Source organism: Macaca thibetana, chromosome 5 (genome assembly GCF_024542745.1).
Source record: "Macaca thibetana thibetana isolate TM-01 chromosome 5, ASM2454274v1, whole genome shotgun sequence".
NCBI classification, from domain to species: domain Eukaryota; kingdom Metazoa; phylum Chordata; class Mammalia; order Primates; family Cercopithecidae; genus Macaca; species Macaca thibetana.
Genome location: NC_065582.1, coordinates 20,107,817 through 20,648,548, shown reverse-complemented (window position 1 = coordinate 20,648,548; position 540,732 = coordinate 20,107,817). Strand labels below are relative to the sequence as shown.

Sequence of the window (540,732 nt, the reverse complement as noted above, 5' to 3'; positions counted from 1 at the left end):
TATCCTTCAAAAGGGGAGGAGAAATTAAGACTTTCTCAGACAGACAGAAATTGAGGGAAATTGTTGCCAGTACACATCCTTGGCAAGAAATGTTAAAAGAAGATCTTCAGAGAGAAGAAAAATGATATAGGTCTGAAACTACCATCTATGTAAGTAAAGGAAGGGCATCAAGAAAGGAATAAGTAAGGGAAGAAAACCTTTTATTTTTCTTGTTCTTAATTATCTAACAACAGTTTGTTCAACATAATAATAGCAACAATGTATTCAATTATATATACATACAGATTCCAGAGAAATTGAAAGACTAATCAAACAATACTTTGAATAACTCTTGTGTCCACAGATTTGATAACCTAGATGAAATGGGAGTAATTCCTTCAAAGAGCCAGTCTGCCAAAAGTCATACAAGAAGAAACAATCTTAATAGGCCTATACCTATTGAAGAAATTGAATGAATTAATTAATAACTTTTCAAAATAGAAAGCACCAGTGCCAGATGGGTTTATGAGTGAATTCGACCAAACATTTAAGGAAGAAATTATATCACTTCTCTACAATCTCTTTCAAAAGATAGAAGCAGAGGGATTACTTCTTAACTCATTTTATGAGGCCTGCATTACTCTAGTACCAAAACCAGACAAAGGTATTAGAAGAAAACTACAGACCACTATTTCTCAAGAATGTGGTTGCAAAAATCCTAAAATATTAGCAAATCAAATCCTATGTTACATTGAAAGAATTATATACCACAACCAAATCAGAGCTATCCCCAAGGCTGGTTCAACATTTGAAAATCAATTAGTGCAATCCATCGCATCAACAATCAAAGAAGAAGAATCATATGATCATATCAACAGATGCAGAAGAAACATTGGATAAAATGCAAGACTATTTCATGATAAAAACTCTCAATAAAGTAGGAAAGAGTGAAACTTCCTCAACTTGGTAAAGAATACCTACAAAAAACCTACAGCTAACATCATATTAAGTGGTGAGAAACGAGAAGCTTTCCCACTAAGATCAGCAACAAGGCAAGGATGTCTCCTCTCTCACTACTGCTTTTCAGCATCATAATGGAAGTCCCAGCTAATGCAGTAAGTCAAGAAAAGGAAATAAAAATATACAAATTGGAAAAAAAGAAATAGAACTGTCTTTGTTCACAGAGGACATGATTGTCTATGTAGAAAATCCAAAAAAAAAAAAAAAAAAAGACCAAAAAAACTCCCCACAAAATCCTGGGACTACTAAGTCATTATAGCAAGGTTGAAGAATGCAAATTAATGCAAAATTCAATCACTTTCCTATTTACTGGCAATAAACAAGTGGAATTTCAACTAAAAAATGCAATATCATTTACATTAGGACCCCTAAAAATGAAATACTTAGTTACAAATCTAACAAAATATGTTCAAGACCTATATGAGGAAAACTAGAAACCGCTAATGAAAAAAACAAGACCAACTGAATGAATGGAGAGACATTTCATGTTCATGGATAGGAAAACTCAATATTGTCAAGATGTCAGTTCTTTACAACTTGATCTATAAGTTCAACATAATCCCAATCAAAATCCAAATAAGTTGTTTTATGGATATCCAACAAACTTATTCTACAGTTTATATGGAGAGGCAAAAGCCCCAGAATAACCAACATAATATTGAAGTAGAACAAAGTTGGAGAACTGGCATTATGTAAGTTTAAGACGTACTATAAGCTACAGTAACCAAGACAGTGTGGTATTTGTGAAAGAATAAACAAATAGATCAATGGAACAGAAAAGCCCTAAAATATACGCACATAAATATAGTCAAGTGATCTTTGACAAAGGAGCAAAGATAATACAATGGAGAAAGACAGGCTTTTCAACAAATGCTGCTGGAACCAGTAGACATACACATGCCAAAAAACAAAAAACAAAAAAAACCCCAGCCGGGTGTGGTGGCTCATACTTGTAATCCCACCACTTTGGGAGGCTGGGGGAGGTGGATCACAAGGTCAGGAGTTCAAGACCACCCTGAACAACATGGCGAAACCCTGTCTCTACTAAAAATACAAAAATTAGCTGGGCCTGGTGGCATGCACCTGTAATCCCAGCTACTCAGGAGGCAGAGGCAAGAGAATTGCTTGAACCTGGGAGGGGGAGGTTGCAGTGAGCCAAGATCATGCCACTGCACTCCAGCCTAAGTGGCAGAGCAAGACTCCATCTCAAAAAAAAAACAAAAACAAACAAAAAACCTAGACACAGACCTTATACCCTTTACAAAAATTGGTTCAAACTACATCACAGATCTAAATATAAAACACAGAAATGAGTGGCTGAATGGATTTTAAAAAAAAGAAAAAAACCCAACAATCTTTGCCTACAAGAAACACACTTCACCTATAAACACGCTCAAAGACTGAAAATAAAGGGATGGAAAAAGATATTCCATGCAAATGTAAACCAAAAAAGAGCAGAAGCAGCTATGCTTATGTGAGACAAAATAGATTTCAAGACAAAAACTATAAAAAGAGACAAAAGTCATTCTATAATCATAAAGGGGTCAATTCAGCAAAAGGATATAACAATTTTAAATATGTATACACCCAACACTGGAGTACCTAGATATATAAAAACAAATATTATTAGAGCTAAAAAGACAAATAGACCTCAATACAATAATATCTAGACACTTCAACATCCCACTTTCAGCATTGAATAGATCATCCAGACAGAAAATCAACAAAGAAACATCTGACTTAATCTTCAGTATAGACCAAATCGACCTAATCAATGTCTACAGAACACTTTATCCAATGGCTGCGGAATACACATTCTTCTCCTCAGCACATGGATCATTCTCAAGGATAGACCAGATATTAGACCACAAACAAGTCTTTAAAAATTTAAAAAAAAATTGACTGGGTGCGGTGGCTCACATCTGTAATCCCAGCACTTTGGGAGGCCAAGGTGGGTGGATCACGAGGGTAGCAGTTTGAGATCAGCCTGATAAACATGGTGAAACCCCGTCTCTACTAAAAATACAAAAATTAGCAGGGCATGGTGGCGTGTGCCTGTAATCCCAGCTACTCAGGAAGCTGAGACAGGAGAATCGCTTGAACCCAGGAGGCGGAGGTTGCAATGAGTCAAGATTGCGCCATTGCACTCCAGCCTGGGCAACAAAGCGAGACTCTGTCTCAAAAAAACATTTTTTTAATCAAAATTATATCAAGTATCTTTTCTGACTACAATGGAATAAGACTAGAAATAAATAACAAGAGGAATTCTGGAAACTATACAAATACATGGAAATTAAACAATATGCTCCTGAATGACCAGTGAGTCAACGAAGAAATTCAGAAAGGAATTTAAAAATTTTTTAAAACAAACGATAATGGAAACACAACATGCCAAAACCTATGGGATACAGCAAAAGCAGTACTTAGGAAAAGTTTATAGTGATAAGCACCTATATCAGAAAAGTAGAAAAAAATTAAATAACCTAAGGTGTATCTTGAAGAACTATAAAAGAATAAGCAAACCAAACCCAAACTTAGTAGAAGAAATAATAAAGAAAGGAACAGAAATTTACGAAATTGAAATGAAGAAAAAAACACAAAAAATCAATGAAATGAAAAGTTGGCTTTTTAAAAAGATGAACAAAATCAACAAACCATTTTTCAGACTAAGAAAAAAGAGTAGAAATCTAAATAAGTTAAGTCAGATGAAAAAGGAGACATTACAACTGATCCACAGAAATTCCAAAGATTATTAGAGGCTACTGTGAGCAACTATATGCCAATAAGTTGGAAAACCTAGAAAAAATGGATAAATTCCTAGACACTTACAAACCACCATGATTGAACCATGAAAAATCCAAAACATGAACAGATTAATAATAAGCAACAAGATTGAAGCTGTAATAAAAAATCTCCAGTAAAGAAAAGCCCTGGACCAGATGGCTTCACTGCTGAATTTTACCAAACATTTAAAGAAGAACTAATACCAATTCTACTCAACTATTCCAGAAAATAGAGGATGAGGGAACACTTCCAAACTCATTCTGTGAGGCAAGTTTTACCCTGATACCAAGACCAGACACAGACACATCAAAAAAAGGAAACTGCAGGCCAAAATTCCTGATGAACATTGATCCAAACAGCCTTAACAAAATACTAGGAAACCAAATTTGGCAATACATTAAAAAGATCACTCATCATGATCAAGTGGGATTTATTCCATAGATGCAAGGATGTAACTAAAGTAATATATCATATCAAAAGAATGAAGGACAAAAACCATATAATTATTTCAATTGATGCTGAAAAAGAATTTGATAAAATTTAACATCTCTTCATAATAAAAGTCCTCAAAAAGCTGGTTATGGAAGGAACATACCTCCACACAATGAAAGCCATATACGACAGACCCACAACTAGTATCATACTGAACAGGAAAAAACTGAAAGGCTTTCCTCTAACATCTGGAACATGAAAAGGATGCCCACCTTCACTACTGTTATTGAACATAACACTGGAAGTTCTAGCTAGAGCAATTCAATAAGAAAAAGAAATAAAGGACATCCAACTTGGAAAGGAAGAAGTCAAATGATCCTTATTTGCAGATGATATTATTCTATATTGGAAAACACTCAAAGTCTCCACCAAAAAATGATTAGAACTGATAAATTTAGTAAAGTTGCAGGATACAAAATCAACATACAAAAATGAGTAGTATTTCTGTATGGCAACAGCAAACAATCTGAAAAAGCAATCAAGAAAGGAATTCCATTTATGAAGATATTCAATGCAATCCTTATCAAAATGCCAATGACGTTTTTCACAGAGATACAAAAAATTATCCCTAAAAATTACGTTACAAATAAAATAAAACACTTAGGAATTAACCAAAGAAATGAAAGATATCTTACAATAAAAACTGTAAAACATTGATGAAATAAATTGAAGAGGACATGCAAAAGAAGGAAAGGTATTCAGTGTTCATAGATTGGAAGAATCAATATTGTTAAAATGTCCATACTACCTAAGCAATCTAGATATTCAATGCAATCCTTATCAAAATGCCAATGACATTTTTCACAGAGATACAAAAAATTATCCTAAAATTTACGTAGAGCCACAACAGATTCAGAACAGACAAAACTATCCTTGGCAAAAAGAACAAAACTGGAGGAATCACGTTTCTTGACTTCAAATTATCCTACAGAGTTATACTAACCAAAATAACATGGTACTGTCATAAAAGCAGACATTCAGACCAATGGAACACAAGAGGGAGCCCAGAAGCAAATTCATACGTCTACAGTTAACTCATTTTCATCAAAGGTGCCAAGAACATACATTGGGGGAAAGTCTCTTCTAATGGTGCAGGGAAAACTGGATATCCTTATGCAGAAGAATGAAATTAGACCCCTATCTCTTGCCATATACGAAAATAAAACCAGAATGGATCAAAAACTTAAATCTAAAACTTCCAACTATGAAACTACTTAAAGAAAACATTAGAGAAAATCCCTAGGACATTGGTCGGGGCAGGTATTTCTTCAGTAATACCCCACAAGCATAGGTAACCAAAGCAAAAATGGACAAGCGGGATCACATCAAGTTAGAAAGCTTCTGCACAACCAAGAAAACAATCAACAAAGTGAAAAACCAACCCACAAAATGGGAGAAAATATTTGCAAACTTTCCATCTGACAAGTGATTAATAACCAGAACATATAAGGAGCTCAAACCACTCTATAGGAAAAAAATCTAATAACCCAATTTTTTAAATGAGCAAAAGATCTGAACAGATATTCTCAAAAGAAGACATATAAATAACAAACAGGTATATGAAAAGGTGCTCAACATTGTTGATCATCAGAGAAATGCAAATCAAAATGACAATGAGATATCATCTCACTACAGTTAAAATGGCTTTTATTGAAAAAACAGGCAATAAAAATGTTGGCAAGGATGTGGAGAAAGGGAACCCTCATACACTGTTGGCGGGAATGTAAATTAGTACAACCACTATGGAGAACAGTTTGAACGTTCCTCAAAAAACTATAAATAGAACTACAATATGATCCAGCAATCCCACTGCTAGACATATATCTAAAAGAAAGGAAATTGGTATATTGAAGAGATATCTGCACTTCCACGTTTATTGCAGCACTATTTACAATAACCAACATTTGGAAGCAACCAAGTGTCCATCAACAGACAAATGGATGAGGAAAATGCGGGACATATACACAATGGAATACTATTCAACCATAAAAAACAATGAGATCCAGTCAGGCACGGTGGCTCACGCCTGTAATCCCAGCACTTTGGGAGGCTGAGATGGGTGGATCATGAGGTCAGGAGTTCAAGACCAGCCTGGTCAAGATGCTGAACCCCTTTCTCTACTAAAAATACAATTAGCCAGGCATGGTGGCATGTGCCTGTAATCCCAGCTACTCGGGAGGCTGAGGCAGGAGAATCGCTTGAACCCAGGTGGCAGAGGTTGCAGTGAGCTGAGATCATGCCACTGCACTCTAGCCTGGGCAACAGAGCAAGACTCCATCTCAAAAAAAAAAAAAGAATGAGATCCTGTCATTTGCAACAACATGGATGGAACTGGAGGTCATTATGTTAAGTGAAATAAGTTGAGGCACAGAAAGACAAAATTTGCATGTTATTACTTATTTGTGGGAGCTAAAAATATTAAAGCAAATTGAATTCATGGAGATAGAGAGTAGAAAAATGATTACCAGTGTTTGGGAGGGGTAGTCAGGGGATGGAGGGGAAGTGGGGATAGTTAATAGGTAGACAAATGTAGTTAGTAAGAATGAATAAGATCTAGTATTTGATAGCACAATAGGGTGACTACAGTCAACAATAATTTATTGTACATTTTAAAATAAGGAAAATAGTTTAATAGGATGGTTTATAATACAAAGAAAGGATAAATTCTTGAGGTGATAGATACCCCATTTCCCCTGATGCGATTACTATGTATTGTATGCCTATATCAAAATATCTCATGCACCTCATCAATATGTACACCTACTGCATACCTACAAAAAGTTTTTAAAAATTAAAAAAATTAGAAAAACCCCACAAAACAGTAGAACTCCTACAAGATAACATAGGAGAAAATCTAGATGACCTTGAGTTTAATGATGAATTTTAGATACAAAACCAAAGATATAACCCAGGAAAAAAAGAATTGATTAGTTGTACTTCCGTAAAATAAAAAATTTCTGCCCTGTGAAAAACACTTTTTTTTTTTTTTTTTTTTTTTTTGGAAACAGAATCTTGCTGTCACCCAGGCGGAAGTGCAGTAGCACGATCTTAGCTCACTACAGCCTCCACCTCCTGGGTTCAAACGATTCTCCTGCCTCAGTCTCCCGAGTAGCTGGGATTACAGGCATGCATCATCACACCTGGCTAATTTTTGTATTTTTAATAGAGACAGGGTTTCACCATGTTGCCAGGCTGGTCTCAAACTCCTGGCCTCAAGTATTCCACCCGCCTCGGCCTCCCAAAGTGCTGGGATTACGGGCATGAGCCACTGCGCCTGGCTGAAAGACACTTTCAAGAGAGTAAAAGACAAGCTACAGACTGAAATAAAGTATTTTCAAAAGATATATCTGATAAAGGACTGTTATATAAAGTACTCTTAAAACTCAACAATAAGAAAACAATCAACCCAATTTAAAAAATAGACCACAGAACATAGCAGACACTTCCAAAGAAGATATACAGATGACAAATAAGCTTATGAAGATACGCTCATCATATGTCATTAGGAAATGCAGCAAGCGCAACTTAAAACAACAATGAGATACCACTACACACCTATTAGAATGGCCAAAATCCACAACTCTGACAACGCCAAATGCTGCATCTGTGTTAGTCAGGGTTTTGCAGAGAAATAGAACCAAGAGATGCAAAAGAAGATTTACTATGTGGACTTGGCTCACACAATTATGGAGGCTGAGAAGTCCCACAGTCTGTTGTCTGCAGGCTGGAGACCCAGGAAAGCCGGTGGTGTAATTTACTCTGAGTTTGAAGGCCTGAGAACAAGGGGAACTATTGATGTAAATCCCAGTCTGAAGATGATATGAGATGTCCTAGATCCAGCAGTGAGGAAGGTAAAAAAGAGGAGGGGGGAGCAAATTCCTCCCTCCTCCACCTTTGTTCTACTGAGGCCCTCAAGGGATTGGTTGATTGCTGTTGTGGATGACAGCCACAATGGGGAGGGTAATCAACTAAATCCATGGATATTCAAATGGTAATATCATCTGGAAACACCCTGACAGACACACTCAGAAACAGTGTTTCATTCAGGTGCCGCTAAGCCCACTTAAATTGACACATAGAATTAACCTTCACAAATTCACCTCTGTCAACTTGGTACCCATGCACACCTCCCCAATCCATATTAATAAAGACAATGAAAAGGTCATAATTCTGCCTAACATACCACAACTATCCTGCAAAAATCAAAAGCACACAAACCTCTTCCTCAGGAAAGGAGGTAAGGTCCTTTAGTGATACTTAACTCTTGTCCTTTGCATCTCATAACTCAGATACTATGATGTAAAGTTAACAATACTGAAATACTATGATATAAAATCAGTACATCTAAGGTTACATGATAAGGCAATAAGAAAGGAAGGAAAACAAAGATTATACACACACATATTCATAGCAACATAGGAGAAAACAATCATGACAATTACAGTCCTAACTGATCTTGTAGTCATGGTGGTAGCTAGTATTTTTAACTATGGGTGGAGGAAGGAGGAACATTCTACTACATGTTATGTATTCCCTTTACCTTCAGCAAGCTTCAGCCTTCAGCAAGCCTTCAGCAGGCTCTTCAGCTGGTTGAGATTCTTCTTTGGTGTTGTGACCCAAAACTTTATTCCTGAAGGATTTGGGACATTAATAATCCTGGCTGGACTGGGTTTTTGTAACTTAATCACAGGATATAGTAATACTAAGAATGCCCCACGTGACCTCCTGTATTCCACATATGCTCTTTCTTACTTCGGTTGTGGAGTAGTAGACCAACTTTCCCTTGGGAGTCAGGATCAATCACCCCAGCCAACACCGTGACTCCCTTTCACGAGGAGACACAACAATGATTCCACTGAACTGGAAGGTAAGACCAGCCATGGCAGGAATTCTCATTCATTGCTTGTGGGAATACAAAATGGTACGGCCACTTTGGAAGACAGTTTGATGGTTTCTTACAAAACTAAACATACTCTTCCCATACAATCCAGCAATTGTGCCCTTTGGTATTTACCCAAGGAAGTTGAAGTGTTACTTCCACACAAAACCTGCATGCAGATGTTTATGACAACTTTATTCCTAATTGCCAAAATTTGGAAGAAACCAAGATGTCCTTTAGTAATTGAATGGAGAAATGAACTGTGGTATATCCAGCCAGTGGAATACGATTCAGCAGTAAAAAGAAATGAGCTATCAAGCCAGGAAAAGACACAGAAAAGTCTTAAATGTCTATTACTAAGTGAAGGGACTGAAAAGACAACATACTGTATGATTCCAACTCTATAACAACCTGGAAAATGCAAATCTATGCAGACAGTAAAAAGATCAGTGGTTTCCAAGGGTTGCCAGGAGGGAAAGGTGAATAGGCAGAGCACAGAGGATTTTTAGGGCAATGAGACTATGCTGTATATCATTACAGTGGCAGAGACATGTCACTATAAATTTGTCCAAACTCATAGAACATGCAAAACTAAGAGTGAAACGTAATGTAAACTGTGGACTTTGGATGAGAAGATGTCTCCTTGTAGGCTGATACTTTGTAGCAGACGTACCACTCTGTTGAAGGAGATTAATAATGGGGAAGGCTATGCGTGAGTTGCATGAGTGGGATCACGAGGTAAAAGGGAAATCTCTGTACCTTCCACTCAGTTTTGGTGTGAACCTAACACTGATCTGAAAAATAGTCTACTAAAAAAAAAAAAAATACATGCACACACGCACGCGCACACACACTCACATTTGGCTAGTGAGGAAAAACTCGTTTGTGTGCATGTTATACAATATATCCCTATCTCTTGATATAAAAAAATAGCTTTCAAAATTTTTGCTTGGGGCCTGGTGTGGTGGCACATACTTATAACTCCAGAACTTTGGGAGGCTGAGGCAGGAGGATCACTTGAAGCCAGGAGTCTGAGACCAGCTTGGGCAACACAGTGAAGACCCTGTCTTTACAAACAATGAAAAGAATTAGCCAGACTTGGTGGTGTGCACCTGTAGTCGTAGGTACTCAAAAGGCTGAGGTGGGAGGATTGCTTGAGCCCAGGAGTTCAAGACCAGCCCGGGCACTATAGCAAGACCCCATCTCTACAAAAAAATTAAATAATTAACTGGGCTTGGTGGCACGTACCTGTAAGTCCCAGCTACTTGGGAGGCTGAGGTGGGAGGATGCTTGAGCCCAGGAATTTGAGGCTGCAGTGAGCTAAGATCATGCCACTGAACCCCAGCCTGGGTGACAGAGCAGGATCTTGTCTCTTAAAAAACTACAAAATTTTTTTGTTGTTGTTGGCTCAGTTCCCTCATCCGTTAAGTGAAGCAAATAAGAGTACCTTAAAAGATTGTGGAATTAAATGGTTTATATATAGGGAACAGTGTGTGGGATATGGTAAGCACCATATAAGAGTTTGGTATTGTAATTAATGAAGGACAGCAATGCTTTATACTACTGGAAAAGCTCCAGCATAAAACTAGTAATAGGAACAATATAAACTTGTACCTACCATAGATAATTATATCACTACGCAAATAAAATGTGAAAAAGATTCCCTTAGCTCCTGTAACTGGGTAGTAGCTGCAACCTCAGTGCTTGCTTTGTTGGCATCGACTTGAAGATTGTACCAATTAGTACAAACAGAAAAGTAGCACAAAGGATTTAGAGTCATTTTTTTCAAAATAAGACAATACTTTCCAATAAAGCACTATATTTTACTGTAAAACAATTAAGAAAAGTTAAAAGCAAACTGAATACAGATTTAGACCAAAGAGAAAATTTAAATATTTTTGTGCTGAGAGAACGTGATGCCATCTCCTTCTGGGTAGACAATGACAAAGCCCTGAAATCCTGTGAGCATGAAGTTTGCTTGGATAATGAGATTGTCGCTGTGACCTCCTCTTGGCTCAAGGCCTCTTGTTTATTTCTGGTTTTCAGTCATGCTCTTGGCATAGCTCAAATGCTCAAGAATATTTATCATCCCTGTTCATGTTTCCAAAGCAGACAGGATTTGCTGTTCCCTGCCATGAGAGGGGAATACAGAGTGAGGACACCTGCTGTGGGGTAGGATGGGGAGGGGGGCGCTTGGTGTTCCCTGGGTCATGTCTTACTAGGAGGTAGATTATATGTCTCAGGTCACAGGTGGCCCAGCCTGTGGCTCTGGTGGGTCTGTGACCATCAGTCAGCCTGGACTTCCCTTCACATCCTGTCCTCTCTATGTAAAGTATTCCTCCTCCCTCTGTCTTCTCCTTTCTAGCAATTGGGAGGATGAGGGCAGCTTGAGGTTCTCTGTGGCTGCTGTGTAAGTGGAGTAAGTGGGCCCTCAAAGTCTATTTTTCAGAAGGGAGCAGAAAACCCCAACAGGCTTCATTTCTAAGCTTCATCCCCTAACAGAGTTTCCTGGAAACTCTACTCACCATTAATCGTTTATACTCTTCTCCACGTTTGACCAGCGAAACTTTGATCTCACCTTCCTATTTGCGAAAGCTCTGGAGGGAAAGAGGAATGAATGGGAGAAGTCAGGGCCTAAACTCCTTCACATGCCTAATGCTTCACGTGCGTCAAACCCTACACAAAACATTTGGAAGAGGGGAAGGAGGGAGGGGGCTTAGTATTTAATGGGTACAGAGGTTTCGTTTGAGAAGATGAAGAAAGTTCTAGAGAATGGATCGTACTGATGGTTGCCAACAACGTGAGTGTACTTAATGCCACTGAACTGTACACTTTAGAAGGGTTACAATGGTAAATTTTATGTTTGTATATATTTTACCACAATTTTGAAAAGATGCAACTAAAAAATAACCCCAATATTTAGAGTAAGCAACAAGAATCTGTGTATCTACACACACAGAGGGATGAATATTTTTATTCATGTCAATTTCTTATTAGAATGATCAAGGTGATTATAAATTTTCTCATAATAGTCCCAGGATGAGAGGCAAGTATAATACCACGGAATCAGATGGATCCAGATCTGAATTCTGGCTCTGCCATCTATTCAGTATATCATCTTGGACAAGTTACCAATCTCTTGAGCCTCAGTTTCCTGATCTTTTAGAGGTATAGAATCTAACATATGGCATCCGTTTCAATGAACTAACACAAAAAGGACCTAGTGGCAGATCTGGCAAAGAAAGGACACTCAAATGTTTCATTCATGTCCGTGTTTCCCCTTTCAGGTGCAATGTAAGTGGGTCTACCGGCAGTGCCCACCCCTGAGAATCCTCTTCCACTTCCAAGGAGCCCCAGGAGCTCTGTCTGCTCTATTGTGAATCCAATTCAATCTGGTATCTCCAGGCTTATCAAAAATCAATCCTTACATTGTGGGCTCATTATTTTGTAGGAAGATTGGAGTCACACTCTATTTACAAAGTCTTTGAGATAAGTAATCCTGTTGGAAAAATGCTTATAGTTTTAGAATTACCACACAACACCTCTGACAAGACCTACTCCTGCTGGGATGGACTGGTCTCATGTGTATTAGGTTATATGCCAAGAAAAACTCTGCCTGAAGACTGGCCCAGAAGCCTTGTCAGTCAAGACTCCAAGTCAGCCTCCAAGCAGGCACCATAGAAATCCAAACCCTTGGCCGGGTGTGGTGGCTCATGCCTGTAATCGCAGCACTTTAGGAGGCTAAGGCGAGCGGATCACCTGAGGTCAGTAGTTCGAGACCAGCCTGGCCAACATGGTGAAACCCCGTCTCTACTAAAAATACAAAAATTAGCCGGGCGTGTTGGCGGGCGCCTGTAATTCCAGCTACTCGGGAGGCTGAGGCAGGGGAATCACTTGAACCTGGGAGGCGGAAGTTGCAGTGAGCCGAGATCACGCCATTGCACTCCAGCCTGGGTGACAGAACAAGACTCCATCTCAAAAAAAAAAAAAAAAAAAAAAATCCAAACCCTTAGGCTGGCCCAACAGGTTGACTTCAGAGGCAGCCAATCTGTATGTGTATCTCAAGCTTGGTAAAAACATGCAAGTGTGTAAGCAAATTGAGCCATAATCTCCACAAATTAAATAATAAAGTAAACTTCTTATATAAGCCAAATCATGATTACCAGCTACACTTTACTATCAGGGTAAGATAATTTGTATTAAGAATTCAGGAAAGTAATAGAATTGTTCTGTAATGGTTTACAGTATTTTCAAGCTTTACATCCTGTAATTCTAGGCTCTCTGGGACAATGCTGCTTTAGAATTCCATCCGTAGGTGATTAGGTTTAAAGAAGCTAGCCTATCCCCACTGTTGACAAAGTGAGGTCACTATGAGCTGTCAATACAGAAAAGGAAGGACCTTAATACAAGGGCTGTTCAGGTGTCAGGGAGGGTGTGTACATGAGGCAAGAACCCAGCCGTGCAATGAAAGCAAGTTGGGGATAGGCTGGGATCTGAAACCTAATATATTTTAAGACTAATTTATTCTAATGACCACAACAGATAAGCCATGTTGCTCAAAATCAGACAGGCCACTCATGAAGGCTTTATACGTCCATGGTGGACAGCCAGTAGCATCTATTTTGAAACTTTTTCCAGAACAAAACTATTTCTGCCTTGCTTTATAGGGTGAGGAATCCAGGGTCTCAGGGTAACATTTGTTTAAATACTAAGGTGAGTCCAAAGCTGTTCCAGAGAAAAATGTGTATTTACGTGGCCACTCTTTGTGAATGTGGGATACCTTTACACTCTGTCAAAATCATAGGCTAGGCTCCACAACTTCCGTATTTGAAGATCACCTCTATAATCACCTCTTTTGATTTCCCAAAAAGAACTGATTTGAGTTAGCAATAGAGAACACCAGCACCGCAGCCCTTACCAGGGAGCAAAGGGTTAAGCTTTTTGCCAGTTGATATGGTTTGACTTTGTCCCCACCCAAATCTCATCTTGAATTGTAGCTCCCATAATTCCCACATGTCATGGGAGGGACCGAGTGGAAGGTAATTGAATCATGGGGGCGGGTCTTTCTCGTGCTGTTCTTTTGATAGTGAATGAGTCTCATGAGATCTGATGGTTTTACAAAGGGGAGTTCCCCTACACAAGCTCTCTTGCCTGCTGTCATGTAAGATGTGACTTTGCTCCTCCTCTGCCTTCCACCATGATTGTGATGCCTCCCCAGCCATGTGAAACTGTGAGTCCAGTAATCCTCTTTCCTTTATAAATTCCCCAGTCTGGGGTATGTCTTTATTAGCAGCATGAGAACAGATTAACACACCAGCCAACTCTTACAAAGAGCCCTACTGAATGGCAATATTTTGGGAGTGTCATAGAGATAAAGTATCTAGAATTCAGCAATTCTAGGCTCTGTAAATTCTACTTAATTCAAGTTAGCCTGCTGAACACTCTACCATAGACCCTATTTACTGAGTGCTTAGTGCTAGAATCATCTTAACTGGCTTATACTTCAGTGTTTAGCATTCAGATTTTATTGAAGAGGGTTATAAGTACCAGTTCCTATAAAATCTGTTTTTGTAGTTGTTGCAAAAGAAGAATTCTGTAGAAGGCACCATCTCTTGCAGTGGCATCTCATTATAGATGCATTTAGCTTAGGTGAAGCAGCTATTTGTGCTTGGACAATGGGTACAGAGAGGAAAATAACTGAAATGATATAAAATACTATGAAATTGATATTTTGCATATATTCTATTGATTATTCTACTGTATAGGTCTACATATATTGTGTATATGTATACTTCACTTAATGGACAATATAAGGAGTTTTGCTAGAGGAATTTGGATTAAACATCATTTTCCTCACACCATAATCTGGAACCTAATTCGTGTGGAAAGCCAGTCATTATCTGCTGGACACGGTGATAGACATCACCACTTAAGATGCCCTCTCTGGCCTGGTGTGGCTCCTGTCAGGTGAGGCCCTGGATTCCGTGAGCAGAGTTAAGACCCATGTGAAAAGCTCACCCTAATAAAAGGTGCAGTTTCTTGCCTCGGTCCAAACATCTCAGCATTTTCCAATCACATGTTGGACAACTCTCCTGCACAGCCCACTTCCTAGACCCGAACTCTGCCCACTTGTTAGGGCAGCTGCGTGCTCAGGGCACAACCTTTGGCTTCTCCGGCCAGCCCCTGTGTCACTTGCTCATCAGCTGCTCAGGAGCAGGACCTGTCTTACTCTGTTTCACAAGTGTTTAGTAGAATATCTGCCACATAGTAAATGGCAAATCAATATTTGTTGGACAAAACTTAATCTGCATGTGGCTTCACCCTTGTTCCTGCTGCTGCATTCCTGAGATGGAGCCACTGGCAACGCCCCATTCAGCGAACATCCTTTTCTGTGTCCAGCCTTGGAAGTAGCCCTCAGAGTAAATCTCTCTGTAAAGTCCCCTTGTAAGAAACACTTTTTAACGCCAGGCACAGTGGCTCACACCTGTAATCCCAGCTCTTTGGGAGGCTGAGGCAGGTAGATCACCTGAGGTCAGGAGTTAGACAGCAGCCTGGCCAACATGGTGAAACCCCGTCTCTACTAAAAATACAAAACTTAGCCAGATGTGGTGGTGGATGCCTGTAATCTCAGCTACTTGGGAGGCTGAGGCAGGAGACTTGCTTGAACCTGGGAGGCGATGGTTGTGGTGAGCCGAGATCACGCCATCGCACTTCAGCCTGAGTGAGAGAGTGAGACTCCGTCTCAAACAAAAACAAAAACAAAAACAACTTTTTAGTGTCCAATATTAGGAAAATACTTTCTTTAAGGAGCTAGTATATCCTACTTTTTCAATAATAAGAGCCAGGTAAACTATCATCTCCCTCGCTCTCTCTCTTTTTGCAAGAGTTGCCGAGAACCTCAAAATAACTATAAACTCAATGAGAGCCACTGTATTGACCATTTCAGTTCCACCATTTTTATGTGACTTCTTCTCTTAAATCCTGATTTTCAGTTTGGAGATTCTATTGCAGTTTTTCTCAAAGTGTGGCCTGGGAACCACCTGCATTAGTCATTGTAGGTGTCTGTTAAAAATGCTGATTTCCAGACCCCTCACAGACCTGTGAATCAGAAACTCTAGAAGTGAAATTCAGAAATTTGCATTCTACACAAACACCCCAGGTATCCTAATGCTCAGTTAAGTTTGGAATCTATGGCCCATTTTTATATGTTTTTGTTAGTTTGTTTTGTTTGTTTTTGACATAGAGTTTTGCTCTTATTACCCAGGCTGGACTGCAAAGGCACTATCTCGGCTCACTGCAACCTCTGCCTCCCGGGTTCAAGTGATTCTCCCGTCTCAGCCTTGTGAGTAGCTAGGACTACAGGCACCCGCCACCATGCCCGGCTAATTTGTGTAGTTTTAGTAGAGACAGGGTTTCACCACGTTGGCCAGGCTGGTCTTGAACTCCTGACCTCAGGTGATCCACCCACCTCGGCCTTGCAAAGTCCTGGGATTACAGGCATGAGCCACTGCACTGGGTCTCATTTTTGTATGTTATTTGTTGTAAAACACTCAACATTCTTCTTGGAAGAAAAAGGAATTTAAATAAGTGGTATAATGTAAGAAAATATGCTACATAACATAATGGTGATGGCCTTCAGGTAATGTTAGCAGCATTACTTAAAATAATTATTAATTTTTTTGAGACAGCATTACTTAAAATTATAATAATAATAATTGTTATTATTATTTTTGAGACAGAGTTTCGCTCTTGTTGCCCAGGCTGGAGTGCAATGGCACGATCTCGGCTCACTGCAACCTCTGCCTCCCGGGTTCAAGTAATTCTCCTGCCTCAGCCACCCGAGTAGCTGGGATTACAGGTACCTTGCCACCATGCCCAGCTAATTTTTTTGTACTTTTAGTGGAGATGGGGTTTTACTATGCTGGCCAGGCTGGTCTTGAACTCCTGACCTCAGGCGATCCACCCGCCTCGGCCTCCCAAAGTGCTGGGATTACAGCCATGAGCCACCATGCCTGGCCATTATCTTAATTTTTACTTGACCTTTGTACAATGGTATGAAAATAGTTCTCTATCAAGATTTATTCTGTTCACAATGTTCTACAAGTGGCTATTACTTTCTCTTCAGAAATTATGACAATATTAAGTGGGTGTATTAAGTAAAACAAGAAATCGGTGCCTAAGAGCTAGAAATAAACTCTAACGTATATGCACAATAAGATGTATTGAGAACCACCATGCACCAGGAGCTACACTTTGTCAGAGAAACACTGAAACAAGCAAGGCTCAGTTCCAGCCCTGATTGCTTATGGTCTAATGGGAAACGTAGACAGGTAAACAGGTAAAACCTCTCGTTTGTGCCCACAGCAACTGGCAGGGACTGCAGGAACAGGCCATTGCCAGAAAGAAAATCATCTTACTATTATCTACACAGATTCCAGAACATGATGCAAAACCAACTCTTTACGGTCCCCAGTGGAAGATATCCTCTTCATTCCATATAGCAACAACCAGAGGGCCCTCCAAGAATCACCGTCCTCCTGGCTTCCGTTTCTTCCTCTCCCCACCCTGGGCTTAGTCCTAACTTCTTGCAAGGGATAGGTTCCGATTTCTCCTTAAAGACTGCTGCAGAGACAGAATTCCAGTCTCTCTGATTCTTCCCAAGGGCGTATCTAAAATACCAGCAAACTGTTCTCTCCCCAAGATCGGCGGACTCGCATTGGATCTCTGTTTTAGCAAAGCCCAGGCTCCACACCTCCCCCGGGAGGCGCAGAAACACGGGACAGTCCCTTCCACCCCGCCATGCAGGCAATTGCTGGGCTGCTGGCATCCCCAGCATGGGACCCAGGACAGAAGCCAGACATGGCCCCAGGGAGCCAGTGGCCAGAAGGAGTGTTCAGGGAACAGGGACCACACGAATACAGGCTGGAGACAAAACAGTACGCTAGGCCCGGCATGGTGGCTCACACCTGTAATCCCAGCACTTTTGGGAGGCCGAGGCCAGCGGATCATCTGAGGTCAGGAGTTTAAGACCAGCCTAGCCAACATGGCAAAACCCTTCTCTACTAAAAATAGAAAAATTAGCCAGGCATGGTGGTGGGCACCTGTAGTCCCAGCTACTCAGGAGGCTGAGACAGGAGAATCGCTTGAACCTGGGAGGCAGAGTTTGCAGTGAGCTGAGATCGTGCCTTTGCACTCCAGTCTGGGCAGCAGGGTGAGACTCCACTTCAAAAAAAAAAAAAGAGAGAGAGAGAGAACACTGGTATTGAGGGAATTTCAAGCCATTCCAAATGCCTGGAGAAGTAATTTTAAATTCTACTCATATTTCAAGGTTTCATTTAAATCACACCTTATCTATGAAGTGCTCTGGGATTAGGCTACGCTCATTTATCTCCTTCCTTTCTAAGCATCTACGATATTTATCATCATGTGGCACAACCTGATGTTTCATTCTGTAGGGACTTCTGTTGTTCACTTGCTTGATGTGAGCATACTGGTTTCCTTAACTAAACCATAAACTACAGGAGGGCAGGATCATAGTTTAGAGTTTTGCTTTATGATGACAGTTTTATTGAGCTATAATTCATACACCACACAATTCACCCATTTAAAGTGTACAAGTCAGTGAGTTGTTTTTAGCATGCTTATAGAGTGGGGCAACCACCCTCACAATTAACTTTAGGACGTTTTCATCATTCCCCAAAGAAACTCTCCTGCAGTAGCAGTCACTCCTCATTTCCCACACCCAGGCTATAGGTTGGATTGTATCCCCCGAAAAAGATTATGTTCAAGCCCTCACCTCCAGAACCTGTGACTGTGACCCAGTTTGGAAGTGAGGTCTTGGCAGATGTAATCAAGTTAAGATGAGATCATTCTGGATTAGGGTGGGTCTAACCCTAATCCAACATGACTGACATCTTTATAAGACAGAAATTTGGATGCAGGGACCGAGACACACAGGTGAGAAGACCGTGTGAAGATGGAGACAGAGATTGTGGTGAAGCAGCCACAAACTAAGGAATGCCAAGGATTTGGGGGCAATCCCCAGAAGCAGGACAAGGCATGAAAATGTTCTTCCCTGGGTCCTCCAGAGGGAGCATGACCCTGGTGATGCTGACTTCAGACCTCCAGCCTCCAGAACTGTGAGAATACGTTCCGGTTGTCCTAAGCCACCCAGTTTTATTCAGCAGCCCTAGGAATCGAATGCACACCCAGTGATGCTCCCCACCCCCACCCCCTAGTAAAGCACTAAACCACTTTCTGCCTCTGGAGATTAATCTGTTGCAGACATTTTATATAAAAGGAATTACGTGACTAGGCGCGGAGGCTCAAGCCTGTAATCCCAGCACTTTGGGAGGCCGAGACGGGTGGATCACGAGGTCAGGAGATCGAGACCATCCTGGCTAACACAGTGAAACCCCGTCTCTACTAAAAATATACAAAAAACTAGCCAGGCGAGGTGGTGGGCGCCTGTAGTCCCAGCTACTCGGGAGGCTGAGGTAGGAGAATGGCGTGAACCCGGGAGGCGGAGCTTGCAGTGAGCTGAGATCGCGCCACTGCACTCCAGCCTGGGAGACAGAGCGAGACTCCGTCTCAAAAAAAAAAAAAAAAAAAAAAAAAAAAAAGGACTTACATAATATGTGGCCTTTTGTTCCTAGTTTCTTTTACTTAGATATTTTTAAGGCTCACCTATGTCGTTTCAGTACTTCATTACTTATTGTTGCTGAATAATATTCCATTATATGGCTATATCATATTTTGTTTATCCATTTATCAGTTGATAGACACTGGGCTTGTTCCTATTTTTTTAAGCTACTATGAGTAGTGCTGTTATGCAGACATGTTTTCATTTCTCTTAGGTGTATACCCGGGGTGAGATTGCTGGGTCATGTGGTAACTCTATATTTAACCTTTTGAGGAAATGTCACACTGTTTACCTAAGGGCCTGCACCATTTCATGTTCCCATCTGCAGTGTATGAGGGTACCAATTTATCCACACCCTCGTCAACACAATGTTTACATTGCAGCCATCGTAGTGGATGTGAAATGGTATCTCTTTGCGATTTTGATGTCCATGTCCCTGACGGGCAGCAATGCCGAACATATTTTCATGTGCTTGTCCGAACATATTTTCATGTGCTTGTCCGAACATATTTTCATGTGCTTGTCAGCCACCCTTTTTGGAGAAATGTCTATTCAGATCCTTTGCCCATTTTAAATTTGAGTTGCTGGTCTTTGTGTTGTGTAGTTATAGAAGGTCTCTGTTTATTCTGAATAATTGGATTGTCTTTTGCTTCTTGTATTATTTATGTGCCTTATAGTTTTAAAATGCTCCTCAGTTTGCCTCATGATACCGAACCCATGAGGAGGGTTATCTTTGTGCTCTGAGACATTTCTGGTGTTCTAAGAAATCATTGGCTTTTATCTGATGTTTAATGAATGGCCTGGAATAACATCTTTCAGAGCTTTCAGGTCAACTTTGGGGTAAAGAAAGGAACCTAATATTTACTGACTGCCCACCGTCTGCCAGATATTGTTGGCATATGTGTGATCCTTACCCCAATCTAGGAAGTTTCTGTGTTATCATCTCCGATAAACAGGTAAGCACAAAGAAATTAAATAACAACAGTTTTTTAAACACCCTGCCCCTTTGTCCCTTCATGATGCGGTAAAACAAAGACATATCAAAACCAGAGACTTGGTTGTCAGGTTTCTAATGCATGTAAAATGTCATCTCGCTACTTCAAGTCTTATTCAAGGAACTATTAAACAGTTTATATGGTTTTTCAGCTCATAAATTAATAAAATCCCTTCAAATGTTTCCCTTAAGTGAAGTATAGGAGTATAAGTATTGTTCCAAGTCTTCTGTTAAAAATTGAAGCACAGAAATGGGAATATGACTAAATTCACTGAATAGTGAAAGAAAGAGCGTGTTATTCTGGAGTTCAGGGAGAGAGTCCGTGAGCTCTGCAGAGGTAACCTGTATGTGCATGCTCCAAAATCCACCGGCACTTTCCCGGCAGTCCAAAGTGCAAATGGTTTCTGCAGCTCATTATTCTGGCTCCACGCCAGCGCCATGCTCACTTGAATTACAGTCAAACACCCTCGGACTCATTGCCTGCACATGTGACTCAAATGCTTGTGTTCTCGCTGCTCAGTGTACTCTCCTGGAGACCCCCTGACATCAAATTCTCAAGGATCTCATTTCATTTTTTATAGACAAGTGTCTTCACCCTTCCAACTCTAAAGATAGATGTGAGGTGAAGATATATTTTGGAGGGCTTGAAAGCTCTATATAAAGTCCCCCAAACATCTAAAATCTGGAGATTCATCTCTGGGAAACAGAGCATCTGATCACCTTGATTGACAGCCTCTACTGGAAGGTTTTCTTTTAGAAAAAAAGCTATTTGCAAACCATTCCTGTTTGTAAATAAATTATTTTCCTAAACATCAAAGGAAGACATTAGAAAGTACAAAAAGAAATAATGAATGGAATAATTTCTTGAAATTTACCCAAATAGATAATGAGCAAGACAACTAATAGCTCTCAGAATAAATATTCTCTGAGAGTGAGACTAATACGATCATGCCAATAGTTCAATCTGACTTATTTTCATAGGGCTGCCCAAGCAGATATGGAGAAAGGAATTATTTTGCCATGAAATAAGACTTAATCATCCCGGGGAAAGGGAATCCATAGGAACATTTTTGCTTACGCAAGAAAGATCCTGTTTACACTGCATGATTCTTTGCAGTTTTTCTCTCCCCTCCGCTGTGGCTGTGTAGTTCTATCCTATTTGTGGCCCTGCTTCTAGGTTGAGGCCCCATTAAGCAGGCTGCACAACGCCTGCAGCACATTACTTCTTGAAGAAATCCCAGGGAAAATAGACAGTGAAACTTTGCTTCCCTGGTCTTGGAAAAGGGCAAAGAAATTTTTGTTTCCCCCAAAAGCCAGTTGAAAAATATCGTGTTGCCCCAGAAGTCCAGCCCTGGCCTCTCCTTGCTGCAAAGAGTCAATTGGTGCCTCCAGGTCCTTGCTTTTCCTTGATGACAGACTGGTGTAGTTTTTTGAGACATCCCTGGCTCTTATCTCAGCCCAGCCCTTTGAAGCACTTGACAGCCGCTGCTGCTGCCACTTGCTTATCCCAAGGGAGGAAGTAGCTTCTGAAGGCTTTGAGGTCCAGTTCAGTCTGGATGTTTGAAAGGGTGAAAGGTAATTTCAATATGACTTCTAATTTATGTGACGCTTACAGTTTTTTGAATTCTATGCTTCCCAGGGGACACAGTAATTGAAAGTGTTTGTCATCCCATAGCAGGAAGGGATGAGGGCTGATGGATCGATTTTCCCTCTGATTGTTAACCCTCCACCTCTCCTTCCCCCTCACTTCGCTGTGTGTTATGTCTGTTTGTCTGTCACATCTGAAAACCCAGTTTGAATTACAAAATAGGTTGAGAGGAGCAGTGGGTGAAAGGATGGAGTTTTCTCTTCGATAATTTATTCAGTGGGTGCTAAAGATTTGGGGATCTTCTTGTCTTGATTGAACAGTGTAATGATTAATACTGAGTGCCAATTTGATTGGATTGAAAGATACAAAGTATTGATCCTGGGTGTGTCTGTGAGGGGATTGCCAAAGGAGATTAACATTTGACTCAGTGGCCTGGGAAAGGCAGACCCGCCCTTAATCTGCAAGGGCACAATGTAATCAGCTGCCAGCACAGCTGGAACATGAATAGGCAGAAAAATGTGAGAAGAGAGACTGGCCTAGCCTCCCAGCCTACATCTTTCTCCTATGTGGGATGCTTCCTGGCCTCGAACATAGGACACCAAGTTCTTCAGTTTTGGGACTTGGACTGGCTCTCCTTGCTCCTCAGCCTGCAAACAGCCTATTGTGGGACCTTGTGATTACGTGAGGTAATACTTAATAAACTCCTCTTCATATATATATATATATATATTCCATTAGTTCCGTCCCTCTAGAGAACCCTGACTAATATAGATTTTGGTACCAGGAGTGGCTCTAGAGGGACAGAATATTAAGGATGGAGTTATTTCATTGGTTTTGGGGTTTCTGGAGTTTGCTTCTTAATATGATTAGACCCAAAAATGCTAAGGACTCTACTTCTAACGGTATGGAGAACACTGATAGTCCTTGGCGTGAACTGTTTAGAGAGTTATGCGAAATAAATGCATTTGGCACTCCTGATTCATCACTTATGAGAGGCAAGGAGTTTAGTGACTCTATATGTAATACCTTTGACCATATGTGGAGAACCAAGGATCATAATGAAGCTGGTTGGTTGCTTCTAAGTTCAATGGACAAAGTGATTACAGAAAATGATGAACTCGGGGATTCTGTCTTCCAGCTTCAGAAGCAGATACTGAGCCTCAGATCTGCTAAGATTGCCCTAATGACAGTCTTATCACCTGTAGAAAAAGAGCTGAAATTGTGGAAAAACAGACACAAGCTCTTATCATGTGAGTGGCTGATCTGCAACAAAAGGTGCATGCACAGCCTTGCCAGGTGTCTACTGTTAAAATGAGGGCATTGATTGGAAAAGAATGGGGACCCTGCAACTTGGAATAGGGACATGGGAAGACCCTGATGAAGCTGGGGGCACTGAGTTTGTAAAATCTGATGAACCTTTTTTGCCAGAGGGAACATCTTCTCCATTCCCAGAAGGGGCAACAACCCTCCCTGACCCATTCTGCCAGCAGCCATTCCCACCTCTGTCTGGGGAGATAAACCCTGCACTGCCTGAGGCAACAGTGATGGCCTCCCCTGAGGCAGTTGCCAGACAAGATAATGTTGATTCTCCCAGGAGCCACCCCCAACATCCCTGTTTGCTTCCAGACCTATAACTAGACTAAAGTCCTGGCAGGTCCCTAGAGGTGAAGTTGAGAGTGTGACCCATAAGGAGGTGTGCTACACTCGAAAAGAACGGCTTGTGTTTTCTAACTTATATACACAGAATAGAACAGGCATGGGAATGAATATTAAGAATGAGGGTTATTATGGCAGGAAAGGCCAAATGGAAGCCATTAGAGCTTCCTCTACCTAGAAAAATAGTAAATCAGAAACAATATCGCATCCCTGGGGGGATTGCGGAGATGAGTGCCACCATTAAGGACTTGAAAGATGCAGGGGTCATTGCTGAGGCTTGAGTAGGTAAACAAATCTGCCGGGAAGCTGGAACTGCGTGGAGCCCACTGCAGTTCAAGGAGGTCTGCCTGCTTCTGTGGACTCCACCTCTGGGGGCAGAGCATAGCCGAACAAAAGGCAGCAGAAACCTCTGCAGACTTAAATGTCCCTGTCTGACAGCTTTGAAGAGAGTAGTGATTCTCCCAGCACAGAGTTTGAGATCTGAGAATGGACAGACTGCCTCCTCAAGTGGGTCCCTGGCCCCTAAGTATCCTAACTGGGAGGCATCCCCCAGTAGGGCCAGACTGACACCTCACACGGCTGGGTACTCCTCTGAGACGAAGCTTCCAGAGGAACAATCAGGCAGCAACATTTGCTGTTCAGCAATATTTGCTGTTCTGCAGCCTCTGCTGCTGATACCCAGGCAAACAGGGTCTACAGTGGACCTCCAGCAAACTCCAACAGACCTGGAGCTGAGAGTCCTGACTGTTAGAAGGAAAACTAACAAACAGAAAGGACATCCACACCAAAACTCCATCTGTATGTCACCAACATCAAAGACCAAAAGTGTATAAAACCACAAAGATGGGGAAAAAACAGAGCAGAAAAGCTGAAAATTCTAAAAATCAGAGCACCTCTCCCCCTCCAAAGAAACACAGCTCCTCACCAGCAACAGAACAAAGCTGGATGGAGAATGACTTTGACAATTTGAGAGAAGAAGGCTTCAGACGATCAAACTTCTCCGAGATAAAGGAGGAAGTTTGAACCCATCACAAAGAAGCTAAAAACCTTGAAAAAAGATTAGACAAATGGCTAACTGGAATAAACAGTGTAGAGAAGTCCTTAAATGACCTGATGGAGCTGAAAACCATGGCACAAGAACTACATGACGAATGCACAAACTTCAGTAGCCGATTCAATCAACTGGAAGAAAGGGTATCAGTGATTGAAGATCAGATGAATGAAATGAAGCAAGAAGAGAAGTTTAGAGAAAAAAGAGTAAGAAAACGAACAAAACCTCCAAGAAATATGGGATTATGTGAAAATACCAAATCTACATCTGATTGGTGTACCTGAAAGTGATGGGGAGAATGGAACCAAGTTGGAAAACGCTCTTCAGGATATTATCCAGGAGAACTTCTCCAACCTAGCAAGGCAGGCCAACATTCAAATTCAGGAAATACAGAGAACGCCACAAAGATACTTCTCGAGAAGAGCAATTCCAAGACACATAATTATCAGATTCACCGAAGTTGAAATGAAGGAAAAAATGTTAAGGGCAGCCGGAGAGAAAGGTCGAGTTACCCACAAAGGGAAGCCCATCAAACTAACAGTGGATCTCTCAGCAGAAACTCTACAAGCCAGAAGAGAGTGGGGACCAATATTCAACATTCTTAAAGAAAAGAATTTTCAACCCAGAATTTCATATCCAGCCAAACCAAGCTTCATAAGTGAAGGAGTAATAAAATCCTTTACAGACAAGCAAATGCTGAGAGATCTTGTCACCACCAGGCCTACCGTACAAGAGCTCCTAAAGGAAGCACTAAACATGGCAAGGAACAACTGGTACCAGCCACTGCAAAAACATGCCAAATTGTAAAGACCATCGATACTAGGAAGAAACTGTGCCAACTAATGAGCAAAATAACCAGCAAACATCATAATAACAGAATCAAATTCACATATAACAATATTAACCTTAAATGTAAATGGGCTAATTGCTCCAATTAAAAGACACAGACTGGCAAATTGGATAAAGAGTCAAGACCCATCAGTATGGTGTATTCAGGAGACCCATCTCACATGCAGAGACACACATAGGCTCAAAATAAAGGGATGGAGGAAGATCTACCAAGCAAATGGAAAACAAAAAAAGGCAGGGTTTGCAATCCTAGTCTCTGATAAAACAGACTTTAAACCATCAAAGATCAAAAGAGACAAAGAAGGCCATTACATAATGGTAAAGGGATCAATTCAACAAGAAGAGTTAAATAGCCTAAATATATATGCACCCAATACAGGAGCACCCAGATTCATAAAGCAAGTCCTTAGAGACCTATAAAGAGACTTAGACTCCCACACAATAATAATGGGAGACTTTAACACCCACTGTCAACATTAGACAGATCAATGAGACAGAAAGTTAACAAGGATATCCAGGAATTGAACTCAGTTCTGTACTAAGCAGACCTAATAGACATCTACAGAATTTTCCACCCCAAATCAACAGAATATACATTCTTCTCAGCACCACATCACACTTATTCCAAAATTGACCACATAGTTGGAAGTAAAGCACTCCTCAGCAAATGTAAAAGAACAGAAATTATAACAAACTGTCTCTCAGACCACAGTGCAATCAAACTAGAACTCAGGATTAAGAAACTCACTCAAAACCGCTCAACTACATGGAAACTGAACAACCTGCTCCTGAATGACTACTGGGTACATAACGAAATGAAGGCAGAAATAAAGATGTTCTTTGAAACCAATGAGAACAAAGACACAACATACCAGAATCTTTGGGACACATTTAAAGCAGTGTGTAGAGGGAAATTTATAGCACTAAACACCCACAAGAGAAAGCAGGAAAGATCTAAAATTGACACCCTAACATCACAATTGAAAGAACTAGAGAAGCAAGAACAAACATATTCAAAAGCTAGCAGAAGGCAAGAAATAACTAAGATCAGAGCAGAACTGAAGGAGATGGAGACACAAAAAACCCTTCAAAAAAAATCAGTGAATCCAGGAGCTGGTTTTTTGAAAAGATGAACAAAATTGATAGACTGCTAGCAAGACTGATAAAGAAGAAAAGAGAGCAGAATCAAATAGACACAATAAAAAATGATAAAGGGGATATCACCACTGATCCCACAGAAATACAAACTACCATCAGAGAATACTATAAACACCTCTATGCAAATAAACTAGAAAATCTAGAAGAAATGATAAATTCCTGGACACATACACCCTCCCAAGACAAAACCAGGAAGAAGTTGAATGCCTGAGTAAACCCATAACAGGCTCTGAAATTGAGGCAATAATTAATAGACTACCAACCAAAAAAAGTTCAGGACCAGACGGATTCACAGCCAAATTCTACCAGAGGTACAAGGAGGAGGTGGTACCACTCCTTCTGAAACTATTCGAATCAACAGAAAAAGAGGGAATCCTCCCTAACTCATTTTATGAGGCCAGCATCATCCTGATACAAAAGCCTGGCAGAGACACAACAAAAAAAGAAGGAACATCGATGCAAAAATTTTCAATAAAATACTAGCAAAACGAATCCAGCAGCACATCAAAAAGCTTATCCACCATGATCAAGTGGGCTTCATCCCTGGGAGGCAAGGCTGGTTCAACATACACAAATCAATAAACATAATCCAGCATATAAACAGAACCGAAGACAAAAACCACAAGATTATCTCAATAGATGCAGAAAACGCCTTTGACAAAATACAACAGCCCTTCATGCTAAAAACTCTCAATAAATTAGGTATTGATGGAACGTATCTCAAAATCATAAGAGCTATTTATGACAAACCCACAGCCAGTATCATACTGAATGGGCAAAAACTGGAAGCATTCCCTTTGAAAACTGGCACAAGACAGGGATGCCCTCTCTCACCACTCCTATTCAACATAGTGTTGGAAGTTCTGGCCAGGGCAATCAGGCAGGAGAAAGAAATAAAGGGTATTCAGTTGGGAAAAGAGAAAGTCAAATTGTCCCTGTTTGCAGATGACATGATTGTATATTTAGAAAACCCCATTGTCTCAGCCCAAAATCTCCTTAAGCTGATAGGCAACTTCAGCAAAGTCTCAGGATACAAAATCAATGTGCAAAAAATCACAAGCATTCTTATACACCAATAACAGACACACAGAGAGCCAAATCAGGAGTGAACTCCCATTCACAATTGCTTCAAAGAGAATAAAATACCTAGGAATCCAACTTACAAGGGAGGTAAAGGACCTCTTCAAGGATAACTACAAACCACTGCTCAACGAAATAAAAGAGGACACAAACAAATGGAAGAACATTCCATGCTCATGGATAGGAAGAATCAATATCGTGAAAATGGCCACACTGCCCAAGGTAATTTATAGATTCAATGCCATCTCCATCAAGCTACCAATGACTTTCTTCACAGAATTGGAAAAAACTATTTTAATGTTCATATGGAACCAAAAAAGAGCCTGCATTGCTAAGACAATCCTAGGCCAAAAGAACAAAGCTGGAGGCATCACGCTACCTGACTTCAAACTATATCACAAGACAACAGTAACCAAAACAGCATGGTACTGGTACCAAAACAGAGATATAGACCAATGGAACAGAACAGAGCCCTCAGAAATATACCACACATCTGCAACCATCAGATCTTTGATGAACCTGACAAAAACAAGAAATGGAGAAAGGATTCCCCATTTAATAAATGGTGTTGGGAAAACTGGCTAGCCATATGTAGAAAGCTGAAACTGGATCCCTTCCTTACACCTAATACAAAAATTACTTCAAGATGGATTAAAGACATAAATGTTAGACCTAAAACCATAAAAAACCTAGAAGAAAACCTAGGCAATACCATTCAGAACATAGGCATGAGCAAGGACTTCATGTCTAAAACACCAAAAGCAGTGGCAACAAGAGCCAAAATTGACAAATGGGATCTAATTAAACTAAAGAGCTTCTGCACAGCAAAAGAAACTACCATCAGAGTGAACAGGAAACCTACAGAATGGGAGAAAAGTTTTGCAATCTACTCATCTGACAAAGGGTTAATATCCAGAATCTACAAAGAACTCAAACAAATTTATGAGGGAAAAAAAAAAAAAAAAAAAAACAGCAAAAAGTGGGCAAAAGATATGAACAGACACTTCTCAAAAGAAGACATTTATGCAGCCAACAGACACATGAAAAAATGCTCATCATCACTGGCCATCAGAGAAATGCAAATCAAAACCATAGTGAGATACCATCTCACACCAGTTAGAATGGCAATCATTAAAAAGTCAGGAAACAACAGGTGCTGGAGAGGATGTGGAGAAATAGGAACACTTTTATACTGTTGGTGGGACTATAAACTGGTTCAACCATTGTGGAAGACAGTGTGGTGATTCCTCAAGGATCTAGAACTAGAAATACCATTTGACCCAGCCATCCCATTACTGGGGATACACCCAAAGGATTATAAATCATGCTGCTATAAAGACACATGCACACGTATGTTTATTACAGCACTATTCACAATAGCAAAGACTTGGAACCAACCCAAATGTCCATCAACAATGATAGACTGGATTAAGAAAATGTGGCACATATACACTATGGATTACTATGCAGCCATAAAAACGGATGGGTTCATGTCCTTTGTGGGGACATGGATGAAGCTGGAAACCATCATTCTTAGCAAACTATCCCAGGGACAAAAAAACAAACACCGCATGTTCTCACTCATAGGTGGGAATTGAACAACAAGAACACTTGGACACAGGAAGGGGAACATCACACACCAGGGCCTGTCATGGGGTGGGGGGAGGAGGAAGGGATAGCATTAGGAGATATACCTAATGTAAATGACGAGTTAATGGGTGCAGCACACCAACATGGCACATGTATACATATGTAACAAACCTGCACGTTGTGCACATGTACCCTAGAACTTAAAGTATAATTAAAAAACAAAAAAGAAAGACGCAGGGGTGGTGATTCCCACCACATCCCCATTTGGGTCTCCCATTTGTCCTGTGCAGAAGACAGATGGATCTTGGAGAATGACTATAAGTTTAACCAAGTGGTAACTCCAATTGCAGTTGCTGTACCAGATGTGGTTTCTTTGCTTGAGTAAATTAACACATCTTCTGGTACCTGGTATGCAGCCATTGACTTGGCAAATGCCTTTTTCTCCATTCCTGTCCAAAGCCCCACCAGAAGCAATTTGCCTTCAGCTGACAAGGCCAGTAATATACCTTTACTGTCCTACCTCAAGGGTATAGCAACTCTCTGGCTTTGTGTCATAATCTTATTCAGAAAGACCTTGATCACTTTTCGCTTTCACAAGATATCACATTGGTCCATTACATTGATGACATTATGCTGATTGGATCCAGTGAGCAAGAAGTAGCAAACACACTGGACTTATTGGTGAGACATTTGCATGCCAGAGGATGGGAATAAATGTAACTAAGTTTCAGGGACCTTCTACCTCAGTTAAATATCTAGAGGTCCAGTGGCATGGGGCCTGTTGAGATATTCCTTCTAAGGTGAAGGATAAGTTGCTGAATTTTGGCTCCTCCTACAACCAAGAAAGAGGCACAATGCCTAGTGGGCCTATTTGGATTTTGGAGGCAACATATTTCTCATTTGGGTGTGTTACTCTGGTCCATTTATTAAGTGACACTAAAGGCTGCCCATTTTGAGTGGGGTCCAGGACAGAAGAAGGCTCTGCAACAGGTCCAGGTTGCTGTGCAGCTGCTCTGCCACTTGGGCCATATGACCCAGCAGATCCAATGGTGTTTGAGGTGTCAGTGGGAGATAGGGACGCTGTTTGGAGCCTTTTGCAGGCCCCCATAGGTTGAATCATAGCAGAGGCCTCTAGGATTTTGGAGCAAGGCCCTGCCATCTTTTGCAGATTACTACTCTTCTTTTAAGAGACAGCTCTTGGCTTGTTACTGGGTTTTGGTGGAAACTGAACATTCGACTATGGGTCATCAAGTCACCATGCATCCTGACCTGCCTATCATGACCTGGGTGCTTTCTGACCCGTCTAGCCATAAAGTGGGTCATGCACAGCTGCATTCCATCATCAAATGGAAGTGGTATGTATGTCATCAGGCTCAAGCAGGTCCTGAAGGGACAAGTAAGTTACATGAGGACATGGCCCCAATGCCCATGGTCTCCACTCCTGCCACCCTGACTACTCTCCCCCAACCTTCCCTGATGGCTGCATGGAGAGGTCCCTATGATCAGTTGACAGAGGAAGAGACTAGGGCCTGGTTCACAGATGGTTCTGCACGATATGCTGGCACTACCTGAAAGTGGACAGCTGCAACATTACAGACCCATTCTAGGACACTCCTGAAGGACAGAGGTGAAGGAAAATCTTCCAAGTGGGCCGAACATCGAGCAGTGCACCTGGTTGTGCACTTTGCATAGAAGGAGAAATGGCCAGATATGTGGTTGTATACAGATTCATTAGCTGTAGTCAATGGTTTGGCTGGATGGTCAGGGACTTGGAAAAAGCATGATTGGAAAATTAGTGACAAAGGAATTTGGGGAATAAGTATGTGGATGGACCTCTCGGGGGGGTGGAAAACTGTGAAGGTATTTGTATCCCATGTGAGCGCTCACCAACAGGTGACCTCACAGAGGAGGAGTTTAATAATCAAGTGGATAGGATGACCCATCCTGTGGACACCACTCAACCTCTTTCCGCAGCGCCCCCTGTCATCACCCAATGGGCCCAAGAACAAAGTGCCGATGGTAACAGGGATGGGGGAGACACATGGACTCAGCAACATGGACTTCCACTCACCAAGGCTGATCTGGTTATGGCCGCTGCTGAGTGCCCAATTTGCCAGCAGCAGAGACCAACGCTGAGCCCTTGATGTGGTACCATTCTTCGGGGTGATCACTCAGCTACCTGATGACAGGTTGATGATATTGGACCTCTTCTATCATGGAAGGGCAGAGGTTTGTCCTCAGTGGAATAGACACTTGCTCCAGATATGGGTTTGCCTATCCTACCCACAATGCTTCTGTCAAGACTACCCTCCGTAAACTCACAGAATGCCTTATCCACCGTCAGCATATTCCACACAGCATTGCCTCTGACCAAGGCACTAACTTTCTCACTAGAGAGGTGCGGCAGTGGGCTCACGCTCATGAAATTCACTGGTCTGACCATGTTCCCCTTCATCCTGAAGCAGCTGGATTGATAGAATGGTGGAATGTCCTTTTGAAGTCACAATTACAATACCAGCTAGGTGACAATACTTTACAGGGCTGAGGCAAAGTTTTCCAGAGGCCATGTATGTTCTGAATCAGTGTCCAATATGTGGTACTGTTTCTCCCATAGCCAGGATTCATGGGTCCAGGAATGAAGGGGTAGAGGTGGAAGTGGCACCACTCACCATCACCCCTAGTGAGCCACTAGCAAAATTTTTCCTTCCTGTTCCTGAGACATCACGTTCTGCTGGCCTAGAGGTCTTAGGTCCAGAGGGAGGAATGCTGCCACCAGGAGACACAAGAATGATTCCATTAAACTGGAAGTTAAGATTGCCACATGGCCACTTTGGGCTCCTCCTACCTTTAAGAAAACAGGCTAAGAAGGGAGTTACAGTGTTAGCTGCAGTGATTGACCCTGACTATCAAGATGAAATCAGCCTACTACTCCACAATGGAGGTAAGGAAGAGTACGCATGGAATACAGGAGATCCATTAGGGTATCTCTTAGTATCACCATGACCTGTGACTAAGATTAATGGGAAACTACAATAGCCCAACCCAGGTAAGACTACAAATGACCCAGACCCTTCAGCAATGAAGGTTTGGGTCACTCCACCAGGAGAAAAAACCATGACCTGCTGAGGTGCTTGCTGAAGGCAAAGGGAATACAGAATGGGTAATACAAGGTGGTCATCAATACCAGCTATGACCACGTGACCAGCTGCAGAAAGAAGGGCTGTAATTGTCATGAGTATTTCTTTCTTCTTTTGTTAAAAATGTATTTGTGCATGTGTATACTTGTACTAAGAAAATATCTTCATTTTATTTCCTTTCTCTTTTATCATGTGACATAGATTTACTGACTTCACGTCAGCATTTAAGTATTGTTAACTTTATGTAATAGTATGTAGGTTGGGGATTGGTGCATTTCTGATTGTACAAAGGATAGCTGTATCATGTTAGGTGTAATTATGACCTTTTTATTGTCTTTATTTGAAGATTATGTATGATCTGAGGAGATGTGTATGGATTCAAGTTGACAAGGAGTGGATTTGTGATGGTTAATACTGAATGTCAACTTGATTGGATTGACAGATACAAAATATTGATACTGGGTGTGTCTGTAAGGGTGTTGCCAAAGGAGATTAATATTTGAGTCAGTGGACTGGGAAATGCAGACCCACCCTTGATCTGGGTGGGCACAATCTAATCAGCTGCCAGCATAGCTGGAATATGAACAGGCAGAAAAAAATGTGAAAAGGCTAGACTGGCCTAGCCTCCCAGCCTGCATCTTTCTCCCGTGCTGCATGCTTCCTGCCCTAGAACGCTGGACACCAAGTTTGTCAGTTTTGGGACTTGAACTGGCTCTCCTTTCTCCTCAGCCTGCAGACAGCCTATTGTGGGACCTTGTGATTGCGTGAGTTAATACTTAATAAACTCCCCTTTGTGTGTGTATATATATATATATTCCATTAGTTCTGTCCCTCTGGAGAACCCTGACTAATGCAAATGATTACCTTTAGTTGAGTTAAATCCAGTGAATTCCTTTGGATGTGTTCTTCAGTTAGCTTAAAAAAAAAAAAAAAAAAAAAAAATCCAGTGATTTCTTGAAAGAATTAAACGGACTGGGCACATAAAATTATATGTTATATAAAAATATGTACAAACATTATTTTAAATATAAATCTCTATTCCTGCTTTACCAAAAAGCTGATTATATTGATGACAATAATGCAATTTTGTTGGTTTGGGAAAACGCAAAATCACCAGACTAATTGCAACAGTACTTCTGGAATAATGCTACTGATTTATTGAATATCTATTATGTGCCAGTCACTTATTGAATATGATTTCTAATAATCACAGGGCAGATATTATTATCTCCACTTTACTGATGAGCAAAGTTCAGAGAGAGATCGATCATTTGTCCAAAGTCTGAGTGCTGTGGAATTGAAACCAAAGTCCACCAGCATTTATCAGACCAAGTAGGTCTGAAGTTCCTAATGCTGAACACAAAAGGACAGTTATCTAGGATAAATGTAAAATGCATGAGATGCCAGGGCAACAGGCAAACCAGGACATACGATCACCTACACTATACAGCATCTTCTTGAGAATATGTGCACTGCTGCCACAGTCTTTGCAAACAATCAAATGTACAAGGGGTTGAGAAAATAAAGCACAGTTATAGGGAGTATTCAACAGAAGAGTGAAGTGTAACAAGATACAATTGGAGGGTTAATTTCAGGTAAGTTTTCGAAAACTCTAAGAGCCAGGAGAGGAGTTCACACTTCATGCTGTAGTCAATGCTACGTAACTACAAGCATTGGTATGGCGTTTGACAAGTGCTTTCATAAACACTATTACACTTGACAATGAAAGTATGATAGGTGGTATTTCCAGAGAAGTTATGTGACTTTCCCAAGACTGCTAAACTGGTAAGCAGTAGAGGTCCCTGTTTCTACAAAGTCTGGGCTTTTCCTACTTTTCCATATTACTTTCTAGTTTCTAAAACATCCGGTCCCTTGAGATTATGAGTTATCATCAGAAACCGCAATAAAAAGCACAATATTTCACATGGGAGAATAGCACACGGCTGACCCATTATTCTGTTAGTATGGGTTTCCATCATTTTCCTAGAAGAGCATTAAGTCCTGTGCAGTAGATGTTAGGAACAAGAACCTGAGGTGGGCGGATCACGAGGTCAGGAGATCAAGACCATCCTGGCTAACACAGTGAAACCCCATCTCTACTAAAAATACAAAAAATTAGCCAGGCATGGTGGCGGGCGCCTGTAATCCCAGCTACTCAGGAGGCTGAGGCAGGAGAATCGCTTGAATCCGAGAGGTGGAGGTTGCAGTGAGCTGAGATCGCGCCACTGCACTCCAGCCTGGGCGACACAGTGAGACGCCATCCCCAAAAAAAAAAAAAAAAAAAGGAACAAGAAAATGGTTATTTGTAACCTTTTCTTGATCATGAATGTCCTAAATACCTTATAGAAAAATTAAGAAAGAAAAAATATATAAAGAAGAAAACAAAAATCCTTCATAATTTTATAACTGAGAGATAATTTTAACACTCTGGTATATTTCTTTCCAGTCTTTGGCATACCCTAAAGCTTGAATGTCATTACATCCATGACATCTCCACCTGCTGTGACCCTATCTTTGGAATACTTCTCGAATCCATCAATTCCTACCAGCTCTACCTCACCTCGTGCCTAGATAAGTGCACCCTCCCAGCAGCCAGTCTCTTGAGCTCCAATCTGGCATACGCTGTCCACGTTCATTTGGCGTACTGCAGTCAGAGGAGTTTTTGGCTTGTGTGTTTTTTGAGACAGGGTGTTGCTGTCTTGCCCAGGCTGGAGTGCAGTGGTGCGATCACGGCTTATTGCAGCACCAGCCTGCTGGGTTTAACTGATCCTCCCACCTCAGCCTCCCAAGTAGCTGGGACTACAGGTGCATGTGCCACCACGACAAGCTAATGTTTGTTTTTTTTTTTTTAGTTTTTTGTAGAGATAAGGTCTCACTGTGTTGCCCAAACTGGTCTCAAACTCCTGAGCTCAAGTGATCCTTCTGCTTTGGCCTCCCAAAGTACTGGGATTACAGGCATGAGCCACCCACCCAGCCCACAGTAATCTTCCTAAAATGCAAACTGTTTAAATGCCTTGAATGGCTTCCCCTTATCCGTAGGATAAAACTCAGACTATTTGCCATGTCTTCTTTTTTTTTGGAGACAGAGTTTCACTCTATCACCCAGGTTAGAGTGCTATGGAGCGATCTCAGCTCACTGCAACCTCTGCCTCCTGGGTTCAAGTGATTCTCCTGCCTCAGCTTCCCGAGTAGCTGGGATTACAGGCGCCCATCACCATGCCCGGCTAATTTTTGTATTTTTAGCGGAGACAGGGTTTTATCATGTTGGCCAGGCTGGTCTTAAACTCTTGACCTAAGGTTATCCACCCACCTCGGCCTCCCAAAGTGCTGGGATTACAAGCACAAGCCACCTCAACCAACTTAGCTATGGCTTTCAAGGTCCTTCACCCCACTGCTCCCACCTCTGCTTTCTCCACTGGGGCCTCACAGTCTCCCTGCTTCCCCACCTCCCCACCTCCCTACCTCCCCACCTTCCCACGCGGCTCTACAGACCTTTTGAGCCGTGCCCTGTCTGGAACCTCCCCATGGCACTCTCACAGCTGGAACACTCTTCCTCAGGCTCTCTGCCTAACTGCTTTTCAGTTTTCAAACCTCAGCCCATATTTTAACTTTTGGGGGAAGATTTATTCGGCCCCCTGCCTCTCTCTGCCCAGGATTAGAGGCTCCTGCCACAGTCTCAAGTTCTCCCTCTGTTCCTGTGATAACACTTATCTCACTGCATTATTATCTTCTTGTTTAACTGCCTCCTTTCCTAGATTGTAAACTGTGAAGGCAGGGTCTCATCTCTTCTATTCCCCACTCTATACCCCGCATGTGTCACAGGACCTGGCACAGGGCAGGCATTGAATATTCGTCACTAAATGTGTGTGTGGGGAGCAAACTTGCATACACCAATATATAGCATATGAAATGTTTAAGAAATTTGGATAATTTTCCTGCAGATTATTTCGCATTTTCTATGTAGAAATTAATGTTATCTATGTGTTAGATATGAGTTCTAAATTTCTTTTCAAAGAATTAATTTGTCAGTATGTTCAATTCTTTGCCTTCTACTTTTAAACTCAACTTCCTCGTAAAGCAAACTTTTTCAATTACCTACTCCACCCTGACTCATTCCGATCACCTGCTCCACCCTAACTCATTCCGATCATTGCCCCTCCCTTGTCCAAGTGTGCGCTCCCCATTGCTCCATCTGCAAGGGCGCACCCTTCTAAAGAAGTAACTTGCCTTGCTGAGAATTAAAAAGAAAATTTTAGATTAGAGTGCTATTCCTTTTGCGGCACCAAAACTTTATACATAACATGTGAATAATGACAGTTTCGCTTCTTCCTTTCTAGTCCTTATCCTTTCTGTTTTTCCTTGTCTTACTGTGCAGCTAAGATCTCCAATGCAATGTCAAATGGATATACTGACAGCATTTTTGTATCTGATTTTTTTTTTTTGAGACAGGGTTTTGCTCTGTCACTCAGACTGGAGTGCAATGGTACAGTCATGGCTGACAGTAACCTCAACCTCCTGGGCTTAGGTGAGCCCCCCATCTCAGCCTCCTGGGTAGCTGGGACTACAGGTACGCACCACCAAGTGCCTGTATTGTATTTCTTGTAGAGATGGTTGCCCAGGTTGGTCTTGAACTCCTGGGCTGACCAATCTGCTTGCCTTGGCTTTCCAAAGTTAGCCACCACTAACACTTACAGGTGTTAGCCACCACTCCTGGCTGCATCTGATTTTTTAAAGGGAAAAGTCACGATTTTGACATTAACTATCATGCATGATAGAGATTTTTGATTGATACTCTTCATTTTAAGGAAATTCCATTCTAGTATTAGTTTAATAAGCTTCTCTTTTCATAAATTATGAATGAATGAATGACAAATTTTATCAGTGTGTTTTCTGTTTCACCGAGATGGTTTTTCTTTAATCTGTTAACTCACTGAATTACATTACCTTGCCTAGTGTTAAAACATCCTTACATCCTTGCAATTGGTCTTGATATATTATTCTTTTACAATATTGTTTTGTAGAATTTGATGTACTAACATTTTACTTAGCATTATGAAGTCTATGTTTATTAGTAAAATTGGCCTATAATTTTCTTTTATTTTGCTATTTTTTCTGGTTTTGAGATCAAGAGTATTTATAGTCTCATAAAATGAGTTGGAAAACTTTCTCTTTTTTTCTATTCTCTAAAACACTGTATATGTAATAAAGATGACCTAGTCCTTAAATGTTTGATAGAACTCATGTATAAAGCTATCTAAACCCACTGCAGGTTTATACATACAGATCTATTAGCTGAAGCTTGTTAATTGTTTGGTTCAAATCACCTGTGTCTGTATGCCTTTGTGTATTTACAAAGATTCTTAATTTGTCTTTTACATTCAAATTTAGTTTTCTACACTATCTGTTCTACTCTACAGTGCCTTCAAAGTACTTTGGTTATGTTTTACTTTTGTTTCATCCTGTTTATCCAACTCCATTTATATGTCAACCTGCATCTTTATTTATTTTTCATATCTTCTGTATAATTTTGCAATGTTAATATTTTCTTGTAACTGTTTGAGATCACAAAAAGGTTGCTTTCAAAGGTTGACTTCCATGTTTTTCTATCGTAACTCATCTTCCAAAACAGGCATTTGCTCTGCATTTTCAGGGCCACGCTCTTTATTCTTTCCTGAACTGTCAGGGTCCCTGTATTGTTTCAGCTTACTCATCTTTCAGTAAGGAAATCCGGAGGAAGCATGTGTAGACGATCTGCTGGAAAATATCTGGCTATCTACTGGATCTGATGACCTTGAATAACACTGTTGTACCTGCATCTTCGTGCATGTTTCATACAATGTCTTAATCAGAGAGACTTTCCCCACAATGCCCGGCCCCTGCCACAGCCCCCAAAGGGCCATGCTGCTTTTTCAATCTTGTGAAGTCTTTGGGCAACTTTACCAATGGGGAATTTCACATAGGTCCTCCCTCTGCTGACTGGCCATGGCGTAATGAGAAAAAAGAGATCATCAATTAATTGACTTGTGACACCATAGCTGTGAGATAACAAATAGGTCTCGCCTCACATACCAACTCCCAGTGGGTGCAGTGGCTGCCTGGGGAACTTTGTTGAGAATGGTTCTGACGCCCTCTCTGGCTCAGTGCGAAAGAGTGCTTTGATTAATGAGTTATATCTGCTAGGGCATGGGAGCAGGGAGTGGCAGGATGAATGCCACCCATCTGCTGTTCTAATGGCTGTCCACAGGTGTGACATAAGATATAAAAAGTAATAGTAAGCTGTGATTAAAGGACCTGGCCTCCGTGAGGCTTATAAGGGACTCAATTCCACCTGACCCAGTGACATATGGACTTAGCTTATGAAATGCTTGCCCCAGACACCAGTGATCTGAAATTGTCCAAAACTCCAGAGATTGGCAGACTAAACACAGGCGAATTGTGTAATCAAGTGGCAAATTGCCCGAGAGATGATCTTTCTAGGTGTGAACACACCTAGCTTCACTGCCTTATCAGAGTTGGGTCAGCATAAGCCTTTGGCGTTCTTTGTTAGATCTGGCTGGGACCTTCATTGCCATACTCCCACTCTTCCCTTACCCAAAAGAGGCTTAGCCCTCCTCATTCCTTGTTCCTCATTCTGCACAGGGTTGAGGGAAGTGACACAGGCCTGTCCATTCTTAGTTCAGAAAGTGGTCCCCAAATGGGTAGGTGATCTCTGTTGGAATTTTATATACAAGCACTTGAAGGAACCACTTTCTCTAGAATCCAGAATTGCGACTGGGATGATGAAAGCCTGGAGCTCTCTGATGCCTCCATCATAGTGACGGTGCCCGTGTGTATTGGGAGAGAAGGAAGCTGACAGAGAAAAGCAGGAGAGAGAGAGAGAGAGAGAGAGAGAAGCAGAGGCTAAGAGAGAGGGGGACACCTGCTGACATCTCTGGAGTTTCTTGAACTTTTGATATGTACTCCATTCCTGCACTTGATTATATGAGTCAGTACATTCATTTTAAATTGAACTATTCTGATTTGGGATTGTGTCTCTTAAGACTGAAGGAGTCTTAACAAATAAAATGGTAACTGCTTTTGTTAACTGTCAATGTTGGTTGAGAGTGGTTGGTTTGTCTCTCCATTTTAGAGGTGTCAAAGGAAAATAAATCTTGGGACCCCAAAATCACTAAGCCAAGGGGAAAGTCAAGCTGGGAACTATGTCAGGCAAACCTGCCTCCCATGTTATTTTTGAATAAGACCCCTACAAAGATAAAAAGCTACATATCTCCCTCACAATTTGGCCACAAGGAAATCCCTTGTGGACAAAGGACAGACAGACCTCAGAGTCATCCCTCTGAGTCTCACCTGAGACAAATGCATATCTGAGTGCTTCCTCTGCCCTACTGTTTAGGTGAAAATGCAGATTCACTGAGCCAGACTAAATTGTGTATTCGGTGGAAAGCTGATCAAGGACTCAAAAGAATGCAACCTTTTGTCTCTTATCTACTTATGACCTCCTCAAGTTGTCCTGCCTTTCCGGACCAAACCTACGTACATCTTACACATATTAAGTCTCACGTCTCCCTAGAATGTGTAAAAGCAAGCTGTACCCTGACCACCGTGGGTACATGGTGTCAGGCCCTCCTGAAGCTGTCACATGCGCGTCCTTAACCTTGGCAAAGTAAACTTTCAAAATTGATTGAGACGTCTCCGATACCTTTTAGTTTACAGAGGGGATTCATGATTCATGAACAGAGGCCTGTGTTGCTCCCATTGCCTCTGAGCCTCTCCAGAGGTCCTAATACATCCTCCCTTGCCCTCAGTCATGCTGCCTACAGGGAATGGAAGTCACAGAAAGAATGTGTTGAGAGGAGACTCCTGCAGGTAAGTGGCAGGGTTTGTGGCTGAGAAGAGAATTCTTCCACAGTGCGGAGTGGCTGTCTGGCCTTCTGGTTAGTACATCTTCCCCACCCTAAAGCTAGAAGAAGATTGTAGCAAGATTGAAACATTTTCCCACTTCTTTATAGCCATCTTTGTTTCTTCAATTCAAAAGGCAAAGTGTACATACATAGAAATTTATTTCTCAATTCAACCCACAAAGATGCAGTTTCCCAGAGTTTAGCATATGGCTTTCAGTCTATAATGTTGCCAGTTGGTCTTCTGGGGCTCTCCATGAGTGATTTAATTAAAAAGAAAGGAAAGATGAATAGCGTACTGTTGGTTTGCAACAGTGACGATTTGGAAATTCCTGGGCAGGTACATTTCCATTGCATGGTACGGATTCTGGGAAGAACAGCGCTTTGGCACTGCCTGTGCGGCCCAAGGCAGCTGGGAGGGGTCCAGTAGATCCTGAGGAAAGGCACTAAAACAAGAAAAGGAGTGGGTGGTGCCAGAGACAAACTTCAACAGCTTCCTGACTTTGCCTACAGCCTGCCCTGACTGGCTTAGGCTTGTTAACGAAAACATACTTCCTATTCCTTTCTCCTGCCTAGTTTTGAATGATGACAGAGCTGTAGATATGATGCCTTTATGACATTTAACCACAAATGGCACCAATTAGTCATCTCATAAAGTTCAACGAGCACCAGGACGATCCCTTATCTCAGCTCTGATCCCTTATCTCAGCTCTCCCGGGCTGGGAGCGGGAGATCGGAGTGGAATATGTGTCTCTAGCCTGAAGAAAAGTTGTCAACAAATCAGTTCTTCGTCTAATCTGAGGTGACAAGTGGGGTGATGTATTCCAGCTAAAGCATTCTTGGCTCCAGATGACTTTGTAAAGATAATAAAATGTGTTCATGTTCACATGTTCGTCAATGTCTCCAGTCCTGGCCTCGGCAGCTTTTCAGAGGCAAAAACTTCCCTCTTTTATTCTCTGTCCTAACTGATGAAAAGGTGAAGTGTTGTAATAGATCAATCTCCTTACAATCTATCTGCTCTTCGACCGATAATGCTGACATAATTTTAGAGAATTGTAAGAGAGGAGATAGGTTTAAATTAGGCATTTACAGGAGACGGAGAGAGAGGTAAAGTGGTACTTATGTCTTCACTGCAGGAGATTTAAGAACAATATCTGTCAATGACTGTGAAGAGTCTGAGATTTAACCTGCATTCAATTTCACAAGTTAACCTGCCATAGTTCCATGGATGCTGGCAGAAGGTATGAGGCCCCTGGGGTTAGAAACAGAAGACGATTTATCACTCCCAGTAATAGCAATAGTCAAAGTATCAGCATATTTGCACTGTTAAGACCCAGTTCCCGCAGGGTGATAGGAAGAGGGCCAGAGGACACCTGAACAATCCTATACATGCAGTCAATTACATTACAAGGGCAAAATCTTGAGTTTAGGAAACCTGAATCTTTCATAAGGGGCCATAATCTCACCTGCCTTTTGCGCTGAAGGAAAATAGTACCTCTATCTTCCAAGGCTGTTTGATAAACAAACATCCTTGAAAAGATAATCCAGAACAAAGAGCAGTTAGACCTTGCTTACCAGAGTACAGGAGCGTGACATACCTGTGGGAAAATTTCTCCTAACAATGTCCAACCCTCATTTCAATACTGTTGCCTTAGCTTCCAGAGATTTGCCATAACAAATCATCCCAAACTGGGAGGGTTAAAACAACACCCATTTTTTCTTGTGCAGTTCTAGAGGCGAAGTGTCTGCTGGCACGGCCCTGTTTCCCCTCAAGACTCTAGAGAAGCCTTCCTTGTCCTTTACGGTTTCTGGTGGCTCCTGGTGTTCCTTGGCTTGTGGATGCATCACTCTGGTCTCTGCCTTTGTCTTTGCACAGCCTTCCCCTCTTAGCTCCTGTGTCTGTGTCCCCCTCTGTGTTCTCTTATAAGGACACGTTTCATTGGATTGAGTTTAGGAAATCTGAATCTTTCATAAGGGGCCATAAAATCCAACATGATTCTACCCAGCTAACCCTACCCAGATACCCAGATAATCCAACATGATCTCATCTTGACATCCTTAATTTAATTAATCTATAAAGAGCCTTTTCCTAAATAAAGTCACATCACAGGTTCTGGGGGTTAAGATGTGGATATATCTTTTGTGTGGGTGGGTGTCATTCAACCCAACCATCTCAGCTTCTGATAAATTTTCCCATGAATACCCCACTCCATCAGCCATGCTGATTAAACTGACTGACAGAGGCTGAAACCAAATCCATTCAAATAGTCTTTTCTTTTCTTTTTTTTTTCTTTTGAGATGGAGTCTTGCTCTGTCACCCAGGCTGGAGTGCAGTGGCGTGATCTCAGCTCACTGCAACCTCTGCCTCCCAGGTTCAAGCAATTCTCCTGCCTCAGCCTCCCCAGTAGCTGGGATTACAGGTACCCATCGCCACGCCCAGCTAATTTTTGTATTTTTAGCAGAGACAGGGTTTCACCGTGTTGGCCAGGCTGGTCTTGAACTCCTAACCTCAGGTGATCCACTCACCTTGGCCTTCTAAAGTGCTGCTGGGATTACAGGCGTGAGCCACCGTGCCCAGCCCCATTCAAATAGTCTTATGCAGAATTTAATTAATAAGACTCGAAGCAGCACAATGTGACCTACTTACATTGTGGGCCTCAGTCATATCGCCCAGAGTCCCAGGCTCAAGTTGAAACCAATCCTATAAACCATCATGGTCTAACTTGGAAATCCAACTGGCTTGCTCTTTGTGTTTTGACTTTTCCGCTTGGCTTGAGGTATTATTCCAGATACAGCAGGATGCATTAGCACAGGGAGGAAGTCTTGGGCAATTCGATCATTCCTAACAATCCTGGCCAGTGAATTGAAGCTATCTGAATGCCTGACAGGGCTGAGGGTTGTTTTACTGAAATACCCAAAGCTCTTTTATGACTATACTTAATGGGTATGTGAGTATATTTCCAGAAGGGAGGCAAGTTAATGTCCGGCTTCCACATAAGAATTACAGTTTCTGAGATGCACATGGTGCCCCAGGGAAGAGACGTTTGCAGTTGCTGATGCCACTCAAGTAGGACCTACATCTGTTGGGGACCACAGTTCACAGTGCTGCAAACATATTCTCCTGGCTGGCTGGTTGGCATTAGGGTTTTCCGCGAAGAACACTTGAATCTAATCCTTGTTTGTGAAGGAACTACCTGATAGCAGTGAGTCTAACTTGACCTTTTTGTCCATGCCACCAGCTGGTGGCATTTGTTTGTTCTGGGCGATGATTGAGTGATACCTACAAAAAAGGGAGGGGCAAAGACATCTAGAGGTCTCGGCAAGTGTGTCGAATGGGGTGGCAAGAACTGGGGCTATCTCCTGCTGCTTCCGTTAAACTTCTTGATAAGATTAACATGAATGGAAATCAAGGCCTGGTGACAGTTATCTGGCAGGGGATGGCAGGCCCAGCAGTTAAAGGCAAGGCACTTAGTGCATTGGAGTGTTTTCTTTGCTGGGGAAGATCTCAGGGTATCTTCCCACCCTCGTACTTTCTGGGGTCGGAGGAACTCTCTCCCCAGCTCTCACCACCAGAGAATCAGTGTGGTCATTCCAGTGGTTACTCATCTCCTACCTCACCCACATCTTTGCCTAGATAGATTAGGTGCAAGAGGGATAAGGGCTTTTTTTTTTTAAACTTTCATTTTAAGTTCAGGGGTACATGTAGAGGATTGTTATATGGGTAAACTTGTGTCATGGGGGTTTGTTGTACACATTATTCCAGATTATTCTGTCACTTAGGTTTTTTTTTTTTTTGAACTGAGTCTCAATCTGTTGCCCAGGCTAGAGTGCAGTGGCCCAGCCTTGGCTCGTTGAAACCCCCGCCTCCCAGGCTGAAGCGATTCTAATGCCTCAGCCTCCCTAGTAGCTGGGATTACAGGTGCATGTCACTGCACTCGGTTAATTTTTCCCTATTTTTTAGTAGAGATGGGGTTTCACCATGTTGACCAGGTCGGTCTTGAACTCCTGGCCTCAAGTGATCCGTCTGCCTTGGTCTCCCAAAGTGCTGGGATTACAGATGTGAGCCACCGCGCCTGGCCTTATCACTCAGGTATTAAGCCTAGTGCTCATTATTTTTCCTGATCCTCTCCCTCCTCCCACCCTCCACCCTCCAACAGGCCCCAGTGTGTGTCACTCCCTTCTATGTGTCCATGTGTTCTCATCATTAAGCTCCCACTTACAAATGAGAATATGTGGTACTTGGTTTTCTGTTCCTGCATTAGTTTGCTAAGGACAATGGCCTCCAGCTCCATCCATGCCCCTGCAGGGACATGTCCTTGTTCCTTTTTATGGCTGCATAGTATTCCATGGCATATATGTACCATATTTTCTTTATCCAATCTGCCATCGGTGGATATTTAGGTTGATTCCATGTCTCTGCTATTGTGAATAGCATTGTAATAAATATACGTGTGCATGTATCTTTACAGTAGAATGATTTATATTCTTTTGGGTATATACCTAGTAATGGGATTGCTGGGTTAAATGGTATTTCTGTCTTTGGGTCTTTGAGGAATCACCACACTGTCTTCCACAATAGATGAACTAGTTTACATTCCTTCCAACAGTGTATAAGCATTCCTTTTTCTCTACAACCTCTCCAGCATCTGTTAGTTTGTGACTTTTTAGTAATAGCCATTCTGACTGGTGTGAGATGGTATCTCATTGTGGCTTTGATTTGCATTTATCTAATGATTAGTGATGATGAGCTTTTTTTCATATGTTTGTGGGCCACATATATGTCTTCTTTCGAAAAGTGTCTGTTCATATCCTTGGTCCACTTTTTAATGAGGTTTTTTTTTCTTGTAAATTTGTTTAAGTTTTTTATAGATGCCAGATATTAGACCTCTGTCGGATGGATAGTTTGGAAAATTTTTCTCCCATTCTATACAGTGTCTGCTTACTCTGTTGACAGTTTCCTTTGTATTGCAGAAGCTCTTTAGTTTAATTAGATCCCATTTGTCAACTTTTGCTTAGGGCATTTTTATAAAACTTAAAGAGATGCGTTATATCTCCCATTTTGGCCCATGTATGCCAGCATAGGGAGACTCTGAGCAATGTATTCAATCAGTGGTCATTGTCCTGGCAACCCAGGACATGTCAATCCAACAGGAGAATCCAGACTTCTCAGGGTCCCATTGAGACAGACAGCCACTCAGATAGCACAAGCCACACCAGCTGGGGGTTACTCCCAGGAGAAAGAAAGACACACCACACACAGGACTGTTAGAGAAGAATCCCAAATTTCCAAAAAAGGTCTCCTCCCATTTTGTCAAGTTATTACCTAGGAAGCAGCTGAGAGAAGATGACCACTTTCTGGGGACAGCCTCACTCAGTGACCAAACTGTTTTAGACACATGTGGGAAGCTGAAGGAAGTCAGGGAGGTTGAGTCAGAAATCTTTTCGAGTTCAGTTTTGAGGAGGCCATTGCAATGGCTGGATGCCTGTGGATGACGGGAGCATGGAAGGCCTACTGAATACCTTAACTATGAGCAGTTAGTTGAATAGTTTTTGCAATCAAAGGTGCACTGTGGTCAGACTGCAAATCATCCAGAAAGCCAGAAGCTTAACACAGAGAAGTTTGAAGGGCCACAGTGGTGTGAGTAGTTGGCTGTACACACTGCAACAGCAACATTGTAATCTAAAGGAGTTGTCAAGAAGCTGGGCATTGTGGCTCACACCTATAATCCCAGTTTTTCGCAAGGCTGAGGTGGGAAACCAGCCTGGGTAGCATAACCAGACCCCATCACTACTGAAAAATAAAAAAATTAGCTGGGCATACTGGTGCGAGCCTGTAGTTCCAGCTAGTTGTGAGACTGAGGCAGGAAGATCGCGTGAAATCAGGAATTTGAGGCTGCAGTGAGCCATGATCACACCACTGCACTCCATCCTGGGCGACAGAGCAAGACCCTATCTCTAAAAAACAACAACAACAAAAATTATACATATAAAAAAAGAGTGTCAATAATGGTGAGGCACCCCCAGTAGGTACCAGAAGGGGCCAAAGGTTCAATTTATTCAATCTGCCAGGAGTTTACAAAGGCAACACCCTGTGAAATGTGGCCTCCATTGCCACAAGACAAATGGGTCCATTTATGACAGGCTCCACAGTCTGGCTTGCAGCAGTCGCCGCTCCATTGGAAACAAAGAGTCCTTTACTGTGTGCCAAGTCTATAACGGTGGATGTTGCCACGTCTTATACAATGATGATGGATCGAGGTGGCAATGGTGGCAGGGTGGGTGGTACAGGCTCAAGCTTGGTCCCCGTTGGTCTCACAAGAGAATGGGCCCTTACAGTGGCTGTCTATGTGAGTGATCCAGGCGGTTCCAGCAGCAGCCACAATTTGTTCTCACAATTCACAGTTCACAGTTCATAGGTCTAAAGATAGGTGTCTTTAATCTACAGTTTTCAAAGTGGCATCTAAGCCGCCAACAATCACCAGAGAGTCAGTAAAATCATAACTAGCTTCATCAAAAGGAGTACTGGCCAGAGTGACGAGAATGCCCCTGACTTCTGCCCACACAGTAGAATGACTTCTGCATAGCTGGTGCTCAAGCTGAACAGACACAATAGCCCAGTGACACGGTCAGGTACCAGCTTAGCCAAATCACCAGTGAAGCCGGCCCAGGCACTGAGGGGAACACTGTGAGCCCAGGACCACACTGAGCCAGCAGCTTTGCTGCAGGCGGTAGCATAGGGATGGAATTTCCCCCCAAAGGAACAGCTGCCACTTTTTTAAGTAAAACCAAGATACTGTGGGAGCCAGACCAGCTGTGTTCTTGAACCTACTATTTCCATTTGACAAATGAGGTGGTTGGGCCCTTCCCACTGTGTTAGTCACGGAGTCAAAGTTGACCCACCACAAAATGAGAATACAGGATGAAGATTCACAGACTTCTGAGAGGCAGGCCCTCCTTTTTGACAAGAGCCCACTAGCGAGCTCTGAGCTGCTTTTCAAAGAGGGTGGACCTGGTCACAATGTCATGGAAGCAACAAGTCCAAAACTCCAAGAGGTGGCTTTGAATGAAGGCTGACTCCTTTTGCCAGAGATTCCAGTTGGCAAAGCCATCAGTTGCAGAGACATAGAGCTGAGGTTTCATTAGGATTGTTGAGCTCTGAAGCTGGAGAGGGTGTCTCAGTTTGCTGGACAGTTTCTAATGCAGTCTGTTTGGGTCCTGCTCATATCATGCTGACAGAAAAGAAACAATGGGATACCCAGTGAGGTGCACACCATCTCCCACACCCAAAGAGTACACGAAGGTTCTGGGCATCCTTTTTGGTGATGGGGGTGGGGGCGCTGAAGAGATAGCAATTTTTCCCTACCAGTGTGGCTGTAAATAGTACCAGGAAACTTTGCCTCGTAAGCTAGTTCCTGGATTTTGTCAGGGTTTATCAGCTTCACCTGCTGGCAGGGGCATGCTAATATCATTCTCAAGGTCATTGAGACTGGCACTGATGGCTTGCCAACCAACAGAACATCATCTACATAACCAAAGCTACAGACATCAGAGGGTAGAGGCCCTTGCACTAAATTCTGACCCCTCCCCACCCCCCAACAGCAGCAAGTGGCAGAGAAATTTAGGTGCTCATGCAAGAATACTGCAAATGTATATTGGAGGCCTTGCAATGTGAATGGGAACTGTTTTTGATGCTTAGGTGCCAGTGGTATGGCAAAGAAGCCATTGGCAAGCATGCCAAATGCCATTGGTCTGTGTAATGGATTCAATTACAGTTACAATGTCTGGAACAGCTGGGATATGGAATCAACAACTGAATGCAGTGGGCAATAATCTACTGCAAGCCTCTGCCTCTTGTTAGCCTTTTTTGCTGGCCATACAGGCCTGTTGTATACAATCCTTACTGCCTTTAAATTCTTAATCAAGATTATTCTCCCCCTTGGGAATCTATATTGTTTCTGTTGGAGCACCCTGGAGGGTGCAGGGAGGGGTCTGCAGAGCAATGTATGTGTTTCACTAACTTGTCTCTAAATGTGGCTCTTCTGAATCAGGAGAACCCCCTCTGGACAGTTACAATACAAGGATGTAAAACATTAATAATAATTATGCATTCAGCAGTGGAGTACACAACAGCACACCTTAAACTGGTTCAAAGGGCTCTGGCACAAGGCCACTGTAGCTTCCCTTCTGCACTGCAAATCTTACCCAAATTCCATTGGTTAAGTTGGGAATTCTCTCTTTCCACAGGACCAGAGAGGGCAGTGACTTGGGACCTGTATCTAATAGGTATCTAATAGAGCCATAAAATTGTAAGTCTCTCCTTTCCCCTCAAATCTCCAGCACACTTGGACCTTTGATGCTGATGTGGACCAGGGAGACCTCAGCTTCACCTCTAATTGTTTTTCTCATTAAAGTGGTTGAGACTAAAGTAGAGGAGGAGGAAGCAATGAGTCATGAAGGAGAGAGTGGCTCCGTCCATTAAACAAAGCTTTGCATTTACTTTCGTAGAGCATGGCTCATTGCTCAACCCAATGAACTTGCATTGCTTTTGGCATTCAAGGGCTCCACATTGGATGGCAATGTCCGTGTGACTGATATCATTTATTTTAAAAGGCAGAAGAACCTTCTGCTCACCCACAACAAATCTTGGTACTAGTAGTTATGATGAGGTGGACCTGAGGCTGCTGCCAGATTGGCAAGGAAGTCCTCCATCTGGAGGGGAGTTAGCAACAACCTAGGTAGTTGGGGCGTTGTCTTTGAATTTACTTCCTGGTGTTCAGCCTACAACCACCTTTCCAATTTCTCCTCATAAACAGGCAATAAAGTGGAAGACCATTGACTGCCCTCTTGACCACAAAATGTAGTCAACATGCCTCTGCCAACTCCCATGGGCTTCCCTTAGGTCCCCTTATCTCACTCACAAGGCCCTCGTCTTCCTGTTCCATAAGTCACATTTCTGTCAACCTCCCGTCCTCATCACCAGAATTGTCAAGAACTGTGAAGGGTCTGAGATTTTAGCATACTTGCAAGTTAACAGGTTAGCCTGGTACAGTTTCATGGATGCTAAGGCACCATTTATTACAGCAATAGAAGTAGCCTGGGTATCGGCATTTTTTCACAGGTTCCCTGATCCTCAATTCCTACAGGGTAACACAAAGAGGTCCAGATGACACCTTGGGTTGTGTTCTAGGAGAGAAACCATGAGCTTAGGAAACCTATATATTTTTAAGTGGACAACAAGCATACCTGCCCTTTGCTCTAAACAGAGACACTCTATCTCCTAAGGCTGTTCACTAAGCAAACCTCCGTGAAGAGAGAGTCCAGATCAAAGGGCGGTCAGTGTCTCCCTCACAAGATGTGCAGACACACCGGAGACCCACAGAGAACTGCCTCCCAAAAATGCTTATTTTCATTTTATTCTTCCAGGTGCTCACAGTTATTTTGAAATACATTTCTGTGGCCTAACAATGCAACAAAAATTTTACTATCAAAATCATTAGGAGAGAATATCAAATATTCACCTGCAGAATGACTCTAAGATGGGTAATGATGAACTCTCTGCTACTAGTGTACCTAATAAATAGCTGAGCAATATCTTTTATGGGTTTTTACAAAAGAAAATCTTTTATTTTGAGATAACTGTATATTCACATGTAATTGTTAGAAATAAATCAGGAGATCCCATATACGCTTTACTCAGTTTCCCCAATGGTAACATCTTGCAAAACTATGGCACAATGTCACAACCAAGATATTGACATGGATATAGCCAAGATACAGAACATTCCATTGCCACTAGGATCCTAGATGTTGCTTTTTCACAGCAGCAATATCTTTTTTTCTCTCTCTTTTTTTTTGAGACAGAGTCTCCTTCTGTTGCCCAGGCTGGAGTGCAGTGGCAGGATCTCGGCTCACTGCAAGCTCCGCCTCCCGGGTTCACGCCATTCTCCTGCCTCAGCCTCCCGAGTAGCTGGGACTACAGGCACCCGCCCCCAAGCCCGGCTAGTTTTTTGTATTTTTAGTAGAGACAGGGTTTCACCGTGTTAGCCAGGATGGTCTCGATCTTCTGACCTCATGATCCGCCTGCTTCGGCCTCCCAAAGTGCTGGGATTACAGGCGTGAGCCACCGCACCTGGCCCTCATAGCAGCAATATCTTAATCCATCTTCCTGGCTTTAAGGTAGATCCATGCTTTAGCTAATTAGACTGCCACAGACCAAAGAGATAGGAGGGTTTACACCAATGCCAGAAAAATATTTTACAAATTATTTTTGTAAATATAAGTAAAATATATTTCACATATTATTTTCGTAAATATAAGTAAAATATATTTCACATATTATTTTTGTAAATATAAGTAACATATATTTTACATATTATTTTTATAAATAAAAGTAAAATATATTTTCCTTATAGAATATGTAGAATGTACAGTAACAAAGTAGGAAAAAAATCACCTCCACCACTGTTTACCAATTTGGTGTATTTTCTTTCAATCTTTTTTAATTTGCTGATAGAGAGAAAGAGAAATGGGAGGGGTGAGAACTAGTATTTATCTACCTACATATTTATATATCTATCAGATATATTTTTGTTACATTCTGGAAATCAATAACATCAGTGAAAAGGACAGAAAATTCTTACCCCCTGTTCCTTTCACCTTTACCGCAGAAAGGCAATGGGTGGGGCAGCAGGTTTTATGGGCAGTTTGTCAGATCTCCAAGACTCTAAGGAATTACAATGACCCCACACAGCAGGCCCAGGGACCGTCCAGGCGCAGGTGGATGGCCAGGGACGTCTGCAGGGGCTGAAAGAGAAGCACGCCCACCAGCTTCTGGGTTTGCTCAGCAACTGGTGAGAGACTAGACAGCTGAAGAATGTGCCCCCAGCGGAACATTTTCAATAACCATTAGGCTTCCAGTAAAAAGATGTTAGAAGAAACAGTGTGAAAGATGTGACTGTTTCCTCAGAGGTCAGAGCATGAGTCACTGTGAATTAGGCAGTCAAGGGATGGCCCTTTTCTATGCACTCACCCCCCTGTCATCAACCAGAGTCATTGTTCCTCTGAATACCCCTCCCCCTTCAATGCCAGGGGGTTCACATCTGGTGGTGACGGGGGAGTTTTGCCAACAGGATTCCAAATGTAGCAGGCTGACTGGTCAACGCTTACTCAGGCAAGCCTTCCCAGTGAAACCATAATTACGTCCTGCTCTCAGAATAGGATTGACAAACGCAGTTTTTTGTCTATGATCCTTTTACACATGACCTCATGCATTTTACTCAGGCCAACTAATATTTCCCTTAGATTTTATGTTTCTTATGAGATTTTACTATAAGAAAAATCCCCTTATATGAATGCCATGATAAAGAAATTACTGGCATTTTAAAAAACCTTGTTAACCAGAGATGGCCACAAGGGTGCCAGTGTTTATACCTTCATACAATAATACATTTCTCTTTTTATTTTAAGAATGTTTCCTTTCATTTACTTTATGAGTGAGGCTGGGAATCAATTAAGTTTTAAGTGCAAAGACAAGGGATATTATTCCTAAAAATAAGATAATATAGGTGTACTTTAGAGGTAATTATAGCAGGATTTTGTTCAAAAGTTTCCCAATATAACTATGTGACCATATGAAAACCTATCTCAACGCTAGTTTCATCACCTATAAACTGGAGGTAATTCATGCCAACCTCACAGAGATGGTTTGATTCAGTAATGAGGCTTGTCTTGTGTGGCAGTTCTAGAAGCTCCAAGGACAGGTGCTGCCAACTGTCCCAATTTAGCCTGAGGCAGTCCTGCTGGTGAAAATCTGAAGTTCACCCACTGGTCCTGGTCCTTATCAGGAAAAGGGGGCTAAACTGATGTTTTGAACTAAATATGATTAATCAGCTGGTGATTATGAGCAAGGCACACACGCTCCCAGCCTCCCTTAATCTATAAAACGAATGCGGAGGAGAGTGAGGTAGTAGCTAGATGATATCAGAGACACCTGACAGCCTATTAGAACCATCTAGGGATATTTAAACCGCTAATGCCCTGACCACACCTGACACCAATTAAATTGAAATCTGTGGGGTTTAATCAGCATCAGTGGTTTTTAAACTCCCCAGGTGATTACACTAAACAGCCAAGATTGAGAACCATAAGACTGAATATCTAAGTCACTGTTGCACTCCAAAATTCAATGATTTGAGATAAAATATTTGAAGTATTCTAAAAAATAAGACATTATTAATGTTATTGTGATCACTGGGCCATAAATTTCCAATGTAGATACCACAGTATTTGACTTTAAAAGGGAAAGTTGAAATAAAGTTAAAAAAAAGGCTGAATGCAGTGGCTCATACCTGTAATCCTAGCACTTTGGGAGGCCGAGGTGGGAGTATCACTTGAGCTCAGGAGTGTGAGACCAGTTCCGGCAACATGGGGGGAAACCACGTCTCTACCAAAAATACAGAAAAGGTAGCCAGGCATAGTGGCAAGTACCTGTGGTCCCAGCTACTCGGGAGGCTGAGGCGAGCGGATTGCTTGGGCCTGGGAGGCGGAGGATGCAGCAAGCCGCTGCACTGGAGCCTGAACAAGAGTGAGCCTGTCTCAAAACAAAACAAAACAAAAACACCACAGTCTTCTCCATAGAGTGAAGTTGTCAGACATGGAGACAGCGGGTCTGTGAGAGGATAAGATTCTTTATAGAGGGATTGTGCCTCGTAGTCCTCAAACCTGCTTCAACTGTTACCATCTCTGACCAAGATTACAACAGGACAAGATCTGTGGGTAATGATGGTTGCTGATGCAAACAATGTGGCTTTGGGAAACTAATCTCATTGTATTCATCTTATTAATCTCATCAGTATAGGAGGTGTTGGACTACATTGTGTTATCTCAATGGTGCACACCAGCTTTAACCTGTAGAGAAAATAATAAACCTCAGTAAACCTTGTGTCTGTTTGCTGGCTCCAGGTCTCTTCTTTGGCCTCTTGAACATGGTGCCATCCCTATCCAGCTCAATAGAGGTCTGGCAGGACAATCATCTACAAGAATAATGAATTCATAAATCCCAATAAAACATAACATTCTATCAAGAACAAACTGCAGTTCAGAATTATGTTTCTGTTGACAAATTATAACTATATTTGAGTTATTACTAAAATTTTAACCAGGAAATGAAAAGTTTTTTGTTTGTTTGTTTGTTTGTTTGTTTGAGACAGAGTCTCACTCTGTCGCCCAGGCTGGAGTGCAGTGGCCGGATCCCAGCTCACTGCAAGCTCCGCCTCCTGGGTTTATGCCATTCTCCTGCCTCAGCCTCCCCAGTAGCTGGGACTACAGGAAAAGTTTTAAAGTTTGTTTTTATGTATGTACATTTTAATAGAACACAAAGATTCTATATGGATCAAAATTTCTCCAGCTTGATTGTTTTTCTGTAGAACACATAAAATGAATAGCACTTCTTTTCTTTCTGCAAGAATATATGTTTATATGTTTCAATTAAATTGAAATTTCTTTCTTCCTTTTCTGCTTTATTTTACATAGGGTGTGTTAGTCATAGTGAAACTTAAATAGATTGTAGACTATGGTCAAGATTTTACCCAAACTAGAGAGGTGTATTAGTTCATTCTTGTACTGCTATAAAGAAATACCTGAGAATGGGTAATGGTCCCATAAGCTGTATAGGAAACATGGCAGCATCTGCTTCTGAAGAGGCCTTGGGGAGGTTTTACTCACGGCGGAAGGCAAAGCCAGAGCAGGTGTCTTATGTGAGCAGGAGCAGGACCTAGAGAGAAGGGGGAGGTGCTATACACTTTTAAACACCCAGATCTCACGAGAACTCACTATCATGAGAACAGCATCAAGGGGATAGTGCTAAACCATTCATGAGAACTCTCCCCCATGATCCCACCACCTCCTACCAGGGCCCACCTCCAACACTGGGGATTACAACTGAACACGAGACTTGGGTGGGGACATAGATCCAAACTGTATCAAGGGGGAATACAGCTGTCTGTAGTGACTGATAAGGCTTTGGTTTATGTCCCCCTAGGGAGAGATTAAATGTGTTTTTTGTTGTATATTTTGGTTAAATATCCTTTTAAAAAATGTAGGTATGAGGTAAAATGTGCGTGTGACTTTTGCCTATCCAGGATCTGAACCCTGTGTCTGTGTTTGGGAAATTCTCCACTGACTGAGTGTGGAAAGGAGCAGATTCCTCCTTTTGACTAGAAAGATGGAAAAGACCAGATCAGAGAAAGATGAGAAAAAAGCCAGCACTCATTTTCCCAGGCTGCCTTGCAACTTGAGAATCATCATATGACCTAGCTCAGCCACTGAGAGGCTTCCATCCAGAACTTCGAATCAGAAACAGTGACACAAAGAAAAGGAGGCTGTGGAGAATTTATTCTTTTGGCAGCAGTGGCAGCAACACCCTGTTTCCACAGATGGCAGGGGCAGCAGTCCTAAACTGCTGCTGGTGGAGCGATGGCTCTAGCACAGGGATCCAGGGCTTAGAGCAGCAAGCATCCTCCTGGCACTGGCTCTTTGCTGTGACTTAGACTGTAGTTCTAGCTGCCTGGCTAAACTAGATTCCTGAAGATTTCTCAGATATGGTTTCCAACACTCCTGCTGATTTCATGACCTTCCCAATATCCTTTAAATAAATTCCTTTTCTACTTGTAATTTTTAAAACCCAGCATAGTAAGGCTATAGCAATAACTTTGATGAGCATACTTTTCAGGGTAAAATAGCACAGAGAACAGGGAAATCCTCCATTATTTTGTTTTGTCAAAAGAAATGGAGAAGGTGCTTTGGTCTTTTGTTTTTCTTTTAACTTCCTTTTCCAACCAATGTTTGTGGCCATGAAAGTCTCCCTCTTTGTTTCTCTCTCTCTCTCTCTCTATATATATATATACACACACACATATACATATGTGTATATATGTACACACACATGTGTACACATGTACATATATACACACATATATACATGCATGTATATGTATATATACAGGTATACATATATGTGTACATATATACACATATATACATATGAGACATTAATGCACATATATATGTTTAGATGTGTATATATATATTAAAAAATATGGTTTGGCTCTGTGTCCCCACCCAAATCTCATTTCAAATTGCAATCCCCCTATCAAGGGAGAGACCAGGTGGGAGGTGATTAAATCATGGGGGTGGCTTCCCATATGCTGTTCTCAGGATGGTGAGTGAGTTCTCACAAGATCTGATGGCTTTATAAGTGTTTGATAGTTCCCCCTTCACATGCGCTCTCTCGCCTGCTGCCATGTAAGACATGCCTGCTTCCCCTTCTGCCATGATTGTAAGTTCCCTGAGGCCTCCCCAGCCATGTAAAACTGTGAGTCAATTAAACCTCCTTTGTTTATACATTACCTAGTCTTGGGTAATATCTTTATAGCAGTGTAAAAATGAACTAATACTATACTTGTGCACACATACATATTTGCATGTATATGTATTTCCTAGTCTATTTCATAAGATTTCAGTCAGCTTATACAGAAATATACAATATACCAAAATCACATTAAATGTAGATAAAAATGTATTGCAAAGGAGAAAACATTGACAGAGATACAAAATAAAGCCAGGAGTAAAATTAATGCCAGAACACTTACAATGATGTCCTATATAGTTGCTAAACATGAAGCAATACATTTGATTATAAGCTTCCTACTAGCCAACAGGTAGAAATGTGATCAATTACACAACACACAGTTAAAACACAAACTAGTTGCTTGTGAGAAATGTATCTATTTCTACTGTTAAGACCAGATCATAATTTTCCCAGAGGTCTTTAACTAATAGGGTATAGTGTAATAAAACCAGCACAAATCTCAACAAAGAGGGGTTGCAGGATTTTTGGTGCAGTAAGTAGCTAGGTTTGGAGTGCCTGAGTTAGGGTATGTCTTCCACTGTCCTATCTTTTGCTCATGTATATACAGGTATGTCACACGTGCACTGGGATTGTTCAAGATAAAATGTGAAAGAAGAAAAAGGGAAACTTACAAACATTGAGTGCTTGTTATGGATCAGAGACTAAGCAAGACATTTTAGGTATCTTGCTTAACTTCAACAATAGTTTGAGGCAGTCCCATTTTACAGACGTGTAGCCTACGAGGTAACTTGAGCTAGGTTTCCAGGCTAGAACTCACTTCTCTCTGGAGCAAATTTCATCAGTCAAGGGATTTTCTCAGGGCATATTACTGTTTTATGTAAAAGTCTGTGATCCAAATAAGCCTCTTATTTGTGACTCAAGAATATTGATAAAGCTTTAACAAGTTTCTGAAGCTTCATGCTGGATACCCTGGGAAAACAAAAGGGAACTAAGTATAGTCCCTTTCCCAATTTCAGAATTCACAACTTAGTGTGTTATTCCTTTTGATGTTTTGATTAGGTGAGCATATATTTCAAATAAACTTCAGAATTCCATTACAAAGTTCTATGGTCACAATTCAAGTCTTTATTCTGTGTTGTATTACTTTTTTTAAAGACTATATTGTATTTTGTAACAGCCTTTGGCTAACATAATGAAATAGTTGACCCTAAGTTTTACATCTTCAATGTTAAAAAAAGTTCTGCATTGAAAATTCATTCTCAGGCAGAGGAATGGAGAAGGGAATCAGACCTAAAATACTTACACTGTAATTCCAGGGCCCTTCAAAACCAACCCTCCCTCTTCTATGAGCCTTCCCCTGCTAGTGTGCCACAAGGAATGAAATCTACACACAGTTGCTTCTTTCAGTAAGTTTAAGAAAATTTGAGAAAGATTGACCATTAACAGATATACATAGATCTAAATGACAGATTTCAAACTGAGTAAATATCACTTTGGAAAACAGAAACATGGTCCGTCCTTACAAACAGAAAACAGGACATGCAAGACCTTTTGAGTTGAGGTCTTGGGTTGGGGTTTGAGCAAGCAAGGGTAAGAATAAAGGTGCTGACTATTCAGAGAAAAAAGTTAAAGAGATGTGAGTAAAGGAGCCCAGAAGATAGATTCTACTTTTGTGAGAAGAAACAGTAGCCAGACAGCATTTTGAAGAATGGCAGATAATATTATTGGGAGATGGAAGTTGGAGAGTGAGAAGCTAAAATCTGAAAAACAGAAACTTTTTCCAGATCTAATTTGGAGAAAAAGCCAAAAGTATTCATTCTGTCTAAGCGAGTTTTTTCTGCTCTCCTGAATATCTATAGGTCACCTTTAATCAGGTACATTCCATTATAAGTGTCCTAAGTTTCAACGTTCTAAGAAGCATTTTTGTGCCATCAAGAAAAAAGAATCAATTCAAATACGTCATTGTGATTCCATCAGACTGCACAACTTGGGGCTTGGAAACAATAATGGCCGCCAGTTTATGCAGCTAATTAGCTGATGACCTCTTTCAGAGTGACGTCAAGGAAGGGCAAAACCAGAGTCATGAAACTGCATCTGGCAGTACAAGGAGCCGTGACTGCCAAAAGGTGCTGTTTGTTGAAGCGTGAAACGAAAGCAAGGCAAGATAAAAAGAGCTTAGTCCTTATAAAAATAGTATTGTTCTTTATTAATGAGCTCTTTTTAATCAAGTGCTCTTAATCAAGAAAGCTTTTCTCAACTAAAGTTTTACATTTCCATTTGCAGGTAAGAACCTTTCTGTGCCAAATGTCGAAGTTATCAGATGAGGCTCAGTAACTTTTGTTGGAATGCTAGAGGGGGTTTATCATTTTAATTGCTTGTGTCTCATTAATAAAAGATACAAACTTTATACCTAAGATAAATTTTAGTTTCTAGAATTTCCACAGGCTCTAATGGATTTCTTTATTCATCCAATTCAATAAACATTGATTGAATAGGCCCTGCACCGGACACTCACTAGAGATGCCGAGATGAGTGAGACACAGCCCTGGCTCTAAGAACGTCACAAAGCCTTTAGGGAAGAAATATCAACTCAATCATTTTGATGCAATATAGGAAGTGCAAAAGTTTGCGGTACATATAAAGCGTTGAGGGGTTTCCAGAAAAAGGAGGAATGAACACTGTCTTGGGATGGGAGGAGGGAATGGAGAATGGCAAAGATTAAAGTGGCCATCACTGAATGGAAACTCAACTCCTGATATGGCATATAAATGAAAACAAACACCCCAACCGGCAGGAACCAACCTTCAGCCATCTTTGTATGAATTTAATAATTTTTATATATCTACATATTATTTATAGCACTGTTTACTTAATACGATATTTTAAGATGACTCTTTTAAAAAATTAATTGGGCCGGCCACAGTGGCTCATGCCTGTAATCCTAGCACTTTGGGAGGCTGAGGTGGGTGGATCACCTGAAGTGTCAAGAGTTCGAGACCAGCCTGGCCAACATGGTGAAACCTTGTCTCTACTAAAAATACAAAAATTAGCCGGGCATGGTGGCAGGCACCTGTAATCCCAGCTACTCGGGAGGCTGAGGCAGGAGAATCGCTTGAACCCAGGAGGCGGAGGTTGCAGTGAGCTGAGACCACGCCACTGCACTCCAGCCTGGGCTACAGAGCAACGTTCTGTCTCAAAACAAAAGAAAAGAAAACAAAAACATTAACTTGTCTGTGATGGGCTAATTACATTTCTCTAACAATATTTGCAGTGAGCAATGTTGCCTACAGATCACTTTTTAACATGCTTGTGTCCTCTCTCAGTTTCAGTGGGCTTTTGCTTCCCATAGTCAACACTCGTGACTTTTCTTTGACCAACTGTACTTCAGCTAATGGGGCCACTTTGCCTACACCCTCAGAGCCCCAGTACCTGAGAATTTAAGTTCTGGAGGTGGCATTTAACCAATGCCTGTCAGGTATGGGAATGTGAAAACCTAGCTCCCTTACCTTGGGTTTGGGGGAGTTCCCCTGGGAGAGCAGGACGGAGCTCCTCCCCTTTGCAAAACTTTGCCTTAGATTTCACCTTTCCCTGTCCTACCCCCACCTTTCTCCATACCAGTCTCGCCTGGGGACACTTCCTTAATAAATCCCTGGCCTACAAATCCTAGTCTCAGTATTTGCTTCTGAGGACCTTGATTTAAGGAACTAAAAACACCTCCCAACCCCATCTCCCTGCCTTGCTAAACAGGAAAAAATGTTCCTCCTTGTACTCACAAAATATCTTGGTCATGTATCTCAGTGGTACACACAGTTCAGGAAGCACTCATCTACACAGTTACATGCAACTCCACTGAACAGAAAAGCTAGTTCTATGGCAGATACTTTGTATTCCTCTCCAAGGAGGGGCTATTTAATGAGACTGATTGTCTTGTTCGAAAACTGTATCATCTCTATTAACTTTTTGTTATCTTCAATCTTTTTTTTTTTTTTTTTTTTTTTTTTTTTTTGAGACAGAATCTCTGTCGCAGTGGCACAATCTCGGCTCACTGCAAGCTCCGCCTCCTGGGTTCAAGTGATTCTCCTGCCTTAGCCTTCTGAGTAGCTGGGATTACAGGCGCGCACCACCACGCCCAGCTAATTTTTGTATTTTTAGTAGAGATGGAGTTTCACCACGTTGGCCAGGCTGGTCTGGAACTCCTGACCTTGCGATACGCCCGCCTCGGCCTCCTAAAGTGCTGGGATCACAGGCATGAGCCACGGTGCCCCGGCCTGTTGTCTTCAATCTTTTACCCACCTATTTTTGTCTTCCACTAGTCCTCCGCCCAAACATTCTGCCTGCCTCAGGCCGACTCTTGATTCTCCCCTTTCCCAACCAACCTCCATTTTCACGTGCCTACAGTTCTTTACATTGGAAAACAAATTCTCTGCCCCGTTTAGAATAATCTTTTTAACTTAGCAATTCTCTTCTGGCAAGCTTTATTAATTCTTATGAGTTATCATTTATTTTTTGGCATTTTTCTTAATAAGATTATAGACATCTGAAATCATTATATTACATATTTTTGTTTATTTGCTTATCCTCCGATGCCCCCACTAGGAGTTAAGCTCCAAAGAGTAGCACTTGGCTCATCATGTTACCACTGCACCAATGCCTAAAACAGGGCCCGGCACGTAATAACTCAAATATTTGTTGAACAAGTTGTGTGAAATTTTCAAAAACATAATTTCAAGTTCAATTCTCTATTAGAATTCTTCCTTTGATTATTCAATATACCTATATATGTCTATCATATTTGTGTAGGTATGCCTGTACCTTTTTCATTAAATCAAAAATATAATGAGGAAATGAACCATCAATCTATTGTGGTCATCTCTGAGGATAGAAAGTCTTCAGCAAATCAACTTTTATACCCAAAATATGCATGTGTATATAATTACATTTTATCATCAATCGTAATAGTAGAATCAAGACTGCCTACACAACTATTAACAATTATGACTTTTTCTTGAGTCTCACACACAAATTCTCTGTCTTCAGTTCATAGACATCTTTCAACTTCCAAATGTTTGAAATTTGATGACAACTGTGAGCCCACAGATCCAAATCCCAAGTACGAGAAACATGCAGAAAATGACACTAGGACAAATAATCATAAAATTTTTAAAAATCAGTGATGAAGACAAATTCTTAAAGGCAGCCAGGGAAAAAAGAACATGGATTTTTGCCATGTTGCCCTGGTTGGTCTCAAACTCCTGGGCTCAAGCAGTCCATCCACCTGAGTCTCCCAAAGTGCTAGAATTACAAGCATGAACCATATCACCTGGCCAACACCACATTTTCGAATGACCAATGAGTCAATGAAGAAATTTTTAAAAATTTCTTGAAATAAATGAAAAGAGAAGCACAACATACCAAAACATGGGATACAGCAAAAGAAGTGCTAAGAGGGAAGTTTATAGCAATAAACACCTACATGAAAAAACTGGAAAGATTTCAGATAAAAAAATAACAATGCATCTCAAGGAACTAGAAAAGCAGGAATGAACCAAACCAAAATTAATAGAGGAAGAGAAAGAATAAAGATAAAGCAGAAATAAAGGAATTTGAGACTAAAAAAATTACAAAAGATTAACAAAAGTTTGGTTTGTTTTTAAAAGATAAGCAAAACTGACAAGCCATTAGCTAGATTACGAGAACAGTGAAAAGACCAAGTAAATAAAATAAAAAATGAAAATTAAGAAATTAAAACTGATACCTCAGAAACAAAAAGGATCATTAAACACTACTATGAACACTATGTGCCAACAAATTGGAAAACCTAGCAGATATGGATAAATTTCTGGACGCATATATCCTATCAAGATGGGATCAGGAAGAAATAGAAAACCTAAACAAACCAGTAATGAATAATGAGATCGAATCAGTAATAAAAAAATCTCTCATCTAAGAAAATCCCAGCCCTAAAATGGCTTCACTGCTGAGTTCTATCAAACATTTAAAGAACAAATTGTCAAAATCTTCCAGAAAATTAAAGAGGAGGGAATTCTTCATTCATCTGATGGGGCCAGCATTACCCTGATACCAAAACTGACAAAGACACAACAAAGAGGAAAACGGTAGGCCAATATCCCCATTGAAAAGAAATGCAAAAATCCCCATGAAAATACTAGCAAGCCACATCCATTAGCACATTAAAAAGATCATTCACATGGTCAAGTGGAATGAATGCAAAGATAATTCAACATATGCAAAATAAACATGATACATCACATCAATAGAATGAAGTACCAAAAACTATATGATCATTTCAATAGATGCTGAAAAAATATTTGATAAAATTCAAAATCCCTTTATAATAAAACCTCTCAAGAAAGTGGGCATAGAAGGGTATACCTCAACACAATAAAGGCCATATCTGATGAACTCACAGCTAAATTATACTGATTGGGTTCCTTTAAGAACTGAAATAAGACAAGGATGCCCACTCTCCCCACTCCTGGAAGTCTGAGCAGGGCAATCAGGCAAGAAAAGAAATAAGGGGCATCCAGACTGGTCATGGTGGCTCATGCCTGTAAACTCCGCACTTTGGAGGCCGAGGGAGGTGGATCGCTTGAGCTCAGGAGTTCAAGACCAGGCTGGGCAACATGGTGAAACCCGTCTCTACTTAAAATAAAAAAACTAACTTGGCTTGATGGCACATACCTGTAGTTCCAACTACTTGGGAAGCTGAGGTGAGAGGATTGCTTGAGCCTGGGAAGTTGAGCTACAGTGAACTGTGATCATGCCACTGCACTCTAGCCTGGGTGAAAAAGTGAGACCCTGTTTCAAAAGAAAAAAAAAAAGCAAAAAAAACCCCAAAACAAAACAAAACAGAAAAAAAAGATGGGCATCCAAACTGGACAGAAGGAAATCAAATAGATCTTGTTTGCAGACATGATGTTATATATAGAAAAACACTAAAAGCTCAACCAAAAAACTCTTAGAACTAACTGATGATAAATTAAGTAAAGTTGCAGGATATGAAATTAACATATGAAAATTTATGGCCTTTCTGTACAACAACAACAAACTAGCAGAAACAGAAATCTTGAAAGCAATCCCATTTTCAATAGCCACCAAAAATTACCTAGGAAGAAATTTAATCAAGGAAATGAAAGATCTCTACAAGCCAGTCTATAAAACACTGGTGAAAGAAATTGAAGAGATTACAATAGTGGAAAGACATTCCATGTTCATGGATTGGAACAATTAATACTGTGAAAATGACCATACTACCAAAAGTCAATGCAATCCCTATCAAAATACCAAAAGCATTCTTTACAAAAATAGAAACAATTAAAAAAATTTGTATGGAACCACAAAAGCTCCAAAAAAACAACGAAATTCTGAGCAAAAAAACCAAAGCTAGAGGCATCACACTACCCTATTCCAAAATATACTACAAAGCTAACAACCAAAACAGCATGGTTGGTACTGGCATAAAAACAGACACATAGACCAATGGAACAGAATAGAGAACCCGGAAATTAATCCACATATCTACAGCCAATTGATTTTTGACAACAGCATCAAGAACACTCACTGGGGAAAGATCAGTGTCTTCAGTAAGTGGTGCTGGGAAAATTGGATATCCATATATAGAAGAGTAAAGCTAGACTCCCAACTCTAACCCTATACAAAAATCAACTCAAAATGTATCAAAGACCTAAATGTAAGACTTGAAACTACAAAACTCCCAGACAAAAACAGAAGAAATGCTCCAGGACGTCATTCTGGGCAAAGATTTTATGGAGAAGACTTCAAAAGCACAAGCAACAAAAGCAAGAATAGACAAATGGCACTACATGGAACTAAAAATTTTCTGCATGGCAAAATAAAAACAATCAACAGAGTGAAAAAACAACCTATATAATGGGAGGAAATATTTGCAAACTATTCATTTGACAAGGGATTAATGTCCAGAATATTCAAGGAACTGAAATAACTCAATTGCAGAAAAACAAATAACCTGATTTACAAATGGGCAAATGAGGTGAATAGATAACTTTCAAAACAAGACATAAAAATGGGCAACAGATACATGAGAAAGTACTCAGCGTCACTAATCATCAGGCAAATTCAAATCAAAACCACAATGAGATACGTCATCCCACTTAGAACGGCTACTATAAAAAAGGCAAATACAACAGATGCTGGTGAGGATGTAGAGAAAGGAGAACTCTTACACACTGTTGGTGGAAATGTAAATTAGTACAGCCATTATGGAAAACAGTATGGAGATTTTTCAAAAAACTAAAAATAAAACTACAATATGTTCCAGCAATTGCACAGCTGGCTATATATTTAAAAGAAAGGATATCAGTATGTTGGAAAGATATTTGCACACCCATATACGTTGCAGCACTATTTACAATAGCCAAGATATGGAATCAACCTAATGAATGAATAAAGAAAATGTGGTAGATAGACACAATGAAGTATTATTTAACCATAAAAAAGAATGAAATCCTGTCATTTGCAGCAATACAGAACTGGAGGTCAATAAGTTAAGTAAAATAAGCCAGGCATAGAAGGATAATGAATTAGCATGTTCACACTTATATGTGGGAGCTGAAGAAGCTGATCTTATGGAGGTAGGAGGTACAATGATGGTTACAAAGCGCAAAAGGAGGAATGAAGAGAGGGTGGTTAACGGATATTGAAATGGGAGATCACCCTTATTCTCCTTGCAGGGCGTGTGACAGGGTTGTGGCTCACTTCTTTGGTGTCCCGCTGCTCAAACCCCTGGGAAGGGCAATGCAGACGGCGCGGGTGCAGAGGTCGCAGGGAGCTCCTTTGGGCTCTGACCCCACGGCAGTGTCTGGGGTGAGGGTTTACGATTCCTGAAGCCCAAGTGGGCCTGTGTTACAGTGTGCTCCTTCAGCTTTGCTGTCTACAGACTACATGTTAATCGGCTCAATTAGACCCTCTGCCTTATCACAAGGGCAGACGGCTTTCTCTATCCTGAGTTCTTGCCCAGTGTACCAAGAAAATTGGATCTTGGAGGATGAGTGCAAGGTTTTACTTATTGATTGATTCATTGATTGAGACGGAGTCTAGCTCTCTCGCCCAGGTGGGAGTGCAGTGGTGTGATCTCGGCCACTGCTCCGCCTCCCGGGTTCACGCCATTCTCCTGCCTCAGCCTCCCGCGTAACTGGGACTACAGGCGCCCGCCACCACGTCTGGCTAATTTTTTGTATTTTTAGTAGAGACGGGGTTTTACTGTTTTCACCAGGTCGGTCTCGAAATCCTGAGCTCAGGCAATCCACCTGCCTCGGCCTCCCAAAGTGCTGGGATTACAGGCAGGAGCCACCGCGCCCGGCCGCAAGGTTTGATTGACTGGTGGAGGTGGCGCTCAGCGAGATGAGTGGGGAGCCAGAGGTGGATGGAGCGGAAGGCAATCTTCCCCTGGCGTCGGGCTGCCCAGCAGTCGGACTCTTCTCCCACCACCCCTGACCGAATTCCCCTTGATGGCTGCGTCCTTCCGCCATCGCTGGTCTGCCAGTATCTGCTGGTGTCTGCTGGTTGGTTCCTTTGCTCCTCTTGACGTCCAACGTCTGTGTCTGTGCCAGCTAAAGCCTCGGGTTTTTATGGGCACAGGGAGGGAGCGTGGCTGGCCAGAGTGGTCTTGGAAAATGGAACCTTTGGGTGTGAAAACAGGAGTGCCTGTTCTTACTTAGGTCCGCGGGCACAGGCCCGAGGGTGGAGCCCTCACCAGGGACTCCGCTCTTCTCTACCAGCACTTCCCTGCCCTCCTCCCACATCAGTATTAAAATACAGTTAGAGTATGGAGCAATAGCTCAAGCCTGTAATCTCAGTTACTTGGCAGGATAAGGTGAGAAGACAGTTTGAGTCCAGGAGTTCATGACAAGCCTGGGCAACATAATGAGACCCCATCTCTTATTAAAAAAATTAAAAATACAGTTAAATAGAAGGAACAGGTTTTAGTGTTCAGTAGCACAGTTGGGCGACCATACTTAAAAATAATTTTTTGTATATTTTAAAATAGCTATCAGAGATTAGGAATGTACCCAACACAAAGAAATGACTAATATTTGGGGGGATAGATATCCCAGTTACCCTGATTTGATCATTACATGTTGTAAGCATGTATCCGTGTCACATGGACCCCACAAATATGTATAATTATTATGCGTGAATTAAAAATTTCAGTGCATGTTGCAAGTGAAAAATTTAAATCATGAGTTATTCAGATGAGTCATCCTTTCTTGCCTTAAGAGCAACGTCTTATTCTTCAGAGGCTCTATAATTCACTACTATGGCAAGCCCAAAAGGACTAGTGGATACTTCTATGACGTCTATGCAGATAGTTTAAAAAAAGAAGTGTTCCAGTACACGTGAATCAATGCAACTGTCTCCATGTATAAAACTTTGCACATCACTGGTGAGAACGAAGGGAATATAATTGACTTGGATCAATACATCTACTTCATCCAACTTCAAGAAGAATTGTTTTGAGTCCAGCTCCCACCAAATGTCTCCACCCTAACTTAACGCAGGGGCAAGAAGGCACTTCTTACTTTCCTGAAGTGACAGTGGGTTCAAATGACAGAAATTAAATACCTACTTTGGAATCTGGAAGATGTCACTGGAGTTTATGAATACTCTATTGTTGACTTAAAAATTATATGTGGGCTGAGTGTGGTGGCTCACACCTGTAATCCCAGCACGTTGGGAGAATGAGGTGGGAGGATCACTTGAGGCCAGGAGTTTGAGACCAGCCTGGGCAACACAGCAAGCCCCCGTCTGTTAAAAAAAAAAAAAAATTAGCCTGGTGTGGTGGCACAAGTCTGTAGGTCAGCTACTTTGGAGGCTGAGATGAGAGGATCACTTGAGTTCTGGAGATCAAGGCTGCAGTAAGCAGTGACTGCACCACTGCATTCCAGCCTGGATGACAGAATGAGACCATGTCTCAAAAATAATTTTTTTTTCCCCCACAAATACAGTCACTTGTATCACTAAGCAAGCTTCATTTTGCTGCTTCTCAGTTATTCAACACCCTCCCCTTTTAACTCCAAGCTATCCATCACTAGATTAGTCTTCTAGTTTCAAATTAATGGAATCCTACAGCATGAACTCTTGTTTCTCGCTTCTTTCACACAGCGCATTTTTGTGACTTAAACATATTTTATCAGTAGCTCATTCTTATTTACTGCTAGGTAATATCCTATTTCATGGATATTCCACAGTTCCTTATCCGTTCACCAGTTGACAAACATTTGGGTTGTTTCCAATTATCGGCTACTATGAATAAATTTGATGTTAACATTCCCCTGCAAATCTTCATGTGGACATATGTTTTCATTCCTGTCAAGTAAATACCTAGGAATGTAATGGCTGGGAGGTATGCAAGGCATGTATTTAACTTTTTATGAAACTGCCAAACTGTTTTTTCCAAAATGGCTATATCATTTTACATTTTCTTTTTCTTTCTTTTTTTTTTTTTGAAATGGAGTTTCTCTCTTGTCACCCAGGCTAGATTGCAATGGCGTGATCTCAGCTCACTGCAACCTCCTCCAGGGTTCAAGAGATTCTCCTGCCTCAGCTTCCCTAGTAGCTGGGATTACAGATGCGTGCCACCACGCCCAGCAAAGTTTTGTATTTTTAGTAGAGACAAGGTTTCACCATGTTGGTCAGGCTGGTCTCGAACTTCTGACCTCAGGTAATCCGCCCTTCTTGGCCTCTCAAAGTGCTGGGATTACAGGCGTGAGCCACCGTGCCTGGGCTCATTTTACATTTTCACTAGCAGTATGTGTGAGCTTCCCCTGCACCACATTCTCAAGTCTTTTAACTTGAGTCATTTCATGTATGTCAGCTGTAGGTTTATTTGTTTATTACTGTTTTAGATGACCTTTACCAGATTGAGGCATTTCCTTTCTATTCCCAGTTGGCAGATATTTTATGAGAAATGGAGGTTAAATCTTCTCAAATGTTTTTACTGCATTTATTAAGATAATTATATGGTTTTTCTTTTTTTAGTCTGTTAATATGAGGAATTGCATTGATTGATTTTCAAATGTAAATTCATTCTGCATTCCTGACCTATCTGCCACTTGGTTATGATGCATTGTTCTTTTTATATATTTTTGGGTTTGACTTGCTAAAATTTTGATAAACATTCTTTCATCAAGCATAACACATACAATTATGTACAGCACATACTACTCGATAATGATAATAAATGACTGTTACTGATTATGTATTTACTATACTAAAAATAAAATATTTTTTAGTCAGGGTCTTGCTCTATCACCCAGTCTGGAGCAATCACACCAGCCTCAATCTCCTGGGCTCAAGCAATCCTCCTCCCAAGTAGTTGGGACTATAGGTGCATGCTACCATGCCCAGCTAGTCATAAAATTTTTTTGTAGAGATAGGGTCTCCCTGTGTTGCCCAGGCTGGTCTCAAACTCCTGGGATCAAGTGATCCTCCCACCTCAGCCTCCCAAAATGCTGGGATTAGAGACATGATTGTGCCTGACTGAAAAAAAATTTTTTTCATCAATGTTCACGAGGTGTATGAGGCTGTAGTACTCTTTTCTTGTAATTCCCTCACCCCTCTTTTTTTTTTTTTTTTTTTTTTTTTAGCTTTGGGAACAGGCAATGTTGCACTCTTAGATCAAGTGGGAAAATGTTCCCTGCAGTCCTCTGTTTTGGAACAGCTTGTGTAGAATTGGTACTATTTCTTCAAGAAATGTTTGGTAGAATTAATCATTGAAGCCATCTGGGCCCAAAGTTTTCTTTATGGGAAGGTTTTAAACTAAAATTGAATTTTAGAATTAGACACAGGGCTCTACAGATTTTCTGTGTCTTCTTGGATGAACTTTGGTAGTGTTATGGACTGAATGTTTGTGACTCTTCAAAATTCATGTTGAAGCCCTAACCCCCAGTGTAGCTGTATTTGGAGATGGGGCCTCTACGAAAGTTAAATAAGATCCTAAGCGTGGGACCCTGATCCTCTAGGATTAGTGCCTTTATGTCCTTGTAAGAAGAGACACCACAGAGCATCCCCCATCCTTCCAATACACCACTGAGGAAAGGCCACGTGAGAATGTAGCGAGAGGGTGACTATCTACAAGGCCGGAAGAGAGCCCTCACCAGAAACCAAATCAGCCAGAACCATGATCTTGGACTTTCAGCCTCCAGGACTATGAGGAAATCAATTTCTGTTGTTTATGCCACCCAGTCTATGGTATTTTGTTATGGCAGCCCAAGCCGACTAATTTAGGCAGCTTTCTTTTCAAGAAGTTTGACCATTTTTACTAAATTGTCAAATATATCAGCATAGATAGTTCACAACATTCTTTTTACCCATTTAATTTCTTTTAGAGCTGTCACTTGGCCTCTCTCATTTCTGACATTTAAAATTTATGTATTAAGCACTTTTTAGTCTAACGAGATTTATCAGTTTCATTAACATTCTTAAGAATTAGCTTTTGGCTTCTCTGATTTTCTGTTTACATTTCATTGGTTTCTCCGCTTTTTAAAAAAACCATTTCCTCTTTTCTGCCTATTTTAGATTTAACTTGTTTTCTTCTGTTTTTTAAGGTAGAAGTTTAAGTTATTGAATTGCTTCTTTTACAATGTGTCTAATGCTATAAATTTCACTCCTAAGCCCTGTCTTAGACACATTCCACAAATTTAGATATGTCACATTTAAATTTTCAATCAGTTCAAAATATTTTCTAATTTTGGCTGTGATTTCTCATTTAATTTGTGAGTTATTTAGAAATGTGTTTAGTTTCCAAATATGTAAAGCTTTTCCAGAAATCTTTTAAAAAAATGGATTTAACTCCATTGAGATCAGAAAACATACTTTGCATGATTTGAATCATTTAAAATATCTTGATAGGTTATTAATGTCCAAACTATGGTTTACTTAGTAAACGTACCATATTGTTTTACATGAAATGTTTTATAAATGTCAATTGGGCTTAGTTCACTATTTTCTTCCAAGTAGCTGATTTGCTATTTGTTATACATTCATTTTTCATCTATGGAATTTCTACTTGGTATATATACATGTGTGTTATATGGTATATATACATGTGTGTTATAAAATCTGACATGCCTTTCTTCATGTTCATGCTTTCCTCTACCTTTAGAAAATGTACAATCGCCCATCAATATCTGCAGGTTATTGGTTCCAGGACCCTGTGGATACCAAACTCCATGGTGCTCAAGTCCCTTACTAAAACGGTATAGTATTTGCATATAACCTATGCATATCCTCCTGTATACCTTAAATCATCTCGACTACTTATAATACCTAATACAATGTAAATGCTATGTAAATAGTTGTTATACTGTATTGCTTCTAAAATTTGTATTTTTAATTGTTGCATTCTTTAAGTTCCGGGATACATGTGCAAAACATGCATGTTTGTTACATAGGTATACATGTGCCATGGTGGTTTGCTGCTCCTATCAACCCATCATCTAGGTTTTAAGCCCTACATGCATTAGGTATTTGTCCTAAAGCTCTCCCTCTCCTTGCCCCCCACCCCCCAACAGGCCCCGGTATGTGACGTCCCCTCCCTGTGTTCATGTGTCCTCACTGTTCAACTCCCACTGAGTGAGAACATGTGGTGTTTGGTTTTCTGTTCCTATGTTAGTTTGCTGAGGATAATGGCTTCCAGCTTCATCCATGTTCCTGCAAAAGACATGATCTCATTCTTTTTTTATGGCTGTGTAGTATTCTGTGGTGTGTATGTACCACATTTTCTTTATCCAGTCTATCATTGATGGGCATTTGAGTTATTCCATGTCTTTGCTATTGTAAATAGTGCTGCAATAAACATATGTATGCATGTGTCTTTATAGTAGAATGATTTATATTCCTTTGGGTATATACTCAGTCATGGGATTGCTGAGTTATATGGTATTTCCAGTTCTAGGTCCTATTTTTGTTTCAAATATTTTTTGATCTGCAGTTGGTTGAATCTATGGATTTGGAACCTCCAGATAGAAAGGGCCACTGTGTAGAGTATATTTTAGCTGTGTCCTTGACTACTAACTATATTACCTGTATGATTTCTGCAGTTTTCATTGATAGATTTTCTCCCTGAGTCAGTTTTCCTGCATGTTTGCATGCCTAGCTTTTAAGCTGTTAGGCAAGACCAGACTAGCCTTTATCTAGGGATAATTTGGCTCCACTAATGACGCAAGCAATACCTTCTTGTTTCCTATGCCTCAGGTGTTAGGGCTTTCTAGTCAGGCTGGTGGAAATACAAACTATTCTTGACCCCATTTGATACTGAAGGATTATTCCACTGCTCCATTCTAGTGGTCTCCACCAGTCTTAGGTCGTTTCCTCCTGTGCTGCACCCATCAGTATTCAGCTGAAGACATAAGAAGAAACCCAGTGCGGATCTCTTGAGCTCTTTCTCGCCTGTGCAGTGCTCTCCTTTCTCCTCTCTGCCTTGCGAATTCTGGCTGTTTTTGCCTCTCTAAATTCTGTCTCCTCGATTTAGGGAAACTCCTGGGCTTTGTTTGGGTCTGTCCCCTCACCCCTACCTACCTCATGCTATTTCTGTGCTGTAAACTTGGGGAATCACAGAGCTTACCTTGTTGGTTCCCCTTCTTTCATGGCACTGTCCTTTGCTGTCTGTGGCTATTTGAAACCCATTGGGTCATGCATTTTGTCTGCTGTTCCAGGTTAGAAATAAATCCACACTCTTTTCTTCATCACGGCCAGAAGTGTGAGTCAGACTTCATTTTTCTTTCTTTTTTTTTTTTAAGATGGCGTTTCACTCTTGTTGCCCAGGCTGATGTGCAATGGCACAAATCAGGGCTCACTGCAACCTCCACCTCCCGGGTTCAAGCAATTCTCCTGCCTCAGCCTCCCGAGTAGCTGGGATTACAGGCATGAGCCACCACGGCGGGCTAATTTTGTATTTTTAGTAGAGATGGGGTTTCTCCATGTTGGTCAGGCTGGTCTCAAATTCCTGACCTCAGGTGATCCAACCGCCTCGGCCTCCCAAAGTGGTGGGATTACAGGCGTAAGCCACCACGCCCAGCCCATTTCTTCATTCTTTTTTTTTTTTTTTTTTTTTTTTTTTTTTAGACGGAGTCTCGCTCTGTCACCCAGGCTGGAGTGCAGTGGCTGGATCTCAGCTCACTGCAAGCTCCGCTTCCCGGGTTTACGCCATTCTCCTGCCTCAGCCTCCCGAGTAGCTGGGACTACAGGTGCCCGCCACCTCGCCCGGCTAGTTTTTTGTATTTTTAGTAGAGACGGGGTTTCACCATGTTAGCCAGGATGGTCTCGATCTCCTGACCTTGTGATCCGCCCATCTCGGCCTCCCAAAGTGCTGGGATTACAGGCTTGAGCTATTCTTAAAACATAATCTTGCTAAGTCTATACAGATGACCCTTGAACAACTTGGGGATTTGGGCATCAACTCCTTGCACATTTGAAAATCCATGTATAACTTTTGACTTGCTCCCAAATTTTATTAATAGCCTGCTGTTGACTGGAAGCCTTAGTCAATTAACACATATTCTGGATGCTTACTATACACTGTATTCTTAAAGTAAGCCAGAGAAAAGAAAATGCTATTAATAAAATCAGGTCAGGCACAGTGGCTCATGCCTATAATCTCAACACTTTGGGAGGTTGAGGCAGGAGGACTGCCTGAGGCCAGGAGTTCAAGACTAGCCTGGGCAACACAGCAAGACCCATCTCTAATAAAAAATCAGCTGGTGTGGTGGCACATGCCTATAGTCCTAGATACTCAGGAGGGTGAGGAGGCTGGCTTGAGCTCAGGAATTTGAGGCTGAAGTGAGCTATAATTATGTGCTACTGCATTCCAGCCTGAACAAGAGAGACCCTGTCTCTAAAAGAAGAAAAAGAAAATCAGAAGGAAAAGTAAATATATTTGCTATTCATGAGGTAGAAGTGGATCATTATAAAAGTCTTTGTCGCTGTCATCAGGTTAGTAGGCTCAGGAGGAGAAGGAAGGGGAGAGATTGGTCTTGCTTCTCAGGGGTGACAGAGACCGAAGAAAATCCACAAAGTGGACCCACAAGCTGGGCTCATGCCTGTAATCCCAACTACTCAGGAGGCTGAGGTGGGAGGATCACTTGAGAACAGAAGTTCAAGACCAGCCTGGGCAACACAGCCAGATTAACTCCAGAAAAAAAAAAGCGGAACCATGCAGCTCAAATCCATGTCATTCAAGGGTCAATTGTAAGCCTGGAACAACTATTTTCTATGCATTGGAGGTATCATTCCACTGCTTCATTACTACTGCTGAGAAGCCAGCTGTCTTTGACATTCTCTTGAAGACAGTCTAACTTTTAATCCTTGGCTTAAGATTTTTTCTTTGATTTCCCAGTTGCACTTGAGAGACTAGTTGTATATTTCTTTTACTTTATTCTGCTTGAAATTCACTGGGCTTCTTGTCTGTGGATTGATGTCTTCCAATTGTTCTCAAAAGCTCTCAGCCTTTATTTTCTCAAATAACTTTACCTCATTTTCTCTCTCTGGAACTCTAGTCAAATACTCATTAGACCTTCTCACTGAATCTTTGTCTCTTCTCTTCTGTACTACGTTTTTCTCTCTCGGTGCTATGTTATAGGTAATTTTTTCTAGTTCTCTCTTCTGCCATGAAGTTTGCTACTAAGAATGTCCACTGAGTTTTAAAATTGTGGTTATTGTATTTTTTATGTATATAAATTATATTTTATCTTTGAATTTGTATCCCTTTTTTCTTTCCCTACAAATATTTTCAAGTTCACTGATCATTTTTTAAACACAGTAAGCATAGTTGTTTAATAATATCTCATAATTCTATATCTAAAGTGTGTGCAGGGCTTGATTTCTTGTGCACTATTTTCTCTTTCACTCCATGTCCATCATTGCTCCTGAAAATTTACTTACAGTGCTTTGCAAAACACCTAATTAATGTGTCTTCCTTCAGAGAGGTACTGGAGTGGCTTCTGCCAGGTTCAGGGGACACTACTCGTTGGGAACTACCTCAATATGTGAAATCTAAAGGTCCTTCGTCTACCCAGGCTTTTGTGCTCAAGGCATACACACACAGAAAAAAACCATCTGAAGGCTGATATGTGGCCACAACTTATCTGAATTTTCTGTCCCTTTCCCTTCTTACAGTCCCTACATTTGGGGTTGGGTTTAGTTTTAGCTCTCCCTTAGTGTGAAGATGTAACCCTTTGGGGTTTCCTATGGGATTCTCCAATTAGGATGGTCCTTGACCTTACCTTTCACCCTTTTGGCCCCATAGGCCCACTATATCAAAGTGTGAGGTATTGGACATGCTTTCAGGTCAAAAGTGGCTTTTCCCCCTCCAATATTCTACTTATTTCTTTGAGTTGGGGCTTTCTTCAAAGCTTTGGTCGACAATTCATCTTTTTACCTCTTGTGCATGTTTTTAGGTGCATAAGAAACACACATACTCTTCAAAGATCCATCATCAATCAAGTGATAAGCATTAGAATATGTGTTAATTTATAAGGAAAAATCCCAACTTTAACTTCTCTGTTGAGAAGTTTTAAAATGGTAAGTAGAATGGTGTGTTAATTCCAGAAATAGGAAATATCAGTATTTTTTTTTTCTTTTTTAAAGTGATGGAATCTTGCTCTGTTGCCCAGGCAGGAGAGCAGTGGCATGACCATAACTCACTGTAGCCTTGAACTCCTGGGCTCAAGCAATTCTGCTTCAGCCTGCCAAGTAGCTGGGACTACAGGTGCACACCGCTGCCTCCAGCTAATTTCGTTTTTTCTAGCGATGAGGTCTCACTTGATTGCCCAGGCTGGTCTTGTACTCCTGGCTTCAGTGATCCTCCCACCTCTACCTCCCAATGTGCTGGGATTACAGGTGTGAGCGTGTGCCTGGCCTGTAGAATTCTTAATGCATGAATGCCAGGTGTACTATTTTCTATCAATTTTTTTTTTTCTTTTTTGAGACAGAGTTTCATTCTGTTGCCCAGGCTGGAGTGCAGTGGTGCAATGTTGGCTCACCGCGACCTCCACCTCCTGGGTTCAAGCAGTTCTCTGTCTCAGCCTCCCAAGTAGCTGGCACCATGCCCGGCTAATTTTTGTATTTTAGTGAAGATGGGGTTTCACCATCTTGGTCAGGCTGGTCTTGAACTCCTGACCTCATGATCCACCTGCCTCGGCCTCCCAAATTCCTATCAAATTTATTCTTTTTGATTCTCTAGGGGAGATAAGAATGTGCAACTAATAACAGTGTAAGACCTAGGAATTGCTCTGACCCTGACCCTTTACACAAGTGACTTAATTTCATGTTCAACTTAATATCCTTGCATGTTAAATGGAGAAAAGACAAAATTATCCTGATAGCCCCTTTAATGCTAACATTTATGAATCTACAGATGCTTCTACATGTCAACTCCAACACTTATAACAGACCTTACTGAAAAATAATAGCCCTTTTCCTACCTGGCATAATCTTTCCATAACAACACTCTAGAGTCACACACTGCTAATCGCCTGGAGATAGCACAAATGCTATTGATCATCCTTATTCCTGCACATATAACATCTTCTGAAATAGGGCTAAAACAATATTTTCTACTATATTATACCCTTTTCTAATAGTTGTAATAGTTTAAGAATTAACACATAACCTCCGCAAAATATGACCATCTTTCAGGATTGTACAGAATTCATTTTCTTCCATTATGAAGAAAGAAATCATCAGGTACAAAACCAACAAAAGTATTCTCAGCTTGATGTGAAAACCTTCTATTGAGAAAAGTGCTAATAAATAAAAGACAATCAATGATATACTTCAGGTAGATAATAAAAATTTAATAGCAATATCAGAAAATAAACACACATATAAAAAATCAAGTATTTAGTTTCGGATATTAGAAATAATACACATAATAAATTCAACATACTGATAGTGCTGCAAGATAAGATTTTATTTTTCAAATTACATATTATGCCAACCAGCCTGCTTTGTACTCAGAGGTTCAAAAACTTTGCTTTTATTACGAAGAACATCTGGACTGTAGACACCACTAACGAAACCAGGTTATACTTGGCATATTGCGATTGAAGCTGTGTGATCATCATCTTAACGACCTAACTAAATCCTCTGATAATGGAAAGAAGTTCAAGAGGCAAACATTTCCCTCCCTAGGATCCTAGTTACCAAAACTGCCACAGTGTCAAAATAAAAATAATTATTTCCTCCTTTTTAACATCACATTGTCCTTGGAGCATATGTATGAGACGAAGTTAAAAACCAAAAGGGCAACTTTAAGCTATATGCTAGGTCAATGTTAAATCCACAGACTAATTTTTCAATATAGTATTCCTGGTTCTGTCCTTAAAGAGAAACAAAGGCATTAAACCAACATTTTATATGTCAGGAAGTATAATTTTGCTATTCTTTCATAATCAAATCTTTCCATGATTTCTAAGACTGTTTCTACAGCCTGTGTGCTAGTTCAGGAGACACACTGGTTGTAAAAGGACTTGCGAATATAAACTTTAAGGCTAAAAATTTCATCTTCAAAATGTATAGATCTAAATAGAGCCCTCGACAAGGTGATTTAATGTAGAACTGCTGGCCAGAATGAAAACAAGTACTAGACAGAAAAAAGTTCATTCTTAAAGACTTCATTGAAAAACCACAGACAGGTCCTTCAAGACATAGGTAATTCCCTCAACCTAAAGACATTTGCTGAAAGTCAGAGTTACCCTATTGCATAGTAAATCTTCAAAACCATTAAGTCAGGTTCTGGGTCAATGTTTCCTATGCTTTGGTTGGATGATTTAAAAAGTATATATTTTACAGGATTTAACCATGGAATTCAATGAACAAAATAAAATAGATAAAATATTAGAATCTTCATTGAAAAATGGCATGTTTCTCCATCTTTTTCAGGCAATAAGCAAGCCCATCTTAAATCTGATTTTTTAAATAAATAATTGCTGTATTTCCCACTGAAGCTTGTTATTCTGATGAGCCAAATTCAAATGCTTTCATATAGTTGAGGATTAAAAATCATTTTGAGGATTATTCATCATTATCTGTAGAAAAAAGAAAAATAATTCACTTCATTTCAAATCAAGTTGTATCTACTTAAAAAAAAACTCATTCTTGTTCACGCTAAAGGAGAAGAGCTTTCATGTAGTTTTAAACATTTTTTTTAATTATTGTATCACACATTCATTGTAAAATATTCAGACAATACAATGAAGAATAAAATGGGAAGCAAAAATCCTCTATAAGCGAAAGATAACCAACGTTAACTTTATATAAATCCTCCCACAATGCTTTCCCATGCATACACAAATATCTTTTAAAAATTACACTAATTGGGAGGCCGAGACGGGCAGATCACGAGGTCAGGAGATCGAGACCATCCTGGCTACCTGGTGAAACCAGGTGGCGGGCGCCTGTAGTCCCAGCTACTCGGGAGGCTGAGGCAGGAGAATGGCGTGAACCCGGGAGGCGGAGCTTGCAGTGAGCTGAGATCTGGCCACTGCACTCCAGCCTGGGCGACAGAGTGAGACTCTGTCTCAAAAAAAAAAAAAAAAAAAAAAAAAATTACACTAAAATGCAGTTTTGAAACCTAGGTTTTCCAGTGAAAACACCCTAGTGAATGGAAAGGTGGATACATAAGATAAGATTAGAAAAAATGTTAGAATCTAGGTGGTGGGTGCATGGGTGATCATTGTAAAGTTCTTTCAAATTTTCAATACAATAAAAATTTGACAATAAAATGTTAAAGAATAAATCATGGATATATTCTATGTTGACTTCAATGTCTGCATAGTATTCTATTTAGTGGATATGACATAATTAACCATTACTATTTATAGACATTTTTGTTATTTTCAATTTTTTTAATTCTAAAGATTATAATCAAGTGAATTAAACAGATTGGTTAACTTAATCTTACATCCAAGCACTATCTTCTACATTCTAGCAAAAGTGATCTTTCATTAAAATCCAAGGGTCATGTTAAATCACTGCACTGCTTAAAACATTCATTAGCTCCCTACTGCCTCAAAATGGAATCCGCGCTCCTTAACATGGATTACAAAGCCCTTCATGATCTGTTCTTTTAAATATTTCTCATCTTACCAAATTTCATTCCCCACCTTCCTCAACTGCCCCTATAATTTATGCTGTAGGAACACTGAATTGCTTATAGTTCCCTACTACACTTTGCATCCTTCCCCGTATGTGTACTTATTTGCGCTAAATTCCCATTCATCTTTCAGAATCCAACTTTGATGTCCTCTCCCCTAGGAATACTGAAATGAAGCAATACATTTTATTGCTTCCAAGGTAACACTGATCACTCTGTACTATATTTACTTACTTTTCAAATAATCAGGAAAGTAATGAACACACATATCCATAATATGTAGAATTAACGAAAGCTAACTTTTGGCCATAGTGGTTTGGATTACTTAAGTAAAAGCATATTACAGATAGAGAGTACCCTTTCTCAATCTTATTGCCTTCTCTTCTTCCCCAGGGGCATTTTCAGTACTGTGAAACTGATGTGTATTCTTCCCACTCATGGGTTTTTGCTTTTATTTTTATTATACACATGCACATCTAAATAAAATTGGTTATAAACACTACATAAATGGTATAATATTCTACTTATTCAACTCATCTTGTTTGTGGGGCTTATCCATATTGATAGATGTAATTTAATTCACTCATTTTAGCTGATGTATAAAATTTCATTACATAAACGCAGCCCAATATTCCACCTAAAATGAGTGTGAAGAGAAGGTATGTGTCTCCTTCTTAAGAATATATAATGGCCAGGCGTGGTGGCTCATGCCTGCAATCCCAGCACTTTGGGAGACCGAGGCAGACAGATCACCTGAGGTCAGGAGTTTGAGACCAGCCTAGCCAACATGGTGAAACCCCATCTCTACTAAAAATACAAAAATTAGCCAGGTGTGGTGGTGCGTGCCTGTAATCCCAGCAACTTGGGAGGGTGAGACAGGAGAATCGCTTGAACCTGGGAGGCAGAGGTTGCAGCAAGCCGAGACTGTGCCACTGCACTCCAGCCTGGGAGACAGAGCAAGACTCCATCTCAAAAAAAAAAAAAAAAAGAATCTATAAACTTGGGCTGCTAATGCTAATACTCTATGTGAGAACATGGTAGCCTCTGCCAGACACAGCTATTATACTCCTTCTCTCCTTGTGGAAGAATTTATTACGAATACTATCAAATCGTTTATACATTTTATTAGCTCTATTCGACTTCTGACTCCGGACAGCATCTAGCTATGGACAAAAAAGCATTAACTTTATCAATGGCTGAAGATACTGATGCTTACCAAACCTGCACCATAACAGTATCAGGAGAGTTAAACAGCCAAGGCTGTCTCTTCAGGACTCATACAATTTCCAGTGAAATAAAACAGAAATGTGTTTTGACAATCTTCTTTTTAACTTGTACCTTAATGACTTGATGTCACTTTCGGGTGAGCTAGATAGAATTTTGCTTACCCCTTCCCTTCTTTACTCTCCCCTTTCCCCAACACAGAGAATAAAAGTGTGTAAGTACCATATGCGGATGACATGGCTTTATTATCTCCCAGATGTGCCCTAAAAGATAGTTGTCTGGACAACTCTCTCTAAGACAGGTAGGCTGGGTACGGTGGGTCACACCTGTAATCCTACCACTTTAGGAAGCTGAGGTGGGCGGACGGCTTCAGCCCAGGAGTTCGTGATCAACCCAGGCAACATGGTGAAATGCCATCTCTACCAAAAAAATACAAAAATGAGTCGGGCATGGTAGCTCACGCCAGTAGTACCAGTTACTCAGGAGGCTGAAGTGGGAGGACTGCTTGAGCCCAGGAGGCGGAGTTTGCAGTGAGTTGAGATCATGCCACTGTACTCCAACCTGGGTGACAGAGCCAGGCCCTATCTCCATAAAAAAACAAAACAAAACAAAAAACAAAACAAAACAAAACAAAAAAACCAACCCAAAACCCCCTAAATAAAAAAGAACAGCTATATATGGGCTCTAATGACTTCCAATGTGAAGGACTGCAAAAACAGTTATTCTGAATTGATGAATATGAAATCTAAATCCAGTCATTTCATTTAACTCTCATGATTAACAATATAAAACAGCAAGTCATCCACACAGTTCAATATCCATTTTATAACCAGTTTCTTTAGTAGCTATAGCAGTAAGTTATAATATTTTATGGGCTGTATTAAATTTTTTTTTAAGCTACACCTGCTGTAATGGTGTGTACTAAGAGTTTTAGAAAAGATTGCCAGGGTAGGCATTTGCCTTTAGTTGCTTTACATTTTTTTCTAGGCTGCAGGAATTACTGTCAGGCTTTATGATATAGAACTTTGGGGTTCTCGTTTCCTTTCATTTGTGTACTAGAGAAAATCTGATATTGCTTCTTGAGTGGTGTATTAACCTAGCCTGCTTCTCGGTCCTCCGCAGGGGAAATGGCCTTCTGTGTAGGCGTATATCCTTTTGAAGCCACTCAGTTGTCAAAAGAGGATGTCAATTCTACCTCGTGAATAAGTTGATTGTTACAGTTCTCCACTTAATGGGCAAAGCAAACTAAAAGCTCTCCAGATACTTGTCCAGCAAAACTGAACCCCAAACACATTGTTGCTGATTACTTAAGAAAAGCTCTATTGAAAAACAATACTTAAGGAGAACCGCCTGGAGGTGGAATAGTCCGAATATGAATAGAATTGGTTTGATACACTCCACAGAATTGCTGAAATGGAATCATCCTCTGGCTTCGTGCCATTAACTTACAGCATGACATATGAGAAACAGTCTCATGAAATCTAAATATTGTAAAAATTACTGAGGATACTTTTCATTCCATTATAGCACTGTTTTGTAAAATGAAGTTCAAGATCCCAATAAAATAAGAAATCCACAATTATCAGAAAATATCTACATTTTATATTTTCATTTTGATAAAAATTTTTAATATGTAGAAAAATACAACATCTGTTTTACAGTAATAATTCACAATTGACAGAAATTTTCTATGACTAAGACTTGAGGTTTTTTTATTGGGGTTTATAGACCCTTGGATTCTTGTGCCCGAAAAAAATATTTTTTTGCCCCTTAAAGGGATCCATATGTTATTCAAGTTTGAGGAACACTGTATGACAGTGCCCTCCTCTTAAAGATCATGGGAAAACTGTTCCTTTGGTTTCAATACCAAAAATAGCTGTCCTCTGAGCAACTAAAATGTTTTGTCTCATGAATACTGTGACTCATGTAATTAATTAGGTTTTCTGCTTTGTGAGAAAGACCAGCACCAAATTTGTTTCCTGTTTTTAGAAAATGTGGAGACCTTTTGAACATGAACTTTATATTCCTCATTCCTGGCTTCATGTTATACGGCTTGTGCTCATTTGTCCAATATGTTCACTTCCCCAGATTTTTTTAAAACTTAGTTCTCTCTCTTACTATATATACACATATTTAAATGCAATCTTAGACTTTTTTGTATGAATATGCAAACAAATTTTGTATGGAATACAAATAAATTTTATAAACATTTTTATTGCTAAAATTAAGCATCAACATTTAAAACCCTCAATTTTAGTCTATGAATTAAACCTTTAAAGTAATAAGATTAATGTTTGGGCAAATAATCTAGAAATAAATTGTTGTTCAAAACTTTACATATTGCTTTTTGTGTCAAAGAGTTTTGCCAGGTGCAGTGGCTCATGTCTATAACCCCAGCACTTTGGTAGGCCAAGGAGGGTGAATCATTTGAGGTCAGGAGTTCGAGGCCAGCCTGGCCAACATGGTGAGATCCCATCTCTACCAAAAATACAAGAATTAGTCAGGCGTGGTGGCACCTGTAGGCCCAGCTACTCAGGGGGCTGAGGCAGGAGAATAACTTGAACCCAGGAAGCAGAAGTTGCAGTGAGCTGAGATCATACCACCACACTCCAGCCTGGGCAACAAGACTCTGACTCAAAACAAAAAACAAAAAACCACGAATTATTCTAATTTATAATCTTACTTTTTTTTTTTTTTTTTGAGACAGGGTCTGGCTCTGTCACCAAGGCTAAGTGCAGTAGCACAATCACAGCTCACTGCAGCTTCAAACTCCTGGGCTCAAGCAATCCTCCCACCTCAGCCTCCTGAGTAGCTGGAACTACAGGTGCTCACCACCATGCCTAGTTAATTAAAATTTAATGAAACCTATCATTATGTCGTCCAGGATGGTCTCAAACTCCTGGCCTCAAGCCATCCTCCCACTTAAGCCTCCCAAGTCGCTGGAATCACAAGCATGAGCCACTGCACCCAGCTAGGATTATTCTAATTGCTAGAGCTGTCCAACAATCTATCCAGTAAGATTTTTAAAAATCTAATTCAAAGGTTACTTATAAATTAAATTAAAAATATGGACTTAAAGGACTTCAGTCAGTAAAAGTATATCACAGATCAGTAAAAGTATATAACAAAGTTAATATTATTATTGCTTAAAAGTAATATAGTTCCCATGTAGATTTCACAAAACGGATGTGATGTAAGCTGAGTCATCTACATGTATCATCTTGTTTTTCTCACATTTATTGAAAATTATACAGACATGTGAGGAAATCTTACCTTCTTGGTAGGCTCCATCTGCCATGACTAAATGAAGAATCTTGGCATAAAGATGCTGATGTTCATTTCCCAAAATATTTTGAACTATTTTTGAACAAATTTCAATATTTTCATCTTCATCTTCATGAATAGCCTATACCAAATTCCCAAATATAAATTAGTATTTGAATAACTTTCTCTAATTGTAGACTTCCCTTTTTATTTATAATAAATGTAATGACCAATAAAGATCATTAACATTTCTCTAACCTTCAAACAGAGCACATTTTAAGTGTTTTAATTGACTTTTCACTTACCTTTATTTTCTCGTAAACCTCAAAGAATTTTTCAAAGCCCATTTCCTGCTCCAGATGAAGTCTCAGTTCCTCTAAATGGTTAAAGACACTATCGTATTCACATTCACTAGCATTTTCCCCATCACTGTTATCTAAAAAATAAAATTAAAATAGATATTTTGATTTAAAAAGACTGAATAAGATAACTCTTACCCTAATAGACTAAAATTCTATGACAAATGAATAATGCCATTGAAGTAGACTACTTCTACTTTCATTATAAACGGTTTTTGTCATTTTAATATTTGTCCTTTATTTGGTAAAAATTATGTATAAATCTGTCTAAACAAGAATGTTACTTTTCCTTTATAGATATAAAAAATAAGTCAGGATGGAATCAAAACACTCCTAGAGATGTTACTTAAATGAATAAAAAAGTGGAAAAAGCACACCTCCATATTTTGCTTTGAAGCAGCTAACCCTAACTACAAAAGTTGGTAATAAATGTGGGCCATACCATGGAAAAGCCTGCAGAAGGTAGACAACCTAAGACATACATCATTACATTTCAGGAAAGCACCTGGAAAGTATAAATGGCCAACATGTTTTGTCATGTACATGCTCAAGATACTTTGAAAAAAAACATTACTTAGTCTTTTCACATTAGCTTTTCTTCCTAAATTAACATAATATAGTTACTGAAATAGACACACTTTCTATGCATCTTAGGGGTAATGTTATGAAAGAGCAAATTTCCAAATTTATGAAACGAGTTTTTAGTACTTTAAAAACTGCTTTCAGTGTTAACCCTGCTGATTAATATATGCAGAAGCTCTTTCTTTTTTTTTTTTTTTTTTTTTTTTTTTTTTGAGACGGAGTCTCGCTCTGTAGCCCAGACTGGAGTGCAGTGGCCGGATCTCAGCTCACTGCAAGCTCCGCCTCCCGGGTTTACGCCATTCTCCGGCCTCAGCCTCCCGAGTAGCTGGGACTACAGGCGCCCGCCACCGCGCCCGGCTAGTTTTTTGTATTTCTTAGTAGAGATGGGGTTTCACCGTGTTAGCCAGGATGGTCTCGATCTCCTGACCTCGTGATCCACCCGTCTCGGCCTCCCAAAGTGCTGGGATTACAGGCTTGAGCCACCGCGCCCGGCCCAGAAACTCTTTCTAAAATATAGAATGACAAGAAAACAATGTTATTATCTTTATTACTGGAAAAATCAGTCAAGAAATGGAGATTAGAATAAAAATGCTTCAAAAAAGCATTGACATAATAGTAAAGAAAAAAAATTTAATAAAAAAATGGAAAATTGGCCGGGCGCGGTGGCTCAAGCCTGTAATCCCAGCACTTTGGGAGGCCGAGGCGGGTGGATCACGAGGTCAGGAGATCGAGACTATCCTGGCTAACATGGTGAAACCCCGTCTCTACTAAAACTACAAAAAACTAGCCAGGCGTGGTGGCGGGCGCCTATAGTCTCAGCTACTTTGGAGGCTGAGGCGGGAGAATGGCGTGAACCCGGGAGGCGGAGCTTGCAGTGAGCCAAGATCACGCCACTGCACTCCAGCCTGGGAGACACAGGGAGACTCAGTCTCAAAAAAAAAAAAAAAGGAAAATCACATATTTGTATGAAAAGAAAAAGAGTGAAAAATGGGAGAGACCCAGAGGCATGCTTCAGTTGTATTTAAAGTTGGAAATGGTCCACAGCAGAGATTAGAAAACTATATTCCACTTGAAATATCTGTAAACTGAAAAAGAAAAAGGTCCAAAACTCTGATTATGCACCTGAGTGCCATTCTTCGTTCAGGGCACTTTCACTGCTGGGATTGTCATCTTCATCCGCCACATCTGTCCCATTTGCAGTTGGCTCCACATCACTGTTCTTTAAGACTGACTCTTCTTCTTCACTGTATTCTTCACTAGGTTGTTCCCTAAGTAACTGTTCCATTGAGGCCTGCAGCTCTTGTAAATCTGTGTCAGTTTCTTCAAACACACTGAAATTTAAAAGGTTTAACTGAAAGTTTCAAACATACTGAAATTTACGAAGTTAAACAACTAAAACTACCTCATGCTGAAATGTTACTTTTACTCAATATGTAGGCACTTCTACTTTAAAAATCCTAATAGATAACAAAAAATCTGGAAAAAACCTACATTGTTTTTCACCAGTAAGTTGACGATGAACACAACACATATTCTGGAATACATAAGCCAGAAGATGATTTGTTTAAATGATCCCAACTTGCCAAAGAGAATCACATAACTATTAATGTTACTCATTGCTTAAATTCTGAAACAATGTTTTGATATTTTAAGAGGCCAGACTATAGAAGTTTTTCTAAAACAAATAATAGTAAATTATTTTCTCTTTTATGGAATTCTGTAATTTTCAAAATATCCATGTGGCTAATAGCTAGACACTACACAAAAGGCTTTCCATATAAATGCCCACTGGGCATTTGAACTTTTAGAAACAGAAATACTTAGGAAATTATATATTCATGTTAACAGGATGACCCAGTGAATAAAATGGTCACCAGAAATCTTATCTTTAGATGCTTATTCTTAAAAATGTTCTAAAATACATAATAAATAGATTTTCTGTGTAACTACCCTATACCAACCATCATAATTCTTCACTGGAGAATCTTGTTTCTAAAGTATTGGTCAGAATATTAATTCTGTTTTCATGGGATTATAGATGCTGGAATGAAATAAGTCACATAAATAATACCTTACATTTATATAGAACTTTCGTTTTTTAAACAGTTTTATCCTATTACTCAAATTTTATCCATAAAAAATCACTTTAGAGACATGAAAACTATGAACCAAAGTGTTTAAATGACTTGGTCAAGGCCACATAGTCAGTAAATGACAGAGCACTGAAATCTAGGCCTTTGACCACTTCTGTAATATCCAAGGAACATACTCAGAAATTTTTTTTGCCTTTTATGATTTGCTTCTTTCTTCTAACATGGAATGTAAATGGAAAAGTTTGTAGACTAAAGGAGTTAATTGATGTTTTAGATGTCTGAAGACTTCTGAAAGAGATTGTGAACCTAAGCCGAGGATTTCATCTATCAGGAAGGCAATGCTTAATAGAACACAAGGGCTAATTAAGGCTTTTCTAAGAGTTTAGACTCAAATCAAATATGTACTGAAGAACTAAAATATAAACACTATTGTGCAAGACTGTCAATATAATTTCCATTAAGAGAAAGAGTAAATAATCTTTTTATGTAGAAATACCTTCATTTTGTACTTATATATACAAACTCCTATAATTTGACTTGTAGGAGCTATAGAAAATCTAGGCATCTAATTAGAATGAGAAAATAGTGTCTAATCTCTTGACTCATCCCACTAGTAGCATTTAACTTAACATACAATTACAAGACTAATTTAGGCTGGGTGCAGTGGCTCATGCCTGTAATCCTAGCCCTTTGGGAGGCTGAGGCAAGAGGACTGCTTGAGGCCAGGAGTTTGAAACCAGCCTGGGCAACATAGCGAGACCTCTCTAGAAAAATATTGCAAAAAACTTGGCTAGGCGTGGTGGCATGAGCCTGTATTCCTAGCTACTAGGGAGTCTGAGGCAGGAGGACTGCTTGAGCCCAGGAGGCCAAGGCTGCTGTGAGCTATGATTGTAGCACTGTACTACAGCCAGGGCAACAGAGTAAGACCCTATCTCCCAAAAAAATTTTATTATAAAAAAAAAAATCAACAGAGCATGCACACCTGCTATGTACCATTACTACAACGAGTAAATATTGACCTGTTCATAAAATCATCTAGTGGCTAGCCTAGAGGAATTAGTGCCCTCTGCAGATGGTATTCAATTGAGGCAGCTAAGCTTGCCACTGTAAGAAAGTATGAGAAGATTAAGATCTTTTACTAAATGAGCACCAAAAAACTTTAAGGTACTTAAAAAAAATCTGGTCTTGAATTCAGTTTTTAGTTGGTTTTCTTATAAAACCCTAACTAAATTTTAGACCAAAAAATAAAAATAATTTTCCAAACAAACATCAAGTGAAATATCCCTATAACAATATGAAATAACATACTTTAAAAACAACTTGATTTTCAAAATTTTCAATTAATACTAAAGGCTTCTAACTTAAGTTTTAAAGTAATATTCTGTCATCAATTGTTCATTAAAAGAACACATGCATAACACAAACTTAGCAGCTTAGAAGAAAGAAAAAAACAAAAGAACACAAGCCACAAATAAGCTGCAGTTCATTCAGATAAAAATAAATGATTTCATAAAATTTTGGGAAAAAAAATTAAAAAAAAATTTTACTTAGCAGTTTGTCAACAATAAAAATCCTAAATGTTGTTATGTTCTCCAACAGGATTAATAAAAACACAATATTTCAGTGTTCAATGACCACAGTCAAGTAGAAGAAATAAAAGTAAAAAGGTAACTTTTCTTCTAGATTGTAAGGTCATTAGCAAAAATCTACAGAACTCTAAGAAAAATGAAAAAGGCAATCTTTTAAAAATAAAGTTTCACTAGAAACTTAAGAAGTTTGCAAGGGCAAGGCTTAAAAAAGAACCAAAAACCAGAAAATAAAATGTGCCAGCAGCATCGATCTATGTAACTCATTACGGAAGAAAACATTATGAGAGTGATATAACACTTTCAATCAGATCAAAATACAAGTTCTTTCCAAAGGTAAAGTAAAAAACAGGAACAAGTTCAAAGAAATTACAAAATAAATTATAAAAAATTCTAATATTTTATAACTTTTTCTCCTGGTGATTTGAACACACTGTACCTTCTCACCTCATTTTAGGAAACTCTAGTTTTATTACCCCAAAAAGTGTGTAACATTTGTCTGAGGGGGTTGAGAGGGCTGACCGACACTGAACAAGGTAAAGGAAGGTTCTTATCTAAGGGGCCATCACTCCTCACAGCTCTCAGAGGTATTGCTTGTTAAATTTCCCTCCCAGATTCAGGATTCCCCATGAATCACAAAGAAAGCAATTTTGTGAAAACAATCCAATTACATGCAGACCACATGTGTGTACTTACACATGTGTACACACACACACGAACAAAACTAGTCAACCTCGTAACTCCCCATTGCCATGGCTTTGAAATGATACATGGCAGGAGGTGGATGTGGAGCTTTCTGGTCATTCTCCTGGGAAACTGTAGAGCACAGTCATGAATTACTTAACAACAGGAAGCATTCTGAGAAATGCATTGTTACAGCCAATTTCATGTTGTGCTAACATCATAAAATGTACTTACACAAACCTACTCAGTATAGCTAACTACATACCTAGGCTATATAGTAGAGCCTGTTACTCCTAAGCTACAAACCTGTACAGCATATGACTGTACTCAATACTGGAAGCAACTGTAACACAACGATATCTGTCTATTCTAAATATATCTAAACATAGAAAAGGTACAGTGAAAACATTGTATAAAAGATAAAAAATGGTAAACTTTATAGGGTACTTATCTTAGGACATTACTACACACTACTATAGACTTATAAACACAGTATGTGCTTAGGCTACACTAAATTTATAAATTTATTTTTCTGCAATAATAAATTAACTTGGCCAGGCCCAGTGGCTCACACCTGTAATCCCAGCTATTTGGGAGGGTGAGGTGGGAAGATTGCTTGAGCCCAGGAGTTGGAGGCTGCAGTGAGCTATCATCATGCCAGTGCACTCCAGCTCATTTATTTTTCATTTTTGAGACAGGGTCTCACTCTGTTGCTCAGGCTGGAGTGCACTGGCATGATCACGGCTCACTGCTGCTTCAAACTCTTGGGCTCAAGTGATCTTTCCACCTCAGCCTCCTGAGTAGCTGGGGCTACAAGGTGTGTGGTAACAAACCTGGCTATTTAAAAAAATTTTTTTGGCTAGATGTGGTAGCTCACGCTTGTAATCCCAGCACTTTGGGAGCCCGAGGTGGGCAGATCACTTGAGGTCAGGAGTTTGAGACCAGCCTGACCAACATGGTGAAACCCCGTCTCTACCAAAAACACAAAAATTAGCCAGGTGTGGTGGCAAGTAATCTCAGCTACTCAGGAGGCTGAGGCAGGAGAATCACTTGAACTTGGGAGGCAGAGGTTGCAGTGAGCCAAGATCATGCCACTGCACTCCACCCTGGGTGACAGAGCAAGAGTCCATCTCAAAAGAAAAAAAAAAAATTTTTGTAGAGATCGTGTCTCGCTGTGTTGCCCAGGCTGATCTCAAACTCTGGGTTCAAGCATTCCTCCTGCCTTGGCCTCCCAATGTGGTTGGTGGGATTGTAGGCGTGAGCCACTGTGTCCAGCCTGCACCCCAGCTAGGTGATAGAGACCCTGTCTCTTAAAACAGATAAATATACAGAAGATATAAAAGCAGAGGTTAATGATGAAAAAAAGAGCTAGGTAAGTTATCCCCTCCTTTTTTCATATAAATTCAGAAACTCTTTTAATGCTGTTTACCAATGACATTATAGCCACTGTGTCCAGCCTGCACTCCAGCTAGGTGACGGAGTGAGACCCTGTTTCTTAAAATATATAAAAATAATATACAGAAGACATAAAAGCAGAGGTTAACGATTTAAAAAAAGAGCTAAGTTATTCCCTCTTTTTTTACATATAAATTCAGAAACTCTTTTAATGCTGTTTACTAATGACATTATACTCACATGTCTTCAGAATCAGAAGGTCCTTCTTTAATGTTTTCATCTTCAATTTCATCTATTTCAAGATTGTCTTGACGAACATCTCCTACGGTGGGAACATCCATAAGGGTTCTGAACAGCTTTGAGAGATCTGGAAGTGAACATGTCCTTAACATCTAAAATAAAAATCAACAAATTTCTTATTAGGAGAAAGATAATTAAAACATAAAAATGAGAGAAAACTAGAACCAATCACAATTTTGTTACATAGGTATATATATAAATATATATATAAAAAATATTTTTAGAGCTAGAGGATTCAAAGGTGACTTGCATAAAGCTAGAACCTAATTATCTTGAATTTCAGCTCAGTCTTGTTTCACAGGAAACTAAACTTGTGAGTTATGTTTGGGTTCTAGCACAGGAATTCCCTGATACCACCTTTGAAAAGTGGGAGAGGTGTTTATTTAGGTATATACATGGAATGGACTTGGATATCTGTCAGGAATCAGGCAGTGCTAGAAACTACCTGTTTTCTCCTTCTCACTCATGACCCATTTGTTCCTCTTTCATGGTGTTTCTGCTAAATGTTCCTCTCATCTTCCTATGGTCAACTTGCCCCACACAGTCTTGCCCAAATGCTGCAGCATGTTAGTCCGAAGTTTGGCTAAGTGCCACCACACATAATTGATGGCCCCTTGTATCACTCAATTGTAGGAACTGCTGATTAGCCACATACTGGTGAAATCAGGGGCCTCAAATCAGTGCAGAGAGAAGCCTATCAGTGCTTCCCTGACCATGGGACTGAGTGGAAGCTTTCTCACTAGAACAGAAGGCTGGAAGGACAAGCACTTTGATGTCAATGCTGAGCATAATTTGTAGGAATAGTAAGAAGAAACTCAGTCAACTGAGTTGAGGAAAGAAAAACGCACAGTTGAGGTGCTGAAAATGTGAATCTGTACTGGATAAGACAAGGAATAATAGAAATAGCCTCTGTCCAACAACCTTTCAACAATTAGAATGTGATAGACAGGGATATGAAACAACTAACTACATACATAACTCTCACAGCTGGGTTAACCCTAAAGGAATCTGTGAGATTTGAAACATGACTACTAAGGCACTGATAAGAACTCTTCACCAGATGGGAGCCTGTGAGGAAAACACAATGTTTAGCATATTAATGAAAATTTATATACTTGGCCAATTTTATTGGTACAATCTGTTTTTGAGAATAATGAAAAAGATTTCCATTATTTGAATATAATTTAAATGTTCTCACATTCAAGGGAAAAACTGTTAGGAACTACAAGTTGGTAAAAGTACACTGCTTATTAAATCACTTAGTGATGGTACCGAAAGTATTTCTTTTGTTGAATTTCCCAGTGTCTGCAGAATAACACGTTCCTTGTTAATTATTTTAATGGTTTGAACCATGTATATTATAAACTAGCACTATATACCAGAAATGGTTTCCTTAGGTACCTGCTAATCAATAAATGGCACATACGCATTATATACTTAAATTTGAGAGGACTACATAAAATAATGCAATATTTCTTAGGCTAAGATATATTTTGGCTCTGATAAAATAATCTCAATTCTAGTTTACTCCTTTTGCTAACCAAAAGAAATTTCAAGTGGTCATGTAATTTGACAACTTACCTGCCAGAACAGGTTTATACCAACCCACTAATCTGACAGCTATCAACTGGATAAGCCCTTCATGTTCACAGTATTCCCTGGTAGACTAATAAGTCCCCCCACTGACTCCCCCTTGGCTTTGGAGGCTTTTTTCCCTGTAGATTTATTTATTTTCATTTTTCCTTTTCATCTTTTTAACAATACAAATGATTTTTTTATTTTAATAGTTTTTGGGGTACAGGTGATTTTTGGTTACATGGGTAAGTTCTTTAGTGGTGATTTCTGAGATTTTGGTGCATGCAACACCCAAGCAGTGTACACTGTACCCAATGTGCAGTCTTTTATCACTCACCTACCTCTCACCCTTCCCCCCATGAGTCCCCAAAGTCCATTATATCACTCTTATGCCTTTGTGTCTTCACAGCTTAGTTCCCACTTACAAATGAGAACATATGCTATTTGGTTTTTTATTTCTGAGTTACTTCACTTAGAATAATGGCCTCCAGCTCCATCCAAGTTGCTGCAAAAGACATTATTTCATTCCTTTTAATGGCTGAGTAGTCTTCCGAGGTACGTGGTACGTATATTCCACATTTTCTTTATCCACTCTTTGGTTGATGGGCAGTTAGGTCGTTTCCTTATCTTTGCAACTGCAAATTTTGCTGCTATAAACATGCGTGTGTGTGTGTGTGTGTGTGTGTGTCTTTTTCATATAATGACTTCTTTTCCTTTGGGTAGACACCCAGTGGTGGGATTGCTGGATCGAATGATAGTTCTACTTTTAGTTCTTTAAGAAATCTCCATACTGTCTTCCATAGTGGTTGTACTAATTTACATTCCCACTAGCAGTGTAAAAGTGTTCCCTTTTCACCACATCCAAGCCAACATCTATTGTTTTACTATTATTATTTTTTTTGAGACGGAGTCTCGCTCTGTCGCCCAGGCTGGAGGGCAGTGGCACGATCTCAGCTCACTGCAAGCTCTGCCTCCCAGGTTCACACCATTCTCCTGCCTCAGTCTCCTGAGCAGCTGGGACTACAGGCGCCCGCCACCACGCCCAGCTAATTTTTTGTATTTTTAGTAGAGACGGGGTTTCACCCTTTTAGCCAGGATGGTCTCGATCTCCTGATCTCATGATCCACACGCCTTGGTCTCCCAAAGTGCTGGGATTACAGGTGTGAGCCACCGCGCCCAGCCACTTATTGTTTTTGGACTTCTTAATTATGGCCATTCTTGGCCAGGCACAGTGGCTTGCTCACACTTGCAATCCCAGCACTTTGGGAGGCTGAGGCAGGTGGATCACTTGAGGTCAGGAGTTTGAGACTAGCCTGGCCAACATGGTGAAACTCTGTCTCTACTAAAAATACAAAAATCTGCCAGGTGTGGTGGCGTGTGCCTGTAATCCCAGCTACTTGGGAGGCTGAGGCAGGAGAATTGCTTAAACCCAGGAGGCGGAGGTTGTAGTGAGCCAAAATCACACCACTGCACTCCAGCCTGGGCGACAGAGCGAGACTTCACCTCAAAAACTAAAGAAAATAAAAGAAAAAAAAATTACGGCTGTTCTTGCAGGCGTAAGTGGTATCTCGTGGCTTTAATATGCATTTCCCTGATGATAGTGATGTTGAGCAGTTTTTCATATGTTTGTTGGATGTTTATATTCTTTTGAGAAATGTCTATTCACGCCCTTTGCTCACTTTTTGATGGGATTGTTTTTTTCTAGTTTGTTTGAGTTCCTTGTAGATTCTGGATACTAGACTAGTAAGTTTGAAGCAGTTTATTCATCTTTGGACGAGAAAATTTTATAAAAGAACACTTTCAGTTCTATAATTCTGATTCTACTATTTCTATGTTGTTTAAACAATATTCTATAGTTTTAACATCCACAAAAAGAACTCTTTCTGAAAATAACGGCTCATCTATATAACACACTGCCTGAGATCTTCATGTATAGTTTTTTTTCTTTTTTATGATTGTTACATAATAATTTACACATCTAGCATTTGGTACCATTAAAAATTCAAACAGGAGTACAAAATTTTAGGGAACCTTAAAATGTTCCCTTCAGTTTTTATTGTTGGTTAGTTCTATTTTTTTCAAAGATGTAGAGAACCATATAACATAGTGAATGAATTCAGTATTACTTGCATTAACTTAATTTCAACTAAAAAATTCTACTCCTTGTAATCCCAGCACTTTGGGAGGCCGAGGTGGGTGGATCATGAAGTCAGGAGATCGAGACCATGCTGGCTAACATGGTGAAACCCCGTCTCTACTAAAAAATAGAAAAAATTAGCTGGGTGTGGTGGGGGGCACCTATAGTCCCAGCTGCTCGGGAGGCTGAGGCAGGAGAATGGCATCAACCCGGGAGGCGGAGCTTGCAGTGAGTCGAGATTGCGCCACTGCACTCCAGCCTGGGCGACAGAGTGAGACTCTGTCTCAAAAAAAAAAAAAAAAAAAAAAATTCTACTCAAAATTATTCTAATTCACTCTTTGGGCTTCAGTAGTTTTCATATGAAATTAGGAAGTAGTAGTATTCTAGTTACACTACCAAATGGCTTATGACGGGCACATCTGTTTAGCCTGTTTACTGCAATTAAATGCTGCTGCTGCTCCCTAAGAATAACCTCTGTGAATATCTGCTTACTTCAACCCATAAATCAAGCTCGAAATGGATTTAAAACATTAATTTAAAAATTAGGAACACTTCCCAAAGGCAAAAACTATGGACATTATCGAAGAATGGAATACTTTAACAAATCAAAGACATCTAAGGTACATGTGCTATTTATGTGAATTATACGTTAATCATTTTTTGCCACTTAGCATTTGCTTTAACAAGAAATTCTCAAGTTTTCATAAAGGAGATCAGTTTTTCATCCCACTCCCTATCCACAGAACACATCTGGTCTCTCTCCATCCCTTATCCACTATCACCTAAAGTGAAGAAACACGAGCTGATTGAAGGCAAATTTGCAAGAGGGCACTGACAATAAAGTGTGTGTCCTTCCTGTTCTTTCTCAGATTTGCCTGCCACAAAGTGTATGCGTATCCTGTTTCCCTTCTGTTGCCTTGTGGTGAGCACAAATAGCTCAGGCCTACGCCTGCTTTCTAGGGACAAGATGGGTCTCACTCTCAGTCTTCCTGCTACTGGAGCTTGACGGATATAAAGCTCTTATTGTGGGTTAAGGAAGTTTGTTCTTCAGATTCCAAGGACTAGTCATTGGAGGAAAATATTGAGAGGCATGATTTTAGGCCAAATCTAAGTCACATTTTCCAACAGAGCTTTATCAAAAATAAAACTGATATTATGATCTTTATCTGACTCTGTTTTTTTTTTTTTGGTTTTGTTTTTTTTAAGACCTTGGTGTTCATGACTGACTTTTTAATTTTTTAATTTTTATTTTTTTGAGACGGTGTCTTGCTCTTGTTGCCCAGGCTGGAGTGCAGTGGTGCAATCTTGGCTCACTGCAGCCTCTGCCTCCTGGGTTCAAGCGACTCTCCTGCCTCAGCCTCCCGAGTAGCTGGGATTACAGGCGTGTGCCGCCACACCTGGCTAATGTTTGGATTTTTAGTAGAGATGGGGTTTCACCATGTTGGCCAGGCTGGTCTCAAACTCCTGCCCTCAGGTGATCCAGTTGCCTCGGCCTCCCACAGTGCTGGGACTACAGGTGTGAGCCACTGCGCACAGCCATGACTGACGTGTATGTCATTTTAACTGGCTGCAAATGAAGCGGAGTTAGCAGGTAATTTTCTTATCTCAACCTACTTCAGATTTCATAGGATTATAAATTAATCAAATCTTGAAAATGTTACTATTTTTAAAAATTCGATTGGAAAAAATATATTGATAAAATATTTCCCTTTATAAAATCATAACAAATGCAAAGTTTTGATTTCAATCTTTACAAATCTATGTTGGCCTACAGACCATTCAAGTGAATTATGAAGGCATGTATCCCAGCCAGGAGTAACCTCTGAAGAATACCTTCATACCTGACTAGCAGGCTCCAGATAAGGTGGAGGAGAAATGGAGCTCATGTACACAAACTTTCTCCACCAGCCTTGCTTCAATTTTTCCAATTATTTATGATCATGTATTTTATCATTTATATTCTCCAATTAGAATGGCTCCATAAGCAGAGGATTTTTGTCTGTTTTCCTCACTACTGTAACTCTAGAATTTAGAGTGATACCTGGCACATAGTAGATATTTAATAAATATTTGTTGACTAAACGAATCTGCCTTACAATAGCTTGACTCAGAGTGAGAAGCAGAGGGGTGGGAACTCCACAAATTCATCCTGTATCCACTTGTGAGGACAACCAAACAGGCTTCATCAGTTTGCACTTTTAAAGAAACAGTTGTTCTTTAGAGAAGAATACAACACTGTATCACTGGCTTTAAACTGCTTATCAAACCTGTTCTACCTTTGTTCCTTCTGAAGGTAGAACAGTGTTTCCATAGACCGATTTCTACTTTCTTTTTTTTTGAGACGGAGTCTCGCTCTGTCGCCCAGGCTGGAGTGCAGTGGCGCAATCTCGGCTCACTGCAAGCTCCGCCTCCCGGGTTCACACCATTCTCCTGCCTCAGCCTCCGGAGTAGCTGGGACTACAGGCATGTATCACCACGCCCGGCTAATTTTTTTGTTTTTTTAGTAGAGACGGGGTTTCACCGTGTTAGCCAGGATGGTCTTGAGCTCCTGACGTCGTGATCGGCCCACCTCGGCCTCCCAAAGTGCTGGGATTACAGGCTTGAGCCACCATGCCTGGCCAACTGATTTCTACTTTTAAAAGCCTCCTTGTAAAAGGCTTTTAATCAAAACGCATCACTGATGAATGCTCCCTAACAGGACAAAGAAAAGGAAAGGTTTATGGTAGAGAATGAACTTTAAACAATGCTTCACCATTATCTTCTACTGTTGGACTTCTTTGGCCTATTCCTTTATCAAAACGAAGGTAGATTTGGTAAGGTACAAAGCAATCATATGTAAAAACTCCCTAACTGATGAATACATTCTATCCACAGATAGAATTTATTGGGCATTAACCGTGTAGTAGATGCTGAGGATATAATGGTGATTGAAAACAGACCTAGTCCTTGCCTTATGATACTTTTAGGGAAGAAAAGTATCCTGACTCTGGGAATTCTGAACTTAGAAAAGTTATCACCACAAGACCCGAGAACAGTTCTAGCAACAGAAAGGAGAAAGGCTTATCTATGTTTCAGAGCCACAGGTCTCTGCTGGAATAAGACTGACGGGGGTAGTTGGGGGAGGGAGGAAGGAAGAGAGAGGGAGAAAGAGAGGGAGAGAGGGAGGCAAGGAGAGAGAGAGGGAAGGAGACTGAGATTGAATGTCTCTTTGATGGAGTTCACTGAATATACGGACCCAAACTTTTCAGACTGTTCTGATTCGTGGGCTATAAATTCTACCACTCTGTTCACTTAACACCACAGATGTGTGGTGTTAATTTAGTTTACGCCACTTTTTTTTTAAAGCAAGTCTTTACTCCTTCAAACTATAGTTATTAATATTTAAATATTACAGCTAAGTTTTTTTTGAGACAGGGTCACACTCTGTCATCCAGGCTGGGGCGTGATGGCATGAACACGGCTTACTGCAGCCTTGACTTCCTGGGCTCAAGCCATCCTCCCACCTAGCCTCCCAAGCAGCTGGGACTAGAGGTGGGTGTGTGACATCATGCTTGGCTAATTTTAAAATTTTTTTGTAGAGATGGGGCTCACTATGTTGCTCAGGCTGCTCTCAAACTCCTGGGTTCAAGTGATCTTCCCGCCTTGGCCTCCCAAATACACCTAAATTTTATGCCACATTCCTCTACAACAAATTCCAAGGTTTTCCAGGCAAGTTTGCATATAAGATGGCAATGCAGGAAGTACTTCACCACAGGCAACAGTTATTTTATGAATAAATTAGTGATAAACAGAAAGTACAATTTTAAATGACCTTTAATCAGTCTTTGTGTAAGAAACTAGATCAGTCACTTCATGTCACTAATACGTCCTTCAAAATCTACACTGACACACTATGTACTTTACCTCTCTGCACTGTAATTTTCTCACCTGTAAAATGGAGACAACAGTATTAATGGCCAGGCACGATGGCTCACGCCTGTAATCCTAGAACTTTGGGAAGCCGAGGTGGGCAGATCGCTTGAGGTCAGGAGTACAAGACAAGCCTGGCCTACATGGTGGAACTCCATCTCTACTAAAAATACAAAAATTAGCTGGGCGTGGTGGCAGGCACCTGAAATCCCAGCTACTTGGGAGGCTGAGGCAGGAGAATCGCCTGAACCCAGAGGGCGGAGGTTGCAGTGAGCCAAGATTGTGCCACTGCACTCCAGCCTGGGTGACAGAGTGAGATTCAGTCTCAAAAAAACAGTCTTTGTCACATAGGGTCCTTGTGAGAAGTAATTATATGTCAAGCAGCTAGAACAGTATATAGCACACTATTAGCCAGCTACTATTACACTAATAATTAGTATACTTTTATTAGATACCTTTGCAAAATCAAAGCAGTCCATAGTTATTTCCCAAGATAAAAAATATTAATAATTACGAACAATGCAAGGCTGTTTTCTGATTGCTACTATTTTGCTTACATTTTAATGAGTTAGAGTCATACATCCTACTAGTAACAACAGAAAGGTCAGTATAATCTGTACTACTCTGATAATATGGTCTTAAATTTGGTACTTCCTTTTTATTACCACCAAGAAGTAGACATCATATTAGTAGCCTCTTTCCAAAATTTTATTGGTTGCTATCCAATAACCCTATATAGAAAATTAACTTAATATTTATGAATGTATTTGATAAGGTATTCATAATTGTAGTTCATTGGAAAGGCATAGCACTCAAAATTAGACATTCTTTTGAGGCATTATTAATATTTTTAGCAGTCAAAGAGGGTTGACATATAACATACTTTAAACACTTTACAGGCTGCATTGGGTCAACTGTCATCTGTGGCAGTATTTCTCGAGTGGGGAATGTGGACCACCAGCAGCAGACTGACTTACAGTGTGTGCCAAAAATGCATATTCCTGACCTCTGCTCCAGATATATTAAAACAAATACCTTTAGATGCGAGGTATAAGAATCTATTTTAGACAAACATTCTTCATGGTACCCACGTTAAAATTCTAGCGTGAAGGCTCTATGGTTCAGAACAAACTGATCATTAATCAATGGTGAATGAACAAAACGGTGAATGAACAAAAAGGTTTTCATGAAGAAGTTCTAGTTTTGACTAAAAATTGCTCTGTAACCTACTTTAACAAAAACAGCTGGCCACCTAACTAGTTATAGTCATTTTCCATTATAGGTTATCAATCGTATTGCTGCCTCATCGGATTTCTAAGTTATCAGCCAACAACATAGAGTACTGCATGGCATGCCTTTGCAGTGCCCTCCACTGAATAATCTATTAAAAGCTTTATTGCAAAATGTGACTCTTTCAAAGACAAGCAGCTAATTCATTTGGTAATCTAGAATCTGTCCTTATGTAAACAAAACCATGAGAAAACAACAATTTTAGACTGTTTAATTTTGACCTTTCACAAAGTAACCTTCAGTGATCTCCAAGTGTTATACTTCATTTCAGCAAGTCACTTTATAACTACCTTAAAAAATCATTTACTGTATTTACAGTAGAAATAGTACTGAAGTTATCACAGGTTACAGAATTTATTGGTTGTTATAGAAAACTCCAGTAGAGAAATCTCTTACAGAGGGAAGAAGCAAGGAAAGCATTTACTCCCCTAAAAAATTTATATATTTCTCTCCTCTGGGGAATATGGCATAGTTTATAATTCTCTTTTCATTTTGACTATCAAACAAATCTCATATTCAATATTAATAGCTATGTATAATAGTTGCTAGTGGCTTGCTGTTTATAATGCTTATTCTCTAGCACAACCTGTATATTTGGATGTGATCAATTCTTCTGGTCTGAAGCAGGGTATAAACAAATATGTAGCATGAAAGGAAGGGCAGTCTTCTGGAATAACCGTGCTTATTCCAGGTCAACACTTATAGCCCTGCTGATGAATGGTGGCAATCAAAGCATTACTCTGATTGCCACCATTACAGTGATCAACTAAGCCACTAACTACTATCTGTATGGTTGCTTAAACGTGTAATTCAGTTTACTGTCATTACATCTTAGTTTCTGCAAAAAGAGCCATTTAAAGTACATTAGAAGAATGCCTTAGTATCATGATCCAGAGCATATTCCCAGAATTCTAAGGCTCTAAAGACGTGGCTAAGGAACTGCTTGTGAGGTGTAGGGCGGGGTAGGGGCAAGAGGACAAGGGAGGACTTGGGCCACAAGAACAGCTCCACTTTTATGTCTTTAAGACATTGCATTCCTTTATTCAGAAAAAAGAGAGACATTTTCTAGAAACCGGGGAAAGGATCCCACAAATTTGAAAACTAAGGACATCTGCTGAAGGATAAGGATGACCGGAATCTTACCTCCTTCACATCTGAGTTACTAAGAACTAGCTGTAATGCCTCGAACACACTGTGCTATCTCATGTTAAAGATAGTTTATTTTGCTTTAAATGTTCTCCATGTCCCATCCACCATGCAAACTTTTTCAGAAATCTTTCTTTGTTCTAGGACAGACATAATCATTTCCTCTTCAGTGGTCGCACTATCCCACATTCATCTCTCCATTACAGGAATTATCATAATGCATTATAAGTGTTTTCACTTATTTGTTCCTTCTCAAACTGTGTGGTAGATAAGATTTACAACAACATCCTCAAAGTAAATACAAAAGTCTCCTAGAAAATTTCTTATACTACTCACCAAAGTAAACTGAGAGCATGAAGATATATTAATGTACATCTTATTTAAGACAGATCTTTGGTGTACTGGTTAACAATCCTCACATTAGGTATCACAGATACATAAATGTCTAGATGTTATCAGATACTCAAAGACTAAGATTAAGCATATTTGGCTGGGCATGGTGGCTCACGCCTGTAATTCCAGCACTTTTGAAAGATCAAGGTGGGAGGATTGTTTGAGTCCAGGAGTTCTAGACCAGTCTGGGCAACTTAGCGAGACCCTGTCTCTGCAAAAAATTTAAAAATTAGCCAGGCATGGTGAAGCATTCACCAGCTATTTAGGAGGCTGAGGTGGGAGGATTGCTTGAGCCCAGGAGGTTGAGGCTGCAGTGAGCCCTGATTGCACTCCTGCACTCCATTCTGGAAGACAGAGCAAGACCCTGTCTCTAACATTAAAAAAAGATTAAGTGCATTCACAAATACACTTTAAATAAAATCACTGTAATAAGTGAAGCTGAAAAGCTAACAACTACTATATTAGAGTTTCCTGTATGTGCTACGGTAGCATGTCCTATAACTGTAATTTTCCAACCTGATGGCTAAGATGATGATGTCTGACATTACTTGGGATGGCAATTACTAGAAGTGGAAATGAAGCCAAGGCTCCACTTGAAAGACTATAATGAGTCACAGTTGAAAAGAACAAAGAGAAGCTCATTTCAGGCCAGGGTAACAGCAAGTGCAAACTCTCGCAGGAAAGGGCGTGGTGTATCAAGGGAAAAATGTTAGAATGAGCTAGAGAAAAATGTTTTGAGGTCAGACAGAGAGGCAGTCAATGCCACATGAAACCTTGTAGACCACGGTAAAGAGTCTGAATGTTATTTAAGCAGCAGAAAGCCATTGAAGTCTTAAGCATGGCTGTGATTTGACATAATTTATAATATTAAAAAAGACTTCTGGTTTCTATTTGGACAATGGATTTCACACAGGTAGCCACAGAATGAGGAAGATAAGTTAGGAAATAATTGGTTGATATGACTAATAGATTGATGACATAGATGAATAATCTGTAGGAAAGAGCTAGAGTAATAAAGTTGAGTATCATCAGCATATAAATTATATTTAAAGCCTTGGGGTCAGATTACTTGGGAAGCAAATGCAAATAAAGAAGGCCCAGGATATAGCCTTGAAATATCACATTTATCTTCTGGAGACTTCCAGCTCTGGCCATGAGAGGATAATAATGGCCAGACTTAACCTCCCACAGGAAACAACTAGAAAACTGGACAAAATACATGACATTGTGTTTAGATATTAAACAATAAGCAGCACACGACTGTCATCCCTGTGAGAAGGGAAATGAATGAACTAAACCCTACCACTAAACTGGCTTTCTGCCTGGAGAAAATATCTGGACTTTGGGTGCAGCCTTGCTAGATTGATGAGACAAAGATCCAAGTTCAGGGAGGTAGAACTAGAAAAGAGAGTTTTATTTGAAAAATAAAAAAAACTTCAAAACTTTGCAAGGTAGTTTTTTTGAGTCTTTGATGAGCACAGGCCATGAATATGTATAGAATGAAACTTCACAAAGCTAGGCCAAAACAACTGGGGAGCTGTAGACTGAACAATGCTCAGAGCGCATCCAGGTAGGAGATGATCAAACTGACTGGGAGAGAGGTGTTTCCTCAAGACCACCTGTGATGTACAGTGGAGGCCCTAGAGGGTCATGCCTTGGAAATAAGCTGAACTAGCTCTAGAATGAAGACAACTTTACACTTGTCCTAGCAAAGCTTAAAAACAAAGTTTAAAAGTATAAAATATATCCACAAGTAACTTGACTCTCTTAAACCCAATACTCTTTACAGGAAGACAGTAATAACAAAAAAATTAGAGACCTAGGAATATAATATTCACAAGGTCCACCTTCAAATAAAGAATTATAAAACATACCCAGTAGTAGGACAATATGACCCATCACCAGTAGAAAAGTAAGTCAACAGAAAAAGATACACAGATGATGGAACTTGCAGATAAGGATGTTAAGCCAGCTATTTTAATGGAGTATTAAAGGATAAACATGAACATAATGAGGAGAGAAATGGAAGATACAAAAAACAACTTCTAAAGATAAAACATACAATATCAAAATAAAAGTTTCACTGAGTGGGATTAATAGTATATTATTGCAGAAAAAAGATAAGTAAACGTGAATACATACTAATAGAATTCATCCACAATGAAGTACAGAGAGAAAAAAAGACTGAAAACAAAATGAACATAATCTTAGTGACCTGTGGAATGGTATCAGTCTAACATATACGTAACTGGAGTCACAGAAAAGGGAGTAGGGAGAAAGAGAAAAAAATATGTAATTGAAATAATAGCCAAAACTTTTCCAAATTTGATGAAAAGTATAAACCCAAGGGTCCAAGAAGATCAATGAACCCCAAAGCAGGATAAACACACACACATTACAGACCCCATATACAGCATTGGTCTCATAAGATTATAATAGAGCTGAAAAATTCCTCTCACCACCTAATGGCATCATAGTGTCACAGTGTAATGCATTACTCATGTTTGTGGTGATGCTGATGTAAACAAACCTACCACACTGCTAGTCCTATAAAACCTTACTCCCCCAAAACCTTACCAAAGCATTTAATTATCAAAATGCTAGAAACCAGTGATAAAAAGAAAACTGTAAAAGAAGCCAGAGAAAAAGATACACTATATACACGAAGTAAGAAAGCGCACATATTTCTTAGAAACAATGCAACCCAGAAGACAATATAATTCTATATTTAGTGAAATATCCACTCAAAATGAAGGTGAAATAAAAACACTTTCACACAAACAAAATCTGAAAAAAACATCATCAACAGGGCTGTGTAAGAAGTGTTAATGGAAGTTCTTAAAGTGGAAGAAAAATAATACCAGATAGAAACTTGAATTCTGCACAAAAGAACAAAAAATTTCAGAAATAGTAAATATGTAAATATAAAAGACTTTCTCAATTTCTGATTTCTGGAAAAGATAAATGAATGTTTAAGCAAAAATAATAAAAATGGATTGTGGAATTTATAACATGTGGTAGAAAAATACCTGACAACAATACCACGAAGGACAGGCAGGACGGGAATAGAAGCACAGTCATGCTTTGCTTAACAAAGATACACTCCGAGAAAAGTGTTGTTAGGCAACTTTGTCATTGTGTGAACATCACAGAGTGTAATTACACAAACCTAGATGGTATTAGCCTACCACATATCTAGGATATGTGGTACAGCCTATTGTTCCTAGGCTACAAACCTGTATAGCATGTTACTACACTCAGTATTATAGAAGATTGTAATACAATGGTAAATATCTGTCTGTCTAAACACTAAGGTATAGTCAAAATACCATATAAAAGATTAAAAATGGTGCACCTGTATAGGTACTTACCATGAATGGAGCTTGTGGAACTGGAAGTTGCCCTGGGTAAGTCAGTGAGTGAGTGGTGAGTGAAATGTGAAGGCCTGGGACATTAGTGTAGACTACTGTGGACTTTATATAAACATTGTATACACAGACTACACTAAATGTATTTAAAAATTTTCTGTCTTCAATAAATTAACCTTAGCTTACTGTAATCTTTTCACTTTATAAACTTGAAGACACAAGCACACACATTAGCCTATGCCTACAGAGGGTCAGGATCATCAATATCACGGTCTTCCACCTCCAATCTAGAAAGTCTTCAAGGGCAATAACATGAATGGAGCTGTCATCTCCTGTGACAACTATACACTATACACTGAAACACCTCCTGAAGGTATACACTGAAATACCTCCTGAAGGACCTGCCTGAGGCTGTTTTACGGTTCACTTTCTTTTAATAAGTAGAACACTCCAAAATAATGATAAAAAGTAAAGCATTAAAAATACATAAACCATGCATGCAGTCATTTATTATTGTTGTCAAGCATTAGGTACTATACATAATTGTATGTCCTAAACTTTTATAGGACTAGCAGTGTGGTAGGTTTGTTTACATCAGCATCACCACAAACATGTGAGTAACGCATTACACTGTGACACTATGATGTCATTAGGCGGTGAGAGGAATTTTTCAGCTCTATTATAATCTTATGGGACCATTGCTGTATATGGGGTCTGTAATTCACTGAAATGTCATTATGTGGTGCATGATTGCCTATGGTTGTAAGGCTTTTATGACATATGTGAAGTGGTATAATATTATTTGAAGGGAGATTATGCTAAGCTAAAGATGTATCTTGAAAACAAACAGTAGAGATAAAATAAGGTGCTAAAAATACTCAATCCAAAGGAAGGAAGAATAAAAGTAAAAAGGGAACAAAAAAGTGATCAGACAAATAGAAAATAAATAGCAAAATGGTAGGTTTAAACCCAATCATATGGTTGTGATATTAATAATTACATTAAATGTAAATTGTCTAATCAATTAAAAGAGATTGTTAGACTTGCTAAAAACAAGACTCGACTAACACGCTAACTGCAAGAAATCCACTTTAAATATAAAATGTTTGGTTAAGAGTAGTAAAGAATGTATATATACCATATAAAGATTAAGCATAAGAAAGCTGGAATGGCTATAATAAAACTAGAGAAAATGTTTCAGACAAGGTGATATGACCAGTGATAAAAGGATTCATTTCATGGTGACAAAGGGGTTGATCCATTAAGAAGACACATTGATTCTTAGTTTAAATGCAACTGAGTGGAAATTTCAACACTCCCTTTCAGTAATCGATAAGTAGAAAGAAAATCAGTAAGGATACTGAACAACATGATCAAACAAAAAGAATACTTCATAAACATAAACATATCAATTCATCCAGGAGACATAATAATACTAAATTTTTATTTGTCCCAAAACAGAAATTCAAAATACATAAAATAAAAACTGACATAACTGAAAGAAGAAATAGTTACCTATACAAGTTGATATGGTAGGGCTATGTCCCCAATCAAATCTCATCCGCAATTGTAATCCCCATGGGTCAGTGAAGGGACCTGGTGGGAGGTGACTGGATCATAGGGGCGGATCTCCCCCATGCTATTCTTGTGATGGTGAGTGAGTTCTCATGAGATCTGACAATTTAAAAGTGTGTGGCACTTCCCCCTTCGTGCCCATGAGCTCTCTCTCTCTGTCTCCTGCTGCCATGTAAGATATGCCTTGCTTCCCCTTCGCCTTCTGACACGATTAAGTTTCCTGAAGCTCCCCAGTCATGTGGAACTGTAAGTTGATTAAATATCTTTTCTTCATAAATTACTCATTCTCAGGTAGTTCTTGATAGCAGTGTGAAAACTGACTACTACACAAGTGTAGTTAAGAATTTCAATCTTCCCTCAGCAATTTATAGTTCAAATAGATTAAAAAATCAGTAAAGATGTAGAAGACTTGAACAACAATATCAACCAATTTGACTTAATTGACATTTATAGTATATTTCACAGTAGAAAAACACACATTATTTTTAAGAAATTTGTTAGAGTAGGATCAACCAGCAGTGGACACAGAAGAGTGACTACTGAGTTCAGAGAAAAACCAGGAAAGTACAATATAAAGGGAATCAACAGATAAAGTGAATTTAATGGTACAGCATATATGAACTCTGTTGAAAGAAGAAAAGCTAAGAAAAGTGAAAGAGAAAATGGTGCAGAGAATTTTCAACATACTGGTAACTGATGATATGAACAGAGCTGCTTTAGTGGACGAGCAGGCTAAAAGCCATATTGGAATGTATTGGGAAGTGAATGCATGTGGAAACTGCAATGAGACTGCAACATAGTCAAGATGCTTGGTTGCAAAAGGGATAGAGAAATGGGGTGGTAGCTAAACAAGGATATTGTGCTCAAAAGAAGTTTGCTATTTTTGATGAGATTTATCAGACCGTATATGTTGAGTAAATGATCCACGATAGGAAAAGTTGATGACACAGGTTAGAGTGGCAAAATTAATGGAGTCAGTTCCTTGAAGAGTGAGGAGGTGGGATCCAAAGCACAAGGGGAATTTCCTCAATCAAGAAAATAATCCCACCAGTAATTTAACATTTGCAAAAAAGAGCTTTAAACATGCTTATAAAAGGTTAAATTATCCCACCTTAGTAAACAGATTATATAAATATTTACAGAATGGGCAGAGATGGTTTTGTGTTCTTTTCCTAAATGGCTACAGACTGCTTTGATTTTCTAGTGTTTTTTCTTGCCTTTTTCCAAATAGTCCTCTACATGAAATCTGCATTGCTGCTTCTACTTTGCTGTGGTTACTTGCAGAGTAAGTTCTTCTACAGAACTCTGAAGGCTGGACTAAGGTCATAAAAGGAAATCAAACAATCAAATCTATTATGCAAAGAATATTAACTTTATAGACGGCAACAAGGTATTAAGAAGCTCTGAGCTAAAGATGGGCTATACATCTTTACTACAAAAGTACATGAATTGTATGATAGTCCTTATCTATAGGCCTTTCTCTCTAACTCTGAAGATCATAAGTGTGTTTTGGTAGTTCACACCTTTCAAAAGACTGACTGATATTAGATAAATGAGGAAACTTAATCTCTAAATTTAAGATAAGCATACGGAAATACTCCACAAAATGGAAGCATACCCAGTTGGAAAATTAAACTGAAAATCAAAATGACTATTTATTATTTATTTGAGACAGGGACTCACTCTGTCACCCAGGCTGGAGTGCAATGTCACAATCTCGGCTCACTGCAACCTTCACCTCCCGGGTTCAAGTGATTCTCTTGCCTCAGACTCCAAGTAGCTGGGATTACAGGCCCATACCACCACACCCAGCTAATTTTTGTAGTTTTAGTAGAGATGGGGTTTCGCCATGTTGGCCAGGCTGGTCTTGAGCTCCTGAGCTCAAGAGATCCGCCCACCCCAGCTTCCCAAACTGCTGGGATTGTAGGTATGAGCCAGTATGCCTGGCCAAAATGACATATTTAAAAAATAGTTAAGGACTAAAGAATTCAGGCAATTCATTCCTTTACTGGCTAAAATAAATAAAAAATGCCCAACCTCATTTGTAAAACACAGAAACATAAATGTATACAAATCAATACTATTACTCATTTGTTAAATAGATAATTTTTAAGTAAATGATAATAGTGGGTAGTATTTAACATTCAGAGAAATGGATGTGCTTTCACATACTATTGACAGAACTATAAACTATTTAGAAATGAGGCAGTATACATTATAACCTTTTCAATTCCACTTACAGAAATTTATTTTATGGAAATAATTGTAGATATGTACAAAGATACGAGGTGTAAGTGATTACAACAAAAATTAAAGCGGAAAGGTACAACAATAGAAACAGATTTGTAAAAAGATTATGATAAGCAGCTCAGTTAATGATGATATAAAGAGAATATGTGACAATGACAAAGTGCTGTTTTCATCACAGTATTGTAATAATGGCATTTGCAATAACATCATAATATATATTGAATAGAAAAGGTTATAAAGAGTATACATAACATCTTATTTTGGTAAAAAGTTATGTATATGCAAAAATTACATGAGAAGTAATATAACAAATGATATTTCTTATTTTTACCTGCATTTCAACATTTTCTGTAGAGATATTTTTTACAAGAAAAAATTGGTTATGTATATTCAAAAATAGCAAGTGAGAAAAAGAGGTCTGAAAAACTTCTACGAGAAAGTGCATATGAATATCTATTAATGTTTTTACATACGAATTAGGCAATACAGCACCTCTACCTCTGTCTTTTTTAGATATATTGCTTAAGCCTAGTGTGATACTAAAAACGGAAGTCAGGTTGGATAGTGGGAAAGAGCAATAGTGCATGAGGGTATATAAAGGGACTTTTTGCTCAAGTAAAAGACTCTATAAAAAAAATCCTTAACAGGAAGCCAATGAAATAGTCTTTATCCAAGTTGTACTCCCAATTGCAATTCCTTTGCTCAGAAGATGGAGGTTTTTGTTGGATATGTGTTTGTGTCTGTGTTAAGAGATTAAAACTCAATATTACGATTTATAAAAGAAAAACAGTAATACATGTTATCAAATGGATAATAGTTCCCATTTGAGGACAATACTTGCCTTTGGGTTGTTTGCATCAAACAGACCAGTTGAAAGTCCAATCAGCAAGGAATTCTTGTTTTTATTTTTTGGTGGTAAATGCGAGTGAGATCGAAATGCAAAGGATTCTTCTGGTGAACACTGAACTGATTGAACTTGAGGGACTAAGTTCAAGTGTTCAGAATGAACCACTTTATGGAAAAATGGCTCTGGTTGCACAGACTTATCTACATCACATTTAGAGTGCTGAGAATCATTGGCTCCCGTCTCTGTGGTAGAAAGGAGAGATTATGTGGTAAGTCTATACAGTACTTAAAGTTCTAAATGATGTTGATAAAGCACACTATGTAACACAAATTCTAGCAAAAAACCCACATATCAGGAAAATAAAATCAAAATATGTGTGTCAGTATATTACCTTCTAAATAATCTTTAACAGGATACAATGTTTTATCTTCAGAGAGTTGATTTAATTTGTTATGTACTTTCATTATATTGAAAGTTCTACAATACAGACACAAGGCTAGGCATGGTGGCTAATGCCTTTAATCCCAGCCCCTCGGGAGGCCAAGGTGGGAGGATTGCTTGAAGCCAGGAGTTTGAAACCAGCCTGAGCAACTAAGTGAGACTCTGTCTCCACAAAAAATAAAATAACATTAGCCAAGGTGGAGGACTGCTTGAGGCCAGGAGTTTGAAACCAGCCTGAGCAACTAAGTGAGACTATGTCTCCACAAAAAATAAAATTGGCTGGGTGTAGCAGCGCATGCCTATAGTCCCAGCTACTCTGGAGGATGAGGTGAGGGTTTTTTGAGCCCAGGAATTCAAAGCTGCAGTAAGATATAATCGAGCCACTGTACTCCAGCCTGGGCAACAGAGTGAGACCCTGTCTCTCAAGAAAAACAAAATGAAAAAAAAAAAAAAGAAACAAATCCAAAGAAATGTGAAAAAATACACTATTTAGATACATACTTAGTTCCAGTTTATCTTTGTTCCTATAGGTTAGATGAAAAAAATTATTTTTTCTCTTGGTCTATTGCCCAGGCTGGAGTGCAGTGCTACTGCACTGCAGCCTTGAACTCCTGGCCTCAAACCATCCTCTCACCTCAGTCTCCTGAGTGGATGGGACTATAGGCACGCCACCATGTCTGGCTAATTTTAAAAATTTTTTGTAGGATGGAGTAGTGCTATGTCATCCAGGCTGGTCTCAAACTTCTGGCCTCAAGTGATCCTCCCACCTCCGCCTCCCAAAGCACTGGGATTGCAGGTGTAAGCCATTGCACCCAGCCTACCTTTCTTATATTTTAACTAATACTATTTAAAAAAGAAGACAATTTATTTAATGTCCTTAGTACCCTGGCTTAGCTTTGGCAAGTAATTCTTTTCATTTTGAATATCCAATAAAAATAACTGACCAAAAACATTCACTGCCATGTTGCCATACAATCCAGGCTTATTAATGTAGTCCACTGTGCTATGCCTATATTTTTAAAATGACTGAGATGACTGATAAGGAATGCTTTCTTATTTACATATTAACCAAATAAAACAGGTTGATGTTAATAATCACTGACAATCTTCCAGAAAGCAATTAGACTAATGCAATGATGCTTACCGATATGAATGTCACTAAGTTGGTCCACAGTACTCGAGACTCCATCCTCAGAAACTTCATTTTCTTGAATGGTGATCCTATCTTCCAACCTGCCACAGATGGGTACACTAATTAAACACACACACACACACAGTTTACCAGAAACAAAAGTGCTCTAAAATACAGAAAACGGAACACAAGTTCACTAGCATTCTTTGATCCCTCTTCCAAGTATTTTTCTCACTTTCATATATATTTTCTCACATAAGTACACTGTATTTTTCACCCTGTTCAAATCCTCGCCAAACAGTAATCATTCACAGCAACCAGGCTCACCACGTTTTATGACAATGGTTCTCAAAGTATACTCCCCAGACAACGGCATAGTAAAGAAACTGGTTAGAAATACAAATTCTCAGGCTCACCCTTGACCTGTGAATCAAGGGGGGATAAGGCCCAGCAATTAGTTGTGAAAAGTCCCAAAGTCATTCTAACACATGCTAATATCTGAGAACCACTACTTTAAAGAATGGGAATGCCCCTTAAGAGTGGAGACTATAAAACAATTACAATATATTAATACCATGGAATATCATGCAGCTGTTAAAAAATGAAGCAGAGATCTATATAAACTGATTAGAATAGGCAAGATATACTGTTAAGTAAACAAAGTGATTCGCAGACCAATTTGTATTAAATGGTGTTAGGTTTTGAAAAAATGGTTTGCAGCACAGAAAAATAGAATAATATTCACAAAAATATTTTAAACCTCAAAGGGAGGGGATTAAAATTGAGGAAAAAAAATAAAAAAGAACTCACAATTTTTATCTCTGTATGCTTGGGAATTAAATTCATGCATTTTTTTTTTTAACAAAAATTTAAGGACTGGAGGGATATATTCCAAAAGTACCAATAATTTATCTCTGGGAGTTAGCTTATAGGTAAGTTTTTATTTTCTAAATACTTTTAAATCTGTTTCAAATTTTATTTTATTTTTTCAATTAATTTATTTTTTTTTGAGACAGAGTCTTGCTCTGTTGCCTAGGCTGGAGTGCAGTGGCACTATCTCAGCTCACTGCAACCTCCACCTCCTCGGTTCACGCCATTCTCCTGCCTCAGCCTCCCAAGTAGCTGGGACTACAGGTGCCGGCCACCATGCCCAGCTAATTTTTGGTATTTTTAGTAGAGACAGGGTTTCATCATGTTAGCCAGGATGGTCTCGATCTCCTGACCTCATGATCTGCCCACCTCAGCCTCCCAGAGTGCTGGGATTACAGGTGTGAGCCACCGTGCCCGTCCTGTTCCAAATTTTAAATAATTTTCTACTTTTTCACTTTCAGATTTTCAGCCATTTTCTGTTTTTATTTTTATTTATTTATTTTTGAGAGAGTCTCACTGCCATTCAGGTTAGAGTGCCGTGGCACAATCTTGGCTCACTGCAGTCTTCTCCTCCCAGGTTCAAGCGATTCTCATGACTTAGCCTCCCGAGTAGCTAGGGTGACAGGCAGATGCCACTGCACCCGGCTAATTTTTGTATTTTTCAGTAGAGACGGGGTTTGCCATGTTGGTCAGGTTGGTCTCGAACTCCTGACCTCAGGTGATGCACCCGCCTTGGCCTCCCAAAGTGCTGGGATTACAGGCATAAGCCACCATGTCCAGCCTCTGTTTTTTATTTTTAAAGCTTATATATATATTTATTTTAAGAGACAGGGTCTTGCTCTGCTGCCCAGGCTGGAGTGCAGTGGCATAATCATGGCACTCACTGCAGCCTTAATCTCTGGGGCTCAAGTGATCCTTCCACCTCAGTCTCCCAAGTAGCTGGGATTACTGGCACATGCAACCATGCCTGGCTATTTTTTTTTTTTTTTCCATAGAGGTGGGGTCTTGCTATGTTGCCCAGGCTGGTATCAAACTCCTGGCCTCAAACAACTTTCCCACCTTGGCTTCCCAAAGTGCTGGGATTACAGGCATAAGTCACTTTTCCCAGTCAAGCAACATATTTTTTTTTCATTCAGAATATAATGCCCCTTGGTTCCTCAAAAAGGTAAACTGAATTACCATATGATGCCACAATTCCACTCCAAGGTATATAACCAAAGGAACTGAAAGCAATGACTCAAACATATGCCGTATGTCAATGTTCTCTGCAGCACTCTTCCAACAGCCAGAAGGTGGAAACAACCTATGTGCCCATCAACTGATGAATTATAAAAATATATGGTGTGTATTTGTGTCTATATAGATAAAATGGAGTATTATTCAGCCATAAACAGAAATGAAGAACTGGCATATCCTGCAACATGGATGAAAAACTAAAAATAGTATGTTAAGTAAAAGAAGCCAGAAACAAAGGCTACATACTATATGATTCTGTAAGAAATATCCAGAATAGCTAAATCCACAGAGACAGAAAGCAGATTAATGGCTGCCAGAGGTTGGTGGGGAGGAAAAAAATAGGGGATGATTGCTTAATGGATAGAGAGGTGGGTGATGAAAATGTTCTGGAACTGTATAGTGGTGATGGTTGTACACCACTGTGAATGTCTAAATGTCATCGGCTTGTACAATTTTAAATGGTGAATTTTATGTTATATGAATTTTATTCCAATAAAAAAGTAAAGTTCCTTTTAGGACTCCTAACTACTCGAATTCCAGTTGCCTCTCCTATTATTAGTTTGGTGCACACCTTGCCAGTTTTTTTGTTTAAATTTACATGCTAATCTAATACATGGAGATGCTTTTTTCATTCAATATTATTTTATTCCATTAATCAATGCTTTAGACATATTTCCATATTAATAAAGAGTCCCATTTATTCTTTTATCTTTTAGGTGCTGTATTATATTCCATAACACTTTAGAGTTGACCCTTGAACAACATGGGTCTGAACTTCATGCATCTACTTAGATGCATTTTTTTTCAACCAAATGTGGACTGAAAATACAGTATGCATGGGATGCAAACCCGTGTATACAGAGGGCTGGCTTTTCATATATATGGGTTCCACAGAGCCGACTGTGGGAGTTGAGTATGTGTAGATTTTGGTATATGAAGGATACTGGAACCAATCCCTCAAATATACTAAAGGATGGCTGTAAACAGAAACACAGCAGTATTTTTAGCTACCTCATTATTAATGATATTTAGACTGTTTCAAATTATTTGCTGTGACTCTTCTGGAATGAATATTCCTGCATTTGCTTCTTTGTGCTCATGTATGAATGATCTGGAGAGTAGATACCAAAAATAAAAGAGGTATATTATAGGATGTGCACATTTAAAAGTTTAACGAAACTGTCAAATGGATCTCTAAACTGGCTCTACCATTTCATGTATGTATTTGCAGTCCATCAAAGCACTGTAGTCCCAATCCCTCACAGATATTTGATATATCATTTCTCTTCATATATCATATATCATTTCATGTTATTTTTGGAATATAACATTTCATGTTATAACATATATTATTTCATGTTATTTTATGGAAAAACAATCAGTGGAAAATGTATCTTTTCCATTGATGTGGACAATGACTCTTGCCCTGCCTCTTACTCACTCTTCTTTGAGGAGGAGTAAGTATCTGACTAGCAGTGACATTCACAGGACCCTAGTTCTCCACTAAGTTAGTCTATGAAACACTTAGGAATCTGACTTCTTCGTCTGTCATTTTATTGACGCCCTATAACTCCTAAAGTATCACACTGTTGTATTTACTAACTATCTGGGTTTCTTCCTTCATGAATAGCCTATTCATTGCCTTTCCCCATTTTTCTCTTGGACTTTTGTCTTTTTCTTATTAATTTATACACATTCTTTATAAATTCTGGATATTAATTGTTATGTTAGGCTGCCTCCTTTAAAATTTTTTTATTTAGGTCTTTAATCAATATGGTACTGTTTTGTTGAATGGTTTCAGAAATTGAAATGATTATTTTTTCCAAATTGTGACTGATTTGTCTCAAAAGCATGTATTAAATAGGTTATCTTTTTATGTTGATTAGAAACACCATCTTTACCATTTATTAAATTTCCATATATACATATCAAATACTGGTTTTCTATTATTCCTATAATATATAAAAATGATTTAAAGAATAGAAGACACTGTCTCTGCCTTTAAGGAACTTTTTGTTTTTCTTTTTTTTTTTTTTTTTTGAGACAGAGTCTCACTCTGTCACCAAGGCTGGAGTGCAGTGGTGCAACCTTGGTTCACCGCAACCTCTACCACCTGGGTTCAAGTGATTCTCATGTCTCAGCCACACAGGTAGCTGGAATGACAGGCATGCACACAACCACATCCGGCTAATTTATTTGTATTTTTAGTAGGGGCGGGGTTTCGCCACGTTGGCCACGCTGGTCTCAAACTCCTGGCCTCAAGAGATCCACCTACCTCTGTCTCTCAAAGTGCTGGGATTACAGGTGTGAGCCACTGGGCACATACTGCTAAGCAAAAGGGGCCAATCTAAAGACTTCATACTATATAACTAGATGACATTCTGGAAATGGCAAAACTATGGAGACAATAAAAAGATCAGTGGCTGTCAGGGATTGTGGGGTGGAAAGAAGACTGGATAAACAGGTGAAGCACAGAGGATTGTACAGTATCATAGGAATAATAGTGTAATGTGAATCCATGTCATTATACATTTGTCAAAACTTGTAGAATGTACCAAAGAGTGAACCCTAATGTAAACTATAAACTTTAAGTTAACAGTAATGTGTCAATATTGACTCATCAGTTGTAATAAATAAAACACATTAATGCAAGATGTTAAAAATATCACAGCTTGCCAGGAATAAGAAAAAAAATTTGTTGGGGGTGGGGAATGAGGGGTATATAGTAAGTCTATAATTTTTGCTCATTTTTTTGTAAACTAAAATTGCTCACAAAAGTCTATTAGTGACTTTGGTGAAAGTCACTAAAAAAATCAATAAAGCCAATATAGCAAAAGACTAAAAAGAATATAAAAATAAAATACACAACAAAATTTAACTATTATATCAAAGATATATCATACTTCTGTAAATTAACTAGATATTTAAACACAAAAATTTCAGATTGAATCACGAACCATATCAGAAACATAATTAAAATAAAATAATTCAGAAAAGCTGAAAACAGAAGGATGAGCCAGTGCAGACTGGGCAAATATAAATAAAAAGATAAAACTTAGTCAAAAAATATTTTTGTATTTTTAGTATAGATAGGGTTTCGCCATGTTGGCCAGGCTGGTCTTGAACTCCTGACCTCAGGTGATCTGCCCTCCTCGGCCTCCCAAAGTACTGGGAATACAGGTGTGAGCCACCATACCCCGCCCATTTCATTTACTTTTTTTGAGACAGAGTCTTGCTCTGTAGCCCAGGCTGCAGTACAGTAGCATGATCTTGGCTCACTGCAATCTCTGCCTCCTGGGTTCAAGCGATTCTTGTGCCTCAGTCTCTCAAGTAGCTGGGACTACAGGCACGTGCCACCATGCCTGGCTAATTTTTGTATTTTTGTTAGAGACAGAGTTTTGCCATGTTGGCCAGGCTGGTCTTGAACTCCTGCCCTCAAGTGATCTTCTCGCCTCAGACTCCCAAATTGCTGGGATTACAGGTGTCAGCCACTGTGCCTGGCCTCTTCAAATATTTTATATACTTGTTTATTTCTGAACCATATGAATATCTATTAAAATTAAATTATTTTTATAAGGTATTACAATATTAGGATATTATGTTGCAATATTAGCTTATTATAGTATTTTCTTAAAAGTTATTACAAAAGGGACCTGGGTTTTAAAATGTAAGGAAAAGATGTACATACTGAGTTTCCTTTGCTTCTTTTTCCTCACTAATCCACACATCAGTAACAGTGCATGGCAAGCTCTCATCTTTGTTTGTTCCACTTGGCTCTTGTAGAACTTCTGTTTCCAAATCATCAGGTTCTGCAAAGGATAAACATAACAAGAAACATCTCAAAGCAAAATTTGTCAGGAGAATATTGAATAAACTTTCATAAATGATTGCTACCTAGTTTTAGGGTAATATAGTCATTAAAACAGAAAAATTAAATAGTCTATCTATAGGGTTTAAATCTTATTATTGTGTTAAGTCTCTAGTTCAGTTATTTCTGAAATGACAGACTACTTCTTTTGCCTTTTACTGTAATAAAAATGCTCAAAGGTAATATGGTATACTCTCTATTTTTCACCATTATGTAAAATTTTCTCTTCCATTAAAAGTTTAGTCATATATAAATTTGTTTAGAGAAGGTATAAAAACAGTTTAAAGAATAAAGATATTTGTGGTTAGAAATATGGAAGAATAGACTGTGATATTACTGATTAGTAACTAAAATAAAATTTCAATCTTTAAAATCTATCTTTTAATAGTCAAAAAAGAAAAACTATTACCTGGACTTTCACAATGGTATTGAGAACATAATTGAATGGCACTAAAAATCTATTTTCTTAGACCTTCAATAATTTTTTTTTTTTTGAGACAGGGTTTCACTCCCATTGCCCAGGCTAGAGTGCAGTAGTGTGCTCTTGGCTCACTAAAACCTACACCTCCCAGGCTCAAGTGATCCTCCTGCCTCAGCCTCCTGAGTAGCTGGGACTAGAGGCACACACTACCACACCAGGCTAATTTTTGTATTTTTAGTAGAGATGGGGCTTCACCATGTTGCCTGGTTGGTCTTGAACTCCTGACCTCAAGTGATCCACCTGCCTCAGTCTCTCAAAGTGCTGGGATTAGAGGTGTGAACTACCACGCCTGGCCTGACTCTCAATTAACATCAAGATGTCACCTCTGTTTTCTGGCAGTGCCTCATTTTTCACTTGGTTGATATTTTCCAAAAGTGAATAGAGATGAGAAGAGTATTTGTTAACTTCTCTTTTTCCTTTCCAATTAAGATTATCAATACTATCCTGTTTAAGCTAACACTATCCCTCTTACTTCCCCTGGAATATAGACATACTTCTCCATTTTTAAAGCTTCCAATTATCTGTCTTACTTGGAAAGACAACTGATATTGTACTAAACTTTTAAGTTTTTATCTTTTATTCAAATGATTATTTTGGTCATTCATTCAAGGTAAGCACTTGGGGGCAAACTCCTTTTTATTTTTTAATGAATAACTCTGTTTCCTAGCACTTTAAGCTGTATCATTATCAACTTATTCTATAAACTTGACTTATGACTATATTACCTGCAAAGCCTAGAATATTTACTCTCTGGTCTATCAACTCCTGCACTAGGCTACACAGCTTCCATAGTATTCCTAACATTCTTTTCTTTTCTTTTTTAAAGAAAAGACATAAGATACTGTTTTAGTTCAGGCTACTATAACAGAATATCATAGACTGGGTGGCGTAAACAATATAAACTTATTTCTCAGAGTTCTGGAGGCTGAAGGATCCAATGTCAGCGTGCCAGCATGGTTGGTTCTAGAGGACCCTCTTCCTGTTTTGCAGATAACCTTTTCCTCCTTGTATCCTTATGTGGTAGAAAGCAGAAAGCTCTCTGGCCTATTCTTATAAGGGCACTCATCCCATTCATGAGGGTGCCACTCTCATAACCTAATTACCTTGCAAAGACTGCACCTCCAATACCATTACATCAGGGATTAGATTTCAACATACGATTTTTTTGGGGGGTAGGGAGGGGAACAAACTTTCATTCCATAATGATACTAGTAACTATGGTTCTAATGAATAAGATTATTTAAGTTACTCTGGTGAATTAAGGATGGTCACATGTTGCAGGGTTTCTGGTTTCCTCTCAACTAGAGGGAGCTCTGTTTCTCCTCCTCTTTAATTTCAGCTGGCATGCTGATTCCTTTGAGTAATGGAATAGAGTGAAAGTGATGCTATGCCAGTTCCACGCTGAGCCTTCAAGAGAACTGGGAGCTATTCTATTCGATACCTGGAAGCCTGAGCCATCATGAAAACAGTTTATTCTGAAAGACCACATTGCAATGCCATGAGACTAAAATGAAGGAGAGGGACCCGGATAAGCCCCGCCAGTATGCCAGGCATGGGAGTAATATCATTTTGCGCCTTCCAAAAAAGCCCAGCTGATGGCTGAATACCACTCAGCAATACCAGTTGATACTACATGAAGCAGAAGAACCTCCAAATTCCTGACTCAAAAAATTGTGAGATAACATAAAATAAAAATAAAAATTGTTTTTTATTTTGGAGACAAGTTCTCACTCTGTCACCCAGGCTGGAGTGCAGTGGCATGCTCATGGCTCACTGTAGCCTCAAACTCTTGGGCTCAAGTGATTCTCCCACCTCAGCCTCCCTAGTAGATGGGACTACAGGCACGCAGCACCACATGCAGCTAATTTTCATATTTTCAGTAGAGATGGGGTACTGTCATGTGGCCCAGGCTGGTCTTAAACTCCTGGGCTCAAGTGATCTGCCAGCCTTGGCTTCCTGAAGTGTCAGGATTACAGGTGTGAGCCACCAAGCCTGGCCTAAAATTGTTATTTTAAGCCAAGTTTTAGGAGTAATTTGTTTTGCAGCAATAGATAACTGAAACAGAATTACATATCCAGAAGTGGCGAGCTGACATGAAAGCCTGTGTGCACTGGCTTTGGGACTGTGGAGCAGGCAGAAATTGGAAGGGCTTCAGTGACATTGTTGGTGAGAGACTGGCCAGTGAAAAACGGTTACTGGAGGCTGGAGAAAAGGGGATTCTTGTTCTACAATGGCTGAAAGTTTGGTAACTGCAATAATGTGGAAGATAGTAAATGTACTTTATGGATCCAGTAGTCTAGCTAAGGAGTTATCAAAGCAGAACATTCAAAGTGACAGCTGCTTAATAACTTCTCATAAAGAACAAGAAAAGAGATTAATTGAAGAAAAAAGTTTAGCTTATGAGCAGAATTTAGAAGAGACACAGAGAGTCCAGGATAATTCCTTCTAGGCAACAAAAGCTTCTTAAGGGAAGACATGGCCTCAAGACAAAGACTAAATTCAGGACAGTAGGGTGTGGCCTCAGGGCAAAGATGAAGTCAAGGTTGTGCCTATAAGATCTGTTATGGCACAGAAAGATTTAAAGGCATGCCTTGCAGACCCTCTTTGCTAGACAAAGAATTTCTAAGAACTCAAGAGTACTATCTTACAGTATCCTTATAGATAACTGAAGGTAGAAAAGAGTCCATCTCAGAAACATGAGTGGCTTTTGTTAACCACAGTGAGTATCAGTAATATTCACATAAACCCACAAAATTACTTAGAAATTCTGCTTGTGGAAGCATTATAAGCTCAGACTGAAGGGGACAAACATAGTTCAAAACAGAAGAGCCCTTGAGCACACCAAGCTTTGGTGCAAGGAAGCAGGCTGACACTGCTATTCCTGGTTGGATTTTAGAATTTCTAGGGACCAGTGACTGCTATCTGCTTCCCATCTTCCTTGTTTTTGAAAAGGTGTCTCAAAGATTGTTTCACCATTGTATGTGGTATGTATGGAAAACAGGGAACTTATTTTTTTTTTTACTCACAGGTCTTCAGATTGAGAATCACCGTACTCGAAGACCTGTAGATGAGAAAACCCATCTGCACTGAGGCTTGACTTTGTCATATTAAACTCTGAGCTAATGTCATAATGAGATGAGGCTTTGAGAAGGCGTGAGTGGATTTTGCATATGGGAGGAATGAAAATAATTTTTGGTCAGAGGGCCGACTATGGCAGATTTAGGACAGATGCAAATTCTTTGACACCCTTCCCATTGAGAGGTGGGTTTTGTTTCCCCTCCCTTTGAATCCAGGTTGGGCTGTGACTGCTTTGACTATTAGAGCATGACAGAAGTGCTAGTTCTGAGATCAGCTTTTAAGAGTACAAGCCACTTTCACCTTAGCATCTGTGAGCCCCGGGCCATCATATAAGAAGTCAGACTATCCTGCCAGAAAGAGTACACAGAATAGCCCTGAAACCACATGAAGAGGGAGAGGGGCCCAGCTAAGCTGTACTTGCCAAGATAGCAGTGAAGCTTTTTGGGACCCTTCAGACCAGCCTAGCTGCCAGCTGACCAGCACCTACTGATCTCTGAGATAAAGGCACATGAATTAGGAAAAATCACATTAGCCAAGTCTTGACTCAATTCCTGGCAAATAAAATCATGAGATGAAATGGTTGGTGTTTCAACACTAAGTTTTGGGGTGACTTGCTAGGCAGTCATTAAAAAAAGACCAATTACTAAAAACATAAAAATACTGAACCTAATTTGAGATAAATTACCCAAACATATACGAATTTTGATAATCTATTTATAAAGCTTGTGAAATTTAAGTTTTTACTAAATCAAATATAGCTCATTTTGACTCATTAGAACATACCTTCTAAATTTCCTTCCAGTTTCAATGACATCTGTGGAGATGCCTCAGTAAACTCGGGGCTTTTTGTCTCAACAGGAGAATCAACAATAGCTGATGGGTTTATTTCATGTGAAATACATTGCACTTTTTTTTCTTCAGTAATTAAGGGTTTGTACTTTTCCCCTTCAGGAGAAATATCTGTGAAAACAAAAAATAAAAAATCATGCTAGTTCTCAAAATGACGAATTTTATCTGTAATGGCATTTGGGGCAAAGTTCAAAAAGCTGCATTATTGCAACAGGTAATTACTAGTCAAGTTCTGTTACATATTAGAAGTTAATAAGTGACTACGGTATATGAAAGTCAAATTTCATTTCAATTGTACATAATAATTTCTATGGTGGTTAAAATGGTTTACCGTCTTTCCGCTTTTGGTAAAATTAATATGTGTATTAGAATACTATTTTTAAAATTATTAACTAGTGGATTCTGTTTATATGAAGTAACTCCTAGTTACTTCTAACTGCTCTGAAATTCTCCACACTTTCAATTGGTACCAGGAGAGAAGAGGTTTACCTCAGAACATCCTAAGACAGGTTCAAAAAAGAATAAAAAGAAAAAAAAAGTTACCTCAGAATAACTTAATGCAGTTGTTTACCACCCTGTCACTCCTATTAATCTGTTGAAGATTTTACTTTCCAGGTTACAAGTGCCCCAACACTAACTCTGTCATAACTAATTTAGGTGATTTCTATATCTGTATCAATAATCCTTCCAATAGGTAGGCCTCTTGGTTTGTTGCACTTCACTCTACCTCAGTCTTCTTCATCCTATCTCCAGCACTCCAATGCTCATATCTTAGAGATTTTGTCATTCATTATAGCCTCTTGAAATGTCCAGTGATAAGTATTCCACCCTCTAATCTCTAACACTCGTTTCCCACTTCTCTCCCTCTACAACTCCAACTCTAAAAAAATTTTACCCTGAAAGTACCCGCAATGCACTGATCCTGCTACATTTTCTGTCATCTCTATTAAAATCCATAGAAATTCCATCATATAGTCATTCTCTTGTGCATCCTCAACTCATTGTATTCACATGGCAAAACCTCAACTTTGCATAAATTCAATTCTCTGCCTACTATATCTGCATACACATGGTTAAAATGGTTGAAGAAAAACAGAGATCCTTGCCCATTGGTCTCAATTTCAATTCATTGTTTCTAAAGCCAAGTAGGCCCTTTGTGTTGGCTGCAGTCCTTTTATAACACTGGGTTAGCAGGAACTGTCCTTAGCTCAGTTAATTTCCAGAGCAAAAAAGTTGTTCATCAAGTATTTATAAGTTGTTTTACTCTTTACTTCTTTCTAGTCAACAGAGAACAAAACTATAGTGTTGCAAATGTTTCAGAATCATTTCCCCGCACTGTGCTCCAACAAACTGCCTGCCAAAACGAACTGACTGTGGCAGAGATCACACCTGTGTTTTTCCTCCTTCAGCCCTACCATTCTGCAATAAAATCATGTCTATTAATACCAGGAATCGGGATACCATATTGCATTATTATTATTAAGTGCTTTAGTGGGTTCTAACAAATACAGTAAGAATAGGAAATAATCAAAATATAGGAGAAAAATCTGTTTCTTATCACTGATGATAAACCTGCACATGGGGAACATCTAAGATCTCAAGGAAGAAAACTAAATAGATTTAGTAAAAATAATCAGTATGGTGTCCAGACATAAAATTTTCTATCTATATATAGAAAGAAATAGGGGAAGGAAGAGGAGGATGTTAGGATCTCTCTCTTTTTTTTTTTTTTCTGAGACCAGAGTTTTGCTCTGTCACCCAGGATGGAGTGCAGTGGCGTGATCCCAGCTCATTGCAACCTCCACTTCCCGGGTTCAAGCAATTCTGCTGCCTCAGCCTCCCTAGTAGCTGGGATTACAGGCACATGGCACCATGTCCCGCTAATTTTTTATGTTTTTAGTAGAGACAGGGTTTCGCCATGTTGGCCAGGCTGGTCTCAAACTCCTGACCTGAAATGACCCGCCTCAGCCTCCCAAAGTGCTGGGATTACAAGCATGAGCCACCACGCCTGGCTGGATATCCATACTAAACAAAAATTCTTAAAAAATAGCAAAAAGCAATGAAATATAAAAAAGGGCAGAGAATATAAACAGGCAATTTTCAAAGCAGCAAATCAAAATAGTCAATAGAATGCAACATAATGAAATTCACTCACAATTAGAAAAGGAAAAATAAAAACAATGAAATATATACCACATAAAAATGGTAAAAATTTTTTAAAGGAATATTACCTTTCAGCCTATTTAATATTTAAAAATCAATCAATGAAATTTGCAACATTAATATAATAAAAGAAAAATTAGATTATATTAATTGATTTGGAAAATGGGTTTGGAGAGAGCTTCAGTATGGCTGACCACAGACACCTGGCACTCGCCTGTTCCACAGAGAAGTACCAAAACAGCAAGTAGATATTAACACATTGAATAGAGCATCTAAAAGAGAACACAGGAATTCAGCAGGAAAGGGATGGGGAACCTCCGAGGCATGGAAGGAGAGGGAAGTGAAGCAGTTGGCCTGGTTAGGACTGGCTAGAAGCCAGGAGAAACACCACAGAGTGACCTGTCCGAGTGCAGGAAAATGGTAAGAGAGATCCCCAGTGGTCCACATTCTCACCTGGACTCCTGCAAACCCAGCCATGACTCCTCAGCCCTCAAGTGCCCTGAGACTAGTAGAGGAAACTGCCTGGAGTCAAAGTGATGCATTATTCTAGAGAGGAAGTTTGTGTTGGAACTCACACAGCATCCTGAGACCCAAGCAGCTGCCACGTGGTGCCACTTTGAGAACCCAACCCCTACCAGATAACAACCTGCCCCAGGGCTCAACAGGCCCTGAATCTCCACAACCCTGGAGCCCTACTGACATCTACTCCATGTCCACCTATAGATTTGCAACCTTGTGACATGAGCTGGACTCAACTGTGCAGCCGGGTCCCTAGTCCTCTAGCCCACACACAGTCCTACACCACAGGAAACGGGTGGTCCAGCACATTAGGAAGGCTGCCCCTGGGAAAAAGGCAGCTGAAGCATGTGCTCCCCAGAGCCTGGGAGCTGCCTTCCTGGAGTTGCTGGCACTGATAGCAACCCTGCCTCCCCTAGCACCTGGGTGAATGTGCACTTGTGTGCACCTTCAGGCTCATGGAGACAGGCATGCTTGGAGCCTGAGGTCAGGCCTGCGCCACTCACTGATGCCACCGCCTGAGAGTGCTACCTGGTAGCTGGGAGATCGATCTGCCCCATGCATCAGAGCTGGCATTAGCAAGCATGTCATCCAGGACTGGAGATCAACCCACTATGTCTGCTGATGCTGGTGCCTGCACACACAGTTGGGGGCCTGAGGACAGGCCCTCCTGCCTACCACCACCACCACTGATTTTTGAGTGTGCCGTCTGGGGTCCTGGGGGTAGAACTGCCATGCTAAGCACAACCTGTGCCTAACAGCACCACCACAGGGCTTGAAGACAGACCCACCCTGCCCTGCTCCTGCCTTGGCAAAGGCCTGTGAGCATCATCCAGGGGCACAGGGATCAATAAGCCCTGCCTACTGCTGCTAGTGCCTGTATAAGCCTTCCAGGGGCCTGGGAAAGGGCCTGCCCAGCCTGCCAGCACCCACACACATCATCTAGGGTCTGGAGATCAACCAGTCCTGTCCAACATAAACTGTCTGCACATGTACCATACACGGGCCCAAGGACAGGCCTGCTGAACCTGGCGATGCCCCCAGTAGTGCTGTGTGTATTGTCCAGAGGTCTGGAGATCTACCCATCTCTGTCTGTCACCATAGATGCCCAAACATACCTTCCAGAGGGCCCTGAGACCCAACGTGCAGCCACTGCCACCATCCACCTGCACGTGCCACCTAAAGGCCTGGAGACTAGCCCTCTCAGTTCACTGCCACCACTGCTGGTGCCCATGAGTGCTGATGATGGACCCAGGGACTAGCCCTGCCCACCTGGCCCACCATTGCTACTGCTGACACCCAAGTAAGCCATACGGAGGCCCAAGGATTACCTGGACCCACTATCACCAGTGCCTGAACACGTACCTGCATTATCAGCATGCTGCCAAGACTGGGGCCTGAGGACTGGCTCAACTGGCTCCCTGTCCACAGTAAATCCTTACCAGAGTCTCCACTAACAACCACAACCTAAGACACACAAGAATTCACAGATACCACTGACACTGATTACAGCCAAATAAATGATATGAAGACTGCACTACTCTGCCCACCCAAAATCAAAGCCAAAACACCCTACTCAACCAACACCATGGATACCTATACGGGAAAAAGTCTTTGCCTATGAAAGCCAATCCGTAAAATCGGAAGAAGTGATTATTACAATAGATGCACAGATACCAATATAAGGACACGAGAAACATGAAACATGAAAAGTAAGGAGACATGATACCTCCAAAAGAACACGGTAATTCTCCAGCAAGATGCCAACGAAAATAAATCTACGAAATGCCTGAAACAATTCAAAGTAAAATTTAAGCTAAGTGAGGTATAGGAGAACACAGATAAATAATACAAAGAAATTAAAAAAACAATTCATGGTTTGAATGAGAAATTCAACACAGATAGATATCATTAAAGATAACAAAACAGGGCCAGATGCTATGACTCACAAATGTAATCCTAGTGCTTTAGAAAAGGAAGGCAGAAGGACTGCTTGCAGCCAGGAGTTTGAGACCAGTCTGGGCAACACAGTGAGATACTGTGTCTACAGGAAATTCTTTAAAAAGTAAGTCAGGTGTGGTGGCATGTGCCTATAGCCCTAGCTAGTCTGGAAAATAAGGTGGGAGGATCTCCTGAGTCCAGGATTTGAGGCTGTAGTGAGCTATGATTGCACCAATGTACTCTAGCCTGGATGACAGAGAGCCTGTCTCAAAGTAAAAATATATATATTTTTCTCTCTCTTTCATAATTTGAGACCAGCCTGGGCAACATGGCAAAACTCTGTCTCTACACAAAATAAACAAAATTAGCCAAGCATGGTGTGACATGCCTGTAGTCCCAGCTACTTGGGAGGTTGAGATGGGAGGATCCCTTGAACCCAGGAGGTCAAGGCTGCAGTGAGCTGTGATGTGATCATGGCACTGCCACTGCACTCCAGCCTGGGTGACAGAGCCCTGTCTCAAAAACAAACAAACAACAGCAAAAAAGCCCCCAACTCTCCCCACCACAAAATTCAATGAATTGAATAAAAGTACAACCGAGAGCTTCAACAATAGAGTAGATTAAACAGAAAAAAAAGTTTCTGAACTTGAAAACAGTTCTTTCTAAATAATCCGGTCAGAAAAGAAATAAAAGGATAAAAGAAAAAAAAAAAAGAATGGAAGTCTACGTGACATATGAGAAACTGTAAAGTGCCCAAATCCTCAAATTTTGGGTGTTCCAGAAAAAAAAGAGATGGGCAAGGACATAGAAAATTTCTCTAATGAAATAATAGCTGGAAATTTCCCAAGTCTTGTAAGAGATATAGACATTCAGATACAGGAAACTTAAAGACACAAAAAGATTCAACCCAAAAAGATCTTTTCCAAGGCACATTACAATCAGACAGTTAAAAGTCAAAGAGAATTCTAAAAACAGAAAGAAGAGAGCATCAAGTCACATATAAGGGCACCCCAACAGACTAACAATGACTTTCTCAGCAGAAAACTTATAAGCTAGGAGAAAATGGGATGATATATTCAAAGTGCTGAGAAAACAAAACCAAAACCAAAAACAAACCAACAACAAACTGTCAGCCAAGAATACTATACCCACCAAAACTATCCTTCAAAAATGAAGGAGAAATAAAGTCTTTCCCAAAGAAGCAAAAACTGGGAGAATTCAACAGTAGATTGACCCTATAAGAAATGCTTAAGAGAGAGCTACATGTGGAAATAAAAGGTCAATATCTACCACCATGCAAGCACAGTAAAGTATAAAACCTGACAGAGCACATTCACAGACAAGAGAGAGAAAGGAGTCAAATGTTATAGAAAATAACCAAACTACAATGAAACGATAAAAGAGAAGGAAAAGAACAACAAAACATCCAAAAACCCATTAACAAAATGACCAGAGTTAAGTCCTCACCTATCAATAATAAACTCTAATATAAATGAAATAAATTAATCATTCAGAAAATACAAGTTGGCTGAATGGATTAAAAAAAAAATAACCAAACTATATGCTGCCTACAATAAACTCGTTACACATATAGACTGAAAGTGAAGACACAGAAAAAGATATTCCATGCAAATGGAAACAAAAAAAGAGTGGTAGAAGGCATACACTTATACCAGATAAGACATATTTTAACCCAAAAGCTGTAAAAAAAAAAAAAAAAAAAAAAAAGACAAAGAAGGTCATTATATAATGATGAAGGGAAAAATTCAACAAGCAGACCTAACAATTATAAACAGATGTGCACTCAACAGCAGAACCCCTAGATATATAAAGCAACTAAAGGGAGAGATAGACTCCAATATAACAAGAGTTGTGGACTTCAACACCCCACTGACAGCACTGGACAGATAATCTAGACAGAAAATTAACAAAGAAACATTTGATTTAAACTGCACTTTAGACCAAATGGACGTAACAGACACCTACAGAACATATCCAACAGCAGCAGAATATACATTCTTCTCATCAGCACATGGAACATTCTCCAGGACAGGCCATATGGTAGGCTACAAAACAAATCTCAACAAATTAAAAAGTAACTACTTCATATCAAGTACCTTCTCAGACCACAATTGAAGAAAACTAGAAATCAATCATGAGAGGAACTTCGGAAACTGTACATACACATGGAATTTAAACAACATGCTCCGGAGCAAACACTGAGTCAACGAAGAAATGAAGAAGGAAATAAATGGATTTCATGAAACAAATGGGGATAGAAACACAACAAACCAAAATCTGTGGGAAACAGCAAAAACAGTGCTAAGAGTTTATAGCAATAAACACCCACATCACAAAACGGCCAGAAGCTCCTGGCTGTAATTTCAATATTTTGGGAGGCTGAGGTGGGAGGATCCTTGAGGCCAGGAGTTAGAGATCAGCCTGGGCAAAAAAGTGAGACCCTGTCACTACTGAAACAAAAACAAAAACAAAAACAAAAAATAGCTGGTCCCGGTGGCTGTCTGTAGTCCTAGTTCCTCGGGAGGCTAAGGTGAGAGGATTGCTGAAGCCTAGCAGTTTAAGGTTATAGTAAGCTGTAACTGCACTACTGTACTCCAGCATGGGTGACAGAGTGAGACCCTGTTTATAAAAAAAGAGAGACAGGTTTCAAATAAATAATGTAATGATATTTCAAGGAACTAGAAAAGCAAAAAAAGGTCAAATCCAAAATTAGTAAAAGCTGCCATAAGGAAGTATCTATCATGTCCTTTGCAGCAACATGGATGGAGTTGGAGGCCATTATCCTAAGTGAATTAACTTAGAAACAGAAAATCAAGTATCACATGTTTTCACTTATAAGTGGAACCTAAATAATTGGTACACATGGACACAAACGTGAAAATAATAAGATAATGAGGACTCCAAAAGGAAGGAAGAAGGGAATGGGGACAAGGCAAAAAAACCCATCAGGTACTATCATCACTATTTGGATGATGGGTTCACTAGAAGCCCAAGCCTCAGCATTATGTGATATACCCAGGTAACAAACATGCACATGCACCCACTAAATCTAAAACAACAACAAGAACTATACATACACACACACACACACACACGCACAAAATGGACCATTATTAAGCCATAAAAAGAATGAAATCATGTTTTTTGCAGTAAGATGGGTAGAACTGGAGGTCATTATCCATATAGAGAAATACATATTGCATGTTTCTCACTCATATGTGGGAATTAAAAAAGTTGATCTCATGGAAGTAGAGAGTAGAATGGTGCTTATCAGAAGCTGGAAACTGTGGTTGGTTAATGCATACAAAATACAGTTAAATAGAATAAAATTCTAGTGTTTAACATAGTACAGTAGGATGACTACAGTTAAAAATAATGAAAAAAAAAGCAAAACTAGTAGAAGAAATAATCAAGCAGAACAAAATGAAATAGACATTAAAAAAACAACAAAAGAAAAGTAGGCATTTTGAAAAGATAAACAAAATTGAAAAACCACTAACTAGACTAAGAGAAAAAGAGTGAAGACCCAAATAAAGAAAATAAAAAACAAAGAGCCATTACAACAAATACTACAGAAATGCAAAGTACCATGTGAAACTATTATGAACAACTATATGTTAACAAACTGGAAAACCTAGAGGTATTGGATAAATTCCTGCACACAGACAACCTCCCAAAATGACTACAATAAATATCGAATTCTTTAATGCCCAGACACCGATGAACATCCATAACATCAAGTCCACCCAGGAAAACATGACCTCACCAAATAACTAAATAAGCTATCAGGGACCAATCCTGGAAAGACAGAGATATATGACCTTTCAGACAGAAAATTCAAAATAGCTGTTTTGAGGAAACTCAATGAAATTCAAAATAACAGAGAAAAAATTCAGAATCTTACCAGATAAATTTAACAAAAAGACTGAAATAATTAAAAAGAATCAAGCAGAAATTCTGGAGCTGAGAAATGCAATTGGCATACTGATGAATGCGAAAGAGTCCTTTAATAGCAGAACATATCAAAAGAATAAAGAATTAGTGAGCTTGAAGACAGGCTGCTTGAAAATACATAGTCAGAGGAGACAAAAAACAATTAAAAGTACATAGTCAGAGGAGACAAAAAACAAAGGAAAAAGAATAAGGAATACCTACAAGATCTAAAAAGTAGACTCAAAAGGGCAAATCTAAGAGTGATTTGTTGTAATGAGGAAGTAGAGAGAAAGACCGGGGTACAAAGTTTATTGAAAGGGATGTCAGAGAACTTCCTGAACCTAGAAAAAGATATCAATATTCAACTACAAGAAGGTTATAGAACACCAAGCATATGTAATCCAAGGAAGACTACCTCAAGACATTTACTAATCAAACTCCAAAAGGTCAAAGATAAAGAAAGGAAAGCAGTAGCTGACTTTTGTGTCTGACAGCAGACTTTTCAGCAAAAACCTTACTGGCCAGGAGAGAGTGACAGGACATATTTAATGTACTGAAAGAAAAAAACTTTTATCCTAACATAGTATAATCCAGAGAAAGTATCCTTCAAACATGCTGAAGAAATAAAGACTTTACCAGACAAACAAAAGCTGAGGGATTTCATCAACACAAGACCTGCCCCATAATAAATGCTAAAAGAAGTTTTTTAATATGAAAGAATAGGATGATAATGAGTAATAAGAAATCATCTGAAGGTGTAAAATTTACTAACAACAGTAAGTATACAGAAAAACACAGAATATTAGAACACTGTAATTGTGGTATGTAAGCTACTCATATCTTGAGTAGAAAGACTAAAAGATGAACTGATTGAAAATAAAAATTATTCACACCTGTAATCCTAGCACTCTGAGAGGCGGAGGTGGGTGGATCACTTGAGGTGAGGAGTTTGAGAACAGCCTGGCCAACATGCTAAAAATACAAAAAAATTAGCCAGGTGTGGTGGCATGCACTTGTAATCCAGGCTACTTGGGAGGCTGAGGCAGGAGAATCACTTGAACCCGAGTGGTGGAGGTTGCAGTAAGCTGAGATCATGCCACTGCACTCCACCTCGGGCAACGGAGCGAGACTCTGCCTCAAAAAATAAAATGAAATAAAATAAATAAACATTATGTGGGGTGTGGTGCTTATGCCTGTAATCCTAGAACTTTGGAAGGCTGAGGTGGGAGGATTGCTGGAACCCAGGAGTTTGAAATCAGCCTGGGCAACATGCAACATGAAACCAGCCTGGGCAACAGGCAAAAACCTTTCTCTACAAAAAAATACAAAAAAATTAGCCAGGTATGGTGGCACAGGCCTGTAGTCCCAGCTACTTGGGAGGCTGATGTGAGATCACCTGAGCCCAGGAGGTGGAAGTTGCAGTAAGCTGAGATTGTGCCCCTGCCCTCCAGCCTGGGTGACAGAGTGAGTCCCTGTCTCAAGAAAAAAAAAAAAAAAAATTATAACTTTTTGAGAGACAATACAGTAAGATATAAATAGAAACAAAAAGTTCAAAAGTGGGGGACAAAGTTAGAGTTTTTACTAGTTTTTTCTTTGCCTGTTTGGTATCTGTTTTTGCAATCACTGTTGTCGTCAGTTTAAAATAATGGGTTATAAGATAGTATTTCTACCTCATAGTACCATCGAAAATAAAAAATCATACAACAGGTAGACAAAAAAATAAAAAGCAAGAAATTAAAACATACCACTAAAGAAAATCACCTTCACTAAAATGAAGATATGAAGGAAGGAAGGAAGAGAAGTCCACAAAACGACCAGAAAACAAACAAAATGGCAGAACCAAGTCTTCACTTGTAATAATCCCATTGAACGTAAATGGAATAAACTCTCTAATCAAAAGACATAGAGTGGCTGAATAGATTAAAAAAGAAGACTCGACAGGGGTTTCAAGATGGCGGAATAGGAACAGCTCCAGTCTGCAGCCTCCAGCGTGATCCATGCAGAAGACGGGTGATTTCTGCGTTTCCAATTGAGGTACCTGGTTCATCTCAATTGGACAGGTTAGACAGTGGGTGCAGCCCATGGAGGGCGAGCTGAAGCAGGGTGGGGTGTCACCTTACCTGGGAAGCGCCAGGGGTCAGGGGATTTCCCTTTCCTAGCCAAGGGAAACTGTGACAGACTACCTGGGAAAATGGGACACTCCCCACCCAAATACTGCGCTTTTCCCAAGGTCTAAGCAACCGGCAGACTAGGTGATTCTCTCCTGTGCCTGGCTCGGTGGGTCCCACACCCACGGAGCCTTGCTCACTGCTAGTCCAGCAGTCTGAGATCGATCTGCGAGGCAGCAGCATGGCTGGCGGAGGGGCATCCGCCATTGCTGAGGTTTGAGTAGGTAAACAAAGCAGCCGGGAAGCTTGAACTGGGTGGGGCCCACTGCAGCTCAACAAGGCCTACTGCCTCAGTAGTCTCCACCTCTGTGGGCAGGGCATAGCTGAACAAAAGGCAGCTGACAACTTCTGCTGACTTAAACGACCCTGTCTGACAGCTCTGAAGAGAGCAGTGGTTCTCCCAGCATGGTGTTTGAGCTCTGAGAACAGACAGACTGCCTCCTCAACTGGGTCCCTGATGCCCATGTAGCCTAACTGGGAGATACCTCCCAGTAGGGGCCGACTGACACCTCATATAGGTGGCTGCCACTCTGGGACAAAGCTTCCAGAGGAAGGATCAGGCAGCAGTATTTGCTGTTCTGCCATATTTGCTGTTCTGCAGCCTCCACTGGTGATACCCAGGCAAACAGGGTCTGGAGTGGAACTCCAGCAAACTCCAATAGACCTGCAGCTGAGGGACCTGACTGTTAGAAGCAAAACTAACAAACAGAAAGGAACAGCATCAACATCAACACAAAGGTCATCTACACCAAAACCCCATCTGGAGGTCACCAACATCAAAGACTAAAGGTAGATAAAACCACCAAGATGGGGAGAAACCAAAGAAGAAAAGCTGAAAATTCTAAAAATCAGAGCACCTCTTCTCCTCCAAAGGAACACAGCTACTTGCCAGCAACAGAACAAAGCTGGACGGAGAATGACTTTGACGAGTTGACAGAAGTAGGCTTCAGAAGTCGGTAATAACTAACTTCTCTGAGCTAAAGGAGGATGTCTGAACCCATCACAAGGAAGCTAAAAACCTTGAAAAAAGATTAGACGAATGGCTAACTAGAATAAACAGTGTAGAGAAGACCTTAAATGACCTGATGGAACTGAAAACCATGGCATGAGAACTTCGTGACACATGCACAAGCTTCAATAGCTGATTCGATCAAATGGAAGAAAGGGTATCAGTGATTGAAGATCAAATTAATGAAATAAAGTGATAAGAGAAGTTTAGAGAAAAAAGAGTAAAAAGAAACTAACAAAGCCTCCAAGAAATATGGGACTATGTGAAAAGACCAAACCTAGGTTTGACTGGTGTACCTGAAAGTGATGGAGAGAATGGAACCAAGTTGGAAAACACTCTCCAGGCTATTATCCAGGAGAACTTCCCCAACCTAGCAAGGCAGGCCAACATTCAAATTCAGGAAAAACAGAGAACAAAAACAAAGATACTCCTCTAGAAGAGCAACCCCAAGACACATAATTGTCAGATTCACCAAAGTTGAAATGAAGGAAAAAATGTTAAGGGCAGCCAGAGAGAAAGGTCGGGTTACCCACAAAGGGAAGCCCATCAGACTAACAGTGGATCTCTCGGCAGAAACCCTACATGCCAGAAGAGAGTGGGGGGCCAATATTCAACATTCTTAAAGAAAATAATTTTCAACCCAGAATTTCATATCCAGCCAAATTAAGTTTCATGAGTGAAGAAGAAATAAAATCCTTTACAGGTGAGAAAATGCTGAAGGATTACAAGAGTTCCTGAAGGAAGCACTAAACATGGAAAGGAATAACTGGTACCAGCCACTGCAAAAACAGGCCAAATTGTAAAGACCATTGATGCTATGAAGAAACTGCATCAATTAATGGGCAAAATAAACAGCAAATATCATAATGATAGGATCAAATTCACACATAACAATATTAACCTTAAATATAAATGGGCTAAATGCCCCAATTAAAAGACACAGACTGGCAAATTGGATAAAGAGTCAAGACCCATCAGTGTGCAGTATTTGGGAGACCCATCTCATGTACAGACACACATAGGCTCAAAATAAAGGGATGGAGGAAGATCTATGAAGCAAATGGAAAGCAAAACAAAAACAAAAACAAAAACAAAACAAAACAAAACAAAAAAGCAGGGGTTGCAATCCTAGTCTCTGAAAAAATAGACTTTAAACCAACAAAAATCAAAAGAGACAACGAAGGCCATTCATTACATAATGGTAAAGGGATCAATGCAACAAGAAGAGCCAACTATCCTAAATATATATGCATCCAATACAGGAGCACCCAGATTCTTAAAGCAAGTCCTTAGAGACTCAGACTCCCAAACAATAATAATGGGAGACTTTAACACCCAACTGTCAATATTAGACAGATCAATAAGACAGAAGGTTAACAAGGATATCCAGGATGTGAACTCAGCTCTGCAGCAAGCAGACCTAACAGATGACTTCAGAACTCTCCACCCCAAATCAACAGAATATACATTCTTCTCAGGACCACATGGCCATTATTCTAAAATTGACCACATAATTGGAAGTAAAGCACTCCACAGCAAATGTAAAAGAACAGAAATCACAATAAACTCTCTCTCAGACCACAGTGCAATCAAATTAGAACGCAGGATTAAGAAACTCACTCAAAGCTGCACAACTACATGGAAACTGAACAACTTGCTCCTGAATGACTACTGGGTAAATAACGAAATGAAGGCAGAAATAAAGATGTTCTTTGAAACCAATGAGAACAAAGACACAACATACCAGAATCCCTGGGACACATTTAAAGCAATGTGTAGAAGGGAAATTTATAGCACTCAATGCACACAAGAGAAAGCAGGAAAGATCTAACATCGACACCCTAACATCACAATTAAAAGAACTACAGAACCGAGAGCAAACAAATTCAAAAGCTAGCAGAAGGCAAGAAATAACTAAGATCAGAGCAGAACTGAAGGAGATAGACACAAAAACCCTAAAAAAAAATTACTGAATCCAGGAGCTGTTTTTTAAAAAGATCAACAAAATTGATAGACTACTAGCAAGACTAATAAAGAAGAAAAGAGAGAAGAATCAAATAGATGCAACAAAAAAATGATAAAGGGGATATCACCACCGACCCCACAGAAATACAAACTACCATCAAAGAATACTATAAACACCTCTACGCAAACAAACTAGAAAATACAGAAGAAATGGATAAATTCCTGGACACATACTTACATTATTACTACCTGGAGACTTTAACACTATACTCTCCCAAGACTAAACCAGGAAGAAGTTGAATCTCTGAATAGACCAATAAAAGGCTCTGAAATTGAGGCAATAGTTAATAGCCTACCAACCAAAAAAAGTCCAGGGCCAGATGGATTCACAGCCGAATTCTACCAGAGGTACAAAGATTCTTCTGAAACTATTCCACTCAATAGAAAAAGAGGGAATCCTCCCTAACTCATTTTATGAGGCCAACATCGTCCTGATACCAAAGCCTGGCAGAGACACAACCAGATAATTTTAGACCAATATCCCTGATGAACATCGATGCAAAAATCCTCAATAAAATACTGGCAAACCAAATCCAGCAGCACATCCAAAAGCTTATCCACCATGATCAAGTGGGCTTCATCCCTGGGAGGCAAGGCTGGTTCAACACACATAAATCAATAAACGTAAGCCATCACATAAACAGAACCAACGACAAAAGCCACATAATTATCTCAATAGATGCAGAAAAGGCCTTCGACAAAATGCAACAGCCCTTCATGCTAAAAACTCTCAATAAACTAGGTATTGATGGAACATATCTCAAAATAATAAGAGCTATTTATGACAAACCCACAGCCAGTATCATACTGAATGGGCAAAAACTGGAAGCATTCCCTTTGAAAACCTGCACAAGACAAGGATGCCCTCTCTCACCACTCCTATTTAACATAGTGTTGGAAGTTCTGGCCAGGGCAATCAGGCAAGAGAAAGAAATAAAGAGTATTCAATTAGGAAATGAGGAAGTCAAATTGTCCCTGTTTGCAGATGACATGATTGTATATATAGAAAACCCCATCGTCTCGGCCCAAAATCTCCTTAAGCTGATAAGCAACTTCAGCAAAGTCTCAGGATACAAAATCCATGCGCAAAAACCACAAGCATTCCTATACACCATTAATAGACATACAGAGAGCCAAACCATGAATGAACTCCCATTCACAATTGCTGCAAAAGAGTACCTAGGAATCCAGCTTACAAGGGATGTGAAGGACCTCGTCAAGGAGAACTACAAACCACTGCTCAATGAAATAAAAGAGGACACAAATAAATGGAAGAATATTCCATGCTCATGGATGGGAAGAATCAATATCGTGAAAATGGACATGCTGCCCAAAGTAATTAATAGATTCAATGACTGTCTTCACAGAATTGGAAAAAACTACTTTAAAGTTCATATGGAACCAAAAAAGAGCCTGCATTGCCAAGACAATCCTAAGCCAAAAGAACAAAAGCTGGAGGCATCACGCTACCTGACTTCAAACTATACTACAAGGTTGGGAACAAGCCCCCCAAAATCTGGCCATAAACTGGCCCCAAAACTGGCCATAAACAAAATCTCTGCAGCACTGTGACATGTTCATAATGGCCATAACACACACGCTGGAAGGCTGTGGGTTTACCTGAACGAGAGCAAGGAACACCTGGCCCACCCAGGGCGGAAAACCGCTTAAAGGCATTCTTAAGCCACAAACAATAGCATGAGTGATCTGTGCCTTAAGGACATGTTCCTGCTGCAGTTAACTAGCCCCACCTATTTCCTTAATTCAGCCCATACCTTCCTTTCTCATAAAGGATACTTTTGGTTAATTTAATATCTATAGAAACAATGCTAATGACTGGTTTGCTGTTAATAAATACGTGGGTAAATCTCTGTTTGGGGCTTTCAACTCTGAAGGCTGTGAGACCCCTGATTTCCCACTTCACACCTCTATATTTCTGTGTGTGTGTCTTTAATTCCTCTAGCACTGCTGGGTTAGGGTCTCCCCGACCGAGCTGGTCTCGGCACTACAAGGCTACAGTAACCGAAACAGCATGATACTGGTACCAAAACAGAGATATAGACCAATGGAACAGAACAGAGGCCTCAGAAATAACGCCACAAATCTACAACCATCTGATCTTTGACAAACCTGACAAAAACAAGAAATGGGGAAAGGATTCCCTATTTAATAAATGGTGCTGGGAAAACTGGCTAGCCATATGTAGAAAGCTAAAACTGGATCCCTGCCTTATACCTTATACAAAAATTAATTCAAGATGGATTAGACTTAAATGTTAGACCTAAAACCATAGAAACCTTAGAAGAAAATCTAGGCAATACCATTTAGGCCATAGGCATGGGCAAGGACTTCATGACTAAAACAGCAAAAGCAATGGCAACAAAAGGAAAATAGACAAATGGGATCTAATGAAACTAAAGAGCTTCTGCACAGCAAAAGAAACTGTCATCAGAGTGAACAGTTAACCTGCAGAATGGGAGAAAAGTTTTGCAATCTACCATCTGACAAAGGGCTAATATTCAGAATCTATAAAAAACTTAAACAAATTTACAAGAAAAAAACAATTCCATTAAAAGGTGGGCAAAGGATATGAACAGACACTTCTCAAAAGAAGACATTTATGCGGCCAACAAACATGAAAAAATGCTCATCATCACTGGTCATTAGGGAAATGCAAATCAAAACTACAATGAGATATCATCTCACGCCAGTTAGAATGGCGATCATTAAAAAGTCAGGAAACAACAGGTGCTGGAGAGGATGTGGAGAAATAGGAACACTTTTACACTGTTGGTAGAAGTGTAAATTGGTTCAACCATTGTGGAGGACAGTGTGGTGATTCCTCAAGGATCTAGAACTAGAATTATCATTTGACCCAGCAATCCCATTACTGCATATACCCAAAGGATTATAAATCATGCTACCTTAAAGACACATGCACATGTATGTTTATTGCAGCACTATTCACAATGGCAAAGACTTGGAACCAACCCAAATGCCATCAATGATAGACTGGATTAAGAAAATGTGGCACATATACACCATGGAATACTATGCAGCCATAAAAAAGGATGAGTTCATATCCTTTGCAGGGACATGGATGAAGCTGGAAACCACCATTCTCAGCAAGCTATCACAAGGACAGAAAACCAAACACTGTATGTTCTCACTCATAGGTGGGAATTGAACAATGAGATCACTTTGACACAGGGCAGGGAACATCACACACTAGGGCATGTCAGGGGCTTGGGGTCTGGAGGAGGGATAGCATTACAAGAAATACCTAATGTAAATGATGAGTTGATGGGTGCAGCAAACCAACATGGCACATGTATACCTATATATCAAACCTGCACGTTGTGCACATGTACCCTAGAACTTAAAGTATAATCAAAAAAAAAAAAAAAAAAAAAAAAAAAAAAGAAGACTCAATGAACAGTTGCCTTCAAGAAACAGACTTCACCTATAGAGACACACAAAGGCCAAAAATAAACAGATGAATAAAGATATTCTATGCCAACAGAAACCAAAAAAGAGCAGAAGTAGCTATGCTTACATGAGACAAGAACTATAAAAAGATACAAATAAGGTCAAGAGATCAATTCAGCAAGAGGATATAACAGTTATAAATATATATGCATCCAATACTGGAGTACCCATATATGTACAGGAAATATTATTAGAGCCAAAGTGAGAGATAGCCCCCAATATAATAATACCTGGAGACTTTAACACTATACTCTCAGCATTGAACAGATCATCCAGACAGAAAATCGACATAGAAACATCAAACTTAGCTGACTCTAGAAGCACTGCCTAGGGGTCATCACAGCTCTGCAAGGAGCAGCAAAAGAAAAATAAAAAAAAGAAAAGAAACATCAGACTTCATCTGTATTGTAGACCAAATGGACCTAATCGACATCTACAGAACATTTCATCCAACAGTTGCAGAATACGGCTTCTTCTCCTCAGTACATGAATCATTCTCAAGGATAGAACACACATTACGTCACAAAACCAGTTTTAAAACATTCAAAAAACCGGAAATTATACCAAGTTTCTTCTCTGACCACAATGGAATAAAACTAGACATCAATAACAAGAGGAATTTTTGGAAACTATACAAACAGATGGAAATTAAACAACATGCTTCTAAATAAACAGTGGGTCAATGAAGAAATTAAGAAAGAAATTGAAAAAATTTTGAAACAAATGATAATGGAAACACAATATACCAATACCTCTGGGATATAGCAAAAGCAGTACTAAGATGGAAGTTTATTGGTCGTTACATCAAAAAAGAGGAAAAACTTCAAGTAAACAATCTAATAATGCATCTTAAAGAACTATACAAGCAAGAGCAAAGTAAGCCCAAAAGTAGTAGAAGAAAATAAGTAATAAAGATGAGTGCAGAAATAAATAAAATAGAAACAAAGAATACAAAAGATCAATGAAATCAAAAGATGGCTTTTTGAAAAGATGAATGAAATCAACAAACCTTTATCCAGACTAAGAAAAAGAGAGAAGACCCAAGCAAACAAAATCAGAGATGAAAAAGAGGGAATTATAATACAACTGATACTACAGAAATTAAAAAGATCTTTAGAAGCTACCAAGAGCAGCTGTATTTCAATAGACTGGAAAACTTAGAAGAAACAGATAAATTTCTAGACACATACAACCGTTTGGAGGTTCCTCCAGAAACTAAAAATATAGCTACCATGTGATCCAGCAATCCCACTGCTGGGTATATGCCCAAAAGAAAGGAAATCAGTGTATCAAACAGATATCTGTAGTCCCATGTCTACTGCAGCACTATTCACAACAGCCAAGATTTAGAAGCAACCTAAATGTCCATCAACAGTTGAGTGGATAAAGAAAATGTGGGATATATACACAATGGAGTACTATTCAGCCACAAAAAAAGAATGAGATCCTGTCAGTTTCATGTATGGAACTGGAGGTCATTATATTAAGTGATATAAGCCAGGCACAGAAAGACAAATCTCACATGTTCTCACTTATTTGTGGGAGTTAACAATCAAAAAAACTGAACTCATGGTGATAAAAGAGAGCAGAACGGTAGTTACTAGAGGCTGGGAAGGGTGGTGATGGTGGGTGGTGGGGGATGGTTAATGAGTACAAAAATACAGTTAGACAGAATGTATATGATCCAGTATTTGATAGCACAACTAGGTGACTAGAGTTAAGTCAAGAATAACATATTGTGCATTTAAAAATAACTAAAATAATAGAACTGGACTGTTTGCAATACAAAGAAAGGATAAATGCTTTAGGTGCCCCATTTACCCTAATGTGATTACTGTGCATGTACGCAATAAATATATACACCTACTATGTACCCACAATAGTTAATAATAAAACATTAAGAAAAAGGAGGAATTGACAGAGAGGAAAGGCAAAGAAGACCCAAAATATACAATGTGGAAATTCCCAAAGACTGAAGAAAAAGAACAGAATACTGGACGCCGGGTATTGGTGGCACATGCCTATAATCCCAGCAGTTCGGAGGCTGAGGCAGGAGGATCACTTGAGGCCATGAGTTCAAGACCAGCCTGGGAAACATAGCAAGCCTCCATTGCTGTTAGAAAAAAGAAAGACAGGGAGAAAGGGAGAAAAGGAGAAAGAGAAAAAGGGCGGGGCAGGGGGAGAGAGAAGGAAGGAAGGAAGGAAAGAAGGAAGGAGAGAAAGAATGGGGGAGGGGAGAAGGAGGGGAGAAGGAGGGGAGAAGGAGGGGAGAGGGAGGGGAGACGGAGGGGAGAGGAGGGGAGAGGAGGGAAGAGGGAGGGGAGAGGAGGGAAGAGGAAGGGGAGAGGAGGGGGAGGAGGGGAGAGGGAAGGGAGGGGAGGGAGGGAGGGGAGGGGAGAGGGAGAGGGAGGGGAGGGGAGACGGAGGGGAGAGGGAGGGGAGAGGGAGGGGAGGGGAGGGAAGAATGCAGGCAATAATTCAAGAGTACTTTCCTAAAATTGAGAGGATAAAAAAAGACTCCTAAAACCCAGAAAGGAAAAAAAAGACTGGAAGCTACATATTAAAAAGATACACTATGATGAGGACTTACAAAACTGATGAAAAAATTAAAGAACAATAGAGATATTTCAAACTTGTGGACAGGAAGCTTCAATATCATTAAGATGTCAGTTTTTTTCCAACTTGATCTTTGGATTTAATATAATCCCAGCCAACCCAGCAAGCTCTTTTGTGGATACAAACATAATAACTCTAAAGTTTATATAGATATCCAAAAGACCCAGAATAGCCAATAAATAATTGAAGGAGAACAAAGTTGGGGGACTGACACTATGTGGCTTCAAGAAACACCATAAAGCTACAGTAATCAGGATATTGGGGCACTGGCAAAAGAACAGAAAAAAAGTTGAACGGAATAGATAGTTCAGAAATGGCCCTGTACAAATATAGTCAACTGATCTTTGGCAAAGGAGCAAAGATAATTCATCGAAGAAGGAATAGTTTTTACAATAAGTGGTGCTAAAAAAAACGCTGTACATCTACTTATGAAAAAAATGTATCTAGACACAGACCTTATAACTCTTCAAAAATATTTACTCCAAAATAAATCACACAACTAAATGTAAAATGCAAAACTAGGCCGGTTGCAGTGGCTCACACCAGTAATCCCAGCACGTTGGGAGGCCGAAGTGGACGGTTCACTTGACCTCAGAAGTTTGAGACCAGCCTAGGCAACATGGCGAAACCCCATCTCTACAAAAAACACAAAAATTAGCCAGGCACAATGGAAAAAAAGGATGCACACTGGTGGTCCTAGATACTTGGGGGTTTGAGGTGGGAGGATCACATGGGCAAGCCCTGTCACTACTAAAAATACAAAAATTAGCCAGGCATGGTGGTGCATACCTGTAGTCCTAGCTATTCAGGAGGTTAAGGTGGAAGGATCACCTGGGCCCAGGGAGGTTGAGGCTGCAGTGAGCCATGTTGCAACACTGCACTCCAGCCTGGGCAACAGAGTGAGACCCCAACTAAAAAAAAAAAAAAAAAAAAAAAAAAAAAGACAATGTCAAGAGAACATGAAGACAAGCCACAGACTAGGAGAAAAATATAGGCTGACTATCTCTAATCCAAAATGCTCCAAAATATGAACCTTTGGAACATTGTTATGATGCCCAAAGGAATGTTCATTGGAGCATTTCAGATTTTGGATTTTTGGATTAGAGATACTCAACTGCTATAATGCAAATAGTCCAAAATCTGATAAAAACCCAATCCAAAACAGTTCTGATCCCAAGCATTTCAGAGAAGAGATACTCAATCCATATTTGCAAAAGACATATTTGATAAAGGACCATTAACCAAAATATACAAAGAATTCTTAAACTCAACAATAAGAAAATAAAGTACCCAATTTAAGAATGGGTGAAAGATCTCAACAGGCATCTCACTAAGGTATACAGGTGGCAAAGCAGTATATAGTAGGAAGCATATGAAAAGAGGTTCAACATCATACGTCATTTGGAGATTGCAAATAACAACAACAAGATACCACTACACAGCAATTAAAATAACTAAAATCCAAAACACTGATAAAACCAAATGCTGGAGAGGACGTGGAGTAACAGGAACTCTCATTCATTCACTGCAAAATGGTACAGATACTTTAGGAGACTGGTGGTTTCTTACAAAACTAAATGTACTCTTACTAGACAATCCAGCAACTGTATTCCTCTGTATTCACCCAAATGAACTGAAAACTTATGTCCACACAAAAACCTGCTTATATATGTTTATATCATCTTTATTCATAATTGCTATCACTTGGAAGCAATCACGATGTCTTTCAGTACATCTTGAAAGTGAATAAATAAACTGTAGCATATCCATACAATGTAATATTATGCGCTAAAAAGTAATGAGTTATTGAGACACAAAAAGATTACAGAGGAACCTTAAGTGTACATTACTAAGTGAAACCATCCAATCTGAAAAGAGTACATACTGTATGAGTCCATTTAGATGACAGTCTGGAAAAGACAAAACTATGGAGATAGTAAAATAATCAGTGGTTGCCAGGGTTTGGAAGAAAGGGAGATATAATATAAGCAGAGGCCAGGTGCAGTGGCTCAAGCCTGTAATCTCACCACTTTGGGAGGCTGAGGTGGGCGGATCACGAGGTCAGGAGATTGAGACCATTCTGGCTAACATGGTGAAACCCCGTCTCTACTAAAAATATAAAAAAAAAAAATTAGCCGGGCATGGTGGCGGGCACCTGTAGTCCCAGTTACTTGGGAGGCTGAGGCAGGAGAATGGTGTGAACCCGGGAGGCGGAGCTTGCAGTGAGCAGAGATCACGCCACTGCACTCCAGCCTGGGTGACAGAGTGAGACTACGTCTCAAAAAAAAAATTATATATATATATAATTATATATTATATATAATTTTTATATATATTTTATATATATATATATATAAGCAGAGCACAGGGGATTCTTGGGGCAGCAAATTATTGTGTAATAATGGTGGTTACATAGCATTATACATTTGTCAAAACCCAGAAAAATTAAAGCACCAAGAGTAAATTTTTTTTTTTTTTTTTTTTTTTTTTTGAGACGGAGTCTTGCTCTGCCGCCCAGGCTGGAGTGCAGTGGCCGGATCTCAGCTCACTGCAAGCTCCGCCTCCCGGGTTTACGCCATTCTCCTGCCTCAGCCTCCCCAGTAGCTGGGACTACAGGCGCCCGCCACCTCGCCCGGCTAGTTTTTTGTATTTTTTAGTAGAGACGGGGTTTCACCATGTTAGCCAGGATGGTCTCGATCTCCCGACCTCGTGATCCGCCCGTCTCAGCCTCCCAAAGTGCTGGGATTACAGGCTTGAGCCACCGCGCCCGGCCAAGAGTAAATTTTAATATAAACTATACACTTTGGTGATAATGATGTGTCAATATTGGTCTATTGATTAAAACAAATGTACCTCTCTAGGGTGGGCTATTGATGGTGGGGGGGAGGCTGTGTGTGTACGGGGGAAGGGCATATACAGGAACTCTCTGTACTTTTCACTCAATTTTGCTATGTGTATTAGTCCGTTTTCATGCTGTTGATAAAGACATGCCTGAGGCTGGGAAATTTATAAAAGAAAGAGGTACAACTGAACTCACAGTTCCACGTGGCTAGGGAGGCCTCTCAATCATGGTGGAAGGCAAGGAGGAGCAAGTCACATCTTACATGGATGGTGGCAGGCAAAAAAAAAAAAAAGAGAGAGCTTGTGCACAGAACCTCTCAGTTTTAAAAAACCATCAGATCTCACTGAGATCCATTCACTATCATGAGAATAGCATGGGAAAGACCTGCCCCCCTAATTCAGGCATCTCCCACCAGGTACCTCTCACAACACATGGGAATCATGGGAGCTACAAGATGAGATTTGGATGGGGATAAAGAGCCAAACCATATCACTATGAATCCAAAACTCCTCTAAGAAAAGGTCTATTTAAAAAAAAAAAAAAAAAAAGACACACTATGTACTGTACTAGAAAAATAAACTCAATGCCAAACTATATTTTAAGAAAATGACTGGACTTTAAGTAAAAAGAAAGATACACTTTGAGCGTCCAAGCAAAAAGACCAAATCACTTATAAGGTAAAGAAAATAAAACTGCCATCAGACTTTCTGCAGCAATGTTTTATGCCAGAACATAATTAAATTATATATTAAAGACAGTCAAGGAAAAACAGTAAGCCAAGGATTTTATGTGTGGCCAAATCAACCCTCACAAATACAGTCATAAGACAAACTATTATGAAAATGGAAAATCTGTGAGTGTAGTGTTCACACAAGTTCTTCCTAAGGAATCTATTACAAAAAGAGTTTCAAGCAATCAGAATGACTAAAGAGACACTGACATAAGAATTGGAAGACTAAAATAAAGAACACCAAGGATCTTTTATGTTTCTCATTTAATACACAAAACAAGCCTTGATAGTAGTGTTTCCATTCTACACATGGAGGAAATGAATGCCACAGTCAGAGGAACTTATCCATGGTTGCTGAGCAAGTAATGAAGCCAGGATTGGAAACAAAGCCCATTCTCTTTCCACCACATTATCCCCACATACACGAGCTAAACCCTTGTCTCTGCATATACTAGAATAGCATATTGCCTGGAATTTCGTTCTCCCCATTATCTACTTAATGATTTATTTGAAAAAAAAAATCTTTGATACACCCAAAAATCACTTACTCCCTGTGGCTTTCCCTTATCCAAAAGGGCCATATATATTGTCATCAATAAAATCGTATGGTACTGAAAAGAAAAGCCACCTCATCTGTGGCCCCAAAATCGCTTATTGTCTTGTGGCTTTCCCTTATCCAAAAGGGCCATATGTATTATCATTAATAAAGGCATATAGTACTGATAAAGTAAAGCCACTTCAGCTGTGGCCCCAGAGCATTTCACATATAACATCTGTAACACAGATTTTGCCACATGTGCTTTCGATGATGGTAAAAACTGTCACTTCTTTGGCTTAAAATCCCAATACAGAGCATATTCTTCCCAGTAAATGTATTTGGGAGAAAAAGAAGAGGGCAGATAACAAGTCTGGGATATCTTTCTTGACTATACAAGATAAAGTTAATTACTTAAATATCTCTGCATTAATTCTGAACTTTGTGGGTACTTTTTATTCTTGTCCTTTTCACGCAATGTTATTATTTGTTTTCATTTTTGTCTGTCCTCTGAGAGCAAGAATGATCTTTTTTTTCCTTTATAGCTTACCATCTAACATAAAATAGTGAACACAACTAAGAAGTGTTCAAAATATGGTGATTGAATAAAGAGAAATCATAAAATAAGTTATTTCTCTGTTCCAATTCTGTGCAGATGGACTATGATGAATATGAAGAATAAAAGCCCAATTTTTATGTGGTTTAAGTATTACTGTATACCAAATTGCATATATTTAAGCAACAGAATTTTACATCAGAGGAATCAGAATCTAATATTTTAAAAGTAATAGTGTTAATGAGCATCAGCATATTATAGAACTTTTAGACTACAAAAAAATCTGAATTTTTTTCCTCATTTTTTTCCAGAGAGTTTTGCACTGCAGGGTAAAATTATTATAATTATTTTTAAAAATGTTAGAGCCTGAAGGCATTTTTGTCTTGAATAAAGCCTGGAACATTTTGAAAACAGGCTCAGAGTAAGTTACTAGTATTTTTAATTAGTATTTGGCATACAACTGCACAATTTCCTTATACGAGAGTGTGAACAAATTAATTACAAACATACACACTTTTTGCCTTTTTTGCAGATGACTGTATTTCTCAATTCAAATTGTTTTCTCCCTTTAATATTAAAGAAAATAACAGAATTATTAGCAGCCTACTTTTGCCACTTCAGTAACACATGTATAGGTTCATTTCACTGGCTAATTCTCAGCATCTGGCTAATTCCATTATTGAACATATCAACAGTGTCATCTCCTAGGTTATTTTTCCAACAGCTCTGGATTTGAGGTTCACTCGAAGCTTTTTAAGGGGAGACAGACAACAAGAGTGAGAGAGACAGAGAAGGAAAGAGGGCACAAAAGTGCAACACACATCCCTGCCTAGACACAACTTCTAAAAAGAGGAAAAGTACACTCCACTTCCTCAACATTTAAACAAGCTGTTTAATCTGAAAACACCTGTTTCATACATAGACACTCTTCTTGATGCATAGCTGTAATACCAAAGGCCACAAAACTGATGGATCAGGAATATTTCCTCCAGCCTCATGACAAGTCTCCTTCCCCAGTCCTATAATTAATAATGTCTGTCACACCTACTGAAATACCTTTTTGAATCCATATCAAAACAGATATACTTAATCTCAATGCATTTCTCCTATATCTGTTTTCATGTAAAACATCATTCTGACTTTTCCAACTCCACCCAAAAACACTTCCTCTTCCTTTTAGATCCCATCCAGGTCTATCAGGTCAAAACTCAAGACTACCATTTGGACAGTACCCCTAGAAAATACAATCATTCTCAATCTAATTAAAAAATCATTATAATGGAAAGATAATTAAAAATAATTCACTTAAAATGGAAACATCTTAAAACACATAATTAGATTTTTAATAATATTATTTCTAGTGTAGAAAAACTACTAGTTTCTCCTTACCACTTCTAATAGTTGTATTTTCTAATAGTTCTGTCTGAAGTTGTAGTTCAGCTTCTCCAAGTATCTTCAGAACAGAATCTGTCGGACTTTTCCCCCAGGCTCTTCTTGGAGATCCATTAGGATCTAATTTAATAACTTCTCCCACTGTATGTCCTATAAGAAAAAGATACAAAGAAACAATTTTCAGTAACAGTATAATAATACTGCATGGTGAGGCAGATTTTGGGTCTCTTATCCAATTGAGTGGTTCATGAGAAAAAAAGGTTATATCACAAAGACTTTCAGGGAAAGAATGATGAATAATGGCGAGAACAGAAGCAAATGAAACTAGCAATAAAAATATATCTATAATTGCCTTTTAGAATATGAATTAAATTCTAGTTTTGGGGAATATAAAAATAGAAAAAAAACATAAATTAATACAGGCTGAGTATCTCTTACCTGAAATGCTTTGGACCAGAAGTGTTTTAAATTCTGATTTTTTTTCAGACTTTGAAATATGTGCATATACATAATCTTGTTGATGGGACCAAAGTCTAAACATGAAATTCATTTGTTTGTTTTTTAAGAGATAGAGTCTCACTATGTTGCCTAGGCTAGTCTTGGACTCCTGGGCTCAAGTGATCCTCCCACCTTGGCTTCCCTAAGTGCTGGGATTATAGGTGTGAACCACCATACCTGGCCTCATTTATGTTTTACATCCATCTTATACACATAGACTAGAGGTAATTTTATATAATACTTTAAATAATTTTGTGAATAAAACAAAGTTTGTATACACAGAATCATCAGAAAGCAATAGTGTCACTGAATTGGTCACCCATGTGGGCCCTCTGTGGTTGCCTGGCATCACCATCATTCCTGACTGTGAGTTTATATGCTGCTAATAAGCAATCATTTTCTTACACTTGTTCATACAGAAATACTTCATAGCTAAAAAAATAGAGACATACATTTTGGTGAAAAACTGTGTTTAAGATAACTAAGCAGCACAGTATTATCACCAGAATACCTGTGAGCTGTTAAGAAACAGCAGGCTTTTAGTCTCCACCCATGAAACTGGATTTTGATTAAAAGGTTACTCTATACTGTCTTTCATTTTACTGGCAAAAAGAAATATCAGAAGCAGCTGAGGGATCAGAAAGGGATCTGAAGGAATGAGAAGGTATTCTATCATATTGCCTTTTTAAATGGCTGGAGGGTCTTTTTGTCCTTGGGGATGCTAAATAAACCATGTGTTGTGTACCTGCACTTTGATTTTGACACATCACATGGGGTCACATGTGGGGGTGTCACACTGGTACTCAAAAGTTTCAGATTTGGGGGCATTTTGGATTTCAGATTTTGGATTAGGAATGCTCCACCTTTATTATATTTCTATAAAATCTTTATGTGAAAAAATAGAAAAAACTAAGATAAGTGAATAACAATTGGGGGAATATAAAAATAGAAGAAACAGAAATCAGTATTTCATTTCTATACATTTAACAAAAAAAAGAAAACAAATCTTAAAACAAACACACATACGGTTTAAAAAATAGAGAAAAGTATTTCTAAGAAAATTTGTCCTGCTTTATTTATCATAAGTAGGCAAATAACTGCTACTTCCCTATTGACAATAATAATTTGGGGTAAACCATTTTAATAAAATGTATCAAAGCAAAATATAAAAATTACATACTGAAGTTCGAGTATTTAGAATATTTGGTAATAATATATGAAGTATATAGGTACCTAGTAGTAACATACAGAATATAATATTATATATTATGAGGCATAAGGTATATAGACATTCAATGGTAACCTAATACATTTTGATACAGTTAATGTACCAGTTCCATGAAAGTACATGCAAATCAGCAGATAATAATTAGTTTTGTACAGCCAAAATGATTACCAAGAGGAATTTCTTAAAGGATGGTGAAAATAGAGTAGAGAACTCAGATATAGACCCATAACTTACAATCACTGATGTTTGACAAATGTGCCAAAGCAATTGAAAAGGGGGAAAAGTTCTAACAAACAAAACTGGGATAACTAAATGTCCATAAGAGAAACCCTCCTGTCCACCCCTCCACTGGAATTTAACCCCTTCAACGCAGGCAGCGAAAACAGAGGTGGAGTCAATGGTCTCTCTGAGCTGAGGAGGAGGTGGAAGTGGGAGTCTAGGGAGGCCAAAGTGGCTAGTGTTTGCAAGATAAGAGTACTGAAGAGTAGTAAGTTTCACAGAGAGAGAACTCAGGAAAATTGTAAAAAGCCCCTTTGAGTCTAAGACCTGAGTACTGATCAGCATATCAGTACATAATGTGTAAAGAAATTTTAGAGAAAGTTTAGAGAAAAGACCACTCAAAAGAAGCAGAGGTAACAATACTTTGAGTTCACACAGCGCCAGAAAGAGTTCCTATTCCCATAAGCCAAAAAAAATTGATTTATAATTCACAAGGTACAAGGCAGATTATTCAGAAAGGTTGTTGATGCAGAAAAGGTAAAAGATTAGCCATATGCTAATGCATAGTAATACTAATAAATACTAATAATATAGATTGCTGCTCTGTTCCAGCTAACAAAGCTTAAAAGCAAGACTTGAAAGAGCCAAGCTATGCACAGGTAACTAAATTGTGTCCAAGAATAAAGGTCAAGAATATTTATAGAAATATAAAAATACATAGCACAAATATTAAAATTCACAACGTTTGGCCGCCCCCAAAAAATTATCAAGCATGTACAGAAACAGAATATTAACTATAAAAAAAGGAGGAAAAAAATCACTGAATCCAATCCAACCCCATAATTACAGAGATAATGTAACTCGTAGACAATGACATTTATAACTGTATTCCATATGTTCAACAAGCTAGAGAGAAGACTGACCATGATAGAGGTAAAGAAAACATTAATAAGATCCATATTGAACTTGTCCAAATGAAGTTCATATAAATGAACCTGTCCATTGAACTCGTCCATTCACACTGGACACAGAAAAACAAAATAGAAGAAATAATGGCCAAGAGTTTTTCAAGTTTGATGAAAAGTATAAATTCATAAATCCAAGATGCTCAACAAAACCCAAGCAAAAGAAACATGATGAAAGTGACATTAAGGCACATTATAATCAAATTCACTGAAACCAAGTCTACAGGGGAAAATCTGAGAAGGAGTCAGAGAAAAAAGACACAGAGGAATAAAACTAAAAATGAGGGTAACAGAAGACTTCTCATCACAAGTAATGTGCATAAGATGCCAGTGGAGCAGCATCATTAAAGCACCAAAAGAAAAACATTTCAATTTAGAATTCTGTGTCTCAGAAAAAATATCTTTGCAAAAGGAAGGCTAAATAAAATAAAAACTTTTACAGACATTTTTATGTCTTTAAAATAAAAACTTTTACAGACATACAAATGTTGAAAGAATCACCAGCAGGACTGTACTACAAAAAATCTCAAAGGAAGTCCTTTAGGCAGAAGAAAAATGATACAAAATAGATACCTTCTACACAAAAGAAATGAAAACGACATGGGTAGACACAAAATAGTTTTTTCTTATTATTTAAATAATTTTAAAGAATAAATGACTATGCTGTATTATGGGATTTATAGCATTAAAAAAATAGCACCAAAGGTTGGGAGGGAACAAATGTAAGTATAGGTGACCCTCGAACAAAGTTTTGAAATGCCGGGTTCACTTATAAACAAATTTTCTTCCATCTATGCCACCCCTCAGACACCAAGACCAACCCCCCACTTCCTCCTCTTCAGCCTACTCAATGTGAAGATGATGCAGATGAAGGATTTTATGATGATCCATTTCCACTTAATAAATAGTAAATATATTTTCTTGTTCTTATTCCTTTAGTAACATTTTCTTTTCTCTTGCTTCCTTTGTTATAAGAATATAGTATATAATACATATAACATGTAAAATATGTGTTAATTGGCTTTATGTTATTGATAAGGCTTCTGGTCAACAGTAGGCTATTACTAGTTACATTTTGGGGGAGTTAAGAGTTACACGTGGATTTTTGACTACAGGGGGGTTTCAATACTGCCTAACCCCCATACTATTCAAGGGTCAACTGTATATTATTATAATATTCTTATACCATATATGAAGTATAATTCAATTGAAGATAGGCTGTGCTAAGATAATACACTATAAACTCTGAAGCAAACACTGAAATAACAATGAGCTATAGCTAATAATTCAACAACAGAGGTAAATGGAATAATAAAAAATAACTAACTCCAAAAAATGCAAAACAGGAGGAAAAAGGAAAGAAAGCATAGATGAGGCAAACAAAAAACAAATAGAAAAATGGTACACAAGCAGTCCCTGACTTATGATGGTTCGACTTAAGATTTTACAACTTTACAACGGGTGTATTAGACTGTAATCCCATTGTAAATTGAGGAGCATCTGGATTTAAATCCAATCACATTAATAATCACATTAAATGTAAATGATCTAAACATACCAGTTAAGGTTATAAGAGTGCATTAAAAAATGAATTTAACAATATGCTGCCCACAAGAAACCCACATTAAATATAAAGACACATATAGATTAAGAGGGAAAAAAGGATAAAGATATACCAGGCTAACGCTGAGCAAAACAAAGTGGGAGTAACTATATCAATATCAAACAAAGAAAACTTTTAATAAAGCAAAGATTTTTTAAAAAGGAAAAGGCTATTAATAATTACAACACAGATGAATCTCAAAAATCATTATGCTTTCAGCCAGAGGTGAGATATTAGGGGAAAAACATCATTATGCTTGAGTGAAAGAAGCCAGACACAAAAGAATACAAACTGTTAAGAGTCTGTTTATATGATATTCTAGAACAGGAACATTTAATCTAAGGTAGAAAAAAAATTCAGGAAAAGTTGCCTCTGGGAGGATAAGACCAGATAATGACTAGGCAGGGGCAAACTTTCTGGGATGATGTTAATGTTCTATATCTTGATGGCTTATTTTGCAGCTCCCAGCATTTGTTAAAACCCAGCAAATATACATTTGCAATGTGTGCATTTCATTGCATGTAAATTTAACATAAAGGAAAAAACAAACATTGAATTCTAATAAATAATTATATGCTGTGAAATACTTAGGGCAAGGTATACCAATGTCTGCAATTTACTCTGAATGGCATGACACAATGACAAACCAATTGATGGTTTTGGTATCAGGATGATGCTGGCCTTATAAAATGAGTTAGGGAGGAGTCCCTCTTTTTCTAATGTTTGGAATAGTTTCAGAAGGAATGGTACCAGCTCCTCTGTACCTCTGGCAGTATTCGGCTGTGAATCCGTCTGGTCCTGGGTTTTTTTTGGTTGGTAGGCTATTAATTACTGCCTGAATTTCAGAACTTGTTATTGGTCTATTTTCAGGGATTCGACTTCTTCCTGGTTTAGTCATGGAAGGGTGTATATGTCCAGGAATGTAACTATTTCTATTTCTTCTAGATTTACTAGTTTATTTGCATAGGCATGTTCATAGTATTCTCTGATGGTAGTCTGTATTTCTGTGGGATTAGTGGTGATATCCCCTTTATCATTTTTTATTGTGTCTATTTGATTCTTCTTTTCTTCTTTATTAGTCTGGCTAGCCATCTATCCATTTTGTTAATCTTTTCAAAAAACCAGCTCCTGGGTTGATTTTTTTTTTTGAAGGGCTTTTCAAGTCTCTATCTTCTTTCAGTTCTGCTCTGATCTTAATTATTTCTTGTCTTCTGCTAGTTTTTGAATTTGTTTGCTCTTCCTTCTCTAATTCTTTTAATTGTGATGTTAGTGTGTCAATTTTAGGTCTTTCCCACTTTCTTCTGTGGGCATTTAGTACTATAAATTTCCCTCTAAACACTGCTTTAGCCGTGTCCCAGAGATTCTCATACATTGTGTCTTTGTTCTCATTGGTTTCAAAGAGTATCATTATTTCTGCCTTCATTTCCCAAGTTAGGAAAAAAAGCACCCAAAAAGATTACAGAGAACACAAGACATGAAATAGTGTCTATTCCTACCAGCCAAACTGGAAAACCTCATCATTCCTTATGTAGAGCACTCAGAAGTGTCTTATCTCCTAAATGGGGATAATTAGCATTAGACTAAACATGGCTCTGATCTCATCTCACAAATATTAAAAATAAGACATGAATGAATCAAACTGAGCCCAAGTATTAAAACTTAACTGCATTCCAGAATAAATCTCCAGAATAATTACAAAAATACAAAAATACCTAGTACCCAACAAGGTAAAGTGCAAAATGTCCCACATCCAATTAAAAATAGCCAAGCATGCAAAGAAACAGAGGAATATGACCTGTAACAAGGAGAAAAGGCAATCAATAAAATGGACCCAATAAAATTCTAACATGTGACACAGATGTTAGAATAAGTAAAGACATTAATAAAGTTTTTACAACTGTATTCCATATGATCAAAAAAGTTAAGCAGAGACATGGCAGACAGAAAAACAACTCCTTAAACTTCTGGAGGTGAAAACTACAATATCTGAGATGAAAAGTACATTGAATAGGATTAACAGCAGATTGGATATGGCAGGAAAAAAAGACTATCATCTGTTAAAGATAGAGTAATAGAAACTATCCACAATGAAACACAACAAGAATCTAAAAAAATAAAATGAAAAGAGCACCACTGAGGTATGAGACAAAAAGTGAAACTGGAGTCCCTAAAGGACAGAAGGAGGAGGCATGGAAAAAATATTAGAAGAAATGATGGCTGAAAGTGTTCCAAATGTGTCAACCATAAACCCAAATATACAAGAAGCTCAATGAATCCCAAGGACGGAAGCATGAAGAAAACTATACCAAGGTATTTTACAATCATATTGCTCAAAACCAGTGATAAAGACAAATCATAAAAGCAGTCAGATAGTGTCCCCACCCAAATCTCATCTCGAATTATAATCATGTGTTGAGGGAGATAGGTGATTGGATCTTGGGGGCTCTTCCAAGACTGATTTATGGTCTCTTACGTATTCCTGCAGTAGTCTATGATTATTCCTAGCATATTATTTATCAACTACAATTATCTCTTTACTTGCCTGCCTTTCCACTAGACCTTAAGCTCCTTAAGGGGAGGGACTACATTCTAAACATTATTATATTTCCATTGCTTCAGAGTGTATTCCATATAGTAGGTATCCAATAAAGAATTGTTGAATAAATAAGCAAAGTAAATGCTATCAAGTCTTTGGGCTTTTTTCCAGTGCAAGAAAAAAATTCTACAAAAGCAGTCTGTGAAAAAAATTACTTAAAATCAGATTTGTTGATGGTCAGACTTGTCCTTCTAGAATGTAAGCTCCACAAGAGCATGTTTCTGTTTTGTTTCTATATCTCCAATGCCTAGAATAATGTAAGAAAATATAGATTCTTAGTAATTATCACTGAATAAATAAATCATTAAGTCAGATTTTCTCAATACTCTCACTAAATGCCTAAGAGATGTTTCTGAGACACTACTCTGGTTCTCATCAAGAATTATTTGTAGTAACAGATTAATTTAACATAGTATACAGAGTTAAAGTAATACAATTTAAATATGTATCATTAGTTCCCTCTTTCACACTATACACTTCTGTAATAAAAATCCTTGCCATTAAGGCTGATTAGTTTGATAAGTTTTCTCTGTTCTTCACATCTCCCTGTGAGAGGGAGGCACTTCTACTTGCCCAAAAGGAGAATATATAGAATTCTTTCAGCTTCTCTCGGTTCTTCTAAGTGTTCATTTTTTTTCAGAGTGGTTAGTCTATAAGTTTATATATTACTAGACCTAAATAGGATATTAATATACTTCTGTACATACTTTCAGTTGTAGAGAAGGATGTATCTAGTGTTAACTCATCCAGAGGAATCACAAGTTGACCTCCTGCCTCCCACTTCTTGCGATCAGATGAAACTGATTTTTCTTTTTCATGCTCTTTGGCATCTTCAAGAACATTTATCTCACAAGTATCAGAGAGATGCTGCTTTCCTTTTTCATCTTCTTGAGCTTTAAGATTTTCATTTAATCTACGAAGTATTTCTCGCTTACTCTGAAAGTTATAACATTGTATATTTTAATATTTTAATATGTATATCATTAAGTAAAATGACTGATAAATGTCGAAAATTATACTTACTGAAATAGCATTGTTGGTCTTTTGCATTTCTTCTGAAATTTCCCGGATATCAGTTAAACTACTGTCCTTTAAATGCAGATAGATACAGAGGAAGCAACAATTTTATTTTTTTAAATCTACCTTTAAAAATATGATATCCTTGTTACTTTTTGCTTTTCATTACTTTGTTCCTTGTAAATTTTTTATTCCTATAAAATGTTAACAAAGCTTCATTATCAGCAATGATTAACCTTTAAATATTATTAATTAGACAACATAGAGAGGGGCCAATTCTCAATTATTTGTCATATTTTTGGATTACTGCTCACATAATTAAGTATATCCTCTGACAGTTTGGCACTTGATTTTTTGGTAATTTAAGTCAGTGGTAGAATTAAGAAGAAAATTCATATACTCTCTTAATTATAACTACAAAAAGTTTTGATAGATGAAGTAATTCAAAATAGGCTGTGTAATTTTAAAACTGTCTTTATGTTTCATGTATATAAATCCTTGTTAAGCCATAGTACTAAATGTAATTGAGAAGTGGCTGTCCTCCCTAAACAAAGAGTGTAACAAAAATTAGTTCTGAGTCATTTGTACTACAAATGACATAAATTTAATATCCTAATTAGCATTGTCAAAGCAATCTAGACTATTTAAAATTAAAAAATATACGAAAAGAAGAAATTAGCAGTTATGAAAGCTATGAAAGCAAAGGCATGTAGAAGGTTCAAAGTAAGAGCAATTTTCAAAGTTTTAAGTGACATTTACCAACACAACACAGAAAGAAAACCATTCAGTTATGTGGATTACCTCAAATTTTGTAATACTTAAAAAAAATAAAAAATTTGGCAGTCAGTTTCAAAGTAATATATGAAGCAATGAGACAAAGAACATTTTACCCAGTAAAGTAGTCAGGAATTAGCAGTCCTACAACCAGAGAGATGAACAGCTATTGAGATGTGAGACTGGGTATCAAGAAGGGACCACAGAGTGGTATCTAAAGTGGGAGTAACAACGTAGCACTTGCAAAGTCGTTATCAGAAAGAAAAAGTGACTAAGCCTACTTGAAGAACAATCATTTCTTACATGAACTTCTTCAGAATGATCAAGAAACTTATATTTTCCTACTTAGTCTTATTTTCAAAATCAACCCAAAGGCTGTTAAAAAAAACAACTAGTGTACCAATTTTGTCTGCAAATATTTACTGAAACTCAACAAATAAAAGGCACAGACATCCATTACCAGAAAAGAGGAAAATGAAGTTACTATGTTTTCTGATTCAGTAGACTTTTCTCCGTCTGTCTGTTGAATTCTAGGCAGCAGCCCCACACTACGAGCCCATTTCTCTTAACCCCTGAACAGAGTCTTCACATTTCAGACAGATACCTGAAATATACTTCTAAGTTTAAGCTTTTCATTTGTCTATGTTTCTGTTTTACTATCTGTATGGCATGACAGAGATTCAAAAGTAGAAGGTAAAAGGAATAACTGATGAATTAATTGTAGTTATACTGAGTCCTCTAACATTTGCTATGTCACAAAATTTGAATAAATGTAAACATGTGTTGGACTTAATTTCTAGAGCTACTTTAGTACTAAAGAGACATACTAAAATAATGATTTTTTTAAAAGTGAACATTTGTTAATCATGAGGGTTGGGTAGAAAAATGTTTGTAATGTTATTTTCAGTACATTTCTATGTGTATTTTATTTTTTCAATATTCTTTTAAAGTGATATGAGTTATTATAATATATTTTCATCTACCAGGTGGTCTTAGATATAAAACTTATAAACAATGAGGCTCCAGTATTCTGAGTAAACTAAAATCTCTTAAAAAGTAATTTTTTTCTCTAGAAAAACCTGAAAGGGACAATAAGGATTAATGTGATTTCATTAAATTTAACTTCCTTTTAAATAATCTTTTGACTTTGAGGAGTTCTGAATCTTAGGAAACTTACCATGCCAACTTCTTTCAAAGCTGAAGTCACAGAAATAACCGATCTCATCTGTTGCTTTGATGGAGAGCCACCTGTTTCATGCTGTCCCAAAGGTGGAGAAACATCAGAACTCTTAACTCCTTTAGCCACCAACTATAAAAAAGAATTTTATTAAATACATTAGGGATTTTATATGTGCATGAAGAAATAAAATGGTACATATCAGATAACTATTTATCCACTCTATCCAGAAGTAATTTTTTCATTCCTGAATTATCTGTTGAGCAAGGCATAATGATGCTACACGCTGGGGATACAGCAGTGACTAGCGGAAAAAACCTCTGGTCTCAGATGTAAACATAGTCATGTCACATAGTCCTAAATAACCCGCTTTCACTGCATTATCAATGTTTCATAAAATGATCCTGAAAAACTGTCTTTCAAAGATTCAAGTGTAAGATTTTTGTTAATCTTACACCCTAGAACTTAAAGTATATTAATAATAAAAAAAAAAAGAAAAAAAAAGAAATGCTTTTGTAATTTCTGCAGGTTTGGGTACAATCTTCTCAAAGTTCAAATGTCAATTACTCAACATAAAAGGCCTCATAAAAATGCCAACATAAATGAGAATGGAAGGAGAAACAGATTCAGGTAGTATTTACTTCTTTTACAAAGTAATTTTTTAAAAAAAAATTTACTTCACTGAAAATATGTTGTATTAACACATGTGCTTGTTTTTATCTTGCCATTTAAACTCTAACAAAGCAAGATTCTGAACCCTTAATTAATACAAGGAAATGACATTAATGGGTATGACAATAGTAACACAGCAGGAAGTTTACTCTCTACTCCCTATTCCTAGTCTTCCTGAATCTAGGAAACGAGACTTTCTGCGGAGTATACATTTCAAACACAATATTTATTGAGTATCTTTTAAAAATAAAGTAATCATACAATCTTAATATTTAGGCTTCTAGACCTTCACTTCATATCAATACAGGCGTACCTCTGAGATATTGTGCACTTGGTTCCAGACCGCTGCAATAACGGTAATATTGCAATAAAGTGAGTCACACAAATTCTGGGGTTTCTCAGTGCATATAAAATTTATGTTTACAATATTCTGTAGCCTATTAAGTGTGCAATAGCATTATGTCTAAAAAATGATGTACATACCTTAATAAACACCTCATTCCTAAAAAAAATGCTAATGATTCTTCTGAGCTTTCAATAAATTGTAATCATTTTGCTGGTGGAGGGGCTTGCCTTGATACTGATGGCTACTGACTGATCAGGGTGGTGACTGCTAGATGTTGGAGTGGCTATGACGATTTCTTAAAATAAGACAAAAATGAAGTTTGCTGCATCCATTGACTCTTTCATGAAAATATTCTTTTGATTTTGTAAAAATATTTTAAAAATCCTTTATTATTTAAATAAAGATTGAGGTCTCACTATATTGCCTAGGCTGGTCTTGAACTCCTGGCTTCAATGATTGTCCTGACTCAGCCTCACAAAGTGCTGGGATTAAAAGCATAAGCCACCGTGCCTAGCCCATGAAAATATTTATCTGCAGCATGTGATGCTGTTGCATTTTACCCATAGTAGAAGTTCTTTCAAAACCGGAGTCAGTCCTCTCAAACCCTGCTATTGCTTTATCGACTAAGTTTACAAAATATTCTAAATTCCTTGTCATTTCAACAACGTTCAAAATAGCTTCACCAGAAGTAGACTCCACCTCAAGAAACCACTTTCTTTGCTCCTCCATAAGAAGCAACTCCTCATCCATTCAAGTTTATCATGAGATTGTAGCCATTCAGCCGTATCTTCAGATTCCCCTTGTCATTCTACTTCTCTTGCTATTTCTACCACATCTACAGTGACTTCCTCCACTGAAATCTTGAACCTTTCAAAGTCATCCATGAAGAATGTAGTCAACTTCTTCCAAAAACTGTTAATGTTGGCATTAACATTAACATGACATTAACTCCTTCCAAGAAAAAAAAAGTTCTGAATGGCATCTAGAATGACGAATGATGAATACTTTTTAGAAGGCTTTCAATTTACTTTGCCCAGATCCATTAGAAGAATCATTATCTATGGCAGCTACAGCCTTAAAAATTTTCTTAAATAAGAAGACTTGAAAGTCAAAACGACTTCTTGATACATTGGCTGCAGAATGGATGTTGTGTTAGCAGGCATGAAAACAACATGAATCTCTTTGTATAATACATCTCCATCAGAGCTCTTGGGTAACTAGGTGCATTGTCAATGAGCAGTAATATTTGAAAGAATTTTTTTTTTTTTTTTCTGACCAGTAGGTCTCAACAATGGGCTTAAAATATTCACAGTAAACCATGCTGTAAACAGATGTGCAGTCATCCAGGCTTTGTTGTTCCATTTATAGAACACAAATAGAATAGATTTAGTATAATTCTTAAGGGTCCTAGGAGTTTCAGAATGGCAAATGAGCACTGGCTTCAACTTGAAGTCACCAGCTGCATTAGCTCCTGATAAGAGAGTCAGCCAGTCTTTTGAATCTTTGAAGTGAGGTACTGACTTCTCTTTAGCTATGAGAGTCCTAGATGGCATCTTCTTCCAATAGAAGGCTGTTTTGTCTACACTGAAAATCCGTTTAGTATTACCACCTTTATCAATGATCTTAGCTACATCTCCTGGATAATGTACTGTAGTTTCTACATCAGCACTTACTGCTTTACCTTCCACTTTTATGTTATGAAGGTGGCTTCTTTCCTTAAACCTCATGAACCAACCTCTGCTAGCCTACAATTTTTCTTCTGTGGCTTCCTTATCTCTCCCAGTCTTCATGGAATTGAGGAGAGTTAGGGCCTTGCTCTGGATTAGGCTTTGGCCAAAGAGAATGTTGTGGCTGGTTTGCTCTTCTATCCAGACCACTAAAGCTTTCTCCATATCAGCAAGAAGGTTGTTTTGCTTTCTTTCTTTCTTTTTTTTTCTAAGAGATGGGGTCTTGCTCTGTCGCCCAGGCTGGAGTGCAAATCCAGGCACGATCATAGCTCACTGCAACCTTGAAATCTTAGGCTCAAATGATTGTTCTGCCTTAGTTTCTCAATGTGGTTGGGACTGGGTGTGTGCCACCACATCCAGCTAATTTTTCTTTCTTTTTTTTTTTAGAGACAGGTTCTTACTATGTTGTCCATGCTAGTCTCAAACTTCTGGCCTCAAGCAATTCTCCTGTCTCAGTCTCCCGAGTTGCTGAGACTACAGGCACCTGGCTGTTTTGCTTTCTTATCACGTGTGTTCACTGGAGTAGAACTTTTTTTTTTTCTTTTTTTTTCTGAGATGGAGTCTTGCACTGTCACTCAGGCTGGAGTGCAATGGTGCTATCTTGGCTCGCTGAAACCTCCGACTCCCTGCTGGGTTTACATGATTCTCCTGCCTCAACCTCCTGAGTAGCTGGGATTGCAGGTGCACACCACCACACCCGGCTAAGTTTTTGTATTTTTAGTAGAGATGGGGTTTCACTATGTTAGCCAGGCTGGTCTTGAGCTCCTGACCTCGTGATCCACCCGCCTCAGCCTCCTAATATGCTGGGATTACAGGCGTGAGCCACCGCACCTGGTCTGGGGTAGCACTTTTAATTTCCTTCAGGAATTTTTCCTTTGCATTCACAACTTGGATAACTGGTGCAAGAGGCTTAATTCTGTGCCTGTCTCAGCTTTCAATATGCCTTCATCACCAAGCTTAATCTTGATTTCAGGTGAGAGACATACAACTCTTTCACTTGAATACTTAAGAGGCCACTGTAAGTCAGTAAGTGACCTAATTTCAATATTATTTTGTCTTAGGGAATAAGGTCTGAGGAGAGAGATAGGGGAACTACCAGTCAGTGGAGCAATCAGAACACACACATTCATCAATTAAATTTCCCATCTTATATGAGTGCAGTCTGTGGTGCCTCAAAACAATTACAACAGTAACATCAAAGATACAATGATAATAATGAAAAAGTTTGAAATACGGCAAGCATTACAAAAATGTGACACAAAGACACAAAATGAGCAAAAGCTGTTGGGAAAATGATAGATTTGCTTGATGCAGGGTTGTCACAAACTTTCAATTTGTAAAAAATGCAGTATTTGTGAAGCACAATAAAACAAGGTATGCCTGTATTTATTTTGTTCAAAAAAGGATGGAAACATTGCTTTAGTCCCATAGTTCAACATTGCTGATAAAGTATACTGATGTTTAAGATGTTACTACAAATAGGCTGGGCAAAGTGGCTCATGCCTGTAATCCCAGCACTTTGGGAGGCCAAGGCGGGTGGATCACAAAGTCACGAGTTCGAGACCAGCCTGGCCAGCATGGTGAAACCCTCTCTCTACTAAAAATATAAAAAATTGACCAGGCATACAGGTGGCGCACACCTGTAGTCCCAGGTACTCAGGAGGCTGAGGCAGGAGAATTGCTTGAACCTGTGAGGTAGAGGTTGCAGTGAGCTGAGATGGCACCACTGCACTCCAGCTTGGATGACAGAGCGAGACTCTGTCTCAAAAAAAAAAAAAAAAGTTGCTACAAATAACTTTTAAAAATGTCTACAGCTCACATAACAGTATTATCACCTTCAAAGAGTAAATCTAAATATTTTGAAACTTTATATTTGCTTTAATTACTATAGAATATAAATTCAAATAAGGTTTCATACACTGAGGGAATAAAAACAAGCTCCAAAGTTATTTTGAATAGCAGCATTTTTAGAACAAATACGTTATTTCTCTAGATGATTATTTAAAAGAAATATACTTTGAATGTACACATTCTGCTATTTTTATTTAAATCAGTAATCACTTCTCTACCACATACTATTACAGGTGTGTGCCACCATGCCCGGTTAATTTTTGTATTTTTAGTAGAAACGGGATTTCACAGGTTGGCCAGGCTGTTCTCGAACTCCCGACCTCGTGATCCGCCTGCCTTGGCTTCCCAGAGTGCAGGGACTACAGGCGTGAGCCACTGCATTTGGCCTGCTATTTCAATATATTAATCTGACATGATTTCTGTGAGAAAAGAAATCTACAATATTTAATTTATCAATAAATTAAAATATGTATTAATACCTATTAAAGCCAAGCACAGTTCTAGATAATAATATCCAAAATGAACTAGACACAATATTTTCTCTGAGGGGATTGTAAATTAGAAAAGACAAAAGAACACATAAATCAACCAGTATGTTACAGAGAAAAAATAAAGAGATATGTACTAAATGATCTGTGGAAGAATGAAACAAAAAATATAGAAGCAACTAACTCTGTAAAGTCAAGAGAGGCACCAGTGAGAACAGCCTTCGCAGAGCAGCCAATGGTCAGCCATTCATTGTTCAGGAAGGCCATAAAATACAGATAAAGTAGGACAGTTCTACATTCAAATGCCAAAACACTCACCAGTCCTGTGATTTTTCATTGATTTCATCCTCTCTGAACCTCACAGTTTTTCTCTAAAACAGAAATGCTGTACTCATTGCCTCTCTGCTATAGGGATTGCATGAGATAATTTATGTAAAGTACACATCTGTGTACCTAATAAATAGTAGCAATTGTTATTTATTTCATTTCCATTAAATAAGATTATTTGGCTTAAACACCAAAAGTCTGATTTGAGATCCTGATGAAATGTATTAAGTTTCAGAATGCAAGTTTCTATCTTTAGAATGCAGACTAAAAACAAAAACCTCCTACATTAACCACGATCAGAAATTAAAATTTGGACATTGTGAGAGACAAATTTACTGGCACTTTTATAATAATGATCTTCAGCAGCCTTCAGTAAATGCTTATGTTCTATAATCAAATGCATACTGATCTCTCCTCTGGGTCAACTAAACCAAACAGATTAGAAGAACCTAAACAGACAAATTCAGACATGAAATCTAAATGAATGAACAAAGGCAGACAGATTACTAACTCTTACAATCAATTAAAAGACAACTAAGTTACTGAAAATTTATGGGTAGTTCAGGATGACTACTGAGATGTGGCAACATCATTATAAGCTAATGTCACATACATAAGTAACTTATTAGTACAGTTGAATTGGGCCTTCCGTATAAACATTATGGTATATTATTTATAATCAGAACCTTAAAGCTTTTCAATATTAACTACATCTTGAAATAAAAGATGATAATGTACTTCTAATTATTGAAAAATAAACCATTACACTAAGCATTTTATACGGAAAGTTGAACAAATATGACAAATCACAAAAATTAATTAAACCAGGAAAACAATATAAAGTTTCATATAAGAGAAAAATATAAAAATTTAGAGCAAAGAATGACCCAATTTTATTACACAATTGATCACCCAGCTAAATCTATAATACATATTTCATTCTAAACATACTTCTTCACTGCGTGCAATGGCTCACGCCTATAATCCCAGTATTTCAGGAGGCTGAGGGAGGAGGAGCACTTGAACCCAGGAGTTTGAGACCCAGTTAATTTTCTTTTTTCTTGTAGAAACGGAGTCTCACCAGACCAGTGAGACTCTATTTGTATAAAAAATAAGAAAATTAGCTGGGCGTGGTGATGTGTGCTAAGGGTCCCAGATACAGACAGGCTGAGGCAGGACCTTAAGCCCAGCAGGTCAAAATTGCAGAGAGTCATGTTCATACCACTGCACTCCAGCCTGAGTGACAGAGCAAGACCCTGTCTCAAAACAAAACAAAACAAAACAAACAAAGCACAGTCTTTCAAAGTTCAATCACAATTTTAAATATAAAAATTTGCAAAAAAAAAGATAAAACATTGACCTGAAAGTTTCATAATTCAGGTTTAAAAGAAATGCTTTAGAAGCTTTTTTTTCTTAGCCATTTTTCCCACAAGATTCATAAATTTAAGGCTTCTCAGCATTGCTTTTATTGTCACAAAATGTTTTCAATCATCACTGTAAAACTGTTTCTACTTTATGTGTCAATTTTACTATGTGCTAAAAAATTAAGCAGCAGTGCCACCAAATGACAAAACTCAAAATTTCACCAAATAGTGAGGCGAGGCTTATAAACACATGAAACCACCAGTCTGCTTACTCTTGATGCATAGATCAATAAGAAACATATTTTCATCTTTATGCTGACTTATTAGTGAGGATGTAATGTATATTAGGAAAGTATTATTAAATGGCTTAATTTCATATTTTGAATACAGAGTAACTTCACACATAGTTATATACGGCCTAAAGATATATCATGGCCAAATCTTACCAAATTCATATTTAACTTCTCAAAACCTTGTCTTTGAAGAACCAATAATATAAAAGTATTTGTATTTGAATAAATTTTCTTAACTAGTATTGCCATAATGCTTTTACAAGAATGTCTAAGAATAAGAACAAGGTAGCCAGAAGCAGTAAGTGTGTACACCCTGGGGGGAGCCTTACAGGCATGCATGGAAAGTCTAAAAATAAGACAAAGATGGAAATAGAAAAACACAAGAATTTATATTCAAAATATTTTATCCATCCTAACCAAGACAGAATCTCCCTAATTCTATTTTTCACTGAATTTTAATTCTTAAAACATTGCTACCCTTTTAAAAAACTGAACCTATCTTCCTTACATACTTCATTCACAATATAGCATACATGATGGCTGAAAACGTAACACTATATTATTTGGCTCTTCCAAAAAACGGACCCCCATCATTATACATTGTTCTCCATATATAAATCCCAATTGGTACTACAATTTTTATCATTAAATATGTCAAAGAGAAAATTTTATAAAATTAGGTATATACTGCCAAGGAATCACAATAGTTAAGGCAGTGATTTTTTTTCTTCACTTTAAGTTCCAGGGTACCTGTGCAGAATGTGCAGGCTTGTTACATAGGTAAATGTGTGCCATGGTGGTTTGCCGCACAGATCAACTCATCACGCAGGTATTAAGGCCAGCATCTGTTAGCTATTCTTCCTGATGCTCTCCCTTCCTCCACATCCCTCAAAAGCCCCAAAACGTGTGTTGTTCCCACCAAGGTGTCCATGTATTCTGACGGTTCAGCTCCCACTTATAAGTGATATCATGAGGTGTTTGGTTCTCTGTTCCTGTGTTAGTCCGTTGAGGATAACAGCTTCCAGCTCCATCAATGTCCCTGCAAAGGACATGATCTTATTCCTTTCTATGGCTGCATAGTATTCTATGGTGTATATATATCATGTTTTCTTTATCCAGTCTATCACTGATGGAAATTTGGGTTGATTCTATGTCTTTGCTATCGTGAATAGTGCTGCAATGAAGATATGTATGCATATATCTTTATATGCATGAATGTAGAATGATTTATATATTTTGGGGTATATACCCACTAATGGGATTGCTGGGTCAAATAGTGTATCTGCTTCTAGATCTTTGAGGAATCCCCACACTGTCTTCCAAAATGGCTGAACTAATTTATGCTTCCACCAACAGTGTAAATGCATTCCTTTTTCTCTGTAACCTTGCCACCATCTGTTGTTTCTTGATTTTTTAATAATTGTCATTCTGACTGGCGTGAGATGGTATTTCTCTGTGGTTTTGATTTGCATTTCTCTAATGATCAGTGATGTTGAGCTTTTTTTCATGTTCGTTGGCCGCATGCATGTCTTCTTTTAGGAAGTGTCTGTTTATGTCCTTTGCTCATTTTTTGATGGGTAAAAATGGACATTTTTGTTTTTTTCTTGTAAATTTAAGTTCCTTGTAGACTCTGGATATTAGCTCTTTGTCACATGGATACACTGCAAAAATTTTCTCCCATTCTGTAGGTTGTCTGCTCACTCTGATGATAGTTTCTTTTGCTGTGCAAAAGCTCTCTAGTTTAATCAGATCCCATTTGCCAATTTTTGCTTTTGTTGCTATGGCTTTTGGCATTTCATCATGAAATCTTTGCTTGTGCCTGTGTCCTGAAGGATACTGTCTAGATTTTCTTCTAGGATTTCTATAGTTTCGGGTTTTACATTTACGTCTTTAATCCATCTTGAGTTAACTTTGTATAAAGTATAAGGAAGGGGGGTCCAATTTCAATTTTCTGCATATGACTAGTCAGTTCTCCCAGCACCATTTATTAAATAGGGAATCCTTTCCCCATTGCTTGTTTTTGTCAGGTTTTTCAAAGATCAGTTGGGTGTAGGTATGTGGTTTATTTCTGAGTTCTCTATTCTGTTCCATTGTTCTATGTGTCTATTTTTGTACTAGTACCATCCTGTTTTGGTTACAGGGCAGTGATTTTTATCCTTTGTTAGACTGAAAATATTATACTTTTGAGAATCCAAGGAAATATATGTGGTTTTACTGAAGAAAATGTGCCAACATACAAACTGCCAAACTTTACATTAATATTTTAGGGGGCTTAATAATGCTAGCCTCAACTCTGAATTCCATGTTAACCACTCCTGAGTCATGGCCAATGAATAAAGATAGATATATGAACACTACCCCCCAATATAACATCTAGATTATGCTGTCTTAGACTTTCTATTGAAACAACAGTTAAATAACTTTAATCAATTTTTTTTGTATATTAAGCTGGACTTAAATACGTACATTATAAATATTATTTTTCTACACAATTTAGATAGAGCAACATTAGAGAATAAGCCCTTCATCTAGATGAGGAAATAAAGGCCACAAACATTAAGTCACTCCTCAAACAGGCTAATTAATTGGCAAGGCTGAGACCAAAAATCAGGTATTCTGATTCCTAGTCTCATTTTTTTCCCACTATACCAGTGTGCATTAAATAAACAGATCTTTCCTGAACATTTCCCTATGCACGGTTCTGGAATATCATGAGACGCCGAATTCCCAGTGAATTTATTTGTGTTACTATTCACCAGGTACCATGCTGAGCATTTTACATGGTAAATCGGTTAAGATTCTTTGGTTGAAGGCAATAGAAACTAACCACAGAGGGACAGAGGGAGGGAGGGAGGGAGAAAGGGAGGGAGGCAGCTAGGTAGCCAGGCAGCCAGGCAAGGAGGGTGGTGACATCAGCAGGATGGCAAATGTCTAATGCTCTACCCTCTGCCTCACAAAAAAGGACGAAAACAATGAATAGATAATCACATTTTGACCAGAATGACTGAAGGAGAACGTCAAAGAACAGCAAGGGAGTGGCAGAAACCCTGTGAAGCACAGGCTAAGGAAGGTCATATACAGAAGGGTGGAGTCGCTGCTGTGCTATTCCCTTCCCCCAGTGCCTAAGCCACAGCTGTGCCCCACCATTCATGGGCCCTTGTTGCTGCTGTACCCAGCCTCACAAAGCATGGTACATTGTTATGGCCTGCCATGCCAGAATCACCACTATAAGGAATCTCCTCTCCTGGTGTCCAAGTTGCCACTGTGCCCTACCAGCTCCAGAAACTGATTGCAGTTATGCCCTGCTCCCTAGGGCCCAAGTCTCTAGAACATCTCTTCTTCTCCAGACCCATGCCAGCGCTGTGCCTTGACTCTCAGGATCAGAGTCACAGCTATATCCCTGCTACCTGGGCCCAAGTTACTGGGGAATACCTTAGAGTCACAGTCCCCACCTTTGTAGAACAGCTTCATCTACCCATACCTCAAAGAGTGAACTTCTATTCAAGTCACAAGTAGTAATTCAGGAAGACAGTGGGCCCAGGACCCCAGTACCACTGTAGGCTACTTGTGAGCTCTGCCAAATCTGACACCAAGAAGGATTTCCCCAACAAAGTCTTCCCGTGGTGGGATAAACAAGAAGAGGAGGACCCCCATTAAAGCCCTTGCCACTGAGAATCCTAATAACCTATGCTGCTACCACCGCTGTCATACACTCCTACAGACTTGGCTAAAGTACCTGCAGCCATTACTGATACTGATTACAACTGAAGAAGCTGCATGGACACTACACTACCATGCCTACCTGGAACCAGAGGCAGAACCTCTGCCCTTGAGCCACTGCACCACCACCCGCAGAGCCAATGCATCCTGCTCAACTGACCCCCTAGCAACCATCTGTAGGTAAAATCATTCCCTACAAAAGCAACTGTATAAATTTGGAAGAGGTCACTGATCCACTAGATATGCAGTTATCAATGCAAGGACACAAGAAACATGAAAAAGCAGGAAAACATGACACCATCAAAGGAACATAATTCTCCAGTTAACGACCCCAAAGAAATGGAAATTTACAAGTTACCTGAAAGAGAAATCAAAGTAATGATCTTACGGAAACTCAGGGATATACAAGAGAATAGACAATTCAATGAAATCAGCAAAATAATCCATGATATGAATGACAGACTCAATAAAGATATACATAACATTAAAAGAACAAAACAGAAATCTTGGGGCTGAAGAATTAAATGAATGAAATTGTTAAAAATTGAAAGCTTCAACAGCAGACTAGATCAAGCAGAGGAAACAATCTGTGAATTTGAAGATAGGTCTTTTGAAATTGCCCAGATAGAGGAAAAGTGAAGAAAGTCTACAGGAATTATGGAACACCATGAAATGAACAAATGCCACAGTATGAGCTCTAGAAAGAAGAGATGAGGCCGGGCATGGTGGCTCACATCTGTAATGCCAGCACTTTGGGAGGCCAAGGCAGGAGGATCACGAGGTCAGGAGATCAAGATCATTCTGGCTAACATGGTGAAGCCCTGTCTCTACTAAAAATACAAAAAGTTAGCTGGACATGGTGGCATGTGCCTGTAGTCCCAGCTACTCGGGAGGCTGAGGCAGGAGAATCGCTTGAACCCAGGAGGTGGAGGTTGCAGTGAGCCAAGATCACACCACTGCACTCCAGTGACAGAGCAAGACTCCATCTTAAAAAAAAAAAAAAAAAAAAAATTGGAAAGAGAGAAGAGATGGAGAAAGGTACAGGAAGTTTTTTAAGTGAGGTATTTGCTGAACACTTCCCAAGTCTCGGAAGCAATATGGTCATGCATATCTACTGAAGTTGAAAACCAGCAAACAGGTTCAATGCAAAGAGGTCCTCACCAAGGCACTTTATAATTAAAACATTAAAAGTAAAAGACAAAGAATTTTAAAAGCAGAGGGAGAAGAGCATCAAGCAACATACAAGGGGCTCACCATTAGACTATCAGCAGATTCTCAGCAGAAATCTTGCAGATCAGGAGAGAACGGGATAATATATTCAAGGTGCTAATTTAAAAAAAAAAAAAATCCTGCCAGCCAACAATCCAACAATACTATACTCAGAAAAGCTGTTTTTCAGAAATAAAACAGAAGTAAAGTTTTTCCCAGATAGACAAAAGCTAAGGGAATTCATCACCTCTAGATCTGATTTATGAGAAACGCTTAAGAGTTCTTCAACCAGAAACAAAAGAACAATAATTACTACTACAAGAACATATCAAAGTATAAAACTCACTGGTAGAGAGGTATTTATACATATTCAAATTCAGAATATTCCATTACTGCAATGGTGGTGTGTAAATCTCTCAAATTGCTATTATAAAGGTTAAATGTTGAAACAGTCAAAAATAACTGTAATTGCATTAAGTTGTTATGAAGTCCAAAATGTAAAAAGGTATAAACTGTGACAGCAAAAATAATTGTGAGGAGGGTAAAAGTCTAGAATATTTTCATGTGACAAAGTTAAATTGTTGTCAGCTTAAAATAGTCTATTACTATATGATGTTTTGTGTAGGCCTCATGATTAACTACAAAGCAAAAAACTACAGCAAATACACAAACGAGAAAGAGAAAGGAATGAAAACTTAGCACATAGCACAAAATCACAAAAGTAGACAATAAGAGAAGAAAAAGGAACAAAGGACCAAAAAAAAAAAAAAAAAAAACCAGAGAACAATAACAAAATGCAGTAGTATCTGCTTACATATCAATAACAATCTTCAATGTAATGAAGCTCTCCAATCAAAAAATTTAGAATGGACAGAAAAATGAGATTCAGAGGCTGCTTCAAGATGGTGACTAAGGACATCTCATGCCAGTTCTCCTCAGAAGGAAGATCAAAATTACTGGTAAATAATCAAGTTTTGACAAGGAAACGGTGGGAAGAGAGCCAGGACTTGTTGGAGTACCCACGTGAAGAAGATTGGGTGGAGAGAAAGAAAGCAGCAAAAGTCTGGTTGATACTGACCTCTGAGGAACTCAGAGTCCAGTAGAAAGTGTAGGTGGGAGTGTGTCTCTGCTCCCCTCTCCTCTCTGACAACACACTGGCTGCTAAACAGCTGGGGAGCCCCTCAGCCCTTGAAAACCAGGGCAGCACTATTGGTGGCGATTAGAGGAGTTCCTGAAAACAGAGAACTGGGTGAGCAGCTGACTTAGCCATGCTGTACCCACCTCCAACCTAAACTGAGATGGCAGTTGTCATACCAGTTGTGTACCTGTGGTGCCACTCCCTTGCTTGGAGATCCTCTGCCCTTGAGCCACTGCACCACCACCCACAGACATACTACACAACCTACTCTGACTTTGGCAAGTACATGACACCAGCAGATTCTCAGGGAGTTTGGGGTCTCCCCCAGATCAAACCCTTGGTACAAACTGCCCCTAAGGGAGGAGACAGAGGAGCCTGTCAAAGCCACCAATGGGAAACAGGAAATGCGGGTGCAGCACTAATCACTGAAGGAGGCACTGTTGTAATCTAGATCCACCATGGCGGTATCAGCCGGCATGGCAGGCCCTTTGTTAGGACTTCCCGCCCTTCACTTCCTGCTAAGACTCTTAGCGCGGAAAAAAGCCTGCGCCCGCCAAAAAACCCCCGCTCTGCGCAAGCTCCTGGATGCGTCATTCCTCAGAGATGGAAACCTAACTCAGGAAAACCGAAACCTACAAACCCTGCCTACCTCGCCCTATAAAAGGCCCCCAGTACTCGCCCCGAGCGCGACTTCCTCAGCCCTCCTCCTAGGGGACTGGTGAACCTTGCCCGCGAGCCCAATAAAGGCTACCTCTCTTCTCATCTGCCTCATGTCTTCTTGCTCGGCTCCCCATTACATTACAGGCACCACTAATGCCTCAGAACAAACGAGGAGAAGGGGGTCATCTCTTGCCTTCTCACCCTGCTAAAGTGCATGATTGTGGAAGAGGCAGCAGTTCTTTCTATTGGGGCCCAGTGGCCCTTTCTGGGCTTCTCTGGTGGCCCAAAGAAAGTGAACAGAGCCTAAATAAATCTGCTGGATCTTACTCTTCAGCACCGTCTATTGGACTGCAGCCTGAATTACACCACCAAGCAAAAACTACAAAAAACAGCATCTGAGAAAGCCACCTCAGAAACATACCTGTAACCAAAAAACCCATATGGAGCTTTGGCCCCCTGAAAGCACCCAGAAAAGAAGCCAATCGAGCACATACAACATACATCACAGTTATACCTTCAAGGGGAAAAAATTAAGTTCCATCCAAATAAACACAAATCCAAAAAAAGAATTGCCAGCTCAGTCAGATGAGAAGGAATCAGTGCAAGATCTCTGGAAGTACAAAAAGCCAGGATGCTTTGTCACCTCCAAAGGATCGTTTTGGCTCCCTAGCAATGAATCCTAAGCAGACTGAAATATCTAAAATGATACATACAGAACTTGGAATATTGATGGCAAGGAAACTCCACAAGATCTGAGAGGAAGTTGAAATCCAATACAGAGAAGCCAGAAAAATGATCCAGGACATGAAAGATGATATAATGATATTAACAAAGAACAAAACAGAACTTTTGGAATTAAAAAACTCACTATGGGAATTTCAAATACAGTTGTAAACCTTAACAACGGACTAGACAAAGCAGAAGAAAGAATTTCAGAGCTCAAAGACTGATCTTTTGAATTAACCCAGTCAGACAAAAATGAAGAATTTAAAAAAGCAAACAAGGCCTTCAAGAAATATAAGATTATGTAAAGCAACCAAATCTATGAATTCCTGGCATTCCTGCAAGAGAAAAACAGAAAGTAAGGAAGTTGGAAAACATATTTCAGGGTATGATTCTGGAAAACTTCCCCAGTCTTCCAAGAGAGATTGATATGCAGATACAAGAAATTCAGAGAACACCAGTGAGATACTATATAAGATGACCATGACTAAAGCACACAGTCATCAGACAAGCCAAGGTCAATGTGAAAGAAACAATCTTAAAGGCAGCTAGATAAAAGAACTAAATTGCCTCTTTTAAAGGGAATCCCATCAGACTAACAACGAATTTCTTAGCAGAAATCTTACAAACCAGAAGACATTGGTGGCCTATTTTTAGCCTTCTTAAAGAAATGCCAGCCAAGAATTTCACAGCCTGCCAAGCTAAGTAAGCTTCATAAACAAAGGAGAAATAAAGTTTTTCCCAGACAAGCAATTGCTAACAGAATTTGTCACCACCAGATAGGCCCTACAAAAATGCTCAAAGGAGTTCTAAACATGCAAATAAAAGAACGATACTTGCTACCACAAAAGTACATGTAAGTTCAAAGCTACTGCCACTATAAAGCAACTATACAATTGAGACTACAAAGCAACTAGTTAACACTACAAGAGGAAGAAAACCTCACATATCAGTATTAACACTGAACATAAATGACCTAAATGCTTCACTAAAAAGACAGAATGGCAAATTGGATGAAAAAACAAGACCCAACCTTCTGCTATCTTCAAGAGACCATCTCACATGTAATGACACCCAAAGGACTTGATGTAAAGGGATGGAGAAAGATCACGCAAATTTAAAACAAAAAAGATCAGGGCTTGCTACTCTTGTATCAGATAAAAGAGATTTTAAATCAACAACAGTACAAAAGGACAAAGAAAAGCACTACATAATGATAAAAAGTTCAATTAAACAAGAGGATTTAACTATCCTAAATATATATGTGCCCAACACATAAGGACTCTGATTTATAAACAATTACTACTAGATCTTAGAAAAGGGACATACAATAATATCATACAATAATAGCGGACACACTTTAACACCCCACTGATAGCATTAAACTGATCAAGGCCCAACACTAATAAATTCTAGACTTAAATTGGACACTTGACCAGCTGGACCCAATTGGCATCTACAGAATACTACAGCAAACAACCACAGAATATACATTCTTTTTATCTGTACACAGAACATACTCTAAGACTGACCAAATACTCAGTCATAAAGCAAGTCTCAATAAATTTTTTAAAAAACTAAAATCATACTAAGCATCTTCTTGGACCACAGTAGAATAAAAATAGAAATCAATACCAAGAGGAACTCCCAAAGCCATACAAATACATAGAAAGTAAACAACCTGCTTTCTGAATGACTTTTGGGAAACAATAAAATTAAGGCAGACATTTAAAAAAAAATTTTGAAACTAATGAAAGTAGAAACATTACATACCAAAACCTCTGAGATATGGCAAAAGCAGTTAAAAGGAAAGTTTACGGCATTAAATGCTTATACAAAAATAATAGGAAGATCTCAAATTAACAACCTAATGTCACACCTACAGGAACTAGAAGAAAATCTAAACCCAAAGCTGGCCGACGAAAAGAAATAACTAAAATCAGAGCAGAACTAAATTAAATTGAGACCAAACAGCCATAGAAAAGATCAAACAAAAGTTGGTTCTTTAAAAAGATAAACAAGATTAATAAACTTCTGGACAGATTAACATGAAAAAAAGAGAAGATTCATAAACACAGTCAGAAATAACAAAGGTGACATTACAACAGATCCCACAGAAATACAAAAGATCCTCAGAGACTACTATGAACATCTCTATGTGCACATACTATAAAATTAGGAAATAAACAAATTCTTGGAAACAGTCTCCCAAGATTGAAATAGGAAGAAACTGAAACCTTGAACAGACCAATGAGTACAAAACTAAATCAATAATAAAAACAAAACAAAACAAAACAAAACAAAAAAACTACCAATAAAAAAAAAAGTCCTGGACCAGATAGATTCACAAAATATACAAAGAAGGCTGATGCCAATCCTACTGAAATTACCGAAAATAAATTAAGGAGAGATTCCTCCCTAACTCATTCTACAAGACCAATTTCATCATGATACCAAAATATGGCAAGGACACAACAAAAAAAGAAAACTACAGACCAACATTGCTGATGAAAATAGATACAAAAATCCTCTATAAAATAATAGCAAACTAAATCCAGTAGCACATTAAAATGAAAATTTGTATGATCAAGTGAGCCTTATTCCTGGGATGCAAGGATGGTTCAACACACACAAACCAATAAATGTGATTCCCCACATAAACAGAATTTAAAAAAAGAATATGATCACCTCAATATACACATAAAAAGCATCTGATAAAATCCAACATCCCTTTATGATAAAAACACTTAACAAATTAGGCATCAAAGGAAGATATCTCAAAATATTAAGAACCCCCTATGACAAACCCACAGCCAACATCATGCTGAATGAGCAAAAAGCTGGAAGATTCCTCCTAAGAACTAGAACAAGACAAGGATTCCATTCTTAGCAATCCTATTCAACACAGTATTGGCAGTCCCAGCCAGAGCAATCAGGCAAGAAAAAAACATAGAAGACATCCAAATAGGAAAAGAGAAAGTCAAATTATCTCTTTGTGGACAATTTAATTCTGTATCTGGAAAATTCTAACAATTCCACCACAAATCCTAGACTTGATGAGCGACTTCAGTAAAGTTTCAGGACATAAAATCATTGTACAAAAATCAGTAGTATTTCCAAACACCAATAACATTCAAGCTGAGAATGAAATCAGTAATGCAATCTCATTACAATAGCCACTCACGCACAAAAATACAGAGGAATACATTTACCCAAGGAAGTGAAAGATCTCTACAAGGAGAACTACAAAACACTGATGAAGGAAATCATAGATGACACAAACAAATGGAAGTGCATTCAATGCTCATGGAAGGAGACTTGGTATCATTAAAATGTCCACACCACCCAAAGTAATCTACAGAATCAATTCATTTTCTATCAGATTACCAAATTTTTTGGTAAAAATAATAAAAAAAAACTCTGAAATTCATATAGAACCACAAAAGACCCAGAATAGCCAAAGTTATCCGGAGCAAAAAGAACAAAACTGGAGGAATCACATTACCTGACCTCAAATTATACTACAGAGCTATAGTAACCAAAACAGCACGGTGCTGGCATAAAAACAGGCACACAGACCAGTTGAACAGAATAAAGAACCCAGAAATAAATCCATACATCTACAGTGAACTCATTTTTGACAAATGTTCCAGGAATATACGTTGGAGAAAAGACAGTCTCTTCAATAAATAGTGCTGGGAAAACTGGATATCCACATGCAGAAGAATGAAACTAGACTCCTATCTTTTGCCATATACAAAAATCAAATCAAAATGGATTAAAGACTTAAATCTAAGGCCTCAAACTATGAAACTACTAAAAGAAAACACTAGGGAAACTCTCTAGGACACTGGTCCAGGCAAAGGCTTGTTGAGTAATATCCCACAAGCACAGGCAACCTAAGCAAAAATGGACAAATGGGATCACATCAAGTTAAAAAGCTTCTGCACAGCAAAGGAAACTATCAACACGGTGAAGAGACAACCCACAGAATGGGAGAAAATATTTGCAAACTACCCATCTGACAAGGGATTAATAACCAGAATATATAAGGAGCTCAAACCACTCAATAGGAAAAATCTAATAATCCAATTTAAAATGGGCAAAAGATCTGAATAGACATTTCTAAAAAGATGACATACAAATGGCAAACAAGTATATGAAAAAGTGCTCAACATCACTGATCATCAGAGAAATACAAGTCAAAATGACAATGAGATATCATCTCACCCCAGTCAAAATAGCTTTTATCAAAAGGACTGGCAATAACAAATGCTGGCGAGGATGTGGAGAAAAGGGAACCCTCTTATACCCGTACACTGTTGGTGGGAATGTAAACTACCATACCCACTATGGAGAACAGTTTGGAGGTTCCTCAAAAAACTAAAAATAGAACTACCATACAATCTAGCAATCGCACTGCTAGGTATATACCCAAAAGAAAAGAAAGCAGTATATCAGAGATATCTGCACTCCCGTGTTTATTGCAGCACTATTCACAATAGCCAAGATCTGGAAGCAACCTAATTCTCCATCAACAGGTGAATGGATAAAGAAAATTGTGGGACATATACACAATGGAGTATTCTTCAGCCATAAAATAGAATGAGATCCTGTCATTTGCAACAATATGAATGGAAGTGGAGTTCTATTACGTTAAGTGAAATAAGCCTGGCACAGAAAGACAAATTTTGCATATTCTCACTTATTTGTGGAAACTAAAAGAAATAAAACAATCGAATTCATGGAAACGGAACATGACAGTTACCAAAAGGTGGAAAGGGTAGTGCATGAAAGTAAGAATGGTTAATGGGTACAAAAATTAGATAAAATGAATAAGATCCGGTATTTGATAGCACCACAAGGTAAATATAGTCAACAATAATTTATTGTACATTTTAAAATAACTAAAAGAGTGTAATTGGATTGTTTGAAATGCAAAGAAGGGATAAATGCATGAGGTGATAGATACCTCATTTACCCTAATGTGATTAGTATGCATTTATGCCTGTATTAAAATATCTCATGTATCCCATAAATATATACATCCACCATGTACCTACAAAAATTAAAAGTAAAAAAAATTTTTTTATAAGGCACAACTTACAGAAAGCAGGGGAAACAGCATAAGAAAAAGTCTTCAACATTGGGCAGATCCACGTTCAAATCTTTGTTCTGCCGTTAGTTGGAGATATTTTATATAATTATTTTATCCTTTCTATATATGCTTTGTAAAGTTGTAAGGATTAAAAAAAACAATAAATATACAGTTAATCCTTGAACAACACAGGTTTGACCAGCACAAATCCACTTACACACAAATTTTTTTTCTGCCTCTGCCACCCAAGACAGCAAGACCAACCCTCTTACTCCTCCTTTCTCAGCCTACTCCACCTGAAGATGAGGATGAAGACCTTTATGATGATCCACTTCCATTTAAAAATAGTAAATATATTTTCTCTTCCTTATGATTTTTTAAATAATATTTTTTCTTTAGCTTTGTTGTAAGAATACAGCATATAATACATATAACATATAAAATATATGTTACTCTATGTTACTGGCAAGGCTTCTAGTCAACAGTAGGATATCAGTAGTAAAGTCTATGGGGAATCAAAAGTTACATGTGAATTTTGACTGTGCAAGGGGCCAGTGCCCCAACCCCCATGTTGTTCATGGGTCAATAGTACAGTGGTTATAATATGCCTGGCATATAATAAGCAATAAACTACAGGAACTGTTGTTACTATGATGTATATCACGACTATTTGCCAATGATCTAGTTGTAGGCTAAAACCCAGAAAATTACTTAAAATTGGCAGAATAGACAAACTCACTGGATAAGAGGATAAGCAAATACCTAAAATGTCTGCAAATATTAGCAATATTCCGTTAGGAAAAAAAACCTTTGAAGACTGAAATGGAATTATAAACTATCTAGAAATAATCTTTATAAGAAATACAACAGATAAATGTGAAAATGATCAAAATTTGTGTAAGAGATACAAAAGAAACTGAGTAAATGTAGAAATTTAACTTGTTTCTGTATATAAACTATTATAACTATGTCAATTCTTCTTAACTTGTAGGTTTAATATAATACTAATCAAAATTACAACAAGATTGAAAAAAAAAGAAACAAGAATTACCTTAAAAATTTATCTGGTAAAGAAAAAGAGAGCAAATAATAAGTGTAAAAAAAGAAGGTAAAGGGGAAATGAGGAAAGAATTCTATTAGAAATTAAAGCATACTGTAAATCTATAATTACTAATACAACGAGGTACTGGCAGAAAAGACAGAGTAATAGATCAAAGGAGAAAGCCCAAAGGAAGATATAGCTTGATACCTACTTGTTATAGATTCATTCACTGGTATATATAAGAATTTAATAAATCTTACAAGTAGCATTATAAATCAGTGGCAGAAAGACAATGTAGTCATTAAATTAGGCTGGGATTTCGATAAGCTACTTGGCAAAAGTAAATTAAAAATTTAAAAATAAAATAAGGGCCCGGCACGGAGGCTCATGCCTGTGATCCCAGCACTTTGGGAGGCTAAGGTGGGTGGATCACAAGGTCAGGAGTTTGAGACCAGCTTGGCCAACATGGTGAAACCCCGTCTCTACTAAAAATACAAAAATTAGCCAGGCATGGTGGTATGCACCTGTAGTCCCAGCTACTCAGGAGGCTGAGGCAGAAGAATCGCTTGAACCCATGAGGCGGAGGTTGCAGTGAGCCGAGATCGTGTAACTGCACTTCAGCCTGGGTGACAGAGTGAGACTCCATCTCAAAAAATAATAATGATAAATAAATAAAATAAATTAGCTCTGACTTCAAATCAATCTCCCAAATGACTTCCACACTGATTATTCTTAAGTGCAAGTGAGACAGAGAGAGAGACTGAGAGAGGTAATGAGAAAGGGTGAGAGAGAGAATGAGAATGAAAAAACACACATAAAAAAAAGCATTAGAAAATTAATACTGATGTACTATCCAGGAAGAGCTATAAAAATGTTAATACAACCAGGATTAAGAATATGAGCTAAATCTTACATGCTCTTCCCACACTTTTTTTTCTCTCTCATAAGCTTCCTTTCTCTTTCGTTCTAGTTGTTCTTTTAGTACAGCAGCACGTGCATTTGCATGGGCCTAAAAATAAAAACAATTAACAAAATGAGTTACCAGAAAGAAGGGCACAGGTTTTTATTTTTTTTGGCCAGGTCTATGAAGACATTTACTTATTAGCCAAAAAAGAAGTATGCATGTGGTCTTACAATAAAAATGTAAGCTCACTCTAAACCTCTAGCACCTAGAACCAGCCTTGACATACAGCAGGTGTTCAATAAATATTTGTTGAGTGAAAATAAAGGCAAAAAAATGTAAAAATTTAAAACAATTATTATACATAGACTTCATTTACCTTCATGGGGATGTATATTTGCATATTTTTCATTTTTAAGGTTACCATTTTTTTCGAGATTACTTATATGATAGTTTCATGTATTTATGCCATGGTTTTATCTATTTTCATAAATACAATACAAAAAGAGAAAAATACTACTTTCAGAAACCAAAAAGTGGAGGAGAAAGATGAAAGAAAAATTAAAGGAAGAGAATAAAGTGATATAACTATGCAAAACTTAAGAACACAATGTTCTATCTCAGCTTCCAATTTTCTCTAAGAAAACCTGTATCATTTCTGTTCTATACCTTCAGGGATTCGATTTTTTTGCGCCTCATGTCAGCCTCTTCACTTCCTTCTTGTCCTTCAGAACGATTAGCTTCTTTCTACAAAATAAGTAGATAAGCAAATCACTTAGGATATAATCATCAAATTGAGTGCAGAGTTCTGTGAAAGATAATGAATAAACTAAAATCTAAAAATATAAAACGGAAATCATTTAACGCTGTTAGTTTTCTCCTAAAGCTACAACTGAACTCTCCACCACTATCAGCCTTTAAGAACAATGGAACAAAAAGATAATGACATAAAATGCATTGCAATCCTCCCCTGAATACTAGTTATATTTTCCTCTCAGAATTCCTTAGGAACAAATGGTCTTATCAATTTAATATCACATAAATAAGATTTACTTTATGTGTAGTTTTCTGATCTTTGAACTTCCACTATCATCATCAGTTTTTGTTGTTGTTGTTGTTGTAGTTAATGGTACAGCATTTTAAATGTTAATCTACTATGATATCATTCAATTTCTTCAAAAAAATAGCTTTTCAACCTACCTTTTCACCACGAAGTTTGGCTTTAATCTGTTGGCGTTCATTGAAATTCTGTAGTCTTATTTGCCTCAGTCTTGCCAGATAAACCTACAAAGAGGCAAAAACCCCAACACAATAATGTAAAGTAAAGCTATTGACATTTTTACTGCTAGATTTTTTTAAATTTAAGGAACAGTGTTAATTTGAACACAAGAAATAAAAGTTCTGAAATCCGGTTAATGGAAATGTAATATTAGCTTTCAAGTGTTTAATTAAGAACAATTTATTTCTGAAAAGAAAGAAATACATCATAAAATTAAATATTTTTAATTTAATCAAAAGAAAAGAAACTGAAATCATAATACTGAATAAGTTACGGGTCAAAATTATGACACAGAATGTCAGTCAAAAATATATTAACAGGTCCCTATAGACCTACAAAATCTTCAAATGATTGTTAAGAATTTAAACCATGCAAGAAAAGAAGGCAATAAATTCAAAAATGGCTATGTGATGGAGGTAGCGAACATGCAGGAAGCATACCTCTTCCTCTTTGTTCCTTGGCTTCCCTCCTCTTGAAGAGCTGGGCCTGCCTCCATACATAGCTGCCAGGTTTTGCAGGATTCCCTGTTTATCATTTAATGTACTAAGTTTAAAGAATGACTAAGGCTACATTATTATCTTACCAAGGAATATCCAGGTGCTACTTTATTTCTTTTGGCAAGTACTGACCATTTCTTGATGATAAACTGTGATAACAAACCCTGGTGTTTTCCTATGTCAACTTGAAATATATATTCAGTGAGAACAGAAGGAAGCAATTAAGCCCCAAACACAATTATTCAAAACAGAAACCAGCTATCTTTGTATTAGTCACTTAAGAGGGGTTTTTGTTTTGTTTTGTTTTGTTTTGTTTGTTTTAAATCATGGCTTTGGAGGTTAAACCCCAATCCAAATTTTTCCTCTATAAACAGCCAATCCATTTAGACATATGTCTACATATATATTAAACACATACAAAATAAGATATTTGAGATCACTTTTTCTGAATTCAACAAATCAGTTGTATATTAATTAAGAGATCTCAATCAAACTCTCCAGTGCACTCAGGCATGTTCAGTTACTATACAGCAAATGGTCAAACCCAATCACAAATGGACTCATTTCTGAACATAGTTTATATACTTTCTCTTCCTTCAGTGTACAAGCATGCTTCAAGTTCTTCTCTTAAAAAACCTCTTTAGTCCCACTTTCCTGTCAAATGTCTTTTTATTGGCTTATTGAATGTATACTTTTTATATTCATCATCTCAATTTTCCTGCTTCCCAGTCATTTTTTTAGCTCACTACAATCTAGTTTCTGATCCCACTATGACTCTGAAAATTTTCTAAGGTCACCAATGACTTTCTACTTCACAAATGAAATGAACACTTTTGAGTGATTTTTGCATTTAACATTTCCACTGGAAATTAGTTTTGACTGAATCCACTTAATTTATATATGTATTTTTTCTGTCATAACAATACATATTATAGAAAGTTTATTTAAAAAAATGTGAATCATTTATAATTCTGCCATCTGAGAAACTTAAAATTTGAGGGTACTGTCTTCCAAATTTCCTTCTCTGCATATGTATAATACATACATGTTTATTTTCATAAAACTGGTATTTTACTAGTTATCCAGACAATATTATATCAAGCCACATCCATTTAATATTCCTTACAAACACTATTCTTTTTTTTTTTTTTTTTTTTTTTTTGAGACGGAGTCTCGCTCTGTCGCCCAGGCTGGAGTGCAGTGGCCAGATCTCAGCTCACTGCAAGCTCCGCCTCCCGGGTTCCCGCCATTCTCCTGCCTCAGCCTCCCGAGTAGCTGGGACCACAGGCGCCGCCACCTCGCCCGGCTAATTTTTTGTGTTTTTTTTTAGTAGAGACGGGGTTTTCGCCGTGTTAGCCAGGATAGTCTCGATCTCCTGACCTTGTGATCCGCCCGTCTCGGCCTCCCAAAGTGCTGGGATTACAGGCTTGAGCCACCGCGCCCGGCCTACAAACACTATTCTTAAGTGACTCTATACTATTCATAACACTCCACTATACAAATGTTCTATAATGCACACATTTTTAAAAAGTCTGTCTTCTCTTTCAGTATTTATAACGCCACTCTCTCTTGGGTTCTTCCAGTTGTCACTATTTTTCACAGGCTTTTCTCTCCTTGGCTTGTTGCTGAATGTCAATATTTTCTAGAGTTTCATTTTCTGGCCCTCCTTCTCTTCTCATTCCCAGGCTTTAACATATGCTGCCAATTCCCAAACCTTGTAGCCCTTTTCTCTTTACAGCTTTCTGTATATGTTAAACTGACATCTGGGCAACTGTTTACGCAGCAAAGCTACCTCAGACAATTTATAAAACTGACTTTATCCTTCTTTTTACTATATAATCTTATTCCCAATTCAGTTATGGGACATGATCAGTCACTCAACAAACTAGGAATTACATTTGCCTCTTACCTACTATACTCAAATATGCCAAATTACCAACTCTATCTCCTAATAATTCTATAATCTATCATTTCAGTTTCTGCCTTAGCTCAGCCTCTCTTCTTTCGACTCTTAAATTGCTAAATGAGTTTCCCAACTTATCTTACCTCTAGTCTCACATCCCACAATTCCATTCTCTACAATGCACTGAGAGTAACCTTTCTCTTTCACATCTAATCCCACACAAATCCTTCAATGGTTACTATTATCTTCAGACTTTAATTCACATTCTGTTGAATGGCAAGTAGAGCCACTTGTGATCTAGCCATTTCAAGTCTCATCTCTGCCACTGCTCAGTCATAAATCCTACATGACAACTACTTGTGGTCTGTAGACTGTACCATGATCTCACTCATCCTCTTAAGATGGGTAACTCTACTCATCTTCCAAAACTCAAACCAAGTATATCACCCCAGAAGCCTCTTCAAAGCCTTCTCTAGGGAGTTAAGTGTGCTTCATTTGACCTTCCATACCATTTCTTTATAGATACCTTTCACAGTAGCAGTGCATTATAATTGTGGAAGGGCAGTATATTTTAGTTAAGAACATGAAATACATACAGACTCTGAAATCTGTTTTTGTCAACATCACATAAACACTGCTGATCTTAAACAAAACTGCTTAAACTTGTTGTTAAGTCTAGGCATAAAAACATCTACTTCTCCGGTGTACCAGAGCAAAAAAGTATTACTGTAAGAGCATGCCCTGCCTTTCTTCTTTTGCAGCATGACAAAGGGCCTTTACTCACTCAGTTTTCTTCCCTCTTCAAGAAGGTCCTTGCAATAGCTTATCAGTATTTGAGCTTTTGAAATATATATAGGTCAAAGAGTTGGGGAAGTGAAGGAAAATAAGAAATAAGCAGCGCTGGGCAAAGATGTGAGATAAATTCTGAAAAGGCATATGGGAGAATCTACAGAGTTAAGGGGAGTGGATGGTAGTGAACTGAGTATTGCTATAGAAGATAACTTTCTTTCATGAGATTTGAGAAATAGAAGAATCTGAGTTACTCTGAAGTTTTAAACCCTTTTTAGTTTGAAATATTATAGATACACAGAAAGGTGAAAAGAATATACAGGGAGGTCCTGTGCGCCCCTTCACCCAGCCTTTCCCAAATTTCTCATCTTGCATAACTACATTACATCAAAATCAGGAAACTGACACTGACTCAAATTATAGACATAATCTTCTATTTGTGCCATGCATCTACACAATTTTGTCACTCATGTCATCTTATATTAATTCCACCCTAATCAAGACACTTAGCTGTATTATTACTGGAACACTTCATAGCCACATTCACTACCTCCATCCCTAACCCATCAACCACTAAACTGTTCTCCATCTTGATAATTATGTCATAATTTCTATGTAGACTCACACAGTATGTGTCCTTTAGAGACTGTTTTCACTCAATATAATTATATTTGGTCCATCCATGGTATTGCAATGCATCAATAGTTCATTCCTTTTCATTGCAAAGCAGTACTCCATGGGGGTGGATATAGTGTTATGATACAGTCTTTTCATTCATTTACCCATTAAAGAGCATTTGGGTAGTTTTAAGTTTTTTGCTATTACAAATAGTTTCTATGAATATTCATGAATGAGTTTCTAAGTGACAACAAGTTTTCTTTTCTCTGGAACATATGCACAAGAATGAAATTACGGGTTCTTGGTATGAAGTCCATTTTTAGTTTAAAAAGGAACTGTGAAACTATTTTGCACAATGACTGTATCATTTTACATTCCAAACAACAATGTATAGGTGACCAGTTTCTCCAAAACTTCATCAGCATTTGGTTTTATCACTATTTTTTTATTATAGCCATTTTGATAGGTGTGAAGTAATAACATCATTGTGGTTTAAGTCTGTATCTTTCAAATGATTTGGGTATCTTTTCATGTGTTACCTGCCATCTGTATATCCTCTTTGGTGAAATGTTTTATAAATTTTCCTCATTTTCTAACTGGATCTTTTATGTTTAATGTTGAGTTTTGATTCTTCTTTATATTTTCTAAATATAAGCCCTTTGTTGGATAACTGCTGTACAAATATTTGTCTCAATCTGTAATTTGTATTTTCTTCCTCTTAACAGGGTCTTTTGCAGAGCCAGATCTTAAAATTTTGATAAAGCCCGGTTTATTAACTTTTCCTTTTTTGGATTATGCTCTTGGTGTCAAGTCTAATAACTCTTTGCCTAGTACTAGGTCCCAAAATTTTCTTCTCTTTTTACTAGAAGTTTTCTAGTTTCATATGAAAGCCCATGATCTGTTTTGAGGTAATTATTTTATATGGTTTGAGGTTTAGGTCAAGGTTGATAGAGCTTATGGATGTCCAGTTCCTCCCACAATAATATTGAAAAGGTACTCCTCCTTCACTGAATTGCTTTTATGTATTTGTCAAGAATCAGTTAGGCATATATATTTGTATGCAACTATTCTGGGACTCTCCATACTGTTCTACTGATCTATGTGTCTATCCCTTTGCCACTACTACACTGTTTTGATTACTGTAGCTATAAGTTAGCCTTAACATCAGGAAGAGTTATTCTTCCCAAGTTGTTGTTCTTAAAAATTGTTTTAGTTACTTTAAGGTTTTTCACTTTCTGTATAAATTTTAAAATAAGCCTGTCTACATTAAAAAATATTTTCTGAGATTTTAGTAAGGATTGCGTTAACTCTATAGATCAATTTAAGAATTGCCATTTTTACTATTGTGAGTCTTCTGATTCATAAACATGTATCTCTCCAAGTATTTAGGTCTTCTTAGATTTTTTTTTCATCAGCATTTTGTCATTTAATTGCATTCAATATTGCATATGTTTTGTTAGAATTATTTTTCATATTCTTTGGAACAACTGTAAATGGCATCACATTTTTTTGTATCAGTTTCCACTTGTTCATTGTCAATATATATAAATTCAATTTATTTTTGTGTACTGATCTTGTATCCTGCAACTATAATGAATTCACTTTTTAGTTTCAGGAGTATTTTTGTAGAGTTCTTGGGATTTCCCATGCAGACAATCATATCAACTCAAAATAGCAACAACTTTATTTGATCTTTTCAATTCTGTATGCCTCTTCTTTTTCTTGCTTTATTGCAGTAACTACAACTTATAGTACAATGTCAAATACGAGTAGTAAAAGTTACATGCTTGCCTTTTCCCTAATTGTACATGGAAATCATTCAGTCTTCCATCTGTATAATATTAGATGCAGGGTTTTTGCAGATGCCTATTGTGAGGTTGAGAACATTCCCCTGTATTTCTAGTGTGCTGACAGTTATTATTTTTTTAAATCATGAATGGGTGCTGAATTTTTCCAAAAGATTTTCTGTATCAATTGATGTAATCACATGAATTTCCTTTGTTAGCCTGTTGATATGGTGAATCACATTGATTTTTTAATACTGTAAAATACTTGTACATCTAGACTAAATTCCACTTGGTTGGGGCTGGATATAATTTACTAAAATTTTATTGAGGATTTTTGTATTTAACTTCATCAAAGATACTGCTCTGTAGTTTGCTTTTCTGTGATGTCTTTGGTTATGGTATTAAGGTAATACAGTCTCAAAATGAGTTGACTGGTATTCACTCCACTACTACTTCTGGGAACAGATTGTACTGTTGTATCAAATTGGTGTTAATTCTTCTTTGAATGTTTGGTAAAATTTTCCAGTGAAACTATCTAGGCCCAGAGATTTTTCAATAGCTTCTGAATCACGAATTCAACTTTTAAAACAGTTATAGGACAATTTACGATATCTGTTTCAACTTGGGTAAGTTTTGGTAGTCTATGATTTTTATAGATTGGTTCATCTCTTCTAAGTTGTTGAATTTATGAATGTCAAGTTGAATTTATCCTTTTAATTGTTACAAGATCTGTAATTATACCCATTTTTTTATTCCTGATATTGGTGATTTGTGTCTTTTCTCTTTTTCATCTTTGTCAATTTTGCTAGAGACTTATCAGTTTCACTTTTATGTTTCTAAGAGTCAGTTTTTTGTTTCATTACATTACTCTTTAGTATTACTGGTCTCAATTTTAACGATATCTATTCTTAATTACTTTCTTCATTCTTCCTGATTTGGGAATATTTTGCTCTTTTTTTATCCCTAGTATTTTGAGTGAGGAATTTACATTGATTTGAGACATTTATTCTTTTCTACTGTCTGCATTTAGTGCTATAAATTTCCCTCACAGAAGTGCTTCAGCTCTATCTCACAAATTTTTGTGTGTTGTGTGTCTATTTCCATTTTGTTCTATGTATATCTAAATTTCCTTTCAGATTTCCTCTTTGACCCATGGTTTATTTGAAAGTGTGTTAATTTTTAAATATTTGGAGATTTTCCTGTCACCTTCCTGCTACTGATTTCTAGTTTAATTCCACTGTTCTCTATATTTGTAAAGATTTTATAATTCAGTATAATATCTTGAATTGTTGATGGGTGCTTAAAATGTGTATTCTGCTATTGTGGGGTAGAATATTCTGTAAGTGCAAATTAGATCTTGGTGGTTCGTGATGGTGTTTAGCTATTCTATATCCTTGCTGATTTTCTGTCTAGTAGTTCTATCAATTGCTGCGAGTAGGATGTTCAAGTCTCCAACTATAACTGTGAACCTGTTTGTTTATTCTTTCAGCTCTATTAGTTTCTGCTCTCTATATTTTAAAGTATGGTTATTTGGTGTATACATATTTAGGATTGCAATAACTTCTTAATGCATGATTATTTTGTTACTATGTCTCTTTTTCTCTCTTTGTCCTTAGTAACTTAATTTTGCTCTATTACAAACAAATTCTTTTAGTTTCCTGCATTTGAGAATGTCTTTATTTCCACTTCATTCCAAAAGGACAGTCTTGGTCAGATATAGAATTAAAGATTGATAGTACTTTTTCTTCTTTCAGCACCTGAAAAATGTTGTACTACTTCCTTCTAAACTCCACGGTTTCAGATGAGAAACCTGCTGTTATTCAAATTGGTGTACCTTCATATGGAATGTGTAATTTCTCTCTCCCATTTTTCAGATTTGTCTTTTTAAAAACATTTCTTAGTGTGGATTTGAGTTTATCTTATTGTAGGGTTTGATCAGCTTCTTAAATCTGTAGGTTTATGTCTTCACCAAATGTGAGAAATTTTCAGTCACTATTTCTTCAAATGTATTTTTGAGTCACACACTTTCTCCTGTCCTTTAAGCTTTGAAGATACAATGTTAAATTTTTGTATTGTCCTATAAATTCTCGAGACTGATAATTTTCAGTAGTTTTACTCTGTTGTTCAATTCACTGATTCTATCTTCTGTCATCATCTCTGCTGTACTACTGAGTCTAATCTGTGAATTTTAATTTTGATTATTGTGTTTTTCAGTTCTATAATTTCCATTTAATTCTTCCTTAAAACTTCTATTTGTTTGCTGAGGTTTTCCCTTTTTATCATTTTAAGATAATTTAAGATAATTGATTGTAAGCATTTCTATCACAGCTACTTTGAAACCCTTGTCAGGTAATTCCTACATCTGATTCATCTTGATGTGAATGTCAAATCCATGTCATTTCTCACACAAATTGTGTTTTTGCTGCATTCAGCTTGGTTTGACAAGTTATTATGTCAGAAGACTCATAGTCCTGCTTAATTTATTTTATGCAGGAAGTAGCCTGTCAAAGTTTAGCAATCAGCTTCTAGCCTACTTTTGTGGGCTTTAGTTCCAATTGCAGTTCGGTTTTCTGAAAACTTGTGATACTATTCTGGTCTGCTTCATTCTTCTGGTGCTTTTGGAGCTCCTACTCAATCACTGCTGCTGCTGTCTTGTGAGAATGGAAGTTGGTTCTCTGGGCTACCAGCTCTTCCTGGGAGACTTCCATGGTGGAGGTACCATGAACAAGCTGTGGAGGGGGGCTGGGATAGCCTGAGGCTTCATCACTGTCCTGAGCTTGAATCATTCATCAGGTCCCTGGGGTCAGGAAAATGTTGAGGTTCCCTATCTTTGTTGGGATTTCCCTTTTCCAGTCCTTTGGTGAGTAAGAGCAGGCTTTTCTTGTTTAATATTGTTTTTTGTCTATAGTGGATCTGGGTTGCAGGCCTCTCTAATACCCAGTCCAAGATATACGGGAGACAGAAAACCCAGAGAACTCCAATGTTATTTCTCAAGTCCTGAGGTCTCTTGCCAGTTCACCTTCTTTCTGGCATTTATAATCCAATTATAATTGTATGCTAAATAATTTCCAGGGTATTTAGTTAGATTTAGAGGGACAGGGAAAAGTGAGTCTATACCATTCTTTTTGGACTTGGGCAGAAACTACTTTTTGATAGCTAGGGTTTTTACACTGCAACATACTCTATAACGCGACTAGCACATCAAAGTTTGACAGAGTTACCCAGGATTTTTGGAAAGACTAAGAGATTGTTATGTTGAACTGTGCCCCTCATAAATTCATATGTTAAAGTCTCAACCCCTAGTACCTCAGAATTAACCTTATTTAGAGATAGGATGTTTGACAAGTTAAAATGAGGTCATCAGGACAGGTCCTAATTCAGTAGGACTGGTGTCCCTATAAACAGGGAAAATCTGAAGACAGACTCACACACAGGAGGAACATGACATGAAAATGAAGGCAGAGATCAGGATGCTGGTAATATATACCAAGGAAGGTCAAAAATTGCCATCCAATAACCAAAAGGTAGGAAGGAGGCATGGAACAGATTCTTCTTCAAAGTCCCCAGAAGGAAACAACTCTGCTGACACATTGATCTTGGACTTCTTGCCCTGAAAACTCTGAGATAATAAATTTGTGTTGTTGATGCCACTTAGTTTGTAGTCTTTGGTTACAGCAGCCTTAGCAGACTAATACAGAGGGAATGCATATAAATTGCTTAACATGATGCCTGGCATAATAAGCTTTCAAAAAATAGTTATTATTACTTAATTGTTGGTTTACTTGTCTATCTCCTTTACCGCTTATATTTTCCTGCTAGCATGAAACTTAACATATTACAGTCATTAATGTTTGTATAAAATTAAATGAATGAATGAAAGAATGAATGAAAAGTTTTAACAGTTAACTGCACATTTTGTAAGGTAGGTTTTCCATTAGTATAAATAAAAACAGTATGATTTAAGGTGAGTTAATAAGAAAGTAACATTTCTCAAGGGAAATAATGCTGCTTCATCATTTTTGTAAAATTCAGAGGTTCTTCTGTTAGGTTATTCAACAGAAGATAACCAAGAAAAACTCTTGCACATGTGTACCAGGATATATCTACAAGAATGTTCAAAGATGAACTGGAACCAACCTAAATAATTAATTACTGTCAGGAGAATAATTGTGGTACAGTCACACAATGGAATGTCATACAGCAATACTTGAAAATATGAATGAATCTTAGAAAAATGTTGAATAGGCCGGGCACAGTGGCTCACCTGAGGTCAGGAGTTCGGGGCCAGCCTGACCAACATGGTGAAACCCTGTCTCTACTAAAAATACAAAATTAGCCGAGTGTGGGGGTGCATGCCTGTAATCCCAGCTACTTGGGAGGCTAAGCAGGAGAACTGCTTGAACCCGGGAGGGGGAGGTTGTAGTGAGCCAACATCGTGCCACAGCATTCCAGCCTGGGCAACAAGAGCGAAATTCCATCTCAAAAAAAAAAGAAAAATGTTGCATGAAAAATGTCTCAGTCTATAAACGGTATAATTTTTATAATACTCAAAAATAAAACAGAGCAAGGTACTGTTTAATCACACATATGTGTGTGAAAAAGAGTTTTTAAGAAATCTACAGGAATGATGAATTCAAAATTCAGGATAATGGCTACCTGCAGGGAAAGGTGGAAAAAAAAGATGACATAATGGTTGGAAAACTATGGTCCATGGTCCAAATCCAGCCCACCACTTGTTTTTGTATGGTCCAAAAGCTAAGAATGGTGTTCAAATTCTTAATGGTATGGAAAAATGAAAAGAAGGATATTTCATAACACATGAAAATTATGTGAAATTCTAATTTCAGTGCCCATAAATAGTTTACTGGAACACAGTCATGCTTACTGATTTACACATTACCTATGGCTACTTTTGTGCTACAATGCAAAGTTGATTGGCAAACAGAAAAATGTTTGCCAATCCTTGAGTTAGGGAAGAGTACACAAGCTACTTATTAGTGTTCCATCTTCTGGGTATATTATTTTGCTTTTTAATTTACACATATATTATACATATTATTTTCTATGTACCAAACATTATTTTATCTTATTTTTATTTCATTTTGTTTGAGAAAGAGTCTCGCTCTGTTGCCCAGGCTGGAGTGCAGTGGTGCGATCTTGGCTCACTGCAACCTCCACCTCCCGGGTTAAAGAGATTCTCCTGCCACACTCAACTTCCCAAGTAGCTAGAATTACAGGCACGCACCACCATGCCTGGCTAATTTTTTTTATTTTTAGTAGAGACAGGATTTTATCATGTTTGGCCAGGCTGGTCTCGAATTCCTGCCTCGGCCTCCCAAAGTGCTGAGATTACAGGCATGAGCCACCGCACCCAGCCCAAACATTATTTTAGAATAATAAAGGAATATTTTTTAAAGAAGATCTGAAGAAAATAATCTTTTCAAAATAAACAGTGTTGAAGAACTAATTTACTATACAGGATAGTCTATAGCAAAGATCAGCAACTATTATCAACACGTCAAATCTAGTCTGCTGTCTTATTTCCAAAATCAAGCTTTACTAGAGCACAGCCACACTCATTTGTTTAGTCTTCTACTACTATGGCAGAGTTGAACAGTTGTACAAAACACCATATGGTTTAAAGCTTAAAATATTTACTATTTGGCCTTTTACAGGAAAAATATTTGCCTGCCCTTGCTTTGCAATGCTGCCATATCTACAAGTTTTGCTTAAACTAAAGCAAATAGTAATACGCCATTTAAAAAGGAACAAACAACATAGTAAAGCTAAAAGCATAATCTTGAAAGTCAGACATTCTGGGTTTGCACCCTGTTTCTGGGCATTACTACGTAATCTTGGGCAAAGTACTAGTAACTCTGGGCCAGTTTTGAAATCAGTAATACTGGAATAAAAATTCCCACTACAAAGACTTACTATCAGGATTAGATTTACAGTCATTTTAATTAATTTTATTAATAATGGCCAGAGCAAATCCACCTTCCCTCTGACACACACATAAATACAAAACCACCACCAACAAATCAAATAACATTTGGCTTGAAGTCTTCTTGACAGAGTTTCCCTAAACCACCTCTTTTTTTTTTTTTTTTTAAAGTTTCAGTTACCTATACAGGGAAAATTTTAAATTCATCAAAAAGCATGAGACCAGTCACAGTGGCTCATGCACGTAGTCCGGTATTTTGGTAGACTGATATGGGAGGATAACTTGAAGCCAGGAGTTTGAGGCCAGCTTGGGCAACACAGCAAGACCTAACTCTACAAAAAGATTAAAAAATTAGCCACTCATGATGGCAAGCACCTGTAGACCCAGCTACAGCTACTCAGGAGGCTGAGGTGGGAGGATCACTTAAGCCTAAGAGTTTGAGGCTGCAGTGAGCTATAGATTGCACCACTGCAATTTAACCTGGGTGACAGAGGGAAACTCCATCTCTAAATAAAAAAAATAATAATAACAATAACAAAAGTAAATAAAAGCACATAAAATTATTTTGAAATACATTTCTTTAAACTATAATTCAACCTAAAAACTATTTACATTTGCCCATAGAAAGCATGTTTTAATTCACTGTGGTTTCCCAAAACAGTTAATAAAACATACTGTTCAAACAACTTAACTATAGCAGGTTACCAATTCCAGAGGGTTAATCCTTCAGACTCAGAATTTAATCATAACTGTTCAGGCTTATTTGATATTTTAAAATATCAGGAAACACATATTGGGCTTAAGACCTGAATCTGTTAGAACCTCTTTAAAAGGTTTACAAACCTGTGGGAGAAAAACAAAAAGTCTAACATTTCATGCCATCAGAGAACCAGAAGAAGAGAGAGTGCAGTGTTGAAAAAATATTTGAAGAAATAATGGCTTAAAACATGACAAGTTTCGTGTAATCCATAACATTGTAAATTCAAGAAACTAGCAAACCATAAATAGAATAAATCCCCAAAAATCCATTTCCAGAGATGACTTAATCATACTGCTGAATACTAAAGACAAAGAAAAAATACTGAAAGTGTCCAGAGGATAACAAAACATTAACTACAGGAGAAAAAGCATTTGAATATTCATGTAAGAATTTCCCACTGAAAACTATGGAGGATAGAAAGCCAGAAAGTAACATTTTTACGTGAGAAAAGAAATATGCAGTCAACCAAGAATATTGCATCCTGTGAAAAACACCATTCAGATATGAAGATGAAACAAGACATTCTCAAATAAAGTAAAGGAATCTATAGTTGGCAGACCTGATCTCAAAGAGCTGTTAAAGGAATCTCTTCAGGGAAAGGGAAAGAAGAAGAAAACTTGAAACATTAGGAATCAAGGAAAAGTAATAGAAATAAGTATTTGTATAAATATGTAACAAAGTATTCCTTTTCTCTTAGAGTTATTAAACATGTTTGACAGTTAAAAGCAAAGGTATAACATTTCCTGGTGTTATTTTAATGTGTGCTAATGTAATACAAGAGAACTACACCATAAAGGGGAGAGGGTAAAGAGGCTACTATGTTGGAAAGATTTCTATGTTCCAACTGAAATAGTATAATATTGTTTATAAACAGATTGTAAAAAGTATGTATTTTTAACCCCTGGAGCAACCACAAAGAAGTTATACTAAAAGAAAAATATAGCCAAAATCACAATAGATTAATTAAAATGGAATATTAAAAAGTGTCCAAATAATCTAAAGGCAGCAGGAAAATGGAAAGAGAAACAAAATCATAGAGTATAAACACAAAACAAATAATAGAATGTGAGATGTAAATCCTAACATATCAATAATTATATTGTCTTTAAGTATAATAATTGTAATGTAATTACTTAAACACACTAATGAAAAGACAGGAATTGTTAGACTAGATTTTTTACAAACACATAAAGCAACCATAAATTCACTATAAAAAACTCACCTCAAACAATCATTCAGGTAAATTGAAAGTAAAAGGGAACAAGATATACCACACAAACAGTAAACGAAAGAAGCTGGAATGGGTATATTACCATAAAAAAAATCTTCAAAACAAAAAAATACCAAGGACATGCCTTACTGCCTCTAAGATTGCCTCCATCCATGATGCCCAGCTCCTAATGTTTATAATCTTGTAAAATCCCCTCCTGAGAGTGTGGGGAGGACCTGTGATTTGCTTTTAACCAACAGACTATGACAAATGTAATGGATGTCACTCCTGTAATTGTCACGTTATATACCATTCTACCCTTGCTAGCATACACTGTCCTCCACAGGTTGCCCTTGCTTGATAAAGTAAGTAGACATGTTGAAGATGTCCATGTGTCAAGAAATGTCTCTACAAATGCAGGTGGCCCCTAGGAACTGAGAGAGACCTCAAGTCAACAGCCAGCAAGCAGCTTGGGGCCCTTGTTCATTAAGCCATGAGGAAATAAATTCTCTAACATGAAAGAGCTTGGAAATAAATTTTTCCTCAAATGAGCTTCTAGATAAGAATGCATACTGGCTAACCATATTACAGTCTTGTGATACTCTAAGTAGAGGACTTAGCTAAGCTGTGCCCAGACTCCTAATCCACAGAGACTGTGAGATAAACTGCTAACCTGTGGTAACTTGCTACACTGCAAAAGAAAACAAAGAAAGAAAAAACTGACAGAACTAAAAGGAGAAACAGACAAATCCACAATTATATTTGAAGACTTCCTTAGTATCAAATAGAATGTAGACAGGCTTTCAGTATGGATCAAGAAGAATAAAACATACACCAAATGGATCTAATAAAACTAATATTCCACCCAACAGTAGCAGAATACCCATTCCATTCAAGTACATGTGGAACATTCACCATGACAGATCATACACTAGATCAAAGTACAAACCCTAACAAATGTAAAAGGACTAACTGAAATCCTACGAAGTATGTCCTATGACCAAAATGAAATAAAACTAGAAAACAACAGAGATAATAAGAAAATGTTCAAACACTTGGAAATTAAACAGAATACTTTTACGTAATCCATGGGCCAAAGACGGTATCTCAAGAAAAACTAGAATACATTTTGAATTGAATGAGAATGAAAACACAACATAGAAAATTTGTAGAATATGGCTACAGCAATGCTTAGAGGGAAATTTATAAAATGCAATACCACTATCAGAAAAGAAGAAAGGTCTCAATTCAATGTTTTAAGTTGCTACCTCAAAAAACAAGACCTCACAAATCGTATGCTTGAATCAAAATATCACATGTACCCCACAGATATGTGCAACTATTATGTATCCATAAAAATTTAAAAATAAAAAAAGAGCAAAATAGAAATCAAGGAAGACAACGTTGTGAATGTACTTAATGCCACTGAACTATATACTTTAAAAAGATTAAGGGAGTACATTTTATGCTATGTGTATATCATTATAATAAATGTCTTCTTCCTGGATCATAAATCTAAAGGTAGAAATGAAAACCATAAAAACTTTAGAAGAAAAAATAAAAAATCTTCATGATTGTTGGATAAGCTGAGTTCTCAGACATAACATGAAAAGCATGATCCAAACAAAAAAAATGACAAACTGGACTTCATCAAAATTAAAACCTCATCCTCTGCAACAGATTCTGTTAAGGGAATGAAAAGCTAAGTTTCAGACTAGGAGAAAGTATTGGCAAATTATTTATCCAATAAAAGACTTGTATTCAGAGAATATAATAGAACTTTCAAAGCTAAAGAATAAGAAAATATACAATTAAAACGGACAATGACCTTTCTCTAAAAGGATATAAGGATGGCAAATATGAAAAGATATTCAACATCATTAACATTTAGAGAAATCCAAATTCAGCCACAGTGATATATCCCTACACATGGTTTAGATGGCTAAAATAACACTGACAAAAAATGCTGATGAGGATGCAGAGCAACTGGAATTCGAGTACAATGCTGATGGGAATGCAAAATGTTTCAAACACTTTTGGAAAAAAAAGATTTTAAAAAATCAGGTTAAATGTACACTTACAATATGATCCAGCAAACCCACTCCTGGGTATTTATCCTATGGAAATAAATACTAGACCTCACACAAAAACCTGTAAATAAATGATCAAAACAGCTCTATTCATAATTACCAAAAACTGGAAACATCTCAAATGTCTCACCACTGGCAAATGGATAAACAAACTGTTGTACATCCATTCAATGGAGTACTACTCAGCAGCAAAATTAAACAAGCTATTTACACATGCAACAACTTGCATGAATATCATTATGGTGCAGGAAAGAAACCAGTCACAAAAGGTTACAACATACCAGTACGTGTACAGACAGGTTCCGACTTACTATAGTTCAACTTATGCTTTTTCAACTTTACAATGGTGTGAAAGTGAAAAGCATTCACTAGAAAATGTACCTTAAGTACCCATACAACCATTCTGCTTTTCACTTTCAGTACAGTATTCAATAAATTATATGAAATATTGAACACTTTATTACAAAATAGGCTTTGTGTTAAATGATTTTGCCCAACTGTGGGCTAATGTAAGTGTTCTTAGCACGTTTAAAGTAGGCCAGGCTAAGCCATGTTTCGTAGGTTAAGTGCAATAAATACAGTTTTGACTAAATATTTTCAATTTACAATAGTTCATCAAAATGTAACCCCATCATAAGTCAAGGAACATCTGTATGTATACATACATACAATTTACAAGACACTCTGGAAAAGACAAAATGGTTGCCAAGGTGTTGGGGGTAGAAGGAGAGAGTGTGACTACAGAAAGATAGCGTAAAAGTTAGGGGGCTGATGGAATTGTTCTGTAACTTGATTGTGGTGCTGGTTGCATGAATTTACACGTGTTAAAATTCCTGGAAAAAAGTCTATATTACTATATGATCATTTGAAAATGAAATGTTCAAAAAATGAGGTGCCAATGCACCACCTGGGAAACAACATCCAGAAGGCAACTGGATAAACAGGACAGAAGTTAGGAGAGCAGTCTGAGTTACAGATTTTCAAGTCATCTAGTAGAATTATCAGTGAGATCGTCCCAGGATATTATATATAGTGAGAAAATAGCAAAGACAGAGCCGCAGAGAATATTGGCATTTAAAGACTGAGAAGAAAAGAATTCTATAGAAGGCATTAAGAAATTGTAACCAGAGAAATAAAGGGTAAATCAAGAGAATATGGTATCATGGAAGAAGGAAATTTTGAAGTAGTAGGTCATGATCAAATGTCACAGAGAGGCAGAGTAAGATGAGGATTAAAAATAGTCTATTATATTTGGCAAGATGGATAGTAGTGACTTCTTTGATATAATGATAAACTATTAACAATAAATTGAAAACTAAATAGTAGATAAGAAAGGAGAGACAGCAAGTGTTTCATTCATTTGAAAAGTCTGGCTATGAAGAGGAGGAAAGAGATAGGATGATAACTACAGAGGTATGCAGAGTTAATGATGTGAGAAATTTGAAAATATATATACTACATACATATATTATTACATATATATTATATATATGTGTGTGTATATGCTATAGGAGAGTACCGGTAAAGAAGCAAAGTTGAGGAGAAACTTTCTTATATAGATAAGCGATGGAATAAGGCTCAAAAGTAAGAGATGGTATGGCATAGAATAGAAGGAAATGGCTGAAACCAGAGAAACAGACATTATTAATCATCATAGCTTTAATTTTCTCCAGCAGTGTTCCGAAGACTAAGTGTAATAACAGTCACTAGTTCAGTTACACATAATGAGGCGGGATATGCTAACTCAGAAAATAGGGCTCCACAGGGAAGACAGGCTAGCCAATTATATAGGTATGTATATAAACAAGTGAATTTAATGATCACATAACTTCGATGAGCTTTAAAAGCATCTATTTTGGAAACAACACAAGTGTTCATCAACAGAGAAATTGAACAAAATGTGGTACATCCATACAAAGGAATATGACTTCGGAATAAAAAACAACTAACTAGTGATAACACTCCAGTCACAAGAAAATTATATACTATATGATTCATAATTTTATATTAAATTCTAGAGAGGACAAAACTATAGTAACAGGAAGTAGACCAGTGGCTGCCTACAGCTGATGGCGGTGAGGGGGTGACTGACTTCAAAGGGGCATGAGGAAACTTTTGGGGGGCCACAGAACAGTTTACATATGATGATGTTGGTGGCTACGTAACTATATACATTTGTCAATACTTACTGAGATATACACTTAGAATTTTATTGCATTTAAATTACATGTTAATAAAACCAATTATAAAAAAAGGCTCTTGTATGGTAACCTGGGTTACTATATTCTAATACGAAGTATGTTGCTAAAGACAGCACTTAAAAGTAGCTCCTCCTAGGGCAGAGAAATGTTACAGTGTATGACATTATAATGGTGATAAATAAATACCATTATATATTTGTTTAAATCCATAGAATGTTAGCGCCAAGAGTGAGCCCTAATGTAAACTATGGACTTTGAGTGATAATGATGTGTCAATGTAGGTTCATCAATTGTAACAAATGTACTGCTCTGGTGGGTGGTGATAACGAGGGAGGCTACACATATGTGGGGGCATGAGGTATATAGAAAATCCTTGTACTTTTCCACTCAATTTTGCCACAAACCTAAAACTGCTATAAAAAATAAAGTCTATTTGCTGGGCATGGTGGCTCATACCTGAGTGGCTCATCCCAGCACTTACGGAGGCCAAGGAGGGTGGACTGCTTGAGTCCAGGAGTTTGAGACCAACCTGGGCAACAAGGTGAAACTCCATCTCTACTAAAAAAAAAAAAAAAAAAAAAAAAAAAAAAAAAAAAAAAAAAAAAATTAGCTGGGCATGGTGGCACGTGCCTGTAGTCCCAGCTACTTGGGAGGCTGAGGTGGAAGAATCAGCCAAGATTGTGCCACTGCAATCCAGTCAGGGAGTGAGTGAGTCCCCGTCGAAAGAAAGGAAAGGAAAAGAAAAAGGAAAGGAAAAAGGGAACGGGAAAGGGAATTGAAAAAAAAAAAAAAAAGAGTAGCTCCTCTACTTAGTCTAATCTACTGTCTCCAGATGTAGGCTTTAAAATTATGAGCAAAGGGAGTATAGTAGGCAGAATTCTAAGGAAACTTTCAAGGTTTTTGTTATCTCTCTGTATTCCATTGGGTCAACCCTGCATAATCCCCGGGACTGTGAATATGATAGATTTTGTGTTAGATGCAATGACTGATGTTAACATAAAAAGATTATCTGGTGGGACTGACCTAATCACCTGAGCCTTTTAAAATCATAGTTTTCTCTGGCTGGTTGTAGAAAGGGCAGTCAGGAGTTTGAAGCCTGAGAGGGATTTGATGCACAGTAGGTTCTCCATTGCTGAGGAGGCCATCTGGCAAGTAACTAAGAGTGGTCTCTCAGAGTTAAGAGTGGTTCCAGGCCAAAATCTAGCCAGACAATGGAGGCCTCAGCTCCACAGCAACAAGGAAGTGGATTTGCCAATACCCTGAGGGGAACAGGGAAGAAGATCTTGCTCTAGCTAAGCCTCTAGGTGGTAATACAGCTGGCCGACACCTTAATTTCAGCCTTAAGAGACCATGAGAAGAATACCCAGCTAGCACATGCCAGACTCTTACCCAAAGAAAGTCTGAGTAATAAATTTGTGTTGCTTTAAGCCACTAAGTTTATGGTAAATTGTTAACAGAATAGAAAACGAATACAAAGAGGCCAATTATAAGTAGCACCTCTGCCTTACCATAAAAAAGTTCCGATTTAGAACTTAAAATCTGTGAGGCTTCTTATCCTGCCCAGAGTTAACCTTAGCAGTCACTTCTAATCTCTGCCTTATTACTAGTGTAGATATTCTTGTCCAACATTAGATTATAAATTACTTTAGAAACAAACTATTTCTGAGCAAGCTTTATATACTTACTACTCCCAGTGTTTAACAAATTGCCTTAATTTAGTGAATCAATAAAATAAGTAATATATGATGTACGCACCCAAGTATACTAGAAAATACAAATTCTTCATTTTTAGCCACATATTTCTAAGGCAAAGTTTTACGTCATGTAAGGAATAAAGGAATTCAATATAGTTTAACAGAATGAATCTTAGAAAGTCACATAAAAGTCATTCCCAAATGTACTGTAGCTCTATAAAACATGTTTTTAAAAAATGAGAACACAACAATAAAATGAAAAATACCAATTATAAGAGGTCAAAGTGAATACTACTGCTTTCCTTCCTGCAAAATCTTAGTATAAAAAATTATTTTAAGTGAATACATATCAGCATTCAAAAATAAGCAAAACTCCTGGTAGTCCTAAGACTAAAAGGAAACTAGAGACCAGGAAAGTACACAAAACCAGCTTAAAGTGTGAATTTACAAAAGCAAAAACATGTCAGAAAGAGTACTACCACAGAAGGTTGAGTAACACAAAGCATGGTCTAAGACATATTGGAAGCTAAGAGCATGAGAAGGTCTAATAGCAGACAACAGTAGTTAGAGTAAAAGGGTTACCTCCAGTACACTAAGCATCTCCACAAACCAGCAAGCAGTGTCAGTTACTTTGAAACAGGAGTGGTAAGAGAGAGCATAGAATGAAAGGACAGGCCAATGCTCTGGGTGATACCTAGGAAGAATGAGAGTCTCTTAAGCCCAGAAAATAAGCCGTCAAGGCACTTGCACTGAGAGAGTACCAGTATGTCCCACTCATCCTTCACTCTCACTGAAAACTGCAGAGAACAGATCATGGCACTAGCACACTGCCATCTTCCCAGGGAGTCACCCAAACAAAGGCAATGAACAGTAAAATTCATACTCCCAATCATGAACACACTAGCAAGGGTGCTGAACATTTGAGGAGTACCAACACTACGAAATATCTAACAAACTTCAAAATGGAAAAAACCAAAGTAACGTAGTCAACAGCACACTAAGAACAAGACTTTACAACAATTATAATACTACCAGGGAAATGAAAACATAAGAAAAGAGTTTTATGGGAAAACTAATTAGAATTCATAGACATGAAAATGTAATTTTTTGAAATAAAAGGAAACTCATTAGATGAGCTGAACGGCAGAGTAGACAAAACTAAAGAATATATTCCAGTGAGCTGGACTATCAGGCCTAGAAATCCTTCCAAAACACAGTAAAAAGAGAGAAAAAGATTTTAAAAAGTACATTACATGCAGAGGTTCCAATGTATCAGTCTAATAGGAGTTCTCTTGAGAAGAAAATGTAGAAGCAATATTTGAAGAATTTATAATTTCAAATGTCCCTAGAATTGAAGATAAGTACTCACATTGAAAGCATTCAGTGGAAACTTAAGCCAGGAAGACAAAAAAACAAAACAAAAAACAACTGAGAAATATTCAAGTAAAGTTCAGAACATCAAGGATAGAAAAACAGTCCTAAGAGTTATGAGAAAGGAAGGAATTCCTTATAAAAGAACAAGATCCAGAACATCACATGTCTCATTAGCAACAATGTAAGTAGAAAGATAATAAAGCAGAATCTTTAAAGTTCTATGGAAAATAAACTTCAAATTTATATTTCCTTATCCAGCCAAATTATTATTCGAGGCTCACTTGCAGCCATGATGAAGTAACAGATCTACCCTCCCATCTTAAACAACTAAAAGTCCGAACAAAACATATGAAATGGTTTTCAAACACTGGACAACAGACAGCACAGGAAAGTGATCCTTGAGAGAAGGAAAACAAAGGTGGTAAATCCAACAGCTGCCCACCTTACTCACTGGCAAGGGTTTCCTGGCTGCAACACAGACAGAAGGTAACCAAACAGAGTTTGGCAGTCCCCTGAGTTAAGGAAACAACATTCAGACCTTGGAAAATTGAAGAACACTAGAATTTGCAGAACAGAGTTGCAAAGAAGAACGAGCTGCATGGTGGAAGGGTGCTCAAGATTTAAAGAGGGTCCCTAGAGCTTCCTGCTGAATGACAAAGAACATATTGTCAATAATACCTGAGGTTCAATCAGGGCTGCAAATGTCTCATGTTTCCAAGAGCCAAACTGAAAAGACCTCCAAACTAATGAAGCATTGGGTATTCAAAAGAGTACTGCTATAGCAGTGAGGCCAAATTAACACTAGACTAAAGACTGTTCTGTACCGGCCTAGCAAAGCTTACAGCCAAAGTTTACAAGCAAACCTTGAAAGACTCAAACTATTTCCAAGTAACTTAACTGCAATCCCAGAAAAAAAAGTCCACAAATATTTATAAAATACACAATGCCTGGTATCCAACTACAAATTACCAGACATGTAAAGAAAAAAAGATGACCCTAATGAGGGAAAAAAATCAATCAACAGAGACTCAGAAATGACACAGATGGTAGAATTAATAGATAAGGACATGAAAACTGCTATTATAATTATATTCCATATGTTTAAGAATATGAAAAAAAGTGGGGGACATGGAAGGTATAAAAACAATCCAAATCAACTTTAACATAAAAAATTCAATCTCTGGCCGGGCATGGTGGTTCACGGCTATAATCTCAGGAATTTGGGAGGCCAAGGTTGGCAGATCACATGAGGTCAGGAGTTTGAGACCAGCCTGGCCAACATGGTGAAACCCCATCTCTACTAAAAAATACAAAAAAATTAGCTGGGTGTGGTGGCACGTGCCTGTAATCCCAGCTACCTGGGAGGCTGAGGCAGAAAAATCTCCGAACCCAGGAAGCAGAGGTTGCAGTGAGCCGAGATCATGTTTCTACACTTCAGCCTGGGCAACAAGAGTGAAAACTCTGTCTCGAAAAATAAACAAACAAAAAACAATTTCTGAGATGGAAAACATATAATGTCTGCATAGAATTAACAGACATAGCAGAAAAAAAGATTAATGCACTTGAAGACACAGCAATAGAACAATCCAAAATGAAACACACAGAGAAAAAAAAAGACTGAACAAAATAAAGAGCATCATCAGTGAATGGTTGGTAGTGTACAAAGTGGTCTAATATATGTGTACCAGAGACCTAGAAGAGGCAGAGAGGCAAACAGAAAAACATTTTTTGAGTAAATAATGGGCTGGACGTGGTGGCTCATGCCTGTAATCCCAGCACTTTGGGAGGCTGAGGCAGGTGGATCATCTGAGAGGTCAGGAGTTTGAGACCAGCCTGGCCCCGTCTCTACTAAAAAGACAAAATATTAGCCCGGCATGGTGATGGATGCCTGGAATCCCTGCTACTCAGAGGGCTGAGGCAGGAGAATCACTTGAACCTGGGAGTCGGAGGTTGCAGTGAGCCGAGATTGCGCCACTGCATTCCAGTCTGGGCAACAAGAGAGAAACTCTGTGTCAAAAAAAAAAAAAAAAAGAAAGAAAGAAATAATCGATGAAAAATTTCCAGATTTGATGAAAATCATAAACCCACAGATCTGAGAAGCTCAATGAACCCCTATACAAAATAAACATGAAGATAACTACACAAGCAGGGTGCAGTGGCTCATGTTTGTAATCATAGCACTTTTGGAGGCCAAGGCAGATGGATCACCTGAGGTCTGGAGTTCAAGACCAGCCTGGCCAACACAGTGAAACCCCATCTTTACTAAAAAAATACAAAACTTAGATGGGTGTGGTGGTACACACCTGTGATCTCAGCTACTTGGGAGGCTGAGGCATGAGACTCGCTTGAGGCAGGGAGGCGGACGTTGCACTGACCCAAGCTCCCGCCACTGCACTCCAGCCTGGGTGACAGAGTAAGACTCTGTCTCAAAAAAAAAAAACACACACACACACACACACCACATCATAATCAAATTGATTCTAGTGATAAAGAGAAAAATTTTAAAGTAGAGAAAAAAGATACATTACATACCGAGGAAAAATATAAGAATGAATGCATAGTTCTTGTCAGAAATAGGGCAAGCCAGAGGTAAAGTTTCAGCCTATAATACAATATCCAGCCAAAATATTTGTTAAAAACAAAAGCAAAATATTTTTTCAGACAAACAAATGCTAATCAAATTCACCAGCAGACCACCATTACAAATGATCATTCAAGCATGAGGACAAAATTAGAGCATTTTCCAACAAATCTTGGAAAGTTCCTCTCCAAAAAAAATTACCAGATTATCCAGCATGAAAAAAAATAAACTGAGGGGGGAATAGTAAGATATAACGAATGATGTTGAGAAAAGAAATTAGTAAATTCCAGTAAGCCTACCAATTCTTTTAAAAATATTTTAAGTAAAAAATGTGTAACCAAAATTCCAGCTGCTATTAACATGGGAGATATGAGCAAAGGAAAAGGCTGGAGGTTCTCATTTACTGTCTAACGGAAAGATACAAATACAGATTAATTTCGGATATAGAAAAACAAATTGAAGTATCTATGTTAACAATATAAAGGGTAACTATTTACAAATTTAACTATGTTTCTATGACATTGTTTCAAAGAAAAGACATACTATATTGAACTACATTAACTCACAAAGATACCACTTATGAACTTACAACAGATATGTAATGTCTTATTAAAATATATTACCATCTAATTAACCTATTTCCTATATAAATGTGATGCTTCATGGGTTGCTGAGCTGACAGACATAATCATCAGTTGTTCTGTAGACAAAATGTCAAAAGGCATTTGTGCACCTCTACAAATCAAACTATCAAGAGTTTTAACTATCTCAAATCCTGTTAAATACCAAAGAGAAAAAAAGAGTTTTAATGATTGAAATGATTTTCTAAAAACGTAATATTTTCTTGTATACATGACTCAATTTAGTTAAATGGGATAACTGGAGACTTTACTATAATTCTACTTCTAAATTGCTTTTGAGCAAATGCATAGTTTACATATATACTTACCCAAATACTTGTTTCCCATTTTTCTTCTAAAATTCTTTGCCACTTAAAAGTATGTAAAACCAAAAGCATATTGGGGGAAAAAAAACATGCAGCAATCTAAGAACTTATTTCTTTAATATAAATATCTGGGTTGCTATACCCATTTATACTCTTTTAAAGGAAGGATACAGGTATGAACTTACTCCCAATTAACCAAAGCAACAACAGAATTCCACCCCTGGTATAAGAGATAGCAGAAGAGAAGGTAAATGAGTTAAGATATCCCAATTTGATACTCTGCAAATGACTTCTGAGTATCTTTACTGCCTCTTATTATGCCTAGATTGTTAGATTGTCATTGTTTTTACTTACACTTACCTTATTCCAGACCTTCACTTGGAATACTAATACATTCAAAATCTCAGAAACAAACAAACAAAATTCATACCATATGTCCTTCGGCTCGAGCTTTATTCTGCATAGCTTCCCGTTTTCGCTGCAGGAACTCTTCTACTTGTTTAGCTCTTTCTACAGCTAGCTGCCCTTTTTGCCTAATTTGAACAAATCACAAAGTCAGCCATCTTGAACATAAAATATTCTAAAAAGTTAAAAATTACATTTATCTGAATTTTTTTTTTAATTCAGAATATGAAGGCTGATGAAACACTTTCTCTGTAATGAAGAAATCACTATATATATATTGACATCTACTACTTAAATCACATTCTTTATTATTTTAAATGCAAGTAAAATCTATAATTCTACTCTAAGTCTTCACAAGATGGTTTCTTTTATATTTATTTGATCTATTCTACTTACTTAAACATATACAATTATTTTAGATACACTTAATTATGGAAGAATCTGAGAAGTTGCCAAGTTTATTTCAGAACTCTGTATCCAATAAGAATCTTAGTAGCGAAGTCAAATAAAAGCAGTACAGCAGCAATTTAAAAAATTAAAAAGAACTAAAGCTTTACTTAAGTGTGAATTTTCAAAAAAAAAGTAAAAAGCTATGTTTGAATTCCCTAAATATCACAACTATAAAAAGTAAAATGGATAGACTAGGGAAAAGATTAAAAACAGAATTATTTGTTTTAACCTTTTCCAATTTTACTTTTGTGTCTTTCTCTGACAATTATGAAAGAATGTAAACATGCTGATCTTAGACTATAAATAAAAAGTATCAATAACAAACACTGATTAAGCATCTACTAAACATTGTGTTAGTTACTATGCTAAGTATGGAAGATACAAAGATAAATAAAACCCAGCCCCAGTTATCAGAGAACTCATAGCATGGCATCAATTGCAGTTAATTTTGGAGGTAAGGAAGAAAGATGAGCAAGTTGTTGGCTGTGTTTCTACTTGTATTTTGACTAGTAAGGCACAGAAACTTCCTATATGGGCTTTCTTTGGGTCCATAACTAAATTATGTCCTGAAAATTACATGAAATAAATCTCAGTCTCGTAGTAAAATTTGAGCATTTCTGATTTTCATATACCAAATAACTGCTTCTTTTACATTCTTTGGCAATGATTACTAACTGAAACAAAAATATTTGAAATATGAAACTAAGCTGTAAAACCTAAAAATCTATTCCATCATATAACTATGAATGACAGTGATCTAAGGTTCATTTATCTCATGTAGTACTTAAAAAAGATTCTTATGAAATTTCCATCATGGGAATTTTCTAGAATTATATAATCTCTATAGCTAGTTTAAAGGCCAGTTACTATTGCTCTCAGATGTGTTTGGGTAGCTAAATCTTAATCTAGTTTCACATCACTAAATCCAGAAATCCACTTCACCAATGCCATGTTAGCTTGAGTAGGTTGAACACAATGAATGAGAAATTTGTTCATGCCTCTGTAGTGCACCTGTGCTGTCCCCTAGCAGTCCCATCAGCCACTGGAAAATTCTGAGATTAATAACACTTATCTGTTCTGAATGCAATTTATCTCCTGCATATATCAATGTAAGGCTATATCCTGCTTTGCTATAGCCCCATTTATATAACGCTCAGCCTGAGCAAGGCAGATGAATCTTCAAACGTGATGCTCTGATATGAGATTAATAAGGTATATCTGGTCAGAATGCAACTTATTTACTGTATATATCAAAGTAGGACTCTACCATGTTCTGCCACGTCCCCATCTATGTAAGGCTGGGCCTGAGGAGGCAGATAAACCTTCAGGTGTAATGCTCTGACATAAGATTAATAAGGTATATCTGGTTGGAATGCAACTTATTTCCTGCATATATCAAGGCAAGGCTGTATTCTGTTTTGCTATAGCCCATCTATGTAAGGCTAGGCCTGAGGAAGGCAGATAAGCCTTCAGGTATGATGCTCAAATATGTCATCTGAAACTCTATGGTTACAGATAAGGCTCTTTTGGGGGGACTGATACACCACCATCTGCAAGTAAACAAGACAGTTGATCTCTCTGCTGTGCATCCTGACTGTATCAACTTTCTTCTCTAACTTTTACGGAAGTAAAGCATGTTTGACTTCCCATCTTAAGATGCTTTCTGTGTCCAGTGACTGTTTGCCTGAACTTACAATTGGCATAGGTTAAACAGTGGTTGCACAGAATTATTTACTGAGAACCTGGTCATACGTATAACAGCTTTGATTTTTAGATTTTCACACCATTTATGCATATATAACACTACTTGCTCTATGTGTTCATATGATTTATAAATTTTGCTTCATTGAACACTTGCTTCCTACGCTGGCTTAAATAAGCAGGTTTACATTACTGGCTGCTTTCAAACACAAACTTAATAAATGTAGTGATTTTGTTTAACAATAATTATTTTTTCCTTTCATTTATTAAACAAATATTGAGTGTCAAACTATTTGTCACATTATATCTGTCAAAAGATATAAAGATGAATAAAACAGTTCCGGGGAGGCAAGGTTGGTTCAACATATGAAAATCAGCATAATACATATTCATAGATTAAAGGACAAAATTAATCAATTTTATGACTCCTTACACTGTTTAAAAACCTATAAAATCTGTGTTCTTATTTTTCATATGTATTACTGTTTACTACTACATATACAGCAAAAATAGCTCACAACTCATATGCTTAGTCCTCTCTAAAGTAATACAACTGTACTAAACTATGGGCATAAACTATGTTTGTGCTGGGATCATGAGGATTAAGAGAAAACAGTCAGTTTACTTCTTGATAGTAATTTTCTTCATTAAACACTATTAAGAATTCATGTGAGCATGCTCTGTTTTACAAAAATTAGACGACTACTTTTGAGTTCCAGAATTACACCACTTAAAATCAGTAAAACACTGACCTGGATTAAGGAATAAGAGGATGATAATATAAATGAAAATACAGTAACAAATTAGGAATTTGACAGTAAAACACAAAGACATTAAAATGGACTAAAAAGAATAATGTAAGAGGATAAGGGGCATCAAACAATGAGATAACAGAAGTATAGTGTTCTTTTATCAAGAAATAATTATCCCAAGACAAACTTTCCCTTTTTTTTTTTAACCCTGACAAGAGAAGGGGAGGAAAAGGGAGCAAGTTCTTTTTTCTCTTCTTTTCTTTTCTTATTGTAAATGCATGAATAATCAACAAGATTTGGCTAGGAACTGCATGCCTCACATCCATGGTTCAAATTCTACCGATAAAGAAAATTTAAAACTTCTCAAAGATAAAGTTGAAGATAACATAAAAATAAGTAGCACTCTAGGTAACAGATAATCTGAGAAATAAAAATGAGTAATATGGTATTGGGAAGAAGAGATGGGGTTGTATAGGATTACTAAGATGAAAAAATGATGTAGAAGGGTTTATTCATTTAACTTCCTCTTAAGGGGCATAACGTCTATGTAATGGAATAAAATTGTTGTTAGTTTTATGCAAATTAAATGAAGCAATACAGACAAGAGGACTTGGGAAAAGTAAAAGCTCCAGAGAAACACAAATGTTAGGTGGCACTCTGTAATTTATTAAAAAGTAGCTTCAGTCATTTGAACCATACATGGCTTGAGCTTCTAATATTGAAAAGCCTAATAGAAGAGGTATGTTATTAAGAAATTGGATATAAGCAAAGTCAGATTGGTCAGAGTTACTGATAAGAAAGGAAGAGGAAAAATAAATAATACCATAAAGAAGAAACAGGCAAATATGGGTGATTATGAAGAAAAGAGAACCTGAAAGAGTCTTAGGTCAGATTTCAGTTTGTTGATTCAGTTTGAATCAAAGAAAGGAAAGAATCAAGAATGAAAATGACATACAAATTATAATAACCAGAAATTCTGACAGTGTGCAGAGAAAATGTTCTATAGTGCCAGTGACCACTAAACAATGATTCACAAAAGAATCATTCAGATTGGAAGGGACTTTTGGTATTAACTAGTCCAAGTTTTCACTGAATAAAGTATTCCCATATTCCCATCTAAATACCCTATGAGGCACAGTCATTTAAACCTCTGGTTAATACTTACAGTTTGAAGATATCCATTAAATCCTACAGTCATCCAACCTTTGAACAGTCCTCATATCTGACTGAAATGTGTCTTTATATTTCCACTGTGTCTAATTCCTCTTTTACATGACAAGTCAGTCAATTCTTCCAAGTTTGCTCCTTTAACCATGATTTCTTTAATGATGGCTAATTCCCAGATTCTTTTTGTTTTATTATACTTTAAGTTCTGGGGTACATGTGCAAAACATGCAGGTTTGTTACATAGGTATACACACACCATGGTGGTTTGCTGCACCCACCAACCCATCATCTACATTAGGTATTTCTCCTAATGCTACCCATCCCCTAGGCCCCGACCCCCTGACAGGCCCCAGTGTGTGATGTTCCCCTCCCTGTGTCCATGTGTTCTCATTGTTCATCTCCCACTTATGAGTGAGAACATGTGGTGGTGTCTGGTTTTCTGTTCTTGTGTTAGTTTGCTGAGAATGATAGTTACCATGTCCCTGAAAAGGATATGAACTCATTCTTTTTTATCGTTGCATAGTATTCCGTGGTGTATACGTGCCACTTTTTTTTTTTTTTTTTAAACAAGTCTATCTTGATGGCCATTTGGGCTGGTTCCAAGTCTTTGCTATTGTGAACAGTGACACAATAAACATGTGTGTGCATGTGTCTTTATAGCAGAATGATTTATAATCCTTTGGGTATATACTCAGTAATGGGATTGCTGGGTCAAATGGTATTTCTAGTTATAGATCCTTGAGGCATCACCACACTGTCTTCTACAATGGATGAACTAATTTACACTTCCACCAACAGTGTAAAAGCATTCCTATTTCTCTACATTCTCTCCAGCATCTGTTCTTTCCTAACTTTTTAACTGGAATGAGATGGTATCTCATTGTGGTTTTGATTTGCATTTCTTTAATGACAAGTGATGATGAGCTTTTTTTCATATGTTTGTTGACTGCATAAATATCTTTTGAGAAGTGTCTGTTCACACCCTTTGCCCACTTTTTGATGGGGTTGCTTTTTACTTGTAAATTTAAGTTTTTTGCAGATTCTGGATATTAGCCCTTTGTCAGATAAATAGGTTGCAAAAATTTTCTACCATTATGTATGTTGCCTGTTCACTCCGATGATAGTTTCTTTTGCTGTGTAGAAGCTCTTTCGTTTAATTAGATCCCATGTGTCTATCTTGGCTTTTGTTGCCATTGCTTTTGGTGTTTTAGTCATAAAGTCTTTGACCACCCTATGTCCTGAATGGTATTGCCTAGGTTATCTTCTAGGGTTTTTAGGGTTTTAGGTCTTATGTTTAAGTCTTTAATCCATCTTGAGTTAATTTTTGTATAAGGTGTAAAGAGGGAATCCAGTCTCAGCTTTCTGCATACGGCTAGCCAGTTTTCCCAACACTATTAAATAGGGAATCCTTTCCCCATTGCTTGTCTTTGTCAGGTTTGTCAAAGAGCAGATGATTGTAGATGTGTGGCATTATTTCTAAGGCCTCTCTTCTGTTCCATTGGTCTATATATCTGTTTTGGTACCAGTACCAGGCTGTTTTGGTCACTGTAGCCTTGTGTATAGTTTGAAGTCAGGTAGCCCGATGCCTCCAGTTTTGTTTTTTGTTTTTTGCTTAGGATTGTCTTGGCAATGAGGGCTCTTTTTTGTTTCCATAGGAAATTTAAAGTAGTTTTTTCTAATTCTGTGAAGAAAGTCAAATGGTAGCTTGATGGGGATGGCAATGAATCCATAAATTACCTTAGGCAGTATGGTCATTTTCATGATATTGATTCTTCCTATCCATGAGCATGGAATGTTTTCCCACTTGTTTGTGTTCTCTCTTATTTCCTTGAGCAGTAGTTTGTAGGTCTCCTTGAAGAGGTCCACCACATCCCTTGTAAGTTGTATTCCTAGGTATTTTATTCTCTTTGTAGCAATTGTGAATGGGAGTTCACTCATGATTTTTCTGTTTGTTTGTTATTGGTGTATAGGGATGCTTGTGATTTTTGCACATTGATTTTGTATCCTGAGACTTTGCTGAAGTTGCTTATCAGCTTAATGAGATTTTGGGCTGAGATGATGGGGTTTTCTAAATATACAATCACGTTATCTACAAACAGAGACAATTTGACTTCCTCTTTTCCTATTGGAATACCCTTTATTTCTATCTCTTCCCTGATTGCCCTGGCCAGAACTTCCAATAATATGTTGAATAGGAGTGGCGAGAGAGGGTATCCTTGTCTTGTGCTGGTTTTCAGAGGGAATGCTTCCAGTTTTTGCCCATTCAGTATGATATTGGCTGTGGGTTTGTCATAAATAGCTCTTATTATTTTGAGGTATGTTCCATCAATGCCTAGTTTATTGGTAATTTTTAGCAAGAAGGGCTGTTAAATTTTGTCAAAGACCTATTACCTATTGAGATAATCACATGGTTTTTGTCATTGGTTCTGTTTATGTGACAGATCACGCTTACTGATTTGTGTTATGTTGAACCAGGCTTGCCTCTCAGGGATGAAGCTGACTTGATCATGGTGCACAAGCTTTCGGATGTGCTGCTGAATTCGGTTTGCCAGTATTTTATTGAGGATTTTTGCATTGATGTTCATTAGGGACATTAGCCCGAAATTTTTTTTGTTGTGTCTCTATCAGGTTTTGGTATCAGGATGATGCTGGCTTCATAAAATGAGTTAGGGAGGATTCCCTCTTTTTCTATTGTTTGGAATAGTTTCAGAAGGAATGGTACCAGCTCCTCTTTGTACCTCTGGTAGAATTCGGCTGTGAATCCATCTGGTCATGTACTTCTTTTTTGGTTGGCAGACTATTAATTTCAGAACTTGTTATTGGTCTATTCAGGGATTCAACTTCTTCCTGGTTTAGCCTTGGGACAGTGTATATGTCCAGGAATTTGTCCATTTCTTCTAGATTTTCTAGTTTATTTGTGTAGAGGTGTTTATAGTATTCTCTGATGGTAGTCTGTGTTTCTATGGGATCAGTGGTGATATCCCCTTTATCATTTTTTATTGCATCTATTTGATTCTTCTCTCTCTTCTTATTGGTCTGGCTAGAGGTCTGTTTTGTTGATCTTTTCGAAAAACCAGCTCCCGGATTCACTGATTTTTTGAAAGGTTTTTCGTGTCTCTATCTCCTCCAGTTCTGCTCTGATCTTAGTTACTTCTTATATTCTGCTAGCTTTTGAATTTGTTTGTTCTTGCTTCTCTAGCTCTTCTAATTGTGTAGAGTGTTGATTTTAGATCTTTCCCACTTTCTCCTGTGGGCATTTAGTGCTATAAATTTCCCTCTACACACTGCTTTAAATGTGTCCCAGAGATTCTGGTACGTTGTGTCTTTGTTCTCATTGGTTTCAAAGAGTATCTTTATTTCCACCTTCATTTCGTTATTTACCCAGTAGTCATTCAGGATCAGGTTGTTCAGTTTCCATGTAGTTGTGCTATTCTGAGTGAGTTTCTTAATCCTGAGTTCTAATTTGATTGCACTGTGGTCTGAGAGACTCTGTTATGATTTCCGTTCTTTTGTATTTGTGGAGGAGTGTTTTACTTCCAATTATGAGGTCAATTTTAGAATAAGTGCTATGTGGTGCTGAGAAGAATGTATAGTCTGTTGATTTGGGGTGCAGAGTTCTATAGATGTCTATTAGGTCTGCTTGGTGCAGAGCTGAGTTCAAGTCCTGGATATCCTTGTTAATTTTCTGTCTCATTGATCTAATATTGATAGTGGGGTGTTAAAGTCTCCCACTATTATTGTGTGGGAGTCTATGTCTCTTTGTAGGTCACTAAGAACTTGCTTTATGAATCTGGGTGCTCCTGTATTGGGTACACAAATATTTAGGATAGTTAGCTCTTCTTGTTGCATTGATCCCTTTACCATTATGTAAAGCCCTTGTCTCTTTTGATCTTTGTTGCTTTAAAGTCTGTTTTATCAGACACTAGGATTGCAACCCCTGCCTTTTTTTTTTTTTTTTTTTTTTTGCTTTCCATTTGCTTGGTAAATACTCCTATATCCCTTTATTTTGAGCCTATGTGTGTCTTTGCATGTGAGATGGGAATACAGCACACTCACGGGTCTTGACTCTATCCAATTTGCCAGTCTGTGTCTTTTAACTGGGGTATTTAGCCCATTTACATTTAAGGTTAATATTGTTATGTGTAAATTCGATCATGCCATTATGATGCTAGCTGGTTATTTTGCCCATTAGTTGATGCAGTTTCTTCATAGTGTTGATGGTCTTTACACTCTGACATGCTTTTGCCATGGCTACTATTGGCCATTCCTTTCCATGTTTAGTGCTTCCTTCACAAGCTCTTGTAAGGCAGGCCTGGTGGTGACAAGATCTCTCAGCATTTTCTTTCTTTTTTTTTTTTTTTGAGACGGAGTCTCGCTCTGCCGCCCAGGCTGGAGTGCAGTGGCCGGATCTCAGCTCACTGCAAGCTCCGCCTCCCGGGTTCCCGCCATTCTCCTGCCTCAGCCTCCCGAGTAGCTGGGACTACAGGCGCCCGCCACCTCGCCCGGCTAGTTTTTTGTATTTTTAAAGTAGAGACGGGGTTTCACTGTGTCAGCCAGGATGGTCTCGATCTCCTGACCTTGTGATCCGCCCGTCTCGGCCTCCCAAAGTGCTGGGATTACAGGCTTGAGCCACCGCGCCCGGCCTCTCTCAGCATTTTCTAAGAATTTTTTATTTCTCTTTTGCTTATGAAGTTTAGTTTGGCTGGACATGAAATTCTGGGTTGAAAATTCTTTTCTTTAAGAATGTTGAATACTGGCCCCCACTATCTTCTGGCTTGTAAGGTTTCTGCAGACAGATCCACTGTTAGTCTGATGGGCTTCCCTTTATCGGTAATCTGAGGTTTCTCTCTGGCTGCTTTTAACATTTTTTCCTTCATTTCAACTTTGGTGCATCTGACGATTATGTGTCTTGGGGTTGCTCTTCTCAAGGAGTATCTTTGTGGTGTTCTCTCTATTTCCTGAATTTGAATGTTGGCCTGTCTTGCTAGGTTGGGGAAGTTCTCCTGGAGCATATAATGGAGAGTGTTTTCCAAGTTGGTTTCATTCTCCCCGTCACTTTCAGGTACACCAATTAAATGGAGATTTGATCTTTTCACATAGCCCCACGTTTCTCGGAGGCTTTGTTCATATCTTTTCACTCTTTTTTCTCTAATCTTGTCTTCTCACTTTATTTCATTGAGTTGATCTTCAATCTCTGATATCCTTTCTTCTGCTTAATTCGTCGACAGATGCTTGTGTATGCTTCATGAAGTTCTCATGCTGTTTTTCAGCTTCATCAGGTCATTTATGTTCTTCTCTAAACTGGTTATTCTAGTTAGCAATTTGTCTAACCTTTCTTCAAGGTTCTTAGCTTCCTTCCACTGGGTTAGAACATGCTCCTTTAGCTTGAAGGAGTTTGTTATTACCCACCTTCTGAAACCTACTTCTGTCAATTCATCAAACTCATTCTCTGTCCAGTTTTGTTCCCCTGCTGGCAGGGAGTTGTGATCCTTTGGAGGAGAAGAGGCGTTCCGTTTTTTGGAATTTTCAGCCTTTTTGTGCAGGTTTTTCCCTATCTTTGTGGATTTATCCACCTTTAGTCTCTGAAGTCGGTGACCTTCGGATGGGGTCTCTGAGTGGATGTCCTTTTTGATACTATTCCTTTCTGTTAGTTTTCCTTCTAACAGTCAGGGCCCAGGTCTGCTGGAATTTGCTGGAGGTCCACTCCAGACCTTGTTTACCTGGGTATCACCTGCAGAGGCTGAAGAACAGCAAAGATTGCTACCTGTTCCTTCCTCTGGAAGCTTTGTCCCAGAAGGGCAACTGCCAGATGCCAGCCAGAACTCTCCTGTATGAGGTGTCTCCCAGTCAGGATACACGGGGGTCAGGGACCCACTTGAGGAGGCCAACTGTCCCTTATTAGAGCTTGAACACTGTGCTGGGAGATCTGCTGCTCTCTTCAGAGCTGCCAGGCAGGGATGTTTAAGTCTGCTGAAGCTGTGCCCACAACAGCCCCTTCCCCCAGGAGCTCTGTCCCAGGGAGGTGGGGGTTTTATCTATAAGTCCCTGGCTGGGGCTACTGCCTTTTTTTCAAAGATGCCCTGCCCAGAGAGGAGGGAGTCTAGAGAGGTAGTCTGGCCACAGCAGCCTTGGTGAGCTGCAGTGGGCTCCTCCCAGTTCGAACTTCCCAGTGGCTTTGTTTACACTGTGAGGGTAAAACCGCCTACTCAAGCCTCAGCAAAGGCGGACGCCCCTCCCCGCACCAAGCTCCAGCGTCCTAGGTTGAGCTCAGACTGCTGTACTGGCAGCCAGAATTTCAAGCCAGTGGATCTGAGCTTGCTGGGCTCCGTGGGGGTGGAACCCACTGTGCCAGACCACTTGGCTCCCTGGCTTCAGTCCCCTTTCTAGGGGAGTGAACAGTTCTGTCTCACTGGTGTTCCAGGTGCCACTGAGGTATGAAAAAAAACTCCTGTGGCTACCTCGGTGTCTGCCCAAATGGCAGCCCAGTTTCATGCTGGAAACCCAGGGCCCCAGTGGCATAGGCACCGGAGGGAATCTCCTGGTCTGCAAGTTGTGAAGACTGTGGGAAAAGCACAGTATCTGGGCCGGAGTTCATGGTACAGTCCCTAATCGCTTCCCTTGGCTAGGAAAGGGACTTCTCTGATCCCCTGCACTTCCTGGATGAGGTGACACCCCACCCTGCTTCAGCTTGCCCCCCTTGGGCTGCGCCCACTGCCCAACCAGTCCCAATGAGACGAACAGCGCACCCCAGTTAGAAATGCAGGAATCACCCACCTTCTGTGTCAATCTTGCTAGGAGCTACAGACGGGAGCTGTTATATTCAGCCATCTTGCCAGCCACCCCCTTTTTTTTTTGAGACAGAATTTTGCTCTTGTTGCCCAGGCTGGAGTGCAATGGCACGATGTCGGCTCACTGCAACCTCTGCCTCCTGGGTTCAAGTGATTCTCCTGCCTCAGTCTCCCAAGTAGCTGGGATTACAGATGTGCCACACTTGGTTAGTTTTTGTATTTTTAGGAGACAGGGGGTTTCACCATGTTGGTCAGGTTGGTCTCAAACTCCTGACCTCAAGTGATCTACCTGCCTTGGCCTCCCAGAGTGCTAGGATTACAGGCCTGAGCCACCATGCCCGGCCTGGTTCTGTTTCTTTGGAGAACCCTGACTAAAGGAGATGATAGGCCTGAGCCACTATGCTGGTCTTTTTTTGTTTGTTTAAGACAGAGTCTCACTCTGTCACCCAGGCTGGAGTGCAGTGGCGTGATCTCAGCTCAGTGCCACCTTCGCCTCCTGGGTTTAAGTGATTCTCCTGCCTCAGCCTCCCAAGTTGCTCTGTAAGATTCTATTTCAGAAATAATAAAAAATGAAGAATAAAATGTGGCAGAAAAATGTTCAAAAAGGTGAAGGATTACAAACAACTTGTTATACTAGGGGATTTGTTAGATAAATCATAGCACATTCAGGCACTGGAATTTTATGCAGATATTAAAAAACTGAAAACAATTTTTAACATGGGAAATATGTATGGTAAGAACACTAAATTTAAAAAGATACAAATTTGTATGTGTGATTTGATTTCCATGATCTCGGGAAAAAGAAAAGGAAAAAAGTATGCAAAAAAATTAACCAAAGTCTTCACCAGTGACTGTCTCTGTAGGAATTCGGAATTATTTTATTTCCTGTTTCCTAACACCCTCTTCCTTTATGTTCCAATTTTTCTAAAACTAACCTACATCACTCAGCAAGCAGAAAAACAAGAAAAAGAAAAGCCTCGTGTGATTTTTCTTCAGGTTTTCTTTTTTACTGAGCACAAAGGAGAGAAAAAGGAGGTATGAACAGTTGACTGAGAACACTGTATGAAAGGACAATAACAAGGTAGTTAGCTGCTGGTATTTTAAAAACAGAAATACATGAAAATTCTTGAATTCAGCAAAAGAAAGAGTATTAAAAAAGAATTTGAGAATGAGAGGAAGGAAAAAAAGATTAAATGCCTTTCAGTAAAGCAAACACTGACGGTAGCTAAAATTTGGAGTAGTGTAAGTTGTTGCTCCACGTCAGTGGAAAGATTACAGTGTGTATGTAAATCTAACACAATGAGTATTATTAAGAAAGAGATCACGAGAAAATTATACACATAGTAATTAAATCATTTCCTTGTAAGTGATTGCCAGCTATGAAAGAAAAGGGCATTTTTATTCTTATAGCAAAATATAAGAAAATACAGCTGGTTCAACATCTGAAAATCAATTAATGGATTAATTAATCAATGGATTACATTAATCCATCACATTAATAAGCTAAAGAAGAAAAATCACATGATCATATCTATACATGCAAAAAAAAAAAAAAAAAAAAAAAAAAAGCATTTGACAAAATCCAGCAACCATTTCTGACTTTAAAAAAATCTCAGAAAACTTAAAGAGGAACTTCCACAATTTCATAAAGAACATCTACAGAAAACCTACAGATAACATATTTAATGGAAACTTGAAGCTTTCTGGCTAACATCAGGAACACGACAAAGATGTCCTTTCTCAACACCACTCTTCAACATCATATTGGAAGTTCTAGCTAATGCAATAAGGAAAGAAAGCACAAGGTATACAGACTGGGAAGGAAGAAATATAACTGTCTTTGTTTGCAGATAACATGATTGTCTATGTAGAAAATTCAAAAGAAACACCAAAAATACCCCTCCCAGAAAAAGTGATTATAGCAAAGTTGCAGGATGGAAGGTGAATAAACAAAAGTCAATTGTTTTCCTATCTATAATCAATGAACAAGTAGAATTTGAAATTAAAAACACATTATCACTTTCATTAGCACTCCCCAACATGTAATATATAGGTCACAAATCAAAAAAAATTTGCATGGATATGAAGAAAACTACAAAATTCTGATAAAATATATCAAAGAACTAAATAAATGGAGATATTTCAGGTCTAATAGGAAGTACTGGAAGACTGAATATTGTCAAGATGTCAGTTCTTCCCAAGTTGATCTACAGATTCAACACAATCCCAATTCAAAATCCCAGCATGCTAGCCTGTAGATATGGACAAACTGATTCTAAAGCTTACGTGGGAAGACGAAAGAACCAGAATAGCCAACTCAGTATTGAAGAACAAAGCTGGAGGACTGAAACTACCTGATTTCAAGACTTAATCAGTAAAACAGAACAGAGAGCACAGAAGTAGACCCACATAAAAATCCTTTGTCAACCAATCATTGACAAAGGAGCAAAGGCAATTTAAAGGAGCATATATAGTCTTTTCAAGAGATGTAGAACAACTGGGCATCCACGTGCAAAAAAACGAATCTAGACACAGACCTTACATCCTTCACAAAAATTAACTCAAATGGATCACAGATCTAAAGATAACATTAAACTATAAAACTCCTAGAAGATAACATAGGAGAAAACCCAAATGAACTTGGGTATGGTGATAACTTTTCAGTTATAACACCAGAGACACAATCCATGAAAGAAACAATTGATATGCCGGACTTCATTAAAATAAAAACATTCCACTTTGCAAAACAGAATATTAAGGGAATGAGAAGATGAGCCAGAAAGAAAAAGAAAATATCTGCCAAAGACATACCTTATGAAGGACTGTTATACATAATATATGAAGAACTTTAAAAACTCAACAATATAAAAATGAATTTAAAAATGAGCAAAAGGCCTGAACAGACAACTCATCAAGAAAGATATACAGATGGCATGAAGCATATGAAAAAATGCTGAATATGTCAATAGGGAATTTTAATTAAAATGAGATACCACTACACACTGATTAAAATGGCCAAAATCCAAAACACTGACAACACTAAATGCTGGAGAGGATGTGGAGCAACAGGAATTCTTAATCACTGCTGGCAGGAATGCATAATGGTATAGCCACTTTAGAAGACAGTTTGGTGACTTCTTAACAAAATCAAACATACTCTTAAGACACGATCCAGCAATCATCCTCTTGGCATCTGTTTAAATACTTAAAAAACGCATGTCCACATAAAAACCTACTCACAAATGTTTGTAGAAGCTTTATTCATAATTGCCATAACTTAAAAGCAACAAAGATATCCTTCAGTAGAATAATGGATAAAGTGTAGTACATCTATTCTGGCTTGGTGTGGTGGCTCATGCTTGTAATCCCAGTACTTTAGGAGGCCAATGCAGGAGGATTGCTTGAACCCAGGAGTTCAAGACCAGCCTGGGCAACATAGCGACACTCCATTCTACAAAAAAATTAAAAAATCAGCCACGCATGGTGGCAAGTAACTGCAGTCCCTGCTGTTCGGGAGGCTGAGGTAGGAGGGCCACTTGAGTCCCAGAGGTCAAGGCTGCAAGTGAGCCGTGATCATGCCATTGCACTCCAGCCTGGGTGATAGGACAAGCACCTGTCTCAAAAAAAAAAAAAAAAAAAATCACCAAAAAAAAAAAAAAAAAAAGTATGGTATATCGATACAATGGTGTTAAGAAGAAATAAGGTATGAAACTATGAAGATATATGGAGGTACATTAAATGCATATTAGGAAGTGAGAAAAGCCAATGTGAAAGGCCACATACTATATGATTCCAAGTATATGATATTCCAAAAAAGGTAAAACTATGAAGGCAGTAAAGCAATCAGTGGTTGCCAAGAGTTGAGAGGGAGGTTGGAGGCAGGTGGAGCTCAGGGGATTTTGAAAGCAGTGACATTATCTTGTATTACAGTAGTGGATATCTGTAATTATACATTTGTCAAAAGCCATGGAATGTACATACCACGAGTAAACTCTAATGTAAACTATGGACTTTGGGTGATAATGGATCAATGTTTGATTGTAACAAACATTATCACTCAGATGAGGATGTTGATACGGAGGTTGTGCATGTGTGAGGAAGGGGTACATAGGAACTCTGTACTTTCCACTCCATTTTGCTGTGAACCAAAATCGCTCTAAAAATAAAGTTTACTAATTAAAAAATATATATACTAGAAAGATCAATAATTCTGGAGAATAAAAGCCTCCCAAAAAATTTGTCTCACTATTCATAAAAAATATGCGTATGTGTAAGTCTGCAACCTTCCTTTCTCAAAAAATATAAGCTACATGTATCAGGTTTCTGTATATAATTTATAACATATATATAAATGTTAATTTATATTTACCTCAATTATTTATCTCTGCTCAGTATACATTAATCAGTTATCATTATTAAATTAATTCAATGGAAGAAAAGAAATAATATGATGAACAGGATCACAACGAGTTATAAATCAGAGATGAATGTGAAGAGAAAGCATGCTAAACAAAGAGAAAACTAGGCTTTGAAGTGATGAAGAAAAGGGCGAAAAATGCACTGGGGTTCTGCATAAAGTGTGATTCAATTTAGATTTATATCCTGATTTATTTAAAGTAAGTGGGTGATGAAACGTTATAATTATGTTGGCAGAATGTTATCACATGTTCCTTTAAATAGTATATTCAGTCTAAACAGACAAATAAGACACAAAAATCAGGCTGAACTGGAGAGCTACATGCTTTCCACAGTGTAATCAAGAGCCAAATTTGCACCTGAGAAAATTATTGCACCCAAGAGGCAAAAAACATCATATATGAACAATGGAGAAAACATCCACAAAGTGTAGGTACTAAGCTATGTATGACAAACGACAAATTAACACACAAGGATGAATTCATGAATCATCACAGTCCAACCTGTTTGCATTGGCTTGTTTAGACACCGCCTTCAATCTTTTCAAAGTTTTTCTAATATCATCAGCATCAGGGAAATGGTGATGACCTGTAGCCCCATAAGGAAATCCTGGACGAACTCCAGGCAGAATTCCGCTGTAGATAAATATGCACAGTGACTTTCATTACTATCTCAGAAGCAAAGCATAAGCAACTTCTGCAGAACATAGCCATACCTTTCTGGAAGACCTCGACCATGTATTTCTCTTTTCCATTTAGCTTCATTATCTTCTGCTCTCTGTTGCTGCATTTGGTCAAAAATGGCATGGTAATGTTCATACTGTCCTCGAGAAGAAAAAGATGATGGAGCTATAGTCCCTCCACTGCCAAGAAAAGGAGCCTAGGGATTAAACAAAGAGCTCTCACGTGTTTATCTTATAAGGCCTAACGGGCCTGTACTAGTCTCAAAAGAAAAGTAAATTTCAGTGCTTGACTTTTAAAAAGTAATTACTTAATATGAACATACTAACAAACATAAAGCCTAAAGCAAAATGTTTTCCTATTATAACTCTTAACAGCCAAAAAGCAGTATACTTTGTAAGTGATAATAAAGCATAATGTGACAAACGAAAACAGCAATATGACACTAATTTCATGTAAATATGGAAAAATCTGGTCTTAAAAGGTTTTGAAACAAGCTTCCAATATATGTTTCATGTAATTCTGTTTCATTAAGTTTATGTATAGCTTATAAGTAAAGGACAGCATGCTTTTATATAACACTCAGAATTATATTTAACAAAAACGTCTGCATATGGCTTTTAATATACCCCAAATCCTTAAATTCACCAAGCACATATGAAGGTATAATTATTAAAACATGTTCTATATGTATATAAAAGAGGCAAAAAGTCATATCTATCTTTAGTTTCCAAGTTGGGAAAAATAGCACAAAATTAGAAAAACTTTCAATTCTGTGGTAAACAAGTGACAACAGAGAGATTCCAAAGTAGTTTAAGTACTGAGCAAATTCACAAAATAGTAAAAAAAAAATCAACAGTAAAATCCTTATTTAGAAAAAAGGCCTTGGGGAGAGATATTGTTTAATCTGGTCTTGATAGCAATGTAAGGAGAGTAAATATGAGCCAATGCATTAAAGTAAAAATAAGCAATGTATGCATATATACTTAGGTATGGAAGGTGGAGGAGGAAGGAAGTATGATGACAAATAGAAGGCAGGCAAATAAGGAGTATTAAGTTTGGCTATAAAAGCTTGCTATAGCTAAATGCTACCTGCCCTGGGTGCTTGTGTTCAAAAAATAAATAACAATAGAAAGGATTTATAAAGTTTCTAGCAGCAGTAGTATACCAAAAGAGTTTTAAAGGTCAGTAAGTCAATATTACGCATGGTAAGCAGAAATAAGAAAGTAAGGCAGAGGAATTAATTAGAAGGATGTTGCTTCCCTGACACCAAGCCAAGAAGCCTAGAAGTAAAGACAGGCAATCAACGAAAAAGTAAATGCTGAAGGAAGTCTGGATTCTCTGCAGGAACGACAAAGGATAAAGGCAAAGACAAAGACTCAACCACAGAGACATAAAGAACTCAACTACATGGAAAACTCAGAGTAAAAAACAGATGCCAGAAAGATAAAAGTAAATAAAACCTGTATAATGCTATATAAGTCATGGTGAAAGAATTTCATTAAGAAGAAATCAATAACCTCAAATGCAAAGGTCAACTTATTTCAACTTTTCTTATCTGAGAATAAGACCACCAGATATGACTAAAGCTGAGTGGAAGCCTTTAAAAAACTGTTTTCTGAGCATGTGAAGTGATAAGAACAGAAGCCACAATACTGAGAGTAAAAAAGGGAAAACTTCCAGGTGATAACATCTTAAGGAAAATGTCTGGTTAAAAAAAGAAACAAAGGCCAGGCACAGTGGCACATGCCTGTAATCCCAGCACTTTGGGAGGCTGAGGTAGGTGGATCACTTGAGCTTGGGAGTTCGAGACTAGCCTGCTGAACTTGGTGAAACCACATCCCTGCAAATACAAAAAATTAGTCGGGCACAGTGGCATGCGTCTGTAGTCCCAGTTACTCGGGAGGCTGAGATGGGGAGATGGGAAGATCACCTGAGTCCAGGAGGTCAAAGCTACAGTGAGTCATGATCCCACCACTGAACTATAGCAAGAGAGTGAGATCTTGTCTCAATAAGAAAGAAAAGAAAGGAAAGAAAGGAAAGAAAGGAAAGAAAGGAAGAAAGGAAGAAAGAAAAGAAAGAAAAAAGAAAGAAAGATGTCAGAATCCAATAAAAGAAACTTCAGTGTAACCCAATAAGATAAAATTTGTCTTAATATCCTGTAAGCTGCACACTATTTTATAAGCATTATTTAAAAAAAAAAGCAATACAAGATAAACATAGATAACTGATTAAAGATGTTCAAATAACAAGTGATGAAAATTACTAGAATAGGAAACTCCATCAAGGTGGTCCTTACATACATCCTCAAAATGTACACCTGAAGTCAAGAATCAGAATTCTGTTATAAGGTAGTCATATTTCCTATGAAACCGGTTACTCTTCGAGTTTAGTCCAATGCTAATATCATCTTAACTTGGCTGAGTGTTCTGTTTCTCTTTAGCAAAAACAAAAGTATGTAAACATCTCAGAAGATGCTCATACTCAAAATAATGTTGAAAATACTGTATTAGAATACTGATGAAATATGTTTGTTTGAGACATAATTTATGTGCAATAAAAATTCACCAATTATAAGCACAGGTTGAATTCTGACAAATGTAGACACTCACATAACCACTACCACAATCAAAAGCATATTCATTACCCCAGAAAGTTCCCCTGTGTTCCTTTGCAGTAAATGCTCCCACTGCCAGCAACCACTGATCTGCTTTCTGTCACTGCAGGTTGGAGTCACCTTTCCTATCATGTCATGTAAATGAAATAAAAAATATGTACTCTTTTATCTGGTTTCTTTCACTCACAGGTTTTTAAGATTGATCCATGGTTTTGCACGTATAAACAGGCTATTCTTTTTACTGCCGAATGGTATTCCAATATATTTTCAAACGAGATACACCTCTTCCATATTATAATCACCATATAACCATAAATGTGGAATATATAATTTTTCTAAAACACATTCATAAAAGACACATTAAAAGTGGATAAGGCAAAGAAGGTCCAGATTTTGCAGATACTAAATGATCAAAAACATTTACATTGGATATTTATACTATGAATAATAATGCCTCTTATTTAGAAGTATGTAATAATAGTATTAATTTTGAAATACTTCCTTTAGTTTTAGTTTTATCTTTCTTTTGGGGATCTCCTTAATTTGATTCATATTACATTGAGCCTCCAGGTCCTTATCAACTACACAGAAATCAAACAGCCTAACAGTTAAAATATTTCAAACTCAATGAGGAATAAATATAGACCCTGACATAGAATTTCCTCTAAATCATGGAAGATAAATTGTTTTATTAGTCTTCAATGAAAACATTACAGAAGTTTATAAATTGACACAGAAATCTATTCAGCACACAGTATCTAACTTGAAAATTGTCTCAGTTACTACACATTAATAAAACTGATTAAACTATATTAGACATCACAGGAAAAAGCACTTTATTACACAAAAGGGAGAAGAAAAAATCATCAAAACTTCAATGCTAATCATGGACTTGATTAAAAAAAGCTTGACAAGATCTGAAGGTGTACAAGTTGGTAAGCTTTCTCTTTTCAATCAGATAAGATATGAGGTTAGTTATTTTAGAATGGGCCAGATTCTGAGTCATTCCTGATCATTTAGGAGATAATAAGTTCTATTTAAAGGTAAGATAAAATTATACTACTAAAAACACTGTATAATCTATATTAATACAAATTTGGAAAAAGTTACTCTTAATGAATTATTAATATGATACGAAGAACTTCTGCATCTCAAGAGACTGAAAAACAAATCTATAAATGCAGGGCAGAATGTATATGTCTAGATAAAACAAACTTTTACTCAAATTATAACTTCTGGGGAAAACAACAAGTAAGAATTGTAATCGATCCAATTTTATAAGTATCTATCTATTGTACATTTAAATATCAAGATTAATGGGTATAGGTGAGTGAAACTTATAGTTTGCAAATGTATTGACTTAGGCCGGGCACAGTGACTCACGCCTGTAATCCCAGCACTTTGGGAGGCCGAGGCGGACAGATTACCTGAGGTCGGGAGTGCAAGACCAGCCTGACCAACATGGAGAAACCCTGTCTCTACTAAAAATACAAAATTAGCTGGGCATGGTGATGCATGCCTGTAATCCCAGCTACTCTGGAGGCTGAGGCAGGAGAATCGCTTGAACCCAGGAGGCAGAGGTTGCAGAAAGCCAAGATTGTGCCATTGCACTCCAGGCGGGCAACAAGAGCGAAACTCCATCTCAAAAAAAAAAAAAAAAAAAAAAAAGATATACTGACTTACAGTTTATTCAGTGATACAAATTAGCTCATTCATCTTCTATTGCTGTATAACAAATTATCACAAATTTAGCAGCTTAAAAGAGTATCTATTTATAATCTCAGTTCCCCCGGCTCAGGAGTCTGGGTGCATTTAGCTAGGTCCCCTCCTCAGGATCTCACCAGGCAGAAATCAAGGTGTCAGCCAGGGCTACAATTCTCAAGTGAGACTCGGGATCTCTTCCAAGTTAACTGGTTCTTGGCAGAATTAATTTCCTTGTGACTGTATGACTTGGACCACAATTTTCTTGCTAGTTGCCCATCAGAGACCACTACTTGCAGAGGTCATCTCTACTGTTTTGTTTTGCCACATGAATGTTTACTATCTTCCAGGTGAGCAGAATTATATCTTTCTAATTTCTTTTCCCCTTCCAGTCAGCTATGAAGGAGTCTTATATGTTAATGTAACCCTGGGAGGGACCATGCCATCACCACTCACCATATAACATAACCTAATCAAGTGAGCTGCTATACCACAGTATTTACAGGTACCACTTACACTCAAGGGAATGGAATGATACAAGGTATGTATACTAGGGGTCGACAATCTTGAAGACCATCTTAGAATTCTACCTACTACAAATAGACATGTGTGTAGGATGCTATATGAGCAAAAGAGGAAGTACAAGATTCAGAATGGCAGAACAAAGAAAGGAAAGGGAAATTACTATAGAAATCCTTGCCAGACAGGTTCTAGGCACTGTTCTCAGAAAAAAAGTTTTGTTTTTTTTTTTTTCCCATCAAGAAACCAAAGCTCAGAAAAGTTCAGTAATGTGCCCAAAGTTAAATAGTGTGCATCTACCCAGAAGGAATGTTTGGATTAACTCATCTAGGTAACTGGTTATTTAGGTAAATGGATGGAGGTGGGGGTGAGGGTGAGGAGGGATGGAGGAGTGCTATTAAGTAAAGGCAAACAGAAGTGCAAAGACAAAGAGATTCGGCAGACTACATACAGTGATGAAACTACAAATATGGTCTTCATTTCAGCATGAATACAGCATAGGGTGTGTGGTAGGGAATGGATGGAGATGAAGTTGGAGAGACAACAGGGATCAGATTAAGAAGCGTCTTCTGAGAATTTAATCTTTAAGGCTACATGAAATTACAGAACGATTTTAGGCTGCAGTGTCACAAATTGTGTATCATTTTTAATAATTCCTCTGACAGGAATAATGTTATCATAGTCTTTACAAAAAACTTTTAAAGCAATTTTGAGTATAGTCGCATAATAGCAATACAAGTTATATATCAGACACATGCAGGAAAACTAAGTATTCATAATAAATGTTGAAGAATTCTAGGTAAAAATTAATTGTACACTAAAGAAAAAAAGAAAACCCAAGGTACATGCATTTTAAAGAACAAGGTGAAACTGGAGGGAAAAACGGTAGTATAACCATATTGGTATAAAATGCCTACCTTTACTTCACCACCTCCACCAGCACTTAGCACATTTCTCCATCCTTGTTCCCTGGCCCTATTTATTCTTTCCAACTTTGGGGAAAAGAAATAAACAAAACACCATTTCAAGTATTTAATATAAAATACATGTAATACATTTAGCAATAAACTGAAAATCAGTGTATTCCTTAAGGAAGAAGTAGATTTAATAGATTATCCTCTTACCCTTTCCTTTTCTTGCCTTTTCATTTGTTCAGCCTTCATTAAACTAATAATCTGTAACAATTTTAAAGACAAGCTTCTTACAACTCTTGAACCTATTATCACTTACAACTTGCCAAAGGTAGAAAAGCAAGAGCAAAAAACTACCTGATCCTTTTGTTTCTTTTCTTTTTCAATAAATTCCAGCCTTCTCTTTCTTGCTGCTTCCTTAAATAAAAAAAAGAACATTTTTATCAATGATAATTCCTATTTTTTCTAGTTTCATCAGGAAAGTTAGTACGCCAATGGCAGAGGTATGTTCAATGAGGTTTTTCTTTTCTTTTTCTTTTTTTTTTTTTTTTAAAAAAAAAGAAGTTACAGGTATTTGTTTGAAAGAAATAAGGAAGGTTTGGAGGCTTTAGAGTAGGATTTTGTTTCTTTTTTAAAATTATGTTTGCAAAGCTTTAAAATAACCAGACAGATGTCTTTATACCTCAGACATTTTCCTCCTTTCTTCTCCAATATTCACTCTCTTCTCTGGAGTTTGATGGGCCTGGACAAAAAGTAAAACTACAAATTAAAGATTCTGAGGCACTTATTTGAAAAAAATCCCAAATTTACAGAAATTTAAAATAAGAAAAAGGTAAAGTCAATACTTCCATAACTCTCTTCCAAATTACATTATCTTTAAAAATAAAAAACATTGTAGTCTTTGATATGCTGCTAAACAAAGAGAAACATTAGATTCAAAGAAACTGTGGAAAAGGGTCCTTCCCCAATCATCAACTGAACAGTTTTGTGCTCAGGTATGGATGTTTAAGTTTTCTCGTATTATCATAGAATATCATTTCAAAAGTCCAATGATGGAGATAATTAAAAAAAAACAAAATAGTGACTATATATTCAGTATATAAAATTCAAACAAGATTAAAAATTTATGGTCTATTTTGCTCTCCACCTCCAGAGGTAACAGTAACTACTGTTAATACTTTCATTAGTGTTCTTTAGAGATTATTTTATGTACTTAGATATATATATATACAGTTCAACTATATACATACAATAATTTTAGCTATAATTTTTACATACATGTAATATTAATGTGTTATTAGATGGAAAAATGACTAATTTTTAAAATTTCAATAGCTTTAGGGGTAAAAGTGGTTTTTGGTTACATGGATGAAATGCATAATGGTATATATTAGATATTTACATTTCTTCCTTTATATACTGTTTACCTAGCTTTGGGGTTGTTAATGGAATCATACAGTATATACTCTTTCGTATCTTGCTTTTGCTCAACACTGTTTTCAAGGTTCATTCATGTTATTATTTGTATCTGCATCTGTTTTCTTCATGGATATATAACATTCTATTAATTTTGATTCCTTTCTTTCACAATTATCTTATACTTTACTCATTAGGTCTATTCTAAAGTATTCGGGGGCAGGGCTGGTGTGGTAGCTCACACCTGTAATCCTAGCACTTTGGGAGGCCAAGACAGGAGGACTGCTCGAGCCTAGGAGTTTGAGACCAGCCTGGATAACACAGTAAGTCCCCATCTCTACAAAAAATTTTTAAAAATTAGCCAGGCATGTGGCCCGCACCTGTTGCCCCAGCTACTCAGGAGGCTGAGGTGGAAGGATCCCTTGAGCCCAGGAGGTAGAGGCTACCGTGAGCCATGAACACATCACTATACTCCAGCCTGACAGAGTGAGATCCTGTCTCAAAAAAATAAAATAAAATAAAATAAAAATAAAAGTATCTGGGGGGTGTGTGGGTATTTCTTTCCATTTATTTTATAATCATTTAATTTTTATATGTTGCCCTTCCATCAGGCCACTTTAATTAATAGTTTAATGCTGCTTCACCAAGATTTTCTAGGTAATCATATCAAATGTAAATATGACATGTCTATGTTTTCTCTCCTCTTCTAATTACATTTCTTTCTTTTTAATTGCTCTATCTAGAACCTCTGGCATAATTAAACGACGGCAATGGCAGCACATCCCTCTGTCTTGTTCCTGACTTTAATAATAATGATTCCAATGTTTCATCATTATGTATAAAGCCTGCCATAGGTTTCAGGTGTGTATACATACTGTATTAAGAACTTACCTTCTGTTTCTTGAATCAAACTTTTAAAAACAAAAGTTAGTGTTAAGTTTCACTGATTTTTCAGCATCTACCAAGATGATTTTTATATGGTTTTCTTCTCTAATCTGCTAATGCAGTAAAATTACAGTAATTGGTTTTCTACTGTTGAAACATCCCTGTATTACTCCAATAAATCCTGTCTGATAATTACTAATTATTTTTTGATAAACTGCTTGATTTCCCCCTTTTTAAGTCCTTTTCTTTTTTCCAGGATTTCTGCATATGTTCTTACAAGTGACCTACAGTTTTATTTTATCCCGTGTTAACTACACAATTTTGTAATCAAGGTTAAGCCTAATGCATGACCAATTTTTCAAACAATTCGAAATACAATTCTATATACCAAAAAAGATAACAATTTATAGAAAAGTTTAAGTTATTCTATCATGTACCAGTGTTTACATTTTTTAGTCACCTTAGAAAAAATGATTTTAAAAGCATACTGTACAATTTTTCACCTACACTGGATTTTGATACAAAGGAAAGCAGACTTTACTTAAAAAAATTACTTGGGAAAAATACTTTGATGGTCATTTACATTATTAATAAAATAATTCAGCATTTGATTATATCATTAAAATTTGTCTCTACTGGGGGGAGGGGTAGGGATAGCATTAGGAGATATACCTAATGTAAATGATGAGTTAATGGGTGCAGCACACCAACATGGCACATGTATACATATGTAACAAACCTGCACGTTGTGCACATGTACCCTAGAACTTAAAGTATAAAAAAAAAAGTGTTAAAAAAAAAAGTTGTCTCTACTAATAATTCCATTTTAACAGCAGCTATATTTTAACAAAAGTCATTGGTATAAAATTAGTTTTATAAATTATCCCTTGCTTCAGTTTTCTAAATTATGTAGAATGACCATAACAGATAGGCACTAAAATTCTAACCCTGAAAAGCAAATTCAAAATATTACAAAATAAGCATGACTCTCACAGCATTTTTGAAATAAATGTCTCACAATATATTAAAAAATCAGAAAGGCACACAAAAATTTACTTTCACTGAAAACAATATCAAAAGGATAACATTTCTGCTTTCGAAAGCAATGGTATAATTTAAACTGCATATTTCTTTCTAATGAAACACAACTATTTTGCTTTAATGAATACATTATTGCGTATGAGCCCAGGAAAATGCTGATGTTTAAAATATGTAATACCATCCAATGGGTTAATAAACTTATAAATGATAATAACGAGTCTTTTGTAATGTGCTTTGGCATTTTAATTAAATGATCATAAGCCAATTTTATTGGTATAATATGTTTTAACTCAAGGCTATAGTAACAATGTGCTAAGCGGTACTAAATCTCACACCTGATTCCTCTCTTATGATTAACTAAAGAATGCATTTACTCTCTGACAAAATAACCCAAGCAATCGGTTCTTAGAACTATCCCACGCCCTCACCGTATTATTAGTTCCTAACTCCTAACCTCTAATTTTGGCTAGTTATTTCAATTCAACTCCTATCTAAGCTAACCATTTACATTACCACATTACCCCAGAAAAGACACTAGAGTTGATGACATAAAAACAATACTGAAATATTTAAAGAACATTAGCTTTCAAACTTTTTCTAAAGGCAACCCACAATAAGAAGTATATTTCCCATCTGGACTCAGTGAAGATACATACACACCCCTAAGTTTCATAAAATATCTTCGCTATGTATAGCAGACCCTGCTACTTTCCATCACTTGAAACAAACAAACAAACAAACAATTCCCTGCTCTTTGCCCACTAGAATGTTTTTGCCATCACTAATGGATAGCAATCCCTTGTTTTAAAATAGTTATGAGAGATCTCTGGGGGCACTGTTGTTGAAGTACAAGAAATAAAAATTGTAATGCTCCTCATAGTATCATTACAAAAACACAGCTGACATTTCAAGGTACGTTCTATGTATACAGAATTTAAACAGTGGGGAATGTTACCCAGAAGCTTTGTAAAAATACATATTCCTTCCATACAAATGAATATTTGGCAATAAAAAGAAAATGAAGTACTGATACATGCTACAACATAGATCAACTGTGAAAACATTATGCTGAGTAAAAGAAGCTAGTCACAAAAGACCACATACTATATGATTCCATTTATATAAAATGTTCAGATTAAGCAAATCTGTATAGAGACAGAAAGTAGATTAGAGGCTGCCTAGGGCTGCGGGGTTGGGGGAAGAATGCGGAGTGGCTGCTACTGGAAAAAGGATTTCCTTTGGGGTTATAAAAATGTTCCAAAATTGATTGTGCAGATTACTATGCAACTCTATAAATACATAAAACCATTTAACTGAAAACTTTTCACAAACTACATATAGTATGTGAATTATATCTCAATAAAGCTATTTTTTAAAAATACATATCCCAAGAGTTGCTAAATCATCATCTTTGTGGACACAGAGCCCTACATTCTATATTTTGACATGTTGCACAGGTTAACTTTAGTAGTTAGTCTAGAACCATTCTCAAAATTTGTGTACTACAACACCAAACAATTAAGCAATTTAAAAACATTAATACAGCAACTCAATATAAATAACTGAATTTTATATATATTACACAATAGTGTGGAATAAGAAGAGAATGTTTACATATTCGTACACTCTTGGGTAAGTTACATGAAGGCAAAGATTGTGTTCATCTTCTAATGGTCCATATTGCCCTACATGTAAGATATTCAAATATTTATGAAATGAAAATACTAAGCTGTTCCTCTAAGATCACACAGGTATTTTCAGGACACTATTTCTATAGTGAAGAGGATAATATGAAACACAAAACATCCACACTGAGAGAACTGTTTGTGTTCTTTTTAAAAATTACAGCCAAAGTACTAAAGTGTAATATAATATATTCAAGGAGCTCCCTCTGGTGGCTTAATGGCCACTCCTTTGCTTTAACACAGCCTTTAAAAAAAACCTGTGACTGTAACAGGAACTGGAGTAAAGAAAAGTCTTACAATACATGAATATTTTGTGGACAGGTTGAATAATAACAACTTAATGCACATTAGCTTAAATTTGTGCAATTAAAACATGACAGTATCTTAAGTGGTTAAAGCTTTCCTTTTTCAGGCTTGAAGTTAAAAACTCTAACGAGTCATTGTGAATTTCAACCTAAAAGATGCTTTAATTTCCAGGGTTTTGCAAAAGAAGTCTTTTTTAAAAAAATGAGATTAAAAAATGAGATAAAAAAATCCAGGGAAAGGCCGTGTGTGGTGGCTCACGCCTGTAATCTCAGCACTTCGGGAGGCCGAGGTGGGTGGATCACTTGAGCCCAGGCGTTTGACAACACCTTGAACAACATGGCAAGACCCCGTTTCTACAAAAATCACAAAAAATAGCTGGGTGTGGTAGTGTGCATACGTAGTCCCAGCTACTTGGGAGGCTGAGGTGATTGCTTGAGCCTGGGAGGTGGAGGCTGTAGTGAGCCAAGATTGCACCACTGCACTACAGCTTGAGTGCAGTGCAGGCCCTGTCTCAAAAAAAAAAAAAAAAAAGAAAAAAGAAATAAGAAAAAAAAAATCAAGGGAAAAACCTATTTTTACAATCATGCAAAAATCATATTTAAAATACTTCAGAAATCTGGGGTTGATTTTCCTTTAATTCTTTCAATTGTTAGAAGATTTGAAAAACTTTCCACACAATTGATTGCTGTTTCTTTTTTATCCTACTTTTTCTTTTCTTCAAATGTTGTTTTTCTTTCATTGTGGTAATATACATAAAACAAAATTTATCATTTTAATCATTTTTTAAGTGTGCAGTTCTGTGGCATTAAATACTTTCACGTTGCTGTTCACAGAAACTTAGTTTTAAGTGAAAAAGAAAAAATTTTTTTTTTTTTTTTGGAGACAGTCTTGCTCTGTCACCCAGGCTGGAGTGAAGTGGCGTGATCTCTGCTCACCACAACCTTCACCTACCAGGTTCAAGTGAATCTTCTGCCTCAGTCTCGCAAGTAGCTGGATTACAGGCACATGTCACCATGCCTGGCTAATTTTTGTATTTTTACTAGAGACGGGATTTTGCCATGTTGGTTAGGCAGGTCTTAAACTCTTGACCTCAAGTGATCCATCCACCTTGGCCTCCCAAAGTGCTGGGATTATAGGCATGAGGCAGTGCGCCCAGCCAGCGAAATGTTTTTAAATTAAGCTATATAATATTTCAAGTGCTGATTATTATTTAGTTCTCAATGGTCTAGCTCAGACCATATTTGTCTGCCTGATGAAGTTTGAGGGCAATGACTCTGCCTGAAATTCAAAACATTTATGACTACCATCTGAATCATTTGCCTATGATTCAGAATATTTGATAGTAGAGATATTATTCAGAATATTATCCATTGAAATCTGAAAATTCCACAGCATGCTATTTTTATATACTGAATATTAACTGAAAATAAGGAAAACATTAAGAAAACCAACACATTACTTGATTCTATCAGCCATATGAAGAAACAGATTATACACTTGGCTACAATCCTGCCCAAACACTAGGGACTTTCTATGATATCATTTATCCAGATTCACCAACAGTTCTGATCTCTCCATTCAGTCAGGCTGATACATGGCCAAGAGATAAGGTAACTCGCTTGTACAAGTCCACTTGAGCGTGTATTCCTTACAGACATAATGACATAAAGATACAAACACCCCCAACTTCCCATCTCTCTCTACCCCCACAATGGCAGTTTTATTCCCTGGGAAGACAGAGAACTCTATGTGTATATATTCCAAACATTAAAATGGATTACATTTGTAAACCATTTAGAATAAATAAGCATCTTAAAAACGGTCCATGAAATAAATTTACTTTGAATTCATATTTCACTGAACTCTATTAGAAAACATAAAACATATTTCCAAAGAAATTTTGATCCAGGGCACAATTTTTTTTTTAAAAAGAACATTAATAAGAATCCAACCAACCTGACTGATTTCATATCAATGATATACAATACAACCACTGATAATCACAAGTAAAAATATACAAAAAGTATATATAACACTAAGTAAAAACAGAAAATTATCTATAAACTTTCTGAGCTATATTAAAAATACAAGCAATATATATTTAAATATAACATGGTGGCTCATGCCTAGCACTTTGGGAGGCTGAGGCGGGTGGATCACTTGAGGTCAGGAGTTCGAGGCCAGCCTGGCCAACATGGTGAAACCCCATCTCTACTAAAAATACAAAAAAATTAGTCGGGCATGGTGGCACATGCCTGTAATCCCGGCTACTCGGGAGGCTGAGGCAGGAGAATTGCCTGAACCTGGGAAGCGGAGGTTGCAGTGAGCCAAGATCACGCCATTGCACTCCAGCCTGGGGGACAAGAGCAAAACTCCATCTCAAAAAAAAAAGAAAAAAAAAAAACCCCAAAAAACACATAGGAAGTCCCACAACAAAATTAAGTAAAATTAAATGCAGTGTGTAAATACTGGTGATGTTTTATTCTTTTATTATATAAAACTCTTAAAAGCACACTAAAAATTATAGTGTTTATTAAAATACATACTTCACAGAAAAAAATTACAGATCAAAGTTATACTACTCAAATTACTTGAAAGAACGAAATAACTTTAACAGAAATCAAGTCTCTATTTCAAGAATTAGATACGTATGTACAGAGTCAATTTCAAATGTTCTAGAACTTTCTGTTCATTACCTCAACCTGAAGTAGTTTTTTACATTAAATTTTATTTTTAAAAATGGATACATAATAATTGTACATATTTATGGGATAGATGTGATATTCTGACACATGCATACAATGTGTAATGATCAAATAAGAGTAACTGGGATATCCATCACCTCAGCAGCTACTTTTAAACATTAAGAATAAAAGCTTAGCCTGGTTGCGGTGGCTCACATCTGTAATCCCAGAACTTTGGGAGGCCGAGGTGGGTGGATCACTTGAGGCCAGGAACTATTTGCCAAGAATCAGTGAACAACAACAACAAAAATCCCCACCCTCATGAATTTCTGCACTGTAATGGAGGAAACTGGTAACAAACTAATTGAAAATAGATTAGCAAGGGATAACATTGTGGAGAAAAACAAAGCAGAGTAAAGTAGACTAGAAATGTGGGGATGGCGTAGAGGGATGGTTGTTACTTGATACACTGTGATCAAGAAAGCCTCTATTCATAAAGCAAGTTTTGAGCACAGACCTCAAAATAAAGACAGCAGCAAGTACAAACTCGTTTTTGCAGGTAAGTACCTGGCATGTTTAAGGGCAGGGCAACAGGTGTGGGTGGCATGGCTGTACTACGGCTAGCAAGGGAAGAGTAGCAAATGAGGCTTGGAAAAGTAATGAGGCTGTCAGGGGCTTCATAGATGGTTGTAAAGACTCTGGCCTTTTTTTTTTTTTTTTTTTTTTTGAGATCAAGTCTCACTCTGTCACCGGGCTGGAGGGCAGTGGTGCGATCTCGGCTAACTGCAACCTCCGCCTCCCGGGTTCAAGCAATTCTCCTGCCTCAGCCTCCTGAGTAGCTGGGATTACAGGCACCCACCACCATGCCCAGCTAATTTTTTATTTTTTTTTGTATTTTTAGTAGAGATGGGGTTTCACCATGTTGGCCAGGATGGTCTCAATCTCTTGACCTCGTGAGATCAAGGTCACGAGGCCCGCCTCCCAAAATGCTGGGATTACAGCCATGAGCCACTGCGCCAGGCCGACCCTGGCTTTTACTGAGTGGGATGAAAAGTCACTGAAAAGTTTCAGGCAGGAGAGTGTAATGATCTGACTTCCATCATAAAAGGAACATTTGGGCTGCTCACATGAGAGCAGACTGAAGAGGGTAAGTCTGAAAGCAGTTAGACTAATCAGGACATTGATATTATAACCCTGGTGGAAAATGAGGGTGGCTAGGACTAATGTAGTGGTAAAAATAATAAGTAGACTGTGAATACGTTTTGAAGTCACGATTGACAGGATACGATGTAGAAAGAGTAGTCAATAATGACTCCAATATGGAAGATGAGAACAAATGGAAGGGCAGAGTTCCCATTTACTGAAATAAGTAAGATCAATTTGGAGAGAGAATGAAATCAAGAGTTCATTTTTATATATGTTAATTTTGAGATGTCTATTAGATACACAACTGGAGATGTTAAGACAGATATCAGTCTCAAGTTCAGGAAAGGAGTCCAAGGTGGAGATACAAATTTGAGACTCAGTTTATATACATGTTATCCTCTAGAAAGTTCGTATGGATACAAAAGAGAAGATATCTGAGGACTGAGACCCTGAGCACCTCAGCATTTAAAAGCCCTGGAGGTGAGGAGGAACTTGCAAACGAGGCTGAGAAGCAGCAGTCAATGAGGTAGGAAGAAAATCAGAAGAATGTAATACCAGGGACTCAAATGAAGAGAATATTGAAAGAAGGAGGAAGCAATCAGGTGAATCAAAAACTGAGGTCAAGGAAGAAGAAAAATGACCCGTGGATTTAATAATACAGACATCAGGAGCCATTTCACAATAGCTGTTTTATAACAGCTGCGACAAAGAAAGCCATGAGTGAGGTGGGTTCAAAATGAAATAAACTGGAGACAGTATAGACAATCTTTTGGGAAAGTTTTGTTGTTAAAGGGACCAGAAATACAGAGAGGTAGTTGGAAGGACATAAGGGAAAGTTCCTTTTTAAAAAAACTTAAGATACAGGATATTTGTTTGCTAACATGAATGATTCAGTAGAGAGAAAAAAGGATAATGATGCAAGAAAGAGCGCAAAGTCCTTTAGCAGGCAAAAAAGAATCACAGTATACAAATAGTTGAGTTGACCCTAGTAGGGAACAGAAACAGGTCATCCAAAGTAAAAGGAAGAAAGGCAAAATATTTGCCAACAGGTAAGACTGACTAGCAGAAGTAAATGTGGGGAAGTTTTCTTCCAATTGCTTCTATTTTCTTAGTGAAGTAGGAAGAAAATATTGGTCCTTGTGAAAAGCAAAGAGAAGGTAAAAAAATAATCACCTAGGAAGTAGAAGAGTAAATACACTGAGGAAATATAATAGGGTGACCAGAAGGTGCTAATTTGACATTGTTGGTTACATATTGAAAGTTAGACTAGTTACGATAGTCATATGCTTTCTCCAGCCATATTCCACTGACCAGGTTTAGGCACAAAGGAAGTGGAGAGTTGGATTTCACAAAGTTAAGTTTTTTTGGTTATTGGTTATTGGTAATAACGGAAGAGAGGGCAAGAGAGCTGACCTTTTGGAAATTATTATAAATGAATATGGAATTTAAGCCAGGTAAGGAAAATAGAAACAAAGAGGGAGGAATAAAGGAGGCTATTAGGATTCATGGATCCAAATGGGACAGATGTTTTGGAGGCAGACTCCTAAAGAAATAAGCTAGAAACACAGGAAGTGGTGACCAGGGAATGGGATGATTATAAATGAGGCTAAGAAAGAGTTCTTATTATTGATAATGAAAATTTTAATGGCATGGCAATAGGTGAGACTTTTAAGTTAAAGTGGGAGACAAGATATTTGAAAGAGAATGATCAAGAAAATAAGCCAGGCGCAGTGGCTCATGCCTGTAATCCCAGCACTTTGGGAGGCCAAGGCATGCACTGCTGGAGCCCAGGAGTTTGAGACAAGCCTGGGTAACATAGTGCAACCCCACCTCTACAAAAAAAAAAAAATTAGCTGGGTGTAGTGGCACTGGCCTGTGGTTCAGCTACTTAGGAAGCTGAGGAGGGTGGTTTGCTTGAGCTCAGGAAGTGGAGGCAGCAGTGAGCCATAACCGCACTGCTACTGTCCTCTAGCCTGGGCAACACAGCAAGACTCTTTCTCAAAAAAAAAGAAAAGGCCGGGCGCGGTGGCTCACGCCTGTAATCCCAGCACTTTGGGAGGCCGAGATGGGCAGATCACGAGGTCAGGAGATCGAGAGCATCCTGACTAACACGGTGAAACCCCCATCTCTACTAAAAATACAAAAATTAGCCGGGCGCCGTGGCGGGCGCCTGTAGTCCCAGCCACACGGGAGGCTGAGGCAGGAGAATGGCGTGAACCCGGGAGGCGGAGCTTGCAGTGAGTGGAGATCGGCCACTGCACTCCAACCTGGGAGACAGAGAGAGACTCCGTCTCAAAAAAAAAAAAAAAAAAAAAAAGAAAAGAGAAAGAAAGAAAATGAAAACAAAAGGCCATATTCTATAGGAAGTATCATCTTTTTTTATACTAAAACTGTAAAGAATTATGACAATGTTGGAAGGACAGTGAGTCAGGTGTTAAACTCTTCAAAAGACAAGGGTTGGCTGGGCGCAGTGGCTCACACCTGTAATCCCAGCACCTTGGGAGGCCGAGGCGGGAGGATCACGAGGTCAGGAGATCGAGACCATCCTGGCTAATATGGTGAAACTCCATCTCTAATAAAAATACAAAAACAAAATTAGCTGGTCGTGGTGGCGGGCGCCTGTAGTCCCCGCTACTCGCTACTCGGGAGGGTGAGGTGGAGAATGGCGTGAACCCAGGAGGCGGAGCTTGCAGTAAGCTGAGATTGTGAGATTGAGCCACTGCACTCCGGCCTGGGCGACAGAGGGAGACTCCGTTTCAAAAAAAAAAAAAAAAAAAAAGACAAGGGTCTATAAATGACTCTAACACAGAGGAGCAGTAGGTGATACAGTCTGGTAGCAAAAGCATCAAGGTAGAGGGATGAAGAGAATGGCAGGGTTAGGCAGCAGGGAAAGTCTGGCAATGAAAAGCAAGTCATCCTATGTCTTCACTCAGTATTAAGGAATTAGAGAGAAAACAGCCAGCATGTAAGAGAGCTGCAGAACAGTGCGTTCAGGGACAAACCAGGTTTTCAAGCAAAAAAGGTGAAGACATTTTTAGAAGTTTAAAATACAGTGGATTTTGCCAAGAATGTACTATAAGAGAGTTTTCTGGGAAGAGGTTATAGGTTGGTGCAAAAGTAATTGGGGTTTTGCTTTCAATGACAAAAACCCCAATTACTTTTGCACCAACCTATAGAAAACTATGCAGGGGGTGGGGGCAGATCAGGGTATGACCAGAGTCTTACAGCGATGGGAGAATTTAGGCAGTGAGGGAAAGCTGGAGTCCTAGGCTTCTTGTGGTGACTGAAGTAAAGACAGATAAAAGGGTAAGATGGAATTGGCCCACTCAGGTTTGAATACATCTTTTTAAAGATAGATGAGACCAGCATGCCAGTTATACTGCCCCTCAGCTCCAAATCTACTCTTCACTGTCCAGCTTGTGATGCTAGAGCTGGACGTTGTAAACATTTCCTCTTTGATTGCTAACACAATATTAAGCTTTCTCAGTAAAATTGAGAGGGTCACTGCAAAGGAAGAAGCTTCTCTTCCTGATTAGTATGCTTCCTTTCTTCTTGTTACTGCAGCAAGTGGGACACATAGCAGCACTCACCCCTACAGGCACCTTCCAGGAGTGTTTGGCCAGTGCCCCTACCAGCTTCCCTGTGAGTTTCAGCAGCACCTGCAAGAACAGCTTCCCACAGAGTTCTGCTGATGCCTCAGCCAGCATCCCAGCTGGAGCAGCATCAGACCAGTTCCACTTGCACCCCAGCAGGCTTCCCAGTGAGTTCAGTCCCTCCTCAAGTGGCTTCCCAGTACATTCTACTGACACTCCAGGCAGTTTCACAGGGAGTTTCGTCAGCTCCACAGTGAACACTTTCCTCTTTGCCAGCCCCACACTGTGGTGCCATCGAGTCAGCTACTGCCATACTCTACCCAGTAAGGTCTGAATCTCAGCCTTCAGGATGGGGTTAGGGTTTCTTTTAAAATTTGTGTCTTCTTTGGGTACTCTGCCTTAGCACTAGGAATAGCAGCTGTTTCCTGTATCTGCTATTACTGTATGCTTAAAAAAATTTTTTTTTTACGATCTGTCATTATTATAATTTTGCTAAATTTCTTTATTTTTGGTTTTCTTTTTTTGAAACAGAATCTTATGGTCACCCAAGCTGGAGTGCAGTGGCGCAATCTTTGGCTCACTGCAACCTCTGCCTCTCGGGTTCAAGTGATTCTCCTGCCTCAGCCTCCTGAGTAGCTGGGACTACAGGTGTGCGCCACAACACCCGGCTAATTTTTGTATTTTTAGTAGAGACAGGGTTTCACCATGTTGGCCAGGCTGGTCTGGAACTCCTGACCTCAGGTGATCCAACCGCCTTGGCCTCCCAAAGTGCTGGGATCACAGGTGTGAACCACCACACCTGACCTATGACAGATTTTAAACCAAGTGACTGATCATTCCTACTATATAAAGTTTTATCTTACAGTAGTGTGTATACATACATATCTAAGGTTGTGTATATGTATATGTATGTGTATGTAATCCAAATGAAACAAGTTCCATATACCAAAGCATACAGCTACTGACATAAAATGTCAAATTTCTGCAACTATCACTGCGTTCTTGGGCACGTTGCTTAAATTCTACAGGCCTTCATTTTTCATCTGAAATATGATAGAGTAGATTACATGATCACATTCCTTCCAGCTCTATGATTCTGTTTATCTGACTGTGAATTCTCAAATACCAAATATTTCCAGATTTTTATCAAGAACGTCATAGGTATTTATTTCATTTATGCACGAACCCAAACGGCTCTGCTTAGGTTGTTCAAAAGTTATTTCATTTATAATGTCACTCATTTTTTATTGCACTAATTATATTACTTAATATATTTACTTAATGACTTTTTATGACTCCTGTAGGGCTTCTCAGTTTTAGAGGATTGGTAAAACACAGAAGGAGGACATTCCTTGGTAACTTAATAAAAGCAATCCTATAATATCAAGGTAACTGAATTGGGCTGCAATGAAATAAGATCGAATTGAATTTGTTATTAACACACGGTCTGTAACATGATCATACCTGTTTATGTTTTTGCAGTGGTTTCTTTTCGTATAATTTTTTCTCTCCATATTTCTTATATGTTAAAGGTATTCCATATTTAGCGGCAGGCTTTGTAATTTTCTGAGCAGGCATAACAGAAATCGAGTTTTGTCCTGAAGCTGGTCTTTTGGCTAAACGAAAAGATACAAAGAATTTTGTCTGAAGTTCTTTACATTAACTCTTTACTTTCAGAATTCTTCAAGATAGCACAGTTTAATTTTCATAATCATTGACAGTATTTGAAACTTTCTATCAAATATCTTAATTCATCCCTTAGTATTTACTAATGCCTTAACTCTTTTACCCTAAAGTCACTTTTTGACAGAAGCTAAAAGCCAAATTCCTCTAACATGTTGAAGTTTTTAACATAAAAAAATAAATCCCTAAAATTGACTGTGGGTGATGGTTGCACGTATTGGTGAATATACTAAAAATAATTTAAACATGAATATGCTAAAAAAAAGTTTAATTGTAGACACCAAATGTATAAACTGTATGGTATGTGAGTTATGTAACAATAGAGCTGTTAAAAATAATTTTTTAAAAATTCACATTTTAGAAACTACTTTCAAAATCAGAAGATAATCAAGAGCAACTGTTAAGCATTAATTACATCAATATAAGCAACTTTTTCCTTCATATAATGTGTGAATGGTATCTATACCTACAGACCTTCAAAAAAGAAATATCTTAAAACAATCATTATCACTAAGGGTTCCACAAAATGGGTACCTCATAGACTGCTGGCAGAAATATAAATTGGTTAAACTTTCTGGAGAGCAATCTATATTAAGAATATTATTTATGAATTGATATTAAAGAAATAATCAGAGAAACTCCATGCACAAGAATAAACCCTACAGTATTATGTATTTAACCCTTATTGAAGCCTAGATGGGGTTCAGTCTTAGAAGGGATAAGTTAAAGAAAAGCATCCTAAGGTAATAAAAAGAAAATTCTTCTATTTACTCACATCTCTGGAGGATATTAAAAGTCAGAGTATAGTCTATATAAACACTTACTGAAACCCTCTTTCCCTTTCTTATTTTTATTATCTGCCAAGATACCCCTCTGCTCAAACTCTTCTAAAGCCTGAGCAGCAGCTTGCTTTCTTCCACTTCCAGACTGCTCTCTAGCTCAGGATTTTATAATGTGCTAAATCAATTTATCAATTTAAATCAATTTCTTCCAGAAGTGTTCTTCCTTTTTAGCGGGGGGAAGGAGAAAAAAATTTAACTGGTTTAAAATGAAATCCTACGGCTAAACTCAGTTCTTCAAAAAAAATGTAATTGTAATAGAAAATGTTCATCATATAATAGTATAAATTAAAAGAAACAAAACTTCTAATAATGCATTCTCAATTTGTAGTTATTATGCACATATTATCACAGAAAAATATATCAAATATAACAGTGTGTGTTAAAATTGGGGTAATTTTTATTTCTTTTAAAACATTTTTATAATAAATATTTTTCATATAATTTAGTAAACTTTTAAAAATAAAAACAATATAAGCCATTAAGTCGGCATTTTAGAGATTCAGAAGTAATTTTTGTTGACAATATGGGATATACGATGTGACAGGGTAAGGTTTTCCAAACACATACTCCAACTGCATCTTGACCCAGAAACCAGGAAGCATGAGCAAAAAAAGATTTCCCTTCGAGAGTTCAACTGTACAATCAAATTAGAGCATACACATACACATATACACACAGAGTCACAATACTGCAACCTGGCTAAACGTGTTAATAGAATCAAAGAAATAGAGTGTATGCCAGAAAAGGGGCTAGAGGCGCAAAAGCATAAAAAATAAAGATTTCTAAGAAACAGATATGAACAGTCCCATCTACTTTCCAGAGAAAAGGAAGAACTGCCTATCTGATTTTAGGGCATTTTTCAGGATCAGTGACAAGGCTACCTATGGCATGAAGTTTAACATAGGGGACTGGAGGCCACAAAGTATTTATCAGTAATACTACTCCTATTAAGCATTTCATTCAACCAAATGCTCTTACAACAAATTACTTTCTAATTCCCATATGGGTTTATCCACATGGAAAGAACATGCTGACACTGGGTATTTCTAGCTTTTGTGACAAGGAGCCTTTTGATTAAGATATGACTTCTACGAAGCTTGACTGTCCACTGCCCAGAGAAATCATGCCGATTCTTGGTCTCTTGTAAATTCTGTTTAAGTGAGTTGACTTCCCAGGGATTGGTGGTCTCTGCAATGAGAGGATGTCTAAGGGTCTTTAAGAAGGGCGAAATGCAGCAGGTGGCTCACGCCTGTAAACCCAGCACTTTGGGAGGCCAAGGCAGGTGGATCATGAGGTCAGGAGATTGAGACCATCCTGGACAACAGGGTGAAACCCCATCTCTACTAAAATACGAAATATTAGTCAGGCGTGGTGGCGGGCACCTGTATTCCCAGCTACTTGGGAGGCTGAGGCAGGGGAATCCCTTGAACCTGGGAGGCGGAGGTTACAGTGAGCTGAGATCGCACCACTGCACTCCAGCCTGGAGACAGAGCAAGATTCCATCTCAAAAAAAAAAAAAAAAAAAAAAAAAAAAAAAAAAAAAAAAAAAAAAGAAGGGCTAAATGTAGCTTGCCTTCCTGAGAACCCACTGTCATACCACTTCTAGCTAAATGGGCTCATTTTTATGATATCTATTTTTATTAATTTATCCAAACTCAAAATGGAGTAGTACAAAGAATTACGTTTGAAAAACAATATACCCTTCACGTATTAAATAACTTCCATTGATTTTAGAAATCCATTCTGAAATCATTCTATTCAGGAAAAAAATAATTTCCCTCTCACATAGATACACCTAAATACACACACATAGTATATAACCATATCCATAATCTTACAACAATTCTAATACCACTGGTCACATTGTTTAAAATAAAACCTACCTTTAATAAAGTGCTTGACTTCACATTCACTTACTTAAAAAAATTCAGAATATGAAATATTTCTCAAAGAAAATATTTATGACTGAGTGCGGTGGCTCACGCCTGTAATCCCAGCACTTTGGGAGGCCAAGGTGGGTGGATCACCTGAGGTCAGGAGTTTGAGACCAGCCTGGCCAACATGGAGAAACCCCATCTCTACTAAAAATACAAAAAATTAGCTGGGCTTGGTGGTGGATGCCTGTAATCCCAGCTACTTGGGAGGCTGAGGCAAGATAATCGCTTGAACCCAGGAAGCGGAGGTTGCAGTGAGCCGAGATCGCGCCACTGTACTCCAGCGTGGGCAACAAGAGCGAAACCTCATCTCAAAAAAAAAAAAAAAAAAAAAAAAAAAAAAAGGTAATATTTTATATGAAGATTTACACCAAAATTGAACATTTTATAATTCTATAACAACATTCTCAAAATATCAGCTAGGCATCAAAGACATAAGATTTCAGGCCAGATTTCATTTAAATAAAATGGACAAGAAATGAGAATGTTGTTATTAAGAAACTATATATTGCCATAAATCATTAATAATTCTAAGGTGCATTTCCTCTGGATTAAATTTATCCTAGAATTATCCCAACTTACTATATCAACATATATTTCCAGTTTAATTAGGTTTGATTACCACAAACAGATGAAAAGTTTCATATCAGATTTCATTTACCTGGTATAGGCTGTGATCCAAACTTTGAAAACGTTTTTAGACAAAATTCTTCTGCAATAAGCTTAGATTGAAAGAGAAAAAAAAAAAAATCAGAAAAGATGTTACATTTTCAAAATAAAAAACCTACCCATTAATTGTAATACATTTTCCCCTTTTTCAGTAATATTTATGTTGCCAAACTGTACTAAAACCAAGTCAAGGAAAAAAAAAAAAAAAAAAAAGGAAGCCCAGGTGTCGTGGTTCATGCCTGAAATCCCAGCTCTTTAGGAGGCCGAGGGGAGGATCACTTGAGCACAGGAGTTAGAGGTCAGCCCTGGCAACATAGTGAGATCTCATCTCTATTTTAAAAATTAAGAAAAATTTTTAAAAAAATCCATTCAATAAATTCCTCTCATGCTAACTCCCTCCCAATCTTATTTATGTATGTATCTATGGGTGTATGTTTTTGAGACAGGGTCTCACTTTGTCACTCAGGCTGGAGTACAGTGAGACAACAATGGCTCACTGCAGCCTTGACCTCCCAGGCCCAAGCAACCCTCCCATCTCTCAGCCTCCAATCAGTTAGGACCACAGGCCTGTGTCACTATGCCAGGCTGATTCAAAAAAAATTTTTTTTGGTATATTTTTTATGGAGATGGGGGTCTCCTTATGTTGCTCAGGCTAGTCTCAAATGTATGGGAGCAAGTGATTCTCCTGCCTTAGTGTCCCAAAGTCCTGAGATTAAAGGTATGTGCCACCATGCCCGACACAAATTTATTAGTTCTCCAGATAGAGGCTTTCTTCTCAAATTAATCTAATGAGCAAGGTAGGCATCCATACATTACTTGCCTATTTCATCTCTCAGCAATTTAACACAACTACCTATCTGGAAAAATCTCTATATTCTATGTGCATCTATAGCCTTCATTTTCTTCAAAACTACTGAAGAATCACTTCATTATCAAAATAAATTATCTAGTAATCTCTCAGTTATTTTAACTTTACTCTGAATCTGCTTAACATTTCCAATGAGTTTTGTAACTCATAATTATAAATTATAACTAATTTTATTAAGTTATTGGATAAATATGTAAATATTCTTAATTTAACAAATGTCTCCATTTATATACTAATATTAGTATAAACTCTCCATTATATATTCTCCGGCATTTATAAACATAGATATTTATAAATCAGGAACAAAAATCATTTATATTTTCTGCAAGTAATTTTTTCTCCTTACTCCATATTTTTCTCTCCTTAAGTTCAAAACTATGATACCAACAAAGAGCTAACTTGGTTTAAGCTTTTTTTTCTTACTTTGTAGGAAAGGCAAAGGCAAGTGAATTTTCTATTTTTTCAAGAGAACTGAGCCTTGGTGAGAGAATCTTCCTATAGTAACAGTGGTCCAGACACTCCGATAGGCAAAAAAAATACTTGATCCGAGGGGGTCGTTTTTTCCATTAAGAAAACCCCTAGAGCAGTTCTCAAAGTCTCATACCAGCAGGATCAGCATCATCTGGAACTCAGTAAATATGCAAACTGTCAGGCTCCACCTTAAAATTACTGAAACCAAGACTGTGATGGTGAGAGTCAGCAATGCCCTCTAGGTGATTCTGATGCATGCTCAAGTTTGAGAACCTTTTCGTTAGCAGACAAATGTAACAGCCAAGTCTGGCTCACAGGCAATTTAGGGCAACTATGTGAATGTGTGTTCCCTTCTCAAAAAATGCATTTTTTTTCCTTTTCTTTCTCTTGGAAGAAAACAGGTGGTTTATGATCTCAATCTTGTCCCTAAATCGAATCATTTCTTCCACTGTTGGAGAAGTCTTTCTTTTCCTGTGGTAATGCTCATGTGAATTGAGAGATGGGACATACAGAATCCAAGAAGATCCTGAAATCCCTATGTTGTATTGTCCAATAGAGTAGCCACTACCCACATGCACCTATTTGAATTAAAATTTAAGATATATATATATCTTAATATATATATCTTATATATATCTTAATATATATATCTTTTATATATATATATGAGAAGCTTTTCAGTTATACCAAGGACATTTCAAGTGCTTACTAACCACATGTGGCTAGTGGCTGCAACATTGAACAATGCAGATATAGAGCATTTTCATTGTCACAGAGCATTCCACTGGACAGCCCCTATATTCCTAATGAATCAGAACTTATCCATAGTTTTTCAAGCCATATCCAGGAAGATGTTGCCAGAGTGCAGAAGACTAAAAACTAGGCCCTATCAACCATGGCTGATGGTCTTGAGAGGATTAGGTACTAAAATGATAGGGAGCATTATAGTGATACTGGAAATAATAGTTCATATGTTACAGTAAAGCTCATCAATTGTTTCACAGTTATAGTCTTTAAAAAAATATATCACAACTATCAGCAGGCTGAGAGGAGGGAGGACTGCTTTAGCTCCAGAGGTGCAGGTTGCAGTGAGCTGAGACTGCGCCACTGCACTCCAGCCTGGGTGACAGAGTGAGACTCCATCCTCAAACAAACAAACAGACAAAAGTGTCACAAAGCGTCTCACCTAAGTACAAGTAGATATATAGTAGAAAATAAATCTGAGGAACAGCAGATAAAGGTTTTTATCTTTAAACAACAAGTGATATATAGTAGAAAATAAATCTGAGGAACAGCAGATAAAGGTCTTCATGAAGAATGAAATCTAAGTGGTGCTTAAATAGTAACAAGTAGGGTCTATGTATATACTAACACATAACGTCAAATATTCCATTTGTGAATAATCACAATCTCCCCTTGTTTCTTTTCATATTATAAGTTTTGCACATTTTAAGCTTGAATATTTTCTCTTTCATTGCTAGCTAGCTAAATTCCAGTACCTCAGCCTTGAGACTATATGTCCCAACTCCTGGTATGGGGAGAGAGAAACCTCAGCAAGACTAAATGAAGTCATTGTTTATTCTCTAGTGGCTGCCAAAAAAACAATAGTACACTACATAATAAAAGTGTCCTCGCAAACGTTATTTATAACAAAGGAGTCTTGTAAGACACCCACGTTTCAGAGGCTGTTGCTATGACCTATACAAGTAACCTTTAATCTCCAAATGTTAGTTGGTTTTCTTGCATACTAATGCATTCTCCTGGTAGCAACAGTAAAATCAACATCTCTGTTTTCTGAAGAGTATTTGGTCACATGCATGTTCTGTTAAGCCAAAAGGACATATGATACTTCCTTCTCCTCCATGAGCATATAAAAGTAATAACAAAACTATAGTTTTGCTGAATATCTTATTTACTGGAGGTTAACAGTTATTTAACAAAGGCCGCACTAAACCAGAAAAGTAAAACAATTCCAATTTCAGGTGATCACATTTTTATAACTTATGCTAACTGATTTGATATAGATTGCTTTAAAAATCTTATGGAATTAAAATTCAGTTAAACTCAACAATTATGCACCTATGTGTGCACTAAAGGAGAAATCATGAGTCAGTAATCTAGTATACCTACATATAAATGGTTTCTAGTCATTTCCTATCAAAAAGAATATAACTATAATCATATAGATTATGTTAACAATACATTTATAGGCCGGGCATGGTGGCTCATGCCTGTAATCCTAGCACTTTGGGAGGCCGAGGTGGGCAGATCACTTGAACTGAGGAGTTCGAGATCAGCCTGGGCAATATGGTGAGACCCTGTCACTACAAAAAATACAAAAATTTACTGGGCATGGTGACATGTGCCTATAATTCCAGCTACTTGGGAGACTGAGACGAGAGGATGGCTTGAGCCCAGGAGGTGGCAGTTGCAGTGAGCTGTGATCATGCCACTGCATTCTAGCCTGGGCAACAGAACTACAACCTGTCTCAAAAAGAATTAAAAAAAAAAATGTGTATTAGTAAAATACATTGATATGTAGGTAATATTTAAGACATTAAATATTTTGAGCACTTACATGCTAGACATTAAGCACTTTATGTGTATTATCACTTTTAATTCTCATAACAACCTCACAGATACATTCAATAATCCCTTTGCTCACAGGTGAGGAAAGTGAAGCATAGAAATGCTCAGTAATTTTACAGTTAGAAATCCAGAGAAAAGAGGAATATTGCATAACTGGAAAGCAAACATTAACAAAACAGTTACATAAAAATGGAAAGGCTGGGAGAACTGGTTCACACCTACAATCCCAGTACTTTGGAAGGCCAAGGTGGGAGCATCACTTGAGGCGGAGTTCAAGACAAGCCTGGACAACATAGTGAGACTCCGTATCTAAAATTTTTTTTTTTTAAATATTAGCTGAGTGTGGTGGTGCACACCTGTAGTCTCAGCTACTCAGGAGGCTGAGGCAGAAGGATTGCTTGAGCCCAGGAGTTTGAGGCTGCAGTAGGCTATGATTTTGCCATTGTACTCTAGCCTGCACAACAGAGCAATACTCTCATCTGAAGAAAAAGAAAGAGCACGGAAAGGAAAGTGGCACTAATTTAGTCTGAAAAAGGCACACCATTCCCCCAAGGTCCAGATGTGCTCTCCTCAACACTGGAGGCCATGTTCTAGCTAAGCAACATAACCCTACTGTTTAATTTTAAAGGAAAAAGAACATACCTGAGGTGAGAGAAACTTTTCAATGCGTTTGGCTATAAAACCTTTCTCCAATATGGAGTTGACTGATGGTCTATCCCTAGGATTTCTTTTAAATAACTGAGACACCAAACTGCGGAGATCATAGGAATAATGCAAAGACACAGGTGGAAAAGATCCGGATATTATCTTCAGTACCAAGTTTTTCATACTGCCAGCTTCAAACTAAAGTCCAGAAAATAAATAACATACAGGAAACATATATAAATTGAAACTGAGAATATCAGTAATAAGAAATAGTTCTTTTCCTACCAATATAGAATAGAAACACATCCTCTTCCAAATAATTAGAATATGTTTTCTAGAGCAAAGTTTAGTTGGTTATCTATAAATTAATATCAGCCCTCACAAAATAAGAGTAATTTTTACTTATTTAAAATATTTAAAGATGGGATGTATTAAATAAACGTTTCATAAACTATGACAATAATCAAATGGTGAAAGGTTATGCCTTAGAGGTAGCAAAATTAGGGCCAAAGAACCACAAACAGAAAAAGAACAACCTGCTGGTCTTCATTTAAGACCTGCCTTTTAGTGCCTCTGTTGTAACGATTAGAACAAGAAATTAACTATACAACTAAAAGCATTGGGGGAAAATTAATAAATAAAACTACTCATACTTTCCTTTCAGACAATGCTCACTATTTTGTGTGCGTGCGATGCTCCTAAAAGCTATGAAAATCAGCAGTATAAAAATATCTTAATAGGAATACATATGTCAGAATTAAATACAACATAAACTTTAAAGTAAAAAGAAAACAAGAGGTGGGGCAGTTTAAAATCTGAAGATTTCGTCTTGAAAGAGGGCAACATTAAACTTTTGATATCTCCACTAAAATATTACAGAACAATTGTACAATGTTATCTTAATATACACATTAAGAAAACAAAATGTACTATAAATTAGGTATCAGTGATTATAAAAGTTCTATTAAATGTTGAGCTCTCCTAAATGTCATCTGAGTAAATTCAATCTTATAGAAACATCTGTACACCTAAATAGGAATCCTAAATGCAGAAAAGATGTGGTTCTCTATTCCAATGCACTTTCATTTATCACTCAGTTGACATGCTCTTCACAAAGCGTAAGTTACTGGATTTCATGTATCTTAAGACACATGCTACTTAAGAGTAAACAATCCCAAAATACAGAAGAGATGGTGACAGGACAATGTAGACGAACAGATTTTTTTAAAACCCACAAGCCAATGGTTTAAAGCTAAAATAACTGTGTTGCAGAAAAACTGATCAATTATTTCAAATAAGCGTCTGATAACTACCATCCCACATTACCTTGTCAGCTTATGCTTTTTTCCTTAAGCAAGAAAAAAAAAATCTAAGGCAATATAGTAAAAGAGTATGCAACCATTAAAAAGAATGACAAGAAAAAATATTCCCCAAATAGTATTAAGCAATAAAATCAGGTTATAAAACTTCTTATAAAGTCTAATCAAACTTTTGGGGAAGAAAAAAAATTTTTCATTTTACAGGTAGTCAATACTGGCTGGAAGAACTGTTTATGATCCTTATTCACTTATTTATATTTTCATCTATTTTCTGAACTTTTCTGTAATGAAAATACAATATTGTTTAATCAGTGGGTAAAAAAATGTTAATCACTTTCCATTTCAAAAAACTGCTTTATTAAGATTAAACCTACTTAGGACAACAACTCTCCCCTTTTTTAGTGTGCTACACGTTATTAAAAAAAAAAGTCTCAAAAGTAAAAATTTTAAATACTCTGAATTAATGATTACTTAAATTGGTAAAAGTCATCAGTGAGTATATTGAATGAAATTCTTTAAATTAGTTCAATTCCAAATCAGTCTGGGTGTTATGAAAGAATTCACTAAAATGAAACTAGTAAAATTTGTTAAGCTAGAATATCAACTTTATACTAAATTTAACATTAAGAAAACAGCAAAATTCATTTTTGTCATTAGAAATAATTTTCTGGAAAACAGCATGAAATATTACAAAATAGCAAATATACTAGATACGCATATATATTAAGGGAAAATCAATTTATACTTCAGAAAAAATGAGAAATGTAAAAACGGACATAGAGGAGAATTTCTAGGATGAGGGTTATCTGAAAGATAACAGAACTTAAAAAATAATAAAAACATTATAGGCGCTTTTTAACATAACTTTAAAAATATTTCAGAAACTTCTACTTACAGCATGTTTAAGTGTACACAGCTCATAAAGGACACACCCCAGAGCCCAAATGTCACTAGAGAAGATAAAAATGAGAAATTTCCTCTAAGTATCAGAATGTACTTTAAAATTTTTTGATTTAAAGGAAACATAAACAGCATAAAAGTGTTTTGGAAAAATATGTGCTCCAGAAAAAATTTCCTTTAAAACTAAAAATTTCGGCCGGGCGCGGTGGCTCAAGCCTGTAATCCCAGCACTTTGGGAGGCCGAGACGGGCGGATCACGAGGTCAGGAGATCGAGACCATCCTGGCGAACACAGTGAAACCCCGTCTCTACTAAAAAATACAAAAAACTAGCCAGGCGAGGTGGCGGGCGCCTGTAGTCCCAGCTACTCGGGAGGCTGAGGCAGGAGAATGGCGTGAACCTGGGAGGCGGAGCTTGCAGTGAGCTGAGATCCGGCCACTGCACTCCAGCCTGGGCGACAGAGCGAGACTCCACCTCAAAAAAAAAAAAAAAAAAAAAAAAAAAAAAAAACTAAAAATTTCAACCATAACCAAATGACAAAAGTAGCTCTCTCAGATTGGAAAAAGAAAATGGTTGCCCCAACAATTACTTTGAAGTTTCATTAAAGAAATTTAATATTTAAAAGAACAATATCAAAAAAATTCATGTAAATTCTATTTATTTTTATTTCATAAAACTCAAACTTTTTTTCAATTATTTGTAAAATACCACGATTTAAAAATTATAAAACAAAATATTAATTTAATGGACATTAAAAATTTATTAAGAAATTTGCCACAGCTACTGACCACTGTTATCTTGGTTGGGATTTTCCAATTAGAGAGAGAAAATAAAGGATAGCTGGAATTTAATGGTAGAATTGCTCTTTCTACCCACATATTATATAGTCCGCTAGCCAGACTACAGTGCTGTGATTAGAAATATGGGCTTGGGAGCCAGACACCTAGTTTGGATGCTGATTCCACCACTTATTTGACTCAAGGATTTCAAAGACGTTACTTTGCCTCTCTCTGCATTTGGTTTCCTTATAAGAAGAGGAGGAATGATTAATACCTACAGCTCCCAAACTCATTGGGAAGACTAAGAGAATACATAGAACTCAAAACACTACCTGGCTTAGAGTGTGTTCAAGAAATATTAGCAATAATTCAATAAGAAGTGACTATCACGAAGAAAAAGACCAAAGAAAGCACTCTACTTTCAGTTATAACATAAATAATAAGGTGATTCTTTCTGTGGTTCTTCCAGCAAGATAATCAAATAGCTTTTTTACAATTCCCCCTCACCATATATTAACAACATTTTATATATACATATATGTTTACATGTATGTATTACTGATATTAGAATAGTATTCTAAAGGTTAATAAACATGACAACAAAAAGATTGAAAGGAAATACATCATACAATGAGTATCATTTTAAATACCTTTTATTATTGTAAGGTTTGTTTTCACAGATTTCAGGTGACAAGTAGTATGGGGTCCCTATGCAAGTTCGAGCCAGCTCTACAGTACTAGAAGAAAAAAAATTATTGGAGAAGTTTAAGACACAGTCATGTGCCACATTAATGTTGCTTTTGGTCTACAACAGATCACCTATATGATGCTGGTGTCATAAGATTATAATGAAGTTGAAAAATTCCTATAACCTAGTGACATGGTGACTGACATACATTGTAGAACAATTACTTTATTTTTTAATAAATTTAGTATAGCCTAAGTGTACAGTGTTTATAAACTCTACCGTAGCATACAGAAATGTGCTATGTCTTCACATTCACTCACCACTCATTCACTCACAGAAAGCAACTTCCAGTCCAGCAAACTCCATTCATGGTAAGTGTCCCATAAAGGAATATAATTTTTTATCTTTTATATTTTATCTTTTCTATGTTTAAATATATACCATTGTGTTACAATTTCTTACAGTATTCAGTACAGACCATGCTGTACAGGTTTGTAGCCTAGAAACAATAGGCTACAGCCTGCCTGTGTAGTACACTCTATCATCTAGGTTTGTGTAAGTACACTCTACAATATTTACACACTGACAAAATCACCTAATGATGCCTTTCTCAGAACATGTCCCAATAAAGCAACATCCCAGTAAACAACATACTTAAAGATACTATAAATTATCACATATACATCATCATGGATTGAAGGTTCGCTGAAAACATTATATCAAAACAAAGTTTAAAATTCATGTTACCTATTAAGAACTCTAGCAATTCCAAAATCTCCAAGTTGTACCGTTCCATCTTTAGTTAAAAATATGTTCTATAAAAGACAGGAAAAAAATTCTTAGAAATATTGTTACAGTCCAGTTCTGAGTCAACATTTTTCCTAAAATTTAAAATCCAGTTTAAAAAATTATGCTAGAGAAACTGGATATTCACATACAAAAGAATAAATGAAGTCCCCTACCTCAAATCATACACAAAAATTAATTCAAAATGGAGTCTAGATCTAAATATCAAAACTAAAATATAAAACTCCTAGAGAGGCCGGGCGCGGTGGCTCAAGCCTGTAATCCCAGCACTTTGGGAGGCCGAGACGGGCGGATCACGAGGTCAGGAGATCGAGACCATCCTGGCTAACACGGTGAAACCCGTCTCTACTAAAAAAATACAAAAAACTAGCCGGGCGAGGTGGCGGGCGCCTGTAGTCCCAGCTACTCGGGAGGCTGAGGCAGGAGAATGGCGCAAACCCGGGAGGCGGAGCTTGCAGTGAGCTGAGATCCGGCCACTGCACTCCAGCCTGGGCGACAGAGCGAGACTCCATCTCAAAAAAAAAAAAAAAAAAAAAAACTCCTAGAGAAAAACATAGGAATAAATCTTCATGCTGTTGGGCTAGGGAATTGTTTCTTAGATATGACGTCAAAAAGCACAAGCAAAAAAAGTAAAAGGATAGATTGGACTATCAAAATTACAAACTTTTGTGCATCAAAGGACACCATCAAGAAAACAGACAATCCATAAAATGGGAGAAAATTTTTACAAATCATATATTTGAGAAAAAACTTTTATCAAGAAAAGGACTTGCATAACTCAACAATGACAACAAAAAGACAGTCTGATTTAGAAACAGGCAAAAGGGGCCAGGCGCAGTGGCTCACACTTGTAATCCTAGCACTTTGGGAGGTTGAGGCAGGCAGATCACCTGAGGTCAGGAGTTCAAGATCAGCCTGGCCAACATGGTGAAACCCCATCTCTACTAAAACTACAAAAAATTGCCAGGCATGGTGGCAGGTGCCTGAAATCCCAGCTACTCGTGGGGCTGAGGCAGGAGAATCACTTGGACAGGAGGTGGAGGTTGTGGTGAGCCTGAAATCACACTGCTGCACTCCAGCCTGGGCAAAAGAGCAAGACTCCGTCTCAAAAACGATAGATAGATAGATAGATAGATAGATAGATAGATAGATAGATAGATAGAGATAGATAGATAGATAAATACATACGTACATACATACATACATACATACATACATACATAGGCAGGCAAAAGGCACATACTTCATAATATCCATTTATATAAACCGTCCAGAATAGGCCAATCCACACAGACAGAAAGTAGAGTAGGGGTTACCAGAGTCTAGGTGGAGGGGAATGGGAACTCACTGCTAATAGGTATGAGGTTCTTTTAGGAGTTATAAAAAAATGTTCTGTAAGTTTTAGAGACTGGGAAGGAAAGTAATTTTTAGAGTATGGGAAGCAAGCAGGAGATCTAATACAGATGCAGATGAACAGGATAAGAGTGAAGAGACAAGACAGATAATTTGATGCATACTAAATCAGGTTCAAAAATTTTTGGCCCAAGACAATGAAGGTTCCATGTCTTTATCCATTTAGAAGTTATCAGTGTCAGAATAACATACCTGAGATTTAATGTCTCGATGAAGAATTTTTCTATCATGTACATGTTTCAGGGCCAAACATATCTGTACAAACCAGTCCAAAATCTAGGAAGAAAAATCAGATCTGTCATTTCTTTTAAAACTTACAATTCACAGAAGCCTCTCCCTGACGATTAAAAGAATTCAAGAATATTTAGGGATGAGAGGAACTAAATCCTTAAAAAAATATTTTAGGTTACAATTTATTTTAACTCTGCAGGCACTGACATTAAATAGATATTCAAGTCAACACAAGCTCTCCACATACTAAATCCAAAATATAAGAGATGCTACTGGGTCATCTCTTATAAATCAAAACAAATGTGGAAAGTAACTTTATGAGTGAAAATGGAAATAATTTATATTTTATAATGTTAAGACAAACAGGTGATTCTTCTTTGTTTTTAATACATCTTCTTTCTATAACACCCCTCCCTCCCCTTTCTTTAGGGACAGGGTCTTGCTCTATCACCCAGGCTGGAGTGCAGTCATGTTATCATAGCTCACTTCAGCCTCAAACTCCTGGGTTTAAATTATCCTCCAGCCTCAGCCTCCAAGTGGCTAGGACTACAGGTGCATGCCACCACAGGCAGCTAGTTTTTCATTTTTGTTTTTTTTATAGAGACAGGGTCCTGCTATGTTGCCCAGGCTAGTGGTCTTGAACTCCTGGCCTCAGGAGTTCCTGAGGATTCAAGTGTTCCTCCTGCCTTGACCTCCCAAAGTACTGCGATTACAGGTATAAGCCACTGAATCTGACTTCTATGATGCTTTTTAAAAATATAAATAAAAATCACAAAAGGAAAAAAATCAAGCCAGAAATTTGGAAGACATCTCTGACTTTTTTCTCTTCCCACATTTATTATAACGTAAACACTCTTTTCTGGAGATGGCCACTTGGAAATAAAAAGGCTTAATTTCTATCTCATTGTTAACATCAAAATAATTCCAAGTACACGGCATTTTTAAACTAAAAAAAAAAAAAAACCATAAAATAACAAAAGGAAACATAAGTTAATTATCTGTAATAACTGACTAAAGCAGGACTTTCAAAATATGACATAAAATGCTTAAGTCATAAGACAAAGACTGATAAAGTTGACTACATACAATTTAAAACAACTGTAGAGCAAAATACACACAAGTTTAATAATAATTTGAGAAAATACCTGCAACATAAATGATAGATTGCTAGTTCTCTAAGATGTAGAAGTTATTCAAATCACTGAGAAAAGTACTGGCAGGCAAAATAAGAAGTGGACAAAAGACTGGAGAGGCAAATGACAGGTGGAAAAAATGGTCAAAAAACACATATGTAAGTTACTAAACTCCCTGCCAAATTAAAAAAAAAAAATTAAGATACCATATTATCTTGCTTAAAATGAAATAATACATACTGTTGGTCAGAATGTTGGGAAATAAGCTTTTTCTCACAGGTGTTTGTGAAAAGGTTAATTATAATCATTTGTCAAAATATGTGAAAATTTTAAATTCACATACCATTTGAAACAGCAATTTCAATTTCAAATTTATCCTACAAATATTATCAGAAATATAAAACGACGTATGTAAGATGTTACTATAGCACTGTTAGCCAGAACCCAAAAATATAAACAATCTGAATGTTCAAGGGGCCTGATTAAGTATATTGTATTATCACTATACCAGAAATTCTATGCAGTCACTGACAAGAATGAAGCACTTCTGTGTATACTGTTTACATACTATTAAGTGAGAAAAGGAAGTTCCAAAACAGTATGCATAGTATAACTCTATTTAAAAAAATATGCTTATATTCCATACCTGAACTCTATTTAATTGTGTGTGTGCACTGAGGAAGGAAAGAAGGAATAAAGGAAGGAAGCATCAAAGGATAACTGCCAATCAGTTAACAGTGTTTACCTCAGGGAAGTGGATTTGCAGAAGAGGGAATGAAAGGTAACATGTTTACTTTTTACTTTACCTGTTCAGCATTTTTCTTTTTTAAAAAACTATTTTCTTTTTTTTTTTTTTAACTCTTACTTCTGTTCTATAGATATTTAATGAGGATTACACAGATTGTTAAGGTACTTTCTATACTCATGTAAGGCATTTTAAGTATAGAGATCAAAAACAGTTCTCTAAGGAGTCCGTACAGTGGTAAGGAATATACTCACAAGTAACTATAATAATTGCATAAGTTTTTTAACAGAGATAGATACAATAAGACAGCAATTAATTCATCAAGGGAGAGGTAAGGAAAAAGAAAGTGAAAATTATGTTGAGTATTACTGATAAAATGGAGTTTACCAGTAGAAATGGAACACATCTTAGAAATCACTCATGTCTCATTTCACAGTGTTCTTCTATTACTAAATTTCCCGTACTTGTACTTCTTAATTTGACAAAAAATTTATTCAGTACCAAAAATGTACCAGATATGTGCAGGAACTAGCAAAAAAAGGTTAATGAAAGAGCTCAGAGACCAGAGGTCAGCAAATGTATTCTGTAAATGGCCAGACAGTAAATATTTTAGGCTTTGCAGGCCAGATGGTTTCTGTCTCAACTCAACTCTTCCACTATAGCACAAAAGCAACCACAGATTACAAGTAAACAATTAAGTTTAGCTGTGTTCTAATAAAACTTTATTTTCAAACAGAGAGAGGGGGCCAAATTTGGTTCACAGGCCATTGTTTATTGATCCATATCAAAGACTATAGAGGGAGATGGGTAAGTAAACCAGTAATTAAAGGTAGGTAATGCGCTGAGTTGAAGAAGCATAGAGGAGAGCCAATGCAGCCTGGAGGTGATAAAATAAAGCTGGACAGAGGAGGTGATTCCTGAGCTCAGTTTTTGATGGAATATATAAGCAAAGCAGAGAAGGAAGGCACAGTTTATAAAATATAAATGTTACATTTTCATTCCCTTTGTCTACCCTAGTTCAGAATCTTGCTACATTAGGGTTCGACTACATGGGGTAGGACTTGGAGGAGAGGGAAGCCCTTTAAAATTGTAACCCTGCTTCTAATCTGTGCTTTTTATTTCATTGTACACATTAATTCTATATTAATATTTACAAAATACTGTTTCGAAAATGGGATTCTCTTGTTCAGAAGACTTTTAAATTCAAATGTTATGTTGTATTATACCAAGCATCATACAGTAATTATAATTGTGTGAATTACAGTTGTATGTTATTTTGCATTAGTGCAGACTGCCTTATAGCACCAAGCACTACTATAATCCATCTTCTCTGCTCCAAAACCGAGATTTCTATGTGTAATAAAATGTGTTAGAATTTTCCCAAAGTATGCTCAGTTTTGATGCGTTGATTCATTAATTTTTTAAAGGCATGAGAAGCTTTTATTGCCAAACATTATATTAATGGAAAAACTTTAACTTGGCTTCTCTATTAGAATAGTAAACTGATCTTGGAGCTCCTAACTAGAAGAAAGAAACCTTACCATTTACTGTTTGTGTAATTTGCTCAAAGAGTAGATATTTCATGTCTACCAGAATAATTTTCTCTGCTTTATATGGATTTTAGCATTTGATTATGTTTTTTGAACAAAGGTTCCTCACTGTGAAGATCCTTATAATTTTATTTCCTTCATCTATATTTCACAGTATTTTGTCACTTTGATTAAGTAACCAAAGAATGTTACCTGTTTGTTAGAAAAAAAAATTTCAGATACTTCTCACTATAACTATTAGCTCAACACTGCTATAAGACATGCCTGGAAAGACTTGCCAAATCTAAAAAGATGCTCAGCCTTTCCTAGGTTAAGCCTGTATAGGTAAAATACTATTAATATTTCACAAAATGCATGCTTTATGAGAAGGCCCTGGAAATTTGTCAATAACTTCGCTCTCCATTTTTATCCTCAAGAAAAACATTCATCAAGCCCTTATCAAATCTCTGTACTCTACCCCAACAGAGCATTTTATTCTATTATTGGTTACTATAATAAACTAACCACAGTCTTTCAGTCTCATTATCAGTAAGACTTTGCTGCTTGATGCTTGCCAGAAAGCTCCTGAAAAGGACTACACTAGGAATGCTGAACTACTGGCACTTCAGAAGATAGACTCTTGGGTACAAGTTTCTGACCTATCATTGCTTAAATGATCAAGGAACTTATCAATGAACCGAGTCAGAATTTCTTTAAGACTTTTTTAGTCCTTGAGCTGACAAACATCATGAACGCTAACTGCTTGACCGCAGATCAAGAATAAGAATTACTAGGAAAGAAAAAATGAATTAAATAAAATTTAATTGTGATTATTTGTTTGGAATATGATTGGTATAATGTTCAAAATTTAATGAATAAATGAGGAAGCCCTTTTTTTTCTTAAGCTATGTCTAATTCTCAATTTAGATTATGCTTTTATAAACTTAAAATGATATTTGATCTTAATAATCTACTCAGAAATCAGAAGCAAATAGTTTTATGTATTTTTACTTTTCAGGACAGTACTGTAATTTTCATGGGTTCAATAAGAATCTATACTCCTTTTGGTCAGAATGTAATTGGACAAATCAATTGTGCAACCAAGGCCATACCTGGAGGACCTGATTTGAGATGATTTTCATGTAATCAGTTATGACAAACCTACTACTAAGAAATATATGTGGAACCAGGCTGGGCACAGTGGCTCATGCCTGTAATCCCAACACTTTGGGAGGCCGAGGCAGGCAGATCACGAGGTCAGGAGATCGAGACCATCCTGGCTAACATGGTGGAACCCCGTCTCTACTAAAAAACCAAAAAAATTAGCTGGGCGTGGTGGCGGGGGCCTGTAGTCAAAGCTATTCGGGAGGCGGAGGCAGGAAAATGGCATGAACCTGGGAGGCGGAGCTTGCAGTGAGCCAAGATTGCGCCACTGCACTCCAGCCTGGGCAACAGAGCAAGACTCGTCTCAAAAAAAGAAAAAAAAGAAAAAGAAACGTGTGGAACCAATACTTACACAGCGCTGCCAGGAAACTGTCCTGTTATCTGACTTACAGGATTCCTGAGTCATAAGTGGTAAAGTCACTTCCTAACAACCAGGGACCTTGGCATATTTGGAGACTCTCAAAAAGAAAAAAATTCACCCCAATTTATAGGTACTACAGGTGAAATTTGGTAGAGAATGTATTGGGCTCAGTTTCCTGACGTTAGGGTAGAAGAACAAATAGAGTTTTAAAAAATCCAATCCAAGATTCCTTATGAAAACTTATAGACAGAAATCAATTCTGTAACCTTAGTAGTTGTTTGATAATATAAGGCTCTAGGTTTTCAGACTAAACTCGAGTTCTTTGTTTAATTAACATTCTCGCTGCACCTAAATATTTGGACCAATCCTAATGAGGCCAGACTTTATTTTGATCAAGAATATATTCTGAAAATTATTTATGGTCACATGTGGGGAGACTATAAAAAAAACTCATCCGAAACTTGCAAATAAGACAAAAATACTGGTACATCTTTAAAATATCTACGTAGAGACTGTCTAACGGAATGTACTTAGTTCATCTCATTATTTTCTATTAATGAAGTCATAGACTTAGGTTGCTTCTTAACCTGACTAGATTTTTGTCCAGTAAAGATGCAAACAAGGAAGTACCACTGAGAGAGTGGCTTGAATAGTTGGAGAATCATCTGTTTCACAGGTCTTCTTGTTCCCCACTTACATTCTAGAAATGGATAAAATCATCTCAAACTGATGCTAGGCTGCAGTCTAATGGGGCTCTAAGCTTTCCGGTTTCAAAGCCCAGAAAGTAGTTTAAATGACCTCTTCTTATTTTAAATAGGCTAAAATAAATAGCATCCTTATTTGTGCTAACAAAACTTGCTATTCAGAGGGGGAGAAAAAACGCTATTAACTTAAAAGAATGGCTTGCCAAATGTTTGTCATTTATGATGAATAACTTCACTGATGGATGAACTACACAGATCTCCATAATAATTTCCAGGAAGAAAAGATACACACACACACAAACACATGCAAACACACACACAGACACACACACATATATATACACATCCCATTATGTACTAAGAGTACTTATGAAAGAGTAGAATCAAATCTATAGAATATCAATGTGCTTTATAAGGGAATATCATTTAATAGCAAACATTTTAAAGTTCGATAGGGATAAATGAATGAAAATAAGGACAATGAAACATATCTGACAAAGTTCTAATAAAAACAGCACTGTATATACTAACATACATTACGATTTGACCTTCACCACATGTATAGTAGGTACCTCCCTATTAACAAATGAGAAAATAATCTCAGAATTTGTTAACAGAACAATTACCAACTTGATAAGTAGAGCAAGGACTCAAACCCATGTCTGCGCCTGGCCAGAAATGGCACAGTGGCTCATGCCTATAATCCCAGCACTTTGAGAGGCGAAGGTAGGAAGATTGCTTGAAGCCAGGAGTTTGAGAACAGTCTGGGCAATACAGCAAGACCTCATCTCTACAAAATAAATAAATAAATAATAATAATAAAATAAATTAAAAAAAAATTAGACAGGCACAGTGCCACGTTCCCGTAGCACCAGCTACTCGGGCGGGTGAGGTGGGAGAATTGCTTGTGTTCAGGAGTAAAAGGCAGCAATGAGCTGTGATGGTGCCACTGCACTCCAGCTCAGGTGACAGAACGAGAGCTTATCTTAAAAATAATAATATCCCATTACTGAATGTGTGTGTCTTAATGTATATATGTACATATGTTAAGTATGGAAAAGAAAGTCTGGAAGAATACACCAAACTAAAAGCAGTAGTAATCTCAGGAACGAAAGCGGGGAGAAAGAAGACTTTCCATTTCTGTATACTTCAATACTTTTAGAATTTAATTGTGTGAAAAGAAAATGTTATAAACTTTACAGTGAGAGATGGGTTCAAACACTGACTATGTGATTTGGGGCAAGTCACTTAACTTCTCTTGGATTCCTTATAAATTGAAAAAACTTATCCAAATTAGAAGAGATAACATATACAACACTGCTAGCACAGTGCTCCCCCTAGTCCCCTATGTAAAAGCAGGCAATTAAAATTAAGAACTGGTGATAATAAGAAATGTGATAGGAATTTAGAGAAGGAAAAGATCACAGATTAAAGTAGTTATAGAAAATTCAAAGAAGCTGGGACTTGAACTGAGCTTAAAAAAAAGGTAGAGTATTAATAACAGGAAGTTTGGGGAAAAGGCTTACCAAAATAAATGAAATAATAAGAACAAATACACAGGCAGGACAATGAGATGTACAAACATGTGGCCCAGTGCCTGATACAAAGTATATGCTTAATAAATATCTGTTAAAGTAAATGAAAAGAGGTACAGGTTAGGAAATACAAAAAAATAAGGCTGCTCAGGTAGAAAAGGGCCATATTTTAGAGATTCCGGAAATCAAAAGAGAGATTAGATTTAATGCAGTTGCCAATGCAAGGCTTCTAGAGCTGGAGTTACCTGGCAAAGCCACATTTTAGCAATATATGGTCTGGCAGCAGTAAGCCAGACTGACAGGATATAGACAAATTAGTCAGTTATAATGAATAATTAAGGCATATACATAGACACATGTTATATATAACATACATCACAGAGATAACAATACATCATTACAGACTGTAGATGAGATGGGCAACTGAACAAAGGTGGCAGCTAATTAGAGGGAAAGAATTTTAAAATATTGATATGATACCAAACTGCCCTAGTAATTATGATTAGCATTTATAGTTAAAAACAAATACACACATAAATAAACAAATTTTGAACTACTTCTCAATAGAGTAAGAGTCAATTTCCTACATGCAAACTTACCTGATCCTCTTGAAACAAAACGCCTTTCTGAGCATTTATTCGCTTAAACAGATCCCCTCCCTCACAGTAATCCATCACTATGTAGAGAGAACCATTTTCTACAAAATACAAACATTACAGTCCACTTTTAAAAACGTATATTAAAAGCATGGCTAAATTAGAGGTACTTAAAGGCTTATTAAAAAGATCTGCTAAACAAAGAACAGGACCATGCTCATAAGAATTAGGGCACAAAGTCAAGACATACTGGTCACAAAGATTATATAATGACTTGGGTTAACAGAAAACTCCATCATTAATGATTTCTGTTAAAAATACACCATTTTATTGAATAGTGCTATTCACATTGACCTAAACATCTCTGAATATATAAAAAAATGCAGATATACTTGATTTCATTCAATAAATACAATTTCTTAAATGTCACATATAAAATCATGTTTTTCCACCAATATATCATATCAGAGATGGTTTATCTTTGTTTCAACTGGCCACTAATTATCTGCTTTGTTTTATCCACTTTAATCACTTACTTATTAAACAAATACAATAATAAATGTTGTGATAAACTCTAAGGATTCAATAGTGTATAGGACATAATAGGACACAGTTTCCACCCTCTTGGAGCTTTCTTTAATTTTATGCACTTTTTAAATAATTGTAGATGATTTGTGAACAAACATGAAGATGGGCATTGCTCCATCCACCTTTATGTCTTAGTCCACAGAGAAAGGGACTTCTATGTTTCTTCCTATGGATAGAAAGGACTAGAAGAACACTTCTTTTAATTTAGGCTTTTTTTGTTGTTGTTGTTTTTTCAGAAAAAGGGTCTCACTATTTTGCCCATGCTGACCTGGAGCTCCTGGGCTCAAGTGAACCTCTCGCCTCAGCCTCCACAACAGCTGGGACTACAAGCCCATGCTACTGTGTCCAACTTAGAAGAACACTTCAATCATCCTTTCCATGCCTTACTTCTCAAGTAAGAAAGAGTGGCCAATATCACTTTTAACATTTTCTGAATCACTACATAGCACTGAGACTATCACAACTCAAAGAACAGTCTTCCTAGTTCTCACTTCTTTTACTGTCTGTGTTATGGCCTTATTTCCAGTAGTAATTTTTTTTTTTTTCTTTTGAGACAGGGTCCAGGCTAGAGTGCAATGGCACAATCGTGGCTAACTGTAGCCTTGACCTCCCGGGCTCTAACAATCCTCCCACCTTAGCCTCTAGAGTAGCTGGAACCACAGGCATGCACCACCACACCTGACTAATTTTTAAAATTTTTGTTCAGATGGGGTCTCCCTCTGTTTCCCAGGCTGGTCTCAAATTCCTGGGCTCAAGAGATCCTTCCACCTCAGCCTCCCAAAATTGTTGAAATTACAGTTGTGAGACACTGCACCCAGCCTCTAGAAGTATTTATTTCTCATACTCTGTGGTGACATTTTTCATTTTTGTCACTCGTGGTGCACATATCTTCTTTTGATTTACTGTTTGTAATGTGCCACTGGGTTAAGAATCTATATGATAAAGCTAATTAAGAATCTGAATGACTTTCTATGGTTGACCTGGAAAGATCATCCAAATATACATGTGAGAAATTACAATGTGAAAAAAACTCCTGAAAACTGTATAATTCACTATTTATAAAACATATATATAGATGTTATAATGTATGTAGCATAAGAAAAAGCAAAAAATTACATATAGTATGCTATCATTTATGTTTGTCATAAGTATGTATTCTTCTAAAACTAAGAGAAATAATAAAGCCTTATTTTTAAAATATGCCACCCCTTTTGAATCATACAGATGTTTCTATGTGAAGCAGTCAATACAAATTCAAAATATCTGCTGGAATATTTGCTCAAAACCTTTTAACTTGAAACATTAAAATTTTGTTAACAACAATGAAAAAAAGAAACTAAAAGATAGATACCAGGAGAAAGATAAGAGAAAATTCAAGGTCCTCAAAAGGAAGAGTTGGTTAATATTGTACTTTTTCACATGAAATATAAATCTTCATTTCACTGCCAGCATAAAAAATACAGTACCTTATGACATAATGTATCAATTGAATCACATTTTTATAAAAGTAGAACATACTTTTATAGTAGACACTGAGTTCATCTGGGAACATAGTAACTTTAGCTCTAATTCAGACTGAAACTGGTATGTAATATGTCCCCGAGTCATTTCAATTATCTTCTACTTTCAACCTAGATTATCTGTTTTTTAGTTTATAGAAATTTATAATAATGAGAATATTTGGATAGGACTTCAATAAACCACTTTGACCTGCCTTTAGAGAAGCTTTGACTTATCTTAATACCTGCATTATTAAATATAATGCATATAGTTCCAAAACAGTATTATAGCTATAATATTTTAAGAACTTGAGAAAACTTTCACTATTGTAATAGTGAGGTATAGAGGAGCATACTGAGTGAGAATACTTTGTAAAGATCAGAACATTTTCTCAGTGGCAGTGGTGGCAGCACTTACAGGAAGTTCAGTTCTAAAATATGTAAATTACTGTTCCTGCTCTGTCCAAATTCTTGCACTTACTGCATTGCTTCTTTTAAAGAAATCACTAGTAACAGCTAGTAGTAAATTATACAGGCATAGCTGAGAGGCTGAGGCACGAGAATCAGTTGAACCCGGGAGGCAGAGGTTGAAGTAAGCTGAGACCATGCCCCTACACTCCAGCCTGGGCCACTGAGCAAGACTCTGTCTCAATTAAAAAATAAAATAAAATAAATTATGCAGGCATGATAATCAGTATTGTCACTGAATCAAGCTGATATTCACATGCGTATGTTTTTAAGCGAAAATGATATCTTTTTCCCAAGAATGTATTCACAAAAAGATTTATTAACGTCTTAGGATTTTTTAACTCTCTCGCATAATTTATCTGACCTTCAAATGATTCTCTATACTGGACAATATTTGGATGCTTCATGTTTGCCAATACTGCAACTTCTCTCCTTGATTCTTCTCTTTCTTTACTGGACATCTTAAATGGGAGGAGAAAAGAAAATAGTAAATGAAACCATTAATAAACAACCTAAAAGTCCATCAATAGGCGAGTGGTTAAAATATAATAGTATCAATACAGTTCAATCAACAAAATACAGCAAGAAGTTAAAAAGAATGAGTTGAATCTGAAAGTAGAAACATTTTAAGATGTCCAAACTAGATTAGGTTACAGAACAGCAAGTACATTTTTCTAAACACATAAATATAAGCACATATCATAGAAAAAATCTGAAAGAATATATATAGGCTATTCTGATATTAGTGGGAATAAAGGAATCTTTTGCTTTTGGTTATCAATTACCCTTTTTTTTTTTTTTTTTTTTAAAGAAAATTTCTAGCAATGAGCTCTAATGTAACCAAACTATTACTCATGAAACCAAACTAAAAATATACTTACTCTTGAGATGTTAATTTCCTTGATAACATACTGTCTGCCATCTTCTGTAGATTTAACAAGAATGGCTTTTCCAAATGAACCTTCTCCAATCTTCTGTAGTCTAACATACTTCTCCATGATTCTTTTTCTAAGGCATCTTTACAGATATGCTAGACATTTAAAAAACTAACAAAAAAGATAAAGCATTTATAACATGAGAGATAAAACATTATAACAATTTCAATGTTTAATTCAAAATCTAATTCTTTAGTGATTTGCTAACATTTAAAAAAAGGATATTTAATATATTTACTAAAAGTTACACTTTATATACTGTACTAGTACAACCTAATTACATCTAAAAAGAGAAAAGAAAAAACAAACGGTGATATTTCAACTTTATAAGAAGGCTTTGGAAAGCCAAATACTGCATATACTTAACGTATAGAGAGAAAGGCAAACTTACATGAATTAATTAGTAGCATTACTTTATTTTCTCCAAAAAGAATGAAAGCCTAATAATACACTATTTCTTGAAGTTGTTTAACCAATCCCCTTTTATTCAACATTCATTTAAAATGTTTGCTATTATAGAACGATTTCAGATAGTTTTTGTACACATATTTTATTGTGTTTACGGTAAGGATTTTCTTAGGATAAATTCTGAATTCAAAGAATATGCCCATGTTACAGTATGGCTTTCAAACATATTAAGTGTCTTAACAGAAATGTCTACTAATATACATTCAGCCAGTAATGCCTGCTACTAGGTACCCTTATTAACACTGGTTATTACTATTTTTTGTATTCAGGGAGATGTTTACTGTAACGTCATTTATAATAACAAAACACTGATTATTATTTATTAAAATCTTTGAGCAGCAATAACAGGTAATAGTTAAAGAACACTAAAACTTTTAGAGTCAGAGAGCTTAGGTTTAAATCTTAGCTTTATCACTTTTTGTTATGTAAACTTATGTAAGTTACTTATCTTTATGTGCTCAGTTTGGTCATACGTAAAATGTGAATAACCATAGTACATATTTACAGAACTGGTAGAAGAATTAGTTAATTTAAGAATGTACTGAAAACAGCACTTGGCACATGTGAGCACTGTGTCACTATCTGTTATTGTTGTTACTCCTTACATCTAATGGGGAAAACGGTGTTTCATTTTTAATTTCTTTTGCTTACCAGTAAATTTGAAAAACTCTTCCACATTTATTGAACATTTTTTTCTTTTTCTTTTTCTTTCTTTCTTTTTTTTAAGACAGAGTCTTACTCTGTCACCCAGGCTGGAGTGCAGTGGCGTCATCTCGGCTCACTGCAACCTCTGCCTTCCAGGTTCCAGTGATTCTAGGATTACAGGTGTGTGCCACCACATCCAGCTAATTTTTGTATTTTTAGTAGAGATGGGGTTTCGCCATGTTGGCCAGGCTGGTCTTGAACTCCTGACCTGACCTGCTCACCTCAGCCTCCCAAAGTGCTGGGATTAGAGGTGTGAGCCACAATGCCTGGCCACATTTATTGAACATTTCTATTTTCTTCTCTTTTGAACTATTTATCCATGTTCTTTAATCATTTTATATTGGGTTAGTCTTTAATTTGTAAAAACTCCTTATGTGATGAAGCTCTTATCTGTCATAAATGATTTTCCCTTATATCCTATTTGCCTTTAGTTAAATATAAGATATTATTTTGATATAAACAAACGTATTAATCTTTTCTTTATATTTCTACTTTCAGTATCATACTTAGGCCCTTACCATACCAAAATAATCGATTAAGGTCATTAGTATCTTTAGGAATAGTAATTTAAAGAGAGTGGTAGTTTCAGGAGAAGCCAGAATACAATAAGCTAGGTAGTGAAGGCTGAAAAAAGTGTGAGAAAGAGTCATTTGTGTGTGGTACAATAACGTGTACCACCTACTGGCAATATCACCCTTATTGTAGACATACATGAATTTACTATGCTAATCTGAAACTAATAAACATTTAATTCACCTAGCTTGCTCTTTTTTATTTCCATTCATAGCAGGCTTCCAATGTGTGATTCCTTTCTAGGAGAAAATAAGCTTGTCGTGAAACTCTTTTTAAATTTCTGTGGCAGTTTACCATATTTCTCATTGTAAATTTAAAAATCCCATGTTCTCATCTCATCCATCAATGCTAAATTTGTTTTTATTTTGCCTCTAAAAAATGATCCAATCTCCTTAAATGACAAACATCATATTCTGTGCCTGTAAGACCAGACCACAGGCCAGAACTCAGCCTGTGGTAGCACTGATGAGATAATTATGCCTCATGAAATTTTGTGAGAAAGAGCCTTTCTCTACCTTAGAAAACAAGAATGCCTTTAGCAATTTTAGAGAAACAAGAAAAAAACCACTATTATAGCATTTTAGCATCAGTGAGTTAAAGAATAGTTGTTCCAAATACATTTTCAAGTCCGAGTTGTGTTAACTGGCACAATATAATGGCTCTCTGGGCACCGGCCACAATTTAATGATTTCTCCAGAACATGAATGTTTAATATATTACATTACTATGCTACTTAGGAAAAAAATCAAGATAAACTCATCTTAGTAATCTAAATTTCATAAATTAAATTAAATAATAGCCATATAATGAGATTATTTCACAACCACCATTATTCTGTGACTTTTTGCCAAGAGAGGGAAAACAAAATTAGTCAATTTGGCCATTCCTTAAAATTTAGTTGCCAATTCCTTTCTAGGGACCACACTAACAAGATGGAAGCTCCAAAAGTCCCCAGTGTTGCATTCTACTGCCAACAACATTACTGAACATTGTAGTTCTAACTCTATGAAGAAGACCTACTGACCCTGTTAGTGAAGAAAGATGACTCTAATTGCCATCAAATATGTCAAATGCAGGCACTTTTCTGAACAACAAAAGACTTGTGGTAGATGACTTTCAGGAAAACAGACAAACTCTCCTTTCTTTGTAACGTCAGTGTACATTAAAGGAAGTAAAAGGGAAAGCATGAAAAAATAGATTACTTTCAGCATCTTACAATATATTTAACTGAGCTACTTCCTAGTTGTGAGACTTCTCAACTGAATTATAATTCCATAAAATTTTTCATACCAAATGAAATAGAAGACAGTAACACATTGTACTATAGCCTTCCACAAAATCATAACTTATAACTGAAGGAACATAAGAATCCTGTTGACTTCAGTATTGTAACAAACTCATATTAATGTTTGCCTTTTCTACCACTCAGTTTCCAACATCACATTACAACCACAATACCAACTTTACCCACTCTATAGTGTTCTTAAGGTCTCTAATAATTACATGAATTCAATCTCTATAGTACATATCTGATCTTGAAGATAAGCAACAAGGAAAAAATCAGAGATTTTTTTGACATTTGAGCTTTCCAAAGAGTTATGTCATATAATAAAGCAATGAATTCAGAATCAAGAGACAAGACGAGCTACATAATCAAAAACTAACCATCTGCCTTTTTGTGGACTTCAGTTTCTTTATCTAGAAACATGAAAGATTTAAATGTAAGGCCATTTTATAGACCTTGCCAACTCGACTAGTCTATGACTCAAGGAGAAGAAAATTAAAAAGTCAGAAAATAGGAAATGTCAACACTGTTTAGAATTATACTCTTCGCCTCAAACAGTAAGAGTGATGGGGAAAGCCATTCCATCAAAAAATTAAAAGAAGTCTTACTAATTTCTTTAGCCTAATTCTTTAAAAAGTAAAAATAAATAAACTGCAATCTACAGTTAAGCATACTAGATTGACCATACATATCTACCTCTACTACTTCTCCGAACCTAACGAACATGACTTTAAAGGAATTACCAAAAAGGCAGAACAGAAGAGAAGGCAACAGCAATACAGTTCTGGAAACTGGCAAACACAAAAGAACACGCAGCAACTGACTTAGGAGGCTAGAGAAAAGCTGTACCTTAAGCCAGCAGCGGGAAATAATTCAGAAACAAGTCAATTCCTACCACAAACTAGCTCAATAATTGGAAGTACTGGGGCGTCTAAGAGTGAGGATAATATTAGGACTCAAACAGGATAGTTAAGAGCTTGTGTAAAAAGTGTCAGACAGTTGGCCTCCTCTACCTCTCCCAGTCAGATAAGTACTCCTCTCCCATCTTGAAAGAAGACCACAGATATCTCTAGATTGGGTATACCAGGCACAACTAAGAATGCAAATACCATCTATGATCTAGGAGATTAAGTGAAAGTCTACATAATAAACAGTGAGACTCTGTTTCAACCAAGATGGTGTCCTTAGTATCAGATCACCCCACCTTCAAAAACAATTTAAAACTTGAATAAAATATATAAAGAAACAGCAATGCATTGAGGGGCTATAATCACTGAAAGGTGGGAACATACTAGTGGGTTCTACATTCATCTCATCCTTTTCCCTGGAGAGTCTCCAAACTGTGCTATAGTACAATGGAGCTCAAGTACAAAGCAGCAGTCTTGCTGAGGAGAGAAAGCAGTCAGAGTTCAGGGCTACCAGAATCCTGGAGAAGACGAGAAAGAATAGAAGGAGTCCAAAAATCTACAGTAAGTTCTGCTCCTGTTTTTCTGTTCTTAAGCTGTGCATACATGGAGGAGGACTTAAACAGTCTCATCCTAACAAAGCCTAAAAGCAACCATGGATAAAACCAAAGTTATTCATTAATACTTCATCAGACTGCCAAAACAAAACAAACAATGTTTACAAGATACATGTTTCAGAGCCTCTAAGACTTTTCATTCACAATGTCTAGTATCTCATCAAAAAATAATGATGCACATTTATTAAAAAAAAACAGACATAGACTCGCAAATGACTTAAATATGAAGTTACCAATAGAGGACTTGAAAGTAACCATGATTAATGAATATGTCTAAGAAAATAAGATAAAAAGATGGATAAAACAGATAAAAGATGGAGAATTTCAACAAAGAATTAAAATTTATTTAATTTTTAATTTTTTATCTTTTTTGAGATGGAGTCTCGCACTGTCGCCCAGGCTGGAGTGCAGTGGTGTGTTGTCTGCTCACTGCAAGCTCCGCCTCCTGGGTTCACGCCATTCTCCTGCCTCAGTCTCCCGAGTAGCTGGGACTTCAGGTGCCCGTCACCACACCTGGCTAATTTTTTTGTATTTTTGGTAAAGACCGCGTTTCCCTGTGTTAGCCAGGATGGTCACGATCTTCTGACCTCGTGATCCGCCCGCCTCAGCCTCTCAAAGCGCTGGGATGACAGACGTGAGCCACCACGCCCAGCCTTAAAATTTATTTTTAAAAAGCGGACATTCTAAAACCAAAATATAAAATATCTGAAATTAAGAACTCATTCATGGATTTATGGCAGACAGGACACAGAAGGCAGGATTAGTAACTTATAAAATGAACCAACAGAAAATACCCAACAAAAAAACTGACAGAAAAATATTAAAAAACAACAACACCACACCGGGATGGCGGGGGCGCTGGTGGAGAAAGAAATATATAGGAAGACTCAATATCATAAAGATTTTCATTCCTAATCTCTATAGTTAATGCTGTCCTAATAAAAACATAAGCTTTGGGGCTTTCCCATGTGGGGAAAAAAAAGTTAATTTATTTCCTCATTTTACACCAACCTAAATTCTAGATGCTAAAATACTGAAATGTAAGAAATAAAAGCATAATAGTAATAAAATAAAACATGGAAGAATGACTTCTCTCTTAAGAGTGGGTAGCTTAAGCACAACACAAAATCAAAAAGCTTTGAGGGATTAGTATGACTAGACCAATATTTTAGCTATTACAAAGATGCCACTTTTCTAACAAAAAGCTTGTACGTATTTATAGGACCAAAAAACGCAACAATCCAACAGAAAAGTGGACAAAGAATACGAAGTTAAATGTTAACACCAAGAATGAAAACAAATTATGTTAAAATGTGCCACGATACCAAATCTCCTGTAAAACGATATACAATTTTGGGTGGGCATGGTGGCTCATGCTTGTAATCCCAGCACTTTGGGAGGCTGAGGGAGGTGGATCTCCTGAGGTCAGGAGTTTGATGTCAGGCTGGCCAACATGGTAAGGTCACCATCTCTACCAAGAATACAAAAAATTAGCTGGGCGTGATGGCACGCGCCTGCACTCCCAGCTACACAGGAGGCTGACACAGGAGAATCGCTTGAACCTGGGAGGCAGAGGTTGCAGTGAGCTGAGATCAGGCCACTGCACTCCAGCCTGGGCAACAGAGCGAGACTCCCTCTCAAAAAAAAAAAAAAAAAAAGAAGAAGAAGAATTTTAAAGTACAAGGGGTAAGTTTTATGTTATGTATATTTAACCACAATTTTTTTTTTTTAAAGTACAAGAGACAGCATGTTTCATCAATTAGAATGGCAAAATTCACAGCTGATTATTGTACCATACTGTGGAGGGATAGAAAGAAACAATATGGTCGGAGTATAAATTGGTACAAGCACTAAGGAAAATAATTTGGCAATATCTACCAAAATTACAAGGGTACAGAAACTTTGATCCGGTGATTCAATTTCTAGGAATTTACCCTATAAATATTTCCAAATGTAGGAAAACAAAGTATACACAAAGTTATCCTCTGCAGCACTGTTTCTAACAGGGCAAAATGTAACCATCCACAAACAGTCAACACAGCAACTTTTATACTGATATAATTTCTCAATACACCGTTAGATTTTTAGGGATCAGAATAATAAATATGGCATGCTATCATTTGTTTGGCAAGCATATATTTATGCTTACAGTTACTCATATATGTGTATAAATATATACACACATGCACCCCTGGCTTGCATAAGTAATAACTATGGAGAGATACACAATAAACTAGTAATACTGCCTACAGAGAAGGCAACTGAGTAGTTGAGAAGATTTTTTAATCTTTTGTACTTTCTGAATTTTGAACCATACAAAGGTATTATCTATTCAAAACAATAAATATTAAAAACAATAATATCTGATAGAAATAGTAAGAATACTGGCTAAATAAATTTCTCCAATTAAAATCCTTCAACAATTCCCCATCTCCAAACTCCTCACTTTTGACAAAGTTTTTCTATGGCATCATACTTCTTTTCAAGTATATGAACTATGCCCCAGAAAAAAGTACCTCAGCCTCTAGTCAAATTAGACAGCTTTCCTCACATTTTACTAAGAATTTCTTTTCTTTTCTTTTCTTTTTTCTTTTTTTTTTTTTTTTTTTTGAGACAGAGTCTTGCTCTGTTGCTGAGGCTGGAGTGCAATGGTGCCATCTCGGCCTCCCAGGTTCAAGTGATTCTCCTGCCTCAGCCTCCCAAGTAGCTGGGATTACAGGAGTGTGACACCATACCCAGCTAATTTTTGTATTTTTAGTAGAGACTGGGTTTTGCCATATTGGTCAGGTTGGTCTCGCACTCGTAAACTCAAGTGATCCACCTGCCTCGGCCTCCCAAAATGCTGGGAGTACAAGTGTGAGCCACGGTGTCCGACCCAGAATTTTTTTTTGTTTTTGAGAGAAGCCTCGCTACGTCACCCAGGCTGGAGTGCAGTGGCACTATCTCGGCTCACTGCAACCCCTGCCTCCCGGGTTCAAGCAACTCTCCTGCCTTAGCCTCCCAAGTAGCTGGGATTACAGGCACGCGCCACCATGCAGGGCTAATTTTTTGTATTTTTGGTAGATACGGGGTTTCACCAGGTTGGCCAGGCTTGTCTCAAACTCCCAACCTCAAGTGACCCGCCCACTGTGGCCTCCCAAAGTGCTGGGATTACAGGCATGAGCCACCACACCCAGCCACTAAGAACTTCTTTAAAGCCACAAATAAGCAATTTTTGACATAATAAAATTTTGTGAGCCACACATAAAAAATTTTAGAGTATATGAATGGAAAAATTCAACTTCGATCAATCTGGAACACATACTTAGGTTAAGCATTAAGCTCTCATCAGGTGTTTCAGATTTTCTATAGACAGGCTGTCTTGAAGAGAAACATTGGTAAAGGCATGGCAGCAGGTTTCAAGAAGTCTTTTGGAGCTGTCCGCAGCTACAAGCCATACATACATACAGTTCTATCTGAGCAATAAACACCATTTTGAATAGGGGGAGGGGGTCAATTTATCTTCTCAGGGAAAGAAGCTCTTTATTTTCCTTTATTCGAAAAAGCAGAATGTAAAAATGGAATTTCTATTAGACTTTTTTCAAAATATTTTTTCTTCTCTGTAAGTCTACTCAGACAATATTCAACAGATTTAGTAGTGCAAACTACCAACAGGTAAATAAAGAATTTACATTTGTGAAAAGGAGTCATGTTCATGACTTAAGATTAGAAGGCAGGACATTAGACAGAGCAAAATTTACTTGGAATACAATGTCAAAGTATTATTCACACGACCTCAAAAGAACTCCTGTGGTCAAGTCTGACAACCTTTGTTAAATTCCTGACAGTGACTTTTACTGTGAAAAAACCTGTTTTCCCACAAAATAGGCTCCTTACATTTCACCTAGAACAATGGCAATTTTAAGTGAAACAGACCTGTAGAACCTCTAATACCAGACAAACCTACACTAGAAACAAGGAGTTACTTCTCTCCAAATGTGGCTCCCGTCCATCAGCTCTACAATACTGCTGCATCGTAAGAAAAGGTCATTAACTTAGATTGGATGCTACTTTTAATCCTTCATAAACATTTCTAATGAAACTTACCAAGGCAATAAAAAATATTTCTGCTTCTTAAAGCAGATCTTAAAGAGCAAAAAATAGGCCTGCATAAAAAGTTATGATAAACTCTTAAAGTAGTAGGACTATTAATGCCTTACATATGGAAACTGTGTCAAATCATGGAAACGGAAATCTAAGATTACAGGGTAACCAGCTAACTACTACTCATACTCGCTTCCTAACTGGACACAACATAAGCAATGTAAACGCTTGCTTACCCATACTAAGATTCCTATTATTTTAATCCCATTACCGCTCTAGTTTTTAAAAATACCGTAATGTCCAAGAACCGCTTTGGAATACAGTGTGTCTTAGAGAATTAACATTTAAATGAGATTAAGGTATTTTCCCTGCAAATACTTAAGGTATCTGTGTAATCTCAATATAAGCTGGTCTACGCACATCTCATTTCCAGGATGATTTTTACCATTTTGCGTGTCATTGCTTCCCCCAAGTGGAACTCACCTCAGTGACACAGGACGTTAGTAGAAATAACGGTGATGACTAATAAGCGTCAGTCTAGGTGTGGCAGTCTTCCTATGGGGCTAATAAAGCAGAGGTACCATCCCGCATTTTGAAAATGACATCCTGAAAGAGAAACCAAGTCTGTCTAACCGCAGCAGCTCACAGTCCAGACTGAAAGGGAGCACTGAGACCCTCCACACCTGACACTCGCCTTCAGTTGACACCACGGGTTTGACTCCGTCCTGCCTCGGGCGACGCCCGTAAGACAGGTCAACACTACCCCGACGAAACAAACAAACTGGTTTCTGAGCCCCGTGGAAACGGCGGGATGCAGCAGGGGGAGTGCCTCCGTCACCGCCTCTCCAACTTCACAGAGGTCGTTGCTAGTGGCCACGTCGGGGTGGGGACGGGCGGCATTCAGGACTGGGAAGCTACCTGACTGCCACGTGCTCCTGCCTCGCTACAGCGGCTCTAGATTCCGAGTTATGGGGACAACTGCTCGAGACGCCAGGGTAAGGACTCCGCAACCCACCGTCCCAAAACCCTAGAGCGAATGCAGACGAAGGGGGAGCGGCCGGCGCGTCACCGGCGCTGGCGTGTGACGTCAGCGCGCGGAAGGCGGCACGCAGCGGAGGCGGCTGGGAAGCAGCAGCGAGGCTGGGCTAGAACAGTGGGGTCGGGTAGGGTGCTGTGCGAAGGGGCGAGCGGGGCGGGCTCTGCAGGCGGGAAGACAGAAAGGAGGAGACGTGAGAGACGAAAAGGATGGAGAGAGTTGTAAAGCTGTTAAGAGTCATGCAGAGATGCGGGAGAGAACTCACTAGTTGAAACCAATTTGGAATATAAAGCATATAAAATTTTCCCACACCTACTACACCGAGAAAGGGACTTTTATTTTACTTGAAAGCGCACTACTGAGGGATGCTACATTTTTAAGAGTAATATTGCTTTAAAAAGCAAGCCTTTTCCTATTATATCTTGGATGGTTGAAACAGAGGAATGTTTAAGTCTTGAGATATTTTTAAAAAGCTGTATGGGGTTTTTTACACCTTTAGATCTAATGTATGTATAAATTACTTGTCTGTATATCGAAGGGTTTGGTTTGGCAGGGTATAGCAGTCTAAGTACCTGTTTTCACTGCAGGACTGGCGAAGATAGGAAGAGATTCCCCTAAAACTATAATAAGGGATATCATCTGGTGTCATCCTGAGTGGCCCTACTCAGGGCAACTGTATTCCTACCAGGGACGTTGAAAGATTTTGGCGGCTTTGCCAGAAGATGGCGCTCAAGTCACCCAACCTGAAAAGCTGGAGAGTTTGCCTTGTTTTCTCTCTTCAATCTCCATACAGCTACAAAAGACTTATTTTCCTCATTCTTTCTACTTCTAGACTACACTCCTGTGGGCCCTCCCACCCCCCGTTAGTAGGAATTTTGATGTCTCAATGCACAATTGTAGTTCTACCCACATCCTTTTGTACATCAAAGTGAAGTGAAATGTTGCCCATTACTAATCTAAGCAAATTCTTTTTGCTGCTTACAGGAAGAATGGCTAGTCAGCTAACCTTCTTAGATAATTCTTTAGGCTCATGTCATAAACTATTGGTAGGACTATAAATTGCTACAGTCTTTCTAGAAGGTATGCTAGCAGTGTGCATATCCTTTGACTCAACAATTTAACTTCTGGGACAAGTGAGCAATGATTTATATACAAGGATAACCGTTATTAACTAGAAAAACTAGAAATAATGTAAATGTGTAACAATAAAGAATTGATTAAATTAAAATATATCCAAACAATGAAATACTCTAAAGCCATTTAAAAGAGTAATCAAGATCTACTTTATTGACATAGAAAGATACCATTGATACATTGATGAGTAGATAAAGCAGGTTACCTAAGAGGATTACTTGATGATTTCCCTTTCTGGTTTATATACCCCTGTACAATTGAATGGTTTTTTTTTTTTTTTTTATTTAAACAAGAGTGCTTTGGGACTTCTTTTTCTTTAAATATTTTATTGGACTTTTCTTTCCAACAAAAAAGTTTTTGCTTCTTGCAACAAGCCAATAACACAAGTACACAAAGACAAAGCCTACCATCTCCTTCCCAGAGCTCCCTTCTGTGCTGTCCTCCATGAAACCAATGTTAACAGTTAATTAATATCATCTACATTTTTGTCTAAGTTCCTAAAAACATAAGCATGCATTTTTATATTTTATGTATTAGATTTAGTCTTTTTTTTGTTTTTTTGGGTTTTTTTTGAGACAGGGTCTCATTCTGTTTCCCAGGCTGGAGTGCAGTGGCGCAATCTTAGCTTCCTGCAACTTCCACCTTCCAGGCTCAAGTGATTCTCCCACTTCAGCCTCCTGAGCAGCTGGGACCATGGGTGCGTGCCACCACAGCTGGCTAATTTCGGTATTTTTTTGTAGAGGTAGGGTTTTGCCATGTTGACCAGGCTTCTTGTGTGTGTGTTTTTGTAGAGATGGGTTTCACCATGTTGCCCAGGCTGGTTTTGAACTCCTGAGCTCAAGTAATCTGCCTGCTTTGGCCTCCCAAAGTGCTGGCATTAAAGGCATGGGCCACTGTGCCTAGCCGGGACTATAGTATACACATTATTTTGCAACGTACATTTTTAAATAGTATCACATGAACATCTATGCGGATATCAACTAATTCTTGTGAATGATATTGATATTTCATGATATGGCTATACCAAAATCTACTCCATTCAGTAGACATGTTGTTTCCAATGGTATAGTTACTTCTGTGGGATAGATTTCTAAAAGTAGGTTTGCTGGGTCAAAATGTATGCATATTTTTTCACTTTAATACTCCTATGTCTTGGTTATGGAAATTTCTTAACTCCTTATGAATAGTGGTAGTACAATATATTAAATGGAAGGGGACTAGCAGTATGCCTAAGCTATTCTACTAGAGATTTTTCAGAAATATAGTCTGCCATGCATTCACAATTAAACACTAAATGTTAGCTGATGGGAAAAAACATATTCAAGGAATGGATATTGTTATTCCTTCCTTCTAAAAAGCAGGCAGCAAGGTGAAACAAAATAGAGAATAACAAATTAGAGCAAATGGTTGGTATAGAACTACACTATTTTCCCTTTGTGAAATTGTTATGTAAGGCCGGGCGCGGTGGCTCAAGCCTGTAATCCCAGCACTTTGGGAGGCCGAGACGGGCGGATCACGAGGTCAGGAGATCGAGGCCATCCTGGGTAACACAGTGAAACCCCGTCTCTACTAAAAATACAAAAACTTAGCCGGGCGAGGTGGCAGGCACCTGTAGTCCCAGCTACTCGGGAGGCTGAGGCAGGAGAATGGCGTGAACCCGGGAGGCGGAGCTTGCAGTGAGCTGAGATCCGGCCACTGCACTCCAGCCTGGGTGACAGAGCGAGACTCCGTCTCAAAAAAAAAAAAAAAAAAAAAAAGAAATTGTTATGTAAATGATTTTACTAAAAGACCATGTATTTGTGAAGGTATAAGTTCTGATTATACTCACCTACAATCTTTTGTGATTAGAGAAGGGCCTACAATATTAAATATGAAGAAAAGCATTCTCTAAAATCCAGATCTCTTACAGACATGTAATATTCAAATCCAAGGGAGGAGAAAAAAGTCACTGTCTTGGCATTTAGTACTCCATCTTGCTACATTCTAGGCGAGAAATTTTTAGTTATTTAAGCCACATTCCTGAAAGGCTACTCTAGCCTTATGTGGTTTGAACTCACCATTAACTCTGTGTAGCTACGAATTAAACTGTAGCAGCCTACTGAATTTCTGGATCTTAATCTGGTAGGCCCAGCTCCATATGCAAAGATAAAACATCCAGTCAGCTTTTGTGTTTCTGGCTTTCTGAATGGGGTCACCTGCCAGGGCTCACAGATGAGTCCACCATCTGAAGAAAATGGTCAGAATCTGTATCTAGGATGAATAAAACAAAACACCGTGCCCTTAGCTGTGTGCAGCCTGAGAAATGAGTCACTTCATGAGACTGTTTCTAGGATATGATTGGCTGAAAGAGCTTTGAGTGTGTCAAGTTCTACTGAGGCAGTTTTGTGGGAAACAATAACACTAAACTGGAAGACTGTTTGCCATGTCTAAGGTCTCGAATTGTAATCAGAAGTGCAAAGCTATTTTGGATAACTTCATGTTATCTTTGGGGAAAAGACAAAAGACAAGAAAAGGTCACTTTCACTTCTGTGATGCTAGTGGAATCAGGAAGAAATTCTAGACTAGAACCATGCTACTATTTTCATGATAGAATGTTTTAATCCCTTCCATTCTCTCTCTTGCCAGTGTGTCTGAGTGTCTGAAATGCAAACAATAAGATCAAAGTTCTTTTTCTTTTTCTTGTTTTTTTTTTTTTTTGAGACAGAGTTTCACTCTTGTCGCCTAGGTTGGAGTGCAGTGGTGTGATCTCGGCTCACTGCAACCTCCACCTCCTGGGTTCAAGTGATTCTCCTGCCTCAGCCTCCCGAGTAGCTGGGATTACAGGCGGTGCCACTGTGCCCGGCTAATTTTTGTATTTTTAGTAGAGACAGGGTTTCACCACCTTGGGCAGGTTGGTCTCGAACTTCTGATCTCAGATGGTCCACCCGCCTCAGTCTCCCAAAGTGCTGGGATTACAGGAGTGAGTGACCGTTCCTGGCAAGATCAAAGTTCTTTTTCTGAAACAACTCATAAATACACGAGGTAGAGCTATACAATCTTGTTTGATTTTTCTGTGGAACTTTTTAAAAGTGTATTAAGTTGTTATGGGAAGTAATCCTATTTCTAGGTTTTTTACTTTAAGGAAAGTTCAGAGTAACTTGACTGGTCCAGAGAGCAAGACAGAAAAAACTGAGATATGATTCCCAGTGCTCTTTGCCACTTCAATAAAATAGCATCATACAACTTGCCACTCCCAGAGAGAGAGAATTGCTGGCAGAAGGGAAGGTTTGCACCACCTCCACTCACTGGTAATGTCTACCATTTGTTTCTCTTGTTTCAGTCTGCCAGGGTTCCAGATATACTAGTGAACAGGCTATCCTACACCTGGTTGTAATTGGTAAATTCTTAGACTGTGAGTCAATCTTTTTGTCCTTTTTCCCTTTCCTTGAGGCCCCAAGAGTTTTATTGGTTGGTTGGTGGGGAAAGTGTGAAGCTAATTTAAATATTGGTTGAGTATTTGTTATTATTAACTTAAACTCCAACCAGTCCTAGCCAAAAAATCTGATTTACAGTAGAAGAAACTGACCTTTTCACATAACTTATTTTGCTATGTCTCCAAATACTTCCTGTATACTGAGGGCTTTTTAAAATACGCATACTGAGACTTGTGGTTAAAAGATGAATTTAAACACCCTATGGTAGGCAAGGTAATACCCCCCACCCCACCGCCCCAATCCCTGAAACCAGTGAATATATTAGATTACATGGCAAGGGGGACTTATATATGATATGAGAAACATTCAGCCTTCCATTGCTGGCTTTGAAGATGGAGGAAGGGGGCAGTGAGCCAAGGAAGTCAAGTGACCTCTAGAAGCTGCAAAAAGCATGGAAGTGGATTCTCCCCTGGAGCCTGTAAAAGAAACAGCCCGGCCAATACCTTCATTTTTTTTTTTTTTAAGACAGAGTTTCACTCTTGTTGCCCAGGCTGGAGTGCAATGGTGCAATCTCGGCTCACCACAACCTCCACCTCTCGGGTTCAAGTGATTCTCCTGCCTCAGCCTCCCGAGTAGCTGGAATTACACGCATGTGCCACCACACTCGGCTAATCTTGCATTTTTAGTAGAGATGGCATTTCTTCATGTTGGTCAGGCTGGTCTGGAACTCCCAGCCTCAGATGATCCGCCTACCTCAGCTTCCCAAAGTGTTGGGATTACAGGCGTGAGCCATGACGCCCAGCCAACATCTTGATTTTTAACCAGTGAGCCCTATATCAGACTTTTACCCTACAGAACTCTAAGATCAAAAATTTGTACTGTTTCAAGCCACTAAATTTGTGGGAATTCGTTACAACAGCACGTGGATACTAATACAAACTCTTCTTAGGGTTCTGGGAGCAGTTATTTACAGTATGGAGATGAAGTGGGCTGTTGAATTATTTTCATATGGGAGAAAAGCCCATAGTTGGGTCTGTAAACCTCCTTATTGGTAATTATCTGAGCCCTGAGAAGTTCCTTCTTAATCACTCCCACTAAAACAAGGGATCTGGTAAGAACGCCAATCAATCAGCATCCTTTCTGTAGTATTTACCGCTATGGATGAGATCAGGCTGCAAGTAGTCACATTAGGGCACTTAAAATGTACCAAAGATCTGGCTATGGTGCTTATGTGTTTCTTCCCACCAGTCTGCTGAAGAGGAAGTTCAATATCACCAGATTCTCTCACAAAAACACCAGAGGAATTAGAGAATGTTTTTTTCCCAGATGCAATCTATTGTTTTATCACCAAGCAATCACATACCACATTGTTTAAATATATTGCTCCATATGTAACTCAGTGTTTCTGACTGAGCCCCTCGGATCAACTGGAAAGAATTAAACACAGGAATGCTTAGGTCCAACATTGGAACAATTAAGACAGGATTTCTGGGAATGGGGCCTAAGCAAGGATATTTTTCTGAAGCTCCCTAGATGGCCCTGATGCAAAGTGAAGATTGAGAACTACTGGTATGATGATTATGTATGCCAGAAACCATGACTTTAAAATAAGTTCTCATAAAGGAATAAGGTGGTGCATAATAGGAATAATATTACAAAAAGCCAAACATACAAATAGACTTGTTCTTGCACAGTTAAGAGAGATCCTTGGAACAATCCTCCATTAAGAAACTAAGACACTACCAAAAAAGAACTTTTCATCCTTATAGAAAGCAGGTAAGATTGACTAAGAGACCACAACTACTGTCTACATTCTCAAAATCCACGTGCCTTTCCAAAATTAGCTATGTAACCACAGTGAGTAAATGTCTTTTGAAAAATTCCACTTAGTTTGGAAAAATTTTTGCCTGCTTTTCCACATTTTCTAAGAAGAATCTAAAGATCTTGGTTAACAGTGTCCCAGGTAAGAGAAAATCGTGCTTGGATATTTCCATAGTTCTACACACTCTACCTTGATAAGAGTAATGAAAGAGGTCCTAAGAAGCTTGACTGCACTGTGATCACCACCATGGGTACTATACCAGCTCTGAAGCCCAGAACTGTCTTTGAGAATATTCAATTCTGCCTTAGAAGAAATAGAACAAAACTCACGTGTTACTAGCCTGCAAAACAGTCAGTGGAGCACATATACGTAAAAATAGAAAAGTCTGGCGAGACCAGGTCATATTTAATATTGATGAGGCGTAAAATATACAACACGCACTTAATATTCATTAATCAGTATATATTCATAACATACTAAATACACAGGAGATATTAAACGTTCACGGGTCTTAATTCTGCCACCCAGTGGTAACACTCAAAAGTGATCTCGCCAAAGAAATGCAAAACCTGTATCTGCTCACCAGGCTATTAGCATGCTACTGCTGTGGCCACCATTCTTCCACTGCATCCGCCCTGCCCCTGCATCGGAATATAGCTCCTTGAACACGGGATCAGGTTTACTGAATTGTATGACCCACGCTGGGAGCTCAATAAAAGTTGCTAAACCGAAATGAAACCAATTCAGACCGTGTAGAAACCCCAGATTACATCTTTTCTTCAAACATTTAATTTCCAAGCAGTATTTTGAAAATGCGTGATAGCTAAATTCGAGTTATCCTTTTTGTATGTATGTTAGGCACACACCCGGCGATGACATACAAAGCGAGGTGACACCACCGCACTCCCGGCCCGCACGTCACCTATAAGCACAGGGGACTTTTGGTCCTGGTTTATTTCCGAAGGCTGGCACTTCTCTTCGATCTAAGTTTTAGGAACCTGTGCTCGTCAACAGCTATCAATACTTTTTATTTTCAAGGCTGACGCCTGCCAGAGTTTCACAAGCTGCTTGCTCCCGGACGCTGTGGTCTCTCGCTGGAATGGATCCGAACTCCGCGTGACGCTGGGAACGGTCAGCGCCTGTTGCCTCACGAAAACGTCTCCCACAAGCTGGCCGCCTCGCGCGAGGTCAGCGGCAGGGCAAACAGGAATGCGTGAGTGACGTGAGCTAATCGCTAATGAAAAGCTTCACAGCCCCGGCGGCCCACAGAGCCAGGGAGCTCGCTCGGCTCCTCCTCCTCGAGACCCAGCCTCGGCCCGCCCACCATTCCCACGCCGCCCAATAGGCGCCGACGCGGCTCAGAGAGTGGTCGGAGGAGGAGGTGTTGGGACGGCCGTCGCTGAACGGCAGTTCACGTCAACGTAGTGACGTCACGCGTCGACGCTGGGGACGTACCTGTCGGGTTCTGACTCTTGCGGTTTCTCTTCCCCTTCCGTGGGTCAGGGCCGGTCCGGTCCGGAACCTGCAGACCCTTTCCCAGTGTTCTAGTTCGCCCGCGACCCGGAATAATGATCAAGAAGGGTGTGGTGGGTTGAAAGCCGTCCTACTTTACTCCCGAGTTAGGGCATGGATTCAGTTTTAGTCTTAAGGGGAAGTGAGGTTGAAGATTTTTATTTTTAATTTTGGGCAGAAGCAGGTTGACTCTAGGGATCTCCAGAGCGAGAGGATTTAACTTCATGTTGCTCCCGTGTTTGAAGGAGGACAATAAAAGTCCAACCTGGCAAAATTTCCGTAACCTCTGCAGTAGAAAACGTCAGGTATCTTTTAAATCGCGATAGTTTTCGTTGTGTCAGGTTTTCTTCGGTGGAGCTCCCAGGGTAGCTAGGTTTTAGGTTTGAAACAGATGCAGAATCCAAAGGCAGCGCAAAAAACAGCCACCGATTTTGCTATGTCTCTGAGCTGCGAGGTGAGTTGCATTGTATGAGCGAAGATTCGTCAGCTCTCCTGTTCACAGATTTTGGGTCAACTATGAGGCCACAGCCCTCATCTTGGTTTCTCTTATAATGTACCTACATAATGTTGAAAGGTACATCATGAATTGGGATGCAAACCCATCCTGATTAGGTGTATACCCTCAGACATTCTTTAAAATTTCACACATCTGCTTCAGGAACCGTCGAAGGACCTCTGAATAGAATGGAAGTGGGTTCCAGGAGAAGATTAACTTTAAACTTAGAGGAGTGGGTTTAACTTTCGCCTAATTTTCCCCAATTTAAAAATAATATTCATTTTTTCTATCTTTAGATGTATGTGTATGTAAAATATTTTGTGTGTGTATATATTTGTGGTTTGATCTTAAACTTGACCAGAAACTGCCTTAGAATCTCAGAAATTAGCTTTGCATGTGGTATGCTTTATTTGTATGGCATTTTAAAACTGCGGAGCACATAGAAGATAATTACATACGTATTGTGCATATTAGAAACTGAGGTTTCTGTTTCCTTTGGAAAGAAATTCCTGTTCATGGCATTGAATCAACAGTGACCATACCTTTTACATAGATACGTAATTCAGAAGTTCAGTTCTACAAACGTAAACTTTTTGAGCTATGCAGTTCAGTTACTGCAGCATCATTGTGACTTGTATAATTGTTGAATCTTTCCAGAATTGCTTTTACTTTCATCTTTAAAGAGTTAATTTAGAATATTTTTTTTATGAGGTCGGTATGGAGATAACTATCGGTCAATTCTACGTGCCTTTGTGAGTCACTACAAAATAGTATTTGTTCAATTCAAGAGTACGTATGGGAGTTAAAGTACTTGTGTATATGTTGTTGACTTTCATCTTAAAAGGTGCTGCTGCTACTCAGTGTCTTGTTCTAAAATATAGCTTTAAAAACCATGTGTGTGACCTACAGATATTTTCTCAACTTGAATATGCGTATGTGGCCTCTGGTTAATACAGACTGCCAGTGTTGGCAGAATTCATCACAGACTGCATACCCTTCCCACCCCTCACTGCCCTCAGCACCTCGAAAACTTCACTGCTTTGCTTGAATCATGAGTCAAAATATTTTAAGAAGTCAATATGAGTGTATAGAACCTACATTTTTACTTGGAAATTGTGCTTTAGCATGTGTTATCAATCATGCATAGCTCATTAAGAATGTAAATAAACTACTTTTGGATAGATGTGTTTCGGGGGACAGATTTGTTGGTTATGGGTTTGTGTTAGTTGGCTATTTTCCAGGTCATGTTAGTGCTAGGCTTTCGATTTCCTGTTGTGACATGTTGGTCACAACATGTTGGTCATAATTTTCAGACGGCTCGGGAAGTCAGATTTGATCTCTGTGGTGGGTCCTATATCAAAGCAGTATCCTGTGGGGTTTGGCCGCTATCACTGCTAAGCACTTCCAACTTAGTTTGGTAGTCAAACTTGTCAGCAGGGATCTAAAATGTATAATATTTTATAATAAGTGTTAATATTTATTGAATGCATTCTATGTTTTCAGGCTCTTTTCCAAGTAATTTTTGTGAGTTATCTCAATTTTCACACCAACCCCACAAAGTAGGTACTTTCACTAATCCCGTTTTACATTCGTGGAAACTGAGGCACAGAAAATGTAACTAACTTGCCCAACAGTAACTGTCAGAACTGAGACTGAGGCCTGAGAGTATGACTTCAGAGCTCCTGCTCTCTGCTGCACAATACTGTAGTTTACAATAGTCAAAATGCTAGAGAAAAACAAGGAGAGACGTGGCTCGTAGGTTCAATTATAGGAGCAATGTAAAATTACAGAGTGTGTGGGAAACCGTGTTTTTAAAAGGAATACTCATAGTCTTACTACTCTAATAAACATTTTAATTTTTTAAATATACACATTCACATCTGTACATAGACATTGTAGCTGTGATTCATTTTGGTTCTTAAAGGTAAATCTTTAGTGAAGTTTAAAATGGAGGTTGAACCCCACTGCCTCATTTTCGTTGTTGAAATCCAGAGATTTGATCTGCAACTTTGATTGGAACCAAGTTAAATAAATATATTTCTTGCTGGCCGGGCGCGGTGGCTCAAGCCTGTAATCCCAGCACTTTGGGAGGCCGAGACGGGTGGATCACGAGGTCAGGAGATCGAGACCATCCTGGCTAACACGGTGAAACCCCGTCTCTACTAAAAAATACAAAAAAAACTAGCCGGGCGATGTGGCGGACGCCTGTAGTCCCAGCTACTCGGGAGGCTGAGGCAGGAGAATGGCGTGAACCCGGGAGGCGGAGCTTGCAGTGAGCTGAGATCCGGCCACTGCACTCCAGCCTGGGCGACAGAGCAAGAGTCCATCTCAAAAAACAAAACAAACAAAAAAATATATATATATTTCTTGCTATTTCCTGTGGGAAATAATTGAACAGTTTCCATCTTTTAAATCATGAAGACTATTTAGTTTTCAAAGTTTCTGTCTTCCACAGAAACTTTTTATTGGCTTATTATTTTATCTTTCTTCCTTGTTATAATCTGAGCGTTATATTTGTATGTGTGTTTATTCCTTTGTCCTTTTGAAATCTTCTAGCATAGAGGAACTCGCTGCCCCTGAGGAATTTGGTTTTTTTTTTTTTTTGGTCTGTTTTTATTTATTTTTAATTGACAAGTAATAATTGTATATATTTATGACGTTCAATGTGATGTTTTGATAAATGTATATATTGTAGAAAGGTTAAATCAAGCAAATTAACATATCCATCGTATCACCTACTTGCAATTTGTTTGTGGTGAGAACGTTTAAAATTAACTTTTAGCAATTTTGAGGTATATAGTAAATTATTATTAATTATAGTCACTGTGCTGTGCTATAGATCTCTAAAATTTATTCCTCTAACTGAAACTTTGTATTCTTTGACTAACCTGCCTCCTTTCCTATTCCCCCCCGCCCCAGCCTCTGTAGACCACTGTTCTGCTCTCTGCCTCCCTGAGTTTGACTTTTTTTTTTGGTTTTACACATATGTGAGATCATGCAGTATTTGTTTTTTTGTGTGTGTGTCTTGTTTATTTCACTTAGCATAATGTCCTCCAGGTTAATCCAGGTTTTTGAAGATGACATAATTTTCTTCCTTTTAAAGGCTGTATAGTATTCCATCCTGTATATATACCACATTTTCTTTATCCATTCATCCCTTGATGGACACTTAGGTTGTTTCCATATCTTGGCTATTGCAAATAGTAGCGTTTAACTTTTGAATGACACTAAAAGATTTTGTAAGTCTAAGACATTTTCTTCAGAGAGCTATTTCCTTCAGCAAATTATTCATTTATTGCTTTTTTGAAGAAAAGGCACAACAATTTGGACATGCAGGTAATTGAATGAACAGTAAGGATAAACTATCAAGTAATATTATTTTGAGAGAAATTAGTTTTATTATTGTCATTTCTTGTATGTGTTGATAATTTGTATTAAAATAAATTCCTTCTGTTTTAATAACCGTATAGGTCTAATTAAACGCCTTCAGCCTTTTCTCCATCTAATCCTGCTCTTTTGCCCTTCTTTTTAAAAAATAAGTCTTACTGTGTTATGTGTCTTTTATTGTGATACTTCATATGGTTCATGGAAGTAGGTGGGTTTAATGATTTGCTCAAACATATCTCTACATAAAACACAATTTTTACATTTTTAAATTGTTTATATTACCAAAATGAAATAATACTCACAATTTTACCTACTTTTCTGATAGAAATCGGTGACCCTAATATATCATAGATCCTTTCAGATATCTCTAATATCTACCATAAATGCAGAAGATGAATCACTGTATTGGAAGAAAGAAAAGTATTCTTATAAAATCAGTTTAAAATTAGGTCAGTATAGCAAAAATTAGGTATGTTGATTTTACTTTGGGTACTTTGAGAACTTGATTTAAATTGAACCTTGCCCAGTGCTAATATAATCAGTAGACCACACTAAATCCTGTGGTATAGTAGTGACTTCTTTTTTGAGATAGAATCTTGCTCTGTTACCCCAGCTGAAGTGTAGTGGTGCAATCTCTGCTCACTGCAACCTCTGCCTCCTGGGTTCATGCGATACTCATGCCGCAGTCTCCAGAGTAGCTGGGATTACAGGCACGTGTCACCACTCCTGGCTAATTTTTGTCTTAGCAGAGACAAGGTTTTACCATGTTGGCCAGGCTGGTATTGAACTCCTGACCTCAGGTGATCCACCCGCCTCAGCCTCCCAAAGTGCTGGGATTACAGGCATGAGCCACTATGCCCGGCCCATTTTTGTATTTTTAGTAGAGACAGGGTTTCACCCTGTTGGCCAGACAGGTCTCGAACTCCTGACCTCATGTGATCTGCCCACCTCGGCATCCCAAAGTGTTGGGATTACGGGCTTGAGCCACTGCACTGGGCTGGAATATATACTAATATTTAGAAAGCTATTACAGTATCCCTCTTGAGGAAAATGTATAATGTAATTTATGCTGAAATCTATTGAAAGCTGTAGGGCCTATACAAATATAATAGCATTAATACAATAAAAACTGTGTTCATATTTATTATAATTTCTGGTATATTGTTAGCTGTTCTATAAACATTAGTAAATGAATAAGTTATCTTGAATTTCCTTTTCACATTTCTTTTTTCTTTTCTTTGAGACGGAGTCTTGCTCTTGTCGCCCAGGCTGGAGTGCAGTAGCACGATCTCGGCTCACTGCAACCTCTGTCTCCTGGGTTCAAGCTATTCTTCTGCCTCAGCCTCCTGAGTAGCTGGGATTACGGGTGCCCGCTACCACGCCCGGCTAATTTTTGTACTTTTATTAGAGACAGGGTTTCACCATGTTGGCCAGACTGGTCTTGAACTCCTGACCAAGGCGATCTGCCCACTTCGGCCTCCCAAAGTGCTGAGATTACATGCGTGAGCCACTGTGCCTGGCCCCTTTTCACATTTTAATCTGTGACTAGTACTTAGCACAGTTTTTACAATATTTATATGAAAATGCTCCTTGCGCACAAATGGCTAGCTCAGATTTTCACCTCTCTGCCGTCGTTGCTCTTGAGACTTGTTCCATCTCTCTAGTTGCTGACATTGACAGTCTTTTTCTTCTTTCACCCAGTTTATATCTGCTTTTCTTTTTAGCTTAACAGAGAGTTGACTGACACACCTTTGGGACTTAGATGTGGTCCTCAACCGTACCCAGTCAGTCTCCTTTATGGGAGAGACAAAACTTTGTTGGGAACCATGAAAAATTAGTGTGCATATCTCAGGCTGTGGATCCTTTCACCACTCATTTCCATGGTTTTCCTATTTTTGCTCCCCTCCCCAAATTCTGGTGGTATATTGCTTAGTGTTTGCAGTTTTGGGGCTCAGGTCAGTGTAATGGAGGTAACCTTCTTTATGATCTGACCTGGAATAGAAACTAAAGCCTCGATGTATAATCCTAAAGTTGGAAAGAACTTGAGTCCTGTGAGTTGTCTTGAGTCCTGTGAGTTGTAGGAGACTGAAATTTGTTTTTGCCAACTGTTTTCAGTTAGTCAAGTTGGAACCTTAGTGGATATCTTAGATTCTTCTTTACCATTCCCTGTATCTTATTAATTACCAGGTCCTCTTAAATATTTCTTCAAACTCTCTCTGCTTCCCAATATTGGTGTGTCTTAGTGAGCAGGGTAAAATCACAGCCAAAGTATTTTCTTATGCTGTCACTCAACACAGCAACAATTAACACAGAAGACTTCTGTGATCACATGCGTGGGGGTTTCTCTTCCCACAGCAGCCAACCAGTCAAGTTCTGTAGCAGATACCAACTGGGTGCCCCCTAGTTCCAACACTGTGTACCTAGAGGTAATGTCAGATACCACAGGTTGAGGGCAGGTCCCAAAAGACTTCCCCGACTTCCAATGCTAATCACAGCCCCAGGTTATTTTGATTTTGCCTGTGCTTCTGATACACTGGCTATAAATCAGGGATCCCATGACCCCCCCCACTCCTTAAATCTTTGGGTTCAATTAATGTGCTAGAGCAGCTCACAGAACTCAGAGAAACACTCACCAGTTTATTATAAAGGATATTCAAAGGATGCAGATGAACAGATGCATAGGGGGACATAGGGGGAAGAGCATGGAGCTTCCATGCCTTCCCTTGGTGCGCTAGCTTCCAGGAGCCTCCAAGTGTTCAGCTATTCAGAAGCTCTCTGAATCCGCTCCTTTTGGGTTTTTGTGGAGGCTTCATTACATAGGCACAGTCAACAACTGTGTAGAAATATGATTGGACAAAAATGGTATGACCTAACAGCACTAATAGACCCAGTGGGGAAACCCAGCAAGGCCTGTGTGTTCAAGTTCTTCTGCCTGTCTGTGCCGCATTCCTTCTTTCAGGGTCTGGGGCAAGCTCCCTTCTAAAGTGAACGTCTTAGGACGCACAGTCAGACAGGCTGTGGAAGATTAGAGTTCTGCCTTGGCTTGGTGGAAAGCAGGGCAGGAAAAGGTCAGCAAGAGAGAAGAGATTCTGCTTTCTGAGGTTTAATATGCCCCAGCATTATAACAAAAGACTGTAGTAAGGCCAGGCACAGTGGCTCACCTCTGTAATCCCATCACTTTGGGAGGCTGAGGTGCACGGATCACTTGAGGCCAGGAGTTCGAGACCAGCCTGGCCAACATAGTGAAATCCTGTCTCTACTTATATAAAATTAAATTTAATATTAAAAAAATGTAATGAGAGCTGTGGGACTTATAAACCAGGAACCGTGGATGAAAACCAATATATATCATATTACTCTTAGTTCAGTTATGCCCTATCTTATGTTTAGAATTGTTCATACGTCTTGTCTCATCTCCAGCCCCTCTATCTGTAGTCGTTCAGTCTCTTACCCTTCTTATCTGTCTTTCACACTGCTGCTAGTGTTGACTTGCTAAAATTCATGTCTGATCGTGTGGTTTCTCTAAAGTTCTTCATGGTTTCCCCTGTGTATAGGTGAGTATGTAAGTTTCTTAGTGTGGCACATGAGCCCCTCCCCTTCATGATCTGGCCTATGTCTACTTCTGTAGCTACTCTATAGTCCTTTACCTCTTACATAAGCTACCCAAGCAGGTTTTACTATGATGCTTTTGTGCTGTTGCATATACTTTTTTTGTGTGTGACTGTATTGACTTTTTACCTCATAGTTTAGCCCAATTAATTTATCCTAATTCTTCAGTATTTTGCTAAAACATTCCCTCTATTAAGTGCTCACAGACTTCTTGCCATCCAGCTTGCTTACTTCGCTCAGGTTTATCAAATACATTGTATACACCTCTCCTGTGATGTGTATCATACCATACTGTCCTTCTTGTTTGTGTCCCTCACCCTCACTGCCTTAGGAACAGGAACCATATCTTATTCATTACCCTAGCACCTGGCTTTGTGCCTGGTACATGCTAAGTGTGCAGTAAATGATTATCAAATAAATTAATAGATGACTCGAAAACTAGCTTTGGATACTAGATAAATGGTGATCCTGTAAACTGAGATAGGAAAAGTAGGAGGACAAGTACTTTTGGGGCAAATATTTATTTAGTTCAGGTCTTGTTGAATTTTTGCTCTTTTACAACATCGAGGAAGACATGTACCATTTATTTCTTACGCACTTGTTATTTATTCATATAATTAACCCAACAAGAGTTTTTTTAGATATGAACAAGATTATTCTAAAATTTACATGAAAAGGCAATGAAAAAGAAGAATAAGGTGTGAAAAATCAATCTACCCAGTTTCAAAACTTATTATGTAGTTATAGCAATCAAGACTGTGTGGTACAGGCATAGATATAGATGCAGATCAGTGGGACAGAACAGAGAACTCTGAAATAGATCCACATAAATATGCCTAATTTTTGTCAAAAGCACAAAATAACTCAACAGAGGTAGATAACTTTTTCAGCAGTTGGTACTGGAGCAGTTAGACATCCATACACTGTCCCATCCCCGCCCCCCCCATAAAGGAATCTCAACCTATGTCTCATACCCTATGCATACACAAATTAAAATGGATCACAGACTGAAATATAAAAATATTAAACTATAAAACTTTAGGGAAAAGTAGAAGAAAATTTTGGGGAGGTAGGGTTAGGTGTATATTTCTTTGACTTGCCACCAAAAGAATACTTCTTAAAGGAAAAAATTGATAAGTTAAACTTCATGAAAATTAAATATTTTTGCTCTGTTACAGACCCTGTTAAAAAGATGAAAAGATAAACTACAGAGGGGAGAAAATATTTGCAGACAACACAACTGACAAATAACTAGTATCTGTAATATATAAAGAACTCTTAAAACTCAACAGTATGAAAGCAGTCCAGTTAGAAAATGGACAAAAGACATAGTCATTTCACTGAAGAGGATTACACATATAGCAAACGAGAACATAAAAAATGTTCAGCATCATTACCCATTAGGGAGATGCAAATTAAAGCAACAAGATACTACCATACATCTATCAGAATAGCTAAAATAAAAACACTGACAACACCAAATGCTGGCAACGATGTCAAGAAACTCATACATTGTTGGTAGAAATGTACAATGGTACAGCCACTCTGGAAAACAATTTGACAGTTTCTTTAAAAACCAAATACGTGACTACTGTATGATCCAACTATTGTACTCTTTGACATTTAGCCCAAAGAAATGAAGGCTGTTCATTTTATGAAAACCTGTACATGTGTGTTTGTAGCAACTTTATTCATAGTCACCAAAACGTAGAAACAGGCCAAATGTTCTTCAGTGGGTGAATGGTTAAACAAACTGTGGCACATCTGTTATCATAGACTACTATGATAAAAAGGAAGGAACTGTTGACACATTTAACACTCTGGACGAATCTCCAGAAAATGGTGCTGAGAACAAAGAGTTAATCCCCGTATCATATCATTTATATAACATTCTTGAAATGGCAAAATTATTGAAGTAGAAAACAGACTATGGGTTGCTAGGGGTTAGGGAGGGATGGCTACAAAAGGGCAACATGAGAGATACTTTTGGTGATGGAATATTCTGTATCTTGACTGTATCAATGTCGGTATCTTGATTGTGATATTGTATTCTAGTTCTGTGAGATGTTCCCATTCATGGAAACTGGGTAAAGGATATATGGGATTTTTTTTCTGTAATATTTATTGTAACTACATGTGGAACCACAATTATCTCAAAATAAAAATTTAATTAAAAAAATCGAGCACCTATTGTGACACATTTTCTTTTTTTTTGAGGTAGATCTTGCTCAGTTGCCCAGGCTGGAGTGCAGTGAGTGATGTGATCTCAGCTTACTGCAACCTGTGCCTCTTGGGCTCAAGTGATTCTTCTGCCTCGGCCTCCCGAGTAGCTGGGATTACAGGCATGCGCCACCACGCCCAGCTAATTTTTGTATTTTTAGTAGAGACGGGGTTTCATCATGTTGGCCACGCTGGTCTTGAACTCCTGACCTCAGGTGATCTGCTCTCCTAGGCCTCTCAAAGTGCTGGGATTACAGCTGTGAGCCACCGCGCCTGGTCTAATGTGACGTATTTTGCTAACCATTGAGTATGCAATGTTGAGCAAAAATTGAGTATCAGACCTCATGACACGTTCTACAATGGAAGACAAATATTAAATAATCACAGAAATAAATTTAATATTCAGCTGTGGTAAGTGCTGTAAAAGAAAGCTATAAGAACTAATCATGAGAAAATTTGATCCAGATAGTAAGTGGTCAGGGAGACTTTCCTTACTAACTGCATGACTTTGGTCAAGTTATTTACATGCTTTGTGCCTCAGTCCCTCATTTTTAGTGGGGAGAATAATAGCATTTATACTTTAAGGTTGTCATATATTTAATATAAATATTAAATGAATGAATTTGTAAAGGGCTTAAGATACTGCCTAGCATATAGTAAGCTCTGGTTAGGAGTTTGTTAAATAAAGGGATACTTGATACAAGACCTGAAAAATGAGGAGAGTTAATTCTTTTTTATTTTTATAATTTCAACTTTAATTTTAGATGTGCAGGTTTATTACATGGGTATATAGCATGATGCTGAGGTTTGGGGTACAGTCGTACCCATTACCCAGGAAGTGGGTATAGTACTCAACAGGTTTTCAGCCCTTGCTTCCTTCCTACATTTCCCGCTCTAGTAGTCCTCCGTGACTATTGTTGCCATCTATATGTCTGTGAGTAGCCAGTGTTTAGCTCCCACGTAAAATGAGAACATGCAGTATTTGGTTTTCTGTTACTGGGTTAATTCACTTAGGATAATGACCTGCAGCAGCATCCCCGTTGCTGCAAAGGGTGTGATTTTATTCTTTTTATGGCTGTGTTGTGTTCCATGGTATATATGTACTATCTTTTCTTTTCTTTTGTTTTCTTTTCCTTTTTTTTTTTTTTTTTTGAGACAGAGTCTTGTTCTGTCGTCCAGGTTGGAGTGCAGTGGCCTTGGTCTTGGCTCACTGCAAACTCTGCCTTCCAGGTTCAAGCAATTCTCCTGTCTCAGCCTCCTGAGTAGCTGGAATTACAGGTGCCTGCCACCACGCCTGGCTAATTTTTGTATTTTTAGTAGAGACAGGGTTTTACCATGTTGGCCAGGTTGGTCTTGAACTTCTGACCTCAGGTGATTCGCCTGCCTCCGGCCTCCCAAAGTGTTGGGATTACAGGCGTGAGCCACCGCACCCAGCCTGTACCATACTTTCTTTATCCGGTCCACTGTTGATGAGCACCTAGGTTGATTCGATGTTTTTGTATTGTGAGTAGTACTGTGATGAACATATAAGCACATCTATCTTTTATGGATAACAATTTATTTTCTTTTGGATATATACCCAGTAATGGCATTGCTGGGTCAAATGGTATTCCTGTTTTAAGTTCTTTGATAAATCTCCAAACTGCTTTCCACAGGAGCTGAGCTAATTTACATTCCCACTGACAGTGTATAAGCATTCCATAGCCTTGCCAGCATCTGTTGTTTTTGGCTTTTTAATAATAACCATTCTGACTGGTGTGAGATGGTGTCTCATTGTGGTTTTGATTTCCATTTCTCTAATGATTAGATACGCTTGTTGGCCAGTTGTATATCTTATTTTGAGAAGTATCTGTTCATGTCCTTGCCCACTTTTTAATGATGTTGTTTGTTTTTTGCTTGTTGAGTTGTTTGCTTCTTGTAGATTGTGGATATTATACCTTTGTCAGATGTTAGCTAGATTAACAAAGAGAAAGAGAGAAGATCCAAATCACCACACAATGAGAAACAACAAAGGTGCCATTACAACCAATCCCATGGAAATACAAAAGATCCCCAGAGGCTATTATGAACACCTCTGTAAACATGAACTAGAAAATCCAGAGGAAATGGATAAATTCTGGAAACAAACAACCTCCCAAAATTAAATCAGGATGAAATTGAAATCCTGAACAGACCAATATCGAGTTCCAAAATGGAATCGGTAATAAAAATACCTACCAACCAGAAAAGCCCTGGACCAGATGTGTTCATAGCTGAATTCTATCAGATGTACAAATAAAGCCTGTACCAATTCTACTGAAACGACTCCAAAAAATGAGGAGGGACTCCTCCTTAACTCATTCCAGCTTCACCCTGATACCAAACCTGGCAAAGACACAACAAAAAAGGGAAACTACAGGTCAATATCCCTGATGAACATAGATGTAAAGATCTTCAACAAAATATTGAGAGAGTAAGTTGGTGATGAGGAGAGGGTATGATCCAGGCAGAGGGAGCAACAAAGGCCTTGGGGTAGGAGTCAGGAAAGAGCTTGGTAGGGCTGAGAGACTGAAAGAAGATCAGTGAGTCTAGAGTACTCCAGGAAGTATATACTTCTCAAAGTAAGATATACAACTGGCCAATAAGTATATGAAAAGATGCTCAACATCACTAATCATTAGAGAAATAAAAATCAAAACCACAATGAGACACCATCTCACACCAGTCAGAACGGCTATTATTAAAAGAAGCTGGGGAACTAGCAGGGGCTGGGCTGCATAGAACTTTTTCTGCTATATTAAAGAGTTTGTCTCTTAAGGGTAGTAGAAAATTATTGAAAGATGTTACCATGGAGTGGAGAGAGATTATGATCAAACTTACTTTTTGGGAAAAAAAACTGCTGGTTGCAGTGTCATCAGATTCGAAGGAAGCAAGATAATTGCACGTAGATAGTATAGGAATTTATTAGGTAAACAAGGCCTTATTCCTGGCAGTTTTCATAGGTTATCTCTAATTATTATTGTTGTTGTTGTTGTTGTTGTTTGTTTGAGACAGTTTCACTCTGTTGCCCAGGCTGGAGCGCAGGGGCACAATGTCAGCTCACTGCAACCGCCGCCTCCCTGGCTCAAGTGATTTTCATGCCTCAGCCTCCTTAGTAGCTGGGGTTACAGGCGGCTGCCATCACGACCGGTTAATTTTTTATTTTTAATAGAGGTGGGGTTCACCATCATGGCCAGGTGGGTCTTGAGCTCTTGACCTCGAGCGATCCACCTGCCTCAGCCTTCTAAAGTGCTGGAACTATAGGCATGCGCCACCACACCCAGCTTATGTCTAATTTTTATAATTTCGTAAGAACATATTTACAAGCTACTGCACTTCTATTACAATGTTTTAAAATGATTTTTTTTTTGGCAGTTAAAACGGAAAAGGTGACTTTGCATTATTATTTGTTTAAATATGTAAAATTTCGGCTGCTGTGTTAGAGTCTAAATAGCCTTTTGTGCCCAAACCTGGAAATTGGGTTTAGAACCTAAAAATATTCAACACTGGTGTTCAGATTTTTTTTGTTATATGTCCTTTACGCTGCTATAGAAATTTGAATATTTTATAGCGGTGCTGTTCAATAAAAGTGTTAGTGCCGCAAATGCAAGCCACGTAGGTAATTTTTAATTTTTTAGTAGCCACATTAAAAAGGTAAAAAGAAAGTGGTGAGATTCATTTTAAATATATTTTATTTAACCCAGTAGATCTAAAATATTTCAACATGTAATCTGTATAAAATTTCTAGTCAAATATTTGACATCCTTTTTAAATACTGAGTCTTGGAAATCTAGTAGGTATTTTACATTTAGAGCACATTTCAGTTTAGACCAGCCATGTTTCAATGGCTCAACAGCTATATGTAGCTGCTGGCTGCTGCATCAGTCAGCACAGCTCTATAGGTTTCTGGGTTAATTAGCGGAATAGGTTTTTGTTTTTTTTTAATCTTAAGTTATCACATTTATAGAAATGAAACCCATGCAGGTCTGAGTTTAATTGGTTTATTTGGAGCAGAGTTGTGTGCTCATGTTATAAAGAATGATCTCCAAGCTAGGTGTCTCAAAGGTGTTATGAAATTAATTTTTTTTGACAGAAATAGTTAAAATTTCCTGTTACCACTTAGGATTTTTGAGAGATTTTTAGGGATAAAATGAAGGAGATATATTGGAATTTGCTGATTGAAGTCTTAACACATAAAAAGGTTTAATGATTTTAGAGAGATTTCTCAGTGCTGTGTAGCCTCTAGCTAATGTTCACTAAATGTTATCACATGTATTAAGCCCTTCTATTCTGTAAAGAAACAAAAACACAGTGTCTGCGTTCTTCACAAAATCTTAGCATACATGCTTTGCTACATCAAAATTAAATGATTCTTAAACTATTAATGTTTATGTTTTTAAAAGCCTTTTGGTTATTTTCTCAAAAGCCACATAATATTTAATTTGTTTGCCTCTGTGGAACTGCAGATTTCTTAGTATGAACAGCTACTTTCATACTTTCCTTTTGTTTTAATTAATATTCTCTAACAAATCTCAGTATAATATGCCGTCTTTGGTAGCAGTAACTATAAAACATTCATAAAGTTGCAAAGCAGCAGGTATTTACATTTTTCTTTTTTAATTTATTTGCTAGTTTTGGTTATTCCCCTAAGAACAGTTTAATACTCTTGGAGACAGGATTTTTTTAAATTGAAAACTGAATATATTTCTCTTTTTGACATCATGAATTGAATGGTTTGACATTTGTTGTTCTCACACTGTGCCGGTCATTATGCCAGATGTGGAGAGTAGAGAGAGGCATGCTCTCAAGTTGGAGCTCTCAAAACTTCACCTTTTTCAAAGTGATACTTTAAGTGAGGAAATTTATATAATCTGTTTAAAAGATATTTATTGTCAGTAATAGTCTAGTTTTCTAAAACTTCATAAATACCTTTTTGTGATTAAAGCTCTTTGAGGTTATTTTTCCAGTTGCAGAAGGAAAATTTACTGAGTATAAGACATTGTCTTAAAACACTCCCAAGTCTTCAGTATTAGAATTCACTACTAGAATTCAGCACTGGAATTGAACTGTGCTTACTTTAGTCTTCATCTATCATTTTCTGTGTGTACTTACTAGGCCATATCTGATAAGTCTTGTTTTACAAGGCTTACTGGTTTGACTGCTTTTATGACTGCATCTTTCAAGTCCCACACATGCAGCTTAAAAGTCTATTGCTAATGTCCCCATACTTACGTTGAACTCTTATTTTGGTGTTGAGTAAGTAAGTGAATGTATTTAAAACTCAAACTAGTTAGGAGTAATATAGATTTAAGAATATTGAGAGTAAGAACAATGAAAACATACCCTTTTTTGGTTTGTTGCCTGTTACTGTTTTATCAGTGGCTAATGTTTGACCATAGGCTCTGAAGATTTAAATATTAAAATGATGAAAGGAGGATGAAATAAATATGTTTATTTTTAAAATCAGGTTGTACTTACACCTGATAAAATCTTCAAAAGGGGCAGTCTGTTTTTCAAACCTGGTACTTCAGCCGTCTTGTTCCCTACCCTGTGGGCAACTTACTTGGAAATCTCTCCTGAGACAATCTATACATACACAAGCAAAAATGTAAATATACTTTACATTTTTCAACTTAACAATTGGAGATCTACCTGAAGATCTAATCTTCATTCTTACAGCTGTGTAATGAGAATAAAATTATTACCTCACCCCAAAATATTTAATAAAGGTAACTATTGTTACAGTGAATGCATTTAATTTTTTTAGCACATAGATCGTAACTTTCCTTTTGTGATGTTAAACTGAATGATTTTTATTGTATGTTTGAAAAACGTTAAGACTTTTCCCCCTTTTTTCCCCCAACAGATAATCAGACAGCTAAATGGAGTCTGAGCAGCTGTTCCATAGAGGCTACTATAGAAACAGCTACAACAGTATAACAAGTGCAAGCAGTGATGAGGAACTTTTAGATGGAGCAGGTGTGATTATGGACTTTCAAACATCTGAAGATGACAACTTATTAGATGGTGACACTGCAGTTGGTAAGTGCAGCATGACAGCCTAATGTTTGTATTCGTGAATATCCACTAATAATATGTACACTTTTATTGAGGTTGAAGTTTTCAGAAACTTAAAAAATTTGAGGTCAAATTTACATAACATAAACTTAACCATTGTAAAGTGTATAATTGAGTGGCATTTAGCACATTCACAATGTTGTGCAACTACCATTTCTGTCTAGTTCCGAACATTCTCATCACCCCAAAAGAAGCCACTACATTTAAGGGTAAGCTTTTAAATATAATGTAATACAGAGAAGTGTACATCATCAAATCATAGTGTGGAAATTGATGAATTTCTGCAAAGTGAACATTTATTATATAACTCCTCAATCAAGAAATAAAACATTACCAGTAGTTTCAGAATCCATCCTTGTTCCACCTTCAGTTTCAATATTATTTTTATTTCTATCTAGATTAGTTTTGTAAGCATTTAAACTTTATATACATGGAATTCATACTGTATACTCTTTCATGTCTGTGGCTTTTACTTACGTTTTGAAATTGTCTATATTGTTGTGTATAGCAATAGTTAACTTATTTTCATTGTTGGTGTAATGTCCTATTGTGTAAACACACTTCAATTTATTTAGTTATTCTACATTGATATTTCATTATTTGTTTTTTTTTTTTTTTTTTTTTTTTTTTTTCCAGATTTTGGCTATTGCTAACAGTGCCACTGTGAATTTTCATGTGCATGTGTTTCATGTGTGTGTACACAGTTCTGTATGATATATATCACAGAATGGAATGCTTGGATCATAGAATATGTATATCTCAGTGTTATCAGATACTGTCAGAGAGACTTCCTTTTCTTTTTTTTATTTGTCAATTACCCTATTCAAAGATATTACCAAAGTGGATATAGCATGTACATTTCTACTAGCAATGTGTGAGAGTTCTAGTTACTCCACATCTTCACCTATACATGATACCAGTTTTTAAAAATTTGACTATTCTAGTGTGGTTGCAGTAGTCTCTCATTTTGGTTCCATTTATGTTTGCTTGATGATTTATGAGTTTCAATGCCTTTTTGTGTGTTTATCGGCTTTTTAGACTGCCTCTTTTAAAGCACCTATTCAGTCCTTTTCCCTGTTTTATGGGAGTTCATGATGCATTCTGATTATGAATCCTTTTTCAGCTACATGTTCAGTACTGCTGTTATCTCTCTCATTCTGTCGTATGTTTTTTTACTCTCTTAAAGGAATCTTATGGTGAAGATATCATCAATTCTAATGAAATCCAGCTAATACTTTTCTTTATTCTAAGCCGGTCTCAGTCGCGTATGCCTGCAATCCCAGCACTTTGGAAGGCTGAGGCAGGAGGATTGCTTGAGGCCAGGAGTTTGAGACCAACCTGGGCAACAACGCGAGACTCTGTCTCTACAATAAAAATGCAAAAGAAAAAAAAATTAGCTTTGATTGCACCACTGCACTCCTGCTAGGCACCAGAGCAAAACCCCATCTCAAAAAACAAACAAACACCACCACCAACAACAACAAAAAAAACTTTTTTCTTTTCCTTTCTTCTTAGTGTTTTTTTGTGTTTTGTTTAACAAGTCTTCCCATACCTCAACGTCACAAAGATATTCTCCTGTTTTGTTCTGGAAGTTTTATTTTTGTGTCATTCACATTTATATTTATCTACCTGCAGTTAATTTTTTAAATATGATGTGGGTTAAGAGTTCAGATTCATTTTTTTCCCATATGAAAAACTGGTTGGCCCCGCACCATTTATTGGAAAAAACTTTCCTTTTTTCAATGTACTACAGTGACATCTTTGTCATGTATCAAGTGACTATATTTTTGTAGATCTTTTTCTACATTTTCTACTGTGTTACATTGAAATATTTGTCTTATTTTATCCATATGCCAATGCCCAGCATATATATGAGTTTTGTTTTTTAAATTTGCTTTTGTCTTTTATTGGTTTATCGTCTGTTTGCATTTAACATAATCACCAATATGTTTGGTTTCAGACCATGCTCTATTTGTTTTCTGTTTGTCACGTCTGTTCTTTCCTCTCTCGTTATTTCTATTACCTTCAATACCTTGTTATATCTTATTTTTTGTTCAGTAGGCTACCCTAGAGATTATTACATGTATCCTTGATTTATTAGTTCTAGGCATTAGTACTTTTACCACTTTATGGAAAATGCGGGGACTTCAGAATACTTTACCTGTACTTTTTACCCCTTTCTGCTTCCTCACCATTTTCTCAACAGGAAATAGCTCAAGAATAAAAATGGTTGAGACTATTGGGTTTTACCTTCTTTTGTTTCACTTCTTTTCAGAATATTGACACTTCAAGTTCTAGCTCCCTTGGATATTTACTGGTTTAAAATACAGTATTTTGCTGTTATTGGTCATTTGCTTTCTTCATCACAGATTTTTTTTTTCTAATTTTAATGACAAAATTATAAACAAGAAAAATACATATATTCATCATTTGAAACATTAGGTGAAATTAATAGCATACCCATTTTTTCTGTGTTTAAATAGCTCTTTAGCGGTTTATGTGAGGCAGAAAATTAACTCCAGGAAGTAGGAAGACATAGGATGAGCTGACTTCTTCCATCTTCCCATTGCCGTCAAGTGCTGGTGATGTCTTTACTCATGGTATTCAATAGGAGAGAGTGCCAAGCAGTAAGGATGGGGCAAGGGCACAAAAAGGATCTACTTATATTGCTCTTTTATCAGGGAGGATAATTTTTCTAGAACCTTATCAATAGACTTCCTTTTGTGTCACCAGCCATAATTGGGTCACGTGCCCACCCCAAGATCGATAACTGGCTAAGGGGAATGAGATTACTGATTGGTTAGGACAATTATGATTCCTTCTCTGAAATTAGGCACTTTAACATGCAAATAAGAGGAAGGCCCAATTAGCAAGTATAAAGTTGGAATGATTATAGCGTAGGCAGCCATTGGTGTTTTCTTTTCTTGTTTTGGAGACAGTCTCGCCCTTTTGCCTAGTCTGGAGTGCGGTGGCACGATGATGGCTAACTACAGCCTTTACCTCCTGGGCTCAAGAGATACTTGCGCCTCAGCCTTCTGAGTAGGACCACAGTTGCACACCACCAGACCCAGCTAATTTTTAAAATTTTTTGTAGCGATGGGGTCTCACTATGTTGCCCAGGCTGGTTTTGAACTTTTAGGCTCGAATGATCCTCTTGCCTTGGCCTCCCAAAGTGCTGGGATTACAGGCATGAGCCACTGTACCCAGTGTATTGGTAGTTTATATAAAGATTCTGTCCTCAAAGTTAGTGTAGTTGAAGGTGTAAGTTGTGGAGTAACAGTCAAAAATAACTGTGTGAGTTTTAAATTCGGTGGTACAGATTCCAAATGTTACATCTCACCAAATAAAGATATCATTTTGATATCCCTTTAGAATTGGGAAGGTTGTTGTAGAGGGAAGATAATGCATGAACATCCAGCAATAGGGATAAGTATTATATATGTGAAACTGTGCGTGTCCTTTTTGAAGACAGTGAATATTCTTTCTTTCAACATAGCTGATATTCAGTGAATATTCTTTCTTTCAACATAGCTGATATTCTCCTGTTAACAGTAGCAGGAAGGGGATTGTCTTGGAAGAAGTTTGAGCCTCACATTAGGTCTCCCACTATGGGTTAAAGCAGGTATCAGAGGAAAAAGATATGTTAGACTCTGTACCCCCAACATAAGCAGCATTCTTTTATGTTCATGTTCAAATGAGATGTCAGTAACATTTCTACTAGTATTAATGAAAAGCTGTAGCTCTAGAACTCAAATATGACATCTGGATTAGGATTTAGCTTGTCAGAGATAAACTGCTTTGGAATCTGCTGACTTCAGTAGATATCTGTTGCATAGCTCTTGCTTTGAAAGTAACTGTGTACTTAATAATCTCAAAAATGTAATCAGTCTGCTCAGAGTGAGTGCTAAACAATCTAGAGTACACTGTGATTAAAAAATAGAAGTTATTCCGAATAATGATGACTAGTGGTATCAGTCAGAAATTTAAGCTAGCAGAAAGCTGAAAAATTAGGCCTGAAATGTGTTTATATTAGGTATATCTAATTTGAATGAGTCAGTTTGGTCAGTAATTCAGATTCCATGGAAAATGCAAAAATTTTTTATCGCAAGTAACAGGAAAGGAGAGCCAAGATTTTGTTGCCAGCGTTGTATTCATTAAAGAGAACCATATGGCTCTTGACTCACTGAAAATGGAGCACATGACTGTTCATGAGTGCAGCTTTACAATTATTCTTATAATAGTACTATCTTCACTTGAAGTAAGAGAAGTTATTGAGATTGAATTATGGGGTAAAAACTGTAATCAGCCACATGTTTAAGCAAATTAACTTTCAGTAGTTAATTTATGTTGATAACGTGAATATGCTAGTAAGTTTAAAATTTAGGCCCCTGTATCCTTTTTTATCACATCTGAGATGTTTACTTGACAACATCGGGGCCTCTCCCAGGTTTCTGATTATGTATAGACTGAGAGGGAGATGTGAGAGGAGTAAGAGTTGAGAGGGCTCACTCCTAAGTGTTTTATTTGCTATCTATACATAACTTTAAAAACTAAAAATAAAAACAGCCTTGGAAGCTGGGTGCCTGCAGTCCCAGCTGCTTGGGAGGCTGAGGCAAGAGGATTGCTTGAGCCCAGGTATTCAAGGCCGTCGGGTGCTATGATTGCACCTGTAAATAGCCCTTGCACTCTGGCCTAGGCAACATAGTGAAACCCGGTCTCTAAAAATAATAATAATAATAAAACCTTTGGAAATACTAAAATGCAAATGTGAGGTTTTCTGATTTATTGGAAATCTTGGGGCATGTGGTGACTGGGAATGGAATCCAGAGAAATCCATAGATTATTGTATTCTGCTTCCCATATATGTAACATTCTGAGCTTCAGAACTCCGAAACCACATAGTAGATGAGGCTCAGAGGTGGATTGTCCTGGTCAAGGTGTTGTGATCCTACCCTGCTAAAACTTAAGCTACCTTCTGAGCTATTACAAGAGATTCCAGTATTTTCATTCAAATATCTATTGTTAGATTGAGCTTTATTCAAAATATTTCTAAGTTTATTCATCTCATATTCTTCTGGGTGGTATATTCATAACTACTACCTACACAAGACATTTCAAAAGAAGAAGCTTGGCAAAGTAGATGCAGAGTGATAATGCCAGAAGCTGAGTGGCCATCTCTTAGTGTCAAGACACCTCCTAGAGTGAGGGTACATAACACAAATACAGGGTCCAGCCCTTCCTCCTGTGAATGCAGAAACATGGCATCAGCATGAAACTAGCTGTCTCTAAGAGGCGGATTCATATTAACTAGGGTTTTAGATCTCATTAGGTAAAACCATAATACAAATTTACTTATGGTGAGAAATATCCTAGTAATCTACTTCATTCCAAAAAAGGATATAAAGCAACTTAAAAGGATAAACAGAATTCAATCATTTGCATAAATATTTGACACAGATGAAGCAAAGGGAAAACAACTTGAGGTGATCTAAAATGTAGATATGAGACCAATAAAAGTTACCAATATACATTTTTAAATTTATTATTATTTTTTAACTTTAAAATATGTTCTGTAGAGATGGGATCTCACTATGTTGACCAGGCTGGTCTCAAACTCCTGGCCTCAAGCCGTCCTCCTGCCGCAGCCTCCCAGAGTGGTGGGATTATAAGCGTGATCCACCACGCCTGATTTACCAATATACATTTTAAGGGGAGACTACAAATTTGCCTCTAAACTTTGTAGCAGCAAGTAAATAAAAGAACCTGTTTAGTTAAATGATTCAAAGTGTTTATAAAACAAAAACCTAACCAATTATTCAGCCGACACCCTATTACTAATATTAAGATAAATTTCCAAGTGACATTATGAAGTGGTTACTATCTAGTGTATGAAACAGTGATTTTTAGGAATATGTTTGGAGTAAGCAGTAAAGTTTCACAGGGCTTTTTTTGTTTTTTGTTTTTTGTTTTGAGATGGGGTCTGGCTCTGTTGCCCAGGCTCTCTTTCCAGACAGGGGTCTGACTCTGTCATACGCAGTGGCACGATCTCAGCTCATTGCAACCTCTGCCCTCCTGGGCTCAAGCCGTCCTCCCACCTCAGCCTGCTGAGTAGCTGGGACTTCAGGTGTGCACCACCACGACTGGCTAATTGTTTTGTATTTTGTTTGTAGAGACGGGGTTTCTCCTTGTTGCCCAGGCTGGTCTCCAACTCCTGGGCTCAAGCAATCTACCTGCCTCGGCCTTTCAAAGTGCTGGGATTACAGGTGTGAGCCACTGCGCCCGGCCTAACGGGGCTTTTATTATTAACATTCTTCAATATCTCCTACTTGAATCACAAGATTCCACAAAGACACCATTATTGTATAGTATAAACATTGATTATTTGTGATGTTCTGGCAGGATTCATAGGTGTATTTTAGAGTATCTTTGAATAGATGGACTGTATAGACAGTTTCAGGAGGTCATCAATGTATATTTTTCCTGAGGTTTGGTATATATTAGATAACAGTGATTTTAGAATTATAACAGAGCTATATTATAAAAGAGTGTATTATTTACATTTAGCTAGTTTTTCTTTAGCAATAGAACACAGCCCAGCTGAATGTAAGACTGAATAGAAGCCACCAGAAGTCCTCTTAATGAAAAGTAAAGGCTGTGCCCGTGGGCAAAGTCAGGAGTCTTCATTCAATTTTTTTTTTTTTTTTTTTTGAGACAGATTTTTGTTCTGGTTGCCCAAGCTGGAGTGCAATGGCGTGATCTCTGCTCACTGCAACCTCTGCCTCCTGGGTTCCAAGTGATTCTCCTGCCTCAGTCTCCCAAGTAGCTGGGATTACAGGCATGTGCCATCATGCCTGACTAATTTTTTGTATTTAGTAGAGATGGGGTTTCACCATGTTAGTCAAGCTGGTCTTAAACTCCTGACCTCAGGGGTGATCCACCCGCCTTGGCCTCCCAAAATGCTGGGATTACAGGCGTGCGCCACTGTGCCTGGCCTCAAAATATTTTTTTTTTTTTTTTTTAATTCAGGGTCTCATTCTATCATCCAGGCTGGAGTGCAGTGGCATGATCACGGCTCACTGCAGCCTCGACCTCCGTGGACTCAAGTGATCCTCTCACCTCAGCCTCCCAAGTAGCTGGGACTATAGGCATGTACCAACACACCCAGCTAATTTTTAATTTTTTTGTAAAGATGCGGTATCTCACTATGTTGCCCAGGCTGATGTCGAACTCCTGGGCTAAAGTGATCCTCCCACCTCGGCCTTCCAAAGTGTTCGGAAGCTTTGTGGCTCACAGTGATGAATACAAGTTTTCCAAAATTTGGTTTTTGCTTGAGAGTTCTAATTTTTTTATTGGCAACAATATACTGTCAGTTGTTTTACTTGAAGAGACAGGTTGAGAAAATATCTGGCAAAATCTTTAGCCTAAATAACTAAAGTGATGTGTCAGCTTTTCTTTCAAAAAAAAGTGGTGTACCATGAAAAACGTTTAGCTCACAACTCAAATATTCTGACACGTGCTTTTCCCTAAGATGGAACCATTGTACAACAGTATGAGTGAAAGTGTTCTGTTCATTCTTTCTAGTTTGTTACACAGAATATTAAAAAGATGTACACTCAAGAGTTGTGATTTAGTAAAATGAATACTTACCGTTTTATCAAGAATATTTGGAAGTGAAACAGACTTTTGTTTTCTGCAAATTAATGGTGGTGAAAAATATAACAACTGCTTTTTTTTCTTTTTTTTTTGAGACGGAGTCTGGCTCTGTTGCCCAGGCGGAGTGCAGTGGCATGATCTTGGCTCACTGCAACCTCCGCCTCCCTGGTTCAAGCAATTCTCATGCTTTGGCCTCCCGAGTAGCTGGGATTACAGGTGTGCACCACCACGCCTGACTAATTTTTGTCTTTTTAGTAGAAATGGGGCTTCACCATGTTGGCCAGGCTAGTCTTGAACTCCTGATCTCAAGTGATCTGCCTGCTTCAGCCTCCCAAAGTGTTGGGATTACAGGTGTGAGCCACCATGCCTGCCCAATACAACACCTTCTAGTAAATTTTGGTGCCACTGTTTGTTTTAATTTATGGTAGATATCAGGCTGTCTTCCTCACTATTGCTTTTGTACTATAAATGAAAGGCCAATACAATGAACAAGACAAATAATGTTATGGTCTGCTTAATAATGGCCTTCCCCACACCCGAATTCCTAAAGCCTGTAAATATGTTACCTTACATGATAAAATGGACTTTGTGATTAAATATCTAGAGATGGAGTGATTATCCTGGATTATCTGGGTATCTCTGATGTAATCACAAGGGTCCTTAAAAGAGGGAGGCAGGAGGATCAGAGTCAGTGGTAGCAGACATGGTAATGGAAACAAGAAGTGAAGTGAGAAAAAGGCGTGAGAAATTTTCTGTGAAGGTTATGTGAGAATAATCCAAGGAATGAAAGTGGCCTTTGGAAGCTAGAAAAGGCAAGGAAACAGATTCTCCCCTGAAGCCTCCAAAAGGAACACTGCCCTGCTGACACCTTGATCTTAGACTTCTGGTCTCCAGAACTATAAGAAAGTAAATTTGTGTTGTTTTAAGCAACTAAGTTTATGGCAGTGTGTAGGAAACTGACAGGGATAGCTTAGTATTATTGAAAGTGGTGTTTTTAACCTCATGGACCCCTGAGAAAGATTTTTGGAGTCTCTCGACCATACTTGACCACACTTTGAGAATTCTAACATAAGCTGGCTGCCAAATGCACACTGGGTACATGAATAAGGTGACTTGTTATATTGTATTAAAAACTTTAAGAGTGAAGTGTTTATATAAAAAGGGTAAAATCTGCATATATGATTTCCCAGTTCTCTTCAATATTATATACACACACAGAAAAAACATTGGAGGAAAATACACCAAAATAATGTTACTTTTTTCTTCATGATGGAATTTGGAGATTTATAATTCTTCTTTATATTTTTAGTATTTTCCAAATTGTCAGCAATTTGGCTGCCGAATTATAAAACTGAATTTAAACTTCCAGGTCATTCTGAGGTATATTGTATATAGGATAGAACATATTAACAGTTTAAACTTGATGTGTAACTAAATATTTTGTCTATATGGTAATTGGGCCTTCTGTTGTACTATTGCCCAAATGTTAGTTTTGAGCTTGTGCCTGGCTGTCATTTTTCCAGGTCTTTATACATGGTCCTTTGTCTAGGATACTAATAGTATTCCAGTACCAAGTAGTACTAAAGTACTACTTGCACTTTGCTTCTTAAATTAGCCCTCAGTCCCTTTAGTAAGCCTTACCTTACTCCTCAGTTAAAGTTAAGGGCCCCTTGTATGTAGTAAACTGGGTGTTGCTTCTATTGTGCTTGCATTCTTGACTTTATCTGTATTTGTCTTACTTGTTTATAGCCTGCCCTCCTCCTAAATTGAGCAACACTTTTTTTTTTCAGTAAAATTATCCTAGTAATTTCTGTTAGTTTGTAATTTATTTTCCTATGTACATAGTTCTGTTTAGAGCTGATCCATTATGTTTTGATTACATAGTTCAACTCTTGATGAGCATTCTTATTTTTTTCTATTTCCAAATTTTGTGGGGAAGGGATATTCATATATAATGGGAAGCCATATATACTGTTTGTTTTATCCTTCCTTCTTACAAATGTCTAATACATTGGCATGCATAGGGTAGGAGCTCGTTAAGAGTTTACTTCTTTGTAAAAGTCATCTATTTAACATATTTGCTGCTCATATTTTATACCTTTTAGAAGTCTTTTTTCCTTTTTAATTATTATTTTTGAGACAGAGTCTCGCTCTGTTGTTTAGGCTAGAGTGCCCTGGTGATACTTTGGCTCACTACAACCTCCGCCTCCCAGTTGGAGTGTTGAAGTGATTCTCATGCCTCAGCCTCCCGAGTAGCTGGGATTACAGGCATGTGCCACTGTGCCCAGCTAATTTTTTATACTTTTTTTTTTTTCAGTAGAGATGGGTTTAGCTATGTTGGCCAGGCTGGTCTCAAATTCTTGACCTCAAGTGATCTGTGCCCCTCGGCCTCCCAACATGCTGGGATTACAGACGTGAGCCACAGCACCCAGACCTTTTTAATTATTAAACTAATACAGTTATATAAAGTTTTGGTTTAGCTGGACACTAAACTGGTGGGTTATTCAGTAGAGTAGCAGGATATAAGCCACTTATCTGTATTGTTAAACTGTATTGCATAAGGGTCCACCAAAATGGTAGTGCAATCCAGAAGGAAATGGGGATAGAATAGAAAGCCAGGAGAAAACCACAGAGGAAAATGGCTACCTGCCTGACATTAGTCAGTATTATCACACCCTTTTAGATTTTCTCATCTAAAAAATGAAGGGAAACATACCAGTTCTACCTACTTGACTCAGATTAGTTTTGGAAACAAAATAAAAGAATATGGTAGAAGAAATGATGTTATTAAATGATATTAAAAATGAGAGTCCTTTATGAGAATTTTGGCCTGGGTGCCCGAAGTTTAAACTTACTATACTTTCTGCAGCCATCAAACAGATCACCTACATCATGACATTCATATAGATTATCCCAGGTTCATAAAAATCTTATATGGTTGGCTGGATGTGGTGACTCACACTTGTAATGCCAACACTTTGGGAGGCTAAGGTGGGTGTATCTCTTGATCCCAGGAATTCGAGACCAGCCTGGGCAATATGGCGAAACCCTGTCTCTACAAAAAAATAGAAAAATTAGCTGGATGTAGTGGTGCTTGCCTGTAGTCCTCAATATGCAGGAGGCTGAGATGGGAAGATCACTTGAGCCTGGGGAGGTCAAGGTTAGCTGAGATCTGCCACTGCACTCCAGCCTGGGTGACGGAGCAAGACCCCATCTCAATTAAAAAAAAAAATCTTGAATGGTTAACTTTAGATCTTAGTAATGACTTGGATTGCCTAGGAGGAATGGCAGAGTCTAGGACTGAGAGAGTAGAAATATAAAATGGGGCCAGAGTGTCTTGTAGTACCAGGAGTGAAGAAGTACTCATAAAACAAAAGAATGGGGGCACATCAAAGGAACACAGGAAGTTACCTGAAAAAGCTCCCAAGTGTCAAAGCTGGAATAATTTGAGCAACAAAAATAATGTAGCATGAATTATAACTCAAAGTATAAAATAATCCTATATATATGATATAAAGGATATAAGTTGATATAAAGGATTGAATAAATATGAGGTAAAAGAGACAAATCTCCCATCAAATAATTTATGTACCCATTCCATTCTATGGAGGAGAAGCTTAATTCCTACCTCCCTTGAGGGTGGGCTAGACTTATTGACTTACTTCCAAAGAATAGAGTAGGGAAAAACCTGGAAAACACTATCTTAGCCAAATAGTGAACATTAATATCACCAGTGATATATCATAGATATCATGTACACTTGATATGTGACAAGAAGAGCATGTCACCTTTGTGATAGTCTTTCCAAAGACCCATAATCCTAGTCTAATCACAAGAAAAGCAACTGATGAGCTTAGACTGGATGACATTTTACAGGATGCCTGACTAGTCAAAATCACGAAAACTAGGAAAGACTGAAAAACTAAGACCAAAGGAGTTTAGGGAGACAAGATAGCTAAATGCAGTGTGGATCCTATATTGGGACCTGGAATAGAAAGAGGACACTCATGGAAAAGGTGCTGAAATCTATGTAAAGTCTGGAGTTTACTTAATAATAATATACAAATGTCAGTTTCTTAGTTTTGACAAATGTATCATGGAAATGTAATGTGTTAACAATTGGGGAAACTATGAATGAGAGGTATTTTGGGACATCTCTGTACTGTCTTTGCAACTTTTGTAAATCTAAAATTATTCCAAAATGAAGTTTATTTTTAAAAATGGGTTGGAAAGAGTTAACTTTTAAGTAATAAAAGCAAAATGTGCTTATTGTAGAAAATATAAATGATGAAAAACATAAGGTAGAAAATGTAAACTACCTGTAATCCTACCACCCAGAGATAACTGATTATTGGAATATGTTTTTTTCTAGACTGAATTCTATGTGTATTTCATTCAGCAAATAATTATTAGACTCCTTTGTGGACCAGACATCTTGGTAGGTGCTAAGGATAGAGCAGTGAAGAAGAATGATGTCTCCTTCTCTTATGGAGCTTATACTCTAGTGATAGAGAGTACTATTAAACAATCTCACAATAAAAGGTACAACTGTGACATGGTAAGGGCTGTAAAGAAGTATGAATGTCAGCCAGGCACAGTGGCTCATGTCTATAATCCCAGCACTTTGAGAGGCCGAGGCAGATGGATCACTTGAAGCCAGGAGTTTGAGACCAGCCCAGGCAACATGGCTAAACCCTGTCTCTACTAAAAATACAAGAACTAGCCAGGTGTGGTGGTACACGCCTGTAATCCCAGTTACTCGGGAGGCTGAGGCACAAGAATCGCTTGAATCCAGGAGGCAGAGGTTGCAATAAGCTGAGATGGTGCCACTGCATTCCAGCCTGGGTGATAAAATGAGAATATCTTAAAAAAAAAAAAAAGGATGACTCTGAGAACATGTGGGGAAATCAAAATTGAATATATATTATTTAAGAGGATGACTGAAAAATGAATGCAAGTTAGGCATGTGAAAGAAGGAAGCAGGGCATTGGAGGTGCTAGGAGCTTGTACAGGTGCAGTTGCAGGAAGAGGGAAGGAGCTTGGAGCGTTAGAGGTAAAATGGTTGGAGTGTAGAGAATGATAACTAGAAAGGGAGGGACTGAGGCTGAAGAGGTAGTTAAGCAAGGTCTAAATAATACATGTAAAGTTTTTGGCACTTTTCCCCAAGAGTGGTGGGAAACCACTGAAGATTTTTGAATCAAGGGAGTCATAAGATCCTTGTAATTTTAAAAGATCATTCAGAGGCCATGTGGGCAAATGGATTGTTAGGTGGTGAGTGTGTGGAGGTAAATATCATAGTTCAGAAAAGAAATTATAGTGTCTAGGGCTATAGGTAGTGATAGAGAGTAGAGAGATTCAAAATAGATTTAGGAGTAAAATCAGCCAGCTATACTGATTGTTTTGATGTAGAATGAGGGAGTATAAGGACAAATGTTCTGCATTTCTAGCACATGCAGTTGGTAGTGCCATTTATAAGGCAGAAGATTTTTAATATATGAAACACTGCCTTATGGTGCAAGAGCTTATTTTAAATCATTTTTAATGGTTGCATCATAATCAGATACACAAATGTATTTTCAGTTCACAGAAATAAAACATCTGTTAATGTGTAGTGAATATGATGTTTTGAAAATTAGTGGTGGAAGGCTGGGCGCGGTGGCTCATGCCTGTAATCCCAGCACTTTGGGAGGCCGAAGCGGGCAGATTGCTTGAGCCCAAGAGCTTGAGACTGGTCTGGGCAACATGGCAAGGCCCTGTCTCTACAAAAAATACAATAATTAGCTGGAGCATGGTGGTGCCCGGCTGTAGTCCCAGCTACTTGGGAGGCTGCGACGTGACAGTTACTGGAGTCTGGGAAGTTAAGGCTGCAGTGAGCCATGATCATGCCACTGGACTCCATCCAGCCTGGGTGACAGAGTGAGACCCTATCAATCAAACAAACAAACAAAAAAAACAATGAGTGGTGGAATTGTTGCTAAAGGTAAAGTCTGAGTGCTGATAAAACAGTTGGCGTTGGTTCTTTCTGTGAATAAGAATAATGAAGCTCTTTGATGTTAACTGCTCGTAGAAAACATTAATAAATCCAAGAAAGGTGTTTTAGGAAACATGGTATTCTCGTATGTAGATTTATAAGCACAGAAAAATTTCCAACAGTATAAAGTTGTGGTATAGCTCCAAGAAAAGTATTCTCAGAAGAATTTGGCTTCGCTACAGTTTCAAAGGTTATATTTGCGCATATTGTCTTCAGTAGATGACAAGTTGATTTTAGTTTTATTGTTTTATCTGGCATTTTCCAGTAACATTGGTAGTATTCTAATGAGTGAGACATTTGACACTAAAGTCAAATTTGACAACATATATTCTTAAGCCAGTTTAGAAAGTATAGAATGGTTACATTGCAAATCTTTGGTAGAGTTTTTATAAGAAATTCTTAAATGAAGTTAACAAACACTGCTACCATTTAATGTCTGTTGGGAAAAGGTCAAAGCTCTTTTAAATGCTCTACTCAAAATTATTTTTAGAAATAAACAAATAATTTTAAAGTTCATCTGTTATTTATTCTAAGCAGGGTCATGTTCTTAATACATTTGACACTTCACCTTCTGTTGCCAACTACTTTGTAAACATTTTACACCTGTGTCTCCAAACTGCTTCAGCCAGAGCAACCTAGTTAACCTATTGTACTTATATGAGGGAGTAGGAGACTGCCCAAATTTGTGTATTTATTTAAGAGTTAGGTAATGCATTTAGGGAAGACAAACTCATACTAAGTTTATGAAATGCTGTAATTCAGGATGTTACTAATGAACTAGAAAAGTAGTTGGTATTAATAATAAACTGGTGCCTTGATAAAATTAGCCTAAGATGCCAGTGGAAAGTCAATCAAGTACTGGATAGTTATCACAAAGGTCATTGGAAAGAAGTGAGCTTAATTTTATAATATACAGAAACTGATGGTTTATACTGCAGTTACCACCTTAATTATTGTCATTGCACTTTTCTTCTTAAAAAACTTTCAAAGAAAGTTACCTAAAATGACTACCTCTTCACTCTACCTTTCTCACCCTAATGTCATGATGGGACAAATTAACTTTTCTTCTGTGCATGTAGAATATTACCTACGAATTGTCCTTGGGAGAATTGAGAAAATTTTCAAGTTTCATGTTTTGTATTGTGGTTCTGGTTAAGAATTTCAGTTGAAAAGGGCTGAAGGAGTTATGTGCTAAGCCTGTAAAATCATAAGCCGAAGTAAATACAGTCATTTCTCGGTATTTGTGAGAGTTTGGCTCCAGGAGCCCCTTAGGTACCAAATGCATGGATTTTCAAGTCCCCTATATAAAATGACATAGTGTTTACATATCACCTACACACATTCTCTTATATGCTTTAAATTGTCTGTAGATTACTTATAATACCTGATAAAATATAAATGTTGTGTAAATAGTTGTGCTGCTGTATTGCTTAGGGAATCATGACAAGAAAAAGAAGCCTGTTTATGTTCAGTACAGAACAACCATCCATTTTTTTCCCAAATATTTTCAAGCCATAGTTGGTTGAATCCGCATATGTGGAAACCACAGATGTGGAACCCCTGGATACAGAGGATTGATTATACATAAAATCATAGGAAGTCTATGGACCTATTTTACACAGTTCTGAAATACAGAGGAAACTCCTTGGAAAAAGCAGCACCTTAGAACACATTAAAGTCAGTTTAGATGCTTACGAAATTTGTTACCTACAACTGATTGAGACTGTAAATAAGATTAAGCTAGAAAGGTTTAGGTAGGGGAAAAAAAGAAGAAATCCACATTAGATATTAATAGAATTAGAGATACTTAGGGTACGTTTTTAACTTAAAGACTTTTGAATTGTGACATAACACATCAGAAAATGCATAAAACATAATTGTGTAGTTTAATGAGTTATTACAAAGCAAGCATCTTTGTAGCCCACCAAGGTTAAGAAAATAAAGCCTAACCATATTCCAGAAGCCTCCTGCGTATGTTCCTAATCACAACCTTTCCTTTCCCTCTGAAGGTAAATACTATTTTCTCTTTGTCTAATCAGTTTATTGCTTTACTTTATGGTTTGCTCACCTAAGTATGCATCCTTAAGAATATAATTTATTCAAGCCAGAAATGGTGTGTTGAGAAAAGAAGTATATAATTTAGCATTGCCTGTTTTTGAAAGTTAAGAAAATGGAATCATATAGTATATGTGCCTTTGTTTCTTGGTTTCACACAATGTGGGTTTCAAGAATCATGCGTGTTGTTGCAGGTAGTAGCTGTGTGGTTGCTCTAAACTATTATATATCATTTTTAAAAAATGAATTTACTACAGTTTGCCTATTAATTTTACTTTTGATGAATCTTTAAGCTCCTAACAGGTTTTGGTGGTTACTAACAATGCTACTTTGAATATTGTGCATGTACTTGTGTGGTACTTAGGTCCTTAGGGGCACAAATTTTATTTGTCCTGGATGTGAACTTGTTGGGTCATAGGTCCTGTTTTCCATAGTAGTGTTTCAGTATACATTCAGACCAAGAATGTATGTGAGCTTCCATTGCTTCACATTCACTAACCCTTGATATTGTCACACTTTTAATTTTGTCAGTGTGCTATGTATGGATTTTGATTATGGTTTTACTATGTATGGATTTTGATTATGGTTTTAATTTACATTTTCTTTGTAGTCGAAGAGATTTAGCATCTTTTCATGTCTATTTGGAAATCCTTTTCAAAGTACCGATTCGGGTCATTTGCTCATTTTTCTTTTGGAGTATCTATCTTACAGATTTGTAGAAGTTCTTTATTTTCTAGACACAAACTTTTTGTTGGGCAAATGTGTTACAGATACCATCTATGGAGTGCATTTCACTCTTCTAATGGACAAATTATGAACAGATATTCTTAGTTGTAATGTGGTCCTATGTGTTAATCTTTTGCTTTATGGGCCAAGGCTTTTTGTGTCTTAATTTTAAAAAACGTCCCTATCCTGATGTTATGAAGACATTTTTCTATATTATTTTGTAAGAGCTTTGCCTTTTACATTTAGTTCTGTAGTCATCCGAGTGATTTCTATATGTGTGTGTTTATGTGTTAGAGTGTATTCATTTTTTTTTCCATATAGATAGTGTGTTAGTCTGTTTTGCATTGCTGTAAAGGAATGCTTGAGGCCGGACAATTTATAAAGAAAAGAGGTTGGCTGGGCCCTGTGGCTCAAGCCTGTAATCCCTGCACTTTGGGAGGCCCAAGTGGGTGAATCACTTGAGGTCAAGACTTCGAAACCACCCTGGCCAACATGATGAAACCCCGTCTCTACTAAAAATACAAAAAATTAGTCAGGCATGGTGGTGGGTGCCTGTAATCCCAGCTACTCAGGAGGCTGCGGCAGGAGAATTGCTTGAACGCGGAGGGGGGAGGTTGCAGTGAGCCCAGATCATGCCACTGCACTCCAGGCTGGGTGACAGAGTTAGACTCCATCTCAAAAAAAAAAAAAAAAAGGGAAAGAAAAGAGGTCGTGAAGGCTGTATAGGAAGCATAGTGCTGGCATTTGCTTCTGGTGAGGGCCTCAGGAAGCTTCCGATCGTGATAGAAGCTGAAGTGGAAGCAGGCGTGTCACATGGTGAGAGGGGTAGCATGAGAGAGATGCCAGGCTCCTTTAAACAACCAACTTTGTTGTGAACTCACTAACAGAGCAAGAGCTCACTCATTACCATGGTGAGGGCACCAAGCCATTCATGAAGGGTCCACTTCCATGACCCAAACACCTCCCACTAAGCCCACTTCTAACATTGGAAATCACATTTCAACATGAGATTTGGAGGGGACAGAACAACCAAACCATATCAGATAGCCAGTTGTCCCAGCACCAATTACTAGAAAACAGTTTTTTACCCACTCTTGTACAGTGCCACCTCTGATGTATATGGAGGGCTCATTATATATAGGAGGGTCTATTTCTAGACTCCCCATTTTGTACTATTGGTTTTTCATCCTAATGATGGTTATGTGTCTTTTTCTTCTCTTTTTCCCAATTCTTCTTCTCCGTCTCCTTTCCTTTCTCCTACTCCCTCCTTCCCTTCCCTCCTCCTTTCCCTTCTTCTCCTCTCTTGTTCTTCTTTCTCTCCCCTTGCCCTCCCCTGCAATCTGTGTCACTGTAGATTTATTAGTCATTAGTTTTTCCAATGAATTGGTTTGCCTTTGGTGTTCTTCTCTATTATGTATTTCTTTTCTGTTTCATTAGTTTCTGATCTTATTTCCTTCTACTTTCTTTGAGTTTATTTTGATGTTTTTTTTTTTTTTATAATTTCTTGAACCGGATAGTTAGCTCCTCAGTTAAGCTGCCTTTTCCTTTAAGTGCATTTAAAGCTGTAAATTTTTTTTCAGATACTGTTTTAATTCTATGCCATATGCCTTTTTTATTACCACTATTTAAAAATAATTTTTAACTTTTATAATGATGTCTACTTTGGGCTATAGGTTATTTAGAAGTGCAGTTTATAATTTCCAACATGTGAGGAATTTCTGGCTGTTTTTAATTATTTATAACATTATTGCGGTCCAAGAATATGCATTATGTAATGTCAGAGTGCTGAAATTTTTTGCAACTTGCATTGTGGCCCAGAAAAAAAGTCAACTTTTGTAAATGTTCCATGTATGCCATAATAGTACATAATGTGAAGTTTTTGGTTATGGTGTTCTCTCCATGTTCATTAGGTAGTTTGTTAATCTGTTAAAATAATCTGTTTCTTTACTGCTTATTCTTCTTGTTTGTTTCTGTTAAGTATTTGATAAGTGATGTGTTAAAAAATTTTCACTCTGTTTGCACATTTATCTACTGCTTCTTGTCATTCTGTCAATTTTGCTTTATATACTTTGATCTTAGGTTATTAGGTTATATCTTCCTGGTGAATTGAACCACTGTTATTTTTTAAATAACTATTTCTAATTATAGTTTTTTTATCTTACAATCTACTTTGATATTAATATAACTCCCAATATTCTTTGGATTAGAGTTTGCATACTATACTGTTTTTATCCTCTTTACTTTCAGTCTTTCTGCATCTGTGTGTTTTGTTGAAACTCTTGTAACTATATAGTTGAACTTTCAAATCCAATTAGGTAGCATTTGTTTTCTAATTGGAACATTTAGTTTGGTTACACTTAATGTAAATAGTGGCATATTTGGATTTAAATATTTCTAAAATTTAAACTCTTAAAATCTTTTTTTGCTTAGTCTTTGTATTAGCTTATGTTCATGCCTGATTATATTTGAGAAATTCCTTCAAAAGGACTTGTTTAGGCATTAAAACATGTTTGTTGTTTTTGGTTCTCATTTTGAAAAATTGATGATTGTTTGATATTTTTTGTTTCTGTTTCTAAGATGGGGTCTTGCTGTATTGCCCAGGCTGAAGTGCAGTAGTGCAATCATGACTCACTGCAGCCTTGACCTTCAGGACCCAAGTGATCCTCCCACTTTAGCCTCCTGAGTAGCTGGGACCGCAGGCATGTGCCACTATGTCCAGCTAATTTTTAAAAATTTTTTGTAGAGACGGGAATCTCCCTATGTTGCTGAGTCTGGTCTTGAACTCCTGGCTTCAAGTGAGCCTCCTGCCTCAGCCTCCAGAGTGCTTGGATTACAGGCATGAGCCACCATGCCTGGTCCAATTGTGTGATATCTGTGAAAGCAAACTCTTCATATTTTTATTCCTGTGATATGTTATTTGGGTAACCAGATAGCTATATTGGAAACTAAAACTTCTTATATTTATGAGGTATGAATATTATAAAACCATTTTTTTTTTCAGTTTATTTTCTGGCTTGTCAGTTTTAAGAATTTCCACCTCTTCTTTCTTTAAGGCTTCAGTAACTTTACAACTAATTGTGTAGTTTATTGATTGTCCCCCCGGGAAAGCTTTGCTATATCTTTTTTTTTTTTCTCTCTGATGCATTTTGATAGGGAGAATGACTGACAATGCAAGTTAAGGTTTAGTGCCACATAAGTGTGTCCAAATGTAAACTTAAAGCAGCCTGTATTAGTCCCTTCTCATGATGCTACAAAGAAGTACTGGAGACTGGGTAATTTATAAAGAAAAGAGATTTAATTGGCCCACAGTTCTGCACGCTGTACAGAAAGCATAGTGTCTTCTGGGGAGGTCTCCGGAAACTTACATTCATGGCAGAAGGTGAAGGAGAAGCTAGCATCTCTTACATGGCCAGAGCAGGAGCAAGGAGGGCAGTGAGGGAGGTGCTACACCCTTTTAAAGAACCAGATCTCAGGAGTATTTTATAGTGAGATAGCACCAAGGGAATGGTGCTAAACCTTTCATGTAGGCTTCACCCCATGATCCAGTCACCTCCCTCCAGGCCCTGCCTCCAACATTGGGGATTACAATTCAACATGAGATTTGGGTGAGGATACGGATCCAAACCATATTACAACTATATTGATGGATTACAAACTACAGTTTTTAACCTACTTCTATTAATTAATGTTTATCTCATGTAAGTGATTTTATTTGTAAGCATTCTTTTAAAAATCTTTTTGGCTTGGTGCAGTGGACAGTGTTGGGTGGGCCTGGACAAGTTGTAAGACCTGTCTCTACAAAAAAAGAAATTAAAAAATTAGCCAGGCATGGTGGCACACACGTGTGTATTCCCAGCTATCGGGGAGGCTGAGGTGAGAGGATAGCTTGAGCTAAGAGGTCAAAGCTTCAGTGAGCTATGATCATGCCACTGTACTCCAGCCTGGACGTTGGAGTGAGACCCTGTCTCTAAAATAATAAATACAAATAAAAAATCTTTTCATTATGGAATAAATTCTAAAACATTGAAACATATGGAGAAGGATATTGTGTACCTTTTCATCCTGGTCACTTACTTTAAATAATTGTCAATTCATAAGCAATTTTGTTTCATTTCTACTCCCTCAATTATGTTGTAATAAATCTGAAACATTGTGTCATTTATATAGGTAGATAGATATACATATGTATTGTGTATTTCTAAAAGATTAAGATTCTTTTAAAGGTCATTATTTTAAAATATGAATAACACCTTAAAATCAAATATCTTGTGTTTCCCATTTCCCCAATTGTAAAAAATTGTATTATTATCTTTTAAGTCTTTTAAAAAAATTCTGTAGGTTTCCCTCTCTACCTTTTTCCTTACTAAATTGCATTTGTCGAAGAAAACAGGTCATTTGTTTCCTAGTTTGGTTTTTTCCTGATTACATTTTTGAACTATAATTTGACATGTTTCTCTGCTCCTGTATTTTCTGTAAGTTGGTAAATCTAAAGGCAAAAAAGTTGTTTAAAATTTATTTTTATTGTTTTTAAAATTTAACTACTTCTAATATTGTAGATTTCTCAAATCATTACTGTTATAAGGGGCTTAAAGGTAGGACTCTTAAAATATTATTGTCATCTATTCTGCCTTCCTGGTTTGTAGATACAGAGACATCCCAGAGAGGTTGTGATTTATCCAGATTTCCACATCAAATTGAGATTACAATCGAGGGTGCGTTAGAAAGTAAAAATAACTTGTCCTTTTGAATTTTGATGCCTTCATGTGTGCTACTTGTGACTTTGGTTCTTTAGAATTCCATCCTGCTCCAGAGCTGTGCCTAGGAATTCTTGAATTTGTCTTCTGCTCTCTCTCTACCTGGGCTCCACCCTGATTGTAATTCAGTTTGTTAATCTGATAATAAAAAATCTCTGTCAAAGTCCTCTTATGTGTCAAAGTCCTCTTTTGTCACACCTTCCAGTCTACCTTATGCTTTTCTAAATTGTGATTGGACTTAACCTGTGTACTGATACTTTTACTTTAAGAAAGTGGCAGCTGTGGACTCCATAATCACAAGAGAAGTGTTTACTTCTGAAGTTTTAAATATTTTTAGATTTATTATTACAGAAGTAATATATTTGTTTAAACAGTGTGGAATTATATAAACACTGAATGTACCCCCCAACCTCTCTCTACCTTATGTCTCAGTGATAACAATTGCTAAGGGCTTGATGTGTCTTACTCTAAACTTAATTCTATACAGATATAATTATATAGATTATATGTTATATATACACACAATTGTTTATCTTACAAAATAATTCAAATATGGCTACAAAACTTTTACATATGAGGCATTGTCAATATTTATTTTACCGGGAGGATTTGACCCTTCAGTGAGTGCTATCATTTTCATTTTTATGATCAAGTTGTAGATCAGGAAAAACAAGTTAAGAGAGTGCCTATAATTACCGGGAAATCTTGTGGATAGATTTTGATTTTTTATGTAAAGACGTATAAGAACATGAATGGTATAAAAACAAAACCCTTTATCAACTCCATGTAATTAAATATTTAGAAAAATTATATGGTGGTAGAACATACAAAAAAAAGAACCACAAACTCCCAAATTTACATTGAGCTAATTTAGTACAGTTAGCCTTTGTCAGAGCTTTCCTTGTTTTAAAAAATTATTGACTCAATGTGCAGGAAGGAGCATAGAAGAAAAAATTGCCAAGAAAATTGGAAAAATACAGAAAATAAAGAAAAAATCACCTACTATCCTATCATAAATTTTAATAGCTAGAATCAGGATAAGATAGAATATTCCTGTGGCAGTAATTCTAGTCTATATTCCTTTCCCGGAACCCTGTCTCCCAAATTCCAGGTGAGATTTTATAAGAAGCTCTGTTTATCTGAGATTTAAAATACAAAAACTTGATTTAACCTGTACAGTTTTTTTAAAAGACCCCAAATAACTAAAATTCATAAAAATTTCTATTAAAGAAACAATTTCTGAATTTTATAACAATTTCTAGAAAAGTTGAGACACATTTTGCTAAAAGTTATTTCAAGAACACAAAACCCTTATGAGGTAAGAAAAATAGGAAGCTAGTAAAGATAGGAAAGTCTTCTGCTTAGTAAACCTTTTTTGCATAGTTTACGCACACACAATAGTAAAGTTACTTAGTATGTTGATAAGTTTTCTTTCTCCTCAAAAGCTACGATGTCTTACTAGCTAGTTCCTTCAAGAAAGGAAACAAGCTGCTGGAGGAGATTGGTGAGTGGGATAAAACACTATTCAACTCTTCATTTATTCGGTTTTTAAATCCTCAATGAAAGGCTGCTGTATATTGTAGACTATTTTTTATTTTTGATAGACTTAGAACCAAGTTTCTTGAGAAACCTTTGGCGTATTGTAGTTTTTTTATGGCTATGACTCACATGACATTACTGTATAAAACTGGTACATTCTCTCGTAAAAGCACACAAACTTACTAGAGTGCTGCTGTCATTTTTTTACATTAGAAATGAAAAAGGGCATTGTCTGCATTCAGAATTTCCTTTTTACATCTCTGTATTACTTTTTCCCCTTTATATTTATCTTAAAACCAAAAGAAATAATGTTTCTATTGTTTTACTGTCGTTACCACTGATGCTACAGAAGCTGTATTGTGAGTGCTTTAAAATTCTCAAACCAGTTTTGTGTGTTATACTTGGAGCTTAGTCATCGTCATACGTAGCAGGACCTGATTAAGAAGGCTGTTCCGCCTCTAAGCCTTGCTAGATTGTAGCCACTAGCAACCAGGCTGCAATAATTTCCCTTTGATGACATCATCCACTGTGGAAGAACCCAGTCGCTTCAGCGAGTCGAACTACAGTTCTAACCTCATCAAACATGGCATCTCCCTTGCTTGCTGCAGCAGGGATGGAAGAAATGCCACTTTCTTTTTAAGCTAGCAAGCTTTTCTTTTTCTTTTTCTTCTTTTTAAAAATTCTAATTATGGATGCTTCTTCCGACCCTTATTTGCCTTATGACGGGGGAGGAGACAGTATTCCCCTGAGGGAATTACATAAAAGAGGTAATACCATCCCCTTGCTGTGAATTCTCTGTTGGTATGTTTTGCATGCGGCTGGGCGGTCCTCTAGCTTAAACTGGTTCTCGTTTGTCCTTTAAATACTGCTGTACGTTGTTTAGTTGCCCTGGGTTGTTAGTAAGGGGAAAATAAAACCTTCTGAATGGTTATGTAGCCATCCCTGATTGTTTTCTCTGTGCAGATTAGTACTGCTTCAGATCACGTCGGGCTCCGACTCCATCTTCTGCATGAAAATCTTCTTTCTAACTCTGAAAATGAATTAATATGCTTTTACAGCCAACTAAAGTCGTGTTGGTTGGCACCTAAAAAGTAATATTTTTCTTCCTTCAGAAAATTTACATTTCCTTTAATTTACCCAGAGAAATCAGGTGACTATGTACCATTATATTTCAGCTGCTGCCAATTACCATGTAGATTTTACACCACAAAGTAAATTTATAGCAAAAGCTTTACCTACATTTTAGAACATTTTAAAATGACAATAGAGATGAATAATTTCTATATTAATACTTTTTATTTAATAGGTATTTTGGCTGAGTAACATACTACATTGTCTTCCACAGGTATCTTCTGAAATTTGATAGGATAAAACACGTTTAGGGTACTTTACTAAATGTCAGAAAAAAATAATAGTTATTGGTTTGTGAAAAGCAGAAGAGCACCCAGCAAGCCTGTAAATCTTTTGGCAGTCACTTCCTTAGTCTCCTTAAAATTAATTGCATGTTAATTACTGCCCTTTTTTTCGTTTTTGTTAAATTGCATATTCTAAAAACAGACTGGTTGACATTTGTTGTCCTAGAAAAAAAATTGAACTTCAAGAAAAATCTCTTAGCTTATGTGACTTCATTTTTGAGCCACATTAGTTTGAATTACTGCATGATATTATAAACTCAGCTTATGATTTAACCCAAACTTTTATTTGTAAGTATATAAGGAAGTAATAATGTTTTTCTAATATAATTAGTCTGCTTTATTTAAAATATACTTTGTGTTCTGATAACACTTTTTTTTTAGTATTAAGTTCCACTATAATTTAAACATAATGTATTCAACAAATGTCTATTGGTTACACTGTGTTTGCTAGACACTATTTTAGGGTCTGAACAGTTGTAACATTATTTATCTTGTAGTATTCTGTAGTTAGTAAAAACTTGCTTTTTGCATTTTGAGAAAAGCTGTGTAAGGATCATGTTACATATATTGTGCTTTCTCTTACAGAGTTGCCTTCCTAATAAAATTTCAATATATGGATATATGTATATGTTAGAACATTTGGAAGAAATATCTAAAAGCATAAAGAAGAAAATAATTTCTCATAATCATACCACCCAGAGTTTTTTATTTTTTTATTCTTAATATTGCGATCTTAAGTTCTTCTATTTCCTATGTTCTCATTATCAGTTTTCTGGTAAGGATTTCTTTAAACAGGAAGCAACGTGAATGAATAGTGACTGTTCAAATGTCACATTATTTGCTAATCAGTAATTAAACTGTAAAACAAGACAGGCTATATTTTCCTCATGCTATTAGAACATTTGTTTGTTAATGATGATAGAATACCTGGGCTTCAGAAATTTAAATTCCTTTTGTGAAGCTTAATAGTCTTTGACAGAACTTACTTATGGACTGTCTCAGTATAAAATATAAAAATAATAAGAAATAAATCAAAACTTATGTGAGCGTAGGCATGGTTACTGATATTACCAAAACATAAGCTTTTTATTTCTATTATGCTTTCATAAATAATCCTTTAAGAATCTTGCTTCGGATCTAAATCAGTCCCACTCTTGGCAGCTCAATTAGGTTCTTTATCCCTTGATGAGACTTAATCTATTAATATAAGCCATTGTTATTGAAAGTAACATTGTGTATGTGTAGTTGAGATAAGTGAGTTATTAGGCTTGCATGTCTGCACTGTATTACCTCAAACATACTGTAGTATCCTAGTGTCTATGCGTAAGATGTTATTTGTTTTCCATAATTTATGACCCATTGTAGCCATGGGTCAATACAATGGAATTGATGGAGACAGGCAGCTAACAGATCGAAAACACTGAATCAGCTTCCCTGTGAGGAAGAACAAAACTATATAATGATTAAAATTGATCTTCAGGCTGATAGTGAAGAGGCAGATAAAATATAAAATTGTGAAGGATATCAATAAAGTAAACATGAATCTGTTTAGTAAATCCCTGCGTGGTATAGCCAGGGATTACCTTTGTTGGGCAAATTGAATTTAATACTACTTTTCAAGGTGAGATGGTAAATGGTGAAGCTTCCTACTTAAGTAAATAACGTCAAGTCTAGAAGTATAAGTAGATTCAAAATAGAATTAGTTTAATGTACTATTGATAGATTAGAAATTAAGATGACATTTTAGAAATAGCCATCTTTAGGGGTATATTTCCTATATAGAAACAATCAAGCTCTCTCAAAATGTCTCTTCCTTTTTTATCAGGAAGAAATGCTTGGCTTATTTGGACTGTTAGTTTTACACTTTTTCTTCTTGATTTGTTCAAGATGTTTAAGTATTTTGGAGGTCAAATTTCTTTCTTCTACCAACCCTTTATAATGGTTTTGATCTTTTGGGCCTGAGCCTCCATTTACTCCATGAGGGCCTGTAACAATTATTTAAATATTTAATTTATTAATAATAGTTAATATTTATTAGAATTTCCTGTTAGCTGGATACTATTCTAAGTGGGGTTCTTTTTTTTTTTTCTTAAGAGAGAGGTATCACTCTTTCACCCAGGCTGGAGTGCAGTGGAGTGATTATAGCAAACTGCAGCCTTGAACTACTGGGCTTAGATCCTCCTGTCTCACCCTCCTTGGTACCTGGAACTGCAGGCATGCAATACCATGCCTGGCTAATTTAAAAAACAAATTTTTTTTTTTTTTTTTTTTTTTAGAGAGAGTCTCACTATGTTGTCCAGGCTGGTCTCCAACTCCTGGGCTCAAGTGACCCTCCTGCCTTGGCCTCCTAAGTAGCTGAGATTACAGGTGCGAGCCACTGTGCCTGACTTGTTCTAAGTGCTTTATGTATATGAAATCATTTAAATCCTCATCACAAGTTTATGAAGTAGGTACTGTTATAATCCCCATTTTCTAGTTGACAGGACTGAGGTAAGGAATTGTTAAGGAAAAGTCAGAATTCCATCCAGATATTTGGCTCGTACTCTAATCATGAGGCTAAACTGCTTCTCACTACACGTATCTTCATAGTAACTTATGTTTTAAGTCTGGTAGAGGCATAAGAAAAACAAACATAATCCCGAGGAAGTTAGTAAATTTCTAGTGAATGATAGAAATGCAGAAATCTCTTCTTCCGCTAAAGTCCCAAAGAACATTGGGAAGAAGAGATGAGTCTCCTTTTGACAAGTGTTATCAAAGTAGACTGTTCTCACATACACAAGGGAACTCAAGTTCTTTTGGTCATTCCTGGTGGATATGATAAAATGAGTAAATGCTATGACAGGAGGAAATGCCTAGTATGTTGCTCTTGGATTAGTTTTGGTACAACAAAGGCAGTTTTGTTGTGAGTCACTGGAGAGGGTAGTGTAGAAAGGTGGAAGTTAGAAGAATGGCAGATCCTACAGGACTAACCACAAAAAGTGTAGCTTTGCCATTGAAATAGAAGTTTGGAATCTTATTTTTTCAAGTTTCTCCCTGAAATTATTTCTTGACATTATTAGCTCAGCAATGTATCTAAATAAAGCTTTTTTGGGTTTCTATTATAATAGAGGTTTGTTCCTTTTTCTTCCCTCTGAAAAGTATCATTTTTTGCACATTATTTGAAAATCCAGGTGTTATATGATGTTCTTATTGCCAGAGGGACATTCTGTAGGCTCTTTGTAAAATGATTTTAGGATTCAGATACTTACTATATTTTTATTGGCCCTAATACTTTATCCAACTGGAAAATTAAACCTCTTCTTAAAAAATTAATCCATCTAAGTGTCTGTAAATTAAAGGAACACCTAAAGATTGTTTATTTGGTGTCAAAAACTCCTTGTTTCTACAACAGCAGTATAAAACAAAGCCTGTTTTTAAATGTGCTTTTCCCACAGTATCTGAATTTCAAATCTTCAATAAAATGTGGCTCATATTACTACCTCTAGCTTGATTTTCTAAAAATAGCTAACACTTAAGTATGGTTAATTTTATGCCATCTCATGGCTTGTCAGAAATGCTTTGTATCAAGATTTCAAAGTGTGAACAGATTTCCTGCCGCATTGATTAAGTTTGTAATTTTGGCTGTTTTCCCAGCGTCGAGGTTTCTGCTTTGTGTTTATGCAGGAGACTGGTAGCTTAAATTGTACTTGAAGGTTTTGTTTCGTGTTTTTAAATTAACATATGTTTAATTTCTAGTTTCTTTGTAGCCCTTTGCAACTTTAATGAGGTCATAAAGTGGATTTATTCTGATTTCTCTAATAAATTTTATATATCTTTTTATTCATGTATTATACAGCTCATCATATATGCAGGCATAATAATTAAATATGGAACCTGTTTCCAGTTACACAGATGTCTTAATGTCCACCTTATCATCTCTAACTAAGGATGTGGCTTTTTAATTTGAGGTGGCAACAGAACAGAAAAGAAAACAGTAAATTGAGTAATGGGCTTAGTATTGCTGCTGCCTGGTTGTGTATCTTTGGAAAAATTCTTTGGGATTTGGCATTAACTTGCAAGTCTTTGCAGTTTAGACAGTTAAATATGATTGAATGACTGAACAAATTTTAATAGCATATGCTTCTTTTATGCTATTCATTTACCCAGTAGACATTTAATTGACCACCTGCTAAATATGAGGCACTATTCTTGCTGTTACCTTTTTAATCTTTGATTTGGAGTCTGCTAACATTCTGGAACTTCCACTATCAACTTATAACGTTTACTTTCCCCTCCCTTACCAGGAAGGCCATTTCTTATCAGTACGGTCGCAGAGAGAGGGAAAAAAGAAACATATGGGGCTAGACTTCCTGCTCTTAACATACAGAAGCAAATAGGTTGTGAAGGAATACATGGTATTTTGGATTCCTACCTTCTTCCTTCCGTAATTTTTTTTTAAAAGGTTCATATGTTTTGTCTGTGTCTTATGTAACAGTAATCTGCATTATGAACTTAAATGACAAGGATCACCATTTCACATCTTTGGAGATTGATCACAGAGGTAATAAGGAACTCTTATTAAATAACTATATGCATTATTTTTCATGTAAAACCATTATTTGGATAAACCCCTTTGAGAAAAGACTTAGGCTCCTACCAGTGTCGCTGTGATATTTACTAATAAGCTCAGTTTGAGGTGCAGCAATTAAGGTTTTTTGTTTTGTTTTGTTTTTTGTTTTTTTAAAGGGCAGTTCAGCAAATATATGTGGAAAGCTTGTGGGTAAAATCATATTTGTATTTATGGGAAAGCAGACAATTTTATTAATGCCTATATTTTTCTAGTTCAGTGTTTGTCAAACTTCAAGTTTTAACATGTTGATCATGAAACCAGTTGAATTGTGACCAGTATTTTAAAAGGAAAGATTAAAAAAACAAAGTAAAATATCAGTATATACCAACTAATAAGAGTAAGCATTGTTTACTAAACTTTGGTTTTATTTAAGTACATATCTATATACTATGTCAGTAAGAAACATATCTCAACTTTTTTTTGGAAAAACATTTCAAAAGCTAAAAAATAGTTTGAAAACCTGTTTGTAAGTACACCTGAGGTAAAGGTACACTTCCTGTGGCATAAGATGTCGGGAACAACTGAGGGTGAGAATGGGGATGCACTATTATCATAAACTTCTGCTAAAGCATAAGGATGTGAGTGCTGGGAGCAAAGCCGTGCTCACCACTTCTGCAGTTTTCTATTGCAGCATTTTAAATAATATAGGAAAAAGTGGACTGCAACCAAAGCAAAGAGGGATAGTGATGGTGAAGAGTAGGATTGTATTTATTGTCCAAAGGCTAAGTGCATATACATATGTGTTTGGGAGAAGGCATCACGTAATAGTTCTTAACCTACTCTGAGAGAAGGTTGTCCACATTTCTTAAAGTATACATGTAAACCAACAGTGAAATTATTTTAGTGACTTGAGAATCAAAGTGCTAGAGTTTGAATCCCTGTTCTCCTACTTGCTAGCTGTGTGACCTTGGGCCTGTTTAACTCTCAGCACCTTGTTTTCCAAATGTATAAAGTGGAGATAGTAGTACCTGTCTCATGTTGTTATGAGTATTATATGAACTAATATATGTAATGTCCTGAGAACAATGTCTGGCACACATTAAGTTACTCAATTAAAATTAGCTATTCTTACTGCTATTATTAGACATGAGCTAGATAACAGTGACCTCTGCATGGGAAAGATTATTTTAATTCTGATGTAGTTCAGTTTATCTGTTTTTTTCTTTTGTCTCTTGTGCATTGGTGTCATATCTAAAAAACCACTGCCTAACTCGAGATCACAAAAATTTACTCCTGTATTTTATAGTTTTAGCTCTTTAGATCTAGGATCAATTTTTAGTTAATTTTTATATATGGTATAAGGGAGGGGTACAATTTCATTGTTTTGCATGTGAATAGCCAGTTGTCCCAGCATCATTTATTCAAAAGACTATTCTTTCCTCACTAGAAAAAAATATTTCTTTTTTTTTGAGACGGAGTCTTGCCCTGTCTCCCAGGCTGGAGTGCGGTGGCGCGATCTTGCCTCACTGCAAGCTCGGCCTCCAAGGTTCACGCCATTCTCCTGCCACAGCCTCCTGAGTAGAAAAAATATTTCTTTAAAGAATAATGAATACTTTTTTTTTCTTTTTAACCAGTCACTCAATTGGAAAAAGAATAATGAATAATTTTAAATAATTTTCCTACAGGTAAATTTAAGTCTTTTTGTTTAGATTACATATTAAGAAATAATGGATTTATATTTCCATAGGTGTGCTTGATCTTTATAAAGTTCCCTGTCTCTGAAAAAAAATAAAATAAGGCAAAACAATCTTCTTAATAGAGTTATTTTTGCAAGAAGGTTGCAAGCCAGTTTTAGTTCATCAATTGAATAATTTTTCCTGCTTGCTGGAAGTATTTCAGTATTGGTAATGTCTGAACTATGAAATTCATGAATCATGCATTTTAAGAATTTGTTTCTGTGTCCGTACCAGGCATAATGAATTAAGTTATCTGTTAAAAAAAATTGATTTTTGCTCAATATACAGTTCTAGAAGAACTTATTGTCCAAATTTTTAAGACTTTTTTTTCATTTTGAGATGGATCTCACTCTGTTGCCCAGGTTGGAGTGCAGTGGCACAACCTCTGCTCACTGCAACCTCCACCTCCCGGGTTCAAGTGATTCTCCTTTCTCAGCCTCCTAAGTAGCTGGGACTACAGGTGTATGCCACTATGCCCGGCTAATTTTTGTATTTTTAGTAGAGATGGGGTTTTACCATATTGGCCAGGCTGCTCTTGAACTCCTGACCTCGTGATCCACCCGCCTCAGCCTCCCAAAGTTCTGAGATTACAGGCATGAGCCACTGCGCCCAGCCAGATTTTTGTTTTGTTTTGCTTTTTTTGGCTTTCTTTGTCATATTGTTAGTCTTTTGGTTAAGCAGTATTATAACTTAGTCATATGAGTAATATAATGCAACATGCTGAAGTGTGTGTGTGCAGGGGTTGGTTTTGGTTTGTTGTTTAAATAGATATGAGATCTCACTATGTTTCCCAGGCTGCCTTGAACTCCTGGGCTCAAACAACACAGCCTCCTGCCACAGCATCCTGATTAGCTGGGACTACAGGTGTGTACCACTGCACCTGGCTTTTCTGATGAAATTTTAAATACTCAAATATTTCAGCAGAAATAATGGCTTGTGTTTATTGTTTTTCTACTATTTGTCAAGTGTAGTATTAAATGTTTTACGTAATGTATCTCCAGTCCACATATCATACTCTAGTAGAAGTGGGTAACAAAACCAAGGTACTCAAAGAGGTTAATAAGTAACTTGTGCTAGATCACAGAACTAATGGGAGGCAGAGCTGGAATTTGACTCTAGGTCTTTCTGACCTCAAAGTGCAGTAAAGTCATGGAATTTCTCTACTAGGCCACCTGGAAGAAAAGTGATCTTTTTTTCCAGTCTTTTTTGTTACTGTTTTTCAGCCAGGAGATAGTAGAGTTGGGTAGTAGAATAGTAGTCACTGGCATCTGGTAGTCAGCCCTCCAAAAAAGTTTTTTATTTTATTTTTTTGTCGTAAACTTGGAAGCTACTAAATTTCAGGTCATACTTTCTTATCATCTAAGAGCTGGATATTTAGGTAACAGGAACTATGGAATTATCCTATGTCCTCTTGAAGGTTCAGCTATTAAAATTAATTGGTTCTGATCACCACTGTGCCAAGATTAACATTTCTAGGAGCCACAGTTTGATTGATCTAACTTGGATCTGTGCGTTTTCTTTAGCTGGGGAGGAGAAGGTACCTTGATTGATACCTTCACCAGGACTGCATGCAGTGAGGGACAGAAGTTTCCTTAAAATAATTGGGTTCTGTTATGGAAAGAAGGGGAAGGAGATACCAAGTGGGCAAAACAATCAGGTTCCATTACATAAATAATAACCCTAAGGTGAGGATAATAAATGGATAATATGATTATTTTAAGTTTGGAAATATACCTGGTTATTAGTATTGAATATCTGGTAGTGGGGTCGGAGAAAAAGTCGAGAATAAGAAAACACTTAAAATCATAAAAATTAATTGGAAAAGAGGATGGCTGAGCAGATACATATGTGTTGGATAATGTTCATAATGTTAAACCAACACGAAGATTTGTTTAAATTGTAGTATGTAGCCAGGTGTGGTGGTGCTTGCCTGCAGTCCCAACTACGTGGGAGGCAGAGGCAGGATGATTGCTTGAGCCCAGGTTTGAGGCTGTAGTGAGCTATGATTCCACCACTGCTTTCCAACCTAGGTGGCAGAGCAAGACCCCATCTGGAAAAAAATAAAGTGGATAAATTATAGTATGTTATGACAAATACAGTTATCTGAAGTCACTGAAAATATGCGTGTACTTTTAATGATGTGAAATAATTTTTAGGAGGTATGAATGAAAAAAATCAACTTTTGTGTGTGGCTAGTGTGATCTTACCTATATCTCACTTACAGAAAATGTAAAAGGCTCAAACCAGTCACCACTTTAACAGTTCTAACTCTCTTGTTTACTTGATTCCCTTTTTTCTCCTCCCCAGCAATCCTCATGTAGTTAGGTAAAGTTGGTTCTTCATCTGGCTTATTGCAGAAACCCTAAGCCTGTTTACTTAAAGCTTTTTGAAACCCAGAGACCCATCTTTTGAATTCAAAAGTTTTGACTATTAAGAATTAGTCTTTTTGTATGTTTTTTGGCCGCATAAATGTCTCCTTTTGAGAAGTGTCTGTTCATATACTTTGCCCACATTTTGATGGGGTCGTTTGATTTCTTTCTTGTACATTTGTTTAAGTTCCTTGTAGATTCTGGATATTAGACCTTTGTCAGATGGATAGATTGCAAAAATTTTCTCCCATTCTGTAGGTTGCCTTTTCACTCTGATGATAGTTTCTTTTGCTGTGCAGAAGCTCTTTCGTTTAATTAGATCCCATTTGTCAATTTTGGCTTTTGTCACCATTGCTTTTGGTGTTTTAGTCATGAAGTCTTTGCCAATGCCTATATCCTGAATGGTATTGCCTAGGTTTTCATGCTTTTGGGTTTTACATTTAAGCCTTAAATCCATCTTGAGTTAATTTTTCTATAAGGTGTAAGGAAGGGGTCCAGTTCCAATTTTCTGCATTTGGCTAGCCAGTTTTCCCAGCACCATTTATTAAATAGGGATTCCTTTGCCATTGCTTGTTTTTGTCAAGTTTGTTGAAGATCAGTTGATAGTAGATGTGTGGTGTTATTTCTGAGGTCTTTGTTCTGTTCCGTTGGTCTATATATGTGTTTTGTTACCAGTACTGTGCTGTTTTGGTTACTGTAGCCTTGTAGTATAGTTTGAAGTCAGGTAGCATGATGCCTCCAGCTTTGTTAATTTTGCTTAGGATTCTATTGGTTATACGGGCTCTTTTTTGGTTCCATATGAAATTTAAAGTAGGTTTTTCTGATTTTGCAAAGAAAGTCAATGGTAGCTTGATGGAAATAGCATTGAATCTGTAAATTACTTTGGGCAGTATGGCCATTTTCATGATATTGATTCTTCCTATCCATGAGCATGGAATGTTTTTCCATTTGTTTGTGTCCTTTCTTATTTCCTTGGGCAGTGGTTTGTAGTTCTCCTTGAAGAGGTCCTTCACATCCCTTGTAAGTTGTATTCATCATCACTGATCATTAGAGAAATGAAAATCAAAACCACAATGAGATATCATCTCATGCAAGTCGGAATGGTGATTATTATAAAAAGTCAAAAAACAATAGATGTGGGTAAGGCTGTGGAGAAATAGGAACGCTTTCACATTGTTGGTGGGAGTGTAAATTATTTCAACCATTGTGGAAGACAGTGTGGCAATTCCTCAAGGATCTAGGACCAGAAATGCCATTTGACCCAGTAGTCCCATTACTGAGTACCCAAAGGATTATAAATCATTTTGCTATAGACACATGCACACGTATGTTTATTATAGCACTATTTACAATAGCAAAGATTTCAAACCAACCCAAATGTCCATCAATGGTAGACTGGATAAAGAAAATGTGGCACATATATACTGTGGAATACTATGCAGCCATAAAAAAGAATGAGATCATGTCCTTTGTAGGGACATGGATAAAGCTGGAAGCCATTGTTCTCAGCAAACTAACACAGAAATAGAAAACCAAGCACTGCATGTTCTCACTGGGAGGGGAACATCACACAGGGAGGCCTATCGGGGGGTGGGGGACAAGGGGAGAGAGAGCATTAGGACAATACCTAATGCATTCGGGGTTTAAAACCTAGGTGATGGGTTGGTAAATGCAGCAAACCACCATGGCACATGTGTACCTGTGTAACAGACCTGCACATTCTGAACATGTATCCCAGAACTTAAATTTAAAAAAAAAAAAAAAGAATTTTTCTCCTCTTTGGGTTTCAGAAGCCTACATTTGAAACTGGGATACCATAATATTGAATCATGTTCTCCATGCTCTGCTGTGTATTTCTTTTCCTATGGCAATGGATGTCTCTGACTGAATTGGTGCGGGGAAGGTGTGTGGAGGGGTCAAGAAAATAGCGTGGAATAAGGAAACTTGCTTAGTCTTTCCTAGAGGTATTCCACTACAGCTCCACTACGGTCTTCACAGGTAAGTGAGAACTGTATATGCTTTGAGAAATGGGAGGTCCAAGGCAAATCCTGTCATTTTAGGTTAGTGACATCTAACTGTGGCCCGGCACAGTGGCTCACGCCTGTAATCCCAGCACTTTGGGAGGCCGAGGCAGGCAGATCACGAGGTCAGGAGATTAAGACCATCCTGGCTAACACGGTGAAACCCCATCTCTAGTAAAAATTAAAAAAAATTAGCCGGGCGTGATGGTGGGCGCCTGTAGTCCCAGCTACTCAGGAGGCTGAGGCAGGAGAATGGCGTGAACCCAGGACATGGAACTTGCAGTGAGCCGAGATCGCGCCACTGCACTCCAGCCTGGGCGACAGAGCGAGACTCCAACTCAAAAAATATATATAAATAAAATAAAATAAAATAAAATAAAATCTAACTGTAAGAAGAGCTTTTACTGAGGAGAGAAAGAAAGGCATAATCAAGGAAGCTGCAGTCTCACTACTACCTTTATTTCATCCTAAGGACCTCTTTGTCTTCTAGAGTTTCCTCCAGATATCAGTTTTACAAAAGCCATATTTTTCCTAATTAACTTTCCTAATTTTATATATATGTGTGTGTATATATTTTTTTATGTGTGTGTATATATATTTATATATATTTTTATGTGTGTGTGTATATATTTTTTTGAGGCTGTATATATATTTTTATATGTATGCGTATATGTATTTATATTTTTTTATGTGTGTGTGTGTGTGTGTGTGTATATATATATATATATTTTTTTTTTTTTTTTTTTTTTTTTTTGAGGCAGGGTTTCACTCTGTTGCCCAGGCTGGAGTGCAATGGTGTGATCTTGGCTCACTGCAGCATCTGCCTTCAAGGCTCCAGCCGTCTTCCCACCTCGGCCTTCTGAGGAGCTGGGACTACAGACGTGCACCACCACACCCAGCTAATTTTTGTATTTTTAATGGAGTCGTGGTTTCACCATGTTAGCCAGATTAGTCTCAAACTCCTGGCCTCAAGTGAGCCGCCTGCCTCAGCCTCCCAAAGTGCTGGGATTACAGGTGTGAGCCACCATGCCCAGCCTTTGAAATACTATTTTAGGAAAAAAGAAGGAGGTGTACTTTATGTAGAAGAGAACTTTATGCTGTGACGGTACCTAAAAGATACATCCTTTATTCATGTGTAAGATGAAATTGAGAGGTAAAATTGGATATAGCATTTTTAACATACATAATTTTTTGTACTTATCTCATTTTAGCCTGTATAAGTTATATCTTTTTGGTTTTGTTTTGTTTTGTTTTGTTTTGTTTTTGAGACAGAGTCTTGCTCTGTTGCCCAGGCTAGAATGCAGTGGTGCAATCTCGGCTAACTGCAACCTTCGTCTCCCAGATTGAAGCGATTCTCCTGCCTCAGCCTCCTGAATAGCTGGAATTACAGGCGCATTCCACCACGCCCAGCTCATTTTTGTATTTGTAGTGGAGACGGGGTTTCACCATCTTGGCCAGGCTGGTCTTGAACTCCTGACCTTGTGATCCACCCACCTCGGCCTCCCAAAGTGCTGGGATTACAAGCGTGAGCCACTGCGCCCAGCTGTAAGTTATATCTTACACAAATCTAGGTTTCAGACAATTATATGCAAAGAAACAGTGCAATAGGATTATTTTAAAGCCAGTGTTATTGTTAGAAAACATAATACCTTTAAAATTTCTTTTCACATTAGAAATACAGTGACTTCTCCCCAGTTTAGGATAGAAATTTTCCTTTTCCTCCCCTTCTTTATACTATTCAGGTTTCCATGTTTGACAGAACAAATTATAAAATTTATAAGAGAAATTTTTTATAAGAGAAATATTTGAAATGTCACATACTAAAGTAAATGTTTGGATGTTTGAAAATTTTCTGTTTCAGAGATTTTGAATTGGTGAATCGTTCTGTAAATTAAGATGTTAAGAGTAGTTTCCACAGAGTAATTATTTGAAAGTCACTGAAAGCAAGACACATGTCTGATGTAAATGTGTATTGCACTACTGTACCTTTTTATAGCTCATAAAAGTGAGAACAGCAGTCTGTACTTTTCCACTTCGTCATTCATAAGTCTATTGGAGAAATGTATATTTTGTTTGCTTATTATCTTCATGCTGCAAATAGCCTGGAAATTCTTTAAGTGGGGCTAGCGATGTATTATCGATACATGTTAAGTGGTATAGAAATTTCACTTTTTGTTTTTTGCACAAAGAGAATAAGATCAGTAGTCCATGTTTCTTCAGCTCTACCCAGAGAAGGGCAATGTAGGAGGGAAAACGAAGTTTGCAAAATATTTCATGGTAGGCTTTTTCTTAAAGTGACTTCAGACTTACAGAAGTTTAAAAATAGTGCAAAGAATCCCATATACCTGTCACCCCAGTTCCTGAAATGTTAATATTTTACCACATTTGTTCATTATGTCTCTATTCTCCAAGTACTGTATATGTCATTATATGTAATAAGTAGCATTTTATATAGACACAGGGCATGTATGCACTATATGTTTTTTTCTGAGCCATGTAAAGAGTAAAATGCAGATGTAACATGCTTTTATTCCTAAATACTTCAGTGTGTATTCCCTCAAGAAAGGGCATTTTCTTCTGTATAGCTACCGTACACTTCTACACTTTTCAAAATCAGAACATTTACGCTGATACCATAGTATGACATGATCTGCAGACCATTTTCCAGTATGCCAGTTGCCCCACTGTGTCCTTTAGTACAAAAGAAAAAAGGTTTTTTTCCTGGTCTAGGAGCTAATCCTGAAGCACATGTTACATTTAGTTGTTTTAATCTAGAACAGTTCCTCAGTTCTTTATCTTTCATAATCTTGACATTTTTGCAGAGTACACTCCATATATTTTGCAGAATTTCCCTTAGTTTGGGTGTATCTGGTTTTTCCTTGTAAGATTCATTTTATGCATTTTTGGTCAGAATACCACAGAAGTACTGTACATCTTACCAGAAAGCCATAAGTGGCTTTTGATTCTTCCCTGCAAATGCATTTTCTAAATTATCAGTTTTAATATTATGTGGAAAGCAGAGTCAGAGATTCTCACATATGTCAAGATATTATAAGTGTTCCTTATATATTTATTCTCCAATTGCTTTTTCTCAAGAAAATGTGCGGCCTTTCAGGTAGCTTTTACAAAGTGGAAGTCACTGCATCAAATTAGGATGAGGGGGCAGGGAAGAGCTTTATTAAAGCTTTAAGTTTAAGCTTTTGAGTATGTGTTGTATATAAATGAACATGGGCATCATGATGCAGGGATTGGGCCTTTAAACCTTTGGCCAAGAATGGTATCAATTATTATTATATATTTTTTTGGAGTACTTCTGCTAAAACACTCAAATCAGTGCGCCACTCTCCTTTTAGGAGTTTTACACCTTTCCAAGGTACACTTTTTTTTTTTTTTGAGACAGAGTTTTGTTCTGTCGCCCAGGCTGGAGTGCGTTGGTGCAATCACAGCTCACTTCAGCGTCTACTTCCCAGGCTCCAGCAGTCCTCGCAGTTCAGCCTCCTGAGTAGCTGGGATTACAGGTGCACACCACCATGCCCAGCTAGTTATTGTAGAGATGGTGTTTTACCATGTTGCCGAGGCTGGTCTCCAACTCCTGAACTCAATCTATCCATCCTTCTTAGCCTACCAAAGTGCTGGGATTACAGGCGTGGGCCACCACTCCGGGCTTCCAATCCAGGCATTTAAAGTAATATATAGGGAGATAAGCGAGAACCCTGTTGGACCTGGTAGAAGCAAACAAACATTTATTAGTACTATTACATTGTTTAAAATATTACCCCCTTCTATATTCATGTCTGTTCTTACTGCCTCTTAGAATTATCAAAAAAACCTACTCTATAGTTTATTTGTCTTATATCTCAGCGGTAATAAAATTAGTTAATAGTATTGGCATCGTGGTTCTTTGTGCATTCCTCCCTTATCCCACCCCCAAATTGATTTCAAATGATCTCTTGCTCTAGTCTGAGAATGTTTATAGTGATTACGAAAAGTTCAGATTCTGGCTTTAACATCTATAATTGTTTATTTATCTGTAAACACAGGAGAATGAGTTTGTTTAAACCAGAAAGATGGCAAGAGTAGTCTGGTAATTTTGCTCCATTCCTTAAAAGTCCTATAATAAAATAAACATATCTTGTGTTTTATTTTTACAGTGTTTTTTTAAACATTAGTATAGAGTGCCACTTCTTATATTCTATATCAAATAATTAGTTACATTTTCAATAATAAACTCTGGGTAATTTTTGGCATTAAAATCTACATTACTAAATAATTTGAGGATATAATTTATAATCACTTATGCTAAAATCACCTATTTGAAATTATGTATGAGGTTTTCAAAGTTCATAGTGCTTTGAAAAAATTTTAAATGTTTCTTTGTTTATGTATCTTTATTATAAACTGTAGCATATATCATATAGTTGTCAAGGATGCTGATAGATACTTAGTATTTAAAGGTGACTTGTCTAAAGTTACTCAGCTGTCCAGGACTAGAATCTGGGCCTTTTGGTAACAATTCATTGCTCTATTTACTTAATTGATGATTGGATTCATTAGAATTTCTCTATTTTCATAGCTGTCTCCATGGTTCTATGAAAATACTGTGTGTGCTTATACATATATGTATACCTGTAAGTACAAAGTAGAAAATGAAAGCTCACTTTCTGCTTTTGACAGTTCTAATCCCCAGAGATAACCTTTATTAATATGTTGTCTCATGTTTGGTCAAACTGTTTTCTCTGTATTCTGTGTATTACTGTATAAATTTTACACAGTAATTTGCATATTAAAAATGCTGATCTACACCTCGTCCTTTTTAAAAGCTGCCATATATTGTAGCCAGTTTTTTATACCAGTATATATTGATCAACCTTATTCTTTTTAACTGCTGCATTATATATAAATTACATGATTTCATTCATTACCAGTAGATGAGACATTTCCATTGGTTTGAATTTTTCAGTATTACAAATAATGGTTCAATTAAACATTTAAGCCTTTGTGCACTTGTAGAATTAATTCCTAGAAGTAGAACCCTTATATTTTGATAGGTATTTCCAAATTGCTTCCCAAAATGCTTGTATCTCTTTACTTCCACTGTCAAGTCTAATAATTTTCACTTGGATTATCATATTTCTTACCCAGCCTGTTTTTTACACTCTAAATTCTTTTTCTTTTCTTTTCCTTTTTTTTTGAGACAGCGTCCTGCTCTGTGGCCCAGCTGAAATGCAGTGGCGCGACAACCAACGTGGGCTCGAGCAATTCTCCCAACTTAGCCTACTGAGTAGCTGGGACTGCAGGCACATATCACCGTGCCCAGCTTTTTTTTTTTTTTTTTTTTTTTTTTGTATTTTTAGTAGAGATGAGGTTTTGCCATGTTGCCCAAGCTGGTCTCAAATTCCTGAACTCAAACAATCCACCCGTCTCAGCCTCCCAAAATGCTGGAATTACAGGTGTGAGCCTCTGTGCCTGGCCCAAACTCTTTTTCTAACAGTAATATAAATTGTCTTTTACAGACTATACTCATATATGTTTCTTCCTTCAGAAGTAGGTGTTAAGTGTATCTAACATGGAATGTATAACTATAATTCTCATTGTGAAACCATAGCCTAATTTATTTCAAATTACAATTTAAAATTCATATTTTTAGGAAGTTTTCTTAGATTAATCCACCTAGTTCCAGGTGTTACAGTCCCAAGATTTCTTTCTTTTTAACAAATTAAATATAAGTAACATGACTAGAATTGTAGTCAAAGAATATTGCAACTTTGGAACTTCAGTATTTGAACTTATTTTGAAATGTAATTTGTTACATTATAAAAATATATTGCATCTGGAAGTCAGGGGTAGTTTTTTTTTTTTTTTTTTAATTATCTTTGTATCTGCTACACTGTAAAGTGCTATTTATATAAAAAAATTCTTAATAGAAGTCTTCAGTTGTAAAGTCTGCCGTACAGACTTTAGATCAGGGATTGGCAACTATGAGCCATGTGCCAAATCCTGTCCTTCACCTGTTTTGTAAATAAAGTTTTATTGGAACACATTCAGACTCATTCATGAACATATTGTCTATGATTTCTTTTGTGCTACTATGGCAGAATTGAGTTGTTGCAACTGTGTGGCATCCAAAGCCTAAAATATTTACTCTCTGGCTCTTTGCCAACCCGTTTTAGATTATAAGCACTTTGGCATTAATATGTTTTTGTTTTCTTTCTGTAGCACATAGTAAGATGTTCTGCCCACATTGTGCATAATTTATGGGTTTATTCAAGGATTTATGCAAGTGTAGCTGCAAGAAAAAAAAACCTAGAAGTGAACTTGCTAGATTGAAGAGCATCTGTGTATATTAAATTTTGTTAGCTTTCACCTTCCCAAAGGGATTATTCCATTTCATACTTAAACTACTAATTTTGTGATAGGACTTCTTTCTCCAAAGCTTTGCTGACTTAGTGCATTCACACACTTCATCTTTACTAATCTGATAGAGGGAAATGATATTGTGGATTTGATTTGTGTTTCTTTTTATGTGTTAGATTGAGCTTGTTTTCATATTTAAAAGCCACTTGTATTTCTTTTTCTTGAGCTATCTTTTAATGTCCTTCCTGATACATTTCTCAAGTCTGTGATACTCATATAAGATATATGATGAACATGTGTCAGATTTATTTGACTCTAATGAGGGAACCTGCCTGATGACAAGGCTGACTGAGAGGAGGATGTGTGAGATGAAGTGTATATAATCAGTGAAAGAAAGCAAATTCTTATAGGGCAAAAACAAAAACCACCACTCTAAGGGTTATTTTTTCTACTGGACAGAATTCATTTGCATTTTACCAGATAAAAATTACTATTTTCAATTTATCTTTTACAAGTCATTTTCTAATTTTACAGAGTCTATTCCCTAATCAGAATAGTCTTCAAAATTCTCCAGAGCATCAGGTGACTATGATGCAGGCTAATTGTTGGCACTCAGATTTAGCTTTAAAAGGACATGCCATAATATTTTGGCCTTATTTCCAAGTTTTGGATAATTTTTCTTAACATTTTTCTCTAATTGAAATGATTTCAAGTGATATTATTTCTGCATGACTTGATAATGAACTTCTAAGAAGGTCACTTAGCTCACGATTGTGTCTTCTAAAACATACTCATCTTTCCTTTTTTCTTGTGTAGGAACTCATTATACAATGACAAATGGAGGCAGCATTAACAGTTCTACACATTTACTGGATCTTTTGGATGAACCAATTCCAGGTGTTGGTACATATGATGATTTCCATACTATTGATTGGGTGCGAGAAAAATGTAAAGACAGAGAAAGGCATAGACGGGTAAGTGTTTTTAGTAAAAATTTTTAAAAATATAGTGCATAATTAGATCTTTTAATAATGTATTTCTGCCAGTGATCTCAGGCTGCCAAAATATGTTTACATTTAATATAAGTAAATGTCTACATTTCATATGTGGTACCTGTTTTTTTCTTTTTCTATGTTTAATTTTTTTAGTTTACTTATACCCTGTATCTTTCCAGAAAGGATTTCAGGTAGCTAAAAAACAAGGCAATACAATAAGAAGACAAAATAAGAAGGAAAGGGAAAAATACAGCACAGGAGCTGGGGGGAAGAACAAGCCAAGTTCAAGATGTGGAGATCAGCATGATTTTTGCCTTTGAGCAGCCCACCAGCTAAGGCAAAAAAGGAAACTCACTGCGTAACTCTTACCTATGAAAAAAGAAGAAATCTACTAGGGGCAGATAGTTTTGTGGGATTTTGCTGTTTTCTTTTACCTCCTTTCCCAGTATTTGATTCTGAGATATTTCTCAACTTGGATCCCAAATAAAGCTTATTGAATGTTGTAATGTTTTACTGTTTTTTTAAAAAATGGCTTTAACATATAAAAGTACAATTTATGGATCCTTTTTGTTCATGGTCATGACTTACATTGATAATGTAATCCAAAATACATTTTTTACTTTGTATTTATTTATTTATTTTTGAGACGGAGTCTCACTCTTCTGCCCAGGCTGGAGTGTAGTGGTGTGATCTTGGCTCACTGTAACCTCTGCCTCCTGGATTCAAGCGATTCTCCTGCCTCAGCCTCCTGAGTAGCTGGGACTACAAACATGTGCCACCATGCCTGGCTAGTTTTTATACAAAATACGTTTTTAAAGAAAAAAAATTTTTTTTTCTTTTTTTTTGAGACTATCGCCCGTTCTGTTGCCCAGGCTGGATTGCAATGGTGCAATCTTAGCTCACTGCAGCCTCTGCCTCCCAGGTTCAAGCAATTCTTGTACTCAGCCTCCTGAGTAGCTGGAATTACAGGTGTGTGCCATCATGCCAAGCTAATTTTTGTATTTTTAGTAGAGATGAAATTTCTCCATTTGGCCAGGCTAGTCTCAAACTCCTGGCCTCAAGTGATTGGCTGACCTCAGCCTCCCAGAGTAGAAAATCTTTTTGAAAAATAAAATTCCAAATCTCAAAAGGCCCTATATAATTTTGGTGTTGGAAATTTACTTGTCAGTAAAAATGACTATTTACACAAATTATAAGCTTCCATATTAATGTATATGTGTGTGAAACCTGAAATTCAAATTATATTGTTTATGATAGGTAACAGCTTCTGAGATTCATCAGATGATATTTACCTTTAGGGCATATCTAAAAATAAAATATAATACATGAAATCAGTGCTTTAATCTAATGATTCTTAAATGTTTTGGTCTCAGATCCCCTTTAAATTCTTAAAAAATATTGAAGAGCCCCAAGGAGCCTTCGTTTACGTGGTTTTTGTCAATAGATATTTACCATATTAGACACTAAAACTGAGAATTTTTAAAAATAAAAAATAATAACATAGTATATAACATAGTATCTGTGACACTATGTTCATAAAATTTTAGAGAAAACTGAGATCAAAGGAAACCAAAACAGTCTGGTCATAGTGGCTCATGCCTATAATCCCAGTGCTTTGGAAGGTTGAGGCAGAGGATCGCTGGATCTCAGGAGTTTGAGACCAGCCTGGACATGTATGGAGACTCTATCTCTACACAACAAAGCAAAAATTAGCTGGGTGTAGTGTCTTGCGCCTGTAGTCCTAACTACTCGGAAAGCTGAGGTGGGAGGATCCCTTGAGCCTGGGAGTTCTAAGTTACAGTGAATTATGATTGCACCACTGCCCTCCAACCTGGGTGATAGAGCAAGACCCTGTCACCTTCCAAAACAAACAAAAACCACTTTTTTCTCTGAGTGTGTAGATGGTTAGTGTACAGTCCTTGAAAACATTGCAAATGGTATAGCAATATATGAAGCAGCCAGTATGTGTCCTAGCTAATTTTATCAATCACCTCTCTTCCTAGACCAATCAAATATTTTTCAATATTTTGATCCATGCTTATTGTATAAATGAAGTTTTTTAAAGCTGGAAAATTCCACACATTTATATACTTACTATTGTTCTTAAAAATTATTATCATTATTTTGAGCAGAGTCTTGCTGTGTTGCCTAGACTGAAGTGCAGTGGTGCGATCTCGACTCTCTGCAACCTCCGCCCTCCAGGCTCAAGCAATTCTTGTGCTTCAGCCTCCCAAGTCGCTGGGATTACAGGTGTGCGCTACCACGCTGGCTAATTTTTGTAGTTTTAGTAGAGATGGGGTTTCGCCATGTTGGCCAGGCTGGTCTCAAAGTCCTGGCCTCAAGTGATCCACCTGTCTCGGCCTCCCAAAATGTTGGGATTACAGGTGGGAGCCACTGCTCCCAGCCTACATTAAATTTTAAAGTCTTTCTATGTCAGGCCATATACCCAATCTAATTCTTTTTTTCTGTGAACTTTTTTGTTATACTTGTAGCCTTCTTACCCCAGATGATTTCCAAGCAAATTGACATTCTGTAATTTCAAATATTACTATTTCAGTATTTTACAAAATGGTTGCAGTTTAACTGTTGTTCCTTTTTTATTTATTAGCTTGCATATTTCTATAGAGAGTTTACCCCACATCAACCATTTGGATTCCCTGAAGTAAAGATGGTACAGGAAAGGGAGATACCTTGAAATACTAGGTTCCTTAGCATCCTCAAAGTTGACCAATGATATTTTTTGCTTGTTTGGTTGTTGTTTGTTTCTGTGTCTTCATGGACTCATGGTTTTAAGCATATTTGTGTTTTAATCATCACTGTTATTATTCTTATTGATGTTCATGTTATTCCATTTTAGATTAGTGGGAGCTTATTTAGTTTACTATCTGTGTCCTTTGTCATGTCCTTAGATAATCCTAATCCTAATCCTGATTCATCATAGACATTTCCTGCAGCAAACCTGGAATCAGCCATTTCACCAAGGAGCTCTCTGATTCCATTGAAGGAAAATATAATATAGGTACAATCTGGGCATTAGGTGATACTTGTTGCTTCTGGGTTGGCTATTGTTTCTAGCCTCCTAAGTGTATATGACTCTTCTAATTTGAATTCATGACTATGGGGCTAAACCTCTAGTTCTTAAATCTGCTTTTCCTTTAAGTCGTGCCAAAAATCTGAACATCACAAACATAGTCATTTCATTTACCCCATAATACACACATACAACATTGTCAGAATAACAGTACCAACACCATCTCCAACAATATGCCTACTGAAATATTTTAGGTAATCTGCCTCCAGCCTCCCGGGTAGCTGGGACTGCAGGTGCACACCACCATGCCTGGCTAAGTTTTTTTTTTTTTGAGACAGAGTCTCGCTGTCTCCCAGGCTGGAGCGCAGTGGCGCGATCTCGGCTCACTGCAAGCTCCGCCTCCCGGGGTCACACCATTCTTCTCCTGCCTCAGTCTCCCGAGTAGCTGGGGCTACAGGCGCCTGCCGGCACGCCTGGCTAATTTTTTGTGTTTTTAGTAGAGACGGGGTTTCACTGTGTCAGCCAGGATGGTCTCAATTTCCTGACCTCGTGATCCACCCGCCTCGGCCTCCCAAAGTGCTGGGATTACAGGCGTGAGCCACCGTGCCTGGCCTTTTTTTTTTTTTTTTTTTTAAGAGACTGGGTCCTCCTATGTTACCCAGGCTGGTCTGAAACTTCTGGCCTCAAACCATTCTCCTGCCTTTGCTTTCCAAAGTGCAGAGATTACAGGCATGAGCCACTGCGTCTGGCCTATCCTTTATTTATTCCACCACAGTTGCATCTACAAATTACTTTGTTGTAAAGTCCCTTGGAATAGTTTCTTCTGTGGCATTGTGTTACCAGTTAGATGCACCTTCGATTCATTTAACTTTATTTCGATTTTTAAGGTTTGCTTTTTAGATTTAGTTTTGTTTTATTATACATATATGAAGTATTTCCATGGTTCCAAAGTTAAATGTACAAAGCAGGTATGTTCAAAGAAGTCTAGTTTCTGTCTCTGTCCCATCCAACCTATTGTCTTCTTCCCCTTATAATAATTTACATTTTTACCTTTATGGTTTATCTTCTGATTTTTAAAAATATAAGCATGAATATTTATATTCCTGTCTTTTAGCATACTTTTAGCCATCTTGCTTTTTTCCTGTATAACACTACATGTATCTCATTCTTTTTTAATTGCTGCAGAATTTTTCATCACATAGGTATACTGCAGTTTATTTATCTGATGCTGTATTGATGCACATTTAAATGATTTCCAGATTTTAGGAATGGTGATGATTGAATTCTCTGTACATATATCTTTTTTACTTGATACACTCCATCAAGCAACTATTTAAGTGACTGACTGTGGTGCTGTGCAAGCAGTTATATAAAGAAAACAGTGGTGACTCAGTCTGAAAACAGCTTAATATTATCATGTTTTCTTACACATTATTTATTTTTATTGAGGAAAAGCAACATGGAGTTTAGTGATTATTTTTGAAAGAAATAACCTATTTCTAATTCTAAAGAATGGTTAATATCTGTGTTTGGTTGCTTATAGGGTAGAAGGGATAAAATTGCCTTGTTCAACTTAGAACTTACTGTGTCATTTTAGTGGGGCATTGTGACTTCAAATAGATCCGATGCTTGAAATAGACTGGGTCATTGAATTCCAGCTGTAGCCCTTCTTCAGAACAGTTGAGCACTGAACATCACAAACATAGTCATTTCATTTACCCCATAATGTTATTATTCTTATTGATGTTCATGTTATTCCATTTTAGATTAGTGGGAGCTTATTTAGTTTACTATCTGTGTCCTTTGTCATGTCCTTGGATAATCCTAATCCTGATTCATCATAGACATTTGATGAAATGGGCTGAAAATATGGCTTTTTTTTGAGATGGAGTCTAGCTCTGTTGCCATGGGCTGAAAATATGGCTTTTTTTTGAGATGGAGTCTAGCTCTGTTGCCCAGGCTGGAGTGCAATGGCACGCTCTCAGCTCACTGCCACCTCCACCTCCCAGGTTCAAGTGATTCTCCTGCCTCAGCTTCCCAAGTAACTGGGATTACAGACACCCACCACCACGCCCGGCTAATTTTTGTATTTTTAGTGGAGATGGGGTTTCGCTGTGTTGGCCAGACTGGTCTCGAACTCCTGACCTCGTGATCCACCCGCCTCGGCCTCCCGAAGTGTTGGGATTGCAAGCATGAGCCACAGCGCCCATTCGATGATACGGCTTTTTAAAGCAACAATCCTAGTAGAACAGAAGAGAGGTGTTGACTAGTAAGGAATTTAGGTTTAGAGGTACATTCTTAGTAAGAGAGGTGAGACTTACCTTCTTGTGTTTTAGTATAGTGAGTTCTGGATCAAATCTATTACTCTTGTTAATCTCCTAACTCCCTACACTATATTCAGTAGAGGACACTTTTGCCTTACACAGTAAAGAAAGAGCCTCTGGATTCTACCAGTGGAATTGGAGCTCTCCAAACCTGCATATTAAAAGGCCTATAAGTTTTAGGGAGTCCCTTTGTCCACATGATTATTCTATAATACATTGTATTTATGGACATGGTATTATTATACACAGATCCTGTCTTTTAAAGAACATTGTAATCTACTTAACTGCTAGGACCAGAGAATGATAATTCAAACCATATTGTCTTATAGAAGACATATGTAAAAGTTAGTTATGTGTACCAACTGAAGTTCAAATTTGATTCCATTTAAAACAATCTGGGTCAGATTTTATATAGTTTGTGGACCCTTTGCATTCAAATCTCAAGGTTCTTATTAAAATGCAGATCTTGGCTGGGCACGGTGGCTCACACCTGCAATCCCAGCACTTTGGGAGCCCGAGGCAGGTGGATCATTTGAGCTCAGAAGTTCAAGACCATCCTAGCCAACATAATGAGGCCCGGCCTCTTTTATTAAAAGAAAAAACCTTTTTAAATAAAAAATAAAAGCAGATCTTGGGTAAAGACATGTAGTCTGGTTTACAGGTATAACAACTGTCTATAATGTAGTGATTTTGCCCCAGACTAGTTCAGAAATTACTGTTCTATGTATGGTAAATGAGAAAAATTGCTAGATTCTAGAATTGTGGCTTCTATTCGTAGTTGGAAAAATGAAGCATAAACATTTCTAATTTCAGATCAACAGCAAAAAGAAAGAATCAGCATGGGAAATGACAAAAAGTTTGTATGATGCGTGGTCAGGATGGCTAGTAGTAACACTAACAGGATTGGCATCAGGTAAAGAAAATTTTTCAAGAAATCCTTTTTTAGTTAACAGAAGTATAAATTGTTCTTCCCTCCTTCCCTCAATTTTTTCTCAGGTACCATTGGATTTTAAAAAGCATTTGTTTCTCTTCTTCAAAAAATCTTAAATATAAGACCATGAGGCAGGAGGCTTCCACGTCTAGTCTTGGCTCTGTCACTTTACGTGTTTATCCAGTTTGGTTGATCTTTCTAGACTCAGTTTCTATATCTGTAAAATAAGTGTTTTGGATCAGATGATCAACAAAGTATCTTTTGATGTTAACATCATAATAAATAGCTAATATTTATTGTTTCCTATGTGTCGTACACTGTTCTAAAAACTTTATATGTATTTAAACCTCACTGCAATCCTATGGTGCCACCGCTGTCATTATCACCATTTTACAGATGAGGAGACTGAAGCAGAAGGAAAGTAACTTAGTCTGACTGAGGTCATACAGCTTAGTAAATGGCTAAACCAGGATTTGAATTAAAGCCTTCTAGCTCAAGACCTATCCCCTTCATCCTGCTATGCAGCATGGCCACAAAGTTCCAATGTGTGAGATTTTAAGAAAGAGCTGTTAAGGACCTGAAAACAACTATTAAGCACTGTGATAATCACTTTCAGCTTCCATGATGGAAGATTATGTTCAGAAGACCACAAAAATTAAAATTCTTGTAGAGAATACAGTACTGATAATTCTAATTGGCATACATAATAATTTTATGGCCTCTGTGTATGTAACCCACTGATCTTTTTATATAAGAAGGACCCAGATTTGACCTTAAATTTGTGTATTTTTTATATTCTCACTGTAAAATAATCTTGATATACGGTTTTCTGTAATTTAAGAGAAATATAAATATTACTCCCATGAGTTTCAGTAATTGTTTCTAATGGACATGAAATTTTAATGAGATTAACATCATTCATAAGTCTGTTAATTATCGATTGAAAATTAGATTTGTGAACCTCCTGCCTTTTGAAGATATTTTAGTATCTTTTAAACACTGTTTTTCTAATCACAATTAATTTGAATGATGTAACTTTTTAAAATTCCAAACAAAAATAGCAATTTTATTGTAAAAAAACTGTTTACAGTTTTAAAATATGTTTATAACTAAAATTCGAAGATCTTAAATTTATATGTAGTTCGTAAATGACCCTTTATTTAGAAGTCTCCTGCTTTCCACTTGCCTTTTAACTAGATTGTTCTCGACTCCCAAAAAAATTGACTTTTTTTTTTTTTTACCATCCCCAACATATTTTTACAGGGGCGTTGGCCGGATTAATAGATATTGCTGCCGATTGGATGACTGACCTAAAGGAGGGCATTTGCCTTAGTGCACTGTGGTACAACCACGAACAGTGCTGTTGGGGATCTAATGAAACAACATTTGAAGAGAGGGATAAATGTCCACAGTGGAAAACATGGGCAGAATTAATCATAGGTCAAGCAGAGGTAAGTCTTGCTTTGTCTCAAGGTGAATTAATAATTGATATAGCAAAATGTTTCCAGTTCATTTAATTATAGAATTAATCACATATTAGATGATTGCATACACATTAAATGGATCCACCCTCAACACACTGCAGCAAGAAAGAATTAAGTGCAGTATTGTTTCAAGAAGCTTTTGTATTAGTTAACTACATAGTCGTATAACAAATCCTCTGGATTGTGATGCAAATATATTTGAGCTGTAGTAGAAAAGAAGTGATAGTTATTGCAGTAAGATCTGTGTAAAGTTACTAAGAAGTCAAGTTATTAAAACTAATGTATTACTAAGATTGGGAAGTTTGAATTATGAAAGTATGATTATCAAATAATTTAGTAAAATCAACCTTTTACACAGATACATTGAAGACAACAGATTTTTATTTGTGGCATTATAGCATTTACTTGATTAATTTACTATGATCTACAAAGAACATTTTAGAACTTAGGATATTATATGTATATTTTTTACATGATGACATGGATATATTTTTTAAATTTTGTTTTAGCTGAACTTGAGAGCTAAAGTGTATATATTTGCGCTAACATGAGTAGTATGCTGTTTCTCACCTGGCTTAACTGAATTGAGTTTAATGATCTTCTGGAAAGTTGCAGCAGAATGAAATCTGAGTGCTGTTACAATTTGTTTTCACCATTGTTTCCAAAAAGTGGTTTGTAGGCAGAGATTGAGTATAGCTGAGATGTCTTGGTCCCAAGACTTTAGGGATTAGGAAAAAGATTAAATGGGCTCACGACTCCTTGTATATATAGGCATTAATTTTTGGATTCTACTTAAATATTTTGTTCATATAAAGTTTTCATTATTGTGGAAATAAACCAGGAGACTTTTTCACATTTTACTGAAGCTTCTTTTCTTTTCTTTTTTTTTGGTGGCGGGAGTGGAGTCTCACTCTGTTGCCCAGGCTGGAGTACAGTGGCATGATATCGGCTCACTGCAACCTCTGTTTCTGGAGGTTAAGCGATTCTTCTGCCTCAGCCTCCCAGGTAGCTGGTATTACAGGCGCGCGCCACCATGCCTGGTTAATTTTTGTATGTTTAGTAGCGACGGGGTTTCACCATGTTGGCCAAGCTAGTCTCGAACTCCTGACCTCAGGTTATCCACCCGCGTCAACCTCCCAGTGCTGGGATTACAGGCGTGAGCCACCATGCCTGGCCATTTACTGAAGTTTCTTGACAAGCATTTGCATTAGAGGTGCAATGTAAATTAAATTCATACTCTTGAACTATTTTCTTTTTAGGGTCCTGGTTCTTACATCATGAACTATATAATGTACATCTTCTGGGCCTTGAGTTTTGCCTTTCTTGCAGTTTCCCTGGTAAAGGTATTTGCTCCATATGCCTGTGGCTCTGGAATTCCAGAGGTAAGCCATGTAATATTTAGTGTCATTAAACATTATTATGGTGCTTAACTTTTTGCCCTTAGTGATGATAGAAGTTGGCTTTTCTGGAGGGAGGGGATAGTTTGTTCATAGTATGAAAAAATTTTTTAAAGTATAAGCTTTAAAATTGAAAAATTTGAAAATTACTGTTCCCTATAGTCATTTGATCATTTACTATGGAGGTTGATTTTTTTTTCTCTCACCACTAATTTAACACATGACTAGGCAAATTTTCAGAAGATTTAGTTAAACATCAAGAGCCTGGAAGAACTGTCTTGTGACCTAACATTCTTTGATGGATTAGTTGTTATTTTGCTATTATGACCCTGATTTTTTTTTTTTTTTTTTTTTTTTTTTGAGAGTGAGTTTTGCTCTGTCACCCGGATGGGAGTGCAGTGGCGCTATCTCAGCTCATCGCAACCTCTGCGTCCCAGGCTCAAGCAATTCTTGTGTCTTAGCCTCCTGAGTAGCTGTGATTGCAGGCACGTGTCACCACGGCCAGCTAATTTTTCAATTTTTTTTTTTTTTAGTAGAGATGGGGTTTCACCATGTTGGCCAGGCTGGTCTCAAACTCCTGACCTCAAGTGATCACCTGCCTCAGCCTCCCAAAGTGCTGGAATTACAGGTGTGAGCCACCGCACCTGGCTATGACCCTGATTTTGATTCATTCATTCTCTTTTTATAATTACCTTTTGATTAGATGTTAGTTATTCTTGAATTTGGCCATTTTATACTTTGAGAAAGTGGTTAATCACAGTGGGTCAATAATATAAACTTTTGGGTTTTATTTTTCATCACAATCGAATAGAGTTATACAGAGGATTGACTGAACTTGTTTTGAACTTGTTTCTTTTCTCTTTTATTTTTCTGTAGTTAAATAAGTTACCAACTTTTTCCTAATACATTTCTTTTTAAAATGGAATTGTAGTGATCTTTAAGGTTGTATTAAGAATATCTTTCATAAAAAGCAATATGAGGCAGTATATAACAGTTCTCATTCATCCTTCTTGATATATAAAAAACTATTCCACATAATTATAGTACTTAGAGAAAACATAATATTATTATTTCTAACATAATGTCCAAAATATATTTAAAATATTATGCTTATTTTTACAACAGAAATATTCAAATTTGCCCTTTTTTTTGCTTACGTAATTATAATCCTTATAATTAAGGTCTGTATTCATTTTAACATGGCCTGATATTTTGATTTTGTTTCTGAGATAGAGTTACCCTCTCTCCTTTCTTGGGTAGAGAATTAGATTATAATATCAATTTATTATATGTAGCATAATAGGTAAAGTTTTTAAAAAATTAACTGTAAATTTTTCTGTAGGCTGCTAAAATTTGCAAGGTCATTTTTGTGCATAAAACAAGAAAATAACTTGGATTTGTTATATTCTTATGTTTCTTAAAGGACATTAAGCTGCCTTAATCTTTGCCTTGTAGATTAAAACTATTTTAAGTGGATTCATCATCAGAGGTTACTTGGGAAAATGGACTTTAATGATTAAAACCATCACATTAGTCCTGGCTGTGGCATCAGGTTTGAGTTTAGGAAAAGAAGGTCCCCTGGTACATGTTGCCTGTTGCTGCGGAAATATCTTTTCCTACCTCTTTCCAAAGTATAGCACAAACGAAGCTAAAAAAAGGGAGGTAAGTGTCTTTTGTAGTTAATTTGACTGAAAAATGTATATTGTATAGTGTTTATTTAAGTAAAGAATTTCTTTTTTTTTTTTTTTTGAGACGGAGTCTCGCTCTGCCGCCCAGGCTGGAGTGCAGTGGCCGGATCTCAGCTCACTGCAAGCTCCGCCTCCCGGGTTCACGCCATTCTCCTGCCTCAGCCTCCCGAGTAGCTGGGACTACAGGCGCCCGCCACCTCGCCCGGCTAGTTTTTTGTATTTTTTAGTAGAGATGGAGTTTCACCAGGTTAGCCAGGATGGTCTCGATCTCCTGACCTCGTGATCCGCCTGTCTGGGCCTCCCAAAGTGCTGGGATTACAGGCTTGAGCCACCGCGCCCGGCCTAAGTAAAGAATTTCTTAGTGTAAAAATAATAAATTCTGTATTCAGATAAAAAATGTTGAGATTAATGTGTGCTTCTTTTGTTTTTCCTGAATACTCTTATAACATCTTTCTGGAATCCATTCCCAGTGCTGCTCAGTTAGTCTTACATTTTAGAGAAACTTTATTATAGATAGAGCTGGTGTCCATTGGGTTTCAGTTGCATTTCATGAAGATCTTTCTGTTTTTACTTTACCTTACATCTTTCCTCTTCGGAAATGTTTTCTAAGCTTAGCTTTGTTTTTTACTCTTACTTTCAACATTAAGAGGTTGGGAAACCTTAATAGCTGTGTTTTCCTCCTGGAGGCAGCATCTGGTGCCAGTGTCACTGATGTGTGATATGAAAAATGCCATCCAGCGCCGTGGGGAAGTTCTGAGGGCCTTTAGAAGCTCTTGAAGTTTAAATCAGAAATTCACATTAAAAAGATTGCAAGAAATCCTTTTCATTTGATTGTTTAAGGCAATTTCCTTTACCGTTTCTTTAGGCCAGCCTGAGATCTTCTACAAGACCTTGAAACCTTATATATATTATGTATTTCCTCTGATGTTTCTAGATCGCTCTGAGTATTTTCCTGAGTCCTTTATATTAGCTCTAGACTTTGGGAGCCCAGTCCCTTCCTATTTTCCAAATCTAAATCTACAGCCCCAGATGGTACAGAGATCTTTGGATTTTTAAGATATGATTTTTTTAAAAACCTCTCAAATACTGGCAGAACCTTTTCATCTTGTTGGGTTTTTTTTTAATGTTGGGTTTCATCTTGTTGGGTTTTTTTTCATCCTCTTGGGTTTTTTTTTAATGTACAAAAAAGTAGAATATTTTATCAAACTGTTTGATCTTCAGTTGAAATAATTCTAGTACATTTTAACGTTCACGTTAAAATATTGTCCTTGCATTGGCCATAGATATCCCAAAAGTGGGATTCTTCAGATCGTCATAGTTTCATCTCTGAATAATTGTGGTTCCAGTACTTTACTATACAACAAAAATAGCTAGCATTATTGATTCCTTTCTATGTATCTAGTACTGTGGCAGATACTTTACTTGGATTTTAAAACTTAATTTCACAGTAATTTATTAATATGACCCTGTTATCCTCATTTAGAGATTAGGAAACTAGTGCTGAAAACAGCTAACTAACTTGCCCGAGACCACATACCTAGTTAGTGGCGGAACGTGGGTTAAAATTCGTTTATCTTTGACTCCAAAGTCTGTGGTTTTATGTACTACATTACTGCCCTTGCGACTGTGTGGGTATGTATTTGTGTGTATTCAAAACAAAACTCAAAACCATCCTGTAGCGTAGCAAGTTAGTGGCTAAGATGGAGCTAGAGCACCTGCCTCCTCAATTCAGTTCTGTTACTTTCTGCTGTACCTTTATATTTTTTGGTAAGACTTTTATTCTAAATTCAAAAAATATAATTAGATGTTTAGAAATTAAGTTTACCTAAATGTTAATGTTCGTACTGTAATGATTAATGTTAAGATGTTATTCTGTTACCTTAGTGTATATGTAAATGGCAAGAATTCAGTTAGTTGAAAGCATTAAGGTCCCATAGTTTTGTGTAGACAAGAGGAGAGAGCATTGATATTTTTAAATTAAATGCTTCTTAGATACTTATGAAATGGATTAAAACATGTATATGAGTTTTAGATACATAGGTGTTAGTTTGGTTGTAAATGCAGGATCAGGACAGTCAAATAAATATGTTTGCATTCCTTTTAGTGGGGGGAAGAAAAGGAGGTTAAATTTGCTCCCTTTCCTCCCCAAATAAGCAGAGTCTACATTCTAATGCCAACAATTTAATTAAAACAAATATTTATTTATTTTTAATTCACCAAACTTTTATAAAGTATTTACTGGATGCCAGGCACTGTTCTGAGCACTTTCTATATATTTACTCAATCCTTAAGAGCTAAGTAGTATTATCACATTTCCATTTTAGAGAAGAGAAAACTGAGGCACGTAGAGATTATCTACCTGTAATCATACAGCAAGTAAGTAGCAGAGCCGTGATTTCAACACAGCAGCCTGACTATGGAGTTCATGATCTTAACCAGTTACAGCTTAATTCTGATTATTTATAATTTCTCTTCTGGAAATGTAACAATTGACCATTTGAAGAAATACTTTAGGTAGCCTTGGATATTTGCTGGATTAAAGTAGTGAAAGGAATACAGACTCTTGTCTAGGCGTGTTGGCTCACACCTGTAATCCCAGCACTTTGGGAGGTAGAGGCAGGTGAATCACTTAAGGTCAGGAGTTCGAGACCAGCCTGGCCAACATGGTGAAACCCCGTCTCTACTAAAAATACAAAAATTAGCCGGGCGCGGTGGCAGGTGCCTGTAATCCCAGCTACTGGGGAGGCTGAGGCAGGAGAATCAGGTGAACCTGGGAGGTGGAGGTTGCAGTGAGTCTAGACTGTGCCATTGCACTCCAGCCTGAGAGACGAGAGAAACTCTGTCTCCAAAAAAATAAAGGAATACAGACTCCGAAAAATTATTACAAATAAAACCCTAGTGAAATTATAGGTGTAGTTGGCTTCATACTGGTGGGAAGCAGACCACTACCAATTAATAGACTGGGGAACTGGAGAGAGGACATGGAAGAGTGTCCTTGGATTTTTCTTTTCCTTTAAATTTTTGTAGAGGTGTTAGTTGGTGAGGCTGTAACTTGAGGAGCTGTTGTATGTGCTTTCAGAATGAGCCTCTCTAGACTGACAGTATTTTAGCAGTATTTCACAGGGCATAGGGTAATGAAAATATAGGGGATCTTACAAGGTCTTCAGTTCCCTGCGTATCTTGCTAGGATTTGGAATAGAGTATTGATGGTGGAGCAGTTAGCTCTAAAATTTGAAGAAATGATATCCTATTTAAAAATAGCCGCACATCCCAGTTACTGCCCTCCCCTCTTATCTACACAAGCATACATCTTGAAAATTGTCTATATTCATTGCTTCCTCTTCTTTACACCCTATTCACGTTAGTATATCTGGCAAAAAAAATTTTTAACTGAATAGTAAATGCGTGACTGACCTTTCAATTAAAGCACAGGAGAAAGAAACAAATCTTAATAGAAGAAATGAATACTTGCCCTTTGCTTAGGGAGCAAGGAAACATGAAAATTAAGTTCAGAAAATCCATTTGGAAAATTCAAGTAACATGAAGAATTTTTATTTGGTATGTGTGAATTTCTGCGAAATTATGAAATAAGCCCTATCCTCTTTCTAGGTGCTATCAGCTGCCTCAGCTGCAGGGGTTTCTGTAGCTTTTGGTGCACCAATTGGAGGAGTTCTTTTTAGCCTGGAGGAGGTAGGTGAAAAGAATACAACAATTAAAGCTATATATAATTACCATTGCAAATATATTTCACACATATTTCACACATTTCAGTTTTATAGGTGATGTAATAGGTAAAGACTTTGTTTTCAAATTTAGTTTTCTAAAGTCGTTTTCCACTAATTCTTACATAAAAAGTAAATGTTATTCATGCTCCATACCTGGAGGAAACGTTTGTTTTAATTTATTTATGTATAAATATTAGTAATTATTTAAAATCTAACTTTACTTTGTTGACGTATTTAAAAGTAAGAAGTTGTGAATTTGACTTAATAGAGGACACGTGAAACAATCTATGTCCATTGGCTAATTTCTGTATTTTTAGCAGAGATGGGGTTTCACCATGTTGGCCAGGCTGTTTGTGTGTGTGTGTGCGTGTGTGTGTGTGTGTGTGTGTGTGTGTGTGTGTTTTGTTTTTTTGTTGTTGTTGTTGAGATGGAGTTTCGCTCTTGTTGCCCAGGCTGGAGTGCAATAGCACGATCTTGGCTCGCTGCAACCTCCGCCTCCCGGGTTCAAATGATTCTCCTGCCTCAGCTTCCCAAGCAGTTTTTGTTTAAAAAATTTTAATCAAGTCCTACGTTGTGTTTTAAAGTTTTTCCCATGTGATTATTTCTGATACAGTTACTGCTGTTTAAGGAAATAATTTTAGTCACTTCAGTGGATTATTTTGTTTTTGTTTTCTTTTCACATAAAAATGTAACCAGGAATTTTTTTTAAGTATTTTTTTGACAAATAATAATTGTTTATGTTTATGGGGTAATAATTTAATGTGTCTATACATGTATACATTGTGGAATATTCAAATCAGAGTGATTAGCAAATCCCTCAGATATTTATTATGTCCTTGTGGTTGTGAGAACATTTACAATCCTCTCTTTTAGCTATTTTGAAATATATAATACATATTATTAACTGTAGTCACTTTACTGTTAAATAGAACACCAGAACTTATTCGTCCTCTGTAAGTTCATACCATTGACTAACCTCTCCCCTTTCCCTGTTCACTTCCCCAACCCCCAGCCCCGGTAACCCCTATTCTACTCTCGACTTCTATGAATTTAGCTCTTTTAGTTCAAGAATGTTTTTAAATTTACTTTTTTCTCTAGTTGTTTGTATTCTTTTTTCTTTTTTTAATGTAGAAGAGGCAAATTAAATGCATTATAAGCTAACAGGAGTTGGTGATGGTACATTTATTTTTAACTACCATGATTGAATTGAATGTGAAACTCATTTTGAAAATAAAACAGGGCTAGGTATTCTAAATATTTATTGGACATTCATGATCAGTTGATACTGTGAATTTGTAATGATGATCACCATCTCCAAAAATAATAATAACATCAATTTTTCTTATTACCGTAAAATCCATTACATGTAAGTTATAACTACAGCAAAATTTAGAGCTAGGATATTTACCATTCAAGTTATAATATATCAGAAACATCTTATAAAATTATAGCATTAATTTTTCTTTTCCTTTTCTTTTTTTTAGGTTAGCTATTATTTTCCACTCAAAACTTTATGGAGATCATTTTTTGCTGCTTTAGTGGCTGCATTTGTTTTGAGGTCCATCAATCCATTTGGTAACAGCCGTCTGGTCCTTTTTTATGTGGAGTATCATACACCATGGTACCTTTTTGAACTGTTTCCTTTTATTCTCCTAGGGGTATTTGGAGGGCTTTGGGGAGCCTTTTTCATTAGGGCAAATATTGCCTGGTGTCGTCGACGCAAGTCCACCAAATTTGGAAAGTATCCCGTTCTGGAAGTCATTATTGTTGCAGCCATTACTGCTGTGATAGCCTTCCCTAATCCATACACTAGGCTAAACACCAGTGAACTGATCAAAGAGCTTTTTACAGACTGTGGTCCCCTGGAATCCTCTTCTCTTTGTGACTACAGAAATGACATGAATGCCAGTAAAATTGTCGATGATATTCCTGATCGTCCAGCAGGCATTGGAGTATATTCAGCTATATGGCAGTTATGCCTGGCACTCATATTTAAAATCATAATGACAGTATTCACTTTTGGCATCAAGGTAAGTGCTAATGTAAGGTGATATTTGGGTAATCATGCCATGTTCAAAACTTGTATGTGAAATGAGAGAGGTTGTTGTTTCATAAGTGACTGAAAAAAGTACTTATCTTTTGAGTTTAATTTTAAGTAATGAAAAAGATAATTCCTTAGCATATGTTGTTGACCATGTTATTTGTTGCTATTTAACAAATTGCCCCCAAACCTTAGCAGCTTAAGGTAACTACTTATTTTGTTCTTAATATTGGGTCAACGACTTGGGAAGGGCTCAACTGGGCATTTTTTGCTTGTGGTGTTTCATATAGTTGTTATTAGACATGGCGAGGGCTCATCATCTCAAAGCTTCTTTCATTTCCTTTTTAAAAAACTTTTTGTGGGTACACAGTAGCTATATATAGTTTTGGGGTACATGAAATCTTTTGAGAGGGGCATGCAGTGCATAATAATCTCAGAGTAAATGGAGTATCCATCACCTCAAGCATTTATCCCTTGTGTTACAAACAATCCAATTATACTGTTAATTATTTTTGAGTGTACAATTAAATTATTATTGAGTATAGTTCAAAGACGTCTTCATTCATGACTAGGCTGAAAAGATTCATACACCTGGGCTCCTGGGATCAATCATGCGTACTCTCTCTCTTATGCTCACTCCCGCGCTCTCTCTCTCTCTCTCTTTCTCTAGCTTTCTTTTTCCTCTCTGTGGTTTTTCTAAGGTGGTGGCCTCAGGGAATTAGATTTCTTGTATCGTAGCTCAGGATTCCCAAGAGGGCTGTTTTTAATGTAGCCAAAGAAGTCTTGCAGCATGACTTGCTTTATTCTATTCATTGAGGCAGTCACAGAGGCCCACCCACATTCAGAGGAGGGACATATACTTACTGGGACAAGTGTCAGAGCATTCATGATCATGTTTTAAAACCACTTTTATTAGTTTCCTATTGCTGCTGTAATAAATTACCACAACTTAATGGCTTAAAAGCCATACAAATTTATTATCTTACAGTTCTGCAGATCAAAAGTCTGAAATGGATCTCACTGTGCTAAAATTAAGGTGTTCATAGGGCATTCTGGAGGCTGTAGGAGAGAGTCTGTTTTTTGCCTTTTCTGGCTATTAGAAGCTGTCAGCATTCCTTGACTCCTGGCCCTCTGTTTGCATCTTCAAAGCCAGCAATGGCTGGTCAAGTCTTTCTCTTGTCTCATCACTCTGACACAAACTCTGCTAAATCTCCCTTCCACATTTGAAAAACCTTTGTGATTACTTTAGGCCCACCCAGATAAATCAGAAAATAATCTCCTTTTTTAAAGTCAGCTGCTTTGAAACTTTCTTTCTGCAACCTTAATTCCTCTTTGCCATGCAACGTAATGTAATCACAGGTTCTGGAAATTAAGTTGTGGACATCTTTGAGGAGCCGTTATTCTGCTGCATAGCAGTATTGGGTGTTAGCTTGAAAGGACACTGCAGACTCAGTTGAATTACTAGATCTATCAATACATGCCTTTTTCCGTCAAGAACTTAGGGCAGCTGGGCCTTATGCCCTGGGACATTGCTTCTTTTGGATTTATAAAATAACAAAATTTGTTGATTAATGGTCCATCAGTAAATATAATTTCTTATATGACTATCAGTGATATATATGGGGAAGCACATATCAGCTTATTCTTGTTCTTTAAATTACTGCCCCCTGTACTTCATGTAATAGTATTTGCTAGTGATAATATGCTTTTACAGATGTAAATTAATGTGGAATAACAGCTTTGTTTCTACAAAATTAGAGTGGTATTAGTTTTTAGGTCTCTTTTCTCTTGTCCTAAGTCTGTAGTCCACTGAGTATCAAGAGTTAAAAAATAGAAAAGCCTGGCCAGGCACAGTGGCTCGCACCTGTAATCCCAGCACTTTGGGAGGCCGAGGCAGGCAGATCATGATGTTAGGAGATCGAGACTATCCCGGCTAACACAGTGAAACCCCGTCTCTACTAAAAATACAAAAATTAGCCAGGCGTGGTGGCAGGTGCCTGTAATCCCAGCTACTTGGGAGGCTGAAGCAGGAAAATCACTTCAGCCCAGGAGGCGGAGGTTGCAGTGAGCCAAGTTCATGCCACTGCACTCCAGCCCAGGTGACAGGGTGAGACACTGTCTCAAAAAATAATAAGTAGAAAATAATAATAACAATAATGATAGAAAAACCTTAAAGTTTTACCTTTTTTCTTAGGGAATCAAGTTAAAAGAGCTGTTAAAGCTCTTTTTTGTACCGTAAGTAAGTGTTGGGTAAATCCCAACTTTCTCACAGTCAATTGAACTACAGGAAGCTGGAGGCAGTTGGCAGGCCTTTGTTAAGTCCCACCTTTGACTCAGCTCTGGCTGAAGGATCATACCTGGCAAGAGAGTGTAAAACACACTTTGATTTTTTTCTATTGTGTATCGTTTTAATGATCCTAATAGACTCAAAAATGCCATCATTTTGAGTTTGGCTCATTTCATATTCAGAGTAGTTTATTACTCTTTCCGTATTTTTTTTTTTTTTTTTGAGACAGGATCTCACCTTTTCGCCCAGACTAGAGGGCAGTGTTGCAGTCTTGGCTCACTGCAACCTCCGCCTCCCAGGTTCAAGTGATTCTCCTGCCTCAGCCTCCCAAGTAGCTGGGATTACAGGTGTGTGCCATCACGCCCAGCTGATTTTTGTATTTTTAGTAGAGATGTGGTTTCGTCATGTTGGCCAGGCTGGTCTGGTACTCCTGGCCTCAGGTGATCCTTTGGGAGGCCTTGGCCTCCGAAAGTGCTGGGATTATAGGCGTGAGCCACCGAACCTAGCCTCTTTCAGTAGTCTTTAAATAATCTTACTTATGGTGCTTCTTATCCCTATTTATTATCCTCATTAAATTTAATCAATAAATGTTATCTTTTTAATTGATTCATATAAATAGAGTTGCCTGACAGATACAGGTTCAGTTCAGAGCACCACAATAAAGTGAATATCATAATAAAGCGAGGCACATGAAAGTCTTAGCTTCTTAGTGCGTATAAAAGTTCTGTTTACACTATGTTGTTGTCCGTTATGTGTACAATAGCATTATGTCTTTTAAAAAAGTAGCACTTTAATTTAAAAATACTTGATTGCTAAGAAGTACTAGTAGTAATCTGAGTCTTCAGTGAGTTGTAATCTGTTTTGCTTCTATAGAGTCTTGCCTTGATATTGGTGCTTGCTGGAGGTAGGACTGGCTGTAGCAATTCTTAAGATAACAGTGAAATTTGCCACATTGATTGACACTTCCTTTCATGAAAGATTTATCTGTAGCATGTGATGCTGTTTGATACCATTTTACCTACAGTAGAACTTCTTTTCAAAATTAGAGTTATTCTCTCAAATCCTGCTACTGTAAGCTTTATCAAGTAAGTTCATGGAAAATTCAAAATCTTTTGTCCTTTTAACCGAGTGTTCACAACATCTTTACCAGGAGTGGGTTCCACCTCAAGAAACCACTTTCTTTGCTCATCCATAATAAGTAACTCCTTATACATTTAAGTTTTTTTAATGAGATTCTAGCACTTCAGTCACATCTTTAGTCCACACTTATCATTCTAGTTCTCTTGCTGTTTCCACCACTCTGTGGTTACTTCCTCAACTGAAGTCTTGAACCCCTCAAAGTCATTCATGAGAGCTGGAATCATCAATTTCTTCCAAACTCCCATTAATATTAATATTTTGACCTCCTCCCATGAAACATAAATGTTCTGGATGGCATCTAGAATGGTGAATACTTTTTTGAACGTTTTCAATTTACTTTGCCCAGATCCATCCAAGAAATTACCCGTAGTGGGTTTCCAAGTTATCAGGGGCGAATCCATACAGATCTTCAGCAACCTCAACACTTGCCTTCTCAGAGGAAAGAATTCTACTGAGGGACATAAGGCAGAAAAACAGACTGAGGCAAGTTTTAGAGCAGGAATGAAGGTTTATGAAAAAGCTTTAGCGTGGGAATGAAAAGAAGTTAAAATACACTTGAAAGAGGGCCAAGCGGGCATCTTGGAAGACAAGGGCCCCTTTGGCTTTGGACTCAGGGTTTTATATGTTGGCATACTTCCGACATCTCTCATCCCTATTCCATTGATTGTTCTTTCGGGGTGAGCTGCCCACATGCGCAGTAGCCTACTGGCACTTGGGAGGGGAGTGTGCGAAGTGTATTTACTGGAGTTGTATGCATGCTTACCTAAGGTGTTTGTCGCTTAGTGGCCGAATGTCCCTAGGAGGTTGTATTTCAGTTAAACTCCGCGATTTTGCCTGTAAATGTGCGTGCCTGAGCCCACTCACCCAACTCCTGGGATCTTATCAGAAAGCTGCTGATAGCTAGTTTCAGGTGTTTCTATCTATTGGAAGACTGCCTTTCCCTGACACTGGCTGCAACCAATTATTATTTTAGAGAGACAGCATGAGAGCTATCTGACTATCATCCGCTGATGGTTGCCTGACATTCCTGGTGAGGTTGGGGGGATCCCTCTCCTGCTTAGCTCATGCCTGACTAGCTACCTGCTGTAACAAAAGCACTATCTATGGTAGCTGTAGCCATAGGAAATGCATTTCTTCAGTAAAACTTAAAAGTCAAAATTAGTCCTTAAAACAACATGAATCTCCTTGTACATCTCCATCAGAGCTCTTGGGATACCAGGTGCATTATTGGTGATGAGTAATATTTTAAAAGAAATCTTTTTGTCTGAGCAGTAGGTCTCAACAGTGGGCTTAAAATAGTCAGTAAACCATGCTGTAAACAGATACACTGTTATCCAGGCTTTGTTGTTCCATCTATAGAGCACAGAGAGAGTAGATTAGCATAATTTTTAAGGGCACTAGAATTTTCAGAATGGCAAACTAGCACTGGCTTCAACGTAAAGCCACCAACTGCATTAGCCCCTAACAAGAGAGTCAGGCTGTCCGTTGAAGCTTTGAAACCAAGCACTGGCTTTTCCTCTCTAGCTGTGGAAGTCCTAGATAACATCTTCTTCCATAAAGGCTGTTTCATCTATGTTGAAAATCTGTTGTTTAATGTGGCCACCTTCATCAACAACCTCAGCTAGATCTTCTATATCACCTGCTACAGCTTCTACATCGGCACTTGCTGCTTCACCTTACACTTTTTTTTTTTTTTGAGATGGAGTCTCGCTCTGTCGCCCAGGCTGGAGTGCAGTGACACGATCTCAGCTCACTGCAAGCTCCGCCTCCCAGGTTCATGCCATTCTCCTGCCTCAGCCTCCCGAGTAGCTGGGACTACAGGCGCCCGCCACCACACCCAGCTAATTTTTTTGTATTTTTAGTAGAGACGGGGTTTCACCGTGTTAGCCAGGATGGTCTCGATCTCCTGACCTCGTGATCCGCCCGCCTCGGCCTCCCCACCTCACACTTTTTATTTTATGTCGCAGAGACAGCTTCTTTCCTTAAACCTCATGAACCAACCTCTGCGAGCTCCCAGTTTTTCTTCTGTAGCTTCCTCACCTCTTTAACCCCTGATAGGCTTGAAGAAAGTGAGGACCTTGCTCTGGATTAGGTTTTGATTTAAGGGAATATCGTGGCTGGTTTGATCTTCTGTCTAGACCACTCAAGACTTTCTTCATATCAATAATAAGGCCATTTTACTTTTTTTAAATCATTATGTGTTCACTGAAATAGCACTTGTAATTTAATTCAAGAACTTTTCTTTTGAATTCATGACTTGGCTGACTGTGGCTAGAGGCTGAGATTTTGGCCCCCCCTCAGCTTTCAACATGCCTTCTTCACTAAGCTTAATTATTTTTAGCTTTCTTATTTTTTTTTTTTTTTCCTTGAGACAGAGTCTCTCTCTGTCGCCCAGGCTGGAGTGCAGTGGCCGGATCTCAGCTCACTGCAAGCTCCGCCTCCCGGGTTTACGCCATTCTCCTGCCTCAGCTTCCCGAGTAGCTGGGACTACAGGCGCCCGCCACCTTGCCCGGCCACTTATTTATTTCTTTGAGACAGGATCTCATTTTGTCACCCAGGCTGGAGTGCTCATTGCTCACTGTAGCCTTGAACTCCTGGGCTCAAGTGATCCTGCCGACTCAGCCTTGTGAGTGGCTGGGACTACAGGCATGCACCACCACACCAGCCTATTTTTGTTTTTTGGTTTTTTTTTTTGTAGAGATGGGTCTTACTGTGTTGCCCAGGCTAGTCTCTAACTCCTAACCTCAAGTGATCCTTCTGTCTTGGCCTCCCAAAGGATGGAGATTACAGGTGTGAGCCACAATACCTGGCCATTTTTAGCTGTTGATATAAAGTGAGAGACGTGACTTTTTTTTGAGACAGAGTCTTGCTCTGTTGCTCAGGCTGGAATGCAGTAGCGCCATTTAAGCTCACTGCAGCCTCTGCCTGCTAAGTTCAAGCGATTCTCCTGCCTCAGTCTCACGAGTAGCTGGGACTACAGGTGTGCACTACGAGGTCTGGCTAAGTTTTGTATTTTTAGTAGAGATGGGGTTTTCTCATGTTGGCCAGGCTGGTCTTGAACTCCTGGCCTCAAGTGATCCACCCACCTCAGCCTCCCAAAGTGCTGGAATTACAGGCTTGAGCCACCACGCTCAGCCGAGAGACGTGACTTCTGCTTTCAGTTGAATACTTAGAGACCATTGTAGGGTTCTTAGTTGAACTGATTTCAATATCACTGGGTCTCAGGGAATAGGGAAGCCTGAGGAGAGAAAGAGAGACAGGGGAACAGCCAGTTAGTGGAACAGTCAGACCACATACAACACATTAAATTCACTTTCTTCTATGGGCATGGTTCATGGTGCAGTAAAACAGTTGTAACAATAACATCAAAGATCATTAATCACAGAGCACTGTAACATAATAATAGTGAAAAATTTCAAAGTATTGAGAGAATTAGCAAAATGTGATACAGAGACAGAAGCGAGCACATGCTGATGGACTAGCTTAATGCAGGGATGTCAGAAATCTCCAATTTGTAAAAACCACAACATGTGTGAAGCACAATAACACAAAGCATAATAAAACAAGGTATGTCTATATCAGTCAAAATATTGGGCAACTCTGGTAAGTCTGTCCACTTAGCATTGTACCACTGAAGATGAATAGCACCTACCATTTTCATCATTCGTAAATATGTAGGAGGACATAATCACATAATCTTGAAGTAAAAGACAGTGCTTAAAACTGAATCAGTTGAGTTTTATGAAAAATACTTCATATTGTCCATTTAAAAATACATATTTTTTAATTTCAGTAGCTTTGGGGTTAACAAGTGGTCTTTGGTTACACGGATGAATTCTATAATGGTGAATTCTGAGATTTTATTGCACCTGTCACCCAGTATTGTATTCAGAATATTGTCCTTTTTTTTTTTTTTTCCATTTCACCATGGACTAATGAAAATTTTGTTAGGGACTGACATTAGGGCACCCTTGAGCTAAAGGAAATAACCCTTGAGTTGTTTTCTCTTTGGCCTAAAGAATGTGGTTTATTTTGTAACTGAATTCATGGGATTGTTAAGGTACAAGATTTTGCTATAGTTTTATTTGTACTAGGATTTTGCTGTATTAATGTGAATAGAATCAAAAATGTTAGAAACAAATGCATGGAATATAAGTTTCAAGCATGTGAGTAGAGGATCTCTGCCCCATTAAAAGTTCTGTTCTTGTTATAGGTTCCATCAGGCTTGTTCATCCCCAGCATGGCCATTGGAGCGATCGCAGGAAGGATTGTGGGGATTGCGGTGGAGCAGCTTGCCTACTATCACCATGACTGGTTTATCTTTAAGGAGTGGTGTGAGGTTGGGGCCGATTGCATTACACCTGGCCTTTATGCCATGGTTGGTGCTGCTGCATGCTTAGGTAATATGGCTGTGTCTGCCTGTGTGTGGATGTTTGCTAGTTTGAGAGAGCCAAGACAAAGTGGGACACATTCTTGCTTAATTGGTGGGCAGATTGGTTGAGTAAAGGAGGGTGCAGGGAGGAAATGTTTTAACAGATAAGAAACAGTAGTACTATTAGGGTATTATTCAGTACCGGTTTTCTGTCTTACAACATTTGTTAATACAAGAATTTACTGGAATTAACATATTGTAATATAACTTAATACTTTATGGCAGAAGCCATCTAAGTACAACATAAGCTTAATTTGAATCCTGACCAAAGAGGTCTTTGATTCTTTTCATTGTTAAGGATCTTGGCTTACCTTTAGCAACTATAGCTTGATACCTAAGATTAGCATTGCAACAAAGTTTCAGAGTAGCTTGACTTTGGTTCTGAAATGATTTAGTGTTAGCCTTAGTAACAGATGTATTTACCCATGCTCCATCATCTAAGCTGTACATTACAAAATGAGAAGAGGTAACTGTTCATTTTAATGAGAAGAAAAGCAAAATACCTACATTAAATACTTGAGTCTATTCAATGTCTGTTGGGGCAGGAAAAAATAGTTATTGCTTTTCATATTTAAAATGTCAGCTAAACTTTGGTTATAATATTAAATAATAGTTGCCATTTTGACCAGTTTTGTTTAATGAATAAAAATTATGTGATTATTGATCTTTTAAAATGTATTATCAATTAAAAGGGAAGGACAGAATCATTTTCACCGAATTAGCAAGTATTTATTAAGTGGCCACTTTTTTTTAGCATTATGCTAGATACAGTGAGTAATACAAAAAGAACATGGACCCAATCTCAACTCTAATCAAGTTGAGGAGACAAGATGAACACTGAGAATACAATAGTGAGGAATATTAACAAATATATACAAGTTTAAAAGAGTCTAAGTATGATAGGAATATAGGGGAAGAAAGAGCTGAAGTACTTCAGAAAGAATAGGCATGAGCTTTATTTGAAAGATTAGCAGAATTTAAGGAAAAGGTGAGTTTGTTGAAGATTATAATGTGAAGACGAACTAGGATGGGAATAAATTTTGTATTCATAAGGCTTTGAAGAAATTGACTCTAAGTAGAGAGTACATTTTGGGTACTTTTGGGAAATGAAGTTGGATTGGTGAGAAGGAACGGATTATGAAAAGACAAGAAACCTGATTAATGTCAGGATGATTTTATATTTGAAGTTGGTCAGATTTGTGGCAGTCCTAGCTTTGTCATTTTTAGTTTGATGACTTTGAGAAAGTTCCTTCTTGAAGTTTTAATTTTCTGTATATAAAAAGGAATAACAGCTGGTGATCTGCTAGGATTGTTTTGAGGATTACATGAGATAAAATGCATGTAAAGCTGTTATAATAGTGCCTGGTGAAATAAGTGCCTAGTTTGAAAAACAAGTCTTTGTAAACTGATTAGGACATGCCTGGCATAGGGTAGGTATGTAATATATGGTAGGATCTGTCTCCTTTCTATTTTTAGGTAAAAAACAAAGGGAAGAGCTTGAGCTTAATACAGTATGAACTGACAAGCCCTGGTAGGTTTTTGAGCAAAAGAGCAATACAATAAAAGTAGTACTTAGGAAAGATTAGCCAGGGAACATGGCTTATACAGTGGTAATGGGGCCTGGAGTCAAGGAGGTCAGAGAAAATGGTATTATAATTAAGGAATAGCAGGCATGATGGCATATGTGTGTAATGCCAGCTACTGGAGCGGCTGAGGTGGGAGGATCATGGGACCCCAGGAGTTTGAGACCAGCCTGGGCAACTGAGTGAGACCCCAAATCTTAAAAAATACAAAGTAAAAAAGGAATAGTCATGAGGGCTTGGACTGAGTTGATAACAGTGAGAATCCCATAGGTAGTGTGAACACAGCTCACTGCGGCCTCAAGCCCCTGGCCCAAACGAGCCTTCCACCTCAGCGTCCAAGTAGCTGGGACCACAGACCATACACCAGCATGCCTGGCTACTTTTTTTAGTTTTTATTTTTGTAGAGACAGGGTCTCACTGTATTGCCCAGGCTGATCTCAAACTCCTGGACTTAAGTGATCTTCCTGCCTCGGCCTCCCAAAGTGCTGAGATTACAGGCATGAGCCACTGTGCCTGGCCCAAATAGTTTTCTGTGGGTGGATATTACTTGCATTGTTAATGTAAATCAAAGGCATCAAAGTATTTTACTCTTTTTGAAAAAAATTTAGAGGAGAAATTTATTATATTAACATTCTACCCATATATGAGTTTAATTTGTAGATTGTAGCAAAGAAAACCATGATGTCCTTTACCAAATTCCTTAATAATTAGAATAATAAGCTTGTATAAGGCTTAAATTATGTCTTTGCTATGGCAGTAAACGAAAATGGCAAAATTGTTTTAGTTGATAAACTTTGATTTTTTAAAATGTGAAATAAACAGGTTTTTAAAATGTTATTTTAATAGTCTTCTCTGTTATAAACAAAGAAAATTGGTGTTTCTCTAGATTTTATTAAAAGTAGTGATTATTGTCCTAAAAGAGGAGTAGCAGTTTTAGACGATATGCTTTTCCCTGAGTTATATTTGCCATTTGGTTTTAACTGCCTACTGCAAAAGTTCTAATAAAATGTAAAGGTGAGGATCCTGTCCTTCCTGACCAGTGGGTGCTTGCTTTTTTCAGGTGGTGTGACAAGAATGACTGTCTCCCTGGTGGTTATTGTTTTTGAGCTCACTGGAGGCTTGGAATATATTGTTCCCCTTATGGCTGCAGTCATGACCAGTAAATGGGTTGGAGATGCCTTTGGCAGGGAAGGCATTTATGAAGCGCACATCCGATTAAATGGATACCCTTTCTTGGATGCAAAAGAAGAATTCACTCACACCACCCTGGCTGCTGACGTCATGAGACCTCGAAGGAACGATCCTCCCTTAGCTGTCCTGACACAGGACAATATGACAGTGGATGATATAGAAAACATGATTAATGAAACCAGCTACAATGGATTTCCTGTCATAATGTCAAAAGAATCTCAGAGATTAGTGGGATTTGCCCTCAGAAGAGACCTGACAATTGCAATAGGTACCCTTTCAAAAATGTATATATGTATATATGAGCTGGATTTCTGGAAGAAAGGAAAGCAATAAGCAATAACATTTAATGGGTTGGATTTGTGGGGGCAAGGGACGTTATTTTATGTCCCTTAAAATCTTCTGTTCTTTAGGAAAGGAAGGTATGCTTCAGTGGATGGTTTTCTGCTAAATACAGTTTTATCTTTTGATCTGGCATTGTACCAGAAATTGGAGTCAGATTCTTTTCCCACTCCCATAAGCCTTGATAGTTGATCTTGGTTATTCAAAATAGCATGTAATGTAAGACCTTAGCTAAATGCATTCAGTCAAATACATTCTTGTATTTAATAAAGTTGGCTTATTGGAATACAAGTTATTGAAAATCTCATCTTCATCAGTCTCTTTTTTTAACGCTGTTTTGCTTTATCAGTCTTCGGAGTTAGGATTATAATATTAATTTATAATAAATGATTTAAAGTGACTATCACTGAGATTTTTATTTCTGATCAAATGCCAGGTTGAAAAAGTATAATGTATCAGTCCTGTTGTGTTTTATGCAGAATTTCCTGAAAGTACTAGTTAAAGGTATTAGCCATGGTATATTTCTTGGAGATAAATTTTCTAGAGTTGTATTTCTCTAAAATTTGTTTTTCTCTTTACCTTATAGTCTTGCAGTATTGATGAGGAGGCCATTAAGACTTAATTTTTTTTTGGTGCAATCTTATATCTCTTCCTCCAACCGCTAAAAAGTGACTGAGGATAGGTACATCAAGCCATTGCTTTGTTACTCCCCAGTTTTTAGTACTGACCCTGAATGGAAGTGTCAAGCCTTTGGTCTGTCTGAAAGGTCATTCCTGTGAGCATATCATCTCCCTTCCAGCTTACCCCTGTGGCCATTGCAAAAGGATTTAGAAATAATTTTTGTGCCATTTGAATGGCACACAACCAGACAGTGTATATGGGGGAGTGTTTCTCAAATCAAACTGGAAAGTCTTTAATTTGTAAGAACCATTAGGCAGAGAGAGAGAAAAGAAAGAAAAAGAAAAAAGGTCCTACAGAGAACAGCTTGTTTGGTTTGGGAACAGGCTACAGCTTTGGAAGGATTTTTCAAGGCCTAGCAATCCCATCATTCTAAATTTTATTTAGCTAATACAATAGTAGTTGCCAGCGCTGATGACAAAGTATTTTGTCATGCTTGGCTCCATTCAAGCATTTTAGTTTTTTAGCCATTACCATGGCTAGATCTAGTCAGAAAATAATATCATTGTTTAAGATTCCCATTCTCTAGTTTTTACTAGTAGCCAGCCAAAGAAAAGAAAAAGGAGGTCAGAATTTCAGTATTTACATAGAAATTTAGGGGGAAAAGGCCAGGCAGGTTTTTAAAGTGTGGAAATTAAGAACTATTCATTATCCCACTGATTGTGTGGATGTATTTTTTAAAGTTTCATCACTGTCTTGAGAGAGAGAATATTGAGATAGGAGATAATGTTGGTTTAAGGGAATGAGGGTACTTTCTGTAGGTGAGGTGTCAAGCCATGTCATCAGAAATGTTAGTCACATGACTTTTTAAGCACACCTTAAATGTTTTACCCATGTATGTTTTTGTAAAGTTTTAATTTTTAACTGTAATTTTTCCCAGTTTAATTTTTAACTGGGAAAAACAGGCCTGTATACTACGTTTTATATATATATATAAAAATTTAAAATTACATATGTTTATATATGTAATTTTTATATGGGAGAGATATATTTATTCTCTATATATTAAAAGTACATATCTATATGTGAAAATTATGTATGTAAATATTTTATATAATTATATATAAATTATATAATTATATAAATATTAACATAATCACATTATATATAGGTTATATATAGAAAACCTAGTGTACAGGTCTCTATATAAATTAAAAATGTATGTATTATATATAGTTATATAATACATATAATTTATATAATGATAAATATTTTATTGAAGGACAAAAAAATTTCCATGCTGTCTCATAAAATAAGATGGTTGAAATATGCTAAACTAGATCGATTCCCTGTTTCATACTAAAGCAGAATGTTGTAAAATATTAGATCCAAATGAGATGTTTCAGATTACTTAGGGCCATTACAACAGGAATGCTGATACTTTTAAAACAAATGTCTGAGGCCATGTGTGTTGGCTCATGCTTGTGATCCCAGCACTTTGGGAAGCTGAAGCAGGTGGATCACTTGAGGCCAGGAGTTTGAGACCAGCCTGACCAACGTGGTGAAATCCTACCTCTACTACTAAAATCCAAAAAAATACATGAGTGTGGTGGTGCATGCCTGTAATTCCAGCTACTTGGGAGGCTGAGGCAGGAGAATCACTTGAACCTGGCAGGCGGAGGTTGCAGTGAGCCAAGATCGCACCACTGCACTCCAGCCTGGGTGACAGAGCAAGACCCTGTCTCAAAAAAAAAAAAAAAAAAAAAAGCCTGAATTATATCAGAAAATAAAAACTAATGTTGTTCTTTGTTTCAGAGGCCCTTGAATGAACAGCACCAAAAATATTCTTTTAAAAATGAAGAAAATGAAAATTGTAATGTTCTTTATTTCAAAGGCCCTTGAATGAATAGCATCAAAAATATTTTTAAATGGGAGGCCAGGGTGGGAGGTTTGTTTGGCACTAGGAGATCAAGCCCAGCTTGGGTAACATAGCAAGACCTCGGTCTCTACCAAAAAAAAAAAATTGGCTGAGTGTGGTGATGCCACCTGTAGTCCTAGCTACCGGGAACGCTGATGCAGGAGGATCCCTGGGACCCTAGAGTCCAGAGTGAGACCCTGTCTCTAAAAACAAACACACGAAAAAACTGTATTTATGTAAAAGTAATACTTGTGTTTTACATTTTATTTATTTTTAATTGATAAAAATTGTATGTTTATGTCATGTGTATATTGTGGAATGATTAAATCAGGCTAATTAACTCAGATTTTTTTTGTGTGGGGAGAGTATCTAAAATCCCTCTCCTTAACAATTTCCAAATGAAATGAAAGATTAAAAGTAATTTATGTTTTTGAGACAGCATCTCACCCTGTTTCTCAGGCCAGAATGCAGTGGCACGATCTTGGCTCACTTCAGCCTCGACTTCCCCGGCATCAGGTGATCCTCCCACTTCACTCTCCTGATTAGCGAGGACTACAGGCACGCACCACCATGACTGGCTAAATTTTGTATTTCTTGTATAGACAAGGTTTTGCCATGTTGCCCAGGATGGTCTCAAGCTCCTGGACTCAAACGATCTACCTGCCTCAGCCTCCTGAAGTGCTGGGATTACAAGTGTGAGCCACCACACCTGGCGAAAAGTGTTATTTTTTAAATGACAAATTTAAGTCAAAGAGATTGAATGTTCACTTCTGGTACTTTGTATGTAGGAGAAACTTTCCATTAAATAATTTTTTAAAAATTTCTAAAATTACGTATTTTGTTATTAAATGTTTAAATCAGTATAATTTCATTGACGATATAATGTTTGTTACTTTGTCGGTGTTTAAGATTGATAATTGAGGTTAGTTTTAATTCAGAACGTTACTCTATTTAATATCACACTTCATATCTTTTTATGTTGTATATCTATTAATGAATTATTTTAGCTATAGTTATTATTTTTTTAGAGATGAGGTCTTGCGTGTTGCCTAGGGTAGACTCGAACTCCTGGGCTTCAGCAGTCCCCTCTCCTCAACCTCTGGAGCAGCTGGGATTACAGACACGTGCCACTGTACCTGGCCTGCTGTAGTTCTTTTAATTCTTTTGTCTTTCAACTTTTATACTAGAGTTAGAAATGATTTACAAACCCCATTGTAGTTTTAGAGCATTCTGAATTTGACTATATATTTCTTGTGACAACTAAAGTTGCATACAAAAATTATAGAGTTTTACTCCCCCATCCACATTTTATACTATTGATGTCATACTTTACGTCTTATTTTGTGAATCTATTAATGATACTTCTAGTAGTTTTACACTCCACTATTCAGTTGTCAGACACCATTCAGTTGTTAGACTGTTATGAGCTTAAAGCAACTTAATGGGTATTTTTCAAAAATCATTTATGTCAGTTGCTAATGGACTTCTTTTCTATGCCATGATCCTTTTTTTTTTTTTGAGACAGAGTTTCACTCTTGTTGCCCGGGCTGGAGTGCAATGGCGCGGCGTCGGCTCGCTGCAACCTCCACCTCCCGGGTTCAAGCGATTCTCCTACCTCAGCTGGGATTACAGGCATGCACCACCATGCCAGCTAATTTTGTATTTTTAGTAGAGACAGGGTTTCACCACATTGGCCAGGCTGGTCTTGATCTCCTGACCTCCGTTGATGCGCCCACCTTGGCCTCCCAAAGTGCTGGGATTACAGACGTGAGCTCCTGCACCCGGCCTGATCATGCTTTTAAGGTGGTCGAGTAAGTACTAGTTGCTGGGGCTTTACTTAGTGCCTTCCTACTCAAATGTGTTGGAACATGGTTAAGAAGGCTGTAGTGTTCAAAAGGAGTAAAAAGCAGTGCATTGTTTGCAGTAATATCTGCTTCTCAATTTAGGACTGATGCTTATTATGGCTTAAATTTTTTATAGTAAAATTTGTGTTCAAAATATAATTTTTCTTTTTGAGACAGAGTCTCGCTTTGTCACCCAGGCTGGAGTGCAGTGGCATGATCATGGCTCACTGCAGCCCTGAACTTCTGGGCTCAAGTGATCTTTCCACCTCAGCCTCCCAATTTGCTGGGACCACCATCATGCTTAGCTAATATTTTTTTTTTTTTTTTTTTTCTTTGGTAGAAACAAGGTCTCTCTATGTTGCCTAGGCTTGTCGTGAACTTCAGGGCGCATGTGATCCTCCTGCCTCGGCCTCCCAAAGTGTTAGGATTATAAGCCTGAGCCACCATGGCCGGCCAAAATATTTGCACTATAACACATATCATATCTGTATATACTCAGTTTTAATACTAACTCAAAGTAGAAACGTAAAGCCGAATGACTATTTTATTTTTAGATTCTCTTCATTGAGTTTCCTTCTCCGTCTGGTGTGATCTCTGAACTTTTCTCTGTCTTTGCCACTTCTTGTCTAGGACTTTCTTTTTTTTTTAATCACCAGTTTCATTCAGATTTTTTTTTCTTTCTTTCAACGGTAGAGTGGAAGTAGGCAGCAGGACAGAAGAACTTGAAGCAGAGCACACTGGAGAGAAGTTAACAAAGCCTTTACAAAGAAAACAACCCCCCAAAATCAGTCTGTGTGCATTATGTGCATAATTGTAGCTTCATCTCATCTGTAACGTTCATGACTCTTCTAGAAAATTATACTTTAACATGAGAAAAGAAAAAGAACCAGTTAATTCATAGGGATGGAGGATGCAGCATAATCAAAGCAAGGATGAAACTCTCTTTAGTGCCACCTCCAGTGCAGAATAAGTAACATTCAGCAGAGGCAGGCTTCATTTGATGATGGATTCCTTTAATAAACTGCGCTCAGAATTTGTGCAGGTTTTAAAATCCCATATTCCAAACCCATTTCCTTAGCCCCCAAGTTAGAAAACAGCTTCAGTAAAGAAAAGTGTACAATGATATAACTTTACCAAAAAATACTTTCTTCCATGAAGATGATATATTATTGTTGACTTCTAATTCAATCAGATATAAAAAATTGCTAAGTGGCTTTTCAGTTGACTCCTTTCTTGGTTAAGGAGAAGATAGGAAAAAATGAAGGGATCAGAAGTCATAGGATACATTAGTTTCTTTTTATTGCTGAATAAACAGGTTGCCTACTTAAAAATCTATCAATTTTAAGGTGTTGGTCTCCTCTCTCTTTTCAGAAAGTGCCAGGAAAAAACAAGAAGGTATTGTTGGCAGTTCTCGGGTGTGTTTTGCACAGCACACCCCATCTCTTCCAGCAGAAAGTCCTCGGCCATTGAAGCTTCGAAGCATTCTTGACATGAGCCCTTTTACAGTGACAGACCACACCCCAATGGAGATTGTGGTGGATATTTTCCGAAAGCTGGGACTGAGGCAGTGCCTTGTAACTCACAATGGGTAAGTCTGGTACCACAGGAATCCGTTCACTTGCTAGAATGTAGGATCCTTTTTAGTGGAATCTGTATAGTTATTAGGGGAGCATGTGAGTCAGCTCCCAGGTGGCAAAGTCTGTCGTATGGTATAGGCACAAATACAGGATCAGTCAATCAAATTTCACATTTACTATAGAATAAGAAAGATGTCATCTGCCTGCTCTTTGCCAAACAGTGGCATTTGTAAATAATCCCTCAAAGTTGGAAAAGAGGTGCTGAAAGATCTCCAGCATGAAAGCATGTTGAGCTTAGAGTGCTGCTTTTCCTAGGGGAAGAGTGGACCTAACTTGTATGGAGCACTGCAAAACCCTGTATTATTTTTGTAAATGTTTCATTTTTAGTATATAAATTTCTAGTACAATAAGTTTCTCGATATTTTGCTATTTACTCTTTCAGCCAGTATTTGATTTATCATGTAATGAAGGAAAGAATATATAATTAAATGAAATTTGTAAATTAGCTAAAAATCTCCTTTAACAAATGCTTTGTTTCCTTTTGTCTACCTTCTCTATACACACATCTTTTATATTTATATAACTGCTAAAGACAAATACTCATGTATTTAAAATGCATACATTGATAATTTATTTTTCCACCTTTTACACATGGACTGCCAGTGTTTCTCCATTGACAGGAATATAGGAAAGAGACAGATGTCATGGGGGTTGTGGAGACCTTAATGCGCAGAATTAATTTGGCAAATACACTACTTCATCACCACTGCTCTTTTCCTGGACCTCGGATCTGTTTCTCCACACTTCTTTCTTTAGGACCCTTTATTTCCACCATATATTCTTTCTTGTTGAACTTAAGAATGTTGTTTTATCTGAAGGCAAATACCAGAAAGGCTAGAGAGGAAAAACAGAGCGTGTTGGATTATGCATAAACCGAATGGCTAATCCTGAACAGCGTAAAACTGGTTGAAATACTAAACACTTAGAGAATCTTAGCAGTTTTTTTTTTTTAACATGTTACAGAAAACACATTGGTGACAGAATACGTGACTCCTGTCCAGAGAAAGGAGAAGAACAGAACAGAAAAGGAAGGACATTAGTTTATTGAACACCTTCGTATTTTCTCATTTAACTTTGTGGGACCTCTGCAAAGTAGATAGTTATATCCCTACTTTACAGATGTAGTAATTAAAGCTCAAAAAGCTTCGATAATTTGCCCAAAGTCATGTGGTGAACAAGTCATGGTTCAAGGAATCAAACTGTCTTCCCGACTTGAAAACCCAGTCTCTTGCTACTGTTTTGCGCTTAAGTGACTGATAGAAATTCTCTTTCTTTGTGATTTCTTAAACTACTAAAACATTTTCTTGGCCAATGTATTAGATTGGGTTAAGAATAGAAATATGAAATTAGAGGATTAGATCTATGTTTAGTGTTTTTCACTGTGCTAGTTAAAATAACTTCAGGAATATGAAATAAATCATTAAAGAGATAAAGCCCTTAATTAAAGGCAGGGAGTTTAGAATTATTAAATACCACAGATACTGATTGGAGAAGAGATGTATGTCATAAATTATTACTGTTACTATTTTTCTTTGTGTAACATTGTTTGAATAAATAATGGCACCAACTTCATTAATTTTAAAAACTCAGTACTAAATGGGGTAACTTTTCATAAAGCTTTGCTAGTCCTTGAGCCCTTTTATTTATTAAGTGGCTCAGTTGGAACCTAAGCTGAGTTGTTACAAACTATTATTTGCTTCAAGTTGTTTTCTGTTCCTGGCATGGCTTTTTCTTTTGTGTACTAACAAATGTAAATGTTATTCTGTTGAGTTATGGTTAACTATGATCACAGAACTTTTAGGGATTAATTTTCATATTTCAGTTTGTTGATTAATTCCCAGGTATTTGGCAGCGTAGATATTAGAAAGGAAAATGTTTAAAAGAAAGTGTAAAAATAACGAAGTGTGTAGGGCGAGGGGTGGATAGCTAATTAAAATTTTGTCTGGTCCTGCCTGTTCATATGAAAGAAGGGGTTGGACTTTCTTCTAAGGGAATATATTTCATTGCTTTCATCATATTTTCCTTATTCTGTCTGTCAAGGAAAATAAATTGATACTTGTATGGGAAGAAAAGAGATCATTTAGGGAAGTGGCTCATGGGACTTTATTTTGTTTGAAGTGTGTTAGGAAATCAGGTGTTTTTTTCTCACTTAAATTATTTAAAACCCAGAAAAGAAATGATTTATCTTCTGGTTTTTAATGGAGACCATGAAGTTCTGCATAGCTATCATTGATGTGTACTTTATACTGCATTTTTAGAAGTGGAAAATAGTTATTTGGAGGAAGAGAGAACAAATCTGGAACGTTAGGTGCAAGGAGAAAAAGAATAGAGAGATGAAAAGGAAAGATATTTGTAAATTATAAAAATTTAAATTAGCTATTGATTTTCTGCACTTTATTTTTTAACTTAGAATTTTTCAAAATCAGTTAATCTTGGTGGAATTAGCAGGATGTTAATAGGAGTGGCTGAGAAAAAAACATTTTGTGATTGAGTTTGGGAAGTATTGGATTAAATACAATTGAGGTTTCTTTACTATGGAATTCCTCAGAACTTATAATACGTTGATATTCTTTGATTCCCAGATGCGGGCGAGGGTAATAGGATACCTGGTTTTCCAGACTTATTTGAAAATGCAGCTATTTTTGGGTTGCAGGGAAGGATATGGAAGAACTCATGGGAATTGGTGTTTCTTGGAACATGCTTTGGAAATGCTGGGTTATGCCCTGTTAACTCTTACATCATTAGTTTTTAGCCCAAAAGGAAACAGCAAATAATCTTTTATATGAGCCACATTTTGCACTGATTTTCCTTCCAATCTGTAAAATTACTAAGTAGCACTCTGGACTTATGCTCGAATCACTCTTCTCCATTAATGTAGGTTTCTCCCTCTTTTAGGGCTTTTACTTTATAAATACAGAGATTACTTTGTAAAATTCTACATTTGCCACTGGGTCCTTATACATTTGTAACTTTCCTCATAGTATATTTTGTGATTTGGTGGAGTTTACAATATAGATGATACTAACTGAAATTAATCATTCTGTATAATTGGATAGAAAAGCATGAGTAAGAATTAAATTGGTGTTATATTTAATTGCCAAGATTTTCACATTTCCTGACTACAACAATAAAATAAAGTGAATTGATGGCTTAAAAAAAAGAAACCTCAAATGTTTAGTCGATGAAGAACATCTGTTGAATGAATGAATGTTCATTTTATATAGTGCATTTTCTGAGCTTTTTTGGAGGGGGAACTTGCTCCCATGCTCTGAGAACTTTTAAGGATCGATACATTATTTTTAACATAATAATGAGAAAACATGAGCAGAGAACTATTTCTGTCCTTCCCATTCTCTGTCCTCCTGCTCCCCCACCTCCCACCCCAGCCATCAAGCTAAGTATTTTACACCTGGACATAGCTATAGGAACAGGCTACTTTGAAGTCTCCTGGTGACGTTGTTCAAGTCTGAATGTTCAAAGGCTGTTTAACAGGGAGGTTGACTTAATGAGATCATCAGGGAAATGTCCAGTCATCCTGAAGGGTATTTTGGATGGGCTTCCAGAATTTAAAGATTAAAGTTTTTTTAAGGTTTTTTTTTTTTTTTTATTTTCACTGTTTATATTGCCACATTAATTTCCATTATAAAACCAGTAACCATCATTTTATTTTAATTAGCAATCTTATTATTTTCATGTATCCTCATTATGAGAATTTATGTCCATTACTTTGCTTGATGTGATAACAATGACATGCTAAATGAGAAATAATTGTTATTTAGGAAAAAATGCAGAAAGTGAAAGTCCTTTTAATTCCTAATCATAAATACATTTTATTAGCTTGCTTTAAGAAGTGGCGGTCACAGCTCCTGAACATTAGGGAGTGCTTCTTTTGGTCCGCATTATTTATTCAGTGCACATTGCCTTTAATTTGAATTTGAAAGTATAGTAAAATCCATGGGATTTTTAAAGTCTCACAGCCTTTTCCTACCTTTTCGTGAAGGTAGATCCAGATGATAGCTGCTGTGTTGTGACATCATAGAAATTAGAAAAATATTTTCCTCTGAGGAAAGGACATTGTAAATGAAACTCTACATATCAGAGGTCTATAGCTATGTATCAATATTAAGTTTATTTTGTATTTTGCTTTGTAGTCATCTTCATTCCAAACTTTCATAATATTATTTTTAATTTAAAAAGAAAAATAACCCACTGATATTGAAGATTAGTATTATGTCACTTTTGAAAGTCAGTAAAATTTATGCAAAAGGAACCTGGAACTTTAAATCATTTTTGTTTTTATTTCCTAAGGTTCATGAGACTCATTCTTATGGTTCATGTTTTTATTTTTTCTCTCATTCTTTATCATTATGATTGGAACCTCTTTTAATTTAATTTCTCACACAGTTATTAGCATAATAATCTGTTTCAGGATTGTCTTGGGGATCATCACAAAGAAGAACATATTAGAGCATCTCGAGCAACTAAAGCAGCACGTCGAACCCTTGGTGATTAGATATATCAGATCTCCTCATTAGACACCTTAGAAGTCAGGAAGCATGAAACTTGTGAACTGTTGAGTTCTCTCTTTCCCAGATATCTGCTGAACAAAAATATCCTACTATGCTGCCAATTACATTTGTATCTGATAAAATATGTCTGTAAGATAAATTTAGATATGTGTAAAATCCCATTTATAGAAAGTAAGCAAAAGTAACACCTCTCATCAAATCGTTCATTACAATTTCAGAACTGTAAACAGTTTGGTAGTGGAATAAGTGAATATTATTGGACATTCTTAAAGTGAATATGGCAAATCTGTCTACCTCAGTGGATACACCGGTCTCAGAAGACTCCTGACTGGTTAAAAATGTCTGACCCATCCCCCCAAGCCCTTTTTTTTTTTTTTTTTTTAATGTTTTCTGATCTTGTGGTAGTCTTATGGTAAATCTAAGCTCCTAAAGGATTTTAAAGGAGCTTAGCAATTAGAATTGCTTTCAGTTAAATTGATTTTTTAATGGGCACACTACCTAGAGTGTAATGTGTATATTATTTGTGATCATAGCATTAGTTCTTTTTCTGCTATACCCTGCATATCTTCAAAGTCACAGTGTGTGTCCTGCCATCTCATTAGTAAATTGTACCTAGATTATGTGTGTGTCCCTTTTGTATGATGTTTCTAGAATGCTATAAGCAGCTTTTAGAGTCAAATGCATTCATTTTAACTGGCTTTATGTCCTAGTGGTTTCATGACTACAAATTTGAATTATCTTACTGCATAACATAAAAAATGTCTGGCTTTAGCAATTAATGCCTGAAATTATTTTGCCCTGCAATTGTCATACCTATATGAAACTTGTCCCAGTTTGCTTAAGTGCACAACTGATTATGTATTCCTGTTGTATGCTAATATTTCACAAGTGTTTCATGCATCCTTTTTTTAAAAACTACTAACCAGAATATTATCGTAGCAACTCATTCATTCCGCTTTCTGCTTCACCTGTAATAATCTTTTAGGACTGCTTTCTGATTTTTCACCTATCTTTTAATGTAAGCATTAACAACTAAGACTTTCATAAAAGCACTGTATCTTAACTTTTCTGGCCTAAATCAAAAAAAGGAAAACACTGATAAGTGTCCTAGAAACTTGGGTTCTTTTATAGCTTTGTTCTTGGGGCTCTGATGTTTGGGATTGATGTTCTGTGTTGACCATTTTATATGCATTTTATCTCAATAGTATGTGCTTTCATGAAGATTCTGATACAAGTGGGCAATCCTTAAATTATCTTTGAAAAATTGGTTAATTTTGGTTAAAAAAAGGGAAAGTGGCCAGGCGCAGTGGCTTACGCCTGTAATCCCAGCACTTTGGGAGGCCGAGCCGGGTGGATCACAAGGTCAGGAGTTCAAGACCAGTCTGGCCAACATGGTGAAACCCTGTCTGAAAATAAGCGGGGCATGGTGGCGCGTGCCTGTAATCCCAGCTACTTGGGAGGCTGAGGCAGGAGAATTGCTTGAACCGGGACCCAGGAGGCGGAGGTTGCAGTGAGCTGAGATGCGCCACTGCGCTCCAGCCTGGGCTACAGAGCAAGACTCTGTCTCAGTAAATAAATAAATAAATAAATAAATAGAGAAAGTATTGAGAGGATTTGGTCATCATTTTTGCTTTCTTCATGTGATGGCAATCAATTTTCCTCCTCAGATGGGATCAGTATCATTTCGTATTCATACATCCATCCATTTTTTGTTCCTGTTTTGTTGGCATACATTAATCAAAATAGCTGTGCTGCATTGAGGCATGCAGTCCTCAGACTCTCAGTGGAAAGGCTGTCATACTATTAGTGACCATAGTAACTTTTTATACCAAAGGATGGTTGCTGGATAATTTTAATATCTTTACCAATAAAGTACTTTTTGGAAAGACAAAATCAGGCTGCTTGCTTTGCTCTATTCCTGTCAACAAAAAGGATTTAGCTATAGATTTAGCTTCTCCTTTTATTTTCCCTTTTATTTCATGGGAGTCTTCTGTTTATTCTTTTCAGGCGCCTCCTTGGCATTATAACAAAAAAAGATATCCTCCGGCATATGGCCCAGACGGCAAACCAAGACCCCGCTTCAATAATGTTCAACTGAATCTCACAGATGAGGAGAGAGAAGAAACAGAAGAGGAAGTTTATTTGTTGAATAGCACAACTCTTTAACCCGAGGGAGTCGTCTACTTTTTTTTCCTCCGTTACAAAAAAAGAAAGGAAATATAAAAGCCGGGTTTTTGCAACGTGGTTTGCAAATAATGCTGGTGGAATGGAGGAGTTGTTTGGGGAGGGAAAGGAGAGAAAAGGAAAGGAGTGAGGTATTTCCCGCCTAACAGAAAGCAGCATATCAACTCCTATTGTTCTGCACTGGATGCATTCAGCTGAGGATGTGCCTGATAGTGCAGGCTTGCGCCTCGACAGAGATGACAGCAGAGTCCTCGAGCACCTGGCCTGTTGCTCCAACATTGCAAAGACACATTATCAGTCCCTATTTCTGGAGGGATTGCTTTGAATTGAGCCATCTATAAAACTGCAAGGTCTTGCCCTTTTTTTTAAATCAAAACTGTTCTGTTTAATTCATGAATTGTATAGTTAAGCATTACCTTTCTACATTCCAGAAGAGCCTTTATTTCTCTCTCTCTCTCTCCTGAGCTGTAACAAAGCCTCTTTAAATCGGTGTACCCTTTTGAAGCAGTCCTTTCTCATATTGAGATGTACTGTGATTTTACTGAGGTTTCATCACAAGAAGGGAGTGTTTCTTGTGCCATTAACCATGTAGTTTGTACCATCACTAAACGCTTGGAACAGTACACATGCACCACAACAAAGTTTGATCAAACAGGTAAAATCTCGAAGGAAGCCTGAACGAAATCTCTCATTGTGTGCCATGTGGCTCAAAACCGAAAACAATGAAGCTTGGTTTTAAAGGATAAACAGTTTTCTTTTTTGTTTTCCTCTCAGACTTTATGGATAATGTGACCTGGTCTTATGCAAATTTTCTATTTCTAAAACTACTATGATATACAAGTGCTGTTCAGCATAATTAAACAAAATGCTGCTGCTTTGAAGTAAAGAGAAGGAAGTATTCTGTTTAGCTGTATCTGGTATTAATTGCATGTTAAAACACTGGAATTTTTAAAATTGAAATTAGATCAGTCATTCTTTTCTTTTCTCAAGATATCACATGGCTGACACTGAAGAAGAAATGTAATTCATAACTTGCACTAAATGTATATTTTTTTTCTTAAAAATTTACCATTCTTATTTATATTTTTATGGATTAAAATTTATAAAATACAGATCAGTTAATATTGCACTTAAGTAATTTTACCTTTTTAATGTGATTTTTATAGAATAACTCAGACTTACAAATATGGAGATATGAACAAAGTTTACAGTGGGAACAAAGGTTTAAAAAGAGGTTGTGGTTCTCTCTCTGTGATCCAGTGTGTACATAAACCGTTCTCTGATCTTTCACTGCCATCCTCCGGATTATGTCTTCTGACCTGTCCATTTTGACCCATTAACTGGAAAGTTGAAAAACTACGTTAACTGGAAAGTTGAAAAACTACATTAACTGGAAAACTGAAAAACTACATTACTTTGGAGAATAAAACCAAAAGTTAGTGTTTACCTTCTTAAAAAAAAAAAAAAATCAAAAAATTTAAAAACAGTAGAATTGCAAAGATAGCAGTTAAAATTTTAATATGAAAATAACCTTTGAATCTCGAGCTAGGTCACATCCATATTTGAAGTGGTCAATGATGGTTTGGACATTTTTTGCAGGATGAGTTAAAATGCACTGGAGTATATTTGGGATTTTTGTTTTTGGAATTGTCTGTTTTAATCACAGTCTTAATTCACAATTGGCAAAGGCAGTTTACTCAAAGGACTGGCCTAAATATTCTGTAATTATACATTTTTGATAGGAAAATGAAGTTTTTGCAAGCAGACATTTTATTTTTGTCTTTTCTTTGGCTGGAGTGCAGTGGGGCATGGTCTTGGCTCACTGCAGGGTTGACCACCTGGGCTCAAGTGATCCTCCCGCCTCAGCCACCCAAGTAGCTGGGACTATGGGCATGCGCCACCATGCCCAGCTACTTTTTTTGTATTTTTAGTAGAGATGGGGTTTTGCCATGTTGCCCAGGCTGGTCTCAACTCCTCAGCTCAAGCAGTCCGCCTGCGTAAGCCTCCCAAAGTGGTGGAATTACAGGCTTGAGGCACTTGCACCTGGCCCAGACAGACATTTTCTGAAACACAACTGGCAATGAGCTGTTTTTACATTTTGAAAGTGATTCTTCACTTCCTAGTTCTTAATTATAATATACCTATTAAGATCTGTAAGGTCCTGAAGACTTATAAGATCATGAAGCCATATAATAATGAGGATTGAAAGTTGAGCAAAATTTTCAGGATTTTGGGAAACATTCTTAGCTGTGCTGTCTGCCTAAGATTAGTCCTTATTACTTCCCTCCTTTGATAGACTTCAAGTTTTCTTCATAGCCCTTTCAAAGGTTTTTGGGCCATCCAGACTAAAATCATTTCTCATTGATAGTTCTGTATATCTCCAACTTGTCTTAAGTGTATTTGCCTCTGTGCAAGGTATTGCTAGACTATGAACTCCTCAGCATGGCTGCTGGATAACTTACTGTCTCGAGTTACAAGCCTTCAAAGGAGAAATCGGTTTCTTTGCAGATAGCTTCATAAAACTTCACATGGAGTTTATTTTCCATATTTCTCTTTTTTATTTCTGCTCCTCCTTTCATTGCCCATCTTGCTTCAGAGACTGACATTTCAGAGTGGATATTAATTAAAGCATTAATTTTCTTTTTTGGTGTATTTCTATCCCTAGCGTGTCTTACTGCTAAAATACAGGAAAAGTGCCGTATTTTTAATGCATTCAGTGGTTTTCTTTGGTGTTATCTGTTCCATTTTCTTTTTCGTACATTGAGGTGTGTCTCCTTTTCAACCAAATGAAATAGTGGAGACCATGAAATTGTTGTGCCTGGCTAATTGGCAAATTAATTTACCAATATAATAACTGTAGCGCCTTATTTGAATACCCTTTTTGAGAAGGTATGATGAGAATGGGCAAGGGTGTCAGCATCTCTTCTTCTTAATAATTGTTTTCAGTTTTGGTTCACAAAGAATGCTTCGTTTGTTAACCTGTGATGTTACCTAGAGCTGTATTTATCTGTTTTTATTTATACTAGTGTAGTAAAGCTGCATATCATTACAGTAAAAATGATTACTGTGATGAGTTAATCAGAAAATCTATTAAAATCTATATGACAATGTGTGGTTTTGGCCTTTAATTATATCTGTAAGAGCCCTCCCTCTTCACTGCTGCCCTGTGCAGTGTAGGCCGATACGCCTGGCACAGGGAGCCCCAGAAAGGTAATAATTATAATGCTTCTCTCAGGTTACAAAGCATTTCTACACTTTGCAAGCAAGGAGCAATAGAAGAGCAGATAGATGCTGGATCGACAGCAGGATGTTCATACCACCAGCAGTGGTTTAGCGCCCCTGTTTGTCAGTGAAAGCTGCAGGTCTACAGAAAACTGATCATTTCAGCTCACTTTCAAAAGTGATTTTTTTTCTTTTTGCAAGAAAAATTACGCTATTTGCATGAAAAGAGGTAAAACGATTTATTTACACGTCTTTAAAAAATCACCTTGGACATTTGCTAATAGAACTGCCAGAAGAGGGTGGTAAGTAACAACCTTTGAGTAAGATGTGGTCTTTTACTATTAAGCTTTTAGTAAAAAGGAACACACTAAAAGTTCAGAGTAGATCATTTATATTCTCTGAGTATTTACTTAACAATTACTGGTCGTCAGGCACTATTCTATGTTCTTGAAGTTTTCATTCCAGCAGGAAGAGAAATCTATAGTATGTCAGATGGTGATACATATGGATTAGTTCAGCAGTTTTTATGTGCTGCACACTGTTAAGAATATACGAAATCGGTCAAGAATCCCCATGGTAATAGTTTTTCTAATGGACAAAAAGTGAAGGTGTGTGCCTGTGTGCACCCACCCCATTTTTATTGAGGGTGATCAGGGAAAGCCTCGGGGATAAGGAAGCATTTGAACAGCAACCTACAGAAAGTGAGAGAAGTACATTTATCTGCGAGAAAAAAATGTAAGAAGAGAAAATGGAAAATGCTATACACAAAGGATTCTCCTGCCAGGTTCAAGGAACACCAAGTGGGTCACTAGCTGGAGAGGGATGAGAGGGAAGAAAGTGATAAGGAAAGAGGTTGGGAGTGTAGGTGTTTGATTTTTATTCTAAATAAAATGAGAAGCCAGTGAGGCAGAAAATCACATAATCTGACTTAAAATGATCCCTCGGACTCCTTTGTAGGGAATAGACTATAAAGCGGTAGAGGTGGAAACAGGAGACCAGCTAGAAGACTGTGGAATAATTCAAGTGAGATATGGTAGAGATCTGAACCTGATTGAAGCTGGTGGAGGTGCTGAAAGTGGTTGGATTCTAGACATGTTGAAGGTAGAATAGACAGGACTTGTGAATGGGTTGGATGTAGAGTGTGATGAGGAGTCAAGGATGTCTGCAAAGTTTTTGGCTAATGACAGAACAATGGAATGGCCACTGGCTGAGTTGGGAAAGACTTAAGAATAGATTGGGGCTGGGGTGTTGTGTGCAGAGAAATTTTGGTTTTAGACATTGTTTTAAGTGTCTTTTATACTTCCAAGTGGGGGTGTCACATAGGCATTAGCATGTATCAGACTCGAGTTCAGGAGAAAGGCCCAGCCTGAGAGCTACCCGGGCGGCGGCATCCTGAGACAGGAGAGTACCACGGATTGAGTGCAGACAGAGAAGAGGTACAAGGACTAAGCACTGAAGCATGCTTATGTTTAGATTTGGGGAGGTGAGCCAGCAAATGAGGGAGCCGCCAGTGAGGTTGGGTTGCGAGTAGTGACATTCAAAGAAGGGTATTCCACTGGTGGATCTATTTAAAAATAAGCTGGGTGTGGTAGCTCAGGCCTGCAAATCTAGCACTTCAGGAGGTCACGGTTGGGCAGGATCATTTGAGCCCAGGAGTTCATGACTAGCCTGGGAAACACAGACCAGGTCTCTACAAAAAATTAAAAAATAAAAATGAGTTGGGCATGGTAGCACATGCCTGTAGTCCTGGCTACTTAGGAGGCTAAGGCAGGAGGATCGATTGAGCCCGGGAGGTGGAGGCTGCAGTGAGCTACGATGGTACTACTGCACTCCATTCTGGGTGACAGAGCAGGACCCTGTCTCAAGAAGGGTAGTCCCCTAAACCAAATGAATAATAGTTTCAAGGAGCGATGATTAATTGTCACGTGTTGCTGATAGGTGAAGTAAATGAGGGCTCAAAATGCACCAATGTAGAGAGAACTGATAGCTTCCCCCAGAGCAGGTTCAGCACGATGGTGGCAAGCCAAAGCCTGAAAGCAGTGGATCCAACAGAGATTGGAAGAAGACGACGATTGCAATTCTTCCTGTGAGGTTTCCAGGAAAGTAATGCGTGATAGTTTTAAGATGCAGGATATTATAGCTTCTTCTGCTATTGATAGTTTGACAGGGAAAATTAATCTGAGAACAATCAGATTTTAAGATGCAGGAAATTATAGCCTTTCTGTTAATGATAGGAATGTTTGAGAGGAAAAATAGGCCCTTAAGCAAGCAAGGGAGGATGGGGTCTTGGACACACATTCAACCTTCATAGAAAGGAGGAAAGGCAGAGTATAAGGGGTAGTTGGTAAGGCAGTGGGATTCTGTTGAAGTTATTTTGGTTGCTCCTATTTTCTCAGTGAAATAAACTGAGGATGGGAGTTGGGTTTGGGGATTGAGAGATGAGAAAGTAGGATCGATGGGCATCCAGCGTGACCAACGTGAGGTTAAAATAACACAGGCTGCCACGGTTGTGTTTTTTCTCCAGCCACCTGGTACTGAGCAGACTCTGGTAAGGAATAGGCAGTTTTTTAAAACCTGGCTTAAGGTTAACAGATACATACAACAAATGGAGAGAAGGGTAGTGGAGTGGAGGATGCAGGGAGTGATTGTAATGATGGGGAGTAGAATCTAAAGGCTCGGTAAAGAGAATCAGGAATGGAGTGGATGAAGAATGAAAAAGGTGGTTACATTTGTGAACTGTAGGGGACTGTCGTGTTTAAAAATTACTAGAGGGAAAGAGACGGAAGGATGAATGATGATGTTAAGACAGTAGGATGCTTGAGGTTGAGATTTGGGAGGCTTTCATTGGCACTGAGAAGGTACTAGTTTCTAGTTTGTCAGTCAATCCCTAATCTAGATCACTGAAAGAGTAAGTCGAGGTTAGAGTATTGTAGGGATCACCTACATATATATATACACACATATGTACATTGCCCAGGCTGGAGTGCAGTGGCACGATCTCGGCTCACTGTAACCTCTGCCTCCTGGGCTCAAGCAATCCTCCCACCTTAGCCTCCTGAGTAGCTGGGACCACAGGTGTGCACCACCATGCCTGGCTAATCTTTTGTATTTTTTGTAGAGACAGAGTTTCACCATGTTGCCCAAGCTAGTCTCGAAATCCTGGCCTTAAGCTATCTGCCCACCTTGGCCTCCCAAAGTGCTGGGATTACAGGTGTGAGCCACCATGTCCAGCCAGACATTAAAATTAATTATGATAGGACTAGTTTGGACAGAATGCCATTAAGCTGGTAAGGTCAGTGTTTGAGGTAATGCAAAGTTCTTAGGACACTGCAGAGTAGTTTATAGCAATCTGTTTTGTAGCTTTCATTTTTCCTTGGGTGTTATCATCCTACATACATGTTTGAGAGGTTATATAGAAACTCCATTATTGAACTCTGAGAGGTAAGCTTAGCTAAATTTGAACTGGTAATGCCTTTCTGTTAAATCCTGATTGGATCAAAGTTCTTCATTCAAGAGCCTAGGCACTTAAACTGTGTTCTCAGAGAACAGAGGTATATAGATGCCATTTGGAAGCTACTATAGCCATTGAGTGACCAGATCCTAGGTACGTAATCTTTAGTGAATTAGGTTTAAGTGGACTACGCCTTTAGTGAAGGAAAAAGATAAGGTTTGGTATCTTCTGTAGGGAGCTTGCTCTTGAATGAAAAACGTTCAGTAGTTGGAAGATAGTACCTCCTGAAAACAGGTTAGCAGCCCTGACACAACTGGTCGGAGTTTGAGACTGGAAATCCGCATTTCTTGTTACTGTCTTCAGGAAACCCCATTCACAACTGTATCATCTGAATTATAACCACCATATTCTTAGAGTTGTTATGTCTCATTTCTATCTTGGCTGTGATATGCCCAGCTTCCTGAAGATACACATTCATGTGAGGTTTCTGTGAGGAATGGATGAAAAGCCGATTCACCTTTTTTGTCCCCTTTCATTTGTTCCTTGATAAGAAATCCTTCTGGAATCCATATTGCTGACAAGGCATATAAAAACAAATCTTACACACTACACACTTGAGACTGTTGGATCACCAAGTGACAAAATTAATATTTCTAGTTAAACAAATATTTAATGGGATACATGAATTTGGATATTAAAAAAAAGTGTGTTAACATTAGGGGCAGTATTTAGAAATAGTTGAGCCCCTTAGAAACTAAAGAAATCTGAGGAAAAAAGCTCAAACTTCTAACATTTTATTTAAAATTTATGGCCTAAAATTATTTAAGACCAGTGTGATTTGGTCATCTTTTCTAATAAAATATATGTGAGCCAACTGTAACTGTAATGTTTTAATATAAAACAAGTTAATAGTTCAGATGGTTCCAGCGCCTGGAGCTACTGACCTAACTAAAATGGCAGCTCCTTAAAACCTGAGACCTCCCCATTAGAGCTGTAAAAGTTCCTGCAGTGATGAAAGGGAAGCTGAAGATTTTTCAGTTTCATTTTGGTTAAGATATTATACAAAAGATACCTACCTTGAAGAAAGCATCTTACCTGCCTCCAAAGGCAGCATGAGCCATTGGCAGAAGGAACAGATTTTGGTTGTGGCAGAGATTTTTGACCCCAGAAGACTATTTGTCTGAGAAGTCAAGAATCTTTAACCCCAGGCATCTTAACAGTTTCCCAGCTCTTGCCAGTTTGATTCTATCTGGCACTTAAGAACATGTGACAGGGTCATTTTATTCAGTAAGTGCAATTCCAAAGGTTTGTGTTACTGACGGGGATATACATCCATAAAATATATGCCCTTAAGAAGCTTGCAGCCTAATTGGGGAGATGAGGAATGCTACTTATATTTAAAATTCTAAGTGTTGTCTTTTAATAGTCTACTCATACCCTTATATAAATAAGTACCTCAAATATATTTTAAGGGGATAGCTGACAGTAAGAACTTTGGAGAACTACTGGCTAGTCAAGAAGTTATTTGAGTAAATCACATCAATCTTACACAATGTGGAGGTTTAACTAGATGGCCTGGGGTGGGGGGGATGGTGCTTTTTCAATTTGAACTTCATAGAAAGGGGAAAAAAGCTTATACGCTCCTCAGCCCCATCCAGGAAGTTTGCTATTCTGCATTTCATGGTCTGCCCTCTACCTTTTTTTTTTTTGAGACGGAGTCTCGCTCTTGTTGCCCAGGCCGAGTGCAATGGTGGGATCTTGCTTACTGCAACCTCCACCTCCTGAGTTCAAGCTATTCTCCTGCCTCAGCCTCCCAAGTAGCTGGGATTACAGGCATGCACTGCCACACCCAGCTAATTTTGTATATTTAGTAGAGATAGGGTTTCACCATGTTAGCCGGGCTAGTCATGAACTTCAGACCTCAGGAGATCGGCCCACCTCAGCCTCCCAAAGTGCTGGGATTACAGGCGTGAACCACCGCGCCCGGCCCTGCCCTCTGCTTTTAAGGTGAAGGACATATCATCAGGTTGAAGGAAAATCTGGATCTAGTAAAACACAGCTATCCACAGATTCGTACTAAAAATCCAGTGAAATCATTTGCAATGAAAAACTTTAATGGTATACTGATTACTATCTTATACTAAAACGATATACTATGTATCAATATACTAGGCTATATTAGTAAATGACAGACTGAATCAAGAGAAGATTTAAAATAATATACATAATGGGATAACTGGACTACTTGCTGGGAGTCACCTGGAACTACTACCCAAAATGCAGTTTGGGTAGGTCGGGGTCAGGCACCCTGGGAGTGTTGATCACAGTGTCATGAGTTTCCTTCTAAGTTTCCTTTTGTTCCCCTCCTCACCCGCCATAAACCCAATCCTTAAAGTTATAGCTATTAACTCAAGACTCAGAAGAAATATTCTTAGTTGCCCATATGATAAATATTGAAACAGGATTCTGTAAGGATGGTCTAGTTAGCCACAGGCATTAGACAGCGGCTTCCTGTGACATATCAGAGGGTGACTTTAGTTGTCCTCCAAAATGTGATTAGGTCACCATTTAGATGATTTGACTGCCATTTGCTTGCACATTAAACAAGGAAAACCAGGCAGAAGAACCTTATAAACGTTTTTAGTAAATGTTTATTTTTTGTATTCCTTAAAAACAAAACAAAAATCACAAGTTTGATACTAGTCCTTTGAAATATTGTACACCAATCAAAGCCACCTTACTCATGCAGCAAGTTGGTCTATGTTCTCTTTACTTCTGTTTGCCAGATGATCCTCAATAATTTCTGCAAACAGATTCCTCTTCAACAGATTATATGCAAGAGGTAACAGCTGGCCAGCAACTTTATGAAAATACTGAAAAATAAAAATAGAACATTAAATAGAGAATATAGCAGATATCCTAATAAGTAGCAGAAAATATATCAACAAAGCACTTGTTTAACAAAGGCTGCTTCCAAAATCATTTTAGCTACACCTTCAAGTGGTTAGTGAACATAATTTCAGGATAGGCGCCTGGCATTCTAAGAAGCAGTCTTGTTGCTCCAGATGAGGCATACCTTGAAAATTAAGAAAACCAAATTAAATCTGAGCTTCCTTATTCCCTCAGGTTTTATCAACTTTTTCTCACCCCAAACAATGCCCACAAATACTTTTATTCTCTCTGGTGTATTCCCAGTCAAAAGTTTAAGCTTTATTTCCCCTATTAATTCTGTAAGAATAGCTATGCTGAAAGTGAGTTTTCAGATCATATTGCCTTTATCCTCAAATTCCTTCTCTCCCCCATCCCTAACATGTACCGCCTCCCAATCCCTGTTAAAAGTCACTGCCTTAGGCTTATCAAAAGATTTTAGATTACTGCTATTATCTACATATACCACCATTTTGCTGATCATAATAAACATTTAGCCCTTAATATGTGGTAAGTACTGTGCTAAACCTTTTTATAACTCATACACGTTATTTCATTCTCACAACAATCGAGTTTGCTATTCACTGGTTCACATCTTATGGCTCTACTTATTTATGGCTAGGGCCTCTCTAGGTCAAGTACTATTTGGACTGGTCAATGACTGTCATTCTGGCTGTTAAACATTTTGATTAGTTTTACTGATAACTATCTATGAGGTGGGCAAAGAAAAGTAGTATAATATGGTTTATAGCAGGGTTCTCAAAATTACACCCCTGACCAGGAGCATCAACTTCACTTGGTAACTTGCTGGAAATGCAAATTCTCAGGACCCACCCTAGAACTCAATCAAACTTGGGGAGGGTGGGGAGAGCGCCAGTGTGCGTTTGGACAAGCCCTCCCAGTGACGCTGATGCATGCTAAAGTTGGAGAGCTACTGGTTTAGTTTTGCTCCTCTCAGTGTGGTCTGTAGAGCAGCAGCATGACCGTCACCTGGGAGGATGGCAGTCTCAGATCTCATCCCGGACCTACCGATAGAGTGCATTTTAACAGTGTCTGCAGGTGAGTCACATGCATTTTACAGTCTGGGAATTACTGCACTGATTTAGGCACTGACTCTGGAACCAGACTGCTTGTGTGAACCTGGGCAAGATGCTTTGCCTCTCTGTGACTTGGTTACAAAGTAGGTTAAATGAGAATTAAATGATCTGCGGATGGGTGTGCACTCGTGCACGTGTGCAGACATATCTTATAGGTAAAGAAACAGATACAAAGGTGTTGGCAAGCTTGCCCCATCTTACACACTGGGAAGACGTGATTTACAACCAGTCTGGCCCCAGAAACATGACATGCCCGCTACACCTTATTGCCTCTTTGACCTTCAGGCAACTATGGTTGAGTAAGCACTGGTTTAGGTATTAAGTAAAATTTTCTTATTTAATGAACAATTAGTTAATGGTAAAACAGCATCTCTTATAAAGCTTAAATAATTTAAAGTGTATTTTTCATCTAAGAATTTAAGCACAATAACAAATATCCCCACCACAGTGGAAACGAAATGGAGCCTAAGGTGTGTGCATACACCCCCATACCTAGCCCCAAATGTACACACACAGCAAGAAGGCACGTCCCTATAATGTGTCTAATAAGTAAATTCACTTTAATGTAAGCGTGAAGGCAAATAATCTTGGTTATTCACCTTTGCCAGAATAGAAGATGAATTTAAAACATTTTTTGGACATCTACTTTTAAAAAAATCACTTTAAAACCTTCATTTTGAAATACAAGCTGAATCCCTATCTTACCTCTGCTGGAATTTGGGGGTATAAATGTGCATGTATTCATGTGTGGATGTATGTCCCAAGGACAGGAGGGAGATGTGGCAGTGGGTACCAGGTGGAGGATTCTTTTACTCACATGTGAGCCATAGCAAAAGAGGTCCATTCCCAATTCAAGCCCCATGCCATAATCACATTCATCATTAGCAAATTGCACAAAAGTCATCATTTCCTGAATGGGAGCAAAAGCTTTTAGTCTCTCCTCGTCACTTGCAGCCTCAACTATTGCCTTGCAAATTCTCTTGAGGTCAGCTGAAAGAAATCAATGATATAAAAGATTATCTACACAGTTAGAAAATGAATCAGTCTTCAAAGGTAAGAAGACTATAAAGACAGTTTTTCCTCTTAAGACTTTTTATACTAGTACAACTTGTGCCACCTTGGGTAGTAATCTGCAGCACCTTAATTTAGAATGGCAATTTGGTAATTTTTCTACTTAGGATTCAAGCTTAAAAACAGGTTAACTAGCATTTCTTTATTAGCGACTATTTCACAGGATTTAGTGCCAGTCATGAACTCGCCAGGCTGGAGTGCAGTGGCACAATCTTGGCTCACTGCAACCTCTGCCTTCCAGGTTGAAGCAATTCTCCTGCCTCAGCCTCCCAAGTAGCTGGGACTACAGGTGCACGCCACCACACGTGGCTAATTTCTGTATTTTCAGTAGAGACAGGGTTTCACCATGTTGGTCAGGATGGTCTCAGTCTCTTGACCTCATGAGCTGCCTGCCTTAGCCTCCCAAAGTGCTGGGATTACAGGTGTGAGCCACCGCGCCCAGCTACAGTCATGATTTTTTTAAAAGTCTATTCCATGAGTAGATCATGAGTTTACATAACTTTTCAGCAGACTAGTCCAGGAGTTGGCAAATTAGGCAGGCAACTCTTCTTACTTCGGATAGTAGTATGCAGTCTACGGTCAGAAAACCAAGTATGAAAAACAGTGCCCTCAGCTGGGCACGGTGGCTCACGCCTATAATCCCAACACTTTGGGAAGCCAAGGCAGGTAGATTACTTGAGGTCAGGAGTTCAAGACCAGCCTGATCAACATGGTTGAAACTCTTTCTCTACTAAAAATACAAAAATTAGCTGGGCATGGTGGCGGGCGCCTGTATTCCCAGCCACTCAGGAGGCTGAGGCAGGGGAATCACTTGAACCCGGGAGGCAGAGGTTCCAGTGAGCTGAGACCCTGTCATGGCACTCCAGCCTGGTCGACAAGAGTGAAAAAAGAAAAGAGAGGAAAGATGAGAAAGAGGAGAAAGACGACAATGAGGAGAAAAACGACAAAGTGGAGAAAGAAAGAAAAGAAAGAAGAAAAGCGTTATTGTGAGAAGCTTCAAAGGGTTAAGAACAAACTTAGTTGTGATTTGCTCATCATTGTGACGTTAACAAACGGTCAATTATACCTCCTGGCAAACGACACTAGGCAAGAGCAAGAAGATTAGGTCCTTCACTTTTATGTTTTGCTACACTTCAAAACTAATTAAATACAGAAGGATCTAATGGCTAGAATATTAGACTTGGATATAAAACCCCAGAACCACAACTACAGTAGGGTAACAGGCTTTACTCCCGGGCACTACAATTTAACATCCATCACCCCAAAAGTTTTAGAGACTGCCCATCTCTACAACAAATGTGTTCAACCTTTCCCAAAAGAGACAGTAATCATGCTTTTTAAAGCTCTCTCTAAGGACAGACATGAAGAGAAGATGACTTAGTGTAGAAGCAGAAGGCTGACCAGTAGCTAGGGCCCACACTGGTCCCATCAGAGACTAATTGCCTCTGGCTTCAGGGAAGATATATAGGACAGATCAACCTGTCTAAGAGAAATACAATGTGGGCTACACATTTTTTTCAGTATCCACATGAAAAAAGAAACAGGTGGGGCAGGAGGAGGAGTTAACAAAAAATAACAAAAAAACAGGTGAAATTAAGATATTTTATTTAACCCGTATTTCCAAAGTAGTATTACGTCAACATATAATCAATGTAACAAATATTTAATCCTATTTTAATTTACAAACTTAAACTAATTAAAATTATATTAAACTTAAACTAATAAAAATTACAGGCCAGGTACAGTGGCTCACACCTATAATCCCAACACTTTGGGAAGCCGAGGTGGGTCGATCACGTGAGCCCAGGAGTTCGAGACCAGCATGGGCAACAGAGTGAGACCCTGTCTCTGCAGGACAAAACAAAACAAAACAAAACCAAAAAAACACCAATTAGCCAGGCATGATGGTGCACACCTGTAGTCCCAGCTACTCGGGAGGCCGAGATAGGATAATTGCACCACTGTGCTCCATCCTGGGTGACAGAGTGAGACCCTGTCACGCACACACACACACACAAATAAAATAAAAAATAAATAAATACAAGTTACAAATTTTGTTGCAGTCGCCACATGTGAGGCACTCAGTGGTCATCACACTGGACAGCTCAGCCACATTCATCTTCCCTATGACACTCCTCTAAGAGGCAGGGGTACAGCGAAAACAGGTCCATATGAATAGCTGCCATCTAAGACATCTGTATCTACTGGCTGGAGACGCTGCACAGTAAAGTTTGAGAAGAACTGCTTTACAGAACTGGTTTAAATGCAGATGTCCAGGTCACAGCCCCAGAGACTGGTAACTACCAAGGCTAGTTAGTTCTGTTCTGAAAAATAGGTGGCCAAATACGTGCGTTAGGCAGGAATACGTGGTTCCTTGAGAAGGTGCTAAGTTTGATTTCCCTTTAAGTTTTATCCTCCCAGAAGAGGATGATCAATAAAGGAATACCAGAAGGGCTGTTCACAATAAGGGAATGGAGACGAGGGGAAAAGAGTTGAGAAGCAATTTTAATTCTGGATGTTCAGTGTAGCAATAACTACGTTATGTGCATTGGTCCATTTTGAAAGTGTTTTTATACTTATAGATGAAGTCGTTCAGGATCTTGGGCTTCTGAAAGCTAAATCACTTTTATATGCCGATGAAAAAATGTTCACAAAGAACCATAAAAACACACACAATTTCAATAATTACTATTTTGCAAGTTGACTGTAACGTCAAAGGTTAGGAAATAGTTCCCAGGAAGTAGGCAACCGGTTAAAATTACTTAAATTCTTAAAAATAACTACCAAATTTTGAGCACTGAGGCAAGCATTTTGCCAAGTATCTTAATACTTGTTTATGCCCCAAATTCCTTTATGAAGTGCATACGATTAACTTCATTTTTACAGATGAAAAAGACAAAGTTTCACAGGATTAAGTAATTTGTTCCAGGCCACACAGCTATAAACTCGGTTTTAATTCAGGAATGACAGACTCTAAAACCTAAGCTTACTCTTTATTACTAAGGTCTAGTGACTGTGTCACAAAATGTATATGGACATATCTTCTTCCCAATATAAGCAAAACCTTCCTCCACATGCATTAACATATATGCACATGTTTACATATGAAATACATTACCATCTGTTTCAGGGAGCTCTCGGTACCCAACATCATTTTTATCTACTGGAACAACCAAGCCTGCACCATGAAAGGTCTTTGTCACAACCTACGTTAAAGAAAAGAATAAAATGTAATCATGGTAAGTAGACATCAAAAAAAAAAAAAAAAAAAAAAAAAAACCCCAAATACATAACCCTCAACATTACTGCCAAAATGTAACATTCAATGACATTTTATTTCAGTAAATTTGAACTCCAGGGTAAAAATTTAACACTATTTTTTTCTTGAAAAGTAGCTAAAAGTTAAACACTTGAAGTAACCACAGAACTGTGAAATAATTGGCTTTTCTTAATTGTGCCAGTCACTTGGAAGTCTGCATCCTGATTTGTTAAGGAAGAACCCAATACATCCTAGAAGGCAAGCCAAAATACCGGTTTCCTCTAAGGTCAAAGTACTTTCTTGGCAGAAAGCACAGAGGAACCTGCGTCTAAAAGAAAAAGAGTAACAAACAGTTTTTGTCAGCAAGAAGACATGATAGGACAGGACTCCTCTCATCCATCCTGCCAAATTCAGACCCCCCTATTTTTACCTGGAATATTTAGGCTTGTTTGCAAACTTCCCAAAAGTAGGGCAGCTTCTAGGTTTGTGGTGTCCTTTAAGGAGGCAAATCACATAACCAGTGAGCTTTCATTAAGTGGTAGTCTTCAAAGACAAAAACAGGCCCAATTACAACTACCACCATAACCCTTCCAGTTTCCATTCTTCCTGTAGCTCATGTTAGTGGCATTATTTTTAGGTCTTTCCTTAGCAAAACATTTGTACAAATATTCCACTTCTTTGTGCAATTCAGTGAAACGTTTCCAAGGCAGAGGAAGGACACAACCCAAAAACCAAACTCCAATTTTAAAGGCCTCTCACCTAAGTCTCTATATCGTAAAGATTTTTTCTCTCTCATCTCCCTATTCTCCCAGTCTCTTGCTTTTTTCATTATCCTTTATTAAGCTGCCAGAAAGGGTAGATTATTCAAAGGAAGTTATCAGAGAACTGCTTACCACTTGGGAAAAAAATGAAGTAATTGTCTTCTATCTTAATCTTTCTATCGAGATAATCTGCAGCTGGATTTCAGAATTAAATGTAAAAATAAAACCATAAAACTACTAGAAGGTAAATTTAAAAAAATAATTTTGTGATAGAGAAGAGTTGACTATGTAAAAATAAAAAGTCTATCCAGTGAAATCAAGTACACAAAACAGACTAGCTGATAAAATATATCTGTAAAATGTAACAGTAGATAAAAATTAATGTCTTTAAACTATAAGGGAGTCTAACCAAGGAAAAGACTAACATCCAAATTAGAACACATATAAGAAAAAGACTAATTCTAACCCTGATAGAGAAATGCGCAGAGTTCAGGCAGTTGAAAAAAAAAAATACAATGGCCAACAGAGAAGTGAAAAGTATTTAATGTCCTTTATAATTAAAGAAATTTTAATTAAAACAGTGCAAAATTTTATACCTACCAGCATGGAAAAAACTAAAAAGACTGAAGAAAACCCCACAAAATGAGAAACAAGCAAAGAAAAACTATAAACACACATACACACACACGAACTGCTTTGGACCTGGCAATACTATATCTAGGAATTTCTTCTAAAAAAATAACCAGATAAGTATGAGACTGAAGGTATAAAAGGTTATCTATGGCAGGACTGTATTTGTGAAAAATCTTAAGCAACCCAGACTTTGAACACCTAAGCACAGTATTCTGCAGCCACTCAAAATTATGAGGTAGATCTTAAATTGGCAATATGAAATGATAAACATACCATATTCATAAGTGTAAAAAGCAAGACATAAAGCAGTGACAATGAAAGAAAAAGACAGCAGTGCTATAGTTGCCAACTCAGGCTGCCCAACATACAGTAAGAATGACGGTATATGTTCAGATTTTTCACAGATGATTACCTGTACTAATTGTCCATAAAGAGGTATCAATTAAGAAGTCAACAGAATCATAATTTTATTAAGAAATTAAGAAGAATAAGATTACAAATTTAGAAAAACTGTATAGGGGTGGGTGGCATCCTGAAGCATCGGATCACAGGTGGATGGAGTGCCACACCGTCATTTTAAGCATCATTTAACCAATGTTCCTTATGAAGAAATCTAGGTATGGAAAAGGTGAAGTGGCAGAGAGCCAATTAGTAAGAAGATGGGGTGGAAAGAATGCTAAATATGGAAAATATGAAGTTGGGTTTTACATGTGTCATTTAAGATTTTGGACAAGACACAAAACCTCTATAACCTTCAATGTACTCATCTATAAAATAGGATAATTCTAACTTTGCAGATTTGTTGTAGAGAGTCAAATGATATAACTCATAAAGACTCTGCATTCCAAACTACGCTCTAAGTTACTGTCAGTATAAAAACACTGATTTCTAGTGTGCTGCACAGTGCTGTATCATACTAGAGTGGATACATTCTTACGCTCACACAGAAGAACAAAGCCACTCACATATACTAGTGGAATTGAATTCTTCAGTAGAAAAATATGAATTCAATGAAGAGCTCACAAAAACAATAAAAGAACAACCTTACATATAACAGAAAAGGGTTTGAAAGCATAATCATCAACAGGGGAGGATTAAAAACATGATTGTCTTGTAAGTTCTTTTTTGTCTTTGTTTTTACCAGCTGTTTTGTATAAAAAACAAATACTAAAATGAAACTTCATGGGGGAGGGGTCTAGGACAAAAATATCTAAGAAATTTCAAACTCAATCATATCTTATTTATGGAGAAGAATTAAGAAAATCTCCTCTGAAATAAAGTATAGCTTGTGGTAGAAAAATAAAAAAAGACTGATTAAATAATTTGCTAACAGCGATTATGTGTATGGATGCTCAGACTTCAGTCAAAACAAATTAGGAATACATTAACTAGGTTACAACTACCCTTCCTCTCAGTCACAATGTGGGAGAAGCTTCCTATGATAACTAGAAGGGTGAAGAGCAATATAAAACCTTTTTTGAAAATGCCATGTTGTAATGGGTTTCATTAAAATGTACGTTTTAAGAAACTTTCCAGTCTATAGGACTAAAGAGTGCCTAGAGCTTATCAGAATATAACCCTTGCAGCTGAATCAAGATCAGAGAAGGAACTGAAGTAGGATTTAAAACCTAAGTACACTAAGGTACTACATTACCAGTGCTAGTTTATTAAGGAATAACAAGTTCTCCATTTAGCTTAGAACATTCAGATGAACCAGCAAGGGCAGACAAACGGTGAGAGGCTAGAGGAGACTTGGGAGCCCTCATTCCAGTGACAAATGTTTTTCTTCACCAGAGGCCGTAAGACCAAACTCCTATAGAATTCTCATTTACTCCAAACCAGAAATCTTCCAGCTTGTCATTAACTCACTCCGAAATCTATAGCTGAAAAACCAAAAGAATCCAACACTAAGAAGTATTTGCTGCTTTACAAAATACTCCCCTCACACTACAGGCATTAGGAGAGACGCAAAAGGAAATGATAGGATTAATAAGGAAAGAGAAAGAAGCACTGCTTATATAACACGTTTACTGGAGAAAATGTATGTAAATTTCATTAGGTACAAAGCAGCTTCCACTTAACTTTATGAAGTGATTAACTGATAAACAAGATTAAGAGTGGTAAATACTGGCATACCACAGCAGTGTTATCACCAGTTGTGCAATTCAGTGTGCCAACCCAAAGGAGCCATCTGACCCCCATTTCAGTGCCATCCTCCTAGCACCCCTGAGGGACAGCATCCAGTTCTTAAGACAGGGCTAGGAAGAGAAGGGGAAAGTAGAGATGGGAAGGAATCGAGAGGGGAAAAAAATCCACTATAACAAAACAGAGACCAACAGGCTGAAGTCATACTTTCTTATTTCTCTGTTTCATCTTCATGCTTCTCTGTTCAAGCGAGTACCCCAATTCTCTGGCTGCTTCTGTGAGCTTTTCATCTATGTTTTTCAAGAGATTGATTTTCTTTTTATCTGTTACTTCTTTAAGTTTCTTCGTCAAAAATAATCTGAAAAAGAAGTAAACGTCCTCATTACGTGGCAGGTCACTGCACTAAGTACAAAGACCTTTGGAAGTTTAGCCAAGTTAAAAATGTCAAATTCCATGCAAGAATAAGTCCACAGAATAATTCCCAACACTTCTCTCAAAATCCCTCATAGTTTTTGTCAAATAAGAGAAAAAGCAATATTCATAAAAAACTGCCAGTCACAGAAAGAGCAAATATGATTCAAATTTATATTAGTACTCTAATGTCTACAATAAAAGTATAAAGGTATTTACAAAGCTGAGATTAGTCAAGTTTTAAATTGTATCACTTGATATTAAGATATGGCATACTACTTTGAAGAAGTCTGACCTAACAGAAAAAAAAGATATCAAAAAAATTTTTCAGGGACCGGGCGTGGTGGCTCATGCCTGTAACCCCAGCACTTTGGGAGGCCAAGGTGGGCGGATCACTCAAGGTCAGGAGTTGGAGACCAGCCTGGCCAACATAGGAAAATGCTGTCTCCACTAAAAATACAAAAATTAGCCAGGCATGGTGGCACACACCTCTGTTCACAGCTACTTGGGAGGCTGGGCCAGGAGAACCACTTGAACCTGGGAGGCGGAGGTTGCAGCCAATCAGTCAGCTGAGATCGTGCCACTGCACTTCAGCCTAAGACTGTCTCAAAAAAAAAAAAAAAAAAAAAAAAAAAAAAAAAAAAATTTTTTTTTTTTTTTTGAGATGGTGTTTCATTCCTGTTACCCAGGCTGGAGTGCAATGGCAGGGTCTCAGCTCACTGCAACCTCTGCCTCCTGGGTTCAAACAATTCTCTTACCTCAGCCTCCTAGGTAGCTGGGATTACAGGTGCATGCCACCACGCTCAACTAATTTTTGTGTTTTTAGTGGAGACAGGCTTTCAACATGTTGGCCAGGCTGGTCCCGAACTCCTGACCTCGGGTGATCCATCTGCCTTGGCCTGCCAAAGTGCTGGGATTACAGGCGTGAGCCACTGCGCCTGGCCTTTTTTTTTTTTCTTTTCCAGTTTTAAAGAGACAGAGGACACTATTATAACACTTAAGGTCAATAGATTTTTTTTTTTTTAAATGTTGAAGTTTGTGTTGAGAAAAGTTTAGAAAATGTAAAAGGAAAGCAAAGCTACTTTGTAAGCTTATACAAAAGCATAAACCAAAGTAGTTTTCAAAAGTATGTGAATATACAGCATGTTAACGCCACTTATGGAAATAATTTTATATCTTATCATAAACAGGTTTTTTGCCATCAATGTAAAAGGTCAGGAGTAACATGAAGAGCGGGAAGGGTGTGCCAGACCCCCAGGAAGAAAGCTGAGGGAGTAACACTCCTAGGGAGAAACTCACTTCTATTCACTGCCAACATCTGAATTTGTAGTATTCCCCACAACACTGTTATCAAAGGGCTTAGAACATTGATAGTGGGTGCTAGTCTTAGCTTCATTGTACTTATCAGGGAAAAAAAAAAAAGGCACAGAGGATAATCAACTTACCCAAGTTGAGAGAGCTAGTAGATTAAACCAGTAGAGTTACCAGTAGAACTGGTAGATTAAAATGCCACAGAAACCCAAGCCATCAAAATCTAACCTCTGATTACAGCACAGTTACACTAAATCTTACCTTCAATTATCACCAGCTGTATGTCTAGAAGGTATGTTTATATCAACCATAAAATGCGGATTTGATCACATCAGTCCCATGTGAATCAATCTTTACAGTCTTCCTCAACACTATGGCATGGCATATAGCCATTCAAGTACCCTGTGCCATGTATTTCCACACTTTCACACACATACTGCTCCCTTACCTAAAGCATCCTTCTTCCCATTCTTTCTAGTAAGTTCTTAGGCATCCATCAAAGCCCACATAGAATATCCTCTTTTACCTCCGCCACTATTGAAGGCACTTGGTAGCTGCCTTCCCATACATATGACATTATTATGACTATCTCTGGAAGTTTTTGTCTCTACCAAAACCTACTCTAACACTTTCCTGTGTGATGCTTAAAGATAAGCTGCAATGTGCAACTGAAGCCATAACCATGAACATGAACATTTTGTGCTGTGACTTTAAACCCATTAGAATGTATTTAATGCAAACGAATTTGTACCTATGCATGTTATATGGCATCATGCAACGGCCCTTTGGAAATAGTGGTTCACTAAGGTATACAGATGGAAGTGTTGAAACTTATATATCGAATTCACTCCATTACATAACTTTATGAAAAAAAAGCGATTGAGCTCACAGTAGTATTATAAGTTTCTCAATCGAATTTTTATTTGAAACCTGGAATTTTATCACTGGCAAAAAATATAGTCAGTCAGTTGTTTTCTTTGGTTCATTTGGGAGAATTACTGCCAGTATCTACACCCAAATAACCAGAGTTTGTCAATGAGTCACTCTTTCTAAAAGTGGGGAAAAGTTCATCGCAAAACTCAATCACACAAGGGCTTTTTTTCCCCCTTGAGACAAACCACAGTACTTCAGTATGAGAAATGCTTTCTATGTATTTCCTATTTCATCACAGAATGTTAAAGAGATGTACTCAGTGGCAGACATCTAATACATGTATACTCCATCACTGACTTTTCTCAGGCACAGGGTCTTGCTATGTCGCTTAGGATGAGCTTGAACTCCTGGGCTCGAGCAATGCTCCCACCTCAACATCCTGAGTAGCCACCATGCCTGGCTCCATCACAAACATTTTTAAATGCATTTGCATGTTCCTGCTGTGAATAATGCAACGACTGCTGCTACTCTGGTGGCACTATCTTGATTCCTGCCAAGGTGACAACAGTATTATCCACCATTACCTTTGTGCCATTGGTGCAAAAATAACATTTTATTATTACAAATAGTTTTGACCCTAAGGGTCCCTGACCCAAGGTCAAAACTATTTACCTCAGCTATTTTAGGAAAAAAAATAAGGCAGAAGGAAAAAAAGAAAAAAATTCCTAATTTTGTTGTTCAAAGATATTTAAAAATTATGTTTACTTCCATATGCATTAGACAGTATGAAATGGAATCATTCTACACTATTGTTATTTGCCCACTTCATAACAAATTCAACAAATCAATAACAAGGTATTATAGTATATGGATAGTTTACATTTACCTAATCTTCCCTATTGCTGGATATGTTGCCAATTTTTCATTTGATAAACAATCTGTAATAAATACACACATTTCTGTACCTGTCCAAAATCCCTTTAATAAATAGCTAGAAATGAAATTGCTAAGTTAAAGGTATAAATGTGTACTTCACACAGTACCTGGCAATGTCACCTATCAAGAAATCTTAGAATATGGTTTTTTAAACATTTTTCAAACTGCTTTCCACAAAAGTTTTACCAATTAACACATCAGTAAGGGTTCTTATACCCTAACCATCATTGGTTATGACCATTCTTTAACCTTTAAAAAAAATCTTTGCTGGCTTAATTTGCATTTCTTTAGTTACTATTAAATTTTGCAGACACAAGATTTAATAACAACTAAAGACAATAAAAATGTGTTGATCAAACGTATGCCTTGAAAGACCTTACTCAGTCTGCCATAAAAATAAATTTTAAAATATATAAAGAAATTAAGTGTTCTGATTAGCTGATTTAAGGAGGTGGTACCCAAAAAACTAAAACCATTATTATACTTAGAAATACTAAAATAGTTATATCTCAAGTAACTTTTTACCCCTGTTTTTGAGATAAATTATTGGAGGTAGTTCCTCAAATACTCACTTGCTGATCTTCACCTAAATTATAAATATTATCGCCCATGTATTTTTCTTTTCTTTTTCATTGTCTGTGTTCTCCAATTAGCTTAAAAAAAAAAAAAAAATACCAGAAGAGTCTTGGGTTATGGTAGATGACCACTACTATGTTATCTTTCTTTTTAAAAAAGATTCAGACATGACTAATAATACAAATGAAAAGTTAGGCTTGTTTTTTAAAAAGAGACAGTCTCACTATGTTACCCAGCCTGAAAAAATGAGGTGTTTCTACATGCCAAGGTATTTATTTATAGAATTAATATTTATGGAGCATCTACTATGGGGCAGATACTGTGCACAAAACAAACCCTCTGCCCGCGTGGAACTTACATGCTAGTGCAAGACACAGACAACAACCAAGAAAACAGGAGTTTCTAATAAAGATGGCACCAATTTAAATGGAATGGTAAATCTGAAGAGTTTATAAGAAGTTATAAATTACAAATACCAAGCAACATTTTATAGGAAACTGAGAGGTATTAGAAAAGAAAGAACATTTTTGGACATCTACAATGTAGCTGCCCTGTAGATAAACCAGGATGAACGTAGCATAGTCTAGTGGTTGTAGTAGGCTGATTTAGTTTGAATTCGCTTTACTGCAAATTTATATTATCAAATCCCAGGGAACAAAAACCCTTTAAAGAGAGAGTCAAAGAAAGAGACTAAAAGAGGTCAAAGAAAAGATAATCTACTTGTATTTGAAGCGATAAAGTTTGCTTTCTTCATTACAATGCAAACTACACAGCGGCTGACAAGTAAAATGGCTTCAAGTCATGTCTGTGGCTGATATAGCAGACTGGCTCACTCAGCTCTATTCCAATCACCTCCCATGAAAGTTTGCTGCATTTCCCTTACTACTCTTGAGCTCAGGCTCCACATGGGACCTAGCTTCTTCCAAGCAGCTGCAATACTTTAAAATCTCTGAGGCAGAAGAGATATCAGGTGGAGGCTGTGCTTCCACAATCTCCATCAGTGAGCACAGCTGTAGAGGCATCTGAGGGTTCTGCAGCAGCTGTAGCTGAGATCCCAGCACCTGGTTCTTAGCCTCAGGCGGGCTGAGAGGCAAACGGTAGGGCATCCATTTACCTGGCCCAGATTAAACCAAAGATAATGTGGTCCTAGAGCCACTCATTGTGGCAGCAGTTCTCGATTTCCCAGCTTCTTGATGGTGGCAGAGACATAAAATCCACTGTAAGCCACACAACTGTCATTCCTGGAAGCTCAGCCTGCTCCCTCAACCCTTCCAAGGATTTTATGACCACCTCTTTTTACTCTATTAAGCCTTTCTGTTTGAACTGTACACAAGTAATGAACTCTTAACAAGCGTTTAAAATCAGATGTCTAACAAAACTGTTCATGTTGCCATGGAATACCTGAGGTCAAGTATTATTTTAAGTAAAATAGTTACATAAGAGGTGTATTTTTTGGTGAAGAGTGACAAAATAACAATATAGATAAGACTACCTGCAAAAGTCATGGAAATTATCTCTAGAAATCTACAATTATGGGCTTGCCTCAAATCTGCTTTGTTTTTTATGGAGACAGAGTCTCACTCTGTCACTCAGGTTGGAATATAGTGGCGCAATCTCGGCTCACTGCAACCTCTGCCTCCCGTGTTCAAGAGATCCTCCTGCCTCAGCCTCCTGAGTAGCTGGGATTACAGGTGTGTGCCACCATGCCCCCAGCTAATTTTTGTATTTTTAGTAGCGATGGGGTTTCCCCATGTTGTCCAGGCTGGTCTTGAACCCCTGATCTAAGCGATCTGCCCACCTCAGCCTCCCAAAGTGCTGGAATTACAGGTGTGAGCCACTGCGCCCTGCCCCTCAAACCCCCTTTGTAATGAACTCATATAGTATAAACGTGGTAAACAAATATAAGAGAAATTGAAATAAAATATTCTTACTTGACTGCAGCAAATACATTATCTCCATTTGGAACAATTATACAATTTTTCTTTGCTTCATTTATACCAACATATACAGGAAGTTCATCAGGAGAATCCCTGTGTAAGCAAAAGACATTAAAAATTTAGCTGCCCTTAATTTATATTATCAGGCAAGTGGGATTTCAGGTCTACAGACAACAATTTACGCCTTTTTTTTTTTTTCCTTTTTTGAGGCCTTTTTTTTTTTAATCATACCAAAGTTTATTGATTACAACAAACAAAAATGTCTGTAATGGAAAAGGCAAGTTGCAGTCATAAAAGATGGCATTCACATTCATTTCAGAAAGCAACAACGGAGATGTAAAAAATTGCTTAAGTGAAAAATGTAATATTGCGTCCCATTTTGCAAGCTGAAAAATTATTTTGTCAACATGTATAAAATCTGCACATTTACATACTACATGTTAAAAAATTCCATCACTACAGTATTATAAATATTGCAAAGTTAGGCTTACATTTATACTGTTGCTGGTGTATATGTAGTAGATATGGAATGTTTTCAGTTTAGTACGTAACAACCTCAAACAATGGACAATAGCTGCGAAAATTACAAAGACATTTCAATAGCTCAAAATTATTCAAATTATAGGTACATCATCCTATTACTATACTTTTTTCCCTTTCTCTGTCACAAATAGGATGATTACATTGTAGTGCTAGGAATACAGCATGGTCTACTTCAAATTATTTGATCTGCTAACCCCACACTAGTCATTTTTTAGCTCTTCAGTAAAATATCTTTTAAAAAGGAAAGCCAGGTCCCTCCCAAGGATCTAGGTTGAGGCCTTTTTTTTTTATAAGGGCATTTTTTAAAAAATGAAACAAAACTTTTAAGCTCCAAGTTTCTTAGGAATATCTATGATAAATCTTATATAATGGAACCTAAAACTAAGATTCTTAGGACCTAGTTGCTTTTATACTCAAATACAAAAAAAAAAAAAAAAGGAAAAACAAGAAAAAGGATTGTAAAACATTACCGATGAAAGGATCTTATTCATGTATATAACCAAATCCTTTTATTTTAAAATTGAGGAAACAAATACTGAGAGGTTAAATCACTCAGCCAAGGTCCTAGTAAGTTAGGACGCTGGCTACAGTATAATTCAATTCGTAGCCCCATGTGCATTCTACTGTACTACAACACTTCTCCCTGGGAATGTTCCTTCTATTACCTTACATTTAATCTTCACTTTAAAGAACAGCATCTCTACTGGTACAAATGGACAAATTTTCCTCCTGGAGTTTCTCTATTTCTTAACCTTCTAAGTATTTTGCATGCATTCATTTAATTCTCATAATATTCCCATCAGGTATGTATAGTTATCCCTATTGTTACAAGACAGGAAACCGAGTCACAGAAAGTCACAGTCACTAATGATACAGGGTCACACAGATAATAAACAAGAGGACCAGTGTGACTCCAGAGACCACTCTTAACTACCATCTGCCACTCTGGCACCTGGCAGCACACGGCTTATTAAGCACAGCTGCTCTAAATTATCTTTCTTGGGCCAAAAGCGCTCTTCTGAACCCAAAAGGGAAAAAAAGGTTTACAAGGAAAGGAAAAATCAGTGAGATTAAACCTAAAGAGTTTACCCATCCTAGGGAAGGTTAAAATGGTAACAGCAAGAACAATAGATGACTCATCTATCCATCAACAGGGGAAAATATGCCATTCACCTTGGATGACTCCCTGAAACTATTGCTACGGAATAAAAGATGAAATGCTCCTATTATTGCAAATACAAAATTGCATGCAGGATTGTGTAAAGACAATGCCAGGTTGGTCTGCCAGAATGAGCCAACAGCGTGTGATGTGCTTCCCCCTGCAGAGAGCCTATGAACGGACATGCAGTCAGGGAGGTTTCACATCACCAAGATTCCTATCCCGGAAAAGCAGATGTTCATAGCTCTGGGAATGGAATGCGACCCTTGTGGAGAGCCTATAACAGATGCATGGGGGGGACGCCTGTCCATATGGATAAGATAGGGCTATAAACGCCCTCATCTTGCCACGGCTCTTCTAGGCCTCTTTAGGGTTAAGACATACTCCCTTCTGAGAATTTCTGGTCTAACCGGTTGTCTAGCTTCACGTCCTGTTTCTATGAATTGTTTGTAACCAGCTTTTGCTGCAACTGTTACTGCTGATCAGTATCTTGCTAATCATAGGTGATGGAAAGACCGTGGTTCTGTTTTAAGGCTCTGTTAGAAATTACTGATGCACACATTATATTGTAAATTCTTATCTCTATACACTGTACTTCTGCATACAGATGTTATGTTAAAGAATTACTTCATCCCCATGTGACCATCTCACCTCATAATCAAACGACTCTAAATCCCTCACTAACCTACCCCACCCTCACTAAACTTAATAAACACTGGTATTTCCAGTGTATTGGCGGCACACGGGACCAGAAGGCGGTGACCCCCCTGGACCCAGCTTTCACTATCTTGTGTGTGTCTATTATTTCTCGACCTGCTGATCCACCTGGGAACAAAGAGAGAGCCCCGCTGCATTGCTGGCTGCTGGCCAGATCCCGCAATATCTGGTGCCCAACGTGGCCTTCTTTGTTCCTCAGCTCAGTGCACTCCGAGTACGGGTTCATGACGACTAGTCTTCAGTCTCAACGGTAAAGTCTCCAGGTACGCTTTTTCCGACTCTCCCCTTTTTGGGTTTGTTGACTGGTATTATTCCAGGGTTATTATGGGACAATCACAGTCTAAACACCAGGCTTATCTGTCTTTTATTAAACTTCTTAAACAGGATAGAATCAAGGCTGATTCCAATAACCTTATTCTCTTATTTCAGACAATTGTAAGACACTGTCCTTGGTTCCCTGACAAAGGTTCTATGGACCTATCAGACTGGGATAGAGTTGGCACCATGCTCTGCCAACTCATGAGAGATGGTGTTTTACTTCCTATTTCTGTTTGGACTGACTGGGCTCTTATTTGTGTTGCTTTACTTCCTTTTCAGTTTGGTGATCCTCTTCAACTGCCACAAGTTAATGCGGATGGTGAGCCGCTCCCTTTACCTCGGGTAGCTGACCCCGCTACTAGCCCTCCTTCTGATGATGAGGAAGAATTCGATCTCTCCTTGTTTTCTCCCCAAGAGGAGGAACCTGGAGATGATCCCCTCCCTCTGCCTCCTATCTTGGAACTTGTATATGTCAACTCTTCTTCTACTAAGCCGTTGCCCCCTCTGCCAGAGGAGGATGTATGGCATTCATCTGAATGGCCTGTTTCTCATTCTTCTCGTCCTTTTGAACCTCTTCCCTCTTCTAAGCCTACTGTTCCTTTCGACGCTCTGGGACCCCTTCTTTCAGAGGCTTGGCACCCTCACTCTCCTTCTCTTCCTCTGCCCCTGCACAATGGATGTATGAGTCACTTCTCTGGGTAGAGCAGTGGATGTTTTCCAAACACAAGTTGGAGGCGTTAATTGAAATTGTTAATAACTTACTACAAGCAAACACTATGGAACCCTCCTTGTCTCCATGGAACTCGCCTGTTTGTTGCACAAAAAACGTCAGGAAAATGGAGGATGGTAACAGACTTGAGAGCCGTTAATGCAGTTATTAAACCTATGGGGGGCGTTACAACCCGGTATGCCCTCCCACTCCATGATTCCTAGGGAATGGCCTTTAATTATCATTGATCTTAAAGACTGCTTTTTTCGTATTCCTTTAGACAAGTCAGACCATGAAAAATTTGCTTTCACTATACCTTTCGTTAACAATTCAGCTCCCGCAGCTAGATATCAATGGAAAGTTTTACCTCAAGGAATGATTAACAGTCCTGCTATTTGTCAGTTGTTTCTTGGTACTGTGTTACAACCTATCCAACAGACTTTTAAAAATAATAACATTCTTCATTATATGGATGATATACTGATTGCTGCTCCCACTAAAGATGAATTAATTCAATGTTTTACTTCTTTAAAATTAGCTATTGCTAATGCAAGACTCCACATTGCTCCTGATAAAATTCAACAAGCCACTCCTTTTCTGTACTTAGGAATGCAGCGAGAAGCTCACTCCATTAAGCCCCCAACAGTCCAACTTCGTACTGACAATTTAAACACCTTAAATGATTTTCAAAAATTACTAGGTGACATCAATTATCTCAGACCAACCCTAGGCATCCCTACTTATGCATTATCTCATCTATTTGCCACTCTATCAGGAGATACAGATTTAAACAGCCCTTGCCCTCTATCTAAACCACCAAAACAAGAGTTGTCTTTGTAGAACAAAGAGTGAGAGAGGCACAAGTCTCTTGTATCTACCCAAATTTGCCTTTACAATTTTTAGTTTTTCCTTCCATCCACTCTCCTACGGGACTTATAGTATAAAATGATTCTCTAGTTGAATGGGTATTTCTTCCTAATTCAGCCTCTAAACCTCTTTCAATATATCTTGATCAAATGGCCACTTTGATTGGATTAGGACATCAATGTATCAACGGCTTTGATCCAAACATTATTGTGGTCCCTTTGTCAAAAAATGAAGTTTAACATGCCTTTTCCACATTTTTGTGCTGGCCGACTAATCTGGCTGACTTCATTGGCACTACTGATAATCATTTGCCTAAGTCAAAATTCTTTCAATTTCTACAAAATACTTCCTGGATTCTACCAAAACTTACTCGTTCATCACCACTAGAGGCAGCCGTTACCATTTTTACCGACGGATCCAGTAATGGAGAGGCAGGGTATGCAGGACCAAAAGATAAAGTCATTTCTACTCCATATACTTCTGCTCAAAAAGCCAAGTTGTTTGCTGTTATCTCTGCATTACAGGATTTTGATCGGCCTCTTAATATTGTCTCTGACTCAGCTTATGTAGTCCATGCCACTAAGGCAATAGAAACAGCTACCATCAAAAATATTACTGACACTAATCTATTTTCCTTGTTCCCTGTGTTACAAAAAACTGTCAGAAATTGAAACCACTCTTTTTTCATCACTCACTTTCGATCTCATACTAATTTGCCTGGACCTTTATCTAGTGGTAATCATAAAGTTGATACTCTAGTTTCTCTAGCCATTCAGATGCAGAACAATTTCATCAACTCATACTAATGCCTCAGGTCTTAAACATAAATATTCTCTCAGTTGGAAACAAGCTAAACAAATTGTACAACACTGTTCTCAATGTCAGTTTCTTGTCTTACCCACACAATCTCCCAGAGTTAATCCCCGAGGCCTTCTCCTAATGCTATCTGGCAAATGGATGTTACTCATGTTCCTTATTTTGGAAATTTAGCTTATATGCATGTCACAGTTGACACCTTTTCCAATTTCATCTGGGCTACCTGTCAAACCGGAGAAGCCACTTCTCACGTTAAAAAACATGTTTTCATGTTTTGCAGTTATGGGAATTCCTAGTGAGCTCAAAACAGACAATGGTTCAGCCTATTGCAGTAAAGCTTTAAAAAATTTTCTTGATCAGTGGCATATTAAACGTATTACTGGTATCCCTTATAACCCACAAGGCCAAGCTCTTGTAGAAAGAACAGAACTTTAAAATTACAATTACTTAAACAAAAAGAGGGGGATAAGGAGTTGTCTACCGCTCACATACAACTAAACTTGGAATTGTTCACGTTAATTTTTCTTAATATTCCTAAATCTAGTTCTGTTACTGCTGCTGAAAAACATTTCTCTGGTAACTGTCCCACGGTAAACCATGGAGGGGAAGTATGGTGGAAAGATGTTCAATCTAATATACGGTCAAAAGATTCTATTTTAACGTGGGGAAGAGGCTATGCTTGTGTTTCCCCAGGTGAACATCAATCTCCTGTTTGGATTCCTGTTAGACACCTGAAATTGTGTCCTGAAGATGCATGCAACAACAAGACAGAGAAATTTGCTGAAAAAATGCTACAGCAGGAAACAACTAACACATCCAATGGTCAAAAAGAAGAAAATGACCACGCTAACTCGTTTACGACAGACAATCCAGTCCGTCATCCTAAACAACTTGTCTGCAGCGATCCAGGTCTGCCTCAACCTCTGCCTCCTCCTGATGACACTGATCCTTCTACCCTCTGCACACCACAGACTGTTAAAAACTATACATATTGGGCCTATATTCCTTTTCCTCCTCTTATTTGAGCCATGACATGGATGGATGCTCCTATCAAGGTCTATGTTAATGATAGTGTTTGGATGCCTGGTTCTGTAGATGATCGTTGTCCTGCCCAACCTTCAGAAGGAACCCCTTCCAATATCACTTTAGGTTGTAGGTATCCACCTTTGTGCCTCGGACCCACTAATGGATGTCTCTCATTAGATATTCAAACTTGGGCAGTCACACTACCATCTAGTCACTCTGTCCCTCCTGTAGGACACTTGGTATCAGGGTTCTCATTAAAACCTCTAAAACAGATCAAAATAGGAATCACTGATTATATTCACACATCCCAATATAAGCCTTTAGGAACTGCGTGTCCCCTGAACTTGTCTTCAAATACTGACAAATTAATATGGAAGGATTGTGTTAGTCCAGAAGGAACTGTGTTATTTAATTCTTCTCACTACACCATTGTTGATTGGGCTCCTGAAGGTCATATTACTAATGATTGCCGTTAAGGTCACAGAGATTGTCAACATTTTCTCTATGATATTACTTACCAAAAAAGTAGTGACAACCCTCCCCTATTATGTCGTATATTTAACTCCTTTTTTCCTTTTAAGTGGAAAGGGGCAGGGGTTGCCACTGCAAAGCCAAGGCTCATTGTTCCCCACTTAGGACTTGAACATTCAGAATTATGGAGATTAACCATAGCTATGACTGGTATGAGAGTTTGGGCTGGAGAAAGTGTTATAAGTAAATCCACCTTGTCACCTCGAAAACTAAGATAACAGATTGATTTATACTACTATTTTCACACAGCCAAAAATATCACTATGGCAATCGTCAAAAGGTCAATTCAAAGACGGGATAGTAAAGACTATGAGGACTTATACCCCCCCATTGCTAATGTGCCCCCACCACCTCTCGTACAACCTATTCCCCCCACCCCACATTCACAAAAAAGAATACCATCCCAAAATATATATACTATCTATATGGAATCCAACAAAACTATACCACTTAAAAGTTGTGTTAAAACACCATATATGCTATTAGTAGGAAAGATGCATATTAATTCAAACACCAACATAATTACCTGTGTTAATTGTTACTTGTATACTTGTATTGACTCATCCTTTAATCAATATCATAGTATTTTAATAGTCAGAGCCAGCAAAGGTATTTGGCTCCCCGTAGCCTTACATAGGCCTTGGGAATCTTCCCCTTCTATCCAGGTCATTAATAATATTCTACAGAAAATTCTTAAAAGGAGTAAATGATTTATTTTTACATTAACTGTAGTAATAATGGGCTTGATTGCTGTTACTGCAACTGCTGCTACTGCTGGAGTTGCATTACATCAATCTATTCACGCTGTTCATTTTGTGGATAAATGGCAAAAAATTCTACTCAGATGTGGAATTCTCAGTCAAGTATTGATCAAAAATTGGTCAATCGAATTAATGATCAATTAACAAACTGTTATATGGATGGGAGATAAAATTATGAGTCTAGAACATAGATTACAAATGCAATGTGATTGGAATACTTCTGATTTTTGTATAACTCTGTTCCAATATAATGAATCTGTTCACAATTGGGAATCAGTAAAACGTCATTTACAAGGAAGTGAAGATAATTTAAGTTTAGACATAAGCAAGCTCAAAGAACAGATTTTTGAGGCCTCTCAAGCACACTTAACTGCTTTACCTGGTGCTGAAGTTTTAGACTGTATCTGTAAGGGGTTATCTAATCTCAACCCCATTCAATAGGCAAAATCTTTGGGAGGATTCACTATCGTTAATTTTGTTCTGTGTATAATTTGTGCTATTAGTTTATTGTTCATGTGTAAAGTTGGAAAAAATATTCTTCAATCCAATTGTGATCAGCAGCAAGTATGATTGCTACGGTTCATTTAAATCAGAGAAAAGGGGGAGATGTAGGGAGACCCCCTGAAACTATTGCTACGGAATAAAAGATGAAATGCTCCTATTATTGCAAATACAAAATTGCATGCAGGATTGTGTAAAGACAATGCCAGGTTGGACTGCCAGAATGAGCCAACAGCGTGTGATGTGCTTCCCCCTGCAGAGAGCCTATGAACGGACGTGCAGTCAGGGAGGTTTCACATCACCAAGATTCCTATCCCGGAAAAGCAGATGTTCATAGCTCTGGGAATGGAATGCAACCCTTGTGGAGAGCCTATAACAGATGCATGGGGGGGGGCGCCTGTCCATATGGATAAGATAGGGCTATAAACGCCCTCATCTTGCCACGGCTCTTCTAGGCCTCTTTAGGGTTAAGACATACTCCCTTCTGAGAATTTCTGGTCTAACCGGTTGTCTAGCTTCACGTCCTGTTTCTATGAATTGTTTGTAACCAGCTTTTGCTGCAACTGTTACTGCTGATTAGTATCTTCCTAATCATAGGTGATGGAAAGACCGTGGTTCTGTTTTAAGGCTCTGTTAGAAATTACTGATGCACACACTATACTGTAAATTCTTATCTCTGTACACTGTACTTCTGCATACAGATGTTATGTTAAAGAATTACTTCATCCCCATGTGACCATCTCACCTCATAATCAAACAACCCTAAATCCCTCACTAACCTACCCTGCCCTCACTAAACTTAATAATAAATGCTGGTATTTCCAGTGTGCTGGTGGCACCGCGGGACCAGAAGGCAGTGACCTCCTGGACCCAGCTTTCACTATCTTGTGTGTGTCTATTATTTCTTGACCTGCCGATCCTCCTGGTAACAAAGACAGAGATCCGTTGCATTGCGGGCTGCTGGCCAGATTCTGCAATAGGTGAGGCTAGTGAATAACTATTTATCCTCATTAGCAGGACAGCAGCTATATTTTAGAGGTGAAGAAAAGATCCTTTACCTGAAATACCCCATGTGGTACTGAGTTTTATTATCTCCAATAATAATGGTCTGGAACTCAGGAGGATCATAGTAAAACCTCCAATGAAGGTTAAAATTCAGGCCTGTTGATTTTTTCTTCGTTTTATGTTTTCCAGCAAGGATATCATAAGGACCAACTAATTGAAGTCCAAGGCTTGCAGAAAGTGAATCTATAAAGAAAATAAATTTAGACAATACTTTCTAGAGACAGATAGGAAATAATGCTTTTAGTTAGTAAACTATTTCTAAGCAATTGTCTTTAAAAGTTTCTAAAGTAAAAGAAAATCTTGAGCTATGTGTGAAGATGTCAGTTATAAACATTCAATAGAAAAGAAGTCAGAGTAACAGGAAAAGTGGCATTTACGTTTAGGATTTCCTCTTAAATTTATCACTGAATTAGCCTAACATTTTAAACACTGCTGTTGTTTCTTATTTTAGCCAAAGCAAGACTGGTTAGCATTTCTACAGGCCCATTACCACACTGCAGTTAGCCTCAAATACTTGTAGCACACACAGGTTAAGGGAGAGAAAGATAGCAAAGATGTGTGGATTAAGAGGAGTAAACAACAGACCAGGTGCGGTGGCTCACACCTGTAATCCCAGCACTTTGGAAGGCTGAGGTGGGCTGATCACCTGAGGTCAGGAGTTCGAGACAAGCCTGGCCAACATGGCAAAACCCATCTCTACTAAAAATACAAAAATTAGCCGGGTGTGGTGGCTCACGCCTGTAATCCCAGCTACTGGGGAGGCTGAGGTACAAGAATCACTTGAACCCTGGAGGTGGAGGTTGCAGTGAAATGAGATAGCGCCATTGCACTCCAGCCTGGGTGACAGGGTGAGACTCTGTCTCAAAAAATAAATAAATAAATAAATAAGTAAAAAAACATTTCTATCCCCTTTCCTCTACCTTAGGTAATCACACCAGATTCCCCTGACTCTTTGACGATCTATTTGGCCAACCCTAACCCTGGATGACTCCGTCTTCCTTCTCTATTCACAGATCACAGACAGGGAGTGTTCACAAACCACAAAAACATGAAGTCTGTGCAAATGTACAATGCATAACCTCAAATGGGTCCTTGCTTCTAAGACGGAGGGGAGCACTCCAGGCAGGCCCCAGTTTTATAAGGAGGTAAGGATGAAGAAAGCAAAAAAATTCCTGGAAGAGGTAATAACATGAATAGAAGCATGGAGATAATTTGACAGGAAAAATAGTTCAGCTGAACTAGAGCTTAGGAGAGCATACACTAATTTTTAAAGCATTAAGAAAACTAAAACCGTCCATCTCATTAGCCAAAGATAACAGTTAATAGTCTATTATACAGTAACAAATTTCCACACTCGCCACCCCCATGAACAGATACAAATCTGGAACAAACTGAGGGTTGTTTTGTAATCTGCTTTTGTCCTCCATCCTGTCCCATTTAAATTTTCTGAATATTTTTCCATGCTATTCAATGTTATTTTACGTGATTTTTTAATAGGGCATGATACTGCATTATAAAGAGGTAACCATCTATTCTCTTACTGAGGGATATTTACTATTTCTTTTTTTTGTTTTAAAATGTTTCAGTGAACATCTTTGCTAATAAATGTTTGTATACAGGTATGACTATTTTTAAAGAAACAACTACACAGTTCTGTTTTGATCTACTGGCAAAATTCAGCATATGTATCAATATACATTTCCATCAATGGTGTATGACAGTGCTTACTAGTTAAAAAATTTAAATAGTATTGTGCGAAGTAATGATCACAGCCCATTAACAGTTTCTTTATCCCTTCAGAGACAAAATAAGCACACAGAAAAGTACACAGGGATATGTGTGCACTCCCTCTCCCCACCCTCCCGTTTTAAAAAATATACTAATGGTAGCATATTCTATACACTCTTCTTTTTCACTTATTTCATGCATGATAGTTTATTGTTTCCTAAAAATCTGCTTCATGCTTAAAAGCAATGAATGATCTACTGAAGAGATGTGGTATTGGTAGGCATTTAAGCCATTTCCCATTTTTTGTGTAAGTAAACATCCTCACACAAAATTCTTAGTTTATGTAATCCATAAGAGAAGTGCTTGGAAGCAGAACTGTTATAACTCCTGCAACATATGAAAGAGCTTGCTTTCCTTCACATTCCCCCAGAATGTAATGAAATTATTTACCTTTGCCAAAAAAATAGGTGACAGTGGCATTACTACAGCATTAATCTATATTTCTTTCTATATTTTCTCTTACCAGAAATATCTTGGAAAATATTCCTTTTCTATGAACAGTTTATATCCTTGGTTAGGTTTTTTTCTTTTTTTTGAGACAAGGTCTTGCGCTCTGTCACCCAGGTTGGAGTGCAGTGGCGCAATCTTGGCTCATTGAAGCCTCTGCCTCCCAGGTTCAAGCAATGATCATGCCTCACCCTCCCGAGTAGCTGGGACTACAGGTGTGCGCCACCATGTCCACCTAAGTTTTGTATTTTCAGTAGAGACAGGGTTTCACTGTGTTGCCCAGGATGCTCTCAAATTCCTGACCTCAAGTGATCTCCCTGCTTCGGCCTCCCAAAGTGCTGGGGTTACAGGCATAAGCCACCATGCCTGGGCAATTATTGTATGTTTTAGAGACGGAGTCTTGCTCTGTCACTGAGGCTGGAGTGATCAGAGCTCACTGCAACCTCGAACTACTGGGCTTAAGGAGGGATCCTTCCATCTCAGTCTCCCAAGTAGCTGAGACTATAGGCACATGCAACCATGCATAGTTTTTTTTTTTTTTTAAATTTTTTCTAGAGAAGAGGTCTCACTATGTTGACCAGGTTGGTCTCAAACTCCTGGCCTCAGGCGATCCCCCTCCCTCAGCTGGGATTACAGAGTGTGAGCTACCACACCCAGCTCGTTTCCTATTACATTACCTTTTCCATGAATACAAGAATGATTCTGGAGCAACTCACCAGATGGCTTTTCAGGATCAAGTTCTTCACAGAACTTCCAGAAGTGATAGAAATCTTCAGGTAAAGAAAGCTTATAATGATTTTCTATTTCTTTTCGAAGGTCACTGGAGATATCAGCTTCACAGAATTTACTTTTCTTCTCATCAACTGTTTTTTCACACTGAAAATTAGCACACAAACTTTAGTTCTCCAAATTATCTTTAGTAATTTCAGTAACTCTCCTTGCATAACAGTATCACTCACTCTTGTTCACCCAGCTCTATGAAATACATGTGTTTTCCTCAAAACTCTCTAAATGGTATTTGAGTAAAATCTGGGAATTCATTTGGGCACAGGAAAAAAGAGTAGTTTATATGGTGGTTAAGAGGAATCCACACAGCAAGTCCTTAAATATATTTTTGTAAGATAATGGAAACCACAAAAACCAAAAAGGCAAAAAAAAAAAAAAAAAAGAAATAAAGAGTAGGAAGAGAGGAATAAAGAATTTTTCCCTCTTTTGGTTAAAGGTGTGAGTCTTTTAAACAGATTCATTGATCACACCAGAAACAGTCAGAAGTAACTGGATATAAGCAATTCATCAGTTAAAAAGCTGTTTCTCCATAAAAAAGGATGAGTTCACATCTTTTGTAGGGACATGGATGAAGCTGGAAACCATCATTCTCAGCAAACTATCGCAAGGAAAAAAAAAACCAAACACAGCATGTTCTCACTCATAGGTGGGAACTGAACAATGAGAACACTTGGACACAGGGTGGGGAACATCATACACCGGGGCCTGTCGTGGGGTGGGGGGAGGAGGGAGGGATAGCATTAGGAGATATACCTAATGTAAATGATGAGTTAATAGGTGCAGCACACCAACATGGCACATGTATACATACGTAACAAACCTGCACATTGTGCACATGTACCCTAGAACTTAAAGTATAATTAAAAAAAGAAAAAAAAAAAAAAAAAAAAAAAAGGCTGTTTCTTCAGCAACATCCAGAGTTGTATCTGAGCTATTCATTACCCAGCCTTAAAAACAGATACCTCCTTTTGATTTTCCAAATAAAGAGGGAAAGTTAGTGACAATGTTAAACATCCACAGTTCCTAACAAAGCTAGCAGAATAGCACTAAACTCTAGGCCAAAAATCCAATTATTTCAGAAAAGGCCTTTAAATGCCAGGATTAAGTTACAATACTCATCTCTAGGACTCCCACAGTATAGGTTCATTACATAAGTATGCTAGGTTTTATAATGCCTACTAGATATTTGATAAATTTCTGTCAAGACAATATGCTTAATGGGAGGTTATGTATGTTTAGTTTACTAAGAAGCAATCTGTTTTTCTTTCTATGAACCTAGATTCTTTCTTTTTGGATTGAGTTCTTTCCTTTCCTACCTAGAGCAGTGGTTCTCAACCGGTGGTGATTTTGCCCCCCAGGGGACATTTGGAGACCTATTTAGTTGTCACCAGTCGGAAGAAGGGTGCTAGTGGGGCAGAGGCCAGGTATGCTCCACATTCTACAATGCCCAGGATAGGCATCCTCCACCAGGACTACTGGCCCCAAATGTCAACAGTGCTCAAGTTGAGAAATTCTGAGCTAGATGATTCTCATATTTATATTCTTGTATTTTTCCAGTAGTCTGAAGTTTATTAATGTTATGTCAGGTATCATTCAACGTCTACAAAATGTAATCAGATGACACAAGAATGGTCATGATGGCATTGATTCCAAGAGCAAACAAAACAGAACAAATGAAATACCTATTGTTAGAATAGTTATAAGGCTTCCAAACAATAGACTATTACACTTAATACTACAGTTGACCCTTGAGCAACAAGGGTTTCAATTTTGTGGACCCACTTATACACGAATTTTTTTTTCCAACCAAATGCAAATAAAAAAATACAGTATTCTTGGGATGCAAAATCCACTTATAGAGGGGGCCAACTTTTCATATACTCCGGTTCCACAGGAACAACTTTGGAACTTGGGGACGCTCAGATTTGGGATACATGGAAATGTATTACTGCATACTAGACTATTAACTGTTTTCTTTGGCTAATGAGATGGATGGTTTGTTTTCTTGTTGCTTTAAAAATTAGTGTATGCTCTCCTAAGCCTCTGGAACCAATCTCTGTCCTGTACCGAATGGTTACTGCATGGCTACACAATATGGACCAATCTATAGTAAATATTTTTAATGAGGAAAAAAGCCTTTGATTATATGCAGCATGATAGCCTTTTTATGAAGTTCAAAAACTAAGAATAAATATTGTTTAGGTATACACTCATAGGAGATAAGCCTATTTTTAAAAGGCAAGGGAAAACAAAATTCAGGATAGCTACATCAAACATAATTGACAGGAAGAAGTTAGGCTGAACCCATAGGAGAGGAACACGTTTAGATGTAGAGCTGTTGTCTTGTTTCAGCTTTGGGGTTGAGCAATGGGTTCACAGCTGTTTATTACTTAACATAAATAAGATCAAAGACAATCATGAATATAGTAACAGTTTATTATGCTAAGGATTATAATGTGTCTGATTAAAAAAAAAAACACAACACGTTGAACAAAAAGGCTGTTGAAAAATGAATCCAGAAGTATCAATAACAGCAAATAGTAAAGATCATAGTAAAAACAAGTAGTAAGTCGTACTTCTTGAGAACTTATTTTGTGCTATTTCACTGTTCTAAGCACCTTCTGTGGATTAACTCATTTAGTCCTCAACTGTCTCATCACTAGATACTATTAACCTCATCTTACAGCTGAGGAAACTGACGTTAACTTCCCTATGTCCCTAACTAGGAAGTGGAAGAGAAGGGATTTAAACTCAGGTTTAAATCTGGCTCCACAGCACATTCTCAACCACTTCACTATGTTGCTTCTCCAACAGCAAATATAGAACAGTAGGAATATATGAAGTCCTGAGCTATCCTGTCTTCTGTTTTTACAGCAGTCTTTGTTCAGACTTTCAAAGACTGGCTCCAACTGAAGATGTTAGAAAAGGCTGAATCTCCTTGCTGAAAGGCAGTTTTGCATAATGGTTAGGTTGCCTGGGTAGACTCCTGACTCTACTGATTTCCAACCTTAGGCAAGTTACATAACCTCTCTGTGTTTTCTTTTCTCATCTGCAAAAAAGGGCATACAGTGCCTATATCACAGGGTTGTTACAAGGAATGTTATTATATGTAAAAATATACAGGACAGTCCTAGCACATAATACACAAATGCTGGCCTTTATGGTTATAGTCTCTATAGACTCATCTTCATTTCTGGTATTGTATTTCTAGTTAAGCACATCACTCCACCAAAGCAGTTCTTCACTGCACCTTCAAAGAGAATTTTTTCAGCTGTGCCTTAACTCACACACTAGTTCAGCATCTCCATATCCCTAACAACTAGAATTTAGAACACCTGTCCCCTTCGGAGGCTACTCTTCTTCTTTGCCCTGGTATTCCTAGAGTGCATGAGCCAATATGAAGAATGCCTATACGCACGGCCCTTTAACAGTTAATTAACCCCTCTAAGACTGTCTCACCCTGTCCGATTTATGGCACTGCCAGAGGAATTTTTCTAAAACTTTAGTTATCACAACGGCACCTCTTTCCTGCCTGATTCCCCTTATTGCTACTGTGGAGGTTACAGAACTTCCGAAATCGTAGTAAAGTACGAGAGAATGCACATACTTTCTCGTCCTCCCCTCTCAGTAGTGCTTTTATGATCAGGTCCCTCTTTCCCATTTCCCTGGCTCTAGCCAAGCCGAACGCTCCGCTAAGCCCAAACATCTCCTACAGTTTTTTGTCTCAAAATCTTATTCATCTGCCTTCAAAACCCTTTTTCAAAGAGTTGTCTTAAAAGTCTTCTTTAACACCCCCTGGGACTTGTTAAATCCTCCTTCAGTGTTTCCATAGCACTTTTTACACACCAGCTTTATAATCCCAAACAAAAAAGTAACAGTAGACTGCGTATTCGCTTGTGCCCCTCCTCCCCAGGCCGGGGGCTCAAGGAGCAGGGGCAGGCGGGTTGACCCCGAATCCGCAGCGTCCCGCACAATGTCTAGAATGTAATCGGTTCCCCATCAATCTGGTTGGGCGAATGAATGAACCGCCGGCTGGCTTAATCCGTTTCCCCAGGAAATGCGCCAAGAGGAGCTGGGCAGAAGACGCGGAAGCCCTACTTTCCTTGTCCAACCCCCTGCAGGGCGCGAAACAGCGGCCCTGGGCAGGGTCCCCGCAGCAAACCGCAGCCCCCAGACACACAGCAAGCTTAATAATCACTGGATGAATGAAACGCGCTGCCTCCTGGTGCCCTAGCTGTCACCCAAAGCGCCCCGCGTAGCCCGCACAGCCTTTCCGGCAGTACCTGCGGCCCCTCCCCGCCGGGCCTGCGCTTCCCGCCACCGCCGACCATTCTGCAGCTGCAGCGCCAGCAGAATTCCCCGATACGCGGCCGCTTCCGAGCGCCCCCAACTGCTTCCGGGTTCAAAAGCCTCCAATCCGAATCTCAGCGCCGCCAGGGCGCGCCATTTAGGGGAAAGGCCCCGCCCATTCCCCGCCCCCTGAGACCTGGCGCCGGGCGCATTGAGGCCCCGCCCACTCCCCTAATGGGCGCGGGAAAGGAGCGTCTTCTGTCTGCGTAGTCTGCATCTAGGCTTTCAGGAGCATCTTCCAGGCTCGCTCCAGAGACCCCCTAGACTCCTGAATCTGAATCCGTTAGAATGGTCCAACCTTCCTCTTTAGGTGTCTACTAGAGGCAAGTTTGGATGTATGCGGCTGTCCTCAATACAGCCCCTTCCTTGTTTTTTCTTCATTTATATTTACTTAAAATATTAATCCTTTTCTCCTTCTCCCCCATCCCTCTCTCTCCCCTACTTTACGGTTATTGGCTTACACTAATTCAATCCCGATTATCTCCAAGAAGGAAATCAATGTCTGTCGGTCTCTGTCTTCGTACCGTCGTCTTATAGGTACAATTTGGACTGTTTTTTCTCTACACCCCTGATACGCAAAGTGTAGTACCTGAACCAGCAGCCTCAGCATCCTGAGGGAATTTGTTAAAAACGCCAAATCTCAGGCCCTACCCCGACTTACTGAATCAGTATCTGCATTGCAACAAGATCCCCTGGTAATTCCTGTGCACATCAAAATCTGGAAGGCACAGCTCTCAACTGATGTCCTTGGGCCTCCTTCACATCCATCATGGGAAGGTCTTATTCCTCATTCCTGAGATGAGTTCTCTATTTCCTGAATCTGTGTCTTCCTTTTTCTTGATTATATATCCTCATGTTGTGGAACATAGCCGCCAATAGTTCCTTAAGGGAGGCTGCTGCCAGGTCTTTTTTCCCACAGAGCGTGCATATCTGGAACTGTTTTTATTCTGGCTGAGCACAGAGTTCTAGGTTGAAAATAATTTTCACCCGGAATATTGGAGGGCTTGCTCCACAATATTTTAGCTTCCAGAATTGCTGAGAAACTCTATGTCATTATATTTCCTTCTCCTTCACAGGTCACTAAATTTCTTGATATGTAAACCACTTTCGTTTCTGTTTTGTTTTGTCTCAAGAAGCTTTAGGATCTTTTCTTTATTCACAGTGTTCTAAGACACAATCTAGTGTCCTGGTTAGGGGTCTTTTCTCATTCCTATTGGTCAGTTTTTCAATCCTGAAACATATGTTCTTCAGTTATGGGAATTCTTCTGGTATTATTTATTTCATCATTTCTTCTACCCACCCCCTTATTATAGCTCTTCTTTTTTTGAAATTTGTTATTTAGATCGTGGACCTTCTTGGCTGATGTTTTTTCTTACCTGTCCGGCCGTATTTTCTATGTCTTCATCTTTTTATTCTACTTTCTCTGTGACTTTTTCAACTTAATTGGACAAATGACTATCAGATTACTCTCTTTATTATACCTTTATTCCTAAGTGCTCTTAATTCTCTGTTCTTTTATAGCATTACATTATTTTTCATGAATATAGCTCCTTTTATTTTTGAATATGTCAATTATAGGGTTTTTAAAAAATGCTTTCTACACAACTCTGCATTGACTTTGTTTCTTTTGAGCCTTTTTTGGTTGTTTGTTTATATTTGGTCCCTGTTGTTTCTGCTAGAGACATTCTTCATCTTGTGTGGTGATCCTTGCTGTCAATTTATATGTAAAATGAGGCTCTGAAAGGGTGCTTTGGGGACATAGACAAGGCTTGTTCACTGCTGGACAAGGTGTAAGATGATGGGGGCAAGGACCAGCTGTTTATTTTCTTCCAGAGAGTAATCTTCTAATTACTCGCTTTGAGAATATACAGACTTCTTGGAGCCCAATGCGGGAAGGAGGCTGGGAATCTTAATAATTTCATTATATGCACTGTATTAGTCCTGGTTCTCCAGAGAAACAGAACGAATAGATATCTACTTATCTGTATCTATACGTATATCTGTATCTACCTATCTATTAGCTCATGTGATTATGGGGGTTGAGACGCCGCACAATCTGCTGTCTGCAAGCTAAAGACCCGGAAAGCCCATATTGTAGTTTGAAGCCCTGATAACTGGGGAGCCGATGGTGTAGATTCTAGTTCGAGTTGAAGTCCTGCAAACCAGGATCACCAAGGGCAGGAAAAGATCAAAGATTCAGTTCAAGAAATCTAGCAGAGAGAGAGTGAATCCTCCCTTCCTCTACCTTTTTGTTTTATTCAGACCGGAATGGATAAGACGATGCCCACCCACATTGGTGAGGGTAATCTCTTTTACTCAGGGCCCTCACAGACACTCAGAAATACCATTTAACCAGGTATCTGGGCATCCTGTGGTCCAGTCGAGTTGACACATAAAATTAACTCTCCACCGGGTGTGGTGGCTTATGCCTGTAATCTCAGCACTTTGGGAGGCCAAGGTGGGTGGATCACTTGAGGTCAGGAGTTCAAGACCAGCCTGGCCAATGTGGTGAAACCCCATCTCTACTAAAAATACAAAAATTAGCCAGGCATAGTGGTGCATGCCTGTAGTCCCAGCTACTTGGGAGGCTGAGATACAAGAATCACTTGAACCTGGGAGGCGGAGGTTGTAGTGAGCTGAGATCACACCACTGCACTCCAGCCTGGGCGACAGTGAGACTCCGTCTCAAACAAAAATAAAATAAGATTTAATTATCATGCATGCCTTCACTTAACACCACTGTTTCATAATAGCATTTTTACCTTTAGCTGTGTCTGGTGTCCCTGAATCCATATTCTGATTCCATATCTCCCAAAAGAAACAATCTTCAGGTTGGGAATGAGGGATAGAGAATGTTTCCCTGACTTTGCCCAGGGAGGAAATCTAGGAGTCTTAACTGCTTCTGGGACTTTTAATGGTCTCTTTTCAGCTCAACCCACTGAAGACCTATGGTACTTCCAATTCCTGAGCCATTGTGAGGTTCTGCAGTATCAGTGAGCTTGCTTCCAGGCATCACTCTGAAAACACTTGGGTTTCAGTTTTCTCTGGGAAGTCCATATGTTCGCCAGTATATTAGCTCCCTAAAGCTGCCATAACAATTACCACAAACTGGGTGGCTTAAAACTATGGAAATGTATTCTCTCACAGTTACAGAGGCTAGAAATAAAAAATCAAGTTGTCAGGAGGTTGATTCCTCCTGGGGACTCTGAGGGACAATCTGTGCCATGCCTTTGCTTTAGCTTCTGTTGACTGCTGGCAGTCCTTGGCGTTCCTTGGCTTGCAGATGAATCACTCCAATCTCTGCCTCTGTCATAACGTGTTCTCCCTGAGCATCTGCCTGTGTCTAACTCTCTCTTTTTGTAAGGACAGCAGTCCATTAGATTAGGGCCCACCCTAATCCAGTATCACTTTATCTTTTTTTTTTTTTTTTTTTAGATGGAGTCTCGCTCTGTTGCCCAGGCTGGAGTGCAGTGGTACCAGCTCGGCTCACTGCAACCTCTGCCTCCCGGGTTCAAGCAATTTTCCTGCCTCAGCCCCCTGAGTAGCTGGGACTACAGGCACGTGCCACGAGGCCCAGCTAATTTTGTATTTTTACTAGAAACAAGGTTTCACCATGTTGGTCAGGCTGGTCTTGAACTCTTGACCTCAGGCAATCCACCTGCCTTGGCCTCCCAGAGTGCTGGGATTACAGGTGTGAGCCACCACACCTGGCCATCACTTTATCTTCTTTTGATCCATTCACACAGATCCTGTTTCCAAATATGGTCACAGTCAATGTATCCTTTGGGGGGATGCAACTCAACCCACATCAACTGATATCTAAACTTTGTGGCATTTTTCTGTTGTCTCTTCTCCTCTTTTCTTTGTTTTTATGTGTATATGGTCCCCTTTTTAACCTTCTTTATCTTTGTTTTAGTGAGGCTTCTTAAGGAGTGGAGGAAAGTGGATGTTTTCAAGGTATGTTAAGTATGTTAACTGGAGGATTTATTATTGCTATTTTTCAGTTGAATAAAACCAGGTTGGCAGTTGTAACCTGTAAAACTGCACTTATTATACACAATTTCAAGTTCAGAACTAAAACTTTGCTCTGAATAATAATTTGTAGCCATTTTTTATAGAATGTGAATGAAATTTCTATTTTAATTCAAACATTTGACATTTAATATATTTTCTCCTGTTCATATGTTTACTCCACAGTGATTTTGAAGGAATGGGTAGAGTTGACCAAATTTGGTATATTCAGGTTATCAGTGTTTGTCATTTTGAAACAAAGTTATTATTAATAAATGTTTTATATCTAATACTTACTATGCAATAGAACTGTTCTTTTTTAATATTTTAAATTGACAGATAATTGTGTATATTTATAGAATACAGTGTGGTGTTTTAATATATATATACACACACAGTGGAATTATTATATCAAGCTAATTTACATATTCATTACATCAAATACTTAATTTTTGGAGTGAGAACATTTCAAATCTACTCTTCTAACAATGTTGAGATATGTAATACATTATTATTAACTATGGTCACTATGTGGTGCAATATATCTCAAAAACTTATTCCTTCAGTCTAACTAAAACTTTGTACCCTTTGATCAATATCTCTGCAGTTCCCACTTCCAACCCCCAGCCTCCGGTAACCACCATTCTACTCTCTACTTCTGTAAGTTCAACTTTTTGATTGCACACATAAATGAGGTTATGCAATATTTGTGTCTCTGTGACTGGCTTATTTCACTTAGCATAATGTTCTCTAGTTTCATCTATGTTGTCAAAAATGACAGAATTTCCTTTGTTAAGGCTAAATAGTATTCCATTGTATATGTACCACATTATCTATTCATCTGTTGATGGACACTTATGTTGGCTATTGTGAATAATGCTGCAATGGACATGGATGCCTAGATATCTCTTTAACATGTTGATTGCAATTCCTTTGTGTATATACTCAGGAGTGCAATTGCTGGATCATATAGTAGTTCTATTTTTAGTTTTTTGAGGAACCTCCACACTGTCATAATGGCTGTGTTAATTTACACTCCCACCAACAGTGTACAAGGGTTCCCTTTTTCTTACCTTCTCACCAACCCTTGTTATCTTTAATGATGTCTATTGCTATTGTAATAGGTGTCAGGTACTATCTCATTGTGGTTTCAATTTGCATTTCTCTGATAACTAGTGATGTTGAGCATTTTTGAATAAACCACAACAGCACTAAGTGCTTTGCTGAGACTAACTCATTTAAGCCACATACCAGTCATGTGAGGTAATTTCTATTTCTACTCCCATTTTACAGATGAGGCAGCTAACATTCAAAGAGGTTCAGTGAATTGTCCAGAGTCACACAGCAAGCTCTGGAGGTGGGATTCTAACCTGAATAGTCTATCCTTTCAGAGTACTTTCAATGCTATGCAATACTGTCTCTCTAGCAATCAGCCAGATTGCATAAGGTCTGTAGTTCACAGATTCACTTGCATTTTTAATCCTAGTTTAATTAACTTAGGAAATTTGTATCTAAAGGATGCATCTTTAAAAAAAATAGAGACAGGGTCTCACTATATTGCCCAGGCTGGCCTCAAACTCCTGGGCTGGAAGCCATCCTCCCACCTCAGCCTCCCAAAGTGCTGAGATTACAGGCATGAGCCACCATGTCCTGCCAGGATACATGGGTTTTACTGTATCCTCTGAACCTCCCTTTAATCAAGAGATTGGACAAAACTGTGGGTCCCTCATTTTCAAAATGGCCAGTAAAAGAGGAAATAAGGATATGCGATGTTGAATTATTCTGCTGCCCTCTTTAAGTTGATTGGGGACCTCTTCGTCACTACTTTGGGAAGATAACTTACCTTCTCTTATCCACTAGGGCCAACTGGAGCTTTTCTCATGTCTTTATTGTTGCTGGGAAATTTTCAAATAAAATTCACTGGGAGTGGTTTGAAATTGCAGAATTTTTAGCCTCCCAATGTTTTGTTTTCCTCTAGTGAGTTTGACATAAATAATATCCTCTTTTGAGATTTGTATCTTTGAAAGACTTTTTTTTTTTTAAGTTTCTCAGTGAAACAAATAAAAAATTAGAAGGTGGCTGGGCGCAGTGATTCACGCCTGTAGTCCCAACACTTCGGGAGGCTGAGGCAAGTGGATTACCTGAGCTTAGGAGTTCGAGATCAGCTTTGGCAACATGGCAACACCCTGTCTCTACTAAAAATACAGAAATTATCTGCGCATGGTAGCACATGCCTGTGGTCCCAGCTACTCAGGAGGCATAGGTGGGAGGATCACCTGAGCCCAGGAGGCGAAGGTTGCAGTGAACCAAGATTGCACCACTGTACTCCAGCCTGGGTGACAGAGTGAGACCATGTCTTGAAAGAAAGAAAGAAAAAATTAGAAGGATATCAGTTTTATTAGAAAAAATAAAATAAAAGTATTTTAAAAATTGCCAGTTTCCCTAGAATTAAGCCATAATATGTCCATAGCTTTGTATCAGATTGCTGACTTTGCTTGGGGAGAAAATTATATTTGTTTGCATTATTCTTCCTTTTTTGTCAAATCTGGGGTGACACAATTGTCGTCATATACTTTTAAATCTATGTCTTCATTGGGAATGATGCTAGTGAGCTTATGTGGAAAAATTATCTGTATGAAAGCAGAACTGATTGGTGATTACCAGAACCTTTGATTTTCCCTTAATAATTATAATATGATACCTTAAAATATGTGTTTTTATAGCAATCCATGTCAAACAAGATACATAGAATGTGATTCTATAGTATACTAATAAATGAGAATTCAGATGTGGGCTACCAGAACTATAGAGTGACAAGTAAAATAAGTGAAATGTAAGGGTGGCATGGGTCGAGGTTCTCAAACCATATAAAATGCTAAAAAAGAAAAGGATCCTAATCACAATACAGATTTAGAGAACACACAACAATAGTAGCCATGAAATGTATATCTTTTAGATCTAAAAGTTACTGGATTTGCTATGTAGGCGGTAGTCCTTGGTGAAACATGGATTAATAAAAGACAGAAAGTGGAAGCAAGAATTCCTATGTATTCTTTAAGAGTGTCTGATTCTAGCATTCATCTAAATTTAAGCTCTAGATCAAAGAGAATATTTTTAGACTCGGCGCGGTGGCTCACGCCTGTACTCTTAACACTTTGGGAGGCCTAGGTGGGTGGATCACCTGAGGTCAGGAGTTCAAGACCAGTCTGGCCAACATGGTGAAACACTGCCTATAAAAACTACAACAATTAGCCGGGTGTGATGCCTTCCGCCTGTATTCCCAGCTACTTGGGTGGCTGAGGCAGGAGAATCACTTGAACCTGAGAAGCAGAGGTTGCGGTGAGCTGAGATCGCACCACTGCACTCCAGCCTGGGCAACAGAGCAAGACTCTGTCTAACAAAAAAAAAAAAAAAAGAAGAATATTTTTAAGAGGAGTTTTTTTTCTTTTCAATCTTTGTATACTTTGAAGGCCATAGGTGTCATAGCTAGCTTCTTAAGCATTTCTTTCTGCATTTGTTATGAGAGCTGCTGAAAATTAAAGACGAGATAGGATGCCACTTAGGGTCACAGGACTTGGAGCGTAGCCAGACACCCAGCATTAACGTGTGTTAAGGGCAGGATAACCGCAGAGAGCAGCACATGTGTAAGGAATTACAGGCTTTGCCAATTGAATTTCTAAGGTTCTAAATGATGGGAGTCATTCACTCTGGCAGTCAGGATTGAGCTGAGTCCCTGTGACTCACGCTGTTGGCCACCCCTGGAGGATAAATCAGCTTTGAGAAGGCCCAGAGCCCCCACAGCATTATGATTCTGATTCCCAAATATGCTGTAAAATAGGACTTCTTTTAGGGGCTATTGATAGTGGGGGACCTAATTAGGGAGATATGGGTGATTGTATTGTAGAAGAAACAGATTTGGGAAGGACATATTTGTTGTCTACATTGCTGTATTAAAAGTCAGCGGAAGCTTCAGGCAGAGCTGATCCCATACAATTATTACTGATGGGCTGCAAATGAGCTGTAGCATTAATCTTTGACATCACACTCTTGGCCTTACCTTTGGTCACTTTGACTCTGTCAAATTATACCGCTAAATGGTGATGAAACTGGTCTGCCCAATTATGCTTAATCCAGATCAGTTACCCTGGGACCATGTAACCTTTAGCACTAGCTGGATGATCCAAACATATCTTTGAAAGGCCCCAGAGGTTCCCCAGTCTTCATATTTACAGTGGATGAAAAGTCCAGCTGATTCGCCAGTTCATTTCTTTTCCTACCACAGTTTCTTAGAATCTAGCTCTGAGCACAAACTGGCACATAATGGGTGCTCAGTAAATATTAATTGACTTATCGACCTCTTTGATGAATAGCAGTCACCATCATTAAATAGTTACTTGCCCATCCTTTCATCCATTCAGTCATTTGTTCATTCAAAACATTTATTAAGTCCCAATTATGTGTCAGAACTATGTTAGGCACTGGAAAGACCAAGATGACATAGTTGCTATGTTCCAGGAGCTTATAGTATACCTAGGAGTCCTATAAATGTACAGTCAGTATTCCTGCTAGTCACATAGAAGCGGTGTAAGAATTATGTAAGTCTTTATCACACTCCAACCTTCCAGACACATTGCTCCAGAGTAGTCTCTTTAAAAGAACTGATCTAATCATTTTACTCTGTGACTGTCACATAGTTGATCAGAACAAAAATTCTGAACGACTAGTGTTACCACCAGGAAATAAGAAATGACGCAACAAAGGGCAATACGGTAGAGAGCAAGCTCAGTTAGTATGAGGAGTTTGCTAGGTGATGTTACCAGGGAACATCAAAAGCAGCAACTGAGATCGAGATTGTGGAAAATAGCCAAGGAAACAGGAGCTGGGTATGTAGGGAGCAGTTACTAGAAGGATCCAACAGGATATTACCATTGAGTAATTGTCTTATAGAAGGTCATTCTCCTCCCCCTACAAGTTATGGGTTTAATTTCTGAATATAAAGTTATACATTAATTTTAGGGCTGGGTGCAGTGGGTCATTCCTGTAATCCCAGCAGTTTGGGAGGCTGAGGTGGGAGGATCACTTAAGTCCAGAAGTTCAAGACCAGCCTGGGCAACATAGCAAGACCCTGTTTCTATAAAAAGTAGTAATAATTTTAGAAAATTTAAATAGTATCTAAAAATAAAAAGAAAATTAATTACATTATGCCATCTAGATGCAACCTCAGACAATATTTGGTATATTCAGTATGTTTCTACATGTATCTTATTATAGTTTGTTAAATGAAATAATGCTGCACATAAAATTTTGTAACAGGCCTTAAAAAGTAAGGTTTATAACAAATAAACATTGTAAAAATGCTTCATCAATATTTTAATGGCTACATAAATATGCCATTGGACAAATGTTTGATAAAGTAATTAACTGTTCTCGTAGTCATAAGTTTTTACTATGTGTCATAACTATTTATTGCTGTGTATAACTTTATGGTCAACATCTTTGTACATAAAGTTTTAAAAAATATTGTGGAATATTACCTTTGTTTAAATTCTTAGAGGAACTGCTGGCTCCACAGACAGGAATAAACTTAGTGTCATAATCCATATTCCCAAATTGCTTTGTAAACAAGGCAGTTTGAAATTGAAACAAAACAATGTACCACATTGTGACTAGAGTTAAGAATATTGTATTGCATATTTAAAATTTGCTAGGAGGGCAGATCTTATATGTTCGAACCACACACACACACAAAGGTACTATGTGAGGTAATGCTATGTTAATTAGCTTGGTGATGGTGATTATTTCACAAAAATATATGTACATTAAAACATCAAGTTGTACACCTTAACTACAATTTTTATTTGTCAATTATATCTCAATAAGGCAGGGGGAAGGATAGTAAAATAAAAGCGTTTTAAAATAAACAAATAGAGACGAAATAAAAAAAGTATGTGTTCTTTTCCCCTTGGCATGAGTTAAGGGCACTGCTACTTGGGAATGACCCACACATGGTAGGATAAAAAAGTCAGGGCTTGTCTGATTTATCTCCATTCTATTTGTCTTCAACCCCTTCAGAGTTATCACTCAGGTTTTTAAAAGTGCACTGGACAAAGGATTGGCAAACCCAGGTTCTAGTCCCATCCTTGCATTTGTCTGCTCAGAAATCTTGAGAAATCACTCAATTGTTCTGAAACAGTTTCTCAAACTATAAAATAAAGATGTTGGAAAAGAAGAAAAGAAATTGGAATGAAAATGTGTTTTTATCAGCTAGAAGCAGTACTGGAGAGTGCTGTTTTCAAAATAACATTGTCATGAAACGCAATCTTTACTAATTGTTTCGTGTAGTATTTCTTTTCAGGTTAAACAGTGAGATGGCTATTTTGTGCTCAGCTTTCCTTAGCATGAATTTGTGGTAGGTAGGATGCAATTGTCTGGCCAGGGACTTTATTTCCCAGCCTACCTTGCATCCTGATGCGGCCACGTGATGAACTGTTGCTGATGGAAAGTAAGTAGGAGAGATGCGTGTCACTTCCGGGCCAGGTTTTCTTAAGAAGCCAGGGTGACTTCACTTTCTCTCCCTCCTCTGCCAGCTAGATAAAGGGGGCTCTGAGGCTCTTGGGATAAGAGAGCCAAAGTTAGAAGGAACCTGAGCCTCTACTGGCACACAGAGGAAGGCCACCTGACAATCCACAACAGCTGAATTGACTGGACTTCTTTATGAGCAAGAAATCAACTTTTACTATATTAACCCACTAGAAATTAACGTTGGTATTCATTGATCATATTAATAATAGCTAGCTTTGTTCTTTTCAATATAGGAATCCACATAAGATTATCAGATAAGGAAGGCAGCATGCTCTCCTCTTTTAAATTTAACTGTAGAAGCCATATATATATTGCAATGAATATTAATGATTTAACATATTACTTAAAAATTAAGAATAAAATAGTTGCGTAACACCAATCAGCACATTTTTATCCATCCATCTATCCGCCCAGCCATCATTTAACAAATATTCATTGGGGGTCACTTACGTGCAAGGCGTTTTGTTGGTCTCTATAAATTCCAAAATCATTTAGCCACTGTATACCACCCTGCCTAGAATCAATGGTAGTCTGCTCCAAACAGATTTATCAGGAGCACTTTTTTTGGGAAGGAGGTAAGATTTCAAAATTATTCATGCACTTTTCTACCTGCTACAAGAGGGTGAGAGAGAGGGTAGCAATTACACATAAAGACAGTGTATGGGAAGGGGATTCCATGGGCAGGAACGAACCACGACATTATCAGGGTGGTCCATGGAATCTTTGAGCCAAGAGAAATAAGAAAACGTCATGAGACAGTGAGTCAAGATTGAGAGAAATGTAGAAAATTAGGTGAGAAGTGGGTTATTGCAGCTCTGCTGGAAATGTATGAGCGGATCCTTGAATGCTTCTGCTATGGTTTGAATTTGTTTCCACAAAAACTCATGTTGAAACTTGAACCCCAGCATGATGGTGTTGGGAGTGCAGCCTTGGAATGGTTTGGATTATGAGGGCAGATCCCTCATGAATGGCTTGGTGCTGTTCTTGCAGTAGTGAGTGAGTTCTCATTCTCTAAAGACTGGATCAGTTCTCATGGGAATTTTCCCACCAAAGTGGGTTGTTATAAAGTCAAGAGGTAGCCTTTGGGTTTGGCCTCTTCACACATTTTGCTCTTCCTTTGACCTTCTTCACCATGTTATAGTGCAGCACCAGATGCCAGGGCTCTGTGCTTGAACTTCCCAGCCTGCAGAACCATGAACCAAATTAACCTCTTTTCTTTATAAATTACCCGGTCTCAGGTATTCTGTTATACAAACACAAACAGACCAAAATAGCTCCTTGACAGACAAGATAGAAGAAATCTGGTTTTTAACAAGGAACAATAATCAAATAAGGCAAGTTTAGAACAGTATTTTTTTTCCGTTCTTACTTTCTGCTTTTGAGCTGTGTCTTAGACAAATAGAGGCCTGCCAGATAAATTATTACTGGATAAATGACAGACTGTTTTCCTATTTTACATTTGGGAAATTAGAGTCATGGAAATAGGTGGTTTTGCTTTTTTAAGGTACATCTGTTTTCCTACTGCTGACATAACTTCTAAATTTCAGATCTTTTTCTTTGGTAAACTACACCACAAAATGGATGAAAATGGCTTTAACAATAGCTTCAGATGCTATCTGCAAAATAAAGAGGTAAACTCTGTTCCTTTGATCTTCGGCATTATTTTCTTTCAGAGGAAATATATGTTTGTCATAGGGCTGCTTATTCCCTGGACTCTTAGAAGGAAGGCACATTGTCATGGTGACAGCTGCAGAACAGCTGCTGCTTTTTTATTTGTTTTTAGAAGAGGACAACACATTTAGTTTTATTTCAATCAAATCACAGCACTTCCTTTTCCAACTGCTACAAAGTGCATCTACAATATTCTATTACAGATCCACTTTAAAAAGTTTTCCTGTGAACAGCAAGCCTCTTTTTTCAAACAGGAATAATCCCAAATTCTCCCTCAAATAAAACTAAAAACTCCATTCCAGTAAATGGTACATACATAAAAATTACAGTAAGCCAGACACTTAAAAGGATAGCCAAGAAGTCTTCCAGCAGTTTATTAGAAATAATGTAGACATTAAACAAATCCCCACTGTCATGAACATAAATTGAGGTTACACACATGTATGTTTGAGGTTGCAATGAGCCGAGATTGCACCACTGCACTCCAGCCTGGGTGACAGAGTGAGACTCTGCCTTCAAACAAAAAAACAAACAAACAAACAAAAACCCACAAAAAAACAAAAAACAAAACAAAAAGGAAACAAAAGCGCACCCCAAAGTGATGTTGGTATTACACAGATCTCAAAACCCAGAGAAGTTTGACAGCTCTTCATCCCCTAGTACATCACTAATGACTCATTGTCATTAGTTTGCAACTGGTCTGAAATGCTCCCAGAGCTCTCTGGGATACCAGAAGTAAATAGTTGGAGGTTTCAGTAGAACTAGAAATAACTTTTCTTCTTCTTCTTTTTTTTTTTGAGACAGAGTCTCGCTCTGTCACCCAGGCTGGAGTACAGTGGCGCGATCTTGGCTCACCGCAACCTCTGCCTCCTGGGTTCATGCGATTCTCCTGCATCAGCCTCCCAAGTGGTGGGGATTACAGGCACCTGCCACCACTCCTGGCTAATTTTTGTATTTTTAGTAGAGACAGGGTTTCACTGTGTTGGCCAGGCTGGTCTCGAACTCCTCACCTCAGGTGATCTGCCTACCTCGGCCTCTCAAAGTGCCGGCATTACAGGCATGAGTCGCCATGCCCAGCCATATTTTTTAAATACGTGAAACACACTTTAAAGAATGCAAAATCAAAATAGTCCTTCAGGGCAAACCTTCAAGCAGATATTTAATTGGCCTGATATTTGAGTTTGTGTTCTAAGTCATTTTGGCCTTGAAGGGGGAGAGAAGAGAAATGTAACAGTAGAGGGCGCCTTTATCTTCTGTATTCCCACCTACCTACACACACATGTATGTTTGTACATATATAAACGTTATTCTCACAATTCTGCAAAGCAGCTAGCTCCATTTTACAGAGGAATATTTTAAGAAACACCCCAGGCCGGGTGCAGTGGCTCGCCTGTAATCCCAACACTTTAGGAGGCTGAGGCAGGTAGGTTGCTTGAGGCCAGGAGTTTGAGACCAACCTGGCCAACATAGTGAAACCCTGTCTCTCCTAAAAATACAAAAATTAGCTGGGCATGGTGGTGCGTGCCTTTAATTCCAGCTACCTGGGAGGCTGAGGCACAAGAATTGCTTGAGCCCGGGAGGCAGAGGTTGCAGTGAGGTGAGACCACTGCACTCCAGCCTGGGTGACAGAGTGAGACTGTCCCAAAAACACGTGCGCACACACACACACACACACACAAAGAAAACAAAAACAAAAACATACCCCAAAGTGATGTTGGTATTACACAGATCTGAAAACCCAGAGAAGTTTGATAGCTCTTTATTCCCTAGTACATCGGTGATGACTCATTGTCATGAGTTTGCAACTGATCTCAAATGCTCCCAGAGCTCTCTGGGATACGAGGAGAGAATATCCTGAGCTTTTTTTTAGGGAGCTAGTTAAACCCCTGCTCGGAAACAGGGTTGGACAGTTTTGACAATGGCAGATCACAGGTGAAAGCTCCCAAATTTATATCTCCTGTCAAGATAGCCCTGCTGCCATCGCTAGATTTGCATTTCTATTACATGGTGACCAAATGGACTCTTATTTTTTTTCTGGCAACCAGAACTTGCTGGTGGGCATGTATCCTTGGTATGAGTCACTGTCACCTCTGGTTATAGCAGTGGAGCAAAGTGGTAATGGGAAAATTCCTAGGTTTTTGGCCTGAGCAAAAGGGTGGATAGAGGTAGATGACAGGTGGGGAATGCAGGGAGAGGAGCAGGGAGAGTTTAGGCAAAAGAGCTAGCATATGGGCCTACATGTGGGAGTATGGCACTTTCAAAGTAATAAGTGAGCTCTGGAGAAATGCCTCACTCTAGGACGTAGTATGTGGGCAACCGAGGAGGTTTAAGAACCAAGTTCAAAAGAGGCCTCCAGAGATTCATCTAGAGAATCAAGCACTGTGGGATTCCCACATCTAAAAATGTTGCCTTCATCCATCCATTCATTCAGTAAACATTTAGCAGTGTAGGACTAGCATGGTTTGAGGAGGGATACCCTGGATTTGGAGACCTTGACATGTAACCAGAGAAAACATTGGAATCCTGGGCTGTGGTGGGAACTACCTTCCGACAGGTAACTCCCTGCCAGAGTCAGCAAACTAACATCTGTCTTTTTTCCAACATTTGTATTATATGGAATCACAACTTTTTTTTTTTTTTTTTTTGGAGACAGAGTCTTGCTCTATCGCTCAGGGTGGAGTGCAGTGATGCGTTCTTGGCTCAGTGCAACCTCTGCCTCCCAAGTTCAGGTGATTCTTCTGCCTCAGCCTCCTGAGTAGCTGGGACTACAGGCACCCACTATCACATCCAGCTAATTTTTGTATTTTTTGCAGAGATGGAGCTTCACCATGTTGACCAGGCTGGTCTCGAACTCCTCACTTCAGGTGATCCATCTGCCTCGGCCTCCCAAAGTGCTGGGATCACAGGTGTGAGGTAATCACATTTTATACTCCCTTCAAAATACAAGTGTGTGAAGGAACTGGTGTTTTAATCTAACAGTGTAAGAATGATTTCAAACAAACCATGCCCTTTACAAATCAACAAGAAACTACATAAATTTAAAACTTTATTTTGTGGACACTTCCCATTTACTCTCTTTGTTTTTAGAAAATGGTTAGCCATGGCCAGGCATGGTGGCCCACGCCTGTAATCCCAACAGTTTTGGAGGCTGAGATGGTGGATCACCTGAGGTCAAGAGTTAAAGATCAGCCTGGCCAAGGTGGTGAAACCCCATCTCTACTAAAAATAACAAAATTAGCCAGGCGTGGTGGTGCAGCCTGTAATCCCAGCTACTCCGAGGCCAAGGCAGGAGAATCATCTAGAACCCGGGAGGCGGAGCTTGCAGTGAGTCGAGATTGTGCCACTGCAGTCCAGCCTGCTGGGTGACAAAGACTCTGTCTCAAAAAACAAAAACAAAACCAAAAAAACAGCCTCTTTTATGTTTATTTCATTCATGTTTATAAATGTACAGCTTGGGCATAATACAAGCCTTTGTTTTGTCTTTTCCCCACTTGCTCATATTACAAATGACAGTGTCTTCCTCCATTGTCCTTTGTGGCGGGTGCAGTTAGATGTCCCCGCTCTGGCATGAGCAGGCCAGGGTTCAAATGCTGCCTTTGTTACATACCAACTGCAGCTCTGGCATGTAAGATGGTAAAAAACAAACAAAACACTACCTGCACAGGACAGTTGTGAGGATTAATGAGATAATGTCAGTTTAAGTGCTCCATAACTTGGGCTGTTTCTGAGTTTATCAGGAAACCCCTTATCACGAACAATTTGCCTCCTTAATCTTTTTTCTTCCTTTCCTGCTTCAATATATCATATGCCTCTGGCAAACCCATACTCTTGGTGGACTAGGCGGTTGGATCTCGGCCCCTTCTCTAAGGCTTTTCTTGCAGGTTCCCCCTGTCTATTTATGGGTGGTATAAAAGTTATTGCGGTTTTTGCCATTAAAAAAAAAAATCACAAAATCGTAATTCCTTTTGCACCAACCTAATAGATGCTCCAGGCCGAGCTGGGAGGTGTTGGGGTGCACACAGGGAGAGGAGAACAGACTGGCCTGAAGGTCGAGAGTGCAGGCCCGGCAGGGTCAACCCAGCCAGCGGTCACGAAGGGAGGTGGAGTGGGGGGAGGCAACACAGGACAGGAAGGGGGGAGGACAAATGGGGTGCACATGGGGACCGCGGCGATGACACGGAAGGGACAGCCAGTTAGAATCTAGGCCCACTTAGGCGATGAAGGGCAGATGAAGAAATCCCGTTCCATCTTCCTGTGGTCCTCCCTTGGGGAGCCCCTATCCTATCCTGCTCTGGACGGGGGTGGCTCTTGGAGGGACTGCGATCCAGATGAGGCCTCTGAGCCGCCTAGAAAGGACTCCGAAGTGCACGCAGCGGGACTCCGCGGTTCCCACGCGCCCCCTAGGGTGGGTAGGCGAGTTGGGCGCCCCTGTATGGAGAACGGAGGAGGGGTCCGCCATGTAGCTGTTGAAAACGCCGGTGGCGGCGGGGCCCAGCTTGCAGGGCTCCTGGATCCACGTCTGGGTCGCAGGGGAGGGGACGCCGCCCGTTTCTAAGCGCCTGGCTGCGTTCCTGCGGTCATGATCAGGGGTCTTCGCTTTCTCCCATCCTCTCCTGAGATATTGGGAATAACATCATCCTCTCCCCCCTTGGATATTAGCAACAATATCACGGGTGGGTGTACAGCCCCTGCGATATTGGAAGTAATATCATTGTCTCCCCCTCCAGATATTACAAACAATATCACAAGGAGGGTGTACACTTCCTGCGATATTGGGGGTAATATCATACTCTCCACCCCTCGATATTACAAAGAACATCACAGAGGGGTGTATATCCCCAGCAATACAGGGAGAGGGGAGAGGTTGGTGATATTACTCCCCATATGGCAGGGGGTGGACACCCCCCTGTTATTTGGCTTGTAATATCTGGGGGGAGGGGGTGATATTACTCCCCATAAGGATGGAGGTGGACACTCCCCTGTCATATGGCTCATAATATCCAGGGGGTGGAGGGGGTTGATATTGCTCCCCATAGGGTGGGGGATGGACACCCCCCTGTCATATTGTAGCAGGACAAGCCACAGACAAAGCTCCTCAGACACTGGATTAAAGAAGGAAGTGGTTTATTCGGCCAGGAGCCTCGGCAGATTTGCATCTTAAGAGCCGAGCTCTCTGAAAAAGAAATTCTTGGCCTTTTTAAAGGCTTACAGCTTTAAGGGGTCCACGTGAAAGGGTCGTGATAAATCAAGCAAGCGTGGGAAATGTGGCTGGGGGCTACATGCATCAGCTAACAGAACAAAAAGTTTTACAATGCTTTTTTTCGTACAGTGCCTGGAATTTACAGATAACACAAGTAGTTTAGGTCAGGGGTTGATGTTATTATTATTACTTTTCTTAACTCCTAGGACCAGGTGGTGGTGCCAAGGTTGTCTGACTATTTATATTACTTTTGTTTCTTTCTAACTTTTTGCTTTCTCTCTTTCCTCCTGTCTTGTGAACTAGGCAAGTTGGGGGGAGGAGGGCAGCAGGAGTAGTAGTGGTCTCCTTTCTTAATATGGCTGGTAATATCCAGGGGGGGGAAGAGGGTGATATTACTCCCCATATGGTGGGGGGTGGACACCTTTCTGCAATATTGAGGGTAATATTATCCTGTTTCCCCCTGGATATTAGAAACAGTATTCCAAAAGGAGTGTTCAGCTTTTGCGATGTTGGGAACAATATCATCCTCTTTCCCTTTGATTATTTGGAACAATATCACAGTGGGGGTGTACAATTTCTGCGATATTGGGAGTAATATTACCATCCTCTCACCCCCTAGATATTCAGATGAATACCAATGGGTGGTCAACACCTTCTGCTATATTGGCAGTAAAATCATCCCCTCTGCCTTTGAATATTAAGGACAATATCACAGTGAGGTGTACACCCCGTGGGATTTGGGGAGTAATATCGTCTTCTTCCCCACTGGATATTAGAAACACTATCACAGGAAGGGTGTACACCCCACTACGATATTGGGAGTAATATCATCTTTTTCTCCCCTTGATATTAGAAACAATATCTCAGGGGGAATGTACACCCCCTGCGATATTGAAAGCAATATCACCTTCTTTTATCCGTGTTGTTAGGAACAATATCACAGTGGTGGCTTACACTTTCTGCAATATTGGGAGTAATATCATCCTCTCTCACCCTAGATATTCAGAACAATATCTTATGGGAGGTGTACCTCTCTGCAATATTCAGAATATTACCATCCTCTCCCACTTGGGTATTAGAAACAATATCACAAAAGGGTGTGTACACCCTCTGCAATATTTTGAGTAATACTATGCTCTATCCTCCTCAATATTTGGAACAATATCACAGGGGTTGTTTACACCAACTGTGATATTGGGAGTAATATCATCCTGCCACCCTCCGGATATTAGGAAGAATATCACAAAGGTGTTGTACACCGCCTGCAATATTGGGAATAATATCACACTCTTGTCTCTTGGGTTTTTAGGAACAATATCTACAAAAGGGGTGGAAGCCCTCTGCTATATTTTGAGTAACATCATTCTCTTTTTCCCTTTGTATTAGAAACAATATCACAGGGGCAGGGTACACTTCCTTCGATATTGGGATTAATATCATTCTTTCTTTCCTAGGATATTAGGAGCAACATCACAGGGTAGTTTACACCCTCTGTGATATTTACAGTAATATCATTGTCTTCCACCTTCGAAATTATTAACAATATCACAAGTGGGGTGTGCACCCTCTGCGATATAGGGAGTAATATCATCCTCTCCCTCCTTTAGGAACAATATCACAGGGGGTGGGTGTACACTTACTGCTATATTGGGAATAATATTGTCATCTTTCTTACTGGATACTAAGAACAATATCACAGAGGGATGTACTTCCCTTGAGATATTGGGAATAATATCACCCTCTCCCTCCCGGATATTGGGAACCATATCACAGGGGGTGTGTGTACCCCCTGCGATATTGGGAGTAACATTGTTGTCTCCCACCCTGGATATAAGGAATAATATCACAGCAGATGGTGTACAGCATTTGCGATATTGGAAGCAATATCCTCTGCCGCCCTGAATATTAAAAACAATATCATGGGGGTGTGTGCACCCCTCCTGCAATATTGGGAGTAATTTTGTTTTCTTCTCACCTGGATTCTAGAAACAATATCACAGGGAGGGTGTAAACTCCCTTAGCTACTGGGAATAATATTGTCCTATTTACTCCTGCATATTAGGAACAATATCACAGGAATGGTGTACACTCCTTGTGCTACTGGAAGCAGTATCATCCTCTTTCCCTCTAGATATTAGAAACAATTTCTCAGGGGGTTGTACAACACCTGCGATATTGGTAGTAAAAACATCCTCTCCCCCTGGGTATTAACAGCAATATCACAAAAGAGATGTGCCCCCTCTGTGATATTGGGCGTAATATCACCCTCTCCCAACCTGGATATTAGGAACAATATCACGAGGAAGGTGTACACCCCCTGTAATATTTTGAGTAATATCATCCTCTCTCCTCCTCGATATTTGGAATATCAGAGGGGTTGTGTACACCCACTGTGATACTGGGAGTAATATCATTCTCTGTCTTCTGAATATTAGGAACAATATCACAGGGAAGGTGTACAGCCCCTGCAATATTGGGATTTATATCATCCTCTACCCCGCTGGATATTAGGAATGATATCACAAAGGGGGGGCATACTGGCTGTGCAATTGAGAGTAATATTTTCTTACCCCCATGATATTGGGAGTAATATTATCCTCTTTCCCCCTGGGTATTAGGAACAATATCATAGGAGGGGTAAACATTTCCTGTGATATTGGGAGTAATAGCCTCTCTCAACTCAAATATTAGGAACCATATCACAGGGGAGTGCACACCAAAAGAAGGTGTACACTTCCTCTGATATTGAAAGTAATATAATCCTCTCCCCGCCTTGATATTTGAAATGATATCACAGGGGTGATGTTCACACCCTGTGATTATTAAAGTAATATCATCCTCTCCCCCTGTTTGTTAGGAACGATATCACAGGGGGTGTGTACACCCCTTGCGATATTGTGGATAATATCATCCTCTCCCTCCCTGAATATTAGAAGCAATATCACGGGGGGTGGGTGGATGTACACTCCCTGTGATATTGAGAGTAATATCATCCCCTTCTCTGGATATTAGGAACAATATCACAGGGAGGGTGTACACCCCCTGTGATATTAAGAGTAATATCATCTTCTCCCCCACTGGATATTAGAAACAATATTACAGGGGGTGTGTACATAAACTGTGATATTGGGAGTAATATCACCCTCTACCCCCTGGATATTAGGAACAATATCACCGAGGGTTGTACACACCTTTCAATATTGAGAGTAATATCACTATCTTTCCCTATGGATAGTAGGAACAATATCACAGGGATTGTACATTCCCTGAGCTATTGGGAGTAATGTTATTTTCTCCTCATCTGGATATTAGGAACAATTTCATGGGGAGATTTTACATCCTCTGCAATAAAGTGAGTAATATCATGATCTCCCCCAGTGGATATTAGGAACAATATCACAGGCAAGGTATACACACCCTGCAATATTGGGCATAATACTGTCCTCTCCAAACCTGGATTTTAGGAACAATATCACAGTGGGTTTTACATCGTCTACAATGTTAGGAGTAATATCATCCTCCCGCCTCCTGGATATTAGGAAGAATATCACAAATGGGGGGTACACTTCCTGTGATATTAGGAATAATATTACACTCTCATCGCCTGAGTATTAGGAACAATATCTACAAAGGGGGTGGAAACCTTCTGCGATATTGGGAGTAATATCATCCTCCCCTTCCCTTTGTATCAGGAAAAATATCACGGGGGGGTGTACACTCCCTTCGATATTGGGATTAAAATCATCCTCTCTTCCCCTGGATATTAGGAGCAACATCACAGGGCGGTTTACACCCCCGGTGATATTTACAGTAATATCGTCTTCCAGCCCCGAAATTATTAACAACATCACAAGTGCGGTGTGCACCCCCTGCATTATAGGGAGTAATATAATCCTCTCCTCCCTTGATATTAGGAACAATATCACAGGGGGGTGTACACTCACTGTGATATTGAAAATAATATCCTCATTTTCCTCACTGGATACTAGGAACAATATGACAGGCGGGTGTACATCCCCTGAGACAGTGGGAGTAATATCGTCCTCTCCCTCCCTGGATATTGGGAACCATGTCACAGTGGAGGTGTGCATCCCCTGTGATATTGGGAGTGACATTGTCATCTCCCCCCTGGTTATTAGGAACAATATCACAAAGAGGGTATACACTCCCTGTGATATTGGGAGTAATATCATCCTCCCCCTGAATATTAGGAACAATGTCACAGAAGGGGTGTACAGCGTTTTCAATATTGGCAGTAATACCATCCTCTCCCGCTCTGGATATTAAAAACAATATTACAGGGGGTGTGTACACCTGCTGAGAGATTGGGAGTAGTATTATCTTCTCTGCTTTTCGTGATATTAGAAACAATATTACGGGGGCTGTACACCCCCTTAGCTATTGGGAGTAATATCCTATTTCCCACTGCATATTAGGAACAATATCACATGCACAGTGTTCACTCTCTGTGTTATTGGAAGCAATATCATCCTGTTTCCCTTTAGATATTAGAAACAATATCTCAGGGGGGTATATACACCTTGCAATTTGGGGAGTAACAACATCCTCTCCCCACCCGGATATTACGAGCAATATCACAAAGGAGATGTAGCCTTCTATGATATTGGGCTTAATACTGATAGGTGACAAAGTGCTAGCAGCCCTCACTCTCAGTGCCTCCTCGGCCTCAGTGTCCACTCTGGCAGCGCTTGAGGTGCCCTTCAGCCTGCCGCGGCACCGTGGGAGCCCCTCTCTGGGCTGGCTGAGGCCAGAGCCCCCTCCCTCTGCTTGCTGGGAGGTGTGGAGGGAGAGGCGCGGGCGGGAACCGGGGCTGCCCGCTGCACCGGCGGACCGGTGTGAGTTCCGGCGGGCACGGGCTTGGCGGGCCTGCACACGGAGTGGCCGGCCGGCTGGCACTGCTGGCCCAGGGCAGTGAGGGGCTTAGCACCCCGGCCAGCAGCTGTGGAGGTTGTGCCGGGTCCCCCAGGAGTGCCGGCCCATCCAGGCCGCACTGAAAGTCTCGCCAGGCCCTAGCTGCCTTCCTGCAGGGCAGGGCTTGGGACCTGCAGCTGCCAAGTCTTCACCCCCCAAGGGCTGAAGAGTATAAGCACAGCTTGGGATTGGTGGGCAGCTCTGCCTGCAGCCCTGGTGCAGGATTCACTGGGTGAAGCCAGCTGGGCTCCTGAACTGGATGGGGACTTGGAGAACTTTTATGTCTAGCCAGAGGATCGTATGTGCACCAATCAGCACTCTGTGTCTAGCTCAGGGTTTGTAAATACACCAATCAGCACTCTGTGTCTAGCTCAGGGTTTGTGAATACACCAGTTGGTACTCCCTATCTAGCTAACCTAGTGGAGACTTGGAGGACTAGCACTCCGTGACTCTGTCTAGCTCAAGGATTGTAAATGCACCAATCAGCGCTCTGTGTCTAGCTCAAGGTTTGTAAACGCACCAATTGGTACTCTAGCTAACTCTGTATCTAGCAAACTAGCACTTTGTGACTCTGTATCTAGCTCAAGGATTGCAAAGGTACCAATCAGCACTCTGTCAAAGCTCTCTGTAAAATGGACCAATCAGCAGGATGTGGGTGGGGCCAGATAAGGGAATAAAAGCAGGCTGCCCCAGCCAGCCAGCGGCAACGAGCTGAGGTTCCTTTCCAGGCTGTGGAAAGTTTGGTCTTTTGCTCTTTGCAATAAATCTTGCTGCTGCTCACTCTTTGAGTCCACTTTGCCTTTAAGAGCTATAATACTCACCACAGAGGTCTGCAGCTTCACTCTGGACAACGATGCCACCAACTCAACAGAAGGAAGTAGCTCCAGACACATCTGAACCTCTGAAGGAACAAACTCCAAACACCCCATCTTTAAGAACTGTAACACTCACCGCGAGGGTCCGCGGCTTCATTCTTGAAGTCAGTGAGACTAAGAACCCACCAATTCCGGACACAATATCACCCTCTCTCAAACTGGATATTAGGAGCAATATCACAGGGAAGGTGTACTCTCCCTACAGTATTTTGAGTAATACCATCCTCTCTCCTTGATATTTGGAAGAATATCACAGGGGTTGTGATATTACTCCCATATTGGGAGTAATATCATTATTTGCTGGATATTAGGAACAATACCACAGGGGTGGTGAGGTGATAAACCCGCTGCGCAATTGAGAGTAATATCATTTTCTTCTCCCCTTGATATTAGAAACAATATCACAGAGGGGGTGTACAACCCCTGTGATATTGGGAGTGATATTCTCTTTCCCTGCGGATGTTAGGAAGAATATCACAAAAGGGGTGTACACTTCCTGCGATTTTGGGAGTAATATCATCCTCTCTCAACTTGGATATTAGGAACCATATCACAGAGGGGTGAACACTCCCTGGGATATAAGAAGTACTGTCATCGTCTCCCCTCATTGACATTAGGAACAATATCACAAAGAGGTGTACATGCCCTCTGATACTGGGATTAATATAATCCTCTCCCATCCTTGATATTAGGAACAATATCACAGGGGGAGTGTACATACCTTGAGATATTGTGAGTAATATAATCCTCTCTCTCCCTGAATATTAAAAACAATATCACGGGAGGGGTGTACATCCCCTGTGACACTGGATTCAGTATCATCCTCTCCCCCGCTCTATGTTAGGAACAATATTACAGGGGGCTATACCCACTGTGCAATTGAGAGTAATATCATTTTCTTTTCCCCTTGATATTAGGAACCATATCACAGGGGGGTGTACACTCCCTGCGATATTGGGAGTAATATGATCCTCTTTCCCCATGGATGTTAGGAACAATAGGTGTAAACCCCCTGCAATATTGTGAGTAATATAATCAGCTCTCAACTTGGATAGTAGGAACAATATCACAAGGGTAGTTTATACTTTCTGTGGTATTTGGAATACTATCATCCTTTCCCCCACTGGATATTAAAAACAAGATCACAAAGAGGTGTATATCCAACAAAGGTGTACACCTCCTCTGATTTTGGTAATTATATAATCCTTTCCCCTTCTTGATATTGGGAACGATATCAAGATATCAGAGGGGATGTAATCCTCCTGCGATTTTGAAAGTAGTATCATCCTCTCCTTCCTGGATATTAGGAACAATATCACAGGGAATTGTACACTCCCTGCGATATTGGGAGTATATCATCCTCTCCCTCGCCCCTGCATATTAAAAAGAAGATCACAGGGATGTGTACAACCCCTGTGATATTGAAAGTAATATCATCCTCTCTTTTCCTGGATATTAGAAAGAATATCAAAGGGGGATGTGTACACTCTCTTTGATATTGGGAGTAATATAATCCTCTCCCATTTGGATATTAAAAACAATATCCCGGGGGGGTGTACACTCCCTGCGATACCGGGAGTACAATCGTCCTCTCTCCTGCTGGATATTAAGGAGAATTTTACAGGGAGGGTGTACATCCACTGTGATATTAAGAGTAATATCATCCTCTCCCCCACTGGATGTCAGAAACAATACTACAGGGAGTGTGTAAACCAACTGCGATATTGAAATTAATATTATCCTCTACCCCCTGGATACTAGGTACAATATCACTGGGAGTTGTACACCCCCTAAGAAATTGCAAGTAATATCATTCTCTTTCCCCATGGATAGTAGAAACAATACCCGGGGGATGGTGAACACTCCCTATGTTATTGGGAGTAATATTATTTTATCTCTACCTGGATATTAGGAAAAATATCATAGGGGTTTTTACAGCGTCTGCAATATCGGGAGTAATATCACGATCTCCCCCAGGGGATATTAGGAACAACATCTCAGGCAAGGTGTACACCTTCTGCGATATTGGGTGTAATATCACCCTCTCCTAATCTGAATATTAGGCACAATATCACAGGGAAGGTGTACACCCCCTGCAATATTTTGAGTAATATCATCCTCTCTCCTCCTCGATATTTGGAAAAATATAACAGGAGTGGTGTACACCTGCTGCGATATTGGGAGTAATATTCTCTATCCCCTGGATTTTAGGAATCTCAGAGAAGGTGTACACCCCCTGAGATACTGGGAATAATATCATCCTCTCTCCTGCTGTTTATTAGGAACAATATCACAGGGGAAAGTATACCTGCTGTGCAATTGAGACTCATATCATTTTCTCCCCTCTTGATATTAGGAACAGTATCATGGGGGGTGTACACCCCCTGTGATATTCAGAGTAATATTGTCCTCTTTTTCCGTGGATATTAGAAACAATATCACAGAAGAGGTGTACACCCCTTGTGATATTAAGAGTAATATCCTCTTTTCCACTAGATATTAGAAACAATATTACAGGGGATGTGTACACCAACTGCGATACTGGGAGTAATATCTTCCTCTACCCCCTGGATATTAGAAAAAATATTACCTGGGATTGTACACACCCTGTGATATTGCGAGTAGTTTCATCCTCTAGCCCCTTGAATAACAGGAACAATATCACAGGGGGGATGTACGCTTGCTGTGGTTTTGGGAGTAATATCATTTTCTCCCTCCCCTGAATATTAGGAAAAATATTATAGGGGGGTTTGTACGCCCTCCGCGATATTAGGAGTAATATCATGATCTTCCCAAGTGGATATTAGGAACAATGTCGCAGGCAAAGTGTACACCCCCTGCGATATTGGGAGTAATATCATCCTCACCCAATCTGGATATTAGAAAAAAAATCACAGAGGGGGCATACACCCCCTATGGTATCAGGAGTAATATAATCCTCTCCCCTCCCGGACATTAGGGAGAATATTACAAAGGGGGCGTACACCCCCTGCGGTATTGGGAATAATATCACACTCTCATCTCCTGGGTATTAGCAACAATATCTACAAAGGAGGTGGACACCCCCTGCGATATTGGGAGTAATATCATCCTCGCCTTTCCTGGGTATTAGGAACAATATCACCGGGGAGGGGGGTGTACACTCTCTTTGATATTGGGATTAACATAATCCTCTCTTCCACTAAAAATTAGGAGCAATATCACAGGGCAGTTTTACACCCCCTGCGATACTTAGAGTAACATCATCGTCTTTCACTCTGGAAATTATTAACTATATCACAAGTGGGGTGTACACTTCCTGCGGTATAAGGAGTAATATCATCCTCTCCTCCGTTGATATTAGGAACAATATCACGGTGGGGGGTGTACACTCGCTGCCATGTTGGGAATAATATCATCGTCTTCCTTACTGGACACTAAAAACAATATCACAGGGGGGTGTACATCCCCTGACATATTGGGAGTAATATCATCCTCTCCTCACCCTAGATATTCAAAACAATATCACGGTGTGGGGGAGTGTACAGCCCCTGCGATATTGGAAGTAATATTGTCATTTCCCGCCCTGGGTATTAGAAGCAATATCACAAAAAGGGTATACACCCCCTGAGATATTGTGAATAATATCATCCTCTTCCTCCCTGGATATTAGGAACAATACCACAGGGGTGGTGTACAGCCTTTGGGATGTTGGAAGTAATACTATTTCCTCCTGACCTGGATAGTAGGACCAATATCGTGGGGTGTGTGTACACCTTCTGCGATATTGAGAGTAATGTTATCTTCTCCCCCAATTCGGTATTAGAAACAATACCACGGGGGGTGTTGAGCTATTGAGAGGAATATCATCCTATTTCCCCCTGCATATTAGGAGCAACATCACAGGAAGGGTGTACACCCCCTGCACTATTGAGAGTAGTATCATCCTCTTTCCCACTTGATATTAGAAACAATATCTCAGGGGTGTGTACACTCCCTGCGATATTGGGAGTAATAACATCCTCTCCCTCCTGGATATTAGGAACAATATAAAAAAGGAGGGTGTACCCCCTCTGCAATATGAAGTGTAATATTGCCCTCTGGCAACCTGGGTATTAGGAACAATATCACTGGGGGAATGTGCATCCCCTGCGATATTGACAGTAATATCATCGTCTCCCCTTTTGGATATTAAGAACAATATCACAAAAGGGGTGTACACGGTCTGCGATATTGGGAGTAATATCATCCTCTCGCCCTCTGGATATTCGGAACAATATCACAGTGGGGGTGTACACCCCCTGCGACATTGGGAGTAATATTATCCTCTTACCCCATGGTTATTAGGAACAATATCATGAAGATATGTACACCTCCTGCAATATTGGGAGTAATACCAGCTTCGTCGCACCTGGGTATTAGGAACAATATCACAAGGGGGCGGTGTACATCCCCTGTGATATTGAGAGTAATATCATCCTCTCCCCACCAGAATAGTATGAACAATATCACAAGGGTTTGTACACCCCCTGCAATAGTGGGAATAATATTATTCTTTCCCCTTCAGGATATTAGGAACAATATCACAGGAGGGGTATACACCCCTTGAAATATTGGGAGTAATATCATCCTCTCCCTTTTGTATATTAGAAACAATTTCATGGGGGCGCTACACCACCTGCGATATTGACAGTAATATCATCATCTCCCCCATTGGATATTGGCAACAGTATCACAAGACGGGTGTACACCCCCTGAGATATTGGGAGTAATATCATCCTCTCCTCCCTGGATATTAGAAGTAATATCACAGGGAATGTGTACATGCCCTGTATATTAAGAGTAATGTAATTCTCTTCCTACTAAATATTAGGAACAATATCACAAAGGGTGTGTACACCCCCTGCGATATTGGGAGTAATATCATCCTCTTCCCCCGGATGATAGGAAAAATACCACTGGGTGTATGTACTCCCCCAGCAATATTGGGCGTAATACCAACCTCTCCCCACCTTGATATTAGAACCAATATCAAGGTGTGTAACCCCCTGTGATATTGTGAGTAATATTATTCTCTCCCCCACTGGATATTAAAAACAATATCACAGAAGGAGTGTACACCCTCTTCGATGTTGGGATTAATATCATGCTCTCTTCCACTGGATATTAGGAACAATATCACACGGGGAGTATCATAGAGGTGGTGTACAACCCCTGTGATATTGACAGTAATATCATCGTCTCTCCGTTTGGATATTATTAACAATATCACAAGAGGAATGTACACCCCCTGCAATATAGGGAGTGATTTCACCCTCTCCCCTTCAGATATTAGAAACAGTATCACAGGGGGTGTGTATACTCCCTGCGATATTGGGAGTAATATCATCTTTTCTGGATATTCAGAACTGTATCACTGGGCGGTGTACAACCCTGAGCTATTGGGAGTTATATTGTCGTCATCTGCTTTGGATATGACGAAGAATATTACAAGGAGGGTATACACCCCATGCGATATTGGGAATAATATCATCCTATTCCCCTCTAAATATTAGAAACAATATCACAGGGGTGTGTACACCCCCTGCAATAATGAAGGTAATATCCTCCACTTCCCTTCTGGATATTAGCAACAATATCACAGGGGGAGTATAGGCCTTCTTTGATATTGGGAGTAATATCATCCTCTCCCCCGGATATTAGGAACAATATCACAGGGGAGTGTACACCCCCTGCGCTATTGAGAGTAATATCATCTTTTCACCCCCTGGATATTAGGAACAATGTCTCAGGGGGTTACAACCCGTGCAATATTCAGAGTAATCCTCTCCCCCTGTGGATATTACGAACAGTATCACTGGGAGGTGTACACACCCTGCGATATCGGGAGTAATATAATCCTCTCTCCCCTGGAAATTATGAACAATATCACAGGGGGGTGTACACACCCTGCGATATTGGGGGTAATATCATTTTCTTTCCACCAGGATATTACACATAATATCCCAGAAGGGTGTACAACCCCCTGTGATATTGGGAGTAATATCATCCTCTCCCCCCTCTCTAGATATTAACAACAATATCACAGGTAGGTATACACTTGCTGTGATATTGGGAGTAATATCATCCTTTTCACCCCCTGGATATTAGGAACAATATCACAAGGGGTGTGTACACTACAATATTTGGAGTGATATCATACTCTGCCCCCCCCGGATATTACAAACAATATCACAGGGGAGTGTACACACCCTGTGATATTGGAAGTAATATCATCCTCTCTTCCCGTGAATATTATGAACTATATTACAGAATGGTGTACACTCCCTGTAATATTGTGAGTAATATTATCCTCTCCCCCCTGGATATTATAAACAATGTAACAGGGGGTGTACAACCCCTGTGATATTGGGAGTAATATCATTCCCCCCCCAGTGGATATTATAAACAATATCACGGGGGTAGTGGACTCCCTGTGATATTGAAAATAATATCATCCTTCCACCCCCTGAAAATTATGAACAATATCACAGGAGAGTGTACACTCCCTGCGATATGGGGAGTAATATCATTTTCTCCTCCCCTGGATATTAGGAACAATATCACAGGAGGGTTTATGCATACTGTGATATTGGGAGTAACATCATGCTCTGCCACCCTGATATTACAAACAGTATCACAGAGGATGTACACACAGAATGTTTATGATATTGGGAGTAGTATCTTCTCCCCCGGATAATACAAACAATATCGCAGCGGGGTGTACACCCCCTCGATATGAAAAGGAATATCAACTCCTTTCCCTGTGGATATTATGAACAGTATCACAGGGGTGTGTATACCCCCTTCAATATGGGGAGTAAAATCATCCTCTCCACCCTTGGATATTACGAACAATATCGCAGTGGCATGTATATTTCCTGCAATATGAAGAGTAATATCATCCTCTCTCCCCCTGGACATTATGGATAATATCACAGAGGTGTGTACACCTTTTGCCATATGAGAATTAACATCATCCAATATCCGCCTCAATATTGTGGACAATATCGCATGGGGGTGTACACCCCCTGCAATACAGGGAGTAACGTCATCCTCTCCCCTCCTGGAAATTACAAACAATATCGTAGGGGGTTGTACAACTCCTGGGATACGGGGAGCAAAATCATTTTCTACCCCCTGGATGTGCCAACAATATCACAGGGGGGTGTACACTCCTTGGGATATTGGGGGTAATATCATCCTCTTTTCCCCTGGATATTACAAACAATATCACAGGGTGGTGTACATCTTCTATGATATTGGGAGTAATATTATCCTCTCCCCTTATGGAAATAGCGAACAACATCCCGGAAGATGTACATTCTCTGCAATATTCGGAGTAATATCATCCTCTCCCCACTGGATATTTGAAACAATTTAAAAAGGGGTGTACACCCTCTGCAATAATTGGAGTAATATCATCCTCACTCCCCTTGGATATTATGAAAATATACTGGGAGTAATATCATCTTCTACCATTCTGGATATTATGAAGTACATCACAGGCGGTGTACACCCCCTATGATATTGGGAGTAATATCATCGTCTCCCCCCCGGATATTAGGAACAATATCACAGGAGGGTGTACACCCTTTGCGATATTGGTAATAATATCATCCTCTCCCCTTCTGGATATTATGAGCAATATCACAGGGGAGTGTACACCCAGTGCAATATTGGGAGTAATATCAGTAATATCATCCTCACCTTTCCTGAAAATTACAAAGAATATCACAGGGAGTGTGTACAGCTTCTGTGATACTGGGAGTAATATCTTTCTCTCTCTCCGTGATTATTATGAACAATATCACAGGGGATGTACACTCCCTGCGATATTGTGAGTAATATCATCCTCTCTCTTCCTGGATATTACAAACAACTTCACAGGGGGATGTACACCCCTTGCGATATTAGTAGTAATATCAACCTCCCTCCAGGATAATCCCAACAATATCAGAAGGGTGTGTACACCACCATGATATTGGGTGTAATATCTACCTCTCCCCCTTTTATTATTATGAACAACATCACAGGGGGTGTACACCCCCTCAATATTGGAAGTAGTATCAACTGGAAGTGAACAACCCTCGCCATATTGAGAGTAATATCATCCTCACCCCTTCTGGATATTACAAACCATATCACTAGGGGGTGTTAACACAGCATGTTTCTGATATTGGGATTAATATCATCCTTTCCTCCTCTGGATATTACCAACAATATAACACGGACCTGTACACCCCCTGGGATATTGGGAGCAATATCATCATCTCTCCCTCTGGATATTACGAACAATATTACAGGGGGCTGTACACCCCCTGCGATATTCGGAATAATATTGTCCTCTCCCTCTCTGGATATTATGAACAATGTCACAGGCGGCTGTACACCCCTTGCGATATTGGGAGTAATATCATTTTCTCCCCTTCTTGATATTATGAACGATATCACAAGAAGATGTGCACCCCCTGCGATATTGTTGAGTAACATCATCCTCTCCCTTCCCTGGATATTGCGAACAATATGACAAAGTGCTGTACACTCCCTGGGATATTGGGAGTGATATCATCCTCTTCCCCCCTGGATATTACGAACAATGTCACGGGGGGTGTACATCCCTAGCAATATTGGGAGTAATATCATCCTCTCTTCCCTTGGATAATGCCAACAATATCACAGGGGCGTGTTCACTACGGGCGATATTGGGAGTAATATTATCCTCTCCCTTCCTGAATAATATGAACAATATCACAGAAGATGTACACCCCCTGCGATATTGGGAGTAACATCATCCTCTCCCACCCTGAATATTATGAACAATATCATAGGGGGGTGCGCACCCCACTCGATATTGGGAGTAATATCACCCTCTTCCCCTGAGATATTATGAACAATATCATGCGGGGGTGTACACCGCCTGCAATATTAAGTGTAATATTATACTCTTCCCCCTTGGATGTTATGAACAATATCACAGGGTGTGTACACCCCCTGCGATATGGGGTGTAATAGCATCCTCTCCCCTTTTGGATATTATGAACAATATCACAGGGGGGTGTACAACCCCTGTGATATTGGGAGTAATATAATTCTTTCCCCCCCGGATATTTCAAAAATATCACAAGGGGATGTACACCCCTTACGATGTTTGTAGTAATATCATCCTCTCTCCCCTGGATATTACAAACAATATCACAGGAGGGTGTACACTCCCTGGGATATTGGGAGTAATATCCTCTTTCCCCCTGGATATTGAGAACAATATGACAGGGGGGTGTACACCCCTGCAATACTGAAAGGATTATCATTCACTTCCCCCCTGGATATTGTGTATCATATCACAGGCGCGTGTACACCCTCTGCCACATTGGGAGTAATAGCATTACTCTATTGGGAGTAATGTCTCGTGGACATTATGAACAATATCACATGGGAATGTACCCCGCCTGCGATATTGGGAGTAATACCCTCTTCCACTCTGAATATTATGAACAATATTATAGGGGAATGTTCACTACCTGCGATATTAAAAGTAATATCCTCCTCTCCCCCCGTGGATATTACGAACAATATCACAGTGTTGTGTACACCCCCTGCGATATTGGGAATAATTTTATCCTCTCCCCCCACTCGATATTATGAAAAATATCACAGGAAGGTGTACATTCCCTGCAATATTGGCAGTTATATCATCCTCTGTTCTCGTTAATATGATGAAGAATATCACATGGGTGTGTACACCTCCTGTGATATTGGGAGCAATATCATCCTATATCCCCCAGGAAATTAGGAACCATATCACAGGGGAATGTACATACCCTGCAATATTGGGAGTAGTATCATCTTACCCTCCCTTGCTCTTTACAAATAATATCACAAGGGGCTGTACACCCTCTGCAACATTGGGAGTAACATCATCCTCTCCTTTTCTTGATATTGGCACCCCCTGCGATATTGGCAGAAATATCATCCTCTCCTTCTCTGGATATTATGAACAATATCATAGGGGCGTGTACACCCCCTTCGATATTGGGAGTTATATCATCCTCTCCTCCCACAGGATATTACGAAAAATGTTACAGAAGGCATACACACAGGGTGTTTACGATATTGGGAGTAATATCATCTTTCCCCTCCCTGGATATTATGAACAATATCACGGGGGGAGGGGTACATCCCCTGCGATATTGAGAGTAATGCCATCCTCTCCCTTCCTGAATATTATGAACAATATCACAGGGGGGTGTACACCCCTCCTGTATGGGGGGTAATATTATCTTCTCCCCCCCGGATATTTCGAACAATATCACAGAGGAACGTACGCACCCTGCGATATGGAGACTAATGTCATCCTCTCCCTCCCTGAATATTACGAATAATATCACAGGGGGGGTGTGCACTCCCTATGATATGGGGAGTAATGTCATTCTCTCTCCTATAAACTAAAATTTTGTTCTCTTTACCTAAGCTGAGAGCTTCCTATCATGTCAGTATCTATGTTATGAAGAAAAGGAGACTTAGGTGAAATGTTTTTATTTATCACAACTGCTGCATCAGTTGCCTAGGACCTCAAGAGTTTCACTAAAGTCTGGGAAATGTTCACGCATAAGGTTATTGCCTTAGCTGACGTAAAATGGTACATATCAACCCTTAGTGAAGCGTTTTAAAAAATAAACAGGTTGAAAAACGGGTTAAAGTAGGCAAATACAGCATCTGCCTTTAGGGTTATCAACTCAGGAATTCTCTCAATTATGAAATCTTGGAGAGAAGTTATTTTCTTTCTCAAAATCCAGGTAATGACAATATTTCTTACTCCAGATCTGGCATTTTTCATCATCACTGTCTTGTGAATCATCATTTGCTTCATCTACTTCTGGTAAATCTACATCCTCATCACCACCCATGTTGTTCATCATCTCGGAGAAACTATCAAAATTAGACCTGTCTTCATCTGAACCATCTTCCCAGTCTTTCCAATTATTCAAGTCCACACTAAGACAATTCAGCTTTGCCCTTTCTTTTGTTAACTTTGGCCATGACTGGCCAGATTCTCCTGTTTGTAAACAATACAAAATTGATCTGTCCATTCTTTTATGCTTGGAATCATTTGGATCAATACAGTAAAAAAGATCAATTTCATTTAAGTGCTTAAAATTATCACTTTCTCCAAGACAACTGAATGTAAGGTTGGATTTTTCAAAATTTACATTAACATCCTTATATCTTCAACACAAAATTCAATGAAGACATAGTCCCTTCGATCGCACCACTTTGCAGAAGCAGGCTGCATTGTGAACGGGGCAGGTGGACACGCGAATGGGTGGGCAGGCCTCTCCGGCGGCGGCTGCTGCTGCTGGGGAGTTGGCTTCTCTCCGGTGGCGACTCTGCGTTTTCTCCCTGGTCGCCCCGGCCTTTTCTCGCTCCCCTCAGGCGATGGCGGCAGCTACAGCTGCTTCTTTATATGATTTTCTGCTTAGATCAAGGAAAATTGGCCGGATTAAATTAGCCACAGGAGGGCTCCATTGCAGTTTCTGGAAGAGAAAATTCTGCAGTCACACTTTCTGGTACACAGTTGTATCTGTGCAGTCTTCAATAGGCCACGCCTATTTATAAAGGTGAAATAAGAAGCCAGGGAGGCCGGGCACGATGGCTCACGCCTATAATCCCAGCACTTTGGAACGTCGAGGCGGGAGGATCACTTCAGGTCAGGAGTTCGAGAACAGCCTGGCCAACATGGTGAAACCCCCGTGTCAACCAAAAAAATACAAAAATTAGCCGGGTGTGGTGGTGCGCGCCTGTGATGCCAGCAACTGGGGAGGCTGAGGCAGGAGGATACCTTGAACCCAGGAGACGGAGATTGCAGTGAGCCGAGATAGCGCCACTGCATTCCAGCCTGGGCAACAAGAATGAAACTCTGACACAAAAAAAAAAAAAAAAAAAAAAAAAAAAAAAAAAAAGGCCAGGGCATGTAACTCAGGTACCTTTTGGACGTCCATTAACAGAAATTCTAGAGAACTTTCTGGAAACCTAGAGTATATTTTTGTGGGAAAAGCACAAAATTGAGACTTGAAATGATAAGCTCTGATTTGTTCACTTTTTAAATCTTAAACATTTAAAGTTTCACAGCAACAGCTTATATTCAAGATATGCCATTTATAGGTATCTAATGCATGAAAAATAGGATTATAGTGTTGTATTACCCATTATTTTTCTCTTGCCAAGCACAAAGGCTTTTATTATAATCTAATCTGTGGCCCAGATGCTGCTTGTGTTTGTTGTCATCTATAACAGCATTTCCTGTCATGTGGCTACAGGATAATAATTGTGATTACGAAAAGAAAACAGTACAGGAACTCACAGGTGAAACAGAATTGAACACAATTTTTACAGAACTCATCAGCACCTCACTGTGAATCTCTTAGATTGGCATCTCATGTGCTTTTTTTTTTTCTTTTTTTACTTGAAACATTTGCTGCTCTTTTCAGAAATCACAAACAGGGTTTCAAAAGTTATTTTTTAAAAAAAGCCTGAAGAGATAATCCAAAATTTGAGACCGTACCTACTCTGAGAAGTAGTGAAAACCACACGGAAAAATATCAAGTATTTTATGTCTAATGCTTTCAGAATTCCCTGTTGTACTTCACTGACAGAAGTTATAGGAACCCCTACAGGAATTACAGGGACAGGGACAGACCCACGAACAGCCTGCACACTCAAGTTTTGAAGTTTTAACTCATTCTCTCTCCAGCTATCTCATTGCCCTTGTTGTTTGTTGTTTTATTTGTTTCTTTCTAATTAAAAAAAAAAAAGTAGTAGTAAGGGATTCTATTCAAATACATCGGAGTTGGGGGGAATTACTAGATACTCAAAATTAGTGATGCATTTGACTATTTTTCAGGATTAAAAGCATATATGGGTAGACATTGACTTAGAGGGGGAATGCTCATGCAGGAAAGATGAAGGAGCAACACTTTGAAGTTGATTTTTGAAGAAAAACCATTAGTTTTCATCATTGTATAAGGACATCACTCTATAAATCAACAAACATAGCAATAGGCAATATACAATTTAAAAAATACAAAAAAAAAAAAAAAAAGGCATCCTTGTGGCAAAATGGCGGTTTAGATCACACTTCCTAAGGCCCACTGAAAATCATACGCAATTGTCTTTCCTGAGCACGTAAATGAATTTTTCTTCCATTTTGACAGCTCTATCCTCCAGGTCATCCAGCTTCTTTGTCCGTTAGTATTGACTACTCTTCTTCCTCTCTTAGGCGTCTTCCTTTTTGCAGCCAGCCCCCCAAACACACTAAAAGATGAAACTCAAGCAGGCTTCTCTACTGGGAAGCCTTTTTTTTTTTTTTTTTTTTTTTTTTGAGACAGTCTTCGCTCTGTCGCTCAGGCTGTCGTGTGATGGTGCTATCAACCTCGGCTCACTGCAACCTCTGCCTCCCGACTTCAGGCAATTCTCTTGCCTCAGCCTTCTGAGTAGCTGGGATTACAGGGACGCACCACCATGCTTGGCTAATTTTTGTATTTTTAGTAGAGACTGGGTTTCACCATGTTGGCCAGGCTAGTCTCGAACTCCTGGGCTCAAGTGATTCACCTGCCTCAGCCTCCCAAAGTGCTGAGATTACCGGTGTGAGCCGCTGTGCCCAGCCCCCTACTGGAGACTTTTGATGGGCTTTTTTATTTATCTGAGTTACAGAAAAGGAAAGTAACAAAGATGAACTGTGCAGATAGAGACTCTCCTCATATAGGAGTGGTCAGATCAAATCCTGCTGCCAAAATAAAGAAATAAAGAGGTGAAATGAAGACAGGGCTGAGTTTAAGAAAATCTCACGCGGTTAGCACTAGGGGAAGTGGGAGAACACAGATGGAAGCAGAACCTACTGTGCTCTTCTGTGAAAGGTGCTTAATGGCTACTCACTTTGGAGATGACTGCGTCCAAACTGCCTCATCTAATTCGTCAAGTCATCTTCCATCGGCCTGTTAAGCAGTAGCAGGCCTCCTGAGATTATTCCCTTATGTCAGAATGGGATGTTATGTTAATCCACACCATGACCATTCTGTATCTTTCTTCGCTTTGTTTCCTGGTTTATAACACTTTCCGCCTCTACCTCTTATTCTGGAAAATTCTCCCATGCTCTAGACTTGAATCTCTGATACTTCACTTCCCACTTATGTGAACTTGGACGTGTTACTTGATATTGCTATGCTTTAATTTTCTTATCTGTAACTGCAGATAATAATAGTACCTACCTCATAAGGTTGTTACAGAGGTTAAGTAATAATATGCATGTAAAACATCGATTGAGCTATTGTTACACAGCCTTTAAGATTCAAGTTCAAATCCCACTTCCAGGCCGGGTGCAGTTGCTCACCTCTGTAACCTACTTTGGGAGGCCAAGGTGGGCAGATCACCTGAAGTCGGGCCAAGTCCAGTCCAGCCAACAGGGCAAAACCCCATCTCTACTATAAATACGAAAATTAGCCAGGTGGGTGCCTGTAATCTCAGCTACTCAGGAGGCTGAGTCAGGAGAATCGCTTGAATCCTGGAGGTGGAGGTTGCAGTGAGCCGAGATCGAGCCACTGCACTCCAGCCTGGGTGACAGAGCAAGACACCGTCTCAACAAAACAAAACAAAACAAAACAAAACCCAAATCCTACTTTTTTGTAAAGTCATCTCTAATACTCCCCAGTGGAAAGGACAATTACCTTTGCGGATTTATTGTTAACACTGTCCTCATTAACAATAGGGCCCTCAGTATACATGGTATTGGGGTCTAATTGTGTACATCTTTTCTCATGTGAACCACAGGGAAATTTTTTGGATGGTAGGGAGTGTGTCTTCTTGCAGTAGCTAGCACAGTGTTCGGCATACAGCAGATATTTAATAAATAATTATTAAATCAAAAAGTCAAACGGATATTTTAATGAATTGGTTGAGTGAATCAATGATTTAGGGGGTCAAAGCCAGTTTTGCAACTCTTACTTCATTGCCCACATGAAAGGCATCAAAGTGTCTGGTATCAATTAGAATGGTTGAAGAGGATTTTTGGAGCATTCAGTCCCTGGGAGCCAGAAGCACCTAAGTGAGGGGGTGTCCAGTTGTGGGAGTGGAAAGTCAGAAATGAGAGAGAAGCCACAAGCTTCCTGTTCCTATGCAGGGTTTAGCTGAGAGGGAAGACTTCAACTTTTAATGAAGATTACAGTTTTACTTATTGCATTGGACTGGACATATTCATCACTGAACCGAGACTAATTTTTAATGATGACATCATCGGAACACTTTTTGTTATTTGAGAGTGACTAAGAGCTAAGTGATTCATCTTAGTTTTTATCTGAACAGTAGAGGAAGAACCAGCCCAAAAGAAGGATTCAAATGGCCAAGTGAGAAAACAAAGTTGTCTCCTGATTTCATCTCAGGAGCCCCACGGTTAATGTCATGGTGTCACGAGGTTGATTTAGTGTCTGTCAATCCTGGCCTATTGGACAGTAGGCGGGAATGCCTCGAATGCCAGGCAGAGGTAGAAGTGTTTGTAGGGAGAGGAATAAAAGTCATCAAAGGGAAGCAGAGGTCATGAAATGATGACCTGCTCCTGGCAGAAAGGGGATCCTGCCACATAGCCATCAGCTCACTCCCATCCAACTTTTTTTTTTGTTTTGGTTTTTGAGACAGAGTCTTTCTCTGCTGCCCAGGCTGGAGTACAGTGGTGTGATCTTGCCTCACTGCAACCTCCATCTCCTAGGTTCAAACAATTCTCATGCCTCAGCCTTGGTTAGCTCAAGTAGCTGTGATTACAGGCGCACGCCACCACATACAGCTAATTTTTGTATTTTTAGTAGAGACGAGGTTTTGCCATGTTGGCCAGGCTGGTCTCGAACTCTTGGCCTCATGTGATCCTCCTGCCTTGGCTTCTCAAAGTGCTGGGATGACAGGTGTGAGTCACTGCACCCAACCCCATCCAACTGTTTTGATTGCTGCACAGATGCGGATGCTTCTGCTGGTCATCATCTCTGCTTCTCTCCCTCTAGGGGCCTCTCACCTCCCCCCTGCAAAACTTCAACCTGAATTACTGCCCAGTTTTTCTTCTTGGGCCCCAGAGCACAAGCCGAGAGCATGCACCTGGATTCACCAGGCTCTCAGGAGAGTTCTGATTCTTTCAAATCTCTATTAGATTGTTTTTAGTGTTTCTATTGGGATGCAATTGTCAGTTGTGCTTCTGCACAAACAGAAGCCCTTTTATTCTGTGGGATATATTTCAGAGAAGTCATTGCACAGTATCTTTCACAGAATGAATTGCTCTTATAACCAGTTTGCTTACAGGTCACACCTCCAGCTGGCAAGCCTTGAGAGTTTACCATTTATAGAAGCTGCACCTGAGATCGTTTTGGACTGGTGCTTGCAAATTATTGTGTGCGAAATTATGAACTCTCACTTAAGCATTCCTTGGAATTGTCTTAGGAAGAGAGAGATGCATTTTGATGGCTGGGGAAGATAGGAATCAAGTAGACTTGTTTTTTTTATTTTTTTCTGTTTTTTTGTTTTGTTTTGTTTTGTTTTGTTTGAGACGGAGTCTTGCTCTGTTGCCCAGGCTGGAGTGCAGTGGTGCGATCTCGGCTCGCTTCTACCTCCACCTCCTGAGTTCAAGTGATTCTCCTGCCTCCTGAGTAGCTGGGATTACAGGTGTGTGCCACTGCACCTGATTAATTTTTGTATTTTTAGTAGAGACAGGGTTTCACCATCTTGGCCAGGCTGGTCTTGAACTCCTGATCTCATGATCCACCCCCGTCAGCCTCCCAAAGTGCTGGGATTACAGGCATGAGCCACCACGCCCAGCCAGACTTATTTATTTTTAACGCCCAGGGACTTGGGGTAATAAAAAATCAGGTTTGGCTATAGCGTCATAACAGCAACTGCTCCCTTGGCCACATGTAGAAAACAAACTGGGACGTTTGTTTTGTCACCTGTCTGCCTTTCCCCTCCTCTGTGCCTTGTTGCCGCTTCCCACTGCCTCCCATCAGTCCCCACTGTAGAGTCCTGCCATAGTTTGTACATTCTGCATAGTGGCCCCTATTTTGGACTTTTCTGTCCTTTTATGATAACTAGCGCTGAGAACAGCTAGGAAATCTGACATATAAATCAAGTTATAAGCGGGTGTTAATGGCTGAATGCATGATGTTTGGGGATTGACAGAATTGTTTTTAAATTGCGTTGAGGTTGGCACAGTGGCTCACACCTGTAATCCCAGCACTTTGGAAGGCTGAAATGGGAGAATAGTCCAGGAGTTTGAGATCAGCCTGGGGAGCAAAGTGAGACCCCCATCGCTACAAAAATTTAAAAAATTAGCCTGGCATAATGGTGTGTGTCTGTAGTCCCAGCTACTCAGGAGACTGAGGCGAGAGGATCACTTGAGCCCAGGAGTTTGAGGCTGCAGTGAGCTATGACTGCACCACTACACTCCAGCCTGAATGACAGAGTGATGCTCTGTCTCTAAAAAACAAAACACAAAAAACAAAAACATTGCTAGGAAAAATAAACTTTGGAAGATGTCCGTGTAGTAAAGGTCTAAGCTAGAATCAGTACACCAAGAAATTTATTCTTATTGGGTATTTGACTGGAGGAGAGTGGTTTCTGTGTATATGTTGTTGGTGGAGGGAGGAGAGTCTAAGGGAAAAATAAGAATGCCAAGGAATGAATTGATATTTGTTAAGCAGTAGCGTTTCAGTGCACAGATTCTACAGCCAGAGGGCCTGGGGTCAGGTCCCAGTTCTACCACATCGTAGCTGGTGGCAACTTCAGACAAGTTGCTTAATCTCCTGTACCCAAATTTCATTTGTAAAACAGGGATGTTAGTAGTTCAGTGCTTCTCAGGGGTGTTTTGAGTTAATTTATGTAATCTACTTAGCATACACATGGCACATATGTGCTATGTAAGCACCAGCTACTAAGACTCCTAAGTGTTTCTCCAGCCCTCTTGAATGAACTCCTTTCTGAGTCAGGTAAGCAGAAGGGCTGCAGAAAGGGCTCTGTGAGACCCAGGGACATGGGAGCACTGTGTTTATTCCTAATAGAAAAGGTATGACCCAGAGAAAGGAAAAGAACGTTGATACGGTTTGGTTGTGTCCCCACTCAAATCGCAACTTGAGTTGTATCTCCCAGAATTCCCGCATGTTGTGTGAGGCATCTGGCGGGAGGTAATTGAATCATGGGGGCTGTTCTTTCCCATGCTATTCTGGTGATACTGAATAAGTCTCACAAGATCTGATGGGTTTATCAGGGATTTCCACTTTTGCTTCTTCCTCATTTTCTCTTGCTGCCACCGTGTAAGAAGTGCCTTTCTCCTCCTGCCATGATTCTGAGGCCTGCCCCGCCATGTGGAACTGTAAGTCCAATTAAACCTCTTCTTCTTCCCAGTCTCAGGTACCTCTTTATGAGCAGCATGAAAACGTTCTGCCTGTTACCTTGAGGAATATGACATGACTTTGGTGCAGTGGGGACCCCAGGTTTTAGAACCTCCAGGGTTTCTCTTTTCGGGAACATCAGGAAACTGCAGATTTCATGGAGAGACAGAGACCAGCACCAACGCTGTTGGTGAGGCAACTAGTGCCCGTGAGTAAGTGAAATGGAAGAACGTGAGAGGCCTGTTCTGTGCACATAGGAGCCATCCCCTAGGACTCTCAAAAATACTTCGTGGGACCAAAGCCCTGTGTTGTAAGAGGAATAATAGAAATATATTTAACCTGAGTTATAATCTGACAGGGCTCATCAGTATGCAAAAGCTAGCAAGTCTAGTCATACGCATACAAGAGATCTCATTAAATCTGTTGACTCTCAGAAAGTCTCCTTGGGCCTCTTGCTTGCATTTCTTTTCTTGCTAGCTGTTTTTTTTCCCCTCCTTCCTTGTCTGCAAAATTGTTTCCTGAATGTCTGGGTTTTAAACATATTTTGGTTTCATCCATGGAAACCAGAAACCAGGCTGGGGAACTATTTACTTCTTGCCACTCTAATTGGGGTTTGGAATTCTTTCTTGTGGATGCTGTCTCACAGCTACCTCTCTTGCTCTCCATGTGCGATATTACTCATTAATAAAATCATGGAAAATGCTGACACGGATACCCTCAGGAAAGCCAAGATAGCCCTGGAGCAAGGATTGAAGCCCCTGTGCTTGCTGATGATGTAATATACTTGAGCAGGTGCCATCTCAATGTTAGATAAGCGTGAAGAGACCTGGCCATGCTTCTCTCACATGCTCCTTGGTGAATGGATGGGCTGGCTCTTAGTGCTGAAGGATGGATTGCCACAGTCGTGGCAGACCTATGGTCAGCATCTTTAAGTTTAGCACTCAATTGCTCTAAACAATTACTTCATATGTACTAGTCTCGTCTTTGCAAATAGGTGATCATTTCTTTGGTATTTCTGCAGTGTTTGGGAGAAACCAGAACATAATAAAAGCTTAATAAATATTTAATTGCTACTGTACAAAATTAGAACAGTGGAGCAAATATTTTCTTCTTTCAGCTCATGTAGTACTCACATCCTCCTTGCTCATATGCAATTTCAACAGCGAGAAGGGATACTCCACTCACTTCTTAATTCCTCCCTTTGGCATGTGGCTGGCATGGATTTTTTACATACCAGGGTAAACATGGCTATCATGTCAATAGTACTGTCACAAGGAATGAGGAATTACCCCAAAGATGATTGCAAGAAAGAAAGCTTTTAATTGTTAAACTCAGATATATTGTGAACCAGCAATGATGGTGAAAATATGCAGAATGCAGTGACAATCTAATGGGCTAGAGTAACATCAGACTAATGCATCAAAATGAACATGTGGTAGAACAGAAGGCAGAAATTAAAAATGTCTTTACACACGCCTATAAGCCCAGCACTTTGGGATGCCGAGGCAGGTGGATTATCTAAGGTCAGAAGTTCAAAACCAGCCTGGCCAACATGGTGAAACCCCATCTCGACTTAAAATACAAAAAAATTAGCTGGGTATGGTGGCAGATGCCTATAATCCCAGCTACACAGGAGACTGAGGCAGGAGAATCACTTGGACCCAGGAAGTGGAGGTTGCGGTGATCTGAGATTGCGCCACTGTACTCCAGCCTGCGCAACAGAGCGAGACTCTGTTTCAAAAAAAAAAAAAAGTCCTAACAGATGGATTCTTATTAATTTATACAATAAGTGTACCTCATTCCCCACCTCTACTCTCATTTTGTTGGGAGCAATCTTTTGCTAACCATGCAAATATTAGACATTTACTTGCATAATTTCTTTTGTGTATTTTTATACACACTACATTTTGAGAATGCAATTAGGAATTGGGTATTTGCTCACAATTGCTCTCTTTTACTGCCTCAACACAGACATTATTGTTAACAGTGACTACTCTATGGGGATTGTGCTTTGCTTTTTCAAATGTTGAACACAACGCTAAATTAAATGAGCAGGCCATGCAATTCCTTAACCACAAAGGCTATTCACCCTCCTACTCCTCTCCTTCCCCTCAAGTACTCCTTCTCAGTCCTTTTCTTTTCAGATTTAACAGTCCTGATCAGTAGATTCAGAGCTGCTGGGACCTCCCAACACCCATCTCAGAGTGTATGGTATTTGGCTAGGGTTGCCATAACAAAGTACCACAGACTGGGTGGCTTAAGCAGCAGAAATTTATTTTCTCACAATTTTAGAGGCTAGAAGTCCAAGAACTAGTCATCAGCAGGTTTGGTTTCTTTTGAGGCCTTTCTCCTTGGCTTGCAGATGTTATATTCTCATCATGTCCTCACATAGTCATACTTCTGTCTGTGTTTTCTGTGTCTTAATCTCCTTTTTTCTTCTTCTTCTTCTTTTTTTTTTTTTAATTGGGACAGAGTCTCACTCTGTCACCGAGGCTGGAGTGCAGTGGCACAACCTTGGTTCACTGCAGCCTCCACCTCCTGGGTTCGAGCAATTCTCCTGCCTCAGCCTCCCAAGTGGCTGGGATTACAGGTGTATGCCACCTTGCCTGGCTAATTTTTGTATATTTAGTAGAAATGGGGTTTCACCATACTGGCCAGGCTGGTCTTGAACTCCTGACTTCAAGTGATCTGGCCGCTCGACTTCCCAAAGTGCTGAGATTACAGGCATGAGCCACTACACCTGACCTTAATCTCCTCTTCTTATAAGAACAACAGTAATATAGGATTGTGGCCCACTCTTACCAACCCATTTTAATGTAATTACCTCTTTAAAGGCCTTATATCCAAATACAGTTGTTAATGGAAAGATCAGACTCTTAAAATATTATAAAGAGGTTTATTCTGAGCCAATATGATGAGTGACCATGGCCCAGGGAGCAGTCTCAAGAGGTTCTGAGAAAGTCTGCCCAAGGCAATTGGATTATAGTTTGGTTTTGTACATTTTAGGGAGACAGGAATTGCAGGTAAAATCATAACTCAATACACCGAACGTGTACATTGGTTCAGCCTAAAGAGGCAGAATATCTTGAAGCAGAGATTGTTTACAGGTCATAAGTGGATTCAAAGATTTTCTGATTGGCGATTGGTTGAAAGAGTTAAAGCTTTGTCTAAAGATGTGAAGTCAGTAGAAGGAAATGCTTGAGTTACGATAAGGAGGGTTGTGGAAGCCAAGGTTCTTCATCCGGCTGTTCATATGTATTCTTTATAATACTGTTTATGATAAACTAGTTAATGTAAGTAATGTGTTTTCCAAGCCCTTCTAGCAAATTTTTGAACCTGAGGAGAGCATTGTGGGAATCCCCGTTTTATAGCCAGTCAGTCAGAAGTATGGATGGCCTAGACTTGTGATTGGCATTTGAAGTCAGGTCAGTCTTGTGGGATGCTGTTCTTAACCTATGAGATCTGCACCTACTCTAGGTAGTTTGGGTAGACATTGTTCAGGGACTGCTTTTGTAAAAGTAATGAAAAGCCACAGGGTTAAGATTATGGAAGGGGCTTGAATTCTGCTAAAATGTGGGCATACTTTCTATAATCCTTACTACTCAGGAGTCATATTGTAGATCATAGTAACAAACTTTCTTTTTGTTTATATTTTATACTAGTATTAGGGCATTATACTGGTTTTTAGAATTTTAGGTAATTATATTGCCTATGAATTTTATATCAAAATTGTAATTGGGGGCATTACAAAGTCACAAGATTTGTGACTTTCCTCAATTGTTCCTATAGATAAACATTAGATTGGTCTTTGGAGGTGTTTTTCAGACTGACCCTACCCAGACTCATGATTCATGACTCATGACTCAACTGGTCCTGCAGCCCCCAGCCCAGAGGCGGACCCAGCATACAAGGACTGTTTTCCACACCCCTGCAACTGCAACCTTAACCAATCAGCAGCACTCATTCCCTAGTTCCCTGCCCACCCTAACCTATGGGCCTTGGGGAGACAGATTGAATCATAACTCCCATTCTCCCACATGATTGGCCTGGAGTTCATTAAATTCTTTCTTTACTGAAATCCCATGGTTTCAGTGAAGTGGTTTTGTCTGTGCAGCAAACAAGAAGAACCCATCGAGCAATTATGGGGAGAGCTGGAGAATTGATTGTTGGTGTGGAAAAAGCCCACCCATTTGGTGTCTGAGTGTTAGGAGTAGAAACAGGTCACAGGAGCAAATTTGCTTTCTTTTTATGTTTTATGCTAGAATTAGGGCACTATATTGGTTTTTTAAAATTTTTATGTAATACCTATGAATTTTACATCAAAATTGTAATGGAGGTATTACAAAGTGTTTGTTTTAAAAATAAGTGTTGGATATGATAGGGTTGAGACTCTGCACCAGAGGTTAAGCTTCTTAAAGGCAGGAATGTCTGTTATCATTTTTTCTTTCTCCAACTCTAAACCATCTATGGTATGTAGAATGTGTTCACTATATAGCCGTTTGTTAAGTGAATGCTTTACTTACATCTTCTTTTATTTTCATCATTGTAGAAATGTGGAAGAAAGAAAAATTTTAATAGTTCTATATCACAGTTAATGTTTTCACTGATTTCTGCATACATTTCAACTGTTCACTATGCATTAATAAATACAATAAAAGGCACAAGGAAATGGATGGTCATAGAGGTTGGAGGAGAGCCAGAAGAATTCAGCACCCAGCAAGAGAAAGAGAGAATTTCAGGAAGGTTGGCAGCATCATATTCTTGAATTCCTTATTTTTTTAGAGATTAATTTATAGCCTGCCTGAGGATTCCCTTGGTTTGTAATCACTTGAGATTGATTCTGAATGTTGCTAACTGGAACCTTTTGTAATTTCACCCCTTCAAATTCCCCAAAGAAAAGAAAGATAAACGATGATTAGAAGTCAGAACTAAGACTCTCCCATTCCTCACCTCTATACATTAATTAAATCAATCAATTAATTTATTTATTTATTTATTTATTTTGAGACGGAGTCTTGCTCTGTCGCCCAGGCTGGAGCGCAGTGGCGTGATCTTGGCTCACTGCAACCTCCGCCTCCTGGGTTCAAGCAATTCTCCTGCCTCAGCCTCCCTAGTAGTTAGAATTACAGGTGCTTGCCACCACACCCAACTAATTTTTATATTTTAGTAGAGACAGGGTTTCACCATGTTGGCCAGGCTGGTCTCAAATTTCTGACCTGGAGTGATCCACCCAACTCAGCCTCCCAAAGTGCTGGGATTATAGGCGTGAGTCACTGCACCCAGCCCTCACCTCTACATTTAGGAAAACAAACAAAGTACTGCAGTTTGGTAGTGTCTCAGGTAATGTTCCCTGGAAAGTGGACTCTGAGATGGAGGCCAGTAGGCAGGAAGTTTATCAAGGAGCATTCTTTGGATTTATGCCTGTGGATATGCAGGAAAGGAAGCAAGAAAGTGCAAGGGAAAAGTTGGGTGGTAATGATGAACTTGGCAAAGGCCTCAGCTGACCCTATGGGGAATGCTGAAACTGAAACCCTTTTTGAATTTTCTCAAGTGGCGGGGGCTGGACTTTGATACCACACTTTCACCACTCAGTGGACACAGGCTGCCCCCAGAAGGAGGGGGTGACCTTGAGTGATTTGGCTCTTTTAGATGGAAAATGATTCCCAGAGTGCTGCCAGCACCCCCAGCAGCTGAGGGCCTGCCTTCCCGAAAGGGAGGCTCACCACTGTGTCCGCCCCGTCTCACATCTGCTCTTCTGGGATTCTGCTTGGAAACCAGCAATTGCACAACAGCTTGTGATGTTAAACGCTATAAGTAAAATGGGGTCATGATTTTATCTGTCTCTCTTGGACTTGGGGAATCTTTCTATCTTCTCTTTGAGGATTCAGTCTTGTTTTTCTTTTCTTTCTGAAGTCTAATTATGAAGAATGAGACAAATGTACCAAAATCTGAAATGGTCAATTCAATACCCCATCTAAAGCAAATGGGAAAACATTTGTTTCTTGCCCAAAAGAAAAGAATTATTTCCCCTTTATGGGATAGAGATGGTAAAGATTTCTGATTCAGGCTGGGAGCTGTCAGAACAAATAAAGCAATTCTGTTTAAACACTTTCCTTTTGTCTATCTTTGAAATGAATTACCAAATTAAGCCACCTAAGTGCACTCTTAACTCTTGGTTCTCTTCCTCATATTTTGTTTCCTGTTTCATATGGAAATTATGTTTTCTTCCCCGCTTTGTGTCAGATGATTCTATGGGAAATTCTCCAATAATGTCCTCAAATGATCTCCCACATTCAAATGTGGTTTTTCTCGGCTGAAAGGCGTGGGCTCCTTATTCGAACTCATTCTAACTCTCAGACAATTTTAGAGGCTGGTGTTTCTTTTCCTAACCAGAACATGCTTTCTGCTTTGGGGCCAGAAAAATCTATTTTGATTTCATACCAGTGACTGAAAACTTTGTGATACAATGGGCATGAAATAAGCAGGAAATTCAAAGTAATATTTTTTATGGTTTTGTGTGGCATAGGTTTATTCAACATATATTCACATTAAGCATCTCTATGGAAAAAAAATATATTAATTCTGATTTTTTTACTTCTCTTAATCTCTTGGCCAGAATGCTCAGGTTATGTTACTTTCAATAGAATGCTTAGAAATGTACATTCCCTTTCTCTCCTGCTCAGAGCTTAAGCAGTTCCTTGAACAACCAAGGTACTAAACATAAATTTCTTCATTGGTTGGTTGTCTCTTACTACTCAAACCTTAGGCCTTGATTTTTTCATGTTTGTTCTCCTTGCTGTGATTTTGGAAGGCAGACTTGTACAAAAGAGAACCTGGCAACTTCTCAGAAGGGAGACAGTGGAAACTACAGGATGCATTCCTCTATGAATTTTTTTTTTTTTTTTTTTTTTTTTTTTGAGACAGGGTCTCACTTTGTCACCCAGGCCAGGGTGCAGCAATGCAATCACGGCTCACTGGCAGCATCTGCCTCCCAGGCTCAAGCGATCCTCCCACCTCAGCCTCCTGAGTAGCTGGGATTACAGGTGTGCACCACCATGCCTGACTCATCTTTTGTGTTTTTTGTAAAGATGGAGTTTTGCTATGTTGCCCAGGCTGGTCTTGAACTCCTGGGCTCAAGTGATCTGCCTGCGTTGCCTCCCAAAGTGCTTGGATTACAGATGTGAGCCACCACTCTTGGTCTTGCCTGGCTTCTTAATTAAACATCAGTTGTGAGATTGATCCATATTCTTTTGTCTGTCATCAAAGATAGTTCATGGTCTTTGCTGTGTTGGAATTCATCTTTAAACCTCCTTTTCCCTCACCGCTTCTTTTATCTCATGACCAAATCCTGTCAATGTCATCTTCAAATCTATCTAAAGTCTCGCTCCCTCCACGGGCAGTAATTCCTGCTTGAAGGCTGCTTTGTCTTTTGATCCATGTCCTCACTTCTGTTCCTGCTTCTGTCTCCTCCTGTCTACTTATGTGGCTGGCGGGACTGTTACAACAAAGCAGATTATACTAGTTAGTCACATACTTGAAACATGTCATGAGTTCCCAGTGCATTTGGGATAGTGCTCACAGCCTGCACGTGGTCCACAAGGCCTAGTGTGAACTGGCTTGTGCCTGACACCATCCCCTGCCCTCTCTGGGCACCTCTGCAGCTCCATTTTGTTCTTCCAGTTCCTCCTAGAGTCAAGCTTTTCCTTGTCCTCAACGTTGGTATATGTGATGTTTTTCTACTTACTTTCCTACTCTTCCTTGACCTGGCAAATTCCCGCTCTGTCATTTCTCAGGGAGGCCACCTCCGATGTTCTCGTCTGTGTTAAATCTTCCTGTTATTTTCATTGGCAGTGATTGCCACACCTAACACCAACATTTATTGCATTTACCAACACAACTGTTAGAGTAACTGTCTAATGCTCGTCTTCCCACTAGACTGTGGACACCTTGGGGCCGGGTCTTTTTGTTTGCTGTTGTGTCTGCAGCGTCTAGCACAGTGTCATGTTTGTAATGGCTGCTCCGAAAATGAACAAATGAAAGCAGAGTCTCAGGAGCTATGAGAAAGTTTACCTGAACATGTAAATGAGATGTCAATGAAGGGGACTTTTCATTTACACCTTTTTGGATCTGAAGCTTTTCAGCTGAAAATAGGTAGATTGGGTATCAGGATTTCTGAGCATTTTGCAGCTCAATCAATCAAGGCAGGCAAACATTCACTTAATAAGCTGCCGTGGCCAAAGATCATTCTTTCATTTTAAGAAATACAGTTCCCGAATGACAAGCAGCATAAACACGATCCCAGAGTGACATTTTGAATGAAACATTAGAGCTGTGTCCATATTAACCCCACAGGCAACTACATTCATCCCTGTCCTCTGTTACTGTTCTTCTCCTCCACTGCTGTAGCAAATACACAATATATAATGCAGTAAATCAATCTGCAGCAAATAAAACGACAGATAAGTTAACCTAGCTCTGGATTGCCAATGGCTTTTTAGACCACAAGAGGGAGCTGTTTAAACTCTTGTTAACAAGGAAACAATTGAGAGAGAAGAAACTTGGCAATCCTAAGGTTGACCAGATGGGCACCTATTTATATGATATTGACTCTGGAATTCCATTTATTTTTAAGCTACAAAAGTTTTAATTCTTTTTATCTGCGATGTAATTAGCATTTTAAATAGTGATATTAAAGGCAGTGAGTTGTTTTTGCCTTAAGATCCGATTTTAAGTCTCATTTAACTAGTTTGGAAAAGTGTAAATATTTAATTAAGGGACAAGGAGATGAAGACTACTTTCATACTAAATCTATTTGCTAAATACTTACTAACAAACCGCCTCATGAACAAATAAGCTTTTCTTTAAAAAATACTGTTTCTTTCAATAGTCTATAAGGTCTTAAATGTTTAAATATGTGTGCAAATTGGATTTTTAAAAAGATATACACAAACCATGACTTGAGAACTCCCTAAGAACACTGCGGTCTAGTTATAGGCATATTTACATACCATGAATCCAGTTATATGACAACTGCTCTTGCCAACCCTCCTGGTCACTCTGAGAATGAATGCAGTTAAATTATCTAAAGGGACCTGACCCAAGGGCAGAGTATGTTTTTCTACAAAGGGGCCAGTGAGAGGGCACATTGGTGGGAGTCAAATGACCAATCATAACAACAGTAATGACATTCATTGAGTGTTTATACAGGCCAGGCACTTTGCTTAAAGCACTGTACATGGACTAGATCATTAATTCCTTCCAAAGCTGCAAGGTAGCTTCTATTACTGTTTTTATTTTAGAGACGAGAAAACAGAAGGGTTAAATACCTTACAGAAGACCACAGAGCTATTAAGTGGGGGAGCCAGGAGTTGAATCCCCCTGCAGAGGAAGGCTCACTAAATGTCACTCTCCTCAACTGGCAAGTCCGACTGTGGGTTAAAGCATCAGGCCTCTGGGTGAAATTCTTCTTTTCCTGCAATGGGCCAAATCTGTACACTGTTATCTTCATTTTGAACACTGGGATTCTGCCAAGATTCTCTTCTTCCCATAAAATGTTTTGTCCTAAGAAGGGAGAGAAAGCTTTTGTCGTACACTGAGCACTATATCCAGGATGATTGTCAGTGAATAGGAAATGTGTTAAAGATGGCGGTTTTCTGCTGATTCACTTCTGTGATGTCAAGACTTATGGGAATACAGACAAACTTATCTGAATCACATACATCACTTAGTATTAAAAGGGAAGCCACCAAAATGTTCTAAGACAGAGGACTTGTAAAAAATTCCAGCAGTTTACCATAGTGGTCCTAGAACCTAAGTATGTTTTGAGTAAATATTCAAACATGTCCTATGAGCAGAAACATAAATGTCATCTTCCTGGTTCATGGTGGGACTGTGGCCCATTTGTTACAGGGGAATTAGGGGGTTAAGAATCCCCTTGCTAACGATTATCTATTGCCATTCTGCGTTTTCTCCTTACCCTACGCTCAGTCCTATTCCTAACTGGGATCTTTAAATACTTAGAAAACATTGCTGGCCCGGCGGGCTCATGCTTATAATCCCAGCACTTTGGGAGGCTAAGGTGGAACCAATTGCTTGAGCCCAGGAGTTCAAGATCAGCCTGGGCAGCATGGCAGTATCCTGTCTCTACAAATAATTGTTTTTAGAAATAGCCAGGCTTGGTGGTGTGCACCTGCAGTCCCAGCTACTAGGGAGTCTGAGATGGGATGATCACTTGAGCCCAAGAGTTCAAGGCTACAGTGAGCTATGATGACACCACTGCACTCCAGTCCAGTCTGGGCAACAGAGTAAGACCCTGTCTCAAAAAAAAAAAAAAAAAAAAAAAAAAAAAATAAATATAGGCTGTCCAACAAACTTTAATTTTGGATAAACAGCAGATAATTTTCTCAGCCTAAGTGTTTTCCAAATGTTACATTGGAGATTCTTGTATTTAAAATTATCCATTGTTTTTATCTGAAATGCAAATTTAATTGGATATCTCGTATTTGTATTTGCTGAATCTGCCAGCCCTTCTCTTCCCCTCACTGATCAGATGGAGCTTAGTGGTTAAGAGGATAGGCCCTGGATCTGGACCACTTGGAATACTTGCTAGCTGTGGAATTTCAGCAAATTACTTAGCTTCTCTGTGCTTAGTTTTCTCATCTATAAAAGGGGATAATAACAGAACTAATTCACCTTATAGGTCTGTTGTCAGGATTAAATGATTTAATGCATCCAACCACTTAGTAATTGTCTCAGTCTTTTCAGGCTGCTATAACAAAATGCCACAAAATGAGTAATTTATAAACAGTAGAAATTTATTTTGCACAGCTCTGGAGTCTGCGAGGTCCAAGACCATGGCACCAGTAGATTCAGTGTCTGGTGAGGTCTGTCCCATCGATGGCACCTCCTCGGGGCATCCTCACATAAGATACCTCAAGTGCCCCCTTCTTTTATAACAGCACCAAATCCATTCATGAAAGTCAAGTGTTCATGAATCACTTCCTAAAGGCCGCTTAATACTATCGCATTGGGTCTTAGGTTCTAACCCATGAATTTGGGAGAAACACATACATTCAAATTATAGCAGTAATTGAGTAAATACTCAACAAATGTTAGCTATTATTATTATTACTTTTAGAGATGTTCCTCATACCTAAAATACTCAAATTTACAGTATTGTGGCAGCTTTTTTGAGAAGCAAATGAGATAGTGTACTGACAGCATTTGGCATAGAGTATGCCTTCCTTAACCAAAATAGCTACACTTCTATGAAGGTTTGTGTATCATCAGAACCCTTTCTTTCATTTATTTTAAAGGATTGTAGAAGTCTGAAGATGCAGCACTTTGCACTATAACTACTGAGGATGGATTTTTGAAAGGTCCTCGGAGAGAAAGAGAAACAGAAGATTTAGCATATGACTTTCTTCTCAACACTCTGATTATGGACACTTGTGGTTGAACTTATAAATCTTATACATTTATTGAAACATTCTGAGTCCAGGGAGAGTAAGTGATTTGGCCAAGGTCGAGCCACTCTATGGTATATCAAAAAGTAGGAACTCTTTCTTGGATGGGTGAGGCTTGAAGGTTTGAGGTATGGAGAGAAAGGGCCTCTTGTTGTCCATGGCCGTTTGACTGGCTTATGTGCCTGTGCACCACCAGCCCCCACTCTCTCAAACTCCAGGAACTCTGACTTCCTCACAGGGGATGCTAGGAAAGGGGCCTGGCGCTCCCTCATGGGGGCATGAGTATGGCAGCTCCCCAGAAGCTCCTTTGGGAGTGAATGAATCCTCCCCAGTGGCTCATTCACCCCCAGGGAAGGACTTGAGTGCTAGAGAGAGTAGTTATTCATGAGAGCCCCAGCTATGTGAACAGTCGAATATAAATTCAAGATCTAATAATTTTTATTATCTATTAACAGCTGAGATATTGATGGTCCGTGAACACTGGAATCTGCAGTTCCCGAGAGCTATGTGTGTGCAATATTGATGAGACTTCCATCGTGTCATCAATTTTCTAAGTTGGAAATCATTAGAAACCAGACAAAATGAAACAGAATTTTTCTTTCTGTCCTATTATCTACTCCAAAGATTTCTCTGTGGGGCTATCCAAATAGAGCATACCTGTTTGCCTATTTCAAGCAAAGGCTAGATAAGAGAAAAAGAAAGCCCAGAGCATACTCTTTGGACTGAGCTTTGTCTAGAGGGGAAACCAGGCAGGGATGAAAAGCAAGTCCAAATATAGACTCGAACTGCCCCTTAGGGATGTAAGAGTGCACCAAGGTTAGAACAACAATGTATCAGAACTGGAATGTGGCAAAGATATCTGATACATCTAATACAACCTGTCAGTTTACAGACAAGGAAGCCAAAGCCCAGAGCAGTCTGGAGACTTCTACGAGGCCATATGTCTGGATAGAGGTGGAACTGGAATGAGAACCTTGTTCTTTTGTCCCCCTGACTATTGCTGCTTTAATTAATTAATGTTAGAGATAGGGTTTTTCTGTGTTGCCCAGGCTGGAATGCAGTGGTGCTATCATGACTCACTGCAGCCTTGAATTCCTGGGTTCAAATGATCCTCCCACCTCAGCCTCTCAAGTAGCTGGGACTATAGGCATGCACCACCACATCCAGCTAATTTTTAGTTTTTTTGTAGAGATGGAGTCTCACTCTGTTGCCCAGGCCGGTCTTGGACACCTGGCCTCAAGTGATCCTCCTGCCTTGGCCTCCCATAGTGCTAGGATTACAGATGTGAGCTACCAAGCCTGGCCTTACTGTTGGTTTTGTGAGAGGACTGTTGCCATCCTTTTACAAGTGCCAAGCTAAAAATTGCCAAAATCTTGAACCTGACAGAGAGGAGGAGCTGGAGGAAGCGTGTACCACCCTTGTGGGGCTGACTGTAACTTTAGGAAATGGGGAAATGATTGGGACTGTACTTCAGATGCTCAAATGCCTAAAGAGTTGGGGTGGTTTTGAGATTCGCTGTATCTCTTCTGTGAAGTGTGTACATGTGGGTGATGGACATGGTAGGAGGAGGTGGGGACAGGGAGGGAATCAATGGACACCACCCAAGATGAAACGAAGCCTAGGATGTGAGTCCTGCCTGCACAGTGTTTGTGAACCAGTTGGGGAGGTCCAATCACATGCAGGATCGCGAGATGATGATGACTCACTGTGTTACAGGTAACCAGTTGCTAAGTGGTGTTTCAGAATCTGAAGTGTAACCCATCTTTCTGATCCTTGGGTGAACCAGCTTCCATGAGTCACTTTAGCAAGGAAAACGGTTTTATTTCATTGAGATGGCATGTGTGGCCTCTAGAGAGACTGCAATCTTAACTGTATAGTGTTTCTATTTAACAGAAGATGAAACACCAGTAGTTTGCAATTTTTTACAATTTCAAAATTTTCATTCAGAAACTGCTGTCATATGGTTGTTGTCCCAGGAATAGACTACGAAATATTTTCCTAGTAGCATCATAGTCACAACTGCTATATTTTCTTTTTCAGTCAGTTTTCAGATGTCTGGTTTTTCCTCTGTCATATCTTCCAGGGCCAGACATTTATTTGTAATATGCCTCTTTAGTGTCACATTAATAATAATCGAAGATGCTACGCTGTGTGCTCTGTGCTTGCAAAGATGAGAAAGACGGGGCTTTTCCCAGAAGGGGCACACCATCTATTGGGGCTGGTGGTGGGGAAGAAGTAGAGGGAATGGGAGAAGGAGGTGATGAGACAGGATCATAGATCCTTTACCTCAAGGCAAGGTACCAGTAGTGCCAAAGGAGAGTACCCCAGCATGCTATGTGTGTGAGCTGGAGATGAAACCCAGTTAGGGGCAGCCTTGAGGAAAGAAAGGAGGAATTAGAAAAGACTGCATATATTCATAGAAGGTGGCATTTGAACAGGTCCTTGAAGACTGTGTCGGCACAATGTTGCAAAGCTGAGAAGAACATCAGGGAGGAAGGAATAGCCCAGTTTGGTTGAAAGTAGGTTACTTGAGGGAGTTGGTAGAGATAAGATTGAAAAAAATGTTCTGCGAGAACTTTGGTTGAGAAGGAGTTTGGCCTTCAGTTGACAGGCAATGGGAAAGCCTTGAAAATCATTGAGCAGAGGCCCAATATGCAGTCAAATAACTACCATTGTTTTTCTATGTGACATTTTTATTAGAAAGAAACAAATGGCAAACAAGCTAGCTGATATGGCAATCTTATTTAACTCAAGGAAACTGCATTGTGACACAGAACTAACTACATCTTACCTCTTATACTTTCCACATGTTTGTCACTTTATATATAAATGTTTTTGATATTAATGGCCTGAGAGGCTGTGAAGTACTACTGAGAGAATCCTCAAAAGAAGATGTATGCAACAATATGGATGAATCTCAGAGGAATCGTGCTAAGTGAAAGAAGGCAGATTCAAAAATTATACTGTATGAATTCATTTATATGACGTTCTAAAAAAGGCAAAACCATAGAGAAGTAAAAGAGAACAGTGGTTGATGGGGGTTAGGGATGGGGGAAAACATCTGACAACCTTCAAGAGACAGGAATTCTTTGGGGTTTTAGAGTTGTTCTGTATCCTGTTTATTTTGGTGGTTACAAGAATCTATGCATGTGTTATAGTTCGTAGAACTTAACATCAACATTTTTACTATAGGTAAATTTAAAACACAAATATACAAGGAAAAGAAGGTTCAATTATGTTTAGATAATGTTTTTTGATGTCCAATTCTTCAAAACCTGGTAATTTCTTGTAGTATGTATGGCAAGTATATACATAGATATATTTAACTAACTATATATGTCAATTAATAATAAATTATCATACTATAGCTATAAAAGAAAGCCTATTATGTTTTCTCAGATATTCAGGGACTTTATTAGAGACCCCACTGTCCTTGTTGTATTAAATATATATGACACTTGTGAATAGTACATTAATTGTTTTTACAGTGACTACTCTTGAAATATTTCATCTTCTAATCTTCTTCTTCCAATCTTGTTTGTGTTAGAAATGTGCTTAATAAAGTTCACATGCATAGATTCTTGTAACCACCAAAATAAACAGGATACAGAACAACTCTAAAACCCCAAAGAATTCCTTCCTCTTGAAGGCTGTCAGATCTTTTCCCCCATCCCTAACCCCCAGCAACCCCCATTCTGTTTTACTTCTCTATGGTTTGGCCTTTTTTAGAATGTCATATAAGTGAATTCACACAGTATAATTTTGGAAGAATTATTCTAAACATTCTTCTTCCAATCTTGTTTGTGTTAGAAATGTGCTTAATACAGTTTTTGATTATAATCATATTAAATGTAAACCTCAAATCAGACTGAATTTCACAGATTTTGAATTAGTGATGTTCAAATAAATGAAGTTAGCTTTTGAAGTATGGTTGTCACCAACACTTTTCTATCAGCAGAGAATCTCGGTGATAGGTGACTGTGTTTTCAAAGTACAGCTATTGCAACCCATAATCCAAATCAAAGTCTCAAACCACATTGTCAATGTGCTGAGGATGGAAAGTAAAGGGCTTTGTTGTTTATTATGGCCCAGGATAAAAAGAGGGACTGACATATTATAGATTACAAGTTCCAAAATGATTTCATCCCATGTTTTCTTTGAAGCTTTTTTTCTCTTACTCTCACTGTGTGTTTTTGACTAAAATAGTGGTTGATGCTTCTTTTAAAATAACACATTGCCTTTTGACTTAAACCTGTGTTTAACTCTGTAGATTAATAGCTTCCTGGGGCTGAGTGTCGTACTCCTCAACTCCACCATGTTTATAGTTTACATGTTAATGGGGTGCTGCTCCCCACCAGAGAGGGGGCCCCAACCAAATCTAACTTCTCTTTAGAGGCAAAGGGCTGCAGCCACAAACCACATGAAGTCCTTTGGTGGCATGGGATGGAATGAACAATTTGGATGTGCATTGGTGTTTTTAGTTTCATTCTCATGGATGGCTGTCACTGATGATAAAGGGCAATATATGTTGTTAGAGTTATTTTTAAATTAGTAAAATTTGGTAGACGAGATTTCAATGTCCTTAAAATGTTCCAGGACACTGCCTTCATCAGACATAATTGGAACATCTTCACTTACCAGCTGTATTTCCATTGCATAGTTCCTCATTTCTGCCTCATTGCCATTGGGCTAAACCCTGTCTGAGCCTTCACTATATTCAGACTGCTCCTGTTCTCTTTCCTCCATTTACACAGTTGCAGAACTGACTGACAAGGCAGATATATTAAAAACTCTCTAATGGATTATTATTGTTCTCAGGATAGAATCCAAAATTCTCAACTGGTCTCAAAAGTCTGGAGAGCTTGCTCATTCTAGCAGCTGCGTTTCTTATTGATTTCATTCCCTACCTTAGTTCTTCCTTCCCGAGAGCCTTGGTGTATGTTCCCTCCACCTGGAATGCTCCTCTTCTTAGACTGCTCTTTCCTTCCCAATCTTCAGATGCCTGTTTGAGCAGCCCTCCCCAGAGATGACATCCCGGAGCCCTGAGTCTGAGTCAATGCCCCTTGGTATGAATACCTCTTATTTCTCCTTAGTAGCACCTGTCAAAATTGCAATTGAGCAATTAGTTATGAAATTATTTGTTGGTTGCTTTCCCTGATAGAATTGGTCCATGCTTCTTGGGAACATTTCTGTCTTATCCCCTGGTGTTTCTCCAGAGCTCAGCTGAATGCCTTATTCATGGTGTTTGTGCAATGAGTTTTCATTGAACAAATAAATGAAAGACCAAGGCAACTATATTGAATGAGCAAAGTGGCAAAATGAGAATCAGCACAAGTTGGTTCCATTCTGCACATCAGTTGTGACCAACTGCCACTGTTACTACTTGAGACCATCATTACAGTAGTTACTGCTGTTACTACTTGAGACCATCATTACAGCAGTTACTGCTGTTACTACTTAAGACCATCATTCCAAGACCGAACAAAGGGATGAACATAGAAATGAAAACCTAAGACAAAAGTAACTATTTTAAAGGAAGGGTAAAGTGGGGAAGAAGAAGATAAAAGACAAGAGAGAAGAAGAGAAGAAGAAAAGGGCTGCCTGCTTCTAGCGAGCAAAAGCAGCTGCCCCAAGCTTCTACAGCCCTTCATATTTATTGGGTAGCAAGAGCAGGGAGGAGGAGGTAACGACTAGTCAGCTGCTTAATTGATTACAGGTTCGTATTATTACTAACAGGCTTCAGATGTACCTAATCACAAGAAACACCGCACTTGGGGTGTGACTGCCCTCAGCATTCCTTCTGGGTGGCAAACGCAGTTTGTCAGTTTGGCAACATCCTGCTTTCATGAGAACAGTTTGCTGTTTACTCATAGAGCCTCCAGTGATATATCGAATTGATAACGGCCTTCACTCTCTTGGCCTACAACAATGAGTGGTCCTCAAACCATGCTATGCACATGCATCACCTGGGGAGGCTCTATTCTCAGAAACACTGATTTTATATATTTGAAGCAGTGTCCAGGAAGCTTCATGTGTAATGGGCATTTTGGGTGACTTTGATGCAAGTGTTTGAGGACCATTCTTTGAGAAACACTGCTGTGAAATGATGATTTCACATAAAACCAGCCCAAGGTTATTTTAACACTGCATTCATGCAAACTCTTTGGATATGGTGATCAAATTCAACATCACCAACTTCAAAACAGATTTACAACTTAGAGAAAATTTAAAAAATCAAGTACTTATAACTGAGTAGTAATTAAAATGTGGAAATATTTGAAAAAACTATTCATGATAAAATTGAGTTCAAATGCTTCATCTAAATAGTAAATAAGCTTATGATGCTGTTCAAACTAGTAAACCCATGAATGCTGGTAAGCATATATAAATCAGTTGTGATGACAAAAGACTAATTTTCCCAAATTAATTCTTTATTTTGTTTTATTATTTTTAAATGAAGGATCAATATAGATAATTAATGTAGAGAAAATACACATTCATATAAAGGCACATTAAATCAGCCCTAGCTACCCCAGTTGACATTCTCTTAGATTTTTACTCTACACCATACATTTATTTAATATGATATATTGAACATAATGTTATGTGATATAATTGTAATATAATGTTGTCTTGCCTTAGATGAATAAACTCCATAAGTTCCAGGGTAGGGTCTAGGGCAATTTCCCTGGTCTACAAAAGTGTTCAATTAATACTTATTGAATAGGTATTGACTCATGTATTTTAACTCTCATGCAATTTTGCTCCACAACCAGAAGTTAGAAGAAAATTAGTAACAAACAAATCTTCACATACCAAATTAACCCTTTGTAGAAAACCCGAATAACAGCCAGTTTCTGCTGCCATAACAAAATACATCAGACTGGGTAATTAATAAATAAAAAAGCTGTATTTATCCAGAAAGCTGTTCTGAAGGCTACGAAGTCCAAGATCAAGGCAAAGGTGGATTCGGCATATGGAGAAGCTTAGTCTGTGCTTCAAGATGGTGCCTTTTGCTGCATCCTTACATGGCAGAAGAGATGATGAAGATGAAGATGAAGAAGATGATGAAGATGAAGAAGAAGATGAAGTTGAAGAAAAGATGGCAGAAGAAGATGAAGATGGTGCCTCTTGTTGCACCCTCACATGGCAGAAGAGATGAAGAAGATGAAAATGAAGAAGATGAAGAAGATGAAAATGAAGAAGAAGAAGAAGAAGAAGAAGAAGAAGAAGAAGAAGAAGGAGGAGGAGGAGGAGGAGGAGGAGGAGGAGGAGGAGGAGGAGGAGGAGGAGGAGGAGGAGAAGAGATGGGAGAAGAAGATGAAGATGGTGCCTCTTGCTGCATCCTCACATGACAGAAGAGATGAAGATGAAGAACAAGAAGAAGATGAAGATGAAGAAGAAGATGATGAAGATGAAGAAGAAGATGATGAAGATGAAGAAGAGATGGCAGAAGAAGATGAAGATGGTGCCTCTTGCTGCATCCTCACATGGCAGAAGAGATGAAAGTGCAAGGCAGCTCTCTGAGGCCTCTTTAGACTTTAATCTCATTCATGAAGGACTTTAATTTCATTCATGAAGGTGGAGCCCTCATGGCCTAGTCACCTCCCAAAGACCCCACTTTTTAATATCATACCTTGGTGATTAGGTTCCAGCATATGAATTTTGCAGGGACACATACATTCAAACCATAGCACTGAGTCTTCCCCTCCCTACCTCAATAGCGTGGGCAGCAGAGACATACACAGTTCTCCTTGGCAGCCATCAGTTCATGTCTCTGCTGTCATTTCTGGCACATCAGTGTGTGTTTTAGGCAGGATGACAGTGGCTTTATACATTTTTCAATATGATCACCTAATTTCTCATTACATGATGGTGACTCAGAATCAATGTGAAAAGAAAAAATTCAGAGGCAAAAGATGATGGTTTTCACTCTTAAAGTTTGTTCTACTTATGCCCAAACTTGATGCTGATTGGATTCTCTATGCTTTTGCTTTAATGGGATAACGGAAGGGGAAGAATAAGAATATGATTGAGGGAATGTGCTGCTCTAACTGGTCTGTTTTTTATTACATTTTATTTTAGAGGTGCCATAAATGCATTTTCTTGGCTCTCATGTCTTTTTGAGAACTTTATACATTGTAACTGTCTGGGAAAATTACCACCTTATTTAAATTAAGTATCCTTAAAGAGATCAGCTTTTATGATGAGGAAAGACTCATTTTCCCACATGAATCGTTTATTTTGTTTTATTATTTTTAAATGAAGGACGAATATGGATAATACAGATTTTAACATAGATAAAATACACATTCATATAAAGGTACATTAAATCATCAGCTCTAGCTATCCCAGTTGATGTTTTCTTAGATTTTTACTCTATCTGTATCATATATTGGTATAATATATTTAACATAATGTTAACTCTATTAATATATTAATATATAATAGCTCTCCAAGCTAAAGTCCATGTAGCAATTATTGCTTCAGAGATTCCATGGAAGCTACCAGATTTGTCAGTTCTTAGTACTAATAATCCTGTTCTTGGACTCAGTATCCAATTCGTTCTGTGTTGCCTGCTGGTTGTGGGTTGGGTTAAAACCAGTTTGAAGAAAAAAATGGCATTAAAGATTGAGTTTAAATTGTCATTGTGAATATCTTTATTTTACTTTTGTGTTTGAGGCTTCAGATTGTTAAATAAATAACACAGTTGCTTCTAAAACCATTGACTCTTCTTTTCTTGGACTTCCATATCAATGCCCAAGACAGTACCTTTTTCTTTTTTTTTTTTTTTTGAGACAGGGTCTTGCTTTGTTACCTAAGCTGGAGTGCAGTGGTGTGATCATGGCTCACTGCAGCCTCAACCTCCCAGGCTCAAGCGATTCTCCCATCTCAGCCTCCTGAGTAGCTGGGACTACAGGTGCACACCACCACACCAGGCTAAGTAAAAATATTATTTATATTCCATTAAGAGGTCTTTTCAATACCATGATCTCTTTTATTTAGTTGCAGACTTGTCATGGAAATGAAGGTGTCATTGGTCATGATCAATGATTATTCTCAGTTAAAAGTGTTCAGGTATCAGTTTATCTATATTGATCCTTCGGTTAGTAGCTGTTTTTAATATTTCAGCTAGTGTTAAAAATCACTGAAGAGACGATTTGGCAGGGTGTGGCATTCAACAATTTGGAAACAATAAATTTACCATATGCCCTGCCACAAAAAGCGTCCTGTTGAATTCCCAGGGTCATGGTCACCCCACTGGCATCCTATGAGTCTTTCCTGTTTGCTAGAGAGATCAAAAGCTCGGGTGGTGGTAGTGGTGGTAGTGCGGAAATAAGCATAATTCTCTTAGCTACAGGAAGTATGTTCAGCATGTATATGAAGCTCTCCTACTGGCCAAACTAGGTGTCCTGGGGGTGGAGCTTATCCCATAAACCCAGGTGTCTGAGAATGAAAGACCTGGGGCTTGAGTGAAGCAATTTTGCCAACAGGGAGCTATCCAAGGTACTGGCCTCTTCCATCAGCACTTGCTGACCCTGTAGTGTGTAGCTGCTGTCCTGGCAGTGACACATGCCATTTTGTCAGAAAATAGCCAGCCCTGACTGCCTGAAGCAAGTTCCATCCTGCTTGACTTGGTCTGACTGTGCCTGGCCTGGCCTTTCCTTACCTCTATACCTCACCTAACCTGTGCCTGTTGTGGCTGTGGCATTGTCTGCTGTAACAACTGCCCCAGCTATAACCTAGACCAAGCTAGTCCAACACGCAGCCTGTGGGTTGCATGCAGCCCAGGACCACTTTGAATGTGGCCCAACACAAATTTGTAAAGTTTCTTAAAACATTATAAGATTTTTTGTGATTCTTTTTTTCTCATCAGCTATTGTTAGTATATTAGTGTTTCTGTATTTTTTTGTGTGGCCCAAGACAATTCTTCCAATGTGCCCAGGAAGGGAGGCCAAAAGATTGGACACCTCTGACCTAGACTAATGGTTCTGAAACCTGGCTCAGCATCAGGGTCACTGGAAGAGATTGTTAAAATAGCATGAATCAGAATCTCTAGGAGTGGGGCCTAGGAATTTGGGGACCGCTATCCTAGATTAATTTCTTGGCTCTCTTAACCATGTTTCCTGGAAGAGTTGAGTCTAATTCCTGTTGTTTTTCTTTTCCAGTGAATGGAATGTAAATTGTAGTATTTAAATTTTTCAGAGTGAATAAACAAATGATGATATATCCATACGATGGAACAGTACTCAACAATGGAAAGGAGCAAACTGTTGACATACTCTACACAATGGAGAAATCTCAAATAATTATGCTTACTGAAAGAAGTCATACAGAAAAGTAAACCCATTGTAAACTTGAATGTATATAACATTCTATGACATGCAGAGTAATCCACAGTGATAGAAACCCAAGGATGGGTTGGCAGACGGGAGAACAAGAGGACTTTGTATGGGCTGGGTACGTTCATTTCCTTCATACTTTTTTTTTTTTTTTTCTTGAGATGGAGTCTTGCTCTGTCCCCCAGGCTGGAGTATAGTGGCATGATCTCGACTCACTGCAACCTCTGCCTCCCGGGTTCAAGGGATTCTTCTGCCTCAGCCTCCCAAATAGCTGGGATTACAGATGTGCACCGTTATACCTGGCTAATTTTTGTATTTGTAGTAGAGATGGGGTTTCACCATGTTGGGTAGGCTGATCTCGAACTCCCAACCTCAAGCGATCCACCCGCCTTGGCCTCCCAAAGTGCTGGGATTACAGGCGTGAGCCACAGCGCCCAGCCCATTTCCTTTATTCTACTCATTATTTTATGGTATACACACACATGAAATTATATCCTTTAAGCAATTTCTTATTTATTGTATGTCAGCTGTAACTCAATAAAGCTGTTAAAAATAAATAAATAAAGGTTTCAAGGAGATTATTGGATAAAAGTGCATTAAAAATCCTTATGCTATTAAAAACATTATGGAGGTTCTTCAAAAAATTAAAAATAGAGTTACCACATGATCCAGCAATCCTATTACTGGAGCTATTTCCAAAGGAAATGAAATCAGTATGTTAAAGAGCTATCTGCATCTCATGTTCACTGCAGCATTAGTCACAGTGGCCAAGATCTCTTAGGAATCAACCCAAGTGTCCATCAACAGATGACTGGCGAGGGCTCACAGGGAAGAGAGAATGGGCTCCTCTCTGTGTGGTGGCTGCAGTATGCTGGAGGTGCCTGTGACATGACTAGGCCCTTGCTCCTTCCCCAGTCCAAGGGCAGTAAGGGCAGTATCTGTACGGCTGCAGTTGCAATGGGAGAGGGGCTATGGGTTGTCTCTAGGGTTTCTTCCCCAGAAAATGTAAAACCTCCACCGACTGAAGTGTTTAGGCAGAGGCAGGGCGGTTGTGCCAGGAGCCCAGTTTGAGAGGCCCTGCCCAGTGAGGTATAACAGAAGCAGGGACATGGGGAAAACAGTCTGGTCACTTTTCCATAAGGCAGGCATGCCATGCTGTGGGTCGACTAAGTCTTTAATCTTTTCACTCCCTCCTGAGCCTGAAGGGAACAGAGGAGGAGAAAGCTGCAAAGCAGCAAAGATAGTGACTTGCTTGCTACTGCTGGGAGCTCCGTCCCAGGAAAGTGCAGAGTAGCTGCTGGCCTGAAAGCCCAGATGGAGATGGGATGGCTGAGGTCCCACATCGGGAAGCTCTGCCCAGTGAGGACTAGTAGGGACAGGTACCCACGTGGAAAAGAGTGTGGCCACTTTTCCTAAGGCAGCAAAACTGGTGGGCCTGTCCGATCCCTCGGGGACCTCTGTCCCAGGGAAGTACCTTCTACCCTTCACCAGGCAGGGCCCTCAGCCTGGGCCCATAGAGCAGCTGCCCTTCCCCCAAGTGAGCATTTCCACTGGTGGTGGCTCTGAGTTTCTCTGGGGTGGAGCTTCCAGAGGCAACTGACAGCCCCTCTGCCACTACCACTGCAGTGGTTCTGCCCTTGCTGCCCTTGTACTGGGGAAAAGGACAAAGAGCCTGAGGGCTTTACTTATACCATCAGCTGCAGCTGTCCTAAGAAGAAGAGGGCAGTCTGTCTTCCATGTGAGCCCTGTCCCTGCTGTTTGTCCCCAGGCAGAACCTCCTGGCTTAGGCCCACAAGGCAGCCACTCGAGTCTGGGCCGATTGCACTGATTGGTCATGGCTCTGCATTTCTCTGGATTGGAGCTTCAAGAGACAAATGAAAGACCCTTTGCCATTGTGCCAAGGTCCCTGACCCGAAGCTGGGTAGGGAACATAAAGGCTGAGCTCACCCCAGGGCTTCAATGTGCAGCCCAGGAGTGCCAAGCTTAGATCTGCAGCCAGCACTCAAGTAGGAGAGGAACTCACGCTCTCAGAGCACAGAGAGGGAGCAGAGCTCCAAATGTGAGGAAATACAGAGGAGCCACGTGGCTGAGTAAGAGCCTGCCTATCAGCCATAACACTTAAGCACCATCTCCTGGATCGCAGCCCACTTGCAATACTGAAAATACTTTGCTAATATACCCCCATGAAACCAAGGACAAGAATTCAAATAAAGACCCTGAACAAACCCTTGGGCCTCTGAAAACACCCAGAAATGAAGGCAACCGACAACACACAAATTACACCACAGCTAGAGGAAAACCAGCCCACACAGATGAGAAAGAACCAGTGCAAGAATTCTGGCAACTCAAAAAACCAGAGCGTCTTTTTACCTCCAAATGACCTCACTATTTCCCCAGTAATGGTTCTTAACAAGGCTGAAATGGCTGAAATGACAGAAATAAAATTCAGAATGTGGATCAGAATGAAAATCATCAAGATTCAGGAGAAAACTGAAACCCAGTCCAAGGAACCTAAGGAACAAGAGAAAATGATACAGGACATAAAAGACAAAACGGCCATTTTAAGAAAGAACAAAACTGATCTGATTGAGCTGAAAAGCTTACTTCAATAATTTCATAATATAATCACAAGTATTAACAGAAGAATTGGTCAAACTGAGGAAAATATCTCAGAGCGTGAGGATTAGTTTTCTGAAAGAGTCAGACAAAAACAAAGCAAAACCAATAAAGAATGTAAAAAACCTCTGAGAAATATGGGATTATGTAAAGAGACCAAATCTATGACTCATTGTTGTCCCTGAAAGAGAGGGACAGAAAGCAACTTGGAAAATATTTTTGAGGATATAATCCATGAAAATTTCCTCAACTGTAATAGCAAGGCTAACATTCAAATTCAGGAAATGCAGAGAACCCCTATGAGATACTATACAGGATGACCATCCCCAAGACACATAGTCGTCACATTCTTCAAAGTCAAAATGAAAGAAAACATGTTCAAGGCAGCTGGAAATAAGGGGCAGATCACCTTCAAAGGGAACCTATCAGACTAGTAGTAGATGTTTCAGTGGAAACTCTACATGCCAGAAGAGATTGGGGCCCATATTCAACATTCTTAAAGAAAAGAAATTCCAACCAAGAATTTCATATCTAGCTAAATTAAGCTTCATAAGTGAAGGAGAAATAAGATCTGTTTCAAACAAGCAAATGCTAAGGCAATTTGTTACTACCAGTCCTGCCTTATAAGAGGTTTCCATATTTAGCACTAAATATGTGAAAGCAAAGATCATTACCAGCCATCACCAAAACACACTTAAGTACATAGACCATTGATATTATGAAGCAGCCACACAATCAAGTTTGCATAATAACCAGTTAACAACATCATGACAGGATCAAACCCACACATATTAATATTATCTTTGAATGTAAATGGGCTAAATGCCTCAATTAAAAGGGACAGAGTGGCAAGTTGGATAAAGAAGCAAGAACCAACCATACACTGTCTTCGAGAAACCCATCTCATATGTAATGATGCCCATAGACCCAAAGTAAAGGCATGGAGAAAAATCTACCAAGGAAATGGAAAACAGAAAAAAGCAGGGGTTGCTACTCTAATATCAGACAAAACACACTTTAAACCAACAACAATTAAAAAAGAAAAAGGAGGGCATTAAATAATGGTAAAGGGTTCAGTTCAATAAGATGACCTAATTATCCTAAATACATATGCATCCAACACAGGATCACCCAGATTCATAAAGCAAGCTCTTAGAGACCCATGAAGATACTTAGACTCCCACACAATCATAGTGGGAGATGTCAACATCCCATCTACAGTATTAGACAGATCATCAAGGCAGAAAACTGACAAAGAAATTTGGAACCTGAGCTTGATATTTCACCAAATGGGCCTAACAGATATTTACGGAGCTCTCCACCCCAAAACAACAGAATATACATTCTTCTTATCTGCACATGGCACATACTCTAAAATTGACCACAGAATTGGACATAAAACAATCCTCAAAAAATTTAAAAAAAAACCTGTCATACCAAACACACTCTCAGAACATAGTGCAATAAAACTAGAAATCAATACTAAGAAAAGCACTCAAAATCATACAGTTACATGGAAATTAAACAACCTGCTCCTGATATACTCCTTTTGAGTATATCATGAAGTGAAGACAGAAATCAAGAAATCCTTTGAAACTAATTAGAACAAAGATAGAACATACCAGAATCTCTGGGACACAGCTAAAGCGGTGTTAAGAGGAAAGTTTATAGCACTAGAGACACACATCAAAAAAATTATAAAGATCTCAAATTAACAACCCAACATCATACCTGGAAGAACTAAAGAAACAAGAGCAAACCAACCCCAGAGCTAGCAGAAGACAAGAAATAACCAAAATCAGAGCTGAACTGAAGGAAATCGAGGTGTGAAAACTCATACAAAAGATCAATGAATCCAGGAGTTTGTTCTTTGAAAACCTTAATAAGATTGGCAGACTGCTAGCTAGACTAATAAAGAAAAAAAGAGAATATCCAAATAAACTCTATCAAAAATGACAAAGGGAACATTACCACTGACCCCACAGAAATACAAATAACCCTCAGAGACTACTACAAACACACAATCTAGAAAACCTAGAAGAAATAGATAAATTCTGGAAACATACAACCTCCCAAGATTGAACCAGGAAGAAATACAATCCCTGAAGAGACCAACAATGAGTTCTGAAGTTAAGTCTGTAATAAGAGGCCTTTCAACCAGAAAAATCTCAGGACTAGAGAGATTCATAGTCAAATTCTCCCAGATGTATAAAGCTGGTGCCACTCCTACTGAAACTATTTTTAAAAATTGAGGAGGAGAGACTCCTCCCTAACTCATTCTATGAGGCCAGCATCATTTTGATACCCAAACCTGGCAGAGACACAACAAAAAAGAAAACTTCAGGCCAATATTCTTGATGAACATAGGTGCAAAAATCCTCAGCAAAATACTAGCAAACTGAATTCAGCAACACCTAAAAAAGCTAATCCACCAGGATCAAGTAGGGTTTATCCTTGGGATGCAAGTTTGGTTCAACATACACAAATCAATAAATGTGATCCATCACGTAAACAGAACTAAAAACAAAAACCACATGACCATCTCAACAGATATAGAAAAGGCTTTCAGTAAAATTCAAAACTTCATGTTAAAAACTCCTGACAAATTAGGCATTGAAGGAACATACTTCAAAATAATAAGAGCCATCTATGAAAAACCCACAGCCAACATCATACTGAGTAGGCAAAAGCTGGAAGCATTCCTTCTGAGAACCAGAACAAAACAAGGATACCCACTCTCACCACTCCTAATCAACCTAGTCCTGGAAGTCCTAGTCAGAGCAATCAGGCAAGAGAAAGAAAAAAAAAGCATCCAAATAGGAAGAGAGGAAGTCAAACTATCTTTCTTCACAGATGATATAATGCTATACCTAGAAAACCCCATAGTCTCTGCCCAAAAGCTCCTAGATAAACAACTTCAGCAAAGTTTTAGGATACAAAATCAATGTACAAAACTAAGTAGTATTTCTATATACCAACAATGTTGAAGCTGAGAGCCAAATCAGAACAAAATCCCATTCACAATAACCATAAAATGGTCCTGAACTCCTGGCCTCAACTGATCCTCCCAATTCTGCCTCCCATGTGTTGGAATTATAAGCATGAGCAACTGCACCTGGCCAACTCCTGCTTAGGTTCTTGCAGTAACTTATAAATTTCTTTCCTTGCTTTCACTCCCGCCCCTACAATTCATCTTCTATATGGTAGAGTGATCTTTTTAAAAGTGTAAATCTGATTATGGCCCTGCCTTCTCTGCTGAAAATTCTCCAATGACTTCCCGTCACAATCTCCTCACCATGGCCTCCAAGGCCTTCCATTAGCTGTCCTGGCCCACCTCTCTGACTTTTGCACTTCCTGTTTTCTCACCCCTGTACCCTGAAGTATTTGGGCCCTTGTTATTTAGGTTTAATGTCAAATGCTACCCTTTCAGAAAAACTATTAAATTTTTTTTTTTTTTTTTAGGGACAGGGTCTCAGTCTATTGCCTAGACTGAAATGCAGTGGGGAGACCACAGCTCACTGCAGCCTTGAACTCCTGGGCTCAAGTGATCCTCCTGCTTCGGCCTTCCAAGTAGCTAGGACTATAGGCACATACCATTGCACCTGGTTAATTTTTAAGTTTTTTGTAGAGACTGAGTCTCACTATGTTGCCCTAGGCTGGTCTTGAACTCCTCACCTCGAGTGATCCCACCTTGACTTCCCAAAGTGGTAGAATTACAGGCCTGAACCATCGCACCTAGCTGACCTCTTTTTTTTTTCTTCAAGGTACTTACCACTAATTAAAGTGATTGTGTTCATGTATTTGTTTCCTAGTTCAGTGCCTAACATTCCTCACTGAATTGTAAGCTACAGAGAATAAGTTCCTTGTCTATTATTCAATTGTTTACGCTCATTGCCTAGATTAGTGCCTGACTCATGGTGGGCTCTCATTGAAACTGTTCAATGAATGAATGAATGATCTGCCCATTGTATGCATGTTCTCTGCACCAAGGTCTGGCTTTTTATACAAATAGGAATATACATGATGCCATCTGTACCTTCAGGGGAGGAGCAGTTTTGTAGAGTGGCAGAGGCAGGAGCTCTGGAGCTCGACAGACATGGGTCCTGAGACGTGGCTCTGTGAGATGGGTGACCTTGGACCTCCGAGCCTTTCTGAATTCAGTTTTCTAATCTATAAAATGGTAATAATTCTACCTACTTCGAGAGTTTTTACAGTAACTTTTTTCCTGTTTTTACCTGCTCTTGAATAGAGTAACTTTTATACAATTCAAGTCCAATTTATATTAGCAGAAGTTGTATCTGCAGCTTACAAACAGTATATCATCACAGCAAAGAATACATGCCTGTGTATATGTTCCTCTCTTTAGATGTGTGTGTGTGTGTGTGTGTGTGTGTGTAAGGGTGTGTGTGTATGGTGGGAGTGGGTGAGACTCAGTGTGTGTGGGAGTGGACAGATATGTGTGTGGGGGGAGTGTGAGTCTTTCTCTATTATATACTATATATGTACTATATTACATATAGTATATATAATATATAATGTTATATATTATACATTACATATGTTATATTATAGTACATTAAATATATATACACATTATACATATATATACACATTATTACACACATTAAATATTTAATACACACATTAATTATATATACACATTTTATTTATTTTTTTATATATATATATATATATATGTAGAGAGAGAGAGAGAGAGATTCTCAGAAGAATGATTAATTCTCCAATTCATCAAGGGATAATTTTCTAGCATGAAGCAGAGTCCTTAACAGCCTTATTTAATTGATGGTAATTGGTATTAAGAGGGTACATTTATAGAACCAGCATTTAAAAAATAACCTCTGCTTAGAGTTCTAACACTGGGTGATAAGAACCACCAAGCTTGCCATTCAGGAAGTCCTTGAAGTTTGTAAATGACAAATAGGTCAAGGAGAAAATTGTTGAGGGACCCCTTCAATGTCTTCTTAAGTCCCTCAAATGTCAATTAATAAATGGTATCCTCCAAATGAAAACCTTTTCCACTTGGAAGCCTGTTGTCCGTTACAATAGCTTTCTCTCTCTTTTCTCCCAGAGGAGCAAATGAAATGTATTTTTCCAACAGCAGCTTTCAGGAAAGCCAGTTAGTGAATTTTAAGATTAGTTTATTCTGTTCCAGATTTTGAAGTTATTTTTTGATATTTAATCTGTGGGCTGAATCACAGAATCCAACTTTAAAGTTAGAAGAGATCCTGAGATCATTTAGTTCAAACTCCCTTGTGCAGCTTTTCTGTAGACATGAAAATTGTGCTGTTAATTTTTAATACCATTTTGAGTCTTTGAATGAGAGAATTAAGCTCTTCATAATTATATGCCATGACCACCAGCAGTCTAGGCTGTGAGCTCTTGGAGGAGCTCATGAGGAGAAACTTCTGAGAAGCGTGAGTTCTTCATGTCCAATATCTGGCATGGAACCCAGAATAAAGGCTTGAAAAATGAATCATTCCTAATATAGTAGTTAGAGAAATTAGACAAGCTTGCAAACATGTAATTGTTCACAACAAAATAAAAGGATAAAGACATGGAAAATCTAAAATAACCGTCAGGGTATGGTGGCTCATGCTTGTAATCCCAGCACTTTGAGAGGCCTAGGTGGGAGGATGGTTTGAGGCCATGAGTTCGAGATTAGCCTGAGCAACATAATGAGACTCATCTCTACAAAAAATTTAAAAAATTAGCCAGGCATGGTGGCATGTGCTGGAGGCTGAGGCAGAAGGATGACTTGAGCCCAGAAGTTTGAGGCTACAGTGAGCTATGGTGCGATTGTGCAGCTGCACTCTAGCGTGGATGGCAGAGTGAGACCCTATCTCTAAAAATAAAATAAAATAAAATAAAATAACTCAAAATGATTTTTATTAGATTTAAATAATTAGCGACAGCCCCCCACATAAGTATGTGCTTTTTCATAGCGCTTCACATTCCCCATACTAACTTACTAATTTAATGCTTCTGTTGGTGACTCATGCTGAATTGTTCTTAGGAACACAGAGTGCTGAATTTCCTTAGATAATCCACAGAATGGAAAATCAATTTTATGACAAACAAGTGTTGACTAAAAAGAGAAATCAGAGTGTAAGTAACTATCGCCATATAACTCATTTTATCTTCTAAAGAGTTCAGTTTGGAAAATATCTTTATATCTCTATATTCTATGCCTCTATAACCCTACAATATATCTCCATATCATGTGTAATATGTTTACATGCCACTCTATTAGGCAGTTCTTGCATTGTTGTAAAGAAATACCTGTGACTGACTGGGCGCAGTGGCTCACACCTGTAATCCCAGCACTTTGGGGGACTGAGGCAGGTGGATCACCTGAGGTCAGGAGTTTGAGACCAGCCTGGCCAACATGGTGAAACCCCGTCTCTACTAAAAATGCAAAACTTAGCCAGGCGTGGTGGCACACACCTGTAATCCCAGCTACTTGGGAGGCTGATGTGGGGGAATTGCTTGAACCTGGGAGGCAGAAGCTGCATTGAGCTGAGATTGTGCTACTGCACTCCAGCCTGGGGGACAGAGTGAGACTGCCTCAAAACAAAACAAACAAAAACAAAAACAAAAACAAACAAAAATACCTGTGACTGGGTGATTTATGAAGAGAAGAGATTTAATTGGCTTATGGTTCTGCAGGCTGTACAGGAAGTATGGTGCTGGCATCTGCTCGGCTTCTGGGGAGGCCTCAGGAAGCTTACAGTTGTGGCAGAAGGTGAAAGGGGAGCAGGGATGTCACATGATCAGAGCAGGCGTGAGAGAAACAGAAAGAGTGTGTGTGTCGGGTGGGTGCCACACACTCTTAGATGACCAGATCTTGTATAAACTCAGGGCAAGAACTCACTTATCACCAAGGCCCAAGCTATTCATGAGGGATCCAACCCCATGATGCAGACACTTCCCACCAGGCTCCATCTCCAACACTGGAGATTACAATTCATGAGATTTGGGTCAGAAAAATATCCAAACTATATCACCCACCATACTAGTGGTATTGAAACTAATGGTATAGCGGTTTAATTGCTTGCATGAAGGCACATCGGCAACTTATTGGCTGAGCTGGGACTCAAAACTAAGTCTGACTCCACTATACTTCACTGGTTCTGCCATGGCAAAGAACAGACAGGGATTTGAAGCTGACTTAATCATGTGACTTCATGGTACTGGTGAGGACACGGGGACCAAAAGAAACTGCAACTTGTCTGAAATCACACAACTGCTTAGTGGCAGAGCTGGAGTCACAGTTGGCTGTCCCTTGACCATGAAGCCTCTTTTTAGAAATTTTGCTATTTTTTTCCCTCTTCTCTGTTCCTAAAATTTACTTTTAAGACTGCTGATGAACAAAGGAAATTCATGTCTTATAAGTACTATTTACATAATCAGTATCCTAGAGGTGAAGTAATAGCTTAGGGTCTATATGATCACAAGTCTCTTGAATGTGTTTAGGTTAGACTGTGATGAGGCATGCAGACCGGCTGAAATAGCACTTCGCTCTAAATGATAGTTTGATTAGATAGAGCAGCTTGTTTCTGGCCTGAATTAATAGGTGATAGAAATATATTAGCAGCAGGTAATAGTAGGTGATTAAAAGATTTAAATAGTAAATTCAGTTCTTTGAATTCTCCCTGGGATGAAGCCTTTGCATCCTATTTCATAATACTTACCTATAAAGAAGAGTCTTGCTTTTAAAGCAGATCCAGGAAAATGAGTATAGCCTGTTTAAAAAACAGATGCCCTATCTATAAGTGATTTTGTTTTCTGACATCTAATGCTATTGGCAAAAATTATAAACTTTTAAATTTTTTTTAGAAAGATGGGGTCTCACTCAAGCCAGAGTACAGTGGCATGATCATAGATCATTGTAGCCATGAACTTCTGGGCTCCAGCGATCTTCCCACCTCAGTCGCCAGAGTAGCTGGGACTACAAGCATGTGCCACCATGTTCAGATAATTTTTTAAAAAAATTTTGTTGAGACAGATCTCTCTGTGTTGCCCAGGCTGGTCTTGAACTCTGGGCCTCAAGTAATCCTCCTGCCTCAGCCTGCCAAAGTACTGGGATTACAAGCATATGTCAGTAAACTTATAATTATAAATTTCATACCTCAGTGGTCAGTGAAAGCAGTTTTCAATTAGTTAATAACATTTTGGCTAATATTTACCGCCTGTTGTAAGTATGGCTTAACATGTTTAAGCGTTAACAATTACTAATAATAGTTTGTTGGTAGTCTACATTTCTGTTGAAGGCATAGTTCTCTCCGGAAGTTACCTTCTATGTGAGGAAATTCCGATTATTATAAAACTCCTAGCTTCTCTCCACCTTCTCACTCGCTTCTCTCCAGCGAGGAAGAAAGATTCAATCCGTTTGGTGAGTTGGGCACCTGTAACCCGGCTTCTTCCTCACGGGAGAGAGCCGCCCACCGATAGCAAACATTTTCCTCAGCTTTTCCATGTGGTCAGGACGGGTCTGAGGTTTGTGACTGGGTGGGTGCCTCATTCTAGGGTTTGCTGTCAGGAAGTAGATGTACCTGCAGGAATAATCTATGTCCTTCAACCGCGGCTTCATCAGTACCACATGGGATAATTTGGCTCTCCATCAGCTGCATTTTTTTTGTCTTGTTTCTCAGTTGGTTCAGGCCTCAGTGGGGAGGGGAGGCCTCAGTTGTCAGAACACCTCACAGACCCAACCTGCTCTGAGCCACTGGGCTGAGTCTTGAGGCGTTAATAAGAAGCACAGTTTGTGAGATAAGCATCATATGGAGATTGAGGTTTGTGGCTTGGAGGGGGCTTTTAGCTCTGGTGATTCTGTACTTGGTGCAAAACACGTTAGAGTTTTACCAAGGTGGGTCACTTTGTCCACAGGCGAGGGGCTGTTTTCATAAGAGTGGTTGTGTTTCTCTAGGGGCAGAAGTGCAGGCGCCCGGGTCTCAGCTGAGGCTCAGACCTTCCACAAATCTGCAGGGATTTGAGAGCAGACTGCGGCAGGTGTGGGTTTTATTCTGAGCAGGCAAGGCTGAAGCAAGTGCCTGATTACAGGGAAGAGTCTTCCCTTACGGTCTTTAGCTGTCAGGGAGTGGAGTAGTATGTACTGTTTTAAAACTGCAATGCAGTTGATTTTTGCACAAGCTAAAGAGCACTCAGTGAGATTTTTGCCTTTAACCAACAGCATCAGATCTAGGTAAGCACTGTGGGTTTCCTGCCCCAATTTCTGTTTTTTTGTTCTGTTTTTTGTTTTGTTTTGTTTTTTTGTTTTTCTGCCTTCCCAGCCAGGAAAGGGACAGACAGATCTTGAGTTCTTATGGCTTGTTTATAAAAAAAAAAAAAAAAAAAAAAAAAAGCCAGGCACACATGCAAAAATCTATTGTCTAATTCCATGTACATGATGTTCAAATCCCAGGCAAAACCCATTTATGGTGATAGATACCAGAATATTTGGTATCTTTAAGGAGTTATCAACTGAATGGGGGTTCCAGGGAGCACTTAGGGGTGTTGGAAATGTTCTCTGTCTTGATTTAGGTATTCTTTGCTCATGTATACATGTACACACAAATTAATTGAAGTGTGTACTTAAAAGTTATATACCTTATTGTAACCTTAAAGTATTTATCCAGACATAGATGAACACGGATGACTTCTCTAAGCCAGCAATTTAGCAGCTTCCTTCCAGTCTACAGTGCTTAGCTTGCTCTAATGGCCCCTGAGTCCCATAGGCTACTCAGCCCACTAGGGGAGAGGCTGTGTCAGATTCTATAAGACACACTCTACTGGTTTCGAGTTTGCCTTTAAAGTTTGTATTTATTGATATTTGATGCCTTCCTGGTCCCCCCTGATGTTCTAGATACTCACCAGGTGTAAGTGCTGTAAGAGACTCCCCCCAGGTCTAGGGTGATGGCTGCTATGAGAAAAACTTGGGACTGTCTGCTCCCACTGCCCCACCCCCGGCAAACTCAGAAGGTGCCAAGAGACTAAAGAATGACTCGGACAAGCCCAGCTTGGCGAGTAGATGAGTTTAGGACGTGCATACAGGGCACTCCTTGGCAGCAGCAGGATGGCTCAAGAGTTCCACACCACCTCCCGTCTCTAAACTGCTTTTTTTTCTTTTTTTCTTTGAGATGGGGTTTCTCTCTTGTTGCCCAGGCTGGAGTGCAATGGTGTGATCTCAGCTCACTGCAACCTCCGCCTCCTGGGTTCAAGCGATTCTCCTGCCTTAGCCTCCCAAGTAGCTTGGATTAGATATGTGCCACCACACACCTGGCTAATTTTGTATTTTTAGTAGAGATGGGATTTCACCATGTTGGCCAGGCTGGTCTTGAACTCCTGATCTCAAGTGATCCACCTGCCTCAGCCTCCCAAAGTGCTGGGATTATGGGTGTGAGCCACCGCACCTGGCCTCTAAACTACTTTTAAGTTAATTTTCTGGCTCTTTGGTTGCTGTGTTTGAGCGCTCAGGCTGTTTTCCTTGGTAGGTTCTCAGATACTCTCTGGGATGTTTGAGTTCTCAGGGACATTTGCTCCTTGGCTGGGCACCATGGCCTTGGCTCACTGGAGTAAACCCTTAGGGTTCAGGCAGCAGACACATACCGTTGAGTAGCCTGGTGGGAGACCCACTATTAATGGCCCTAACGTGATCTTGAGTGTTTCCCACACAACCCGGTGAATCAAAGGTTAGTTCTCTAGATGTCCCAAACTCTAGCAGATTCAGTCCTCTGACCAACCGGATGTCTGTCCTGCACAAGGTGTAACATCTATGTGCCGTATTTCAAATTCCTGCATACATACCACAATCATCTATTTTTCTGTAAAGAACCAGATAGTCTACACTTTGTGCTTTGTGAGTCATATGATCTCTGTCAACTAGTCAGCTTTGCATGAAAGCGGCTATAGACAATACATAAACAAATGGGTGTGACTGTGCTCCAAGAAAACTTAATTTACAAAACAGGTGGTCAGCCAGATTTAGTCTACAGGCTATAATTTGCCTGATCTAAACCATGTAATCATTCTGAAAAATTGACAGAGACAGGTTTATTCCATCTTTTTTTGCTTTGTTTTTGCCAATAGAGGGACTGAGACTTGGTGAGCTGAATGAGCTTCCCAGGTTATCTCTGGGTAGTGAGGGATTTCCAACTAGTGCTCGGATGAAATGTACTCATGCTATTGACATGTAGGTTTAAGGTCTATGAGAATAAGTGTCATGTCTAATACTGCTTAGCATTCAACTTGAAGCACTCAAACTCTCAACTGAGCAATTTTGTATAACTTTCAGTCTTAAAATATCTTCCTATTCAGCCTCCCTCCCTCCCTCCTTTTCTTCCTTTTTTTTTTTTTTTTTTTTTTTTTTTGAGATGGAGTTTTGCTTTTGTCACCCAGGCTGGAGTGCAATGGCGCAATCTCGGCTCACTGCAACCTCCGCCTCCCAGGTTCAAGAGATTCTCCTGCCTCAGCCTCGCAAGTAGCTGGGATTACAGGCTTGCACCACAACGCCCGGCTAACTTTTGTATCTATTTAGTAGAGACAGGGTTTCATCGTGTTGGCCAGGCTGGTCTCAAACTCCTGACCTCAGGTGATCCACCTGCCTCGGCCTCCCAAAGTGCTGGGAGGCCATCCATCCAGCCAGGGTCTCACTCTGTCACACAGGCTGGAGTGCAGTGGCACAATCTTGGCTCACTGCAACCTCTGCTTCCAGGGTTCAAGCGATTCTGCTGCCTCAGCCTTCCAAGTAGCTGGGAGTACAGGTGCACGCCACCATGCCTGGCTAATTTTTGAATTTTTTGTAGAGATGAGGTTTCGACATGTTGCCCAGGCTGGTCTCCAACTCCTAAGCTCAGGCAGTCCATCTGCCTCGGCCTTCCAAAGTGCTGGGATTACAGGCGTGAGCCACCGTGCCTGGCTTTCCTCCACACACTTTCTATTGTCTGATTATCATCTCAGAAGGAAGCCTATTCGAAGGTATTTAAATTTTAAAAGAGGACAGCTAAAGAAGGCAACATCTATTTTCAGCAGAGCTAAATGCTACACAGATGAAGGAGATAACTTAGAAAAGCATCTCAGATCAAACCATATCAGTATCCTCACCTCATTTATTAAGATATGTGTGTGACTGTAGCCATATTAAGTGACACAAAAGACCTTGTTAATCAAATCACTCACCTATCCTTTTTGTGGTCACAAGGGAGTGCATCCAGGCTAAAGGAATAATACTTATTGCTAAATACTGTCCTATCAAAGGCTGAAAATATACATTTGCTTCCCCTGGGCTCTACTCAAGAGTAGTAATCATTCCACTGTTTATCAAAACACCATGTTGTACACCTCAGATATATAAGATAAAAAAGACATAGCACACATCTGCTTTACATTTATAATAAAGGAACCGACAGGTAATTCTTTTGTATTGTTACCCTCTTGCCTTTACTCAGATTTGATTATTTAAACCAGAATCCACAAGCGATGTCTGCCACATCTGGCTGACTCCAGTGACTTTGTATGAGGAATCTGTAGTTATAGCTTCATTTCTTGAAATGCCCTTACCTTTCAGTGTCTGAAACGTAACACAGATACTTAGCAAGAAGGATATAGAAAATGATATTTTGTTCTATGAGTTATCTACTCTTCCTTCAGTGGAAAAAAATATTTGAAGGGGAAATTATTTACTACTGCATTACTCTCCTATTTAAAAGAGATGCAGCTGGGCACAGTGGCTCATGCCTGTAATCCCAGTACTTTGGGAGGCCAAGGCGGGTGGACCATTTGAGGTCAGGGGTTCGAGACAAGCCTGGCCAACATGGTGAAACCCTGCCTCTACTAAAATTACAAAAAAATTTAGCCAGTTTTGGTGGCAGTTGCCTGTAGTCCCGGCTACTTGGGAGGTTGAGGCAGGAGAATTGCTTAAGCCCAGGAGATGGAGTTTGCAGTGAGCTGAGATCGCACCACTGCATTGCAGTCTAGGCAACACAGCGAGACTCTGTCTCAAAAATAAATAAAATAAAATAAAATAAGTAGCACCATTTTTTTCTCAGTGCAGTTAGGACATCACAGGGACACTTGAGGACCTCTGTGGGAAAGTAAAGCGTAGTGAACAGTGGTGAAAATCCATTTGCTTTCTTCCTGATTTCACTTGGGGCCCCACAGCTTCCCCCTAGGGCCAGTCCTGCAAGATACAAGCATTTCTTACTTGCATATTCTAAGAATATTTTGCTGAAAAAAAAAATCATTTCTTCTCTGTTTTCATCCAAACAATTCCCTATCCAAGAGATCCTCCTTGTGTAAAAATCTGATCAGGTCAATCAGCTTCTTTAAAATTCTTCTGGTATTCCTCACTGTCTAGAGGACAGGTATACCGTCCTTAGCTTGGAACACAGTCCTTTTATTTTATTTTATTTTATTTTATTATTTTTGGCATGGAGTCTTGTTCTATAGACCAGTCTGGAGTATAGTGGCATGATCTCAGCTCACTGCAACCTCCTCCTCCTGGGTTCAAGCAATTCTCCTGCCTCAGCCTCCCAAGTAGCAGGGATTACAGGTGCCCACCACCATGTCCAACTAATTTTTGTATTTTTTGTAAAGGCAGAGTTTCACCATGTTGGTTAGGCTGGTCTCGAACTCCTGACCTGAGGTGATCTGCCCGCCTTGCCTTCCCAAAGTGCTGGGATTACAGGCGTGAGCCACCGTGCCTGGCCGCATAGTCCTTTTGTGACCTGGCTCTCCTCTACTTTGTAAAATTTTCCATTTCCACATACATCCTAGACTCTAGCCATTCCAAATGGACTCTGACTCTAGGTGCCAGGCTATTCCTGGTCTCAATGCCTTGCATAGCTGCACCTTCTCCCTAGAATAATTTTCTGATATTCTCCCTAAATAAGTGCCCATGTTAACTCAAGCATCACTGTCTTTGGGAAGGCTGTTTGACCTTCTCAGCCAGAAATTGGCATTTTCTCACCCCATGTAAGGATAGATACCAAAGGATACATTTTCCCTGGGCCTCAGCCTCCCGTACTAGACCTTGTACCCTAACAAGTTCTATTCATTTTTGTATCCTTAGTGCCTGGCACAGTGTAGAATTTAATAACATGTGCTAGAAATAATGGGTAACTATTTCATAAAGAAGAAAACTTCAGATTTCTAACATTGTTTTATAATATTCATATTAAAACAGGAGTTTTTAGAGGGAAGAGGCCCTTATTCATCTTCATATTTATTGTGCTAACATAGTGCCTGGTAGTAACACTTAATAAATGTTTGGGGAATGAATAGGGGAGTGAGTAGATAAATGGATGATGTGGTATAACCATCCAGTGTGTGCCCAGGGCCCAGGCTCCATTCATCACTATCTACCACAGAAAGTCTCGAGGTAGCTGAAAGCAATGCTAAAGACTCAGAGCTCCTCTTTCTTTGGATGAATGGCTAAGAGATGGCAGAGGGAGCCATAGTCACTGCTAAAGAATCTAAAGTCAGATCTGGCCTGGGGTTAGCCTAGTAGAACATGCACTTATTAAGTCCTTAGTTCATTTGTTTATTTAACACATATTTATTGGTCCACAATTCCTAACTGGAAATTCTTTTGGCCCGATACATTTCAGAATTCAGATTTTCTTCCGATTTTAGAGTGGTAATACAGCACATAGTATGTAAAGCTATACTAGGGCAGAGAGCCCTAGTATACTTGGACGTACCTAGGTGTCTAGGGCCACACCATGGGACAAAGCACATTAATATTTCTGCAGAAAAGTGTATTTGTACCTGCACTACATTGTGGAATAAGTGAAAACTATAAATAGGCTTATGACAGTTCAGGTTAGGTTTTGCCTTCAAATGACTTAAGGTGAAATCAGGTTTTTCTGCCAGTTGTGTTGCAGAAAACTTTCTTTATTCAGAACTTTTTGGGTTTTGGAATTGTGGATGAGGAATTATAGAACTGTAACAATGATTCTCTGCAAGAATTCCTCTTTTAGAAGAAATTTGGGAAAGTATCCAACAAATATTAACTCTATCAGTAATTCTCAAAATGGTTTGGTTGAAAAAAAGTCATCTCGAAGGGTATTATTAAAACCTAAAGACAAATGAATTTAAATGTACTTTCATTTTAAAAAAAATGAACCTTGATATTACATCATTATTTTTAATGCATGGCAAAGTAGAGCTAATAAGTGGGATAAAGGGCTTCTCATTCTAAAACAGCTGTTTCTTGCAATCTTGACTATGGGGAAAAAAGTGGTGAAGGGCAGTGCAAGGGGGCAGCAATAAGAGAACAAAAGGAAGTAGCTAAAATTAGCACTGTAGGTTCGAGGGCCTGCTAATTAAATTTATACTGTACCAGCAAATGCTGCAGAATTGTTACTTTTTCCTGTCATTTAACACTGGACATTCCTTTATCTGTGCAGGATGCATTTATTTACAGCCCGCCCCTTTACCCCCCTCCAAAAAAAAGCAGATTCAGAAACAACTGCCCTGGGTAAAGGTGGAGAACAACACTCTCCCAATAAAGTTTAAACCTCAAGGCCACTGTCAAGATGGTGTCTAGAGTTTTACCAGTAGGTGAAATCCTTGTTAGAAGCTGTTAAGAAAAATACATGAAAAATGCATAATGTTTCCCTTAGTTGTTCTGGCTCCTAAACATCTTTAAACTGATCATTTCTAGTCTCCAAGAGTCCTGGTTTTTGAGGGGAAATTAAGATTCTATTAGGTTGATGCAAAATTTTCTATATGAATTACTTAATATGGAATTACTTTTGCATCAACCTAATAGAATCAATTTCTATATTAGGTTGGTACAAGAGTAATTCCATATTAAGTAACTCATATAGAACATTAATTTTTATATTAGGTTGGCATTACAATGGCAAAACCACAATTACTTTTGCACCAACCTAATATAGGTGAGCTACATTTGTGAGGAGTTTTATCAGACCCTGCCAACGTGTCCTGGTAAAAGTTTCCCAGGGAAGAGCTTGCAATAACGTGTGTGAATCTGTGTACCCACAGGGCTTGGGATTATGTGACAATCTGAATTGTGCACAGCTCATAGGTGCCAGCAGTCTCCCATTTCCCTCCTCCCGTTTCCCTGTTCCCATTGTTTGCTCTGTCCTTAGGCACCCCACCCTGCCATGCCTGCCCTAGCTGGCTCACTTCATTCTGTGGGCCTCAGCTTCCTTCTGCTTTGAATCTCAGCTTCGCTCAACATTGGGTCACTAACACAGAGATCTTCAGGGTTGGCTGGGAGAATACTTGTATCTTTTAGTGAGACAACATTTCCTCCTTGCACGACCCTCATAGAACTGTCAACCTCCCTCCTTATTTATGTTCCTGTGGAGTTAACCCTGACTAGAAAAGTGAAGGACATTCTTCCATCATGTGTAGAGAGAGCATCGGGGATGAGAGATGCTACGTTCTTTGTTTAAATATTCAGACAGACAAAGTGCAATATGTAATTTTCCCCTCTCAGGGCTCCCACTGTGTCTATATTTACTTGGTGGTACTGAGATGAATTTTAGGAGAAAGAAAAACGTCAGCTGTGTTCATAATGCTGTGGCAAAGAGGTGCGTGCAGAGACAGAACTTTTACAATTTCAGCTTTATCTTCGAGGAAAGGGTGAAGGACTTTGCCCTTGTATAAAGGGATTTTAGGGGTCAAAGTAGGTCAAAGATTGACTTTCACAGGGCTGGAGATCTTGACAGAACTAAAGACACTCATCTCTGTGTGACTCTGGCCCCTCATGACAGCATGTCCCTAAGGAGGCCCAGTAGAAAGCCTCGTTTCATTGGAAACTAGCTCGTGCTCACCAAGCTCTTTTCATAGAAGACATCCGTTATTATCGAACATTCATTAAACTCTGAACGCTGAAGCTCTCAGGCCTTTCGCAAGCAGAGACTAGAAAAAAGCCTTGTGGGAGTGATGATAGCAGTGCAGTTCTTATTTATTGAACACATGCAAATTCCAGGTACTGATCTAAGTATCTTACATGGATTCCTTCATGTCATCCTCACAAAGACTGTGTAAGATGGGGACTATTAAATGTGCATTTGACAGATGGGGCCACTGAGCCCTAGAGGAGGTCAGCGGCTTGGCCAAGGCCACGTGGTAGCTCAGTAGTGGCTGGCTGGTAGCGGGGTCCCACGTACACCCCTGTCATGCGTGTGCTGGAAGAGAGATCTGACCCACAGCCTTTCACATGATCAGGTATAAGCTGAAGACAGAAGAGGGCATCGGTGGTGACAGCTGTAAGAGAAGACTTTGGTCTTTTGACACATCGTGCTAGGAGGACAGCCTCAGTGTTCTTAGTCTGTGTAAGCAACTGTCTCACAATAAAAATAGGCAGATCAGTGATAATCAAGATTTCACATAACCCTAAAGAGCGGAAAGAAATGGAAAGGTGACTCTTTCTCTAGGCGTGGTCAGTCCCTGCAGGCTGAGTTACTGTTTTTGAGAAAGAACAGAAAACCAAGTCTAGGGTGGGGCCTGGAGCCTGCCACATACACTCTGACCTTGTTTTCTCTCAATGTCTGAACAAGTCTGGGAACATAAATACTTGAGCAAGAAAAACAGGTCAGGCCTTGAGTGGAGGACAGGCAGCAGCAAGTGAAGAATGGGGAGCAGAGGTGAGAACTGAGGCCCTCGCAGGAAGGAGACCCAGGGGCTCCAAACCCTTCTTTCTGATATATACAGTGATCCTTTTCCATCTTATGTATAGTGCTATGATCCTGAAGACTCAGTCCCCTCTTTCCGATAAGACTGCTGCCCCTGAGCTCTTTCTGAATGGAAACTCTGCCCTAGACAGGGGTTGAGGAACTTCTGGGGAAACTGAGGGGACTCAGTAGAACTGATTCTTTGAAGACAGCTGGTGTACCTGTGCTGGAGACTCTTCTGTGGCCAGAGAGTGAATGAAGGCTAGAGCCTTCCTTCAATGGTGGGGAGGAAATCAAGCTATTGTCCTGATTCTGCTAAGGAAAGAATAGCACAAGAAAATCAGTCCCTAGGTTTCCATTTTTTTCCCGAGTTTTATGTGTTTCACAAATGCGGTGTATTCAAGCATTTCTTCTATAATTTTTATAATTTGAGACTGAAATCCTCTTTTGAGCAGGAGTCAATATGTAGCTGATAGGCAACTTACCTGTTGTATATTTCCTATCAGGAAGTCAACATCATTTTGTGACAGACAATAGAGCCATCACCAGCCAGCATTACAGTTGCTTGTGACAGAGTTGAAAGTGCATAAATTTTGGCCTCAGTAGCCTTGGGCTTGAAACCTGGTTCTATTTACTACTTCTGTGTCTTTAGTCAGCTTTCCAAATCTCTCAGAGGCTCACTTTCCTCACTTGTTAAATGGACATAAAATCTACCTTGAGCAATTGTGGTAAGGATGAAATGAGATAAATAGAAGTGCCAACATATTCAATAAAAACTAGGTATCCTTAGCTATGTGTAGATCTCTGACACAAGCAGTATTTATATAAGGATTGGAAGCTTGAAACTAGAGCTGGCAAAAGGAAAAATGTGTTATGTATATTTGAAAAATCACTTATATTTGATGGAGAGTGCATTGTACATCATTCTTCAAGCCGATTTACCTTGCTAATTGCCTGTCACTCTGCCTAATATTGGAATTAGCTTGTCATTCTCAGCAATCTCTGATGGCCTGTTTGGTAGGCGTGAGAGCCCAGAAGCTTTCTGAGTCATTTGGGAATAAATGAGTTCAGGGACTTCAGCTACCGTGAGAATGACCTCCTTTCCCCTCAAATTGATTATCTGTAAAAAAGAAATCCTTTGGAAACCTTTTTCCTTAAGTGTTCATTGCTTACTTTTAGTCTTTCTCCCACTTCTCATGCACTCTGTCATCTTAGCAGCACCAAAATAAGTCTTTTCCCCCTGACCACTCACAAATTGCAAGGATATGAATGTGTCCCCTAATGTTATATAGTGTATTGCATCTCTGCCATAGACACCAGGAGTTTCAACTTTCTCAGATTTCACTTTATCTCTTCGATAACATCCAAGAGAAAAATGAAACTGTGGCGGAGTGTTCTCATCGATCAAGCAGGCTTTTGCTTCTTGGCAGTATGACCTCTGATCTCAGTTATATGACCCTCAGTCTTCAGATCATCCTTATCCTAACCAAACTAATATACCTTCAATGCTTTAGATATTGAAAGGCATAATGTTTGTTTTCTGTAACTGGAAAAAATACAAGTTACGTAATGTCCTTTAATCTTAGTAATCAGCAAACATACAAATAAAACCTGGAACATTGCCTTTCCAAACCATTGCTTGCTTTCTGCTTTGTACCATATACTTGAGACACGCTGAAAATCACAGTAATTACCATAGAACTAGCTTCCCCTCATCACTGGGTTGTTAAGCAGGTGCACCCCACACGTATTGGTTATAACTTTGTAGCCTATGTTGAACAAGCCATTTACTTGGACAAAAGTCAAAGTTGTATCTGTTATATCATCTTATCAAGCCAACAAATGCCTTGAGTGGATGTGAGTAGAGAGTTACCACCACCCTATGTGATAACATAGCTTAAGATGAGGGGAGCTGAGGGAAGCTGTTCTGTCATGTTTTGTAACCGGATACTGGAATCCTTTCTCAGCCATTGTCCTTAGCAGAGCTGTGTGGAGAAAGTCATAAGCCCTTCCACCAATTGATTCACCAATTAAAGATTCTTTTCTTGATATCTTTAAATTTGATAAAAATGATTATATTATATTAAATATGTATTGAAAACATTTAAAAAATACATTACCTATTTTCAAAATAAATACTATTTAAATATATCTAAATTATTTAAATAGGTATTAATAAAAACTATTTTAAATAAATATTACTGTAAATTAAAATTGGGGGTGGGGGCCTGAAAAAATGTATCCCGCTTCTCAGACAAACTTTGGAAACAATAGGGAAATATAACAAAAGAGTAAGGCAAATGGGAGTTCCAAATATCAGCTGATACCAGAGAATGTAGCCTATGTCCATGAAAAGCGGGCTTGATGGAATACTGAACCCCATGATGATCAGACCAAACCACCCAGTCCCGAGCCTAACCCTGTAAAATTTTGTGCCGGGGCTGTGCCTGACTGGCTGGTCCTTCCACACCCGCAGAAGGGGCCAGGAGTGTTTCCCCTAGGGACCTCCCTCCGCTCTCCATTTACAGAGAAGTCTCAGAACTGGAGAAAAATTCACCTCCATCCCTCCTCAGTGGTTAACTCTTTTAGGTAAGATTTAGATTAATGGCAGTTAAATTGTCACCTTTTGAACTTCTACATTTTCCCAATTAAAATATTCCTATAGTATTGGAATACAGAATGAGTATTGTGAAAGAGAATAGAATCTCAGGACCCCAAACTCACTATGCCAAAGGGAAAGTTAAGCTTAGGAACTGAGTCACACACTCTGCCTTCCTTTTGTTCCCAAACAGGTAACTGTGATTTCACAACCCTGTATCATAGCTTCATATAAGCCAGGTTCCCACAATGCGGGAAGGCCACGTATCTCCCCAGATGGCCTCCCTCACAAACTGCCCACAAGGAAATTCATTGTGAGCCTCTAAATCTTTCAGGATACATATCCCCCCTATAAACTAGCCCTAAAACCAAGTTCTATTGGATCTCGGTTCAACAGAACCTGACAATATCAATTACCAACTTATCTTCACAGGTATAGGACGAGATCAGAAATCATCCCTCCACCCAACCTGAGACAAATGCACATGTTTACTTTTCCTTGTGTAAAGTGTAGATTTACTGAGCAGAAGACAAAGTACAATTGACTTTTTCTTCTACCCTCTCTTTCCACATGTCAAATGTACATTTACTGAGGCTAACCAGAGACTCACAAGAATTTGCCTCACTGCCTACCCTTCCTCTCTTTTTCCCCTCCTGCTTACTCTTTCCCTTTTAAATGTTGAAGTTCCCAAAACCCCCTCTGGAAAAAGCACAGGTCACAGAGGCTCCTGTGACTTGTGTTTCTCCCAGGTGCACCCTCAAACTTTGGCTAAATAAACCTCTATTGAGTGTCTCAGCCATTGATATGGTTGGGATCTGTGTCCCCGCCAAATCTTATTCTCTACAGTAATCCCCACTGTTGGAAGTGAGGCCTGGTGGGAGGTAATTGGATCATAGGGGTGGATCCTTCATGAATGGTTAAGGGCCATACCTGTGGTGCTGTTCCTGTGATAGAGTTCTTGTGAGATCTGGTTGTTTCAAAGTGTTTAGCATCTCCCCACCCCTTCTTACTCCTGCTCTGATCTTGTGAAGTGCCTCGCTCCCCATTTGCCTTCCACCTTGATTGGAAATTTCCTGAGGCCTCCCCAGAAGCAGAAGCCACTATGCTTCCTGTACAGCCTGCAGAACCATGAATGAAATAAACCTGTTTTCTTTATAAATTACCCCTTCTCAGGTATTTTTCTACAGTAGTGCAAGAACGGACTGATACAGTCACTTTTTGATTAACAATATGATATAGGAAGACAGTACCACTATATTTCTACTATCTTACAGAATGCTGTTGAATTCTGATGATGTTCTATATAATGCTCCTAAGGGAAGAATAGAGTTTGTGTCCTCTTATATTTCATTGAGCAGTGGTTTGTAGTTCTTGAAGAGGTCCTTCACATCCCTTGTAAGTTGGATTCCTGGGTATTTTATTCTCTGAAGCAATTGTGAATGGGAGTTCACTCATGATTTGGCTCTCTGTTTGTCTGTTACTGGTGTATAAGAATGCTTGTGATTTTTGCACACTGATTTTGTATCCTGAGACTTTGCTGAAGTTGCTTATCAGTTTAAGGAGATTTGGGGCTGAGATGATGAGGCTTTCTAAATATGCAATCATGTCATCTGCAAACAGGGACAATTTGACTTCCTCTTTTCCTAATTGAATACCCTTTATTTCTTTCTCCTGCCTGATTGCCCTGGCCAGAACTTCCAACACTATGTTGAATAGGAGTGGTGAGAAAGGGCATCCCTGTCTTGTGCCAGTTTTCAAAGGGAATGCTTCCAGGTTTTGCCCATTCAGTATGATATTGGCTGTGGGTTTGTCATAAATAACTCTTATTATTTTAAGATACGTTCCATCGATACCGAATTTATTGAGAGTTTTTAGCATGAAGGGCTGTTGAATTTTGTCAAAGGCCTTTTCTGCATCTATTGAGGTAATCATGCGGTTTTTGTCTTTGGTTCTGTTTATATGCTGGATTACGTTTATTGATTTGCGTATGTTGAACCAGCCTTGCATCCCAGGGATGAAGCCCACTTGATCATGGTGGATAAGCTTTTTGATGTGCTGCTGGATTCGGTTTGCCAGTATTTTATTAAGGATTTTTGCATCGATGTTCATCAGGGATATTGGTCTAAAATTTTCTTTTTTTGTTGGGTTTCTGCCAGGCTTTGGTATCAGGATGATGTTGACCTCATAAAATGAGTTAGGGAGAATTCCCTCTTTTTCTATTGATTGGAATAGTTTCAGAAGGAATGGTACCAGCTCCTTCTTGTACCTCTGGTAGAATTCAGCTGTGAATCCATCTGGTCCTGGACTTTTTTTGGTTGGTAGGCTATTAATTATTGCCTCAATTTCAGAGCCTGTTATGGGTCTATTCGGGGATTGAACTTTAGAACGTTCCATGCTCGTGGATAGGAAGAATCAATATCATGAAAATGGCCATACTGCCCATGGTAATTTATAGATTCAATGCCATCCCCATTAAGCTACCAATGACTTTCTTCACAGAATTGGAAAAAAACTACTTTAAAGTTCATATGGAACCAAAACTAGCCCGCAATGCCAAGACAGTCCGAAGCCAAAGGACAAAGCTAGAGGCATCACGCTACCTGACTTCAAACTATACTACAAGGCTACAGTAACCAAAACAGCATGGTACTGGCACCTAAACAGAGATATAGACCAATGGAACATAACAGAGCCCTCAGAAATAATACCACACATCTACAACCATCTGATCTTTGACAAACCTGAGAGAAACAAGAAATGGGGAAAGGATTTCCTATTTAATAAATGGTGCTGGGAAAACTGGCTAGCTGTAAGTAGAGAGCTGAAACTGGCTCCCTTCCTTATAACTTATACAAAAATTAATTCAAGATGGATTAGAGACTTAAATGTTAGACCTAAAACCATAAAAACCCTAGAAGAAAACCTAGGTAATACCATACAGGACGTAGGCATGGGCTAGGACTTCATGTCTAAAACACCAAAAGCAATGGCAACAAAAGCCAAAATTGACAAATGGGATCTAATTAAACTAAAGAGCTTCTGCACAGCAAAAGAAACTACCATCAGAGTGAACAGGAAACCTACAGAATGGGAGAAAATTTTTGCAATCTACTCATCTGACAAAGGGCTAATATCCAGAACCTACAAAGAACTCAAACAAATTTACAAGAAAAAAACAAACAACCCCATCAAAAAGTGGGCAAAGGATATGAACAGATACTTCTCAAAAGAAGACATTTATGCAGCCAACAGACACATGAAAAAATGCTCATCATCACTGGCCATCAGAGAAATGCAAATCAGAACCACAATGAGATACCATCTCACACCAGTTAGAATGGTAATCATTAAAAAGTCAGGAAACAACAGGTGCTGGAGAGGATGTGGAGAAATAGGAACACTTTTACACTGTTGGTGGGACTGTAAACTAGTTCAACCATTGTGGAAGAGAGTGTGGCCATTCCTCAAGGATCTAGATCTAGAAATACCATTTGACCCAGCCATCCCATTACTGGGTTTATACCCAAAGGATTATAAATCATGCTGCTATAAAGGCACATGCACACGTATGTTTATTGTGGCACTATTCACAACAGCAAAGACTTGGAACCAACCCAAATGTCCATCAATGACAGACTGGATTAAGAAAATGTGGCACATATGCACCATGGAATACTATGCAACCATAAAAAAGGATGAGTTCGTGTCCTTTGTAGGGACATGGATGCAGCTGGAAACCATCATTCTCAGCAAACTATCGCAAGAACAGAAAACCAAACACTGCATATTCTCACTCATAGGTGGGAATTGAACAATGTGAACACTTGGACACAGGAAGGGAACATCACACACCGGGGCCTGTCGTGGGGTCAGGGGAGTGGGGAGGGATAGCATTAGGAGATATACCTAATGTAAACGACAAGTTAATGGGTGCAGCACACCAACATGGCACATGTATACATATGTAACAAACCTGCATGTTGTGCACATGTACCCTAGAACTTAAAGTATAATAAATAAATAAATAAAAAAAAAGAATAGAGTTCGTATTCCCACCTATAGATACAGAAGAAAACTGAGAGGCTTAAGTGAAAACTTGAAGACCCCTGAGAACACATGTCCACAGTGCTTGAGAAGCAGTGCATTTAGCCCTAAATGTTGCCACTTGACCACTTAGCAACACAAATGGGACTGTGAATGCACACACAACCCTGAAAAATCTACACTTACCCTAATGATCCAGCCTATGCTTATATGAAAATTTTAGAGTTATCATAAAAATGAAAATACAGAGTTAGAAACACTATTTTGGAACCTCCTTTCTCCTGAAAATATCAATGCAGAAACTCAGGTTGAGAAGCACAGAAGTAGCACACGTAGAATTAGGAGATGAAGCCATCAGAATGTGTCTCCCTGGTTGGTGGCTCCAGGGCTCAACAGCCGCTTTCAAGGTGAAGGTACAAATAAAGGAATTCCACTCTTCACTGTGCACCTGGCCACCTGCCAGGTTGCAAGCTTTCTGTGTTCTCTTGAGATCTTGTTGTCTCATAGCTGTCCTGTCAGTTCAACATTTTAACCACAGTCCTACCACGCTGATGGAGGGAGACTGTGAAAGGGAGGTGAGTGTTTCCCTGAGACCTGAGGAACTCATAGGAATGAGAAGGAGACAGGGGAAACAGCTCGATGGAACAAGCAGAGTTTGGAGTTAATCTGTGTTCGAATTTGGGCTCCAGCTTCTAATTATGGGACATCTACAAATAATTTAACCTCTTGTAAAAGGAAAATAAAAAGACTCTCTTCTAATCTTTTTCTTTTTTAAGATGAAAAATAATATTGTAAAGTGCCTGACATAGGAGACCACCAATAGGTAGTGGCAATGTGCTTTGTAAGTATCTATCAGGGGACACAATGCTACACAGCTGGTGCCATTTATTCTTTTAGAAGAAATATCATGTGATGTTCATCTGACCCTATTTTCAGACTGCCCGAATTTAAATCCTAGCTCTACCACTTACTAGCTATGACACTGTGCAAGTAACCTTTCTGAGTGTCGGTTTTCTCACTCACCTTATACTTTTGTTGCAAAGATCAAGTAATGTACGGTAAGCCTTTAGCCTGAGTCTTGATGCATAGTAAGTGCTCAGTAAATGTGACTTATATTGTTATTTAAGTTGTTTGGTTTTAGTCCTGCAGGTACCTGTATAAATACACAGACCAGTGCCTCTCAAACTTCAGAGCTCGTACAAATCACCTGGTGAGCTTGTTAAAATGTACATTCTGATTCAGTACATCTACAGTGGGGCTAGAAATTCTGCATTTCTGTTACACTTCCTGCTGGTCCAGTGACCACACATGGAATAGCAAAGTCATAGAAGTAGACTATTCTTAGTTTTATCTTCTTTGGTTAAAATGTTTTTGTTTTCACTTTTTTGAGATAGGGTCTCCTTCTGTCACCCAGGTTGGAGTGCAATGGTATAATCACCGCGCACTGTAGCATTGAACTCCCAGGCTCAAGCGATCCTCCTGCCTCAGCCTACTGAGTGGCTAGGAGTACAGGTGTGCGCCATCATGAGTTGCTATTTTTAAATTATTTGTAGAGATGGGATCTTACTATGTTGCCCAGGCTGGTCTTGAACTCCTGGGCTCAAGCAATCCTCTGCCTTGGCCTCCCAAAATGTTGGGATTATAGTCATGAGCCACTGTGCCTGACCTGAAATAAAAAATTTTTAATAGAATCAGCTGCCTCTGTCTAATGCTTCTACCCGAACTACAAATGACCCTTGAACAACTTGGGTTTGAACTTCAAGGGTCCAATTAATACACAGATGAAAATGGAGTGAGGTTCTGCAGGGTTGACTTCAGAACTTGAGTATGTATGAATTTTGTCATACATGGGGATGGGGTGGGGGTTCCTGGAACCAGTCTCCCAAGGATACCAAGGGATGACTGTACTTTATGTGGTTAATTAATGTTTTACTGGGTAATAAAAGGCTCTGGGATGGGTTGGATACCAGGCCTGTGCCTAACATTGAAAGGGTTCAAGGCAAGATTTCAAATGGAGGCCCATATGCTGTATGTCTAAATATGTAAAAGTTATAAATCAAATTGACAATTTTTTTTAAATAAAATATGTGCTATTCGCAACAAGCACACGGAAAGATGCTCAGCATCACAAATCATTAGGATAATGCAAATCAAAACCACATAAGATAACACTTCATACCCATTAGGATGGCTACTAACAAAAAAGAAAACACACAAAAAAACAGAAAATAGCAAGTGAAAAAAGGAAACAAACAAAAAAACAGAAAATAGCAAGGCTGGGAAGGATGTGGAGAAACTGGAACCCTTGTGCACTGCTGGTGGGCATATAAAATGGTGTGTTGCAATAAAATTAAAAGTAGAATTACCATATTATCCAACAATCTATTTCTGTATCCCAAAGAACTGAAAGCAGAGTCTTCATATGATATTTGTCTATTCATGTTCCTTAACAGCATTATTCACAATAGCCAACAGGTAAAAACTACCCAAATCTGTGGATAGATGAATGGATAAACAAAATGTGATTTACAACAGAATATTATTCAGCCTGAAAAAGGAAGGATTCTGTCACATGCTTCAATGTGGATGAACTTGAGGGTCTTATGCTAAGTAAGTCAGTCAGTCATGGAAAGACAAATACTGTAGGATTCCACTTACATGTGGTACCTAGAGTCGTCTGTTTTATAGAGAGAAAGGAGTGTAAACCAAAAAGTATCTGAGACAGGTCTCAATCAATTTAGAAAGTTGACTGAGCCTCCGGAGGTCCTGACAACACATGCCCAAGGTGGTTGGGGCACAGCTTGGTTGTATACATTTTAGGGAGACATGAGACGTCAATCAATATATGTAAGATGTACATGAGTTCAGTCGGGAAAGGTGGGACAATTCGAAGTGGGGAGGGGGCTTCCAGGTCACAGGTAGATAAGAGACAAACGGTTGCATTCTTTTGAGTTTCTGATTAGCCTTTCACTGAGTGCATAATTTGCTGGAATCGTCACTTATGCCTTAGTCTGGCATAGTGAAACAAGGCAAAGGAAGCAATCAGATATGCATTTGTCTCACATGAGCAGAGGGATGACTTTAAGTTCCGCCTATCCTTTGTCCATAAGGTATATAGCTTTTTGAAGGAGGTATATAGCTTTTTAAATCTTTGTAGCTATCTTATTGGGGAATAGACTGGGAGGCATATTTGCCCTGTGCCAGCAGTCCCCAACATTTTTGGCACCAGGGACCAGTTTCATGGGTGGGAGGGGAGTGGTTTCAGGATGAATCTGTTCCACCTCAGATCATCAGGCATGAGATTCTCATAAGGAGTGTGCAACCTAGGTCCCTTGCATGTGCAGTTCACCGTAAGGTTCGTGATCCTACAAGAATCCAATGCCTTGGCTGATCTGACAGGAGGCAGAGCTCAGGTGGTAATTAAAATTTTACACGCCACTCACCTCCAGTGGTGCCGCTGAGTTCCTAACAGGCCTTGGACTGGTACCAGTCTGTGGCTTGGAGGGCTGGGGATCCCTGTTCTGCACAGTTCCCAGCTTGACTTTGCCATTTGGCTTAGTGATTTTGGGGTCTCAAGATTTGTTTTTCTTTCACAGAGTCATGGTGGTTGCCAGGGCCTGGGAGGAGGGTGAGATGGGGAGTTGTTTAGTGAGTACAGAGTTTTAGTTTTGTAAGATGAAAAGAATTCTAGAGACCGGTTGCACAACCATGTGAATATAGTTACCATGACTGAACTGTACATTTAAAAATGGGTAAGATGGTAAAGTTTACATTATGTGTCTTTTACCACAATTTCAAAGAGTGCTATCCTACTGTTTTTACAAATATACATTTGTGATAACAAAATTTAAAAATGCTTGCAGCCTGGCATGGTGGCTCATACCTGTAATCCTAGCACTTTGGGAGGCTGAGGCAGGAGGATTGATTGAGCTCAGAAGTTTGAGACCAGTCTGGGCAATGTAGAAAGGCCTCATCTTTACTTTTAAAATAATAATAAAAAAATACTTGCACATTTATAGCTTTTATAGGACTTGAAGCCAGCAAAATTTCAAAGATAGTGGAATTATGTGTGGATATTCTCTTGATGGGCAATGTTTAGAAGTCTAGATGAAGAATAAAGACATTCTCAATTGGTAAACTATTACCTATCTCACATAACTTATTTATTCCTTCTGTTATTTTGGCAAAATCACTGATTATTTTGCTTTAATCAAGACTTTTATATAATTCAGTTGACATTGAAATTAGACAAACTTTCTCAATCACTTTGGTTCTTAAGTAGTTTTTTTTTTTTTTTTTTTTTTTTCATTGTTCTTTTGTTTTTTGAGACAAGGTCTTGCTCTGCCACCCAGACTGCAATGCAAGTGGTATGATAATGGCTAACTGCAGCCTGAACCCCCTGGACTCAAGCAATCCTCCCACTTCATCCTCCCAAATAGCTTGGACCACAGAAGTGCACCATCATACCCAACTAATTTTTAATACTTTTTATAGAGATGGGTCTCATTATGTTGCCTAGGCTAGTCTAGAACTCCTGGGCTCAAGCAATCCTCCTGCCTCAGGTTTCCAAAGTATTGGAACGACGGGTATGAGCCACTGCACCCAGCCTCTTGGGTAGTCTTTTTCATTTATTTTTTACTCAATTTTTCATTATTTAATTTCTATTCTCAGGCAGTCTTTATTATTACATTAATTTTAAAATTCATTTTTCATCATTTAATTTTTATTCAATTTAGATAAACTTTGCTGAAATGATAGTAACTAGGATTTGTAATAAAACTCTTCAACAGTAAACACTTGGATTTGGAAATAAACCATGAATTTTACCTTTCATGCTCAGATGTTGTAATAGGGTCACATACGATACATCATCATTAGCACAAAAAACATTATAAAACATTTTACATTCAACAGATGTTGCTGCTATCATTTACATTGTGATTTTCACTGTCTCTTAAACCAGTATTTAGAACCACATAGTAATGTCAAGAATCTGTATCATCCTTCATGTATGTTTCATTTATATGTATTCTGTATATACCACTGTAAGAGTAATATACATTTTTTTGGATATGGCCGATGTCCCGTAGCCTCTGTGTGCAACTGATACACATGCCATGTTAATTCATGTATACCTCTGGCCTCATAAATTGGAACACAAAGAGAAGGAAGAAAATGGACACAATATTTTGAAGTCTGCAGGTTTATGTTTATGCAAAACTGAGAGTGGAAGTTCAGAGTTACAGGTCACACTGTCAACAGGGGCTGAGACACAGAGACGTCAGGCCCTCTTTTTAACAAATTATTATTTAAAAAATTTTAGATTCAAGGGGCACATGTGCTCGTTTGTTACATGGTATATTGCATGCTGTGGGAACTGGGCTTCTAGTGTACTCAGTACCTAAATAGTGATTACTGTACCTGATAGGTAATTTTTCAAACCTTGTCAGATGCTGTTTGTTTGTTTGTTTGTTTATTTATTTACTTTTGAGATAGAGTCTCACTCTGTTGCCCAGGCTGGAGTGCAGTGACGTGATCTCGGCTCACTGCAACCTCTGCCTCCCAGGTTCCAGTGATTCTCCTGCCTCATCCTCCCGAGTAGCAGGGACTACAGGTGCATGCCACCATGCCCAACTAATTTTTTTTTTTTTTTTTTTTTTAGTAGAGATGGGGTTTCACCATGTTGGCCAGGCTGGTCTCAAACTCCTGGCCTCAAGTGACCTGCCCGCCTCGGCCTCCCAAGTGCTGGGATTATAGGCGTGAGCACCACGCCTGGCCAGGTGCTGTTTGCAACATCTTTAGTGAGCGCCCTGAGCAGGAGCTATGGCACCACCTCACTGTTGTTTATATGTTGATGGCAGGCATGGCCCCTCTTCCCCATTTCTAAGAGCAATACTGTTGGGAATTATTACTATTATTTTTTCAGATACTTTCAGGGGTCATTGTGGTCAATGAAGACAATGAGCCAAACTGAAAGTGATATCCTTCTTTTTTTTTTTTTCACGGACTGCAATTGCTAAAGAGGCCAAAAGAAAGTGCTGGCTCCCGGTGTTCCATTCCCCTGACGAAACAGCACGGGGTGAGGGTCAGGTGGCACACAGCCCAGACGAGGGGAGTTGTGTGACTGACTGCCCGTGAGTCCTCAGTCCAAAGCTTCTTGTGGACCCAGGAGGGCCAGGATAGGGGAGAGGGGGAAGGGCCAGCAGTGGGAAAGTGTTGATTCCAAGGCAAGGAAAGTGCTTCAGTCAAAGCCTCCGGATAAGAAGGTCTCAGGGGCAGCTTCTGGGAAGCAAGGAGGCCTCTGAATGGAGGCACCTAGAATGAAGTCCCAGTGAGCACTGCTGGCCCAGAGGAGGCGGGTGGCAGGGGTGTGGGGTTCTCTGTCCTCAACTTTGACTCCCTCCAGAAAATTGCACGGCACTGGCAGTGCACCGAGTCTGTGTGCAGAGGGCAGCTTTCCGCCAGGGGGCCTGCCTGTGAGGCCTTGGACCGGCCCGTGGTGAGGCCCCAAAAGGCCACCATAGGGCTTTGGCCTGGAGCTGGACAACTCAGTTACTAGGCGCTTCACCTCATGTCAGCCTCGCACCGACGCTACGAAGCGGATGTGATCTCAGTTTTCACAGATGAGGAAATGGAGGCTCAGGGTACACAACTTGTCCAGTGTTACACAGCGAATGAACGGCAAGACCAGGACTTGAATTCTGATCTGTTTCACAGTCAGGCTCACGCTTCCTCCTCCGGAGCATGTCATCTGTATGAACTTCTGGGAGAGCATTAAATTAATATTGTCCCCCTCATCCAAGAGCTCACACTCTCCTTGGTAAAACAGGACATACAAATAAGTTATAAAGGAAAGACACTTAGGCAGGGCATGATGGCTCACGTGTATAATCCCAGCTATTTGGGGGCCTGAGGCAGGAGGATTGCTTGAGGCCAGGGGTTTGAGACCAGCCTGGGCAACATAGGGAGATCCAGTCTCTACAAAAATTTTTTTTAAAAAATTAGCTGAGCACAGTGGTGTGCATCTGTACTCCCAGCTATTCAAAAGGCTGAGGTGAGAGAATTACTTGAGCCCAGGAGGTTGAGGCTGTAATGAGCCATGATCACATCACCACACTCCAGGTGGGGCAATGGAGAGAGACTCTGTGTCAAAAAAAAAAAAAGAAAAAGAAAAAACAGAGCAAAACACATAAAAAAGAGATTCCATTTAATTGCAAACAAAAATATCAGTCAGCTGGTCTGGACTATATACTGCATCCAGCCAGTTATCCCCTGCTGCCATACAATGTGGTTTGTCCTGTAGAGCAGAGATGTGGCAAGCCAAATTTGGCCATGCTCATTTGTTCAGACACCATCCATGGCTGCTTTCTTGCTACCGTGGTAAAGCTGAGTAATTGCCATGGAGATTGTATGGTCCATAAAGCTGAAGATATTTCCTAACTGGTCTTTTGTAGAAAAAGTTATAGAAATCGCTGCTATAGTGCATCAAAAGAACAAATAGCAGAAATGAACATGCAACCCATGAGTATCAAGCAGAACAAAGCATCTGCTATAAAGAATATGTCCTCAGCCTAGCCCTTTACAGGAAGGATAAGTGCCTTAGTTCTTACAAAAGATATCTTTTTTCCATTACATGTTGTCAAAATTATAAATAAATACCTATTTTAGGACTCTACATATGTAGGTTTTGAACTGGTTTATTGATCGATTGATTCATTTCTTGCCATTTCAAGCAGTGACTTTTGTTGAAGAGTTAAAAGCTAAAAACAATTTTTAAAAGTCTTCAGCATGCTTCTCTCACAATATGTGTCATTTTGATGAAATTATCAGCTAGATGCAAGATGAATCAGAATATTAATCCAAATTGCTGGAGCTCACATCTGTGTATTTCACATATGGGGAAGTATTTTAAGTATAGATTGCATCCTCTTGGCTCTTTATAAACAGGGTCGTTAGTTACCTGAAGGCTTTACATCCTTCAGCCTGGTGACTGTTTTCCAAATTTTGTGTAATGATTAGCCTGAGTGGAAAAACAGGAAAAGGCAGCAGTGTGACATGGAGAAAGTGGCTTTGGGAGCCCAGAGTTCTAATCTTGGCTGTGCAGCTCCCTGGCTCACCCAGACATTAAATCTCTCTCTGTCCTCATTTCCTATAACCTGAGTTTGGAGATAAATGCCCAGCTTTGTGTGTGTAGGAGTAGGGCATCCAAACTCGATTCCTCCCATGTCTTCTGTCCGAAAACTCATTGCATTTCTCTGTATCTGTGGGATCCTTAACAGAACTAACCCAGATGAGCTGCCTAATTTCAACATGTGTTTAGAGACTGTTCTCAAAGCTCATTAGCCTCTTCCTGGTTATAGATGAAGTATTCTGGGAGGTTGGGTGGAGTGAATCAGGAAAGAAGGCTATGGTGTGTTAGGTAGTCAAATTTACACCTTGTGAGAGTGTATTGTTCCCTGTAATCCTGGTTCAAGAAAAGAAATGGGAAAGAACCCTTCAGTCTGATCTGCAGAAATTCTAAACTTTCCTTTCCCAGAAGTATTCACTCTACTCAGGTGACCAACCAGGGTCTGGCTTGGACATCCAAATCACTCAATATAGCTCTTCTCATCAACTTCCACAGGACAAGACTGGTCAATCCAAGGCTCACTGCCTTCACCTGCAGGTATCATGCGCTTTGGAGGGTCTGGAAACAGCTCCCTGGAGTCTGGGCACTTAGCTGAAGTGCTGTGGTTTCCGTTTTTTCTTTTGAGCGTCAAGCCAGGCTCTGGCCTCATTTGGCTGGTCCCCGTAGAGCCCAGCAGTTTCTGAGTTCTCTCTTATAAGACAAAGGGAGAACTTAGCCTTTTCTTCATAGGGGATTATTTGGAAGTTGCTGGTTTAGTGTTTTGCAATTCTTATATATAATTTATGTTATTAACTGCTTGTTTTTTCTGTTGCTGAGAGGTGTGTTAAATTTCTATGAGACTATGGATCAATTTCTCTTTGTAATTCTGCCAATTTGTGTTTTGAAAAATTTGAAGCTACATCTTAGATGCATATAGGCTTAAAGTTGTTTTATCTTGTAAAACTTTCCTCTTTATCATTATGTTTTAGCCTTCCCTTTCCTACTTTTTTTTTTTTTTTTTTATCTGAAAGTCTATATTGTTTAACACTTACCTGGTATATCTAATTTCCACCCACTTAGGTTTAATGTATTTAATTTTGCTGGTGTAATAAAAACACTATGGTGGCTATGGCAGGGTCCTGAGTTTTCTGCAATGAAACCCTGGTCATTCTTGGATCTTTAAGATGATCATGAAATTCCTGATTGGGAAACTGAGTCTCTTTTTGCAGAGATCAGAGTGAAAAAGCTGTGCCTTAGGGATGATGTTCAAGGTAGCTTTAGCCAAGCTACCCAGAGTGGCAGCAATCAATACCATCCATTAGCAGCAGCCTGTTGGGCAGGAGGACAGAGACAACCACTACAGAAGGGAAGGAATCAGAGGCACAAGCTGAGTCACAGCACCCAGGCACTTTGATCATTGTTTCCCCAGTAGTCTCACCTCAGAGAGATAATGGATGACTTGCCCAGACGATGACTTTATGAATGACAGTAGCTACTTCCTTGGAGTGCCCAATATCTAGATGAATAAGTCATTATTCACAAGAGCCAAAGATACCTTGAAACTGGCTGGTCACCCCTTTTATGTCTCTGAAAGGATGCCACCTTTAGGACCTTGTCCAGGAGGAAATCAGGGAAGCAAACAAGAGAGATTTCCTCTAGGAACCTGACCTTCATGTTCCTTAATCAGATGGCCCAGCTTGGTGTCCAAGAACAATTACTATCTCTATCCTTGTCCTCTCTGCTTGTCCTAACCGCCAATATCATCTGCAATCTTTTTTTTTTTAATAGAGATGGGGATCTCACTATGTTGTCCAGGCTGGCCTTGAACTCCTAAGCTCAAGGGATCCTCCTGCCTCAGCCTTCCAAAGTGCTGGGATTACAGGTGAGAGCCACCACCCCCAGCCTTATCTACAATCTTTAGCCTTTGGTGATTTCTGGGAGAAGTCATAGTGTACTTTGACCATCAACTTGTTTTCAACCTTTCTGTATTCATATGTTTTTGATGTGTCTCCTTTGGGATATAGCTGATTGAAAAAAATCAGTAAAAAAATTTTTGACTTTGGACTGCTGAATTAATTTATCCATCCATTTATTATGAGTACTGATATGTTTTGTTTTATTTGTATTACCTATCATGTGCTTCCATTTTACCTTTTTCCTGGCTGGTTTTTCTTTCTTTTTTCCTTACTTCCCTTTATTCTTTCCTTTCCCTATTATAGTTTTGAAATTATACATTCAGTTTCTATTTTTATGCTAATCTTTAAATTTTAAATATGTATAATTGATTTAACAAAGTCCAAAATAATATCCCTTCTGGCAAACTTCGTGCTTTAATTCTGCCTTCTCTATCTCATTTTCAATGTGATAAATGTGCAGTATTTTAGGTCTTCTTCATTTTTAGCCCTTGCTTCAAAGTTTTGTTTTTGTTTTTTTTTTTTTTTGTAAGAAAATACTTACCTGCCAGGCGCTGGCACCTATAATCCCAGCATTTTGGGAGGCCGAGGCAGGTGAATCACTTGAGGTCAGGAGTTTGAGACCAGCCTGACCAACATGGTGAAACCTTGTCTCTACTAAAAATACAAAAAATTAGCCAGGCGTGGTGGTGCAGGCCTGTAGTCCCAGCTACTCAGGAGGCTGAGGCAGGATGATTGCCTGAACCTGGGAGGCAGAGGTTGCAGTGAGCCGAGATCGCGCCACTGCACTCCAGCCTGGGCGAGAGAGTGAGACTCCATCTCAAAAAAAGAAAAAAAAAAAAAAAACTTACCTACATTTACCTTATGTTTACTGACTACTATGCTCTTATTTTCTTCAGCTGAATCCTTTCTTTTTATTTATTTTTTATTTATTTTTGAGACAGAGTCTCACTCTGTTGCCCAGGCTGGAGTGCAGTGGTGCAATCCAGGCTCACTGCAAGCTCCGCCTCCCGGGTTCAAGCAATTCTCCTGCCTCAGCCTTCCAAGTAGCTGGGACTGCATGCGTGAGCCACCATGCCAGGCTAAGTATTGTATTTTTAGTAGAGATGGGGTTTCACCATGTTGGCCAAGCTGGTTTTGAACCTCTGACCTCAAGTGATCCACCAGCCTCAGTCTCCCCAAATGCTGGGATTACAGGCGTGAGTCACCACACCCAGCCCAGTGATTTCTTTCTACTTCAGTTTTCTTCAGCCTCCAATTCTTTCTGTAAGGATCTGTAAATGATAATCTCTTTCAATTTTGTTTTTCTAAAAATTTTTATTATTGCACCCTAATTCTTGAATGATACCTTAACTGGGTCTAGAATTTTAGCACTTTGAAGATACTGTGAAAATTGCAGTTGGAAACTAATTATTGTACCATTACTGGTTATCTGTCTTTTTCTCTGTGTTTACTTTGAAGGTTTTCTCCTTATTTATACTGAGCTTCAGTTTCACTCCCATTTGTCCAGGTGTAGGTTTACTCGGACTTATCCTGTTCTGTACTCAGAGCACTTTAAATCTGAGGACTTACATTTTTTATTCAATTCTGAATACATTTTCCCTTGAAACTCAAATATATATATATATATATATATATGAATTTCTAATTCTATATTCCATAATTTAACTCTTCTTTAATATTGTCTTACATATTTGTTGTGCTGAATTCTAGTTAATTTCTTCAAAGCTAAGCCATTTAATCTCTCTATTAATGTCAGTGATAATATTTTTACAAGTCAAGCACTAAATATACATCAGCTATTATTATCCTTCCTTGAATAATTTCAAACATACTGATTGCATAGTCTTTCTCAGGTTGTTCTATTACCTTGCATTCTTGGAGGTATTACTCTTCCTGTTCGTCACATCTGCTGTCTCTCCCTTAAGGTGGATTGCTTCTTTTTAAGATTTGTAATTTTTTCATTTCTGGTTTATTATTATTATTATTTTTAGCTAATTTTGTTTTTTATTTGGGCTTACTGAGTAATGTGGGATTTTATTCTAATGGTTCCGCTTGGATTGTCACTGGTTTAAGGTAACTTTTTGTATTAATTTCTCAACAGTAATATCTAGACCTACCCATGGTGCCAGTCTGCAGTGTTTTATAGGACACTCTTTGAACTTCATTTGCACTTTGTGTACATGCATATATATGTAGTTATATTTTACCCAGTTTTTGAAATAATAAGGAGATAGGCTCTGTGTTTGTTCTATTCAAGATTTTGCAGGATTTGGAGTTCTTTATTCTTCATGTCTGCCTGGTAAAATTTTTGTATGCAGCCAGTTGTTCAGTATTTGGCTTTTCCTCACAAGACACAATTCCCCAAACTCTCAGAATTTAAGGAAAAAAACTCCCTATTTATCCCGATGATGGTAATAAATTGGCCAAGGAGATATCATAAAAAAAAATAAAACCAGACAAACTGACCATTATAGGCTGGTCATAATAAGAATGAGATTCATCTAAAATGTTAGGTTTTCTGAAAATGCCTGGCATTGTGATTCATTTGCATTTTTATTTTTTGCTGTCAATAATTAGGTGGACATTTTTAAACTTTTCTTAGGGAAAGAAAAATGCAGTACATGCAAAGATTTCCATACATTTCCAGGGAGTTCATGGACTTCTTGGGGCCTACCCAAATACATTGAGTTAAGATTTTTTGACTTATGTAGTCTTTGGCTTAGAGTTCATCATATTTGACCACCCTTGTTGGGGTATACGAGGAGGCCCCCAATGAGTATCACTCTTCCTTTCCATCCAGGTCTCTCAATAATTTAATAATTTTTTAAAAAAGTGTAGTGTCTAAAAAATGAATTCTGTTCAAATGTGAACAGAATTGAAAATGAAATTCTCTTCAAATATCAAAATTGAGGTCAAGTTGGAGGATGCGTCTTAATAGAAAGCAAAATGGCTGTCCTAACCAGATCTCAGGATTAGTCTGATTCGCTGGCGCAGACCCTGGTAGTCTGATCCAGGGCTGGTATCTCTGCGAATTCTGCTGGGGTAATATTAAGACAGAGGGCTTCCCCTGCAGGCTACGCTCCTTCTGAGGAGTGAAGCTATGATATTGATCATTGGATTTCCCAAGTTTATCCAAGATCATGGAGTGGATATTGATCATTGCATTTCCCAAGTTTACCAATCAGTTAAGTCCCTCCAGTTCCCCTAGGGTGGAGGGAGTAGCCGTGGGAAGAGGCTTGGGAAAAATCCCTCCCCATGGAAACCAGGAGGGAGCAAGACAGTTCTCCTCAGCATCGCTGACTAAGAGTGTGTAAGAGGGATTCAACTGCTTAAAAATTTGCTATGAAAAATTCTCGGCTTGAGTAATTTACACCCAGATTGCCTAACTGCAATTGCTGCTGCTGGCCACGCAGCTGCCTCATCGTAAGAGGCACTTGGCCGAGGTTGATGGTGAGGGGCTCTTCCGGGTACCACTCTGTCTCCCTGGCAACGCGGCTCCCTTCCACAGCTCAGAAGAACGCAAGTTTTCCAGTCCATCGTCCGCGTGAGGAGAAATTACACGCAATTTACAGAATACCTTGACGTGATACTCTTCATCCTCACAGGGTTACATTTTAGAGGAATTTACAGTAGGATTCAGGGGACTGATAAAAACACACACACACACACAAAGGTAAAGTCTGTCCATCTTGAGACATTATCCTTTTAGTTGATGTTCACTGAGGTGAATCCATTGCTTTAAAAAATGCAGCACTTAAAAATCCATTCTTATTCACTTTCCTGAAATCTTATTTTTTTTTCTCATGATTGTTGGCTTTTACTTCTTTTAAGTCACAGGCGTATGACCATTTTGCACTGCTTTTCATTGCCTGGATGATTTAGGTCATTCATAAACTCCAGTCTTTTCTCCTCTCCGATTCTTTCCCATCGTCCTAATATAGTGACTCATCTCATCATGTTCCTAAAAGCCTGACAAAGATAGTGTGTATCGATTAAGAATCCTTTAAGACATGCTTTCTCATAAGTGCACCCTTGTGTAGCTGCTGTGGGTCTGAAATTTTGGGCTCTCATTTCACTTGAACTGGGATGAACATTTCTGGGGACAAAACAGCTCAATGGCGTTTGTCAGGACTCCGTGGTTATATCCAGGAATGCAAAACACAGCTTTGAGTCACCTAAGTCGGGACCCCCAGTCATGCCTCAGTAGTAAACACCGAGTTGTTAGTATGAATACTTGCTTACAAGTAAACTTAAATGGCTTTTCTTGGATTCCAAGTCCATCTTTTGGTTTCATTTCTGACAGAGCTCTAATTTTTCTCAGACTTCTAGCCTGCTCTCAAAAGTAATACATGACATTGTTGCATGGAAAAAGTGTAAATGGAAATTTTTAGCCAAATAATTTACCCTATATTTTTCAGTTAAGTCTTTTTAAATTAAAAAATAAATTTTAACCATTATGGGTGCATAAGAGGTATATATATTTAGGGGTACATGTGATGTTTTGGCACAAGCATGCCATGTGTAATAAATCAGGGTAATTAGGGTATCCATCACCCAAAGTATTTATTATTTCTTTGTCTTAGGAACATTCCGATTCCGCTTTTAGTTATTTTAAAATATACAATAAATAATTGTTGACTATTGTCTCCCTGTTGTGCTATCAAATACTAGATCTGATTCCTTCTATCTAACTATATTTTTGTACCTATTGACCATCCCCACTTTATCCTCATTCCCACTACCCTTCCCTCAGTTAAGTCTTAAACAACTATGTTTTGCAGATGAGGAAACCGAGGCTTTAAAAGAAAGTATAGAATTCTACATTTAACCCAGAACCATGTAATCTTTGCCCTGCTCTATAAGACTTCTTATTTTAATCTTTAATAATGTTTTGAGATTTAGTCTTTGTTTAACATCATCCTCAGGCAAGGCAGGTTGTGATAATTATACTACATAGTCCTCAGTTTTTAATCCAAGTAAACTGTGTGGAAAATATTTTCCACCAAAGGTTTTAAAATCTGCTTAACTTATCTTACAAAATCTTATTTACTGACTTTCAGAATCTGGGCAGGAAGTACAATTTTTCGTTTGTTTTGATTTTGTAGAAAGTACGTATTTATATTTATTTGGTTTCTTTTATTCCATTTGGCTAGTTACTATATAAAAATGTAGTTATATATAATCACTGGCTAAAATATTGGCCCAGTTCACCCTACAATCCTATAATAACTTAAAAATTATATTTACTAAACAAATAATTTATCATACATTCTCAGTGTAAAGATTCAGATGCTATGCAACATATAGATTGAAATACAAAGGTCTCTGTTCATCACCATTCCATTAGATATTATACTGATCTCCAGGGATAGTCACCAAAAGCAGGAAGATATATATCATTCCAGCCTTTTATACATGTGCTTGGGGATTTCTGTACGTGTACCTACATATGTACTGGATTCATTTATTCATTTAATTTAAAAGGCAGACCATGTGTGTTGTTTTGTACTTGCTTTTTCTCCTGTAATATTTCTTAGAGATGTTTACATGTCAGTTCAAGTAGATCTACCTTATTCTTTTCATGGCAACACAGTATTTCATTTTCTAATACCAAAATTTCCTAAGGTGTGTTCCATGGTTGAAAAAAAATGGGAAATACGAGGTTAAACACAGTTAACTAGGATTCCTTACTGTAGACTATCAGAGGCCCCAGTATGGTAATGGACATTGTAAATCTCCAAGATGATGTATCCAGCATGGAATATTTAGCAAACACTTTATTTAATTTGACGTCATAGCTTCTCCAGGGAGATGCTGCTTCTCATGGATGATGTAAATCTGGGAGAGCAGGCTAGTACTTAGGATGCCTGATCTCAGCTGGCTGCACTCAAGGGGCCAGTCAGCCGGATCCAATTAGCAGGAATAAAAATGTTGCACACTGGTTTTAAGTATCAACAGCACAAGTATAGAATAAGGATTAATTATTTTTAGAAAAAGGGAAGTCTTCACAATTTTATATGAATGTGTGTTCAGTACAAGCTATCAAGCTGATTCGACTACTTAAAAAGCTAATGAAAATTTCAGGTGCATAATTGGAATTATTGTGTCCAGATCAACGGAGGAAATTATTTCACTGTACTCATGCTGATCCAGCTTTAGTCCTTCAGTTACTCACAGGGAAAGCTCCACCTCTGAGCACCCAGAGCCAATAACATGTTCTCGCCTTTAACCCTGACTCAACCTTGGAAGAGGGAGGAAGAGGGCAGGAAGAGAACGTAGGAGCCTGGACATAACTTTAGAAAATAACAATAACACTGCATGTGACATGTTAGAGTTTATAAAGGGTTTCCCCAAGGATCCATTTACTCCTCTTAATTCAAGGCCGCAGATATTATTTCCCTCATTTTACAAAGAAAGAAAACAAGCCTCAGAGAAGTTATCAAGACCAGAGCTAGGTCTCGAGCCAAATTCTTTTGATGCCAAGTCTAGGTTATTTCAACTATATTCCAGTTGTTTTTCTATGTGTGTGTTTTAAAGTGTTTCTTCTTTTCATTGCCTGAATCTTTGCTATTCCCCAGAATACTCCATCTGAACTGAGTTAACCTGGTTTCTGACTGCTCACCTGCTCTCTACACTTCTTTTTTTGAACATAAACGCTGAAACTATTAATGATGGGTGGGTTTGCATCATTGCACGACTTTCCCAATATATTCTTCCACTCCCACCTGCTCTCAGTTCTTTGCTTCTCCAACAGGATCTGCTGCTGCCCATTTTCCCAGAGCTGCTTTCAGTAAACATCCCCACCACTTACATAACAAAAAAATCACTCACTTCCTTATCTGGAATGGCTGCTTACTCCTCAGTATCCTGCTGCGTACGGGCTGGTCAACATTAAATGTTCTGGAGTGGTCTTTGGTGGTATCCACTCTTAATCATTCACACTATAAATAGGAAATGTAAAACTAAAAATTATATAATAAAACATCTGAGTAATGAAAAGCAATTTTTAAAGCATTCTACTGCCAGGGAAGAAAACCTGTTTCTCAATGAAGCATAGCTATTGTATAATGATTATTAAAATGTTGATACAATGCCAAGATTGCTCTTTATGTATTTTTCATTAGGTTAATGGAAAACATGAAAATTTCTGGTTGACAAATTTGCATACAAAATGTAATTTCTGAAAGTGGATTAAAACAATTTTTTATTGTGCCGGATCAAGCATTTTTTTATTTTTCTAGTTTTTGAGACGGAGTCTTGCTCTGTCACCCAGGCTGGAGTGCAATGGCACAATCTCGGCTCACTGCAACCTCTGCCTCAAGCGATTCTCCTTCCTCAGCCTCCCGAGTGGCTAGGATTACAGGCACCTGCCACCATGCTTGGCTAATTTTTTGTGTTTTTATTAGAGACAGGGTTTCAACATGTTGGTCAGCCTGGTCTCGAACTCCTGACCTCAGATGATCCACCTGCCTCAGCCTCCTGAAGTGCTGGGAATACACTTGTGAGCCACTGTGCCTGGCCAAGCATTTTTTTTAAAAGTCAAAACTTTTGATGCATGGTCAAAAACAGATACTTCAATTATTAAAAACCATTTTATCCAACATATCACCTGAAAGAAGTATTACCATATTGAGCTTTTGTGTATACTTTACAGAACTGGAGTTCAAACCTCAGAAACACATATGAGATTTTTTGAGAAATGTTTAACTATATTGAAAAAAGGAGAGAACTTTGGAAGATCATGACATGAATTTCATTTTTTTAAGAACAGATTGAAAACTGGCTTCTTTCTTCTTTCACAGACTATCCATATAGCTATGGTGCTTGTGATTGACATTGACATTATTGATGTACCAAATAACCTTTAAAATATTTACCTAAACATGTTGGGTGTGGTGGCTCACACCTGTAATCCCAACACTTTGGGAGGCCAAGGCAGGAAGATGGTTTTTGCCTAGCAGTTCGAGGCTGCAGTGACCTATGATCAGACCATTGCACTCCAGCCTGGGTGACAGAGCAAGTCTCTTGAAAAAAAGTTTACCCAAACATTTTAGGTGCCTCATAAAATCCCTCAGTCAATCAAGTAATGTAAACTAATAATTAATCAGTAAATGTTACTACATAATGGGTGCTATGGGGGAAATCAAGAAGTTTAAGGTAATGCCCCAAAACACGGGGAACTTCTAATCTAGTTGAAGAGCTAAGTCCATGACTGACAACAGAATGGGAGCTCATTGCCTAATTATTACTCTATTTTTATTTATTTATTTATTTATTTGAGACAGAGTTTCATTCTTGTTACCCAGGCCAGAGTACATTGGAGCGATCTCAGCTCACTGCAACCTCCACCTCCTGGATTCAAGTGATTCTCCTGCCTCAGCCTCCTGAGGAGCTGGAACTATAGGTACCCGCCACCACGCCCGGTTAATTTTTGTATTTTTAGTAGAGACAGGATTCACCATTTTGGCCAGGGTGGTCTCAAACTCCTGACCTCAGGTGATCCATCCGCCTTGGCCTCCCAAAGTGCTAGGATTACAGGCATGAGCCACCGCACCCAGCCTAATTATTAAGTGAACCAAAGAATTTCTCACCACCCACAAAGCATATTGGGAACCCATTCGGTGTAGATATTAAATGAGAAGAGAAAGTAACTCTGTGTAGGAGGTGAGTTTTGAGTGATGGGGAAGGATGAGGTGGATGTGAACTGCTTAAGAAGAGCCTGCAAATCATCACAAGGAGGTGGGGATGGCCAGAGGAAAGGTTGAGAAAAGCAGTCACTGAGTACTGATGATATTCCAGACCTTATGCATATATTGTCTCATTTCATCCTCATAGCACCCTAGGAAGTGAATCATATTTTGCCCATTTTTCAGAAGAGGAGACTGGGGTGCAGTTCCAGATTCGAAAACTTGTGCTTTTCTTTTTTCCTACACATTTTCTTTGTGAAAGCCTTAAAAGGTGAGCTAGTTCTCCCTAAATCTGTCATACGGATTGAAAGTCAACAGTGTCCTCACTTAATAGATGGTAAGATAGAAGAATAAGATATCATATGCATTTTCAAAATGAAATAGCCATTTGAGGTCACTATCAGTTCATCCTGATGGCCAAGCAGCACACCTTCCTTATCTATAAATCTTTTTCATGTTTAATAAATGTCCTTGAATGTAGCCCTTTGTTAATGTGACTTACGAGGTCTTTATTTCTTCAAGGCAATTATTTCCAAATTTAGGAATTAACAATCTGGTCAATGTGTACCTGCACCTAAGCAATTAGACAAATGTTGTTCTTGGCCTCTGCTGAAAGCCCTCACCTCCCTATGACTTGGCACCTTCTCTCTTCCTGATAAGAGACAGAAGACATATTTTACTGGTGCTCAAATCAGCTCTGGCATTAATGGAGGTGCTGAATGACTTTAAGTAATTATTTAGGACTATAAATTTTTGTTTAGCTCTCATATGTAACCCTTAATTGCCAATACTAATTAGAGATGGATGGAAACTTGAGACCCAAAGATGCCACAGAGATTTACAGAATGTAGACAGACTTTGCTGAAAGACGGGATTCTAAATAATGTCTCTTCTTTACTCCTTTATCTTAGCCACCTTTGAATCATTTAGTTTCATTCACTAATAACAAGTTGATCCTGCTCCGGGAGCCAGTGGAATTTCATGGGACTTTGGTTTATACTCTGTTTTAAATTTCTCTTCTTTTAATGGAGTCACTCTCTTCTTCGAGACTTTGAGAAATTCATCTCATTGTTACCAGGAGCAGCATTTTTGCATTAGTCCATGATTGCACTTTCTATCCGAACAGTTCACAAAGCTTCAAAATACATTGTTTAAAATGATCAGAATGCTATGGCATCAAAATACTGGTTATCAAAGAATTCTTTGAAGTAATTTTTAAATTTTATTGTTTTAATAAAGACAGGATCTCTCTGTGTTGCCCAAGCTGGTCTCAAACTCCTGGGCTCAGGTGATCCTACTGCCTCAGCCTCCCAAAATGCTGGGATTACAGGCATCAGCCACTACATCCGATTTTTTAAGGGTGATTTTTTAAGAAGCACACTAATAGAGTTAACTTTATTGCAACATAAGAACAATTCCATTGCAGTTTATTACTGTTTAAAATAGCTGAACAGAATAGCAAAAGTGTAAAAACAAATCCTTCAGTCCTTTTTACAATTTGGTAAACATTCCCTATAATTTTTGTGCAGATGACAAAAATCTACACATAGGTGATGTCATATATTTTATTAACCTACATATGCCTGTCGAGAATCTGTCATGGGTATCTTCTTGTAGCAATACATGAAAATCTGTTTTATGCATTTGAGTACTGCATAATATTTCTGTTTTTCCTTTTTAAAATTTTATTTTACAACTCCACCAGATCACTGGAATAAATACTGTGTGATGTTTCATTGTATGTGTACATCATGATAATTCTATTGATGGAAAGTTTGATTTTTTCCCCTAATTTTAGCTTCTTAAAAAAGGGCAATAATAAATATTATTTTACATAATATATATTTTATCTATACCTTTTCACAATTAACTTTTAAATAAATTACCAGAACTTAGGTTGATGAATCAAAGGGTATGCACATTAACATTTTTGATATATGGTATTAGTTTGCCCTCCAGAAATACATTGCCAACTTATATTTTAACAAACATGATGTGGAGGTACCTCTTTCCCACCCACTTTATAGCACTTGACATTAACACACCATTTTGTAAAACTGGCAAATATTTTGTTTCCATTTGCGTTTCTTTGATAGTTGCTGATGTTGAGCATACTTTCCTCTGTTTAAAGTCCATTTGTATTTCTTCCATGAATTTATATGTTTTCCCCACTGCTTTAGCTTTTTTTTATTTATTTCTAACCTCTCTTCATATATTATGGACCTTATTCTATTGCCATATATGTTGCAAATATTTCCTCAACATTGTTGTTTGTCAACTTTGTTATTGAAACATGGTAATTTTTACATTTAATTTTTAATACATCTGAAATTTATCTTGATGTAAATTGGAGTTTAACCTGCTTTGCTCCCACAACATTTTAATAATTTTCCTGGCACCATTTATTAAATAATTCATTGTGTTAGATCAGTTGCAGTAATGACCTTAATTTGCTTACTCCTCCTTGTATCCATGCCCTTTGGTAGTGCCCTCCCCCACAGATTCTGGGCTTCGTATTGACTCGTTTTGGCTGATGGGACAGTAGCAAATATGATACAAAAGGGTACTTGAAAAGTGCTTGTGCATTGGGGCTTACTTGTTCTCTGCTCTTAGAACTCTGCAACTATCTAAACAAGCCCAGGTTAGCCTGATGGATGGTAAGAGACATGTGGCCCATTCACCCCTGTTTCTCCCAGACAATCATGAGATGTATGAGTGCGACCATTTAAAAATTGGTCAGCTCCACTGGCCAACCAGCTGACTACAGACACATGAGCAGGCTCAGCCAAGATCAGCCAAGTCTGGCCACACCCCAAATCTACCTGGCTTACTATAGCCCAATTGCCATGCCACAAAATTATAAACTAAATAAATGTAAATGGTTCTTATTTCAATCAACTGAGATTCTGAGTGCTGTGTCACACAATAAAAGATAACCAGTATATCCAGCTTACCTGTACTGATGTGAAAGTCATATTTATCATACACTAAATTCCCACTTATACATGTGTATATTTCTGAGTTACTTATTTTGTTTCTTTGATCTATTTAGTTCTTCCCCTGCTAACACCACACTCAAAATTACTGTAGCTATATGGTATATTTTACTATTTGGTAGGTTAATTCCACCACCCCATCTCCATGACAATTTTTTTTTTTTTAGAAGAAATTTGTCAAGTTTCCTGAAATGTCTTGTTGGGATTTAATTTCAAATTGCATTAAGTTTTGTAATATTTTGAATTTTTAGTACAGAAATTGGATAAGTTTCTTTATCTACTCTTATATTCTTCAGCAGCATTTTATATTTTTCTTCAAAAAGGTTCCACATAAATTCTTGTTTAGTTTATTACCTATTTTATCAGTCAGGGTTTAACCTGAAAGGCAAAACCAACGGGAGGTACATATTAAAATATTTGTTGCCAATAATTGTGTGAAAATGATGGGATTTTGTGGGCTAGAGAGGACAGTCTAAATCTGTCAGGCCATCAAGAAGGGCAGACTGTAACTCTTGGCAGAAGCCACTATCCACAGATGAAATTCTTTCCTTCTGGAAGCCTCATTTCTGCTTTTCTTTTTTTGTTTTTTCTTTTTCTTTTCTTTTCTTTTTTTTTTTTTTTTTAGACAGAGTCTTGCTCTGTTGGCCAGGCTGGAGTGCAGTGGCATGATCTTGGCTCACTGCAACCTCTGCCTGCTGGGCTCAAGTAATTCTCCTGCCTCAGCCTCCTGAGTAGCTGGAATTATAGGCGCCTGCCACCACACCCAGCTAATTTTTGTATATTTAGTAGAGACGGGGTTTTACCATGTTGGTCAAGCTGGTCTCAAACTCCTGACCTCAGGTGATCTGCCCACCTCGGCCTCCCAAAGTGCTGAGATTACAGGCATGAGCCACCGCGCCTGGCCCAGTTCTGCTTTTAAGGCTTTCAGTGGATTGAATGAGGACTACCAAAATTATCAAAGATAAGCATCATTACCTAAAGTCAATCAATTATGGATGTTAATCTACAAAATACCTTCAGCAAAACACCTGGATTAGTGTTAGATTCAATACTGGGGATATTAATTTAGTCAAGTTGCTACATCAAAAAGACCATAACGTTTGTATTTTGTGCTTTTGTTCTTTCTTCTAAGATTTTCATTATATTTTCTGATAACTTATTTTCCATAGAAAAACAAGTGATTAAAAAATGATTTTTGTAACTCATACCTATGTTCTCTTATTGTATTTAAGAGTGGGGCTTTTTTTGCTTGTTTTCAAACAACAATAATATTTTATATATATTTCATAAATATTTGATAAATATTTTGTCTTCTTTCTTTGGTCAGAACTTCTGGAAAAATGGTGAAGAATAGAGTAAGATTTCTGCTTCTAGGAGTTTCGGATGAGATCATTTAGATCAATCCTCTTTCTGGTGACAAATTAAAAAATCTGTGTAGGGTAGGAATGGTATAATCCCAGCACTTTGGGAGGCCAAGGCAGGAGGATCACTTAAGCTCCGAAGTTCAAGATCAGCCTGGGCAACATAGTGAGACATTGTCTCTATTTAAAAATAAAAAATTAAAATTAAAAGAATGTTAAAAAAAAAAAAACCCTCTTCTTAAAAGCTTCAAAAAGCTAAGAAGATGTTGAAGAATGAGAGGAAGAGAGCCCAGAATTTGAGTCTGGCACTTGGGTTCACTTTGCCCCTGGTGGTGTTTCTTAATCAAGAAGAGACTGCAGGAAGGTGAGTTGTGTTTTCAGGACTCCCACCGGCTACGGTGTAATCCAGGACCTGCCAAGGGTGAGTGCCTAGCAAGCCATTCTGCACTTTGGGCTGGCCCCCCAAAAGACTGATCCACTGGAGTAAAGAAAATCAGATAGAATCTAGTCCTTGCATGGATTGTGATCCTGGTTACAGCAATCTTGGTAGCCAGCAGAATTGCAAGCCCTGTGCTTGGGCAGAGGTGATCCAGATCCCTAGTGCCCTGAATGCTTGGCAAAAGCAACTCCTTCAAATCCTCTTTGGAGGAAGATAATGTTATTTAAATCTCTCTCTACAATTTTCAAGTAAAATGGCCAGCACACATTCAGGAGATTGGACTCCACCAGCAAGAACCAAGAGAAATAACCAACGACAGAAACAAATTTACAAAGATCCAGATGGGGGAATTATCAGGCACAGAGTGTTAAAGAACTTCCTTGTTTTATTCCTGCCTTGAAGAAAGTGATTTGATGTCTCACTATTCACTATCACATTTGCTCTTGTTACCTATAAATGCCATTTACTATGATAGAGTGCTTTCCTCCTTTAATTTATTAATACATTTTTTTAAAATCAGTAATGGATATTAAATTATATCAAATCTTTCTATCATACGTAGTTTGATTGTGACTTTTACCATGAATTTTGTGGATTTCCTAGCATTAAACCATTATTACATTCCAGCAATAAATCCTAACTGGTGTTAGTGTGTTTTTAAAAATATACTTCCAGGCTGGGCGTGGTGGCTCACGCCTGTAATCCCAACATTTTGGGAGGCTGAGGTGGGTGGACAACTTGAGGACAGGAATTTGAGACCAGCCTGGGCAACATGGTGAAACCCTTCTCTACTGAAATTATAAAAATTATCCAGGTATGGTGGCGTGCACCTACAATCCCAGCTACTTGGGAGGCTGAGGCAGGAGAGTCACTTGAACCTGGGAGGCGGAGGTTGCAGTGAGCTGAGATCACACCATTGCACTCCAGCCTGGGTGGCAGAGCGAGACTCTGACTAAAAAAATAAAAATGAAAATATACTTCTGATTTTATTTGTTAATATTCTTATTATTCTTGTGTTTATACTCATAAGTGAGATTGGTATATGCTTTTTTTTTGAGCCACCTGTCAGATTTTGGTATTGAAGTCATAAAGAAAATTGAAAACCTTTTTAGAAAAATATTTATGGTGTTTGTGTTTCAGGTGGCAAGTATTACTAATAATTATCTTTTTTATTGGTCTATTTCGTTTTAGATTCTGCTCTTTTTGGTTTCAAATTTTAGGTGATTTTGAGTATCTTTTCAATATTTATTTTGTTATGAACTGAGTATGTCATTAATCTATTGGTTTTTTTGGTTGTTTGTTGGTTGTACTTTCATTTCGTAGACTTTTAGGAGCTTTCCACCTATTAAGGAAATTAATCAATCCTCATTATAAATGTTGCAAATGCTATCCACCCCAGTTTTTAAAATTTTACTTTGATTTGCTTATTGCATTTTTCTTATAGCAATGTATAATTTTACATAAATTTTATCAATCTATTTTATCTTTTCTGGGTTTTATGTTTTGCTTAGAAAGGTCTTCCTCATTCTAAGATGATTTTTAAAACTCCTGTATTTTTCCCAGCGCTTTTATTTCAGTTTTTTGATGTTTAAATTGATAGGCTGTTTGGAACTTATTTTGAAGTAAGGGGTGAGGAAAGAATCAGACTTTTTCCCCAGATGACTATAATAAATTGTGAAACATGATTTAATGAATCTTTTTACCCCAACTAATTTGAAGTACTGCTTTTTACTCCTATTTTCTTTTTTTTTTAATTCCTCATATTTTTATTTATTTATTTTTTATTTTTTTCTTTTTTTTTATTTTTTATTACTATACTTTAAGTTCTAGGGTACATGTGCATAACGTGCAGGTTTGTTACATATGTATACTTGTGCCATGTTGCTGTGCTGCACCCATCAACTCGTCAGCACCCATCCACTGGTCATTTACATCAGGTATAACTCCCAGTGCAATCCCTCCCCCCTCCCCCCTCCCCATGATAGGCCCCGGTGTGTGATGTTCCCCTTCCCGAGTCCAAGTGATCTCATTGTTCAGTTCCCACCTATGAGTGAGAACATGCGGTGTTTGGTTTTCTGTTCTTGTGATAGTTTGCTAAGAATGATGGTTTCCAGCTGCATCCATGTCCCTACAAAGGACACAAACTCATCATTTTTTATGGCTGCATAGTATTCCATGGTGTATATGTGCCACATTTTCTTAATCCAAATCCAGTCTGTCAGAACAGAGTCCTCAGAAATAATACCACATATCTACAGCCATCTGATCTTTGACAAACCTAAAAGAAACAAGAAATGGGGAAAGGATTCCCTATTTAATAAATGGTGCTGGGAAAATTGGCTAGCCATAAGTAGAAAGCTGAAACTGGATCCTTTCCTTACTCCTTACACGAAAATTAATTCAAGATGGATTAGAGACTTAAATGTTAGACCTAATACCATAAAAACCCTAGAGGAAAACCTAGGTAGTACCATTCAGGACATAGGCACGGGCAAAGACTTCATGTCTAAAACACCAAAAGCAATGGCAGCAAAAGCCAAAATTGACAAATGGGATCTCATTAAACTAAAGAGCTTCTGCACAGCAAAAGAAACTACCATCAGAGTGAACAGGCAACCTACAGAATGGGAGAAAATTTTTGCAATCTACTCATCTGACAAAGGGTTAATATCCAGAACCTACAGAGAACTCAAACAAATTTACAAGAAAAAAACAAACAACCCCATCAAAAAGTGGGCAAAGGATATGAACAGACATTTCTCAAAAGAAGACATTCATACAGCCAACAGACACATGAAAAAATGCTCATCATCACTGGCCATCAGAGAAATGCAAATCAAAACCACAATGAGATACCATCTCACACCAGTTAGAATGGTGATCATTAAAAAAGTCAGGAAAAAACAGGTGCTGGAGAGGATGTGGAGAAATAAGAACACTTTTACACTGTTGATGGGATTGTAAACTAGTTCAACCATTATGGAAAACAGTATGGCGATTCCTCAAGGATCTAGAACTAGAGGTACCATATGACCCAGCCATCCCATTACTGGGTATATACCCAAAGGATTATAAATCATGCTGCTATAAAGACACATGCACACGTATGTTTTTACTCCTATTTTCATTTTGATCTATATCTTGACTTTCTGTCTATTCTATTGATCTATCTTGTCATTACCAACACCAAACATTTTTGATTTCTCTACATTTAGAATACATTTTAATATTGATATAGTAGTTTATGATTCTAATAATTTTTATATTTATTTCTACTTCATTTTATTATGGTCTTATACTACTTTTCTTCCCTAATTTATTGTGATTATCTTTGCAGCTTAATAGTGTATCAATTTTTATAAATGTTACATAAAGAATTGAAAAAAATATATTTGCTATTTGCTGACAAAAATTTTCATGTATAGCCTTTGAGGTCAAGAATGATAATTGAATTTTTCATATCTTCTATATCCTTATTTGTGTGTTTGTTTTCTGAATGATTGTTCACATTCTGAAAGAAGCATGTTAAAATCTCTTAAAATCTCCAAATGCCAAGGTGAATATGTCACATTCTTACATTTCGTCCATTTTTAGTTCAATGCAATGTCACTTAATGCAAGAGTTTATGATTGTTTTTCTGCTTTGGTGGTGCTACGTTTGGAATATTTCTTCCCTCCAAAACTCATGCTGAAATTTATTCCCCAATCTGGCAGGACTGAGAGGTGGAATAAATCATGAGGGCTTTCCCCTCATAAATGGATTAATCCATTAGTGGGTTAATGGATTAATGAGTTAGTGAATTAATGGGCAATCAAGGGAGTGGACTGGTGGCTTTATAAGAAAAGGAAGAGAGACCTGAGCAAGCATGTTGGCACACTCAGCCCCCTCGTCATGTGATGTCCTGCAGCCTGTCAGGATTCTGCAGAGGGTCCCCATCAACAATGTTACCAGCAGAGCCCTGATGAAATAACTGCGAAAGTTTCTTCTTTTTCTTACTGTTTTTTTTTTTTTTTTTTTTTTTTCCAGCCCCTTTGTTTATAAGCACAGCTGCTTAAAGAAATAAGATGGCCCCTGATGGCGACAGAGCTTCTTGACCCCGACCAGGTATCAAAGGAAGATAAGACCTCACGAAACTGGCACAAATTGGAACAGATGACCCCTAGTTGCCTTGAGGTCATTAAAATATCATTACAATGCTAAAATTCCCTCCCCTAAAAGAAAAGCTCTGGCGTTTTGTGTACATGTGATGTATGAGGTCATATGCATATGAATTGAGCCTGCATGTCTGGACGGCTGCTCCGCACATGCTAACATTCCTCTTCTATCCTGAACCTAGTCCTTAAACACCCAGGCACCATTCAGAGAGAAGGTGCATTTAGAGTGAGAGCTTGCCTTCTCCGTCCCCCGGCCAGTGAATAAAAACCTGATTGCCTTTTCCAATGGAATGTTCTTTCTGTGCAACAGATA

General features: G+C 38.5%; 3 protein-coding genes and 1 pseudogene across 19 annotated transcripts; 1 reads left to right on the top strand and 3 right to left on the bottom strand.

The window, feature by feature from the left end:
- Positions 1-53,709: 53,709 nt before the first annotated feature.
- Positions 53,710-275,151, bottom strand: NEK1 (NIMA related kinase 1). 10 transcript variants are annotated; one of them, XM_050791717.1, is made up of 36 exons: positions 274,771-275,151; positions 274,571-274,693; positions 265,398-265,562; positions 264,881-264,977; positions 261,965-262,062; positions 254,156-254,239; positions 252,491-252,558; positions 251,706-251,792; positions 250,273-250,327; positions 248,056-248,256; positions 243,478-243,538; positions 239,822-239,973; positions 226,284-226,343; positions 225,959-226,018; positions 225,815-225,865; positions 225,608-225,682; positions 219,889-220,052; positions 219,677-219,808; positions 203,925-204,027; positions 179,541-179,624; positions 179,022-179,105; positions 178,491-178,568; positions 177,834-177,929; positions 156,263-156,394; positions 154,318-154,383; positions 154,002-154,230; positions 146,183-146,335; positions 120,184-120,360; positions 115,662-115,782; positions 109,880-109,968; positions 108,289-108,536; positions 89,745-89,896; positions 84,869-85,077; positions 83,111-83,241; positions 82,815-82,947; positions 53,710-53,828 (listed from the first exon to the last, which is right to left on the bottom strand). In XM_050791717.1, the coding sequence occupies exons 3-36, from the start codon at positions 265,512-265,514 to the stop codon at positions 53,725-53,727; spliced, it is 3,951 nt and encodes a 1,316-aa protein (XP_050647674.1). In that variant the 5' UTR covers positions 265,515-265,562; positions 274,571-274,693; positions 274,771-275,151; the 3' UTR covers positions 53,710-53,724. The 10 variants fall into 10 exon arrangements, with proteins under 10 accessions (XP_050647674.1, XP_050647675.1, XP_050647676.1 ...); XM_050791718.1 differs by having other exon boundaries at positions 275,006-275,104; XM_050791721.1 differs by lacking the exon at positions 53,710-53,828 and adding an exon at positions 75,994-77,250 and having other exon boundaries at positions 274,771-275,127.
- Positions 274,997-384,442, top strand: CLCN3 (chloride voltage-gated channel 3). 6 transcript variants are annotated; one of them, XM_050791730.1, is made up of 14 exons: positions 274,997-275,082; positions 298,601-298,776; positions 340,831-340,988; positions 347,178-347,277; positions 348,559-348,746; positions 350,039-350,161; positions 351,632-351,838; positions 355,474-355,554; positions 357,074-357,619; positions 365,271-365,457; positions 368,133-368,531; positions 374,354-374,570; positions 379,049-379,124; positions 381,156-384,442. In XM_050791730.1, exons 2-14 carry the CDS (start codon positions 298,617-298,619, stop codon positions 381,312-381,314), a joined length of 2,601 nt encoding a protein of 866 aa, XP_050647687.1. In that variant the 5' UTR covers positions 274,997-275,082; positions 298,601-298,616; the 3' UTR covers positions 381,315-384,442. The 6 variants fall into 6 exon arrangements, with proteins under 6 accessions (XP_050647687.1, XP_050647686.1, XP_050647690.1 ...); XM_050791729.1 differs by lacking the exon at positions 274,997-275,082 and adding an exon at positions 282,919-283,458; XM_050791733.1 differs by lacking the exons at positions 274,997-275,082; positions 379,049-379,124 and adding an exon at positions 282,919-283,458.
- Positions 384,443-390,638: 6,196 nt separating this feature from the next.
- LOC126955303 (histone PARylation factor 1) lies at positions 390,639-422,375 on the bottom strand. Of its 3 annotated transcripts, XM_050791738.1 has the most exons (9): positions 422,261-422,368; positions 417,908-418,067; positions 414,950-415,139; positions 405,938-406,036; positions 400,107-400,257; positions 396,220-396,307; positions 392,848-393,020; positions 391,000-391,081; positions 390,792-390,878 (listed from the first exon to the last, which is right to left on the bottom strand). In XM_050791738.1, exons 1-8 carry the CDS (start codon positions 422,306-422,308, stop codon positions 391,046-391,048), a joined length of 945 nt encoding a protein of 314 aa, XP_050647695.1. In that variant the 5' UTR covers positions 422,309-422,368; the 3' UTR covers positions 390,792-390,878; positions 391,000-391,045. The 3 variants fall into 3 exon arrangements, with proteins under 3 accessions (XP_050647694.1, XP_050647695.1, XP_050647693.1); XM_050791737.1 differs by lacking the exon at positions 391,000-391,081 and having other exon boundaries at positions 390,639-390,878; positions 422,261-422,375; XM_050791736.1 differs by lacking the exons at positions 390,792-390,878; positions 391,000-391,081 and having other exon boundaries at positions 391,088-393,020; positions 422,261-422,371.
- A 33,694-nt stretch (positions 422,376-456,069) lies between these two features.
- On the bottom strand, positions 456,070-456,909 carry LOC126954491 (prostaglandin E synthase 3-like; annotated as a pseudogene).
- Between the last annotated feature and the right edge of the window lie 83,823 nt (positions 456,910-540,732).

Bases quoted from the DNA above. Each gene is read 5' to 3' on its own strand.
- NEK1 (XM_050791717.1), bottom strand. From the start codon at position 265,514: ATGGAGAAGTATGTTAGACTACAGAAGATTGGAGAAGGTTCATTTGGA. The intron at 225,683-225,814 runs GTAAGAGGATAA...TTTTCCCCAAAG, and splicing joins AAAGGCAAGAAAAGGAAAGG to TTGGAAAGAATAAATAGGGC. The intron at 178,569-179,021 runs GTAGGTTGAAAA...CTTATTTTGTAG, and splicing joins CCAAACTTCGTGGTGAAAAG to AAAGAAGCTAATCGTTCTGA.
- CLCN3 (XM_050791730.1), top strand. From the start codon at position 298,617: ATGGAGTCTGAGCAGCTGTTCCATAGAGGCTACTATAGAAACAGCTAC. The intron at 298,777-340,830 runs GTAAGTGCAGCA...TTTCTTGTGTAG, and splicing joins AGATGGTGACACTGCAGTTG to GAACTCATTATACAATGACA. The intron at 379,125-381,155 runs GTGATTAGATAT...TATTCTTTTCAG, and splicing joins AGCAGCACGTCGAACCCTTG to GCGCCTCCTTGGCATTATAA.
- LOC126955303 (XM_050791736.1), bottom strand. From the start codon at position 422,308: ATGGTCGGCGGTGGCGGGAAGCGCAGGCCCGGCGGGGAGGGGCCGCAG. The intron at 400,258-405,937 runs GTAAGAATATTT...CTTCTTTTTCAG, and splicing joins AATGTATTTGCTGCAGTCAA to ATTATTTTTGACGAAGAAAC. The intron at 396,308-400,106 runs GTATGACTTCAG...TCTTTAACGTAG, and splicing joins TGAAACAGAGAAATAAGAAA to GTTGTGACAAAGACCTTTCA.